Raw genomic sequence first — 576716 nt, 5'->3', positions numbered from 1 at the left:
GAGAATAGGAATTAGTTCTTCTTTAAATGTTTGGTAGAATTCCCCCGGGAAGCCGTCTGGCCCTGGGCTTTTGTTTGTTTGGAGATTTTTTTTTTTTTTTTGAGATTTTTGATGACTGTTTCAATCTCCTTACTGGTTATGGGTCTGTTCAGGCTTCTATTTCTTCCTGGTTCAGTTGTGGTAGTTTATATGTTTCTAGGAATGCATCCATTTCTTCCAGATTGTCAAATTCATTGCCGTAGAGTTGCTCATAGTATGTTCTTATAATAGTTTGTATTTCTTTGGTGTTAGTTGTGATCTCTCCTCTTTCATTCATGATTTTATTTATTTGGGTCCTTTCTCTTTTCTTTTTGATAAGTCTGGCCAGGGGTTTATCAATTTTATTAATTCTTTCAAATAACCAGCTCCTAGTTTCATTGATTTCCTCTATTGTTTCTTTGGTTTCTATTTCATTGATTTCTGCTCTGATCTTTATGATTTCTCTTCTCCTGCTGGGCTTAGGGTTTCTTTCTTGTTCTTTCTCCAGCTCCTTTAGGTGTAGGGTTAAGTTGTGTATCTGAGACCTTTCTTGTTTCTTGAGAAAGGCTTCTACTGCTATATATTTTCCTCTCAGAATTGCCTTTGTTGTGTCCCACAGATTTTGAACCGTTGAATTTTCATTACCATTTGTTTCCATGATTTTTTTCAATTCTTCTTTAATTTCCCGGTTGACCCATTCATTCTTTAGAAGGATGCTGTTTAGTCTCCATGTATTTGGGTTCTTTCCAAACTTCCTCTTGTGGTTGACTTCTAGCTTCAGAGCATTGTGGTCTGAAAAAATGCAGGGAATGATCCCAATCTTTTGATACCGGTTGAGTCCTGATTTAGGACTGAGGATGTGATCTATTCTGGAGAATGTTCCATGTGCACTAGAGAAGAATGTGTATTCTGTTGCTTTGGGATGAAAAGTTCTGATTATATCTGTGATGTCCATCTGGTCCAGTGTGTCATTTAAGGCCTTTATTCCTTGCTGATCTTTTCTTGGATGATCTGTCCATTTCAGTGAGGGGAATGTTAAAGTCCCCTACTTATTGTATTATTGTTGATGTGTTTCTTTGATTTTGTTATTAATTGGTTTATATAGTTGGCTGCTCCCACGTTGGGGGCATAGATATTTAAAATTGTTAGATCTTCTTGTTGGACAGACCCTTTGAGTATGATATAGTGTCCTTCCTCATCTCTTATTATAGTCTTTGGCTTAAAATCTAATTGATCTGATATAAGAATTGCCACTCCTGCTTTCTTCTGATGTCCATTAGCATGGTAAATTCTTCTCCACCCCCTCACTTTAAATCTGGAGGTGTCTTTGGGCTTAAAGTGAGTTTCTTGGAGGCAACATATAGATGGGTTTTCTCTTTTATCCAGTCTGATACCCTGTGTCTTTTGATTGGGGCATTTAGCCCATTAACATTCAGGGTAATTATTGAGAGATATGAATTTAGTGCCATTGTATTGCCTGTAAGGTGGCTGTTACTGTATATTGTCTCTGTTCCTTACTGGTCTACCACTTGTAGGATCTCTCTTTGCTTAGAGGACCCCTTTCAATATTTCCTGTAGAGCTGGTTTGGTGTTTGCAAATTCTTTCAGTTTTTGTTTGTCCTGGAAGCTTTTAATCTCTCCTTCTATTTTCAATGATAGCCTAGCTGGATATAGTATTCTTGGCTGCATGTTTTTCTCGTTTAGTGCTCTGAAAATATCATGCCAGCTCTTTCTGACCTGCCAGGTCTCTGTGGATAAGTCAGCTGCCAATCTAATATATTTTTTTTTAATTTTAATAAATTTTTTTATTTTTTATAAACATATATTTTTATCCCCAGGGGTACAGGTCTGTGAATCACCAGGTTTACACATTTCACAGCACTCACCAAAACACATACCCTCCCCAATGTCCATAATCCCACCCCCTTCTCCCAAACCCCCTCCCCCCAACAACCCTCAGTTTGTTTTGTGAGATTAAGAGTCACTTATGGTTTGTCTCCCTCCCAATCCCATCTTCTTTCATTTATTCTTCTCGTACCCACTTAAGCCCCCATGTTGCATCACCACTTCCTCATATCAGGGAGATCATATGATAGTTGTCTTTCTCCGCCTGACTTATTTCGCTAAGCATGATACGCTCTAGTTCCATCCATGTTGTCGCAAATGGCAAGATTTCATTTCTTTTGATGGCTGCATAGTATTCCATTGTGTATATATACCACATCTTCTTGATCCATTCATCTGTTGATGGACATCTAGGTTCTTTCCATAGTTTGGCTATTGAGGACATTGCTGCTATAAACATTCGAGTACACGTGCCCCTTTGGATCACTACGTTTGTATCTTTAGGGTAAATGCCCAATAGTGCAATTGCTGCTATTCAACATAGTACTAGAGGTCCTAGCCTCAGCAATCAGACAACAAAAGGAAATTAAAGGCATCCAAATCGGCAAAGAAGAAGTCAAATTATCACTCTTCGCAGATGATATGATACTATATGTGGAAAGACTCCACTCCAAAAGACTCCACTCCAAAAGACTCCACTCCAAAAGACTCCACTCCAAAACTGCTAGAACTTATACAGGAATTCAGTAAAGTGTCAGGATATAAAATCAATGCACAATCTAATATTTTTACCATTGTATGTTACAGACTTCTTTTCCCAGGCTGCTTTCAGGATTTTCTCTTTGTCACTGAGACTTGTAAATTTTACTATTAGGTGATGGGGTGTGGGCCTATTCTTATTGATTTTGAGGGGCCTTCTCTGAACCTCCTGAATTTTGATGCTCTTTCCCTTTGCCATATTGGGGAAATTCTCCCCAATAATTCTCTCCAGTATACCTTCTGCTCCCCTCTGTCTTTCATCTTCTTCTGGAATCCCAATTATTATAATGTTGTTTCATCTTATGGTGTCACTTATCTCTCGAACTCTCCCCTCGTGATCCAGTAGCTGTTTGTCCCTCTTTTGCTCAGCTTCTTTATTCTCTGCCATTTGGTCTTCTATATCACTAATTCTTTCTTCTGCCTCATTTATCCTAGCAGTGAGAGCCTCCATTTTTGATTGCACCTCATTAATAGCTTTTTTTATTTCAACTTGGTTAGATTTTAGTTCTTTTATTTCTCCAGAAAGGGCTTTTATATTTCCCGAGAGGGTTTCTCTAATATCTTCCATGCCTTTTTCGAGCCTGGCTAGAACCTTGAATTGTCATTCTGAACTCTAGATCTGATATATTACCAATGTCTGTATTGATTAGGTCCCTAGCCTTCGGTACTGCTTCTTGTTCTTTTTTTTGTGGTGAATTTTTCCACCTTGTCATTTTGTCCAGCTAAGAGTATATGAAGGAGCAAGTAAAATACTAAAAGGATGGCAACAACCCCAGGAAAATATGCTTTAACCAAATCAGAAGAGATCTAATCGTGAGGAGGGAGAAAGGGGATAAAAAGAGGTTCAAAAAGAAAAAAAGAAAAGAAAGGAATTTAAAAAATGAAAATGAATAAAGAAAAATATAAAAAAGAAAAAATATATATTAGATAAACTAGTTAAAAACGTTAAAAAAAGAAAAGGGTAAAAGTTAAAAAAATTTTAGCAGAAGAAGAGAAAAAAAATGAAAAAGAAAAAAATTAAATTAACTGCAAGACTAAAAAAATCACAGGGAGAAAGCCATGAGTTCCGTTCTTTGCTTTCTCCTCCTCTGGTATTGAAACCGCACTCCTTGGTAGGTGAACTTGGTCTTGGCCGGATTTCTTGTTGATCTTCTGGGGGAGGGGCCTGGTGTAGTGATTCTCAAGTGTCTTTGCCCCAGGCGGAATTGCACCGCCCTTACCAGGGGCTGAGTAATCCGCTTGGGTTTGCTTTCAGGAGCTTTTGTTCCCTGAGCACTTTCCATAGAGTTCCGGAGGACGGGAATACAAATGGCGTTCTGGTCTCTGGCCTGGAGGAGCCAGAGCCCGGGGCACCACTCCTCAGTGCGCCCTCAGAGAACAGCGCCCAGTTGCTCCAGTCTGCCTGACCTCTGGCTGCGCTCCGAGCTCACGGAGGCTGCGGTTGGTTCAAGGTAAGCCTGAGCTGTGAGCTTACTGTTGGCTCTGTCTCTGTAGCCAGCTTTCCCGTTCCAATACCTGCAAGCTCTGCGACACTCAGACACCCCTGATCCTTCTGTGACCCTGTGGGACCTGAGGCCATGCTGACCCCACGTGGGCTTTGCCCCGGTTTAGCCTCTGGAGCGATGTCCCTCAGCGGAACAGACTTTTAAAAGTCCTGATTTTGTGCTCCGTTGCTCCACCGCTTGCCGGGAGCCGGCCCCTCCCCCTGGGTTCTATCTTCCCGTCGCTTTGGATTCACTTCTCCGCGAGTCCTACCTTTCAGAAAGTGGTTGTTTTTCTGTCTCCAGAATTGTTGTTCTTCTCTTCGATCTGCCGATGGATTTGCAGGTGTTTGCAATCTTTAGATAAGCTATCTAGCTGATCTCCTGCTAGCTGAAGTAGTCTCAGCCTGCTACTTCTCCGCCATCTTGACTCCTCCTGGCAAGTTCTTCATTCTTGATGTCAGTTCTGCTCCTAATGGTCTTCTCTGATGCTTGACTGCTTTTATAGGATTTATAGATTTCACACAGCTTTTCCTTTTAAGGTTGTATTTATTTATTTGAGAGAGAGGGGGAGAGAGAAAGAGCAGGGGAGGGGCAGGGAGGAGGGAGAAGCAGACTCCCTGCCTAGCACATAGCCCAACATGGGGTTTGATCTCAGGGCCTCTGGAATCATGACCCGAGCTGAATGCAGTCATTTAACTGACTGAGCCACCCGGGTACCCCACACAGCTTTTAATAGCATCTTTGCTCTTGTTTTGGTAATGATTATGTCTTTCTTTAAAGTAGTGAGTGTCAATTGCTCTATAATAACATAAGCAGTTTCTACATGATGGTTGTTTTGTCTAACTTCCTATCTCTTTAGTATTTGCCCTAAAAAAATCTTGGCTTTTCAAAAATCTTATTTTTCTTCTATGTATAACTTGTTGATATCTCCTTTTATAGTTTCTTTTTAAAATAATATCTTCTTATGAGTTTTTCTTTGAGCTTCCTTCTCTTTTAGATTCTCTTTTTCTAAATTTAGCTAAGAAGTCATTTGTTTTTCAGTCTTTTCCAGAAGCTTCTTTCTTTTGCTTTATCTAACCTGAAGAGAAAAAAACCCCAAGACATTGTGGTATGCTTATGTAAAAAGGCAGAGAATGCTTGCCATCCCCAACTAGTCTTTCCATTATCTTCATCTTAAACACATATATATAGAGAGAGTGGCTCTAGAATAATCCCTCCACCATATTGCTTAATCTAAAAGGTTGAAATAATAATAATGGCAATAGTACTTGTGACAATTTGTCAGTAATTAAAAAATATGCAATGGTAGAGTAATTTCCCAATCGTTACTTATTTTGGAATCTTACAAAGCCCTTGCATGGGAGGTAAGATGGGCAAATTGTCCAAACTAATGATGAGTAAACTTAGTTTCAAAGAGGTTCAGTGACTTGCTCTTGGTCTCTCAGCATGGCCAGACTATGAACTTACGTATATATATGTCTACAAAGTTTGAAATCTTTCTACTATAGCATCTTAATTTTTAATTTTTTTAAAGATTTTATTTATTTGTGAGAGAGAGAGAGAGAGCACAAGCAGGTGGAGTGGCAGGCAGAAGGAGAGGGAGAAGCAGGCTCCCCACTGAGCAGAGAGCTGGATGTGGGGCTTCCTCCCAGGATCTGGGATCACAACCTGAGCTGAAGGCAGACCCCTAACCGACTGAGCCACCCAAGCACCCCCTTAATTTTTAATTTAATGCTGAGACTTTCAACTAAGCAGAATTTTTTAAAAAGTTTTTATTTAAATTCCAGTTATCATTCTGGAATTAGTTTCATGTGTACAGTAGTGATTCAGCCCTTACATATAACACCCAGTCCTTATCACAAGTGTATTCCTTAATCCCCATCACCTATTTAACCCATGCCTCCACCCACCTTCCCTCTGGTAATCAGTTTGTTCTCTGTATATAGTCTGTTTCATTGCTTGCCTCTCTCTTATTTTTTCCCTTTGTTCATTTGTTTTGTTTCTCAAATTTCATATGTGAGTGAAATCATATGGTATTTTTCTTCTTTGACTGACTTATCTCACTTAATGTGGTACTCTCTAGCTCCATCCATATTGTTGCAAATATCAAGATTTCATGTTTTTATGGATGAGTAATATTCCATTGTGTGTGTGTGTGTGTGTGTGTGTGTGTGTAATATCTTCCTGGGTTTTTCTTCTCAGATCTAGGTTCAGGTTTTGGGTTATAATTAGGGTTAGAATTAGCATTAGGTGTTAGGCATTTGAGGTTTATGGTTTAGGGCTCAGGTTAGTGTTAGGGTTAGGGTTGAGGTATGTGTCTGGTCTCTTGTAGTTCAGAGACCTTTCCAGAGAATAAAACCCTAGACTTCTAAGCAGAAAAAAATTCTACCGTAGTCCTGTAAGAGATAATGTTAGTCCAGTGGTGTCTTTCTGATGCCCTGATGTCATTCTGAGTTAGTAACTTATCACACTCTCTGTGAATAAGATATTCTGAAGATCAGCAACATAAGCCCTACCAAAAAAGAGCTAACACCATGACTAAGAAACAGTTAATGGTTCCCAAAGTTTGGATATCTTCAGGAACTTGACTTCTTAATTTTGATCAGTTGGCCTGTCACAGCATACAGGGGACCATTATAATCAGGGACCATTATTCAAGTATGCTAGTGACAGGAACCCTTGAATCTTTCACATTTCTATTTTATCTCAATCGGCCAATTGTAGGCTGTCAGCACTTCTGTGTGTTTGATCAATAACTTTTCCAACCTGTAGTGAATACAATGTGCTGATAAATTGAATGATATGACATTGAATCGTAAATATGTTTACTTTCAAGTTGTGTAGAAAACTGTAATTAAAAGTTAGAGGATAAAGAGTCATTGTATTTTGATTGGAAGGAAAGTGAAAGGCAGCCCATGCATTAGCAGCTTATAAGGAGTGCAGTCCCTGAACAATTTCCTCTTTAGAAGGTTCCTCCTATAGCCTCTTTAGAAGCCTCTATAGAAGCTCCCCAGCATTCGATCATCTTGCTAGCTGTCCATGTTACACCTGGAAATCATTTCATCTACTGCTTCCCCTTCACCTGTCACAGTCAAGCAGTCACTGGGACCTACAGCTTTGATCATTCAGTTTCTCCAAAATTTGCCCATTTATCTCCATCACCAGTTCCACAACTTTGGTTAAAGCCCTCACTGTAGCTCACCTGGGTTACTGCAGATAACATCATAGTTAGTCTTCCTGCCCCCATTTGTACCTCTTCAGATCCATCGCCTACTGGTACTTGATATTTATCTTAAAATAGTAAGTGGTTTCCTATAACCTTTAGGGTATGGCTAATACTCCTTGGTAAAGCATATGATTATGATCTAGATCTTCCTGACCTTTTTGGTCTAAATTGCTCTCTGTTCCCCAGATATACCAAGTTCTCTTTGGCTCAAAGCTTTTTCATAAGCTTCTTTGCTTTTCTGGAATGCCCTTTCCTTCATCCTTGGCTGCTGCTGCTTCTATATTGCTTCTAAGACTTCTTCCCTGAATTTTCTGTTTGTTGTGTTATTTCCCAACACTTTGTATTTACTTCTATTTTATCACACTAGACATTATTGTTTCTTTGCTAATGGTTCTTCTTCACTTTGATGTGAGGTTCTCGAAGGCTGGGACCATGGCTTCCTTTATATCTCCAGAAGAATGTATGGTGTGGAATCCAGGATAGACCTACACTGTGTGTTTTTCCCCCCAGCTTCACTGAAGTATAATTGGACAAAAAGTTATATGTATTTAAAGTGTACAATGTGATGATTTGATATACATTGTGAATGATTACCATAGTCAAGCTAATTAATACACCCATAAACTTACATAATTATTTTTTTGTGGTGTAAACACTTAAGATCTACATTCTTAGCAAATTCAAGTATATAGTACAGTATTAATCACTACAATCACCATGTTGTACATTATTAGATCCCCAGAACTTGTTTATCTTAAAACTGAAAGTTTGTACCCTTTGATAAACACTCTTCATTTCACCCACTGCCCAGCCCCTGGTATCCTCTAGTAACCCCAATTCTACTCTGTTTCTATGAGTTTGACTTTTTTTTTTTTTTAATTCTACATGTAAGTTAGATCATATAGGATTTTTCTTCTTTGTCAGGCTTATTTCCCTTAGCGTAATGTCCTTCAGGTTCATCCATGCACATGGCACAATTTCCTTCTCTTTTTAATGAATGAATATTCCATTATGTATATCTATACTTGTTTGTCTATATATAAATATGATAGATATAAAATGACAAATGGTTAAAAATTTCATAAAAATTTTTTACCCATTTATCATTTTATGAACACTTAGGTTCTTTCCACATGTTAGCTATTATGAATAATGCTATAATGAGCATGGGAGTGCAGATATCTCTTTGAGATACTGATTTCATTTCTCTCAGATATATATAACCAGAAATGGGATTGCTGGAAGATATTAGTTGAGGGTTTGTCATATATGGCCTTTATTATGTTGAGTTAAATTGCTTCCATATCTAATTTGTTGACAGTTTTATCATAAAAGGATGCTGAGTTTTATCAAATACTTTTTCTCTATCTATTAAGATGGTCATCTGAAATGTATCCTTCATTCTGTTTGTTAATGTCGTATATCACTGTTGCTAATATTTGTATATCAACTCATTCTTGCATCCTAGGGTCGTTTCAGTTAGATATTAAATTTAATTTGCTAGTATTTCATTGAGGACTTTTTCATCTATGTTCATGAGGGATGTTGGTAGTTTTCTCATAGTATCCTTTATGATATCAGGCTAATGCTGGCTTTGTAAAATGAATTTAGAAGTGTTTTCTCCTCTTCAATTTTTTGGAAGAGTTTAACAAGAATTGGTATTAATTCTTTTCTAAATATTTTGTAGACTTCATCATGAAGCCAATTGGTCCCAGGCTTTTCTTTGTTTTGAGATTTTTGATTACTGGCTCAATCCCCTTACTCATTACTTGATCTTTCCACATTTTCTACTCAATTTTGCTTCAATTGTATCCTTATTCAGCCTGCCTACTCTTACTGGAATATTTTGAAAATGATGCCAGGAATTTCTTCTGTAAAAGTTTAAGTATATATGTACCTTTAAAGATATGGATTCTTCCTTTTTTAAAAATTTTTATCTTTTTACTTGAAAGAGAGTAAACACAAGCAAAGGGGGTAAAAGAAGAGGGAGAATCTCAAGCAGACTCTGATTTGAGTGTGGAGCTCCATGTGGGGCTCAATCTTGTGACCCTGAGATCACAACCTGAGCCAAAACCAAGACTCAGATGCTTAACCAAGTGCACCACGCAGGCTCCCCAAAAGATATAGATTATTTCTAAGAGCACCATCACAATACCATTATCACACCTAAAAGATGATAGTTTCCTTATATCATCAAATATTCAGTTAGCCCCACCAACCCTTAGATATTTTAGCCAGAAGGAGACATATTATATTACTGCTTACATGTGTTGGCCAGAACTAGTCACATAGCTCCAATTAAATGCAAGGATGCTAGGAAATGCAGTCTTTTCGTGTCCCTAGGAAAAGCATTATGAAGCAGGACTTGGTGAACACAACATTAGATAAATTCCCAAGCTCACCTCGTTTCTTCTTAAATATATTTTCCCTTGTATTTATCAATAAAAGTTCTTAGACATATTGAGCAATGCCACTGTCATTAACTACTTGAACAGGACACCTCAGAATTTTGGGACAGACACACAGACACACTTAGTTTATTTAGCACATAAATATTCCATTCTGATCACTGCACATACCTTTCATAAAGGCCCAATTAAAGCCTTAACCTCTTTTGGAGAAAGATTTTCCTGATATATTACTGGCAGTGAGGGGCACCTGGGTAGCTCAGGTCATGATCTCGGGGTCTTGGGATCGAGCCCCGCATTGGGCTCTCTGCTCGGTGGGGAGCCTGCTTCCCCCTCTTTCTCTGCCTGCCTCTCTGCCTACTTGTGATCTCTCTGTCAAATAAATAAATAAAATATTTTTTAAAAAACTGGCAGTGAACTTTCTCTTCCTAATTGTTTAAACATACTAGTGATTTGTACTTGATTGTGAATTACTTCAATCAGAGTGGTTTTCTTTTTGAATCACAGATAGGATCTGGTCCCCAAGTGAGTGGGTACTCTGCCTGATGATTCTGCAGCATGAACCATCTCTGGGAGAGTAGGTCAAGGCACAGGTGATATGGTGAGATATCTAGGGTGAGCACATGCTACAAGGGAATGCAAGTTTCGAGGTCAAGAGAAGCAGCTATTATTCTCAGAAATGGTGTCAGTAAGTTAGGATGAGAAGGTATGCTAATTAACAAACCTATCTATTGCTCAGTTTTTCTTATATTCTTGGGGGTGACAGCCACACTGATGACATACTTTTTATGTCATCAGAATTTCTTAGTGTATTTATTGGCTTTGGCTGATTGAAATAATTGAGCTGATCTAGCTCCAACTAAGACCTCTGTCCCTAGTGGGTTGAAGGAATCCTGGGGCCTCTGATACAGTCAGTACACGCAAGACAGGAGTGAGACTTGTCGAGGTGCCTTCTGAAGCAGTGCCATCCCCCCGAGAATCCACGCTGCATGACAGTTTTGATAGGAACTTAAAATTCCATGTCCCATCCCTTATCCATTTTTTTTTTGTCTTAAAATACAGTATCACAGAAATCTGTACACTGGTAAGTTTCATTGAGCGTTCCTGAACTTACACAGTGGAATGAAAAGTGTGACTTTCTAGTTAATTTAAGTGTAATGTTATATAAAACAAGATATAAATTCTCTAGGAAGCTGCTGAATCCCCTTTGGTTGACCCAGTCTGTCTCACCTTCTTCTTTTGTCAGCCTAGTTCTCTGATACTCCCCAAATGTGCCCTATCCAATGCTCCAGCCTTGAAAGGCTGAATTGCTGAGGATGTTTTTGTACAGCAGTGTGCTCCTATTAATCTCAGAGATTTCTCTACATCTTCTCTGTCATCCTTCAGTAGTTTTTTAGCCATGTCTTTCCTAATTAAGAAAGTTTAGCTCTCATATGTCCTAAGTCCTGTATCTCGCCTACCCCAGCAGGAATTTCAATAGGAGCAAGGGCTAGAACAGAAGTTTTCACCAAAAGCAAAGGAAATTGAAGCAAAAGTGATGCAGCAAGACTGAGGGACATAGAGCTAGGATGTTGATTTGGGGACTCTTGACAGTGGAAGGAAGCTCCAGCCAACTCCTAAACTGAACTCAAAAGATGAGTTCAGTAATCCTGAACTCAAAAGATGAGAATAAGGGTGTGTGTGAATGGACAATGGTGAAAGATGGAGTTGAGGACTGCAGTGATTTTCTAGAACAGGCTCTAGTGTTCCAACCTTGACTTTATGAGCTGGAAGGATCTTGATTAGCGGATAGGTTGGCCAGTGTGAAGACTATGTAGAAGAGACCCAGTAACGCTGCGGCCTTTGTTTCTAGTTTGCATGTTCTCTAATTTGCCAACTTGTGTTCTGCTCAGCTTTCTCTGAATGGTGGAAAGTTTGGGTTTTACTTCTACTTTTGCTGTGATAAATAACTTAGAATTTAAGTTCCATCTGAAAATGAAGATGTTTCTTCCATGATCAAGCAAAATGGTGCTCTGACACTTCCTGAGTATTACTATCCAATAGCAAGTCCAGTTTAGAGCCACTCAGGTCTCTCTGTTCCACTTTCTAGCCACTGTAGGGTAGAGAGTGGTTCTCAAATCTGAATAGCATCAGGGACACTAGGAAGCATGTTAAAAGTCCCAGTTCTGGGTGTTATGCCCAGAGATTCTAACTCAATACACTGAGTGGGTTCAAATTTGGGAACTAATAACACAGATTCACATGTAATTTGTTCTGTCAGCATAGTGACATTTATATTTCTGTGAGTATTAATCTTTAGAAACTAGATAATTAGCACTTATCTGTACAAATCTGAGATTTAAAACAAAGAAATAAAAAGCCCGAGTTAATTAGGGTTCTCCAAAAAATTGGAGCCTGCAGTAGACAACATAAGCTGGCAGTTTTCAATGCAGACTAAATGTTGTAAAAATGGTAGCCAATCTCCACCTCCTTGTACATGAACGAGAGAAGAAGTGATGCAATATATGCTTGAGCAAAGATGTTTTTTTAAAATATTGAAAGTCTTGGCTTCCATATCCATATAAATGGAGAAAATTGGACCCATAGGGAAAGGCAGAAAGACCCTCTGTTAGCATCATGTTATTTTCATGAGACATGGTATGGATGAGAAGATGAAGGGGATTTACTTAAGTGGACAGATGTATTTCTCTTATAGAGAAATGTAAGAAAAGGCGTGTGATACTTTTTAGGAAAACAACAGGATAAGAAATGACAGAAAAGACTATTTAAGACAGAATCCAACATTTTTCCTTCTAAAAACTCTTCTGACTTTATAATTTCTGTCTACATCACAGAGAGCCCAACCATCAGCTGCTGTTTGTTACCACCTTACCAGCTTTACTGTAGAGCGAATCATCATCCACAGGATAATTCTGGCCCCACCTGTTTTTGTAAGGCCCCCAAATTATTTTTACATTTTTTAAAGTGGTTGGGGAAAAAAAAACTCTAAAGATGAATGATACTTTATGACATGCAAAAACTATATGAAATTCAAATATGAGTATCTGTAAATGAAATTTTACTGGAACGCATCCAACCTCATTCATTCACATGTTTATCTCTGGCTGCGTTTACAGTAACAGAACCCCAGGTAGTTACACAGATGCCTGTGACCCACAATGCCTTAAATTTTTAAGCTCTGGCCCTTGACAGAAAAAAATATGCCAACTCCTGTGTCTGGTCCTTTACAGAGAAAGTTTGTCTCAGTAGATTATAAGCTCCTTGAATCCAGGAATACCTTTACCTACCTAATACCTTTATCCTAAGACGTCTCTAACAATGCTTACTTAGCACAGAGTAAATTCTCAGTAGATGTATTTAAAAAATAATTTAGTACAAAATAAGCTGGTTTTTTCCCCTGCAGCAACTAACCCAGGGATTTCACTCAGGAGGGTCTCAGTATATGTTTTTTATTTTAATTGAAATTTAACTATTCTCTTGTTTAAGTCAGTGGTTTTCAAACTTCACCATGCATCAAAACCACCTGGAGGACTTCATAAAACAGATTTCGGGGGGCCCATCCTGAGAGTCTCTAATTTAGTAGGTCTGGAGCAATGCCTGAGAATCTTAATTACTACAGTGTTCCCAGTGATCCAGGGACCACATTTTGAGAACCACTTGTTTAAATATTGCTTCTCAAACTAGGATGAACATCAGAATCATCCAAGGAAGTGTGTTAGAAATATAGATTTCTGCTCTCACTTCCAGAAATTCCGATTTAGTATATCTGGGCTTGGGCCCAGGGATCTGTGTATTTAACAAGGTGTCCAAGTGTTTCTGGGATTTCTGGGTCACCCCTTTTTAAGATCCATAAGTATAATGTCCTCTGAGGTGTGAGTATTGTTTGATATTCATATAGTTAGTGCTTTATTCACAGACCAATAGATTCATGGGTTTAGAAGAGATCACCTTGTTTGCTAGTTTAGTTTCCAAAACTCAAATGGCGCCATGGTTGGGTGAGGTATTTGATTTTTTTTTTTTTAATCTCCTACCTGGGAATGAAAAGAAATAATATAAAGTAGGATGAAGAGGAGAGCTGAAGTGAACCTGTGCTGTCTCTGGGGATGGTGTCTGGGGAGGGAGATGTTGAGGCTGGCAAAATTTGCGTCTGGATAATGGCCCAGCAGTTGGGAAAAACTGTTCCAGTCTAACTATTGGCTTTTTATTTCATGGAGAAAACTACATAATCCTATATGTTAATATTTCCCTTAAATTCTCAGTTGCTGAGAAACTGATGAAGTTAAGAGAAAATCCTTTTCTTCATAAATTAGAGCATAATGGCAAAAATAATTTTTATAATGACAAAATTGCTAGGCTCTAGTGAACATTATGTAAAGCTTTTAATTTACAATTTTATTTTTAGCTGTGTGATGCTCTAGCAGAAATTTTCAGTAGTGTAATCATCTGTTGACTGTGTCATTAAAAGAGATGGTACACTCACTATAAGCTCTTATCAGCTCTGATTTAGTCCCATGGAAACTCAAATTAACCTGGGCTGAACTCCTGAAAGTCTGGGTCGCAGGCAAGTGCTTCCATGGAAGCAATAGTTGACACAACATATCCCTCTCTCCATTCTGCACATTAACAAAGCAGTCAAAATGAGAGGCCATGTGTTGTAGCAGAGAGCTGGATTTGGAGCCAGACAACCTAGTGTCACGTGTCTACTGCATACTTGGAATGACCACTCTGTTCCTTCACTATAAAATTAAAGGGGTTTTGTTGGTATCAGATGATTTTTTTTTAAAGATTTTATTTATTTATTTGAAAGAGAGAGATCACAAGTAGATGCAGAGGCAGGCAGAGAGGGAGGGGGAAGCAGGCTCCCTGCTGAGCAGAGAGCCCATGCGGGACTCGATCTCAGGACCCTGAGATCATGACCTGAGCTGAAGGCAGCGGCCCAACCCACTGAGCCACCCAGGTGCCCCGGTATCAGATGATTCTTATACAAAAGTGTTCATGAACCCCAAAGCATCATACCCCCTTATGGCATTGTTAATGTGATTGCTAATTCAGTTCTTGTCTGGGAGTCTGGAAACATGTGCCTGGTACATAGTATGCAATCTATACATGTTTATTGAATGCAGCTGAGAGGATGAAATGACAGCAAGAAAATTTATTGTTTTGCTGTGAAGTGTGTAAACCTGGTGATTCACAGACCTGGGGATAAAAATATATGTATATAAAAAATATATGTTTATAAAAAATAAAAAATAAAAAATAAAAAAAAAAAAAAAAAAAAAAAAAAAAATAGAGAGTATGCGCTACGGTGAATGCTGTGAATTGTGTAAGACTGATGACTCACAGACCTGTACCCCTGAAACAAATAATACATTATATCTTAATTAAAAATAGAGTAAATGCTTTATAGAGCAGAACTAGACTAGAGGTAGGTAATGAACCAAGTGTGTATTTTGCAGAAACTTTCCTGCAGGCATGTGCTTTAGAATTTGTTGCTAGCAATCTTAGATGTAGAAATATGCTTTGTTAAATTTACTCTGTTAAAAAGGTAACTGTATTAATACCATCTTAGAAAATTCAGAGAGTTTTAATGGTATTTCAGATCTACTTTAGATTTACTGAGGGTGAGAAAAAACCTTCATTTAAACTGCATTGTTGTTCCATATGAAATAAAAAAGAATCTCACATAGCTTTATTTCTATATTGATATTTCTTTATTTTTACTTTTTAATTTAAATATAGTTTAATTAAATATAAATAAAATTTAAATTAATATTTAAATTAAATATAGTTTTAATTTAAATTAATATTTAAATTAAATATAGTTTTAATTTAAATATAGCTTACTTTTTTAATTTAAATAAACTAAATATATTTTTTTAATTTAAATATAGTTAACAATGTTACATTAGTTTCAGGTGCACAACCTAGTGATTCAAGAAGGTTGTACTTTATGCTCTGCTCCTATGTATTAATACTTCTGTAGCCTATAAAGGGGACTGCCTTCTCATTCACTTCTCACTGGTTGATTTCATTCTACTAAGCTTGTTTCCAGATACCTGAAACAAACCTCCTGCTGTACTGCCCTTTGACTCTTATGTAGTCACACCAGGAGACTAAATCTGAGTACCACTGTTTTCCCAGTTTAACCTTTGGGTGTCAGTTGGTTGAGGTTATTGGAACAAAATCCTCAAATGTATAAAGTGCTACTTTTGCTTGTAGAATTGAGCAAAAAGGTAGTGGTTATTGGTTACTGCATGATGTGTGATAATGGCAGCAAGTGGGTTGGGTAGCTGTGATGCCAGCTGCTCTGCGGACTCCCCTAGTGAAGCTAATGGGAACTCCCAGGGAGAAAAGGGTGGAAACGAAATCCCATGTTTTCCAGAAGGGAGACCCGCTGCCCAACTGAGACAAGGATTTCTTAATCCACATTAGATAGATTTTACAGTCTGCAGGGGATGAAGAATTAGTCAGCACCACAACCCATGTCTTCTTGCTCTTGAAGTGACTCAGATTCCTGAGACAGAACAACTCCTGTAGCTGCGCACACATCATCGACTTGGGTAGAAATACAAGAGTGAGAGAGGACCCTGGAGCTCATCTAGTCGAGTCTGCCATACTGTGTGAAGCAGATGCTCTCGAAGCAACCTCCTTGGGCAGTAAGCTTCTTTCTATAATATCCTAATTTTTAGGATTCCAAACTTGCCACTAAGCGAACATATTCTATCCCCCCACGTCTCTATTCTATAAACTTGGATTTCCTTCCTGTATGCTCTATTCTAGTAGCATACCCCACCACTATTCAGTTAGCTAAGCCAGAAAGAGGAGTCATCTTAGACAACGTCCTTTCCTTTCTTGTATGTTAGTATCTGAATCCTGGTTTGGTTTTGGTTGGTTTTGTTTTGTTTCTTTGAAGCAGCTTTTCTCCTCTTCCTTTTTTTTTTTTCCTGTTATCACTGTCTGTCTCCATCAAGACCTTCATTATTTTGTGCTCTATTAATAAGTTTCAAACAAGAAAAGTATTTCTGTCTCATTGATTTTTGTCAGATCTCTCCTCTATTATTCAAATCTTCTCCAGAGAAAACTGCAAAATCATTTTTATTGTCCACCTGGAATTTAAGGCTCTCCACAGCTTGCTACACACGGCATCCTCGTCCAGCCAATTTCATAATTACTGCTACTATACAGTACACAGTCTGAACTGTGTTTTCCTGTCCTCAGAAAAATGTCCCATTTGTTCATAACATCAAGGCTTTTTTATTCGGTAGCCCCCTGCCAGACTGGTTCTTCTCCCATCATTCCAACTATCTAAATTCCACCACACATTTTCCCACATTCTTCCATTCTCATTTCTTGAACTCTGTTGACACCCCGTGTTGGTGGCGCATACACCATACTACCATGCAGCGTGAGTGGCAATGTCTGTGTGGTTATTACCTGCACTATAAGTATAAGCAGTTGGAGGACAGGTTCTGCATATTTAGTGCATTTAAGTGGGAGCTTCGGTTCTGTTGAGAAGAGAAGGGCTGTTAGTAACTTCCTTTGGATGATCCTGGAGAAGGTAGGTGACAAAAGAGTGAGACACTAGGGATGCTCAAGAGCAGAGAGTAGGTCATACCTGCTTAGGCCTGTAACAGCTGGTGCCGGTAGACCAAAGGCCTTTTGAAGAATCAGTGCTAACTCAGAAATGGTGAGGGCAAAAATAGGGGACAGCCTTGGCAAGGAGGTCAGGTCACCAACACCTGGCAAGTAGAACAGAAGGAGTTGGGGCAGGGTGATGTGTTACACGCGGGTCTTAAAGGTGCTTAAATTGAGGCTAGCCAGACAGGGTTCTTCCCCAAGAAGGACATAAGTTCTATGGAGCAGACTAAGCCACTGTGTCTTTATATAAACAAGGGATTTTTTAAGTTAAAGAATTAGAGTGATCCTTTGGCTTTGAATACTAAGATTTCTGATATAAGACAGACACTTGATGCTTTTAAAAAAATTTTCCTAAGTACCTCTCATTCCCATGTTGAGGAAGTGTTTGGGACTCCTGTTGTTTCTCTGAAAAGATTCCTCAAAAACAAAAGAACGGACCTCTGATTATCTTTTTGAACTTAATACATCCTGGGAATTTAAAAAAAAATTCTTGATTAAAAAAGTTTGAATATAAAGGGCCATACAATTTAATTAAGTGCCTGTTGTTGGGTGCCAGTTGCCCTACGGTCTTATCTCCTGTTTCTTGCTCATATATTTTTGTTATGAATTCCTTTCCTCTTTCCTGATTAACCAACAAAAATGCATGACTAAATTGTTTAAGCTTAATTCTTGGCTTATTTGTGCTTTATATTCTATTTTGTTGGCAAGGTCTTTCCTCCCGTTAGCAGAATTTATGGCAGAAAATTACTTTAGCTTTAAAAAAGAGACCTGGCAGAGCAGGAATTTTAAGCTGATCACTTGGTTTCTGAAATTTTAGCAGAAATAAACAAGATGATTAGTTTGAAATGTAATTCATAGCCAGTGGGTTTGAAAAAATACTCGAATTGCTGATTGCAGCTAGCTCAAATAGACCCCCTAAAATGTAATTCACTTTTGGAATGATTCCAAATGGATTCTTTCTGCTTAAATTTGCAGAATTTCCCAATGCTGTGTCAATATTTCAAATAGTATTGGAAAAGTTTATTAGTAGCATTGATCTAACTTTAAATGCACCGAATATTGTTGGTATCTTGATCTGAGCACAATATACATGAATTAAAGGGAGACAGCAGCTTGGGTAAGTGCAGAGCCCTGATTTTTTTTTAAATTTATTTATTTTTTTTCAGCGTAACAGTATTCATTGTTTTTGCCCCACACCCACTGCTCCATGCAATCTGTGCCCTCTCTAATACCCACTACCTGGTTCCCCCAACCTCCCACTCCCCACCCCTTCAAAACCCTCAGATTGTTTTTCAGAGTCCATAGTCTTTCATGGTTCACCTCCCCTTCCAATTTCCCTCAACTCCCTTCTCCCTTTTTCCTCATGTACTTGAAGCTCTATTGTTCATTTTCTCCTAATGTTTTTTCTTTTTTCCTTTTGAAAATTCTTATTATGGATAATTTGAAATGTACACACAAAAAAGAGAGAGCAGCACAGTAAAGCTCCAACTATCCAGTACTCAGCTTCAAGCATCATGAACTTACAGCCAATCTTGTTTCATTCATCTCCCACCTATTTTCTCCTTTTCCCTACGCTGAATTCTTTCGAAGTAAATTCCAGACATTCAAGTCATTTAATGTGTACATATTGTAGCATGATCTCTAAATTATGATTCCTTAAAAAAATAACTTTAATATCACTACTACATCTAAAATAATCAAGACTGCTTCCTTAATCAAATATCCAACTCAAATTCCCTGTTTTGTCCTATGTAGTTGTTATTGTATATTTATTTAAATCGGGATCTAAACAAGGTCCATATATTATAACTGCTCAAACGTCACTTACATTCCTTTTGAGTATATTTTTCTTCTTCCTTTTTCTTCCCCTTGCAGTATGTTTGTTAGAGAAACTGGTCCTTTATTCCTCTAGATTGTCCCACAATATGGATTTTGTGGATTTATTCCCTTGTTTTTACTCATTTTGCTCAGTGTCTTGTATTTATTGGATAATCTGGTCACTGCATGATCTGTCCCTGCCTAACTCTTCAATTTCATGTCACAACAGGGTTTTCTGTGCTCTACCCATCCCAGAATCTGCTCACCTTTACTTAGAATGGTCTTTGACTGCTTAGCTCAAATGTTTCTTTCTTGGGAAAGCCTTATCTGATTAAGGCAGAATCCTTCATAAGCTTTTATAGCACTTTCTATTCCTTCATAGCAATTACTTTTATAACATATTTGTATGTATATTATTTAGTACATTTTTTAGGACTAGTGTCCAGAATCTATAAAGAACTTAGCAAACTCAACACCCAAAGAACAAATAATCCAATCAAGAAATGGGCAGAAGACATGAACAGACATTTCTGCAAAGAAGACATCCAGATGGCGAACAGACACATGAAAAAGTGCTCCATATCACTCGGCATCAGGGAAATACAAATCAAAACCACAATGAGATATCACCTCACACCAGTCAGAATGGCTAAAATCAACAAGTCAGGAAATGACAGATGCTGGCGAGGATGCGGAGAAAGGGGAACCCTCCTACACTGTTGGTGGGAATGCAAGCTGGTGCAGCCACTCTGGAAAACAGCATGGAGGTTCCTCAAAATGTTGAAAATAGAACTGCCCTATGACCCAGCAATTGCACTATTGGGTATTTACCCTAAAGATACAAATGTAGTGATCCAAAGGGGCACATGCACCCGAATGTTTATAGCAGCAATGTCCACAATAGCCAAACTATGGAAAGAACCTAGATGTCCATCAACAGATGAATGGATCAAGAAGATGTGGTATATATACACAATGGAATACTATGCAGCCATCAAAAGAAATGAAATCTTGCCATTTGCAACAACGTGGATGGAACTAGAGCATATCATGCTTAGCGAAATAAGTCAAGCAGAGAAAGACAACTATCATATGATCTCCCTGATATGAGGAAGTGGTGATGCAACATGGAGGCTTAAGTGGGTAGAAGAATAAATGAAACAAGATGGGATTGGGAGGGAGACAAACCATAAGTGACTCTTAATCTCACAAAACAAACTGAGGGTTGCCGGGGGGAGGGGGTTGGGGAGAAGGGGGTGGGATTATGGACATTGGGGAGGGTATGTGATTTGGTGAGTGCTGTGAAGTGTGTAAACCTGGTGATTCACAGACCTGGGGATAAAAATATATGTTTATAAAAAATATATGTTTATAAAAAATAAAAAATTAAAAAAAAAACTGTATTTTTTCAACACATCATTGAATAGTCAGCACCTAATGTAGCAACTAGTCCATGAAATGTGCCAAAAAATGATGAATTTGATGATTAACTTAGATGACTCAATATAATGAATTCTATCCTCCCTTACCTTATTAAACATTACTTAATACAAATGAGGTGATCACAAGTTATTCTTTATCTTGGTCCTGCTTCCTGGCCTTACACCTGTGGCTACTTTTCGCACCCACCATTCTGTGACATTACACACAAGTAGTCAGTATTCCTCTGGGGAGACCATAAATGACATGTGAACTTCAGTCACCTTTATTTTGGTCATCATGATGGTTTGGGGAGCCTGCATTGCATAGGAGTCTTCAGGGAAATTATCTCAAAGTTCAAATGAACTCTTTATTTAAAAGGAGATGTTTATATTTATGTATTAGTCTGCTTGGAGTGCCATGACAGGATTACACAGACTGGATGGTTTAAACCACAGAAATTCCAGCCTCCAAGACTGGACGTCCAAGATCAAGGTGGTGGGAAGGTTGGCTTCTGGGAAGCTCTGTCTCACTGGCTTGCAAAGAGCTTCCTTCTCACAGTGTCTTCACATGGCCTTTCCATTGTGCACATGAAGAGAGAGAGAGTGAGTTCTGGTATCTTTTCCTTCTCCTATAAGGACACCAGTCCAGTTGCATTAGGTCCCCGCCCTTTTGACTTCATTTAACCTTATTACCTCCTGAAAGGCTGCATCTCCAAATACAGTAGAGTCACACTGGGGGTTAGGGCTTCAATATATAAGGGGACACAATTCAGTGCATAACAATTCAGTAACACGTTTCCCAGGGATCTGGGTCTAAATTGAATCAACTCTCTTAACTATCAGACTTCTTATTTCTATTTTAATGCTTACTAATCAATGACCCATATTTTAAAAAGCTTAATCAAAGGTTAAAAAATCATGACGACTTTAACTGTAGCATTATTTTATCTGTGTCTACCAATTCTAGGAGAATTGGATCAAAAGTCTAAAATTATGCATATATTAATTTTTCCATGATTATCTAATTTTTGAATTAAACATTTAATATATTGGTTAACTAACATAATCTTAAGTACCAAAAATAAAGTTTCAAGCATACAAATAGAGTAAAAGCAGAATGAAATTTAGAACTAAAATTTGAATACAAAATGTCATTTGTATTTCTGAAAATTTTTGTGAAGTACTTAAAATGTACTTACTTAAAAGGAACCCTGAAATAAATATCTCTTAAATCAATTTATAAACAGACCTTAGAAAAATGATGTGAAAAACCATCCTCTAACATACCAATCCTCTGACATACCAATTAGTTATATGACCCAAATTCAAATTTTGCAGACTCTAACCATGTCATCTAAAATGCATTCAGGGGTGCCTGGGTAACATAGTCGGTTAAGCAGCCAATTCTTGGTTTTAGCTCAGGTCATATCTCAGGGATGTGAGGTTGAGCCCCATGTTGATCTCTGTGCTCAGTGCCAAGTCTGCTTGAGGTTCTCTCTCCCTCCCCCTCTACCCCTCCTGCTTAAGGCTTTCTCTCTCTATCTCTCAAATAAATAAATAAATCTTTAAAAGAATAAACTAAAATAAAATAAAATGCATTCATGATTCATGCCCCTCTCATCAGTGCTCCATCTTCCTTTCATTGTTTTATTACTTCCACAACACTTATTTTCTAAAATACCATATGATTCACTCATTTTGTGTATCTGCCTACTTCAACTAGAATGTAAGAGCCATGAGATCAGGCTGTTTTGTTCACTGCAGAATCTTTGACTTCCAGAGCAATGCTCTGGAATATTAAATGACAGGCATTTAATATACACTGGCTAGATAAATAAATAAATTAGTAATGTCAATTATTCTGGCCAACTGGATTTTAATGGCCATTTTTTAAATGTACAGTAACTATAACTTATAAAGCAATGCATCAGAATCACCAGGAGGGCTTGACATAGGGCTTGTTGAACTCCATCTCCAAATTTTGGATTCTGTTGATCCAGTGTGAGGCCTGAGACTCTGCATTTCTAACATCTTCCCAGATCGTGCTGTTACAGGTGGTAGAAGAAACATAGTTTGAAGAAACACTGATTTACAGAAACCAAAAATCAATAGCATCATGAAATTTGGGAGATGGTTATGAATTATGATAATTATCCTGCAGACACAAGTGTAGTGGAGCACTGGATTGGTATGTTAGGAAGTGGTTTGCTTGACTCTCTCCCAACAAATTAAAGAGCATGCTGACTCCCCATAGGCTGTCATCTCGTTCAAGTGTTTTAAATATGGACCTGCATGATGGCAATAGACTCACAGAAGGCATGTCTTGGCTCTCCCCAGAGTGTCTTTGTTAACATGATGGATGAATGGAAATTTCCCCTTTGGAAGGCTGTTAAGGCTTTTCTTTTGGTAGACTATTTTTTTTTAATTTTTTATTTTTTATAAACATATATTTTTATCCCCAGGGGTACAGGTCTGTGAATAGCGAAATAAGTCAAGTAGACTATTTTTAAAAGAATTTGTGATGCAGCATGAAAAGAAAGAATAGCATTTGAGTTATTGAGATAGTAGGATTTAGCCTTTCTCTGGTAGCTTTCATCTTAAAAATTCTTTGCAAATACTAATGCCTCAGGCAATCCTTGGAGACAATGTATACTCCCTACATTTTGTTCTTCTAGAGCTTGGAGACAGAGGTTTGGCATCAGTCTTGTATTTTTGTGGCCTCTCTCTTTTTTGGTCTCTTCATGCCCTGATAAAAATCAGCTCTTAAAAATCGGATTTTCCTGCTACTCAGAAACCTCTTGAGGTCAGATGTTTCCTGCCTCAATTGTTATTTCTGACAATCCTATTTTTCATGTGCAATGATTAGTTACTAAGGCAATGATCTTAAGGATTCTGACTGTCATCCAGTAGGAAGTGAACTTTCAGGGAAACAGAGATCTTGCTTCTGTGGACACTCTTTTGTGTTTAAAAAAAAAAAAAACCCACAATGAAAGAAATGTATGCAGAATTGTCAGCAAAATAAGCACAACTTTGTTGGCTTGGAAAATTTTCATTAACATGCTCACTGTATTGAATAAGTACTGGGTTAAATTTATCTTCTAAATCTTCCTGTGTTCCTAAATTTTGAGAGGATGAGAGTATATCTTTTATTGGATGAGAAAGTATTACACAAAGTCCAGAGGATCAGGCAAAATATTTCTTTCATTCTAGGTACATCAAATCCACCTTGACCAGTACGGGGAAAGCAGCTTCTCTTTCTAGTCTTTCTTCTTCCTTCATATATTTACTATTTGTTGAGTGACTAGTACAGGCTAAATTCTTCTCTAGTTTCTGGGATTAGAGCATTGAATAAGACAAAGGTTCTGGTCTCATGGATTTAGATTATAGTAGAGGGGGATAATTAATAAATAAAATTATATATATTAGAATTAGGTATAGATAAATACTATGTAGACATTAAGATAGAACTTTGAAGTAAGATGACACATGGTACAAGTCCAGAAGAAACTGTAGGAATGAGCCATTTGGTTGTTGAGGGAAGAGCATTCTAGGCAGAGGAGAATTAGGATTTTCCTAATCCTGAGGATTAGGAATCCTGGGGAAGAGCATGGCTGACATATGCAGGAGCAATAGAGAAACAATGGGCTGTAGTAGAATGAATCAGGGATACAGTGGTACCAACTGAAACCAGAGAGATAGAGGAGTATACAGAGAGTTACAGATCAAGTCTCCTTATTTTTTTAATATTCTATTTTTTCAAGATTTTACTTATTTATTTGAGAGAGAAAGAGTGCGAGAGAGCATACAAACTGGGGGGAGAAGCAGACTCCCTGCTGGGCAAAGCCAGATGCGAGACTTTGTCCCATGATGCTGGGATCATGACCTGAGCCAAAGGCAGACGCTTAACTGACTGAGCCACCCAGGTGCCCCAAGTCTCCTCATTTTAAAAAAAATTTCCCATAAACTAGTTGGAGAGTTAGCATAGTAAGACCTAAAGAATCGCTATTTACATTTTTTAAAAAGATTTATTTATTTATTTGAGAGAGAGAGAGAATGTGTGTGTTGGGGGGGCATAGCAGTTGGGGCAGAGGGAAAGGGAGAAACTGTAAGCAGACTCCACACTAAGCGTGAAGCCTGACATGTGTCTTGATCTCATAACCCTGAGATCATAACCTGAGCTGAAACCAAGAATTGGATGATTAACTGACTTCACCAACTAGGCACCCCTTGATATTTAAATTTTTCAAGATATTGTGCAGAATTGAGTAAAAGATTAAGATATGTTAGCTTTTCTCTAGAAAAATTACAGATTGGATATATGGATTGTTTGAAATTTATGTTATTTCGTAGCATTAGAAATTCAAGACCTCAAGCTTAGCTTCTTGTTTATCACCAAAGAACTCGGGTTGCATCTCTAAAGATTTTGTCCCTTAAAGGGAATCACAGTGAGAATCTGTGCATAGAATTTGGTTCATTCTGTGCCTTTCCATCATATCCTTTTACTGTTCCTATTCTGTCTGCACTAAGACTGAATTTGCACCTGTATTACATCAGGCAAACAATCATTTAAACGAAATAAGTCAATTAGAGAAAAATAATTAACATATATCTCTCTGATATGAGGAATTTGAGAGGCAGGGCAGAGGGTCATGGGGGGTAGGGAGGGAAAAAATGAAACAAAGTGGGATCTGGAGGGAAACAAACCATAAGGCACTCTTAATCTCACAAAACAAACTGAGGGCTGCTGGTGGTGAGGGGAAGGGATGAGGTGGCTCGGTGATGGACATTGGGAGGGTATGTGCGATGGTGAGTGCTGGGAAGCGTGTAAGCCTGATGATTGACAGACCTGTACCCCTGGGGCAAATAATGCACTATATGTTAATTTAAAAAATGTTATTACATGCATTAGTTTATACACTAATTCAGTAATTTTCATGTCCAGTGATTTTACACAAAATTATATTTAAGTAAAAATCATTAATTCAACAGCAAAAAAAAAAAAAAAGAATTTAGCATTGAATTCAGTCCTTAGCATTGAATCTTTTTTAAAATTTTATTTATTTATTTGACAGAGAGAGAGAGATTACAAGTAGGCCGAGAGGCAGGCAGAAAGAGAGGAAGGCAGAGAGAGAGCAAGGCAGAGAGGAAAGGAAGCAGGCTCCCTGCTGAGCAAAGAGCCCAATGCGGGGCTCGATCCCAGGACCCCAGGATCATGACCTGAGCCGAAGGCAGAGGCTTACCCCACTGAGCCACCCAGGCGCCCCAGCATTAAATTTTTAAATGAACTAATTTATTGACCATTGTGATTAGAATAATCACCCCATTAGAATGTATGTACAGTAGAGATAAAGGGAATTAAAACTATGAAGTCTGATTGTTCCATTTTCTTCTATGAATAGTTAATGTTATACCTCAGGAGGACCATAGTCTGAAAATATACTAGGATTTCCTTTATGACTCTTGCATATTTAAGCTGGACTAAGCATGTTGGTTTGCAATAAATAGCAATATAAATCAGGAAAATAACCAGTCTAATTTTGATTGGCAGAATTAATGTCACTGGATCTATTTTTATAGTACTTTATTTCCTATATCTTCTAATGTGGTTTCCCTGCATAACAGCAAGAAATATCACTGAATTTTATTTATGAGTAATTTATTTGGTATTGGCTTTTTACTACATCTCACAAGGTATCTTGAGGTTTGGTATTATTTTTAATTATGTATTTTACAACCATATGGCCTACTTACAAGGGGAGAATGTTGAGTGGGTTTGGGGATATAGGAGGAGATCTGACTTGCCTAATAATGACCAAAACAGTGGTATACCTTTTCATCATCGTGTGAGGCAAAGGAACCCCCACTGAAAGGGTGATTTGAAGGCTTTTCCAGTAGAGGTGACCAGGTATCTTTATCCATTCACCCATCTATTCAAGCCCTTCCTTGATCTCACATTTCCCTCCAACTACCACCTTATTTCTAAATTTCTTTTTCATTGAAAAAACTCATAATCATTATATACACATATTGCCTTTATACCTCTCTTCTGTCTTGAATGCCTTCCAGGTAGGCTTCTGTTTTTACCATACCATGAAAGTAACTCTTACTGAGTGATCAAGATACACATTTTCAAATGCAGTGTCAGTTATCAGTGCCATCTTGATCTTTCAGCTCATTCAAATGTGTTCATTTTTCTTCTTCCTTAAAACACTTTCTTCATTGTCTGCAGCTCATTTAGAGTATCCTTTTGCCTCCCTGGACATTCTTTCTCAGTCACTTCCTCATTTCCATTACTTCTAAATGTTGTAAGCTTCAAGGCTGATCCATGGACTTCTTCTAACCTATGAATTGTCTTCTTGATCTTTTTCTGTAGTGATCTCATCCTAGTCTCTTGGCTTTCAAGACCATCTGGATAGTGTCATCCTCAATATTTAGATCTTCTTCTTGGACTTCTCCAAACTTCCAAGCAATGTAAAATTGTCTAAATTATGTCTTCTACTGATTATAAAAATATACATCTCAAATTAAAATGTCCAGAACAGAACTTATGATTCCTAGTACTCCAACCTGCACTTCCTGAAATCTTACCCATCTATTAATTATCAAGCATACTGTTAGCGTTTTTTAGACCAAAAACCTTAGATTGAAAGAATCCTCTTTCTCTTACATAATACATTTAATCCATTCAAAGCATGTTGGCTCTTTCCTTAAAATGCTTCCAATCTTTTTTTTTTTTTTAAAGATTTTATTTATTTATTTGACAGAGAGAGCACAAGCAGGGGGAGCAGTGGAGGGAGAGAGAGAAGCAGGCTCTCTGCTGAGCAGGAAACCCGACATGGGGCTGGATCCCAGGACCCTGAGATCATGACCTGAGCCAAAGGCAGAGGCTTATTGACTGAGCCACCTCCACCACTACCATTCTAGTTCCAGGTACTATCATTACCTGAGAGAGTTTCTAAAGTCATTGTCCCTTCTACATTTCCAAGGCAACATGAGAGTTCCCGTTTCTTAATCATTATTTGCTCTTATCAGTCATTTTTATTTTAGCCAATTTAGTAAGCATGAAGTAGTATCTCATGGTGACTTTAATTTTCATTTTCATTATAATTAATGATGTTGAGCAGGTTGACTCGTCATATTTAATTGCAACACATCCTGGCCCATGATAACCTCCAGGTAATCTTTATCTGTGCAATCTCTAATTTTTTTCATATCACTTATTACCTTCTAACATGATGTATAATTTATTTATATTATTGCTTATTATCTGTTTCCCTGATGATCTCCCTTCAAACGTAGAAATGTTAGCATGGAATCTTCTACTGTTTTGCTTGTTGATAAAGCCCAGAGAGACTAGAATAAAACCTGTATTTATTTTATATTAGATGCATATTGCTGGGGTGAAGGAATGATCAATAGCCCTGTCTTACTAGGAGTACTAATGCCGAGAATGGGATAGTTTCTGAGAAGACTCACACAAAAGAAGTATAGTGGAAGGTTCCTGGCCATTATTTCCCTTCATCATCTATGTGCCACTTGTCCTTTCTATGTCTCTAACAGGCAGGAGCCGGGTGTCTGAGTAGCATGACTGTTGCAGATAGCAGCTATATAGATAGCTGTATATACTGCACTATATGGGGATCCTCCTAGAGAACTTGATGGAAATGAAAAATTACTATGAAACTGGAAAAGTATTGGAGTAAAGTAGAATAGTTTCTATGGTAGTGATATACACACACACACACACACACTATATATATATATATATATATATATATATATGCACAACAATGCCTTTGCAAGAAAATCACAGTGGTAAAGTATAAGACAAAATACCAAATATTATGCTGAGTGGGGAAGATAAAAAGAGAAAGACCTACTAGTTGCCTTGAGATGTTTGGCTTGCCCTACTTCCATTCCATTCACTCTACCACGGATTGATCTAAACATGTCACTTTGTTCTCCATGAATTCATCATGGTCCCTTTGTTCTCAATTAAGTCCATATTCCTTAATGGAGCATTCAGAGTCCTTCCCAACCTGGCCCCAGCCATCTTTTCCACTTAAGTTCTTGTCATTTCCCCTTATTTTTTAATTTTTATTTGTTATTTTTTGTTGTTCCCCTTATTTATCCAACCTCCCAGCAATACAAGGAGCAAAGTTCCAGGTTATGGGCTCTTTCTGATACAGAATACTCATTTCGTATCTACTTGTCTTTTGCTCCATTGGCATAAAGCTCCTCACTCCCCACTGTACATTTACACATACATGTGTCTTTCTATATTTTGTAAAATCCTGCTTGTTGTGCAAGAACTGATTCAAAGGGCACTTCTTGGTGCAATATTCTTCCATGGTTTAAGCAGAATGAATTTCTTCCCTTCCCATACAATTATGATTCTTAATAGTCTTATTTTGATTTTGGTTTTGGTTATCCTTATCTCCATCAAATATGAAGTCTGAGGCCAGAGATTGGGTCATACTGATTTTTTTGCCCAATGGTTCCATCTTTCTTTGCCTATAGTAATTGTTTGTTGAATGTTCATTGAAACAAAATAAAACAAATAATAAAGACTCCTCTTTACTTGTACCTAGGATATACTGAATAGATTTTTTTTTAAACTTAACTGCAATGGTAATCAGATGCATCTGGACATACAGTTATTTGCATCATAGGGACATTTACACAAATTCAACTAAATTAGATCGATATAAAAAAATCAAAAGCCAAAAAAATGAAAAGAGAAAATTACGACTTAAACAGTGGATAATATTCTTACTGTTGCCTTTGCTGGTGCAGTCACAGGAAAAAGCAGATGAGAGATATGGATTCGTTCTTCTTTTAGTTGGTTCCAGTTGTAATTCCTGTGAGCCCTCATGGTGTGAGCATCTTTGCTGTGGTGAATGGGATTCTAGTGTTTAAGGACAGGCATTTTTCAAACCATGTGGCCTCTGAAGAAGCCAAGTACTTTATTTGGTATAGCCCACTGACTTTTTGACCCAATTCCCACACAAGGTATTACTCCAAAGTAATCTGGAAACACCATGGTACCAAGTCCAGGTCATATTTCTAATAAAGTAACTACATATATGGTCTTTCTAACTTAAAAATGCAATAGCAAAAGTAGATGATTCCAAGTAGAGACACAAAGATAGTTAACATTTGTAGAAGATGAGTATCTAAGAAAGACTTAATCATTGTTCTTACTCTTTTGGCAAAGAAAGTAGATGTCCAACAAAGTTCTCTAAATGAAAAATGATTTCTCACATGGAAAATGGTGACCAGCTTTTCTTCACCACTGAATACACAACAGGAGGGAATGTTTAAAATGTCGCATGAAGGATTTATCTCAGATACAGAAAGATTTCCTGTTTGTCAGACACTGAGATAACTTCTTGAGAGAAGTCAATAGAATCTCCTAATGTGGAAACTTTTCTTTTAACCTCATTCTGTCTGGAATAGTTTGTGTCCACATTTTTCAAAGTACGTTCTAGTGTTTTATGGACTCTTAGGGAAGTTAGTCAAAGTAAAGATTCTGTTATCAAATGCATTTCAGAAACACTAGGTTTAACAAAATTAAATAAAATTCTCTATTGAAGGGCTTCATAGCATTTACTCTGCTCAATGCTTTGTGAATTTCTGGCAGGGTAGGGATATGTATTATAAAAAGTATTTCTTAAACTTTATTTAAGCATACATGACCCATTTTTTAGAGGATTTTTAAAGGATTGATATTCTGTGTTACTTTCTTAGAGATATGTTGCCTCACATATCTGAACATAGTAGATATATTAGGTCAACTTTCATGTAATGTTGAAAAAAGTTCTCACTTGCCACATTACTACTTTTGAAAACAGTGACAAAGTACTTTGTGGAGATATCTCTTTTTTATTTTATTTTTTTATTTTTATTTATTTATTTATTTTTAAGATTTTATTTATTTTGACAGACAAATCACAGGGAGGCAGAGAGGCAGAGAGAGAGGAAAGGAAGCAGGCTCCCTGCTGAGCAGAGAGCCCGATGCGGGGCTCGATCCCCGGACCCTGGGATCATGACCTGAGCCAACGGCAGAGGCTTTAAACCACTGAGCCACCCAGGTGCCCCAATATCTCTTTTTTAAAACTGCCTAAATATGGATTCCTTTGGAATAATTTCTTTTACAGTTTTTCATGTTGTCCAGTGAGCCATGGGGGAGTGAAAACAATGAGTGTTCAGAACCAGACTCAGACTCATGGAATCTTCCTCCTTACTCTGACTTCTGAACACATTATTTGTGATAACTTATAGTAGAGGCAGAGGCTATAAATGTGCATGTTGGTTTTTGCTATATTGAGGATTGCAGGTCTGAAGCCTTCTAATGAAATGAGAGGTGAGTAGATTCATGAGACAGTATAATTTAGGGTGGAGAATTTCACCTAGAATAGCTAGCTTACTTACTACTACATTGCACGACAGCTTACCCATGGAAAGCAAAACTATCACCCTATATAACTCTTTACATACTTACTGTGGTAACTTCTCAAGGTCTTGAGTGAATCTTTTGGGAGCTATATAAACATAACTGGAAAGGTGTACTGGAGAGAAGTTATCTCTGTGTCTACTTAACTGATAATTTAAAATGAGGAAAAAAAATAAATAGGAGGTACATGAGGGAAGAAACCCACAGAACAAGGTGACATATTGTCTGGGTGGTAATTTATTTTGAATGTGTGTGAGATTAAGTGGACTGTAATGTACACTCTACAGGTAGTTAGTTAACACTTGAAGTACCCAAATCAGGAGTCTGTGTTCCTTAGGGATCTTATGTTAGTTGGGTTCTCCCAAAAAACAAACTCTGTGTGTGTGTGTGTGTGTGTGTGTGTGTGTGTGTGTGTGTGTGTGTGTCTGAAAGAAAGATATATTTTTAGGGATTGACTCCTGGTGATCATGGGGGTTGGCAAGTTTCAAATTTGTAGGGCAGACCAAAAACTCAAGCAGCAGGATTTCTATTTTGGAGTCTTGAGGAAGAATTATTTCACCCTTGGGTAAGCTCAGTCTTTGCTTTTAAGAGCTTGAGCTGATTGGATGAGACCCACCTACATCATGGAGGGTAATGTCCTTAAAGCCTGCTGATTATAAATGTTAATCACATATAAAAGATGACTTTCTAGACTGGTATTTAACCAAACAGTTGGACACCATACGCTAGCCGATTTGATACAGAAAACTGTTACAGAGTCGACACAAGAACTTCCAATATTGTTGTCAAAATTCATATAAGAGCTTTGTTCTTCAGCATGAGAATTTTTAGAAAATAATCTATCATTGAAGTAAGTACTGGTCAAACTAAGGGGTTTGCCAAAGGGGTGTATGGGCACTATTGGCCTTAAATGAAAAAGGTCCAGCACAAGCAGGGCCAGCAGCCTTATGGAGCTAAAACTGAGCTCTGTTTGGGTGTGTTTCCCACAGAAAAGGCCAGCAGGTAAACTGATGTTTCCATGTAGTACTGGACATCCTCCACAATCTGTCATGTAAGATTCTCCTGAAGGGCCTGAAGACAGAGGGGGACTCTCTGAGCTTCCAAGAACAGGTGGTGTAGGACTCTATCTAGCTGCCCAAAAATGTTTGCATTCCAGCAGAATCTTGTCAAAGACTTGCTTTCATTGCATTCCATCTGGCTTTTATCACCAGAGGCTTTTACAAAGGCTTTGGCTGTTGTTAGACAGACAAACCAGCATAGCTTAGTTCACAACAGGAAGAATTTGGAATTCAATACCAAAAAGCAGTCCTCTGGGAGAAATGCTGTGATTTCCTCTCCGTTCCAGTTGACTACCATCCTTTCTTAATTTGAGTGACTTTGGTCAGTGATGTCTAGTCTTCTGTCTCCCACAGATTTAGGTCTTCATTATGATGATGTCTTCATGGAGGAATAATTGAAGCCAAGAGTTACTGAATAAAACCATTTTACTCATTTAATTAATGTGTGGGGGCTTCCCTCTTACTTTTAATATAATTTTGAGCTTCTTATGAATCTTTTTTTTTAAGATTTTATTTTATTTTATTTTATTTATTTGACAGAGAGAGAGATCACAAGTAGGCAGAGAGGCAGTCAGAGAGAGAGGAAGAAGCAGGCTCCCTGCTGAGCAGAGAGCCAGATGTGGGGCTTCATCCCAGGACCCTGGGATCATGACCCGAGCTGAAGGCAGACGCTTTAACCCACTGAGCCAAATCTTTGAAAGCTTCCTGACTTGTATATACACTAAAGAGATATAGGTTGATGCCATCTTATGAAAAATAGTCTTTTTAAGAATGCATTTTCCATATCATGAAAGAGTGAAAATGGGTATATGAGAGTCTGAATTCAGAAAAACACAGATATTTGAACAATTTAAAGACATAGGACTTTTACTATATTTTATTAGCCCATTAACATTTTCCCATTTAAGTCATGGAAGGTAGGTGTTTGCACACTTAATAGTGGAGAAAGAGGACTATTCCATCAAGTGAGTTTTCTCTTAAAAAAAAAGCTTTTTAACTACTTCTTAAGAAGCTAAATAATCCATCGTGCTTTATCACTGTGAACTTGGAAGTAGGAAAGTGGATCTTGTCCAAAGAGATACACTATCTTTTGATTTAGAAGATATTTTGCTTTTGGATGAATACATTGATTGATAACAGGAATCAACTACACTATTAATAGTAGCTCCCCCCAAAGCTCTGTTATACAAATAAATCTCTGACATCTTTCTTAGCTGCTAAAATAGACGCTTGCTAGATATATCTTTCCTTTCATATATTGTGGCCTTGAAGTAAGCCAAGAATTTCTCTGCAAATTTGTTTGATAAAGCACAGTGAATTCTTACCAGTTTTTAGGAAATACTTCTCTAAACTATTCAGATCTTCACTCAGTGAGAGAAACTGGAATTTTTGGCCTTTCTTTTTGTTGATTTGAGATTAGGGAATGAAGGTACCATGTTCTTTGTGTCAGGATGTAGTGACAGATGAATAAGAAGTATTCCTTTGAGTGAGGATGACTCAGAAGATTTTGGTGGACCAGTGTTTTCCTAAAGCAGTACTGGGCAATGTTAGCAGGCTACTTATCCACGGGAACAAAACTGTTAGTGCTGGCTTCTAATTTCCACAGATCTATGTCCTCATTTTCTCTACCTTTGTTTTCTCCGCTTCATCAAAGCTGACTTCACTGTATGACTCCATCTAGGATTCCATAACCCAGAACTAGGGACCTAGGATGCGGTTATTTAGACCTTCCCTGAGCCATACATATCTACAAGCAGGACCAAGTTGTGGGGAATGAGATGCCAGGCCAGGGCCTCTAGGAGCCCTTCAGTGGTTGTCCTCTGTCTTCTTCCCTCTCAGCTCTGAATGGGCTCTGAGCATAGGAAAGCGGTTTTACTTAGGTTTTCTCTCTTTAGTTCTCATGAGTGTGCCTTCCAAGTGCCCTGTCTGGTACTCACCCCATGTTATAGTCTTCCTGAAGCCCAGTGAGTCTGATGGGGGTCCTGGTACTTTACCCAATCTTCTGCTTGACCTTTAGTCAAGCTGATTTTTGTCCTGTCATATGAACACATCTCAGAGCAATGCCACTGCTTAGATTTCCCGAATGTGCCCACTTAAGTGAATACTTAGTATTCAATGCTATGAAAGTAGGACTGAAAACCCAGCCGTATTCTCCTGGGTGAGTGTTTGTAGCTAAGTGGATATTCCTCCGCACATCTCCCTGGTGTCAGCTCAGCCCGCCCTCCCACAACATTTTCCTGTTGCCTTAGTAACCGTATTGCCTGTGGTAGTTAATTTTATGTGTCAACTTGAAAAGTGTTTTGAGATGAAATTCACGTTTAATTAAGTGAACTGTGAGTAAAGCAGATTGTTCTTTGCAGTGCAGGTGGGCCTCATCTAAACACTTGAGAGCTTGACTAGAACAGAGAGACTGGCCTCCCCAAGGAAGAGGGAAATCTTCAGCAGACTGTCTCAGAGCTCCATCTGCTCCATTGACTTTTCTGGATCTCTACCTGCTGGCCCTCAGACCGGAGCTATGACATCAGCTTTCTTGGATCTCAGGCCCACCATGCCACACTGCAGATTTGGACTGGCCAGCCCTCATAACTGCATGAGCCAATTCCTTGTAAAATCTCTTTCTGGATATACACACATCCTATTGGTTCTGTTTCTTTGGAGAATCCTGACTAGTACAATGTCTTATTTTGTAGTCCCTCCATCTGTAACACTATTATAAATGTATACATTTTTATAATACCTCTGTATATATACATGTATTTATTGTGGGAAAAATAAGGCTTCTTGCTGACTTTGGATCACAGCTCTAATAGATGGTTTTAGTATCTGCAATCACAGGAGAACATCAGCCCAAAAACCTAACGAAAAGCCTCAAGCCTTTGTGGTTGCAATTTTCCTGCCTGGAATGAAATGCTCTTCCTCCTGAGAGCTGCAGGGATTATTCCTGTATTTTGATTCTTCCTTTCTCAAGGAAGCCTTCCTCAACCACAGTCTAAAATAACCCCTTTTTTCATCCTGCATACCCTTATCTTAATGATATTTCTTCATAGAACTTACAACCACTTGGTATTTTATTATGCATGTATGTATTTATTTATTGTCTAGCACCCTACTAGCGTGTGAAGTTCGTGGACTTTGCTTTATTTGCCGCTATCTCCCTGGTGTTGAGATAGAGACTTGCTCAGACTAGACTTTTGAACAGTATTTGTTGAGTGAATGAATAAAAGAATGAATGTTCTATATAATACTAGAATAATTAATACAAAACTTGGGAATTTCTGTACCATGCAATTTGAGAAAAAACAGAATCCTCTAGCATGTGTTATATTACTTTAGTGGGAAATGTACTTTCCCGTCACAGATATATCACAGGGTTGAGAGGTCATGATAAAATTACATTACTGGGAAATTAACAGAAAATATTATGGGGGTAAAGAATTATGTGTGAAAAAGAAAAAAACAGTATGGTCTTGATGACAAGTAATAGAACATGTATGGACTTAATGGCTCAGACCCTTGTCCCAGCTGACCGATTTCCAACTGTGCTGTTTGTTCGCAGGCCCTCTGCCCTCTGTCCTTGGAATCTGAGTGTTCTCCAGCCTTCTCTAGCCTTTCTTACTGAGAAAAACAGTTTTGACAGAGCATTTGAATGCTTATGTTAAACAGAGAGAAAAGGGTATTTGTGTATAATTTTTTATTTCCAAGGTAAAATATTGTGGCTAGGGTACATCATGTGTCTATTTTTCGTATATTAAGTGCTAACATGAACAGGTGGTCCATATAAAATAATGGGACAGACTAATTTGGAGTTGCATCTCTGTAGGTTCAAGAATAGCCATATCTCCATTCAGCTGGCAAATTGGAGCAGTGATACCCCATGCTAGAGACCCACAGAGCTGAGCTATTCCTAAAACACCATGGCAGTCTTACCTGGCAGCCTCAGCACACAGCATCTCATCTGCTGGCATAGTGCATTTCGGCTACATAACAATTACGCAGTGGACTCGCTGCAATTGCTTCCCATATCTGAGGACAGCTTTGAGGTTCAAAGCCAGATGGGCTGTGGGAAGTCAGCCAAATGTCAGACTGAAACCCAGCCTGGCCTCTCACCGGATGAACTTGGCTAAATTATTAAATCTCTTGAAATGGTAATTTCTTCATCTGTAACATAGGAATAATTGTACTTACCTGGTTAGGTTACCAGAAGGGTTTATCTGGCTTATAGTAAACCCTGGAGAGATGTTAATTTTTCTCCTTCTCTCCACCATTTGCAGCCTATGTGTTTTCTTTTTATTTGTTTAGTTTGGGGGTGCTTTTTTTCCTTTGACATGTCTACTCCTCCTAGGACACACAGAATTTATAATTTGGAAGGGATCATAGGTCATCTAAGCCAGTCCCTTCCTCCATCTCCTTTTTTCACTTTAATTATAACACACACACACACACACACACACACACACAAACACACACACAAACACACACACAGAGAGTTTTTCTACTTCCTTTCCCATTTCTGGTCATAACCATACATGATGGAGAAAGTTCATGTTATTGGGTACTCCTCAGATCTCCCTAAAAATCTATGATGGTTTCTTTCCAATTGGAAAAGATTTATTCATGATTTTCACTGTTAAACCGTCCTTTCTAGCAATTCCTTAACACAAACCATGAATGAAATGTCAGTGCTAGATCCTTTCCCATCTTGCCCCTTTTAGAGAAGTGATTTTTAGAAAGGCTTTTCCTTGTTTACCTTTGAACATTCGGAAACATGTAAGCAGAGTGTAGTTCACATTTCTAAATAGAGCTATGAATTTATTTATTCGTGTTTATACTTAAATGAACAAGCAATCTTAGAGCTGCAGTACCTCACTCCGCTTAACCTAGAAACATAATTTTCTGTTCTTGTTTGATAAGGAGTTCTGTTTTTAATTGAGGTATAATCTGCATACAACAAAATACACTGATCATCATTTTTATGAGGAGATAAGGAGTTTTAAGTTTGTGAGAAGTTTAAGACTACTGATTAAAAACAAAACAAAACCAAAAAAGTGATGCAAAAGATCTAGTTCAGAACTCAAAAACAAGAAGTATAAAATATCAGTGTAGGAACATAGAGTTTTCCTCAGCCTTTAGCTCCCTGATCATTATTGCATGTGGCAGTACCTCTTGCAGAAGAAATTGGCCTCTGACAAGACCAAATTGTAAAATTTTTAAATTGTAAAATATGAAAAATTGTAAAGCTAATTATAATCCTAATTAGCTTCACCATTGTTAGTATTAACAAGTATAAGAATTTTCTTGGGTTAAAAGTTCCAGTATATTTTAAATAATACTGGCCCTCTGATTTACTTCATTAAAAACACCTGTTTAATTTTCTATGGTCAACAGCAAAGGCATTACAGTGCAGAATTTTTTTTAAAGATTTTATTTAGAGAGAGAATCCCAAGTGAGTTCCACAGTTAGCACAGAGCCCAAAGTGAGGTATGATCCCACTGCCCTGAGATCATGACCTGAGCTGAAATTTAGAGTCTGATGTTTAACTGACTGAGCCACTCAGGCACCCCTACACTGCAGAAAATTCTTAAAGCTTTCAACAGCTCTTGAGTTTTGCCATTTTTGGACCTATAGAGTTTCCATATTTGCTATCTTAGCATTTGTGATTAAAATTATTTGTCAGGGGCCCAAAGGTCTGAGATACATACTAATTTTGAATGGGGATAATATCCACCTCCATCACATTGCTGTGAAGATCAAACATAACCTGGCACAAATTTAAGGTTGTCTTGGTGCAAGATTCATACATGGAAATTATTTTATGTGAATAATCTATCTGATGGCCCAGCTCCCACCCCACCTCCATGTAACTGAAGTTCTGAACATTTTTCTCAGGAATGTCAAGGAAGAATTACACGATCAGATGCTGTATGATAGGCTTCGGTTGGTTAAAAACACTTAGCATTCTCTATTTTAAAATTCTTTAATAATGAAAGTAACAAATATCTGTGAAACATGTTAATTCCCCCAAGCAAGACAGTTATTATGGTCATCAAAGAACAAATATTAACAAAGACATAATGAATACAATTGAAGAGTTTCATTGTATCTTGATGAAAAATATCTCCTCATGGGTCAATTCTGTCAGACCATTATGAGTCACTCTTGTTTGCTCAAGGCTGAGGACTTGCCATCTCAACTTCATATCACAATAACTTAGTGTTAGAGTTTTTTCAGAGATAGATTACCTTCATGGGAATTCCCATAAAGCCACACAAGTGCCTGATAATCCCAATGATAAATGCAACCTCAACTGAGAATCTTTCCTAATACATTTTTATTGAGTTTCTATTTTGTATGTGCCTGGTCCTGAAATGACAAATTTGAATATATTGAGCATAGCCCTGAGGAATTTGCTGTGTGATAGAAAACATGGCCATGTAGAGAGATGCAAAATGATCAGTTAAGGGCAATGGTGAAGTCCATGGAGGACACTAGCGGTACCCAGGAGAGGGCTTTCTAAGCCAGACAGTGAGGATGGGGGTTTGTGTAGAGTAGTTAAGGAAGGTTTCTTGAAGAAGAGAAACTGAATCTTACAGGATACCTAGGAATTCTGAAATGCTCATGCTCTATTTACTCAAAATCAACTATCTTTCTACTGCATAAATAAACACACTGATAGAAAACATTCTACGTGTCGATCTGTGTCTCCTTTCACTGCCCGTAGTTTCAGTTACCTGCGGTCAGTTGTGGCTCATCAGGTAGGCATGCCATCATTTCTTCATCATCATCAGAAGAAAAGGGTGTACACAGTACAGTTAGAGACCTGTGAGAGAGACCACATTCACCTAACTTTTATTACAGCATATTGTGATCATTGTTCTAGTTTATTCTTATTTATTACTGTTAATTTCTTCTGTGACTAATTTATAAATTAAACTTTATCCATAGGTGTGTATGTATAGGAAGAAAATGTAGTATGTGTAGGGTTTGGTACTATGTGAGGTTTCAGGCATCCACTGGTTGTCCCCCACGGATAAGGGGGAACGACTGTAATTGAAAGTGTAGAGGAAAGTAGTAGTATATTTGGTCCAGGAGGAGAGGCAGAAAGGAGAGCACACTCCAGAGGGGGCTGCTGGGACCCCCTAACTGCAGCCTTGGTTGTTTATCGGGGTTTGTCTCCTATCTGCTGGACAGCCCTTTTCTGAACAGCTGTGTTGAATACTTGTCAGTGGGAAAGAATTTGAATTTTCAGATATGTGGCCTTTGACGTGAAGCCAGCAGGGAGTCTAGATGTAGAGAGGCAGCCGTGCCCGTCATCAGCTTGGCAAGTGTCTTAATCCGGGGCAGAAGGGGAGAGCTTGACTGTCATCAGCTTCCCCAAAGATTGATAAATTGGATGCAGACAGCGAGAGCCGAGGACTGCCAACTAGACCTTTAGGATTGAAATATAACTGCTGTATGTAGAACTCTGAAAAACACCCACATGCTGCAAACACATCAGGATCCTCTTTGGAGTTAGAGCACATTGTATTAAAAATGATAATAGTAGATAATATCATGAGGCCTATTTTCTGCCTCCTGGGGAAGAAAATAGCCTTCAGTGGATGGATCCCATATTGTATGGTGCCACTTCTTCTCATGCACATGCATGCACCCCCACACTGTCAACCACAGTGCCAGTACCTCGGAGAGTGTGTAGTGTGGGTGTTCATGTGGACTTGTGTGTACCTGTGTCTTTAGGTAAGAGCATGTGGGTGTGTGCATCTCTCTGTACACACATGCACATGTAGGTATATGTGTGTGTATACGTCTGATGTGTCTGTCTTATCTGTGTGTGTGTGTGTCTGTATATGTGTGTATTTGTGTGTCTGTGCACATGTGTGGGCATATGCATGTATCCATATCTCTGTGTCCATTTGCATGTTTGGACAAGTGTGTACACCTGTATGTGTTTGTTTGTACCTGTCCTGTCTGTGTATAAATGTGAAGGATTGTGTGACTGTATCTGTGTCATTGTGTCCATGAATGGACATGTGTATACATCTGTATGTCTGACTGCCTGTACCTGGGTGTGCCTCTGTGTATATGTTTCCCTGCTGTATCCTTGCTCTGGAAGCCAAGCTTCCAAGTTACATGTAAGCCCCAGGCTGGATTTCTCCTGTGATCACTGAGAGCACTAAGAATGGCCACTGCTGTTGGGCTTGGTCATATGCGTGGTGATAAGGGCATCTTAGAGACTCCTAACAGGAGACTTGAGAATAGGTATTTACTTTTTTCCAGCTTAGGAAGACCTGCCCAAGCCAGAAAATTAATTTCAAGCTCAGTCGTGTCTGCTGCAGGGAATCTATTAATATCCCACCAATTGTTATCACAGGTTTGCTATGAGGTAGGATAGGCTGCAGTCATCACCTTTTTTTCACTTATATGTGTCAGTTTAAAGTACAGAAAAGTCTAGGGGCCCTTGGGTGGCTCAGTGGATTTTATCTGACTCTTCATTTCAGCTCAGGTCACAACCTCAGGGTCCTGAGATTGAGCACCACGTCTGTCCATCTACCTGGCTCTGCGCTCAGCGGGGAGTCTGCTTGAGATTCTCCTTCTCCTCTGCCCCGCCCCTCATGCCCACTGTCTCTCTCTTTCCCTCACATAAACAAACAAACAAACAAACAAATAAATAAATAAAATCTTTTTAGCAAAAGTATAGAAACACCTAAAGCCACATCATTAATTATAGGCAGGAATACTGTGGTGTGATCAGTAGCTGTATCATTAGCTGTTTTAATTCCCATGTCTCTCTGTTCCTTGTGTGATCAGGAATATGTACCTTCCCACTGGCCTCATTTCTCAGAAACAAATGCAATATGTTTACTTTGGAAAATGCCACAAATGCCTTCTTTCTGGTTCCTCGAGTTCTGTTTGAGTTTTATCTGAATTTATTTGGATAAAATCAGCTATAATTTTTAAAAACAATTTTTTCAAATAAACTACAAGAATGTTTAGCCAATTTTTGATCCCCAGTTTCAAAATTGGGCTCCTCTCCCAGTCTTCTTGTGCTTGGAAATTCAGACGTAGCTCAGTGACACATTTTTGCCTAATTTTCCAACTTACTACTTGGCAGATGCATTTGCAATTTAACGAAATATCATCTTAGATATTTTATTTTGTTTAAATGATTTATTTATTTGGGAGGGGGAGCACTATAGAGGTGGGGAAGGCAAAGGGTGAGGGAGAGAGTCTGAAGTAGACTCCCCGCTGAGTGTGGAGCCAGATGTGGGACTCGATCTCACATACCTGAGATCGAGATCTGGAAAGGAATCAAGAGTGAGATGTTCACTGACTGAGCCACCCAGGTGCCCCTCATCTAAGATACTTTACACCCAGCCTGGCTGACTGGGGAGGAGGGAGAGAAAGCAGTGTCATGAACAGCAGTGTTTCAAGTCAAGGAAGCACTGGTGAATATTATTGGTTTAAAAATTAACCCCATGGAGTGTGGGTGTTTTGTCTTTAGCTGGAAAATTTAACTGAAAAGTAAAAAAAAAAAACAAAAAAAAAAAAAACCCAGATCCACTCCTTGCCTCTTCAAGCTCGTGCCTTGGAGGAAGTAGAGAATGGTGCCTCCAGTGCTCACAGCTCATGCTATGGGCTCTCCTCCTTTCTCTCCCCATGATGGCCTTGTGACTCCAGGTGACATAACTCAGACAACGTGCACTTTCAGAGTAGAGAATGTTGGCAACTCCTCAGGCCCCACTGAGTCCTGAGTCTCAAGGGGTACCTAAAGGCAGGAAGAGTCACAACTTGACTCCAGGCCTGCTGACTGCTGATCTGGGCACTGTTGTCCTGCACACATGGGGCTCTCCAGTAGCTTCTCAGTGACTAGTAAGTGAGAGCTGACTCACCCAGGGCATGGAAGAGTCTCACTTCCCATCTCTTGCCCATTTGTCTAGGCCAACTTGCCGCCATTCCTCCATGCCACTTCACGCTCAGGAAGAGCAAACGGCTCGTAAATACACATGGTGTTTTGCATCTTCCTGTCCTTGTACTTTCCGTACCTTCTGACTAGAATGCTGTCAGCTACTAATGTAATTTGGGAAGAGCCAGGAAAATGCTCACATGGATACCCAGAACATCACCATTCATTCCCTTTATACCCAGCTTTGCTTCCATGGGTGTTCCCCAACCCCCTCACCCCAACCCATACCCATAATTCATCTCGTTTCTGTGAAGACAACGACTTAAAGTTGCATTGGTAGCAAGATGAGATGGCGTTTTCCCTCTGCTTTGCTGCTGGGGAGTACAAGGTGCCTGGACGGTAGGGGTGCTGATGGGGCAGGAGGCAAGGATCAGTGGCTGCTGAAGGCAGTCTCATCTGATCTGAGTCTGGCTTAGGCCCAGCCCCCCTGATGACACCATACACCCCTTGGAAGTTTCTGGGGCCAGTGGTGTGTCGAAGGTACAACATGTGAGTGTTTCGGTGCGCTAGGTACTCACCTGTGGGGTTTCTCTGTTAAATTCCTCACGTGGATCAAAATACTCACACTGGTTTAATGATTCATTTCTTCAGTGAGAATCATGGTTAAAAATACAACACAATTAAACGAAATTTCACTTGTCCTTCATGACTGTGCCTTTCAAAAACCATGTGTTCTGGGGAAAAAGGCAAAAACACAACACCCTGGATGTTCTGATTATCTGTTGCTGAGCTGACCACTGAGGCAGGGGCTTACGCTAACGTTTATGGTGCTCGTGAGTCTGCAGTTTGGGCCAGTCTCAGGCAGGCTCGCTCTTCTCTGCTCCATTTGGCGTCAGCTGGGGCAGCTTGAAGGTTCCTGTTGAATGACCTGACAGGCTCCCTCACTCACATCAGGCAGATGATGCCCGACAGCCCAGCTGGAGCTGTCACCGGGATGACCCACAGGTAGCCTCTTCCTGTGACCTGTGCTTCCTCACAGCACTGTGGCTGGGTTCCAGGATGAGTGTCTTGAGAAGAGGAGCCAGGAAAGCGCCCTGTCTCCTTTAGGACCCAGCCTGAGGAGTGACGCAGGATCACTTTGGCCACATTCCATTCATCCCCACAGCCGCAGACCCTGCTCAGATTCAAGAAGGAACATGTGGGACCAGAAATACTGCTTTAGCCATTTTTAGAAAATACTATCGGCTACACTAGAGCATAAAGAAATCTTAATTGACTTGTTATTGCTGGTTTTCCCGTTCATTCTCGCCAACAAACTCTTCTTCAGGGTGGGTTATGTGCAGGCCAAGGAAGCCTTTTACATGACTAAGTAATTATTGTATTTAGTTTCTTTTTTAATGAGACCTTTCCTCCATCACCAACATCTATTTGTCCATAGAGAAAAACTTTCTTGCATATAGCAATTAGGCCCATGTGGATCAAAGGTTTTTATTACGATAGCTTTGAAAACAATCTTCACAAACGTTGTACAAGATAAAATTCCAGCCCGTCCACTTTAGTATTTAATGCTTCGTGTACAACTGAAAGATTTACAGGAAACTTAAAGTACTAATTTGAGTACATATAGGTTCTTAGCAACAGCTGAACACAAAGTCTTTGACCAAATATCTGTTTTCTGGAATGTAATTAAAATAGTTGTCTAGAAATGTTTTGATGTGCATAACATCCTTAATTAACTGTGTTCAGTTAAGTAGTTTAGTTGTACTTAAACTTGTCCTCTTTGAAAAATTAAAGATAAGGAAAATCACAGAAGAATAATATAGAAAAATAATAGAGTTTTAAAAATTGTAACAATATTGCAATATTTGTGATTACATAGTGCCTCTTAGTTTTGGGGTATTTGAACTGTTCTGAAGCTTGTCTTTTGTCTCATTCAAACTGCATCATTCTGAGGCCACGTTTCTTTCTGGAGGCCTGGAAAAATTCCTGAGTCAGGAGATAGGGCCTTGGTTCTGCCACACTCAGTGGCACGACACAAAATTTGGTGATACCTCATTGGTAGAATGAAGGCATTTGACTAAAGAACCTCTAAAATGGTTTACTTTATGAATAATATATAAGAATGCCATTTGCTAAAAGGGAATGTAACAGAATAATATGAAGAGATAATTTTTTCTGACATTGGGCTAGTAGTTAGAAATAATCAAAACCATGTATTTTACTTAGCAACACACTTCAAAATCTTCTATTTCCCAGCAACCAATTATTCAAGCTCTCTTGAGACATTTCAGGGTCCTGTTTTGATGAAGGGAGTAGTCAACCCTTTGCTTGTTTTATATGACTTCATTACAATTTGAGAAGCAGATGGTTACTTAATTGATACTATTTGATAAGGGCAAAAATAGGACAGGGCTCTTTGCATCTTAAATAGATCTTAAAATAACAGTCTTATGAAGCCTTGCCAATAATTCAGGCTGTATCCATATTACAGACAGGCAAAGGGAGGCAGGGACATTTGTTGTAGGACAGTTAGTGATGCCAAAGTCTATTCTTAGGGAGTTTTGATTATTGTGATTGATTAAGTATGGATCTCATTAAGTAGGTATAACCACATTGAACACTTTTTAATTCAACCAGTATTTATAGACTGCCTACTTCAAGTGAGGTGCTTAGGATCTCAGCAACAAATGTAAATGGCACTCAGTGAGATCCTCAAGGAATGCAGTGCTTGTCAGAGTCCCAATGCTTACCCTGAACACTCAGTAAGCTACACTGTCCCTTAAAATGATATTATATTCATTCTATTTTGTATCAAAACATTCTTTTGATCTGAACAAAAAACAACAGCACACTATAATCGATCCCTTGTAACATGTCAGATATAATGCTGTGCACTTAATCTTCATTGCCTAATACATTGCCTAATACAATACCCATTTGAAGGAGTCTTTTTCAGCATGACTTCTACAGTTGGAGGTTTGGGATTCAAATTCCAGCTTACCTAATAGTTGGGATGACCTCAAGTCTCATTGCATTGGCCTTTGAAGATTACATGAGGATTTACAGAATCATGCAAAATACTTAATATAGTGGCTGGAACAGTAAATGTTTAATAAATGTTAACTCTTTAGAATTGTCGGGGCGCCTGGTGGCTCAGTGGGTTAAGCCACTGCCTTCAGCTCGGGTCATGATCTCAGGTCCTGGGATGGAGTCCCGTATCGGGCTCTCTGCTCGGCAGGGAGCCTGCTTCCCTCTCTGTCTACTGTGATCTCTCTCTGTCAAATAAATAAATAAAATCTTAAAAAAAAAAAAAAAGAACTCTTTAGAATTGTCATTGTCAACATCAGCTCTATCAGGTAGGTAATATAGAAAAATTTTGTGTGGCTTTGAATAGCAAAGTAACTTCTCTAGTCACACAGCTTTTAAGCAGCAGGGCTGGAAAACTAATTGTTGCTTAGTGCCAAATTTCTTAACTTTTAAACTATAATTCTGCCTAATAGTTAAAAATGCTGAAATTTAGTAAAATATTTCATTTTTTTTTAGTTCTGTTAAGTGATCAGCACTTGATACTTCCAAGAATCTTGTGATCAAAATCCCAAGTTGACTGTCTGGTTTTGTGTGGCAAAGACTTGCAAGTAAGCAAATTCAGTTTCTCATCTGGAGTTTCTGGACCTGGGAAAATAGTTTATGGTAGGGGGAAGCAGAAAAAAGATTGTGGATGCTCCTTTTGAATGACCAGCAGTCTTTGTGCCTTGAATTATTCTTTCTAAAACTTTTGATCTGTTAATCTTATCCTAAGAGAAACTATATATTTGTGTTTCTTTTTTTGTCTTTTATAAAACTCACATGAGAATGGGTCAAATGCCTAAAATTTTTTAGGATTAATGAAGCAGATATAGTTGATGAGAGCTCTCAAAATAAAGTCATAGAAAGTGATCAGATGTTCATTCATATGCCAGATTAAGTGTGATTTATTCGCTTTAGTGCCAAAGAGCAAATTCCTAAGCTAATTTAAGAAAACATGAATGAGAGTGGGAAAATACCTTGGAATGAGAAAAGCTGAATTCTAAGCAGTGGCTTGAGGTTAGAGTAAGCTTGTCCACAGGATGACTGGTGCCATCCAGAGTGTTGAGTTAGTGTAAGTTCCTCTGTGTAAGACCCCCGGTGGGGACTAGACAAAATTAAGCCTGCTGATAGAACTCAAGTAGCTCCAGATGTAAAGGGAACCAGGCCACAGGGATGGTGGAGAGCCCAGATGCCTTTAGCTTGATACTCCGTTTGACGTCTCACAGTGCCACTCATTAAAGGGACAGGAAAGGCAAGCTGGGCTTGTCATGAAGCCTTGCAACTGAGAACACGAGTAAAATAACTCAACATGCATTTTTCCTAGTTCTCATGTCCTCTGAATCACTCTCTGTATCAGTGCATGCCTGTGCGTATGTGTATGGCTAAATTATTACAACTAACCCAGTCAGTATTTCCTGGTCCTGACTCCATTGGCTATGCATTCCTTTCGGTTTAGTCTTCATGTCTGAAATTATTTTTAGTTTTATTTGTTTTCAAGTTCATCATATTCCTCAACACTTCCCTCTGCTTTTTTTCTGCAGAGATGCTGATGAGCCTTGAGAGCTACAAGGCTATATATATTTAGAACCAGATCAGACAGTCTTATAATTTTTGCTTCAACTGTTAAACATAATTTAGAAGGCTCAAGAGGAAAAGGAAAGTCTATTTATTCACCCATTTTTTTGCTTACTATGTTCTTTCTTTCTTCTTGATGTGCAAGATTTCTTTCTTCTATCATTTCCTTTCTGCTTAGGGAACTTCCTTAGTCATTCTTGTAGGGTAGGTCTGCTGGTGACACATTCTTTTCATTCTTCATCTGAGAATGGCTTGATTTCCCCTTTCTTCATGAAGGATATTTTCACTGGATGTAGGCTTCTCGGTTGACAGCTCTTTCTTTAAGCATTTTTCAGTGGCAAAATATTTTGCCACTTCCCTCAGGCATCTGTGGATTCTGATGGGAAATCCACTGGCATTCGATTGTTTTTCTCTGATAGGCAGTGCATGCTTTCTCTCTGACTGCTTTCAAGACTTTTTCTTGGTCTTTAGTTTCCTGAAGTTTTATGATGTGACTTGGTATGGATATTTTTTAAATTATTCTATTTGGCATTTGCTTAGGATTTGAATCTGTAAGCTTATGTCTTTTGCCAAATTTGGAAAGTTTTTAGCCATAATTTCTAATAGTACTTTTTTCATCCATGTCGTCTCTCCTCTCCTTTGGGGACTTCAATGACATGATTGTTTGATATTTCAGTATAATCCAGTAGACTGAGGATCTATCTATTGATCTTTTTTCCCCACAGTCTGTTTTTTCTCTTTTATCAAATTATCAAATTTGATAAAACATTGTTCTATCTTCCAGCTCATTGACTCTTTCTTCCAACCCCCTTGTTCTGCTTTTCAACCCATTCAATGAGTTTTTAGTTTCAGTTATTGTAGTTTTTAGTTCTAAAATCTCCACTTGGTTCTTCTTTATATCTTGTTATTTCCTTGCTGGAACTTTCTAGTTCTTGGCTGAGGCTTCCTATTTTTTCATTAGTTTGATCATTTCATGATTGCTTGTTAAAAGATTTTAATGATGGCTGCTTTAAAATCTTTGTCAGATATTCCTAACATCTCTGTTACCTCAGTGTTGGCTTCTGTTGATTATCATTTATCCCTCATTTGGGGATCTTCCTGGTTCTTGGTATGATGTGTGATTTTTGACTGAAATACAGATATTTGGGGTACTTTGTTGTGATACTCTGGATCTTATTTAAGTCTTCAGATTTAGCTTTCTTTGACACCTCTCTGGCCAGGCAAGTGGGGTCCCACCTTGTTACTGCCAGGTAAGATTAGAATTCCAGTTTCACCTGTTGTCTCCTGTTGACACCATGGTGATGGTAAGTGGGATGTAGGGTCCCCTTGTTACTGCTGGGCAGGTGTGAGACTTCCTCCTAGGAAGGACCCTTCCTCCGATACTTTCCTGGCAGAAAGATAGTAGTGCCAGTATACTACTCCCCTGTGACTTCCAATGACACCAAGTGGGTGGGGGCTGCCTCATTACCAGTGTGTGGCGGTGAAAATCCTGACTTTTGGGGAGGCCTCACCTGACACCCCCCCACAGGTGAGAAGGAGGGACACTTCATAACTGTTGGGTGGGGCAGAAGTTCAGGCTCCCGTGTGGTTTCCACTGACATGGGAAGATCAGATAGGTGCACGGTTTGTTACAACCCAGTGGAGATGAACGTCCCAGCTCCCTACTTGGCCTTACATGCTACTATCACAACAGGGGAAGGGGAGAATTGAGAATTTAGGCAGTTTGTTACAGCTCTGTGCTGGTGGGAGTCTGGCTCTCCTCTTGGCATTGGCTGGTATGGTGAAAATGGGGCCACTGTGTTTTCTGGGGTGTCTACCTAGAGTACAGAAGCTTTTGTCTTAAAGTTTCTGTCTTTTTAGGCTGCCCCTTTCCGGATCTTGGCTAGAGAGAGCAGGCTTCCTTGGGGCTTTTTGTCTGCATGTTTTGGCATCCAAGTTGCTGGCTTCTCCAGTTCCAAATGTGGGCCCACATAAGGCAAAGAGAAGAGCCACTGTGTCACTTGTTGGGTCCTGAAGTCCTTAAACAGTCAGCCTTCTTATCATCTTTCAGAATCTCACTAATTTGTTTTACTTATAGTATCCAAGGCTTTGAATTGTACTTAGCTGGCAGAATGGGGAAAAGTACAGATATTCCATTTTTCCAGAAGTGGAAGTCAGCTGTCTACATTTTACATGAAATTACTTATAAGATCCATCACTGTCCCTACAGTTGTTCAATTGTCTTCTCACTCCCCCATTCACGTAGGAGAGATGACTGAGAGCTGGCCACTTAGCACTTCTCAGTGCATGAAGGCCTAGTGCTGGAGGGCAGTGGCTCCAGGAAGAAGAGGAGGCCATGCCTGGCCTCTCTCCCCACAGAAAGCTTCTTGATATGTTCAGTTCTGTTGTCTGCTGCTATACCGATTCTTAGCCAGGTTTCCCCAAACTCAGCTGGAACCAATAGGCTTATAATAAGGCAAGGAAAGTAAATATTAAATATTTATTAATAGTTATATGACTAAGCTTATGAATAATGCATAAAAGAATTTTCCAGGGAAAAAAGTTCTAAGGGCACTTTGTTTGGTAACCATTTAAAAATATTTTTATTAGGAAATAATCTTCACCTTATTAAAAGTTGCAAAAATAGACTAGTAAAAGGAAAACCCAAATACCCTTTACCCAGATTTACCTGTTTCTTACACTTAACATTTTACTGTGTTTTCCTTATCATTTGCACACTCTCCCCAACACACACACACACACACACACACACACACACTAATTTAACATGCCCTCTGCACTCCAGTTTTGTCAGTTGACTCAATGTCTTTTATAGAGTTTCCCCTCCAAGACAGGACTCAGTATAAGCATCAAGTATCACAATATCTGGAGAGCTTCCTTAATCTCCTCTAATTGGGAACAGTTCCTAACTGATTTTTTTTAAACAATAACATGTTAAAACTGTATCTGTCTCATATCATTAATGTTATTTATAGGTACACTTAGCAGATTGTGAACTTATTAACATGGAAAAAGGAGAATTTCACTACTATGTAGTAGTAAAGAGGATCTTTCAGCAGCATGTAATTAAATTAAAAAAATGAAGCCACAGCAAAACCATAAAAACCATAAAATGCTTGACCCAAAATTAGAAAGTTGTTTATGTAAGTTAGAATGGAAAACATTGTTCTTTTGTCACCTAAAACTTCGAGGGGTGATTAATGAAAGTGCATTTGTACAATTTACACAGAAATTAAATGCTTGCAGAATTCCAAAATGACAGGTTTTAAAGCTCAGCTAGAAAATGTGCTTTATTCTAACTTGAATAGTCACATATTGCTAATGTGCCTGCCCCAATAAATCCTCTCTGGACATGCACTATAAAAGTATAAATGAGAGAAGCACAGTAGTATCTTGACTTAATTAAAATGCTTAATTCCTAACAGCCTGCCAATAAAATCATGTTCAAAATTGAAGGTATCATTAGCCCTCAAATGAATGGTCACCTTTAGATGCTAAGGATAAACTGTATTCCCTGAGACTGCAGTCATGTTTCTCAAACATGCTTTCTCAAAAATTTCTCAAAAATGCATCTGAAATGCACGTTCTTACTCTGCAGCAAAACCAAACATTTGGCAACTAGAGCTTACCTTTTGGTTCTGTATGTCAGTGGGTTGGCCCGGCTCCTCCTCTGTGCCCGGTGCTGACATCTCTAGTCAGGGCAAAGAGTTTTCCTCACAGCCAGGACCAGCTGAACTCTGGTTTCATTTCCTTGGATGCCAGAAAAAGATGGTTTCTTATTCATGTGAATTTCCATTTTCAAAAAAAGGCCCTGACCTGAGCCTGGAGATGGAGAGAGTACTTCTCTCAATACCTTGGACTGATGAGGTCTGGATTAGACCAGACATTGAAACATCTTTCCTACTGAAGAAGCATGTTAATCTCTGTACTATTTGTATTAGAATTTTAAGCAACGTGACACCTGTCAAGATATTTTCAAACCCGAATAGAGATTATTTTAGATGAATTATGGCTTCTTTAAACCGTATCTCATTTCAGTGGTTTTGAGAAAAATCATCTCACTTTTAGTTTATATAGATATCTTGGGTTATTGCACCATTTTAGGGGGAGGTTCTGGAGGCCAGGCTGCCTTGATTGCATTCCTCACAAGTGAGCAGGGAACTGAACCCTGTAAGCCTCAGTTTCCTCATTTGTAAGAAGATAATAATAGTAGTGACTTCATGGGACTTTATGAGCAGTTAAATTTTAAATTAGGTGATCTATTTTAAACCAGTGTACTTTAGACCCAGGCATAAGTTTCCCTTCTCATGCCTTAGACTTCAGAGGATTCCACTCTGGTTCTTCTATAGCAGCTTCTTTCCTACAAAATGGAGAATCTGGGATGAGTAGAGGGGTGGCAAGAAAGTCTTCTCCCATCCCCCTGTCTCTCAGGGAATGCTACCCCTTCTGGAACAAGTTCTGGGCACTAGAAGCTCCAGATCCCTGCCCAGTTGTCCCCGAGTATACTTGTAGGGTCTTTCCAGGTTTCTTTTCTGCTTCTGTCCTCCCAAAGGTTGACACTGCCCCTCACTTCTCCAGCTGGTATGAGCATCTTTCCTCCTAAGGGATGGCCAGAGTGTGGCAGTTAGCAGGGCTGTGGGATGGGCTTTACAATCTGGCTGTCCACACATGCACACCTATGGCCCCTTACAGAGTCATCCAGATTGAGTGAGAAGAAAAGGAGGTGAGCTGGTCCTGCCTTTTCCTGGGCTTCCATAGTCCTACATGGAATTCGAAGAGTCTGAGCATGCTAAATTCCCAATCTCATGGCCTCCCAGGTTGTTAGGAAGGAATATTTGTCAAATAGGAGACCATTTGTATTTTATGTGTTTAGCTCACTCTTGCCCCAGGTTCCACCAGTGTTGGGAGTGAGACTGTGCTTAGGCACTGACTGGCGCATGGTAAGAACATATGGAGGGCTCCTATACTAACCCTGGGAGGTACATAGGGCCATGAAAACAGAAGCCCGTTTTCACACAAGACTGAACATGGCGTCTCCTGCAGTCCGTTCTCCTGAGAGCTCCATCGACATGTCTGTTTTTCACTGCAAGCTTCCAGAAGGAGGTGGTGACACTCCTGAGGGCCTTCTCTGAGGCCTGTTCTGTGAACGGAGATGACCCAGGGCCCCAGAGAGAGAACTAGACCTGGAGTCACCAAGCCTGAGTTCTAGGGAGGCCCAAGACACTGGCTATATGCCTGGGACACCAGCTTCTGAGCCCTGGCCCTATCCCTGACCGGTGGGTGGGTAGGAGGGGTGTCTTAGTCTCTGTGTCCCTGTCCTTAACATGGGAACAGCAGTTAACAAGACTCACCCTGCTGGATTGTTGGGTAAGGACAGCGAACATGTCACTGGGGGTCTGGGGAGGCCAATAAATACATTCTCTTCTCAAAAAAAAAAAGTCACCGTCATTGTCATTATTGTTTTAATCATTACCTTCTGCCACTTGTGGCATGGGGCCATTTCTCTGAAATGGGTGAGAAACAGCCCTTTCTTTCACCCCTGTATGTCAGATACCATCTCTGTTTGTTACAACAGGCAGTAAATGATTATGAAGATTTCATGGATGGTCTTTTTGAAAGCTGTGGGGAAACAGTGTGATATGGACTGGAATGGATGGGCTTTCCAAGACAACTACCCCAGCCCTTTGCTGTGGGTTCTGTCCAGGATCTGCTGTTCTGCAAGCTCCCATTCTGCACAGTTCTCAGACACCCGTGGCCTCCTCATTCCCTCAAGCTATCTGATAACCAAAGTCATTTGATAAACAGTAGTGCACTGACATTTGATACTTCAGCTTCCTCTTAGCCTCTCAGGGCTTTATTTTTTCTTTCATCTTTTAAATGTTGGTACTTTTATAAGAAACTTTAGAATGGCTCTATCCTCTGGTAGGCTCTTGCCTCAGGGCAGGATCTTTGGCAGATGGCAGTTTATTTCAAGGATTAAGAGTTGGGGCGCCTGGGTGGCTCAGTGGGTTAAAGCCTCTGCGTTCGGCTCGGGTCATGATCCCAGGTCGTGGGATCGAGCCCCACGTAGGGCTCTCTGCTCGACAGGGAGCCTGCTTCCTGCCCTCTCTCTCTCTCTGCCTGCCTCTCTGCCTACTTGTGATCGTTGTCTGTCAAATAAATAAATAAAATCTTAAAAAAAAAAAAAAGAGTTGGGGTTCAAAAAAAAAGAGTTGGGGTTCAAACCCTCCTCAGATGATGCCAGTGGCCCCAAATTATCTTGTTGATTTTGCATCTAGGATGGTTCTGTAGTAGGAGCAGTCTCACAGAAAGAATACCTTAGCACAGGCCTTTGTATTAGAAAAAATACAAATTTTGGTCAAGTTCCAGTCTTTTCAAATAAGCCTCTTTGCACAAAAAAGATCCCACCATCTGGTGCATTTTCAGGAGAAATAAATAGAGTCCTCTTAACTTTGTGAGTGATGTGCCTCCATTGGCAAGAACCACAAGGACCATAGGAACAAAGCACTTGAGTTTCATCAAGTTGGGTAGTGCTAATGACCATTTATTTGTGAGGGTGTTTACAGTATGCTTGCATTGTATTCAATGGTTTGTACATATGATTTAATCAATGAGAAACTAATATATCCAAATTGACAAAGCTAACAAAAGAAGAAGCCAAGATTTGAAACCACTTAATTTTTTAAAAATCTAAGAGATATTATATTTCACCACTTTTTTGTTTGAGAAGGAGGACATCTTCCAACTTAATCTATGGCCAATGTAAATAAGACGAGGAGCTTATAATTATAGTTTTAAGGGACTTCAAATTTGTTAGCAAGAACGGTATTATCTTGGGGGATGGGCAAAATAGGTGAAGGGAAATAGGAGATAAAGGCTTCTAGCTATGGAATGAATAAGTCATGAGGATGAAAGTTACAGCTTGAGGAATATAGTCAATAGTATTGTAATACTGTTGTTTAGTGACAAATTCACCACTACATTGTGGTGAATTTAGTACAATGTATAGACTTGAGGAGTGACTCATGTTGTACACCTGAGACTAATGTAACATTGTGTGTCAACTGTACTGCAATTTATTTTTTTTATTTTTTAAAAGATTTTATTTATGTATTTGAGAGAGAAGATAGAGACAGAGAGCTATGGAGGCAGAGCAGAGGGAGAAGCAGACTGCACTCTGAGGGCAGAGCCTGACGTGGGGCTTGATCTCATAACCATGAGATCACGACCTGAACTGAAATCAAGAGTCAGACGCTCACTCAGCTGAGCCATCCAGATGCTCCATGCACTGCAATTTTAAAAAAGGACAGTATTATCTCCTGGAAACAGTGATGACTGCCATCACCAGCCAGGGACTATCATAATTTATACTCCCTTATATTTGTTTGTGATAAAATAACACCATAACTATACAATTTAATAAACTCTTCTCTAGTCTTCACAATACCAGATAAACATGAAATAAAACGTTCTCAATTCTTACCTCTATTTTATCACCTATTCTTCCCACCTGTCTGCCCTTTTCACCATGTACCCCTCCCTCTCTCATCTAATCAAGAGCAGTTCCAAGCTGTGTCCTCCCAAGCAGCTCTCAAAATTATCTATTTAAAAAAAGAGAGAGATTTATTTTTTTATCTTAGAGAGAGAGTGCACTTGATAAGGGGGAGAGGAGGAGACGGAAAGAATCCTGAAGCAGACTCCCCGCTGAGTGCAGAGCCTGTAGCAGGATCAACTCTAGGACCCTGAGATTGTGCCCTGAACTAAAATCAGAAGTTGGACCCTTAACGAACAGGGCCACCCAGGTGCCTCCAAATTATCTACTTTATTGTTTCGCCATTACCACTATCTCAGTCCAGGTCAGGGAACAGGCTGCTGATGGAAAACTCTTTGTGTTGGAATTCCAGCTCTGCTGTTTATCAGCTGTGTGACCTCAGTCCTATAACTCAACTTCTCTGTGTTCAGTTTTCAATCCGTAATTTGAGGGTGATAGGACATAGTTCACAGGGTTATAAAGATTAAAGAATATATATAATATACAAAAGTACTTAGAATAAGGGTGTAAGGTGTTACTATCTTTAGACTAAGATCTAAGAACTACAGTCCTGTTAAATTTACAATACTAATAGTCATGTTCATTTTCAATTTATTTTGTCAGGAAAATTATACAGGATTTACAAATGGTTAGAAGATGGTTTGCTGGCAGTCCTTTCAGTGGAACACTGATATCTTGTCCAGTGGAAACTCTAGGGATGATCTGACTTAGTAGCTGTGGACATTTTTCATAGTCTTTGCTTTGAGTAGATTATTTTACAACAGTGCGTGTGTAGAAGTTATAGAAACTCAAAGCAAGTGAAATTTGTCATAAAAAAAGGAAAGGAATTTTGTCTTATAGATACATAATTGGCTTCCACAGTGTGGAAAAGAGAACCTCAAATATGATGTTTTTCTGCCCTATGATAACAACCACTTTTGCATCTGTAATCAAGTGAATTTCTTAATTCCTGACTTTGTGTGTGTGTGTGTGTGTGCATTTATTGACTTCTACTTTGAAATAGTTTTAACGTCTTACTGGTACCTTCCTTAATTATTGAGTTAAATAAAACCTTTGACATATGCAAATCTCTCAAACAATATAACTAAGCCAAATCAGAGTCCCTGGGTAAAAATTTTAAAATGATCCTTCTCTCATCATTTTGAAAACCCAAGGAAGGACACCAAGATTGGCCTAATGCAACACTGAGAACTAATAAATTTGTTGCCATTATTTTCTTCTCCCTTTCTGTTTTCTACCTTTTTCCATACTCTTTGCTATCACAGCAGGTGTCAGAATCCTGTGGTGGTGGAGACACCCCATCCCCTACACTGACCAGCCTCACATCTATCCCAGCCTCACCCAGTGCCCCTCCTTGATCCTCACCTCAAAAGCAGTTTGTGTCCTGAATCTTCCCTCATCACCTTCCTCAACCCATCCTATAAAATAAGTCCTATCAGTTCTGATCCTCATTTCCTCAGATCATTGATAAGCCGATAACAGGTAATATGAAAGAATCATTCATTCATTAAGCAAAGATTATTTGTTGAGCTCCTACTAAGTGCCAGGCTTAGTAGGCACTAAGTAGCCTACTTAGTGGCTAGGTAAGCCACCAGAGTAGCCAGCGCTCTGCTAGGTCCTAGAGATAGAAGAGTGAAGACAAGACAGTTCATGTCTCCAAGGAGCTTTCGAGTCTATGGAGAGAGACAGACAAATCAGAGATTTGGATACAGGGTGTAGGGACTCTGACTCAGTTAAGGACAAGAAGCTATGATAGTGAAGGGAAGCGACATTGAAGACGTGAAGACGATGAAAAGTATGTGGAGGAGGGTATCCAGGGAAGTATAGATTCTACCGCTTGATCCCCAGGAAAAAGGTCAACAGGATCCGTCACATTGAAGTAGCTTTAAATGGCCAACAGAATTCCCTCATATTGCCTTCAGAAGATTAAGTCCTCAGGCAGATGCCCTCAGCATGAAGAAGCAAAGAAAAAACTTTTTGCCTCCTATTTTTGTTCCTTCTCTTGGTGTCCTTTGTGATGAAAAATCCCACAGGAAATAAGACAAAAATGGAACACTTGGTTCTGTGTGACTTGAGAAAGGCCTGGAGAAGAGGGGTTTCTTCACTGGGGGAGAGCGCCATCTCCTCCTTCTGCCAGTAGCAACGTTGATGGCATTTGGATGTCTGCACCTCCCATACCTGATGAGTGACCATTATGTTCCTCCTAGTAGTTAAGTGGGTAGCCTCCGAAGTGCATCAGAGGGGATTTCAAGTTCTGTCTCTCATTTGCTGGATGGTGACCTTGAATAAGACATTTAACCACTTTGAGAGAAACCTCCCTTTCCTCACCTGCCTTTATACAAGTGCTTGGCGCAGTGGCTGGCACATGGGACGTAATAATAAAAGGAAACAATATTCAACCTTCCAAGCAAAATTTGTCAACAGTTGACAAACAATACAATCTGCTGTCGCTTGCAAAATTTTGTCCAAACAAGTCTGCAGAATCATTTTTATACATTTGGTAGTTGGGAAATACGAGGGTGATAAGTTCAGAACCATCTATTTCTATATGGGTGACAGATTCTAATGCAGTGCGGAGTTTAGTGATACTGAAATATTCCTGTATTACACCATTTGGGTATTTTATATCCCTTAGAAAAGTAATAATCTCGGTGTCCTTTCCATGTGTGTGTCTCAGCCCAGAGCACTCCTGGTCTGAGACACTCTGCTGTAGCAGAGAGGAGCCAATTTACAACTCTGTCTGGCACTTTCCCCCAGGCCATTTCAGGACTGACTGGAAGGGATGGCAGTAGGGCTGTTGCATGACTTGTGTAGTTTCTTTGAGCAGGAGTGTGTGACGCCTCTGCCTTTCTCCATTCACAACTTCCCCCCCAGTGCCAGAATGCATTGCATTTTGGAATTATGCAGCACAACAATCTCAAAGTCTATACTTGCTGTGTTTCCTGGGAATCATGCCTTCACAGCAATATGCCTGTATTTGTGTATTCAGGAAATTTGACTCACCCAAATAGGTCAACAGCAGTTTGGGGAGCAGAAAGTATAAAGACGAAGAAGATATCGTGTCTCTGTTCTCCTCCTCTCTTCCCCCATCCCCTGCCTGACCCGCTAGAGAGCACAGAGTTAAATAAGGATCATCTGCCAATCCATGACTATTTGTGCAAAGATATACTGGGAATATGAACACTGGGTCTGAGCCAGGATGAGCAGTATCCCTGGTAGGACAAGTAGAAAAGAGAGGTCATTGTAGTATTCACAGAGGAAAGAATGCTTGTATGGGGCTTTGGGAAATGAGCAGGATTTCATCAGATGGAGAAGGGGGAGGGTACTACCATCTAGTACAGGGCTGTTGAGACTATCCTGTCCAGTAGGATGCAGAGGAGAAGATTGTTTGAGTGACGATTCTAGGGAAGATAACCACTTTCAGGGCTTAGGGGGAGGGAAGAATATAAAGGAGATTCCCAAGCTAGGGGACTATAAAAATATATGGTGCTTGAGCTCTTGCTTCTCGACACTGTCAATAGAAAGCTGTTGCCAACCTTTTATTACTTACTTAGCACAGCTAGGGGTGTTTTCTAGATCATGCTCAGGAGTGTTTCTATGCATGTACAAGATTATAGGCCTCTAGGTCCACCCATCATAGTTTCCTATTATTGTGAGATGTCAGTGAGGGAGCTGACTTGGCTCTGTCAGTGTCCTTGTCCACACAAAGCCCTTCCTAATGTAGTTGGAGAAATCAGTACAATATCCATATCTTTCTGAGGGTTGCAAGTCAGAAAATTCTGATTTAGCTGCCTCCTATCTCCACTTACCTTATTTCCATTTTTCTTCATGTTCTAATTAACATAATAATATGGAGGAAAAGCAAGATTTTGATGAGGGGAAGAGGGCACAAATGAGTTCAGTGTTCCCTTGTTCAGTGCGCAGTCCCAGCAGGATGTCTGGAGATTGGGCAAATAGATAACCAGGGGAACTAAGCTTGACCTGAGAGCTTGATGCAGCTAAATCCAGGTGTGATCCATGGCAGAGTGAGAAAGGAGGATGGGTGGCAAAGTTGAGGACGTTCACATCTCAATGATAGGATAAGCAAGATCTTCATGAGAGCAGGAAAATGAAGTGGAGTAGGGCCCAAGAGGGAAGCAATACACACTTGGAATTATTGCCTTGGAGAGTTCAAATGATAGGTGATAAGTCACAAGTGAAGAAAGAGCTAAACAACATTGGTATTTAAAATGCTGTGGAAAAACATGGGATTATGGAGTGTTGTGAGGCTGTTCAGTTATAGCTTTTACCAACAAGGTAATTTTGACAAACTAGGAGGAAGCAGGCAGTTGGGATGGCTTCAAGTTGGAGACTGGTTGGAAAATCAGGGAAATTTCCACTCATGCTAATGTGTGATTTTTAGTGTTTGGTAGTTTTAGGTGGTGGTATATACACCCCCACTCCATAGCTCTTAGCTGTTTCTATGTGAATACATGTGATTATAAGTGATAAACTGAAACTGACTCAAATAATAGAAGGAATTTGTTGATTTATAAAACAAGATTCAAGATTGGTAACTGGTCTCACAGGATTGTTATAGATATGTCTCACAGGATTAAATAAATTCATTGTATAAAGTGCATAAAACAGGGGCACCTGGGTGGCTCAGTGGGTTAGGCCGCTGCCTCCGGCTCAGGTCATGATCTCCGGGTCCTAGGTTCGAGCCCCACATTGGGCTCTCTGCTCAGCAGGGAGCCTGCTTCCTCCTCTCTCTCTTTGCCTGCTTCTCTGCCTACTTGTGATCTCTCTCTGTCAAATAAATAAATAAAATCTTTTTTAAAAAAAAGTACATAAAACAAATTTTAGTCAAAATAGATGCTCAATAAAGAATTTGGTATATCAACATCATCATCCAGAATCCATCATATCTTTGACTCTATTCTGCTTCCTCCTTGTTCATATCCAGTGAGAAAAGGCCTATCTTCTAACTTCTCTCCCGGAAGGGCAAAGAGCTATCTTCCTCAAGCATCTCACAGCTCATTGGTGTGGTCAGAGCCTGTGGCGAAGGTATTGTCACGTGCTTATTAACAGTTTGTCTTAGTAGGACAATCACTGTGGATGGACAAAATGGGTTTTAAACTGGTTATATAAAACAGAGCCCGCACCGAGAGTTGAGGGTGGTCCATATTCCTGTTCCACTACGTTAAATTATGGGTAACAGCATGGGATTTGTTAGAAAGACAACCAAGAAGTTCACTGTAATTACTGAAGCTGTCAGGAAAAAAAAAGTACAGTTTGCTTCATGAAGACTGAACAAAGAGTTCTAGTATTTTCCTAGGCCCCCATGGAATTGTTTTATTGGCATGAAATAGAGTTAGGAATCTCCTGAAGGAGCTGGCCTTGCTGATAAGTCCTGTCAGAAAAACATGGTTGCTGTAATAACTTACTGGAAACATGGTGACTGAAAACAACAGATATTTATTCCCTCATAGTTCTATAGTCAGAAGTTCAGAATCATCATGGTGTGGGCGGAGCCATACCTCCTCTAGGCTCAGGAAGAGAGAGTCTGTGAATGGCCCTGTCAGCTCTGGTGGCTGCTGGCATTCCTTGGCTCAGGGCTGCTTCCCTCCTGTCTTTAAGGTCAACATCTTCAAATCTGTCTCTGCTTTGTTGTCACATGACCTTCCCCTTTGTGTACATCAACTCTTCCCCTTCCAAACAGACAGGTGTCCCTGGTTTTCAAATGTTCACATTACTCAATTTCACTTTTATGAAAGACCTACATTGGTACCTCTTTTCACTAAGTGAAAGAAATCTGAAGCGAATTTTTACTTTTATGAAAAAAAAGGCAAAAAGAGAAGATAGCGTTTGGTGTTTGTTTTGCCGGGGAGTCTTTATACAAAGGCATTGTGCACCCTGAGCCCCAAGAGTGGTCCTGCCAGGCTCTTCCCTGGGAGCATCTCCAAGTCAAGCTGTTGTAGCTTTAAACTGTGTCTGTGAGCATCTGGACTTTATCTCAACTTATTTTGTGCCTTTGTTTGCAAGATGTGTCCTATGGTATCAGAAAAACCTAAGACAGATTATTTTTTTGGGTCTGGTAATGCTAAAAAGTATTTCCATATAAATCAATGGCAATTGTGTCATTTTGGTTTACAAGAGGTTTAATAGGAAGCCTCTACTTTCAGATGGTGGGGGAAGCCTGTCCATGGGATTGCATTTAGGGCCCACCCTGATAATCTAGGGTGATATCCCTGTCTCAAGAACTTTACCTTAATGACATCTGCAAATATTTTGCCACATCAGGTAATAGTCACAGGTTTTAAGGATGGAACTTGATATCTTTAGATCAGTTACTCTAAAATAATTACATTCAGTGTTGGCAGAAACTCTTATATAACCAATTACCCAGTGTAGAAGAACAAATTGTTATTTAGAAGGATAGTATGCAATTACCACATACCCCCCCTAATTGTAAAGACTTCATCTGTTGAAAACAGCTTTTGGTGGGGGGAGGGGGGGAGGAGAAGAAACACTAAATTAAGTGTCCACATCCATCCTGATTTCAGAAACTTAATGTTGGGAAATGTGCCTTTTAGAATTGAGGAAATGTGGTAATTTATCTTGGAAATATCACTGGGAAGTTACATTGTTTAAAACTAGATGTTTTATGGGTAGTTACTCAGATTTTTCTAAAGAGCTATCAAAGGTGAGTGATAATGGTTCCCTCAGAATTTTCCAGAATTAAATCATCGTGGCTATGAGTAGAGCATAGAAATCCCTCCTTTGTTGGTGTGTTGTAGATCTCAGAACTATTTCTAGAGTTTAATCTTGGCCATTTACTCAGATTTTTCCTTGAGCCACTTCTGTTCTGATCTCTTTTTCTGTATTTTCCAGATTGTAATGATTTGGTTTTGTCAGCTGCCTTTTCCCCTCTAGAAGTTTTCCCCCCAAATAATGCAAGCACTATAAATGGATAACGAAGAGAAGCACAAACTGAACTGACTGAGCACACAGCTGTTCTCCAGGGAATCACAATTCACTGAGTGTTTTTGCTTCTGCTTCCCGAGTTTCTCCTGAATCCCTTATCTTCTTACAGTAGCCGCTGCAAGAGAAGGGGAATGACACCCAAGGATGTCAGCTCCCTTATCCCCAATCTGAATACCTTATGTTCCAAGGCAGAGAGCAATTAAGTCTAAAAGATGGGATTGAGGATTCCAATTGGCTGATTTTCAGGAGATTGGCCTGGATTTTTCAGGTAGGCCAATGTCATGGCAGCATCCTTAGATGGGAAAGAGGGAGACAGAAGATTCAGAACCAGAGAGTTGAAATTATGAGGGAGAATTGACTGTCCATTGCTGTGTTTTTAAGATGGTGAAAGGGGGCCGTGAGAGGAGGAATATGTCAGCTGCTAGAGGCTGGAACAAAATGAGGAAACAGTTTCTTCCCTTAAGCCTGCAGCAAGGCACACGGCACTTATGATTCCTGGATGGTAGCCCATTTTGGACTTCAGACCTCCAGAACTCTAAGATAATAAATGTGTTGTGTTAAGCTACTAAGGCCGTGGTAATTCTTTATAGCAGCACTGTTGTAGTTCTGCACATCCCATTCTCTAGGTCACTGAAATAAACCTTGGTATGACTTGCAGTCTTACCCCCCGCCGCTGTGTTTCCACCCCGACGTCAGAGCTGTCTTTCTAGAATCATGTGCAACCTTCTAGTGACCTTCCAGTGACTCTGTTCTGCCCTTAAGACCCAAAGTCTCTCTGGATTCTCTGCTCAGAGGTTTCTCCCTCTGCAGGCGCTGCTCCTCCTCTAGACACTCAGTTCTGTAGAGTTGCAACTTAGCTGTTGCTTCCTCCTGAAAGATCTTCCTGGACTCCACATCTAGGTTCGATGCCCTCACTTCTATTCCCATGAGACCCTGGTCACCACTCTTACACATCATTTTGTGTTTGCCCATGTTTCCTGCCCTCCTGTAAGCTTGTTGGGGGTAGGGATGTTGACTGTCCCAGCAGCTGACACCATGCTTGGAATCTTGCAGGCCCCCCTTCATGTATAATGTCTATACCCATTACTCAGGTGACAGGAATGCTTGAAGTTAATTGGGTCAAGCCATTTCAGTTCAGGAATGTCCCCCTTTTAATGGTTCCATGAGGGCTCACACATACTTTTACTTTTTCCTGTCCTTCCCTCATTACTTAGAACTGTACCCTTCCCATGTTGACCAAGCCAGGCATGTGACAATTACCTCAGCCATGCCCAGATTTACTACCCAGCATAGTCATGTGCTTGAGGAGCTGTACAGATCTCCCTGCATAGCCGTTAGGTCTGGAATGTGTTTTTTTCCAAACATGACACCCCTGAAATTTGTGCAAACAAAAGGAAAAACATGGAGATGGAAGAGAGTCCTCATTCATAGTCACCAACTGAATTGATTCTAATACTAAAAGCAACTAGAATGGAGGAAATAATAAAGGTGAAGAAAAGCAAAGAATAAAGATACATTGCATGTTATAACATTTTAGTTTGCAGAGGGAGGATGTAATTTTAGCCCATTTCATGTTATAAAAACCATTTAATCCTTTGTTCTGGTATACTCGCATGGCTAAAGTGAGGCTATTTCCTCAAATCTCCATGATTAAAAATCCTGCCCTTTTTAGATGGATAAACATGAAAAGAAGAAAGTGTTTGCCTCATGCCAAGCACCTCCCAACAAGGCAAGTTATTAATTACTCTCTATGGGGCCTCACCTTACTATAGCGTCAAGCCAATGTCCTCATATCTTCTGCTCACTGCACTCTGAGTTAGGAAAGCCAGGCTGGCCTGGTTATTTCAAGGTCTGTGTTTTCCTGGTTGTTGGATGTGCACCCGGGTCTATAACTGGGCCCCGCTGTGCTCTTAGACATGCCTTACGTAAGATGACAGAGCCCTACCCAGGCTCTGGGTATGTCTCTGGTATATAAATCCTATGTTTTTTTTCTTTTTTTTTTTTAAAGATTTTATTTATTTATTTGACAGACAGAGATCACAAGTAGGCAGAGAGGCAGCCAGAGAGAGAGGAAGGGAAGCAGGCTCCCCGCCGAGCAGAGAGCCCGATGCGGGGCTTGATCCCAGGACCCTGAGATCATGACCTGAGCTGAAGGCAGAGGCCTTAACCCTCTGAGCCACCCAGGCGCTCCTAAATCCTATGTTTACATGCTAGCAGCATTTTGTTCATATGCAAGTATAATGTTCAGATGTGTCCTCTTGTCCCCTCTATAGTTTTGTGTATAGTCATGTTTAATAATTTAAATAGTTCACTTATTTTAGAAGACTTGGCTTAGATAGAGATAGTGCATGATTTCAAATATAAGTTCATAAATCTGTGATAAAAACATGAGGTAAAATGGCAAATTCCTAATAATCACTCTTTGTTTTTATTGTTTTTAGCTCAGAATTGAAGCATATATACCACAGTGCCTAGGTACATTACTTCTGCGGTAATTTCCTGAAAGCTCAAGTTTGGAACAGAGAAACAATCTTTGGTATCCTCAAATAAGTACATGATATGTGTTTATGCTTTTCAGAACACAGTTTATTTCACTTGTCTCCTCTAGTATATGGAGTGGTTTTTGTTTGTTTCTCTTGACAATGAACATGCCCTTGGAGGAGGTAGAATTCCTGGACTACAAACCTCAACATTGTAGACGTTCTATGGGAGTTCCTAGCCAGTGCACTTAGGCAAGAAAAATATCAACATGCTTATGTCTTAGAAAGGCAGAAAAGATGATTGTGTATTTACAGAATCTTAAGAAATTTATGAACAAAGCTACTAGAGCCAGTAAGTGAGTCTATCAAGGCAATGGAACACAAGATCAATATACAAAAATCAATATTTCTTTATTTGCAACCAATAATTGGGAATTACAATTAAAGAATAACCATTACAATACAGTACCAAAAAAATCACGGCAACGTTAACAAATTATATTCAATACTTGAACACCGAAAACTATAAAACATTGCAGAGAAAAATCAAATTAAACCTAAAGAAATGGAACAATATACCATGTTCAGTGATTAGAACACTCTATTTAGATGTCAAAAACTCCCAAATTAAATTATACATTTAATGCAGTAGCAGTCAAAATCTCAGCAGGTTTTTCTGAAGAAATTTATAAGGTGAGTGTAAAATCTATACAGAAATGCAAAGAATCCAAAATTGACGAGACCACTTGGAAAAACAAGAATTACACTACATAATTTAAAGAATTCTTATGAATGCACATTAATCAACATAGTGTGGTATTGACTTAATCATGGGTGTATTGATTAGTGGAACAGAACATAGAGCACATAAAAAGATCCAAATTAGGGCCAATCATTTTTGATGAAGTTCTAAAGTAATTGCATAGGGGGAAAGTTAATCTTTTTGACTGGTAGTACTGGTACAGTTAGATATCCATATGAAAACAATACATCTTAATCTTTACTTCACATAATTTAAATAATTAACTGAAGAAAACATATTAATGGCCAATAAGTGCACAAAGGATTCTCGACATCATTAGTCATTAGGAAAGTGCAAATTAAACCCCCAATGATATAACACTATATACCTACCAGAATGGCTGAAACTTGAAGAAATAATCCTAACAAATACATTTTTTATTATGTTATGTTAGTCACCATACAGTACTTCATTAGTTTTTGATGAGAATGTAAATGGTATGCACCAGTTTGGAAAATACTTTGGCAGTTTTTTGTCAAGTCAAACATATATATAACCAATCTTCAGACCAGGAAATCCCACACTTAAGTATTTATTTACCCAAGAGAATGAAAACACATGCTCACCCAAATATTTTTATTCAAGTGTTCATAATGGCTTTAAAACATAATGGCCCCCAACTGGTAATAACCTAAATGTCCATCAGCTGGTGAATAAACAAATTATTGTATCACCATATAATGGACTACTGCTTAGTAGTATAAAATAACACTGTATTTTTGTATTGTTACATGTAACAATATAAATGAATCTCAAAACCATTGCATTAAGTCAAAGAAACCAGACACACAAAAGATCAAATACTGTAGGGATTCCCTTTACATGAAACTCTAGAAAAGGCAAAACTATAGTAAGAGCAGATCAGTTGTTGTTTGTTGCCATGGATGAGCAGAGGTGATTGGCTACAAAAGGGCACCAAGGAATTTATAGGAGTGATGAAAGTGTTCTACAGCTTCGTTGTGTCATGGTTTCATGAGTATGTAAAAAATTATCCTTTTCTACCTTATTCTGCCCACAGTATTGTTCATCACTCGATTAATATTCAGCCTGGCAAATAATTTAAATAGTGTTCATCAACAACTTTATCAAAGATCACAAGAAATGCAAATTTCAAAGGGAAAATCAGACCAAAGTTTCATGTTTTATTGAGGAGTAGAAGATATGTTTGTGATTTATTAAACATTCATATTCCTTCACTGGGAAATAGTTTACCAAAATTTACAGTGATTATCTCTGGGTCATGTGATTATTCTCAGCTCATATCTTTTTTAAAGATTTTCTTATTGGCCAAATATTCTGTGATGAACATCTTATTACTTTAGCTATTAGAGGATGTCAACAGATGAGGTAATGCTGACTTTAACAATAAATTAACTTGGTAGTTTTAGTGGTATTCTCAAGTGAAAATAAAGGGCACAAAGTTTATAGGAAAACTACAGGATGAAAAAAATGTTTCAGTAATTTCTTCACCTTCTGAGAATTTATTTTTCTATCTGGTTCAAACAGAAAAATAAGGCAGTCGTTAAAGCAAAGCTCAGAATAAGGTATAAAATGAACAAAAATCACTAGCAGTTAATTTTATAGGATTATTGAAGCTGGTTAGGTACTTTCTGCTTTTCTCTGGTGAAATTATAAAAATAAATCATGTTTTATCAACTCTGCTTCTGGAAGAAACCTGTCTCTTGAGAAATGAAAAAAAAAAAATAAAGCTACAAGTATACCACATAGTAATTTTTTATCTTCTTATACCAGGTTGAAAACACTTTCTCCTTTAAAAATATTATCGTGTGTGTGTAGCCCCTGTTACAAATATTCAAATGATGTTGGTCATTTTTTAAACAAATTGTCATTTTTTAAATATGCACTGGAGAGAAAGGAGAAAATGCAAGGACAATTCATCATTTTCATGGCTATTTACACAAGTGATTGGAAGATTGTTTTTACTTCAATATTGCAGCATTTCCTGAGGGAGAGATTCCTTCTCTTCCGTTTGTCCTGTTCCAGCTCTAAGTGCCGTGTTTCTAATGTTCTCCACCTTTGCACTCAGCAGGGAGCAGAATAATTGGGAAACACAGGGATAGGGGATAGAATTGGAAATCATTCTAACAGTCTGTTACTGCTGCAGTGAACACACTGATTCCAAAGACCATGGTTACATTAGTCATCAGGGCTATATTCATCTGTAATAATCAGTCTGTTTTGTCTGGCTTATATTTTTCAAATTAGTGCAGTATTTAATTGGTATTCATAGACTACCAGACTGTTCTGCTTCAACTTTTTATTTTATTTTTAAAACTCCATAGAATTCCTATTGCTCTTTCTGTTTTTAGCATAGCATATTTTATTTCTGCACTATGAGCAAAATCGTCCCTGGAAAATGCTGCTTCTAAGGTTATAGATTTAATTTAAACCTTGAATCAAAGAAAAATGTCAGAACCCTTTTCTTAAAGCTTCAGCAAACATGAGTGCTAGCTTTTTTTTTCTTTTTCTTTTCTTTCTTTCTTTTTTTTTTTATGAAGCAGCTTTATTATTTTTACTATTGCTGGTGCCTTAAAGCTTTTTGAGTATTTATTTCCAGACACCAGAGAACCACTGGGACATCTCCCAGAGGCTTCCAAAGTTTTGTGACCACTTGGTTTAGTGACAGTCGCCTATTACTGTGTAACAAACTATCCTCCAAATTTAGTGGCTTAAAATAACAACAATCATTTATTTGTCCAAAGTTCTGCAAACAGGATGGGTTCAGCTGGGCAGCTGTCTCTGCTCTGTGTGGTATCAGCTGGTCAGACTGCTGTGTTTGCAGGCAGCTGGTGTTACAGCTGGGTCTGGAGCGTCCGAGATGGACTTACTTATGTTTAGCACCATCATGATGGCTGGAACAAACAGGTGTGGTTTTGGCCTCCCCTTCATCAAAGTGGTCTTTATCTTCTAAAGTCTCTCTCTTTACATGGCCTGCAGTCCATGAGGAGGCTGGCTCAGGCTTCTTGCATGGCATCTTGTAGCAGCAAGAGAACAAAAAGTGTGAGGCTTCTTAAGGCCAAGGCCTGCTTCTTGCACAGCATTGCTTTTGCCATATTTTTTCAGTCCAAGAAATTGATAATATTGGAGGGTGGTATCTGAGGGTATGAAATCAGGGGGCAATGACTCATTTGGAGCTATCTTGTAGCAATAAATCCCAGTTATCCTGAGGAATGCCTCTATCATTTCATTACAGTAGACGCAAATAATAAGTTATACACATTTCCCCCCTTTCGGTGACCATCTGAAATCGGCTCACTGTTCCCACACAGGAACTTGAAATTAATCCTCTGATAAGGCCACAGAAGAAATTCAGTGAACCGGCTGCCTGAATAAGGTACAAAAGGAATCCTCCAAGTGAATGGGTACTTGGTCAATAGTTGGCTGATAAATTTGAAAAGTCAGTTAAAGACGAATGATATAACTAATAAGATTATTTTATTATAATTCTAAGTTAAAAGTATGGTTAATAAATTAAAAATAATAAGAATTGGAATTCAGTGAATATTACCAAAAAAACTCCATTCTTTTTTACATTGTTTATTTAAAAGAACATATCAAATATTCATGGCTATAGGTGGCCTTGGATACCAGCTATAGGTATTGGATACCAGCTGTCATGTATTTCTGGAAGAATTAAAATACTAAGGCCATTTGCTACCCAAGCTTAACAAGTGGAGAGAGCTTCCTCTTCTAAAGTGGTGTTACTATTTTGGGACTTTCCTGTAGAGCCCCCAAATATCCTTCTGGTATCAAAATTAGACACTTGAAATTATTTGTCTCTTCCTATTAATAATGTAATAGTCTCAATATATGTTCTGGTTAATTAAGTTCCACAAAAAGTAACAAATGGATGTTCACTAAATCAAATACATATCATTTCATTTTTAAAATGTACTACAGTTTTAGTTCATACTGGTCACACCTGTGAACTAAATTTCAAAATCAAAACACAGTATATATATATTTTTTTTATCCAAAAAAGGTTTTGTTCTGTGTTTAACCTCATACCTCTCTTGCATTTCAAAAATAGTTTAATTGATTGTCCATTATATGAGTCAGTGTGGCTACATGGACAGGGTATCCTTTCAATTGTTAAAGTTTAGTTAGTAGTGGTCTGTATCTCACAGAGTTCTTGGGAGACTTAAAGCAGTTAATTCATGTTAAGCATTTAGAAAAGTATCTTACTGCAAATGGAATCAGACCCTTGTCACTGCCCTTCAGCTGCTCCTCCAACCTGTCCCTAGGACCTGGGACTGGGGATCCAGCCTAAACCACTGTCATACCTTCCACAGGTCTTCCAGTTCCTTTGTCTCTTCCCCTCGGTCCTCAACTGGGTAGCCTCAGGGATTCAAGGGACCTAGATTCAAGTCATTGCTCTTCTCAGCCCAGCACCACCCCTGCCACCTCCCCCCACTGCAGAGGGTTGAGCACACTCCTTTCCATCTGGTCTGTCCCTCTCGGTCCCTACCACTCCTGCTGGCTTCCTGCCCCACGGCCTCAGCCACCTGGGGCTCCTTGCTGCTCCTGGAGCTCCATAGGCTCTGGGCTTTTACACATGGGGTTCCCACTGTCTGGAGAGCTTTTCCCTCACCCTCGCAAGGTTCACCTTCCAGCGTGGTTCGCTTCACGTATCACATTCTCCAAGAGGCCTTCCCGGACTGCACTGCATAAAATTGCATTCCTCCCACCCCCAGCACGAGCTCTCTTTCTCTGTCTGCCTTGTCTCTCCCTTAGCATTCCTTACCCTCTGAGAGATCACTTACTGTTTCGTTAATTGCCTATCTCCCTCCACCAGAAGAGCAGTTATTTTGTAAATGTTCTCAGCACAAAAGATAGAAACAGGCACATACTAGGCCTACAAAAACATTTGTTGGGTTATAAGTGCTGCAGGTATATACATCTTAGATATGTACTGCTCATGCTGTTGATTTTTTTTTAAACGTGAATTGTCTGAAATTACAAATATGTGACTGAGGGTAAGGAAACCAGTCATTGGAGGAGGAGCTCTCAGCTACCTTACAACAAATCCATAAAGGCAACTGCCTTCACTACTCTGCTGCCCTCCTCCGTCCTGTGCCCGGCATTCCAAGCTTCTAGATTCTCAGAGAATTCACCTAATAGTTTGACTCCTTCCTTTAAAGTCTGATGGCTCCTTCCCGTTAGTATATAAATATCTCAAGTTTCTCTCATCTTTAAATGAATAGATAAATAGACCTCTTTATGCCTCTTTTCCTCTCCTCCCCTCCTTTCTTTCCTTTCCTAGGTCATGTCACCTTTCAGGGGTGGCCATTCCTTCTTCAGAGAGTGGCCATGTCCCACTCTGTGGGTTCCTGGTGGCTCAGTCCAGGGGACTCTTCCTAGGCATTATCCTCGGCCTCTCAGCTGCACTTGACATTGTTGACCATGGGTTTCGTCCTCTCTCTTTTCTTGCCTTAAGATACATCACAGTCCCTTCAACTATCCTTCACAATCCCTTCGGCGACTTTCTCCATTGCTTTGTCAACCTCTTCTTCCACTCTGAAAGCCCTCTTCTCAAGCTTGCTTTTTCTTCAGAGCTTTTCAGTTTCAACAGTGTCAGTCTACATGGTGACTAACTCTCCGATCTGTATTTTCACCCCATATCTTTCCCCAAATGTCAGAGCCATTTACCCAGTTATCTGAAGGGCACTTCCACAGTTTGCCCTCTGCTCCTCCAACCCCAGAATATCTAAAAAGAAGCTCATTGTCTTCTCTCCAAAGCCAGCTCCTGTCCTTTCATCTTCCCACACCTTCCTTGCGCCTCATCAGAGTGAGATGTTTCCATTGCCTCAGTTTTCTTTGGGTGTTGCTTTCTTCCTTTGGAAAGCCTTTGCTCTTCCCCTGGTTCCCAGTTCTTCAGCCTCTCTTGGTCCAGCATCACCTTGTCGGCTAAGACCTCAGCAAGTGCCTGGTCCTCCTATGTGCTCCCATCATCCTCTGCTCATCTCTGTCTCAGTCCTCATCACACAGTGTTGAAACAAATTGGTTTTCTTCCAACATGGGAGCTTCTTGAGGGCGAGGACTGCATTCTTTTTTCTTCTGTGTTCTATGCACTTAGCAGAGGTCCTGCCACTTTGTAAGTGCTTAATAATTGTTTGTTGAAAGAAAGACTGAATGAGCGTGAATGCATAACGGCCACAGAGCTCTTGGGAGAGATAACAACTTGGTAACGTTTAAGCAGAGTTTCTTAATGGGAGACATGTTGGCATTTTGGATGGAACTACTCTATTTGGTGGGCCTGTTAAGTCACTCCCCTGCTCAGAGCCTGGCTCCTGTCCTAAGCATTGAAGGATGGTTAGCACCACAATGGTCTTCTCAATCACTAAAATCGGAAATATACCGCAGCCCCCCCTCCACACACACACATTTCTAGATGCTTCTTGTGGAGACAGCTTGCCTTGGGCTGGGAATCTTGGGGCCAATGTTGGTACTCTGTGTAGCGCAGTGGTTTCTACAATAGGAATACTTGGAGAAGCAGAGAAAATTAGACCTCTCATTAGAACTGTCTAATTGCATAGATTTCAGCTGCTACACTGAAAATTAGAAGACTGATGCTTTTAAAAAAAATGTGAATCTTCACTAGAAACAGATGCAGACATGGAACTGTTGCAAAGTCGGTCAATTTTTAGCACTTATTGCCCTTGCAAGGCCTGGCTTCAGAAAAGCTGTGCTCTGCTGATCCTGAGTCATTCAAGTTTCATGCAGTCATTCAAGTTGATGCTCCCAACACTGAATAGAATAGTAAAATCCAGACTGTGATGAGAGCACTTTCTAGAAATTCAGATACATGGGGCCACCCCAGACCCACCACTTGACAAGCTCTGAGAATGGGGCCCCTGGGCATTTCCACAAACTTTCTAGGAGAATCTTACACACCTTCCTTTTAGAACTGTTGATGCAGACTGTGTTCTCTGTGAGTGGATCTCAAGAAAGTTTCTAATTTCTGGTTGTTTGCTTCTTAAAAGGACAAAGATTTATTATGGTAAATTTGAGCATATTAACTTGGAGGAGGAGGGTTTGGGCATTTCAAGTTCACACAGAGCATTGAAGAAAATGAGTGTGACTGTGACTACAAAAAATTATGTGACTTTTCCAGAGAATTTATTTTTTAACAAAGTCTAACTTCTGATAGAACTAGTCCACTTTTGTAGGGTTTTTGCCAAATCTATCTGCAAGTGAATCAAGTTCTCCAGGATGTAAGAAAAATAAGGAGAGATGCATATTCTTCTATGTTGTAACATTTTTAGGTCTCATGCATGATAACATTTGCACATTCAACATGTCCTAATCCCAGAATATTCAAAGACGATGTAATGTTCATGTTCTAATAGAAATATATGGATGCACAAAGACATTTTCTCTCACCTTTTTTTTTTCTTTTTCTATGAAAGAAATTTCCAGAGCTCAAGGTTTCAGTGAGAATTACAAGTGGTTACCCTAACCTGTCCATTTAGAGTTCCTCATTGGAAGCCTACTGTGATCCCCTACAAATGAAATTCATGTCCGGTCTGCATTCTTAGAAAGGGAATACAAGGGACACCTGGGTGGCTCAGTAGGTTAAGCCTCTGCCTTCGGCTCAGGTCATGGTCTCAGGGTCCTGGGATCGAGCCCCACAGCAGGCTCTCTGCTCTCTGCTCAGCAGAGAGCCTGCTTCCCCCTCTATCTCTGCCTGCCTCTCTGCCTACTTGTGGTATCTGTCTGTTAAATAAATAAAAAAAATTTTTTTTAAAAAGGGAATACAAGATTTGTGCCCTTCCCAGGCCTCCTCAGATGACAGTTACTAAGTAGACATTTCCTGCTATCACTGTCTTCCCTGAGTCTATCCACCAACCAGAGTGCTATTCATGCTACAAAGTATCATCATAACAGGAATTCCAGGAGCATGTTGACCTGTCACACTCACTGAATTTCAAATGTATTATTGCTTTAGATGTAGACTTTTAAATTAAGCATGTCTGAAATTCCACTTGATGTTGGCATTTCAGAGAAGCTTCAAGAAAACCGCTCAGGTGTCTGTAAGATCATCTGCTCTGGATAAAGAAGGACTGACACCATTTGGAGTGAGTTCTTGACACACTCTTCCAGTCTTGATATAGAGATGATCACTCATCTTTCACACCTAAAAGCAATCAATGTATAAGGGAAGGTTGTCTCAGGTGTCACATGGTTAGTGATGGAGAAATAATGGATGATATCTTGACTGATGGGAGCAAGTTAAAGACTGTTGACAGCTCTGATGAGAATGGTTTGGGGAATATGAAAAAGGAGAGGAGAGAAGCAGGGCCAGGTGTTGAGCACAGCATGGGTTCCTTGTTGCTGTGGAGCCAGCTGAGCACCACCGCACAGAGGTCCCACAGTTACACAGGTATCTAATGCATCTCTAGGTGACAGAATCAACAGTCCTCCCTCCAAGGGGGAAATTCAGAATGAAGACAACCACACTGAAATATGTAAATACAACATCATCTTGTAAATGTGTAGTTGTGGGTGGCTTCACACAGTTCATTTGTTTACACAGCAGCCCAAGGAGATATGATTGGCCTGAATTTTCAGGGAAAGAAACTCAAACACAGACATAAGTCCAAAATCATCCAGCTAGAAAGTATCATAATCAGAAAAGTCAGGTGGGGCTCCTGAATCCAAATTCAGTTCTCTTTCCATTTTTCCAAAGCAGTTTCCCATCATTCTGTCACCAAAAAATTGAGGCTCAATATCCTCATTCCAAGCCACCAAAAAAAGTTTAAGTTATGGTCACCATCGTCCATTTAAAAGAGGAGAAGATTGGGGCGCCTGGGTGGCTCAGTGGGTTAAGCCGCTGCCTTCGGCTCAGGTCATGATCTCAGGGTCCTGGGATCGAGTCCCGCATCGGGCTCTCTGCTCAGCAGGGATCCTGCTTCCTCCTCTCTCTCTCTGCCTGCCTCTCTGCCTACTTGTAATCTCTCTGTCAAATAAATAAATAAAATCTTTAAAAAAAAAAAAAGAGGAGAAGATAGCGAAATGGGTGAAGGGGAGTGGAAGGTACAGGTTTCTAGTTATGGAATGAATAAGTGTAGGGAATACAGTCAGTGGTGTTGTGATAGGCTTGTATAATGACAGATAATAGCTACAGTTGTGGTGACCACACAATAATGTATAGAGCTGTCCAAACACTGTGTTGTACTCCTGAAACTAATGTAACATTGTGTGTCAACTCTACTTCAATAATAAACAAATAAATAAGCAGAAAAGTATAATAGTGCACTTTAGAAAGAATTTCATTCAATAAAATCCCTGCTTAAAGGATTAACTCCTTGGTTATCAACCAATTCAGTTATTTACCAAGGTTCATTTCCCATGAAAAGAGACAGAAGTCTTACTGTAAATTGACTTGGAAAATAAACAGAGTAGAGCCCCCTAGGTCATTCCTAGGAGTCATCTGTGCTCACTTTGTGAGGTCAGATTATTTAGTAAGTAACTCACTTGAAAATATGTCATGTTTTCCTAAATCACCTTAGAGATTTTTTTAGGTCTATCCATTATGGATCAGAAGCAGTACAATTAGAGCAGGAAGTAACTATCTGAATTGTTCATAGCAATTCCCAATAGTGAAGGAAACAGACTAGTGGGATTAGCCATATTAATCAGTGGCAATTTATTGACAAGATAATTCAAATGTTGTAACAGGAATTAAGTTCAGGTTAAGACTATGGAGCAAATGCTATTCAGGAATAAGGAAAGATTGAGGCACTTAATGAGTGACAGAGGCTAACATGGGTGAGATAAAGTTTCTTTGGGGATTTTTTTAGTTCTGTGAAAGTCATGTTTATGAATTTCCAGTCGTATTTTCCTTTTGATCTTTAAAAATGTGAAATAGAAAATAGGTGTCTTAAGCATAGTTAACTTCAAATAAATTAATGTTTGAGAATGGCAATCAGACCAATAATAATGGTGCATGCATTCAGAAAGATTGCAAAGAAGTATATATGCTACAGTGAGAAAATGACTGAAACAATAAAAAGTTGGCTCAAATCATTGAATTTTGGAAAATATTAAAAAATCTAAAAGAAATGATTGAAATCAAGTGTAAAATTAAGATATAATCATATAAATTTCATCAATGAACAATCTTTGGTTATTATCTGGAGTACAGTCCCATTTGCTTGCTTTCCAGACTTCAGCCTTTAGATCTCTGGTTGAAGTTAAGAACAATAGAGCTTCATGCATGTTAGATTTTTTAGTTTACATTTTTCCATTGAACTTAGAAAACTAACTTTTATGTAATTTCTGAATATCATATATTTTAAATCAGCTTTCCATAGTACCATACTTTTCAGGAATACAATGTTCATTTTGTATAATAGGAAACACGTTTTTATTTAAAAAAAGAAATCTCAGTAGCCCACTATCCTGAAAATTTTTATTTGACTTCCATCTCTGAAAACTGGGACCTAAAAGCTGACTAAATTGGTCAATGAAACAAAATTTTTAAAACTACCCCAAAAGAAGATTTAATTAGTAGCTATTTAAACATTTTGTTAGTTACACTGAAAGTTTAATTGCCTGGCCTTTTTTGAAAACTCACAGATCAGCAGGAGACGTTGACTTCCTTGCATTTCCTTTTAAAAATATCAGTTATTGGGGCACCTGAGTGGCTCAGTTGGCTGAATGTCTACCTTCAGCGCAGGTCATGATCCTAGGGTACTAGAGTTGAGCCCAGTATTGGGCTCCTTGCTGAGCAGGAAGCCTGCTTCTATCTCTCCCGCTGCCCCTCTCCCCTACTCCTGCTCTCTCTTTCTTTCAAAAAAATAAATAAAAATCTTTAAAAAAAATAGAAAAAGCATCAGTTCTTAATAATATAATTGAAGTAATAACTGTTTATATTTTTTATAATCCATCATTTATTTAATTTCTTCCAGCTCTGGTTTCCTCAGTTGTAGAGACAATAATAATTTTACCTTAAGGCATTGTGACAATTGCATGATCTAATGAACGTAATACATGTATCAGGTATAAGCTTTACTAACATAGATTATTTGGACCTTTTGTTGTTGTTCCTGTCATCCATTTTTGCCTTAGGCAAATCCTCCCTCCCAAAGACTATGTCTTATATAAATGTCACAGATACACTGCCTCCGGTGGAAGGGAATAACAATGTCCTCACCTACCAATTTGACTAACTGTGTTTAAGGAAATGTTGTTAAATAGGTATTAACACAACATATTAACAATATGTTGTGTATTATTAATACCTACACAACATAAACACATAGTTGTGTTTTTGAAGCATTCAAGTTTTCTAATGTTTTCATTAAAAGGATTAAAATTCTCAGTGGATTAGAGATTATTTCCATGGCAATTAATTTCTTCCTTTTTTCTTCAGCACATTAAACTATATTTCTGTAGTTAGTCTTAACTGCTTAAAATATCAAACATGCCATCTTACAATGACTTTTTAAAAATTCAAGTGAGAAAGTGAAAAAAAGCAGTAGTAAGAGAGTCCCCCAGAACAACACAAATGTTGAGTAAGACTGTGATAAGGAAAATCCAATGGCTATTCATACTGAGCTTTGAAACAGGGTGTGAAACACACCATTCTGCTCCAGTTCCTTGAAGCTTTTGTTGAGTTATATCAAAGGAACTCTGTTCTTGAGATACAGTAGGGAAGAATTACCAACAGGATTTTTGACTTCCACACACTTGTAGAAGTCAAAATCAAGATGCACTTAAATTTATTCAGATAGGCAGCTCTTGAATTATTCATCTTTCTAAAAGAAAATAACCCTACTTGATTCTTCTGAAGACTTCAAGCCCCTTTAAACACATGTTTAAAGGGGAAATACACAAAGTGTGTATTGTTTCTGCACTAGTCTATGGTAAATAAAAAAAATACATGTATATGCTTTAAGAGAGCATTTGATTTAGAAAATCAAAATGAAACATAATACTTTTCCTGACCTAATTGTTGAAGGATCCTTTTAATGAACTTTAGCTTTGTTTCATAACTAATGTAATGATAATAATTATAAATGATTAGGTGAACCCCAAAGGAATTTTTACCTAATCAAATACCTGGTAAGAGACAAGATTGCTTTCAGACATTTAGTGTTATCAGGAACAAAAAGCATCTGTGTATTATCCATATGGAGAGCTATGCTGGGTAATAGAATCAGTAAGTTGCTTTAAATAACAGTGATACCATTCTTTGACCATTTGGTCTATTTGCTAAAGCAAGGTCCTTCTCTGATCATGGCCATCTTCAGGTCCTCTCCCCCTCATGGGAGGATTGAAATTCTGGCAAATACTGTTATGATTCTGCAGTTGCAGACCGTGTTTGAGCACAGGATATAAAGGAGGGCTTCCCCGCTCACAGAGTTTAAATTTGTTTCTCTCTCCTAGGGAAAGGATCAGGCTTTTAAGAAATTACTTCTTCTGTGATGAAGAGGGGGGAAAGGTCCCAGGTAGGCCTTTTATTACTACATGTCATCAAGGAAACAACTAGCATGGGAATTGCCTCACTGTGTTTCCTGGACATTCCTTAAATCTGTTAGTGGCCAAAGAGCTTAGCTTCATATATACCTAGATAGATGAGCAAGGAGAGAGAGACACACAACAAATTTTTAAAATTATAGTCCTCGCTATGATATGCTCTTATGACCCCTTCTAAGAAGCAGCAAGGTAATTCTTAGACACAGCTGTCCAGGAGAGTCGCTCGGGCAAGGTCTGAGTAGGTTAGCACAGGGTATTTTACGCTGTAATTGTAGCTATGATATCCCCCAGCTGCCTCCCAGAGATGGCACCTGGGATTTGCTGTCCCTAAGAAGGTCCTTGAACTGTCTTTACCAATTAAAGACATGCAGAGAAATGCAGTGGGGGCATTCTCAGGCTCACTGTTGTCTTTGTCCAGGCAGCTCTCACATGTCACTCATAATAGCTTCCTAAGCTCTTGTGTGGGTCTCTTAAGCTAATGCAACTGGTCTTCCTTAGCTTTTCAATAGAAACTGCTTCTGCCCCGTTTTGAATTGATTTTTTTTAGATGGGACGGTGCAGGGGAGCAAGCTTAGCATTTACTTGTCCGGAGGCTTGACAAGCACTGATCCTGTTTTTATTACTTGGGCATTAGCTTGGCTTTTCTTCATTAAAGTCCAGTCCCATAGGCTTATTTCTAGTACCTCTGCTGACAGAGGTGAAGGGAACCTATTAAATACCAAATATGTCTGTTATAAATGCAGCAAAAACAGCTAAGTCGGGCAGGGGTGCTGATTTGGCTTCTTTATAGTTTTGAGTTAAAAAAGTGAACAAAGTCTCTTGTTTCCTTTTTGGTATAGACTTGATGCACAAACATCCAGTCCTCCTTTGCATCTGCTTCTGAATATTGGGAATGTTGGTCTGGCTCCTGTTTGGTTTTTGTTTAGTTTTGTTTCCACATAATTGTGCATCATTGAATTCTTTTAACAGTATTTGCCAGAATTTCAATGCTTAAAGATAAATAGCATCACAGGCAGAGTCTAGTGGCAGAAGAAGAGGGAAATAAAATTTTAAAAAATCAAGAGAAAGAACTATTTCAGGCAGAATTTTTAGACAATTTCCTTTCTCCATAATGTAGATCCTTTACCCAAGGAATTTCCACTACTTTGTACAAACAGAGAGCATGCATAAGCTGGTGGCCAGCAGCCCTCTGGGCCAGAAACTGAGCACCTGAGGTAAGGGGGATTTTCTTTCTTTCTTTCTTTTTCTTTTTCTTTTTCTTTCTTTTCTTTTCTTTTTTTTTTTTTTTTAAGATTCTATTTATTTATTTGACTGTGAAAAAGAGACAGCGAGAGAGGGAACACGAGCAGGGAGCCTGATGTGGGGCTCCATCCCAGGACCGTGGGATCACGACCTGAGCCAAAGGCAGACGCCTAACGACTGAGCCACCCAGGCGCCCCAAGGAGCATTTTCTTTTTTTTCTTTTTTTTTTTTTTAATTTTTTCAATTTATTTATTTTCAGAGAAACAGTATTCATTATTTTTTCACCACACCCAGTGCTCCATGCAATCCATGCCCTCTCTAATACCCACCATCTGGTACCCCAACCTCCCACCCCCCCCACTTCAAACCCCTCAGACTGTTTTTCAGAGTCCATAGTCTCTCATGGTTCACCTCCCCTTCCAATTTAAACCAATTCCCTTCTCCTCTCTAACACCCCTTGTCCTCCATGATATTGTTATGCTCCACAAATAAGTGAAACCATATGATAATTGACTCTCTCTGCTTGACTTATTTCACTCAGCATAATCTCTTCCAGTCCCGTCCATGTTGCTACAAAAGTTGGGTATTCATCCTTTCTGATGGAGGCATAATACTCCATAGTGTTTATGGACCACATCTTCCTTATCCATTCGTCCATTGAAGGGCATCTTGGTTCTTTCCATAGTTTGGTGACCGTTTATAGCAGCCATTGCTGCTATAAACAGACACATGAAAAAATGTTCATCATCATTAGCCCTCAGGGAGATTCAAATTAAAACCACATTGAGATATCACCTTACACCAGTTAGAATGGCCAAAATTAACAAAACAGGAAACAACATGTGTTGGAGAGGATGTGGAGAAAGGGGAACCCTCTTACACTGTTGGTGGGAATGCAAGTTGGTGCAGCCTCTTTGGAGAACAGTGTGGAGATTCCTCAAGAAACTAAAAATAGAGCTTCCCTACGACCCTGCAATTGCACTCCTGGGTATTTACCCCAAGGATACAGATGTCGTGAAAAGAAGGCCATCTGTACCCCCAAGGAGGATTTTCTAATGCAAAAACTTGGAAGTAGTTTTAGCCCCAAACAAGCTAAAATTTATTTAATGCTTATAGCTTTTGCAATTTTGTAACTCCAAATTGCTCATTATTGGGTGGTTATTTGTCTCAATATGCTGTGTCAATGGTTTTCTTACTGAGGGACAATTTATCAGTGGTTGATTTTGACAGTGGAATATCTGCGGTCAGCAGAACAAATAAACTCTTCCTCATTTAAAGCTTTTTGTACAAACAAATAGCTTAACAATTTCACTCTTTCAGGTTGTGCCTCTATCATGCAAGTGCCTTGAACAATCACGAGCACAGCAGAGAAAAAAATATCCTATCTGAGGGCTCTCCAGAAAGATCCCTTGTCACTCAACAATAACATTTCTCAAAGTTTCTTTCTGAAAATATTCGTTCTGAGGAATAGCTGTTTTTAAATAGGCAAGGTGGGAACAGGTAGTTGCCAGGTCAAATAAATTCAGGATACAAAAGTTTAAGCAAAGAAATGACTATTGCAGGAGCTTTTAATATGGTAAGAACCCTATGAAACTTAAAGAAAAGAAAAGAAACATGGATACAGCATTGCCCAAAGAATAATATAATTTATTATTTATTATAATATTATTTATTATATTTTTAGGAGATAAGCATTTCTCAAGACCAACATTCCAAGGCATATAATTTTGGGGAGAAAGAGGCAGGACTATAATTCTGTTATCTTGCCCAGTTTATGCCGCAAATAAGAAATAAAGTAAGTTGGGATTAGTGGTGGTGACCTTTACTCCCCTGAATAGTGTTTTGTTCTTGCTTATTGCTGTGCTATGAGATGATAATGCAATCAGGTCATTGAAGTCTGAATTCAAATTGGGTGAATCTTGGGTATTTACTAATATAAACCTTAGATATGGGGGTGATGGGTTAGTGATGGTAGTGGTGATAATGGTGTTTTATTTTCAAACAAGTCAGAATGAAAAAAAAAAAACAAAACAAAAAAATAGAAACACTAAAAATTTTTTTTAAAATGGTTGGGCTCAAAGAAAAGCGGTGAAATATTTGTATATATCTTTTGAGAATCTGAGAATTCACACAGATAATGAAACAGTTTCTGTATTTAAAAACTTCTGGAGGGCAAATAATACATTTATGCATGCTTGTACATCATTTGGTACTTACCCTGGTCTCTCATATTTACCAGATTATTGATGATGCTTTTAACTGAATTAAAACAACTCATCAGAAATTCAGTCATCATAATCATGCTATTGGAATGTCCTGCTTCACCTACAAAGATACAAAATTAAAGCTTTTCTCTAAAAATATTTTTAGCTTTAACCTTCAGAAATGAAAATATTCTGAAGTGTTTTAAAATTTGAAATATATTAAACTAATTTTCATGAGGCAATAAGACTAGCTTTTGCTTTTTGTTTATAAATGTTTTTGTCTAATCACAACCAATAACTATCCTAAAAATTCTGGTTATTCTTAGCAAACATAATCTTATCTCATTCCTTTTTGTTAAGTCATGGTTGCCCAGCTGAATATATATGTACGATAGTTGACATGATGCCTTCAGTTCTGTCTTTCATTAATGCTTTGTCAGGAACTCCCTCCAGATGGCCCTTAAAGTTAGTAAATTGCTTGTGTTCTTCTAGCCTTTCCATAATAGAACTGTTGCAATTGCCTTGGTAACTGCAAGTATGATGCACCTGCTTGTTTATCCCCTGAATCTTGGGGTCATATTCATAGAGAGGCTTGTGCTTTTATCTGAATGTGAGTGTGCATATGTGCGTGTTCATATTTTTCTTTAGTCCTGTTAAATGAAAGCATTGGTATTTGTCAGTTATGGAATAATTTTAATACACTGTATGTTGATAACATTCATTGAGGGTATGAAGTAATTTGTATATTCAAAAATGGCCTTAGATCTCATGATGGGATACAAAATGAAGGGGACACAGAACATGAAAAATACTGTCATTATTGTACTCATAAAGAGGGTTTTAAAAAGTATTAATCAGTAAAAAATTTTTAAAGCTTCATTTGAAAACCAGGTACTATTTGACAGAAACCAAGAAGGATAAACATTGAGGATCATTGTAAAAGTACTAAAAGGATTAAAAGTACTAAAAGGATTAAAAGTACTAAAAGGATTGTCCTTTTAGTACCAAGTAGCTGTGAGAAAATGGAAGGAAATCAAAAGATGAAAGAAAAATGAGTATAGTTATTATAATATTTATTTAGAATACTGGACTGTACAAAGCTTATTATTTTATTCTACTGTGTTTAGATTTTATAGCCTCTTATTTCTTCATGTGTAGTTCTAAAGGCTCACTTTTTCAAGTTATTGTTTCTCAATATGTTCTATGTAAAGCCCAAATAATGGAAGAGCTGGGAAAATTCCTTCTTTACATTTTTGGGTCCCTGGATGGTACAATACAATGGAAGAAAATCATTTCAAGTATCACGTAGATGTGTATTATTCTTTCTTGGCCAATTCTTTTCGAGAAAGCTTCTTTAAAATGGTCGGGCTACCTTTCATTCTCACGAAAGGTAACACTGCAATTATAACATGGTGCTGAATGTGGCTCCACACAAGAAGGATAGCAGAAATTTTTTTAAATTTCATTTTGCCAAGACCTAAGGAAGAGAGTGATGCCCTAATCTTCCTCTTTCCATTCACATAAGTTGCCAGTAACTGTTTTCTTGAATTAGTACATATAACTTCAATCTAGAAAAAAATAAAATTTATTTCAAAGGATGAAAATGGCTCCTTTTCACAATAAAAGGGGTTAAGAAACACCAACATAGAAACTCTTTTCTCTGATTCCCCTGCAGTAAAATCACCTGTGTCTGCCAATCCCAGCTAATGACTATGCTTCACATTTATATAGAGTCCTTTGGAGTTTTCCAACATGTTCTTGTCTACTTCCTGAGAACCCGTAAGTGTGCATAGTAGACCAGGATGAAGAGAAACCGAGGCCCCAAGAGCTGAAGTGACTTGTAGAAGACGGGACCTGTATTGTAACCCTGGTTTGCACTCTCAGGTGTGTGTGTGTATGTGTGTGTTTCACAAGCAGAATGGTTGTATTTCTGTGTAGGTGACATATTCCAGCAGTTTAGTTAGCTAGTTAGTTAGTTCAGTTAGTTAACACCTGTATAATACTTTTCACTTTACTGAATTATTTCATGTCCTTTATCTTATTTAATTTTTAGGGTAATTTTACCTGTAGCTATTTTTATCACGTGGATTCCCCATCCCTCATAAAGATGAGGAAACTAAGGCTCATAGATCTCACGTGACCTTGGCCTGGACTCTGGCAGACCAGGACTGAATTCCTGCCCTTGTAATCCCAGGCCTTCTCAGGCCACTGGGAGGCTCAGTGAGTTAAGTGTCTGCCTTTGGCTCAGGGCATGATCTCGAGGTCCTGAGATTGAGCCTAGCATCATGCTCCCTGCTCAGATGGGAGTCTGCTTCTCCATCTCCCTCCGTGCTCTCTCTCTCACTCTTCGCTCTGGCTCTCTCTCAAATAAATAAATAAATATGTGAAACTGGAGGGACTCAGGACAAACATTTCCTTGGCCAGCCCATTTTCTGGGCCAGCTCCTGTGTGAGGTATCATGTAAACCGTGTCTCTATCTCGGCCGCTCTGTAACTAGCCAGCGTCAGAACTTTCTCCCATTCTGCTCCTCAGCTTTCAGCTGGGGAGAGGGGTGTTAAAGGCAACCAGAGCTGACCACCCGCACCACCCAGGGTGAGCACCCCAGCTGCCTCCCGTTGTGGCTGCAGTGACCTCACTCTGATGCAGGCGCATCTGTATTGGAGGAGGATGTGAGGTTTAGGTCATCTACTCTCTCTCTCTTTTTTAAAGATTTCTTTATTTATTTGAGAGACAGAGAGAGTAAGGGCAGAAGGAGAGAAAATCTTCAAACAGATTCCCACTGAGCATGGCACCTGATGCAAGACTTGATCCCAGGAGCCTCAGATCATGACTGAGCCAAAATCATGAGCTGGGTTGTCAACCGACTAAGCCACCCAGGTGCCTCCAATCTACCCTCTTATTGCTAATTACTGCGGGTGTGACTTGGGGGCTGAAAAAAATTAATTTTCCCCTACCACACAATATGAATATATCCTGCAGACAGTTCTGTGTGGCTTCTGGAGAGTCAAGCAGAAAAACTAGTGCATACACCAATCAACGAGATATTGTCTTTCCATTGCATTGCCTAGAAATGTGCTTGATAAATTTGAACCTGAAGGAAGCTACACAGAATATATTCCAATTTTTCTTTTTCTGTATGGGAGAACTTATTCAGACTTCATGGTAAAGTCACAGAAGAACAGGTGTTTTAAACCTATTTTTATCAATTATTTAAAATTTATTTCTCAAAATATGGTATTTTAGAAAAGTGTTAATGTCTAGGGACTTCTGGGTGATTCAGTCAGTGAAGTGGCTCAGGTTGTGATCCCAGGGTCCTGGGATTGAGTCCTGCATCTAGCTCCCTGCTCAGCGGGGAGTCCACTTTGATGGACTAGAGCAGCAGGGAGTCTCTCCCTTTGCTCCTCCCCCTACTTGTGCCTTCATGCTCTTTCTTTCTCTCTCTTTTTCAAATAAATAAATAATATCTTTAAGAAAAAAAAAAAAGAAAAGTGGTAGTATCTAATTTTATGTATAATTTAGTTTGTCAGCCAAAAGAAAATAATAATCTTTTTCAATTGAGAGATGTTTTGAGATCCAACCTAAAACCAACCCAAAACCCAAATCAACCAAAGCATAATAATTTTGGTGTTCCCATATGCTGGGACTGCTGTTGCTAAGTGGATCACCAAAGCCCTTGATTTCTGCTACTGGCATTTCTTAAATTCTCCCCAAATGTCAATATTTTTACAAAACGAGCATTTGCTTTTACTTTAAATAAATGTGTCAAAAACTTTAGACAACTGAAAAGTTTATCTAAATTGATAAACTAACAAGTCCTTAATTACTCAAAGAAAATGTGGTGAAGCTTTATTTGCTTTTGCTAAATTTCTCATCTTTAGGGTAGAGCCAGCAAACAGATGATGCAAATACATTTACTCAACACATAGGAGAAAAGTGTCACTACTGATAAGCAGAGGGAGAATTCCATCTGAACCACCAATGTTTACTGGGAAAATTTACACCCTTTGAACATGATCTAGTTTCTAGTAAACGTTCCACTTTTAAATATGTGATAAAGTTGTTCCTGGTCCCAGTATCCCTCTTTCAGAGAAGTGATCTTTTGGAGGTTCCTGAGAGAAATGTAGAGAGAAGCATTGGGAATCTTTGTTCATATCGTGATGGATATTTTGGATCTATGAGAGCTACAGTCTCAGTATTTCTCACCTAACTCAAAGTAGACAATCAGAATAGAATTTTTATGGGAAAGAAAAATTTCTCTTGTCATTGCAGCATTACTCAGCGCCATCCAACCTCCAGTCTCTCTATCCCACCAATTAACTATAATTATCCACATCATGGAAAGTGAGCCACCTACTGTGACCTGAGCTCAAACTGTCCCAGGGAAGTCTTCTGTTTTTCTTTGTTAGCTGTTGCCGTAGATACATTTAATCTGATATTGAGCATCAAGTGATCAGGAAAATCCACATACTAGTATTTCTCAAAATGTATCCTACACCATTCTATCAGCATCACCTATGGTGTTCATTGTCAATGCTGATGGTCCCTCCCCCAGGCCCTAAGGCTATGCATTGCAACATACACAATAATATTTATGACACTAAAATCTGAAACTGCTGATCCAGAGGAAAAGTGGAGGATTATTGATCCTTACTTATTTACATCATTTGATAAGGACATGCACATTCCGAGAGGGAAATAATACTGCTTTATCCTAGAGCAATTTTTACTTTGCTCATCTCATTTAACCAGTGTCTTCTGTCCAGGTTGCTATAACAAATACCAGCGTCTGGGTGGCTTTATGAACAGAAATCTATTTCTCAGAGTTCTGAAGGTTGAAAGTCTGAAATCAGGGAGTCAACGTGGTTTGGTGAAGGCCCTTGTCTGGATGACACACTTCTCACGTGGTAGAAGGGGCAGGGGAGCTCTCTTGAGCCTCTTTTATAAGAGCATTAATCTCATTCATGAAATCTCTGCCTAATTAGATGACCTAATCACTTCCCAAAAGACCTGCCTACTGAATACTTCTCATATTGGGCATTAGGATTTCAGAATATGAATTGGTGGGGGAGGGGAACAGTGGGGGAGGGACACAAACATACACAGCACAGCAACCAGAATTCCTTGGTCCTATCCAGTACCAACTGCACACCCTTAACAAAACTTCTGAGCGTGATTATATTGCATTATTTTCAGAAAGGATTCAAGCGTTCTTTTCTCTGACTTCAGACTAAAGTAGCTCCTTGGCTGCTTGGACAGAGTATATAATGAAGTGTTATCTACTTGTATAGCTGATTCAACCAACCATTTTTATTTTATTTGTTCAACACATACGACAGGGATTTTAGGTTCTGTTGATATATTATAGAAAAACAACCTACAGACTGTGTTACATATGACATTTGCCTAGTGAATTCGGAGGAAATTTTATTTTACTAATTATTTTAGTCTCTAAATATACCTGTCAATGTGGTTTAGATGTTTAACATGATATTCCTTTATAAGTGGGGCCTAAGTTAATACTTGGCTTCTGCTTTCCCTAAATTATTTATTACATAGTCAAAATACATGCATTAAGAAGTTTTAATATTCTTTGATGCTATCTCAGGGGTGATCTCTGTTGTCAGAGTAAATAGGTCATTCATATTAAGAAACTGCATAACAGCTATCTGAAATTTCTTATATGTCTTTTTAGTATCTCTTCTTGGTTTTACATTTAAGTAACTCCCCCCCAAAATTAACTCACTAGGAAGCTTGCTTGTCTCTCTAAAATGGCAGTTTCAGATGGCTCCTATTTTTTTTCATTTGCTTTTTTTTAAAAAACTGTGTGTTGAGAACATTTAAGCTCTACTCTCAAAAAATTTCAAGTATCTGTTACAGTTTTGTTAGCTATAGTTGCCTCACTGTTGTACATCAACTTCTCAAAATGTATTCATATTGTGATTGAAAGTTTGTACCTCTTGACCAGTCAGTGTCTCCCCAGTTTCCCCACACCCAGCTAACCATGGTAACTAACCATGATTCTACTCTGTCTATAAGTTGACTTATAGATTCCACATGTAAGTGAGATTATACGGTATTTCTATTTTTCTGTCTGATTTATTTCACTTAGCATAATGCTCTCCAGATTCATTCATATTATCTCAAATGGCAGGATTTTCTTCTATTTATGGATGAATAATATTCCAATGTACATGCTAATAGATATTTGGGGTGTTCCCACATCTTGGCTATATAAATAACACTGTAATAATCAGGGGGTGTCAAGTTAGGTTGCTTATTTGAGATCTTTCTTTTTTTTAATGCAGAAATTTATCACTATAAACTTCCTTCTTACAACTGCTTTTGCTAGATCCTGTCTAGTCTCTGGGTAGATGGGACTGCCTTTGGTGCCTTGTTCAGTAGCATGGTGCTGGGACAAAAGTCTACTTCAGGGTCCACAATTAGGTCCCTATACCTTGAACATTATACCCAGGTGTGCAGCAGATGTGGTTCCCACCAGGTCCCTGGAAAGCTCCTGCTGGGTCACTGGGTAGGTCCCTGGGTGGAAAGGACTAACCCTGAACTGTGGCTGAGGGGTGCTAGGATTGAGTCCTACTGCTGTTTGAAGGTCCAGAGCCAAGATCATGTCTGCAGACCTTGCTCAGGAGACATGAGTGTCTCTCCCATGTGGTCCCCAAGTAGGTTGCATGGCTCCCTTACCATAACTGGAGCCAAGCATGTGGTTGTTTTAGGATCTTCTGAGATACAGACAGGAATGTCTCCTGACATGTCCCTGGGCCAGCAGGATTGTTTGTGGACTGCAGCTGGGAGGGGCTAGAGCTAAGTAGAAGGCCCTCTCAGCATCTCTGGATGTGCAGATGGGAGTAGCTCCTGCTGAGTTGCTGGATTCACAAGACTGCTTGCAGACTAGCTGGGAAGGGGCTGGATCTGAGTGTGGGGCTCTTTCAGGATTTGTGAGGGAGCAGCTAGCCACGTCTACTTTTGGACGTTCCAGAACAGCAGAACTTTTCAGCAGAACTGCTTACTGACGGCAGCTGAGAAGGCCTGGAGTCATGAGCAGGCGCAGACTTCCGCCTGCCTGGTTCCTGTCCTAGTGGGTCCACGCACAAACTATGGCTGTGAGGGACCTGGAGGATGCAGCCCCTTCAGGTCTCTGAGGGTACATGGAAATGTTTCTTGCTGAGGCCCTATGCTAGCAGTGTTGTTGATGGACTGTAGTTGGGACAGTCTGAAGCCCAGTTACTGGGCTATTTTAGAATACAGTCAGACCAAGTTGGGTGGGCTTATCCCAAGGATCTCCCAGAGGGTAAGCCAAGAAAGTGTGGAGTGGATTCATTCACAGGACACTTCAGGGTCACAGCCAGGACTGAGGTCTGTGGCTCTGACTCCTTCTGGGTCCCTTGGTGTATGGTGCTGGTAAGAGGATCAAGCCAAACGAGGCTATGGCAAAGTCATCTGGGCCACAGGGCTGTTTTCATCTCTGTGGCAGGGACCACAATCTATGACCCAGCCACCTGGGTGCAGTCTTAACCTTCTCAAACCGGCTCTCTTCAGCCTGGGACCATTCAAGAGTTTCGCAGTCTCCTACCAGGATCCAAAAACTCCCACAAAGGCACTTTTGTTTGTGAGTGCCCGCCCAATTATGATTGCTGAAGAGGAATACAAGTAGAGGACCTCTTATTCGGCCATCTTGCTGACCTTTTTTCTTTTTTTAAAAGAGCTTTATTGAGATATAATGCACATACCATACATTCAAATTTAATTTGTGTAATTCAGTGGTTATCAGTATACTAATAGTATTGTACAGCTATCACCACAATCAATTTTAGAATATATTTTTTTAAGATTTTCTATTTATTGATTTGAAAGAGGGAGGAAGAGAGAGAGTGAGCATGAGCTGGGGGAGGAGCAGAAGGAGCAGATTCTCCGCTGAGCTATATTAGGAATCCCAGGGGCTCCATCCCAGGATGCCAAGATCATAACCGAAGGTAGCCACTTCGTGGACAGAGCCACCCAGGTGCCCTAGAATATTTTCATCCCCCCCAAAACTCCCACATCTCTTAAATATCACATCCCAATTCTCTATCCCCCACAGCTCTAGGCAACCACTAATCTACTCCTTGTCTCTTCTAGACATGCCTATAATGCTTATTCTAGACATTGCCTATAAATAAAATCTTCAAATATGTTGTCATTTGTGTCTGGCTTCTTTCACTTAGCATCATGTTTTCAGGATTCGTCCATGTGGTAGCATGTATAGTAATAGTCTCTTTCTTTTTATTGCTGAATCATATCCCATTGTATGGATATACCCCATATTAGTTATCCCTACATCAGTCGATGGACATTTGTGTCATTTCCACCTTTTGGGTATCATGAATACTGCCTTTATGGTCATTTAATAAGCCTTCTCATAATAGATAATTCAGGTTTAGAGAGAAATCTGATTAAGAATGAAAAAAGAATTCAAATGGAAACACCTTTTAAGTGAACAGGAAAAGTTCTCATATTAAGGGAACCCTGAAGTGATTTCTTTAGAACATTCCCTCAATTTGAATTTTGGTAGATTTTTGTTTCCCATTTATTGCCAAGTGTTTAGTTTGGTTAGAGGGCTGGGTCTATGTGGTATAGGAGAGCAGTGAAAAAATAGCCACAGATAATAGTTGTAGTACTGAAAATCCTGGATGCTAAGGCCTTTTATGTATGCAAACAATGGGCTATCCTGGATTATCTCCGATGGCCCTAAATTTAGAGTGGTTAAAACAAGAGCAGCCACCAGATACGGAAGTTCCAAAAAATACCACAGAAGCAAAGAAAGATCTGCCTAATTAGATGAGAGAATTCAACAGTGAAAAATTCTTCATTCTAAAAAAATCAAGGATGCTAGGGTTGAGAGCAGAACTTAGGAATTCACAGCTAATGCTCAAGAGATCAGTTTGAACTGATCTTGAATATTAAGTTTCAAATTTTTAAAAAAAATGGTGGGAGGAAGGAGAAGTAACAGTGCAAGCCCCTGTTTATATTAAGGTGACAGTTTAAGAGTGCTTAATTTCTAAAGAAAGCCAGTGGTAATTAATATAAATCAAGAATTTCAATATAAAAGTGTTCTTCATGAATCTGTCATATTGGAACTATGCTACACAGAATCTTGGCTGATTTCCTTCTAGATTCATGGAAGAACACAAATGTTTGTGGAAGAAGTCAGAGTATTCTGATGGCATTCAGAGAATTTTTTTTTTTAACTGCAAAAAGATTTAGTAAATTGTCATGTGATTGCAAGATTTAGTAAATTGTCATGTGATTGCAAGGATCCAGATATATCCCAGTATTATAGCACTTTTTCCACAGGAATGGAATGTTCTGACAGGCCCTCATTTTTAGACCTTCTAGGCTAGTTAAAACTTAACATTTATTTCAGTAAAAGTCATTAATAAAAAATTCAACAGGAATATCCCAGCTTTGAGGTGGTCCTAGGGAAGCAGTGGAATGTGGTGGTGAAAGATATGCAGAGGAAATAGATCTAGTTTCTATTCCCAGGTCTTCTCCCTGGAAATTCAATGCATAGATGCCTCATTTATAAAATAGGAATAACGACCATGTCTACCTTTTTACAAGTGTCCAAATTGAATCAAAGCTGCTCAGATCACAAGAGCTAACTTTCTTTGATTGTTGGAATGAATACTAAGTTTCAAATTTTAAAACACAATAATTTTAAAGGATGTAATTTAAAGAAAAATATAATGTGCTGTCGTGAGGCAGACAGACAAAACAAATCTAAAACAAATCAAGCCAAAATCAAATTTAAAATATTATTCTCACTTCCAGACTTTCACCCACTGCTGCTTAGAAGGACAAATATCTTAAGCAAAGTGGAAATAAATCTCAGTTATATAAATGTGCATTAATCCTGCTGTTTTCTGAGTCACCTCTCTCTGCACTCAGAAATACTGGCTCAGGGGAATGTAAACTAAATGACACAGAAGACAATCTAGGAGAATGCTTTTCTCTAATGAGGAAAACAAAAATCATTCCATTTGAACATAAACAATTTGAACATAGAGTGCCACTGTTTCATTCCTTCAGAAGGCTCTTGATGTCTTCATCAGCTCAGTGAGATCACTGCCCCGAACCCCGGCAGCAGGACACTTGCCCCCCATGGCCTCGCTCCTGCGCATCGGAAGCCAGCTCTGTGCCACGAGTGCAGGGAGGTGAGTGGGGAGCAAAGGGGAATAGTCCTGAACCAGCATCATGTCAAAACTTGCACGAACAGTTATGCTAAGCCCTTCCGTGATGTGAAGGAAAGCACAGAACCAGTGCTCCCACTTTGGCACCTAGAGGAAGAGGCAGTGAGAAGAGCCTTGTTCAGCCATCATTCATTCACCCTATAGACATGGGATCACTGTGATGATGCAATGGGATGGGCACAGGCCTGGTTTTATGTTCAGGCTGATTGCTGTCTGAATCCCAGCTCTGCCCTCCTTAGTCATATGACTTGGATTAGCTGTTCCTGCTCCATGTGCCTCAGTGGCCAAATCTGCTGGATGTGTACGTTAATTTCTACCCTCCATGTTCCTGTAAGGGTGGAAAAAAATGCATGCGGTCAATATGCAACCAGCAGATTGTCTGGTGCATGGGACGAAGTAATAAATGTTACCTCTACTTACTCCTTTGCCGCTTTCCAGCAAGATACCATGGGGAATTTCTACCAGAAGTTTCACTAGCCAGCATCATGTCAGCTGGCTGATTTCTCCTCAAAAGGAGGAGTTTATTCCAATGAAGATGTTGCCCCTGAAGAAAAATGGATGTCTTCCAGTTCCTGTACCTGTGTAACAATAAAAATAAATAACTAATGGTTATTGTGGGTTAATTACGTTTCTGGCACTGAGCCAAACATTTTACGTTTATTCTTTCCTTAATACTTATGACATTTTTAAGATGCAATTTCTTGGGGTGCCTGGGTGATTCAGTGTGTTAAAGCCTCTGCCTTTGGCTTGGGTCATGATCCCTGGGTCCTGGGGTGGAGCCCCACATCGGGCTCTGTGCTCAGCAGGGAGCCTGTTTCCTCCTCTCTGCCTGCCTCTCTGCCTACTTATGATCTCTGTCTGTCAAATAAATAAATTTAAAAAAATTTTTTTTAAAAAAGATGAAATTTCTTTCTGTCAGCTTTCTTTGGGCTTGATTTGCTCTACCTTGTTCATGTTCTTGAGATGTAAATTAAAAACACCAAACCTCAGTCTTTATTCTTTTTTTTTTCTTTTTTAAAGATTTTATTTATTTGACAGAGAGAGAGAGATCACAATTAGGCAGAGAGGCAGGCAGAGAGCCCGACACGGCGCTCGATCCCAGCACCCTGGGATCATGACCCGAGCTGAAGGCAGAGATCTAACCCACTGAGCCACCTGGTGCCCCTTTCTTCTTTTTTAATGTGTATTGAAAGCCAGAATTTTCTCTAAGCACTTCCTTTGCTACAACTTAATAATTTTAATGTCACATTTTCATTGCACTTACTTGAAAATATTTCCCGATTCCCAGTGCGATTCTTATTTGAGCCATAAGTGAAAAATTAGATGTGTATGCTTAATTTCCAATAAGTTGGAGATTTCCAGTTATGATTCTGTGAACAATATTTGTCTTAATATTGTGGTCAAAGAAAATACTAGAAATGATGTCAGTTTTTGAAATTTGTTGATGCTTGCATTATGGTCTGGCATGTAGACAGCTTTGGTAAGCATTCTATTGTGTACTTGAAAAGAAAATTGTCTTCCATTGTTGGTTACAGTGATCTATAATGTCAGTTCAGTAAATTTGTTAATGTGCTATTCTAATTATTTATATTCTTCCTGATGATGTATGTAAGCTTGTTCTGCCAGCTATTGAGAGAAGTGTGTTTAAAGTCTTCATTTTGACGTGGAGTGTCTATTTTGCCTTCCACTTTTATCAGTGTTTCTTTTATATATTTTGAAGCTGTATTACTAGTTGTATACACATTAGAGTTGTGATATCAAGTAGGCTGATTATTTTATCACAGTTAATAACTTTCTTTTTTATCTCTCGTTACACATCTTGCTTTAAAATCTACTTTGCCTGATTGTAGTATAACTATGTACCTTTCTTTTGGTTTGTGTTTATGTATTTTTTTTTATTCCTTTACATTCAGATTTTTTAGGACCTTATGTTTCTGGGTTTTTTGATAACAGTTTTATTGAGATACAATTGACATACCATACACATCACCTATTTCAAATAAAATAGTCAATAATTTTAGTGTATTCTTAGTTGCACAACTATAACCATAGTCTATTTTAGAATATTTTCATTTCCCCAGAATGAAACTCCATACCCTTTAGGTATTACCTACATCGGCCCTCATTCTTCCTAGCCTTAAGCCATCACTACTCTACTCTCTGTGTCTATAAATTTGTCTATTCTGGATGTTTCATATATAGGGAATTAAAAACAATATGTGGTCCATTGTTATTGACTATTTTTTTTAGCATGATGTTTTCAGAGCTCATCCATGTTGCAGTGTGAATACTGATATTCCATTTATTTCTATTGTCAAAATATGTTCCATTGTATGGATATACCAGATATTTTCCCTGGCAATTATGAATCATGCTTGTTTGAGCATTTGTGGACAAATTTTTTGTGGATGTATGTTCTCTTCGGTATATACCTGGAGTAGAATTCTTGAGTCAAATGATAACTGTGTTTCATTTTTTCAGAAACTGCCAAACTATTTTCATAAGTGGCTATATCATTTTACATTCCCAGCAACAGTGTGTGATGCTTTGATTTCTTCATATCCTCAACAACACTTCTCATTATCTCACTTCTTTATAACCATCCTTGTGGGTATGAAGTGGTTTCTCAATATGATTTTTTTTTAAGGTTTTATTTACTTATTTGACAGACAGAAATCACAAATAGGCAGAGAGGCAGGCAGAGAGAGAGGGGGAGGCAGGCTCCGTGCTAAGCAGAAAGCCTGATGCAGGGCTCGATCCCAGGATCCTGAGATCATGACCTGAACCGAAGGCAGAGGCTTTAACCCACTGAGCCACCCAGGCACCCCCTCAATATGATTTTGATTAGCATTTCTCTCTTGACTAATGATCCTGGACATCCTTTCATACGTTTGTTGGCCATTTGCGTATCTTCTTTGGAAAAATATCTGTTCAGATATCTTGCCCATTTTTAATTGGGTTCTTTGTCTTTATTAAGTTCTGAGAGGTATTTATATAGGCTAGAGACAAATCCCTTATGATGTTTTACAAAATTTTTCTCGCATTCTGTGAGTTGCCTTTTTAGTATCTTCATAGTATTCTTTGAAGCACAAAAGTTTTAATTTTGATGAAGTCTAATTTGTCCATGTTTCCTTTGGTGCTTACGCTGTTGGTTTTATATCTAAAAAATCATTGCCAAATCCAAGATCACGAAGATGTATGTCTATGTTTTTCTAACAGGTTTGTAGTTGTAGTTTTTACATTTAGGTCTTTGATACATTTTGAATTAATTTTGTTTATGATATGAGGTAAAGGTCCAACTTTATTCTTTTGCCTATGGCTATCCAGATTTCTCAGCACATTTGTTGAAAAGATGATTCTTTCTCCATTTACTTGTCTTGGCACCTTTGCCAAAAATCAATTAACCATAAATGTGAGGGTTTATTTTCAGATTCCCTGTTCTGTTCCAGTGATCTATATGTCTGTTCTTATGTTAGTACCATATTGTCTTGATTACTGTTGCTTTAAAGTAAGTTTTGAAATTGGGAAGTGCAAGTCCTCTAGCTATGTTCTTCCTGTTCAGAATTGTTTGGCTACCGTGGGCCTCTTGAATTTCCATACAAATTTTAGGTTCAGTTTGTCAAACTGTACAAAGAATTCAGCTGAAATTTTGATAGGGTCTACAGTATGTAGATCAGTTTGCCATCTTAACAATATTGAATCTTCTGCTCCATGAACATGGGATATCTTTTCATTTATTTAGGTCTTCTTTACTTTATGTCAATGATGTTTTGAAAATTTTAGAGTATACATTTTATTGATTTTATTCTAAAATATTTTATTTTTTATGCCATTTTAAATGGTTTTGTTTTCTTGATTTTATTTTCACATTGCTCTGTGGTATTGTATAGGAATACAACTGACATCTGTGTATATATTTTGGTATCCTACAAAATTGCTGAACTTATTTATTAGTTTTCATAGTTTTTTAGTGGATTCCTTAACCTTTTGTTGGTACAAGATCATGTTAACTTAAAGACACTTTTGCTTCTTTCTTTGCTCCTGGTCATAGGGGAAAAAAATTTAGTCTTTTACCATATTGGATTTTTCGTAGCTTAATATTCACCTTTAGTAATAACCCCACAAAATGCAGATCTACTCCCTTGTTTATCCTAAGATGAACCAAGAGAATTCTGAATTATTGTTCTGCAATTTAGGCTTTTTCACCTCAGTGTTTGCTTTAAAATAAAGTTTCCAGAGTTAATTATTTTGTTTGTTATTGTTGTTATTTTACATCTAGTGCAGTCCTTCAGTTCAGATATATGTTTTATACATGAATATGATGTGGTGATTCTATCAAAAATCTGCAGGGAAAAATAATTCTGAAATCTTACTTAAAATTTTTTGTGGAGGTAGTATGAACCAAAATATTCTTGATTTTTTAAATTAACTAAGATAACAAGATAATTGATAATTTAAAATAAATTAACAAGATGGGCCCCCGGGTGGCTCAGTTAGTTAAGCATCAGTCTTCCGCTCAGGTCATGATTCCAGAGTCCCAGGATGGAGTCCCCTATTGGACTTCTGGGGGGAGTCCCCCATTGGAGTCCCCATGCTCAATGGGGAGTCTGCTTCTCCCTCTGCCCCCTCCCTCCTCCTGTGCTTGCATGTACTCTGTCTCACTCCTCTCAAAAATAAATAAATAAAATATTTTATAAATAAATAATTTAAATATTAATGCAAATAAAAAAGATTGCTTTTTATGTGTCAGACACTTTTTAAAGCATTTTTAATTGTTTAAGTCTCGTGAATTATTTAGGTATGTAGTAATTATTATTCCATATCAAAGATGAGGAAACTAAAGCACATGGATATAAAATAATTTACGCAAGAAACATAGCTAAGAAGAAGTAGAGGTAAGATTTTCGCCCAAGAAGTCTGATTTTAGAGACTATGCTTTTGATTGCTCAATGAGGATAAGCAAATAAATTACTTAGCAGAGCATGTTAGGTAATAAATGCTCAATAATTGGAGGTTCTAATTATTATTTGCTTATTGTTATAAATGAAGCTTAGTATTATTCTTCAGAATTATAATCCTTATTTTTTAGGATTATTTCTTTAGAAATATGTCTTTATGATTCACAGTACAGCACCAATCCAGACACATGAAAAGAGTAGTTAATTTTGGGGGAATCAAAACTTATACATGGATTTTCAACCACACAAGGGGTGAGCACCCCTAACCCCAACAGTGTTCAAGGGTCAATTATAATATGACAGGGATTACAGAGGAGTGCACAACTACCTAAGAGAGTAAATGGGAGAAGGGGAATGCTGAGTGTGGCTTGCCCATGGAACTGGCTTGATTTGATGTTGTAAATGAGAAGTGTGGTACTGAAGTATTCGGGGAGTTAGTGCCCAGCAATGATTAAGGAATTGGAGAAATTGGCATGCCTAGGTTCAAATTCCAACATTATCACTGAGTAAGTAGCTGGTTGATTGGACAAATGCTGTGACTTCTACAAATTTCCTTTTAAATTTTAGAATGGGAATAATATGGCCTACTTCAAAATTTTTAATAAGAATTAAAATATATTATGTAGGGGTGCCTGGGTAGCTCAGTGGGTTAAAAGCCTCTGCCTTTGGCCTGGATCGTGATCCCAGGGTCCTGGGATCAAGCCCCATATTGGGCTCCCTGCTCAGCAAGGAACCTGCTGCTCCCCTTGCTTATGCTCTCTCACTCTTTCTGTCAAATAAATAAAATCTTTTTAAAAAATAGATTTTTAAACATCTTTCAAAGTGGCATGAATCAGACTTGTTAGCCAGTTAGATGGGGTCCATAGACTCTCCAAAAGTCCCCAAAGATAGTCATCCTATAGTTCAGAGCTAGGAGGAATTACTCTCTGTGTCTAAGAAGGCTTTGTGTCTCATAATATTCCTGTACTGTTATGATTAATTTTGTGTTTCGACTGGCAGGGTGTTTTTGACTAAGACTATCATTTAAATAGGTAAACCCTGAGTAAAGCAGATTGTCTTCCATTATGTGAATGGCTCTAATGCAATCATTTGAAGGGCTGGGTAGAACAGAAAGATCAGTCTGTCCCAAGCAAGAGAGAATTCTCCAGCATACCACCTTTGGACTTGAACTGGAACATGAGCTGTCTTGGGCCTCAGCCTGCTGGCCAACCCTTTAGATTTTAGACTTGCTAGCCTCATAATCACATGAACCAAATCTTTATAATTAATCTCTCCCTTTTTATTTACACATTTTATTTTTTTCCCTTTGGAAAATATTAACACAAATGTAAATTAAATTAAGCAGTGAGATGCTTTTCTTTATAGTGGGTCAGTACCTTGTGGGATTTTTAGAGTATAGCTTCTTGTAAAGAAGCACTTTCTAGTGAATGAGTTTGATGACATTTGCTGATTTGGCACATGAATGTGAAAGAGGGAAATGAAATACTTAAATTATCATGTGTGTTTAGTGCCAGATACTCTAATAGAGTCATTATATAAAAAGTCAGTACCAGAATAAAATCAAATAAATTAAGCACTGTTAAATCTATACTATTAAATTGTGTCTTTTCTTTTTTTCTGCTGATTTTGAAAAGCATAGAAGTTAAATTATTATAGAGACAATAAATCCTGGGTAATTTCATCCTGGTTTCTTAAGCTGACTCCTCCTTGGGACAGCTCTCCAAAGAATAAATTAGTAAAAAGTTTTAAAATTCTTAAGGTAAAGAACTCTATTAGCCATAAAGTCCATAATAAATTTACTACTGCTTTAAAAACAACAATGAAACTTCATTTGAAAAAATACGTGCCCATTGGGGCACCTGGGGGGCTTAGTCAGTTAATTGTCCAATTCTTGATTTCGGGTCAGGTCATGATCTCAGGGTGGTGAGATGGAGCCCGGGGTCAGGCTCTGTGCTGGGTGTGGAGCCTGCTTAATATTCTCTCTCCCTCTGCCACCCCTCTTAAAAAAAAAAAAAATATATATATATATATATATATATATATATATATATATATACACACACACACACGTGTATATATATGGATTAAGATATGTATGGAATATGGAATTTATATATATGTATACACACACATGCCCACTGGAAAATTATTTCAGCAGACACTTTAATGTAAAAGCGGAGTACATGTAAACATAATGGACTTCTGCAGTCTTTTGCACAGACTCCTCAAATATTTGTTGACTAAATGAATGGATCAATAAGAAAGCAACATGTAGAGAGCTGCAGATGCAATTTATTATAAATACGCAATTTTAAAACAGGATTGGTGATATGCAGGGAGTAACCTTCTATGGGAAACCACTGAGACCTGCACTGTACATAGGGCTTGGCAAAAACACAGTGTTAAATGTTTGCGAACTAAATCATTAAATATAAGATACGTGTGGGAAATAGAATTTCTTTCAATGTTTATGATAGGAAACTGCCTTCTAGTTGAAATTGCCTTGTTAATAAGCCTCTCTGGCGCTCACAGACCAAAACGTATGGAGTCCATTTAGTGTTGGCTCTACAGAGCTGCACCCTACAGAGACAGAAGCCGAGGGCTTGTGTAGCAGGAGCTCCTTCGGTGGTTCATGGAGCTGCACAGCCCAGTTTCCTGCCTGCAGACAGGTGGGGCGGGAGGCTTGTTAAATACAGGGTCAGGTTCAGTACCTCTGGGTGGGGCTGAGACTCTGCAGGTCCAGCAAGCTCCTGGGTGATGCCCAGATGGGGTCCATAGAACACACTTGTATTCCCAGGTAAACGGGCAGACGGAGCAGATAGGGGTGATGGAAAACACTGGAGAAGACCGGTTATGTGACCACAGGAGTCACCTAACTTTTCCAACTCCAGATGGTCTCATGGGAAAAATGGGTGTGATGATGATGATGATGATGATGACGACAACAATGACAATGATGATAGGAGGATAACACGTCATGGATCCTTAGGGGAATTAATGCAAAACTTAATGTAAAAATCAAGGCTAATGCTCTGTCGTGGCCTTTGCTCCGCAGATGCTCACTGACCCAATGCTAAGCACAGGTCATGTGCTCCCTGTAGGTCCGAGGAGTCCACTCCTGGTCCCTCTTTGTGCCAAGGACAGTGCTTCCCACTGGGCAGGGGATCGGGCCGTGTTTGCTCAGTGCAGTCAGAGCAGAGCAATCGATGCCTATAGAGACAGGGGCACCTGGACGATGGCTCCAAAGGCCCCAACAGGAGAGAATCCTCTCGAGAAAGCGGTAAATCTGAGGCTTTGGGGAGTTTCCAGGCCCCTCTGAGCCAGCAGTGGGAGACAGAACCAGCGCCTCCCTGGAAAGGACGGTGTTAGGATAGCTGATCTATGATTTTCATACATTGTGTCTAAAATCACCTACCTTCGATACAAGGCCAGCCCCGTCCGCGTGGGCAGCTCAGCCTTTCAGCCCACGGGGGTGTGATTAGTTCCCCGGAGACCCAAGGCATCCTCCCACCCACCCCTGCTGCCCTGGACAGTGCTCTGCTGAAGGTGAGGTGAGGGTCTCCTGAACAACTTGGAGAGTCCCCAACAAAACTCCCAAGCAGCATAGCAGGAATGCAGGTAGAGGACCCTGAGAATGACAGGCTTCTTCACTTAAATCAATGTCTCTTTCCGGTAAGCAGACATGGACTCTGTCAGCCTGGTTTCATCAACTTTCAGCGAAAATCTAGAGTAATCACTTAATTTTTGCTAAAAGAAATTAGATACTATTGAAATCTGATCAAAGTATTTAGACTCAGTACTTTTAAAAGGTGTTCTTTCTCTCCCTCTCATAATCTGTTGATCCCAGGAGAAAAAAGAAGCTGGTGTCATCTTACTGAAGGATTCCATTAAATGTAATCCAGAGTCAGATGGGTAGCCAAGCTTTTCTTCTTTATTAACTGAGCAAATAATTGCTTCCATTTAATTTCACACCATATTTTCTTAAAAAATTCATTGTCACCTTTCTAAATTAAGATTGCACAAATTTTCGTGGAATGAAAAGCATGGAATTATTTTAATCTGTAAGGTATTACACATATTTGCTATGCCAGTTAGGTAAGTTTTAGGTCAGAATAATCTATTGCATTGATGTGTTTTTTATAGCCTTGGGGAAAAATATTTCATGAACAGTATAAGATAGTTTGCAACTTTTTAAAAAGTTTTTAATTCCAGTAAGTTAACACACAGTGTTATATTAGCTTTGGGTGTATGATATAATAACTCAATAATTCCATACATCACTCTGTGTTCCCCATGACTTGTGCCCTCCTTATTCGCCATCACCTATTGCACCAATTCCCTGCCCCACTCCCCTCTGCTACCCACCATCTGCTCTCTGTAGTTAAGAGTGTGTGTCTTGGTTTTGTCTCTCTCTCCCTCTGTCTCTGTCTCTGTCTCTCTCTCTCTTTTTTTGACTTTCCAGTTTTGTTTTGTTTTTCAAATTCCACAGATGAGTGAAATCATTTGGTATTTGTCTTTCTCTGACCAATTTATTTCACTTAGCATTATACTCACTAGTTCCATCTATGTCATTGCAAATGGCAAGAGTTCATTCTTTTTTATGGCTGAGTAATACTATAATATATATGCCACTTCTTCTTTATCCACACATCTACTGAAGGACACTTGGGCCACCTCCATATCTTGGCTATTATAAATAATGCTGCCCAAAACATAGGGCTGCAAGCATTCCTTTGAAGTAGTGTTTTTTGTATTCTTTGGGTAAATACCCAGTAGTTCAATTTCTCACTGGGTAGTTCTGTTTTTAACTTTTTAAGGAACCTCCATAATGTTTTCCACAGTGGCTGCACCAGTTTGTGTTCCTACCAACAGTGCATAAGGGCTCCTTTTTTTCTCCACATCCTTGCCAACACTTGTTTCTTGTGTTGCTGATTTTAGCCATTCTAACAGGAGTGGGGTGATATCTCATGGTAGTTTTGATTTGCATTTCCCTGATGATAAGTGGTGTTGAGCATCTTTTCATGTGTCTGTTGGCCATCTGGATGTGTTCTTTGAAGAAATATCTGTTCATGTCTTCTGCCCATTTTTTAATTGGATTATTTGTTTTTTGAGTGTTGAGTTGTATCACTACTTTATGTATTTTGGATGCTAACACTTTATCAGCTGTGCCACTTGCAAATATCTTCTTGCATTTAGAAGTTGCCTTTTAGTTTTGTTGGTTGTTTCTTTTCCTATGCAGAAGGCTTTTATTTTGATGTAGTCCCAATAGTTAATTTTTTATTTTGTTTCCATTGCCTTACGGGACCTCTCTAGAAGAAAATTGTTACAGCTAATATCAGAAAAGTTATTGCCTCTGTTGGCTCCTAGGATTTTTATGGTTTCAGATCTCACTTTTAGGTCTTTAATCCATTTTGAATTTATTTTTCTGTGTAGTGTAAGACAGTGATCCAGTTTCATTCTTTTGCATGTTACTGTTTGCAACTTCTATTAATTTTTCTTCAGGCTTTGCTTAGGAATTGGTTATGTCACAACTCAGTTAGATCCAATTACGATAATATTACAGAATCTGAATCTTATTACCTCTTAGAAGATCAAGACAGTTGTGATGATGGCATCTTTAGGGAGAATATTTTTTTTAAGGTTTATTTATTTATTTTAATGACAGAGCGTGCACAAGCAGGGACAGGTGGAGGGTCAGAGGGAGAGAAACTCAAGCAGACTTCCCACTCAGCAGGCAGACCACTGAGGTGGTGTGGGGTGGAGGTGAGGGGGCTGAATCCCACAACCCTAAGATCATCACCTGACCCAAAAAAAAGAACCAGATGTTTAACCAAATGAGCCACCCAGGTACCCTGAGAAAATATTTTTAATGGCATCAAACACAGATGTGGTTGGCCTCTCCTCTTTCATTTTTACTTTTATCTAAATGATGTGAAGCATTATGGTTTGAGATTAGACAGGGAATAATCTCAGTCTTTTGGTATCGGTTGAGACCTGATTTGTGACCCAGTATGTGGTCTGTTCTGGAGAAAGTCCCATGTGTGTTCGAGAAGAATGAGTATTCTGTTGTTTTGGGTGGAATGTTCTATATATATCTATGAGTTCCATCTGGTCCAGTGTGTCATTCAAAGCTCTTATTTCATTGTTGATTTTTTGCTTAGATGATCTCTCTGTTGCTGAGAGTGAAGTGTTGAGGTCTCCTACTCTTAGGGTATTATTATCACTTGTCTCTTTATTTTGGTTAACAGTTGACTTATGTAGTTTGTTGCTCCCATGTTGGGGGCATAAATATTTACAATTGTTAGATTCTCTTGTTGGATAAACCCTTTAAACATGATGTAGTGTCCTTCTGTATCTCTAATTACAGTCTTTAACTTAAAATCTAATTTGTCTGATATGAGAATTGCTATCTCAGCTTTCTTTTGAGGTCCATTGGCATGAAAAATGTTTCTCCATCCCTTCACTTTCAGTCTGTATGTATATTTTGGTTCAAAATGAGTCTCTTGTAGACAGCATATGGATGGGTCCTGTCTTTTTATCCAAACTGCAACCCTTTGCCATTTCATGGGAGCATTTAGGACGTTCACATTAAGAGTGATTATTGAAAGATGTGTTTTTATTGTCATCATGTTGCCTGTGAAGTCTGTGTTTCTATAGATTGTCTCTGTATTTCTGTTCTATATCACTGTTGGGGCCTTTATTCTTTTATAGAACCCCCCTTAATATTTCTTGCAGGGTCGGCTTGGTAGTCACATTTCAGTTTCTGCTCATCTTAGAAGCTCTTTATCTCTCCGTCCATTCTGAATGACAGCCTTGCTGGATAGAGTATTCTTGGCTGCATGTTCTTCTCATTTAGTATCCTGAATATGTCTTGCCAGGCCTTTCTGGCTTGCCATGTCTCTGTGGACAGGTCTGACATTATTCTGATGTTCCTCCCTCTGTTCATAAGAAATCCCTTTCCTCTTGCCAGTTTCGAGATTGTTTCCTTGGATCTAAGATTTGCTAATTGTACTATTACATGTTGTGGCATCAGTCTGTTCTCATTGATCTCGGGAGCAGTTCTCTCTGTCTCTTGGACATGAATTCTTGTTTCCCTCCCCAGATCAGGAAAGTTCTCAGCTATGATTTGATACTGTTTTTCAGTATACTGGATGTCCTAGATACATACCACCTGTTACTGAAATTTAAAATATAAAGTGTCTTCTGTAATATAATGACATACTTCTGTTAACACCTATAAACATTGTAAACAAACAACAGGTCCCAAGTTATTTTATTTTATTTTATTTTTGCTAAAGAGAATATCTTTAAAATCAAACTCAACATTTTGACAAAGTTTCTCAACATTCAATTGACTTATAGTCAGTAAATGGTTCTATCCTGCAGCTCAGTTACCAAGGACTGTAATTTGTGGTTATTTAATCCTTGGAAGATCCACCAGGACACAAAACTAGGATAGTCTTTAGATATTTTAGGAGATTTATCTGTGGCTCTGTATGTGATTTTAAAGTATGAAGGATTTTTGTTTTTAAAATTTTAAATAATGTTGGACATTCTCTATGAAATATATCAGGCATCCCCAGCCCATTGGTTTATGTATTGAAGCAGACACAGAACTTCTTCCTTAAGAAGACACTGGCTCTGTCCATCAGTGTTCTCAAGATCCATCTAACCCTCACTTCTTCATGTTCAAAAGAGGATTCTCACTTTGCATCCACCTGGTTGGTTATAAAGAATAGGAAGTATCCTCCAAGGTGGAACATGTCTGTTGCAGGTTCTCACCAGAGACAGTAACCTCAGAACTCTCTTCCATCAAATGCTCAGTTCTGAGAAATAATGTTTATTGTTATTATTCTGTAGCCTTCATGAACATAGCATTTATCTTACCTGTTCATTTGGTATCTGCATTTCCCCAATACCATTTTCATTGCTGCCATCTGCCTAGGGGCTATCACATTGTAGGGGCTCAATAAAATTCATGCAACACTTGAATGAATATAAACTGAAGAATACATAATCCATCCATTCCTGTATATATTAGAAATTTTACTCTTGTATCAAGATGTTCAGATCATCCTAGACCATACAACACTTGAGGCCCCTCATAGAATTGCCTTTAACAGATTGTGCCTCAGCACTGTCCTTGTCCTCACTAAGTGACATTGTAAAAAACAGCCTTGTTGGGGGGGGGGGGGGACAGCCATGTAAAATTATTTTTCTTAACTCTAGGTTTAGGGATAGAGTTACAGCCATCACCTGTACATCATCAGGTGACTTCTTTATGCAAACACAAAGGCAAAACCCTCTCTTGAATTACAGATTTGTTTATAAATGACAGATAAGTTTCTTTGCTAGTCAGTTTTGTGCCCTTGATGAACAGCTCTTTGGTCTTATATACTATGCTTCTCTGTTGGCTAATCTTCCTTTTATGCTTTGCTTATTATTTTCCCTCAGTAAATTATTTTATGTAATTTTTATGTGATTTTATGTTGGCTAATCTTCCTTTTATGCTTAGCTTATTATTTTCCCTCAGTAAATTATTTTATGTGATTTGTATTTTTTCACATGCTGCCTCAGTTACCTTGTGGAAAGAAAGAGCAAAAAATAAATAAGTAAAGCACTGACTTAATAGTTGTTTGTTCCCTCTGAACGCATCCAGGATAGGAAATATACATGTCATTGCTATCCTTAAATGATAATCACTCTTAGGGACAGTATCTCTCATCTAATACAAATGTTAACATATTCATCATTTGGAGGGACAGTACTTTACAGATGTGAATGTGATTTCTACTTCCTTATCCTCCTTAAATAGCATCTTCCTCCATTTTCTTTCTGTAGGGCCCACCCATTCTCCAAGATCCAATTCAACTTCCTCTTCCTCCCAAGAGCATGTTCACATTTCCCCATCCTTCCTTAGCGTTTTTGTAAAACATACGGTACATACATCATTGAGCAAGCTAGTCATGTGCTTTTATTTCCTGTATTAGTATCTTGACCCATAAGCTTGGTGTTGATTTTCAGGTCTGCAGACATGGCCTCTGAATTCAGACTGTCCATTTCTTTAAGAGAAGTGCTAAGCTTTATGGAATACCCACTTTTCCTACTAGGGTTTAGTGCAGTTCATTGCATAAACCAGGCAGTCATTACAGTATCTCTTAAATTAATTCTCTTTGGGCCTCATTTATCTTGCCATGTGTTATAAAGAGTGTTTGACTGTAAAGAGAGAATCCTGGGTTCTGGACCTCACACCAAAGTAACCAGCTACATGGGCTGTGGTAGGGGCTGGACCCCTCTGGGTCTTAGTTTCTAAATTTAACTAAAATTTTTCAGTGATTTTTTTTTTCTCTTCTGGTTCCAAAATTTCATGAGTGTCTAGTACTGTTGCTTTTGATTTCAGTAAACTACTAACCATTATTGTAATGAATAACAATTCATTGCAACCAGTACTATTACCCCAGTGCAAATATGTTAATATATTAAAACAGAGTTTATATTTTAATAGCACTCTGAAGCTCTCATTGAATACTTAGTTTGGAATATTTACATGTAGATTCTAAATGGGCCCACTCTAAATGCATAAAAAGTTACTTTTTTAAATGTTTGAGTTGTTTAGTGACCTCAAAATTGACTTTAATGTCTTTCTGCTGATCTTAGCATTTATCTTTATTATTAACAATTTTTATAAAAGATAGAAGTTTAAGAAAGATTATATATATATGGTCTTCATGTGTGTTTAAGAAATGACAGATGCTGTATTTTAAAATCAGTAGTATGACAGGTTTAATCTGCGCAAACCTCAAGGGTACACTGATGTGAAGTTATTGCATTTCACATATTTGAGGCTGTGAGCCATTCTAAAGAAAAACAGAGTATTGGTAAGACCGTGATCTTGTCTTATATCCAAAGGTCACATCCTTTACCAGTCTTTCTCACACTAAATAAAATTCTGAAATGCTATGAGATTTGAGAAATAAATTGAAAGTTTGAAAGGCTCTTTCTTCAGCTTTTTGGGTCATTGATTTTAGCATCAAAGAGACAGAGTAGCTTGTGGACATTACTCAGAATTGTTCACCCCTCTCTGACTTCCATGATCTTACCATGTTTTGTATTTTGTAATAACAAGAGCATGCTTCTAATCCATGCAAAGCACAGAGACTCTGTTAACAAAAATCCCACTTGACTCCACATTCTTTAGCAGCAAACAAATTCCTTTTGTGATAATAGCACTTTGTTTATTGTCCCAGCAATTCAGGCACCCACACCAGATGAAATCATTGTCTCTAAACCTTTCTCAATCCGCCACCACTTGTGAAACCCTGTCAAACCACCTGTCATTTTTCCGTGATACCATCTGTCCACATGCACAGCCCATGATTATTGTAGATATGCATACACAGTTATGGGGGAAGAGGGCTGTGTGAGCAGCAGCGCGCGATAGTTATTCTCTCTCTTTTCTCAGTTCAGTGTCCTACAAAATGCAGGAATCCCTCTATATAATACATACCCCAAGGGGAGTTATTTAGCATCTTCCTGAAAACTTCCAGGAAGAGGCGTCTTCTCACTCTTATGAAAGAAGACATATTTTATTCTAACAATTGAATTGTCAGAAAGGCTTTCCTTGCACTGAGCTGGAGTGAGCCTCACTATAATACCTTGTGTACTTTGTGGGCCCTGTGCTTCCCCCTGAGAGCCTGTTAGGTGTCTGACAGTGGCCACCATCCTTCTTCTCTAACCATGTCTTTTATAAGCCAGACACCTCATTTTTCCAATTTGTCTCTCCTTTACCAGGTTGCTCATGCAGTTAGTTATCTTTCTGATGACATTGCTGGTCTAGTCTTCAGATTATCTGCTTTCCCCCATTTAAATACAGCCCCCAGAATCTGAAATGGCTATTTTTATTATTATTTTCAATGAGCCAGCATATAGTACATTATTAGTTTTTGATGTAGTGTTCAACGATTCATCAGTTACATGTAACACCTAGTGCTCATCACCACATGTGCCCTCCTTAATACCCCTCACCCTGTTACCCCATCCCCCCATCATATCCCCTCTGTAACTCTTGGTTTGGTTCCTGGAGTCCAGAGTCTCTCATGGTTTGTTTCTTTCTCTGATTTCTTCTCTTCCCCAAGTGTTCCTTTCCTTCCCCCATGATCCTCTGTGCTGTTGCTTATGTTTCAGATATGAGTGAAACCATATGATAATTGTCTTTCTCCTCTTGACTTCCTGAAATGGCTTCAGTAAATTCAGGCTAGGGAGAGATTATTTACTTGCCAGTCCCTGGATTGACCCCAGGTATCTATAATCCAACTGGAAATAATATATATTTTTTACATTAAACAAGGCTTTATGGCTCAAATGGGAGATGCAGTCAACATAAACCTTTGTTTTCATTTTTGTTAATGTAAATATCTGTTAAGTCTCACCCATAATGAGACAGAACTCAGTGAAAGGATCCATGTTTGTTTGTGTTTAGTTTCATTTCTTGATATCAGCCTGGAATTTCAGATTTCCTGGAACTTGTTGGTTGTTTTTTTTTTTCCTGCTACTCATTGTCTTAATAAATTTTTTTCTAGCTATCTTAATTGACAAATTTGGTATGAATGCCTCTGAATATTTATTTAAATCATTGATACATGTGTTAAGTGACAGCAGAACTGATGTACTGATGTAAGCTTTGTGGCATGTCTGGGGGTCCTCTTTTCAAGTTGACCTCTATCTTATTCAAATTCTTGGATATATTTAATCCACTAGCTGTGAATTTACCTAACTTATTATCATCCAGCTCACAGTTCTCAGTCTCATCTACAATGATACCATGACACTCTAACTTGCTGAAAGCATTGCCCTGATGGAGGCTAAGGAAATCTATCAAAACTATGGTTAGTCCTGTCGATCATATCTCAATAAAGCTGGAAAAACATATATGGTTAGATAACACTCTTACTGTGTCTTTTGATCATATTTCCTATCCTTAGTGACAACCACCCCCCATAATCCCTTCTAGTATTTTGCCTGTGACTGATATTATGGAATTATTCCTAATGTTAAAAAATTGGAAAAATATTACTTTTAAGAGTTCTGGGACCTTTTCTATCAATTATAATTTTTCTAGTGATTATGCTATCCTATAACAATATCTTACATAATAGCTGCATACTTTGAAATATCTTTTCCCATATTTAGAAATTCCATGGAAATAAGTACCAAGAAGACCTGGAGTTAGGTGTCATCAAATTGATAGGTTTGAACAAGAGAGGAAAATGACAGATGGTTGGGTACAGAGCATGGAGACGAATCCAGCAAAGCTTGTTTGACCAAAGAAGAGGATTCAAAATGGGGAAATGTTTAAAATAAGGCAAGGAGTTGAATAAAGTTTATATAAAGGGAATAGTAAGACACACACTGGAATCCAACTTTGAATTGGTAAAAAACAAAAGGCAAAGGTATGTTTTGAGGAAGGAATTTTGAAACAACACATGAGAAAGACTCTCTGGAAATATGTACAGTATGTGGAATCTGTTAAAAGCATTCTGTTGAGATTGGCTGAGGCCTGGAAGTAGGCAGAGAGTGTTTGGAATGGATAAAATCCATCATGGAAGGAAATTTGGTTGTATTTGGGGGCAGCTTAAATATGAAGAAAGAAGCCATAAAAGAAATAGAAAATTAAGGAACTTAGGACAAATCACCTAGAGAACTAAGAAAAACAACCATTGAGGCCACTGATGGGGACACCAGGGTGAAGCAAAGTTTTAGGAAAGTATGAAACAAAATCAGATTAGTTTTTCACTTACACAAGTAATATAAAAATGTAATGGAATATTTGGAAAAAGGAAAAGCAAAAATAAATAAATAAGTCTCCTATCAATCATAATACACATTCCTATATTTTATTGTTTTAGTGTCTTTTCTATAAAATATATGCATGTATGTCATCTTTAGCCCTACTATATGAATCAAATTTTATATAGGGAGTCTTTCCTCCCTTTGTGGAGTGATAGGCAGATAGATAAATAGAGTATTAGTCAAGGTTCTCCAGGGGATATATAGATAGATTTACTGCAAGATATTGGTTCACATTATGATGGAGGCTGAGAAGTTCCACAATCTGCCTGTGCAACCTGGAAACACAAGTCCATGGTATGGCTGGAAGGTCTGAGAGCCAGAAAAACAATGGTATAAATTTCAGTATAAATCTGAAGGCCTGAGAACCAGGAAAACTGACGGCAGGAGGAGATGGATGTCCTGGCTCAAGCGGTCAAGGATAGGAAGAGCAAATCTAACCTTCTCCCACCTCTTTGTTCTGTTCAGACCCTCAGAGTATTGGATGATACCAACCCACATTGGAAGAGCCATCTGCTTTACTCAGTTCTCCATTTCAAATGCTAATCTTTTCCAGAAACATCCTCACAGACACATATGAAATAATGCTTAACCAGCTATCTAGGTATCCCTTGACCAGTCAAGATGACATATAAAATGAACCATCAAAGATGATAGATGGATAGGCAGGCAGAATTCTCAAGATCACCCTGCTAAGATTCCCATCCCCTGATTATTCAGTCAAGCACTAATCTAGGTATAACTGCTGTGAAGGAAATTTGCAGATTTAATTAAAATCCTAAGTCAGTATAACTTAACATACAGAGATTATCTAGATGAGCCTGACCTAATCAGTTGAGACCTTCAAAAGGCAGAAGAGCAAAGCAAAAGGTGAAGTCAGGGAGAGCTGAAAAATGGGAAAAACTCCATGCACCATTGCTGGTTTGAAGATGCAAGGAATCCCATGAGAAGGAATGTGGATGGCCTCCAGAGAACAAGGAAATGGGTACATTAGTACTACAAAAGCAAGGAACTGAATTTTGGCAACAACCTGAATAAGCTTGTAAGCAAATTCCTCCTCAGATCCTCTAAATCAGAGCACACACAGTCAACACATTGACTTTGACCTCATGAGACCTTAAGCAGAAAACCCGTTGAGCCCCAGATTTGTGACCTACAGAACTGTGAGATAATAAATGACTGTTGTTTTCAACTGCTGATTTCATGCCAATTAGTCACAGTGCAATATAAAACTAATATTCTTTCTATATATATGCCTACACACATACTAAGTTGTTTACAAATTTATATCCTGTCTTATTTGCTTGTCATTATATTGTGTAAAATACTGCCCATGTCTTTTATGTTTCTACAGAGCCCTCATAAATACTTTCTTTCTGGCTGCTTATTAGTTATCAAATTCATGTATTAGAGATTGTTGAGTAATAATCCCTGTTGTGCATTTAGATTCCTTTCTATTTTTGTGTGTGTACGGGTGTGGAAATGAGTATCTTCATCCATATAACTTCTAAAATAGGATTTGGAGTAATCGTCTTAAGATGTAGTAGAATTCCTGGGTCAAAAGGTGAGAGGTGTTTTGTAGCCACTCATACCACTTTATTAATGGCCAAGTCAATCCACACTGATTCTCAGCTGATGGCACCTGGGTGTCAATACAGTTTGCTGTGCCTGGAAATAGAATGAGAGTGAAAGTGCCAGGAGAGGAGTCTGGAGAAGTGGGAAGCTGCAACTGTCTGCAACATACAGAGAGTTGTTTCTGTCTTTCCATGCTCTCCTGGTAGTAGTGCCATCATCCTGCGGCTGCTGGCTCATGCCACACTTATACTTCAGTTTTTATTTGATAATGTTTGGCATTTCCCCTTTAAAGTGATATTTCTCTCTTGCTTAAATCGTCACAGTTTGATATTGATCACACCCGTTCGCTGCTAAGAAAACCCAGATTAGGAAAGAACCAACATTTGCTGAGTAGGGGGGTGAGGAGAATGCCAGAGTGATTCATTGCAGCCTTATGTGAAAGATGAACTCGGAAGCAGACATGGAATGTGAGCTGCTCACAAAATGACCGTATTGACGACAGATTGAGTGGGAGCAGTGTTTTGAAGAGGAAATGTAGGGAATGGAAAATGGAAGTGAAGAGGGAGAGGGTGAAGAGGATGCCTGTCTATTATATCTTTGCATGAGTGAATCTGGATAGTATGTGTCTTAGAGAAATCATTAGAATAAATTTTAATTCCCCTTGGTCCTGGTCCTAGTTTCCTGTGGCTCCCGTAACAAATCACTACAAACAGGTGGTTCAGAACAGCTGAAACACTCCCACAGAGTTCTGGAGGCTAGAGTCTGAAATAGTCAACAGGGAAGTACTCCCACCAGAGACTCTAGAAGAGAATCCTTCCCTGCCTCTTCTAGATTCTGGCTCCGTATGTCTCTTGGCTTCCTTGGCTTGTAGCCACATTGCTCCAGTCTCTGCTTCCATCTAAATATGAACTTCTCCTCTTTGTCTTTTTCTCTTCTCTCTCTTATAAGGCCACTGGTCATTGATTTACCCAGGTAATTCAGGATGATCTCATCCCAAATTCCTTAGCCAATTACCTCCACAAAGATCTTTTTTCCCAAAAAGGACATAGCCAAAGATTCTAGGGATTTGGATGTTGACGTATCTTTTGGGAGGCCATAATTAAATCACTACAGTCTTTAATTTACCAGAGGTATACTATTTTAGGGGGGGAAACATTTCTGGGAGGTAACTTATAACTCATTATTAACCAGAGTGAAAAGTACTTCCAGACAGTGGTTCAGCACTAGTCCAGCTTCCCAGTGGTGGTACCCCATGTCCATCTCTCTCTTTCTCTTTGTAACTCCTTCCTGACTCTGAATTACTTGCCCCCTACCCTTCTAGGCAGGAAGTATGTTATTAGAGGTCAGCGATTAAGCAATGTATGTGTTAACATTCCTGGGTGTCACATTTGCTCTTTTCCAAGGTGTAAGTACACCCAGTTGGCTAATTTCAAGCTGCCTGTGTGACACAAAACAGAAAGAGATACACCCAGTTGGATCCAGCACACCACTATCAATGGACAGGCAATATTACTGTCACATACATTTTTACCTAAAGGTGATTTATAAGTATTTTCTTTTTTTTCTCCAGAACTCACAATGTCTATACAGACCAAGAATGAACAGGCTTAGCTTAGGAACTTCTAACTTGGTAGATTAATAGAAGACAAGCTGCCTAAAATATATAGATAATACTTTTATTTAGGATAAATGTACTGCCTCTACAGAGAACAAAACAATAAATTGGTTTTAAATATATTCCATGTCATGTATTTTCCTTCTGCAGTGATTTCCCTTCATATTTTAAAACGTAGAGTCTGAGTTCCTTTTTGAAATTCAGAGTCATGAGTGAAAGAAAAAGAAAGACAAATATCGAGGACATTTTTCACTGAACCAGAATCATAAGACCATTCCCTGGGGCTAAGGAAGTTAGAGGTATAATTATATGATCTGGATATGTGTGCTAATTTGAATTCCCTTGTTAAAACTTCAGACTTCAAACTTTGCATTTCTAGTTGAAATCTAACTAAGTAACCCAGTAGAGGAAGGAGAAATTTTAGATGAGAACCTGTGCTCTCTTTGACTATTTTAGAGCAGGAAAAAAAAAAATCGAAGAAGTAAAATTAATTCAGATAAGATAGTAATTGCACTACTCTCTTTACTGCTGCCTTCTGTTTCGAGAAGTTACCTCGTAAGGAAATTGATTTTAATCCTTTCAGGAAAATACTATCACTGGGTTTGTTTTTAAGGGTATTTTTGAGATCTAAAGTGTCCCCGGATTTTTTAAAGCACGTTTCTATTACATGTGATGCTAGGGTCAGCAGGTGGGAGGAAGCAGAGAAGAGTGTTGGAAGAATGCGGTTGGCTGCCTGCACTCCCTTGTCCTAGTGGGTCTGGGCAAATGTTGGCAGTGGATATTCTTCCCCCGCCCCAAGCAGCAGCACACGGAAGCTTTCTTTTGGGTTTCTCCACCATCTTTCCTATGAAATCATATTAGGGTCACTACCTTGTTCTACTTGTAAAACTGAAAATCCCACATCCTGGGGTCCCCTTCAATCCCAGGTAAATGAGACGGATATTTGGTCACTCTAGAACCTAGTCGGGTTCCTAGAGGGAAATCCAGCATAGATCACCACGTGCCCCCATGTCTGTGGTGCCCAGAGGCCTCACACTCTCACAACTAGCCTGCATTCTGCCTTTAACAGTTTGTTCACATTTCTGGTTTAATCTTCCTACTGGTTTAATTTGGTAAGCAGATGCTCAGGTCCTGTTGCTCCCTGCAAGAATCTGCCTCTTGCATTGGCTGGTTGCTCTGCAACTTTATATATGTGGTAGTTCAAGAAAGGTCATTAATCTGCAGCGTGTCCACCTTTTTCCCATTCTAAAATTGGGAGTGATGTTCTTTCTAGCTCTTTATGTCTTCCAGCTAAAACCAGAAGTCACCTAAGGGTTGTTAATTAAATCTGAAGTAAATAAGCATGGATATGAATTGTAGATATTTTTACATGGTTAATATTGACATCAATGTACCTTAATATTTAAAGAGTAAACATCATGCCTGGCATACAAGAAATGTTCAGTAAATGTTGATTGTTTTCTCATTTTACCTCCCCCTCCACTTCCCCTCAGTGGAGATTACAATATTAATTTTTAAAAATCGCTCAAGTACTTTCTTTGTCTTTTTAAAAAAGAAGTAACACTGAAGGAAGATGGAGAAATGAATTAGGCTGGAGTCAAGAATTGTGTAGAGAGCTCAGTTTTACACAACCATGGGGTTTCTTACTTGACACTGGGAAGGGAGATTAAGGAGAACCTGTTCTGTTGAGATTCGATAATGCTAATCAGGTCTATCTATCAAACAAATGGCAGTAACCCAAATAATGCCCAAGAAATAAAATGCACTGAGCTTGGCAGTAAGCTCAAAATGTTGACAGGGCATTGTACCTTGGGACGGTGATTTCTCTAGCTCTCCAAGATCAGCTCAGTAAAATCTGCCCAGTTCTTATAATCATATCTCTAAAGAAAATTCCCCAGGCTGCAGGAAGTAGTATTAATGATTTATTGAACAGCAGACTTCTTTTTACATCATTTATACAAGCTTTTATATATCCACAATGAGGAAAATGTTCCTCTACAGTGAGGCAGAAGCGTCATCTAAAAGTAGACATAGGTTCAGGGCAGACACGGGCTTTCTATGCATGACACAAGCCCCCAGGGTTGTTGTTTCTTTTCTTATTTAAACACATTAAAGAACCCCAGTTACTATACCTTATAATAATTGATAGAATGTTCTTGTACAGCAGGTGCTCTATAAAATGCTCTTACTGCAGTTTATCTAAAGCAGCACTATATGGGAAGGGATTCTGTTTTTTTATTTTAATGATCTGGGCAGAACCATATATAGTCTTGCCATATAATGAACACTTATAAATAATAAAAAGAAAAAGTTCAGGCTTAATGCAAAAACTAACATCGTTCCCATTGCCCAGTAGACTGCCTGCCCTGCAGTAAAATTCTATTTTAATTATTTTTCTAACCTGAAATGTACACAAGGGTATTCATTTCCTGCATATTTGAAGCTCTCATTTTCAAGAATATAAATTGATTTATTTAATATGACTTGCCTAAGAAATTTGTTTAATTTACACTTAAATTTGTTTTATATTCCTACTCACTGACCTCTTAGCAACATGATACAAATTAGGAGTCACATCCATAAGGAAATTAACAAAATTAACACATTAACGAAAAACAGAAGAGAATTCAAGAAAATGACTGGCTTAGCCCTCTCCTACTTCTGACAAACAAACGCTGGAACAGTCCACTGTCTGCTCTATTTATCTTGCCAACAATATCCTTCTTCTTTGTCTTTGTTCTTCCATGCTTGTGACATTCCCACAGTCCTTCCCCTACCACCTGCTGTATATCTGTGTATAGTTTTCTCTTATCACCTGCCAAACTTGCATTCTAAAATGGCATGCCCAAAAAGATTACCACTAGGGAAAAGGCACAGCAAATTCAGTTATCTACATATAGTCTCACTCAGATGCTACTTTGGAGAAAGTTATGTGGACTAAAGAGACTTAATTCTACTTATCTATGAGAACCTCACTTGCTCTGAGATCTTTGTCCAGGTGTTTAGCCTTTAAAGAGTGCTTTGGTTTCTGTGGTTATAAAATGGTAATTTCGTCTACTTTTTTTATACCTCTTACATTCCAAGAGGGATTTTAGGCAATTAAGTGATTAAAAAAAAAAATTAAGGTCAGAGGAGCCTGGGTGGCTCAGTCAGTTGAGCATCAGACTCTTGGTTTCAGCTCAGGTCATGATCTCAGGATTATGGGATGGAGTCCCTCCTGGGGTTCCGTGCTCAGTGGGCAATCTCTCTGATGATTCTCTCCCTCTACCCCTCTCCCCACCGTCTCTCTCAAGTACATAAATAAAGCTTAATAAAATAAAAAAAAAATAAAAAATTAAGGTCATTTGAGATCATGCAAATGAAAGTTTTTGATCCATTACTTCACCATACAAGAGCAAGATGGCCTGTTACAGGTTATATAGCTAAAAGTCCCATCAAAGTAAACAGCAGCAAAACAAAAATGTCTCATTGGAAAAGAAATTTTCAAACTGATACCAGTTATTTAGAGCAATGCATCTGTTACTATGTTCCAGCTTAGTAATTAAACAGACTCAGAATTTGTGACAGGATGATTTTTTCTATAACCATCTACTATTTATCTTCATGTAAAATAAGAATGATTTGGATAAATAACAGCCACTGGCAATTTTAAAATATCACATTTGCTAAAATTTTTTTTTAACTTCCACAAATAAAAAAGGTATGGGGTTTGGTTTTTGTTTTGTTTTATTTTTTTGGTATTATATTCTTTGATGATTGGAGTAAATAATGAATCTTCAGAGTTAGGCACTGGCAAGAAGAAACTGATGGTATGACCCTCTAATAATAAGGAAGAGAGATCGAAGACTTGTGTTTTATAATTAAGAAAGCTCTGGTATTACAAAACCTTCACTGGTACAGAATTTGCCCAGAAGGCAATGGCCCATTATCAATGGGTCATCAAACTCAGCTCATGTCATCATGTGGCTGTGATGAATCAGAAGAGATTACAAACCAATGGGAGAGAACCACATAACCAAAAAATGGTGTAGATCCTTTTCTTCACTTTGTAAATTGTTCAGAAACCTAACCTTGCCCATTAACTTTTTAGCTAGTTGGAAGAGACCAGTTTTTTAGGCATTAGCAAATGTCAAGCATTTAGGTGGCATTGATTCTCTTTCTCAAGAAGAATAATGAAACACTGTAAATGCTATCCTAATGAATAATGAGTGAACAGCTTGCTGATTACAACAGGGTGTTAATGAAACTCAAATTGGAATCCATTTTTCTATATTTCATATAAGCCCATTATTTTCTACATCCCTAAGAAAAACTAGCAATTTTTAATTTTGAAACTGGGAGTAGATGAAAGACTATGCATTAGCAGACCAGTCTAGCACTGTTGATGGAATGACCCTGAGTACCATCTTAGTGACTCTGTGGAGGGAGGCATCCTTAAATGCACAGTATAGTGATTTAATTATTTTATTATTTTTTAAACTCTTTTCTTAGTACAAATTCAAGCATGGTATCAAACATAGCTTTGGCCCCAGAATAGTCCTCTCCACAGCATTTAAAAATGGACTTTTTGCAAGGAAAGTATTGGTTCTTTTTTTTTTTTTTTTTTTTTTTTTTAGATTTTTATTTATTTATTTATTTATTTGACAGAGAGAGAGAGAGATCACAAGTAGGCAGAGAGGAAGGCAGAGAGAGAGAGAGAGAGAGAGAAGCAGGCTCCCCGCTGAGCAAAGAGCCCGATGTGGGGCTCGATCCCAGGACACTGAGATCATGACCTGAGCTGAAGGCAGTGGCTTAATCCACTGAGCCACCCAGGCGCCCCGGAAAGTATTGGTTCTTAAAACTGAGTGCTCTGTTTATGTGCCCCCTTGGGGGCACATAAAGGGGAGAGATTTTCTTTGGGAGAGATATATTACAACACTGGCAATAGGAAGAAGCTTTGCAGATTTGCTGGAAAGTTACAGCACAGAGGGTCTCTGGCATTAGTGAGTAGAAGATTACAGAGAATAAAGCTGGAAGTGTGTACGTGAGCAGTATGGGGAGGTTTGACAAGCCTCAAAGCTGGAGCCAAGATATCTGTAGTGTATCTGTTTTATAAATATTGACGTGACACCAGTATTAGAGTCAGTCACCAAAGTCATAGATAGCCAAATTCTTTTTTTATTGCAATTTTCAATTTCATGCACTTTCTTCTCATTAAATATTCAGTCAATGAATTATTTTTTTTCCTATGAAGTGTGCTTTTCTCCTTAAAACATGTGAAATCATTCAATACTGTGGCTCTGAATCATGATTTGACATACTTAGTTAATTTTTTATTAAAAAGCACAAATTATTTCTCTGAGTTTCCATTGGGCATCCTTGCTAGTCACACGCACATGCACGTACACACACACACACAGACCCATAAACGGTGGGCATTCAGCTCTCTTTGAGAGTCACAAATAGATGTTGAGCATTTGTGTCAGGAGTGTTTCCCGAATGCCTCTATTCAGGGATATTTTATTTGAGGAGGTGATAACAAAGTGTCTCCTAAGTCAAGGTCAGCACAGTTTTGCTTGCTCAGGTTTTGGCTCTGATAGGTCAGACAAAGATGACTAACCACATTGTGTCAAAGGAGACTGGATGTCTTGAATGCTACCACCTGTTGTCAACAATCTACAGCAAGCAGGAGCTCCATGACAAGGTTGAGAGCACACTGTTTGGAGTTGTTTGGATTCAAAGGTAGAAAATGGGGTGCGCCTGAATGATTGCCCGGTCTGCACATTTACAAGGCAGAGCAGTCTTGAATGTCATCTGTTGGTGTAGCCTAGCTTTTCACGGATAACCACTGAATTCCTTAGATTCAGGTTTGGTATAAAATTTTAAGGGTTATGTTTTCAGCTTGTTTTTAGCCTATTATGAGGAATTCTCATATTTGTGTGCTCTACTGGTTGCCATGTTCCTCCTAATATATTGTCTCTGTTTTCCCTGCAATTATCAGTGTCTCTATTTTAAAGGTCACACCACCATTAAATTCATGAATTAATTCAGCCAATGTTCATTGAATGTCAGTGATGTGCTAGAGATTGTGGGAGATACTAATCAAACAGTCATACCATGACCTGCATAAAATTATCATTGTACTCCATCATGACTTGAAGAATGATATGGTCTAGAAAAAGCAGAGGCAGGAGTAAAAGGTTCCACATGACAAAGAGTATACACAAGGGTCCCCTGAAGGAGAGAATATGGCCTACTTGAGGAACAGAATGAGGGAGCAGGAGGTAAAATGCAAATTTAGGACCTGCTCAAGTAGTTTATTTGTTATCCTGGAACCCTGTGGAATTTTGGAATTCAAAGGAGAAGAAAAATGTGATCAAATGTGTGCTGCAGGGGATAGGGCAGGGGGTGCTGGGGGCAGACTGGATACTAGAACCCAAGAGGGGGCTAGTGAGATAGCCCAGGTCAGGGCAAGATATCCACCTTCAGGACACCTGGTCAGGGCAAGGTGTTTTCTTTCAGTGGCATCACATGACTTCCCTGTACAGTGATCAGGGACATTTCACTGTCACTGATTTATAGATGGGAAATGTGTGAATTTGTCAGGACCACCTTATTTCTCAATAAGAAAGTCAGGAATAATATGAGTGTTTTGTTTCTGATTCCACTGCATTTATTTCACACACCATACCAAGTAATATGTAGGAACAAGAGTATTTTTCTTATTTAAGCAGGATTTTCTCTATCCAATCTGCACTCATAGTCTTAATTTCCAGTCTCATATTCATGAGTTAATTCAACTTGACAATATAGAAAAGGTGCTTCAGCTGAAACCAAACTCTAAAGTTATATATAAAATTTTTTTCACAAAGGAAAATCAACTGAGAGAGCAGAACAACTTTGACAAAACTTTAAATATATAAAATCAAGATGTTAAATTATGTTTGTGGATTAAAATTAGTACTTCCTCATTCTTTACACACTTACACAGTAAAGTCTAAGATCATTGGCCATTGTAGAATTTATCTTCTGATTAATCAACATGATTTAATTTTGTAAACAAGCCTCTGTTTCTATTTTTCAGGATCCCAGAACCCTCCACTCCAGCTTAACTATCGCCTGAATAGTTTTGGACATTTCCACATCTGCAGGCACTTGTATCTTTGGAATAGTTGCTGTCACCCCTGTCTGAGTCCCATTCATCCACCAAGACTGTGTCCTCACTCCTTGGGGAAGCCTTTCTGACCCTCCCTGCTCCCAATGACCTTGCTTGCCCTATATTCTCATACTACTTACTGTTCATATGGTTACTTGAAAATCTCCATATGTTGCACTGTATTATTAGGTCTTTCTCTCTCTCTCTTTATATATACACACACACACACACACACACATACATACATATGAGAAACTTAATACTTCATCAGTCTTTAGATGGAAATGTGGAAATTTCCAAAACTAATACTCATTTTATACTGACACTATATAACATATATTTAATTTCTATACATTTATATATATACTCACATAAACACCAAATAATTGCTTTACCAGAAAAAAAAGAAAAAGAATGGTGTTTCTCTACTATTTATATTTATTTGCAAATATTATAGTAATGTGCAAACTGTGTATGTAAATTTTATTTTAGTGCTATATCTATTGAATACGAAGCTGGAAGATGTAAGACACAGTGATGCAAACATAAAAACTTCCTCAAGGAGCTTCCAGTCCTGTTTAGGGAGTTATTTACATTATATCCATGACATGCATTATATTTTACATTATATATGTAAAATCTAACATAATATATAGAATTTCCATATATGGTATCTTCTCATTTAATATGTAATCTTATAATATATATAACCTCCTAATATATAAAATCTCCTAATGTACTATATATAATCTCCCGAACAGGACTGAAAGTTCCTCAAGAAAAGAGACTCCTTCTACGTTGACATCATTACTTGGTACATCTGTTCAGTTCTATTTTTAATAATTCATAAAGTATATTTTAGTATAAAATAATATTTGAATATATAATCTGTATTTCAATTGACAGCAACTATTAGCCTTTGTCTCAGAGTCAACAAGTTTTATGGGGATCATGCTATTGAAACTGAAAATCATTGGGCAGAATTTCTTTACTGTACATCAAGCAAAAATACTGAAAGAAAATCCTCACAGATATTGCATTTAATACAATATTTGTTCTCTAGATAAAAAAAATTTTAAAAGAAAGCATTTCAAACATTTAAAGGCCTTTCATATGACAGGAGAAACTCATTGTGCGTTGCTCTATACTAAGCAGCAAATTTCAACTTGAAAAGAAGAAAGATATTCTGGTAATTAAAACTTCCACCAGTGGAACAGGCTCCCTAAGGAGTAATGAACACCCAGACATTTCCATCTCTATTTGCGCGCAGACTGGGTAACCATGTCAGTAACATAGTAAAATACATGACTGCCCTGAGCACTGAGCTGGCTTAGGCAACTGCTCTAAGATCCTATGATAATAAGAAATTTTTATTACAAACTTCATTTATAATGAAAACCATAGTTTCATACCGGTCAAAGCCAGTGGGAAATGATGTACTGTCATAGAAATCGCCTGAATTTCCTGCAGGCATCTTCATCCTCTTTTCATCCACAAGGTTAGCTCTGCAGGGAAATTACACATTTCAGTTTCTTCTGCTTTGGAGTCAGCAACTTAGACTGTGCATGCGACTTTAGAAAATAATAGGAAGAAAATGGGTCATTTTGTGAGCTCATGGCCGCTGGTTCCATGTTGATGATTATTGCATTCATTGTTTAAGCTCTTGTGCGTGAAGACAGTGCTCTCCACAAACCTCTAGGGATCTAATTTTGTGACATGATGATATTTATGTTTTTAGAAAATTTATTTAGAGCTATAGAACAGCCATGGGAATAAATCAAGATCAAGCACAGACCTGGATGAACATGGGTGGACTCCAGCACATCAGGGTATAAGAAAGAAATCATCTTTAAATGGAGTGAGTCTTCCTGGGTTTTTGCCTTTTATCTTTCTTCTCTCAAATGATTGAAAACACTAGGTTATTTTCTCTTTGGATTATTTTAAAACAAAAAAGAGTGATTTCTTAAAAAGTGAAGTTAGTACAGTTTATGTTTTGCCAAGTGTTAACCAGATATGGAATATGATGACTCTCTTGTATTGTTTTGTTTTGTTTTGAATTTGTCTGTGTAAGTTGGGTACCATGACTTTACTGATCATAAAGAGAATCATATGAACTTATGGGTAGTATCATTTAACATCAGTTACGATCTGTTTTGTTGAACTCAAGTCCTGTTAAAGCAGTGATGCTCAATTAAGAGGGTTTTATCTTTCAAGGAGTATTTGGCAATGTTTGGAGACATTTTGGTTGTCAGAACCTGAGAGTGCTACTGGAATGTAGGTGTAGAGGTCAGAGATGCTGCTAAATTACCCAAGGCAGCCCCTACAGCGAAGACCTATCCAGCCCCAAATATCATTATGGCCAAGGTTGAGAAAGCACATGTTAGAGCTGTGTGTGACTCCTTTTCTCTGTAGCCTCTGACTTAAGTGTCAAGAGTAAAAGTGTTGCTGCAAATATTATTTTCCTCCTTCTCATGTGAAAAAGACTTGTTCTTACTGACAAACAAGTTTGTTTTGGTCTATAGTAAAAGCTACCCTTGACGAAAATCCCTGTCTGGGAGAACTGAAAGTAAGGGAATCATGTATCTAATAAAAGCCAAGATTCACCATAATTCATTTATTCATCCACTTATCCCATTAATATTCATTAAGGGTATCCTAAACTTCAGGTACTTTTCAAGGTACTGAGAATAGAGCAGTGAAATCCTGACTTTATCCTGACTTTTATTTAATAGAAAAGGACGCATTGACCAATACATATGCATATACAGAAAGACAGACATACAGAGATACGTAAGTGAGTGCTTATGTATAAAGCAGGGAAGGGGGGTAGGGCATACTGAAGGTAGAAACTGCTATTATAAATTAGGGTGGTCAATGAAGGCATTAGATGAAAAAAACAACTAAGAATAATAGTATCAAATTTTTCCCATCATGGGAAAAGCCATGTCGTGTTCTGGAAGAAGAGCATTGCAGACATAGCAAACAGGCAGGCACAACTGTCCTGAGATACGTAAAGTGCCAATATGGCTGAGGCAGAGCAAGTGGACAGTGAGTCAGAGATTGCAGGGGTCAGATCATAACGTCAGGGGCCAAAGCGTGTTGGGCCTGGAGGTAACTGAAGGGACTTGGGTTTTCATAGCTGATGAGTTGGAGACCTTTGGAGGACTTTGAGCAGGACCACTGTGGTTCAAGAGAGCTATTCTCAGGCTTCATCCCTACTGGCCTCTGTGATCTTCAGCCTGTATGCAAAAAATGTAAATGGGTTCAATGGCAGGACAGAGATGAGAGTGTCAGCCTTGTCCTGTAGCTGTAGCTATGATGAACATAGCTTGTTGGCCTGGCCAAAAAAAGGCTCATTGTTGTGCAGAAACTGGACCACTCTAAAGAACACAACAATACAACAAAATACCCAGACCAGGAAGGGAATCTATGGTGCTGGGCATGGGGAGTGGTGAGGATGTGAATGTGAGCCTGAGACTGGCAGGCCTGGATTGAGTAGAGAACAAAATGGTGCATGGGAGCAGACCTTCCTCAGATTGAAACTCTGGACTTACTGGCAGCCCAGGTGCCTTGTATCTCATGTGACCTTGATGCCACCAGTGGATAAAAATTATTCTTACTTGACTTACATTGGGTCTTGCCCAGGCCTCAGCCTCACTCCTTCCCTGAGACTGGGTGCAGCTTAGGATCAACTGAGTGTGTGTGAGGAGGAAGGGTGCAAGATGAGATGCCGCTCTGAGAGAAAGTGAAGCCAAGGGATGAGGTGAGGGGGGTGGGGAACAGGGATGTCTCTGGCTCAAAACATTTGCTAACAAAAAGAAGCATGTTTGCAGTGTAGGATGCAGTTAAATACTGGATCAAAAAAGCAACACTGATATTCTCCATGAACAAATGGAAACATTGGTCTGGCCTTGTCATAAACTGTATTTTCTTTGCAAAAACATTCCAGAATGTATTATTTGAAAAAAATCGCAAGATTCCTTCAGATATAGGAATAAAGATTTTAAATCAAAGGAAAAGAACATATTTTTAATGGTTTCTCTTACAGCATTTGTGGGGAGAAAAAATAAAAAGGGAAATTGGGGAAACCAAGTGTTGCTGCACTCAGCCTGGCTTTTGAGTGAAAGGTCAGAGAGAGAATCCTGAGGGATCAGGAAAGGAGGTTATAAGGCCTCAGGCTAGAGCCTTCAATTCAGGAAAACCTCTTGTGAAAAATAGGTTGATAACCAGCTACAGTAAAAACATATCTTGAAATTTCTCAGTTGAATACACATGTGTGTGAACTTTAATAAATATCAGAAGATACTTGTAAGACAAATGTTTGAGTTGAGAAAAATAATGAAATGCAGCAGTCCCAAGCTCTCACTTTCTCTGGATTTTGTGAATCGTCCTCAGTGGAGTCAATAATAAAACAATTGTTAAATGTGGTTGGGGAAGTAGAAAGCTTGAGGATTCCAGTCTCCCAGGGGGCTGTTCTTCATTCCTTCCCACTCTCCTTTTTGCCTCGTTGACTGATGCATCAGGGACAGACACTTTTAGACAATGTCCGAGTGGTCATACTAGTTCCAATAATAACAGCAGAATGTTGAGTGCTCACTGTGTGTCTGGCTCCGGGGCTTCACCTGTGTGTGCTCGCTCAACATTTAGAATACAACCACCATCAGAAAATGTCAGTCTTTGGTGACACAAAGTACTTTCACTCCAAGAGATACTGTTTCAGTCTAAGACTGATATCTAGGGACTAAATAAACATTTCTCATCTGTATGTGAGCTTTGACAGAGAATAAAGTGGAAAGAAGTCATAATTTTTTAAGTAGGGAAAACTAAAGGACCTTAACTCTGAGACTTTGCAGGAAATGGAAAGATTTCCAGATAAAGGAGAAAACAGGTTTATGCACGAGGACCTAGGACCAGGCAGACCTAAGTGTGCATTAAACAAAAGAGAGGGCCAACAGAGTGTGGGGATGAGGTGTTTGGGAGGTCAGGAGACGAGCTAGAGCACTATCCCTTCCCCCTTGCATTAACTGTCCAATAAGGAGATACTGCCATATATCTTAGGCACTGGGCAAATTTGATACTGTTATTTTTATTTTTTTTCTTTTCAAAATGAACACTTTCACTTAAACTATACTATGTAAAAGTTACTTATGTGTACATATTTTTAAGATTTTTAAGATTAGAATAACTCAGTAGATACAATATATTTAGGGGTTCTTTTCATCATCACTCTTGAAGATTCAGAAAACTCTTTCTCCTCTTCCCCTCTCCTTACCTCACTCTTGCCTCCCTCTTTCACTCCCTCTCTCCTTCCTTCTTTCCTTCTTCCCCTTCTTCCTATCTTCCCATCAGATAGCCAACACTCTATCTGATGAGAACACTATGAAATGCTAGCCCAGCTGTCACTTCCAGAAGGTCCAACTGATGTCCTCATACTTTTCATAAACAGAAATGAAAAATCTGCTCTTCTGTTGTTTAACCTTGTGGTACAGCTCTTCTTCACATTCTCTGGCTAGGCAAATACTTAACACTAACAATGAGTTCTTCAAGTCATGGACTGGCAAGGGTAATATAATTCATCCAGGCAGCACTTTCTCTGTTTCCTCCATTCCATTATGAGAGCAGTCTCATGGATCAGAATCAAACCATTCTCTTCCGTGTCTGCAAAGGATGATTATGAGGAAATCTTACCACTGGTTTCATATAGCAAATTACTAAGGGAAACTCTTGCCAAACTGGAATACCTGGGGTGCCTGGGTGGCTCAATGGGTTAAGCATCAGGTCATGATCCTGGGGTCCTGGGATTGAACCCCATTTCTGGCTCACTGCTCAATGGGGAGTCTGCTTCTTCCTCTGTCCCTCCCCGGCTGTCCTCGCTCCCTCTCTCTCCCTCTCTCTCTCTCTCTTGAATAAACATATAAAATCTTTAAAAATAAATATATAGGGCGCCTGGGTGGCTCAGTGGGTTAAAGCCTCTGCCTTCGGCTCAGGTCATGATCTCAGGGTTCTGGGATCGAGCCCCACCATTGGGCTCTCTGCTCAGCAGGGAGCCTGCTTCCTCCTCTCTCTCTGCCTCTCTGCCTGCTTGTGATCTCTGTCTGTCAAATAAATAAATAAAATCTTTAAAAAAAATAAAAATAAATAAATAAATACATAAACTGGAATATCTAGGGAAAAAAAAAAAAAAAACTGAAGGATATTCAAGAAAAGGATCAGACATAACAGCACCTGAACCCAGTCCTATGAGACAAAACTGATGACTCTAAAAGCGAGCAGAGGGATGAATGTCCTAATTCTGTCATTGGTAGGGGCAAAACCAACGAAAATTTCTTCTCACTCTGAGTTTAGGATGGTGTGTTCTGGAACTGTGCCCTTAACCCTGCGCAGAGAGATTTACATTTCCATGGCAGAATATATAAAATGTAAGAAAAGATGAAAGAGGGAGAGAGAAAAAAAAACAAAAATCTTTTAGCCTGATTTATGCTTGCTTTAGCTCCTGGTTTACCATCATATGTTGCTCTGCACTTGCAAATGGGGGATGTAATTCCATTTCTGAGTTATTTATGTCCCCAAATGCAAGAGCTTAGAGGGCTATGGAGGCAGAGTCTACTCTTTATGGAGTAAGATATTTCAAAAGTGGCAAACCCTCCAGGAGTAAGTTATTTGGAGAATGCTAGCAAGAGGAGGAAATGTACAACTCTCTAGAGCCAGTGGTAGAGTGTCTGTAATCTTTGTAGAACATTTGGGATGATGTGGAAGAAAAAAGGATGATATTAATTGAGCCAACTCTTATTAGATCCCTGCTAAGGGATCTAATATTAGATCCTATCAGTATACTAGTAGATCCCTGTTAGGAAGTAAACTAAATTCCACTCTAATACAGGTTTTCTCATTATCCCAATATATCAAAAGGAAATACCAAAGTCATAGATGGATGTCTTTGCTCCTAGGGTATATCAAAGAGCTTGGTACCACTAATTCTTTGTGGAAATATTTACCTATTTTAGGTTTATTACAAGAACTAGTAGAACGTTAAAAAATGATTAGTAGAATATTGGTTATCCTCTAACATTTTTTAAAAAGATTTATTTATTTATTTGACAGTCAGAGATCACAAGTAGGCAGAGGCGGGGGAAGCAGACTCCCCGCTGAGCAGAGAGCCCGATGCAGGACTCAATCCCAGGACCCTGAGACCATGACCTAAACCTAAGGCAGAGGCTTAACCCACTGAGCCACCCAGGCACCTGGTTATCCTCTAACATTTAAAGCGTACTTTTAAAATCACAAACCTACATCCTCCCATATATGGTTATTTTGGAGAAGAAAAATGGTATAATTCTGTAACAAAAACGTTATACCATAAACTATACCTATACTTATGTCTCTGATTTCATTCCTGACACTGTTCCTTTGAGTTTTCTTTGCATTTTAAAAATTATTTTGGCATAATACATTAGTCTTCATTTATCTTGATTCAAAAGAACTAGTTTTGTGCTTGATGTAATTTACTCTATTAATTTCTGTTCTCATCCTATTTCTTTGAGCTAATTCTGTTCTTCTAACTTCTTGAATTGGACTTGTAGCTAATTAAGTTTGTTGCCTTTCTTAATTTCTAATATAATCAAGCCCTAATGTATTAATCTCTATTCTAGGAGCTTTGGTATGAGGTGATTTTTTTTCCAAATTTTATATGTTAAAATGTCCATTGCAAATTGTAGCTGTGAAAAGACCTAACAGTAAGGAAATTGTCTAGAGTATTTGGCATTCACCTACTACAATATTATATAGTTTCTTTTTTTTAATTTTTGGGGGGGATTAAATTTCTTTTTTTAAATTTTTTATTGTGTTATGTTAGTCACCATAAAATACATCATTAGTTTTTGATACAGTGTTCCCAGATTCATTGATTATGCACCACCCCCAGTGCTCCACGCCCTCCTTAATTCCCACCACCAGGCACCAGGCTCTCCCTTCCCTCCCACCCCCTCCCCTCTAAAACCCTCAGATGGTTTCTTAGAGTCCACAGTCTCTTATGGTTCGTCTCCCCCTCTGATTTCCCCCAATTCACTTTTCCTTTCCTCTTCTAATGTCCTCCCTCTTATTCCTTATGTTCCACAAGTAAGTGAAACTATATGATAATTGACTTTCTCTGCTTGACTTAGTTCACTCCGTATAATCTCCTCCAGTCCCATATAGTTTCAAATGGTTGTAAAACCCAGGTGGTCAAGTGGGGAAAATGTTTTTAACTGAAAAGTAGAGAATATTTTTTGTTTTTGTTTTGTTGCTGTATGAAAAGTAGAGAATATTAAATTATATTTACCTTCATAGAAAAAAAAATGTACCTATGGACAGGAATTAAAGGAACCAGAAAAATTAAGTGGTTGTCTTATGGTTTTATCCTTTTTTTGTTATAAACTTTAGATGAATAATTTTCAAAAATATGTGGGGATTTTTTGCCTTAAGAGTAAATGTTACTTATTTGGCAATAAGTTGATGTGGTCTATTTCACTAGAAGTGAATTCTCATTTCGCAGAGCAGGGAATTATTATTGCTCATCTATTTGGGATTAGAGTAGATAGAGAGGGTAGGTGGACATTGTTTATTTTGACCTTCCTCATTTGGGTTGGCAGGGTAAACTTGCAAAGTAAGCAAAGCTATGATTCCTTTAGCTAAGAATGAGGGAGATCGGGATGCCTGCTTGGCTCAGTTGGTTGGACGACTGCCTTCGGCTCGGGTATGATCCCGGAGTCCCGCGATCGAGTCCCGCATCAGGCTCCCAGCTCCATGGGGAGTCTGCTTCGCTCTCTGACCTTCTCCTCGCTCATGCTCTCTCTCACTGTCTCTCTCTCAAATAAATAAATAAAATCTTTAAAAAAAAAAAAAAGAATGAGGGAGATCAATGCTTCAAGTGAAGGCAGTTAAGCTGCATGGAATACCACTCATTACTAGACTGGCTGTAGTAACCATTGCAAATAGTGGTGAGATATGCAGGAGGAGATGCAGAATACATGCACTAATAATCGACCTGAAAACCTCATTGGTCAGGTAGACAAAAAATAAGTATAGATATAAAAGATCTTAAAATTTTTGATTAAGAGGACAGACATTTTGGATTTGCATCAAACACTTGACCATGGAGAATATACCTTCTTCATTGTCGGGCAGGGAGTTAAAAATATGAGAATGAGGAAAGCTGGAATGAACCCTTGTGAAGCTGGCAACAGTGACACCCACAGCAGTCTGTCTGCACTGCTTTAAGAGGCATGGGTCTACGTCCTTCCAATTCTGTAGGTGTAGTTTAAATTCCTTCTCCAGGGCGCCTGGGTGGATCAGTGGGTTAAGCCGCTGCCTTTGGCTCAGGTCATGATCTCAGGGTCCTGGGATCGAGTCCCGCATCGGGCTCTCTGCTCAGCAGGGAGCCTGCTTCCTCCTCTCTCTCTCTCTGCCTGCCTCTCTGCCTACTTGTGATCTCTCTCTGTCAAATAAATAAATAAAATCTTTAAAAAAAATAAAAAGTAAATAATTTCCTTCTCCATAAGCTTCTTGGAGAAGGCCTTCCCAGTAGATTTTTCTCTTTAGAACTAAGACCTCTTATTGCCTTTATCAGTTGCTTGGGAAAAACCACCTGTTCATTATTTGCTCTTGTGAAATTTGACTCTCATTCTAACCCTCTATTAGAACTATTACCCTAGAAGTTTTGTAAACACTGTGTTCAACAGTGTTTTCCCCAGATTTTAATTTATAACATCATTCCTTTTAGGTCTCTTTGTAAAAGTGGTTGATTCCAGAGTGGGGAGAGTAAGTACAAGATAAGCCTGGAACATTTTGTTGTATTAGGAAGTAAAGAAATACTCAAAAAATTGGTGGAAAATGTCACAAGTATAGAGGGTTCATCTTTTTTTTTTTTTTTTAATTTATCAGAGAGAGAGAGGGAGAGCGAGCGAGCACAGGCAGACAGAATGGCAGGCAGAGGCAGATGGAGAAGCAGGCTCCCTGCTGAACAAGGAGCCCGATGTGGGACTTGATCCCAGGACACTGGAATCATGACCTGAGCCAAAGGCAGCTGCTTAACCAACTGAGCCACCCAGGTGTCCCTAGAGGGTTCATCTTGAAGGGCCTCACGCTGGCCAGTTACGGAACAAATTGAACACCAAAATATACAGGTGCGGAAATGAATTATAAAATCTTTTTAAAATAAGAATTCATGAATGATGAAAAAGAGAGAAAAAAAAGAAAAAGAAGGAGAGAGGGAGAAAGGGAGAAGGGACACTTGCTCATAGTAGAATGCCATGTGTCAATGGTAAATGTGCAGAAAGTGTGAGAGTTCAAAACTCATTATTTTTCAAACATCACAGTAAAGTTTGGATCAAGAAGCAAGGATCATCAGTGGATTCTAAACCTAGGGAAAATTTTTGATAATGAGTATAATATTTATATAGTCTTAAAATATTTCTCCACAAACTTCATATTAGCTACAAGAGAAAAAAATATAATTACATTCTAGGGGCATCCAGCAAAACTTCAATGGATGATCAAATTACATCACCAGTAAAGGAAACAGACACCATGTGCTTATTCTCACACTTGATACCCTGTGAAGGACATGACATAAAGTCATCTATATAGCTTCCTGGGTGAGAGAATATAAACTGTATATTCTTGGATATTATATATGGAATATATATATACATATATATATATATATATCAAGATTTATTTTAGGGAGAGAGAGCAGGGGGGGGGGTGCAGAGGGAAAGGGAGAGAAAATCCTCAAGCAGACTCCTCACTGAGCACAGAGCCCAATATGGGTCCATTCCAGGACCCTAAGTTCATGACTTGGGCCAAAATCCAGAGCCAACCACCCACTAAGCCACCCAGGTGCTCCTATGTCATATATATATATATATGGAATGTTCTATGGAAAATACATATTCCATGTATTTTTCCAGCTTTATTGAGATATAATTGAAATTAGCATTGTATAAACGAAATTGTGTGAAGTAATGATTTAATACATACATATATGGTGAAATGATTACCACAATAAGGGTAGTTACCTCATTTACCTCACATAATTACCTTTTTGTTGTTTTTGAGGTGAAAACATTTAAGATCTATTTTCTCAGCAACTTTCAAGTATACCATATAGTATTGTTAGCTCTAGTTACCATGCTGTACATCAGATCCCCAGAACTTACTCATCTTAAAACTGGAGGTTTGTATCCTTTGACCAACATTTCATTTCCTCCCACCCTACCTCTGACAACCACCATTCTATTTCTATCAGTTTGGGTTTTTTAGATTCCACGTATTAGTGGCATCATACAATATTTGTCTTTGTCTGACTTATTTCAGTTAGTATAATGCTCTCAGGTTTTATTCATGTTGTTGAAAATGTCAGGATTTTCTTCTTTTCTGACTCAACAGTATTCCTGTGTGTGTGGCAAAAGTGCGTGCCAAATTTTCTCTCATTCATCTGTCAGTGAATGCTTAAGTTGTTTCCATGTCTTGACTACTGTAAATAATGCTGCCATGACATGGGGGTGAAGCTTTTTTCTTTGAGATAGTGATTTCATTTCCTTTGGATATTCCCCAGAAATGGAATTGCTGTATCCCCAGAAATGGAATTGTATTATAATTTTTTGAGGAACTTCCATACTGTTGACTAGAGTGTCTGTCTATACGAATTTACATTTTCACCAACAGTGCACAAAGGTTTTCCTTTCACATCCCTTAACACACATTATCTCTTGTCTTTTTGATGATAACCATGCTAATAAGTGTCAAGTGATATCTCATTCTAGTTTTGATTTGTGTTTCTTGATGATTAGTGATGTTGAACACTTTTTCATGTACCTGTAGGCCATTTTTTGCATGTCTTCTTTAGAAAAACATCTGTTCAGATCCTTTGCCAATTTTTTAATAAAATTATTTGGGCTTTTTTTTCTGTTACTTTGTATGCATTTCTTATATATTTTGAATGTTAACCCCTTATCAGATATATTGTTGGCAAATATTTTCTCTCATTCTCTAGGTTAGATTTTCATTTTGTTAGTTTTTTTTTCTTTTGCCTGTGCAGAAGCTTTTAAAAATAAATGCACAAAAAAATAAATGCATTCATTTATTTTTGCTTTTGCTTCTTGTGCTTTTCACGTAATATGCAAAAAACCATAGCCAACTCCAACGACAAGGAGTATTTTCCCTATGTTTGCTTCTAGGAATTTTGCATTTTAGTTAATTTTTGTGAGTGGTGTAAGACAGAGGTCTAGTTTCATTCTTTTGCATGTGGGTACTCAGTTTTCCCAACAACACTTATTGAAGAGATTACCATTTCCCCTTTGGAGTATTTTTTGACTCCCCTTGTCAAATATTAGTTGACTGTATGTGTATGGGTTTATTTCTGGGTTTTTTATTCTGACCCACTCGTCTGTGTGTCAGCTTTTATGCTAGTACTATTGATTACTATGGCTTTGAGGTATAGTTTGAAGTCCGAAGTGTGATGCCTCCAGCTTTGTTTTTCTTTCTCAGGATTGCTTTGGCTCATTAGAATCTTTTGTGGTTCCATATGAATTTTAGAATAGCTTATTCTATTTCTGTGAAAAATGCCATTGCATTGAATTTATAGATGACTTTGTGTAATATGGACATTTTAATAATACTATTTTGTTTCATGAACATGGGATATCTTCTTACCTTTTATTTGTGTTTTCTTTTATTTTTTTCATTAATGTCTTCTTGTTTCCAGCATATAGATCATTCATCTCCATGGTTCAGTGTATCCCTAAGTATTTTATTGTTTTTGATGGTATTGTTCATGGGATTTTTTTCTTTATTTCTTTTTCAGATAGCTCATTGTTAGTGTATATAAATGCAACCGATTTTTGTATATTGATTTGTATTCTGTAACTTTGCTGAATTTTTTTATTCTAACAAACTTTTGGTTGGAGTCTTTGTGGTTTTCTATATATGACATCGTGTCTGCAAATAGAGATAATTTTACTTCTTTTTTTGGAGAAATAATATTTTTTATTCATCATGGTGGATTTGAAAACTAGTTCACTATTCTTAGATTCATAAATGAAAAGTCACAAATTTCTACTTAAATAACTTCATCAAATAAAAATTTACATTTGTAATTATATCTAGCATATATAGCTTCTTCTGTTTCTCTTCATCATCCACAAATATTTTTGCATTATTGTCCTCCAATTTTCTTTTTTTAATTTATTTTTTATTTTTTATTTTTTCAGCATAACAGTATTCATTATTTTTGCACCACACCCAGTGCTCCCTGCAATCCATGGCCTCCTCAATACCTACCACCTGTATCCCCCAACCTCCCTCCCTCCGCCCCTTCAAAACACTTAGATTGTTTTTCAGAGTCCATAGTCTCTCATGGTTCACCTCCCCTTCCAATTTCCCTCAACTCCCTTCTCCTCTCCATCTCCTCTTGACCTCCATGCTATTTGTTATGCTCCACAAATAAGTGAAACCATATGATAATTGATTTTCTCTGCTTGACTTATTTCACTCAGCATAATCTCTTCCAGTCCTGTCCATGTTGCTACAAAAGTTGGGTATTCATCCTTTCTCATGGAGGCATAATACTCCATAGTGTATATGGACCACATCTTCCTTATCCATTCGTCCATTGAAGGGCATCTTGGTTCTTTCCACAGTTTGGCAACCGTGGCCGTTGCTGCTATAAACATTGGGGTACAGATGGCCCTTCTTTTCACTACATCTGTATCTTTGGAGTAAATACCCAGTAGTGCAATGGCAGGGTCATAGGGAAGCTCTATTTTTAATTTCTTTTTTTTTTTTTTTTTTTTTTTTTTCAATTTTCTTTCTTTTTTTTTTTTTTTTTTTTTTTATTTTTTATTTTTTATAAACATATATTTTTTATATACATATATTTTTATCCCCAGGTCTGTGAATCACCAGGTTTACACACTTCACAGCACTCACCAAATCACATACCCTCCCCAATGTCCATAATCCCACCCCCTTCTCCCCAACCCCCTCCCCCCGGCAACCCTCAGTTTGTTTTGTGAGATTAAGAGTCACTTATGGTTTTAAGATTTTATTTATTTACTTGAGAGAGAGACAGTGAGAGACAGCATGAACGAGGAGAAGGTCAGAGAGAGAAGCAGACTCCCCGTGGAGCTGGGAGTCCGATGCGGGACTCGATCCCGGGACTCCAGGATCATGACCTGAGCCAAAGGCAGTCGTCCAACCAACTGAGCCACCCAGGCGTCCCTCTATTTTAATTTCTTGAGGAATCTCCACACTGTTCTCCAAAGTGGCTGCACCAACTTGTATTCCCACCAACAGTGTAAGAGGGTTCCCCTTTCTCCACATCCTCTCCAACACAAACTGGGGGCATCATGTTACCTGATTTCAAGCTTTCCTACAAAGCTGTGATCACCAAGACAGCGGGGTACTGGCATAAAAACAGACACATAGACCAGTGGAACAGAGTAGAGAGCCCAGATATGGACCCTCAACTCTATGGTCAATTAATCTTCAACAAAACAGGAAAAAATATACAGTGGAAAAAAGACAGTCTCTTCAATAAATGATGCTGGGAAAACTGGACAGCCATATGCAGAAGAATGAAACTTGACCATTCTCTTACACCGTACACAAAGATAAACTCAAAATGGATAAAAGATCTCAATATGAGACAGGAATCCATCAGAATCCTAGAGGAGAACATAGGCAGTAACCTCTTCGATATCAGCCACAGCAACTTCTTTCAAGATATGTGTCCAAAGGCAAAGGAAACAAAAGTGAAGATGAACTTTTGGGACTTCATCGAGATCAAAAGCTTCTTCACAGCAAAGGAAACAGTCAAAAAAACAAAGAGGCAACCCACGGAATGGGAGAAGATATTTGCAAATGACAGTACAGACAAAAGGTTGATATCCAGGATCTATAAAGAACTCCTGAAACGCAACACAAACAAAACAGACAATCATATCAAAAAAATGGGCAGAAGATATGAACAGACACTTCTCCAATGAAGACATACAAATGGCTATCAGACACATGAAAAAATGTTCAGCATCACTAGCCATCAGGGAAATTCAAATTAAAACCACATTGAGATACCACCTTACACCAGTTTGAATGGCCAAAATTAGCAAGACAGGAAACAACATGTTTGGAGAGGATAATTTTACTTATTTTACTTGAATACCATTTCTTTTTACCTTTTTGCTCAATTTACATATTTTTCTATTTTGTGCCCATCAATTATTGTAACTATAGCTATTTTCAATACTTTTGTCTTCTGTCTTAGCTTATATACTAGAGTGAAATAGTGAATATATCACCATGTTATGGTATTAGAGTATTCTGAATTTGATTATCTACTTGCCTTTACCAGTATTTTATGCTTTCATATGGATATACCAGGGCTTTATTTTCATGGTGCTATTGTCATTTCTGGGAGATTTTCTTCAAATTTATCTTCCAGTTATTATATTGAGCTTTTTACTTTTGCTGGTGTATTTTTAATATCAAAAGTTTTCTTGGTTCTTTGATAATCCCTTTATATTGTCTCCTCTTGTTTTATTGTGGCAATATTTAGTCCGATCTCTCTGAGGACATGAAGGATATTTTCAAGCTTATTTTTCTCCCAGAGCTGTCTGTTCTCTTTGTGATCTTAATATTTGTTTTGGTTTGTGTCTTTCATGTTAGACACTTCCTTTTCTACAGTCTCAATTGTATCTCACCGGATTATCTCTTTATAAAGTATTTTTAACCAATATTTATTGAGCACCTACTCTGTGCAGCATATCATGGAGGGTATAAAAGAGAGTTAAAGACCCCAAAAAAGATACATGTTAAACATAAATCAAGTGATTATACAGGCATCTTCATTATATAAAATGTTTTTTTTTTATTAAAAAGTAGAAGGGAGAGAAAAAAGAAAGTGAGGGGAGAAGCAAAAAGAAAAAGAGCTTTAAAACAAGAAAAGAAAACTTAGTGTAGTGTTGTAATGCCAAAGGAGTGGTAGAATATGTACTACAGGAACCAAAAACTAAGAGGCTTAGATGACTGGGGGAAGAAGGAACGAGCCAGGCTTAGTCTAGTCTTTGAAGGACAGACACATACTAAATGCAGAGAGCAAAAGGAAGGATAGTCCCCAATGTGGGGAAAATACAAACTTATATAAGAATATGAGATTAAGGAGTGTGTGTTACAAGGTGCTGGAGTCTGAATGTTGGAATCACTTAGGAAGCTTTTAGGTCTTGGGAGAGTTCTGAAAATGTGTATTTAAATAATATGCCTCAGGTGTTTCTTAGGTAGGCAGCCAAGGGGGATTCTTTGGAAGAATAAAATGGAAAAGTAATCTGGGGACAGACTGTGGCAGGTTTGAATTCTGGACTAAGATGATCTTATGTCATATCCAAGAGAGTGTTGTTCAATGTTTCTCTGTAAGGGTGGTGACCTCATGCACTTGTGTGTTACCAGGAATTAACATCACGTGCAAGAGGGGCTAAAGGGGGCTACAGTGAGAAGCACCAGGTGGTTACTTTATTAACTTGGGAATCAGCTAAGAAGCCTTGTTCTTGTTCTGGTATTGGATTTCCAGTTGATGGAAAGGAGAAAAGCCTTTAAAAACACCTAGAGTAAGGATTGTGGAGAGAACATTGCTGCACTTGTGGAAAGAACATTGTTGCACTTGTGGAAAGAACATTGTTGCACTTGATAGTAGCCAAAAAACTGGAAGTGATCCAAGCGAACATTGTGGAAGAAGCCAGAAGTTGAGCCTGGTTGATTGGGAGGAACATAGAGCTAGTCAAGGAAATGAGACGAGACGAGAGGATTTTTTTTTTTTTTTAAATGTTAAACCTGGGATTAGATGTGTTGAGTTTGAAGAAATTACCCAAAGAGAAAAAATTTAATGGGCATAGAGGAAGGTTTGACCTAAAGGTATAGATTTGGAGTCCTTGGTATAAAAGCAGTGCTGGGGCACCTGGGTGGCTCAGTGGGTTCAACATCTGTCTTCAGCTCAGGTCATGATCCCAGGGTCCCGAAATCAAGTCCCATATTCAACACATGTGTACCAGCAAGACATGTTCATTTCTACTTAGGACATTGTCTACTTCGGTAGGAGCAGGGACGACTTTAACTTCACTCATTTAATAAGGAATTGGTGTTAAAAACCTGAGTTAACTAGCAGTGTATTTCCAAGTAAAGAAAAAAACAGGTTTTAGAATCTTCATTCGTTGGTGCCCCCGGCCAGTCTTTTATTTGGGCTAGGGTTGACCCTGAAAGCCCTTCATCCTTTAAAGTCAGTACATCATTTCTGAAGGCAGAAACGATGACATGAATGGAGTACTCACACACTTTCACTTGTACCCACACCTGAAAAGGTACACCTCCATTTTCTGCTCAGAATATGGGCTGTCCTCACCTGGCCACAACTGGAGGTGGTGCTCCTTCCCTTACTGCTCTATGATTGATGCCTCGTGTTTCTCCTCACCGGTAGGGATCCTTTGCTTGATGGCATTAATAAAAGCCTTGGTGAGGTGGAGTGTCTTTTCTCTAAATAAGGTCTGAAGTACTGGTTATACCTTGGACCAGATGTTCTCATTCCTGAATCCAATTCATGTTGTGCAACTTAAAGTTTAAAGTGATTTACTATCACTTTACTATCACAGTGACCAGGATAGTCAATGAGACTGACAAAGATTTTTTCCAATGGAAAGGGAAAAAAACTCTTCAGGTAAATAAACGCTAAACGGACATTGGTAGATAAAATTAAAATTGCATTTTGAAAAGCTCCCATAGTTGTTCTTGTTAACTTTTGCAATATCATGGGATCGTATCTAATGCAAAATGTCCTATTTACTTTAAGGTAACATATCAGTCAGCAAATATTCATTGAGTCTCAGCTCTTTGCTAAGCACTATTTGGACACTGAAGGAACCATTCTGAGCTAAACAGACATTGCAACTACCCTGAAGCATTTGTTCAGAGCTGACATCAAAGTTCTCTGCCACCTAACCAAATCTGAGAACCACTGTACTCAGATTAACGGGGGATTCTTCACAAGCTTCTATATGGACTTGGAATCGTGCCTGGAAATAGAAGCAGTTGTTCTTGTTAGAGCAATCTGACAGAGCTGGTTATTTAAATAGGTGACTTTCCTCTTGAGAGGATTGGGCAATGACTGCAGTTTTCTCCGTCTCCAAGATCTCCTTAAAACTGGTATTTCAAAACTCACTGCCATGAAAAGCACTCAGGGAATGGAGCTGGTGTGTGTCATTTTGAAACCTGAGTCTCCAGGGAATGTATCAAAAATTCAAGACTCATTAGAAATTATTCATGGCTGCAGCAGTAGGAATCTAACAGCCAGATCTACAGTAGGCAGTACTGAGTGCCGGGTGGCATCAAGTGCCCTGCGGCCATGATGTTCCGTGATGGCAGGAAAGGGGGTGCCACTAGGGGCCGGGGTGTGCACAATTTCACACTGTTTCCTGCTGCCTGGCTCTCTTCCTTTTTGACATTTCCCAAGCCTGGTTTCCCACCTTCCTTCTGGTTCTATGAGCAATCTCAAGTCTGTCTGATAAATTCCTTTTTGACTTAACATTAGCCAGAGTTGGTTTCTGTTGCTTGCAATCAAGAATGTTAACTGATACGGAAAGCCAACTGATGCTTTGCTTCTAGGTGGTGGCTCCAGATGAATTATTATTCTCCGTTCATAAACTCAATTTGACATGAGATAAGGCAGAAACATTTTCTCATTTTCATGACTTTTAGGAACGCTTCGTTATGTATGCTGAACTTAAAGAACAAAGTCCCACCATACTCTTTGGGTGGGGGCAGACTACTTTGCAGAGACTAGACTGTCTATTTAAGAAGGGCACCTGGAATTTATTGAAAACCTGTCATAAAATAAGCACTTTGTTAGATGTTGCCTCGTAGCTCCTTAATTCCTTACATCCACTGTGTACAATAAGAATTATTATTCCTGTTTTATAGAAGCTCAGAGGAATTAAGAAATTAAGGCACTTCCATGAAATTCCACAACTAGTGGTGAGGAATGACTACAAAGTTCATTCTGTCTTGCTGCATTTTAATGTATATATAGGAAATCAGGTTTGCATCATTCAGAATTTATCCAGTCTGGTGTATCAGGACTAGTGCTCTGAAGTCAGTGTCCCAGCTGTCGCTGAGCTGTGATCCTGGGAAAGGAGGAGTGAGTCTGGGGACTAGAGAGACAGTTCTCGCAGTCTGCAAACATCCCAGTCCCCGAGGTGCAGGAATCATACTGGGGCTGGTGTTTCAGTCAGCCTATGGGACTCTGTTTCCTATAACCCAGTTTTAGGGAAACCACATTCTTCTGTTACCCCCCATTTCCTGAGACATCAGTCTGTGGTAAACAAAAGTCCAAATGCATTCTGGTATTTTTCTGCCTCTATTATTCCTGTTTATTTTCCTTTAGAATTGACTCATTTTAAGGCCTCCTATTTGGCATTAATGAGCTGTGACATTGTTTAAAATAGCTTATGAAATTCTGAAAATTTCAACATCTTCAAAAAAAATTTTCAACGTTTTCTTCTGTAATTTGTGAAAATGTAGAAATCTGTGAGAAATGTGGAAATTTCAGTCTTAGAAACATAATGGGTCAGATTATTTTCATTGGAAAGAAGAAAGTGTGACAAAGATCCTTAGAAACAGAACTTGAGAGGCACCTGGCTGGCTGAGTCAGCAGAGCCTGACTCTTGATCTTGGTGTTGTGAGTTTTCAAGCCCCACATCGAGTGTAGACTACTTAAAATAAAATAAACAGAAATTGAACAAAAATGATGAGTCCCATATTCTATGTAAGGCTAAAGGTACTTGTCATTCTGATAAGTGACATAGGAGTTTTAACTTCCATTCTACTTGTTTGAAAACTACAGAATGGATAGCTTGCCTCGCTTGAAATTGTGTCCTTCTTCTTAATTAGCGTCACATAACCTGCCCTATACTTTGAAACATGGAGACATACAGACTTTGAGCCATTAATAAAAGGATAGGTGATACCCACACAGGAACACAAGAAAGGAAAAGTCAGCTTCAGGTGTGAGACAAAAATAGATCATCTCCACGATTCCTCCTCTTTCTAGGATTCTGTGAGAGTTTAAATACAAAGTTTTTAACAACTGAATTTTTTCAGAACAATATAGCTTGTATTTTTCCAAATTATCATGCTTAAAAATAGCTATGGCATGAACTCAGTGGCTTAGACAGGTTTCCATCTATTAGGCTTTTGATCTCAGGGACTAGCCTTCTCCCTCATTCCTGCCACTTTTTAAAAATTATTACTAAGTCCCTTAACTTTTAACATAAAAAACTTTCCACAAGTGAAAAGGCATAATCAAATTTATAGGTTACATTTATTTGGCCATAAAGCCTATTTGGAACAATGAATGATTCTTTTTTAAAGGTTTTCAGGCATTATCTCGAGTTAATACTTGTTAATGTGCTCATTTGTAGTAATAGACGTGTTTACTCTTTACTCAGTGGATCAGCTCTGCTACCACAGGTGACTGAATTTGATAACTGCGAACATTTATAAATGCAGAGCAAAGACAACTCCATAGATCAGTTTAATGTGCACGAAGGATTTACATTTCTGCAAAACTTCCTTAGAATCGCTTGAGAGTATTTGTAAGTCTAGACATGCCTTTCTGCCCTTGGGTTCTGCTTTCAACCTCTCATGTTTATATTCAACTTGAAATCTAATTTTCGTAAATGCCTGGGTTTAAAATAGGCTATGGGTTTAAATACAGGAAAAGGATTGTTTGTGTAAAATACTAACCAGGCTTTTAATTTCCCAGGTCTTTTATTGAGCTGTCGTTTTGTGATAGTTGGTGACACCGTTCATTTTATTCTGCCTTGCAGAGAACCACTAAATTAGAATAATGGATTGTGCTTTCAATTAGACTCCATATAACCTTGTATACCTTAATAACTGAATAGATGAGAAAATGCCATAAAATGCAGTTCTTTATAATGGCTCTATTTCCCCACAACATGCTGGTGTAAGATTGTAAATATGATCCCAAGGGAAGGTATTAGCGCCATGACCTCTCCCAGAAAAATTTAACTGTTGGATTTTAAAATACTTGCTTACTAAACAATAAATAAATAAATAAATAAATAAATAAATAAATAAATTTTTAAAAAATCAAGAAATAAGGGAAGATGTTGGGATGAATGCACTTTTGCTTAACTTACTCACTTTTCAAATGTGTAAAAACTGAACAAACATCACCCGACCTATTCATTTATTAAGGGAGAATGTGCAAGTCTAAAAAAAAAAAAGAAAAAGAAATATAGTACTAAAAATCTATTTGAAACCACAGCCCTGTGGCCCATCTTGATGGATATAAAGTATCATTATTGTTTCTGTGAGATAAGATTAAGGAGAAAAATGGAAAAAAAAATCAGAAAGGACTGACTAAATACTTAGAATATATGCCTAGCATATGTATCAATCCCAAATATACATATCTTCAAGTCACTTTGCCCTTCAGTTCCCAGCAGCAGTACCATTTTTGCAGTCCCTGCATAGCCAGCATGAAAAGTAGTTATATAACATAGCATGCCTGATTTTAGAGCCAAAAACAAGTAGAACTTTAAAAGGTATTTAAGTTATTTTCTGATGTTGAAGATTTTGACATTTTTCCTGGTCTCCTAATGATGTGTTCATAATTTTCATCGTATCATCAGTAGGTAGCCTTTTTGTTCTGTGGATGGTTTCCTCTGTTCTGTGAAGGGTTTTTTTAGTTTGATGTAGACCCAATAGTTTATTTTTGCTTTTCTTGCTTTTTGTTTTTGGTGTCAGATTTAAAAAATCATTGCCAAGGTGGATGTCAAGGGGCTTGCCAACTTTTTCTTCTGGGAGTTTGATGGTTTCAGGTCTTACATACAAGTCTTTAGGCCACTTTGATTTCATTTTTGTGTATGGCGTGAAGTGGGGGTTCACTTTCATTCTTTCGCATGCAGCAACCCTATTTCCTTGTGTTTGTCCTTTCCCTATTGTGTATTCTTGACTCTTTTGACATAAATTACCTATGCAAGATTTCTTTCTGGGTTTTCTGTTCTGTTCCATTGATCTGTGTGTCTGATTTTAAACCAAGACCATGCTGCTTAAATTGGTATAGCTTTGTAATATAGTTTGAAATCAGGGAGTGTGATGTCTCCAGCTTTGTTCTTCTTTCTCAAGATTGTTTTGACTCTTCAAGATCTTTTATGGATCCATACAAATACTAGGACTGTTCATTCTATTTCGTGAATTAGGAATTGCATTGAATCTGTTTATTGCTTTGGGTCGTATGGCCATTTTAACAATACTAATTCTTCCAATCCATGAGCACAGAGTGTCTTTTCATTTATTTGTGTCTTTTTTTTAAAAAAAAAAATTATTTATTTATTTGAGAGAGAGGAAGCATAAGCAGGGCAAGGAGCAGAGGGGGAGGGAGAAAGAGAGAGAGAATCTCTCAAGTGGACTGCACTAATCATAGAGCCCAATGCGGGGCTCAATCCCAGAACCCTGAGATCATAACCTGAGCCAAAATCAAGAGTTGGATGCTCATCCGACTGAGCCACCCAGATGCCCCAGGTTTTGTTTTCTTTAGTTTCTCTCATTAATGTCCCATAGTTTTCAATATACAGGCCTTTCACCTTCTAGGTTGAATTTATAAATTGATGGGCTTTTATTTTTTTCAATGCAGTAGTAAATGGGCTTGTTCTCTTAATATCTCTGATAGTTGATCATTAGTGTATAGAAATGCAACAGATTTTTGTGTAATGATTTTCTATCTCCAACTTTACTGAATTCATCTTTTCTAACAGGTTTTTGATGGAGTATTCAGGGTTTTATATATATATAATATTATGCTGTCTGCAGATAGTGGCAGTTTTACTTCTTTTCAATTTGCATTTCCTTCCTTCCTTCCTTCCTTCCTTCCTTCCTCTCTTCTCTCCCCTCTTTCCTCCTTTATCTCTTTTTCCCTTTCTTTCTCTCTCTCTCTCTTTCTTACTTTTTCCTAATTGCTCTGGCTATGGGCTTCTAATACTGTGTTGAATAAGAGTGGTAAAATGGGCATTTTTCTCTTGTTCCTGATCTTAGAGAAAATGCTTTCAGCTTTTCACTGTCGAGTAGGATGTTAACTGTGAGCTTGTCATATAGGACCTTTATCCTGTTGAGGCTTGCACCCTCTATACCCTCTTTGTTGAGTTTTTTAAAAATCATAAATGGATATTGAATTTTGTCAGATGTTTTTTCAATATCTATTGAGGTAATCCTCTGACTTTTATCCTTCATTTTCTTAATGTGATGTGTCACATTAACTGATTTATGGATGTTGAACTATCCATGCCTCCCTCAAATCAATCTCACTTGATCATGGCATATGATCCTTTTAACATATTATTAAATTCAGTTTGCAAATATTTTGTTGAGGATTTTTGCACCTATATTCATCAGGGATATAGGCCTATAAATTCCTATCCTGTGATGTCTTTGTGTGGTTTTGGTATCAGATAATGCTGGAATCATAAAATGAGTTTGGGAGAATTTCCTCCTCTTCTGTTTCTTGAAAGAGTTTGAGAGGGATGGTATGAATTCTTGGAATGGTAGAATTCACCAGCAAATCTGTCTGGTCCTGGACTTTGGGTTGGGTTTTGGTTATGGATTCAACTTTCTTACTAGTAATTAGTCTGTTCAGATTTTCTATTTCATTTTGATTCAGTCTTAGTCAGGTTGTATTTTTCTAGGAATATTTCCGTTTCTTGTAGGTTGTCCAGTTTGTTGATATATAATTGTTTGTAGTCATCTCATTATCCTTTGTATTTCTGTGGTATCAATTGTTACATCCCCTTCATTTCTGATTTTATTTATAAGAATCCTCTCTTTTTTTCTTGATGAGTCAAGCTAAAGATCCGTCAATTTTATCTTTTCAAAGAACCAGCTCTTGGTTTTATTGATATTCTCTATTGTCTTTTTAGTATCCATTCATTTATTTATTTTTGGTTTAATCTTTGTTGTTTCCTTCCTTCTGCTAACTTTGCACTTTGTTTGTTCTTCTTTTCCTAGTTCTTTGTGTTGTAAAGTTAGATTATTTATTTGAGACTTTTCTTTTGCTTTTAGAAGTGCTTTTGCTTCATCCCACCAATTTTGGTATGTTATATTTCCATTTTCATTTGTTTCAAAGTATTTTTTTATTTCTCTTTTGATTTTCTCCTTGACCCATTTGTTGTTCAGTAGCATGTTGTGTAATTGGTACACATTTGTGAATTGCCCAGTGTTTTTCATGTAATTAATTTCTAGTTTCATAGCATTGTCGTCAAGAAAGATGCTTGATATGATTTTACTTCTCTTAAATTTATTAAGATTTGTCCTTTTTGCCCAACATAGGATATATCCTGGAAAATTTTCCACTTGAAAAGAATATATAGTCTGTTGCTTTCAGATGGAATGATCTGTATATATCTCTTAAGTCCATCTGGTGTAATGTTTCACTTAAGGCCTATGTTTCTCTATTCATTATCAGTCTGAGTGATCTATCTATTGGTGTAAGTGGGGTATTAAAATCCCGTACTATTATTGTATTGCTTCTATTTCTCCCTTTAGGTCAGTTAATATTTGCTGTATATATTTATGTGCTCCTCTGTTAAGTGCACACATATTTACAAATGTTATGTCATCTTGTTGGATTGACCTCTTTACCATAATGTAATGCCTATCTTTATCTCTTATTACAGTCTTTGTTTTAAAGGCTATTTTATCTGATATAAGTATAGCTACTCTAGCTTTCATTTGGTTTCCATTTGCATGGGATATCTTTTTCCATCTCTTCACTTTCAGTCTCTGTGTGTCTTTATATCTAAAGTTAAATTCTTGTAGGCACCTTATGGACGAGTCTTACTTGTTTCTTCTTTTTATCCACTCACCCACTCTATATCTTTTGATTATAGAGTTTCAGCCATTTATATTTAAAATAACTATTATTAGCTATGAACTTACTGATATTTTGTTGATTGTTTACTGGCTGTTTTGTAGTTCCTCTCTTTCCTTTCTCTGTCTCTTGCTTTCCTCATTTGTGATTTTATGACTTTGTTTCACAATATGCTTACATTCCTTTCTTTTTATCTTTTGTGTATTTGCCATAGGTTTCTGGTTTGGGGTTACCATGAGGCTTACATATAATAACTTACATCTATAACAGTCTATTTAAGGTTGATAACAACTTAAGTTTGATCCCATTCTAAAGCTCAACCTTTTTATTCTCTATCCCTCATGTTTTCTTTTTGATGTTATATTTTATATCTTTTTATCTTGTATATTTATTAAGTAATTCATAGTCACATAGTTACTTTTCTCTTATAGCCCCATAATATCTTTGAAAGTCATTAATCTCTTACCTTTACTATATATTTACCTTTCCAAGGAGATTTATTCTTTCATCTGTCTTCTTGTTATTAATTAGTGCTCTTTCTTTTTGCTAGGCACACACTCTATGTATTGAGTCTTCCTTGCTGATTGTTGAGTCATTGAATCTTGTTTACTTTTCTTAATAGTGGCAGAACACAGCCAAGAAATTGATAATTTCTATTTACCTGAAGGGCATGAAAATGTAATTGATTTCATCATCCATTCCTTATGTACCTCGCTCTTTCTGAAGATGAAAAGAACTGGAGGTTAAAAGTATGGAAGAATTTTGTACATGATGAGCATACTAGCACTGCCACAGGGTTTCTTTTTAATTATTATTAATTTAACTCAGATGACAAGAAGGATTGAGGGGTACCATCTTAAAGAATAGTAAGTCAAGCTACTTTTATTCCTTTAGAAGTTTACTCTTCTTTTATCTCATTTTTGCTCACTAATACAACAGAAATCAACAGAATATGTACAGTTCCAAATTTCACGGGAACTCTACAAATCACATTAAAAGCAATTATATAATTGACCCAAGTTGAAACTTTTAAAAACTTAATTTAGCTAAAAAATAAAAGTGAAGTTACCATAATTTTTGCATAATTACACTAGAAAATGAAAGTTTTTGCATGTTACATTCAGAATTAAGCTTTCTTATGTACTAGGCTAGGTCCCATGCACTATTTCAGATGGAGCTAGTCTCACCAAATGGAGATTTAAATAACGAGTTTGGGACAGTCTTCCTTCTAGGCATGCTGGTTTTATCTGTGCTCTGTCTCCTTTACTCCATAATTGCTTATGTATGAGGCATCCATGAGTTTCTCAATAAATGTTGATTGAATGAATTATGGTGTTGAAGGCACCAAGTAAAGGAATCAGGCTAGATATTTTCTATTTATCTTCTTCTTAGAATAGGTGCCCATTCGACCTAAAATAAAATCAGGGGACCTCACACCAGGTCAGTTTGGTTTGGTTCATTCTGACATAAGAATATTTCTAGTGATTCCTCGGAGCAATGTTCTTCCTTTTTCACAGCTCTGATGGACGAGTTTCTACTTATAAATGTTTTTGATCCCCTTGTTTAAGCAGTATTCTCAGATGTATTCTTGGAATGTTCTCAAAGATGTACAATTTCAGAGTATAATGCATTTATCCATCCATTAGCTTTACTGCAGCTTTCCCTACTCTTGTTACAAATTCTAAAATGTGTAAGTGGAATATGTTTAATTTAGTATCAGAATCCCATAGAGGTCTAAAGAAAGAGTTCTAGATTGTTGCCAATTTTTAAAAGAAAGAGTAACTTAGAGCAGGGAAGATTCATTCATTCAAAATAATCTCACAGAGGTTATGTGGAGCCTAGAAAGCATGATTCATTATTCTAATTTAATGGTTCTTAGTACAGCAGAATAAAGTAACAGCTAAATACCAGGGATTATCTGGGCTCTGAGGCTACAGCAGGAAACAGAATGGAAGAAAATTCTCATCTTTTCAAGCTTACCTTCTCATACAGGGAAACAGTCAATAAACAAGTGACTAAAATACCATAATTAATTTATATTAAGATATACATTTTTGCACATTTCTGTACCTCAGAGACTTGTTTATGTCTTATAGTTATTGTTGGCCTAGTGTCAATCAAGATGAAGATGTTATTGCCTATTTATAATGTAGCAAAACTTATAGAGTGAAGTCAGAAGTTTGGGGCAAAATCCTGGAGACACCAGCAGAAGATTGGGGAATGTTGTGTCTTTAAAGTGGCTGATAGGACAAAATACAGTATTGAGTGGAAAAATAACTGTGTCTGGGTTATCTGGTCCAGGGCAGTTAAACTCTGAATAGGACACAGTTTTAGGAACATCTCGATTTATGTTGCTGATATTTTCCCCTTGAGTTTGCATAATAGTGATATATAATAAAAAACAAATGTCTAGGTAAGGCCAAAATAGCTGCTATAGTGAGTATAAAATAATTACAAACCAATTTTTTTCTTTAAAGATTGTATTTATTTATTTGACAGACAGAGATCACAAGTAGGCAGAGAGGCAGGCGGAGGGGGGGGGGGGGAATCAGGCTCCCCACTGAGCAGAGAGCCTGATGTTTGGCTCAATCCCAGGACCCTGGGATCATGACCTGAGCTGAAGGCAGAGGCTTAACCCTCTTAGCCACCCAGGTGCCCCTAAAAACAATGTTTAATTTAATAAATCCTTTACAGAATTATAGTGTTTTTATCATTTATGGTCTCTTAGATATGAGGAAATATAATATGTATATATTTGATGGTAATAAATGCTTCAGAGAGGACTAAAAGAAAAGTGAATAGGGAATGTCATGGAGTGGGGTGGTTTGCAATTTTAGTCAAGGTAGGCAGGAAAACCCTTGAGAAAGTACATTTAAAAGACTTTTCTTTTCTTTTCTTTTTTTAAAGACTTGAAGAATTTTGCAGGTAAAGTGAACAACCAGTGCAAAGGCCCTAAGCAACAGCATACCAAGCTTATTTGAGAAACAGAAAGGAGGTCATGTGGCTAGAGGGCTGTGAGAAAGGAGATGAATTTTAAAGTTAAGGGAGTCTGGCTCACACAGAGCCCCACAGGAGATTGTAAAGATGTACTTTGAGATTGAAAGAATTTTCACATTTATTCTAAGTTAAGTTAGGATCCATTAGAGGATGTTGTGCAAGAGTGACATGATCCAACTTACATATTTAAAGAATCAGTGACGCTTCTAGATGGAGAAAAGGCTGACAAAGACAGAATTGAGAGAACTGTTAGGAGGATATCAACATAAACCAGGCGGGAAATGATGGTGGCTTGGACCAGTGTGGTAGTGTTGTGGGGATAATAAGTGATGGAATTCATGACTCATTTTGAAGATAGATCCCATAGGTTTTGCTGATAATTTGGATAAGGAATATGAGAAAAAGAAAAGGAGATTCAAGGTGACTCCAAGGTTTCTCATTTTAGCAACTACAGAGATGGAGTTGATATTAACAGAGATGGGGAGGACAATCAGAAGATCCAGGGGCACCTGGGTGCCTCAGTCGGTTAAACATCTGCCTTTGGCTCAAATCATGATCTCCTGGTCCTGGGATCAAGTTCTCTTTCAAGTAAATAAAATCTTTAAAAAAGAAGAAGAAGAAGTGGGGGGAAGGGGAGGGAAGAGATGATCCAGTAGGACTAACAGGAGTTCATTTTTAAACATGTTAAATTTGATATGTCTATTAGACATCCAAAAGAGGATGTCATGTAGACAATCAGATAAGTGAAACTGGAGTTCTCACCTCCATTCTTCCCCCAAATCTCCCATCATCTACTCATTGGCCAGAGTGTGTTCTGTAGTTTCCCTGGAAAGAGTAATTTTTCCATGGGGTCCTACATTCATATGAACAATGTTGCCTGAGTTCTCACATGTTCAAAACTATTTGATAATACCAAGTTCTTTTTTTTTTTAAGATTTTATTTATTTATTTGACAGAGATCACAAGCAGGCAGAGAAGCAGGTAGAGAGAGAGAAATGGAAGCGGGCTCCCCATTGAGCAGGGAGCCCAATGTGGGGCTTGATCCCAGGACCCTGAGATCATGACCTGAGCTGAAGGCAGAGGCTTTAACCCACTGGGCCACCCAGGTGCCCCGATAATACCAAGTTCTGAAGAGAATGTCTAACAACAGAATCTGTCAGTCATAGTTTACAATGTAAATTGGTACAATTACTGTGGAAAATGGTAACATTCAATTTTAAGGTCGAACATTTACAGACTTTAAGAGCCAGCAATTTCACACCAACATTTATATCTGGGAGGATTCTAGGGAAGTTGTCCTGCATCTTGGCGTTCTGAAGAAGGTCCTCTCTGAGTGGAGCCAAGATTCTCTTGACAAAAAATTATTTATATCTGGGAGGAAAATCTTGACAAATATATTAGAGGCTGTGCACAAAATGTCAAAATAGTATTACTGCCTAAAAAGACCAGGAAATAGCCCAAAGCATTTCAACAAAATAATAGAAAAATTGTGGTATATCCCCACAGTAGAATATTATATAGCAGTCAAAATGAATGACCTACAGCTAAATCCAAAATAACAAAAATACAGCAATGTGCTGTATTCATTTATTCACACATGTGTAATTTTTCTTATGACATCTGAGAAATCTTAGCTTACTTGGCAGAGGTTTTTTATTTTGTTTATTTGTTTTTTAAAGATTTATTTATTTGAGAGAGACAGAGTACACACGTGGAGGTTGGGGGAGGGACAGAGGGAGAGATTCTCAAGCAGACTTGGCACTGAACACAGATCCAGACGTCGGGCTCAGTCACATGACCCATGAGATAATGACCTGAGGCGAGGTCAGAGCCTAACTGACTGAGCCACCCAGGCTCCCTGTGATGTTTTATTGGTGGTTGTACCAGCTATTAAAGTATTGTCCTTTATAAGGAGGGCACTTACATTGAGCACTGGATGTTATATGCAAGTGATGAATCACTAAATTCTACTCCTGAAACCAGCATTACACTATATGTTAACTAACTAGAATTTAAATAAAAATTTGAAACAAACAAACAAAAAAGCCACCTTGGTGCAAATCAACCAAACTGAATATTAGATAGCAATAAGAAACGTTATAACACAAGGGACACTTGGATGGCTCAGTCAGTTAAGCATCTGCCTTTGGCTCACGTCATGATCTTGGGATCCTGGGATTGAGCCCCGAGTCAGGCTCCCTGGTCAGCAGGGACCCTGCTTCTCCTTCTGTACCCTCACCTCCCCTGACTCTCTGTCCCTTTCAATAATATGTATGTAGGTATAAATACATAAACTCTTAAAAAAAAAAAAAAACACGTGTTATAACACAAGTATATAAAAAATGTTGTCCTTTAGCTCCAAATCTACTCTTCTTTGTGACATAGGAACTGAGAGACTGCAACTCACTTTGTACTTTGCCAGCTGGCTCTGTTCAAAGCTTTTCCATGGGGAGTGCTAGAGGAGGCTTCTGTGCTGGAAGAGGGAGAGGAGTACTTGCTCCTCCTGTTGTTTTCCGGTTTTCCTGTCCCTGGGATCTCCCCCCAGCAACACTTCTTCACAGCAGCAATGGTAATTCCTTCTTATAGAGGCAGCTACACTCAGCCGGCAGCTACCCCATCCACTGTAGAATCAGTCCAGTAACACTGCCTCAGCAGAGGCAGCTGCCCCCTTCCTTGGAGGCCAAGGTCTGCATCCCAGGAAACCCTGTTCTCTGGGCTGAGACTCATGCATCAACTGAGCAGTGTTTCCTCCTCAGTTATCTGCCACAGTTTCAGCCCCATATGAACCTTATTCTAAGTTCATCCCTTAGTTTCCTCCGTTTTCTTAGCCATAAGGGATGGTAGTTTCTTCCTGTGGTTTCTACCCCAAGATATCTTAGAGTCTTCTTTCTGCCCTTTCAGTGAAAACAACTTTGTTCCTGGTACAGATGCTTTATGTCAGATACCTCTGGTCAAATGACTAGTGTGGTTTCTGTGTAATACAATGGTACATAAAATAATTGTACCTTATATAATTCATAGGATATTAGATTCAAAGTCTCAAAAGATCCTACCCAGCAAAATACCTTTTACACGAAGTTAAAAACAAATAAAACTCTTTTTTAGGAACACACAGGCATGACTTAGAATAGTTCTTACCTCTGGTATAGGGAGGTAAGTCATGTTAGAGGAGGCCATAGTTAGACATTAATTTACTATAATGTTCTAGTTTTCATACTTTTTCAAAGATTTTACTTATTTATTTGAGAGAGAGCATGAACAGAGAAGAGAGGCAGAGGGAGAGAGAGAAATAGACCCCCCTGCTGAGCAGGGAGCCCAAAGTGGGGCTCAATTTCAGGATCCTGGGATCATGATCTGAGCTGAAGGCGGACGCTACACCAACTGCCACCCAGCACCCCTAGTTTTTTTATTTGGATCCATTGACTTTATCATGTTGTTACATAAATAATAACTACCTACATAGAAACCTGCATGCATAGTACATTCATAATACATAGATATATGCATGCATGTAAACATACAGAAAATAAGACAATGGTTAAACTTTGATGAGACTATAAAAACAACTTTGATCAATCCAATTCTCTAAAGATGACATCATAATAAAATCATTTCCCTTTTTACATAAAGTAAGATTTGATTGACTGTAAAATTCTTGACTCACTGTGCTTGTTTGAGCATACTGTGGATGTTTCTTCACTGTCTTTTGGTCCTGAGGGTTTTTGTGCAGAAGTCAGAAGCCACCCTGCTTTTATTTCCCTGAAAGGGGAGTTCATCTATCGCTTGGCTTCTCCAAAGGCAAGGATTCTTCCTACATCTTTAAAGGATTCCAAAAGGGATTTGTTCTATATCTTTAAAGACAACTTCACCAAAGTGTGACTCGGTGTTGATGGTTCTGGGCCAACTCACAGTGGCTCAGTGTGCCATGAATTTTCTCTAATTATATGTTAAAATATTCATTCTGTTGCTTTCTTTTGGGTTTCTTCTTTGGAATTCCAATTAAGCACAAAAGGGCTATGCTTTCCTTCACTTCTTTACTTCTGTAGCTGTGATCTGTTGCTAACACTAGCTGGGTATTTTTCTTTTATTTTGTTTCTTTTCCTCACTTCTGTCCTCCACATCCTTTCCTGTGGCCTCCCTGTTGTCAGATCTCCCTCACGCCCTTCCTACTTTATCTTTTATTTCTGTAACTTTTTGTCTTGCTTTCTTCCCTGAGTTCTGCCATCACCTTCTATTGTATGCTCTGCTCTTCCCTGATGTCTCCATCTTGGCTATGATGTTTAGGATTCATTTAATTTTTTGAAAATTTTTTGAAATAATGGTAGATTGTTTGATTGTAATTGTTATCTGGTCTATTGCAACTTGCCATGAATTCCCTGAAAACTTTTCTTTGTCTTACAGAAATATCTTACAGTTCTTTCTCACATATTTTCTTAGAACATCTTTGGATGACTACTCTGTTTCCTTTAACTTTTCTTTTCTTTTCTTTTTTAATTGCCATATTGTCCTGAACCAACTTTTTTTTTTTTTTTTTTTTTTTAGAGAGAGAAATTTTATTTATTTATTTGAGGGCGAGAAAGAGACAGAGACAGAGCACAAGCAGGGAGAGGGGCAGAGGGAGGAGGAGAAGCAGGCTCCCCACTGAGCCAGGAACCTGATGCGGGGCTCAATTCCAGGACCCTGAGATCATGACCTGAGCCAAAGGCAGAAGCTTAACTGACTGAGCCACCCAGGCATCACAAAGGTTAGAGCTAGAGGGATAAATTAGGAAGAGTAAGGGACAAAGTTGCTTTCCTGGCTTAGCAACTCAAGAGCTCTACCTCTTCCATTACTGCAGTGAGAAGTTTCCTTTAACCACAAGGCTGTTGTATAGCTACCTCTTCTCTGTCTCCCTGAGCTTATCCTGATTCCAGGTGACTTCTCCAGCCAGCCCTACACTCCCCTAGTTCCTTCACCACTTACTGCAACCCAGAGACTGCCTTCAGCATGATCCCCCTTAAGGGTGTATTGTGTTGATGCATTCTGAAATATGCCATATCTTGACCCCCACGCACCTTCCATACGTTTCTTCTCATCCTTCCCTGATTCCTCTAACTTCTCTGTTCTAACCCCTACCTGTAGCAGTTTTTCTCCTAGGGTGGAACATTCCCTTCCAGAGGGAGCAATTCTCTGGAGCTGTCTGAGCCATCCCCTCCTTAACCCCTCTGGCCTTCCCATTCCCCACCTGGCTTTCTGTTGCATTTTGCGGGCCTCAGCTGTTCTTGGCAGGTCCGGAATATATATGGAGTTTGCAGGTTTTCTCTCTCTCTCTCAGCTTCACTATAAACAAATTTTGCAACTTCTGGAAGGATTCTCTGTGTGGTTTCCAAGAAGAATTGAAGTAAGATCCAGAATTCAGTTGGCACCAGTTCCCTACCAGTTCTACAACTGTGTTTGAAAAAGAGAAACTGCCATTGTATTTTCTTCAGAATCTGTTTTCAGTCTTTTAAAAGAAAGATGTGAAAATGAAATTGGCCTGAGGTTTGAGCAGATATTGTGACTGACTTGTGTTCATCTCAGTCAACTGTTTTCTTGGAGGTTTGGGCACACACTTGGTACAGCAGGAATGGAGTGGGCAAAGCTAAATTGAATATTGAGAATGAATAGACACACATTTTCACAGGCCCAAATTTGTACACAATTGTCATGATTTCTTGGTTATTTTCTTCCCTTAATCATGGTGAGAGAAGTCGAAAGAGCAGAGGGAGAGAGAACACACTGAAACTTTGCCATCATCCTATGGAAAGGAATAGAAGGTGCCAAAGGAAACTGAGTTCTGAGTTTCAGTGCAGACACACACACACACACACACACACACACACACACACACACACACAATCCTCCTCAGACAAAAAGCAATTACATAAAAGTTGGTTCAGAGATAAACTCTCAGAGCTGTGCAGTCTTGGGAAAAACTTTACCTTAAGTTTGGAAGTCAAGAGTAAGTCAGTCAAATTGCAACTGATAAGAGATTTTAATATCAAAAGGTATCCTGTTATTCATTTAAATCTTGCTGAGTGAAGTAGCTCTTGCATTTAGCTGGTATCTTCATTCTTTTAGTATTGTACAATTGTGGGAAAGACTTAACTCCCTGGATTGTGAACCCCATCACACTTCTGGGCTATCCACCGAAACCACTGCATTACCACACTTCGCTGAACCACCATTATCAACCATGCTGATAACCACCATTATCTCATGATAATGGGCAGAACTGCAAGACTCTGCCTTTAAGAAAGAGACCCTGGCTCACTTTAGCAACAGAAATGTCAGGAAGTCTGCAGAAACCTTAAGACCCAAAGGATCATACCCCCAGTGGCTGGGTTTCAGACATCCTGACAGAGGGAGGAGGATATTATTTTGGTCAAGAGACTCTCCTCATAATCCCTCACATCATAGTTAGGCTGTTGCTTACTAACACCCTGCCTCTAAGTTTGGCCCCCAGTGACTCTGACGTCCCTGGCCAGATGCACCGTTAACACATTCCACCGACCGCTGGGAGTGAGTGTCAGTGGAACAGCAGGGAAGTGAGGCCGAAATGGATCTCCCCAGTCCCAGGACCTCGTTCTGCTTTGCAAACACTGTGATGCTTGACTTTATTATAGGGATTAAGACCTGTGATTTCAGTGATGTAACATCAACAGTCCTCCGTTAATCCAATAATGATTCAACAACTGCTCTTTAGATCCTTTGATTTGCTGAGATGTAATGGGGTAGTTTTTAGGTTCCCGAATTCCAGCTACATTAATTGCTATACTTAAAGTGCAGCTGTCGAGCCTTTAATCCCTCTTTACTGCAATGATGTTTAATTGAATTGAGTTATATTAAATTACCCTGAATGAACTAGTGACTGTTCATTTGTTTGTACTGTATTAATTAAAATTTTTTTATTTTGAAAGGAATCAAACTTTAAGGTACAGACCAGACTGCTTCATGTTTTCTCATACAAACCTAAAATATAGGGGATAAAATAATATGCTGGTGAGGCAAGTAGGGATAGTTTCTAAATATTTTTTTTCAGGGACATCTGTCACGATTTAATGATAAGTGATATGTTTCTATACAGGCATTTCAATTGCATCTATCATCACTTAAAGTTAAATAACATAAATATCTCTCTTCCCTTATTAGACAGAATTTGCATCAACACTTTTGTTTTTGTTTTGTGAGTCACAAAATAGACAAAGAAATGGAAATAAAGACACATGCCGCTTAGAAGCCAAAAATACAAGAGAACATGAAGTTGTGAGTTTCTCTTGTGCTCAGGTAAGCACTAACTATAACAACTATACCTTCGTATTTCATAAAATACAGGACTCTGGCAAGGCTCCTGGGTGCCCGTGAGCCTCTGAGTCACAGTCTTTCCTTCCCCACACCCCACTGGTATGGCCCCTAGAGAGAAGTTCATGTGGCCATCACAAGGGCTACTCTCTAGCCAAGCACTGACGTCTGTGACCACAGAGTGACCCTACCACCAAGAAGGAGGTGATGACTGTGCCACCTGACATGCTCCTGAATCACTTGTCACAATGGTAACATGAGCACCTCCCTTTCTCATAATCTTCACAAAGCCACCTTATCCCTCTGAATCAGGGTCTCCGTCTACTGTTTCATTTTCCCCGATGACCAGAGAGAGTAGGAGGGGTGCTCCCCAGACATGAGCTTTATTTCTAACTCAGCTGCTTACTAGATGACAGTCACTGCCAAGTCTTCTCTGACCTTCAGATTTTTTATCTCTAAAATGGGAATAGTCTCCATGAGACCAGTGCCCACATATCTCCTTACATTATTTAAAATAAGGGAACGATTTTACAAGGTATAAACTGAGGTAGAGATATCATCCATCTCAATCCTTAGCTAAACTCTAAGAGTCTCTAATAGTGTCACTTATTTATTTTTATCTCCTGTCCTGTGTAATAATGTTTGAGATCACTGGGCAAGTTTAATAAATGCTTGTTGCACACGTCACTGAATCATAACCATGAGCCGCATGGGTTATTCAAGAGGACACACATTCAAAGAAAAAAACTCCAAGAGGAATTCAAAGCTTCACACATATTTCTTGAAGAAGGTAAAACTCCAAGGCAACTCTTGCTAAAATTCCATTCCTCTCCTATAATTTACCACCCCTCATCTCCCAAGGGCCTGTCACTTGCCTTCTTTCCCTCATCCTCCACGACCCCTCCCTGGTCATGATCATGACCCTGTCTGTTGCCTTTCCCAGCCTCTCTCTGAGCCCCTCGTCACCAGCACAACCCTTCAGATTTCCAGAGTATCAACTCCCCACACTCAATGGCTTCCCTTTCATTACTGTTTCATAGGAATAGAGCAGTTCTCCTTCAGCCCATTTTCCAGATTTGGGCTCACCCCAAATGGAGGGGCAGGTGGAGGGGGTTGGAATGAACAGTGGTGAAAACAAAGCCTAATTTATTTGGCAGAGAGAAAAGCTGGGAACATTCACCTACATTGTCATTTTCATCCCATCCCCTAAAGAACGATCAGATGAAGAATTGGCAAGTTATGAGTATTGATTACATTCCTACTGGGAATCAGGCTCTAGGAATGACATGATAGAATTGAGCTACCTTGTCCTTGTCCTTGAAAGCTTTGTGTCTCAGTGATTTGGGCAGTGCCTTATGCATGGCCTGGAAGGTGCTATAAATGCATGAGGGAGAGATGGTACTGAGGTGCTTTCACGGGATCCATCTGAAAAGGGTGATCAGGGGACAAGAGGTGCTAAGATCACAGTGATTTCAGGGATCTATAGGGAGTTGGCTGTTGCATGTAGCAATGAAGTTTTCACTGGGGTAAAGAGAGTCTTCCTTGTGTTCGGCAAGCAGAGAGAAAAGAAACTAATTTGGTTGAACTAAAAATCTGTAAAAGTTTGGCGTCTGTACCTCTATAATTTGCTGGGTGGAGATCTGTGAAGTTTTGGACCAGAAGCTGCTGAACCATCTTTTTTTGGTGGTTGTTCTACTCGAATCAATTTCACAGCTTCTTTATAAGTAGTGCTCAAGTAGTAGTATTTAGAATTAAAGAAGAAAGTACTAAGGGAATAGAGGTATTTGTGCTGGTAGCATCTTGAAGTTCAACCAATTTTGTTGTAAACATGTTGAAGTCAAGTAAACTCAGCTGGCATTGATGAAAGTTCCACTTTATGCCCGGCACTGTGGGAGATATTGAAATAGTGCTTTCTTTAAAAATTGGGGAAAGTAATACTTCTCAACAAGGCCCCAATAAGGTGACTATGAGGCTTAAACACATAATGAATGTAAAATGATAAGTACAACATTTGATATAGACCAGAAGCTCCATAAATATTTGAGAATGAATGAATGAATGAACAAACAATGGGAGTGGGTTAGCCTTGTTATTCTTTAAGCTATACAATGTTTTGAGTCTTTGAAATAAAGCTGGGACTGAGGAGTTAAGAGTCAATGAGGTTTGAACCGAGGTCGGTTGTTGAGGCTGAGTTAGATGGTAGTTAAAAAAGTTGGTTGCAGAGTCAGATTGTCTGGCCAGAATCCAGGACCCACCATTTGTCAGTAAGTGAAGCTACCTTACCCCTTCAACCTTCACATTCCTCACCTATCAATAGGGATAATAATAAGTCTACTTTGTAGGATTATTGTTAAAAGCATTTAGAATGTCGACCATCATGAAAAGTCCCCTGCCCATTTGGAGCAACTGCATTGCCCCCAACCACTCTTCTTTTTTTCTTTTCCCGAACTGTCAGGTCCAGAATCTCCTTAATTGGCTCTTGCCATTAATATCTCTTTCTCAAATCCAGTCCCAAAAATCAACTGATCTAAGATGAAAATCCGGCCTATAACCATACCACCCTGAACACACTTGATCTCGTCCAAAAAGGAAAATGAGATGGGGCACCTGGGTGGCTCAGTCAGTTTAGCGTCTGGCTCTTCGTTTTGGCTCAGGTCATGATCTCAGGGTCTGGGATCAAGCCCCTAGTTGGGCTCCAAGCTGAGTGGGAGGTTGCTTAGGATTCTCTTCCTCTCCCACTCTCTCCCTGCGCCTCTCCTACTCACATGCGCATGTGTGTGCGTGCACTCTTTCTCTCTCAAATAATCTTTAAAAAAATTTTTTTCCATAAAATAAAATGAAAATCTGGAGGCACCTAGCTGGCTCAGTCAGTAAAGCATGCCACTCTTGATCTCAGGGTTGTAAGTTCAAGCCCTATGTTGGGCTTGGAGCTTACTTAAATTAAAAAAAAAAAAAAAAAAAAACAAAAAAAAAACAAAAAAAAAACTAAAATTAGAAAATAAATAAAGTGAAAATCTGATCCTGTTATTTCCTATTATCTGCAGGATATAAAGTCCTCCTTTCTTCTTATAACAGAAAGCTCTTCATAATCTAGCAGTACAGTGTAATGGTTAAAATTATGGGTTTTAGAATCAAATGGAATAGAATTCCAGCCATATTCTTTATTTGTGAAGCCTTAGAGAAACCATTTAACATCCCCCTTTTTTTTTTCTGATAAAAATATAACAATAGTACAGCGGTAAATAAACTCTAAGACTGTTCCCAGTGTTCCCATCTCTGGGTACACCCACCCTTGTATAATCCAGTCCCTTTGAATGTGGGTGGGACCTATAATGCTTGTAACCAAAAGAGGATGTTAAGTTGACAAGTTGTCACTTCCAGGATTTACATTACATAAGACTGCAACATCAGTCTTTCTGGTACACTTTATACTTTGTTCACTTTGAGGAGGAAAGCTGCCATGTTGGGAAAGCCCATGGACTAGGGAACTAAGGGTGACCCTTGGTGGACAGCCAGCAAGTAACTGAGGACCTTAGTCCAATAGCATAAGGAACTGAATGCTGCCAGTAACTTTGAACGCTTGGAAATAGATCCTCTCCTATTCAAGCCTCGGATGAGACCCTAGCCTCACCAGACACCTTGACTGCAGCCTTCTGAAGACTCTGAAACATAGTATCCAGTGCCTGGACTTCTGACCTATAGCAAGTGAGATAATAAATGGGTGTTTTTTTTAAGCCCCTAGATTTATGATAATTGCAAGGATAAATAATTCAAGTAGGTGCTTTCCTACAGCAGTGACAGTTGGTCTCTCCAAATATCCATGGGCTTCTCTGCATTTCCCAATTTCATTTGCCATGAAGTTGGGGATATGTGACTAGTTCTGGCCCACAGACTGAGCAGAAGTGACTGTAAGAAGTACAAAGTATCTCCTCGATCCTTTTTCCTCTGTGCTGTGGCATTAGAGACCACATGCTCCAAATGTCATGGCTACTAGATATAAGTTGGCTGCCCAGCCTACACTGCACTTTATGAGATGGAAAATAGTCTTTTATTGTGCTAGGTCACTAAGAATTCAGGGTTTGAATATTAACCTGATTAACAAAACTACCCCACAAGGGATATTATAGGATTAACCAAGATAATATACAAAAACAAATAGCATGGATTATATAAATCAACACTCAATAAATTATACCACTTAAGCTTCATCCAGTCTTGTAGTCTATAAACCCGTACTTTGAGCTAATTTTTAGTTCTACAATCACACCATATCATCTCAAGCTTCCTGCTGTTCCCTCTGCCTGGAATGTCCTTCCCTAGCTCACACATCATTTAAAACTTGACTAGGATGGAACTTTTTCTGGGTTAGGTATGTTCCCCTTTTCTTTCCACAGCTGAATATTTAGTCCATCTGCTACATTAACCACCTCCTAGGACAGATGGCCAGCACCTTCAAGGGAAGTGTCAGGGGCCCTGTGACATTGAAGACACTTGATAAATGTTTGTCTTTATTATGTCAGATTTATATCCTTCCTTATTACATACCTGGTTGAACTGGTTTTTAAAAAATTTTTAAATTTTCCCTTTCAAGATTTTTAAATTTTTAAATTTTCCCTTTCAAGATTTTTCCATGAAAATAACCTCAGGTGCTATTCACAGGGTAAGAGATCTTTGTATTCACATGAAGAGTGTTAATCTCCTACTATCTCCCATCACTCTATTTTAGACTGAGCCCTAGTACTCCTTTTTTTAATTTTAATTTAATTTATTTTATAGAGATTACAAGTAGGCAGAGAGGCAGGCAGAGAGAGGGGGAAGCAGGCTCCCTGCTGAGTAGAGAGCCAGATGCAGGACTCAATCCCAGGATGCTGGGATCACAACCTGGGCTGAAGGCAGAGGCTTTAACCCACTGAGCCACCCAGGCGCCCCCTAGTACTCCTTTTATCTTTCTTACTTACTTATATTCTTGACACTATAATCATCTCTCCAAACTCTGTCCTTATTTGTGAAGTAAAGAGTCACACAGGGTGCTCTAGAGTTCAGTCATGACCAGGGGCAATGGAAGACTCTGTAGTCTACTCTGATTTTTGATTCTTGAACTTGATAATAGTCTCTTAGCTTCTTGTCTCTGGGTCCTGAGCATTTATCGATCTTACATGTGTAAGATCTCTTTTGTATTTTCTTCTTTTCCAACTTCCCGTATTCAAGGTCAAATTGTTGAGAAGGAAACTAATTTTAACTCTACATTTTCCCTGAGATATGTAATTTGAATTTTTAACTCTAAATTTTAGTGAGGTCCTTCCATACCTTAATGGCCCTTGGTAATAATGAGCAGAACCCCTCTTCTGGACCTTTGGTAGAAAATGATTTAGCTATACTGATTTCAGCTCTGCACCTCAAGGTTGGCAGATAATAATTGTGTTAACCCTCACATAGAACTCACAAAGTTCTCAGGGTTGAAAAACCAGACTCGCAAATGAACATACAATCTTATTAATGTGCTTGCAATAGTTCACTGGTAGAAGTTGAGGCAGCTATTCTTATTTTTTGCTGCATTTCATTTTGGACTTGGATGTGACAGTATTTGCCTCTTCAAGATGCATTCATTTTCTTAGGCACTATTACATCAGCTGTTCATTTGAAATAGAGTTCTCTGTAGACACGCCATGGCCAGGGACCAAGGAAAAGAGAAAGTATTGCTCATTTAGAAAATTGCTCTCTAGATATGAAAAATGGTACCCAAGTATCAGTGAAGAGCTAAGATGTGTCTGAAAGCACCTACACTGCACCCCAAGAGCTTAGTAGTGGTAAGATACTATCTTTAATAATATTAACGAGAATGATACCTTTAAATAGCATTCTCCAATTTTCCAAGCATTTTCACATGTATTATTCCAGTAGATCATTGCAGAAATTCTGTGCTTCATAGTGTAAATCCTATTTTAAGATGTGGACTCAGAGGACTTCCTCATATTCACAGCCAAAGCAAGTAGCAAAGTTGGAAAGATCACCTAGTATTTTTCACCCTAAAGCCACTTCTGTTTTTACACAGTATAGTATTTTTTTCACCATAGTCTCTTTAGTTGCTAATAAACTTCACTCATATAAGTCTTAAAAATATAAAAATTTTTTCCAAGTTGTGTTTGATTTTTATTGCGCTGGGTTTTAGCCACAGACACATGTAAGCAGGGGTCTCTCATTGGCAGTTTTACTGTTTTCCATGGGCCAGTTGCTCATTTGTCTGTGGGGCTGCAACACTGGGGCCACCCTCAGCCTCAGGAGACTTTTCTTAGTCCTCCCATGTGGTCCCTACATTTCAGAGCCGCACGTTGAAGCTGTCTCTGTCTCCAGAGCTGCACGTTGAAGCTGTCTCTGTCTCCTGCTTCCCACTCTCTCTGCCTTCCCTTTCTGCCTCATCCTTTTTTAGTTCTTCTCCTTCCAGCACAAGACTGTTCTCTACTCTTAAGGGCAGAAGATTTTTGTTGCATGGGCTGGTCCAAGGTTTCAAAAAGAGAGCAAAGAGTAATAGCAGGTTCATTTGACTAGCAGATCCAAGCCATGTTCTCCAACATCTACTTTATAAGTAATATGTTACAGGAATATTTTCATCTCCTTCTATTTTTTGCTCCCATCTGCCTGATTCTTATGTCTAATATGCAGTTGGTTCCAAATTCCAGTGAGGAAAGGGTTGTTGTTTGTTGGTTTTCCTCAAATCTCAACACGAATACAACATGGACAAGACCAGCAGCTTCTTCCGAATTTTGGGGGGTGATTTCTCTATGCCTTTGTATTAGTTCTCTGCTGCTGCCAGAACAATTTACTTCAACCATAACAGCTTGAAGTAACAAAAACTTTGTGGCCTACCTAAGAGTTTCTTGCCTACTCTGAGGTTGTAAATATATTCACATATGCTTGCTTCGAGAAGGGTTATAGCTTTTGTTTTTATATGGGATCCACGATCCATTTTTAAGTTGATGTTGTGTTTGGAACAAGGTAATGGTGTGGTATGGTAACCATCAGGGTTAATTTTTCTTTTCCTTGAGGGTATCTAGTTCTAGCACCATTTGTTGAAAAGACCATTCTTTTCCTGTTGAATTACCCTGGTAACTTTTCAAAAATCAAGTGACTCAAGTATAAAAAAATATATGTAGTATGCTATACTTTATGTAAGGAAAATGGGGGTATAAGAACTTGTACATGTAATTGTTCACTTACGCAGTAGATATACAGGAAGGACAAACAGAAGACCAATGAGAGTACTCCAGGGAGCAGGAAAGAATGGGATGGGGACAGTGGGAGTGTGGAGATTGGGCTGTAGGGCTTAGAGGGAGAGGCACCTTTCTGATAATAACTTTCTACATAGCTCCGACTCTTAGAACCATGACCATATCTCACATACTCAAAGAATACATAAGTAATTAAAAATCAACAGGGATCTGGGGGAACTCAAAATGGTATACAAACAGTAAAAATCAAACTGAACTGTATTACAAATGCATAATGTAACTACAGTAAAGAGGATGGGGGGAAATACCAACCTAAGCAACCTAGAAAATAGTATTTTGCCTGTTTATTAAAAAACCCTCCCAAAATAAAAAGAATGGGAACTGTAGAAGATATTGTCCTTGAGTTGGTGAATTGGCTTCTCAAAAGAGTGTGGGTTAGCAATTCAGAAATTACCTACGTGTATATGAGGACTGAAAAAATAAGCAAATATATTGTGGGTCATAAGGGCCAGCTTGCTCCCTATCAGGGAAAGAAGTGATAAAAAATGTGAGACCCTGTGGTGTAGGATTAGAATTATGGATATTAAGAATGAGCTCATGATCTTTAATATACATACATATAGAAGGGTGTGGAAAGAAATATATGTAGGTAGGTGTCTGTGTAGGTGTATGTGTGTGTGTGTGTGTGTGTGTGTGTGTGTGTGTGTGTAGGGGTCAGGATCTGGACTGCAACTTGGACTGGAGCCTCGAGGTCTAGAGACTCTCCGCTCACCCCATTACTTTGCTCTGCCCTGTGGGCCCACTCCTTACCCTGCTTTGTGTTTCTTTCCATATCCTTGGTGATGTGAACAGCTCCCCACCACCACCCCCAAACTCCGGTCTCTAAATGCTGAAGAAACAGAAAGTGGGAGAAAGGTTCGTTTGCCATGTGATTGGAGCAAACTCTGTTTTTCCTTAGATTGATTAGCTGCAAGTTTAAAATTTCCAAATGTAATTGCCTTTAAAAATTGGTTAAATCTGGAAAGGGGCGGGAGTCTTCTGCACACTGACAGTTATGTGCAGATTGTTTGACTTTAATATATTTATAGAAGCGCTGTCTGTCACCAGGCCTCTGGGAACACTTGTACTATTTAAAATATAAATTAGAAAAATATGCTGACGGAATTGTCTGCCCTAAGGAATTTTCCCCTAATCACAGCCTTCATGCCAATGTAAGAATTTCTACTTGGCTATCCCTTTCTAGGCAGAAGTTGGGAGTATGCAGCTGAGACCTAGAAGTTTGCTAATGCTTAAAAGTTAGCGGGAAATGCTTTGTCCCAACACACATTCCTTTCAGACTGGAGACCCCTCCAGACTGCATTTCCATTCTTCCGTTCTCTTCTGCTTTCCCCAACCAGGAGCCCCCTCCCAGCACCCCCGCCCCTGGCATTCCTCCCAGATATCTTTGGCTTTGCTGTGCTGTCCCCTTCTTGGATGGCCTCAGTGTTTCCTTGTGCCCACCCTTAAGGTCACAAGACCCTGTCAGGATCTGGACCCAGCCAACTCGACTGACCTCCTACAGTGCCCTTCTCCTCCTAAGTCCCTCTGCCTCACATTTGCATCTGCTCTGTTCCCTACCACCAGTTACTCTCTGCTGCTGACTGGGATCCAGCATGTTCCCACTCCCGTCTTGGCCATTTGGTGAAGACTCGATGGAGCTCCTGTCAGAAGTGACTCACTCTGCCCCATGAAGCTAATGGTACCTTCTCTATTTGCTTGGGGTCCTTTCATGGAGTCTTTGCTGTTACTGATACACATTGTGAATATTCCTCCTTAACCCAAAGCTCCAGGGAGCACAAGAGTCTGAGATAACAGAGGTAAAGTCCCTAACACCCTGTCTGGCAGGCACACAGAAGGCCCTTGGTAAATAGAGGTTTTCATTTCTCTCTCCTTTTACATTAAAAAGCCGTTATCCACAATGCCTGGCTTTTAGTAGATGATTCATAAATGTTTTTAAATAATGTATTGTGGCAGAACTCGTCAAAGAGAAATTCGAACAGTAAGTGTTTAAAAAAAACATTTCTAGACTCAGATTTTCCATCTGGGGAGTCTAGAGTCTGGGTGTGACTTAGGTACTCTTTTCAATGCAGCAGCAGTGCGATGCTGTTACAGTCACAATTTCAGGCAGATCATAAGTGAGTTTTAACCCCAGAACCCACTAGGGGTGATATATCCCCCACAATGCCTATCTGATTTGCACTCCACTCTCTCCAACTTCATCTACTTGTCCCCCTCTTTCCCAGTCTTCCTAAGCCATTCTGGCCTCTTTGAGGTTTCCTCAACATGCTAAGCATACTTCTGCCTCAGGGCCTTTGCACATTCACTCTCTACCCATAATGCTCTTCTCTAAGATATCAATAAAGTTCTTTCCCTTCCCTCAGTCAAGACTTCTCTCCATATTACCTTCTCAGTGAGGCCTTTCATCACTATCCTATTTAAAATTGCACAGAGATACATACAGCTGTTATCTGTCCTTCCATACTTCCCCCCCAAAAAGCCTTTATTACCTTCTAACATACTACATAATATATTTATATTGTACATATATTTTTCTCTGTCCTCCTTCCACTGCAGTGAAAGTTCTCTGAGGGCACTGACTTCTTTTTCCATTTTATTATCTTTTCTATCCCTAGTCTAGAATAGTATTTGGCATGTAGCAAGTCTTCCACAAATAGTTATTTATTGCAAAAATGAATAAAAGCAATCAATTTCCCTTGGTTCTGTAAGGAACCCTCTCATTTATAACTTTTTCTGTTTCACTACTGTAGTCTCCCAATCACTTGGCTAATGAACAGCATTTGCATTGTATTAAGATAAATTACTTTTAATTAATTGATTGATTACTTTAAATCAATTTATTTTAACTTATTTAAAATAAATCCTTTTTCACTTCTGTTGCATCTAAACATTGTTACCCAACTTCATTTTTACAATCATAGCTGCTGAAATAGAAATCTGGAAAATACCAAAATTATAGAAAAAGTTATTATTTCAAGGGAGGCTATAAATATATAAAGCAGAATGGAATTTGTATTACACAAACCACTTTTATTCATTAATTCAGAAGATGTTTACTGAGAGTGTATCATGTTCCAGGCCTGTTCTAGGAGCTGGAGTCACAGTGGTGAACATGAGAAGTCCCGTCCTCATGGAGCTACATCCACAGACAGTAAACCAGGCACATATTTCCAGTTGAGGGCAATGCTGGAAATAAAGGAATATGGTGTGAGAGCGGATAGCACGTGGCTCCTCTCTCCTCTTCTCTGCCCTTGTGGTGTGTGTGGTTGACTGTTCCCCACTGCTTCTTTTCATAAGTCTTTCAGGATCAAGCGATTCTGGCCAAGAAACCAGAACAGAATCATCCTATTCCCCAGTGGATTGGATGAAAATTGGTAATAAAATCAAGTACAGTTCTGGGGGAGACACTGGAGAAGAACCAAAGCTGGGTCTGCAAGAGTCACCCAGCGATGGCACACATCATTACACTGCCTCAGTCTCTTGCGTGGACCATATCCCTCTGTAAACATCGCTACAAATTGAACCATTAGATGTGTTTTGCTGGGAAAATGGTTTTTTCTCTATATCTATGCTTTTGCCCTACTAGGTTTGTGCAGTAATAAATATGTGAGACCATTTGTTTGAGGAGGAAAAAAAAGAGAGTGATGGGATCTATTTTATAGGCACTGGTCAAGAGAGAGTGGAAAGAATTCGAGCAGAAATCTGAATGAAGTGAGGCAGAAAGTCACAAGATGACTTTAGCCAAGAAAATGCCCCAGGAACAGCAAGAACATGCTTCCGAGGCAGGAGTGAGCTGGCTGTGTTTCTGTGTTTCACCACACACTGCTGCTAATAGTTTTGTGAAGTGGACACGAAAGGTTACATGGACCTCTATGTCTTTGGGAAGAAAAGAAGAAAGGCAGCAGAAATGTGAGCGGGTCTCCATCTCTCATCTTTATGAGAGATGAATCAGTGTCTTGCTGATGTAGCGGGAGGACCAGCAGCACCCGCGCCTTCTGGGAGCTTGTTAGAAATGCGAGTTCTTGGGCCACACCCCCTACTTACGCAATCAGAAATTGTGAGACAGCTTTAGAATCTGCATCTAGGGATGCCTGAGTGGCTCAGTTGGTTAAGCAGCTGCCTTTGGCTCAGGTCATGATCCCAGCGTCCTGGGATCGAATCCCACATTGGGCTCCTTGCTCAGCAAGAAGCCTGCTTCTCCCTCTGCCTCTGCCTGCCACTCTGTCTGCCTGTGCTCTCTCTCTCTCTCTGACCAAAAAAAAAAAAAAAAAAAAAAAGGTAGAATCTGCATCTAAGCAAGACTTCGTGTGATTCTGCTACACAAAAATTTGAGAAGTTTCAAAACAGATGATCTTAAATAGCTAAACTTCCTTTATTTTATTTTATTTTATTTTTTTAATCTTAGTGAGTGAGAGGAGCACAAGCTGGGGGAGCCAGAGAGGGAGAAGCAGGCTCCTTGCTGAGCAGGGAACCCAACATGGGGCTTGATCCCAGGACACTGGGATCATGACCTGAGCCAAAGGCAGACCCTTAACCAACTGAGCCACCTGGGTGCCCCTAATATTTTTGATAAAATGAAACAAAGAGGAAAACTTGGGTGGAAGCAGCCTCCATGCTAGGATGGCAAAGAGAAAAATGTGGAAGGCATTATTAACTCAATGCCTATCTAGCATTTCTCTGCCCGCCTCCCAAGAAGCATTCTGCAAATCATTTATAGGTGGGTACTTCCAGTGCTATCCTTTTAGAGAGTCTCTGAAAACTGCATCATTGTGTGAAGATCCGTAAATGCTTATGAGCAGCTTTAGGGGATGAAAAAGAAGTAAAGGGTCAGAGAAAGTAATATCTGTAGATTCACCTGACCTGTTGAATAACCCATGGCATCCACCTCAACCTTTTACATCCTAGAGCTTTGGTTTTGTTTTGTTAATTTGGGTCTATGGCAGTTCAAGAACAGGATAAGCTCCTTGAAACTTTAGGCACACTTGTATGTGTTTGTTCATTTTTCAAAGGATAGGGTCAGTAGTTTTTAATAAAATATTCATAAGGGTTCATGCCTCAAAAAAGATTGAGAACCACTGTGTAAAAAAGGGTGGTTATTGAACTCTGGCCAGATATTAAATGCAGCTTGAAAATCAAAGAGATTGGCTTTCTTACCCCAGAGCTTCTCGGCCTCCCTTCAAACATGGAAAAGAGTTAGCTCTGTGGGTGGCATTTTTCTTTGTATACACAATATATCCTTTTAGGACTTACAAACTGATAAATACCAATTTTATGCCTGTCAGTATTGTTTTGGCTTAAGAGGGTGGGGTTACAAATTCTGCTGGCCTCTTTCCAGATCCACCATCTTCCTTCCCTGGCCTCTGTGGATGACAACAGACTGTAGAGTCTACTTTTAAAAAATCCTAAGTAAGGACACATAGGCACACATAAGTTCAACTTACTTTTGTACTAAATGCTTCTTTCTCTTTTTTTTCTTCATATACAAAACCCCCACCTTCTTTTATTTCGTTGGCTTCCTGTCTATATTAATTCTGCTCACAATATAGCAGAGTTTTCACCCTAAAGACAAAGCGCCATGAGGAAGATTGGTGCTACTGTGCGGTCATACAAGAATTCTTTTTTAGGTCATAGAGTCAGGCCACCAGAGAGGGAGTTTACTGGGAAAGTCATGGTACACTTTCAAGGGGCTGATGGGGTGGGATTCTGCTCTGGAGTGGGATTCCAGGTATCTCTCATTTAAGGTCATAACTGGACAGATTTCATGACTTAGTCTTATGTCAGATTCTTCCCACTGCTTGGAAGAGAGACATGGTCAGCTTATTAATTATGGGGATAGATAGAATGACAAGTTAAAAAAAAATCTAAGCTGCTGAATACATAGGAAACAGAACCTCATTTGTAATTGTTTATGTGTTTATTTGCAATGGTAAATCTAATGGTCCAGCAGCCACTTTGGCACAGGGAGTGGAAAGGTGCAGAATTCTGCTGTATCTCTGACTGAGTTCTTGGGTCTCCAATCCTTCCTCTCCAGCTTTGCCTTTCTTCGGGACTACCCAAACCTGGCTTTCCACTCTTCTCGCAAGGTCATGGCTGCTATTTATTGTCATCACTCTTTGTGTCTCTACATCTTCTTTACTCTACCAACAGGCCATACTCTTTGTCTGTCTGCACTTCAAGCACCCCAAAGGACAAGATCCAATCAGCTTGATCTCTCTCCCCCTTGGATACAATGTTTGCATTTGAAAGAACTCTAGAAGCAGTCCTTAGAATGATCAGCCATTGTTATGAGGAGGCCCATTCCTGGGTGAGAGAATGTGGATACATTTACAATGGTAAAAACCACTTGGGAAGATTTTTACAACAAAAAGTTGTGAATATGGCAACTTCCTCAGAATGAGGCTAAGCGTATGGCAGGCTGTGGTAGGCAGAATAATATCCTCCAAAGAAGTCCACATTCTAATCCCCAGGATTATGAATATGTTATCATAACATATGAATATGTTATCTTCTGTGGCAAAGGGGACCTTGCAGATTTGGTTGGTTAAAGATTATACTGAATTATCTGAGCATGCCCAATGAGAGAGGCACAGAGAGGGATTTAACAATGCTACCCTGCTGACTTTGAGGATGGAGGAAGGAGCCATGAGCCAAGGAATGCAGGCCACTTCTAGAAGCTGAAAAAGACAAGGGAATACATTCCCCCTCTAGAATCTCCAGGTTTGGTTCTAACATCTTGTTTTTTTATTTCCAGCACCTTGATTTTAACCCAGTGAGGCTGTGTCAGACTTCTCATCTCCAAAACAGTAGATAATACATGTGTTATTTTAAACCATTAAGTTTTGGGTAGTTTTTTACAGCAGCAATAGGAAACTGATAGAGAGGCTCTCAAAACATTCTCTCTGAAAACATTTTTTTTTTAAAAGATTTTATTTATTTATTTGACAGAGAGAAACCACAAGTACACTGAGAGGCAGGCAGAGAGAGAGAGAAGGAAGCAGGCTCCCTCCTGAGCAGAGAGCCCGATGCGGGACTCGATCCCAGGATCCTGAGATCATGACCTGAGCCGAAGGCAGCGGCTTAACCCACTGAGCCACCCAGGCGCCCCTGAAAACATTTTTATAGTGATAAAAATAGTGATAAAAAAGGGGGAATTATAGATTAATTCATCTTCATTCCATTCTGGGCATAAGTTATCTGCTGATCTACCTGTCCACACAGACTTTTCCATGATCTATTCTCATTGATTGGCTTGGCTCTTGACTTTGATGTCACTTGAAGTTTGGTTGAGCAGACTCTCCAGGGAGAGGGCATATAACCCAAACTTGGCCTTAGTTATTGACCCAGAGATAAACACAGAACATAAATGTAAGGTTCTCTGGCAGAATCATGGGCAAAGACATTCTCTTTAAGCTGGTGGCATGTGAACATAGGGCTTTAGAGGAGCACCATACCACCTGTATATAGTGAACCAACTGAAGAATGGAGAGATAGAGCCCTAACTTTATTGTTTTAGCACCTGGACTGAGCTATGCCTGATGTTGGGCTTATTCTTGGCCTTTCTAATTAAACAGGTGCCATATTTAATCCATGCACACATCCTATTAGTTTATTTTCAAAATATATCCAGAATCCAAGCTCTTGTCATCACTGCACAGCTGCTCCCTGCTCCAGCTAGTCATCTCCCTGGGTCCCTTTGGCAACCTACTGCCTAGGCTTCCTGCTCCTGCCATGGCTCTCTTTACCCTGTTCTTAGCCTGGGAGCCAGAACAATATTCTCAAGATGTCATTCAGATCACATAATTTCTCCACTGTCTCCTCTCTTTTCTCGGAGTCAAAGTCAGAGGTGTGGCAGTGGTCCACAGGACCATCCCATCAGTGGCTCTGCCCTGCCTCTTAGCTTTCTGTCCTCACATCCTTCAGGTCCTTACTCAGATGCCATCTATGTTGCCTCACACTTTAGCTTTCTTCACAGAACTCTTGAGATCCATATTTTATTAATTTTTCTTAAAAGACACATTTGGTGCCTTGCTACAAAGCACACATTTTTCTGTCAGCACATTTGGTGCCTTGCTACAACTTGTAAAACACTGACCTTTCCTCCAGGCTAATGTTGCAGCCCACTGAGATTCAAGGCTTGGCTCTAGAGTTCAGATCTGCTTTCAGCCCATCTTGCCCTCTCCTCCAGGTTCTATGGGGCTTTACACAAACTGTACAATGTGTGTGTGTGTGTGTGTGTATCAGCCTGTATCTTTTATCATCTGCCCTGCACCATGTATACTCAATGAAAACAAAGATACTTGATTTTTTAAAAAATATTTTGTTAACTACTGCATCCCAGTATTTAGAATAATGCCTGGTCTGTGATATGAGCTCAAGAAATGATTGTTAACATAATTAATATGTTTATATGTTTTCTTTTTTGCTTGAGCTAGCCTGAATTGGTTTTCTGTCACAAGTGAAAGAGTTCTAATATATCCATGCAATGTGCAAGTATTTATGTTGAACAGCACCAATGACATAAATGGCTGTCCTCCTGAACAACTCATCTCATGTTTGGATATTTATGCTTCTTTGAAAATTCTTTCTGATATTGAACTGAAATCTACCTCCCTGAAAATTTGATACATTTCTTACCTATAGATTAGGCGACACAGAAGAGATTGAATTTTTCTACCATATGACAACCCTGCAAATATTTAAAAGCAGGTTTATTACCTTTGTGTATTCTGGTTTTTTTTCAAGATTTTATTTATTTATTTGAGAGAGGAAATGAGAGAGTGAGAGAGCATGAAAAGAGGAGAGAGGTCAGAAGGAGAAGCAGACTCCCCGCCGAGCAAGGAGCCCGATGCGGGACTCCATTCCAGGACTCCAGGATCACGACCTTAGCTAAAGGCAGTCGCTTAACCAACTGAGCCACCCAGGCACACAAGTATCTTCTCTTTTCTTGATTAAAAGCTCCCAGTTTCAACTGTTTTCCCATAAAATGCTGTTTGAAGAAATCTTTTCCTTGTTAACCCTCTTTGAATGTCTCGGGGTTTGTTGTCATTGTTTTTTTTGTTTGTTTGTTTCTCCAAATCAGAACTGAATGTAACACTCTGGCGATGCCACCACTATAGGGTAAAGCAGATTTATTATCTCTGATCTTTAATATACTCCACTTTCCTTTTTTTTTTTTTTTAAAGATATTCTACTTTCATTAATACAGTATGTGATCAAATGAACATTTTGGGAAAGCCAAAACATAATAATGACTTATATTGAACTTATCATGAATAAAATTCCCACAGTCTTTGTCACACAGCTGTCATGAAGCCATACTACATAGCATAATTGGACAGTTGACACTTTGGACCAAAATTGCCAACATATAGGTGCTTGAGCCTCATTATCAGTCTTTGTCCTTTGCACCTTTGTGTCATATTGTATAAAATCCTGTCATTTTCACCCAAATCCCTCCCTCCACTCTCTTCTGACCTTTCTTTCACCTGAGGGTTCTGAGGCTGAGGGTAGGTAAGTTATCCCAGCCTCACATTCTGGGGTTAAAGCAAGTCCGGCTTATTCATTCTGGGCTGCACGTCATGTCCAAGACCCAGTGTCCTCCATGCACCAGAAGATACTCATTTCCCCGCCCTGGTTCTATTTCCCGCTCACGGAATATGCCTAGAGCCTCAGTCTTCTCCTGCATCTTCTTGCTATTACCCTCTTGGGGCATTAGAGCCTTTCTTCTGATCCTTTTTCTGGTGAAAAACCTAGAACCCAATGATAAACTGTAAGATGTCAGCACCTGCTTGCCAAGACTTCTGAACATTAGCCAACCCCAAGCCTTCCTATTCTGCCTTCCTATTGGGATACTCACTATTTCTACTGAGAACCATATACAAACTATAATTAGAAATTATTCTTCTCTTATATTTAGGACATGCTAAGTGCATGAATAAGTGGAGGAGACAGAGGAGACCCAATCAAAAGGTAGAAGGATAGATTAAGCCCAAGAGAGAAAAGAGTTTCAAAGACAAAATTGCCAGCAATGCCAGATGTTGCAGAGAGATCAGATCATTTGATCACCAGGAAAACACGACTATATTAGATTGAGTGTCTCTGTATCTGCAGTTTTAATCTCTGTCTTCAGTTCATTCAGGCACAAACACTGCACATCTTGAAAATCAATTTAAAGCTGTCATTTTAATTGGACTGAATGAATCTATCTTGGGTACACAGCTGTATTGACCATCACATGCTGGTCTCCTCTAGCAAGAGAAGGGGATAGAAAACCAGAAATTACCTTTTGTACCAACAACCTATAACTGACAGAATGGAAAGATTCCATTGTTTGCAAGTGAAAGAAAAAATTCAGAACTGCTTACCCTTACTCCACAGAACCAGGACAGCCATGGGATTGTGGGAGATACACAGGGTGCTCAGGACATCTCAGATCTGCGCACAGAGGGAAAGGCAGAGCAGAACCTACCAACGGCAGGTTCAGCACCAGCTCTGGTCTCTGGGAGTTGGCCGCTCTGAGCTGGGGCATAAAGAAACCTGGGTTGGAGAGGGGATGTATGGGTCCTTACCACTTCCCTGCTATGCAGCACCTGTTCTTTTCTTTTCTTTTGATAACAGTATAGTCTTTGAAATAAAAGTGCCCTGCTCTGACCTTGCTGGGGGTAGACTCATATAGAACACTTTGATTTTTTTTCCTGGGACTTTGAATCTTGCATGTCATGTTGCAAAGACGGGGGTGGGGGGCGGGCGGGAAGGGATGGTGCTCAGTCATTGCTGTGCCAGATCCTGGTGTTGTCCTGGATCCTGAGGTTTCTCCTCTCCTCTCTCTGATTACCCCAAGAGCCACCTATGGTCCTACCAATATATTTCCTTCTTGCTTGATAGAGTTGGTTCTCTTGCTCACAACCAAAGAACCCTGATTGATGCAAATACCATTCCAAGAAGTGGACCAGTTCCTTTTTTATTCCCCCCAACCCCAACCTGAATTTTCCTTAAGGAAGCCTGGGGAACAGAGACCCCTGTGCACTTGCTTCCCTTTTTCTCTGATGTCAGTATTTAAAAAAAAAATTTGTTTCTTCTCTGACACTGATTCTTTTCAAGCCTCTGTTCACCCTTGTTTCCCACATGTTGTGGCTTAAGTCACAGCAGAAAGGGAAAGCCTGAAAATCATTTGAATGTAAATTGAACTGAATTTGTAAATGAGACACAATTAGACATACACACATGCTATCTACAAAGGTTGGGATTGAAATAAGAATAGACCACATGAGACAAAAACCACTATAATGTGTTCCAGGGAGAAAGGCAGTGATAGTTTTACCAGAAACTCCAGCTATAATGAACACCTCTTTATTATCACTTTTCTGGCCATCTTAGAAACAGCCAAACTCGGAATGAGTGCTGGGATATATTACATTACTTTCTCATTGTATTACAGTCAGACGTTGTTTCTGTTTACAGTTACATCTTTGGCAGGCCTTATTAATTAGCACTGCCAAAACCAATCATCTAACCCCAGACCTGATCAAGTTACAGCTTCAATTCTGGTAGGTCCAGAGACATGCTAACTTTCCAGCCAAACTTTACCCTAAACCTAAATGGCATCTGTTTGATCAGTAAACATCCGGAAGGCATACCCAACCCTCAAGTTAATTAAAGCTTGTGTGTTTCATCTCCCCAACAAATTTGTAAGCTTTGAGAAGACGGGAACCACAGCGTAGTGGAGAAAGCATAGACTTAGGACTAGGCAGAACTGTGAGCCTGCTCCATGCTCTGCCACTTACCACCTGGGTTAAACTCAGGCAAGTTACTCAACCATCTCAGCCTCTGTTTCCTCATCAGAAGATGGAGAAAAGTGGAGCCCCTGGGTGGCTCCGTCAGTTGAGCTTCCAACTCTTGATTTCAGCTCAGGTCATGATCTGATGGTGGTGGGATCAGCCCCAATTCAGGTTCTGCACTGGGCATAGAGTCTGCTTGGTATTCTCTCCTTCCTTCTCCCTTTGCCCCTCCCCCCAAATTAATTAATTAAAATTTAAAAATAAAGGGAAATAGTGGAGAAAAGATGCACTACATGATTATGAAAACTGTTAGTGTATGTTCATCTTCATTCTATTTTTTCTGTTTCTTTCTCATAATGCCTGATGTAGAATTCTGCATAAAATGGAAATTAAGTAAATATCAGGCACCACCTACTCACTATTTAGTGAGTGTTGTGTACCAGGAACTGCATCTGGTCCTGAGGACACACCCATGAAAATTCAGCCTTCAGTCATCCTAGATTCTCCGTCATCAGGAGACATGACAGCTGATGGCTCTTGGCACATGGCTTCACATCCCACAACATCAGCATCAGTATGGCCTGAAACTTGTTCTCTATAGTCAGACTCAGAATATCCAAGAAGGACTCCATTTGATCAAGCTTGTGTAAGGTTTCCACCCAGTTCCAGTTAACTGGCTAGAAACATAAGCTTCTTTACTGTGAGTGTCTCAAGGGATACATAGCCCAGAGACAGCACGGACAATAGGAGGGTAGTCCCACCCTTTAATTTGTTCGTTAGATAAAGGACTATTTCCCAGGAGGGCTGTGCATGAAGAGGATGCTATTTCTGGCAGATGATACAGCATCTGTCTGTGTCAGGGTATCTCAAGAGCAGGGTCTTTGTCTTGTTGGTCTCATTCATCTGCCTCCATCTAGTGCCCTGCCCAGGGACACACATACCTATGCATTTGTAAGTGTTCATGGAAAAGAAGAATATAGAAAAAACAGAAAATGTTGAATCACTAATCCTGTGACAGTGGTTGTCCCTACAATGTAAGTTCAGAAAAAGGAAGAGCAGTGTGGTATTTAGAGAGCTCATGGAAGAGATAGGGCTTCAATTAGGCCTCTAGGAACAATGTAAGATTTGATTAAGTGAGGAAGAGGGGAGAAGGCATTTCAGATATTAACCTGGCTTATGTGTCTATGTGAGGGGTAAGGGAAAGCAATCAGGGTTCAAACTGGCCTTACTGGAACAGTGAGGAAATAATGAACAAGGAGGAGAAAGTAAATTATTGGAGGCAGACTATTTAAACCCCAAGAAACAGTCTGTTCCTAATGTGTTAGTGAGTAGGCAGCCATACAAGCTCTTGAGCAAACGAGGGACATGAAAATTAATTTAGGAAGATTAACAGTTGCAATGGTGAGGAAATTAGTCATGAAGATATTTATCTGGAAAGTTAGCAGTGGAACCCTGAAATGACACCCTGAAACAATAAATAGAAATTACTGATTTTGTGACAGATTTGGAGACAGAAGCTCAATTTCAGCAAAGGGAAATGAAGAAAATAACTTCAAGGTTTGCAATAATAATAGTAATAGTGATACCACTGGAATTTATTAGATGATAGGGAAGGGAGCCAGTTTGGTTTGGTTTGTTGGAAATAGCAAACTTAATTTTGAAATTCTAGGAAGTTAATTTTGAATTCTATAACATGGCGAAGCATTTGAATGGAGGCAGTCAGTAGACGTCTGCAAGTATCACCCTGAATTTCAGGTAAAATCTGAAGGTTTCTTTTAGGAAGCCAAATTACTTTAATGCCTTTATTTAACAAAGATGTGGAAAGGTGTGGGCCAAGTGTTCTGTCAAAACAAGAAAGATACAATCCCCCCTTGTAGCCAATTCCCTTCAGTGGGGGGACATAATAAGACAATGCATTACTACATTATTGATAATCCTATGGTCTTAGACTTGGGTTTGTGTTTCTTACTGTGTTTTAACTGAAAAGTGGAACTGTACGCTAAAGACAACATCAAGAAACATCCTTAAACAAAGGGACAGTGGCGTTTGCTTTCATCCGTTGCCATGGCAGTTGAGCTTGGCATTTCCTGGAGAATGTGCACTCAAGACGCTGAGCTGGGGCACTCAGAAGTGGCCTCTGTTGGGCTCCAACAGCCTCTCCAGCTTGCTGTTATCTTTTATATCATGGCCCAAAGTGCATAAACCACACTTCCATTTAATAAGCTCCTAATTTTTGGAGTTATATACTCTAGGTACATTATCTCTTAATTCTTGGAAGTGTCCATTCAGAGTCTTAAAGCGATGAGTAAGTGGGTTTGGATTACACAGATAGCAGCCTTTCATTCACCCATTCCCACCCAGGTGCTATACTAAGCATGAAGATTAGGTGGTCACTACCCTTACGGGGTTTATAATCTCCAGTGGAAGGAGACATACATTATTAATGAAATGACTTACAGTATGATATGATGGTTGCTTTCATTATAGGACAGGAAGTTATGGGAATATATATCAGAGGGAGTCTTATCTGGTGGGTAGAGAAGGCATTACTGAAGTGACTTTAAACTGGAGACTTGAAGGTCAAGTGCTATTAGTGTAGCTGAAAGGGGAGAGAGAGGGTAGTCTAGGAAGATACATTGAAAAACATACTGCAAGCTTGGAAGTAAGAGAGGACCTAGCTGATTAAAATAAACAAGAAAGGGTCTGAGTATTTGAATGATAGAACTGGAGGGGAAGCGTGAAGCCAGTTTAGCTAACAAGTTCCTGGGTCAAACTTGAATGCAGGCCTGTTGGCCTCCACTGCCTGCTCCTGACATTCTCCCCCAAAGCCTGTGGACACATGTAAAGAATCCAGATTAAGCTGCCATTTTCAGGTGTCCCAAAAGCCAGAAAGAAATGGATTCTTCATTTCAGGATGACGATGTTGTCCCATTGCACAGATCTGTAGTTTGAACTAGAAAGAATGAGTTTTTAAACACACTAACTCCCTGAGTCAGGAATTTCCACAAGCAACTGTGCTTTAAGATTCAGAGAAAATTCCACTGGATCATGAGGGAATTCAGAGGAGAAATGTCTCGTGGTTTCTCAGGTTGATCATTGGAAACAATTTGCTGTCAGTAGTCACTGTATAAATGACTTTTTAAGATTGAAAGTTCCAGTTAATTGTTTTTTCTTTCTCTGAGAATTACTCTTATTTTTAGAGTGGCTCTTCTGAGAACTAAAATTGCATATCAAAAGAAGGCTCATATTTAGCCGTTCTGCTGTCTTTTTTTTTTTTTTTTAAGATTTTATTTATTTATTTATTTGTCAGAGAGAGAGAGAGAGTGTGCACAAGCAGGCAGAGGCATAGGGAGAAGCAGGCTCCCTGCTGAGCAAGAAACCTGTTGTGGGACTCGATCCCAGGACCCTGGGATCATGATCAGAGCCAAAGGCAGACACTTAACCAACTGAGCCACCGAGGCATCGCCATTCTGCTCTCTTTAATCTAGAGAGTGAGTATATTTGTAACATTCATCTGATACTTTTCACAAGCAATATATTTTTAACCTCAAAAGTATAGGTTAAAAGTATGTGTACCACATAAAGCTGTTTTGTGCATTATCATCAAAAAATGATTAAAACACAGTGACAAATATCAGCACATTTTGAACAGCAACATTTACATGGAAGAGCACGTCTCTGTTTTGCCCTTATCATAAATGAATAAATCTAATGCTGCAAATTCTCAAGGCGACTGTGGGGAAGACAAGGAAAGTTCAGTCATTAATCACATTGTGAAACTAGACATAGCAGAAAAAGAATTGAAACAAAACTCACTGGACCAAAAATAATCCATATTGGAAAGTGTAGATTTGCCTAGTCAGATGTGAGATTCAAGTGATATTTGTTTTTCTGAGCTGTCTCCTGACCTAAAATAGAGAGTAGTACTGAACCAAACGTTAGACATTTCCTTTCTGGGCTCAGTAAATTGGGAATTAAAAGAATATGTTTTATATATTTGAAGTGCTTCTCCAAAAATTCTTCTCTAATGCAGCAGTTAAAGTTAAGGTGAAGGAAAGGATCATTCATATTGGCTCAGTCGAATACTATATTACGGGGATTAAAGAAAGGGAAAGATTTATACTGTGAGGGCACATGTAATATAAATGTAAAATGGTGGGTCTAACCTGAAGCTACTCCGATAACTAAGCATATGATGAATACATTCTGGGAAGATTTTCATCATCAATGAGCTCTAAAAATTGTACCTTTAAAGTTTCTTTTGTTTGTTACAAAGGATTTCTAGGTAGATGTTTTGGTTATGTTAAAAACAGAAATGTGGAAGAGCTTGATAAAGTTGGGGCTCATCACAACGAGGTTTTCTTTGAAATTCCTGATTGTTAACATACACTTCAACCTGTTTGCTTTGTTTTTCCATTCAGTGATGTCCCTAAGGCTCATGAAATCATGCCTAATCTTTCTATTTCCTGTTTCCTTTCACTTAGCCCTACCCCAAATCCCAGGATTGCTTCCTGAGAATATTTCCTGGCATGGGCCCCTCTGTCCAGCTGCCAGCTCCCACCCTAGCCACTGTCATCATCCCTACCCTGGAAGGCAGCCACCAACCCTCTGTGCTCTTTGTTAGTGTGTTCTACACATAACTTCTGGAAATACTTTTTCTCAGTCATGTCATTTCCTGGCTCAGCTTCTGCTTCTCACCTCTTCTTTTTACCAACCATCAGTTCTCTGGCATGGATGGACCTCATTGTACCTTTCACAGATTCCCTTAGCAAAGGGATTGACAACCTGAGACTCGTCTTATGGAAAGCCCACTCTAACTTACTGTAGTAATTGTCTTGTGGTGGGTGTGACAAGATAAGACAAACCCGTGGGGTTTTCTGTTGGGAGTTTAGTGCAGGAACCCCAGCAGGAGCCCAGTGAAAGGATTCTTCCTTCTGGAGCATTTTTTTTTTTTTTAATATGTGCCTTGTATTTTTTGCTTTTTTGTAATCACACAAAGCTAAGCCTTCCTCTTAAGTGTCCCAGTTGGAATCTTAGAACATTTACTTTCCCACCGACCCCAGACCAGGAAAACTTTACTGGGTTTAGTACTTAGGACTCAGCAGCACTGGGTCGATGGTTCTGAGACTCTTGATGAGGAAATAAATATACTCAGAGTGTCTGCTTAGAATACCTGTAGACCACAGTCTGCTACATGACTTAAAAAAAAAATCGGTCTCTTTCTTATTCTCACTTTCTCAGTTCTTAACTTAGTTCCTCTTGTATTTCTTTCCTCACCTGTTTTTAACAATTTCCCCTGATAAAATTTTTTGGTTAAAAAATTCCCCTTACTTCCCAAATCATAACACTAATTAAAATAGGAAAATAAAATTACTGTCATCTAATTCTTATACTATCTCATCAGGAAATACCAATTTTCTTAGAATTATAGAATTTCAGAATAGAAAGCATCCTTAGAAAATGTGTCAGTTAGGGGCACCTGGATGGCTCAGTGGGTTAAAGCCTCTGCCTTCAGCTCAGGTCATGATCCCAGGGTCCTGGGATCAAGCCCCACATTGGGCTCTTTGCTCAGCAGGGAGCCTGCTTCCTCTTCTCTCTCTGCCTGTCTCTCTGCCTACTTGTGATCTCTCTCTGTTATAAATAAAATCTTTAAAAATAAATAAAAAATTAAAAAAATGTGTCAGTTAAAATACAATTTGAAGTAACTAGAATATTTTATAATGGCTCAATTTAATTCAGTAAAGAAGTTTTATTTCAGTTGTCAGGAAAAGTTGTTAAAGCCTTAGAAACAGTCAGGAAAGACTACTAAAGTGTCCATTAAGTGAATGTGGGACTGTCTAGCAGACTGTCCAGGGATTATCTGACTCTATGGGGTACCCACCTTTGATTATCTTTGACAAGGCTATTCACAAATCTGTAGTGATATAGTTATACTCATGTAAAAAACTGATGACAATGCATATATCTCTTGTCCACAGCAAAGCAAAAGATGCCCATTCACAGTGATGTAAATGAATTTTGTCTACTAGAGAATAAAAATATTTCTAAGTCATCTACTCATTTAAATCAAGTTTAATATCTTACTGGTTTCCTCATTAATCAATGAATTAATCAAAATAGTTAACAGGTGTTCATTTAGCATTTGTATGAGAATTAGGATTTGGCCATTTCAAAACTTGTACTTTCACATGACTTAGTTCTGGAGAAATCTAGTACCTGTTTTTCTATCTTTAGTAAATAGAATACGGTATCTTTCACTAGATTTTTAAGCATTTTGCAGTGTTCAGGATTTTCACAGCAGACACTAGTTTGTAGGTACATAGCTCCCTAGGAGAAACAAGTCCAGCATGATGATTCCACATAGGATTGGAATTGGAGGGCTCAGGCTGAAATCTGGACTCTGTCCCTGGTCATCTGTGTGCTCGCCAGCTGGTTGCTTAACCTGTTTGTGTTTCAGTTTCATCTTTAATACAGATTTGAAGTGAGAACTGAATGAATAAATATAGGTAAAACCCTTGGGACAAGCATACATCCTCTTGTTGTGGTTTGTATTAAGTCATTCTCAAAAACAGTGAAGTCTTGGATGTGAGGGCAATCTGTTGTGACAGCTGTCACTGCGTTGACCACTGCATTGATCTCCAGGGTTGACTTGGCCGATCTGGCTAGCTGGGCAGGTGTCCTCTTTCTCCCCCAGCGCTCCAGCTCCATGCACGTCCCTCCCAAAGCTGTGTGCTTGCTGGAAGTGGATGACCTTCCCTGAAGAGGAGGACATTCTTGGGTCAAGGGTATTTGAGTAGCTGCAGTCTCCTGCTAGAATCTCTAAACAAACTCTCAAGGTCCATTTGTAGGAAAATGTAGGGTGGTCAAGCTTTCAAGGATCCAGACACATCCAAGTGAGATGCCGCATATGGTAGTCTGCCTTTCTTGAAAAGAGAACAGTGAAGTCTTATCTTTTTAATTTAATGCGAAATCCTGCCATTTAAGTTAGGAGAGCCGTTCTTGCCTACCCAGGGCTGGGGGAAGAAGGGTGACTGAATCTGGGGTTCAGTGAGTGGGCGGCCCTTGGGTTCTCACTTCAAACCACATTCCAAGTTGGCCTTAGTGAAGGCTTTGCAGTATGTCAACTCGGCTAGTCTGAACTACATCCCCAAGAATTAATCTTGAGCGTTTCTTGATTAGAGTAGTCACAAGGAAGATTCCTGCAAGATCTGTCACAGGCAGAAGAGAGGCAGCAGCCATTTTGTGGTTGACACACATTGTTGCTGCCTCGTTGCCTTACATGATTGCCCTCAGGCAGCAGCTGAGCCTGCAGATGCTCTACCTTCCCCTGACTCCTCTCTTAGCTTTTTTTGAGGGATGCCCTCCTCACTAAGGACAGAGGCAACAAGAATGACATGTTTCATTTAATCCTTGTAAAGTTCCAGCCTACTTGTGACTGACTCTCTGTCCTGTGAGCGTCAGGCTCTGGTGCAAGATGCAGACACAGCCTTACAGATACTGCTTAGCCAGTCCCTGGAATTGTGTGTTTCAGTTCCTGGAACAAATGCCTTTATTGATAGGTGGATAGGTAGGCAGAAAGATAGACAGACAGATAGGAAGATAAATACAGATACAGACATAGATACAGATATAGCCTACTGATTCTATTTCTCTTGTTGAATTGTGACTCATGCAGAATTTGGTAGCAGGAGTGGGGAAGCCAAGAAAAGCTCATTCAATTATCTTTCCACTCACCCCAAAATACTTATATTTTGACTCCTCTTATATATATAATCAACCTTTACCACCTAAAAATGTATCATGAACATCTTGTGGTACCACAACCACTTTTTTAAAGGATTTTTAAAATTTATTTATTTGACAGATGGAGATCACAAGCAGGCAGAGAGGCAGGCAGAGAGAGAGAGGAGGAAGCAGGCTCCCCGTTGAGCAGAGAGCCCAATGCGGGGCTCAATCCCAGGACCCTGAGATCATGACCTGAGCCGAAGGCAGAGGCTTTAACCCACTGAGCCACCCAGGCACCACATTCACAACCATTTTTAATGGTTAGATAATCCCTTATAAATATGTACTATAATTTATTCAGGAAAGTACCCAATATGAGCATTCAGATAGTCTCCAATAACAATACCACAGTAAACACTTCTATACATATATTGCTGTATACTTGTTTGATTGTACTCTTAGGATAAAGGTATTATTTAGTCAAATGATATAGACAATTTAATTTTCGCTACATTTTTTTCAGAATAGTTGTTCCAATAAACTGTCTTTCCAACTGTGTATGAAAGGACCTAATTTTTCAGAACTTCCTTGGTATTTACATCAGGACATCCCCCCACTGGATATCAGGGCTTTGTTTGGTGGACTGCGCTGGGTTTTTTGTAGCTGTTAGAGATCTTTCATCAAAAAAGCTCTCTATAGGCCAATTGGCTGTTTTCCCATTCAGGGGACATCTCCATAACCAGTCTTTGAGCTCTTTGGGTCAGTGACTGAAACCGGGGCCACTCAGTTCCAGTTCTTCTGTTCTCTTCCTTGAGGACCTCAAGGCCATCAGCCACCAGAAACCTTGAAGACTATGCTGATAATAAGGAAGTAGCCACATGTTAGCTGAGGAAGCTTTCTGAAAGCAGCTTGCTGGTGGGTAGCACTGATGTGCTTTCATTCACAGTGTTTGCAAAGTACTGAAGTAATTGGAGATCTTTAGCAGAAAATTCTTGCTGACTGAGAGAGGAAGAACGCTGAAATCCTTTAAACTCCCATAGCACTTACTCAGAACCATGTGAATGCATTTCAAGTCTCTTTTAGAGACCGCTAAGAGGAGTTTGAAAGTTATCACCAGAGCCTATCCAGATGGCAATGCTCACATAACTGTTTATTTTCCATCCTGTTTAAAAGAACGTTCTTCACACTGCAGGTTGAGAGGTGGTGAGGGGTCTCGCTATGACATAATCCGTTTTAACCACAGAGCATAAATAGGCATTAAAATCTTATTCCACCCATGCCGTTTTTCTTTTCAAACATAAATGAAAACAACCCTCCTCTTAAAAAAACAAAAACAAAAACAAAACAACTCTGTGAAAGGCTCCTCAGGTCTAAGTGCAGCAGTGAAATGGCTTTGCACTATAATCTATGGTCTTTTCTCCTCAATCTCTCTTCCCTAGTTCTTGGTCCAGGTAAAGAAAGTCCAAATCCTTTCTAGTGATACTCACATACAAAAGAACTTCAGGTGCAGTGTTCAGTGGGTAAAGGCTGAAGGAGATACCGTTTATCTGTGGTTACAGGCCACTGATTAGTCACCAGTATCTGTGAATACTAGATGACTAGATTTGAGAAGTTTTGTACCTGGCTTGGAGATCAAGAGAAATACTGACACCATTGGACTAGGAGACTGAACACAATGAAAATAACGGACATATGACAAAGACAGAGTAGCATTCAAATGACTTTATTTCAGAAATGTGAAACAGAAGGAGTGCTTGCAAGTGAGATTTATTTAAAAGACTTGGGGAGAGTCCCACTTCTGAGCAGCTTCTTGGATGAGAGATTGCTGTCTAATTAGTGAGATAAATGTTAAGGCATATAACTGTGTGGACGGGCTTGTGTGCTGGTAGTCGTTGTGATGTGTATGCCTCTTCTTATCAACATGGAAAACTTCTCTATCAGTTGGGGTCACCTGAAACCTTTTCTTGGTTTCCCTAAAAAATTCTGGTCTTTTATCCAAACAATCCAGAAATGTAGTGCTTTTCCCCCTAAGAGCTTTCCTACTGAGCAGAGCCTATATGATTCAGTCTGTCAACAATATCAATTATTTAAAGAGAGGAACATTTTGTCTATAGAAATAAAGGGGGTCCTTCAGTGGCACTTGGGTGGCACAGTCAGTTAAAGCATCCGACTTGGCTTCAGCTCAGGTCTGATCTCAGGGTGGTGAGATCGAGTCCCGTGTCAGGCTCTGAGCTCAGCATGGAGTCTGTGTGAGATTCTCTGTCCCTCTGTCTCTGCCTCTTCCCCTGTTCTTTTTCTCTCTCTCTCTCAAATAAACAAATAAATCTTTTACAAAAAAGAAAAAGATGAAAGAAAGGGGTCCTTCATCCTCAGACATCCTGTGCCAGGCAGCTGGTGGGCAATCCTAGAGACAGAGTAGTTGCTTTGTCCTGGTGGACCGGTAGCTAACAGGTAATGATTAGAATATTTCAGGATCTGGATCCAGTAACATTTTAAATAGGAGACTTGGGCAGGAAGGAAACAGGTTGAGAGAAAGGGGTCTTGAGATTCTTTGGGGGAGGGAGTTTAGCTAACTTGATCAATCAGAAAGCAACTTAGAATGCCTACTTGGTGGGAGGTCTCTAACTCTGTAGAGAATTTTAAGGTCACTTGAGTTCAATTCCCGATTTTATGCATAAGGAAAGTGAGAATTTTGATCTCCTCTTCATCTGTAAGTTTTGCCTATTCACTCAGCAAGTGTCTAGTAAATACAGGTGCTGTGAGTGAGAACATGGATTGAGAAATTACATGGGTAATAGAACAAAAGAAAGACAGGACAAATTGGTTGTCGGGCTTCACTAGTAGAAGTATTCAAGCTAATGAAACATTTTTTGGTAACGGGTCGTTATGTTGCTCTAAGAATACCCCAAACTGAGCATGACTTTACAGTCTTCTGGTTTGATTGTGGAGGCAGAGTAGGATTGTGGAATTCTTCAGGACCTTTGTGAACATCGGTTATCACTCTCCTGGTAGAGCTCTGAAGTGTCATTTGCAGATAGTTCTGCTAGGTAAACTGAAGAGTGGGAGTTAATTATCAACAAACTAGGTCACTGCTCTCTGAGAGCTTACCAACTTAGGTGACCACAGTAGACCCAGTTATTCAGGATGTGTAAGCACTGGGCTTCAGATCTGACACCAATGGTGTGGACTCATTGTTTAAGAAGGGAAGATGTATTTTCTTAAGATGCCTTCAATTTCTGACCTGGTACCATAGGTAAGATGGCACAAAATGGATAAGTAAGCATGGCCTGTAACTTTGGAATAGAGTGGCCTTTTTGCATAGCGAAGTAGCCCACACAGAGGTAGCAGAGCTATACTCCTGATCTCTGAATCACTGTGCTCTACTCTTGTGATCTCTAAACTTTTTTTGATCACATATCCTATCATCCTTTTTTTTTAGCATGCACATTTGATGTATGTGTGATTGTGTTTATTAATTATAGGTGTATTTTCTAATAAAACATAATATGCTTATAAAACAATTAAATTTTTTTTCTTTTTAAAAATTTTTCTTTTCTGTCTTTCTTTAAGATTTTATTTATTCATTAGGGCGAGAGACAGACAGACAGACAGAGCATGAACATGGGGGAGAGGCAGAGAGAGAAGCTGACTCCTCTGAGCTCTAAGCTCAGAGCCCGAAGTGGGACTCTATCCCATGGAGATCCTAACCTGAGCCAAAGGTAGACGCTTAACCATCTGAGCCACCCAGGCACCCCTAAAACAGAAATTTTAAAAGATAAGGTAAAAATAAATATAAATAGGTATGTAATGGCTTCTTTTTTAAAGGTTTTTATCTACTTGAGAGAAAGAGAGAGCACGCACATGCATAAGCACGTGGAGGAGGAAAGAAAGACTCCCCACTGAGCCCAGAGTCCAATGTGGGAATCGATCCTAGGACCCTGAGACCATGACATGAGCCAAAGTCATGCTTAACATACTGAATCAACCTGGTGCCCCTGATGATTTCTTCCTGTACAGAGCAGGGTGGGAAAACCCATTCTGTAAATAATTTCAAGTTATCTCTGAAGTATGTCAGTTATTCCTCACTTTCAATCCCAATTCCATCTATCTACCTATTCTGTTCCCTAAATATTAAATCATAGATTTAACCTTCAATAAAACACTTTCAGAAATATGGAAAAGAAAGAGAAGAATAAAATAGTTAATATACAGAAACACATATGACAACAAGAAAGAAACCATGCGAAACTGACACCATTTTCATTCCTAGAACTCATCACAGGGCTGTGGCTAGTTGGTATCAGTAACTTCCTTCTTCCATTACACATTCCATGCTTCTGTTTCCATCAGCCAGGATCTCTGCTGGGTTCATTACCTGAAGGTCTTCAGGGGCCAGCTTTCCTCCTGTATTCTTTCCCCACTTGCCCTAGTCCATTATAACTTCCTTTTACAAAAGCATTTTATTCTTAGCCCTGCAAAATGGAAACTTTCTTTCCAGCATTTCCTGCGTGAAACAGTCGTTGTGCATCCAATGCACTATTAACGCAACGCTTTCACCTGTCCTGTCCTCCGTAGTCAGGCATACACCAAGTGGCCATACACCTGGAAACTTCTGTTTATGAAGCCTGACATTTTCCAAGAAGTAGAGAATTTCTCACAAGTAGAGAGAGGCACAGTTGGTATTCAGCCTCCAGACTGGCTGATTCTAAAGCTGTTACCTTTCCCATTTTCCACTGTCTCTCTTCTTTTCTTTTTAATACTAAAAGTAGACATCATTTCATTTTCAAAGTGCTTTCACATATCTTGCAGTATGTGACAATCACAACTCTTCTGAAAAGTAGGACAGGTCATATTATTTTTCTAATGCTATGAGAAGTAATGTGGCTTAGGACATTTCTCAACAGAAAAAGGAAAACATTTCTAAAAGGAAACGTCCGCCAGTTGTCGATTCTCTCTCCATTTCACTGCGCTCTTCATTAAAGCTCATTTAAACAATTTTAAAAATTAATCTTGCATTTTTAACACCTTTGGTCTCCTTGACATCCACTGCCTGTGTATTATTGACCATCCTATACTCTAATAGTTTTATTTTCCGGGGAGTGGGAATATGCATGGGATATAAATGTCTTTGCTGAGCTCTTCTAAATCTGAAACATATCAGATTCAGGCAAGATCGTTATCAGCAGTCAAGTCAGAACGAAATTTGTGTTGAATTTATTTGTAGGAAAACTTGTATCTTAAAAGTGTGTTCCCCACAGTATTAATCAGTGCATTTACATTTTTATTCTAGTACTCTCTATTCTCTACTTGCAATATTTTGAGGGCTTATCTTTTAGATGATCTCATTCTTCACCCTGTGTATGGCTCTTCACTTTGTGTATAGTTTGGAGGAGAAAAATACAAAATGAAATGTATACACTTATTTCATACTACAGTATTGACCTTGTATTTCCCTGGAGTCAGGAGAGTACAGCTGATTATCATGGATGAGTCGTCCTAAAACAATCTTCTTTTCCTGTACATTCGTGGTGTGATGTTTGTCCTTTCAGCCTTCTCGTTTCTTTGGGAAAGAGAGTAGCTAGTTTGCAGGGTCGCAAATACCTCTAGTCTCAGCAGTGAATGGCACTCACTCTACCCTTCCTTAGCCATAGATCAGCCAATCTTTATCAGAAATTTTCAGCAAAAAACTTCTCTTAAAATCAGCAACTTTGTCCTCACCCCCCAAGCCACTGGGATATATAAAATAGTGAGAAGTTTTTATTGAATGTTGTCTGCACTATCTGCTTCTTTCTCTTTACAAACCTCACCTCACTGTGCCCGTCCCTTTTAACATGTCAACGTGGCTGGGCCACACAGACAGTCTTCTGGATGTTTTTGTGAAGGTGTTTTTTGGGATGCCACTAACATTTGAATCTGTAGACTTTGAGTATAGGAGATTATCCTCCATAATGTGGGTGGGCCTCATCCAATCAGGTGGAGGCCTTAGTGAGACAGAGATTGCCCTCTCCTGTGACAGAAGGAATTCTACCAGGAGACTGCCTGTGGGTTCAAACTGTAACTCCTTCCTGAGTATCCAGCCTGCCGGCCTGCTCTATCATACTTTGGACTCCTCAAGCTTCCACAATCATGTTAGCCAATATTTTTATATATCCCTGTTTCTTTGGAGGATCCTAATACACTCACTTAATCCTCTGATCAGTCGGTTTATTATCACGTTCTCCTATAGTGAAACTAAGGCTCAAAGAGACTACATAATTTTCCCAAGATCATATAGCTAATATATGGCAGGCCAGGATTTGAACCTGTGCTGCTTCCAAAGTCAATACTCTTTAACTATTATGCTATATATTGGTTCCACAATGCTATGCTAAGCTATGCTATCCTATATATTACAGTACAAAATCAAATCATCCTCACCAGAACCTGGAAATGCATCCAAAGATCCAGTGGCACCTTACCTTCTAGAATAATGTTTGAGTTACATGGTATAACCCACATGCTTTCTGGTGTGAAGTGATTAAATAGTAATATCAGAGCTCCTGTTGCCTGGAAAATGTTTAATAGTGTTGCTCAGGAAATGCCACAACACTTGACTAATGGGAGATCCATTTTCAGTTTGGACTCCAAGCAGAGAGAAACTATCTTCCCATTTCATCTTATAGTTACCTTTTTAAGTGTGCTTCCATAAGCATTATTCACAAGTTATAGTGATGGTAGAGCTATAATTTTGTATGTTCCTTTCATCAAAAACAATATTTTAGTAGAGGGAAGAAAAGTACTCCTCTTTTTCTAAATGTTAGAAGGAAATTACAAGGCAAAGAAGAAAAAGTGGGTGTTGAAACTCGAATACTCCATGTAACCAGGCATCTAGGGATTAACAAGAAAAAGAAATTGACCTGATCTACTGGGTCATTTTCTTTGATTCAGTTCTTATCACTAGAACCTGATTTCCACTGACAGTGGGTAAAGAAAGGGCAAGAAACCCCAGGAACAATACCTGCTCTCCTAACCACGGAGAACATCATCTTCTCTCAGCTTTGATCTCAGATGTCTATGTCAGCTCCACTGCCAATCCAGGAACCCGCTGATTTCCATAAAGCACCCTAACAGGAACCAGGAAGATGGATTGAAATCAAAAGCTTCTGTCAAATAGAAAAGGCAAATCAACAGAAAAGTGTGAGGCTGGAAAGGCATGAAAAGCATAGAGGATTAACACAGAAGGGTGTAATCCTTTTGTTCTTCCAGAGACAAAAAATGAATGGATCAATCAGACCAGCGGGAGCCAGGATTTCAGGGCTGTGCATATTCTACAGTGTCATGTGGCCATCTGTTCTCAGCCTCTGAAAATTGTGACTTCCTTGAGAAAACATTAGTTTTTACAACATCCTAAGGAGTGTTTCTTGCAAAATAGGTTAAAATTGGTTTGGGATAAAGAAGGCCCACTTACAGGAGTGATGAATGCCTCCCCAGGGAGCTCTCAGGGAATCAGGCTCTGAGCCATGGGAACTGGTATTAGGTCGGGTCAGAATCTGATATCTTCACTAATGATCTGAAAGAGGGAGTGAATGACTCATTAATGAAATCCACAGATGAAGTGGAATGACTGACTAGATGCAAGAAAGCGAAGAAATTAGTGATGTTAGTAACATGAAATGCATCTTACAGAAATGCTCACTCATCCTTTAAACAGAAAATCACTGTCACAACCAGTCCCAAAAGCACCGCTGGCAGCAGAAGCCTGGAGGTGATGCCAGGAAGGAGGTTAGACAGGAGATGGGAGGTTGAACCAGCACAGAGTGTCCTTCTGGAAAGACCTCATGACAGCTGGCCAGTGTTCACTTGCTTCCCACGGCTCCTGCGGCCAAGCCAGGGCCTCTGAAGTCCAGTCTGCTTCTGCCTAGTGGCCAGTCTGTCTTTCGACTTCTAGCTGTGTCTGGAAAAGATGACTCCAGATGGCTTTCCCATTGTCACTCTGTGCAAGGAGAAGTTGACAGTGACCAACATGTAGCTGCTTGGGGGCCAGTATCTAGGCCAAGGCCAGAGATGTGGGTCCAGCATCAGTGTGGAAAGTTGTTCCAGTTTGGATCAGAAGTGTTGTCTTCAACTCTGGCTCATACCCCATTCTAAGGTGAGTGTGCGTTCTATTTACAGTCCTGCTGCCCGTGGCATCTACTGCCTCTGTCACCTCATGGCTTGGCCACTGGACCTGCCAAGGCTTTCAAGGCTGTAGCAATTGGAGTTCATTTTCCTGGCGTCTGTGTACAACCCTTCATTGTCCTGTCACCATCTGAGGCACTGCGTGGGACTGAAGAATAGAGTGTCCACCTGTGGAAACTGACAATTGTGAAAGACTGGTTTCAATTCTCTGTTTCGTCCATCTCAGAAGAATCCAACTCTCTACTCAGGGTCTGGTGGCATTCCTCCCAGCCCCTCTCGCCTTTGCCATCTTGAATGTAAGCTTACCACAGGCTTCTAGCCTTGCCCTGAGGTAAAGGGAGCTCAGGCACCCTGGACTAATGAGACCTTTTCCATCTTTACTGATAGTCCTGTCCCTTGTAGGACAATAAGATACAGCAAGTTTCTCTATCATATCACAACATCATATAAATTAACCTCAATTAGGATTTTAAAACCTGAAAATATAGATGGTTTCCTCATGAGATCCAAAAAGTTCATTAAAAGAAAGTTTTCCAACACTATTTTTTAGGACATCCAGAGACTTTAAGTTTATAGTTATTTATGATTTGGAATAGTTACAGATTACTGGGTGAATCTGGAAGTAAACTATTATATGATTGTTAGATTACCAAAGAAACAGCATCAAAGGTGGACAGAATTGTCACAATCCCGTGCATTTCAAATCAGAAAGTGTCCACTGGGCGGTGGTACTGGATGGGGGAATCCTGAATCTAGACTTCTCTAGCGTTCAGGTTAATTGCTTACTGTTCTGTTACAAAACTGCCATGGGGAACCAAAATCCCACTGGTAGCCCCTCACATCACACTAGTCTAGATCTCCTTACCCTCAATCAGTCTTTAGGACACATAGTCGAAAATACGTAACCCTTCTTGTCTTGTAACATAAAGAGACCCAGGTTCAAGGCACGGCCCTCTGAGAGCACAGTGTTGTGGACATCGCCCTGCATGAAGTTAGACAGTCTGGCCCGGTTCTGATGGACTTAACTGGGGACGAGCCTTCTCCTAGTTTGAAGCTACTACTGGAGCCTGAACCGTTGTTTGTCCAATCGTGACTGGATAGCCTCATCCAGCTTTCAAGAGAAAAGAGCTGACATTTTCTCACCCCTGCAGTCTTTGCTTCTGCTGTTCCTGACTTGAAGCCTCCGCTCTGGCCAAACTGGAGCCCCGCTCTTCTGATTCCTGCTCCAGGGGTCTCTCCCTTCTAGCCATAATAGCCGCGGCCGCTGAGACGACATTTAACGTCACCTTCAATTAACCTGACAGGATGCAGTCTCCCAAACCCGTCCTGGGACTGAGAGAAAAGAAGAAGCTTAGGGTGGGAAACGGAAAAGGCTTTTATGTTCCTGGCCCTTTTGCAGGCAAATCTCTCAGAAAATTGCTGTTTTATTGTTTCCAGGCACTGAGCTCACATTATACCAACTGAAGCCTAGAAGGCTCTGTCAGTCCATCCATCAGCCTTTACGGGGTGAAGACCTCTGAGAAACATGGAAACCACTCAATAATTTGGAAATGTTAATGACACGGTCCAAGTAAACACCTTATAACTTCTTTCAAGAAAAATGAACTCTGTTGCAACAGAAACAAACAGAAAGCTTGTGTGTGTACACAGGATAGTGTCATAGCCAAATGCATGGGGGAATTTCCCAAAGGAAATTAAGATGTAGTTCCTGTCAACCTTTCTCAGAAAGTTTTTTCCTCTCTGGAGGTTGGACTCTATGCAATCCAGAATCATTATAGTCTTTACTGAAGCAGTGGGGTATTGAATACTTCCCCCATACAAATGGGTTTTATTACTTAATTACTTACTTTTTATTCATACAGTTGAGTAACATTTGCTATCCAAAAAATATTGACAATGTACCTGAGATAAGGAAGGAATCCTGCCAGCTAGTTCAGTCCTGTTTTAAGATTATATTAAGTAGGGGCACCCGGGTTGCTCAGTGGGTTAAGCCTCTGCCTTCGGCTCAGGTCATGATCTCAGGGTCCTGGGATCAAGCCCCATATCGGGCTCTCTGCACAGCCTGCTTCGCCCTCTCTTTCTGCCTGCCTCTCTGCCTACTTGTGATCTCTCTCTTTGTGTCAAATAAATAAATAAAATCTTTAAAAATATATATATTAGGTATATTTTATAAAATCCCTAATGGATTATGAACTGTTATTTTACTGAATTATATTAATCACTGTAAGAGATGTGGTTGACAGATAAAGCAAATAAAAATATAGGACACCCAGTTAATTTTGACTTTCAGATAAAGAAGAAATACTTTTTAGTATAGTAAATACTGCATGGGGCATATCTATAGTAAAACATTTTATCTGAAATATGAATTTAAATGGCCACACTTTTTTATCTGGCAATCCTACCAAGAGACCAATTTTACCTGAAATTTTTCTAGTGTATGTTTTACATCAGTTTGCCTCAAATACCTTGGCTTGTCCTTTAGAAACTAACCACTCCTTGACAATTGATCTAACAACTTGGATGTCAGCAAGGAAAATATTTAAGAAGGAGCTGAAAAAGAGAGAAAGTTAACTATTTTGTCACTGCTTTTTCCAGGTTGTCACAGACTATTTGGTGCTCTCTATTCTTTATTCTATTTTTGAAATAATGCTCTTCATAGGTCTTTTTTTTTTTCCTAGAAGGACTTTTTGACCATGGTAAATTTCTTAATCATCCTAAAATAAAAACATAGACACATATGGGACAAAACAATATGAAAAACAAAAATTTCATCCGTTTTGAAGTTGATTACACTGTTGTAATTGTGTCTAAAAATTTGTTGCTTTTTTTTAAACTAAGATTTCTAAATTAGGCAAATGACAGTATTCCATTTAATGTTAAGGAGGGTATCTTGAATTTCATCTTTTTTTTAAAGATTTTATTTATTTATTTGAGCAAGAAATATAGATAGTAAGGGAGAGCATATGTGGAGAGAAGGAAAAGCATGTCGACACTTGATCCCAGGACCCTGGGATCATGACCTGAGCTGAAGACAGATGCTTAATGACTAAACCACCCAGGTGCCCTGACTTTTATCTTTAAATGCTTTTATAACTCTTATTTTATTTTAATTTTAGTATAGTTAACATACAGTATTATATTATTTTTAGGTATATAATATAGTAGTTCAACAATTCCAGAATGTTTTATTTTTATTTTATTTTTTGAGGCGGGGAGAGGGGCAGAGGGAGAGAGAGAATCCCAGTGGGGAGCCTGACACAGTGCTCAATCCTAGGACCCTGAAATCATGACCTGAGCTGAAATCAAGAATCGGGCGCTTAACCAACTAAGACACCCAAGCACCCTGAGAATGCTTTTATAATTCTTTTTTTTTTTTTTTTTTTTTTTTTTAAAGATTTATTTATTTATTTATTTGACAGAGAGAAATCACAAGTAGGCAGAGAGGCAGGCAGAGAGAGAGGAGGAAGCAGGCTCCCTGCTGAGCAGAGAGCCCGATGCGGGACTCGATCCCAGGACCCTGAGATCATGACCTGAGCCGAAGGCAGCGGCTTAATCCACTGAGCCACTCAGGCGCCCCTGCTTTTATAATTCTTATTAAGAAATTTTTCAAAGATTGTCTTTATCCTAAGACATTGGTATTTCTAGTTTTCTACTGAGAAGAAAATAACATTTTTTGACTTATAAAATTATTATTTTTAAGACCATCTTCCAAAATCTTTTTGAAAGTATTATGTTTGTTGAGTTAAATTTGTGGTAGATGGGGCTATATCACTCTTGATTAAAGTTGATCAAGAGTAATTAGGTATAAGAGATCCTAAAACTTAAAATAAAAATGGCATTTGATGACTTTTTTTTCACTAGTTCCAATTATCCACCCAAAATAGTGGCCCTCTAACAGTGATTAAGGGAAAGATGTATGTATTTGTCATTTTTAAAAGTCTCCCCATTATCACTCAAATATTACTTATGGTAAAAACTCCTTAAAAAATTCAGTTTGGCCATAAGAGACTCTTAATCTCACAAAACAAACTGAGGATTGCCGGGGGGAATGGAGTAGGGAGAGGGTGGTGGGGTTATAGACATTGGGGAGTGTATGTGCTATGGTGAGTGCAGTGAAGTGTGTAAATCTGGCAATTCACAGACTCATACCCCTGGAGCTAATAATACATTACATGTTAATAAAAAATTTTAAAAATAAAAAAAAATTCAGTTTGAGTTAATTCTCAATAATATATTTCATTTATTCATAAGTTAGACTGAGCTTTCTGTAAAAATGACATTTTTAGGGGCACCTAAGTGGCTCAGTTGGTTAAGTGTCTGCCTTCAGCTTGGGTCATGATGCCAGGATCCTGGGATCCAGCCCCACATCGGGCTCCTTGCTCAGCAGAAGCCTGCTTCTCCTTCTCCCTTTGCCTTCCACTCCCTGTTCTTGTGCTGTCTCTCAGTCAAATAAATAAAATCTTTTAAAAAATGACATTTTTATAAACCATAATTGTTTGAATATAACTTTTCATATGGCACAGCTAAATAATTATTTTTAAAACTAACTTTATTGAGATATTTTTTACACTATAACATGCACCTATTTTAAGAATATAGTCTCTTAAATAAATGATGTTGGGAAAACAGGACAGCCACATGCAAAAGAATGAACTTGGCTCACTGTCTTATACCTTATGTAAAAATTAATCCAAAATGTATTGAATGTAAGAACTTGAAACCATAAAACTCCTAGAAGAAAACATAGAGGTGAGCTCTTTGACATCAGTCATGGCAATGATTTTTTGAATTTGACACCAAAAGCAAGAAATAAGCAAATGGAACTACATCAAACTAAAAAGCTTCTGCACAAAGGAAGGAAACCATTAAGAAAATGAAAAGACAAACCTACCAAATGGGAAAGGATATTTGTCAATGATATATCTGATACGGGGCTAATATTAAAAATATATAAAGAAGTCATATGACTCATAGCAGAAAAACAGTCTGATTGAAAAATGAGCTGAGGTTCTGAATATATATTTTTTTCAAAGAAGGCATACAGATGCCCAACAAGTATATGAAAAAATACTCAACACCACTACTCATCAGAGGAATGGAAATCAAAACCACAATGAGATTCCACCTCACATCTGTTAGAATGGCAGTTGTGCACACACACACGAAATAACATATGTTGGGGAAGATGTGGAGAAAAGGAAATCCTCATATACTGTTGTAGGAATGTAATTTGGTGCAGACACTATAGTAAATGGTGTGGAGGTTCCTCAAAAAATTAAAATTAGAACTGCCTTATGACCCAACACTTCCACTTCTGGATATTTATCTGAAGTAAACAGAAACACTAATTCAAAAAGATATACGTACCCCTATGTTTATTGCAGCATTATTTACGATAACCAAATATAGAACAAACTAAGGGTACACTGATGGATGAATGGATTTTTTTTTAAGATTTTATTTATTTATTTGAGAGAGAGACAGAGAGAGCATGAGCGAGGAGAAGGTCAGAGGGAGAAGCAGACTCCCCATGGAGCTGGGAGCCCGATGCGGGACTCCATCCCGGGCCTCCGGGATCATGACCTGAGCCAAAGGCAGTCGTCCAACCAACTGAGCCACCCAGGCGTCCCGGATGAATGGATTTTAAAGATGTGATATGTACATATACAATGGAATATTATTCCGCCATAAAAAAGAATGAGAGCTTGCCATTTGCAGCCACATGATGAGCCTTGAAGGCATTATGCTATGTGAAATAAGTCAGAGAAAGACAAATGCCTTGGGAAACCACTTATGTGGAGAATTAAAAAAAATAAACAAGCTCCTAAGTACAGAGAAAAGATTGGTGGCTGCCTTTGGTGGGGGTGGGAGGAGTGGGTGAAATGGGTGAATGCAGTCAAAAGATGGAGACTTCCAGTTATAAATGAGTCATGGGGATGCCATGTACAGTATGGTGACAATATTTAATACTATATTGCATATTTGAAAGTTGCTAAGAGAGTATATCCTAAAAGTTCTCATTACAAGAAATAAATTCCTTATTTATGTATGATTATGGGTGTTAACTAGAGTTATTGTGGTAATATTTCACAATATACACAAATTTCAAGTCATTATGTTGTATGTCTGAAACTAATATAATGTTGTATGCTCATCATACTTCATTAAAAAAAAAAGAGTACAGATTAAGGACAAATGTACACATCAATGTAACTACCACTACAGTCAAGATACAAAACCTTTTCTTTAAGTTAAAAATTCCCTTTGGCCCCTTTCCAGTGAATCCCTACTTCCCACTTCCCTGCCTAAGCAAGCACTGATTTACTGCCAGTCATCTACAGGTGAGGTTTTTTATTTCTAACATTTTATATAAATTGAATAATAAAATATGTACTTTTTGTGTCTAGCTTCTTTTACCCAGAGTAACATGTTTGATATTTACCCACACTGCTCCTTGTTATTACTGGATGTATTGTATGAACACACCACAATTTTGTTTACACACTAACCTGTTGATAGACCTTTAGATTGTTTCCAGTTTGGGTCTCTGCGGAGCCCCTATAAATACCTGTGTACAGATACTGCTGTGACTATACATTTTCATTTCAGTTAGGTAAATACCTAGGAGTGGAATTGCTCAGTCATATTTTTCATAAGAAACTGTCAAATTCATGGCACCTGGGTGACTCAGTGGTTAAGCATCTGCCTTCAGCTCAGGTCATGATTCCAGGGTCCTGGGATCCAGACCAGCATCAGGCTCCCTGCTCAGCGGGAAGCCTACTTCTCCTCCCACTCCCCCTGCTTGTGTTCCCTCTCTCACTGTCTCTCCCTCTCTCTGTCAGATAAATAAATAAGATCTTAAAAAAAAAAGAAAAGAAAAACCGTCAAACTACTTTCCAAAATGTGTACCATTTTATATTCCCATAAGCGATACTTGAGTTTCGTGTGCCCTCTATCCTTGCCACACCTGAAAGAAAATGCTTTAATTTCAGCCCTTCTAGTGAGTGTATTGTGGTACCTCATCATCATTTTAATTTGTGTTTTCTAATGACCCTGTGATTTTAAGTACTTCTCCATGTGATTACTGTCCATTCTTAAGCTTTCTTTTTTGAAGTGTGTGTTAAATTGTTTTTCCAATTTTAATTGGATTGACTGTCTTATTATTATCACCTCCTTACATATTTTATAAAGGAGTACTTAGTCATATATGTTTAAAATGTTTTCTTCAAGTTTGTAACTGTACTTTGAATTTTTAAACATCTTCCAAAGATCAGATGTTCTTAATTTTTAGGAAGTCTAATTTATCATTTTTTTTCTTTTATGATTTATGTTTTTGTGTTCTAAGAGGTTGCTGCATACCCAAGGTCACAAAGATTTTCCCTTCTGTTTTCTTCTAGACTTTATAATTTAAGCTTTATGTTTAGGCCTATGATCCACTTGAAATTAATTTTAGCATATGATCTAACGTAAGGGTTGAGGTTCATTTTCCTTCCCAATGGACCTTCCAGCATTGTTTGCTGAATAACTATCTTTTCCCATTGAATTACCTTAGCACCTTTGTCAAAGATCAGTTGACCTTATACGTGGATCTGTTTCTGTACTCTATTTTGTTCCATGAGCTATGTATTTATCTATAGGCCAATACAACACTACATCTTTGTAACTGTTGGTTTATGATGTTTTGAATTCAGACAGTAGAATTCCTACAACTTGATTTATCTTTTTCAAAACTATTTGATTTTTCTAAGTCCTTTATATTTCCATGTAAATTTGAGAATCAGTTTGTCAAATCCTACTCTCTAGCCACCCCTGCCACAACCCACAAAAAAGTCTTTTTCTGATAGTTTGATTGGAATTATGTTGAATCTATTGATCAGTTTATGGAGAATTAATATCTTAGCTATCTTGAATCTACCAATCCGTGAACATGACATACATCTCCATTTATTTAAGTCTTTAATTTTTCTTAGCAATGCTTTCTGAGTTTTGTTTTGGTTTTTTGTTTTTGGGGGTTTTTTTGGTTAGTTTGTTTGTTTCTAATTTTTTTGTTTTACAGATCTGGAAATATTGTGTTGAATTTAACCCAAGTATTTTATGGTTTTTGATATCATTGAAACATATTTTTCTTCTTAATTTACTTTCTCAGTTTTTTATTGCTAGTATTTAGAAATAATTTTTTTAATGTGGCTATAAAAAATTTGCTATTTTTGCATCTGTGTACATGTGGGATTTTGATCATTGTTTTTTTTTCCCATGTCCTATCTTTGTCTGATTTTGGTAATAGCATTATTCTAGACTTAGAGAAGAGTTGACAAGTGTTCCTTTCTCCTCTGTTTGTTGGAAGATTTTTTACAAAGTTACTATTATGTCTTCCATAAGTATTTGATAGAGCACACTTGTAAAGTTCTCGGGGCCTAGAATTTTCTTTATGGAAATGCTTTTAATAATAAATTCAATTTAGGGATGCCTGGGTGGCTCAGTTGGTTAAGCAGCTGCCTTCGGCTCAGGTCAAGATCCCAGTGTCTTGGGATGGAGTCCCACATCGGGCTCCTTGCTCAGCAGGGAGCCTGCTTCTCCCTCTGCCTCTGCCTGCCATTCTGTCTGCCTGTGCTTGCTCTCTCTCCCTCTGATAAATAAAAAAAATCTTAAAAAAAAAAAAGGTCTAAAAAATAATAATAATAAATTCAATTCAATTAATTGAAGTTATTTTAATCTACTTTGTTGATTTCTGCTATTGTCTTTATTATTTCTTTCTATCTACTAACTTAGGGATTAATTTGCTTATGGATTTGGCTGAGAAACTCTTAGGGCAGGAGAACAGGAACAAGCTGACTCTTCATTTGGGGTGATTTCTAAGGATTACTGCAGGCAAGGATTACTGCAGGCAAGATGAGGTTCGGCATGAAGGAAATGTTATGTGAATCACAAGACATCCCGAGATTGCAGTTGCATAACTAGTAAAGGTGGTAGTAGTTCTAAGAACCACCCTTTAGCTATCCTCTGACTAGGTCAGACGCTGGCCATAAAAAACCATTTTGTATGCACATCAATACTGCTGTCATCATCTAGAGATGATTTTATCATCTCAAAATAAAACTATGGTGATAGAACAAAATCTGGCCTTGTTCCTTTTGCCAAATGGCGGGGCCTGCATAGCAGCACTTAAAACTCTGGAAATCTACACGACACAATTGTTATACCCAGGGGGGTGATGGGGTGATTAGCCTTTGGAGAATGCTTTGAAGATATCATCTCAATCTAGTGAACCCAAGCCACAAACACTTCTCCCAGTGTCTGTTTGGGCTCACCTTGGAGATCTGGACATATCTCTTTTAGTTTAGAGGTGGATTGTCCTACCTGATCACACATTGTTAGCAATGGCATAGATACTGCCTGGATTAGCTAACAGAAGGTCAAAAGCTATTAGATTGCTCAATACTATCTTTTAGTGCAGAAGTATTTCTTACAACTTTGGCCAAGGTTAAATAATATATTTACGAATTTTCCAGTTGTGTCACCCCCACTGTAGGATGATGTGCCTCAAAGTCGGTAAATCTTGAGTACAGTTTCTTCATTTTGTAAATTATTTCTTCATTTTGTAAATTGCAATCTATCTGTTTCTCATTCTATTTTGGTGGACTTATATATATTTTTAAAGATTTTATTTATTTATTCGACAGACAAAGATCACAAGTAGGCAGAGAGCTGGCAGAGAGAGAGGAGGAAGCAGGCTCCCTGCCGAGCAGGGAGTCTGATGCGGAGCTTGATCCCAGGAGCCCAGGATCATGACCCGAGCCAAAGGCAGAGACTTTAACCCACTGAGCCACCCAGGCGCCCCGGTGGTCTTATTTTTTGAAGAACTTGTCCTTTGGGATGGGAGCAGAGCAGAAGGATGTGTCAGGATGGAGGGCTTTGGGGGAAAGAGAAGAGGATCCTGAAGAGAGTGGGAAAGAGGAGGAGTTGGTGTCTAGAGCAATATTCAAAGGAAGTGGAGTTCAGGTGGGGTGTAGGAAATGACAAGATTTTAGTGAAACTGAAATGTTTTCAGTTTTTCCACACTTTTCATTAGCTTTGGACCAGAACAACAACAACAAAAATCCTTTCATGAAGTCAGAATTTTGGTTAGAAGTTTCTTACCATGAAAAAAATGGCCAAGCATTGAGTGTTAGGAATTTTGCCTTTTTGGCCTTAGTTATCTCTAAGATAGATACTTTCATCATATTAAAAGTTTTGCAATGTGGCCACTTCACATTCCAAATTATTTTTAGTGAAATCACACCGTTTTGTAAGATATGCACAAGAATTTGAGTCAGAATGAGAATACATAGCAGATGAAGACATTGGCGTGGGAGGTGTGACGATGGTATGAATTGCCCCCACAAGTGTGGTGAGGAGAAGCACAGGTGTTGCTTTAACACCACTTATCTTGGCCCCTATCAGAATCTCTGACTTCAGATCTGACAATGGTCAGCCTCCAGTAGACGGAGTTTTTGGAAATTCCATCTCCAAACTCTGGAGCCCAAAGATGAGACAGAAGGAAAGATAGAACTTTGTAAGGTTTCCAGATGGTGACCCCAAGCACAGTTTGTTTTTTGGAGAGTTACTGCCTGACAAGACCTTAAAGTTGTCGGTCTTCGTGGTCATTATTGGAAAAGAGTAAGTGATGTGCCCATCACTGATTTTTATGGTGGGACTTGAGCCAAAGGGCTTGTAAGGGTCCTCCCTTTGAGTACCATGTCTGTGCTGCTGCTGCTGCTAACATGTAATGTGGTCAGCTTAGATTTTAAGGCTGGACTAGAGTAGAGCTGGTAAGCCTCTGGCACTTTTATTGCCACAGTCCTTTCCCTGGCCAATGAAATGCATTACCGATCAATCACAATAATTTTTTTTTTCTGCTCTGTACAGTGTTCCAGATTACCACTATCAGTAGGTATAGTATCGGCTAAATTGAGCATCTCTTATGTGCCAGAAACTCTTCTAAGCACTACAGAAATCAAGTCCTGTAATCCTCACCTGAGTGCTTTTTAGAGATTCTATAAGCCTGCCCAAGGTCACACAGCTAGGAAATGCCAGGTCTAGAATTCAGTCCCCAGCAGTCTGACTGGAGAATTGCACGTTTCATACTGTGCTGTCAGACCCCTGGTCAGAGGCAGCACACACAGTGTAACTAGAGCTGATATTATGAGTGTGCACTGTGACACAGCTTGTGAAAATATTGAAATGCTTTCATAAGTATTGGCAGATATTGTTCCTCTGCTGCCTTCACCTGGCCCTTCCCTTGGAACCTCCTCTCCTAACTCCTAACAAAAGACTTAATGTCCAGCCCAGAGAAGACCTTCCAGAAGTTATCTCAAGGATGAAGGCTGGTTCTGGTTGGTCTGTGTTGGCCAGTGCCCATGCTTCATGAGTCACTAAATATGGAGTTTAAAATATCATCTCTAGATGTGACACGTTTAGATCTTGGCTCTAGCAATAAACAGTATCAATATTATGTACATACAATCTTATTTAATGTAACATTCATTCACACTTCATACTGTAATAAAACCATATCAAAATATAGAAACAAATACTTTAAAAAGTAAACACGACAACACTTTTTAAATGAACTCTTTTACTGTGTTTTTCTAAGCTCCTTTTCTCATCACTAGCCAAAGTTCATTTTCCACTGATGATAATCACGCTAATGCTGCTTTCTCAGTCACTTTTCAAGATGATAAAATTAGACTTCCTGCTTAATTTTTTGGTACCAACTGTCTGATTCCAAATTTCTCAATGGAATGAAATTTCACTTTTATGACCATTATCTCCCGGGTAGAACAATTCTCCCATCCATCTCCGAGCTGTGTCTTACTGCTTCTGAGAAGCTACCAGTCATCTTTGAGATGCCCCAGGAGCAGAGTCCCTGAACAGAGCTAGCAGGTCAGTGGAGGTATGTGGAGGTATGTGAGGTCTGAAGCCCATTCCGCTGTCGCCTGTCTGCACAAATCCCCTTCTACACCAAGATTCCATTTCATTCCAGGACTCTGGTTCTCTGGCTCCTGTCTGTGAATAACCACTGGCATTTCCTCCCAGGAACTCTGGCTGCTGACCCGTTCTCGGTCTCCATTCCTCTATTCCTGTCTCTGCTGCAGGCTCCACCTTGTGGCAGCTCTTGTCACTGACCCACCCAAGCCTGGACTTCATTTTGCCTAAGCGCCGTGGGACAGAACTGGCTTTCTCTGAGCAAGTTTCTTCTGAGATGTAATTTAGATACTAGATGCCTTCCACCGAGTTCAAATTGTTCAAGTCACAGCTGGGCCCACAGCTTGGTAAATTGAATTTGAAAGGGACCAAGTTCATTCTGACTTTCAAGCAACATTGGTATGTAAGAAGAGAACCACTTAGCAATAGAAAAACAACAAAAAGTGTTTATTAGGAATTGTTCTTCATTCACACTTGAATAGTAAAAAGAAATGATACTAAATTGTAGCTAAATAATGTTAAATAAAAGAAAAATTAAGGGAAGAGAAACTTAAGAGAGTAAGAGACCTGAGACTTTCTTTCTTTGGAGATTTCAGAATATTTGCGGTAATTTTAGGCAAGGCAGTCTGGAGGAAGAGCACTGACCTTGGAAGCTTCCTTACAAAAAGAAAGCAGGTGAAGTGGTTCTAAGTCAGAAATCAGAATTAACATCACTCAGGAGAAGTGACAATGTAGAAAGTGAATCCTATAACTAGAGGAAACAGGTTTATACCTCCAGAGTGTGAATTTATTCATTTTCACTCAGAAATTTATAAAATTCTACAAATGTGTCACTTTCTACTTTTTAAGCATTATATATTGTAATAGAAAAAGAAAACAGTGAATTTCCCTCCTGCCACAAGGAACAACTAAACATTCAGCTTCTGGAAGTCCTGTCTTCTATCCATTTATGAATGCATTCAAATATTTATGTATTCCATCAAGTAACAAATATTTGATTTGTTATTGTGTACAGGCAATCTGCTAAGCTCCAGGGGCAGAAAGAACAGTGCTGCTCCTGATTTTGGTAATTTAAAGCCAGTGAAAAAGGTTTCCAAGAGTAAAGCATTTATAAAGCAGAAAAATATTTGTGAAGTCCTAGCCTTCCTACTATATAAGTCAGTTATATTATTTAAACCTTAATAGTTCATTGTTGGAGGTGACCTGTACCTACTGTGTTTACCAAGTTTATTCATATCACTTAATCTTTACACTTCTCTTACATACACCATTTTAGGAAGAAAACACAAGAGAAAGGTTTTCTCTTCCCATTCTCTGTTTACTTGCAAAACATATTGCTGTTTTGTTAGGATTTTTAAGGAGGAACTGACTGGAAAAGCAGAGTGTATGTTAGTACTAAACCCTTTGGTGCCCATCATTCTTTTTAAAAAATGTGTGTGTATGTGTGTGTTGTATGCAATATGACACAACGGACCTACAATATGTTCATAAAGCATCATTGTAAAGCCTAATGACTAATTCCTGATTTTTCCTCTTCCCAGATGATTCAATGATCTCTGAACACTTCAAGTCCATGAAGCCCCCCTTAATTGGCATGCTGTTGATGTCATGTATGTTTCTGTCCTTTAAAAAAAAAAGCTTCTCTGAGAAATAATTTACATACCATCAAATTCACCTTTATAATTGTAGTGTACAATTCCATAGATTGTAGTATACTCCCAGGATTGTGCAACCATCACCACAATATAATTTGAAAACATTTTCACTTCTCTAAAGAGAAATCCTATTGCCACTCACAGTCCTCCCCATTACCCCTCTTCCCAGCCCCTGGCAACCAGTAATTTACTTTCTGCCTCTATAGATCTGTAAGCATGCAGTTTCAACCACATTTAATCACATATCACCATATTTAAATTGCATTCTTCTTCTCCCTCTGTACTTTCATCTGGAATCATTTTCATTCTGTTGGGAAACCACTGTTAGCATTTCCTTTTGTACTGGTTTTCCAGTGATACACTCTTTCTGTTTTTGCTAGTCAAAGTCTTACTTTTCACCTTTGCTGAGATGATCCAGATCCCCAGACGCTGGGCTGGCATTAGAAGTGGTGGCCTACTTCCAGTTCCTCTTTATTTCTAGGATGGCTTCCTCAGGGTCCCGGCTCATTGTAAAATGGGTTACCAGAACACCTATCCTTGGCCCAACTTGGACTTCAAGAGTGTTTTATTCTTCCTGGTGCTTTCAGGATCAATGCTCTGTTTAGCCTCTCACTCATCCTTGAGGCCCCAAGGGCCCCAAACATTGGGCTCACCCTTTGTCTTCTTCTCTTGGCCTGACTCTTCTCTGCTGTTAAGAATCTGATGTTATGAGGGTGCCTGGGTGGCTCAGTGGGTTGAGCCTCTGCCTTCGGCTCAGGTCATGATCTCAGGGTCCTGGGATCGAGTCCCGCATTGGGCTCTCTACTCAACAGGGAGCCTGCTTCCTCCTCTCTCTGGCTCTGCCTGCCTCTCTGCCTACTTGTGATCTCTCTCTGTCAAATAAATAAATACAATTAAAAAAAAAAAAAGAATCTGATGTTATGAGGTAAGTGTTGTTTATTTTTTTTTATTTTTTTTTTATTTTTAAAGATTTTATTTATCTATTTGACAGAGATCGCAAGTAGGCAGAGAGACAGGCAGAGAGAGAGGAAGGGAAGCAGGCTCCCTGCTGAGCAGAGAGCCTGATGCCCCGGCTTGATCCCATCATGACCCAGCCGAAGGAAGAGGCTTTAACCCACTGAGCCACCTAGGTGCCCCTGGTAAATGTTGTTTAATCTGATTTCTCTTTGTCTGCCAAAGGAGGATTGATTAGAATTGTCTAATTCCCTATTATAGGGAGGGAAAGTCTCTCACTTTGCTTTCCCTTATTTCTAATACCCATAACGTTCTTGCTTTCTCTAGAATATCAGTTCTCTATCTCCTACCCTAGAGTTAACAACAAACAGAATAGAGGAGCTTAAGAGGAGCACCTGTAGCTTTAAAGGAAAGAAACCCAAAATGTCCTTGAAGATCCTAGGAAGGGACTATCCTTGGAAAAGTAGAGTCTTTTCATCATCTTACTTTGTTTATTTATTTATTTGTTTTGTTTTTGCTAGTCTGTTTTCACCATAAACTCACCATAAGCTTCACAAGGAAATTTTTTTTAAAAAGTTTTTTTTTAAAGCGTATTGAAGAAAGGATAAGCATTCATGATTAAACAGCCAAATAACTTTGCTAATAATTCTTTTGTAACCATAGGAAAATATGAAAAATTTCATATATGAAGTAATTGTTAACAATTTATGTCATGTGAAGTTAAAATTCTGGAAAGAAATGTTCTTAGAGTTTTTTGTTTTGTTTTGTTTTTTTGAGAAGCAATTTGATACTGCCAGTCCAAGTAGAAATATCAGAACAGCTGGATGACTCATTGGCAACTGAGGCATTCTCTGACATGAGGAACGGAGAAAGTTTGTAGTCTCCATCCCACAACTGCAGTGACAGTGATGAGAAAACAAAAACAAAAACAAAAACAAAAAACTACAATTGTCCAACTTCAATCTAGGTTAGGCTGATAGCCATATTCTTAGACTGAATGACTAAATAAGTGAATGAATGAATGAATGGCCAGGAATTGGGAAGCAGGTATCTAAGAATTGTTTAAGAGCGGATTTTCCATAATGGAGAGAAACAGAAGTAGCAAGAAAATTGAAGAAAGAGACAGAAAAGTCATCACCACTGTCAACATCTTTCATCAAGGCTCTACTTTTACTATGATCTACTATGTATCAGGTACTCTTCAAAGCTCTTTACTCAGCTCAGATACTCTTCATACTTGCCCTCTGAGGTACTTTCAGAGTATCTCTTTGGAAACTGGAACTATGCACCGTGGTGATCTGGCAGAGAAGGACCCAGTTCTCTGTGTGCACCCTGAATATAAACCGTTGGAAGCAAAATGAATTACTTTAGAACAAGTATGGAGTACTTTGGTATTGGAGTACCAAAATTTTGCTACTTCCAGGGAACATAGATTAAATGGAACCCTCCTTCATTCATGAGCAAGTGATCAATCTGAGGGCAGACAATAACACTCAGGACTAGTTTTAGTGAAAATAAATATAGCTAAAACTATAGTAGCCATCTGGGTACTTATTTGTGCCCAAATTATTGACTTTCTTTTTAAATGGTTCTTCCTATTATTTTTCCTGAATTTTTCACATTTCGTAGGCATCTTATTCATAGCAAAACTTGAATATGGCCAATTTAATCCTTGTGTGGTAATTTTCACTCACCTGATAATATATTGGCAGAATAATAAAAGTTCTTATGGACGTCTCCTAAAAAGTATCGCCAAATACATAAGGTATAATCTTCTTAGGCCTGCTTAAAGATTTATCAGAAATACATTTGTTCCAATAGAAGTGATAACATCTAAAATTTTAAATTTACGTGTATTTGAGTATAAGACTTTATATATATGACATATATATATATTCATATATATGAAAACACTTTCTAAAGATAAACTTTAATTTTTATGGAAAGCATCACTGTTTTAGTACCCATGCATCCTGGCAGCTATATTCCACTGGCTCAGGGATGGTGAGGGTTTCAATTCACAGGCCAGTCAACTTATCCACAGAGAGTGGCAGCCTGGGTGGCCATGTTGAGAAGGATTCCAAAATGGCCCATGGAGTGAATGTGCAAGACCATTACAGCTGACTGTGAAGATTTTATAAGCATGGGAAAGGAGAGGATTTATGGCCTGTTTTGTGGGTTTGGCACCCCTGTTTCTCATGCTACCATCTCTTAGTAGCTGTTATCTGAATTTTGGGCCAAGTATGAAGGAAAAAAAATTGGGGCGCTTCTATAAATACAAATCAGTTAGCAATGACAGCATTTCCAGGACGCTCTGATACTTCGAGGATAAGCATAATGGTCATTCTCTTTAAAAAGGCTAAGATGCTCTCCTAATCTCTCAGACTACTTTAGAGGGAAGGAATGAAATCACTGAATAAATGAGAAGAGAAAGAGTATGTGAAACAGACTGTAAAACAAGAATCTGTTTCTACTTTGTCTTCTTTCTAACCGGAAAGGCCATAAGATTCAGCCTGAATCCAAGATGTGCAAAGAAGACATAAAATTATTTAAAAACAATAACCACCACCACCACCACAGCAACAACAAAAATCCCCTGGCTGTCTCCTTCATAGAACCATGGCCAAAAATAAAATCTGAAAGACATTTTCTTTTCTTTTCTTTTTTTTTTTCCTGTAAGCTGCAGTGGGACCTGAAAAGATTCACTTGTATCCCTCTCGATGATCTCACATATGGAAAAATAGGCCAAGAAAGAAGACTTAGCAGCACAGTGAGAAAAGATGGGAGACTGTTATTTCTCAAGGGAAATTATCTCCAGATATAATCTTATTTTTTGACAAAGAAAAACTGGCATGGTAGGTTCTCCAACTACTTTAATAATGTAGGAAATAGGCAATGTCCTTGGCTTTTGGCAGGTATTTTATTAGCTTTTTAATGCCCCGAGCCTGCTTATTTTGTCTGTCCCCAGACCTTCTGAGGAAAGGTGGGGAATGGACCTCAGGATCATCTGTGAGGTGGGGAATTTCTTAAGAAAATAATTTTTATATTTCAACAAAACATAGATAAATGTGACATATCAAATTAAATATGTGAAAGCCAAGTGTTACTGTACAACATAGGACATAAAACAGTATTGGCGACTCATAAATATTTTACATAGACCAACCATGCTTGCAGATTTTTCTCATAATTTGTTCTTTCTTTTCTAAAATAGTCATTGGTTTTGAGCTGCACCATCTACAAACTGACAAACACACATGAGTTCCCAAAGTTAACTCCCCACCAGCATTTATGCAGGGGCTCTAGGTTTTTACGGTTTTCTTTATTCCTTCTTCTCTCTCTCCCAATCTCTCTCCCTTCCTTCCTTCTTTCTTTTAGCTTAGTTTTGTTTTATTTTCATAGCCTTTCCAGAATATTTTAAATAGTGGAAAAGAAGGGAGTTTAATATAACAGCTTTAACAATGCCTGTTGATTCTTCCATTCTTCTTCTGGGGTATCCAGTTTCTTAAATGAAAAACTTTTATATTACAGAAGAATTTAAAAGTAGAAAAATAGTATTAAGGAGTACTTGGGCACAGTCTCCACAAGAGTACCCTGCATCTGATACCAATTGCACGTGTAGGGCGTTCCCCAAACCACCCTGTTTTGATAATTTGCTGGAAGGATTCATAGAGTTCACTGAAAACTGTTAAACTCACAGTTAAGAATTATTAAAGAGAAAGGATACAGATGAAAATCAGCCAAGGAAAGAAGTGCCCAGAACAGAGTCTGGGAGCAGTACCAAACAGAATGCCCGTTGTGTTCTCTCCATGAAGTCAAGGGTATGTCTCTATCCTGACATTAATGTGTGATAATGTGACCAGAATATTGCCATTGGCAAAGCTCACCGGGGCCTCTGGTATCCCGAGTTTTTACTGGGACTCAGCACATAGTGCCTGCATGGCTGACCTCAGTCATCAGCCCCTCCCAGAGGTCAGGCTAAGATCTTTAGTCACTAGATTCCCTCCGAAGTCAGAACTGATACTGTGTGACCCAAAGTTCCCGTCATAAACTGCATTGTTAGACTGTCTGGTGGCCAAAGCCCTAGGCAAACAAAGACACTTCTGTGAGGCAGGAAATTCCAGGGACCTAAAGATTATCTCCCAGTGGCTAAGGCAAAGGCCAGGCCTCTCTTCAGGTGAGGCTAATACTTCACTACACAAGTATAGTCTTTGCTATGCCTCTGAGTGCCATACTTAAACTCAAATTCAAACTTAACGATACCAATAATGACCAAACTTATTTCATCTGATAGTGTGCTAGAGTCAACTCATACTAATTGACAAAAATGGATTATTAAATATTTAGGAGTTTTTTGAGCTGGTGGTTAAACACGGGTGTTATAAAACAGTTATATAAACATATGGATTAGATTAAAAACAAAGATAATAAATGTTTAAAACTCATCATGTTGTAATTATTTTACTATTAATATGCTCTTGATCTTATCTAGGTCTACTGTATCTGGTGAGAATTACGTAGAATGTTATGCTACTAGGCCTTTCTTCCTATCTCTGTGCTCAGTGACATCATGTTGGTAGCATGAAATTGACCATGGTAAGAATATTTACACCAAGAAATTCGGCAAATGCTATGAATCACAACTTTTTGGATGCATTTTAATTTTGAGAAGCATCTTTTTGTTGATCCAACTGTTACTAGAATTGTTTAGAGTATTTTATAGGTTATGACAACATTAAGATAAATTTCTGAGACGTTATTTCAAAATATAAATTGTAGTACTTCTTTCTAGAGCTAATGATTCTGATGGGGTAATTTTTCTAAAAATTTTAACTCTTCATACAAGTCAGTTGTAAGCCTGAATTTAATGTTAAAAATGCAAATTGATACATAGCATTTGAATGTTTTTTCCTTTTTTTTTTTTAAGATTTTATTTATTTATTTGATACAGAGACACACACAGAGAGAGAGAGAGAGAGAGAGACAGACAGACAGACAGTAAAAGAGAGAACATAAGCAGAGGGGAGTGGGAGAGGGTGAAGCAGGTTTCCTGCAGAGCAGAGAGCCAGATATGGGCCTGGATCCCAGGACTCTAGGATCATGACCCGAGGTAAAGGTAGATGCTTAAAAACAGAGCCACCCAGGCACCCCTTGAGTGTTTTTTTCTGACATTTTCTGTAAGTTCTGTAGGTTGTACAAGAAATGTGTATGACTAAAGTCTAAAAATAAAAATATATGTAATTAAAATTTCATTCATATGAAAGTATTTTTTTCTCTCGTATACAGTAATCTAAAAAGGAAATGTCTGTTTCCAAGACTGTGGATATTTGCTTTGCAGTGTTGCAGCAGCTTTCAAAACCAGAGATTCTGAACTCTAGTAAGTACTTGCTGTGCTTTATTTTAATGTACATGTGTATGCTTTTATCTTGTAGTGATTTGCTGACAAAGTTTATTGCCTGAGAGACAGCAAGTACAAGATCACAGATATTGTTTAATTTTAATTCTGGGCAGAATTCAGAGATACACCCCGGAGATGGGAGTGGAAGCCAGTTTAGGTCCATGAGGAACCCCTCCTCTCTCTGGGGGCGGCTGCTGCCAGGGCTGCCACCAGCCTGGGTCAAGCCCGGATGCAGCCAGTTCTCATACCACACCTCAGGCTGTCCCATGCTTGTCCTGCCTAGTGCTGACCAGCTTCTTCAAGTGCATATTGCCTGTCCTATCACTGGCGCAGGGGGTGATGGGGTGAGAATGTTTTAATTTTCTTGTTCTTTTTTTTTTTTTCCTATTTTTCTGTATTCTCCTCAAGAGCGGGTAATAGATAAATAACTAGATCATGAACATTTATTTTTAACACCAATTATATTATCAGCTCTTTTTCTGAATTTATGACTTTATAACATTGCATTTGTCCCTTTATATAGGGTGTATCTGAATGGGGTGTTTATTGGGCTGAAAAAGCAGAGTGGGCAGTAATTTGAAATTTGTTTTAGTAAAATACCTACTTATCCTTGATTTATTTTTAGTTGTGTCCTAATTCCTTTAAGGACCATGGTACATTTTAATTTACATGAGCGACTTAATCTGTATGACTGTCAGGCACTTCTGTAATAATTTATGTTTTAAATTGCTCTGAGTGGACAAAAGATGTCTTAGAAGGTAATATTGCTCTAATTTTAAATCCTTTAAAAATAATCAGAGACTAAGTAACAAGAATGAAATCTCATTTCCTTTTGGACCCATTTATTAGCCAAGATGAGTGCTTTACACCTTAAGAGAGAAGCAGAGGGGATGATGGACTGGCATATCAATGTAAAGCCACCTCTGACGTCACTGCTTGTACACTGTTTTCCTGGAACACAGAACAAGACTGAGATAGGAGGGGATGGGGTTGCAAAGAACTGCTCAATTTCTAAAAAGTATTTACTTACTGCTTCGTGCTTGAGAGGACTTGAGAGGAATCTCAAACTCATCACCCAAACCAAACAGAAGACAGATGCCACTGAACGTAGAGGAAAACTTAATGAAACTGAGCTCAGAAACCTGGAGTCCCACTTCGAGGTTTCCTTTATCTTTCCCCTTTTATCTCCTCCATTATCTTTTTGGTGTTTGGAGTCAGTTCTCCTCCTTCCACCCTTCTCTCTATTGTCATAGAGAACTCTGATAACTCACTGCATCTAAAAAAGGAAAACAACTCAGGTAAGAAGGGGGTGGGCTGGGCTGTTTAAGGATAATTGGAGGGAGAAAAGGTCTCCGTAAAAATCCATTATTAGTCACTCTTTGGGATTAAGACCTTGTCTCAAGGTAAGGATTTTAGGTAAAGAATTGATACATTGGCTTATTAAACCTATAATCATTTCAGAAAAGATAATTTCATTATCCTAGCCAGCTGTTAACTTAGAAAGTTAGACTTTTAGGGGTGCCTGGGTGGCTCAGTCGGTTAAGCCTCTGCCTTCGGCTCAGGTCATGATCTCAGGGTCCTGGGATTGAGCCCCTGCCCCACACTGGGCACTCTGCTCAGCAGGGAGCCTACCTACTTGTAATCTCTCTCTCTCTCAAATAAATAAATAAAAATCTTAAAAAAAAATAGACTTTTATAGTGTTAGCCTTATACACACAACCACACAGGCACACAATTCAGCACATTGTAGCATAGTGTGTTCTCTTAATATATTTCTTTTAAATTGATGGGCAGGCAAAGAGGAAAGGCTGTATGTACTGTGTTCTTGGGGAAGAGGGTAGATTCAGGTGTCTGTAGGGTCTGGGTATTAAACCTATCAAGGGTCAACAAGTTTTAACCCAAGGATAAAGACATCCATGCTTGGGTTTCTCAATTTCATTTTACATTCACTAAGTTTCAAGTCACCAAAGTAAAATGGATGAAATACATCTTGACTTTGGAATATTTGCCTTCATTCACTGGGTTTTCAACTGCTCAGATACATCCTTATAAACAAAAACAAAAACAAAAACACCAAAAAATTGGTCACGCAAATGCTCAGTTATTATAAGAACAATTTCTGCCTTTTATTTTATGTAATTTTTTAAAAGATTTTATTTATTTATTTGACAGGCTGAGATCACAAGTAGGGGGAGAGGCAGGCAGAGAGAGAGGAGGAAGAAGGCTCTCCCTGCTGAGCAGAGAGCCCGGTGCAGAGCTGGATCCCAAGACCCTGGGATCATGACCTGAGCCAAAGCCAGAGGCTTTAACCCACTGAGCCACCCAGGCGCCCCTACTTTTTTTTTTTTTTAAGATCAATGAACCTTTTAAGAATTTTTGAAGGATAGGAATAAATAAATTTTGTATTTTTTCTCTTTGGATATATCAAATTCCATTTGTGATGGGACTCAAAGAGTCAACAGACTTCAAATCTGGAGAAATTCTAGCAATCATTATTCTGGGATAACTACTTTATTTATATCCATAACTAGTATTTTTAGAAAAAGAAAATAACTTTTCAGAAGCATGGGGAGATTGGGAGTCAAAGCCGGAGGCCTTAACTTTTTTCCTTTTTTTTTTTTTTTTTTCCTCAAGTGGTATTGACTTAGCAGGAACAGTTCAAACAAGCCCGCAGTCCAGGAAATAATCATCAGACCAAGTGATCCACTTAGATGGGAAGAAAAAGTAATTTGCTCAGCATCTTCAGGATCGTCTTAAAGAGTTTCAGTAAGAAATAAATTGAGAAGGAATGTTTCAGAAAACAATTCCATGCCCAGACCCAAATCCCAAATCGAAGCTGGGACTTTTCCTAAGTGCGAGCAGAGCGACGGGCCCTGAAAGGCTAATAGCCCGCGGCGCCCCTGAACAACCCGCACAGGGCGGGCGGGAAGCCCTCGGCCCGCAGACCCTTTCTCTTGGTTTCGGGGAGGTACTTCGGGCAGCTCCGTTTCCCCCACGGCCTCCCCAGTGGAGGCTGCGAGCGCGGGGCGCAGGCGGGTCGGGGACAGAAAGGCCCGGGGAGGGGACGTGGACAGGGCGACGGGACGGGAGCGCGGGCGCGGGCGGGAGAGCCTGTGGCCGGGCGCCGCCGCCGCGTTGTCCGGGGTGCTGAAAGCCGGGAACTTCCCGGGAAGCCACGGCCACTTTTCTCTGGGTCGGAGCGGGGGGTGTGGGGTTTCAGGGTGCGCACCTGCTAAGCCCGCCCTGGTCCTGGGCCGGGAGGTGCCGGCAGATGAGGCCCTCCTGGTCCCGTGGGGTGGGGGTGGTGGGGGTGCGTGACTCGGGGGCGGCGGTGAGTACGGGCGGGAGCGCCGGGCAGGACCCCGGGGCCCCTTCTCCGCCTCTCGGGCAGCCCCGCACCGCGACCACACTCCACCTGCGCGCGAACTCCGGCGCGGGGGACGCGGGCGCCCCGGGCTGAGTGCGGCTGCAAGCCGGGCGGGGGAGGAGGGCACTGGGGGTGGTTGGGGGAGGGCGGCCCTAGTCCGGGGATGGAGGGGGGCGGGTGGAGGCGAGAGCGAGCGGGGCATGCGCAGTGGGGCGGAGGAGGTGGCGATGGCCGGGGGAGGCGGGGGGACTGCTGTTTATTTGCAGCTGGGCCAACTCGGCGGCGCAGGCGGCGGCGGAGCGCGGGGCGCCAGCGGCGGGTCCGGCTGCCGCCGCATCATGCCCGAGCCCACCTCCCGGCAGCCGCGGCGCGCCACCGGGGCCCCGGCCGGGGAGAATGCCAGACGCCCGGGAGCGGCTAGGGCAGCGGCGGTGGCGGCGGCACGATGGTGGTGACAGACTCTGCCCGAGGCGGCGGCGGCAGCGGGGACCGCGCGCCCTCCCGGCGGCGGGGCTGCAGACTCGGGCCGGCCGGGGCCGCGGCGCTGCTGGCCGGGGCGAGCTGCCTATGCTACGGCCGCTCCCTGCAGGGCGAGTTCGTGCACGACGACGTGTGGGCGATCGTGAACAACCCCGACGTACGGCCGGGCGCCCGGCTTCGCTGGGGCATTTTCACCAACGACTTCTGGGGCAAGGGCATGGCCGAGAACACCAGCCACAAGTCCTACCGGCCGCTCTGCGTCCTCACCTTCAAGTGAGTCCCTTAGCTCGCGCTCGCAGCCGTAGCCGTTTCTCTTCGCTTCTCGTCCGAGCTGGGAGAAGTTGCGGGACCAGCTCGGGGCGGGGGGGGGGGGTCGTTTCTTTTCTTGGGGCCCCTTCCTCTCCACGCCTCCCTCCTCTGCTGCTGTCCACGCCACTCCGCGCCGCCGTCCCCGGCCCCGCTTCTCTGGGCTCCCGGGGCGGTTCGGGAGGCGCGGGCTGGGAGTTGGGATCGAGTTTCTCTGGAGTCTGCGCTCTCGGCGGGCTGGTCTCTCGGGCTAGGGCTGGGAGCAGGGCTGCTAGAGCTGCTCCCGCACTTGGTCCAGTGCGACCGCGCGAGCCCGGCGAGTTTCGGACTGGAGGCTGTGGTGGGGATGCTTCCAAGTTGGGAATTTCTCGGAGGTTGTTGGGCAGCCTTGCTGATGGCGAGAGATTCAGTCCCTTTGGGGTTGCGTTCGGAGGAGAGGCGAGAGCCGTGCCAGGGCTGCACGGGTTTTGGGGAGGCGCAGCAATGGGAGCGGAGGCTCTCCTCCGACCTGCAGTCTTTGGCTGCTCCCGGAGCCTTTCCAGTCTGCAGGTCTGCGGAAGGGCTCGGGGTTTAGATAAGATGCAAAGCAAAGGAAGGCAGAGCGTGGGATCCTCTGGAGATCCTGGTGTCCCAGTCGAAATAGTTTTTGTTTTACAACCTCAGAGTCATGATTCAGCATTTCTGGTGTGAATGAAGTGTAAAAGGAACCGAGAGAACGCCAGGGTTTTGTAGGGTGGAGTATTTTCTTGAATTTAAAAGAGGGCTTGCTTCAGAAGGAAGAGGAGGAGGGCTTTGTATGAGTGTTATCTGGTACACTGTGAGCTTGACTCAATCCTTTTTAATTTGGCTCAGCCTTTAAGCTTATAATGTGCCGGACAAAAACTTGAAATATTGGTTCAGTATCATCAGTGTTTTAAGCCTTTTCCAGTGGGTGTAATATGAACCCGTCTTTATGGTAATAGTTATTCGAGACGGGATACGCAGCTTGAAAAGCTTGCCTGGGGCCAGGAGGCCAAGGTTTTTTGACAGGTGGTTGTGATGACTTAGAAAAGGAAATCATAGCAGTTGTCAGTAATTCAGGGGCTTTTGACTTAATTCTTGAGTTGAAAATTCAGTATTTTAAAAGAGAGTGAGGAAATTGCACATTTGACTCTGAAGAGAGTATTTTGTAAACATTAGTCCTCTTGGAAAGTGGTTTTGCTTTTTGGCTGAAAGATAACCTTAGCTACTGAGTGAGTTGCTCAGTACTCTCAGTTTTCCAAATGTTTCTTAAAATCTTAGATGACACAAATATATATGTTCATCTTCTAGATCGGCCTGCCTTTTCATTTATTACAGTGAGGACTGATGGTTCATTTAAGGTGTGGAAGCTCACAGTGTGAGATGTGCTGGGATTGTAACAGCCATGGAGACTGTCTTGATCTGAACATTTTACATTTTAGAAAAGGTTAGGGCCAAATGCCAGTGCCCACTTGGTGGAGGATGGGAAGGATGTTTTCACTTCTTGAGTTTCTAAAGTGTTTTTTCATGCATGCTGGAGATGGCAGGGACAGAAAACAGGAGTGGGGAGGGAAGTAGACAGTGAGGCAAGGCCACTGATGAGGAATGTTAGCAAGGGTTTTGGGGAAATGGTTAAGGAAGGAGAGTTGCAGGGCGGGGCCAACTCCTCACTGTGTTCTCATTGGTTACAAAATGCAGATTTGCGTCTAAAACTATTGCTCTTTGTATAATCTCATCTTACTGGCTGTGTAACATATCCTTTTTTTTTTTTTTTTTTTTGAGAAGATTGAGTTGCAGATCTAGAGAGCAGCACAGCACTAATCAGAAAGGGGTAGATGTTTCTTTAGAAAGAGAAAGCTCGTCTTTCCATGTTCACAGGTGTGAATTAAAATAAGACCTGGAAGCTTTCTCCACACTGGATCTTCTTGTGCAACAGCATAAGGAGAAACCTGGGGGGTGGGGGGTACTGTTGATGGTGCTAGATTCATACAACTCTAAAGGTTGTTGCAAGGAAGGACAGAAAATCAAATTTATTAACTACTCAGTGTGAAACAAGCATTGGCCTGAAACTCTTTACATAGATTAAATTTTTATGATTTTTGTTTTATATAGTTGGTGAAAATAAAGTGGCCCTTTAAATATATATACACACTATTTTAATTATATATTAAACTAGGTTTTCTGTTTTTAATAAAAATCTTTGAGAATTCGAGAACATTTTTATTTATTTTTTTTTTTTCTGGTAAGAACACTTAACATGAAATTGCCATTTAGAATTCTTAGGAGCACAATAAAATATCATTAACTCTAGACACAGTGTGGTAGAGCAGATCTCTGGTGTTTACTCCTTTTCTGTAACTGGGACTGTATACCTGCTGAACAGCAGCTCTCTCCGGGCTCCACCCCCCTCCGCGCCCCCTTGGCAGCCATCATTCTACTCTCCATATGAATTTGACTATTTTAAATATGTTATGTAAGTACAGTCATGCAGTATTTGCACTATTATTGGCTTATTTCACTTAATATAATGTCCTCCCCACCAGCCATGTTGTTGTATATGACAGGACTTCCTTTGTTAAGGCTGAATAGTATTTCATTGTATGTATAGACCACTTATTAAAAAAATTTTTTTTTTAAGGATCTTATTTATTAGAGAGAGAGTGTGAGAGAGAGAGAGAGAGAGAGAGAGAGGGAGGGAGCACACAAACAGGAGAAGGGGCAAAGGGAGAAGTGGGCTTCCTTCTGAGCAAGCAGCCTGACATGGGGCTCTAACCCCGGACCCTGGGATCATGACCCTGAGCCGAAGCAGACACTTAACTGACTGAGCCACCCATGCACTCCCCCACTTTTTTTTTTAATCTATTCATCTGATCAGGGACAGTTACGTTGTGTCCATGTCTTAGTTATTGTGAGTATTGCTGCAGTGAACTTGGCAGTGCGTATATCTCTTCAAGATCCTGATTTCAATTCTTTCGGATTTTTAACCAGAAATAGGATTGCTGCCTTATTAGCTGATTGTATTTTTAACTTTTTGAGAAATCTCTATACTGTTCTCCATAGGAGCGGCACCTTTTACGTTCCCACCAGTACTGTACAGTGGTTCTAGTTTTCTACATCCTTGCCAACACTTACCTTTTTTTAATAAAAGCCAGCCTAATGAGTGTGACAGAGGCGATAACTCCTTATGATTTTGATTTTGATTTGCATTTCCCTGAGGATTAGTGATGTTAAGTATCTTCATGTACGTACTGTTGGCCATTTGTCTTTTTTTTTTTTAAACTATAATTGACATATGATACCCTATTAGTTTCAGATGTATACCTTAGTGACTTGATGTTTTTATATATTATAAAATGGTCCCCACTATAGGTCTGGTTGCCATCTGTCACTATACAAATTTATTACAATATGATTGACTGTGTTCCCTAGGCTGTACATTACATCTCCATGACTTATTTATTTTATAACTGGAAGTTTGTATTTCTTAATGCCCTTCACCTATTTTGCCGCCCCCCCCCCCCCACCGTCCCCTCTGGTAACCAGTTATTTGTTTCCTGTGTTTGAGTCTGTTTCTGTTTTGTTCTGTTTTGTTTTCTAATTCCACATATAAATGTAGTAATGTGGTATTCTTCATTCTCTGACTTACTTCATTTAGCATTATACCTTCCATGTTGTCACAAATGGCAAGCTTTTCTTTTTTTATGGCTGAGTCTTTATTGAAAAATATCTGTTCAGGCCCTTTGCCCATTTTTTCATCCTTTTTTTTCTTTTTTTTTTTTTTGTTTTACCTTGAGTTGGAGTTTCTTACGTATTTAACATATCAGATACATGCCTTGGCTATTCCACTGGTTGCCTTTTAACCCTGCTGGTTACTTCCTTTGCCGTACAGTGGTTTTTTAGTTTGATGTAGTACCAATTACCTAATTTTTTTAAATTGTTTGTACTTTGGGTGTCATATTTTAAAAAATCATTGCTAAGTCTAACATCATGAAGTTTTCCCCATTTTTTTTTTTTTTAAGATTTTATTTATTTGACAGGGGGAGAGCGAGAGTGAGAGAGAGAGAGAGAGAGTGAGGAGAGCGCGAGAGCGCACAAGCTGTGGGGGGAGGTGCAGCAGCAGAGGGAGAGAGAGAAGCAGGCTCTGCACTGAGCAAGGAGCTTGATGTGGGGCTCTAACCTGGGACCCTGGCATCATGACCCCTGTTTTTCTTCTGGAAGTTTTACAGTTTCAGGTCTATTTAAGTTGTCAGTACATTTTAAGTTGATTTTTGTGTGTAGTGTAAGATAAGCATCCAGGTTTATTCTTTTGCATGTGGATACCATTTTTCCTAACACTGTTGAAGAGACTATCCTTTCCCTGCTGTGTATACTCGGCCTTTATGTTGAAGATCATTTGACCATATATGTGTAGGTTACTTTCTGGCCTCTCTATTCTTTTCCATTGGTAAGTGTGTTTGTTTTTATTCCACTACCATACTGTTTTAATTATTGTAGCTTTGTAATATGGTTTGAAATCAGGAAGTGTGATGCTTCCAGCTTTGTTCTTTCTCAAAATTGCTTTGTATATTCAGGATTTTTTGTAGTTCCAAATGAATTTTATGATTTTTTTTTTGTTTCAGTAAAAAAAATCTATTTGTATATTAATATAGAATACATTGACTATAATTGGCTTTAAGTATTATGGACATTTTAACAATAGTAAGTCTTCTACCAATGAACGTGGGATGTCTATTTATTTGTGTTTTCTTTAGTTTCTTTCGTCAGTGATTTATAGTTTCAATTATACAAGATTTTTACCTCTTTGGTTAACTTTACCTCTTTGGTTAACTCCTCCGTATTTTATTCTTTTTGATGCTGTTGCAGATGGGATTGTTTTTCTTAATCTTGGATCATTCATTATTGGTGTACGGAAATGCAGCTGATTTTTTAAACTTGAAATGCAGATGCAGCTGATTTTTGTATATTGATTTGTATCTTGCAACTTTACTGATTTTGAATATTCTAGCAGGTTTTTTTGTCTTTAGGATTCTCTAACATAAAAAATCCGAGCCATATACAAACAGATAATTTTACTTCTTTTTTTCCCTTTTTTCTTGCCTAATTTTTCTTGCCTAATTGCTCTGGGTAGGACTTTCAGTACTGTGCTGAAGAGAAGTGCAAGAGTGGGCATCCTTGTCTTTTTTTTTTTTCTTGTTCTTGATCTTAGAGAAAAAGCTTTCAGTTTTTCACCATTGAGTATGATGTTAATTATGGGCTTTTCATGTATGTTCTTTATTGTGTTGAGATACTCTTTCTGAACCTAATTTTTGAGACTTCTTACCATGAAAGGTGTTGAATTTTGTCAGATCCTTTTGTTGCGTCTCTGGACATGATCATGTAATTTGTACCCTCCATTCTGTTAATGTGATATGTAACATTGAGTGAGTTGTGCATGTCGAACCATTCTTGCATCCCAGGGATAAAACCCAGGTGGTTATGGCTTATGTTCCTATAAATGTGCTGTTGAATTCAGTTTGCTAGGATTTTATGGAGGACTTTTGCATCTGTGCTTATCATAAATGTTGGCCTATAATTTTCTTTTCTTTTTTAAGATTTTATTTATTTATTTGACCGAGATACAGCGAGAGAGGGAACACAAGCAGGGGTTGTGGGAGAGGGACAGCAGGCTTTCTGCTGAACAGGGACCCTGAAGCAGGACTCGATCCCAAATCCCTGGGATCATGACCTGAGCTGAAGGCAGATGCTTAACAGACTGAGCCACCCAGGTGGCCCTAGTTTTCTTTTCTTATATTGTGTTTGGCGTGAAAAAAAAAGGAAAAACCCTTCTCATTGTGAGATAATTGTTCATTTCCATACAGTTGTAAATAATAATACAGAGTTTTCTTATCCATTTTCCTCCAGGGTTAAAGCCTTGCATAACTACAGTATAATATCACAATGAAGAAGTTCACATTGATACAATCCATAGCTTTTATTTAGATTTTACCAGTTTTACATGTACTCTTTTTCTCCTTTTTTTCTTTTTTTTTTTTTTTTTAAGATTTTCTTTATTTGACAGAGAGAGATCACAAGTAGGCAGAGAGGCAGGCAGAGAGAGAGGGAGAAGCAGGCTCCCCATTGAACAGAGAGCCCAATGCGGGGCTCGATCCCAGGACCCTGAGATCATGACCTGAGCCAAAGGCAGAGGCTTAACTCACGATGAGCCACCAGGCACCCCATACTCAGAAATCTGTTGTGTGCATTTCATCCTATGCAGTTTCGTCACATGTAGATTTCCAAGATTACGACACAGTCAAGATACAGAATGGTTTCATCATAAGGATCCTTCCTGCTTCTTTATCATAGTTATAAACACCTCATTCCTAACAACCCCCCAATTTGTAACACCCCAACCTGCTCCACAATCACCACTAATCTCCATGTCCATAATTTTGTCATTTTGAGAGTGCTATATGTGAAATCATGTATATGTAACCCTATTGAGACTGGCTTTTTCTGCATTTATCATAATTCTTTAGAGTTTATTCAGATTTGTTGCATATAAGTAGTTCATTCTTTCTGTTGCTGAGTAGTAGTCCGTTGTGTGGCTGTCCCACGGTTTCGTCCTTCACCTGTTCAAGGACATCTGGGTTGTTTGCAGTTTGAGGCTGTTAGAAACAAAACTGCTATAAACATTCATTTACAGGTTTTTTTGTAAACACTGGTTTTATTTCTTTGGGATAAATGTACGGGATTGCAACTGCTGGGTCACATGGCGGTTGCATTTTTAATTTTTTAAGAAACCGATGAACTGTTTTCCAGACCCTCCCATACCTGTATGAGTAATCCAGTTATTGTGCTTCCTCACCAGCATTTGGTATTGTCACTTTCTTTGATTGTAGCCATTCTGATAGTCATACAGTGATACCTCATTGTGATTTTAATTTGCATTTCCCTAATGGCTGATGGTGTTGAATATACTTTCATGTGCTTATTTGCCCTCTGTATTCCCTCTTCCTTAAAATGTCTCTTCATATCTTTTGTCCTAAGTGGATTTTTTTTTTTATGTTGAATTTTAAGATTTCTTTATATATTGTAGGTAAAGGTTCTTTGTCATCTATGGGGTTGGCACATACTTTTCTCCCATTCTGTAGCTTGTCTTTCCCAGTACAAAACTTAGACCTAGGTTTTGTTGTTGGCTTTTTTTTTTTTTTTAAGATTTATTTATTTATTTATTAGAGCAAGAGAGCATGCCTGCACGCACATGCAAGTGGGGGGAGGGTCATAGGGAGAGACTCTGCAAGCAGACTCCCTTTGAGCTCTGTGCAGTACATGGGGTGTGGGGGGAGGGAGGAATTGATCCCACGACCCATGAGATCATGACCCAAGCCAAAACCAAGAATTGGACACTTAACCAACTAAGCCACCCAGGCGTCCCTCAAACTTAGTTTTTATTAAAATAGTTCATTATCTTTGATTCACTGAATGAATGTCTCACATAATCGAGAGCTAGAAATTACCTTAAGAATAAACAACAAATAAATAAGTTAATAAATAGAGATGTGTAATGTTTGTTACTATAAAGGTACTTGCATGCATAGAAATGTATTAATCAGTTTTTCTCACATAAGAAATCGGCTGAAATTGGAGTAAGGAAGTGGATTTTTAGTGTCTATTCTACCAGATTGTGGGGCAGGGTGCAAAGGAAAATGAAATCAGTTCACCAAGATATGACGGCTTTGTATTACATCAATTTATTGGAGTTGGAACTCTGTTTCTGGGACATTCTTTCCCTTTATTGCACTAGGTTATAGCTGTACTAGAGAAATTTCTCTGAGATTTGGAAAGTGAAAGTGAAGTGGCCACGTACTTGGTCAGAGGGCTGGTGTAGGTGTTGGTGCTGTCACAGCTCCTGTGGGTTGTCACAGACATGCCAGCTAACCCGCTGCTGGCTAGGTCCATGGCATCTCCAGAGCTCTCCAGATCATGGTGCTCTAGCTACCTGAAATCATGGTGCAGGTGTGTGTGCAGCCCTGCGGAAGTGCGCCAGCCTGTTTGAGCCACTCGCATCATTAAAGTTGGAACCTTACAGGCTGTGAGCAGCAGAGGTACCTTCGGGTTCTTGTTCATTGCTTCTGGCTCTTCTCAAGTCCACCCATCCTTCCTCCCTCCTAAATGCCTGCCCTGTGGGTGTTCCATGCAGACAGAAGCAGCAGGCTTGCATAGGCTGTGCAGCAAGCTTCTACAGTTGGGAAAGGTCAGATCTCTACAGCAGATCTCTCTGCTCTATCATTTCTGGTGGTTCTGCTTCTCTAAGCAAACATTAACTGATACAAATGGTTGTCTCTGTGTTCCTGACGTGAGTTTAGAATTCTAATGAATTTGTGTTCACAGTCAAATCTTACATTTGGTCTTTTCATAAGATTATTTTCCAAAGGCACACAGAAATATTTTTGGACCATTGTAGAGCAGAATCAAAACATCTGTGAAAACTTAATCTGCAGCAGTCACCTTTTTTATTTTGCTTCTTTATCCTCCACTGGCCATGACCTGTTTTTAACTCTGGAATCAGAACATTAAACCCGTGAAGTCACTCTGTAGGCACTTAATTGACACAGAACCAAAACCCATGATGCCCATAACCCCCATCTTGAAGAATGGCCCTGACTGATTTAAAAGGTGCTTAGCTTTTTAATTTTATTTCCTCTCTGCCCTTTTCCTCTTGAGAAAAAGAAAAAAAAATCGTGGTGGATTGTTAGCAGAACCATCCAGATCAGGAAGCAAGGAGAAGCTTCCTTCAACAAGAAAGAAGCAGGGGTTTTCCATGTTAAAGATGGGGAAACTAAGGCAAATGAAAGGATTTTAAACTCTTGAGTCTCTCTGCTTTTAGGCTACTGATCATAGTATTCTACCAATTCGCTATAAAGGTTTATCTAATTGAAGGATTCTGATGGTGATATACACCATAGGAGTGAAAGTGGGTGGTTTGAAATGTCAGAGTTAAAAAATAGAATATCTTAATACGTGCAGCTGTAAGGATTTGCAACATTTTAATGCTTGGATCTGAAGAGGTTTTAGTGGGTTGGTTTTTTTTTTTTTTTTTTTTGCAGCAGTTTGCATCTTTTAGTCGCAGATGATATGCCAACCATGAAAATCAGCTCTAGCCTCTATGCCCAAAATCTAAAAGAAATGGTGGCATGTTCATTTTGGTTCTGTTCCTTTTGCTTTGTCCTCTTTGGAACTCATGTAGAGATGGTCTGTTGCAGCAAAGCTGGTAAGTTTCTGTTCGCAGTCTCTGATGGCCGACACCTGCCATCGTAGATTGTTTGACTAGATTGTCTAGGATGTTCAGTGATGGATAGAGCCAAGGAAAAATATGATTGAAGGCAATGAAGTTTTTATAGAGAAGAATAAAAAATGTCCTCTGAAATTTGCATGCCAAACTAATGTTTCTCTTGGAAACCCCAAGAGACGGAGGTTAAGATAGTTGCCTGCCAGCATGAGACTTAGATGTAAAATGGGTTTTGGACTATAGTCTGGCAGTGTAGGAAGGATGGAAAATCAGAGGAGTATATTTTTGAATTATGAGGGTTTTTAGAGGTAAGTCTCTGAATGAAGTTTAGAAAACACCATTGGAAGCAATCTTTATTTATTTATTTTTATTATTTTAAATCAACATGTCTTTTCTGTCTTCCTTTGGAGCTTACAGTTCATGTTTTTCCTAACTTTGAATACTTTGAATACATAGTCATTCCACTTAAAAAAGCAGGGAGGGACAGGGGAGGAGTGCTTGGGCATGCCAGAGTTAATGGCACTGTTCTTTTCCAAATGATGAGAATGGTTTTTGTTCTCCAATACCCTGTTGATCTGACCCCTGGCCACTTCCCTGACCTCTGGTCTATTAGTCTGCACCTCAATCTACCTCTGCCGGCATTCTAAAGTCCTTGCGTCCTTTACAGGCTACACCCACTGCTGCCTGGGAGCCTTTATACTTTCTGAAATGCTCTTTGCCCAGACGCATGCACTCTTGCTCTCTTACCACCTTCAATCTCTGCTCAAATGTCATTTCCTCCTTGACACCTTCCCTGGCACCCTGATCCAAAATGGCGGACTGTCCTCCATGTTTCATCCTTACTCCCTCACTCTACCCTCTTTGCCTTAGTAGCCCACATTGCTGTCTAGCAGCATGGATTTTTTTTTTTTTTTTTAATTTGACAGAGAGAGAGAGAGAGAGAGAGAGATCACAAGTAGGCAAAGAGGTAGGCAGAGAGAGAGGGAGAGGCTCCCTGTTGAGCAGAAAACCCGATGTGGGGCTCAATCCGAGGACCCTGGGATCATGACCTGAGCCAAAGGCAGAGGTTTAACCCACTGAGCCACCCAGGTACCCTGGCAACATGGATTTATTATTGGTTCTTTTCTTCCCTTGCTCCATGAGGTGTATCCTTAGCACCTGGAACAATGCCTGCCATACAAAGTGGGGGCTTCCTAAATTACTGTTGAAAGATTGAATGAGTTAATCACTCACATGAATGCTTGACTTTTTCAGGTAAATATTTAGGCAGGGGTACACTTTTATAACATAGACAAAAAAGTCTGCTTAATTTGTTTCTTGGTTTATTTCCTTTTTTCCCCCCTCTGTCAAAGAGAAAAATGGAGGCAGATAAAGAATTTCTAGGATACAAGAGATGGATTCCAGTGGGTCCTGCTTCATGGGAGGCTGAGGGACAGTTTTGATTCTGAAAGGGGCAGTGGTGGCTCCCTGTTGCCTCCTGCTGGGACTGTGACTCTCTGTAAAGAATGACGATCCACAGCACTTTGGGACCATTCTCCTCTTGCGTGGCATATTGAAATGTGATGTTAGCTGTAAATTTTAAGACTGGACATAGCAGCTGTGCCTTCTGAGGCAAACCCCAGAATTACAGAGTTTTCTCCAGACCTTGCTGTCAGGGGACCAAAGTTCATCCATCCTCGTTTCCTATAGTCTTTAAAGAAAGGCCATGTTTTTTCAAGCCAGTGAGGTAGACATGACATGTTTCCAGTTGGATCAAATAAAGTATAAGGCTCTGAAAATACTTTCTCAAAGGAACTATGATGACTGTGACTTTCTGTCGCCAAGTACTGTAGAATAAAGAATTTGACCTTTATCCCAGGTTCCTGGGAGGGAGCTTCTAAACCCTTGGAAATTCCTGAGTGATGGGAGTGTCTCTGCTGCTCACAGTGGGTCCCAAGATCACCCTTGAGTTTGTGCTAAGGAAGAGGTAACTCACGATGGACCATCTGATAGCCATCTGGGCTGGCTATGCTGGAAAGACCAGTTGTAGGTTTAGAACGATGGGACTTTGTGCCACATACAAGCCCTACCTTCCAACCTCCAGGCAGGGAAGGTGGTGCTGGAGATTGAGTTCAGTCACATGCCCAGTGATTGATTCTATCAATCAACCTAAGTAATGAAACCCCAGTTAAAAACTTGACATTGAAGCTTGTTGAGTTTGCCTGATTGGTATTCATATATCATGCTGAGGAGGTGATGACAAGAAAGGTTTCTGTTTGGGACCCTCTCAGACCTGTCTCCATGAGTCTTTTTTTTTTGGACAGGTTTTGATTTTTATCTTGTACAATAAAATTGAAATCACAAGTGTAATGCTTTCTCGAATTCTGTGAGTCATTCCTGCAAATTATCAAATCTGAGGGAGTTGTGGGAACCCCAAGATTTGTGGTCAGTTGGTCAGCAGGGCAGGTAGCCTGGGGACCGTTGAACTTGCAGCTAGTGTCTGAAGGGAGTGCATCCCTGTGCAGGAGTTTGTCCCCACATAAACTCTGGCTAGTCACTGTCAGAATTGTAGCGCATCCAGGAACTTTACCAAAAATGTACCTTTAAAGGAAAACGAATTGGCTAAAAACTGACAACTCAATTATGCTTCTAATTAAACTATATTTATATCTGTTTATTTTTAAAATTATTTTAATTTTAATTTTTAAATTTTTATTATTTTTATTTTAAATTTTTATTATTTGCTGACTCTCTTTTTGAAGATTTTCTTTTGAGACTTGCTGCCTTGTCACAGATCTTTTTCCTCTCAGTTTCCCCAGCGTTTCTTTGATGTACTTGTTACTCTGAGCACTTACGGGACCCTCATGACAATAACTATCCCTTGCATGGGTGTGGGCTCCTCCTGACAAGTTCCTCTTGCCTTGTTCCCTCCCCATAGCTTCCTCATAGCCAGGGGAGAATGGGATGCCTTGAGCACAAACCCAGACCATAAATTTTATTTGTGTCTCGGAGCACCCGTCTCCCCCTTTGCACTGTGTTACTTGCCTTGGTGCCTGCAAATCCTATCCTTTGGTTCTTTGAAACATTAAGTGATGATTTGCTGATTTATTCTTGATACTAGAGGGAATGCAGAAGAAGAGCAACCAAAATGATTAAGGGCCAAAGGGATTCGCCTTAGAGGAAAACGAGAAAAACCAGATGTTGTTATTTATTGGTTGAATGATCTAAGAAGACTATGGAAACCACTTATTAGTGTTTGAGAGCTGAGAGGATGGCAAGAGAGGGAAGAAGAAAAATGAATGGCAGTTGAGGAAGACCGGAGAATGTTCTGTGTGTTCAGTTTTGGGCGGTGGAAACTCACGAGGAAAGTGTTGGAGGACTCGTTACTTGAGATAGCAGAAACAGACAGTTAAGGTTAGGATGGTTAAAGTACATTTAATTTTTTCTTTTCCCTGGTTTGTAGTTTGTATTGCGAAACAATGTATGTTGTGTTATTGCTGAGAAAACTGGATTTCCCAGGTAATCATGGCAAAGATAGGTAGCCTTCCTTTAAGTATTGAGATGCGTGTCTCTCATTGTTCTGAGTATCACCTGGTTTGAATCACTGGGTTTCTTGGGACAGATCTCCAGGTCCTATTTCACATTTACTAACTTACAATTATCTTGGGGGTGGAATGAGGGAATTGGCAATTGTAGCATGCACGTCAGGGGATTCAGAATCTGGGAACCACTGGGACCCAGTGGGAGCATATGTTACATGAAGCTGAGATGCCAAGTATCTCTGGAGTGTTACAGAAAAAAGAATCCAAAAGCTCATTGAGAGGAATGTTGCCGTGCGTTTACCACATGCCGCCGGCCCACACCTTCCTCCCACCCCTCTACTACAGTCCTTGAGGGCCAGCGATCTTCCCTCCACTGAGGCATTAAGAACTACGTTAGTGAGGGAGCACCTGCAGCTTGGAGAAGCTCTGCTTTGGCTCTTGTCTGTGGGCAGGTGTGATGTGGGAGATGCGACTGAGGTGGGCTTTCTGCTGGGGTCTGGGAGAGCCGGATGCCAGTGGCAGAGCTTAGCTGCCCAAGACAAGGGGAGTGCATTTACCACGAAAGGCAGACAGGCAGCAGGGACCTAAGGGTGATCAGGATGCCATGACCCCCTGGGAGGGATCGCTGGTGGTGGCCAGTTAATCACACTGTTTGTAGGAATGAAGTAGATATGCAGCCCTCTTAGATGTTGCTTCGTCTCTGTACCTGGGAAACTCCAGGCTTGGTGGAAAGCCAGGCTTGAGTCACCACAGGGGAGAATCATGACCTGTTAGGTGGGAGTATGGAGGTAGAGCTGTTTGACTGACTGACCTGGGGTCTCCTGGAAGAAGGGTCCTAGTCTGTTCTGTAGTAGAAGTCTCTTCCAGGGACACAGCCGGTTTTGTTTTTTTAACCCACTGAGCCACCCAGGCGCCCCGGTTTTGTTTTTTTAATCCAGAACTATTTTCCACGGAAGAAAATTAAAAGGAGTAAGGGGCTTTATCTAGAGATCCAGGCTCTGTGAGTGGGTGGAAAAGGAGGGGCAGCCAATGGCTTTCCTCTTCCTTCCCCACTCCTCCTCCTGTAACTTCTTGGTGGACACTGTGACCCTGTGACCTGTTCTGGGGACCAGTGCCCTGTGATTGCTGTGTAACCCCACTTCTCTGGGCAGCTTTACAGGGAGGCAGACAAGCTCAGATGGAGGAAGGGCATTTGCGGTCCTGTTTGCCAAAAAGTCTGGAAGGCTTTCAGCCGGTCAGATGTGATTATTCTTTTATCTTTTCCTCCTCCTCCTCCTCCTCCACCTTCTCCTCCTTCTCCTCCTCCTGCCCCCCCCCCCTTTTTCCCCTTCTCCTCTCCATTTTCCTCCTCTTTCTTCTTCAAATATTTATTTATTTGAGAGAGAGAGAGAGAACTAGTGGTGGCAGGGCAGACTTGGGGGGAGGGGAGCATGATGTGGGGCTCAATCCCAGGACCCTCAGATCATGATCTGAGCTAAAGGCAGATGCTTAACTGACTGAGCCACCCAGGCACCCTGTTCAGAGTTTTTCTGGGAAAAAAAAATATATATATATATATATATATATATATATATATATATATATATATATACACACACACATACATACACTTCTTATTGCTCGGTTTAAGCTTTAAGTTAGAGATGAAGGCTCAGGGCGCCTGGGTGGCTCAGTCAGTTAAATGTCTGCCTTCTGCTCAGGTCATGATCCCAGTGTCCTGGGACAGACCCTGCCAATGGTCTCCTTGCTCAGCGGGGAGCCAACCTCTTCCTCTGCCCCTCCCTTGCTGGTGCATGTGCTGCTCTCTCTCTCTCTCTGTCAAATAAATAAATAAAATCTTTTTTAAAAATCTTAAAAAAAATGAATTAGAGATGAAGGCTGAACCAAATTAGAGATTCTTACTGTTAAAAGGGAAAGATGATCTTTTCAACTTACAACTTAATTCAAGTTTATTTGCTCATTCAGTAAACTTTCATTTAGAGTCTACTGTGTGCTAGGAGAGATGGATATGATGAGGAAAAAAGTGAATTTTTTACAATGCATGAAAAAGCTTATAATATTTGAGGAATATGGTTAAAGAGTTTTTAAAAAACTGAGTAAATGCTATAGTGGAATGCACTTAGGGTGACGTGGGACGTGAGAAACTATTTTTCTTAGGTGGTATTTAGGGTGGGCTGTTTTTCATGCTTCTGTATGGACATTTCTGGTTATCCAAACACCAGTTCTAGTCTTAAATACTGCTTCTTCTTTAGAGTAGTTGGCTTGTATTGTGTTAAATTGTGACTACTTTGCGCCATCTCAATGGGCACACAGATATTTCCATGTAGCCATGTGGGCCCAGAATTACCAGGTCTTCTAATATTTTAAGAGAAGCTAGAGATCTTTATAAGAAATCACCTGTTTTATCATGGAGGTTCCTCAAAAAGTTGAAAATAGAACTACCCTATTAACCAGCAATTGCACTACTGGCTATTTACCCTAAAGATACAAATGTAGTGATCCAAAGAGGCATGTGCACCCGAATGTTTATAACAGCAATGTCCACAATAGCCAAACTATGGAAAGAACCTAGATGTCCATCAACAAATGAGTAGATAAAGAAAATGTGGTGTGTGTGTGTGTGTGTGTGTGTACACATACACACATATACACAAGGGAATACTATGCAGCCATCAAAAGAAAGTGAAATCTTGCCATTTGTGACGACATGGATGGAACTAGAGGGTATTATGCTTAGCAAAATAAGTCAATTGGAGAAAGACAACTAACATATGATCTCCCTGATATGAGGAAGTGGAGATGCAATGTGGAGGGTTTGGGGGATAGGAAAAGAATAAATGAAACAAGGTGGGATCGGGAGGGAGACAAACCATAAGTGACTCTTAATCTCACAAAACAAACTGAGGGTTGCCGCCGTGGGGGAGGGGGATAAGGAGAGGGGGGTAGGATTATGGACATTGGGGAGGGTGTGTGCTATGATTGCTGTGAAGTGTGTAAACCTTGCGATTCACAGACCTGTACCCCTGGGGCTAATAATACATTATATGTTAATTTAAGAAAAAAGAAATCACTTGTTTTAAATATGTTGGTAAATTAAAAGAAGAAAAGGCGTACTGTTGAAACAGAACAGTTTGTAGGCCATACTTAGCCCTTGGGGAGTCTCTTTGCAGCATTGTTATTGCGTCTTCCTTTCCAGTCTGAGAGCTGCTTGAGTCCATGCATTGCTTCACTCACTCATTCTTTTGTCCGTACATCCATCCATTATTCACTTAATTTTGACAGCTGGGAACCAGGCATTGTGCTGGGCACTAGGGTTATAGCCATAAGGTGGCTAAATTATGGCAAAAATCCTTTCCCTTGGAGAATTTGGGATAATTTCTATCATCTTTCTCGAGACTGAGCTTTCCACATCTCCTCAAGTCTTTCCTGAGACATCATTTTTTTTTTTTTAAGATTATTTATTTATTTATTTGACAGACAGAAATCACAGGGAGGCAGAGAGGCAGGCAGAGAGAGAGAGAGAGGGAGAAGCAGGCTCCCTGCAGAGCAGAGAGCCCAATGCCGGACTCTATTCCAGGACCCTGAGATCATGACCTGAGCCGAAGGCAGAGGCTTTAACCCACTGAGCCACCCAGGTGCCCCTGAGACATCATTTTTGAGACTCCCCACTCTTCCAGCATCCTGGGGTTCTCCTAGGAAGGTGCTCCGGCATTAAAGTAGCACCTGGAGGGGCTACTGCCCCATGTTGGATACCCTCTCCGGCACACACCAGAATACCTCCCTCTTTCCTGTCTCTACCCCGGTAGATTCTCCCTTTGCTAGCTTTCTTTCACTATTATTTGTCAATGTCTCTCTTTCTCCTACAATGCTGTCAGCTCTTTGGTAGCAGATGCCATGTCTTCTCTTTCTATCTCTGGGCCCTACATCATATCTGACATGAAGTAGGTACTCAATAATATCTGTTAGAATGAACTGAAATGAAAATTAGTTTGGCTTAATGCAGTTTGGTGTGTTTGATAACCAAGACGCAATAACTCGGCGAGTTTAGCATAAACTAACAGCCCTTGGACAATACTATGTGTATAGCTTTAGCCTGGATTGCAAGTATTTTGTTCTCTTTTATGTCCAGATGTGGGACTTTTCTCTTACCCATATTCTACCTAAACCTGTAAGAATTAATTAACAATAGCAAGCATTTAAACTTTTTGTGAATCTTAGTCTGCCAGTTGAGTGGACCCTCTTTCGCAGATGTAGGCTTTCTGCAAGCTTGGTTAGCATATGCTACAGATCTCACTGAGTTTCTGATAGAGATATGGGACAGACCAGAGATAATGTCAGAATCTTGTGACTTACACTGAAGGTCTCCATCTAAGGAGACCCTGGTTATTATTCAACACTCTTTGTATTTGCCACAAATCCATATTCTTGTATCTTGTACATAAGGAGATTCTGAAAGTTTTTGATTTAATGTCTTTCTTTTTTTTTTTTTTTTTAAAGATTTTATTTATTTATTTGACAGAGAGAGATCACAAGCAGGCAGAGGCAGGCAGAGAGAGAGAGAGGAGGAAGCAGACTCCCTGCTGAGCAGAGAGCCCGATGCGGGACTCGATCCCAGGACCCTGAGATCATGACCTGAGCCAAAGGCAGCGGCTTAACCCACTGAGCCATGCAGGCGCCCCGATTTAATGTCTTTCTTAAAATAAAGATGTGATGTGTCTGTCATGCTCCCTGTTCTAGTAAAATGTGAGGTTAATCCGTTAAACCCCCTTTTTGTGAACCCATAAAAGAATCAGAGATTCTCTTTCCACTGCTCATAAATAACGTTTTGTTATTATTTCCTCTCAAGCTCACTTGTCCATAGTTTGGAGAGCTCTCTCTCTATCTCTTTAGATATTTGGGAAACTCTAGTAGTTTTAGATTCTCAGTCATTTCTCAGGGCTTTAGATTCGCCAACATCTGGTACTGTGTGAGGGCCTTTCAGTTACCTTAATTAGCACTGCAGTCGTTCCCCATTCAGTAATTTATTTTTTATATTTTAACATCCAATTGAATTCACTTAAAACACCAGGCATTTTGTCCTAACTGGTTTTCAGGAATATTAATCTGATGACAGCTATACTTGTGAATATAGCATAATGTATAAACTTGTCAAATCACTAAATTGTACACTTGGAACTAATGTAACATTGTGTGTCAACTCTATTCAAATACCCCCACACCCACCCCCGCAGTCCTCTATATAGATAACTCCTGCACATTTTCAGATAGGATACATATGGACTACAAATGGGACTCATTTTGTATCATTTTTGGAAGGGGAAAGTACCTCAAAAAGTGTGGCAATATACTAGCAACACTTTTAATGATTCTTTTTTACTTTTCAAATGGTTGAATAACAAATATTTTGGGAAAAAAATAAGTCTTTTGTTCTCTTTTTAAAGGCAGTACTGTTAATTTGTAATCCAAAATGATGATCTAAAGTGTAATATCTGTGAAATCAGTCAAATACATTAGGGACTTGGCTTATTTGATGTCTTGCCTTCTCTTCATTGTCATTTTTATGATTATCACAGTAAGATGCATCTTGTATGTTAAAAAGGCAAGTCCTATTCTTCTACTTACTCAATGCTTCTGACATCAGGTGTGTAGGGTTTTTATTTTTTAGTGACCAGTTCTCAGTGTCCTATATTACCTGGGTGTTCTTTTAATAACTCTTTCTGGAGTTAGCATCAGATCCCCCAGGTCAAAGGCCCATTTCTACAAGACTGACCCCACTTCAATTCTTTTTTTTTTTAAGATTTTATTTATTTATTTAATAGAGAGAATGAGAGAGAGAGGAGTGGGAAAGAGAGCACAAGCAGGGGGAACAGCAGAGGCAGAGGGAGAAGCAGGCTCCCCACTGAGCAGGGAGCCGGATGTGGGACTTGATCCCAGGATCCTGGGATCATGACCTGAGCAAAAGGCAGCTGCTTCACCGACTGAGCCACCCAGGTGCCCCGACTAACCCACTTCAGACGCTGGTTGCAAGTAGTGGGTCCCTAGCTTGCTGCACTTCTGTCCAGCTTAGTTGCAAATCAGGAGTTCTCATGATGCCCTCCTCAGATTCAGTAATTTACTCCAGTGGCTCACAGAAGTCAAGGAAGCACTTATTTAATGTTTACTGATTTGTTATAGAATGAAGGGTATGATGCAAGATATAGATGAACAGCCAGTTGAAGAGATCCTTAAGGTGGGGTCTGGAAGGCCCCAAGCTCAGGAGCTTCTGTCCCATGGAACTGCAGTGTGTTGTGTGCCCAACTTGGTGGTGTGTTCACCAACTTGGAAGTTTTCCAGACCCTGTGGTTCAGGGAGTTTTTATGGAGGAGCTAGGCATCACTGATAATGACCTCCATCTCCGCCCGCCCCCCCCCCCCCCCCCCCAGTACCTGGAGGATAGAGGAGGGAAGGGGCTAAAAGTTCGAGCTTCTAATCATAACTTGATCTTTCGGGAGACCAGCCCACATCCAGAAGCCATCCAGGAGCCCACCAGGAGTCACCTTATTAGAAAAAAGATAATCCAACCACTTGGGGACTTCTGAGGGATTTAGGAGTTCTGTGTCAGGAATCAGCGCCAAAGACCAAATACTAGAACAAAAGATTGTCCTAGTACCTTTATGACTGAAGAAATTACAGAGGTTTTAGAGTCTCTGCCAGGAGTTGGGATAAAGACTGAAATATGTATCTTATTATATCACAATGTTACATTTGTCTACCTATGTCTATATACTTGTATCTGTATCTATATCTATCTGTATCTATCTTTGAACAGTTTTCTGGTTATTTCCTTATGGAAAATTCCTGGAAGTGGAACTTTTGGTCAGTGTTTATGTACTTCTTAAAGCCTTTTGGTACAAATTGATAAGCTTGAGACCTTCCCACTTGGACACTCACCAGCTGTTTGTAAGATTTGCCTGTTTTGTCTCATTGTCATGGGTGTGAATGAACTTGGAATGGATGGCTTAGTTGGTCTGGAAAGCTTAGCCTGATGGAGTAGAAATCAACTCAGGTTGGTGGGCTTTCTGGGAATTGCGCCTAAGTTCTTCAAGGATAGGGATCTGGTCTTGCCTCTCACAGCTCCCCCATCCCAATCTTGGTGATTTCCAGCAGCTCGCTCACCACAGGCGGGTCCTCTTGTACTGGAATGGGATGCTCTTCTTTCTTTTTTAGTCGGACCTGCCCGCCCCCTAGTTCATGGCCCATTGTTCTAGATGGGCTGTTTCATGCCATGCTTCCATCTTCAGGACTCTGGGGGTTGTGTGCACAGACTCATGGGTTGGCCATCATACGGCTCGCTGGAATCTTTCTTTGGAGCCCTGAAGTCAGGTTCCACAAAGCAATTCATTTTTCTAGGCTTGATTACTTCAGTGGGAATGAAAATGGAGTCAGTAACTATGACATTTATATTCATGTGTCCAAATAAAACTTGAGATGTTTAAAATTCTGTAGGTTAAATTCGTGCACTTCTCAAGTCAAGTGTTTAGGATATGCTTATGCCATCACTAAAGTTGACTTGCATTTTCAATTGTTTGGCTAAAAGAAGGTGTTTCTTTAAGAGAAGCAGATCTAGGGATTACTGTTTCAGTGAAACAAGCTGGAGTATAGACAACTACAGGCAGTCCCATTTAGGGTGCTCCCTATACAATTATATTTTTGCTAACCCCACAGAATCAATTAGGGACATTATGTCCTGTTATTAAATTTAAGGCAACCTTAAGTCTGTTCTGCATTTCTATCTCAGGAAGGTATTTTTTAAAATGTTGAACAATACATTTGTTCCTCTTTTTTTTTTTTTTCTTTTCTTTTTAGAGGGAGTGGGAGAGAGGGTGCGAGCCTGCAAATGGGGTTGGGGGTGCAGAGGGAGAGGGAGAGAGAGAGAGAGAATCTTAAGCACAGAGACCCTGGCAGGGGCAGGATCTCACCAGCCTGAGATCATGACCTGAGCTAAAACGAAAAGTTGGGCGCTTTAACCGATGGAGCTGTCCTGGTGCCCCATGAGTTTCCCTTCTTTCTGTGATCGATTTTAGTTTCTTTGTCATAATCTTAGAATTCAAATTTTGAGGTCTGTGGGAATTTAAGTTAGGAAACATTCAATACAGATTCTGAAACAATGTGCTTTTGCTCATCCTTTTAATTTCAGCTGCAGCTGGTAATAGCATCTTCAGATGCCCCGAAGATCCTTTGTGGAGTGGTAATTAACGATCATTCCAGGTGCATAATCTGGAAATTTGGTTCTTGGGGGGCACTGCGGGTGAGAGAAGACGTTCACGCTTGGTTTGTCCCAACTGTGACGGCAGTCATAGTCTTGTGGTTTTTTCTCCTCTTCAGTGGTTGCGGCTTTGACCCATAGAACTGTGGACTAGTCTTTGAAGGCTCAGCTCCTGGAGAAGAGCTGGCAAGAGTATCATGGGGTAGTTCGCGTGAGCCTTGGACTAAAGGGAAAACAGGTTCAGCACCTCTTTGCCTGCCTTGAGGCTAACAGAGTTCTCTGAAATAAAATTACAGTGCATTTGCAATGGTTTCTGCAGATAGGAACATTCTGAGATGGGGGAAAATGATACTCCCACATCTAGAGTAACCTGATGTTGGGAGTCATTTAAAAAGAATCGATTGAACAGCTTATCTTTCAAAATGATTGATTCCCTCCTCTCTCCTTGTGCTTCTGTTCTGTATGTAGCTAATTCGGCTTCTGTCTCTGTCTTTTTGTACAGGCTGAACATATTTTTGACTGGCATGAACCCATTCTACTTTCATGCAGTGAATGTGGTTTTACACTGTCTCGTGACTCTCGTCCTGATGTACACCTGTGACAAAGCTGTCTTCAGGAACCGGGGACTGGCTTTTGCTACAGCATTGCTTTTTGCTGTGCACCCTGTCCACACAGAGGCGGTGAGTATCACTGCAGCTCCGTGAAACAAGGAACTAAAAAAAAAAAAGCTAAACTGATCTTTTTTCCCCTTTTCAAAACCATGTGAATTCAAAGCTCCACTGAAGTGTTTATCTCTATATATAAATCATTCTGCTTGACAACTTGTCTTTTTGTATGTTCACATGGCCTTCACACTTTAACTGGCTTTTCCAAATAACCTGTTATTATTATGTGTCGTTGTAGACGGCCACAGTTCTTTATTTGAAGAAAATTCAAGTTCTAATGTGTTTTAAACAGCACAGGGCATTTTCATTTACTTACTGTGCTGAGGCATTGTTCCTGCTCTACATTTGAATTTTACCTTTTCTCTCTCTGCTTTCTGTTTATAATATATATGATGCTGAACAGTGAGTGCGAGGGGAGGGCTAAAGAGTTAGACTGACATTTTTCAGATTAGAAAGACAGAGTTGCAATAGCGACTTAGAAATAGGTTTTCAGGTTATTTCGTGTGAAGTGTAGTTACTTGGTAGGTGATGCAAAATTTACTTAAAAAGTATAGATAGTTCAGATCTGTTTGGTCCTCTTTGAAATATGGACTTGATCACGCACTGAGAAGGCATTATCAAGTTACCTTGTTTCATGGCTTAAGAACCACAGTTGTTTTATTGTGTCCATATTGCTAGGGGTAGAAAAAGACTTTCCAAGGGGTTCCTGAGCCCCATGGCTTTAAAAGAATCATTTCTAGAGCCTTAGCTTGCATCTGGACACTTGCCTATAGTTTGTCTGTCTGAGAACACACCTGGGGTCAAGGTGTCAAATTGGTTCTCCTCACCCTCCTCCCCTTTCAGTTGTCATCTCATTGAAAAATAAAAATGAAATGTCTCACCTACATCAGAATTTTACTCTGCCCCAGGTGTCCACAGCTCTGAGGTACTGTATAAAGGAAAAATTTAATATATTGGTGTCAGCAAAGTCTCCTTCAATTGAGGCATCACAGATCTGGAGTGGGGTTTCATATCGCTGTCTGTCTTCCACTTATTTCTGTGAGGAACGGAACGTGGCATTAAAAGTGGGGTATGGTGGCCTGTTTTGATCTTCTTAATTCAGAAGTGAGATGGTTGTCATGGGGATGCATCATAATATGTTCATTTGAGCCGACACAAGAAGCCTGATTTGGCCAACTAGTGTTGTAATGACTGGTTTTGCCAGTTAGGCTACATGATGGACATTTTCCATAAACAGTATTGTATATCTGTAAGCCCAAGGTTTTGACACAAATATATTTGGAATGAGAGATCAAACAAAAATCAATTTATAAAAAAATTACATTACTTAAGGTAAATTTTCCAGCTCTTTCTTGAGTATTTTAAATAGAAAAAGTCCCTCTAAGTGGAAGGCTATAAATAATAGTCCTTTGGAAAATCTCGGTGAAGCCATTTTTGGTATAGTGCTGAGAAACCATGAAAGCAAATGACTCTAATGACAGGTAACTCTCATGATGGCTATGCTGAAATTATTTGCTTCCAACCAAATTAAAGGAGAATCTGATTGAGTGTTGGCTGGTAGATCATTAAGCATTATGTAATATGACAGATGACTATGATTTTGTCAATGACCTTAGTGTTCAAAGAATTAAGTCACTGCTATAACATAGCTATTTCTGTCTCATTTATGCAAACATTTCTTTAAAGATGAAAGCTAGGAATGGAACTGATACTATATGCATTCTTATTCTAACCTAAAGTAATATTCAGTCAATAATTGCACTTATAGAAAAGAAACATGGGACTTCTGAGTGGCTCAGTCCATTAAGTGGCCAGCTTTTGATTTCAGCTCAGGTCATGATCTCAGGTCATGGGATTGAGCCCCACATCAGCCTCTGTGCTGGGTGGGGAGTCTGTTTGAGAGTCTCTCTCTTCCTCTGCCTGTCCCGCTCATGTTCTCTTTCTTGGATAAATAAATCTTAAAAAGAAAAAAGAAAAACCTACTATACCTGTTATTAAGAAGTGTGTTTTTATATGTAAGAGCTAGTTATAATTTTTTCTAATTTATGATGTATTGAGCAATTGTGTATTAATACTAAGTGGTAACTTAATGATGTATTTTTATTACAGAGAGAGAAGATGATAAGTAGAATATTTTTAAGCATAACTATACAGTACATGCTCAGAGGGAAGTAGTTCAAGGGGAATGGGTGTGAAATGTCTGTCGTTTAAAGAAGAGCCTGTTCATGTTAGTGTAAATGGAAAATAATGAGCTTCAAATTGTGGTGGCACATTTCTGATTCCATTTGGTACATTTAAAACAGTAGTATTACACCCTTATTTTTAAAATGTCAGTATTTACAATGCATGGGAAGTTAGATCCCTTCAAGTATGTAAAATTATGATGAAAAAATTTTAGATACAAATTTTAAAAGATGAGATACCCAAGTTTTTAATATTCTTCTTGGATGTCACCTGAAGAGAAATAATCAAGGACTACTACTCCTTATGGTAGTAGTAGTCCATATGGAATATAGGACACCGGGTCAAAGTACAGTGGAAAATATATGGTTGGAGTGTCTTGGGGAAAATTTTTGCAGGAAAGAATAAGGGATAGAACAATAACAGTCTTAATTCTATGCTTGAAGAGAGGGAGTCCAAGTAACCTTGGATAGTGGGATCATGAGCTGGTAGTTTGGTCGAATTCTAAGAAAAAGGAAAAACATCCTGTTAGCAAAATGACCTTTAAGATAAAGTTTCAACAAGCTAATAAAAAAAAAAAAATCCATGGTAGCACAATTATAGGGACAAAAGAGGCCGAGAGCTGGACGTTTAGGGAAAAATTCTACAGAAACTATTTGCATTCACAAGGAAATGAGATATGCAAGAAGGAGGTGAAGAAATTTGACTTAACATAACAATATATACTAGGAAGTAAAATTAGGAGGCTGTTATTCAATTATAGGTATTAGTTTAGGTTTCTAAGGAAGAAGACAGAGAAATAGGAAAAAAACATTGTTTTATAGAAGACTTGGTGTGATAAATTAATAGTAAAAAAAAAAAAAAGAAAAAGAAAAATTGATCATAGTGTGGCTGGAGAGGGAGTCAGAGGGATTTATCTCCCCTCTGCTAAATAAGAACAAAATCAGGACCTTAAGTAATCCCAGGAAGGATGGAGGATTAACATTTTTTGAGGGAGGGGTTTTGTTTCAATATGTTGGTATGTTTAAGGGTTTGTTTCCTTAATTATGTAATCAGCATATAGTAAATGAATTCTTGCTTGGTGTAGGCACTGCTAGGTGCCCGGAGGGTATGTGAGTGGGTAGTGGGTCCCTACCCATAATTTGTTCACAAATTCCTAAAAAAGCCAAAGAACATACACATAAATACATAGAAGACAAAGCAGTATGTTGTGTAATAAAAAACTATCTCCAGTTTAAGTATAAGGAATAAATTCATTTATTTACTCAGTCTTTCAACAAGTATTTAAGTGCAGGAGGTATTAGCAATGACTAGGATAGACCCATACCTTTCCTCATTGAAGGCCTTGTGATTCTTCAAAGGGTTTTCTGACAGTATATTCTTTTGGAGAGCTGAATCATCATAAAAATAAGTAGAGAAATTGGGAAAAACGTGGAAAATCATTGTAATTCCCTGGTGGTAATTGAAACTTAGCAGTCATCATAGAAACATTATTGGTTGGAAGGAAGGCACTTAGATCAAGTCAAAAGCGAGAGCAGGAAATGCCGACACATGGTGTTGAAGGCTAAGGTCGGCATTTCCAGAACACATGTAAGATGAAGAGCACATGTAAGAGAGAATCAGTCATGATCTAGTCAGTCAGCCTGGCATGTTTGTTTTTAAAGATATTAATTATTTATTTGACAGAGAGAGATCACAAGTAGGCAGAGAGGCAGACAGAGAGAGAGGGGGAAGCAGGCTCCCTCCTCAGCAGAGAGCCCAATGCGGGGCTCAATCCTAGGACCCTGAGATCATGACCTGAGCCGAAGGCAGAGGCTTAACCCACTGAGCCACCCAGTGTCCCCAGCTGTTGCATGTTAAATGTGTGTTTCCTGGCCCTGTCTGGCAGTAAGGGCACTCATTCGTGCAGCTAGAACAATCAATAACTTGATACATACGGTATACTTTATATAAATCCTATGAATGGTATGCTAAGAAATAATAAGTTTTGGGGGCAAATTAAATTAATTGGTATTTCTGTTACGCTTACTCGGACTTAGATCTAATTGTTTGAATTCTACCCAATGATGTTCACTCATTTTTTTTCCATCATTTGGGTATGTGTTACAGGATTCAGTTCCCAGGTAACAACTATCTTCTTGGTGAGGAAAACCTGCAGCTTGAGGCAGAGTCCGTGCTATCCATCTGCATGTACTTTTGGCTAAGTCCTTTGTACTTCTCAGCATCCTACAGTTCAGCTCTCTTTGTCGGTAGAATAAAGCCCAGGACCTCCAACTAAACATCCCATATCTGTTCATTCCTGTCCCCTCTAATGTGCTTACTCCATGCTCTCATCACTTAATGCCTTCCCTTCTAGAAACACCTCATGTGTTTTCAGACTGTGCTTTCCTCTGCCTAGAATGCTTCTGTGGTCCTTCTCCGGCCCCGGATTTGCATCCCCTGACTTGAGCTTGCTGAGTCCTTCTTGCTTGTCCTTTAGGTTTTAGTGTAAAATGCCAACCTTTCCACGAAGGCTTCCAGCTTCTGCAGTCAAAATCAGTCCCTCCATTATTCTCATGGCAATGATTTCTCCTCTTTATGATATACACAATTTGCTTGTATCATATTAATACAGCTTTGACTCCCCACCAGGTGTTAAACTCCTTGAGGCTTAGGTCATATCCCTCCAGCTGGCATAGTACCTGGCAAATAGGAGGCCCTTGGAAAATGTGGAGTGGAATAAGTCATGCAGTTACTGAACATGATGATACTGACCAACCGAATCACAGTGAAAGTGAATGGTTGGTCTAGACATTTAGTAGTTGATGGCAAGCACCTTGTTTTTAAGACATCTAACCCCCTTGCCCCAGAGACCCCAGCTCAACAGGGATATTCAGTGAATGTATGGTGGTTTGGAACTGGCCACAGAGTCTGTCAATGTCTGCACTAATATTTCAAAACACCCTCTGAGCTTCTGCTGCAGGGGACACTACATTCTTTGGATCTGGGCACATCCAGCCAGCTTCCCAGCAGCACAGACTGGCTGCAGCACAGACTGGCCGCAATCTGAGAAGTATGCTTCAGGCACCTTGAGCACATTCATTACGCTTGCCTGGCTTTGGATCGCCTTATTCCAACTTGCTACACCCAGTATCCGCTTGCAGGTCTTGCTCTTGTGTGCCTTGGCAGCATCGGTTGTGCTGTGATGAGTGTCCCTCTGGGCCCAGATGTGTCGCCTTATCCCTAGACTTTGTTGCTAGTGAGCCGAGCTCTCTGTTTAACCTTCCGGGGCCTTGCGGGTGATGCTGAGCTCCGTGCTCAGAGATGCGGTGGTGTAGACAGAGCAGATCTGGGCTCCTGCGTGAACTGTGTGCATTTGTTGCTTTACAGATTGTGAGTCTGAGCTGGTTCTCGACACTGAGGTGACACCATATTGTCATAGCCTAGCTCCCCTGAGTCGGGCAGTCTTCCTGATTTGGCCCTCAAACGCCTTATAGATTAACGGATCAATGAACAGTGTGTGGTCCAGGCATCCACATCAGCTAATACCTTTTAACTCTGTACTGCTCGTGAAATTCCTTAGCCATCTCCAGGTTTCTCTTGCTGTGGACTGGACTAGGATTTTGCTCAGTATGTGACTTGCTATCAGTCTCAGTGCAAGTATATAATTACATTATCTTCTATTTATACTTTTTAACTAATATATTTTATCTAATAAAGTTAAATTAAAATATCATACACACAAGCCTTGAATATAAAAAGATGATTTCTGTAAGCCCCACAAGAAAACTTATCTCAGCTCCGAGTCCCACCTACGTTCTCTGCAGGGAAAAGGAAGAAAGGACACCCACACTGAGTGGGCACTTCAGACCTATCATCTCATTAACCATGACAGTAACATGGGGTAGGGGTGTCAGGCTCATTTTAAAGATAACAAAAGGGGGGCGCCTGGGTGGCTCAGTCTGTTAAGCGTCTGTTTTTGGTTTAGGTCAGGATCTCAGGGTCTTGATCTCAGGGATCAAGCCCCACGTGAGGCTCCCTGCTCACGTGGGGTCTGCTTCTTTCTCTGCCTCTGCCCCTCCCCCCTGCTCATGCTCTTTCTCTCTCTCTCTCTCAAATAAACAAATAAAATCTGAAAAAAAATAATAAAGATAACAAAAGCAAGTCCCAGAAATTAAAGATAACAAATTTGAGTCTCACTTAAATGGCAAGAGAAGGAGTCTGTATTCCAGCCTTGGATGGTCGAGCTGCAGGTGCCTGTCATCCCCTCACCTTTTGACTGCAAAGTGTGCTCATTGTATGAGAGTGTTTATAGGTATATTTCCCAGAACACTGTTTTCCACTGTTAATTATGATTGATTCTCTAACCCACTGTGGACCTCAGGTCCTGGATGGTTTGGGTGATGCAGCTTTGTGTGCCTGAAATGTCAACCCTGTCCCTTTCCCTTGTGAGCTCATACTCATCTTTAAGAGCCAGCTCGTATGTGGCCTTTGTGGGAAGCATTTTTTGAACCATACCCCATTTTTTCCCTTTATGGTTTTATTTCTTGAATTTCAAAAAGGCAAGAGAAATCCTTACACATTTTAAGTAGTAGTGGACTAACACGAAGATTTATAATAGCTGTCTACCCCCTACCTTCATCCACTCAGTCCCTTTATTAAGTAACACATTAAAAAAATTTTTTTTAATTTCAAATATATAATGACCATATATATATTCCTCACCCGGATTCATCAACTTTTAACATTTTGCCACATTTGTTTTGTCATTCTTCCTCTCTTTTCCCCTTAATATATAAAAATATTACTTGTATTCTGAAGCATTTGAGAGTAGGTTGCATAATTCATGCCTCTTTATACCTGAATAATTTAGTTGTATATTTTCTAAAACCAAGGCCATTAGTCATTGTTTCTCTTTAGTCTCAAGTTTGGAGTAGTTACCAGTCTTCATTATCTTTCTATAATATAATTCAAAGCTTTAAATATAATTAAAACATATTTAATATGTATATTACAAAAGGCTTATATGATACTTATTATAACATTGCAGTTGGTGTGTAATGTCATCTCAAATGGTTGTTATATATAATACATATGTGTTAAAGAATCTGTAGCCCATGATTGATAAAACTTATATTTTCTAAACTTATTTATTTTATCTTATATTAAAATTTTATAATATACAAGTACAGATAGTATAATTGTATGTAAATACATGATATCAAAATATGTGCACATAAAAATACAGTATATAAAATAAAAATAATAATATATGCATATGTGGTATATTATGTAAGTATAATAAGCATGTAATTATAATATATGCAGTATTATAATACATTAGATGATAGAAGTTATACTATATCTATTAAATCATGATACAATATAAATTAGGAGATATTAAAATATTGATATTTTATATATATATGAAATAATAATGTAGAATTGTATTTTATGCTTTAATAATATGAAATATATGTATTTGTGTATTAGATAGAGTGTTCCTCATCTTGGGTTTGTCTGATGTCTTCTCATGATTATATCCCAGCCAGGTTATGTATCCCTGGCTGGGATTTGACAAAAGTGGTATTGTGTCCCTCTCAGGGTCTATGACATGCAGAGACATGCCCCATCCATTTGCCTTTTATTGGTGAGGTCAACTTTGATTCCCCAGTTAAGGTGTAATGCGTTTTTCCCATAGTATAATTATTCTTTTTACTTTTTTATTTAACAAGTAATTGTTTTGAAGGAAGTGTGTGGAAGCCCTACTAATACTCCGTGCTTTATTAAACCTTTACACTCTAGATTTCGTATCCACTGGTATTTTGTGATGTCTCTCTGCTCATTCAAATCTTGCATCTTTTGGATGCAGAATGGCTATTTGCCAACTGCACTATTCCCTCCACATTCATTAACTGGCTTTTCCATGTAAGCAAGAGCTTTCTGTTCTCATCCATTCACTTGCTTACTGTATTTATGTGTGTACTTTAATGTGCTTTCTTTATTCCATTCATCAATATCAGAATACACTCATTTTTTTCCAGGGGTTCACTTTATCATTGTCCTTATTTATTTTGATGTTCAAATGGCCTGATATTCAGTCAGTAGGAGCCCCTTGTCACTGGCTTCTGTGTCCTTTTGAATATGTACCTGTCACTTTTTGTACACTGTCTTACCTTCTAACATGATAAAATGATCTAAGTTCCTCTCGTATCTCCTTCGCCTCAGCCCTGGAACCAGCCATTTCTCCAGGAAGCCCACGTACTCTTTAGTGGAGGAATGGTTTGTGGTCTGTGCCAGGATGGCTCTTTGCTACTGGGCTATCTTGTTTTTAGGTGCTTTCAGTGACAGAACTAAGACACACACACAGACACACACACACACACACACAGACATGCAAGCACATGTGCTCACATGGCAGTCATGAGTTCTTACTCATTCCTCTTCTTACCCGGATTATTATTTCCTAAACTTATTTTTTGCTGGACCTCTATAAATATCCTCTGCTCCATTATTAATCTGATGCCAAAGACTAGCGCAGTGTCTGGCCCTCAGTCCTTATTCAAAAAGTATTTTTTAATGAACCAGCAAATAAATAAACCTTGATGATATAAATTGATCTTCTATAGGAGAAAGGTGAAAAAGGAAATTAAGCATGAAAATTCTTTTCCTTTCTATCCTCTTTTTCTCCTTCTATAAACTTATTGTTATATATATGATAACTAGAGGTGGTTACTCTTATGTCGTCAAATTTGAAGAACAGTGTGTTTTCTTATTTTATTGTACATTTTTCATTCATCTAAAACCGAATGCATTTCTGTAAGTTTTCTGAAAGCAATTTTCTGAGGTCTTTATTTTTTCAAACTTTCTAGGTGGCTGGAATTGTTGGCAGAGCTGATGTGTTAGCATGCCTGCTGTTTCTGTTGGCCTTTCTCTCCTACAATAGGTATGTATGGCTAAGAATGCCCTTCTCTGTGGTGACAATCACGCTCTCCCCTCGGGATTTTCTGTCTTGTATGTGTGTGTGTGTGTGTGTGTGTGTGTACTTTGAGCATCTATCTGAGAAAGGAGGGAAGCTTCTTAGCAGCAAAATGCCGAGAGAGCTTTGTGGAGACCAGAATAGAAACCACCCCCCCTTAGGAAATGTGGTGCTGCTGTCTCTTCTAGCCACATTCAGAACCTTGCCGTAGCCTTTGAACGGAACTGCTCTCCCAGTGCTGGGAAGCTCTTGCTTCTTGATTATTCTTACTTGTCATTTCTTACTGAGAATGGAATTTGAAAGCTCCAGGCCAATAAATATTGGGTGTAGTCCTCTCTTTTATTTGGCCATGATTTGTTTAATTCCTCCGTTTCATTTTGGTCCTAATTCTGTTTCCTCTTTATTATCCTCACTAAAGTAGCTCAGAGCTTAAAATAACAAGGCTGAATTGAAGGTAGTGTTTTTCATCTGTAGTTTTCAAATTCACACATCCTTTCATCACAATACATTAAGTTCCTTGCTTTGGAATGTGGAAAAGCAATAAAATAATTTACCATGATATTGCCCTTACTCCGCACAGTGCTCAGATTCTCACTTGAGTTGTGACGTATCCACACCGGGAAAGAGGCGGGTCAAAAAGAAAATGGGAATGGGGCTGAAGGCACAGGGGTTGGCCCGGAAAAAAGGGGCCAGTGAGTCATGTCACCATATTTCACAGAGGGATGGCTGGTTAGGGATTTGTGAATGTTGATCTTTGAATGAGTTCATTGGCCTGCCATCTTTGAGAGCCCAGTGGCCCTGAGCAGCACAATTCTGAACAAGTGGTTCTCCACGTGGGGCAGTTATGCTCTTCCCCTGCGGACATCTGGCAGTGTCTGGACATCTGGCTTGTCATTAAGTAGAAAGGTGCTACCTGTGCTCTGTAAGTAGAGGCCAAGGGTCCTCCAATGTACAGGTCAACCCTTACAACAAAGGGTCATTTCCCCCAAAATGCCAGTAGTCCGCAGATTGAAAAACCCTGTTATCAACCAGTTTAGACCTTGAATGACCAAGAATGAATTAATTCTTCTGAAATTTTGGCTTAACGAGTGGAGCGTTTTCTTGGTACAGGTTTCCCCCACTACCCGAGAGTAGAGCGATTCTGTGAACACCTCTTGTAAGCCAAAATGGCCTCAAGTTGAAGAACAATCAATAGCTATTAATTGATATGGAAAAATTGGGGGCATTCCCAGACCACAAAAAACAACTTCTCTTGGGTGTTTTCTGACACCTCAGGACACATCCCACTAATGGATACACAGAGTAAATGGAGATAAAGCACAGGTGCTCACAGACACAGCCCAACACTGCGGCCCTGAGTGTGGCCCTAGGGATGGAGCTGATTGGCCGGGCCCCTCTGCTGTTTGTCTAGCGCCTTGCCTCTCTAACGCTCCCGAACGGAACACTGTTTTTGCTTTTCACCTTCTTTTGTAAAAGCAAAAATCCTCTTTGGATTTCTTCCTGTTAGAGAAAATAGGTACTCATGTAGGTCTTTCATTAAAGTGAAGTGGGCCGTAACATGCACTTGTGAAAAGTGGGGGGTGCCTATCTAGTACTAGTCTCCGGGGCCTGGCTTTGTGACTTAACACATCGCCAGTCATCCGAAATGGTGGTGTGGAAAATCTTAAAAAGAGAAACCCAGATGCACCAATTACTTCTTTCCTGTGTACTCTGGTATTAGAACAAGATTAACAATTGCCTTTTTAGTTTAAACTTAGTCTCTGGGGCCTTCTCTGTGTGGATGGTACATTCGGGAACACGGGGAGGCCAGCATCATGTCCATCTATCTCTATGTGATGATGAGCCTTGGGATTACAGTTTCTGCCGTGCCTGCCATTCACAGCCTTAGCACCTGAAGCTATAGACCAGCTTCAGAGAAAAATGCATATCCACCACACATTTGGCATGTAATTTTAGGTCATTGTTCCAAGACATAAGGATACAGCTAAGGTGTCCTAACTACAGAAATATTGGCCTTTACTTTGGAGGAGTAGGAGTCTTGGGTGTGGCACCTCCTGAAGGAACAGTGATGTTTTTCGGTATTGGCTGATTCTGTGTTGTAAGGTGAAAAAAGGCTTTTTGGAAATCCCTACTGGAAATTATTCTGAGGGGAAAAAAATTACCTAACACATCCCCTTGGAAAATAAATTTTAAAATACCGATTAACCAGAAGAATAGAAAAAGCCCCAAACATCTGTATTTTCATTGCAGAGAAAAATGAGGATTGTATTTTGGTATACATAACTATGTCCACTGACTGATTTATGTACAGAAGCATATAAAACACCTTCACCAAAGTAGTAATAGTGAGGATAACCACTTTGCGTGTACTAAGTCATTTATTTAATTCTGCCTACAACACGGGGATCCTGTTTCATACAGGAAGGAACTGAGGCACAGAGTGGCAGAGTAACCTGCCCCAGTTAGCTGCAAAGCTGTGATTGGAACCCAGGGAACCTGGGCCAGAGTTGATGCATATGGCTTAGTAATCTGTATTATTCACTTAAAATATATTCACTTAAACATCCTTCATGCCACTAACTATATCTGTATGGTAGCATTTTAAGTGGTTTTTTAGTGTCCATTTATTATATGCCATATTTTACCGTAATTTATATGCACCTTAATTTAAGTAACCAAGTTCAGTGTTGTTGGGCATTCACTCTTTTTCATGTTTGTGATTTTAAATAATTCTGTGATGAATATTTGTGAAGAAATCTTTGTTTACCTGCTTACTTAGAATACAGTGAAATTGATTGTCAAATCTTATTTTTAAGAGTTGGTATTTCTCAGTGACCCACATTTCTTCTTAGATTAAGAGTCTTTTTTTTTTTTAAGATTTTATTTATTTATTTGACAGAAAGAGATCACAAGTAGGCGGAGAGGCAGGCAGAGAGAGAGGAAGGGAAGCAGTCTCCCTGCTGAGCAGTGAGCCCGATGCGGGGCTCGATCCCAGCACCCTGGGATCATGACGTGAGCCGAAGGCAGAGGCTTTAACCCACTGAGCCACCCAGGCGCCCCTTAGATTAAGAATCTTTTTTTTTTTTTTTTAAAGATTTTGTTTATTTATTTGACAGAGAGAGAGATCACAAGTAGGCAGAGAGGCAGGCAGAGAGAAAGAGAGGAGGAAACAGGCTCCCTGCTGAGCATAGAGCCCCATGCGGGACTCGATCCCAGGACCCCGAGATCATGACCTGAGCCGAAGGCAGTGGCTTAACCCACTGAGCCACCCAGGCGCCCTAGATTAAGAATCTTGATCTTGTTTTCCAGGAGTGTGGACCAGCATCATGTTGGGGAATGTTTCCCTCCCACCACTTCTCCATTCTTCTTGCTGCTCAGTTTGTTTCTGGGGACCTGCGCGATGCTGGTCAAAGAGACAGGCATCACGGTGTTTGGAGTGTGCTTGGTTTACGATCTCTTTTCCCTGTCCCGCAAGCAAGAGAAATCGTAAGTCATTTTAAAGTTTTGATACCAAGCAGTGCATGTGCAGAGAATTACTTAAATCGGTTGCTTTCAAATTTTTAATTAAAAAAAAAAAGTATAACATTTTGTTAAACGTAACCTCATCTTACACTGTAAATTAATAAGGTTTGTTTTATTAAGATAAATGCATTAGGTATGTTCAAATTCCTCACGCTTTATAAAAATCAATGAGGGCTATAAGGATTTTGTGAGCCTCAAATTTGGAATTGGAAAGTATCTATGTTATGTTTATGTTTATGTTGCTAGATTGTTTTGGTCGCATACTATTGAGAAATCCTATTCATAGAGAGGAGTGGTTGCAAATGGTAACTGTTTCTTAACAGCTTTTTGAATTCCTGAATTCATATGAAAAAAACACTGCTAAGTTGGGTCTGGTTACTTGTTCTATGGGTGATGCTGTTACCTAGGAGTTTTTGATGTTTTGTTTTGGAATTCCACAAAAGGCCAGTCTACACCATACAGGAGTACTCACAGGTTATATTCAAATTAAAGGTCAAGTTTATTTAGTAGCCTGTTTTCACTTAAAAGAGTTTAAGCACATTCATTATATCCTGTGGACTATAGATGGCAAGAATGCTGTGTCATATTAAAAGTTGAAGCACATACTATATTTTTCTCCCTCTGTCAACTCTATAATTACTAACAGTTTGCCATGCAGACCCCATTTTTCAGTAATTATAAGGCCCTTACTTTTGAACTTTTAAAAAACGTGGTTGATTTATTCTTCTGCTTCATCCCATGAAGAATTTTAGCTTTAAAAGAAAAAAATCCTGCCTTTCTATTCCATTCCCTAGCTCTTTATACTCCTTGACATAAAGATAAGAGCAGTGTTATTGAGTGGCAACAAGCTGAGATGAGTCATTAAATTCTGATCACCTTCCTGCCTGGGCGTTCTTAGAGATAATTTAAATAGACTTTAGTGCTCTATTGGCTCTCTGTAAATCTCAGAGGCGTGTAAAAGGAAGGAGCTCGGTTATCATTTTGACCTAAGTTCATGCCAAGAAAGCTGTGAGCCAGAGGACCTCCCCTTGGCTTCTGTGAGAATGCCTTGCCTCTCTACCTTCTCAGCCAATAGGAGGGATGGTGATGCTGGCCTTACTTTGTACAGAATGACCTAGCAACCCGTCCTGTTCACACTTCCTTCTCGCCGCCTCTGTAGCTGAGTCCTGGAGCCCTTTCTGCTTTGCCTTGCTGACGGCAGGAGGATGTGATGACTGACTGCAGAGCCTCCCCTGTAGTCCTGTCCAGAGCCGTGTGAACCTCATCCTTGAAGTCATGTCTGCTCTGGTCTTGGGACTCTGCAGCCCACCGTTGCCTCTGTACTGCTTTCTGTTTCACCTGGTCACTGTTGAGCGAGGCTTTTTGTCAAATAATAGGGGATAATTGTCCCTATTATTTCTTTAAGAATTGTTTCTGACCTTCAGAATACTAAACCACTGGAAGTTCTGGGGGGTGAGGGGGGGGAGTGGCAATCATACCACTGATACGTTGCTCAGAAGTTGCACAGCTTATAGTCCCTGCTTCGTTTTTTGGTCAGTTTTGGCTCTCATAAGCAGTGGCTCTGCCTAAGGGGAGACATTCGTTCTTTCCTTCATCCTTTTGTCCACCCATTCAACACATACTCATTCTGTGCTTGGCCAAGAACGAGAGAGATTTCTACCCTCCAGGGGCATACAGATAGTGGGGGAGACAGACGTTGTATGAGTAGTCATACGAGAAACTGATTACAGTTGTGCACAGAGTCAGAACGGAGAACATGTACCAGAGACCTGGCCAATAACGGTTAAGATCTCCTGAGTCCTGGCCACATGCCAGGCACTGTGCCACACCATTAATAGGCATGAAGTCACTTAATGCTCAGAATAACTGTTAGCCTTATTTAGTAGAGGAGAAAATAGAATCACAGGAAGTGACCTCTCCAGAGTCACCAAATCCCAGGGGGAGCCAGGATTTGGATCCCTGTCTGTGTGACTCTGGGAGCCACAGGCTTGCCCCTGAGTACCTTTGCCTCTGTGGACAGAACACAGAGCAGGGACCTAGAGACCTCTTCTAGGACATCTGCTGCCCAAGGCCTGGGCTCACATTTGTACCATGAGATCAGCTCAGACGTCCTGAGTGTAACAGGGGTCATGACCCTTTTGAAAATCTCACAGAATCGTGTCCCCTTTTCCCAGTAATTTAATGTATACACATGCAGTTTTGCGCAAACTCTTAGGGCTATCTTCCCACTTTATCTGTTCATTTAGAATAAACATCTTGGCGTTAGGTTGTTCTCGAGGTCCTTTATCATACGATTCAGGTGGCAAGAAAGAAATAGTAACAAAAATGAATGTTGGAAGCCCTTCTATGTGAGGGACAATTTATTCCTAAATTTTAAGATTGGGCCACAGGAATGGAGTGGGATTTCTTTGATTTGACATCACCATCAGGAAGAAATATTTTCAGTGAAAGATCAGCTCCTGAGAGTTAAGTTTCTTTGTACTTTTATTTCTTTTCTAAGAATTTGGATATCATTTCCAACATGCAGAGAATAACATTCCCTGACTCCAGTCCCTAACCTCTTTCTCTGAGAGTAACCACCATCCTGCATTTGTCACTTTTCATTTCTACAATTATTTATATGCCATTACTTAGTAGGTATATACCAATGATTATCAAATAGTGTATTTTTAACATATTTTCAAACTTTAAGTCAGTAGTATCACTTGCTTTTCATTTAACATTAGGACTTTGAGGTACATCGTGGGTATGTGTAGCTCTAGTACGTTAGGTTTAATTGTTGTACAGTATTTAAATAGCACAATTTATTTATCTGCTTTTCTGGATTTGGAATTTAGGTTATTTGTACCCTTTTTGCTATTGTAAACTATGCCGCAATGGATTTTGTGTGTGTGTGTGTGTGTGTGTGTGTGTGTGCAAATACATGTGGGTTTCTCTCAGGCATAGAAGGGGAGTTGCTGGAACCACAGATAGACACATGTTCGCCGCGTCCTCTACTAGAGGACTTGAAACAATTGCAGCAATTGTCTGAGAATCCCCTTGGCTTTGCTCCACATTTTGGGCTTCACTTGGTAGTGTCAGATATTTTAATTTTTGCCCATTTGATGGTTATGAATTCTATTTCAGAGGATTCATGAAAGAAAATATAACCAAGGTACATTGGACAGATCAGCTATGAATGATATTTTACAAGATCATAATTATGTAAATCCCGAATACCACTTCAATCAAATATTTTGAAAGAAATCTATCTGGAGGATGAGGGGTGTGAGTGTGTGTGCGTGTGTGTGTGTGTGCATGTGTATGTGAGTGTTGGCAACCTTGTAAGAGAGACTGAAACCTAGTATTCTATAGTAGTAAGTAAACCTAAGTTCTAAAATTTAAAAAAAAAATGTTATAATTGTGTTCTTTTTAAAACCTTGTGATATATACCGGAAACAAAAAACCTAAAAGTCTTGAGGATGATTGCTTCCAGGGAACAGGACTTGGGAGTGGGTCAGGGGACTGTTACTTCTTGTTGAAAGCCTTATCATTCTGTTTGACTTTCTCTCCCCTCACTGCCACGTACATAATTAGAAGCAATGGGGTCATCCATCAACGCAGCCCACAGCAGCCTGCGAGCCCTCAGCCCTCCTCTCTGCCTGTGCACCCTCACCGGGAGAATGGGAAGCAACAGCGATTTCCTCACCGAGGAGCTTGGGGTGGTTGCCACTCCCCATCGCCGCCAGAACCCAAGAGCAGTGGATTCCCAGTGTCTCCTCGAGCCATGTGGTCCGTGATGAGGTACTGACAGGGCTCCCCAGGGCATTTTCATGCTCCAGCACCACCTGGTGTAGCCAGGGTTGGGCAGGAGAAGTAAAATACCCAGTGAGTGTTTCCTGACTCCCCTCTCTCTTTCCGCCTTTCCCTCCCTCCTCCTCCTCTTCATTCTTCCCTTTCCCTATATTAGATGAGGTAAGATAGGAGTCGCTGGAAGCAGCAAGTAGCTGCCCCGCTCTGGGCCTTGATTTGGAAGCACCGGGTGGGACGTGGGTCTGAGAAGCCTCAGTTAGGCAGGACAGACACTTGACTGTGTCCCTAGGGAAAAGCCTTGCATGGAAGAGCAGGCACTCTGGGAGGGTGGGGGTCCTCCTTTCACCCAGCCGTGAAAATTAACAGAGATTCATCAGAACAGGTCCCCTCACTAAATTAGGTTGTGTCTAAAATAGTTTGAACCACAGGCAAGTCAGAATTTAATAAAGATGGAAATGAGATTCATCCTGTTAACATTTTACCACTTCAGATTCCAGTTCTTATTCCTCTGTGCGATCCTAGAAAACTCTCATTTCAGAGTCTTGGTTTCCAGTTATTCCCACTTTTGTCGGTGTTTTTGGATTTTGCTTCGTTCATTCATTTCATTCATTTACTCATCAACATAGCTACTGAACATCTGTCAAGTGTCAGGCACTGTTCTAGGCACCAGGGATGTCCTGGTAAATAAGGAGGACAAGGTCTGAAGTCTTGTATAGCTTCCTTTCCAGTAGAAGAAGACATAGTCTAAATTATTAGCAAGGAATGAACAGTGTGGTAGAGAGTGATGGGCGGGCCTGGCCTGGCCAAATTGGGGTTGGTTGGTCAGGGAAGGCCTCCAGAATCCCTGTAATGACAGGAGGAGCTAGTCCTGCAAAGACCTGCCAAGATCTGGGCAGAAGGTTCCAGACTTGGGCTAATGAGCAAGTGGGAGCTGGAAGAGGTGAGGTCAGGGAGTGGCCAGGCCCAGATAATGAAGGGTCCTGTTGGCTATAAAATTAAGTTTGGATTTTATTCTGGGTAGAGAAGGAACACTTTAGAGGTTTCTTACTTGTTTTAAGTGTGGAGAGAAATGATCACATTTCTTTTTTAAAATGTTCACTGGCTTCTTTGTAGTGCTTGATGTAAGGGGGCAAGAATAAAGCAGAGGAGGGTTTGGAGACTTCTATACAGACTGTGTGAACAAACAAGGTCTTGGCCAAGGGTGACAGGGACTGTGTTGGATTTGGGACATCTTTTGGATGTAGGTCCTACAGGACTTGCTGATGCTTGGGATGAAGGGGAGAGGTGAGAAGAGTAAGGGAAAGGCAGGAAATGAGGATTTGGGAGTATCTGGCTTCAACAGTTGGGTCGATGGTGGTACCAGTTACTGAGATGGAAAGGCTAGGGGAGAGTAGGTTTTCTGACAGTTTGAGGCGGGGTGGGGGGGGAGGATGAAATCACAAAAATGTATGAAATTCCTGTGGAAGGAAAAAGAGAGATAAGATAGAGTCCTATATCATTGGGGAAATCTTGACTTTTTTATGGAGGGCCGTGGAGGAAAAGAAGACAGAGAATTTTAGGGAAATTGTTAATTTTTAAAGAAAGGCCAAGGAGGAAGGGTACCTGGGTGGCTCAGTTGGTTAAGGGACTGCTTTTGACTCAGGTCATGATCCTGGAGTCTCAGGATCGAGTCCTGCATTGGGCTCCCTGTTCAGCGGGGAGTCTGCTTCTCCCTCTGAATATCCCTCTCTTTCTCTTTCAAATAAGTAAAATCTTAAAAAAAAAAAAAAAAAAAAAAGACAGAAAGAAAGAAAGGCCAAGGAGGAGAAAGAAGAGCAATTAATAGAATATGGAGATTTTCAAGGTGGCTTCAACATGTGACTCTCATGAAGAAAGGACCATATTAGACTTTACTCAGATTCATATCCCCAGTTACTTTCACAGTGTCTGGCTAATCGTAGTTGCTCGAATATTTGTGAAATGACTAAATTAATGAACTGATGGGAAGAAAGTGTTGGAATTAATCACAGAAAGAATAATTTTCAGTAAATTTGACAATGAAGGAATGGTGGAGGGGTGCCTGGGTGGTTCATTCAGTTAAGTGTCTGACTCCTGGTTTCAGTTTCAGGGTCATGATCTCAGGGCCAAGAAATCAATCCCTGTGTTGGGCTCCACACTCTGTGGGGAGTCTGCTTCAGGATTCTCCCTCTCCCTCGCTTGCTTACTCTCAAATGAATAAATCACTCTTTTAAATGGGCTTGCCCACTCAACTCTCAATAAATAAATCTTTTAAATAAATGAAGGAATGGTGGAGAAGGATGTTATCTGGAGGTGTGTTAGGTTTTTGTTTTCATTCTTATTTTAAATTTGGTGGATGTGTGTACATGTGGGTAAGTTCTTGTTGCAAGCCTTGTCATTCTGTTTGACAAACTGTCGAGAAGAGAGATGGAAGACATGGCAGCAGAAAGGGATGGGATGAATTAGGAATACCAGGGGAATGCTGCGTTTGCTGATGTCCTAGAAATACTCCTACCATGGCTCATTTCAGGCTACATATGTGACACCCTTGACCATGGCGTTAGGGGGAGTTAGAGCCCACCACTGTGCAGTATTTCCACTGCCTCATAGACCACAGAGTTAGTAGTAAAACGAAGTAAACCAATTAGGCAGTGATGAGCTTTGAGTGGTTATCACCTTTGCTTTTAATATGATTTTTAAAATTTTGTTTCATTTTCAGTAATGGATGTACTTAATAACTGGTCTGCAGAATTCAAAAAAATTTAAAATCGTCATCTTCTGCAAGTCCAGGGTTCCAGGCGAGGACTTGGCTTAGGGGAGGAGGCAGGACACCTGTGTCATTTGATGTGGAGTGCACTTCTCTGTTGAACTCTCAGGTGGTGGAAAGATTCTTGCAATCCTTCTTAGACTGTCGATGAAGCACCTTTTGACTTGCTCTGATGGGGTTTGGGGCTAACACATTGAATCAGGTGACATTCTCTTGTAGGTTACATTTTTTTTTTTAAACCCTGAACACCAGGATATTATTTTAGAAACAATGGTATCTGAAGAGCAGTATACAGCACAGCTGAAACTGGGTCAGAGTTTTACTAAGTTACCATGTTTATGGGCAAGATAGACTTTCCTTTGGAAAGTTGTCATAAATTTTCCCTCTTTTGAAAGGAAAGGTATTATATTTTTGAGTATACATTTGATTAGTGTTAAAATTATTTTTGTAAAACGTTGCATGAACTTTTGTCAGAAGCTGGTCAGGTAAAGCAAATAAAAGTCCAAGAAGTTGTGCTGTCCTAGTTCCTAAGGTCTCGAGACCATGTTTAAGTCACGGCTCCTACGAAGACATGATCTCTGATCTCCTTCAACCTGTGTTTCCCCATCTGCAAATGGGGAAAGCAGTAGGAATAACCCTTTCCTCTCCACTTGGTTGTCAGGACTAAGAGCAATAGCACAGGTAAGATGCAGACCGATAGGAGCCAGGCACACAGGTGGCCGGTCAGCGCATGGCAGCTGGCCTTGTCTGGATTGCTAGTTTCATATTATAACCCTTCTCATTCCGTGTGGGTTTCTGGACAGCAGGCGGCATCATGAAAATGGTGAACCTGCAGGGTGCAGGCAGGGCATGAGATGTTTGTGTAGGATGGGTTTTCTTTTATGTTTTTTGATTGAACTTTGAGCCTGTTTGCTAGTACACATTTGTATTGCGTGGATGGCATTAGTCTGACAAAAAATTAGGCTGAACACTATGATGTAAACTGTTTTCAGAGGTTACTACACATAGGGGAAAATCCCAACCCAGAAAAAAAAAAGACCCTACTACATTTATTCAGTTACCAGTTTTTCTGCGTGAGTTGGTGATTGACTCATGGGTTGTAAGTGCAATAGAAAACTTCACACTTAGGGTACATGCTCTGGAGTCAGATAAGATTTCACTTGATGCTGTGTTTTACTGAATTACTCCATGTGAATTGAGGAATGTTTTGTATGTAAATATTCCTTCCCTTATCTTCTTTATTATGTTAAATTCATTCACACGTGGGTACATTTTCTTTTTCACATTGGAAAGGTCAGTGAATTCTTATCTTCAGAACTCATAGCAACATTTATACATAACTATGTATAGTCAACTTTTCATGATATACTTGATTGATTTCATTTTTAAATGACAATGGTCACACTAGGCACTGAAGAACAGTTCTTGGCTCAATAAGTTCTTGGTCATTTCCTCTTTTTTCCAGCTGGATCCGACAGGGGTCCTTCATTTAACACTATTTACTGAGTACCTACTCAGTGCTCAATACCATTTTTGGTGTGAGGAATATGGTGGTGAAGCAAATTCAGCCCTGCCTTCATGGAACTTGGCTGGGTGATGATCATGGTATTTTTACTTAAAATGAGCTCATTTTCTACCTTTGTGGGCAATGTAGTGGTTAGAATTTTTTCACTTCATTGGGTCTTAAAAGAGTTTTTCTTGTAAATACCTTACCCATAGGTATGCAGATCCAGAAACTAAGACAGGTTTAGGACTGGAGAACAGTTTGGCACTAAAGTGAATTTGTGAGGTAATTAAATTCAGGGGACTTAGGGAGGCACATAAATATTTTGACCTTCACTTGCGGAATGGGTAACTGAACTTTTAAGTATCGTTTTAATGCTGGATTTCTGTAGACCTTGCATTACACTCTTTTCCCCCAAAGTAAGAAATGCTGTGCAGATTAAACTCCTGAGGTGGGATTTTGTACTTTCATCCACACATATGATCCTGTGAATAGGGCAGGTGTGTTGCAGATCATTATTAATAGTCTCAGCTTTGAGAGGAACTTTGTAAGCTAGCGAAGTGTGATTTGCAAGTGATAGAAAAAAAATCTGTTGAAAGCTTGTATCTGACTAATAACTGGGCTCTCTTTTGTATCCCCTTACCCCCAGTTTTACACACTTTTTCTGTTGACTGGTTTTCAAATGAGCCATTTCTAGTCTCATTCAGCTGCTGCTTTCCAAAATGAAATGCCCAGGGGTGCCTGGCTGGCTTAGTCAGGAAGACATGTGGCTCTTGATCTTGGGGCTGTAAGTTCGAGCCCCACATTGGGTGTGGAGATTACTTAAAAATAAAATCTTTTTAAAAAAAATAAATGACTGAGTGAAAGAGATGTGGTGTTAACTAATAGGTCTACATGGAAAATCATCCAGCAGTTCCAGGTGAAGTTTGGGGGCTCATAATAGTAAATCCCCTCCGCTACTTTAAAATCTCGTAATGCAGGTGTGAGCCTCAAATGAATCCATGTTAAGAATATAGATCACCTCATGAAAGTACATGTTAAGTAAGATTTTATTATAAAGAGACTGCAGATTCTCTTCAGTTGCTATTTATCATTTTCTACTTTGCTTTGTTTAAAGATGAACTGGGCCACATTTTGCTAGAGAATTTTTCTCTCTTCCTCAGTGGTGTAAATTCTTTGGTCTTTTAGTTGTTCTTGGATGGCTGCTTCCAGATCATTATGACTTACTTCAGGGAGGCACATGATGGGTGGAGGGATCCGGGAAAGCAATGACGCTTGGGCTGCATTTTATAAAGACACTAGCCAAACCAGCCAGCGTAATTATTGTTAAAATGATTTATTATGTAACAACTGTGTAACTGTCCACTATCAACCTATCCTATGGGCACCATATCCCAATGATACTTCTTCTGACTTTTTTCCCATATACCCTGAGCTTTTTCATAGTTTGTCCATTTCTTTTTAACATAGCGATCTGACCATAGCTTTTGCTAATACTGTGTGCTCCTTTTGGATGTCGGTGAACTGCAGACATGCTTAGTGAATGTGAGGCACTGGAGAAAGGAAGTGAGTGATTGCTGGAGGCATTTGTCTTCCTGTAGAGAAAGAAATATTTTATTGGGAAGGGTGAACAAATGGTGGAATTTTGCTAGAGGAGTGATGGAAAGGGTGAGAAATTTCTTTTAAAAACATTGAAATGGGGGCACCTGGGTGGCTCAGTGGGTTAAAGCCTCTGCCTTCAGCTCAGGTTGTGATCCCAGGGTCTTGGGATCGAGCCCTGCATTGGGCTCTCTGCTCAGCTGCTTCCTCTTTTCTCTCTCTCTGCCTGCCTCACCACCTACTTTTGATCTCTGTCTGTCAAATAAATAAATTTTTTAAAAAGAGGCTAAATTATTAAAAAAAAATTAAAACATAAATTAAGAAGTTATTTTTAAGTCTGTGTTGTCAGATTTCTTAATTAGGAAGTGCGTTTATTGTGATACTATCATTAATGTACCTTTAATGTTCATTAGTAGGATCGATTTACCCAAGCTGGGCTTTCAGATTCTTTTAGAGTAAGTAGCTTTTTCGAAATATGGAACTTATCAGAAAAGTATTCTCTTGTGTGGATACAGAATTAGAAAAGAATTGTTTTTTCTTCTTACTGTTTCCTAACCATTAGTTTTGAGCGAGATCATTCTTTTTGAACCAGACCTAGAGTATGTGGTGAGGCAGGAATTACCTTGATGAGTTTGTCTGAAAGCTTATTGTAATCTGCTTTGGTTCTTGAACTGAGCTCTGCACTAAAATGGATCATTTCAGTAAAGTGTTCCTTGGATTCATTCAGAACATAGCACTAAAAGCTTCTTCCAAATAAATCACATGCTAAGGAGGCAAAATTCCTTTTAATTTATGGATGGCAGTTGGTAGAGTTCCTAACTGCTGACAGCCCCTGGTTCATTCTGTTGAATCTTGATTGGGTACTGATTCTTGGCAATCTTCGATCCCCTGGGAATTTCAGTCAGTGGATGATAAGTTCTTTCCTTTCTCAGTGTAGAGCAATCAAGCTTAGGCATCTGCTTTCCAACTGGATGCACAGGGACATATGTTGAAAGAGAAAACTATCAGAATGTAGGCATTTCTGGTTGGCATGCAGTTTTGTCATTGCCACAATAAGCTCTTCATAGAAGAGGATCCCAGGCCTCCTGCTTTTCCAGCCCCTCACCAGCCCCTGTATGGAGCTCTGCACCTCTGTCCTGTGTGCTTAAGAGGCTGGGTGGTCTCCAGGCCACCAAACAGCTCTCCTTTCTTACTCTGAGCACAGCAAGGGCTCTTAGGATGTTTAGGGAGTTTACTGCTTTCTTTGCTCTTTTTGTTAATGCTACTGACATCCAGCTTAATAATTTTTTTCTCTTTATCTTTCTAAGTGTTAGCCTGCTGAGAGGTTATAGAGTGATTCTAATAGCAGTATCAGTTCATCTTACCATTGTAAACACTCAAGGTGTATATCAATAACTCACGGGAATCTTGTGCCACCACGCCCAGCGATCCGTTCATGGTGGCTGCAGATAATTAGGTGGGATTTTCAGCTTGTTGTTCTGAAAATCATCTGCCACACGTTTTGATCTGGTCATGTGTTTTGTAGTGTGAATGTAAGAGAATCTTAAAAATGTACATACTTGAGAAAAACTTTTTTTTTTAATTCAAGAAGAGTTTGGAGGGACTTTTAAAAAAAATTTTTTATTAACATATGATGTATTTGGAGGGACCTTGTGAGTGGAAATTGTGGGAATAAAAATAATTGAAAATTCCCTTGTTAGAAGCAAGCACGATGTTTTTCAAAATCAGTGTCAACCACAGTCACTCCCATGGAGTGTGCACTTAACCATCCGCCAGAGATGGGGTCACAGGTTTTATGAGCAGCTTACAATTTTCATTCCTAGTAAAACCTATGAGGGAGACAGTGTACAAAGACCATGGGCTCAGACCAGAGTGCCCGGGTTTGAATTCTGTTCCACTTCTTACCACGTATATAGTCTTTGGCCACTTACTTCATCTCTCTGTGTCTGTCGTTCCCTTGTGGGTAGGTGGCAGTCCTGCCGATTCCTACCCCATGAGGGTATTGTGAGGAATGAATGAGTTTATGTAGGAAAAGAGCTTAAAATAGCTTTTCATTAATGGTAGTGCTAGGATTTTGCTTCTCTTCCCCCTCTTGTTTGTTTTATGCCAAAGCCAATGTGGAAGAAATACTGTTTATAAATCTTCTTTTAGCACATTCACATTTATGAAAGAAAATGGAATAGTCTTGATTTTTACTTGTGATATTTAGTTGTCTTCTCTTTTTTCATGAGTTTAAGTAGTTTAAAGGGAAATGATTATTCAAGAAAAATATTCCTGTACCCCTCATGGAAAGTTTACTGAAGTTTAGCAGGATGATAGAATTCTCGTGTTAACACTAATTCTTGACTGATAAATACCATGCCCATTATGAATTGTCTCAAAGATGTGTTAGTTTATGTGACTAACAGTTGACTTTTTAAAATTCAGAGTTTTTGGTTTTTTAGAATTACTACAGAATAAAACATTGCTCTAGTAAACAAATCATTAGGTTGAAAAAAATAATAAAGACTTAAATTTATCAATATTTTTAGGTAGGTGATCAGACAGCCATATAGGAATACGTGTTTTATGTTGTAGATTTGTGAATTTTTAATGCCGCTCATGTTTTTCAAACCGTGATCTTTATTACTTTATATATAATGTAGAAAATATGTATTGATTTTGAAATCACCAAAAGCAGCAGTCTCCATGAGAAGCCTGGCATTAAAGATTTGCTTGTAACGATTTAACCTCTAAAAGTATTGGTAAAGTGTTTAAATGGAACATAAGTATGGATTTTTAGGGAATGAAGGCGATTAATATATCATAATTTGGAAAAAAATAATAAAAGGAAAACAAACAAACAAACCCAAACAACCAGCCAAAGCTGGACAGAGGGGCGGAGGAAGTATGTTTGTCTCATGTTAAGAGTGAGACATACCCTCAGTCCCTAATTGAATAAATAATACATTTCAGCTTTTGAGTGGTAGAGCTTTGGGTTCCTGACAGTTAAGTCTTTATCATAGATTGTTTTTCATACTTTGCATTTAGCTCTTAAAGTAATTTTTGTTTGTCAGTGTAAAAGGAATATGACTTTGTGAAAAGAATTATGATCTGTACTGCAATAACAGTGAATGTTTTTGATTTAAAAAAGTTGTCTAGGCGCACTTGGCTGGCTCAGTCAGTGGAGAGTGAAATTCATGACCTCAGGGTTGTGGGTTTGTGTCCCACATTGGGTGTGGAGATTACTTAAAAAAATTAAAAATTAAAAATAAATTAAAAATAAATAATTCATCTGTTTGATTACAGTTTGGGTTTTCATGCAGTCAGTGAAAGGCTGTGTGTTTATCCTCATGCAACTTGTTTCTCTCTTTTTTATGGTGTGTAATTTACAGCTGCAAAGGTTAGGTAAAACTTTCAGATAAATTGAGATTGAGTGCCAATCTCCAGTTATTTTTAAGCTGAGAACTATTGGTTCAAGAGAACATGATGTCTTGAACACTGAAACTGTCATCATTGTCCCTCTATGCTGTTTGTGAAAAGTCTCAACAATGTAGGGTTGCTAATAGGTTTTTTTGCTTATTTGTTTGTTTGGTAAAGGAAGAGTTTATTTCCCAGGGTGGACTGTGTATGTAAAGAAGTGAGAGGCACCTCTGGGTAGTGTAGGAGCCTTGGCCTGGTTTGTGGGAAAACTGGGTTCACTCTGATTCTGATTTGTTGGGGGTCCTTGGGCCAGTTACTTTACTCCCATGGATTTTTGTTTTTCTTACCTGTGACACAACATAAGGGAGACAGGGTGGACTGGTTTCCAGTCATGTGAAACTCTCTGTGAGGCCTGTTTTGGCCAGACCCTTATGAGTCTGTGCTGTTGCTGTTCCTCTTTGTGTCTTCCATGGACACGTGTGCAGGTGGAAGGGGGTTGACTGTGAAAGGAGACGACATGGAGAAATGACCCTCATGTAGGGCTCTCAGGAGTAACTAAATGGACAGTGGAGGACATTTTGCTAATGTGCATTTTGTCATTTCCTTTTCCGTCTTGAGTTCTTGATGACCCGAAGTCTTTAAAACTTAAGTCAGATGTCTTGATGAAAACTATCAATATGGGAAAAGATCAAATTTTGCCTTCAGTTTTCCTGTTGTAATCAGTGCCATGCCTTTGGAAGCTGACTCCTACTGCTATCTATGCAGAAGTAGTTTGTTGATTCATTTCATTAATAAACATTTATTAAACACTTGGTACAAAAATGTCTTAGGGATCATTTGCTTGCAAAGAACAAAGCCTTTTGAAAACTTGCTTCAGCAAATTGAGGCATTTGTTAGAAGGACACACTGGAATGTGCCAGCACCCCAGCATGGAAATTGAGCCTGGGTTTGTTAGGGACACAAAAACTGGCAAAGTCAGCAGATTTATTTTCTGCCTCTTTGGGGCTTCATGGTCTTTTGCTTTAAAAAAAAAAAAAATCGTGTTGTTTTTCTTTCCACCTCTTTTTAAAGACTAGCTTTTCTTATTTTGTTCAGTGCAGAGCTGCCTCAGTCCTAGCTTCACATAGCCTCCCAGCTCAGTTCCACAGAAGAGGGGCTAGATTCACTGGGTCCTGACTGCAGAGTCCCAGAGGGGGACTGATTGGCCCAGCGTCGATGTGCTTACAGCCCAGGAGAGAGGTTGTACAGATAGATAAGGTCATCTGTGGCAGTAAGTGCAGTTAGATACCTGCACACCGAAGGAGGGATATGCAGGGCCGCATAGCATGTCGGCTAGGGAAATCTGATGTGAGCCGTGTTGTCGCAGATGAGCCAGTGAACTGAAGGCAGGACGGCTCTCCAGGCAGAAGGTATAGCGTGAGGGAGAATGCGGCAGCGCGCACCTGCGGAGCGTATGTGTGTGTGTGTGCACGTGTGTCTGTGTGTTCGTGTGTGTGTGCACGTGTGTCTGTGTGTTCGTGTGTGTGTGCACATGTGTGTGTAATAAGCAGCTCAGGACTCGAGTAATGGGAGATGAGGCTGAGAAGGTTGGCAGGAGCCTGTCACGTGGAATTTGGGAGAGATGCCAGGGGACTTTGACTCCTGCCTAAGGAAGGGCAACAACAGGTGCAGGACACGCTCGTCTGTTTTTTTGGATCACACATACGAGAAGTCTGAGCATAAAGCTGGATGGAGCACAATTTTTAAGTGAAGATTAAAAAGCTCAAACCATTTGATGTTATTTGTATACTTTTGAGAATGACAAAGCAGTAATTCTGAGATTTTTAACATATTTGAATCCTACATATCTGTGAAAGCTCCATATTTTCTCTTTATCTGTAAAGATTATATAAAATTTTCTTATATAAAATTTCTTATATAAAATTTTCTCTACACATTTTTGTAATTTTGGAAGAATTCTTATATTTAAGATCAGTTAGCAGGAGCCTTAAGAGTGCATTTGCCTGTGGTAGGGAGAGGCTCTACCATTTATCCACACCTGTTAATTGATTTATGCCTTTTTGATTTATGATTTGCTTCTAAAGAATAGAAATTAATGGAAACTTCACAGAGGTGATAATCCCTTCCTATTATGCATTCAGTATGCTAAGTTTGATATAATTTTGATTTCTGGTTTCTGATTAAAATAATCATTTCTTCTTATGTGTATTGTGTCCAAGCAGCTGTTGTGTTTTGTATTGGCACAGATAATTGCTTTTCTACTTGGCAAAGAAAATGAGCAGATGCAAAACAAATATCTTTTCCTGGCATGGTCTTTTGGAAGCTCTAAAGCCCAGTGTTGACGACGTTTTCATAAGTGATACAGCAAGTGCAGCTCAATGTCAGACTGTAGCTATTAACTGCCAGGTATTCACTGTGTGTGGCCAAGATAAATTCTAACCAAATTTGTGTATTTGACTTAGATTTCGAGCTTGAAAATAAGAAACAGTTTAGTTTTCCCATGAGGAAAATAGTATGTTGACATGAAGGCCTCTATTGATGCAATTGCCCCCAAAAGTGATTCTAGAATTTCCATCTTCATTTACTTTTAATATTGGTGGAGCCGTGGTGTGCTCAGTGGTTAGGTGCATGGCTCCTGGGGTCACACCAAATGGACTTAGGTCCCAGATTTCTCATTTAGTAGCAGTATAAACTTTGGATTAAGTGATTTCCATATCCATAAAATAGGAATAATCAGTTCTTAGAAATGGCATGAAATATTTAAAGCATGAGGCCTAGTACAACACAGTCCCAATTAGCACTTGTGCACAAATCTGAAAATGTCCAGTCTCTGTATTTGGGCATGGGGAAGATAAGCTGTCTACCTAATATATCTGTGGTGCTACTTTTCAATGTCTTGAGAGTTCTGGCTTAAGTAGTCATTGTCCATTCCACTGGGAGGTGAAAAGAGAGCCAACATGGATTGCCTATTTCAAGCCAGCAAAGAAACTTTTAATTGTCACCAAGTGCTTGGGAAGTAGATCTTCCCACCACATTTACATGTATGTGAAAGGTCAGACTCACAGAGGTTGCATAATTTTCACATCGATACATAGCTAGAATGTGGAAGATTCAGGATTTGAACACACATCCATTTGATTCTACTGTATCGGTTAGCAAGGTCAGGCCCTTCACAGTGTTTCCTGGAAAGATTTATAAGAAGTTTCTAGAAAGGACTATTTTGGGGAAGGCAGAAGTATACTGGGAGAATCAACCTATTCCCCTTTTTCCTGCATTTCATGGAGCCCAAGTGGCTTTAGCCATTTTACATGTTGGGCGCTGATGACGCTGGGGTTGGCTCTTGGCCATGTCCTCATCATGCTGGTGCTACGGGGGATTTCGCTGTTTGTAGCACCCAGCTTAGCACTTTTGAGAAAACTATTCTTCATTTTAAAGTGAAATGCTAGGTGGGATGTGTCACATTTCATCAGGAAGCAGTCATCGAATACCATTTTTCTGTAAAGCAAAGTTCTGTAAAGCAACAGTGAGCTAGCTGTTCAGTTATAGATGCAGTCCTGGGTCTCTGATTATTGTATCTGCTGAATTTTCTGCTGGATAGTGGTATTGCTCTTCAGGGAAACTTTTCTATGTGTGACATTTTTGAAAGATAGATTGTGTGTGTATGAGAGAGAGAGAGGGAGAGAGAGAGAGAAAGGTAGAAATAGTATTGCTTTGTGGACTTCTAAAAAAGGTTTTATTTATTTGAGATTTTATTTATTGAGAGAGAGCATGAGTGGGGAGGGGCAGAGGCGGGTGGAGAAAGAATCTGAAGCAGACTCTGATTCACTGAGTGCAGAGTCCAGCTTGGGACTTGATCCCATGACCACGAGACCGTAGGTTGTGCCAAAACCAAGAGTCGAACACTTAACCCACTGAGCCACCTAGGGGCTCCTGCTTTGTGGACTTTCGATTGGGACTTCTAAAGTTAATGTGTATCGGAATATTATTCAGCTAAGAACATTTACAATAACATGGGTGGGCCTAGAGGGTATTGTGCTAAGTGAAAGACAGAAAGAAAAATACCATAGGCTGGGTGATGGGTATTAAGGAGGACATGTGCTGTGATGAGCACTGGGTATTATAAGCAACTAATGAATCATTGAACTCTACATCAGAAACTAATGATGTACTGTGCAGTGGCTAAATGAACATAATAAAAAAGAAAAGAAAAAAGAAAAAAACCATAGGATTTCACTTACATGTGGAATCTGATAAACAAAAGCAGAGACAGACCCATAAATACAAAGAACAAACTGATGGTTGCAGGGGATGGGGTGGTGGTGGGAGACAGGAAAATGTGTGAAGGAGAGTGGGAGGTTCAGGCTTCCTGTTCTGGAATGAATAAGTCATGAGGATAAGAAGTACAGCATAGGGAATACAGTCCATGGTATCATCATTGTGTTGTGTGGTGTCAGTGGCTACACTTGCGGAGAGCCTAGCATACAGTAGAGAGTTGAATCGAATAGCTATGCCGTGCATCTGAAACTAATGTAACATTGTGTCGACTACAATTCAGTTAAAAAAAAAAAAAAAGAATGAATGTAAAGAGACTCAACTAAAGCCCTGTAATGAATATGAGAAGAAGAGTTCTGTCCCTGAAGAATCTGCTGTTTAAGAATCTGCTGTTATGGAAATCCAAAACAGTAATGAATACTTTGGGAAACGGACCATTTACTATCCTGGATTAGAAACACGGAAACACAGGCAGTCCAGATATCTTATTATGAGCTCTGAGTGCTGATGAATCACAAGGGTCCCCACTGAGCACGTGTAGGCAATAGTCAAACTAGCCACCACCAAGAGAACCTCAAAAAAGAAATAACTTGCTGACCCTCAGAAAACACAAACATGAACTAGAGATTTTAAAACAAATCAAGAACCAACCCTACTATGGCACTCTTAAGATAAAGGAGAAATGAATTGGAAGCTATCACTGATAATGATGGCCCAATATTATTTTCTCAACTCATCATTCATCATACAATTGATGACTCACTTATTCATTCAGTAATTATTTATTGTCTATCTGTTTTGTGCCTCGTAGGGAAATAATGATGAATAAAACAACACATACATGAGAAAAAAAAAAAACCTCAGCAGAGTTCATGCCTATCTGTGAAACCATTCACTGCGGGCATGCCGAAGCAATTCATTGTGGTCACAGTGGTACACTAGTCAGTGCCTGTGGTTTTTAACTTAATTTTTTAGAGCAGTTTTAGGGGCACAGCTAGGTTGAGAGGAGGAGACAGAGGTTTCCCATCAGCCTGCCCCCACACATGCATAGCGTCCCCATTATTAACATCACTCACCAGACTGGTACATTTGTCACTAAGGATGAGTCTGCACTGACATGTCATAGCACCCATTGTTCATAGTTTACATAGGGTTCCTTCTTGGAGTTGTACATTGTGGGGGTTTGGACAAAGGTACAATGACACGGATTCATCACTGGAATATCTTAAAGAGTAATTTTACTGTCCTAAGAATCCTCTGTGTTCTCCTCCGCTATTCATCTCTTCCCAGCTCCCCACCCCTGGTAACCACTGCTCTTTTTACTGTCTCCATAGTTTTGCCTTTTCCAGAATGTCAGATAGTTGGAATCATACAGTATGCAGCCTTTATAGATTAGTGTCTCCCTCTTAATAATATACATTTAAGTTTTCCCCATGCTTTCTTATGGCATGATAGTTCATTTCTCTTAGTGCTGACTAATCCATTGTCTGGATGCCCCACAGTTATTTCATTCACCTACTGATGGACATCTTGGTTACTTCCAAGTTTGGTCTGTTATGAATAAAGCTGTTATAAATATCTGTGTGCAGGTTTTTGTATGGGCATAAGTTTTTAACCCTTTTGGATAAATATTAAGGAGTGCAATTGCTGGATCCCATGCTGGATCCCATGGGGTGTGTGTGTGTGTGTGTGTGTTTAGTTTTGTAGGAAATTGCCAAACTTGTCTTCCAGAGTGGCTGTACCATTTTTGTATTGCCCCTAGCTGTGAACCAGAGTTCCTCTTGCTCCACGTCTTCATCAACATTTGATGTTGTCAGCTTTTGAATTTTGTCCATTGTAATATGTGTAGTGGTATCTTGTTGTTTTTATTTTCAGTTATCTGATAACATATAATGTGGAACATCTTTTCATATGCTTATTTGTCATCTGTATATTTTCTTTAATGAGGTGTCTGTTAAGGCCTTTGGCCCATTTTTTAATCAGATTATTTGTTATTGTTGAGTTCTAAGACTTCTTTATACATTTTGGGTAATAGTTCTTTATCAAATTGTCTTTTGTAAACATTTCCTCCCAGTCTGTGGCTTGTTATCCCATTCTCTTAACATTTTTCATAAGGAAAAACTTTTTAATTTTAATGAAGTCCAGCTTATCAGTAATTTCTTCATGGATCATGCCTTTGGTGTTTTATCTAAAAATCATCTCCATACTCAAGCTCATCTATGCTTTCTCCTATGTTATCCTCTAGGGCTTTTATACTTCTGTGTTTTATATTTAATTCTGTGATCCATTCTGAGTTAATTTATGTGAAGTCTATAAGATCTGTGTCTAGATATATTTTTTTCCTTATGGATACCCAGTTGTTCCAATACCATTTGTTGAAAAGAATATCTTTCCTTCTTTGTATTGAATGTCTCTTTTGTCAGAGATCAGTTGATCATGTTTATGTGGGTCTATTTCTGAAATCTTTTTTTTTTTTTTTTTTTTTTTTATTTATTTTTTTTATTTTTTTTTTTATTTTTTATTTTTTATAAACATATATTTTTTATATACATATATTTTTATCCCCAGGTCTGTGAATCACCAGGTTTACACACTTCACAGCACTCACCAAATCACATACCCTCCCCAATGTCCATAATCCCACCCCCTTCTCCCCAACCCCCTCCCCCCGGCAACCCTCAGTTTGTTTTGTGAGATTAAGAGTCACTTATGGTTTGTCTCCCTCCCAATCCCATCTTGTTTCATTTATTCTTCTACCCACTTAAGCCTCCATGTTGCATCACCACTTCCTCATATCAGGGAGATCATATGATAGTTGTCTTTCTCTGCTTGACTTATTTCGCTAAGCATGATACGCTCTAGTTCCATCCATGTTGTTGCAAATGGCAAGATTTCATTTCTTTTGATGGCTGCATAGTATTCCATTGTGTATATATACCACATCTTCTTGATCCATTCATCTGTTGATGGACATCTAGGTTCTTTCCATAGTTTGGCTATTGTGGACATTGCTGCTATAAACATTCGGGTGCATGTGTCCCTTTGGATCACTACATTTGTATCTTTAGGGTAAATACCCAATAGTGCAATTGCTGGGTCATAGGGCAGTTCTATTTTCAACATTTTGAGGAACCTCCATGCTGTTTTCCAGAGTGGCTGCACCAGCTTGCATTCCCACCAACAGTGTAGGAGGGTTCCCCTTTCTCCGCATCCTCGCCAGCATCTGTCATTTCCTGACTTGTTGATTTTAGCCATTCTGACTGGTGTGAGGTGATATCTCATTGTGGTTTTGATTTGTATTTCCCTGATGCCAAGTGATATGGAGCACTTTTTCATGTGTCTGTTGGCCATCTGGATGTCTTCTTTGCAGAAATGTCTGTTCATGTCTTCTGCCCATTTCTTGATTGGATTATTTGTTCTTTGGGTGTTGAGTTTGCTAAGTTCTTTATAGATTCTGGACACTAGTCCTTTATCTGATATGTCGTTTGCAAATATCTTCTCCCATTCTGTCAGTTGTCTTTTGATTTTGTTAACTGTTTCCTTTGCTGTGCAAAAGCTTTTGATCTTGATGAAATCCCAGTAGTTCATTTTTTCCCTTGCTTCCCTTGCCTTTTGCGTTGTTCCTAGGAAGATGTTGCTGCGGCAGAGGTCGAAGAGGTTGCTGCCCGTGTTCTCCTCAAGGATTTTGATGGATTCCTTTCGTACATTGAGGTCCTTCATCCATTTTGAGTCTATTTTTGTGTGTGGTGTAAGGAAATGGTCCAATTTCATTTTTCTGCATGTGGCTGTCCAATTTTCCCAGCACCATTTATTGAAAAGGCTGTCTTTTTTCCATTGGACATTCTTTCCTGCTTTGTCGAAGATTAGTTGACCATAGAGTTGAGGGTCTATTTCTGGGCTCTCTATTCTGTTCCATTGATCTATGTGTCTGTTTTTGTGCCAGTACCATGCTGTCTTGATGATGACAGCTTTGTAATAGAGCTTGAAGTCCGGAATTGTGATGCCACCAACGTTGGCTTTCTTTTTCAATATCCCTTTGGCTATTCGAGGTCTTTTCTGGTTCCATATAAATTTTAGAATTATTTGTTCCATTTCTTTGAAAAAGATGGATGGTACTTTGATAGGAATTGCATTAAATGTGTAGATTGCTTTAGGTAGCATAGACATTTTCACAATATTTATTCTTCCAATCCAGGAGCATGGAACATTTTTCCATTTCTTTGTGTCTTCCTCAATTTCTTTCATGAGTACTTTATAGTTTTCTGAGTATAGATTCTGTGTCTCTTTGGTTAGGTTTATTCCTAGGTATCTTATGGTTTTGGATGCAATTGTAAATGGGATTGACTCCTTAATATCTCTTTCTTCTGTCTTGCTGTTGGTGTAGAGAAATGCAACTGATTTCTGTGCATTGATTTTATATCCTGACACTTTACTGAATTCCTGTATAAGTTCTAGCAGTTTTGGAGTGGAGTCTTTTGGGTTTTCCACATATAGTATCATATCATCTGCGAAGAGTGATAATTTGACTTCTTCTTTGCCGATTTGGATGCCTTTAATTTCCTTTTGTTGTCTGATTGCTGAGGCTAGGACCTCTAGTACGATGTTGAATAGCAGTGGTGATAATGGACATCCCTGCCGTGTTCCTGACCTTAGCGGAAAAGCTTTCAGTTTTTCTCCATTGAGAATGATATTTGCGGTGGGTTTTTCATAGATGGCTTTGATGATATTGAGGTATGTGCCCTCTATCCCTACACTTTGAAGAGTTTTGATCAGGAAGGGATGTTGTACTTTGTCAAATGCTTTTTCAGCATCTATTGAGAGTATCATATGGTTCTTGTTCTTACTTTTATTGATGTGTTGTATCACATTGACTGATTTGCGGATGTTGAACCAACCTTGCAGCCCTGGAATAAATCCCACTTGGTCGTGGTGAATAATCTTTTTAATGTACTGTTGAATCCGATTGGCTAGTATTTTGTTGAGTATTTTCGCATCTGTGTTCATCAAGGATATCGGTCTATAGCTCTCTTTTTTGGTGGGATCCTTGTCTGGTTTTGGGATCAAGGTGATGCTGGCCTCATAAAATGAGTTTGGAAGTTTTCCTTCCATTTCTATTTTTTGGAACAGTTTCAGGAGAATAGGAATTAGTTCTTCTTTAAATGTTTGGTAGAATTCCCCCGGGAAGCCGTCTGGCCCTGGGCTTTTGTTTGTTTGGAGATTTTTAATGACTGTTTCAATCTCCTTACTGGTTATGGGTCTGTTCAGGCTTTCTATTTCTTCATGGTTCAGTTGTGGTAGTTTATATGTTTCTAGGAATGCATCCATTTCTTCCAGATTGTCAAATTTATTGCCGTAGAGTTGCTCATAGTATGTTCTTATAATAGTTTGTATTTCCTTGGTGTTAGTTGTGATCTCTCCTCTTTCATTCATGATTTTATTTATTTGGGTCCTTTCTCTTTTCTTTTTGATAAGTCGGGCCAGGGGTTTATCAATTTTATTAATTCTTTCAAAGAACCAGCTCCTAGTTTCGTTGATTTGTTCTATTGTTTTTTTGGTTTCTATTTCATTGATTTCTGCTCTGATCTTTATGATTTCTCTTCTCCTGCTGGGCTTAGGGTTTCTTTCTTGTTCCTTCTCCAGCTCCTTTAGGTGTAGGGTTAGGTTGTGTACCTGAGACCTTTCTTGTTTCTTGAGAAAGGCTTGTACCGCTATATATTTTCCTCTCAGGACTGCCTTTGTTGTGTCCCACAGATTTTGAACCGTTGTATTTTCATTATCATTTGTTTCCATGATTTTTTTCAATTCTTCTTTAATTTCCCGGTTGATCCATTCATTCTTTAGAAGGATACTCTTTAGTCTCCATGTATTTGGGTTCTTTCCAAACTTCCTTTTGTGGTTGAGTTCTAGCTTTAGAGCATTGTGGTCTGAAAATATGCAGGGAATGATCCCAATCTTTTGATACCGGTTGAGTCCTGATTTAGGACCGAGGATGTGATCTATTCTGGAGAATGTACCATGTGCACTAGAGAAGAATGTGTATTCTGTTGCTTTGGGATGAAATATTCTGAATATATCTGTGATGTCCATCTGGTCCAGTGTGTCATTTAAGGCCTTTATTTCCTTGCTGATCTTTTGCTTGGATGACCTGTCCATTTCAGTGAGGGGAATATTAAAGTCCCCTACTATTATTGTATTGTTGTTTATGTGTTTCTTTGATTTTGTTATTAATTGGTTTATATAGTTGGCTGCTCCCACGTTGGGGGCATAGATATTTAAAATTGTTAAATCTTCTTGTTGGACAGACCCTTTGAGTATGATATAGTGTCCTTCCTCATCTCTTATTACAGTCTTTGGCTTAAAATCTAATTGATCTGATATAAGGATTGCCACTCCTGCTTTCTTCTGATGTCCATTAGCATGGTAAATTCTTTTCCACCCCCTCACTTTAAATCTGGAGGTGTCTTCGGGCTTAAAATGTGTTTCTTGGAGGCAACATATAGATGGGTTTTGTTTTTTTATCCATTCTGATACCCTGTGTCTTTTGACAGGGGCATTTAGCCCATTCACATTCAGGGTAACTATTGAGAGATATGAATTTAGTGCCATTGTATTGCCTGTAAGGTGACTGTTACTGTATATGGTCTCTGTTCCTTTCTGATCTACCACTTGTAGGCTCTCTCTTTGCTTAGAGGACCCCTTTCAAGATTTCCTGTAGAGCTGGTTTGGTATTTGCAAATTCTTTCAGTTGTTGTTTGTCCTGGAAGCTTTTAATCTCTCCTTCTATTTTCAATGATAGCCTAGCTGGATATAGTATTCTTGGCTGCATGTTTTTCTCGTTTAGTGCTCTGAAAATATCATGCCAGCTCTTTCTGGCCTGCCAGGTCTCTGTGGATAAGTCAGCTGCCAATCTAATATTTTTACCATTGTATGTTACAGACTTCTTTTCCCGGGCTGCTTTCAGGATTTTCTCTTTGTCATTGAGACTTGTAAATTTTACTATTATGTGACGGGGTGTGGGCCTATTCTTATTTATTTTGAGGGGCATTCTCTGAACCTCCTGAATTTTGATGCTTGTTCCCTTTGCCATATTGGGGAAATTCTCCCCAATAATTCTCTCCAGTATACCTTCTGCTCCCCTCTCACTTTCTTCTTCTTCTGGAATCCCAATTATTCTAATGTTGTTTCGTCTTATGGTGTCACTTATTTCTCGAATTCTCCCCTCGTGGTCCAGTAGCTGTTTGTCCCTCTTTTGATCAGCTTCTTTATTCTCTGTCATTTGGTCTTCTATATCACTAATTCTTTCTTCTGCCTCATTTATCCTAGCAGTGAGAGCCTCCATTTTTGATTGCACCTCATTAATAGCTTTTTTGATTTCAACTTGGTTAGATTTTAGTTCTTTTATTTCTCCAGAAAGGGCTTTTATATCTCTCGAGAGGGTTTCTCTAATATCTTCCATGCCTTTTTCGAGCCCGGCTAGAACCTTGAGAATTGTCATTCTGAACTCTAGATCTGACATATTACCGATGTCTGTATTGATTAGGTCCCTAGCCTTCGGTACTGCCTCTTGTTCTTTTTTTTGTGGTGAATTTTTACGTCTTGTCATTTTGTCCAGATAAGAGTAAATGAAGGGGCAAGTAAAATACTAAAAGGGTGGCAACAACCCCAGGAAAATATGCTTTAGCCAAATTAGAAGAGATCCAAAATCGTGAGTGGGGAGAAAGGGGATAAAAAGAGGTTCAAAAAGGAAGAAAGAAAAAAGAAAAAAAAAAAAAAGAAAAGAATTTTTTTTTAAAAAAGAAAACACCTAAGAAAAATGTAAAAAAATATATATATATATTAGATAAACTAGTAAAAGATCGTTAAAAAAGAAAAAGGTAACAGTTAAAAAAAAAAAAAATTTTACCCGAAGGCGAGAAAAAAAAAAAAAAATGAAAAAGAAAAAATTAAATTAACTGCAAGACTAAAAAAAATCACAGGAAAAAAGCCATGAGTTCCGTGCTTGGCTTTCTCCTCCTCTGGAATTCTGCTGCTCTCCTTGGTATTGAAACCGCACTCCTTGGTAGGTGAGCTTGGTCTCGGCTGGATTTCTTGTTGATCTTCTGGGGGAGGGGCCTGTTGTAGTGATTTTCAAGTGTCTTTGCCCCAGGCGGAATTACACCGCCCTTACCCGGGGCCGGGGTGAGTAATCCGCTCGGGTTTGCTTTCAGGAGCTTTTGTTCCCTGAGCGCTTTCCGTAGAGTTCCAGAGGACGGGAATACAAATGGCGGCCTCCTGGTCTCCGGCCCGGAGGAGCCGAGAGCCCAGGGCCCCACTCCTCAGTGCGCCCTCAGAGAACAGCGCCCAGTTACTCCCGTCTGCCTGACCTCCGGCCGCGCTCCGAGCTCACCGAGCCTGCGACCGGTTCAAGGTAACACGGAGCTGCGAGCTTACTGTCGGCTCTGTCTCTGTAGCCGGCTTTCCCGTTCCAATACCCGCAAGCTCTGCGACACTCAGACACCCCCGATCCTTCTGTGACCCTGCGGGACCTGAGGCCACGCTGACCCCGCGTGGGCTTCGCTCCGGTTTAGCCTCTGGAGCGATGTCCCTCCGCGGAACAGACTTTTAAAAGTCCTGATTTTGTGCGCGGTTGCTCCGCCGCTTGCCGGGAGCCGGCCCCTCCCCCCGGGGTCTATCTTCCCGTCGCTTTGTATTCACTTCTCCGCCGGTCCTACCTTTCAGAAAGTGGTTGTTTTTCTGTTTCCAGAATTGCTGTTCTTCTTCTCTTCGATCTGCCGATGGATTTTCAGGTGTTTGCAATCTTTAGATAAGCTATCTAGCTGATCTCCGGCTAGCTGAAGCAGTCTCAGCTTGCTACTTCTCCACCATCTTGACTCCTCCCTTTTTTTTTTTTTTTTAAGGATTTTATTTACTTACCTGTCAGAGAGAGCAAAAGCAGGAGGAGCAACAGGCAGAGGGAGAAGAAGGCTCCATGCTGAGCAAGGAGCCCAATGTAGGATTCGATCCCAGGACCCTGGGATCATGACCTGAGCCGAAGGCAGAAGTTTAACCAGCTTAGCCATCTAGGCGTCCCTATTTCTGAAATCTTTATTTTGTTCCATTGATCTGTTGTCTATTCTTTGACTAATACAATACTGTCTTGATTATTATAACTTTATAGTTAAGTCTTGAAATTGGGTAGTGTTAGTCCTCCAACTTTATTCTTCTCCTTCAGTATTCTGTTGGCTGCTCTAAATTTTTTACATCTTGATATAAACTTTAGAATCAGTTTGTCCATATCCACAAGATAATTTGCTGTGATTTAGATTGGGATTGCATTTGAATCTATAGATGAATTTGGGAAGAACTGAATTCTTGTCAAAAGTGAATCTTTCTGTCCATGAACTTAGAACAACTTTCCATATATTTAGTTCTTTAATTTCATTTATCAAAATGTTGTAGTTTTCCTCATATAGATCTTGTACTTATTTTGTTATATTTATACCAAAGTATTTCATTTTTTGGGTTGCTAATATAAATGGTATTTTATATTTAATTTAAAATTCCATGTTCATTTCTTATATACAGGAAAGCAGTTGATTTTTATATTTTAATCTGGTGTCCTGCAACCTTACTATAATTTCTTATTAGTTCCAAGAGATTCTGTTTTGTGTTTTTGTTTTTGTTTTTGTCGATTCCATTGGATTTTCTACGTAGATGATGCATGTAGTCTGTTATTCATATCATTAGTTTTTATTTTTATTTTTTAGAGGAGAAATTTTAAGTAAGGAAAGGCTGCTTTTGTTTATGCCTTTTTTGGGTCTAGAAATTTAAAATATTCAGGTGAGTATGAAAAGATAATATAACAAGCACCCATATTACATTCGGTCATGTTTATTTCCAGGATTTTTTTCTTTTTTCCCCTAAGGAATGGAATTGTATTGGTATAGCTGAATTCTACTTTAATAGTGCCTTTGGTTCCATTTCCTTTGCTGTCTCCTCAGAGGCAGTAGCTGTGCTGGGTTTTATGTGTACAGGCTGTTTTCTAAGACCACATCTTTCCCACCGAAATTATGCTTCAACCTCTGGTTAATCTGGTTAGATAGTTGATTTCCACATAGAAAATGGATTGAAAGGTCTTATGTGGCTGGGGAGAAAATGTACCTATGGGAGTCTCCAGGTTTTACCTTATTTTGATCTCCTTTTTTTTTTTTTTTTTTTTAAAGAGTCTATTTATTTGTCAGAGAGAGCTCATGCGCATAAGTAGGGGAGAGGGGCAGAGGGAGAAGCAGGCTCTGTGCTGAGCAGGGAATCCAATGTGGGACTCGATCCTGGGACTCTGGGATCACGACCTGAGCTGAAGGCAGATGCTTAATCCACTGAGCCACCTAGGCTTCCCTATTTTGATTTCCTTAACCTGAGGAGTCTCTTTGGATCTGGAATAATCCAGGGAGATCTAATCTGGGAAAGCCCCAAGTTATGTGAGTCTGATCGAGAGATTTCTTGTTTTCTCCTGCTTTCTTGTCACATGTTAAAACATCTGCTGTACAGTTGATTCTCAACTGGGCCTAGGTGGATGTGGCTCTTCGGGCCCCCTGATCCCAAGACCCTCTGGACCCCTTAGTCCATCTGAGCCAACAGGGACCCTTCACTCATTCAGCTTTTGAGGTTTTGCATTGGATTTACAAGTGCAGTAAACATTCTCCCTTGTCCATCAGCCTTTGTGCTAGAGTGTTTTTTATGAAATGTCATCACCTCAGTGACTGTAACTTGACAAGTATTTACTAAGTACATGCTAAATGATGAGGTGACAGTTCTCTTACCAGAGGTAATACTGAATTCCAGTAACTAATTCCCCAGAGTATATTGAATATAATTAGTAACAATAACTGACATTCATTGAGTATTTGCTGTATTCATCCACTGTTTTAAGAGATTTACATATATTAACTCACTTAATTGTCATGACAACTCAATGGTTTGATGCCATTATTGTCTGTATTTCACTGGTATGATAATGGGGACCCAGGGAGGGTTGTAATTTGCCCTGAATAACAGAGCTAATACACGAACCTGCAAGTCACATTCCTGCAGCCTGGCTCCTACGTCTTTACTCTTAAATCAGTTCACTGTATTTTTCCTCTGAAAAGAGAAAGCTGGTTTTGGTGAGAAATTTCGTAACCTCAGAAAGCGTTCAGGTTGCCAGTTGAAAGATGCTCCTTTTTGCAGAATGCAGAGTTATATGCAGTCATGCCTTTAGGAAGGTCCAGCCTTCCTAAGGCGGTGTTGGTGTTGCCTTCCATCATGGGCTTTACCTCTGCTCACCTAATTCAGCTTAGTCCTGGGCTTTAACGAGAACACTGTGGGTATATGATTGGTTGTTGCACTATGAGATATTTTTAATAGTCTGGAATAGCCTGGTTATTATGGTAGAAGTGAAATACTGAGAAGGATTACTCACACAAACAGATATACGAAATTATGTTTGGACTGTGTTCACAACTAGTTGGAAGAGCCCCGGAGGTTCCAAATAATCCCCTGAATCATAATACAGTTTGAAGTGGCCATGGATGTCTTGAGGCAGAAGGATTCATGCCTCCTAGAAGTATTGACCATAATCGCATCTGTTGCCAAGAACAAAAGAAGAAAATAAAAAACTCCCAATTGATTGATATTGAAATTAAAGTAAAAATAAGTAATTTTTTAAAATGAGCTTTTTGAAAAATTGCTAGTGGCAGTCCAGTATGAAAAGCATGGCAAATTTGTGTATTCTTGTAAAGTCTTTTGCTCAGATATTTCCATAATGTTATTCTTAATGCATATATATTTTTTCCATTTGGTTTGTGGGACTATCAAAGGAACTTACGATCTTCTAGCTTACTTCCACAGCCCAAAGGAAGAGTGAAGTGAAGAGGAAGTGAAAGGAGAAGGACTGATATTCTGGGAAGGGGTCAGGGATTCATCCACTTGAAAAGTTCTTGCATTTCCTAGAACCCACTTGAAAAAATCAGAGCATGTCAGCTATTCTTCAAAAGGCATGTGGCCAAATGAGATACTGCCTCACACCAGTCAAAATGACTAAAACTAGTCATTTTGGAAACGACAGGAAACAACAGATGTTGGTGAGGATGCAGAGAAAGGGGAACCCTCCTATACTGTTGGTGGGAATGCAAGCTGGTGTAGTCATTCTGGAAAATAGTATGGAGGTTCCTCCAAAAGTTGAAAATAGAGCAAGCAGGGCGCCTGGGTGGCTCAGTGGGTTAAAGCTTCTGCCTTCGGCTCAGGTCATGATCCCAGGGTCCTGGGATCGAGCCTCACATCGGGCTCTCTGCTTGGCCAGGAGCCTGCTTCCTCCTCTCTCTCTCTCTGCCCACCTCTCTGCCTACTTGTGATCTCTCTGTCAAATAAATAAATAAATAAATAAATCTTTTAAAAAAAGAAAACAGAGCAAGCAATCACACTACCGGGTATTTGCCCTAAAGATACAAATGTAGTGATCCGAAGGGGCACCTGCTCCCCAATGTCTATAGCAGCCATATCCACAATAGCCAAACTATGGAAGGAACCTAGATGTCCATCAGCAGATAACTGGATAAAGAAGATGTGGTATATATATACAATGGAATACTATGCAGCCGTCAAAAGAAATGAAATCTTGCCAGTTACAACAATGTGGATGGAACTAGAGGATATGCTGAGCAAAATAAGTCAATCAGAGAAAAACAATAATCATATGATCTCTCTGATACGAGGAATTTGAGAGGCAGGGCAGGGGGTATTGTGGGGGGTAGGGAAGGGAAAAATGAAACAAGGTGAAACCAGAGAGGGAGACAAACCACAAGAGACTCTTAATCTTAGGAAACAAACTGAGGGTTGCTGGAGGGTGATGGGGAGGAATAGGGTGGCTGGATTATGGACACTGGGGAGGATATGTTGTATGGTGAGTGCTGTGAAATGTGTAAGCCTGATAATTTACACACCTGTACCCCTGGGGCAAATAATACATTATATGTTAAAAAATAAACAATTATAATCACACAAAAAAGGCATGTAGCCTTATTAAAGGCAGTCAGCGGATACCTGAATGGCTCAGTCAGTTGAGCATCTACCTTCAGCTCAGGCCATGATCCCAGGGTCATGGGATCGAGCCCTACATTGGGCTCCCTGCTCAGTGGGGAGCCTGCTTCTCCCTCTCCCTCTAATGCTCCCCCTGCTTGTGCTCGCTTCCTGGCTCACTCTCTCAAACAAAGAAATAAAACCTTTTAAGAAAACAATGAAAAGAATTAGAGAGAAGCAAACTTTGTTCAGCAGAAATTAATAAGCCCTATGGATATTGCACTCATACCTCCCTGAAGTTTAAGAGACACATGAAAATGTAAGAAGGCAAAAGGCAGTACTGGATTAGGAAAGAATGAATCACAGTTTAAATAAATACCTTTTGTCTGCTTGGTGAAAAAGCAGATGTACCAACATATATTTTAGGGCACATTAAGTTCCTGGGTTGAGTGAGAGAGAACAGGGATCATTGCATTATGCAAATGTCCAAAGACTCCAGCAGTAATAGCAGAAGGAAGTTATTTTCTTTAGTGAAATGTTGGATATGTATCTTTAAGGAAAAATAAGTAAACATCTTCACGTGCATTAATGCTCTGTGGAAACTGCAATAAAAAAAATTGCCTTAGGTTGTCAAAACAAAGAAATGGGAAGCTTTCCAAGAAGAACAATAGAGTGACTGTAGAGCAGTATTAAAACAGGTGAAGAAAAGAACATGATGTACCGTGTACAGAAAAATTATTGATGGCGCAGAAACCGAGTGGAAGACTGATAAGGAGTGAATAGAAAAGTAGCTCATAAGAAATTCAAGCTCACACCGAGGCATAGTGCCAACCTGATTGCAAATTCTGTCAGGTTGTGACCAGGAGAGGGAGAAGGCAGAATGTGTTCAGAAGATGGAAATTTTTATCAAAATATGTTAATTCAGGAAGAAGAAAAAATGCGAGTGTGGTAGCAGCTGGGACCTTCGTCGACCTCTTGAGACCTCTTTGGGCCATCAGAATGGCTGTTGATCTTTGACCCTTAGGGATAAAAAAATGTGATTAATAAATAAACTTCCTACAAGATATTAAGGGTTCTCATTTTATTACGGCTTTTATGTCAACCACAGACATTCTCATAAGTGATGCCATGTGGACAGTGTCCTGGGCCTGGGGAGGCTGACTCTGGTGAATGTGGTGACTCCCCGGGCTGCGGGAAGGCAGGAAGGAGAGCAGGAGGCAGTGCTGGGGTCAGCCCGCCCGTTTCTGACACACCCCTGCCACCTGGGCTGGCTGACAAGGCAAGTCAGCTCATCTCTTTCCATCTCCGTTTTGCTTACTTATAAAGTGTACCGAATGGAGTTGTTTTCAGGGTTAACGGGATGATCACCCGTGCCTAGCATTCTGTGTTTAATGATAGGCTAATTGCTTTTTCTTTCCTCATCTCGCTTAAGCCTCATACTAACATACTCGAGCTGGCTGGATTATTTCCATGTTTTATATGTGAGCTGAGTTCAGAGAAGATGGCTTATCAGGGATAACATATACCATCAGCATTTGAATCCAGGTCTTCCTACACACATGTCCTTGTTCGCTGTCCCCTGGAGTTTAGCATATGTAAGAGCAGACACGGTCACACTGCGGGGAACTGACAGCAGAGGACAGAGGTAGGCTTTGTTCTGGAAGCCTTTGGGTGTTAGGGAATGATGTGGGTGGGTAAGAAGTCAGTTCAAATCCATACTGTTGCATTGAGAAGGTGGCAAAAAGGGGGTGTGGTGGATAAGGCTGGGTGGGGCTGGGGATGTCTTTTGACAGATGGAGGAGATCATCACGGACTTCACACCACAGCGCCTGTAATGGCGACACAAGCTCTAGACCCCTCAACGTGGCTAATAATAGGAACAAATGTGCAATACCTCTTTATCCCTGGATATACGCTAGTATAATACCTCTCTTTATCCCCGGATACACGCTAAGCACTGTGGTAAGAGTTTTATTATTTATTGCTTAGAGAACTTTTTTGAGATAAGTACTGTTATTATCAACATTTTATGGACGTGGAAACCCAGGGTGATAGGTAGCAAAAGTGGGTTTAGAACAGGATTTGTCTGGCCTCAGAGGCAATCTCTGAATCTCCCCTAGTGTATTTCTCTTGGCATTTGGAGATGGGTTGGCTCTGAGCCCATTGCTTTATCTTCATCTCCCAATGCTTTCCTACTGGAAGGGTTTACTCAGCCAAATGGCTTTCCTCGCTTCCACTGAACTACCTACCTTGGTTTCTGGTTGTCATTCTTGTCATTCATGTCTGTATCTTCTTCTTTTGCACTCAGTAATTTCTTCCTGCCTTTGAACCCTCTTGAGCATGCTGCCCCGTCCGGTTGTCTTATCCTAAGGCCCATTGCACTTGGTAATGCTTTACCGATTTTGCAATTATCACTTGCTACCGTGTATTTGTAACCTTTACTATGTGTGCCCTTTTCAAAAAGATTTTAAAGCCTTTGTGGTGTGAGTCTTTTTTTTTAAGAAGAAATCCCAACAGTGTTTAAACCCTATCTCACACACGGTTTGTATTGAACATTCTTCAGTTGACTAATTCCAGGAAAAGAATATTCTGCTGAAGTGAAGTAATCATAATACATTTCCTAGCTTCTGGGAATTAGACTAACATTGCTTGAACATTGTAGCAGACAACAAAAATGAGCAAAAGAAATTAGCAGCCAAGAAAAACTGTATTGTAATGGAAGGACTATACTGGAGCCACATGGGAATTGATATTCTGGTTTAGAAGAATAAGGTCAGCTGTGCCAAAAATCTTTAAATGTATAACAAAAAGTGGCAGTGAAAGTGACTGGAAAAAAATCTGTGTACATTTGTATAGCTGTATAGCAGCATTCCATTGCCTTTTTTGTATCTTACCAACCCCAAGCATGAGCGTTTTTTCTATATTGGTATTATTTGGTTATTGGGCTTCTTTCAAGTAAATAAGACAATAAAATTAATGTTAGATTTAGAGACCACTACCTTTTCTTAATAGTACTTGCTTAAAAGGAGCAGTTTGTAAAGTTTTTTTTCTGTTTTTTCTTTTCTTTCCTTTCCTTTCCTTTTCTTTTCTTTTCTTTCTTTCTTTCTTGTCTAATTCCAAGAACATAAACCGTACTCTTGGCTGCTTTGCTATTATGTTGTTAAAAATCCACTTGCTAGACTTTCAGACTGTTATTCAGCTCATTTCTTTTTTGAATTAAATTCTCTTTTAGTAAGAGCTGGTTTTCCCTGACAGAAAACTGCAGAAAATAGATTTTCATTAATTGGACTTTACTACTCACTAGTTAACTTTACTCTTCCAAATTTGAATTCATGAACTACCTGAAGAATATGTAGAGTCCACTCCTGATACATTTAGTGTTAATAAAGTTCCTTGCAGGAGGACCTATTGTACTTTACTTTGCCTAGAGCAAAGATTTAAAAACTCATGCTGAATGTTTAAAAATTCTAACAAAAATAACGAACACAATGAGGACATTTCCCTCCTTTTGAGCAAATACTAAGTGGAATTTTTCATTGTGATCATTCCCGTTTTTATATCCCAAATGAATCAGTACTAAGTTGACCTTTAAGATTTTGGAACCTAAGATTTTTACATTATTAGTACAGATTTCCTAACCTTTATTCAAATTGGGAGCAAGTGAAGGAAGAGCAGGCGAAAGCATCTGTTAATACCAGGAAGTAATGGTTCATCTTCGGGCTGATTCTCACCATCCTCTGTCCTCTGTCGTGTGTGGCAATACTGTTATTCCTTGCTGATCTATCACAGAGATGGCTCTAAATGTGGATTCTCTTCTTGCTTGCAGAAAATCTGACTTTTTGGGAAGGAAGAGTGGGAGAAGAGAATTGACGAACATCTCTGGGTCTCTAGGCATGGGTATTATTTTGATGAAACTTTCAAGCAGATGTGAAAAAATGATTTTGCAAAGCCTCAAGCTTAGAATTTTAAGTGACACATATTACTGATAAGGCATAGCTTCATCCATCTGCCTCCTACAACATGGGGTTGTTTTCTACAAAATGCTTTTTTTTTTTTTTAAGATTTTATTAATTTATTTGACAGACAGAGATCACAAGTAGGCAGAGAGGCAGGCGGAGAGAGAGGGGGAAGCAGGCTTTCTGCTGAGCAGAGAGCCCGATTCAGGGCTCCACCCCAGGACCCTGAGATCATGACCTGAGCAGAAGGCAGAGGCTTTAACCCACCGAGCCACCCAGGCACCCCCACAAAATGCTTTTTAAAAGAAAGCACCATCCAGGCTATTTGTGGGGGGTCGTTCTTCTGTAGAGGAGAGGACTAGCACTGCTTGCCGTGGTTTGATCTGATAGGAATGCTGCAGAACTCCCCTTCCCTTGTTTATTTTTTAAATCTTACTTTCTCAGTTGAGATGTTTTCAAAGCATTTTACTTTATTCAATGACAATGAGTAGATTTGGATTCAAATCCATAAAGCACTTGTTTCGGCTGTGCCCTCTCACGAGGTTCCGGTTCACTGGTGTGCCTTATCCCTCACCCTGCGTCCTTACTGCGTGTCTGCTGCATGTAACCAGCAGGCTCTTGGTGGAGCCTGTGGCCAGTGCTTTGGAATTCAGGACCGAGGAAAAGTTTTAATGAAAAGAGGATATTATATTTATCCATTTAGAAGGGTGTCTGCTCTGTGCCAGACGCAGCGTCAGGTTTAGAATATAAATGCCCTGAGTGCAGGGACTTTGTCATTTTTATTTTCCCTCTACATCTTCCATAATGGGCACAATGTCTAGGATTGTTGACATGCAGGAATATTTATTGAAAGGATGGAAGGAGACATGGTGTATTGCTCAGAGTCACATCAGCAAAGAGATGGTACATTCAGAGTAGGATAGTGGGACAAAGCCTCTTTGCAGAGGACCTCTTATAGATGAGGACAGTCACAGCAGAAGAGCTGTTCCTTCCCAGAACCTGAGAAGAAAGGCGAGATTAAGACAAGTTTGTTGGAGTCATCAGCCCGTCTAGGGTGACCGGGCAAGCAGGGCATAGGGGCAATAAATACCCTGAACTAGAGGGTAGGGTGGCCCGGGAGGCAGCCTTTTGGTGCTGGGAGAGTTCTCAGATAAGCAGATGGAATTCATGCCAGGAAGGAGCTCCCAGCCTATCAGGGAGACAGAGGAGTAAGCAGACATTTTATCACAGAATAATAAGGTAAAATTATTGAATGCGCTCACAAGAACACGATGCGATACGTATTGTGATGATTTTACAGGTAGAAGCCGAGAGACGGCAAGGGCCAAATAGTTAGAAAGCGGAGTCAAAGTGGGACATGGGCAGTTTGTCTCTAGGTCTGCTTTTCTGGATTTTAAGAATTAAACAGTGTGGTGTAGAGCCATGATTTTCAAAAGAATATACAGGGAACCTTCTGGAGATCTTGTTTAAAAACAGCTCCTGATTTTGTTGGCCTGAGGTGGGGCCTGAGCATCTGCATTTCCACCAAAGCCTGTTGAGCTGCTGTGTGTGGTGAGGGATCAAGGACGTGGAGAGAGAAAAGTGAAGTCCAGTCATAAGGATAAGACTCTGGTTAGCTCAATTCAGTTCATCTCCTTGCCACTTCTTTTCCCGATGGGTGCCATGAGCAGGTGGCATGATTTTGAAGTCCAACCTGGCTTGCCAACCTCGCACTGCCCTCTGCCCCCCCATCCTGATTTCAGACTTAGGGGTCCCCTTGTTAAAGCTGCCATTGGTGCCGCCCTCCTGGTCCTGACCATCTGAGGGTTTCTAGACAGAGGAGCCTCCCCACCGGCTGAGCTCCGATGACAGCGCGGGAGCTTGGGGACAGACGGGCTGCTCTGCGAGCGGCTGTCTCCTTCCATGTCTGGGAGGCTCACCAGCATCTGGCATGGCTCGGTTGTGCCTCATGGATTCTCATTCCCTGTCGCAGCTGATTAGGGGGCTGGATCTAAACATGGAGCCTGGGACTCGAGCACCATGTTGTATCTTTGTCATGGCAGCCCCAGACTGTCCTGTTCCTGTGAAGAGACTTCCCGTGTCTTCACAAGGCTTCTCTATTAAAAGGGTCTCCACTACTGGCCTGGGAGAAGCAACTTCCCTGCATGGCTTCAGTTTGAAGCAGAGTCAGTTCTCTGCCTAAAACTCGTAATTTGAACATTATTTTTCCTCTCACGATGACTGGAGAAAGCCCTTGCTGCCAGGGGCACCTCCAAGTGGGAAGTGATAAACACTCAGAACTAAACCCTGAGAACAAATGTCTGTGTTTTGAAGGCTTGGGTTCCCAGGTTTTCTGCTTGTGATCTGCATCTCACTGTAATCCCCAGCAGTATATATAATATGCAAAATATCCGACTGTGTGTTTCAGAAAAATCAGTCTGGGACCACAGCACAGAGCCCTTCTTTCTCTTTTCCTTTCTTGTGCTTTGATCACACAGCGCTCTAGCACATGCCCAATACATCCCACATCGAATTACTCCAGATGCAGCCTCCTGCAGCACCATGTGTATGGGTTCCTTGCTGCATTTTGATGTTGGAGGTGATTTAATTGCCTTCGATGATGCTGTCAGCCAAATCAGGCTGGAGGAGTGTGTTATACCCCTGTTCTGCTCAGCAGTGCCTTCTGGAAGGTTGAGGAGAAGGATGTTTGCTGTCCTGTTACCATGTGTACAGGATCCATTATCTCTTAACTGCATCTAGAGCTACTTAGAAGCCGTGTAGATATTTGGAAGGATAATGTTTTACATGTCCATTTAATTTCTCAATATAAACAAGTGTTTATAACTATAGAACAATATTTATGTTGAGAGCATTGCCTTACTGGGCTTTCAGATTTTTTTCTGGTCTGTTGTTGGGAATATTTTTATCATGTGCTGTTGCTGTCTAGCCATCATCCCTCTCGTGGTTTGAGGCCATCACATTGGTCCGGCCAGCGCAAAACAAGGGATGGGATTTTGGATTGTTACAGGGTGAGAGGTGCAGGAGTTCTAAAGCTTGATGAGTGCGGAGAGAGGACAAGAAGTATTCTGAAAACAATTGAAGAGAAGCTCGAGCTGGGGGGCCGACTTGGTCTGTACCTCTGTTGCTGTGCTTGTTGGCCCTGTGCCTCATTTCCTCTGGAGCTGGCAGAATCAGATGCAGGTGGGAGAGGGCTTTATTAATAATCCAGGGAGAGCTTCTCTCAGGTTATATTAGGGTTGGAATCTCTGTGACTGAGAGTAAATACTGTGTTGCTGTGTCCATCGCATCTATAAAGAACTGCCTTTGTGTGACTTATTTATGGTCTCACAGTAAAGGTATCAGATGCAGCTGGTGAGCTGGTTTGAGACATTGAACAGGAGATGAGGATGGAAATCTGGCATATTTTCATGAGGCCGACTGCTTCCTCTTCCCCCTCCCTAACTCTCTCTGTCTCTGCCCCATAGCCCACAGTGTGGGCTGTGGCTCCCTGGGGCTTGTGGGGACGAGGCTGGGCCAAGGGGTGTGGTGTCCCCTGGGACTGCATTGTTGTTTTCCAGAGCTGTGTTGGATGAACTGGAACACGGTGTATAGTCTGTAATTCCGCTCAGGCCAGATTCTTGGCAACCAATTCAGTTGTGTTGTCGAATCCGGGGCCTAGGTGGGTCTGTGTATAAATGCTTACTTAGGTCTTAAAGAAGTTGAGAAGCCAGAAAGGAATTCTCCTTCCAGCAGGCATCCTGTTCTTTGCATTTGGTTGCACTTCTTTGACATATTATTGGTAGAAAGGAAAAAAATGAAGTTTTGAATTTGTGGATTTGATTTCAGCAATTGGGGGTCTTAAATGTCATTGTTTCCCCCAGGGCATCAACTCCTGTGAGGACTTTGAAAAGCTACTTGTGGAAGATGGAGTGCTGTAGCAAATGATGGATTATGGTGAAATAACAGATCAAATGTCTTTCCTGAAATGACAAAGACTTTATTATTGGAGCATCTTGTCTCTGTGGGGCGTATAATTAATTATGAACCAAGCATAAATAATATATTTTATAGTACTTTTGTCATTTATTTGGCTGTAGTGTTTTATAAACATGATTATTCACTAGGAGTCCTTCAATTTTGCCTTTATTACATGATGATTCGATAACTCAAAATGAGAAATTACTATATTAAGAACTTGGCAGAGATATGACCAAATTTTATAATGAATGTTAGGTTGGCATTTGTAATAAAAAATGTGAACTCTATGGCCCTTCAGCTCATGTTTGTTGTTTCACCTTTGTATCATCTTCTTGTTTCCTTTACTTTAAAAGTTAGGTTTTGATTAAAGAATTTTATTAAAAATGGGGCACCTGGATGGCTCAGTGGGTTAAGCCGCTGCCTTCGGCTCGGGTCATGATCTCGGGGTCCTGGGATCGAGTCCCGAATTGGGCTCTCTGCTCAGCAGGGAGCCTGCTTCCCTCTATCTCTCTCTCTCTGCCTGCCTCTCTGTCTACTTGTGATCTCTCTCTGTCAAATAAATAAATAAAATCTTTAAAAAAAATAAAAAGAATTTTATTAAAATTTATGTGGGCTTTGAAGAATTAATAATAAGCAATTACTATGAATTGAGTGTCCCTCGTCTAATCTATTCTCATCCCAACCTTCTCAGAGGTAACACTATCCTAAATTTGTGTTTATTTCCCCCTTTGTTTTCTTTATGGTTTTACCATAGATGTTTATATCCCTACATGATAAATTTGTATAAATTGGGTCACGTGACATATATTATTTGGCAGCTAGCTCTTTTACTCAGCATTTTGTTTCTGAGATTCATCTTTGTTATTGCTGGTAACTGTAGTCCACCACCTCCCCCGCTGTGTGATGATCTCTGTATTATGCTGTATAAATTCCGTAATGGCTCTATCACTATTTATCTACGACATCATGGAAAGAAATTTGGGTTACCTGTTTTTTCTATCGCAAGTATAGTGCTTTTGTGTACATTCTTTACATGTCTGATGCATATGTGTTCCTACAAGTGACATTCATCGAGTCATAGGACATGTATAACTTCATCATTATTAATTAGGCCAATTTCCTCCCCAAACTAATTGTAACAGTATACTACCTTCAGCAGAGCATCTGTAATTATGATGCTCCATATTCTTGCCAGCACTTGATATTGTCAGACTTCAATATTTTGTCAAATTGCTGTGTGTGTGACACGTTGTAACACTGTGTTTTAATTTTTTCCCCCTAAATACCAATGAGATGATCCATATTTTTATATTATCATTGACCACTTGGGTTTTTGTTTTTCTTTCTGTGAAGTGCCTTTTTAAGTCTTGCCAATTTCCCCCCCATGGGGTAGTTAATTTTAATGGAGTAGAATTAACTGATCTTTTTTTTTTTATTGTTTGCACCTTTTATGCAAAACCTTTATTCTGAAGGAATAGAGAAGAAATCCTTCTCTGTTCTGAGGTCATGAAGAGGTTCTCTTACATTGTTTCCTAAATATTTTAAAAACATAGATCTGACTTTTATATTCAGTCTTTACCCAAGCATTCTTTATTTCCTTTCTTGTTTTTCATTTAAATGACTAAGAATCTCAGTATGATTTGTTGAAAAGTCTAGCGCTTTAGCATTAATCTCCAGGGCCTGAACTGTTGTCATAAATGAAATTCGTACAAATGTTATTTCTGGTTTTTCTGGTGTTCCTTTGTCTTCCAGTGCTCCATACTACCTAGTCTTAAATACTGTAGACCTAAAAGATCCTAACATCTGGCAAAAACCGCTGCTCTGTAGTTTTTTATATTGGTCTTCCTTAATTTTATGAACCTTTTCTGTTCCTTTAAAATTTTAGAAGTTTTTGATTAGAATTATATCCAGACTAAAGTTATCATTTTGGGAGAACTGACATCTTAATGATGTTGAGTTTTCCCATCCATTAACTGGCATATCTATCCAGTTTTTGAAGTCTTCCTAGTGTCTTTACATAATGTTTCATAATTTTCTATGTAAAACTCTTATCTTCCTAGGTTCCTTATTTTTTTGATAGTCTTTTTTTTTTTTTTTTTTTAAGATTTTATATATTTGAGAGACAGAAAGTGAGAGCAAGAGAGAGAGAGTGCACGCACACACGGGTAGAGGGAGGGGCGAAGGGAGAGGGAGAAGCAGAGAAGCAGAGGGGAGCACAGTGAGGCAGGGCTCATCCCAAGCCCCTGGGATCATCACCTGAGCCAAAGTCAGGTGCTTACCTGGCTGAGCCATCCAGGCCCCCTGTCTTTTGATACACTTATAAAAGATATTATTTAAAAATAACATTTAGCAAACTTTTGATGCTAGTATATAGGAATAAAACTGATTTTTGTGCTTAGATTTTTGTATTTAGCAACATTGCTCAACTACCTAGTCCTAATAGTTTGTATGTAGAATCTTTTGGGTTTTCTATGTATACAATTCTATCATCTCCAAATTACTTCTTCCTTTCTAATCTTTATAATTTTTACTTATTTTCCTGGTCTCCTGGCTCTGTCTCAGAGGTGAAAGGGCACCTTCGTCATTTCCTGTTCTTTAAGAGATTGTGTTATTGATTATAAGCTTAATTGTATTGTGGTGATAGAGTATCGTCTGTAATATACTAGTCTTCTAAGATTTACTTAGACTTATTTTATGGCACTTTTGCGATTAGCATTTATGGAAGCTTTATGTATTTTCTTCATTTGTGTATGGTGCAAATTACTGCGGATTTCATTCAACGAGTTGTGAAAGTATTGTCTGGGGACCCTGGGGTGCCCCCAAAACCCCTTTAAGGGGACTGTGAAGTCAAAACTATTCTAGTGATAATACTAGACATTATTTACCTTTTTCTCTTTCATTCTCTCATGAGTTTACCATGGGGTTTTCAAGAGGCTACATGATAGATGTTGTTGCAACAAAATGGCAGAAGCAAATAGGAGAATACAAGTCATCTATTAAACCAGATATTAAAGAGATTTGCAAAAAATGAAAAAAACAAAGCCTCTTTATCACCAAATTTTTTTTGGTTTTAGAAAATGTATTTATGCTAACATGTAATGGGCTTATTGTTATTTTAAGTTTTCTTTAATGTTCAGTTTCAATTTCTTATACAGTGGATATCAACTAAAATAATCTATATAAACAAAAGCTTTTTAGGATTCTCAATTCTAAGAGTGTAAAGGAGGCCTGAGACCAAAATTTTTTGAGAGCCTCTGGTTAGTGAGATCAAGTTTGTTACTGTGTCATTCAAATTTTTTATGTTATTGATTTTTTTTCCGGTCTTTCTGATTTATCAGTTACTGAGAAATGTTACAGTTTGTCTCATTAATGTGAATTTGTTTATGTCTTCTTGGTATTCTGTCAGTTTTGCTCTATGTGTTTTCAAACTATGGTATTGGGAATAAACAAGTTTTAGAAATGTAGTATCTTAATGATATGAATCCTTCATTGTCAGGTAGTAAGGATTTTTTTCTTAAAGTATATTATGTCTAAAATTATTATAGGAATGCTGACTTTCTTTGGGGTAGTGTTACCTGATGTATTTTTTTTTTTTTCAAAATTCAGTCTTTAATATTTCAGGTGTGATTCTTGTAAACAAATTTAAAAATTATTCAACATGCCAGAAAGTATAGCCATCCTCTCGTGACATATATCCTATTCTTTTCATGTATTTTATTTTCAACTTTCTTGTTTTTACAAAACACACACTGTGTGTGGCACACACAGACACACAGACACACACAGACACACACACACACAGAGTATTTGATGTCAGTTTTTCCTTTCTGATTGATCTCAGTCGTCCCATCTATAATCACTTTTCTGCCTGAATAGTATTTCTTAGGAATTCCTGAGGTAAATGTCTGTTGGTGACATACCCCTTTACTTTTGTGTTGAAACTGTATTTCACTTTAATTTTTTAAAAGGTATTTTTAATCTGTTTCATACATGTGTGTGTGTGTGTGCTCACAGACACACACACATACACACATTGCATATATATAAATTTCTGGGTTGACAGTTATTTTCTTCTCCGTACGTTGAAGATAATGTTCTGACTTCTAGCTTCTACTGTTTGTTTCAAGAGGTCACCAGCCTACTTTGTCACTCCTTTGTGATATAATCTGTGTGTTCTTTTGACTGCTTTTAATATTTTTTCTTTGTCTTTGATTATCCACATTTTCATCTTGGTGGTTGAGAGGTGGATTACTTTTTATTTATTCTGCTTGAGATGTGTTAGGAGTCCAGAACCTGTGGATTGTCCCAATCTGGAAAACATATTGTCATTATCTGCTTAAATATTGCCTCTGCGTCATCTTATCACATCTTTTCTTCTCCCATCCAAGTACTAACCAGACCCGACCCAGTTTAGCTTCACATCTTTTCTTCTATATCTCCTCTTGAAGTGTTACATTTTCTGACTCTTTCCCTCATTCCCAAGAACCCTGCTTTTATATTCCTTTTGCCTCTTTATATTATATTCTGGATAATTTAACCTGCTTTAATTCCACTTTACCAATTTTTTCGTCATTTTGATTTGTTGTGCTTATAAACCTGCTATAGAGTTTAACATTCCACTTACACTTAAAAATAACAACCACCACCACAGGGGCACTGGGGTGGCTCAGTGGCTGAGTCTGTTTAGCGTCTGACTTGATTTCGGCTTAGGTCAGGATCTTAGGTTTGTGAGATCAAGTCCCACATCAGGCTCTGCTCTGAGCGTGGAGCTTTCTTGAAATTCTCTCTCTCCCTCTTGCTCTGAGCTCACCCCCTTCCCTTTCTAAAACAAACAAAAACGGTTTATTGAAGTTCACATGTAGAAAGAGTTATATATTCAATGTTTACAACTCAGCGAGATTGGGGATAAATGTATACCCATGAAACCAGTACCACCATCAAAGCTATAAACATAGCCATTGCCTCCCAAAGTTTCCTCTTGCCCTCTTTATTATAATCATTATCATCATCATCATCATTTTTATGGGAAAAACTCAACATAGGGTCTACCTTCTTTGTAGATTTTAAGTATATAATGCAGTATTCAGTTATATTTTTATTTCTAGAAATTTGCTTTTTGTTTAGATCTTTTTAGTCTTTTATATTCTTTTTCTTCTCTGTATATTTACAGATTCTTTACACATTACAGAGCAAGAAAATGTGAAACATGTAAGAACACACACAGTGGGCTCTCTGGCACCATATTTAATTGCAGGAGACTCACAGAAACAGAGGTCTCTGCGGATGTGCTCATCCCCTGGTGCCCGCTGGGATCATGGGATATGTTCAGGGATTTAGCATGGAGGTTTTTAAGACCCCGGGAAAGAGTATGGTTGTAGGACCATGGAATGTTTAAGCTGCAGCACTGCGGTAATACCAGTACTACTCCTCTCCTCACATCTTAAATGGAGTTCAGACCTTTGGATAGAAGCATTATGACTTAAGAAGTCTCCGTTCTGCCACCTCAGTATTCATGGTCGGGGCAGCACTGGCCCCTCTTCTAGCTTTAGCCAGATTCTGTTGTTCAAGTGTTGTGGTCGTTCAGTGTCAGACCATTGGCCTGGTATATTGCCTCAGTATGCTACCAGAATTGATTCTGAAAAGCCCTCAACTCTAGAAGGATTCCATGGGGCTTTCTTTGCAGGAAGCCAGCCTCCAGGGAATCAGTTTTAGACAAGATAGTTCTTATTACTTAGTTATTTTAACATACTAACTGCATATCAATCTTCCCAAGATAAATATTTCCCCCCAACATTTTGGGATCACTGAAGTTTGGGATACAGCTGACATTCTCTTCTTATTTTTGTTAGATAAAATAACAGTACATTTTTAAAAAAAAGATTTTATTTATTTATTTGACAGAGAGCTATCGCAAGTGGGCAGAGAGGCAGGCAGAAAGATGGGGGGAAGCAGGCTCCCCCGCTGAGCAGAGAGCCTGATGCGGGGCTCGATCCCAGGACCCTGAGATCATGACCTGAGCCAAAGAGCTGAAGGCAGAGGCTTAACCCACTGAGCTACCCAGGTGCCCCAAAATAACAGTACATTTTTAAATTGATGTCATTTTGTATTTGATAAAATTTGGGAGTTTATATTCTCTTTCAGATAATTTCAATTTAAGAAGTCTTTGTGAATCTGCTTTGACATCTGTCTCTCATTTTTTCTGTAGACTCTCTCATTGTCTTTTGTTCACATATAGATCTTTTGAAGATTACCTCTGAGCTCATATTTCTTGGAACTATTTCTGTGTGAAAACTTGGATGCATGGGTTACAGAATCTGCATTTGTTTCATGTTCTTGGGAGATGGTGCAAAGACCAGGAGTACTTTAAATTTGCACTTGAAGTTTTTTTGGAGATTACAGTGGTATGAATTCAAGCTGTAAAACCTCATGCTGGTGAGTTTGTGATTAGAAATTCTGAAGGGAGGATTTTTTGTCTATGTAAGGCCAGTGTTTAGGTCAGTAAAATATTCTTGTGCCCTTAGAATGAGAACTTATGGGTTTAGAATCCCAGCTTGATGCAGGGGAGAGTCTCTCCCTGACTCCCCATTTCGGGCATTCCCAGAACTTCTCTTTTGTTCTCTGGTATCTAGAAAGCCACCCTTCCCTAGCAAATGCTTCTGTGGTCCTTGGGCCTGTTGGGTGTCTTGCTTCCACCTGATATTTGGTCTCTGAGAAGTTCTTTCTCAGTTCATCAACCTGTTTGCAAACTGGGGAAAAATATTTTATTTGGCAGCTTTGTTTTTTGTGGGAGGCTCTGGTCGCAGCACTTTTTGAATGAGAAATTCACCTCTGTTTTTAACTGCAGGTACAGTGGGGACCAAGTCCTGTGCCGGTTTTTGTGGCCTTTGAACCATAATTGCTTGTTTAAAGAAACCATCTAAGCTTGGAGGTCTCATCTACAATCTAGAAATGAATCTGCAGTGCATGCTCTGGTTGTTCATGGGAATTTCAGGGTCACATCTGTCCCATTGCCATTGAGCACATCCATTCTTCCTGTCCTTACCTTTGTGCAGGTTGCTGAGTGGTCATGGTTATGTGATAGTATGTGGGCCACACAGAGTCTCTGTGAGGAAAACATTTTCAGTTTTGAAGCAAGATAAACTGTCCAATCAAGTTATCATCTACTTCTCCCCAGGAAATCTGCTTTTTTAAAAAAATTAATTTCAGGCTGCATGTGTATTTTTGTTGAAGATAAGAATGACAACTCTACCAATAAAGTAGACAATGTCAAGATACAGTTCTGTGGTAAAAGTGGAATGAAAATATGAGTTTAAGAAGAAAAATGAATTGCAAAATTTCCAGCTGTTAACAAGAAGAGCTTTCTTTTTTTTGGTTTTTTATTTATTTTTTTGTTTTGTTTTTAAATAGCTTTTTGGGAGTTTAGTTCACAAACAGTTCTACTTTTAATTTTTAATTTTCTTTTCTGTAAGCACTGTGTTTATTTCTGTTTCAGAAAAGTCCTAATGGAGCGTATACAGAGGGGCAGTTCCCTTTCTTCCAGAGTAGCAAATCATAGCAAAATTGCTTGTGACCATTATGCTAAGCTTTTCTTGTAAAACAGTATATGAAATCAAAGTGTGGTTTTAAATGTAAAATCATCATTTTTTTCCCTGAGTCTCTCTGTCATCTGCAATATAAGTGGAAGTTATTATAAAGATTAAATGCAAATGGAGCTTTTCTCCCAATTTTTAGACTCTCACTATCATGAAGTTTAGCCTTGGTTTTTACTCATATTTTTTCTCCTTAGTTTTGCTGGCTTTGCATATCTATTGGGTGCTTCTTTTCAGTATCTTCTAGATTTATCAAGCACATTTTAATTTTGGACCGTTTTGTTATGAATGAAAAAAATTTTAAGGAACATAGTTGGGTTTTTTAATTTTTTAAGTTAAATTCAACTAATTAACATATAATGTATTATTGTTTCAGAGGTACAGGTCTGTGATTCATCAGTCTTACATAATACCCAGTGCTTTTTACAACACATACCTTCCTGTCCATCACTCAGTTACTCCATCCCTCCACCCCCGTCCCCTCTAGCAACCCTCAGTTTGTTAAGGAACATAGTTTTTATAACAGACGGCACATTTCTTCCTATTCTAAAGCTCAGGCTTATATTTTACTCATACTACCTTTTTTTTCCCTCAGTTCACTGACTTTATTTTCTTCTCTCTTAGGTGCTCATTTTCAGTTCTTCTAGATTTATGAATGTATGTTTTAATAACTTTTGACCATATCGGTAGGAATGAAATAGCAAATTAGTAAGGCACATAGTTCTTAGAAGATACAAATTTTCTTCTGCATTGTTTAGGCCTTAAAAATATTTTGAACAGCCAAGTGTATTCAGAAGTCAATATGAGAGACCCAGAAGGACATTCAGTCAAATTTAGTCATACTTAGTTTGTTAGACTTTGTTCCTTTTAAATGATTGCCTCTACTTCTTTTGTTTCCGCATTTTAATGGTAATGCACTGCCACCCTCTATTTTCCTTTGTTTTCAAATAACAGGTCATTAGATACTGCATTATTGTTTCCCTGTATGTAATATGCTTTTCTCTTCTAGATGTGGTTTTTTTTTTTGCATTTATATTATATCAGGTTTACTCAGTTTTTTGAATTGTAAATTTATGCCTTTCACAAATTTGGAACTATTTTCATCATTTCTTTAAATATTTTTTTTCTCTCTCTTCTCTCTTTGGGACTCCAATGATACGTAAGTTAGAACATTTGATGTTATTCCATATGGTCATTCAGAGAGTGTTCTTTTTTTATTTTTGTTTCTTTACATTAGATCAGTTCTTTTGATCTGTCTTCCAAGTTTACTGACTCTCTCCAACATGCTGGAACGTTATCAGTGAACTCTTACCTTAGACATATGTTCTTATTTGTAGAATTTCTGTTTAGTGCTTGTATTTTTATTTTGTTTTATTTTTTATTAAGATTTATTTTTTAAGTAATCTCTAGAGCGAACATGGGGCTCAATTCCACAACCCTGAGATCAAGAATTGCTCCACTGACTTTAAGAATATTATAATGATTACTGAATGATTATGTTGCTGTCAAGTTGTATGTGAGTATTACAAGATAGTACTGCGTCGTATCTAATAGCATTTAAACCAAAGAACATCATTGTTAACTGTCTTTAAACCATTAGGAATTGTTAAATTTGTTTTATTTTTATTAAGGAACACAAATGTGGCAAGCTTTTTACATAAATAGATCTGTTCTGGAGAAAAGATACATTTCAGTGGAATGTTCTTTGGTAAACAGAGTGACAGGGTGTTAAACCAAGGCAGAGGCATTCTAGGTGAGTTCCACGGGCCCTGTTCATTTCAGACCTGGTGAATGTCAAGCCATTCTAAGAAAATTCTTCAGGCCAAGGAGGTGGTTCTTGAAACTTTTCCCCCATCTAGGATAGTACTCTTTAAACATTTTGCTCCACATAGCCTCTAAATTAACTTTTAAAAACCATGGATTCCCTCTACAGTTAGGTTAGCATCTAAAATTGTTCATCGTAAGTTTTCAGTACTTGTAAAGACCATAATTTCTCATGTATTATATATGTTGAAAACTTAAAATTGTTATATCCCTGTTTTAAATATGTCCAATGGAATATAAATACTAAGAGTGCTTTTTTACCTACCATAATACATTTTTAAAGTACATCATAACACTTCTCTTTTATTACTTGGAATTTTACATTATTCTTTTCCTATTTCCTATTGCCTAGTTCCATTACATTGGCTTATGGAATCTCATTCTAATGTAATACAATTTTATGGGTTTTATTAATCTTGGTATCTTATTTCCTTGTAATAAAAATCTGCATATAAATTAATATGATTTTTAAATTTCCATGTCCTTAGGGTCTAAGTATTAAATTTTCTTCTCAATTAGTTATGAATATAATGACTATTAATTCACAAATATCAAAATAGTATCTGTTTTAAATAATGTAATAAATAAATGCAGGAAATGCAAAGTATAGTCATTAATGCACAGACTGGAGTCTTAAAAGTCTTGGGTTCAAATCCTAGCTCTAACTTTTATTGCTGTATAGTTCCATCTGCCTTGTCTGTCAAATTGGCATTAAGAATAGTATTAATCTAACATGAATGTTATGAAGGTTAAGTGAGTTAGTAGATGTAAAGTGCCTAGGATCATTTCTGGCATATAAGAAATACCACGTGTTTGCTTGATTATTCTGACTATACTTATTAACAATGAAAAGTGAAATTCTGTTAGAAATGCATCTTGGGGTGGCTGGGGGCTCGGTTGGTTAAGCATCCAACTCTTGGTTTCAGCTCAGGTCATGATCTCAGGGTTGTGAAATCAAGCCCTATGCAGGGCTCCGTGCTCATCGTGGAGTCTGCTAGAGATTCTTTCTCTCCTCTTCCTCTGCCCCCCATCTCCCACTTTTGCATGCACTCTCAAATAAATAAGTAAAATCTTTTTTAAAAAAAGAAATGCATCTTAATGAGATGAAAGAATCTTTTAATTATTTGATAGTTAATTTTCTCATTAAATGATGAATATTTTTTATCGATGGCATAAATCTGGGTTCAGCATCACAGCTATCAGTTTTTCATTTATATGCTTAGAAATGAGAAAACTTTTTATATAGGTGAGTAGATGACAATAAAAGGGGTCTTTTTATAATAAAACTTCTCAATTCTTTGACTCCTTTTGCATTATGTGCCAAAAAATCACTTACTGATCTTTCATCGAATGCCATTTTAAATGATCTTTCGGTAAATAAAGCTATTAGCTCCGCTTCAATTTTGTTGAAAGCATTCAGTTGGAAGCCACCTCCCTTGAAAGTGGTTTTTCTCCAGTCTGTGTAGTCATTTCTTTTGTAAACCAGTACCAATTTTTTTTTTTTAAAGATTTATTTATTTATTTGACAGACAGAGATCACAAGCAGGCAGAGAGGCAGACAGAGAGAGAGGAGGAAGCAGGCTCTCCGAGGAGCAGAGAGAGCCCGATGCGGGGCTCAATCCCAGGACCCTGGGATCATGACCCGAGCCGAAAGCAGAGGCTTTAACCCACTGAGCCACCCAGGCGCCCCAGTACCAATATTTTTAATTACATTTTTGTTGGGTGCCCTGAGAGGATTTACCATCCATACAGTGCATTACTATAAAACAGGATGAGGGCATCAGGACTAGTGTGAGAGGGAAGGTGCACACTGAGAACCACGAGTGGCAATCTAGATTGTACTCCTTCTGAAGCAAATCCATTGTGGGAAGTCTCTGTGTGCCTGGCACAGGTACCCCAGCTCAAAGGTCATGGCTCTTGGGACCATCCCTTTCCTCAGGGCACTCAAAACCAGGAACATAGCATGCCCAGTGTCTGTTGGCCTGAGTTTTCTCTTCTGGACTTTGTTGGTGCGTGAGTGTGGGAGAAAGCACATCAGCTCTGTGGTTTTTAAATTGCTTGACAGATCCACAGGAAGCTCCAGAATCTTTTGGGGGCTCTGGGAGGCCCAAGCTATTCTCATAATAACACAAAGACCTTATTTGTCTTTTTTATTCTGTTGATGTGTACCCTGACAGTGCAGACAATGGTGGGTAAGATCATTGGCCCCTTATCACAAATCCAGACAATAGCTCCAAATTGTGCTACTAGTCTTTGTATGGACGCTGCATGCTTGGAGTTAAAAAAAAAAAAATCCATTCTTACGTAAGAATGTACTTGATGAAGGGGCGCCTGGGTGGCTCAGTCATTAAGCGTCAGCCTTCAGCTCAGGTCATGATCTCAAGGTTCTGGGATTAAACCCTGCATCCGGCTCCCTGCTCAGCGGGAAGCCTGCTTCTCCCTCTCCCACTCCCCCTGCTTGTATTCTCTCTCTCAATGTCTCTGTTTCTCTGTCAAATAAATAAATAATAAAATCTTTTAAAAAAAATGTCCTTGATGAAGCAGTAAAAACTACTTAGTTAAGTTAAGCCCCAGCAGTTGAATATATCTCTTTTTCATGTATGCTTATCTGCTCTGTATTCACATGATGAAATTGGCAGTAGGCACAAAGCGATTCTACTGCACACCAGAAAACAATGTCTTGAGAAATACTTGTATGATTGTTGGACTGGCAAGCTGTACGAGCCAGTTTGTTTTGTTTTTAATAAAACATCATGTTTGGTAGAAACATTTATTGAAAAACGATGGTTATTCAGACTTAGGGTTTTAATAGGCATTTTTTCCAAATGGGCAATGAGCCCAGCATTACAAGGAGAACAGCTGATGGTATTCGTTACTAATGCTCAAATCCAAGGTTTCCAGCAGAAATTAGAAGTTTGGAAAACTTTTAACTGCCACTGTGAGCTTGACAAAGTTTTTATACCAAAAGACTTTTGATGAGATTGGTAGTGATATTAGCAAAAAGAATTTTCAAAATATTGTGTAATGAAATTTGTAAATATTTTGAAAATTTGTATAGTTCAGAGGGCTAATGTTTTCTAAATGACTAATGCATGATGTTACAAAGTCACGCATGGATGTAATAGGGTCCAGAGACCTGAATAAATAGGAATTATATATGATATATATATATGCATATATAATATATATGTATGTGTATATATGTAAAGAGAGAGATTAATTTTAAGGAAGTGGCTCATGCAGTTGAGGGTTGATGAGTCTGAAACCTGTACAGTCGGATGAGCTGGAAATTCAGGCAATGTTCATGTTTTAGTCCATAGTACAAAGACTGGAAACTCAAGAAGAATTTCCATGTTGCAGTCCTAAAGCAGAATTCCCTTTTTGTCTGGAGACTTCAGTCTTTTTCTCTTAAAGCCACCATATTGTGGAGGATAATCTTTTCTCAAGTCTGCTGATTTAAATGTTAATTACACCTGCAGATACCTTCATAGCCACATAGACTGATGTTTGACCAAATAAACTAGACATCTTAGCCTAGCCGCACTGATGCGTAAAATTAATCGTCACAGTGGGTAAAAGATTTATTCAACGTTCAAGGTAGGTCTCTGGGTTTCATGTTACAAGTAAGCTTTAAGAAACTACCACTTGTTGAGTGATGTAGTATCAAAGAAGAATATCCATAATTACCTTAAAAATCTTTTTTTTTTTTTTTTTAAAGCACACTCACCCTTTTCCCAACTGCATCTCAAGGACAGATTTTCTTCCCATACTTCTACCCAAACAGCATACAACAATGGACGAATGTGGAAGGAAAAGCAAGAACTATTTTTTTTTTTTTTAAGATTTTATTTATTTGACAGAGAAGGCAAGCAGGGGGAGCAGCAGAGGGAGAGGGAGAAGCAGGCTCCCCGCTGAGCAGGGAGCCCCACTCAGGACTCCATCCCAGGACCCTGGGATCCTGACCTGAGCCAAAGGTAGACACTTAAATGCCTGAGTCACCCAGGTGCCCCGAAATACAGGAATTTCGTTTCTGTTCTCTTTTACTGAGTCAATTTGCAAAATTCTTTTTCTCTTTTTTTTTTAATTTTATCTTTTTTTAAAAAAATTAACATATAGTGTATTTTTAGCCCCAGGGGTACAGGTCTGTGAGTTGCCAGGTTTACACCTCACAGCACTCACCATAGTGCAAAATTATTTTTCTACTCTTTTCACTTTTTTGTTTTTGAAAATGTAGATTTCTAAGGATAATATATATTTATAGGAAATGTAGATTTCTAAGGATAATATATATTTATAGGAAATGGGCTTATTGTTATTTCCAGTGAACAAAAAATTATTATTTTTTCTTTCCTTTTAGATCTAACACACACAAAACGCTTTGGTTTGTTTAGTATTTTTTTTTTTAAGATTTTATTTATTTATTTGACACACAGAGAGAGCACAAGCAGAGGGAGCAGCACATGGAGGGAGAGGGAGAAGCTGGTTGCCTGTTGAGCAGGGAGCCCGATGCAGGACTAGATCCCAAGACCCTGGAATCAGGACCTGAGCTCAAGGCAGCTGCTGAAACGACTGAGCCACCCAGGCGTCCCTTATTTAGTAATTTTTTTAATGAAAGGAGTCTTTAGACAAGAAAATTGAGAGTTGTTACTTTAATAAAAAAAGAGGTGATTGCTTGGGAAAATAATAATTCTTACTAAGGCAGCATATGTTAAAAATTAAACAACTTCTTCAGGCGCTAACCTGAGCACCTGAATGTGGTAGTGAGGTTCTTCACATGAAAGTTGCTTCCATGACCTTCAGTGGGTGCTGGTGGTGGTTCCATCTGATGTCTGAAATGAACAAGCTGGTTAATTAGAGGTTCTCTTCCAGTGGGGTTTGCTTTTGGGGCAGTCCACGACCTGTTGGAGAGAAGTGACCTCCCACGGAAAGCCTTCCAGACACACGCAGGCTGAAATAGGGCTGTTGTCTAAGGAGCACCTGCACCATGGCCTGTAGCTCTGGAAAGTCCTGCCTCTGGGTCCCCAGTCCGTCCTTCTCACTTCATTATGGCAATGTTAGGAATACCATGCCACGTGCAGTTTACAGCTTCAGTTCAACCAGGGGCACCCGTGTCCTAGTTCAGTGTCCTCCACTTTTTTTTTTTTTTTTAAGATTTTATTTACTTATTTGACTGACAGAGATCACAAGTAGGCAGAGTGGCAGGCAGAGAGAGAGGAGGAAGCCGGCTCCCTGCTGAGCAGAGAGCCTGATGCAGGGCTCGATCCCAGAACCCTGAGATCATGACCTGAGCCGAAGGCAGAGGCTTAACCCACTGAGCCACCCAGGTGCCCCTGTTCTCCACGTTTGACAGTAGAACACAGCAGGATGATGTAGACAGCAGCAGTGTGTTAAGGCTGAATGCACGTGCTTTCCTCGTAGAAATCCGTTTCACGTTCATCATTCTTTATATTCTTCCCTTCCATATCATCATAGAAAAAGAGTCCCTGTGTCAATGCTTTCCCTTCTTACCATGAAAATTATTTGACTTTTATACTTCCTTCTCTAAAAATGATCTTCTAAGGTTTCCAGCGGGTGTTGCCAAGGACGTTCTAGGTCCGGATGCGGGGCGCACGGGAGGCACCCGCAGCAGGTCCTTTCTCGAGTGTCCCTGGAGTAAGAGTGTGGCTCCAGCCCAGGGAGAGCAGCCCTTAGGCTAATCGGCACGCTGCAGGGAGGGGAGCGGCCGGGCAATGCACAAGGACGCTGCTGTGTCCGAGCAGGCCTCGGGGTGCTTCGCAGACCCCGGCCAGGCGGCGCCGGCTGCATCTGGAGTAGCTCGGACTGCAAGCCAGGGAGCTGCGTGCAGCAGCCTGATGAAAGAGCATTGTTCGGACGACACAGAAATCGCCTCCAAGCGCTGTGTGTGTGAGAAGAGCTCAGGGAGGCCCATCCCAGGAGCCAGCGAGAGAGGGTGTGGGCAGCGGGGTAGCTGCCCACCCCCCCTGCTCGTCGCTTCTGGGGGTGGGGTTGCGTCACGACGCTGCAGGCGTTTCCGGTGTCTGACGTCGGGACTGGGCACGTGGATGTCGTCCGCTCTTCTCTTGACGGCCGGCATTTCCGGGGACTTTAGCCTTGTGCTGGAGCTGGTCTCTCGTCCGGTTTTCTTCCCTGTAAGGCCGTGGAGCCCTGGAGGCGGCCGCGCTAGAGACCGCCGGGTTCTTCGGTGTGCTCGCTCTCCGCTCTCATCCCACCGCGGCAGCGGGCCCGGGAAGCCGCGCGCCGCGCGGTTTGTGGTGCGGAAGACTTGAGGCACCGCCGGCGTTTTAAGACCTGGCAACACAACGGCGCTGTAAGCATTGTGAGCTCGTTTGGGAAGGCAGAGGTGTATCTGGAGACGTGTTGTCCCGTTGTGATTGGCTCCGTTGCTGTCTGGCGCTTGATTTCTGCAAAGGAAAGAAAGGCAGAGAAAGGTTTAGCAAGGCTCAGGGAAGTGTGGAGATGTTGTTTTAGGAGTTCTTTTCCAGCTTTTTCTCTCTTCCTTTTGAAAATCTGTGGCAGGTTTCAGTCCCAGTTTTTCATTTGAATATATTCCTATTTTTAAAAAGTGCGGCATGGAAATGTATCGTTCTTTTTTTTAATCTGGGTCTGATGGGGAAGTATTTTCTCCTTCTTTTGTTTCCTTTTGACTCTCTTGCCTATTTTCTTTCATAAGATGCCAGGCACTGCACTGACGCTCCTTAAAGGGATTCTAGACTGAAGTTTGGAGTTGTGTTGTATGTGTTTCTAACACGGAAAATATCTCGTCTTTAGAATGTATTGCAAACCCAAGTTTTGACAAGTTCCTACCACGTGGGTATCCTGGAGCTCCGTTTGGAAATGTGCAATATACTCTCTGTCTTAAGTGGGTATTAATGAGTAAAATACAAGGGACTCCTTATCTTGGGGTCCATGGGCTATAGAGACCCCCATTGCCACTGTATGTAACCTTGGTTTGTTTTCACATTCTCAGAGGGGTTCTGTCATTAAGAACCACCTTTGGTGGTATGAGTGATCTCTGAAGTGGCTTCCATCCACTGTTGGAACCAGTTCCAACCACTCACTGTTTGTTCCCGTGATTTTCAGTATCTTAATCATAACTGGGTTTTCTCTGTGCCTTTCATATGCATTTATTTAGTAAACAAAGTGCATTAAGTTTTTGGTAGCTTTCTCACTTTAATTTTTCATTTTTTAGCTATATGCATTCACTCACTCATTTATATATTCATTTATTTAAAAAGATTTTATTTATTTATTTATTTATTTGACAGACAGAGATCACAAGTAGGCAGAGAGGCAGGTAGAGAGAGAGGAGGAAGCAGCCTTCCTGCTGAGCCGAGAGTCCAACTTGGGGCTCGATCCCAGGACCACGGGACCATGACCTGAGCTGAAGGCAGAGGCTCTAACCCACTGAGACACCCAGGTGCCCCTACTCACTCATTTATTTTTTAAGTCCTTAATGTGTAGACACTGTGTTAGGTCATGTCACATCATTACAGTCATTCTGGAGTCCTGTGCCTTTCCGTTTTAACCACGATCACATTTTATGATTGTGTACTTGTGTGATGTCTCTTTCAGGAGACTGAAAGCTGCAGGAGCCCAGGGTCTGGGTGTTTTTCTTTCTCGTGTATCCCACAGTGCTGGGCACACTGCCTGGCAGATAAAAGGATCTGGGACAATATTTCCTGAATTAAGACATTTTTATGTCTCCTCAGAGTGCCCAGTATCTTAACAGGAGTTAATTTCCTATTGTTGTGAATAACTAATGTCCAGGAAGTTGAGTACTTGACTTGGTTTTGTGTGCCATGGAGAGAGAAACAAAAAATACCGTGTGATACCCAGTCTCAGAGCATGTACATAATGCAGTAGAGGAGCAGAGACAACCCTATCTGAAACCTTTGTTTCCTTTTTTTTTTTTTTTTTTTTTTAGATTTTATTTATTCGAGGGAGAGAGAGCACAAGCAGGGGGAGCAGTAGAGGCAAAAGGACAAGCTGCTTCCTTGCTGAACAGGAAGCCTGATGCTGTGCTCCATTCCAGGACCCTGGGATCATGACCTGAGCCAAAGGCAGACATTTAACTAACTGAGCCACCCAGGTGCCCCTGAAACCTCTTGTTTCTAAGTGCTATGGGAGGTTAATAGAGAAAGGGAGTGAGAGCAGACTAGGAAGGTTTGTCCGTGGGGATGAGACTAGGGGAAGATCTGGGGAATGGGAGAATTGCAGAGAGAACACTCCAAGTCCCGCTGAAGAACAGGATTGGCAAGAAAGGTGGGGACAGCTACATAGTGTAGAGGCCAGCCCAAGGGTCACGTTAGAGTCTGCAGAGTTTCCTAGTTGGAGAGCTCTCTTCCATCACCTCCCTTAAAATCAGGGCTTGAATGAAGAAGTACTAGTGGCTCCTGACAATATGTGTTAGGGAAAGGGTTTTCAAAAAGGAGAAAGGGAAATGCTGGGAGTAATTTGAATGCTTAGCCCTCTGAACCTTGGCCTTATATAGCACAGGATGCCTGGAGCTGGAGAGCAGAGGAGTGTGAGATGCTTCACACACACAGACACACACACACACCAGGCAAGGAGGCTGGAGAGCAGAGGAGTGTGAGATGCTACACACACACACACACACACACACACACACACACACCAGGCAAGATTCTGAAAGAAACTGTATGCAGTAGCTAAGCAAGCCCTTTTCTTAAAGGAAATGCATAATATGTCAGCTAAGCTATACTCATGCTTCAGGGAGGTTTTGAGATCCAAAATGGTAGAAGGGATCCAAGGAGGGGACATTACCAGCCTTCCACATGGGTTTGGGTGGGCTGCACCTGAGGAGGATTCTGAAGCATGGTTCCAAAACCAAGACCATCTCTAACATATTCCCAAGTTATCTCTCAGTATCCAGAAAACAAAACGATGATTCTGTAGAGAGTTAATATTCTGCAGAGTTATTGTTGGTTACTGGGTCTGTGTTCCCATAGGATCCAAGGCCTCCAGGCCAAACCACTTCTCTTCTTTACTGCTGCCTTTTCCTGCTATCATTCTAATTCCCCCGTTTCACATACAAAGTAATATATTTTTTCAATGGCTGTGTTTAATCCTCTCCACTGTTCTTCTCTTTTTTGCCAGCTGATTTTTGGGACACAAACATATACTCATGAGTCATCATTAACAAAATGGTGTTATAGAAAGAGAAATCTCAGCACAAAAAGTAAAGTTTACCAGAAATACCTACGGAATGTCCTTGACAGAATGCATAGCAAACTCCAGGGAATGGATTCTAGCCATACAGTATGAGATGAATTATTTTTATGGCTGTCTGTTCCCAGTGGTTTAAGATTCTTGGAACAAATGTTCCAGGTAAAAGCATCTGCTCCCAACTCTATTAAAAGTACTTCTAGAATCACGTCTTCACATCCCACATTTCAATGAGGAAGCCAGAATGTAGCTAGAAGTAATTACTTCAGACTACATCTTGTGCTCATGGTGCTACCTCATTAGCACTGTGGCTCATTCACAAGCCAAGATCTACTTCTCATTACTTCAGAGCAGAGATCAAATAACTGTGCAGTGGTTGGGCATGGTTCTGAAATGCAATTCCTTTATGTTTCAGCATATAGGAAATAGAAGTATCATTTTTGCTCTTGTCTCTGCCTTTAGCATTTCTGTCTGTTCAAGTCCTCGCGATTGGGGAAATGCACGCCTTTCTCCCCTTCTAAACTTTTCTCTTTCTGCAGGGCCCAGGTCAGAGTTTACCCTTCCCAGGAAGCTGTCCCTCTGTTGCCCACCACATCTTTCTCTGAATGCCGGTGGTGGTGGTGTTTGGCCACCTCTCCTGACAGTGTGTGTTATGATAAAATTCTGTTCTTCTCTTTGAGCTAACATCTCTAGTAGATTGATTTTATTTCTGGGAAATATAGAGAGAACTGTAGGAAATACATCTGTGGCCCTAGTAGATAGAATCAGTGATGAGCTAAGAAATGAATTATAATAAGAATTACAGTTTTCCTTTATATAGCTTTTTATAGCTTCTGTGGTGCATCCTTTTTTGGGGGGGAGGTCCAGAGCAGACATTTATTGGGAATGAGAAAGCTTCAATAAGCTAAGACCTAGAACATGTGATTCTCTGGGATAAATATGTATACACATCCTGACATTTGTCTAGAACAGATTGGACCTAGCAACCAGTGACCAGAAGAGGAATCTTTTGAGCTTGACCAGTGGATCGACTGTAGACTCAGGATTTGAGGAGACCTTGGTGGTAATAAAGTGTGACTTCTCTTCTCCCGCAGCGCCCTCTCCAGTTCAGTGCTCCCATCTGTGTTTGGCCTCTATTCCAAACTCTCTGTGCTCATTACTTCCTGAGGCTGCCCATTCCTCTGGAGTGAGACTTGTCTGACCCTTCTTCCACTGGTATCCTGCAGATACTTGCAGTCTCCATTTTCATCTCCTAAATAATTTCTTGCCCGGTATAAACACCTTTCCATTCTTTAGCTTCTTTTCGTATGCCATAGTTTATTTCTTGTTATTGTGGTTGCTCTTTCTCAGATATGCCATAATTAATTAACATGTCTAAGAAAGTGGGATGCCCAGAATTGTATTCTACTCCAAGAGAAGAACTTGCACTTTGGTTTCTTATGGACTAGAGTTTTGTTCATGTGGTGGTAGGGGAGGAAAAATAATTTTTCCTCTACCCTTTGAGTTCTTGGCTGAGACCCCTATAATAAAAGTTGGATAAACAAGAGAAAAACATACAGAAGTTTATTAACATGTATACGTCAGGTATTTTGGGGAATATCTAGGAAAATATGAATAACTCCAAACTTTGAAAGTTTAGATGAAAGAGTGTAGAAATGTATTATAATATTCATTAGATTTCTAATTCAAAGATGGAGAAATCAGGGGTTTTGAGTTCTAGTCACATTCAGAAGTGAGGTTTAAAAAGCTGATGGCCATCTCCATTTATTCTCATTTTGAAAACATTTGTCCCGCTCTGCTTCCCCGTGAAAGCAGTAGAACTTCATACTTACAGAAACTACAGTGACTCAGATCTAGAGATGTGTGACTGGTCACTCCTTTCCCTGAACAAATTAATACATATACAAAAGATTGAGATGATCGTGCCTATGATACTGAAGGTTATGGCAAAATGTCAAGATAAAGAGGAAAATTTGGGGGTGCCTGGGTGGCTCAGTGGGTTAAAACCTCTGCTTTCGGCTCAGGTCATGATCCCAGGGTCCTGGGATCGAGCCCCACATCGGGCTCTCTGCTCCGCGTAAGGCCTCTTTCCTCCCCTCTCTCCCTGCCTGCCTCTCTTGCCTACTCATGACCTCTGTCTGTCAAATAATCTTTAAAAAAAAAAAACAAGGAAAATTTGTTTTTGTATTGCTTTGTAGTTTATTAAAATACATTAAAATTAAAATACATTATTAAAATACATTATTAAATACATTAAAATACATTATTCTCATCCAAGGTATATTCAAGTATACCTCCTCTGGAAAAAACACCATTGGAAAAAGTTAGAGACCATAGAAAATATCTGTTTTTAATCAAAAGAAAAATTATGAAAAAATCTAAAAGCATGGGAGGGAATATACAGCTGGCTCATGTTTTAGTGAATTATATTTATTTTGGTCATGGAAAAAGTTGCTTCCTATTTTCCCATTAGTCTGTAGTCAACCCCATCCACAAAATCTATTTCTAGAATTTAAGTTGAAGGCATAAGTTAAAAGAAAAAAGTAACTATCTTTCAATCAAAAAGTAAATCAGTAAAAGTTGCAAAACTGCTTTATTTTAATATGGACATTGTGAAGCGCTTTAAAATACTTTAAAATTAATCTTTAGATTATATAGGGTAGTGAGTTTAGTGGTGGCTCCCCAAAAGATATGTCCTTGTTCCAATCCTTAGAACCTGTGAATGTGACTTTGTTTGGAAAAGGGCCCTTGCAGGTGTAATGAAATTAAGGATCTTGAGATGAAAGTATCCTGAATTACCTATGTGGACCCCAAACCGAATGATGAGTGCCATTATAAAAGACAGAGAAAGAAAGGTGATGTGACATTGGAGTGGGAGAGCTTAGAGTGATATGGTCACAAGCCAAGGAAAGGAATGCTGAGAGCCCCCAGACATTGGAAGAGACAAGAAAAGATTCACCCCAAGAGTCCTGGAGGAGTGTAGCCCTGCCAACACCTTGATTTTAGTCTTGTGGCCTCTAGAAATGTGATTTCTGTGGTATTGAGCCAGCAACTTTGTTATAGCAGCCACAGGACACTAATACACATAGGGTTCAACCAATTCATTGAGCAGCATATTACATGTTAGTTGTGCTGCAAGTCATTGAGGAAATCATTTCTGTCTATAAGAGCCTTACACAAGTGTAGTGAGTCAGATATGGGTGGACCTTTACAGTGCTGTGTGAAAAGATTTATTACAAAGTTATATAGACACATATGAATAAGGGGAACATGGAAAGAATACCAGTGTTTTTCTGAAAAATGCCAAAGTTAGGTCAGCTGCAGGCAATGCTTGGCTTGTAAATGAAAGCATTTTTTTTAAATAAGCTATTTTTAATACTTCTATTAACAATATTAAAAGGATGTAATCAATAACCTAAAGGTTTGAATGAGATGAATTTTTAAGCTAGAGTATACTTCATGAAGGGAACGTTTCAGTCTGTTCTTTAAATACTAAGAGAAACAAAGTATAACATTCAACATGCTATGACTCTTCCTGGGCTTTTTAACACCTCTGTCAACCTAAGCTGTCAGATTTTCTTTCATGAAAATATATCTCTAATTTTACAATGGAATCCACTGAATAGATACTTGTCATTCTGATATTTATCACTACTATAAAAAATGACAGAGTATTTTAAGCTTTATGGAGGCATAATTTACATGCTGTAAAATTTGGTTATTTTAAGTGTGCAACATAATGCTTTGTAATAAATTTAACGAGTTGTGCAAACATTACTACAATCCAGTTTTAGAACATTTCCACCACCCCCAAAGACCCCTTGTGATTATTTGCAATCAATTCTTACCCCCAGTCACAATTTCAGACAACTCCTCTCTTTTCTGTCTCCATCATCTAGCCGTTTCTACACATTTCATGTAAATCTGATAATTAAATATTCTTTTGTATCAGATTTCTTTAACTTAGCAGAATGTTTTTGAGGTGTTTTTTTTTTTAAGATTTTATTTATTTATTTGACAGACAGAGATCACAAGTAGGCAGAGAGGCAGGCAGAGAGAGAGAGAGAGAGAGGGAAGCAGGCTTCCTGGGGAGCAGGGAGCCCGATGCGGGGCTCGATCCCAGGACCCTGAAATCATGACCCGAGCCGAAGGCAGCAGCCCAAACCACTGAGCCACCCAGGCGCCCCTGTTTTTGAGGTTTATCCATGTTACAACATATATCATTATTTCACTTGTGTTCTTGCCAAATAGTATTTATAAATGTTTTCATTTTGTTTATAAATGTTTTGTTGATCCAGTCACCAATCACTGGACATTTGGATGCTTTTATTCAGGGCCATTATGAATAATCCTGCTATATACATTTGCCTACAAATATTTGTGTGGACATATGTTTTTAGTGTTTGGAAGAGTGGATAAATACCTAAGAGGGAAATTGCTCGGTTATATGGTAAGTTTCATGTTGTCATTATTAAAACACTTTTCCAAATTGACTGTGCCAGTACTCATTTCCTACCAGTAATGTGTGAAGTTTCTAGTTATTCTATATCTTCATGAATATTTCTTATTGTGTATCTTTTTAATGATAGCCTTCCTGGTGGATGCAAACTGGTATCTCATTTTGACTAATGACTAATGGTGTTGACTGTGGCCTTTGAAACCATTTAGGTGGACTTTGGCTCTTCAGTCCTGTCTTTGGTCTTCTAAGACTCATGTATTTTTCTTTTCTTTTCTTTTTTTTTTTTTCTTTAATCAAGAAGCACATAGAACACACAGTAGGAAGAGCAGAAGGTTATAAGGAGAGCTGAGTACAAAAATGAAATAAAGAAGATGGTGAGGGAAAGTTATGAGAATAAAGTAGATGCATGATTATGGGAAAGAGAGGAGAAGGAAGAGCTTATTAAAAAAAAATTGCATTGGGAGAAGGAGGGTGGGGTTATGGACATTGGGGAAGGTATGTGCTTTGGTGAGTGCTGTGAAGTGTGTAAACCTGGCGATTCACAGACCTGTACCCCTGGGGATAAAAATATATGTTTATAAAAAATAAAAATTTTTTAAAAAATTGCATTGCTGGGAGAGTCAAATCATATCATAATGATATCAGTAAAGACAAAAAAAGACATGAGTACATTAAGAACATTGGTAACAATTTGAACATTTTCTGTCCAGAGTAATGGCAATGTATACTGAGGTCATTAATTTAGGTCAGAATGTGCTCATGAACTGAAAGTACTTTTGAGTTATTATCCATTACACTTGTCTAGTCTCTGCAGAAAGAGCACATTTTCATCTACTCATAGCTTCTTTCTTTGATTTATTATGTTCTTCTGGTAGGGCTTTTCCTTTAGTGATCAACTACCTTCTGGACACAGGATCAGGCACTCCATGGTCACTAGTGTCCATCTGAGCTTCATAGTGTTGACTTTGGATGATTCCAAATTTCATGTCCTTTCTTCCTAATTACATACTTTTGTATGTGCAGCACACACTCTTTTGTTCTTTGTCTGCCTCTGCATTCTTCATCACAGACCTAAGTAGACCATTTTGAGAGAGTTGGTTTTTTTATTTTTGGGTTCATGAGTTGTTAACATATAACTTTAACACATAACCATAGTATGTCATGAAGCATTCTGAGACATTTCCCCTGTGAATGCTAGTACCTGAACCATTGAGAATTACTTGTCTCCTCAGTTTTGACTTCAGGTGATGGTCAGTTGAACAATTGTGGTGGTAAAGAATCCAAACAGTTTTTTTAAAAAATATTTTATTGTTTTATTTTTTAGTTAATCTCTGTACCCAGTGTGGGGCTTGAACTCACAATTCCAAAATCAAGAGCCTCATGCTCCACTGATTGAGCCAGCTAGGCTCCCCCACAACAGTTTTTATGTTATACCAGTTATTTTAATCCTGATCTCCAGGGTTAGCATAAAGATCTTTCCAAATGTAGTAAAATAAAATGTATATTCAAATTTGAAAGACTTTTTTAAAAAAAACCTCAAATAGGAAAATACACATACTTTTTAGAGTTTAATTGTTTATCACCAAATTCACATATGTGTGTATATGAGCTGTGAAGATCAAGTACTATGACCAGAGTTTTAATAAATAGATCAGAGCTTACATATTTAAATGAGTGTTATATACTTTGAAATGAATGATCTCTAGCTATAAACTTCTTCATCCATTTTACAATTCCTCAGTCTTATTTTGGGATTTCCATCAGTGCCAGTTTATGAACCAAATTAAAAAAAACCTGATCTCATTACTTTATTGTCACACTTCATATATAAGATGCAAAAGCAATATGCTTTAGTAATTGAGATTTAAATAAATTGAGTTTCCTATCTCATATATTGCCTGGTGCTGGGCTTAGCCTGTTTTGAAAGAGAACACATTTCCTTCATCTTGTCTCATCGGAAAGCAGTATGTTTAAAACAAAGGATGTGCTGATTGCAGCACTCGTTTCCTCCGAACCCATTACTCTTGTCCCTGGAATTTAGTACCAAGCCCTTTTACCACCTATTACTTTAAAAAAAAAAAAAAAATTCTCTAAGAGGCTGTGAGATGAATCGCATTTGCATTGTGATGATAGTCACTCAGGCACATTGTCTTATGGGAGGGATTTATTTCCAGAGATATCCATTAGGCTAGGAGACAGTGACAAAATAGGAAAAGTAGGACAAGTGAGAGGGCAGCTGTCTGCAGCCAAGAAGAGAGGTCTCACCAGGCATTAACCTTGCCAGACCCCCATCGAGGACTTTTTGCCTCTGGTACTGTAAGCAAATCACTCTGTTGTTTAAACCACCCGGTCTGTGTGTACTATTTGTCATGGCAACTCTAGCTAAGATACAAGGGCGTTCTTTTCCGTAACTATAGTGTAGTGATCAAAATCAGCAAATTAATATTGAAACAATACTATCTTTTGACCTACAAACCTAATCCGATTTGTACCATTTGTCCTAATCATATGTTTTACGTTAAAAGAAATGTCCGATCATGTGTTGCTTTAGTGAGTGTTTTTCTTGAATGCCATGCATGTCTCCTCTCCTCTCATCTGGCACAGGTGATCAGTCTTTCCTTCTAGTGGTGATGTTGAGAATTTTTATAAGTATAGAACTGCTTACTCTGTAAAGTGTTCCTCAATTTGGGGCTGCTGTTTTCTCATAATTAGATTCAGATTATGTATTTTTGTCAGGAATACAACAGAAAGGATGTTGTATTCTCAAAGAGACACATGGTGTCAGTTTGTTCCATGACCCATCGTGTAAACTTTGAACATTTGATTAAGGTGGTACCTGTCAGGGTTCTCTACTGCGAAGCCACTCTTCCTCCCGTTTTGTAATTAATAGATTGTGGGGATATACTCTGAGACTGCAAATCTCATTCCACCCACTGGTTTTAGAATTGACTAATGTTTTCTTGCTTGATTCACTTACTACTGTTACGGTTGCTAAACGGCGATTTCCTTATTCTGTCATTGCTCGTGTATGTATTTTGGTTTTCTGTTGTTGGGAAGAGATTTCTTTTCTCCCTTGTTTGTGTATTTATATATTAACAAAATAGACTCATATACATTAAAATATGCTGTGACTCATTTTAATTCTGGTCACACCACATAAATTTTTCAAATTTGATGAAAATATATTCATTTATTTCATGTGTAAGACATAAAAAAGAAAACATCAGTAAGTTTATATGGAGATAAGATAGTCATAGCTGGTTTGGATTTTGTGGATGATGAAAGGGAGAAATTGAAGACAATTTTCTGACCTCCCTCTAGGTTGGGTATAAGAGAGAATGAGAAAAGGAGATTTGGAGAAGAACGGGAAAGGTTAAATTGCGAAAATTCAGGGGGAGGTGTTTCCATGTGGGAAATTGATGCTTGGGGATGGTGTTTGGTGGAGATGTGCATTGGAGCACCTGTGCCAGAGCGGGCTTCTTGTGGTTCAGAGTCCATTTTGGGTATCTTTACCCCCTTCATCTTCAGGGCCATCACATGGGTAGCTTGAAATCAGCCATGGAAGGAGTATTTCTACCACAGAAATCAGCAAATGATAACAAATCAATCTTTCCCTCTACTTTGCTTTGTTTCCCTACAGACCCAGTTTACCAGCATTCCACTATTTGAGTGGCATTGGCATGTGTGTGCCAGTTAAAATTCTGAAAGTGAATGAGATCATTAAATGATTAGTGTTTAACATGAGAATAAGAAACGATAATTAAAAATGGCATATTTGGGGGGTTAGAAGAAGAAAAGCCACAGAAGAGCTTCAGAAAGAAAGTAGAAATGTTTATTTAAGAGGAACTAGAGGTGAAGGTTTTTTCCAAGACTCCCAGATAGCAGAGATTTTCAGGACAAGTTTAATGAGCAATACAATGTGTGGCCAAGATGTCCAGTAAAATAAAGACTAAATGTGGTTACGGTATCAGATTGTTTGATAAACTTAGTAGAAGTTCTAATTTAGTGACTTGAGCAGATGCTGGATTGAATTTAGTTAAAATTCAATAGCTGTTGAGTGTTGGATGGGTAGGAATGGATCTTTCAGAGCAGAGAAAAGTGAACATCTCGGGATCACCTTATTTTAATAATTTTACTGTATAACATAGGCTACTATCTTAGACCATGAAGAACATGAGGTACAAGAGTGGTTGTGTACCTTATGTGGGTATTCTAGCCTACTTGGCTTATAAAGGAGGGAACCCATTTTGAAAGTGAGTTTGTTTGATTTTAATTTTGGTATTGTGATTCCCATTAATTTTGTCAAAGAATATAGCATAACACTTAAAAAGAATTTTCAGTAAAAAATTGTGTTCGTTTGGGGTGCCTGGGTGGCTCAGTGGGTTAAGCCTCTGCCTTCAGCTCAGGTCATGATCCCAGGGTCCTGGGATTGAGCCCCACATTGGGCTCTCTGCTCAGCAGGGAGCCTGCTTACCACCCCCGCACCACCACATCTCTCTCTGCGTGCATCTCTGCCTACTTGTGATCTGTCAAATAAATAAAATCTTTTAAAAACGTTGTATTCGTATACTTAGCTTCTCAGTAAAATTTCTGGCTAGAGTGCATACTAGACTTTTTTATCTTTTCTAGTTGACAGGTTTTCAATAGACAATAATGTTTCTTAACTAATTTGTTCTTTTAAAATCAGTGGTCAGTTTTTAAATTTTTTTCTTTAGAACCATAGGTATTACACAATGGGATTTTGTTCCATTGCTTTCTTTTTAAAAGCTGATGTTTAATTTAGGCAGCAAAGCAAAAAAGGAATCTTTAAGCACAGAAATTCTCATGTATTGCATTTACTGTTTATTGGATGTCATATACTTCATATAGTTTTCTCTCTTTATAATAAATTTGGAAACAAGGGATTCTATACCCTTGCATATGAACAAAGAATCATGAGAAAAATTACATAACAGTAAAGAGAGCAATTTTAAATTCTGGGACGTAGATTATTTATACTATGCCTGGGAATTTGTTTTCCACACCTTTGTGCCAGCAATAGGTTTGCTAGTTCATTTATTTTCCTGCTGCTGAATGATGTATTTGATACCTAGTTAGGAAAATCTTTTCTTAGAGGTGAACTGCATTTCATTTACAATGTCCGTGAATGCAATTTAGGTATAGAAGTAAAAATGTGTTTTGGAAAGATAGAATCTTATCCTATGCCCAATTACTCTTTTTAGAAAAAGTAGTTCCTTAGGTTGGCAGCAGATCCTCTTTGTTACAGAGATTTCTGTTTGTAACAGAAAGGAAAAAAAATTCTTAGAGTTTTATTTAAATAGAGCATGACATATCTGAACAACAAGGGATATGTTAGCATGTTTTCTTTGTAACTATTAAGTTGGAAAAATTCTTTGTGTTTACTAGAACCAGTCATTTGCAATAACAGTGTTAGGAAATAATGACAATACCCCACTGTGTGTGTGTGTGTGTGTGTGTGTGTGTACCTCACGGATTGATACCTTTTCCTCTAGGCCAATAGAATAGTAGCCAAAAAGTGTCCTGTCCTGAATCCTCTGAGTGAACTGTAAAAATAGCCTGAGAACGCATATCAAACCCATGAACCCCTCTAGCCTGCATTTTTAAAGTGTACTGGGAGAAGTAGCTTGTCTCCAAAGACAGTATTGTCTCCTTTTATTTGCCTCATTGAGACTGGTCTACCTTCCTCTTTCCCCCATTTAGATTTCCACCAATCACCCAAGGGCAGGTGGTAGGAGATACTGATGTTTATTTGGCTCTAAAATCAACAAAATTTATCTGAAGTGACATCCTCTGATGAATTTAGTTAATGAATTCAATATAATTCAAGTGAATTAAATTATGCATAGCTAATATAATCTTAAAATAGTAATTATCCTTTTTGGGAAATTTGCAATTTGTGTGTCCCATTCCTCGTGCTAAGTGTTTTCATTGTATTTTCTCACTTAATCCTCACTATAACCGATAGTTCATAGGGTGGAAGTAACAGAGTCAATATTCAAATCCAGGTCTACCTGACTCTAGAACCAGAGATACTATACCAAGGTGTGATTGGCGTAGCTTCAGAAGGGTGAGAAATGAGGTAAAATAAATAAATAAATAAAAATTTCCCAGTGACCTTACTTGGTATTTCTTAGGTAATGAATCAGATGTGACTTAGTGCAAAGCAGTTTAATACTGATTTAGGATTGAAAAGAAAGAGAAGGCAATCTTTTTGTTGTTATAATTATCATCTTTCGATGTGATGTGTTTAGTTAAAGAGATAAACTATGTATATTTCCTCTGCTATGAGAGTATCTGCAATTATTTACTCTTCGTTTTACTCAAGCTGTTAGGCGTTCACAAACATTTGAGGTTCAAGTTTTTTTTTTAGCCTCCTTTTTCTTTAACTGGTCATTAAGAGCTGCTCTTTACCCAGGGAAAGAGTAAAAATGGAAAATTGACTGGGTGTTTATTTTTTGTCCTCTCTTTTCCACCAACACTGTTTTTGTTTTCCCATTCTAAGTGATAAGAACGAAAATTATTTTCAGTTTATCTATAGACTGCCCTATTAGTAAAAACATCTCAACTGTTTAATAATTAGGAGAGGCTGCTTCCAAGCTTAGCTTCTTTCAGGTATGTTTTTATTTCCCTTCTTGTACTGGGCTTGCTGCTTTCTTTGAACTTTTGAATTTTCTAAAAGAGAAAATTATACAGTTACATTTAGCAGCATTTTCAGAAACACTCTGGCAAGAGAGACTGTGATTTAGTGTTTATTTATGTTACACACAATTTGTGTTTTATATATATATGTGTGTGTGTACATATATATACGTGTATATATATACGTGTATATATATACACATATATATGTGTATATATATAAATTTTTAGCCACTGAGGTCTATGGAGGGTTTGGGTGAGTATAATTTAAGGTCACATGTTTGAGGTTTTCTTTTAAATTACTTCTTTCTGGTTTAGAAGGACAGTGTTTATCCCCATTTTACACATCTTCTCTCTTCTAGTTTTTGGGATCTTATATTAAGTTTCTGGATGCTTTTTGGGAAGAGTGATGTAAATAAGTTTGACTTAGCTTCTTTATGGTCAAAGTTTCCATTGATTTCAGTTGTAAAACCTCTGAACTTTGAAGCCCTTTAGGCAACTGAATCCCAAACCTGGTATATTAAAGGAAGGAAGCCAGAAGTTTTGGTAATTCAGATGCTGATATGACTACAGTAACCAAATCCAGCCAATATGGTATATAGTCCTTTTCAAAATAAGGTAACTGCAAATGCTGAATCTATGAGTTGTTGGAGATGTGTGTGTGTGTGTGTGTGTGTGTGTATTCAGTCATCTTTTATTGGATGTTAATTCTCAGGATACAAAAAGATTCTGGGGTTCCAGGTAAAGGTCATGGTCAGGAATGCAGGCCACCTTTCCTGGTACTTGTATAGCCACTCAATTGAGTTCCTTGCGAGAACAGTAGTATTTCAAAAGCATGTGTGCTGCTAGTGCTGTAGAAATCCCAGCAATGCTCCCTTTTCTCACATTGACATTCTTGTTGTAACAGTGGCAGTGACCTCAAGAATGTTCAAGCAATGCCTTTTTTGGGGGTATATCCCCTATTAGTATCCAACTTGGCAGCTCTCCTATTTTGACTCCATGAGCAACTTCTCTTTCATGGGGTATAACCAACACCATTGTGGGTATCTGCTCGGCCAGCTACATGAGCATCTATGAGTTTTTAATACCTGTTCATGCTTTGAGCTTAATGTTCTTAAGTGATAAGGCAGCATTCCACAGGCAGCAAGACATGGGTTTTTGGATTAAATTAGCTTGACTTTTAAAAACCTTTCAAATATATTTTAAATACTTTGCAATTCACAGGAAGATGCTACTATAGCACAGAGAGGTCCTCTTCTCCCTCTGCTAACTTCTCTGGAAGGATTACTTTGTGTGTAACTCAGCTATAGCATCACACCCAGGAAACTGATATTGGTAGGATGTGGTATATAGTTCTAAGTAGTCTTCATCATACCTGTAGATTCATACAAGTACCATTACAATCAAGATGCCAAATTATTCAGTCAAGAACGATGTCTCTTCTGCTGCCTCTTTGTAGTTAATACCTGCTCTTTACTCTGCCACCAGCCCTAAATGCTGGCAACCATTAATCTGTTTTCCATTTCTAATTTTTTTTATTTCAGGAATGTTGTATTAATGGAATCATGCAGTATGTAGCCTTTTTGAGATTGACACTTTTTTTCCTTGAGCATAGTGTCTTTGAAACCCACATTAAGTTGTATATATCAGTATTTTTTTTTTAAGATTTTATTTATTTATTTGACAGAGATCACAAGTAGGCAGAGAGGCAGGCAGAGAGAGAGGAGGAAGCAGGCTCTCTGCTGAGCAGAGAGCCCGATGTGGGGCTCGATCCTAGGACTGGGATCATGACCTGAGCTGAAGGCAGAGGCTTTAACCCACTGAACCACCCAGGTGCCCCAGTTTATTCTTTTTTTATTGCTGTGTAGTATTATACCCTATGGACTTACCATATGGCTGTACCACAGTTTTTAAACTTCACCCCTTGAGGGATATTTGTTTTTTTTTTTTTTGTCTCTTTGTTCTCAGTTTGAGGCTATATCTGTAATAAAATTTAATAATTTATTTTAAAAAGGTATTGTAATAAAGCTATGAACAATCATGTATAGGTTTTATGTGGCCATAAATTTTTATATCTTTGGTATAAATGCCCATGAGTATAGTTGCTGGATCATTTGCTAAGTGTATATTTTTAAAGAAACTGCCAAACTATTTTGTAGACTGGCATATAACATTATATGCCCTCCAGCAACATAGGACAGATCCAGTTTCTCTGGATTCTTCTTATCCTTTGGTATGGTTACTGTTTTTAATTTTAGCTCTTCTTATAAATACATAGTATGATCTCATTGTGATCTTAGTTTCTTTTTCCTAATGGTTAGTGACATTGAACATCTTTTCATAAGTTTATTGGCCATATAGATAGATAGATACACACACACACATTGTATAATGTAATGTCATTTCATATTCTATGTTCATTTTTCTAATTGTTTTGTTTTAACTGTTAAGTTTTGAGAGTTCTTAATATATTATAGGTACTAGTCCTTTTTCATATGACTATCCCAGTTTAAAAAAAATATATTACGGAAAATTCCAAACATGTACAAAGTTAGGTAAAACAGTATAATGAACCCTCACATAATTTCAACAATTATTAGTCCCTTCTCTACACTCAAGTTGTTGTGAATTTCCAGATGTCATATCATTTCATGTATACATATTTCAGTAAGACTCTAAAATATAAGGATTCTTTGGGGGCACCTGGTTGACTCCATTGATTGAGCATCTGCCTTTGGCTCAGGTCATGGTCTTTGGGTCCTGGGATTGAGCCCTCTGTCTTTTCGGGCTCCCTGCTCAGGTGGGAGTTAGCTTCTTCCTCTCCCTCTGCCCCTACCCGCTGGCCCCTACCCCACTCTCCTGGCTTTGCTTGTGTACTCTCCCCCCCCCTTTATTTATTTATAAATATTATATATGATTTATTTATTATTTTTAAATGTATTTATAAATAAAATCTTTTAAAAATTACAAAATACAAAGACTCTTCTCTTAAACACAACCAAAATAACACTGTCACATCTAAAAGAACACTAATTCTGGGGCACCTGAGTGGCTCAGTGGGTTAAAGCCTCTGCTTTCAGCTCAGGTCATGATCCCGGGTCCTGGGTTCGAGCCCTGCATCAGGCTCTCTGCTCAGTGGGGAGCCAGCTTCCTCTCCTCTTTGCCTGCCTGTCTGCCTACTTGTGATCTCTGTCAAATAAATAAATAAAATCTTAAAAAAAAAAAAAAAAGAACGCTAATTCTTAATATCATCAAACTGCTAATTAGTCATTACATTACATATAAGTAATGCCTGCCTATACATTGCAGTGGTTCATGTGCCTCAAAAGCCCCTGTTAATCTATAGATTCTCCCTTCCAGTGCTGCTCTTTTTGTTTTTATTTTGTATTTGTCTGAGATAAAAACAGCCAGGCAATAAAGCTATGGAAGCAGATTTCATTTAGTAACTACTAATGGAAGGGAAACAGCTGAACTCCATTCCAGTTTGTAGCTAGGTAACTGGGTGTTTTAAAGGAACAGTGGATGGTAGGAAGGGACAGTGGAGATGCAAATGAAACATTACAAAGGGGTCAGTGTAAACGGGATCAGGCTAGGCTGTCTGCTAGCTGGCAGTTACTCAAGTGAGGATTTTCACCCCCTACAGAGAGTGGTGAGACAGAGGCCCCATCTTCCTGATGGTAATGTATCAAGAAATGTTTTTCAGATCCTTGAGAAAGACACTCCTGGATTGTAGGAGATATATACACATCTCCAAAGGACTGAGGAAAGATTCACAGTTACAAGCCCTTTTTATTAGATGTTCTAAGAAAGGGAGATCAGGAACTTATCTTAAGATGGTGGCTAGAACAAATATTCAGTCCTTTGAGAACTCTGAACTTTTAGATGGAGGAGCTCAAAAGGGGGTTGGGTCATTCTAGGAACTAGGTGGTAGGCTGCTAGAAGCTGAGTTAGTTGGGTCAGGCATCAGTGCAGGCTGGAATTCAGTGTGGTGCTGAGAATTTTTTGCAGTTCTTACTTTTGCCTTTTTTTGTTTTTATTTTTTTTTCTTTTCATCCTGCCTTTTGCTGATTGCATCTCCATGATGTCAAGTGATGCATTCTTCTATCCACTGTATTTACTGTAACTTGATAGTTGTATTTAAAAGTTTGATCACTTTCATGTTTTAATTTTGGGTAAGAATACTTCATAGATGGTAGAAAGTAAAGAATTCTGGATGTTTTTCTTTTCATGATGTGAGATGCTGTTAGTCTTGACCCATTATTTTGGTAGGGATTGAGAATTTGTGCTACTCTATCAGTCTCTTCTTCATTTATTTGCTAGAGTATCAAGAGAAGCATTTTTCCAAGAAATATTTGGTTGCCCTGAGGATATAGTTTATATAGGCAATGCAGGACAAACACTTGATTCTTTCACTATTTGCCAGTTTTATTGTTGATGTTCAAATGTCCATTTTGGCCAGTAGAAGCTTTCTTCAAGTTGGCCCTAAGGCCTTTGATGTAACTTCAGTTGTCTTCTTTATTATTCTGGATATTCCATGTTCATCTTATTCATTTTCTATACCAGACCTGGAAACAGCCATTTCACCAAGAGCTTTTGGTTCCTTTTATTGGGGGATGATTTTCAGGACCAAAATTAAGGCATTTGTGGTGCTCACTACTACTGGAAAACTCACTGTGTCACCAGGCCTTTTCAGTGGTGAGTCTAGGAAAATCAGTTATCTTTAAACTATATGAAAATAGGTAGTGAGTTCATTCTGATACTTCGAACTGAACTCAAATGGTTTGCCATTTGGGGTGCATCAAATTAAACACAACTCAAGGAAATGTTAAGAGCAAAGAACTTTTTATTATTGTTACAAGTAAGGAAACAGGGAAATAACTCAAAGTAATGCAAGCTGGCTGGGTCCAGGGAGAAGATGATCTTTGGCTCTGGGCAGAAGAGAAGTCAAACTTGAATCAAGAAGTGGGGGCAATATTTATTGAAGACACAGAGAGCAGATAGAGAAAGAACATCTGGGAAAGGAAAGGAGAGGAGAGTAAGTCTCAACTTTGCTTGGGGTCTGGAGTTTTACTGAGGATTGTGGTCCAGTACACATATCTTCTTAGGCATCCTAGAAAAAAGGCAAGTTCAAGTAACCTCTAAAAGTCACTTGTGCCCTGGAGCCTGAGGTTTTGGTGAGTCAGTGGTCTTGGAAAACATTCATGATGATCCTGGCCGGTCACTCCATAGGTGTTAAATATTGTGCTGGAAGACTCCAAAGAAATCATTAATTCCTTGACCTTTCCAAGGAAGACCTACATTATTTGGTGCTATAGGATGTGTGTGAGGCAGGGGTGTAGGTCCTAGCAAGAAAAGGAGCAAAACAAACAAACAAACAAACAAAAAAACAGTTTTTTTGTAGGTGCCTTTTAGTTTCCCTGCCTTAAAAACACTGTCTCCCTACGGGGTTAGTACAGGAAACTTTTATTCAGTGTATTAGGGGATGGGAGCAGAGAGCTTGCATAAACACTTTCATTCAATGTCAGCATGCTAGTGCATACATCTGTGTTCCGAAAAAATGTCAGACGACTCCACCCATAGGAGGAGGATCTTCATTTTATAATGAGCTAAAGGTAACCTCAGGACAACTCAGGAGGGCTCCTGCCCAGGTACTCAGCTTGAATCCGGCTCAAGATGGGCTCCTGTAAGTCGTGCTTAGGTGAAAACTCTGCCGGGGCCTCTCAGGTGAAACACCTCGCTGGGCAACTCTGGCTGGAACTGTTGGTTTTGCAAAACAACATTCTTCCCTTGCTTTTTTCTTTTCTCCTTCTCCTTTCTGCGGAGAGCTTCCAGCCCTCTTATTTGAGGAACTTTGAATTGCATCCTAGCTAACACTTCTAGCTAAAATTTGGAGGCGCCTGGGTGGCTCAGTGGGTTAAGCCGCTGCCTTCAGCCCAGGGTCCTGGGATCAAGTCCCACATCAGGCTCTCTGCTCAGCAGGGAGCCTGCTTCCCTTCCTCTCTCTCTGCCTGCCTCTCTGCCTACTTGTGATCTCTCTCTGTCAAATAAATAAATAAAAATCTTTAAAAAAAAAAATTTGGAACTACAAGCATTTTTACCTAATCTTCAGGGTAAGCCTCTCTCTTTCTGCCTACTGAAAATTCTGGTTCCTAACAACACCAGTATAATTATGTATTTGTTTTATACTGCATTACTCGTGCAATAGTCTCAAAATAATAATACCAACATTACCAGAAACAATATGATTATTAAAAGTATTTTGTGAATTTTTTTATAATTCTTTTTGCTTTTAAAATGTGTAGTACTAGGTACTACAGTACAGTAAAATCACATTATATACAGTAAAATTACTGTGTTTTAAACTTACTTGATATAGCTCCTTTCTGTGTAGTTTTGATTTGTTTCATGTTGTGTTTTATTTTTAAGGATTGGTTTTTTTCTTTGGATTTAATTTGTTTTATAACTGTATAAACACCGCTTCTAAATCTGCACCATAAGGTCCACTCAGACAGGTCTGTCCCTGTCCTCCCTCTCCTGTTGCCTCCCTCCACCTATAGGTGATCCTTTCTTCTTTTCTCTTTTTCCTCCTTTTCTTTCTCAGCTTCAGTATGCGTGTGCATGCGCACGTGCACACACACACACACACACATACATATTTTAGAGAGAGGGAGTGCGTGGGGTGGGGGATGAGGGGGGAAAGGCAGAGGGAGAGGGAGAAGCAGACTCCCTTTTGAGCAGGGACTCCTGACCTGGGGCTCGATCCCAGGTCCCCAGAATCATGACCTGAGCCGAAGGCAGATGCTTAAAAGGACTGAGCCACCCAGGTACTACTATAAATGTTCTTTTAAACATACTCTAAAATGATTAAATGAGTTATTCCACTGAATGGTGATACTAAAATTTGTTTAACTATTCCCCTAATTTAGATAGGTTGCTTTTCAGTTTTTCACTAATGTGAACATAATTCTTCCTGTGGCATTTCTGATTTGAGTGTGATTACCAAAGGTTGGTGAAGTGTTTTAGGTTTTGTTGTGTGATGCCAAGTTGTATTCAGAAAAAAAACAACATGACATTTCACAAATGTTCACTCCCATGAGAAGTCCATAATTTTGTCTGTCTTGTGGAGCCCATGCCAACATTGTATCCTCTTAAAGTTTTCAAAATTTTACCATCTGTAAATAATGAGACACTAATGTTCCTTACATAAATTCTTCAGAGTATCTCAGACTTTTTTTCAAAGGTGAATTTGTAGACCTCTTTTTGCTTTTAGATGCCATATCTTGCTACTCTTGGCATCTGTCTTAGGTAATAGGACATCAGCTATGAGCATGGCTTACATTTGATAGAAGTTTCTTACATTAAATCTGAACTAGGTGTTCTTGACAGATGGGCAGCTCATCTTCACAGCATGATTCAGGGACCCGGGCTCTGTCCATCTTGTGGCTCTGTATCTTCCAGCTGTGCTTGCCTTCATCAAGCAGGAAGAGGAAGATGTTTCTGTGCTCAAATGCAGGAAGATTAGATGGGCCAGACTTGAAATTGACACCTGTTACTTCTGTTCACCTTCCTCTGGCTCGAACTCAGTCATGAGGTCGTTTTTAACCACAAATGAAGCAGAGAGGTTGTATGCTCAGGAAAAAGAAGAAACAGGATCTAGGAAAAGCAAGCCAGGCACTGTTACAGTGCATATGTTTGTGGCAGCACGTCTGCCTGCTTTGATTTTGCTTTAGGGAGGAAAACTGGACAATTGTGAGTTGGAAGCATTAGTTTTGGTTGCTTAGAAGCAATTCTTATTCGTCCCTAACTTTTGTACGTATAACTGGAAGAGGAGGTTGTTTAGTAGACGAGGTTCTGATTATTGCAAAAATATTGGTTTATTTAATTTGTAGAATAGTATAGTAATAGAAGTAGTTGTCTTTGGCAAATGAAGAAATTAAATCATGTGGTTGTGTAGAAATGGCTCATCCAAATGGATTAATTCATGTACCTTATTTGGATTGCTTATGGTCCTGCATATTTTATGGCACATTTTATGTATAGAAATAACTGCAGGGTAAGAGTCTGTCAGTGAACAGGCTCTTTGGTGCTGTGGGGATATGCTAAATACAACACTAAAACAGCCATGCAGGAAAAGGGTTATTCATGCTGCAAATTTGATTTTACTTTTATCTGCAATAACCTTAATCCTGAAATCCATTAGATTGAACTAGCTAAGAAAGAAGAACATAGCAAAATTAGATGCCAGTTAACATATTTATGCTGTTTTCTTGAAGGTAGACCTGAAAAATCCCAAGGGTTTGGGATGTAAATGATTTGGGGCAGATGAGTATGTACCTGTATTTCCAAAGAAGGAGAGGGGCCTCATGTCTTATTTTGGTCCTTAACCAAATCATATTACAGGAGTACAAGATGTTTTTCTTTTTGCACACTGTAGTGTACCTGCCAGCTCTGTCAGGAGTTAAGGATTCCCCAGATGTTCACAGTGGTGAGGCCTCGCTTTAAGGCATCCATCCAGCATGAATGGAACCATTCAGTTGGCCACCTGGGGGACCCACCTCTTATTGGTTTCTCATTAAGTGCTTTGTTAGAGAAATTGTGAGCAAGCGTGATTCTTGATCACCTGCCTAATAGAACTCCACTGGTTGCCATGTCCTCACATCTTGAAGAGAAGCTGTGCCTCATCTGTTATTCCTGGAGTTGGCCTGTCTTTGATTTCAAGGTACAGTGCAAATGGGACCCGTAGAAACTGCTCACTGACTGACCATGGCAGGGATCCGTTTTCCTATTTGGGCAAGGGATGTGTCAAAACAGATTCTTCTGGAGTTTTTTTCCCTCTTGACGAACATCTGTTGTTTTTGTTAGTCTAAAATAGTCTCTTAATATTCATAATATGGCTCTTTTACTTAAGTAGGAGACCACTGAACAGTGGAAAAATCTACTCTTACTGTTTACTATGCTGTTTTTAGTAATAGAGCCCAGGAAATTGGAACTTAATGTTTAAAGAGAGTGGAAATGGTTTTAAATAATCCTGTAGCCGGTGAACCTTGTGTACCAGGAAGAAACAATTTAAAAAAAAAAAAAAAAAAGAGTAGCATAGAAGATAGAAAAACTTTCATAAACTTTTCAGTTAAGTATCGCTGGCATATAAAAGGAAAAATCAATATGTGTTATTTCCATATGGCAGAGCATAAACAGACAAATGTATTGAAATTACAGGTTGTGAGATTTTTGGCCTTTAGTTTTCTTTGAATGTTTGGTTCTGTTTGTTTATAGCTAATATTTATCATTTTAGGTACCATTCTGTCTATGATCTGTATTTTATAATCAAGACAGTCAGATTCCTTTTAATTACTGATTATTTTATAATCAAGACAGTCGAATTCCTTTGAATTTAGCATTTAAAATATTAACCTCTACTTTAATCAACCAGGCAGCTTTATAATCTAGTAAATAGTCATTACAGTTCCATTGATTGCATATATAGTGAACTCTGTACAGTCTTAGTAGTTATTAAACCCTTGTTTCTCCTTGCACTCCATTCCTTTTGTTACTTGAATATAAATGCCACTTACATTGGCTTATCCAAGTAGAGAAGAGTTGTCTGATGGTTCAAAATTGGGGGTGAGAAAATTCTAGTTCTCAGGTTTTCAGAATTAACAGACTCAACCAATCAGTAAATATCTTCCACCAGAGAAATACTTGTTTTTGATTAAACTCTTTTTCATAAAGAATAGCAAATGATAGATAGGAGGATATATGTGGTGGTGTGGTGTGGTGTGTGTGTGTGTGTGTGTGTGTGTGTGTGTCTGTTTGTCTGCATACAGGTGTGTTTGTCCAGAGCAAGAAAAAGATACCATTTATTTTGTTTGGATTTTTGCAAAACGTATGGTTTGGTTGATAGCAATTAAGTCTGTATTCTGCCACTCTGCTAGATAGAGGATGACCAGCTCATTCTGGTTTTCCCAGGACTTTTAGCACTAAAAATCCCATGTCCCAGCAAGCTCCTTAGGGGTAGGCATGCTGGACTGGTTGGTCACCCTTGCTGACAGTCCATTCTTGTGTATAAAACCTCTAGGATATGGAAACTTTAGCCTGGAAGATTTCAGATTGGGTCCTGATATTGGTGGGGCTTGTAAAGGTAGCGTTAAGACTTGTAGGATTAAGAATTTTTAAAATTTGGTATAATGAATTAAATTCCTACTGTATCAAACATGATGGTGAGTTGGCAAGGGAAACTCAGCTGAGTTAATACAGAAACAAATATTGTTCGTTGACATGAAGTTACTTTACACTTTGTTTGGTGACTGGAAATACTGTGGTAGTGTGTCAGTGAGAAAATAAAGTTGGCTGCAAAGAAAATGGAAATACTATATTTAGCAAGTTGCTGTGAAAGTCATTAGGACAAATGAAGCTGTTTAATGGGTATTGGATCATAATGTGCAGGCTGCTGCTGGACAGTAGGGATATTTATTTGAAGTAGAAAAAAACTGGGAGTGTGTGAAGTATCAAGTGCATGATGTTTGAGTCAAGGGCACTTTTTGCTCTTTTGGGAGAATTCAGAAAACGCTGCCCTTCCTCAAGGCGGATGGAGCGGGCGCCAGGGCTCATGGGTTGTTGAAGGGACCGTGAGCTGGATTTCAGCCCTTCTAGGGCACCTCCTGTCTGCCTCCTCAGCCAGCTGCTGTGGGCAGGCGTGTCTTGCCTGACACATTGGAGTAGCTGGCTTCAGTATCCCAAGTCGAATGAAAGGAAACCAGTGAATGAGAAGAATGTTAAAAGCTAAATTCTAGCTTCATCTTCAAGGAAAATATTTAGTTCTCTTCCCTTCTCTTTTCAGGAAGAAGGGAGCCGATAGAACTTGAGGGAGAAGAGTCCTTTTTCTATCTTTAATCCTAGCTGAAGTCACTGTTTATTTTTTTGTTTTGTTTTTGTTTTTGTTTTTGCATGTGGCCATGCAAGACAGGCCATAGGGTTTTAGAATTTTCATTTAAGTTGTGGTCACTATTCCAATAATGGTTATTTTGGGTGCCTTTATGTTCTGGGCATTGCGTTGAGCCACTTACATACCTTGTCTCATTGAAATCCTTCCAGTGAATGAACGAGGTAGAAATTAGGATGACTGCTTTGTGGCTGAGGCACCTGAGACCCCAAGGCAGTTATGAGGGTTGGCTAGACTCTCAGTGGGTCATTGAATGAGCTGAGATTCTTTGTGGCTTCTGTGGTTGCTTTACCACACCTGGGCTGCCCCTTTGTCACAGACACCATCTTTTGAGAGTTTAGTATGAGAGACCTTCAGAGGTCCCTCTGACAACCCACTTAACAAACTGATGTTTTAACATTATTTTCTGAATGGTTCCTTTGAAAAATATAAATAAATATAATTAGATATGAGTATGTGAAAAAATAGGACTGGGACTGCAATTTCTAGTTCCTTTGGCAACTTCCCTACTTTAATTTTTTATGTTATGTTTTAAAATGAGAGTCTGGTCTAGAAGTAAATTAGGAGACAGTTTTAAATATGGTATAACCAAAAGAAGCATGCATTTGAAAAAAAATATAGACTTAATTATGTATTCTAACTTCCGCAGAACTAGTAGACATTTTACATAAACATTAAAAACCATGACAATTATCTGAATAATGATTGTTTCTATTGCTAAGAGCCACTGTGGTTCTTATTTCTACTCTGAAATCATAATTATGGCTTTCTCCTTAGGAGCTTTCAACATGTGTGAATACTGGAATTTAAAAATAAAACCAAATTGCCTAGAGTTGAACCTTGAAAAGTTCACCTTTAAAAAAAATATATATGTATATAGCGTATTTGTCCTGAGTGTAAAAAAGAGTTCCAAGTGAACTAAAACTTGAATCCCCCTAAAATTAGATTTTTGTAGGAAACGTGAACTTTAAAGGCGTTTGCCAGGATTGTGCTGGAAGGACCAGTCGCTCCTTTCCAGCCCTTGCAGCTCTGATGGTCAGCCGTCTGACCTTCATTAGAAAGGGGGTTGGGGCCAGAGACATGAGCTATTCTCTGGATGAGTTCATCTGGACCAAGGAAAGGTTTCTCTTCTCCCACATTGGCATAGCTCTCCTCCCTGTGAGTGGTGCTATGTTTTCTTATGCCACCTATCTTGGCCAGAGCGTGGCCTTGGCTGCAGGGAAGAGATCTATTTCAGGAGGAGCGGTGGTCTCCAGGCAGCCACATGTCCTCCTTGGCCTCTGTGTGAACTCTGTGTGCGAACCCGTGTGTATTGCAGAGCTTCTGGGCTTACTGCCCCTTCTTACAAGTTGCTTCCGGCCTGTGCATGACGGGCCTCTGTGGAAAGCTGGACTGGAGAAAGTGGCTTAAGCGAGGCTTCCTCCCTTGCATGTCTCCAATGTAAGCTGTTCGCAGCTGTAGCACATCTTCTAAGTTTCTCACCCTGTGATGAGCATAACATCTTCTAAGTTTCTCACCCTGTGATGAGCATAAAAGTGGGATAGGGCCAGCCTGGCCTGCATTTTGTGTGGATGCCACGAGTAGAGGAGAGACCAAAGAAGGTATAGAGCTGCAGCACATGATGCTCCCCCTCCAATGGGCCCAGTCTCTGTCCTGAGTGTTGGCTGTAAGGTTTGAAACACCTAGGGAATAAGTCAGAGATGGAACCCTGGAGAGATAGAGTCCTGCTCCAGGTCCCCCAAAAGAACCCTAGTGACAGAGATGATACCAGGTGAGGCCTGGGGAAGGCTGAGAGGAGAGGGAGCTAGCTGCCTGGGTGAGACCCCTTGCCTGCATGTGGCTGAGCAAAAGGGAGACAGAAACAATATCCATTATATTTAGGAATATTCTCCTGCTGTTCAGGTTGACATGGTTTCAGAGTTCTAGTTTCACACTTCCTTATTCAGATTTCACACTCTTGACTCTGCCATACTCAGGAGGGGCTACCGGTGCTGTGTTTGCCAGGAGTCCTCACCGTCCTGGGCAGCCACGCTCCCTCCAGTCCCTCTGCGGCTGCCTGAGCACCTCTCCCCCAGCCCCTGTTGCCCGTCTCCTCCATCTTCTCTGAACAGCACCCCCCCTCCACCCGGCGGGCCCAGGTCAGGTCTCCGGTGTTTCCCATAGCTTCTTCTCCTTTTCCAGCTCATGCTGACTTCTTCCTTCGCTGAAATCTTTTCGTCCTTCCTCCTGTGCACAGCTTCTTGGGGCAGTGCAGCAAGCACAGAAGAGCCGTGTGGGGCAGCTCTGGGAAGCAGGCTCCAGCACCCGAACACAGGCGCTGCTGGTCCCAGCTCTGTTCACTACCGGCTTTGTGGTCCCAGGCAAGTTCAAGTCACTCCATTAGGCTTCTAGGCGTCTGTTTCCCCTTCTATAAAATGAAGATAGAAATAATACCTGCTTCATACTTCTGTTGTTGTTGTGTGTGTTTAAAGAGCTGATATATGTGCTTAGGAGAGGTTCTGGCCCATGGCAAATACTCAGTAAATGTTAGCTGTTATTTAAGTATTAAATGTATTAAATTATTTCTTTCATATGTTGTTTATAGGACCTAACTCTGTGCCCAGTATTTTGCCAATTGAATATTGCTGTTGGAACAGGTTGTGATATTTCATAGCAATGAACTTGTAGCAGCCTTTCTGTTAATTTCCTTAATTGATCAGGTATAAATGGTATCCTGAATCATCATCCTTTTATTTATTTTTTATTTTTTTATAGTTTGATTTTTAAAATATAAATTCAATTAATTAACATATAATATTGTTAGTTTTAGAGGTAGAATTCAGTGATTTCATCAGTTGCATATAACACCCAGTGCTCATTACATCACGTGCCCTTCTTCTTCTTCTTCTTCTTTTTTTTTTTTTTTTACAGATTTTATTTATTTATTTGAGACAGAGAGAGAGCATGAGCAATGGGGAGAGGGAGAAGCAGGTTCCCTGGGGTTCAATCCTAGGACCCTGGGATCATGACCTGCGCCCAAGGCAGACACTAACCACTGAACAACCCAGGTGTCCCACATCATATGTCCTTCTTAATGCCTATCACCCAGTTACCCTATCACTCCATCCCCCTCCCCTCCAGCACCCTCTGTTTCTTGTGGTTAAGATTCCTTATGGGTGATGAACCCTCTTTAATTTCATCTTGTTTTATTTCTTCCTCTCTTCCCCTATGATCCTCTGTTTTGTTTCTTAAATTCCACGTATCAGTGAGGTCATATGATAATTGTCTTTCTCTGATGGACTTATTTTGGTTAGTATAATTTCTCTAGTTTCATCCACGTCATTGCAAATAGCAGGATTTCATCTTTTTGATGGCTGAGTAGTATTCCATTGTGTGTGTGTGTGTGTGTGTGTGTGTGTGTGTGTGTATCTCACATCTTCTTTATCCATTTATCTGTTGATGGACATCTGGGCTCTTTCCATAGTTTGGCTATTGTGGACAAACATTGGGGCCCTTCTTTTCACTACATCTGTATCTTTGGGATAAATACTTAGTAGTGCAATTGCTGGGTCGTAAGGTGCCTCTATTTTCAACTTTTTGAGGAACCTCCATACTGTTTTCCAGAGTGCCTGTACCAGCTCGCGTTCCCACCAACAACTTAGGAGGGTTCCCTTTTCTCGACATCCTTGCCAACATCTGTCATTTCCTGACTTGTTAATTTTAGTCATTCCCTGACTGGTGTGAGGTGGTTTCTCATTATGGTTTTGATTTATATTTCCCTGATGCTGAGTGATGTTCAGCATTTTTTTCCTGGAATCATCATTCTTTTAAATATATGTTAATGCCATGTTTGTACTTGAGGGTAGTGTTTGAAATTCAGGCAATGGGTAGTTGAAGACAGACTTAGTTGACATTGTCAGAGAAACAGAAGAGCATTGGTGATTAAAGGTACAAGCTAGATTGACCTTCTGACTTCTGTTGGTCCTCGGTGCAAGTTTCTTGACTCTTAATATTTTGGTTTCCCCATTTGTAAAATGAAGATTTGATTAGTGCACATACTGTAGGAAGATGCTAAGTACTTATACATAGGAACTGCCTGGGGCACTGTAGGCATTTACTCCATGTCAACTGTTATTTTACTGTTGTCATTGTTAACAGAACATGTGTTTCCCCAGTTTACCTGGACAGTTTCAATACCAAATACTCCTTTTCACTAGCTGAATTATATTTGGATTTATCAGTCTGTCTATTCCAATAAGAGGTTCAGAAAATATGATTATGGTATCACTGGCTGTTTTTAATCTTCTGAGTGCAAAAGTTTATTTGGGTACCCATACAGATGTGTCCTGCAAGTAGTAGTGATTTCATTTGCATGGGTTCTTAAGAGTCTGTGGTGTGTAGGAAGTTTGGACTGATAGAAGTAAGGGGAAACCTGCAGCAAATGTGTCTGACAGTGTGAAACAGCCATAAAATGTCAGAATTCTGGTTCAGGAGGTCTAGGTCTAGGTCAATAGTGTGGGGATGGTGCTTTCTCTTCTGCCAAGGGCATATGGATCTTTCAAGGATTAAATATTAGACTGGACTGAAAAGCCCTTTGACATAGAAAAGGCCACACAAGTGCATAATATGTATATTCTTATAATGGGTTTCTATTTTGGCAGTTTAATATTCTGGTTAGTGGAAAGTTTTGAATGACATCAAATTAATGACCTATTCACACAAAATTGAAATGCATTAAGAAAAGACTTAATGCTGGGTGCCTGGGTGTCTCAGTGGGTTAGGCTGTTGCCTTTGGCTCGGGTCATGATCTCAAGGTCCTGGGATCAAGTCCCGCATCCGGCTCTTTGCTCAGCGGGGAGCCTGCTTCCCTCTCTCTCTCTCTCTCTCTGCCTGCCTCTCCATCTGCTTGTGATCTCTCTCTGTCAAATAAATAAATAAAATCTTTAAAAAAATAAAAAAAGACTTAATGCTAAATAAGAGTGGTAAATAAATGTAACAACACATGCCTTTCTCACTTACCCTGTCATCAGGTATCTCTACCTATTTGGGCTAGAACCTCTTCTATTTCTGAATCTGACATCTCAGAAACTTCCAGAATCACTGTTGCCTACCATTTCCCTATTGGGACTGCTGGGCCATTTGCTCTATTATAGACCTCACACTAGTCACATTAGAAACAGCACAGAGGGCCACTTTGTGCTGGAAATCGCATTGGGTCCTCACTGCCTGAAGCTCTTCACCAACTGTTAATTGCTGTCCAAATAAAGTCCAAACTCCACAGTGGGACATGAGGGTCACTGAGGCCCCTGCCTGCCTCTCAAGCCTCCCTATCACCACTCTGCCAGTATTAGATCCTGCAGCTAGAATGAACTTTTATTTTCTTCACCTTGCTTGGCCTTTCTCAATCCTAGGCCTCTGTATATGTGTTTTATTCCTTTTCCCCTCACCTAATTCACTTCTTCTCTTCCTCAGGTGTCAGCTTCATTGTCACTCTCAGGACACGCTTGTCTGTCTCACTCTGTGTTCCTGCTTGCCACTTTGGTCTGTGGAGCTGCCGGCTGATGCGGATGGGTTTACAGTACAGTGGCACCCTCTCAGCCATGCACACACACTCTCCTTTTGGCCGTCTGTTCTCACTTAGGACTTCTGAATCAGCCCACAGTACATGGAACTTGCATTTCAACCTTCAGCAACCACTACACACCTTAACCTTTAAAAGGATACGTCATAAAAGACCCTTCAAGAATCGTGCACTGCTTCAGTTCATTCATTTGTAGGAAAAACCTATACTAAGGGTTTTATTGTAGACCCATGCAAATGGAGGAAGTTACGGAAGATGAACTTTATCATTTAATTCAGTAGAAATCCCTGTGTTTCTACACATGCACAAATGCATACAAAAATAATCTATGTTTAAAGTGTGCTAAAAAAAAAAAAAAACAGCTCTGGTTTATTTGTATGCTACATAGAGTAGTGAATGCTTTGGATTTGGATTCATATCTCACCTGTGCCACTTGCCAGCTGCAAGATCCTGAGTAAATTCTTCCTTCAGCCTCATTCACAAGATGGGGACAAGCATGGCTCACAATATGGAATTGAATGACATAAAAAAAGTAAAGTGCAAGGGCCCCTGGGTGGCTCAGTGGGCTAAAAGCCTCTGCCTTCGGCTCAGGTCATGATCTCAGGTTCCTGTCTGCCTGCCTCTCTGCCTACTTGTGATCTCTGTCTGTCAAATAAATAAATAAATAATCGTGTAAAAAAAAAAAAAAGTAAAGTGCATAGCGCAGAAAATGATGCCCATAGAGTACATTAAGTACCCCCTATTATGAATGAATTGAAACTTTTCTGGGACTGTTAATGACAGAAAAGGATATCACCAGAATTGAATTTTTGCTGTTACATGTAGGAGGAATTGGGGTCTCTGACTAAATTCATTTAGGAATATAAATTAGGCCGCAGATTTAATGAATAATAAAGCCTGAACTCATTGACCTTTGATATCAAAGGACCCTGATCTTCTACAAATCGGTTAACACTTCTGGGCTTTCATTTTTTTTTTTCCTCACCTGTAAAACTGCCTGAGCTTTCTGACCTCTTCCGGTTCTAACTTTGATTTTCGAAATGGTGAGAGAACTGAAATTATATTTCTCTTTGCCTTCTTTGTCTTTATCTCCACATATTTCTTTGTAAATAAGATACTGAGCTAAGTTTGAAATTTCTGAAAGAAAAATTTATCATAGCCACAGAATGGGGTATGGAAGGTGAGTTGCAGTTTTTGAATAGATAAAAATGAGAAATGCATTATTGTCTTAGAATTGGCTCCTTTGCTTCAGACTGCATTTGAATATCAAAGGAGACATCAAAGGTTGTCTCACTCCTCTTCATAATGCCTTTGGTTATTAAGATTTAGATGAGGCACTTCATGAGTTCAAGGAGAAAGTGCATTAAAGAAGAACCCAAAGACACTTATATTGCTTTTTGTTGTTTTTGTTAAGCTTATAATCTTTTCTAATGTGAGCTGTGTCTTTGTTACTTTGGTCAACTGGAGGGGTAGGGGGGAAGCACAAAAAACCTACCTTTCTTCTTATGTTTCAAAGAGAAGCAGATTCCTAAATTCCTATCCTAAAAAGCTCTGAATTTAAACTTTTAAAAAAAATTTTGGTCATGGTATATGGCTCTTTATTAATCTTCATTATTACTTTGAAAGAACAGGAGAAATTAAATTAATATGGCTGGTGTTCTAGAAGGAATTTTGTATATAGCTAATAGAAGAGGTAAATTTTTCCTTCTACCCTTTTAGCTTCTTTGGCTAGTCTAATAATTAAATTGACATAGGATAGATTAACAGGAGGAAAACAAATTTAATTTCATACATACAGGAGTCCCATAAAAATATGAGACCCAAAGGCAAGTCAGACTGATGAAGTTCTAGAATAAAAGTTAGTTTTGGTGTGGTGAGGTCTGGAGCCAATTCTTGAGACATCTTTGGTGCAAAATGGTGGTTTATTAAAGCATGGGGACAGAACTCATGGGCAGAAAGAGCTGCTATCTGGGGGTTGTGAGGAGTGGCAGGTTATGTATGATGGGGTTGGGGGCAGTCAGGAAAAGGGCGGTTTCAATAGAACTTTCATATACTAAAGAGGACTTACAAGAAACCAGATACCAGAGACCTTGCCATTTTCAAGGTTTTTTCCTCTAGCAAGGTATTAACATTAAGATAGTTGGGAGATTCTTAAAGAATGTCACTTATGTCCCACCCAGGAGTTGGCGTGGGGGAAGATTGCAGGGTGTAAGCTTTTGCTTTGTCCTCAGCCAGCCTTCTGTTCCCTCATCAAGACTTCTGTGCCTTCCTGAGCTAAGGGCTTCCAAGCAGGGGAGCGTAATTCTCAGGACAGTAGGAAGAGCAGATGTTTGGTAATTACAGATTTGCTGTGTCCTATAGATAAGTCAGTCATTCAGGTAAAAGTTAACCTCTGGTACAGCTTCCTCTCTGAGGCAGGCCCCCTCTCTAAATTCTTTTAGGTAGTGAAGGGAGAGATCAAAGTTTTTCTTGACTCTGCTGGGTCTTGATTGCCTTCAGCTTAAAATAATCCACATGCCAAAGTGGTAGATTTTATGGTCATGTATTCTGTGCCCCTTCAAGCTTTTTATAATTTATTGGTATAATGTTAAAGAGTAACAACTCTTTTTATCTGAGATATGTGCCACAAGAGCTGGTGTTAAGGCAAAAATTAATAGGTGTTTATAGATTCTGAGAAGGGATGGAAGGTATAATATAACATCTTCATTTAAACCAGCAGGATTAAAGGTTAAGATAGTACCATCTTGTAGTTTCCTCTCTTCCAGCTGGCTGTCTACCTCCCAAACCCAGCATTCTTCTTTCATACCCTGGTCTAACACTGGAGGATAAGGAACACACAGAAAAAAATGGGGGGGGGGTGTTGAGTGGAGGCAGAAAAATACTTTTAAATATATAGATATCTATCTATATCTGTCTATCTATCTATCTATCTATCTATCAGTTATCCACTGACATAATAATTCTGTGTCGACAAAGCCAGTGGCTTAAAATAATGAGCATTTACTTAACACTCGGGATTTTGGTGGGCAATTCATTGTGGCTGGTTGTCCTCCTCTCAGCCGGGACCCTATGTGGGATTTGATGACTCAGAAGCCATGGAGGTGAACTTGAGGGAGGAAGTCATATTTAGCTCTGAATATTTGAACACAATCAACTGAGAAGGTGAACAGTAATAGATTTGGTGTTAGAAAAAATAGTATTGAGTGTGAGGGAGCACAGGTTAGGGAATCTACTCTGGATAATCTTGATCTGTTGTTTGCCTAAAATCAGAAATTGTTAAAAATGCAGAGTTCGATAATGCAACACCCCAAACTAATGTTAAAATATTATTTTCCTGTGCAACTGCAAGTTATGAAGGGTCTATTCAAGTTGGGGGTGGGGATTGATCAACTAACATTTGCTTCCTCTTAATCCCTAGCATTTCTTTTTAAAATTTTCAGGTTTCTCTGTTTTTCTTCATTTTTCATTTGTGATACCATCTGTTGGTTAGAACAGCCAAGGATCACAGTATTTTAGACCTGAAACCACTGAATTTAATTCTCATTGATAAAATAAGAAAACAAAGCTCCTTATAGACTTGTTACAAGCCATAAAACCAATGGCCTGGAAGCCTGGGAATTGAACCCTTGGTTCCTATTCTAGTGCGTTCCTCGGTGCTTTGGTTTGGTTGTTGAAATGTTCTCTGGCTTCACAGGGAAAACAGTGGAGACTTTGCCTGAAACTGAAAATTATCAGTGATGGCATTTACATAGTGCCTTCTTTAAAAGACACTTACAGATACTTTAGTTTGTGATTGAAATGAATAGCTGAGGGAATCTGGTAGAATAGCTGAATATTCTAGTTTTTTGGTCTCTTCCTCTGTAAAAAAGGGAATTCTCTTTTTCCTCATAGAATTGTTAAAAGTGGCAAATAACTACAATTTGATTACTTAAATTTATATCTGGCACATATCAATTTTTTGGTATTTTTATTCTGTTAATGTTTTTGTTGTTCAGTTACAGACAATGCATATATCATGGACTAAAGGGGAAAATTCCACTGTCTAATTTTATTATAAGTTGGGGAGGAGGAAGGAATACAGAGAATTCAGCTCTTGGAGTTCTTCCTGTATGAGCTTAAGACTCTCAGCCTCTGACCTAGTGTTTACCAAGAAAAGAGCCATATCCTTTTGGCTTATTTTCTCTTTTAATATTGGTCAGCAGCTAGAAGTAGAAATCTTGAAAGAGGTCATTTTTCGACCACTCCTCTCTGTATCATCTTGGACTTTATGGCTTTGGGATGATACATTTTAAGAGCAAATTATTTGGTGTCTGAAGGAGCTTAACTTCTTGAGGAAATGGAATTTGTTGTGGGGGAAGAATTTCTAAGCAAAGGGACACTTTATAAATATCACTCCCTGAAATAAACATCATTGTAAGCTTTCAGTGAAACAAAATGTAGACTTTCGGAATTTATCTAAGTTTAACATTGAACAAAATCCTAAACCCTGTGGTTTGTTGTTCCATAGAGAGGAGACCACTTCTAATATTTTCCACTGTGTTAAAATAAACCAGCAATGAGGGAACCTGAGAAATGGAGCTTCCAAGTATTACCATTTCAGGCCTCTTCAGCACTTTCTCCTTCTCACACTGCTGTTCCCTTCCTGCTGCCACTCACTTACCTTGTATCCTGGAAAGGAATAGCAGAAATATCCAGAGTTGATCTTTGTTGAGTCATCCTGAAAATGGATAGAAATAGTGGAGGCAGAGCAGAGAGAAGCCACTTGGCAGGGCTATAACCTTTTGGGAATCATATAGATCTAGTTCACACTGAAGATCAGAGCCAAGGATTTCACTTCAGAGATATACACCACCACAAACATACACAAAATCTTGTGTATTGATTCAGGAAGTGGTGGACTCCCGGAAGCCTCTTTTGGTACATTAGTCATGTACCTGCTTTGTGAGAGCTGACAGCATCTCTGGCCTTCCTCCTTGCCAAGCTTGAGAGCTAAGGAAAGGTTTAAGTGCAGTGCTTGGGAATGGATCCAGTCCAGATTTTGCTAAAAGAGGACTTGTGGTTTTTTGAGCTCACCTCATTTTCTTCACTCATTAAGAACTCTGAAAGGTCTGGGACGCCTGGGTGGCTCAGTTGGTTAAGCAGCTGCCTTCGGCTCAGGTCATGATCCCAGCGTCCTGGGATCGAGTCCCGCATCGGGCTCCTTGCTCAGCAGGGAGCCTGCTTCTCCCTCTGCCTACCATTCTGTCCGCCTGTACTCGCTCTCTCTCCCTCTCTCTCTCTGACAAATAAATAAATAAAATCTTTAAAAAAAAAAAAAAAAAAAAAAAAAAAAAAAAAAAGAACTCTGAAAGGTCTGATCCACAGCTTCCTCTTTATGAACTACGAAGAGGAAACAGGAAGCAAGAAGAGAGACCAGACCTGCTTCTGAGTGACATTGTTGCCTCCTTACAGTACCATCTGGACACATTTAACTGTTGCAAAGTGGAGCAACCATATATATTTTATAAGCAGTCATGAAGATGGACACTTCTTTGTGATTTGAACCTACTGAGGCCTTACAAAGGGATATCTCGCCAGTAAAATATTCCCATTGTGTAAAGAGACCTCATTCAAGTGCAGCTTTTAAGAGATTTGAGAAGACATCCTTCCAGGAGAAATTAAATAGAGTAAAAGAAAAAATATGGAAAAGAGTAGGAAAAATAAGGATGAGGTGGGAAATGCTTGCTGGATTACATGATTTGATTTGTTCCCTCACTTTGTAGTTTAAAACATAGAAGTTTGCATGTAGGTGAAAATGACACTTTAGGTTTTTGCTTGGGAATTGTTAATAGCTTTCTCTTGCTTTTCTTCCATCGTCTTTGTTTTTCTAATTAAGATTATTTGTTTGAGAGTCAGAGAGAGTGAAAGAGAGAGCATGAGTGGGGTGAAGGGCAGTGGGAGAAACAGACTTCCTGCTGAGCGGGTAGCCAGAGGATCCTGGGACTCCAGGATCGTGACCTGAGCCGAAAGGAGACACTTAACCAACTAAGCCACCCAGGCACCCCTATTTTCTTTATCAAAGCCATGTGCCTCTTATGCAGAAATACGCAGTTCTCATTTTGTACAAATCAGTGAGCTATGGTAGACACAGCATCCGAATAAGTTCTGCCCCTCTAAGAAGTTGACATTCTTGTAACCTAGTTTGGTTCCAGAGGCCATAGGCTGATGAGATAATTGCCCATTACATATTGGTGAGCTCTGATCCCACCAGTGAGGTTTACTAACTTTGTTAGCTTGGGTAAGTTTCTTAACCTTGGGTGACTTGGATACTTTTATTTTTTCAGGGCTAAGATACTTGTGAGATAGGGCACCTGGGTGGCCTGACTCCTTGATTTCAGCTTAGGTCATGATCTCAGGGTCATGGGATCAAGCCCCATTTTGAGTTCTGTGCTCAACAGGGAGTCTGTTTGGGATTTTCTTCCTCGGCTCCCATCCTCTCTAAAATAAATAAATCTTTTTTAAAAAGGTATTTGTGTATTTTGTAGAATGATGACATAGTATCTCAAATTAAATGCAGTAGGCAAACTCTTGTTTCTGATCATCCCTTGGACCACCAGTGTAACCATACAGTTACCATAATTGCTGGGTTATTTGCCATTGATGGGGTAGTAATATTCACAGCTAACAATGCTAGATCCTACACCAAGTATTATTTCATTTTACCCCACAATGTTTCTGTAAAGTAGGTACTACTTTATCCCTTTTTTTTTTTTTTTTTTTTTTTTTTTATTGTAAGTGAGAAACATAGACAGGCAAAGAAGTTAAGAAACTTGCCCCAGATCTTTTAGATAATAAGCAGCTGGGGGACTGAAACCCAAGTGGTCTGGATCCAGGAGCCATGCTCTTAGCTCTGATCCTTTCTGACCTTTTTTCGAGCTATGGCTTATTCACAGTGAATGGAGAACATTATGTGTGATGGACTCTAACACTTATTTAAGATTTTTTTTTCTCTCCTGTTCCAGGTATCTGACAGCAAGGAGCAATAGGCATTTCCTGCTTACCATGAGGCCATTCTTAAAAAGGGCCACTTTAGTCATAAGTTACGTAAGTATATCTATGCTTCTGAAATATCTAATAAGGGATATTTTACTTCACTTGGCTCAGAGACATGATCCAGATTATTTAATAGAATCAGCAATAGATGCTAATAGCATGATCTTAGAATCAAAGAGTTTACATGCTGTGAATGTTACAAAGCTTTGGAAGGTATGCATGAAAACCTTCTCAGAGTATGTGAACTCAGTGACATGGACAGTGTCAACTGTAATATTTTATGAGTCCCTTTCAAGATGCTGATTCTGAGTTGTCTCAGTGGCACAAACCAAGCTGTATCAGTTATGTATTGCTGCACAACAAACCACCCCCAAATGTAGTGGCTTAAAACAACCATCACATGTATTTGCCCTTAATGCTTTAGTTGGGCAGCGTGGAGCTAGATGGTTCTAATGCTTCTTGTGATTTTTGACTGGGATTACACAAGCAGCTTCCTGTAGCTGTCCTCTGGGCTCGACGGTCTGTCTGTGCTTTCTCACTCCCTAGGGTCTCTCCCTGTAGCCTCACTCTAGCAGGGTAGCCAGGACTTCCTTACAACATGGCAGCTGGTTCTGAAAGCATGAACCCAAAGTCGCAGGACCTCTCAGGGTAGGCTCAGAACTGACACAGTATACCTCTTACCACATTCTCTTGGTCATTGCAAGTCACAAGACTAGCTCAGACTCAAGAGGAGGGCAGTTGGCTTCCTTCTTGATGGGAAGAGCAGAAAGCACATGCAAAGGGGGGCAGGAATTCTTGGTTGCCATCTTTGGTGACTGTCACATTAATCACTTTCTTACAGTGCTGGATTCAGGAGACCATTCTCTTATGCTGTTGCCGTTCCCCATAAACTTGAATGGGAAACTTATGAAAAGCCTTTCTTTGAATTGTAATGTTACCAATTAACATGATTTTTTTTTTCTTGACACTAAAACATGTTTATGTAAGAAGAGTATGCAGATCCAAATGACAGCAGAGAGTCTTGACTGGACAGTCTCAACAAAAGGGACAAAATATTTCTCTAAAGTATTCCCCATTATCTTTGCATAGAATGAGGGTGATTCATCACTGGTTTCAGAAGTGACTTATTTTCTTAGAGCTGTATGGGAATGCAAGTAATTTGACGCCATTGCTATGGGGAAAGTTGTCAGTTAATAATCATTTTGTTCTTCTAAAAATTTATTCTTAAAACCCTATCTTCTATTTATCTTCCTATTCCTTTTGTTTAATTATCACAGTTTTTTCCCTCTATACAAATACATGGTATTTTAGGGAATTTATATGCTTTGGGGATACTTTTCCTATTACTTTCACAGTTGATATTTTCCATTATAATGTCTTTAAGAATTTAATTCAGTTTGAGCAGGACATTGTGTGAACATTAAGATGATTTTCAGTTGCTGCCTAGGCATTGTTTACTGTTGATGTGCTTTTGGCTGACACCATACATTTATTTTAGGTTTTTGGATTTGAGGTTATTTATATTAAGATATTTTTAAAGGAAGTCAGTTATATTCATGGAAAAAACAATCCAGCTTTAACTGCCTCCAAAATTAATCCTTTGGCTTTTTATTCAAGCAAATGTTTCCCTCTAACTTTAATAAAAACAATGTAATTTTGTCCTATTGAAGTAAGAATCATCTGGAAGGCCTATGTGGGTAAACACCCTTATAAGCAAGACTCATCCCCACAGAAATGTCTCTGCTTTTGGTTTTCTTATTCACCTTAGCAACAAGATAGCACCATTTAGTAATAGAATTCTAGTGGGTGACACAAAAGATGTTCTTGGGATTTGTTGAAATAACCCTTCATGAATGTTCTGCTTCAGGGCATTCAAGGGTTGGAACACTTCAAATGTGTTTATTCAGAACATGGCAGTATTATTTATTATACTCTAAATTAACTTTCACAGGGCTGTGTAAATGGAATGGTTAAGAACATGGTTGGATAGTGACATAGATTCACCTCCTGGATCTTGCAGTTTATTAGCTATGGGATTCTGGATAAATTACCTCTAAACTTCAGCTTTCTCATCTACCTCTGGGGTTGCTGTGAGGCCGCAGGTGAGATGAAAAGTCTTTAGCACAGTGGATAACAGCTGGTAAATGCTTGCTACTGACAGCTGTAATTAAGAATTTGCTTGCCTCTCCCTCAACACCTTCATTGTTTATACTCTTCTCCCTTCCCAGCTGTTTCCATCTTGCCTCCTCTTCTTGAATCTTAGGACTTTATAGAAATGTTCACAGTGAAACAAAATAAAACATTTATAAAGCATCACAAGTGTCCTCCAAAAAGGTGGGGCTTGACACCCAACAAGCAATGATTTTCTTACCAAATCTTTTTTTCTTTGAAGGTGATTGTCGTTTTGTACTTCCGTCTGTGGATCATGGGAGGATCTATGCCCCTCTTTTCAGAGCAGGATAATCCAGCTTCATTTTCGCCTTACATTCTTACGAGGTCAGTAAACATAATTTTTCCTCTTTTTTTAAAGCTTAACATGGTGTTTATTAAATTGTTTTAAATGATCTTAAATGGCAGCTTATCTTCACATTTTAAGGAAAGAAGGGTTGTATTCTGTCTAGGGCATGGGAGAAAAGAAACTGCTATTCATACATTTGGAATTCTTTTCAACTGGTGGTGCTGTTTTTCCAGGGTTATTGCTGTTGTTCTCTTATTGGTATTATTAGCTTATCCAACAAATACTTTATTGAGCACTTATTATCAATAATAAGTATCTCCTGAGTGACAAATGTTACAGAATGATGCACAGAGAAGCATTTAGAGGTTGGTTGAGCATTAAAACTATTTGTAAAATATGTGGAGAGGCTCAAAGTGGAAAACAGAAATGAATAATAGTTTTTACTAAGGTATAGCTATTACTATTAGAGATACATACTATTTGTCCTTAAGAGATTTAGAGATACTGGGTCTGGTTCATTGAGAGGTTTTTAATTCCTTATCTGTTCAGTCTGCTGTGGGGTCCTGCTAAGGCTTTTAGATATAATTATATTTTATGATGTGGGGCATCTGGGTGGGGCATCTGGGTGGCTCAGTCAGTTGAATGTCTGCCTTCGGCTGTGGTGGTGATCCCAGGGTCCGAGGATCAAACCCCGAATTGGGTGTCCTGCTCAGTGGGCAATCTGCTTCTCCCTCTCCCTCTGTCCCTTTCCCCCTGCTCATGCTGTGTCTCTCTCTCTCTCTCTCAAATAAATAAAATCTTTTTTTAAAAAAAAAAAAAAGGATATATGTTGCGATTATGTTTACATATTAAGATGCACTGTATTAAGTTTTTATATTTTTATATATACTTTTTCACACTTAAGATCATTTTTATAATAGTAACCTTCACTTTTTTGTTTTTGCAGAGATACAGTAAATCTTAAACCTTGACCTACTGCCCATTTTTGTTTTGGCTTACTTGTATCTCTTAGGGACAGCACATTGTTGGATTTTGTTTCTATGCCAGGCAGTGATCTTTGCTTTATTTGACTCATGTATTTTATATGTTTTAACTGCTACATTTCTGTTTTCTTTGCCGTGTATGTTTTTCTTTATTGTTCCTAGTCTTCCCCCTCCCCCCCTTTTTTAAAAGCAATCTCCCTTTCAAAAAAGATAACTTCTAATTTGGTTAACCTATTTTTACAGAAATATCATGGCACAATTGTTTCCATTACTGCTGATGTATATTTCTGTTAATGAATCTTGGGGAACCTGGGTGGCTCAGTGCATTAAGCCTCTGTCTTCAGCCCAGGTCATGATCTCAGGGTCCTGGGATCGAGCCCCACATCAGGCTCTCTGCTTGGCAGGGAACCTGCTACCCCCCACCCCGCTTGCCTCTCTGCCTACTTGTGATCTCTCTCTCAAAAAAAAAAAAAAAAAAAAAAAAAGAATCTTAGCTATGCCTTCAGAAGTCATGTGATATCCAGCCTTTTCAAGATAGTCTAGACACTTATAAATTGTTTATACCTTATATTTTTCAAAATGTTGTTTGATTAATCTTGACATCTCTAACCCAGCTTTTTGTTGATGCTGCAATCTACTTGTCCTTTTTGGGTAACTCTCACTAGATCCTTGTCTGGATATTTTTAGCTCATTGATAAATTGTTTCAGGTTCTGTAGCTCCTTAAATAGCTACATTCACCTCTAGAACAGACTGTTCTGAACTCACCAACCAGTGATTTAATTAGTGTCTTTGTCATCAGTAAACAAGTGCCTTCCTGGTGGTGGTCCTTAGCATCTGGACAAGGTGCCTTTGGTCTCTAAGTCACTGCCGTCTTATCTGCTAGGGGTTTCAGTTGCATTTTTATCTCTGCTGGTGGCAGAAAATATTCTTTGGTGTAACCTCTGGCAAAATTAGTACCTTAGACCAGTCATTTGCCAGGTTCTGCCTTTTACTTCCAAGGTATATAGATAATTTTTCAGAGGGGTCTGAAACACATTTCATGTAGGACTTTCTGTCTGTGAATCCATCTATGTAACTATTCTTAGGTAATTTAATCAGTATAAAGTGATAGAATACAATATCCTAGCATGTTTATATTCCCCACTCCACCCCCCCTTTTTTAAAGCATAGCTTTCTGGGACACCTGGGTAGCTCAGTTGGTTAGGTGTCTGCCTTTGGCTCAGGTCATCATCCCAGAGTTCTGGAATCAAGCCCTGCATCTGTCTCCTTGCTTGGCAGGGAGCCTTCTTCTCCCTCTCCCTCTGCTTGCTGCTCCCCCTACTTGTGTTCTCTCCCTCTTTCTCTGTCAAATTAATTAATTAATTATTTTTTTTTTTAAAGATTTTATTTATTCATGGGGGGGTAGGGGAAGAGAGAGAGAGCAGGAGGAGGAGCAGAGGAAGAGAGATGAGCAGACTCCAGGCTGAGCGCCGAGCCCAATGTGGGGCTTTATCTCAGGAACCTGAGATCATGACCTGAGTGGAAAGCAGGAGTCGAACGCTTAATTGACTGAGCCACCCAGGGGCCCCAATTAATTAATTTTTTAAAACATAGCTTTTTTCCTGGGTGATGCAGTCAGATTACTGTCCAACTCTTGTTTCTGGCGCAGGTCATGATCTCAAGGTCATGAGATCGAGGCCAACATTGGGCTCCCTGCTCATCCCCACATCCCCCAAAACCATATCTTTCTGTTTCTGTGTTTCATGCTTAAAATACGAGGATACCCAGGGACATTTCAATGACAGTTGCTATAAATGGCTTTTCATATACCTCTAAGATAGCTGCATTATAATTGACTCTATTGAGCATCCAGAAAATTGTCTTTAATTTCTTTTTGAAGTCAGATTTCTACTCTGCTTGCATAATTATTTGACCTCCAGTAGGCTGATGATCCTTAAATTGGATTACTTTGGTCTGTTTCCTAGTTTTATTGGTTTTTCTTTCCTTCTCATCAGCAATGCAATTTAGCTATGATTTAGCTGGCTCCATGAGCCCGTCATTACTAATCATAGGTTTGTCTTCCAGCTTATGTCAGTCTGCCTCACTGATGCTCCACCTCTTTTATTGGGTTTATAAATACCCAACAACTTTTATAGCATCTTTTTTTCTGTCTTGCAAATATTTAAAGTTGATGTAATAACTTCCTCTATTATCAGGTGAGAATTTTCAAACTAGCTCTCTCTTTCTTTAATAACTACTATAGTTATTACTATATTGCAATAGTTATTGTTATTAATATAAAATGTTGCTATAGTTAGTACAGATATTAATATGTAGTTTAAAAAAAACCTGGGGTGCCTGGGTGGCTCAGTGGGTTAAAGCCTCTGCCTTTGGCTCAGGTCATGGTCCCAGGGTCCTGGGATCAAGCCCTGCATCGGGCTCCCTGCTCAGCAGGGAGCCTACTTCCCCCTCTCTCTCTGCCTGCCTCTCTGTCTGCTTGTGATCTCTGTCTGTAAATTAAATAAATAAAATCTTTAAAAAATAAAAAATTAAAAAATCCTAACAGTTTTAAGAGTTACTTGGGCATGTTTTCCTTTGTTTCATTCAGGGGATTTCTTGGGGCTTTAGTTTTGAGATTTCTTCAGTTTTAGATTGTTTCCATGTGGTTAGCTAGGAAAAAATACCCTGTCATTTTCTATTTACCGACACTGGGCTGCAAAATCATTGTGGTTTGCTCATGAGAATCCTTTGTTAAGAAAAATTATCAAAGACATGGGAATAAGATAACAAATGACTATGTGACATTTACTCTAATGTAACAAACCTAGAAGAATACAAGTTTGACTTATTTGTATCTATACTATTATATTTTACAACTCTGTCACCTTAGAACTTAACATACAGAATAGGATAAGTGTGATTATTTCTTGTTTTCTATAGTAGGAAATAAGACTTCAAATGTTACAGTTTAATTGCCTTGTAGGCAATAAATTGAACAAATTTGTGTCTAATTTACCAGTCTCATTCTTTTTTATTTTTTTCATGAACTATGTAACCCCAGTTTTTCAAATTTAATTTGATTATATTGACATATGTATACTTTAGTATATATATTTATTCTATTTATATATATCTATATAATAGTTTTTATAGACATGTAATTTTCCTATTGTACAATTTACCTGCTTAAAAGTATACAATCCAGTGGTTTTCTCTGTACTTACAGAATTGTGCAACCATCATCACAATCAATTTTAGAACATTTTTATCTTCCCCAAAAGAGATCTTATATCTGTTAGCAGTTACTCCCCATTTTACCTCAGTCCCCCACTCCTAGATAACCATTGATCTACTTTTTGTCCCTGTTGAGTTACCGATTCTGGACATGTCAGATCAGTGGACTCAAATACTGTATGGTCTTTTATGACGGGCTTCTTTTACTCAGCATAATGTGCTCAGGATTCATCGGGGTTGCAGCCTGTATTCATACTTCGTTCTTTTCTCATTCCCCAGTAATATGCCAAAAGTGGCTGTACCACTTTCTACTTTCCCTCTGTTGATGTCTGTTCCCAAGTAATGCTGCTATGAACATTCATAGTTTTTGTGTGACTGTAGGTTTTCATTTCTCTAGCTCATGTACCTAGGGGTGGGATGGCCAGTCTTAGATGTTGACTGTGTTTCACTTTGTGAGGAACTGCCTGACTACTTCCCAGGGCAACCGCGCCATTTCACACGGCCAGCAGCAGTATTTGAGGGCCCAGTTTCTCCACATCCTCACCAACACTTGTCTTTTTGGACAATCTTTCTGGTATTTGAATTACAGCCATACGAGTGGCTATGAAATGGTATTTCACTGGTTTTGATTTGCATTTCTCTAAATGCTAATGATGTTGAACATCTTTTCATCTGCATATTGGCCACTTCTTTACCTTCTTCAGAAAAATGTCTATTCAGATCCCTTGACCAATTTTTAATTATTTTTATTATTGAGGGGTTTTGTTTTATTATTGTGTCTTTATATTATTGAGTTGTAATAGTTCTCTATATATTCTAGATACAGGTTGTTTATCAGAGAACATGATTTAGGGGCACCTGGGTGGTTTAGTCATTAAATGTCTGCCTTCGGCTCAGGTCATGATCCCAGGGTCCTAAGATAAAGTCTCACATCGGGCTCCCTGCTGGGTGGGAAGCCTGCTTCTCCCTCCCCGCCCTCCCTGCCCCCGCTTGTGTTCCTTCTCTCTCTCTGTGTCTTTCTCTGTCAAATAAATAAAATCTTTAAAAAAAAAAAAAAAAAAGATAACACGATTTATAAACATTTCCTACCTTTCTGTGGGTTGTTGTTTCCCTTTCTTGATGGTGTCCTTTTGAGCACAAGTGTTTTTAAATTTGATGAAATTCAACTTATTTTATTGTTGTTGCTTGAGCTTATATCTAAGAAGGCTTTGCCTAACTCAGATTTTCTTTTAAACTGGCTTTGTCAAGTGTCTGGTTGCCTTATTAAATGGTTATAAAACCTTTATTTTCACTGTGTATTTATGTAAGGATTAAATTTTTAATATTTTTATTTTTTTTTTAATTTTTTAATTTTAAAGATTTTATTTATTTATTTGACACACAGAGAAATCACAAGTAGTCAGAGAGGCAGGCAGAGAGAGAGAGGGAAGCAGGCTTTCCGATGAGCAGAGAGCCCGATGCGGGACTCGATCCCAGGACCCCGAGATCATGACCTGAGCTGAAGGCAGGGCTTAACCCACTGAGCCACCCAGGCGCCCAAATTTTTAATATTTTTAAAATTATACTTTGGTACAGTTTATGTTAACTATAATTTAGAAGCCACTTAGAATTTGATTTCTTATACTTGATCATTGAGCACGTCAGATCACAAGGCAAACCAGTAAAGTATGAGAGAATCATCATTAACAGAAAACACTGGTAATAAAGGCTCTTAATTTTTCACCTTTCCATTTTAACCTAAACATTCAGATTGTATTAGCAGCCAGGAGTTTGATGTGACTGATCAATAAATTTTTCAATTCATAATTAACTGAGATTGTGTGGATCAGTTGAATGGCATAACATTGAATTATAAACTTTTCTATTTAAGACCTGAGAAAAATAGCATAGGTAGACTTTTTAAAGAATGGAGGAGATACTGTAGTTTGCACAGCTTTCTCTTGACAAGCAAGTTCCCATGGGCCCAGTAGTCCTAGCCAGATAACCTAGTAATCATGATTGTCTACATCCTTCCTTTCATCCCTCACCTTTAAGCAATCATGCTCTATACCTTTGATATGAATGTCTCTAGAATTTTGTCACAATATCCATCCCTGCTGCTACCATTTTCATTAAGGTCCTCACGGTCTCTCATGCGCATTACTGAAATCCTCCTAACTTGTCTGTCTCCCCACATTTTGCTCTCCTCAGATCCATCTTCCACACTATTTCCAGATGATATTCCTCACTGGCTTAATATTTAAAAGGTCAGTGGTTTCCTGTACCCTTTAGGATAAGGAGTAAGGAATTTGGCCAGGGTGGTTCTCTTTAGGCTCATCTCTTGATACCCCTCTGCCTTTCCTCCCTAAGCTTAGACATTAACTGGCCTAACCTGCTTTATTTCCTTAAATGTACCACTGTCGTTTACCTCCGAGTTTTTCTTACATGTTGCTTTCCAGTCCTATAATGCCCTTCCTTTTATTCTTTATCCATTGTTGGTTCTGGAAGATCTTGTTGGAACCTTCTCAAGCATGTTTTCTGAACCACCACCACATACCACCTCAGAATCCTGGGACCTTCACAGACCCCCATGCATTCTACTTACCTATGCTGTCTCTTTCTCAGTCTCAGCACAGCCCATTCATGAAGACTCAGGTAAGTGCTAGCTCTTGCAGAAAGGTTTCCCTACAACTCGTAGTGACTGCTCCCCACTCACAGGCTGTATACTTAGTTATTTCTACCATGAACTGTTACAATAAGATTGCTCTTTTCTTGACATGCAGGGTCTGGTGTTTTGACCTGGGAGGGAGAGGGAGCCTGCAGCCTAGTGGCTTTGCAGTGAGTGTTCATCAGAGGAGCAGGTAGGGGTTTGGGGTGACATCAGGACAAAAGAGGGGACTATTTCACAGAAGTAGGTCTCAGAGAGTTGGCCAGAAGTGTGTTCTAAAAGCAGACTTAGGCTACTGCATAGTTTTGCTCATAGCTCTGTGAGCGGCAGCTGCCCTGGTGGCTCCTGACATTATTTCGTTCTCTTACTAGGCTTCGACTCAGAGCCTGGCGCAAAATAGATCTCGAGAAAATTGTTGAATGAGTGAATGGTGGTCCTGGTTATTTCCCTCACCGAAGGAGGAAAGGAGTGAGCCTTATTGAGGTGCCCTTCTGAGGGGGTTGTCCACATCTGATACCCCCCTCTAGGAACACCAGAAATGTGATGGTCATTGTCACTTGCAGCCTCCTCCCAATCCAGTGCCTTGTTTACTTTCCTGTCTTCAAAATAGCTGTAAGGCTTTGCTTACTTGTAACTTCCTAAAGGCAACAAAATGTTTCCTTGAGAATGATGGGATTTATGCTGTGGGGTTTCTGGTTAACTTGCATTAAATATACAAGAATATTTATTTATTGCATTAAATATACAAGAATACAAATATACTTGCTTAAATATACAAGAAAACACAAATAGAGCACTGTGGTTCTGGCATTGATTTTCAGGTCCCTCTCTAGTGAGGTGGTGAAGCGCTTAGCCAGGAGCATCAAAGGGAACTCCGTCTGTGGGGCTGTCTGTCTGCGTCCTCTGTTTTTTTTGTCAGCTTGGCTCTCCTGCTTTCCTCTTGGGTCTTTCACAATTCTTGCAGTTTTGAATGCCCACACAGCTGTGGCCATAGTGTTGTTTATGTAACTCACAGGAGCGTCTCTATTTTCTTCTTTGTAATTGTTCTGAATTTAGATTTTATTAAATTACTTTTTTAAAAATATTTTACAGTTTAAGAAAATTTTGTTCTCTTTTGTCCAAATCCCTCCAGTCCCTCTCATCCCATGTGGAATTTCTGTAGGAACAAGGGCCAGGACAGAAGTTTTTTTACCAGAGGTGAAAGAGTGACGTGTACTGAAACAGGAACAAAAAAATAGAAGTAAATGTAAAAAGATACCAGGGAAGTGATTTCAGCAACTTGGGGATTAAAAATTTTGCATGTGGGAAATTTGGGTATTGGATTTGAGAGTGGAAAGTGGAAAGCTAGGGCTTTTTACTCCAGCTGGGTTGCCAGACCTGCTTATATCTCTAAAGCACTTGGGAATCACCCTGAGTATCAGTTCTGGGGTCCAGTGCACAGAGATTCTGCTCCCGCAGTTTTGGTGCACTACCCCTGAGAAGTGATGGGAGAGGTTTCTGTGCACCTTCTTCTGTCTCAGAATTGTCCTTTATCCCAGGATTGAGGCATGATTTTGTAGCAGGAATCCTGAAAATCAGGGACAAGTTGAGTATAGGAGAGGAGGAAGATGGGGCTGAGGGCCAGCGTGATTGTCTAGATCTGTGATGCCCACTATGGGAGCCAAAAGTCATGAGACCACTACTGAGGACTTCAGATGTGGCTAGTCTGAGTTGAGGTGTGCTGTGAGGATAAATAAAGTCTGCCTGGGATGTTAGAGATGAAATCCTATAAGAAGAAATTTATAATATACCACTGATAAATTTTATACTGATTATATGTTGAGATGATATTTTGAGTACATTCATTGAAACAAAGTATATTACTAAAATTAATTTATCATGTTTCATTCTTTTTTAATGTAGCTCATAGAAAGTTTGAAATGATGCATGTTTTTATTGTATTTCCATTGGACAGCACTGGCCTAGACCAAGCACTGGGCTCTTGGCCCGAGGAGGGCCAAGGATGAGCGTGCTGGCGAGGAATAAATGGTGTGTGGAGCCCACTCCCACTGCCCTCCTCTGCTGTCCTCTGCCTCTGGTTTGGGTAGTTTCTTCTAAGCTGCCAACTCCTGTTTCGTTCAGCTGATTCTGAGTGGTGGGAGGACTTGTACTGCACTCCACCTTTGGGTATGAAGACTAACTTCGAATTTGGGTCCCATCTAAACAAACGCCCTTTAAAGCCCAAGACCATGGATGCTCACAACACCCCAAATTGTGCCTTGACTACAGCCCTCCGGGGCTTGATGATTTTACTCCAGCTGGGTTGCCAGACCTGCTTGTGTCTCTAAAGCACTTGGGAATCACCCTGAGTATCAGTTCTGTGGTCCAGTGCACAGAGATTCTGCTCCCACAGTTTTGGTGCACTGCCCTTGAGAAGTGATGGGACAGGTTTCTGTGTGCCTTGTTCTGTCTCGGAATCGTCCTTTAGCCCAGGAGTTACTCACCTGTTTATCTAAGTCTCTTTATTTATTAATTTATTTATTTTAAAAAGATTTTATTTATTTGACAGAGAAAGAAAGAGATCACAAGTAGGCAGAGCGGCAGGGCGGGTGGGGAGGGGGGTGGAGAGCAGGCTTCCTGCTGAGCAGAGAGCCCAATGGGGGGCTTAATCCCAGGACCCTGAGATCATGACCTGAACCAAAGGCAGAGGCTTAGCCCACTGAGCCACCCAGGCGCCCCTATCTAAGTCTCTTTAGAAATGTGATCCTTTGACATTCAGTCTGGTAAATCTTGGATTCAACCTAAGAACAAAAGCCCAAGTTAACTATGGCTTCTGCATAGGGCAGGAGCCTGCAGAAGAGAAAACACAATGATCCACTATTAAGGCCCCTCTTCTATGGCTGCTCCCGAGTAATTGGGTTTCCATCTGACAGATTGGAAGGGGACAGGATGTAAAGCTGTGTATGCTTGATGGAAGAAGTATTGCCTTTATAATATTGTAAATGGTTGTCTTTCAAGTCCAGGAAATAAATAGAATGGGATTTTCAGTGAACAAATATAAAGGCCCACTACCAGCATCATGTATTTTCATGAGATGTGGTCCTGGATAAGCAAGTGGAATATATCTGCTTAAGTGGGTAGATCTGTTTCTGCTGTTTGGAAATCTAGGCTAAGGCTTGTATTTGTAGGAAAATAACAAGATAAGAAATACTAAGGTGAATGTAGAACTCAGCATCTTCCTTCTAAGGAAGCTTTTGTTCTCTTTCCATTTTGAGTTGGTAGTTTCAAACAGGCACAAACAGAACCTTAGATTTTGATTGTGACAGCCTCAGGGCAGTATGTCTTCCTAATATTTATAGCTCTTGGAGCCCCGAGCATAAGAACTATTTCATAATAAACTCTGAACAAATTGAATTCAAATTTAAATTATTATTTTTAAATGCATCCTGTGTTTCAAATAAGCTATGCAAAATGAGCTGTTCCTTTCATGCTTTAGCAACCAACAGGACCTTGTATTAGGAGGTCCTAACACTAAGGAGGTCCTTAGCGAGGTGACACTTGCTACCTCAGTTGTTGGAAATTGCCTTTCTGGGTCACTTATCGATACTTTACTTCTTCTTCTTTTTTTTTTTTTAATTTAAAATATTTTATTTACTTATTTAACAGAGAGATCACAAGTAGGCAGAGAGGCAGGCATGGAGAGGGGGAAGCAGGCTCCCCACTGAGCAGAGAGCCCGACGCAGGGCTCTATCCCAGGACCCCGAGATCATGATCTGAGCCGAAGGCAGAGGCCCAACCATGCAGGTGCCCTGCAGGTGCCCCTCGATACTTTACTTCTTGAAGAAAACTTATATAAGCCTTTAAGCCTACATTTCTGTTTCTGTTATAATATTAAATCCCTGAGAAAGTGGTAAAAAACTAAAGAAACGATTTTCTTCTTTTTGCCTAACACTGGAACTTCAAGACAGAGTGCACTTTTCATAACAAATACAATGCCAAGCCCAAGGTTTTTATTTAAGGACTCTATTTCTTGCTGTGCAGTGCTCTAACAACTATGTGTTTCAGTGTAAGTTATCTGTTGAGTATTCTGTAGAGGGAATCACACACTGGCTTTAAGTTTTTGTCAGCCCTGCTTTAACTGAAAGCTAGAGTTTTGTTTGTTTGTTTGTTTGTTTGTTTGTTTTTGGTTTAATAGAAAAGCTGAAATTCATCTGGGCTTTCCTGTTCAAGAAATAAGTCAGGGTCTCAGACAGGGGCTTTTCCATGAAGAACCAATATTCAATCCATTGTCTTTCCTCTCTACGTCAATAAAGATGTGAGAATGGGAGACTGCATGAATGGGTGGCAGATTCCACGTGAAGCCTGCAAACAGTGTCTTATTTGCTGTGGGACACTGAGCGAGTCACAGCCTCCATAAGGCTGCTCCCCAGCTGCAACAATGAAGCTGATACCCACTTCGCAGAGATTGGATGAGGATCAGCTAATCCTTCTGTGCTGATACTTGGTGTACTAGAAAATGTTGTACATGTTTAAGGGATTTTTAATGTTATTGGATGTGGTTCATTAGTATACCAATAGGATTCCTCTGTGGAAATCTGGAAATCTTTGATGATGCATAATAAGGAATTAGTACTTGTTCGCTCAGTGGAAGTCAAACGTGTGCTCTGAGAGAGAAATAAAGATGTTGCTAAATGCTTTACGGAAAGAAAAAGACCTTAGGTAAGAAATGAACCAAGCATTTCTTTTGCAGAATGTGTTATTTACCTTTTTTTTTTTTAAAGAGATTATATGGGTGAGAAGCTGCTGCTGTGACAGTCTTACATGTTGAAATTCTTTTTTTTCTACTCTAGTGAGGCTGTCTCTGCTAATAGAATAACTGTATTAATGGCACATTAAAAAGGTCAGAGAGGGCGCCTGGGTGGCTCAGTGGCTTAAGCCGCTGCCTTCGGCTCAGGTCATGATCTCAGGGTCCTGGGATCGAGTCCCGAATGTGATCTCTCTCTGTCAAATAAATAAATAAAATCTTTTTTTAAAAAAAAAAAAGGTCAGAGAGACCTAATGATGTTTCAGATTCACTTTTTTATTTATCCATGCTAACAAGAGTTCTCATTTACACTGTATTTATTGTAGTTTAATATAAAATAAGAAAATGTAAGGCTGGCATAGCTTTTTAATGATGCTTCTGTGACATTGAGGGGAGACGTCTTTCCTCAGACACTCCTCACTCTTTGCTGGTGTGCATGAGCTAGCCCATGCTAGGTGCTGAGGGGGCCACCCAAAAGCAGAATCTTCAGTCTTCACCATTCAGCTACCTGGCTGGACAGCTGGAAAGCTAGCAGGTATCTCTTGTAGGCCCATATAAAGCTATGTGTTTGCCTCAGGCCAAAAATGAAAGTATAAAATGGGAATATTTTCAGATTTTTAGGTATTGTTTTAATACCAGGTTAATTTCTTTTCTTTTCTTTCTTTTTTTTTTTTTTTTTTTTTTTTGAGATTTTATTTACTTATTTGACAGAGAGAGAGATCACATGCTGGCAGAAAGGCAAGCAGAGAGAGAGAGAGAAGCAGGCTCCCCGCTGAGCAGAGAGCCCAATGTGGGTCTTGATCCCAGGACCCTGAGATCATGATCTGAGCTGAAGGCAGAGGCTTAACCCACTGAGCCACCCAGGTGCCCTGATACCAGGTTGATTTCTTAAAACCCACCAAATCCATCCATTTAAAGAACGAGGTGCTGGGGAAATAACAATCCGCAAGACACAGCCCTGCCCCTAGGAGCTTCTGCTTTCAGGGGGCAGCAGACACACGAACACCCAGGGACAGGGCAGTGTGTATGCCTGGGTGGGTCTGTGGGAGCACAGAGAGGGACCCAGCTTGGCCAAGCAGCCGGCTGTGACAGGCAGGGTTTGTCAGAGGATGGAACTGGAAGGGTCGGCCAGGGCTGGAGTTCAGCAGCCTGTGAGAGTTGGTTCCAGAAGGTGAGGCGAGCTGACAGGTACTGCCCTCAGGGACTGGATACCTGAGAGAGAGCCAGGAAGACTGTAGTGACAAGTGTGTACAGACAAGAGAAAAGGAGAGGTGGGGGCCATGCTCCAGTCTCAGTCTCAAACAGATACCCAAGAAGCCCATGAATTGGAGGGAATACAGGGAGGAACGGGGCAGCTGTGATGAAGGCCTGTGGCCTAAAGAGAGGGTGCTACCTTGCGTAATGGTAGCCACTTGTTTTGGGTTCACGAGAAGCCTGGTTTTACTCTTGTTTTCCATCTTAATGAAAAGAATTAATAAGAATATAAGAATTCTTTTATATCTATCTATATATATTAAAGACTTTATTTACTTATTGGACAGACAGACATCACAAGTAGGCAGAGAGGCAGGCAGAGAGAGAGGAGGAAACAGGCTCCCTGCTGAGCAGAGAGCCCGATGTGGGGCTCGATCTCAGAATCCTGGGATTGTGACCTGAGCCGAAGGCAGAGGCTCTAACCCACTGAGCCACCCAGGCGCCCCAAGAATATAAGAATTCTTAAGAATTTAGATACTTATGGGAATTTTTAAAATAGACCTACATTTATTTATTTGTTTGTTTGTTTGTTTGTTTGACAGAGAAAGTGAGCATGCAGTGCAGGAGGTATGGAGGTGGAGAGGGAGAGAGAATTCTCAGGCAGGCTCCAGGCTCAGTGTGAAGCGCAACAGAGTGCTCAATCTCACCACCCTGAGATTGTGACCTGAGCTGAAATCAAGACCCAGATGCTTAACTTACTGAGCTCCCAGTCACCCCAAAATAGCCCTACCTTTAATCGACCAGGTTTGGTTAGACCATTAGTTCTTATAATCCACTAGAACTTTAAAATAAATGCCGTGAGAAAAGACATCTAAATGTCTTTTCCAGTTTCACTAAGTGTTCAGAAATGGTCTTCCCATCTCTGTTCCAAGGTGCTGAAGCAGCAGGTGTTTAGTGGTACTTCTGGACCTTAGTCCTGGAAAGCCTAGAAGGTCCTGGTGCCTTCTACTCTGTTATGGAGGAGCAAAAGGATGAAGGTGACAGACTGCCATCTATACAGTCCATTTAGCTGGGGTTGCCCTATGGTTTTCTGCCCCAGCGCTGTGTCCTGCAGGTCAGGTCCTGCTTTCAATCACCCTGTCCTTGTCTATAGATGGTTTTCCCTGATTTCCTTTTCTTGTGTGTCTTCTGTTTCTGTTCTCTAATACTGTGATGATGTTCTTGCATTCATTCTTTTTTTTTTTCTTTTTAAGATTTTATTTTTATTTATTTATTTGACAAAGAGAGACAGAGAGGGAACACAAGCAGGGGGAGTGGGAGAGGGAGAAGCTGGCTTCCCACTAAGCAGCGAGCCCAATGTGGTCTCGATCCCAGGACCCTGGGATCATGACCTGAGCCGAAGGCGGCAGACACTTAACAGATGGAGTCACCCAGGTGCCCCAGTTGCATTCATTCTTATTGCCAAATAGATTTCCTTTGATTGGGTCTATTACAATGTATGTGTCCTTTTATTGTGGATGGACATCTGGTTGTCTCCAGTTTCGGACCTTTAAGAGTTGTGAACAATGTTGTGAATGTCTTTTGGGAAACATCTCTGTGCAGTGCTGTTGGATATAAACTCTGGAGTAGACTTGCTAGATCATGTGTGCATTTAATGTGCTATCATGAAGCTGCCCACCATTCTCCAAAGGGGCTTCATCAGTTTATGTAGTGTTTCATAGTTCCCATTTCTCCACAACCTTGCCCAACACTGTCATGATATTTTTCCTTTTGGACATTTTAGCAGGAGTCATTTTAAAATTTTTATATTACACATTTTTAATTCTGTACTCTAATATGACCCGTATTGTTAACTGTCCTCAAAAAGTGTCCTGGGGTGCCTGGGTGGCACTCAGTGTGTTGGGCCTCTGCCTTCAGCTTGGGTTGTGATCTCAGGGTCCTGGGATCAAGGCCACATCGGGTTCTCTGCTCAGCGGAGGGAGCCTGCTTACCCTCTCTCTCTCTGCCTGCCTTTCTACCTACCTATGACCTCTCTCTCTGTCAAATAAATAAATAAAATCTTAAAAAAAAAAATGTCCTGTTTGTGTACAGTTTGAAGCCATTTGGGGGCTCTGCCTGGACTGTCCATCTTCCATCTATATCAGTTAAAATCTGCAGATTCTAGGACGTCATCTCCAAATCCTCCATTTTTCACTAATCTCTCATTTCTTAGAACTCCACTGAAATTTGATCTTTATATTTCACAGTTACTCAACCATGTCATGTGTGTATGCGTTCTTACCATCAAAGCTGTGAAAATGCCCTTCTGAACAACAGGGGATCAGATACTACCTGTCCACCTAGAAAAGTACATAGAGTAATCACTCAACATCTCTTGAATTCCAGGAAGGATGTTCTGTTTATGGAGAAGGGTAGTGCAAGAGGCAGCTTTCTGTGGCTAGTTCTGGAGAAGATGATAGGAGGGAGGAGAAGATGCTAACAATGATAGTAAGCAGGTTATGCCTAAAAAAGTCCTGTCATTATTGCTGGGGCACAGTGAGACTGCGGAGACCTTTTTGAAGCATCAATGGTAATTCAAGAGCAGAAAATAGGGGACAGTGTAGGGATTTTAGGACAGATCACCAAAACCCAGAAGCTAGAGGCAGAGTCAGGGCAGTGGGGGTGCTCCACAGTGGTGGTAAAGGTGGTTTGTACTGTGGTCGGTCTATCGACAGTGTTAGCCAATGCTGCTCCCAAGAGGACTGTGCGTATATAATAGGTGTCCTGTATTTACGAAACAATGAAGGACTTTTTAGGGAATGAGAAAGAAGGATCCTTTGAGCAATAACATTTTTATATAAAACAAGGAAGAGCTATATATTTCTGCTTGCAATGCATGATTTTTTCCTATGTACTTCTCCTAGGCATCTTCCTAGGATAAGGAAATAGGTTAGGCTCATGTTATTTCTTAGCCGAAACCGTTTTTTTCAAAGGCAAGAAACAAAATCTGTGTATATGTTTGCCCTTACAACACTCATTTTTTTCTTGATAAAAATGAAGATTTAGATTTTAAGAGGTACCCAGTTTTTGCAGGTGCCATTAAATGCTCGCCTGACCCCTAGAAGCCGCCCCTTCCATCTCCCATAGTCACCAGCCTGTTAATGCAACTTCATGACTGAATTGTTCAAGCTGAATTCCTGTGTTTTCCCTTTTCATTTTGTGGGCAAGAGATCCTAGTGGCTTTCGTCCTGTTTGTTAGCAGAAATTCATGGTAGAAAATTGGTAAATAATTCATTTTGGTTTTCCTCCTGCTTCGAAAAAGAGAACTCAGCAGGGCAGAGATAGGCAACAGATTATTCCATTTTTGAAATTTTAGCAGAAATAAACAAGGTGATTAGTTTAAAATGTAATTCATAGTCAGTGAGTTAATAGAAAACCTTGAGTTGCTGATTACAGCTAGCTCAACTAGTCCCCTAAAATGTAATTAGCTTTTGGTGTGATTCCAAGTGGCTTCTTTATGCTTAATTTTCAGAAATTTTCCAGTGCTGTTTCAGTATTTCAAATAGTTTTTAAAGAGTTTAGTAGCAACATCAATCTGAATTCATATGCACTGCGGGGTAGGTGATGTCTCTTGAGTTTTGGGAGACAATACATATGTCTCAAAAGGGGTAAGTTAGGGGTGCCTGGGTGGTCAGTGGGTTAAGCCTCTGCCTTCAGCTCAGGTCATGATCCCAGGGTCCTGGGATTGAGCCCTGAATCGGGCTCTCTGCTCAGCATGGAGCCTGCTTCCTCTTCTCTCTGCCTGCCTCTCTGCCTACTTGTGATCTCTGTCAAATAAATAAAATCTTCAAAAAAAAAAAAAAAAACAAAACACAAGGGGGTTAAGTTAATATTGTTGACTTTCCTAGTGTTAAAGGAAGGTAAGTTGCTTTTAGTTCTGTGGTTTACTTTAGTGTTTTAATATATTTGGGTTATAGCCTGTTTAAAAAGTCACAATGAATATTTTTAAAAAATCTAAATAATTACACTGAGATGTAACTGAAAAAAAATATTCTTCTTTATTTTTTTCTTTTTGCCAATGCAATATTAAAAGTCTAGAAAATATAAGAAACTATGGGGTGCCTGGGTGGCCCAGTTGGTTAAGTGGCTGCCTTTAGCTCAGGTCATGATCCCAGCGTCCTGGGATCCAGTCCCACATTGGGCTCCCTGCTTGGCGGGGAGCCTGCTGCTTCTTCTGCCTGTTGTTCCCCCTGCTTGTGTATATGCTCTCTCTTGTCAGATAAATAAAATCTTAAAAAAGAAAGAAAATATAAGCAACTAGGGTGCTGGCTGACTTGGTTGGAAGAGCAAGCAACTCTTTTTTTTTTTTTTTTTAAAGATTTTATTTATTTATTTGACAGAGATCACAAGTAGGAAGAGAGGCAGGCAGAGAGAGAGGAGCAAGCAGGCTCCCTGCTTAGCAGAGAACCCGATGTGGGAGTCGATCCCAGGACCCTGGGATCATTACCCTAGCTGAAGGCAGAGGCTTAACCCACTGAGCCACCCAGGTGCCCCAAGAGCAAGCAGCTCTTGATCTCTGGGTTGTTAGTTTGAGCCCCATGTTGCGTGTGAAAATCACTTACATAAATTAAAAAAAAACAAAACAAAAAACAAGAAATGGAGGACAACTTGCTGGGCAAGGCCCAAATGTGAACTTAGCAATTAAAATAAAATTTCCACATTAGTGGGGTGCCTAAGTGGCCCAGTTGGTTAAGCGTTCCAATCTTGATCTCAGCTCAGACCTTCATCTCAGGATCTTGAGTTTTAACCCTGCGGTTAAAAAAAAGAAAAAAGAAAAAAGAAAAAAAAGAATCGACATTAGCACTTGCAGCTATTCCATGCGCAAGCTGCCTTTAGACATAAGGAGATATTCCTGTTGCATTTCTGTTGCCTAGTTAAGAAAAAATAGTTTTTATTATGGATAATAAATACATACAGAAGTAGAGCAGATGGCATAAAGAACCTCTACAGACCCATTACCCAGTTTCAACAATCGTAGCTCATGGCCGATCTTGTTTCATTCATACCCCCACCCACTTGTGTACCCTTACTCCCAGTCCATCATTCTAAAACAAATCTCAGATTAGCATTTCATATGCATATATTTTAGTATGTTTCTGAAAGATAAGGTTCCTTAAAAAGTATAACCACAATACCATTATCACACTTTAAAAATTAGCAATGATGGAGCGCCTGGGTGGCACAGTGGGTTAAAGTAACATAACAAACTTCACCCAAATCTGTGTACTAGGAGACACCAAGCTCTAGCATGGCTTCTAGCAGTGTGAGGCGCAACTCTAGGATGACCCCAGTCCCTATTAGAATCCTTGCCTGGGGGGCACCTTGGCAAGGTGCCCCAGCATCGGGCTCTCTGCTCCGCAGGGAGCCTGCTTCCCCCTCTCTCTCTGCCTGCCTCTCTGCCTACTTGTGATTTCTGTCAAATAAATAAATAAAAATCTAAAAAAAAAAAAAAAAGATGAGCAGTGATTCTCCAGGATCCTATATCCAATCAGTGTTTCAATTTTTTCTGCTCATAAGTGGTGATTTTTCATAATGGATTGTTTGAATTAGCACCTAAACAATATCTGCACTTTGATATGTCTCTTAGGTATCATCTGACTTACAGGTGCCCTCTTCTTCTCTCCTGTCCCCCGTCCCTGTTAACCCTCGTACAGTGTATTTGTGGAAGAACCAGACATCATTTGTTCTGTGGAATGGCAACATTCTGGATTTGTCACATTGCATTCCTGTGGTGTCTTGTAGCATGTTCTGGGTTTTTCTGTATTTGATGTAAACTGGTGGTAAAGGGCTTGATCAGATTCAAGTTTGATTTTCTTTTTCTTTTTTTTCGGGGAACAAGACTACTTCGTAGGTGGTGACATCTCTCTCCAGCAGGAGGACATCTGGCTATTAGTCTCCCTTTCTGTGATGTTAAAATTGGTTAGTCAGGTCTAGGCATCTGATTTAGCCTGATCCATCCATTGTGAAGTACCCTATTAGCTTTCACTTAATATTTTAGCAGCCATTTATAATCATTGCTGGTAACTAGTTTATCAAGAAGGAGAGATACCATTTTTAAAAAGTAATTTTTAAGACCTGGAGAGTAACTGAATGACATTGTGATTTTTCTGTTTGATGATTCCACCTTCTCTAAAGTCAAGTCACAGAGAATCTTTCCTGAGCTAATAAGCAGATCGCATCAGCTGAGAAGCTCTGTGAAAGAACAAAGCCAACATTGTGCCAGTTGTCTTCCCATGGAGTTGGCATTCTCTCATGAGACAATTTCTCAGCCCCAAGGCTAAAAGGAATGAGGCAGTGTTTTGATTTTGATTTTTGTTAAATAATCAATCTTGGACTTCATTAAGCTTTCAGTGTGTACCCCACAATTTATACATTAACATTGTATTAAATGAACCAACAGAGAGAAAAAGAGTTGGGAAACAACACTGAAGTATTCCCGCTCCTGGGGTGCATTGGTGGCTCAGTCTGTTAGGTGTCCAACTCTTGGTTTCGGCTCAGATCATAATCTCAGGGTCATGACATCAAGCCCCACATCATGCTCCATGCTCAGCTCAGAGTCTGCTCGAGATTCTCTTTTCCTCTCACTCTGCCTCTCTCACTTGTTTGCTCTTTCTCTATCAAATAAAAAACAAATAAATCTTTTGAAAAAAGAAGAAGAAGAAATACCCTATTCCTTCAACCCATTTCTCTGTTGGGGTTTAAGAGTCAGGATACTAAGTAATCCCCATCCCTAAGTCTCACCTGGCTGTCACTGGTGATTTGTAACTGCCAACCTTGGAGAGAAAGGAGAAAAGGAAAAATCATTTGGGAAGGCCTAGGAAGGGTGTCCCCAACCAATAGCTACTTGTTGAGAGGAATTCAAGGTAAAATATTAGAAGCTAACTTAGAAATGATTTGATCTAATCCCTTTGCCAATCTAAGAATCCCTCCCTAAGAATCTGCCAACTGCTAAACTTTCTTTCCTACTCAATTCTATTATGGCACTCATCTCATTCTGCTCCTTTAATTTTGTATATCTTGTATTCAATATTGGGTTATGCATTTTTTTGCGGACAAGGAATTTATCTAATTATTCTATTTAATCCCATATAGGGTGTCAAACAGAAACACAGCTGGACATCCGTTGAAACAGTGTAAATAGATTTCATTCAGTAACTACTGGCAGCAGGGGAGAGAGCTGAGCGCCATTCTGATTTGCGCAGAAATGATTGGGCATTTTTTTTTTAATTTTTTATAAACACATATTTTTATCCCCAGGGGTACAGGTCTGTGAATCGCCAGGTTTACACTCTTCACAGCACTCACCAAAGCACATACCCTCCCAATGTCCATAACCCCACCCCCCTTCTCCCAATCCCCCTCCCCCCAGCAACCCTCAGTTTGTTTTGTGAGATTAAGAGTCACTTATGGTTTGTCTCCCTCCCAATCCCATCTTGTTTCATTGATTCTTCTTCTACCCACTTAAGCCCCCATGTTGTATCACCACTTCCTCATATCAGGGAGATCATATGATAGTTGTCTTTGCTACCTAAAGCAATCTACATATTTAATGCAATTCCTCTCAAAGTACCATCCATCTTTTTCAAAGAAATGGAACAAATAATTCTAAAATTTATATGGAACCAGAAAAGACCTTGAATAGCCAAAGGGATATTGAAAAAGAAAGCCAAAGTTGGTGGCATCACAATCCCAGACTTCAAGCTCTATTACAAAGCTGCCATCATCAAGACAGCATGGTACTGGCACAAAAACAGACACATAGATCAACGGAACAGAAGAGAGAGCCCAGAAGTGATTGGGCATTTTAAAGTGAGAGTGGGGGTAGCACTGGGAGAGAGGCCCTGTCCTTCCTGATGAGTGCATTTTAAAGAAATGGCTCTCAGGTCCTTGAGAAAGATTTGTGAATCACGGGAGATACCTGTTCACAGTTGTCTGCCCTTTATAAAAAATGCTGTAGGATAGGGAATTCAGAGGCCCTTTGTCCGGCACTGGCTAGAATTGCACTTTCCCAGGCAAGGATTCTTTTTTTTTTTTTTTTTTTTTTTAAGATTTTATTTAGTTATTTGATAGAGATCACAAGTAGGCAGAGAGAGAGCGGGAATCAGACTCCCTACTAAGCAGAGAGCCCAATGTGGGACTCAATCCCAGGACCCTGTGATCATGACCTGAGCTGAAGGCAGAGGCTTTAAAACCCACTGAGCCCCCAAGGCGCCCCCCAGGCAAGGATTCTAATAGGGACTGGGATCATCCTAGAGTTGCGCCTCACACTGCTAGAAGCCATGTTAGAGCTTGGTGTCTCCTAGTGCACAGGTTTGGGTGAAGTTTGTTATGTGCTGAGAGTTCTGCAATTCTCAAGGTCTAGACCACTACTTAATGATTTTGTCTGAAGTGAACACATTTAGATAAATTCAGTTTCCTCTACCCTGAAGGCAACAGGGTCCGTTGGAATGCCTTTCCCCTTCCCTTGGTGGCTAAACACAGCCAGGAAACAGGAGCATCATCTGCGTTCATTATCTCCCTTCCCTAGGTCTCTGCTCTCCTTGTAGGATGATAGCTGTCCTTCTCTTGGAGGGTAGCCCGTTTACTTGTGACTAAGAGACTTCATTTCCCTTCCACGGATGCTCTAATTTAAAAAAAAAAATTCAGTATGATCAATCTGCTATAAACACGTTGAAATATTTTACTGTCTATGGCAATTTTCTGGGCACTATGAATAAAGCAGTTTAAAGGTCTGCCTCTTACCCGGGGAATCGTACGTAGCAAAACAGCATTTCTGTCTATTTTCATCAAGCTTTTCCTTCTTGGCATTTATCTCAGGATGTAATGTATTTATCTGTATGATAATTTTTGAATATTTGTCATGGAAACTCTGTCTTTTCTTGTTCACCATTGAAAGGCAAGCACCTGCCACAGTGCCTATAACCGTTAAATATATTCCAGAATGATCTATTTAACAAAATAAATGGGTGGCTTTCCATCCTACCTTGTCTTTTCCGATAACACTGACAGTGTACAATGCTATTTAATTAAACCATGGTAACAAACAAATGTTTGCAAGGTATCCTGGACCTTGAATTGTTTTTCAGTGATTGTTCTTCTCTTCATAGGTTCCTTACCTATTCCTACCTCTTGGCCTTCAACGTGTGGCTTCTGCTTGCACCCGTTACCCTGTGTTATGACTGGCAAGTCGGCAGTATTCCTCTGGTAGAGACCATATGGGACGTGCGGAACTTAGCCACCATCCTTCTGGCAGTTTTCATGACCTTACTGAGCCTTCATTGTTTAGCAGCCTTCAAGGTAATTTTCTTAAAATCCAACTGAACTCTTTGCATTTGAAGACAGATGCTCTGTATTTAGTGATGCCTTCTCCACCCATCACCCCTAGGTGGTCCGAGTCTAAATTGAATCTACTCTTTTGTCTGAAAAACAAAAAAATTAAATTTTTCCAGGTAAGTAATACTTATTTTAAAGACCTTAGTGAAGTTAGCAGATCTTGGCCACCTTAATTATCTTTTACTGTGTTCTACCAACCCTGTAGAAATTGGATCTGAAATGGAATGTTTGCAAACAAGAATTTTTTTCCTGCTCTAGTTGACTGATTTTTGCAGCAATTTGTTTGATTTCATGTAATGATAAATGAGATAATGATAATATATTCATAAGTGCTTAAAATATGGTTAAGATGTTACTTCCACTAATGAGTACCTGCCTGACTGGGTTGGTTGGGTGAGTCTCACTTCAAAAAAAAAGGAATGGTATAAAATCGGAAAAAAATTATTAGATGTAGCGGTTTCAAGAATGACCAAAGATAGCAAAGAACTTGAAAATGTTTACTTAGGAGAAACTGCTCCTGCATTGGAGAAGATGCTCCTTGCTTGAGGGGATTCCCATCCCCTCCCCATACTTACCCCTTCCCCCTCTCTGCCCAGCCCAGCTGGTGTGAAAAAAAACACCCACAGGTTTACCAGTTAGAAGCTGATTTGGGGGCGCCTGGTTGGCTTAGTGGGTTAAAGCCTCTGCCTGCGGCTCAGGTCATGGTCTCAGGGTCCTGGGATCGAGCCCTGCATCTGGCTCTCTCTGCTCAGCAGGGAGTCTGTTTCCTCCTCTCTGTCTGTCTCTGTCCGCCTCTCTGCCCACTTGTGATCTCTGTCTGTCAAATAAATAAATAAAATCTTTAAAAAAGAAAAAAAAGAAGCTGATTTGGTTTTAGAGCAAAGCAGAGCAGCAAGAAACTTAAGGGGGAGCTTTTAGAAATGAGAGAGCTATGGAAAGGCTGAGATAATATGCTCTGCATGCATTCATGACTGGCTGCTGAACAACATGGTGCTCCCCAGGGAGCACAAGCAAAACTGAAAGCCTAGGGAGACTTACTGATTTCCTGCAAATTTGAAAGAATTTTTTAACCCATACACAGGTTGGGCAATAGAGAGGGGAAGCTTCATTGTCTTGAGTTGTTAGTATCTAACCGCTGTTGAAATCATTGGCTGATCAGAAAGCTGTGCAGACACAAGGGAGATTCCCCCAGAGATTAAGGCAAAAGGGGTAAAAAAAAAACCCGAGCAAAATCTCAGCTCTCTACAGAGAAACAGATTTTTCATTTTGAGTCTAGGCAAGTTCATTATATATTAAAACAGTAAAAACAGCAAGTTTCGGGAGGACAGAATGAAATACAAGGTCACTACAATGTATGATACACAATGCTTAGTTTTTAATCAGATTACTGGACATGTAAAGAAGCGGGAGAGTGTGACCAAAACTTGTGAGGAGATAGTAAGTAGAAAACAGAACAGAACTAAGAATCCAGAGGTAAGCTCTATTACATCCTCTATTGATTTTTGACAAAGTTACCAAGATAATTCAATGGGGGAGGGATAGTCTTTTAAATAAAAGGTACCAAAATAATGGAATATATATAAAGAAAAAAATGTGACATTTTACCCTTATGTCATACTGTACACTCAGAAATTAATTCTAAGTGGACCATAATCTTTAAATAAAAGAATTAAATAATATCAAAAATTCTAAAACGGAACAGGAGAAAAATCTTTGTGGACTTGGGTTAACTAAAGATTTCTTAGAACACATAAAGTTCAGTTTATTAAAGAAAAAGATGACAGATTGGACATCATTAGAATTAAAAATTTTGCTCATCAGAGTCACCTGGGTGGCTCAGTTGGTTAAACATCTATATTTTTTAAAAAAGATTAAAATGTTACAAAGAGATTAAAGGCTGGAATGAATACAGAACTGGCATTTGAATATAAAATACTAGCATGTGATCCTGAAAATTTGATGAAAAAATTTTTGAATTACTAAAACCTTTTGTTAAAGAAAAATTCATATAAAATGCATTTAACCATTTTAAAGTATACAGTTTAGTGATACTTAATGTATTCATAATATTGTGTAACTACCAGCTCTAATTTTATTTTTTTTTTAAAAGATTTTATTTATTTATTTGACAGAGAGAGATTACAAGTAGGCAGAGAGGCAAGCAGAGAGAGAGAGGAGGAAGCAGGCTCCCCACTGAGCAGAGAGCCCGATGCGGGACTCGATCCCAGAACCCTGAGATCACGACCTGAGCCGAAGGCAGCAGCTTAACCCACTGAGCCACCCAGGCGCTCTAAAATGCAATTAACCATTTTAAAGTATACAGTTTAGTGATACTTAATGTATTCATAATATTGTGTAACTACCAGCTCTCTCTAATTTTAAAACCTTTTCATCACCTCGTTAAAAATACCCCATACCAGTCACTCCCAATTCTCCCCTCCACATCACCTGGTGACTTCTAATCTGCTTTCTGTCTCAATGGATTGGCCTATTCTGGATATACCATATAAAAAGAACTATACAGTATGTGACCTTTTGTGTTTGACTTCTTTCACTTTGCATAATATTTTTGAAATTCATCCAAGCTGTAGCATGCATCAATGCTTAGTTCTTTTTAATGGCCGAATAAGAATCCATTGGATGTATACACAGTAATTTCTTTATCCAGTCTTCTGTTTGTGGACATTCATGTTGTTTCCACCTTTTGGCTATTATAAGCATTGCTGTATTACTGCATTTATGGACATATGTTTTCATTTCTCTTAGATTTATACCCAAGACAGAAATTGCTAGGTCTTATGGTAATTATGTAGTTAACTTTTCGAGGAACTCCTTTTCATATTGGCTGCACCATTTAACATTCACAAAGTATACAGTTGTTCCTATATATCCAGTCTTTGCTAGTACTTGTTATTTTCCATTATTTTGTTTAAAGCCATCCTGGTAGGTATGAAGAGCTCTATCTTTGTAGTTTTGATTTGAATTTCTTTAATGAACAGTGATGAACAGCTTTTTATGTGCTTATTGGCCATCTGTATATCTTTTTTTAGAGAAATGTATATTCTAGTCCTTTGCTCATTTTTCAGTTGGGTTGTCTTTTTTTGTTGTTGTTGGGTCGTAAGAGTTTGTTGTATATATAGGATTTTAAATCCCCAACAGATATTTTCTTCCATTCTTTAAATTGCCTTTTCACATTGTTGATGATGTCCTTTAATGCACGCAAGTTTTTAATTCAGTAAGTGCAGTCTCTTTTCTTTTTTGTTATTCTTCATTGCTTTTGTTATCAAACCTAAGAATCCATTGCCAAAGCTGAGGTCATGAAGATTTATGACTCTGTTTTGTTCAAATAGTTTTATAGTTTAAGCTCTTATATTTGGGTCACTGATCCATTTTGAATTATTTTTTGTCTATGTAGTGGTATGAGAGTCCAGGTTCATTTTTTGGCTGGTGGATATCCACTGGTGTCAGCACCATATTTCGAAGAAACTATTTTTCCTCCAAACACCTTATTTAAAATAATCCACTTCTTAGTCATTTTGTAAATCAAGTTGATAAGACAAGTATGATAATGAATAACCATCCTCAAAAAACTCTAGCATGCCAGTTAGTTACATAAACTTGAGCTCAAATTTCACCTTCGTAGTACTGTCTACCATATGTACCCTTTTGTTTATTTATTTATTTATTTAATAGAGCAAAAGGGCGAAAAGAGGGAGACGGTGAATGGAAGGGAGAGGGATAAGCAGACTCTGGGCTGAGCTCCAACTCAGGACCCTGAAGTCATGACCTGAACCAAAACCAAGAGTTGGACACCAACCAACTCAGCCACCCAGGCCCTCCCATATGCATCCTATTTAAAATGCAATCATTTGCCCTCCACTCTTTTTCCTTTTAACTTTTTAACTTTCCTTCACTCTACTTCCAATTTCTAAAATGCTGTGAACTTTGTTATTTTATGTAATATCTTTTTCCTACAACTAGAATATATGCCCCATGAGGACGGAGATTTTTTTCTGTTTTGTTTCACTGCCATATTTCTGGCATCAAGGAGTTGTTGCATACAGTATTTATCATCTAAATTTTATTGTTTGTTGCTGAGTGTTGTTTTATTATTTGTTGCTAAATGAGTAAAGACATAAAAAGTTAGCAACTCTCTTCAACTAGTTATCGGTATGCAGAACCTTTTTTCTTTATTTTTCTTAAGGCTATAAAAGGACCATACACAATACGAGTATGAAGTGTCTGGGGGTAGATTTGTTTTATTAGAATCTGGCCTTAGCTCATAGTTTGGCCTGCCTGCTCTATTGTTATTAATCTACAGGAAAAAATGTAGTAGAGCACTGGATTGGTATGTCAGTATGAGTTTTCTTGGACTCCTTCCAAACTGACTAAAGGGAGTGTTGAATACCCATAGGCTGCCATCTTGGTGAGGTGTACTAAATATGGACTTTTGTGATGGCAGTGAACCCCCAACACAAGCAAGCTTTGGCCCTCTCCAGAGTATCTTTGATAGCAAGATTAATAAATGGAAACTTCTTCTTTTCTTTCTTTCATGGAATTTGTTCCAAAATCCCTTTAATGCATCAGGAAAAATACTAGCAAAGCATTCCTGCTTTGGCAATAGTAAGATTTAGCTCTTTGGTGATAGCTTTCATCTTGAAAATTCTTTGCGAACATTGATAAGGTGACATTTGAGGAGAGACATGAAGGAATTGAAGGAGGGACCTGTGTAGCTATTTAGAGAAGAACATTTCAAGTAGAGGGAAAGCAAGTGCAAAGACCCTGTGGCAGGAAAAGTACTGGGGTGTTCACAAAACGGCAAGTAAGCTGATGTGGCTGGAACAAAGTGGGCCAGAGGTAGAGAGCCGAATGAAATGAAGCCAAAGAGATGATGGAGTGTGTGTGTATCTGGGCGCATACACAGGATTCAGCCTCCATCTTTTTTTAAGTCTCTGCCTATTTTCCTCTCTCCTGCTGTGCTTCTTCTGCATGGCCTCTGGCTGTGTTGACAGTCTGGGTTGTGTCTGGTTTTCTTTATCTGTCATCCTATCTTGTTATTAACCAGGGCTCTGGAGTTGAGGAACGTCATCTACCCTGTTACAGTTGTATTGACACTTTTCTGTTTCATTAATATTTTTTAAAAGATTTTATTTATTCGACACAGAGATCACAAGCAGGCAGAGAGGCAGGCAGAGAGAGGGAGAAGCAGGCTCTCTGCTAAGGACTCGATCCCAGGACCCTGAGATCATGATCTGAGCCAAAGACAGAGGCTTAACCCACTGAGCCACCCAGGCACCCAGATGTTTGACTTTTGACAAGCTCTTGTCTTGGATTGAGTAGGAGGGCTAGGACATAGAATCTAAGCTTTCTTTCTGTAGGAAAAAACAGCAGGGTGAATTTAGAGGTTGTTTCTGATTGGTCCCATTTTCATAATATAAGCAATGTAAGACCTCAAGCAGTAGTTTATTATTTATCATAAAAGAATATGCTTGGGATCCTTGAGAATTTAAATGTAGAATATGTCATATTCTGAGCTTGTCCTTCAGCTCCTCCTCCGATTCATACCCTTATTCACTAGAAATGCATTTGAACTTATATTACATGATGTAGAGAACAATCTATAAATTCTTTGTGGCGTTGAATTCTTTTTAACAGTGAACTTTAGAGTGAACTAATTTGCTCTTACTCTTTGTGTTGAAGATAATCACTGTTAGAATTTATGTATAGTAGAGAGGAAGAATATTAAACCACGAAGGTTTATTGTTCCATTCTTTTTATCAATAGTGACTGTTTATGCACTGGGAGAAGCATACGCTGAGAATACTCTTGGGGTTCTCATTATGACTCCTACGGACTATATGTCAAATTATTGACTTGCAGTAGGGATATGGATCAGGAAAGGAGCCAGTGTAATTTGGATTGTTGAGGGGAATTAATGCCAAAGAGTTGGCCTTTTCCCACTGTCCTCTAATGTGATTTCCCTGCATTACAGAGGAAATACCACTGAATCTTATTTAAGAGTAATTTATTTCTTATTGATTCTTTATTACATTCTCACAGGGTGTCTCAACATTCTAAGCAATTTTTTTTATATCTTTTATAATTTTGTGACATTTTTGTAAAAGTAAAACCTGACGGAAAAAGAGGGTTAGTGACATCTGACTTTGCCATGCAGACTTCCACAATGAGATGTCTTTGAGAATGGACTTTAGGCAGTGTATGGTCTCCTCCTCCCAGTATGGGGCTTTCAGGGCTCTTTTTTGTTTATTTGTTGGGGTTGTTTCATTTTTTTAGTAGAGGTCACAGTTTTTTTCCCAATCTGTCTGTTCATTCCCAGTCTTCCACATCATTCCATTGAAGCCAGCACAAATCAGAGGCCATCTCTCTGAGCCATGGAGACCGAGTCAAATTCTCAGGTCTGCATGAGGACAAATCTGCAGCATAGCCAATGGAGGTGACCTCTAGTAACAGCTTGGTGGAAATGGAGGGGTGGCATGGAGTGAAACTAATGCATCTCCTCACTTAGGGAGGGGCTTGTGTTTATCTCAGGGACATCCCTTCATGCCTGTTCCTAGACTTGACCTTGCTTAGCCTCCATGCTAGTCTGGATCATAGCCCCCATCAACATTTTCTTTTCTTTTTAAAGCTTTTTTTAAAAAAGAGTTTGTTTATTTATTTATTTGACAGAGAGAGAGAGATCACAAGTAGGCAGAGAGGCAGGCAGAGAGAGATGGGGAAACAGGCTCTCTGCTGAGCAGAGAGCCCAATGTGGGGCTCAATCCCAGGACCCTGGGACCATGACCTGAGCTGAAGGCAGAGACTTAACCCAGGCTCCCCTCCCCATCAGCATTTGCAATAAAAGAAGACAGATATCTGATGGACAAACAGAGATTATGAGCCTTAGCGCTCTCATTTAAAAAACCTCACACAGCACAATAAGGAGGTAAGATTAGAATGGGAACCACTGTTGGAAAGTGATTATTTACTCACTGACATTTTTACCTTTTTTTTTTTTTTTAAGATTTTATTTATTTATTTGACAGAGAGAAATCACAAGTAGATGGAAAGGCAGGCAGAGAGAGAGAGGGAAGCAGGCTCCCTGCTGAGCAGAGAGCCCGATGTGGGACTCGATCCCAGGACCCTGAGATCATGACCTGAGCCGAAGGCAGCGGCTTAACCCACTGAGCCACCCAGGCGCCCCCCCCCTTTTTTTTTTTTAAGAAAGAACTGAAGCAACTTAGGGAATAAATACAGTGTAGTGGAGTTGACCAGGAGATGGAAGTGTGTGTGTGTGTGTGTGTGTGTGTGTGTGTGTGTGTGTGTGTATTTGTGTGTGTGGAAATACCTGAATTGTAAATACTCAGGGCTCTTCTGGACATACAGGCTGTCATAACTATTCACCTCTGCCACTGTGGCATACATTAGAACATTGTACTACCCAGACCCATGCAGTTGAACTGAACAAGCTTTCAGATTTCTGGAAATGATTTTGCATTTAGTTCAGCCAGATAATAGGTTAGGATATTATCACAGTGCATGGGTCACTGTGGAACAACTCTTTTAAATTCCAGAATAGCCATTATGAAACCTGGTAAAGTAAGCATCTTGTTTTAATATACCAAGTGGTAAAATAAAATTGAACTTGAGGAATGAAGATTGCATTTAATGGTGAATGGCTCTGTGCCAAAGTTGATTTTTTTTTTCCTTCTGGCCTACATTTCTCACTTCAGTTCCCGTTTTCTGCAGACTGTATGCTCTCCATCCTTTTCTGTCCTCTGTTCGTGAAAATCCTCTCCATGCTATTATAGATCCAGTCTTTCTAGCCCATTTATAACCCATCCGGTCTGTCCCACTTTGGGACCATTGCAGTCACTGACAGAGGTCCTAATGATATGTTGACATGGTCCATCTATCCCTGACCACCAGTACTATGGGAGTAGCCCTTGTCTGGGGTGTCTGTCTCACATTTGGCTTCTCCGCCTGCTGACATTTTACCTATGGTGATAACATCCTGCTACTTAGGGGCAGTTTTTCAGGTCAGTAGCTCTAGTCAGCTTTAGCCCTTAGGCCATATGTCAGAGCTGAAATTTTTGTTGATACCATTTTTCTGATAAGTGTGAAAATAAGCTGACTGCTTCATCAGATGCAGTGTTATAAATTAGATATGCTAGATTTGTACCTCATTGGAAAATGGAACATTTTGAACAATCCACTTCAACTACCTTTTCCCACATACTTTTTTCCTCTCTCAGATTTGTATTTAGTTAATATATAGTCTAATAGTTAATATATAGTATACTTAGTTAATATATAGTATAATACTGGTTTCTGGAGTAGAATTTGGGGATTCATCACTCACATATAATACCCAGTGCTCAAAACGACATGTGCCCTCCTTAATGTATGGGACACAAACTGTGACTTACGTTCTGTCATCTAATTTCATTTGATAGTCTCCTTTCATGTTGGAGGCCACCCAGGTAATGCACGTGGAGGAAACCCGCTAGTTCTAGATCAGTAGCTTCTGAGGCTGGGAGGAGGGAGGCCGTGGAGTAGAGTGATTAGCACTGACCTGAGTCCAAAGCTAAGCTCTGCCACTGACCAACCTTGTGGATGCAAGCTTGCCTTGTTCAGCCATTTTCCTGCACCATCATGTAGGGTCATTTTGAAGTTAACCAGGACAAGCCATAAGACATTGAGCACAGTGGCTGGCACCTGGGAGGGCCTAAGTACCTATCAGAGGTCCTAATGGTACTTGTTGTCATCATTGTCTTTGCTACCATTATGAAATTGTCACAGATTAAAGTCAGGAGCATAGTTAGAACTCCTGTTTCCTGTTTTTATTTTATAAGAATAGCCATAAAAACTAAAACCAAAAACCAAATAAACATTATCCAGCAGGACTGACTTTTTGATTCTGTGCATTTCAGTATACAGTTGTGCTTTACATGATAAAAAAAAAAATTACTTGTAATGCTACCAAAGATTAATCCCCACCCCCCCTCCTCTAAACCTTGTTTTATCCCTCATCCTGTATAAAAGAGGTTAAATTCTTGACTTAAGAGCTGATGGTATTAACACACTTTCAAGTTTCTAATGCTTCGATGTATTTGGAATTTGGAAGTAGGTATATTAAACTGTAATGGAAGGCCAGAAACATAAAACTTAGTTAAAAAAAAAAAGTTTGCAAAGGGGAAGAAAATAGTGGCAAATATCACTGGCCTATTTATAAATGAACATTGGAGTTACCACCTAAACCTCCAAATTATAGAAATAGTAAAGAGGATTCTAAAAGTATTTGGGAGTTTAGCAAAGGAGGCAGGGTATAAGAAATCATTTTCTTTTATAATTGCTGTTCTTTATACCTTTTCCTGTCGTTGCTGGATTTCTTCATTCCACTCAGTGGTGACCACTGGAGCAAAAGAGACACAAGAAATGCACCTTTTTAATTCAATGGCTACTTAAAAATCAGAGACCCTTGAGCAAAGTCTTCCCCAGGCATTGCTTTCTGTCCATTATTAATATGTCATGTGTGAAGTCATTCTCCTTGTACCAGATCTGAACCTCACATAAATCCTTCTCTCTCCTGTTCTGTGTCATGTACAACTCAGTGGTACCTGCAGTGTTCTGCTTGGCTTTTGATCTAGGCCTGGCAGGAGTTTTTCCACATCATTAAATAATTTGTTTTATTCTTTGCTTTCACAGGGCAATTACATTTTCACAAGCCCATTCTTTAATAAGAAAATGACTTACCTACTCCTTTGATGTTTATACCTTAGTTGGAAGACTCTGAACTTATTAATGGAAGAATTAGATAGTTGCATAATGGGAAAAGGAATTTTCAGCTATCAGTAACAGCTTTATTTCTTTTTCTTGATTGTATACTTTGTGAGTCTTGGCAAGATTTCATAGTTGACGTTATTATTGACTTTTACTCAGAATAATTGACACCTTTTGAGTGATGATCTTAACACTTAAAAAAAAATTATTATTATTATTTTTTAGTTTTTTAAGTCGGCTCTACACTCAACGTGGGGCTCAAATTCATGACCCCAGATTATGAGTCACATGCTCTACTGACTGAGCCAGCCAGGCACCCCTGTAATCTTAACATTTTTTTAATACTTTATTTCTCTTAATGATTCATACTCATAAAAGCAACTCATTTCTGCTTAGCCGTACCATGCTTCTGATTGTTTTTAAACTCTTAACAAGGTCAAGACATTTTTGAAACTCTTAGAGTCATTCTGTCCTTTCTGTTTCCATTTAGAACATGAAATTTCTATTTAAAGAAGCATTCCTTTTTTTCTCTTGTTCTAAGAAAACCATGAAATATGTAATTAGGACTCTCCAAGATAAAAGCAGCTACAAATACTTCTCCACAGAATGCCCATTGGAAATTGCTATTGTATTGGAAAATACAAAAGAGACCAAAGTGATTGATTGCCACATTCTTCAGATGGTTTGCTATAAGAACAATGCCCAAGAAAGCCTATAAAGAGGTAATAAGCACAACTTGGGGAGAATAACATATAAGAACTTTGGAATACTTATTTTTACACCTGTTTTGCCTAAAGAGAGGCAGCATAGAATATTAGAAAGCAAGCAAGTTTTTAATATGAGCTTTAGTGTTTAGGTTACTAGACATCAAAATGTTGGTGGTAATGTCCTCAAATTTCTTTCTAACAAAAACAAATGAAACAATGTACATGGTACCTGGCATTGTTCAGGAGGGAAGTGCTGTATAAATCATTTCCACTTGGATGTCTCAAAGTCAGCATTCCAAAGTCTAACTCCTGAATGTACCCATTCACTGTGTCCCCCACAATGTTTGCAAACTCACTGCATTCTGCTGGCTGCCCAAGCCAAAATTCTTGGAGTTTCATTGTTTCCTCTCCACATCTCTCTGTCTCTAATATCATATCCAGTCCATCAATAAGTACCAGCAAATATATTTTTGTAATATATCTGGAATTTGACCATTTCTCTCCACCGTCACTGCTGCCATCCTGGTCCAAACCATCACCGTCCCTCACCTGGATTATTGCTAGAGCTACTTAACTAGTCTTCCTGCTTCTACCTTCTACCACTGGTCCAGACTGTTCTCAACACAATGACCAGATGATTCTTTAAACATGTAAGCCAGAGCCTGTCCCTTCTGTGCTTACCATCTTCCAGTGGCCCCTTATTGCTTTCAAAGGAAAAATCATTACCTTTTTAAAGGCCCTAAGGTTTCTGCGTGCCAGTTATCTCTCTTGTTCCTTCCTGAGCTCTTTGCCTACTATGCAATGAATTTTATGGACTCCTTCGTCTCCTACAAGTCTTCACTTAGTTGCCAGCTTCTCGAGGCCTACCCTGACCACCATGTTTAGGATTGCAACCCACTTCTTGCCTACCATATATTGCAGGGACTCTTTGTCAGACTCTCTTGCTCTTTCTCCCTCTCTTTTTTTTCCCCCTCTCTGGAAGGTCAGGGATTCTTTGTGTCTGTTTTGCTAACTGGTGTACTCCAAAGAACTTAGAGTAGTGCCTGGAAAGTACAAAGGACATAGGAGTAGTTGATTGCTAAATTCTGTAAGTGATTGCCTGTAAGCACACTGCCCAAGGAAATGATACAGAAGAGGCTGTATGCATTTGTTGTCTGACTGAAGGATCAGGGACTGTGTTTTTCCAAAAGCTCCATTGCTGAGGATAGGAAAGTTTTCAGTTGGACAAGAAAAATGAACTGGGGGAAGTGTCCAATGGTACCCCCAATGCTCTTGCACTTGCCATGTCTCTCCTAGGAGGAGGGCAGGGTATGAGTGGATGACCAGTCTCACTTAGCGGATGTATACAGTGGTGAGATGGAAATGGAAACTGGTCTTAAGAGCTAACTATTTAGAGACAAGCAGGATAAATTTGTAGGGATTGTATAGATGCAGGGTGGTGCATTCAGAGAGGAAAAGCCCAGAGGAAGGCAATAAGATAAAATATTAAATATTTAACTTACTGACCACTCACTAGTTCCAAGTGATATGCTGAATATAGAGAATAAAGATAGGGTAAACCCAGTAGCTGCCTGAACAATTTGTTTTTCTTTGCTCCCATTTCCATTGCCCCCCACCTCTGAGAGAATTATCCTTCTAAATATGGGTATGATCTAAACATATCTCTGACCTGCCAAGAAACCTTCCTGATCTCAACACTGACTTAGCCTGACTGAAGTCAAGACTGTGCAGCCATGTGACTTGATAAAGTTTTTTAATGTGTATCGTGATTTTCTGCATGGAAAATGGCAGTCAGCTATTCTACATCTACCAAGAATGAATAGGGAAAAAAAAATGCATTTCAACTGTAGCATAAAAGCCATCAATAGCTGAGTTCAGGGGAAACTTCCTGTTTGCAGAGAGGGAGGTAATTTTTTGGTACTGCTTATAGAAACTCCTAAGGCAAAAAAACTTTTCCTTTTAACTCCATTCTGCTTGAGTAGTTTATGCCATCATTTTTCAAAATATGTTCCAGCATCACACCAATCATTAAGTAAGGTTACCTCTCTAAATAAAGATGCTGCATATCAGAAGCACTAGGTTTTTAAAGATCAATAATGTATTTCCGTACTAGAGGACTTCAGAAAGCCTCAACTGTGCTCTAAGCAGCCTTTTAGGTTTCCAAGTGAGGTGTTCAGTGAATGGCATTTCTCAGATTTATTTGAGTTTGGAAGCCCCCTTTCAGGGCTTCTTGCAGTATCTGTGTTCTTATAATAAGCTCTGGGAAGCGCTGATTTAAATTTTTGAGGTTTGGTGGAGAAGTGAACTTCAGAGAGTCCATTTTCTGGGCAGTGTGCTTTTTTTTGTTTGTTTGTTTTATTTTTGGTTTTTTGTTTTTGCCTTATTTGTACTTTCAAAAACAATACCCCCCCCACCACAGCTTCATCGGAAGAATTTTCATGTTTATTATCCCTTTAGCAGTCAATACCACCTGAAAAAGAATTCCTTTGAAACCATTTCTTTTCGAGTTTGAGTTTACAACCTGTCAACAGCAAGTGAAAGGTAAGATCCATGGAATCTTGGTTTTCATTGTATGGAGGCCAGCATTTGACACAACAGTGACTGTGACTGCTCACATTGATGAGGCCTGAGAGACACACAAGGCTGCCCATAGAATGTTACAGTTTGGGGCAGTAAGTGTCACCTCGACCCATTGGTATGTTAAGTGGCAGTTTCAAAGGTAAAACCAAAGTGACACCACATACATCTCTCCGCATGTGGTTTTTCTTTTCTCTGGAGAAAGTTGAAAATTCTATTTTTACCTGCAGTTGGGGGGGGGGGGGGTGATTTACAAGAAGCCACTTGACAGAGTAGACTTTTGTCTTCCTTGAGTAAAAAGTGAATGGTTCTTGCCTCAGCATATAGGTCCTTTCATGGGTGGTTCTTGTGGCAAAGCTGTCGACAAAGGACTTCCTTGAGCTCCATGATAAGCCATTGTGTCCCTGTTTGCTAATAAATGGTTGCGCTTTTGGCAGAATGTTCTCTGCAACTTGCTTTCATTTTTGTATCCCTTCTGGTGGGTCTAATTGCCAGAGGACACCATTATTTACAAAGGGACCTGGCAACTTTAAATGGCCAAATTGGCTTCGTCAGTTTGTGACTCAGGACTCTGGCATTTGGTATTAAAAAGTGATTAATTAGGAAGAACATTTATTAATGTCAGCTTCTCTGGCCTAGCCTTAAATTCTCTCCATTACAGTATACCACAATTTCTTTTGGTTTGGGTGACTTCGGCAGTAAACTCTAGTTTTTTTGCCTAGTGTAGATTTAGGTCCTCACTATGACAGTGTTTTCACTTGGGAATAATTCATTGTCAGGGCTTGTTGGAGGAAAATTTTTACTCTTTGTTTTTCTGTCTGAAACATTTATTCTCTTACCTTGTAAGAATTTCCCAAGGGCAGGGTGACTCCTAATTAGTATATTAGTAATTAGTAATTACTAATTATTAGTAATTAGTTTTATTTTTTTGTCAAGCCTCATACAGATATATTGAATTTCTCTTTTATATACACGTTGGAGATTTCTGTTGTTGGTATGTGGTAGAAAGCAGTCCCTATGGACAATGATAGTAGGGGTTTGAATTTCTGAACTTGGAATTATAAGCACAGATCTTTTGATGGGATTGCATTCTGATAAACCTAAAAAAATGGAAAATATAGGCCGAAAATGCATTTAATCCACCTAGCCTACAGTAAGGCAAAATCCCCCACCACAAAGTTTGTTTTATAACAAAGTGTTGAATATCTCCTGGAACGAATTGAGTGCAGTACTGAAAGTGACAGACAGGCTGGTTGTATGGTTGCAAAATGGTCATCAGTGGATCAGTTGCTTGTCCTCACGGCTGACCAGGATCAGTGCCCAGTATCACAGAGAGAACAGCACCATGTATCTCTAACCCAGGAAAAGATCCAGATTCAAAATTTGAAGTATAGATTCTACTGAATGCCTATCACTTTCGCATCATTATAAAGTCGTGAAGTATAACTGGAACCATCCTAAGTCAGGGTCCATCTCTATTTAACAACTTTTTTTTTTTTTTTTTTAAGATTTTATTTATTTACCAGAAAGAGAGAAGGGGAGAGAGCGAGCACAGGCAGACAGAATGGCAGGCAGAGGCAGAGGGAGAAGCAGGCTCCCTGCCAAGCAAGGAGCCTGATGTGGGACTTGATCCCAGGACGCCGGGATCATGACCTGAGCCGGAGGCAGCTGCTTAACCAACTGAGCCACCCAGGCGTCCCTTAACAACTATTTTAAACAGGGCCTTTGTTTCTATACTTTGTTGAATTTATAAGTCTGTTGAATTTGTCCTTTTAAAATGGAAGGCAGCCTGTAAAGTGGTTGGCAGGCTGTTTGAATGCCCAGTTAAGGATTGGAGAAGAGCATGATTTAATCATGCTGGTTATTTTCAGTGATTTCTGATGAAACAAAATGATCCATCCAGCTTTTATCACCAAAATGTTTCAGAACCAAGTAGGGGGTCTTACGCAATGAGATGCAACATATTTTGATTATAGAAGATATTTGGATTTTGGATGAGCACATTGATGGATAACAGGATTCAGATCCACTTACTAATAGTAGTTCCTCTAGGAGCTCAGCTGTACAAGTAAACCTCACTTTTTGTTGTTTTTAACCTGTTAAAAAAGAAGCTGTCTAGGGGTGCCTCAGTGATCAGTCAGTTAGGCATCTGCCTTCAGCTTAAGTCATGATCCCAGGATCCGGGGATCAAGACTCACATCAGGCTCCCTGCCCAGTGGGAAGTCTGCTTCTCTCTCTCCCTCTCCACTTTCCCAGCTCATCCTCTTTCTCGGTGTCTCTCTGCATAAATAAAATATTTAAGAAAAAGAAGCTTTCTAAATTTCTATTACTTCATATTTCATAAACTTAAAGTAAATCAAATATTTCTCTAAGATTTGTTTGATAAAGCATGGTGAATTATTTTATTTAAGAAATGCTGCTCTAAAATATCTAGATCTTTATTGTGTGAAAATAAGTGGGATTTTTGTGGTTCCTTCTTACTTATTTTAGATTGTAGAGGGAACGTACTCTCTCCTCTATGACAATCCCAAGTAGATGAGTCATACTTTTTAGTGAGTGTGACTCACTGTGTGAAAAAGTTAAACACCTTGTCTTTTTCTAAACAACAAAAAAAAGGTCTGTGCCATCCTGCTTTGGAAGATTTTGGCAGAGGAACTTCTCCTTAATGGAAGCATTTGAACAGTAACTATAGGTAGAAATGAATTCTGCTCTGATTGTACACTCTCATAGGAACGAAACAATTTATGCATCTAATTTATCCTCTGCTTCTATTTGCTCAAACAGATGAATTCTTCAGAGTGAACTGTGAATTCATCAAAATGAATTGAAACAAGTGAATTCATCGAAGCTAAATTCGCTCATAACTTGGCTTCCGTGGCTAAGTCCATCCTGGTCCCTAATTGAATCCTCACAGAGGGGAAAAATTGGTTAATTGTTCCTGCCTCCCTCCCATACTGGGTCACCTTATTGAGTTACAGTTCTTGATTCAAGATTCTGGGGCATTACCTGTGTCATCTTCATTCTGCCAGCCAGAGCTGGATAGGGAGAGGAGAGTGTAATATGACACCAGTGCCTCTAGGCTGTAGACAGTCTTTCCCTCTTTGCTGAGACAGGCTCCAGGCACAAGACTTGAGTTTCTGTTTACTTTTCTCTCCTTGCTTCTCACAGGTATCTTGTCTGTTGCATCACTGACCCTCCTCTGGACAGGTTCATGGGTGTCTGATGGGGATCCTGTTTCCTCTCTCCCTCCCCCTTCCTCCTCAGCAAGCTTTGATCTCAACATATGTGAACACACATCTTTTAGAGCCACAGCACTCTTGATTTTCCAAATCTTGCGTCTTCCTGAGTGAATACTGTATTTCTCTCTATATATTTTATTGTTGTTTTATATATTTGTATATAGTATTATATAAATTTACATTACATATAAAATAGATATAAAGAATAAGTGGTTGTCACATTGACACATTACTGGAGGATTTCTTGTGTAAACAGTTCATAGATAAACAGTTGAATATTAAAAAATGGAAGCTTAGAGCAGTAACAAGTTTACAGAGCATGTGTAAATTTAAAATTTAGAAGGTCTTTGTTTCACGTAGTTTATTCATTGTGTTTCTGTGGTCATTAGAATACAAATATCCTCTTATTTTCCTTACTAAGAAGGGCAGTTTCATCACATTATTTGATTTCTTATGTCAAAAATATCATTATTCCTCCCTTGAGACTTCTCAGATATAATTTTGACGTAGAATTCAGTAAGATCAGTCAGCTACGTGATGTCTTACTCTGTTGTATGTGGTAGATAGGGATATGCCCCTTCTTCCAGAGGCTGGCTGTTAGAATGAGGAGATTTGCACACATTCTCTGCCGCACATCCCCTAGCATCTGCATTGATCTGGCAGAGTGAATCCATGCAGCTTTCTGTCACAGGCCCTCAGGTGTGATTTTAGGGACTACGTTCTTGGTACCTTACTTGGTCACCTCCAAATTACTGGGTCTCATCTGTAGTCAGTGTATTTCTGCTGCAAAGCCAGAAGGCAGCAAAAGGCTGAAATCCCCCCAGTGTGTGTTTTTTGCATACGTACACACACAAACACACACTCACACACAGGCTTTGGGGTGAGCTAGACCTCAGTTTGAAACCTTTGTTTCTCGCCAATTGTATCAACTTGGATCTGTGTCTTAAGTTGTCTGCACCTCAATTTCTTATCTGTACAAGTGGGGATGATTACTGATCTTATAATATTATCATGAAGTTTCAGTGGAAAGATTTCGGCCCAAGGTCTGGCATATGGTTTGTGCTTGAGAGATGCTTGTTTTCCCTATGTATCTTCTACCATTTACAACTTACCAGGTGGTTTTTCCTGCGCCCTCCACATTTCTCCCATGTATGATAGTGCACATACCATAATTGTTCAGACATGACCTTCCATCTTTCTAGTCTTCCTCACGTTTTTTGTTTGTTTTTTTTCTTTTTAGATTTTATTTATTTATTTATTTGACAGAGAGAGACACAGCAATAGAGAGAACACAAGCAGGGTGAGTGAGAGAGGGAGAAGCAGGCTTCCCACTAAGCAAGGAGCCCGATGCTGGGCTGGATCCTAGGACCCTGTGATCATGACCTGAGCTGAAGGCAGGTACTTAATGGATGAGCCACCCAGGCACCCCTAGTCTTCCTCACTTTAAAAAAATTTCACAGCTTTCAAGTTCCAAAAATTCCTGTAAATAGTTTCATTCTACTCAGGGAAAGTTTTCTTGAACAACATTTTAACTCCTTACTAGTGCTTTCTTAACTAGGCGAATGGCATTCTTTGGCATTAGACTGATATTTACCAATCATGGCTCTTCTAAAGTGTCTTTTAAAAGATTTTTGCTTTTATTTTTCTTTAAACACTTAAAACACACATGCAGAATGTAACATACATTTGCAAATACCATTCTGAATGCATTTATCCTCAATTAGAAGAAGGTAATCGGAGAGCTTCACTCTTCCACCTGATTTAACTATGAGACGTACTTGTGTGCTCTTGTGAGATAAGGAATTTCAATCTCAAGAACTCGTGTTGGCAAGAAGATTCAGACTGTTGATTAAAAACAAATCAAACAAAGCACAGGGCAGAAAAATGAAGTCCAGGACCAAGGACTAGAAATCGAAAATGTCAGTTTACGAATGCTCTGATTTTAATCTGCCTTCAGCTTTCTGTTCATTAGCACATCTGGCTATGCTTCTTAGTGAAGAAAAGCTTGGCAGAGGGAGAAAGCCGTGTTTAAATTGGCTCAGAGAAGACACAGAGTGTACAAATCTACTTTTGTCTCTGAGGGGGTATAATTTCCTCATTCATTTCCCCTTTTAACATTTTTCTCCTGGTGCATTTATGAGTAAATTTTAGAGCACATGGAAGTGAGGAAATGATCACCCCAGTTCGAGTCAAGGAGAGTGTGGGTTGGCAGCTCTGCTGTCGAGATCCTGAGCCTTTGCTATTTTTTGTCCCACCCAGCTCAGCTTACCCCATCCATTTCAACTAGGGAAGAAAAACCCTTCCATAGTACATTCCATGCCTACCTGTGAGATGTGAATGTCATTGGAGGACTGTCCTTAGATCTCTCCGGGCGCAGCATTCTTGCCATTGGACCTAACTCGGGCTTCCAGTTGGATACATAGTCACAAAGAATCTGGCCCCGGTGACCGTGATTGAGGCTCTGAGAATCAGCTTTCAGGTTTTCTTTTTCTCTCTACCTTTAAGACTGCCCCAAGATTCCTTCTGCCTCCCGTGTTGCTTTTACTGAGTTTAGATTCTGGGACTTATCTGAGGCCTAACAAGTGGTCTCTTGTGTTGGATAGGCATAAGAGCAGTAAAAATTCCAGACTTCCTCTTCAGCTATTGAGAGATCGGTCTCAACCTCATTGGCCAGATCAAAAGCCCTCTTCGGGTTGATGTTTGTCTTTACTGTTTTTATTTATTTATTTTTAAAGATTTTATTTATTTGACAGAGAGAGAGAGAGACAGTGAGAGAGGGAACACAAGCAGCAGGAGTGGAAAAGGGAGAAGCAGGTTTCCCACTGAGCAGGGAGCCTGGTGCAGGGCTTGATCCTGGGACCTTGGGATCATGACCTGAGCTGAAGACAGACGCTTAATGACTGTATAAAAACAGTATTTAAAATTTTCTATAACCTCAGTAGCCTTACAAAAGGGTGGGTTAGCCACAAGCTGACACCTATGGAAATATAAAAATATAAGGATGGGAGTGAGGCAAGGGTGGGCTAGAGTCGCCTCTCCTGTCAGCTTATAAAAACCAGGGTTCTGATCCTTTCTTGGCATCCATAGCTCAGCTTCCATCCCTATATACCCTTCCACTCTGAGCTGATCTGCCAGACAGGGTCCCGGCAGGAAACACACAACAAGGCCGATGGGGTGATTGAAGAGTTTGCAAAGGGTCTGTTTGCAGTGATACAGTCAGGGTTCGTGGAGCCATCATGCACAGTGACACCTGCCAGATGACCTAAAAAGGCAGAGGACAGGGCTGTCATCAGGGGGCAAAAGTATGAGAGCTGTGATCATGGGAAAGGAATCCCAGACAGGAGCTATGCCTGCAGATCGGTGAACTGAGCAATTGCCAGGCCAAAGTGGAGGAGGGAGGGGCTGTAAGATGCAGAGGAGAACACAGCCAACAGTGAGGATCAGGTAGACGGGAGGGCAGCTCAGGGGGCATAAGTTCAAGGTACGATGGTGCAGAGCTCAGACAGTACCCTCTTGCCCCAAACGGCCAAGCTCTTTCTGTCCTCACTTGGCACTTCCCATTCTGGTCTTGAAATCATCCTTTTGGCTCCTGAGTTAGCATTTGGGGCCCAGTTCTCCATTCATTTAATGCCTTTGGTATTATCCCCATCCTTGAGAGTGTCTAAGGGCTTTTGTAGATTCGAAGTTCGTGATGTTTTAAATCAACCGAAGCCTCTGTTTTGCTCAAGTGGAAACTCACTGATGCATTTCCTGTGGACAGTCGGAGGGGTATTGGACCACAAAAGAATTCTTAAAATGTGCACAAGGAGAGCCCAGTTTTCCCAGTTTTGCAGGAAGGAGAGCTGAGGTTGTATGCAACCTTGAGAACTCTTTCTCCCAGAAGTATTGACGTAACTCCCTGGCATTTGTACCGATGATGGTTATAGTTATTCGTGAAGGACCCAAAGGTCTGAGACATACAACAGTTTACCACAGGAATAGTTATACCTCCGCAGAGTGGTTGTGAGGTTTGGTCATTATTTAAACTTGCACAGATTTGGATTGGCTGCTGCAGGGTCGCCGTTTGGGAGTCACTTAGCCAGAGAAGGAGCCTCACTCACTGCCCGGTTCAGTGACTGGAATTCAGAGCAGACCCCTCACAAGAGGTGAGGAAGTAGTCACATCATCTGGAATCCCTTGTAGTCACAAGGGATTCCAGATGATCAAATAACTTGTCTTCAATTAAAAAGAACTTTCACAATGGCAGTAGTGGTAATGTGATTAGAAATCTTAATAAATTAAAGTATTTTAAAAATTAAAATTAAATGTCAATAAAGTAAAAGATGTCACTTTTCCTAAGCACACAAACCAAAGGATGGGGCAAGATGGAAGAGTCATAAGTAGCAGTGAATGGAATCAGAGTGGTGCAGAAGGTGTGGGTATGTCTTAATTAAAATACCTCAGTTCTGGGGCACCTGGGTGGCTTAGTCAGTTAAGCATATGCCTTTGGCTCAGGTCATGATCCTGGGGTCCTGGGATCGAGCCCTGTTTCAGGCTCTCTGTTCAGTGGGGAGCCTGCTTCTCCCTCTCCCTCTGACTGCTGCTCCCCATGCTTGTGCTCTTGCTCTTTCTCTCTCTAATAAATAAATTTAAAAAAAAATCTTAAAAAAAAAAGCCTCAGTACCATTGGTCAGTTTGCCAGACCCTTACGGAATGCTCTTAGATGCTCAGAGACTGAGGACTTTTCACCCCAAATTAATGCTGCAAATACCGTGTTTCAAAGGGTTACCAAAAGTAAAAGATTTTCTTGACAGGAAGTCCCTGAAAAGGCTCTTCCAGAGAACCCTGGTAATGTGTATACAGCTTTCATCACTGAGCTTTACTGTTGCAGCCCATACGAGTTGAATGCCAATTCTGTGTGTGCCACATATCTAGGTAACAAGTTTAAATGAGATGGGACTGTCATCAAGGAATTCGTAGTGTAATGGAAGGAATAGACCCCTAAACAGAAAGAAAAATGGGGGGGGTCTAGTATGTATTGGCAGCCATGTCCGTTGTCACCTTGGCAAACGCCTGTCTCCTGGGGCTGAAGAGGGGAGCTCAACTGTCATCAGCTTCTCAGAAGATTGCTAAATTAGTTGCAGACAGTGAGAGCCCAGTGCTGCCAAATAAATCTCTAGAATTGAAATACAGCTGTGTTATATCTAGAACTCTGAGAACATACTCTCACCGTACATGCACCATACCATTTTCCTGAAAACTGTAGAGGTGGGAGAAAATATATTAACAAAGATAGTAATTTCTATAATGAGGGGGCACCTGACTGGCTTAGTTGGTAGAGCATGGGACTCTTGATCTCGGGGTTGTAAGTTCTGTTGGGGTCGATTCCACGTTAAAACATGTTAACCCCTTAGGGCCTGCCTGGGCCTACTTAGCTATAGTGACTCCATGTTACCTAGGTAGACATTTCGTTGTTTAATAAAAGCCTTAGCAGTTACTGCTCTCGGTTCCAGGTAACTGTTACTAAAACACAACACCTAAAACAAGGCCATTTTGTTTATATCAGTTCCAGGTAACTATTACTAAAACACATACATAAAACAAGGCCATTTTGTTGTTTAATAAACGCCTCAACAGTTACTAGTATTGGTTCCAGGTAACCATTACTAAAACACACAGGTAGGAGACATCCAATCAGCCAAAACCACATATGTAGATGTCTGTGATTGTGCCCTATAAAAACTAGCCTGTAAGACCAAGGGGCGTTGCTCTCTTCAGAGGCGGCCCTGGCCAGTCAGTCTGACTTCTAATGCTTGGCATAGAATAAAGCTTTACATAACTTTTACTTTGTCTCAGCCTCATTTCCCTGGCCAGTCTAACTTCTAATGCTTGGCATAGAATAAGGCTTTGCATAACTTTGTCTAAGTCTCGTTCCTTTGATAATGGACCCAACAGTTCAAGCTCCACATTGGGTATAGAAATAATTTAAAAATTAAGAAGAAAATCTTTAAAAAAAATTACCATAATGAGGTCCATTCTCTGCCATCCTGGAAGGGAACGGTGAGCAGTGGATTGTTGTCTGTTTTAAATGGGGCAGGGAGGGGTCCTCTTCTCCTGAACACACACCCATACCCTGCTGGCCACAGCGCGGGTGTGTGCGTGCGTGTGTCCTCTTATCTGTGACCTGTGCTTTGAAAAGTTATCTGAGAGTAGGGCAAAGGGGAAAAAAGAAACCAGAAGCTTCCAGGCTAGACTTGGATTCTGGAGTGATGTTTCCTCTGAGGTCCCTCACGTGTCCTGAGAAAACCACTGCTCTTCCCTTACTTAGCTGCTTGATGGGAGAGGTGTTGTGGAGACAGCAGCTGAACAAAACCCTCAGGCAGGTGTGGAGAGCTCTTTATCTCCTTGCAGCTGAGGGTCATGCTTCTCTACTTCATCCAGGCCAGGAAGGAATCAGACCTACCATCTGTCATCCTGAATTTGTCACACATTTTCCTGCAGACACAATAGGTATCAATATCCTTTCTTTTGTTTTACTGATCATCAGGTTAAAGCTCAAAGAAATAAATTAACTCTGAAGTTGCACAGTTAATCAAATAATGCACATTATTAATAGCCATATGATTAGCTCTTTTAATACTCCTGTCTTTTTACCCCCTACTGTAATTTGAATAAGTAAATTTCCATTTGCCTCTATTCCTAGAAATTGAATGCACTCTGTGTACTTTGGAAAGTCACAAATTTTCTCTCCCTCCCCCAACTCCTATTTTGTTTGAGTTTCTGTTAGGCTGAAATAAGCTTTAAATTATTTAGCCAATTCTGTCACATCTGTGATCCACAACATGCAAAATTGGATTCCCTCCCACTCTTTCTTATTCTAGGAAATTCAGCCATTTCCATGTCATTTTCCCCTAACTTTACAACTTTCTGTTTGATTGATTGACTTACCATTTAGAGAAATACATTTCTGATTATTTTTTCTCTCTCTCTTGACTGAAGAGGGAGGAGGGAAGACAAAGGATGTGATCATCAATTTAATTTAAGAATAAAGAATTATTCATGAATATTATTTTTCTCAAGACAAAACAGAATAGTAAAACTTCATTGAGTTTGGGTGCTGTGCCACTGTCTTTGACAGAGTTGAACAAAAAGCTCCCCTTAGGACCAGCCCCTCCTCTGCCAATGACCTGCCCTCCTTTCCCAACCACAACCAAATTTGTCTGCCTCCTACGCATTCATTAATTTTTTTCAAATTCAGATCGTCACCTCCACCAGGATGTCCTCCTTAACTTCTCGCATTCTTACATCCAGTTTTCTCCCTTGCTGGGTACATTTATTCACTTACTGATTTATTCTACAAGTATTTCCGAGCACCCATTAAGTGCCAGGCACTGAACTAAGCACAGATCATGTACCAGTGAACACAGCTGACCAGCTCCCTGCCCTCCTGGCTCCCAATCTCCTGGGGAAGACAGACATTTTATAAAGATGGAAACACACAGATAAATGTGTGATTACAATTGGGATGATGGCCATGAAGGAAATAAAGATGCTCTTGGAGCCTGAAGAACCCGGTGGAGGAACAAGGAACACATGGTGTAGTGAGTTTTCAGTTTGCAGGTCAGTCTTCTGGGGGAGGCTGGGGGCTCCTTGACTGTCACTCTCTGTCCCCAGCAGCAGGGAGATCCGGGGGGGTCCTGCCCCCTGCAGGGTTGGGAGAGGGAGGGAGAGGGGGCAGGCACAGGGTTGGGTGCCTACATGTCAGGACACCTGCCTCCTCCCAACCTAGGGGCTCCTGAAAGCACTGGGGATTCTGCTGAGTAAAGGACATAAACCCCTGGCCACCAGCGTGAGGAAGGCAGCCTTTGCTCAGGAAATAAGGTGTGAGATTGGGGGTATGGAAGTGATGTCTCCTTCAGCTCCTCTGTGAGGACTGTTCTTTCCTAACCTTGAGGACAGCCAGAGAGGTGGCTCAGTGGATGTGACACTATCCAGGGACATGGCTAATGGCCTAGTTTGAGTTCTGGTTATATTCTTCTTAATTCTATAGGATTAATAAGTAGAACATATTAAGTTCTTTTCAGAAATTTCTGTGGGACAATATGCGAATTCTTTTGTAAAAAATATTTCACATTTTGATAGGCTTCAAAGAAGGAGTCAACTATAGCTAAAAAATAAAAGTGCATCGACAGAAATAGGACATCAACCCCCTACTCAGTAATAGGCCGAGAGTTCATAAGGAACACTGGGCGAGACACTCATTCTCTGGGATTCATTTTCAGTTTTAGCAAAGAAATACTTGCTCCTGAGTCACAGGATTCTTATGAAGGTGTTATTCTTCTTTAAAATTACGTAAACTTTAATTTCTTGAGATGAAATGTATTTTGTAAATTCAAAGTATAATCTAAATTAAAAAAATAGGTTGCAGCTTTTAAATATAATGAACTTGCTACTTTTCTCACCTATTTTTTTTTTCTCAATTTTAGTGGGTCAGAGAAAATATAACATCATCCAGTTGCATCCATTTCAGTTGAAGGCTTGTTATGAAAGCCTTTTTTTCCCTTTCATCTTTTAATTCTAAAGAGTATGGTTCCTTTAGGTAAAAAAATGAGATCATAACTGATAGAACCATTAATTATTTAAGAGAAATTGTCCAAATCACATTTATTCATGTGGAATTACTCTCTGGAATTTTATTATTCTATTCATTATAGTCAGCAAAACCAATATTTTAATAAAATCCAGGTGACAAATTTCTCAAGTTGTTAAAAATCTTTTACTTTGTCCACTTAAAGCATTTAGTAGCTGGTATTAGGAAGTTTTATCTATATTTTTAAAACTTTTATTTAGTCTTATATAATTATTAAAAGTAATACACTTTTTTTAAATGTTTGTAAGAAATATTTATAACTGTAATATGCAAAGTTCTATTTGGTTTTCTTAAACTGTTTTAAAAAGAAAAAATAATGTCATCCTATATATTAAGGTGTGTTTTAAATAGGCCTGTCTTCAAATGTGTCCATATCAGTCATGGAAATACAGACTAACGTTTACAGTGTCCATTATAGCGAATTATTAGTAATAAATATTTTCTGTTAATGAGAAGTGACAGAAAAATCTTGACAAATTTAGATCTACAGAAAATATATAGTATTAGAGAAAGGTGCTTTGTCAATTTAATGAATTATTATAATGACTTTGATGCCAAAAATTTCATGGAAAAAATACTGGCTTAATTTGACCTAAAAATTTCTCAGCTTTAATGATCTCTCTCATTGGTTCTCTGAATTTTACTATTTGCATTTAATTTCTTTTATGCCAAGCCTTATGCTAAGCTCCTGGTGAGCTTTGTGTGGGTTTGTTGTGTTTTTTGTTTTTTTTTTTTAATGCATTCTATTTCTGAGAGGACAATAATTCTCTATGATGCCTTAGTGAGCTTGATTCTATTAAGCTGCTTTGCTCTCGGACAGAGATTCTGAAAGGGACCAGAGCCAAGAAGTAGGGTTGCTGTAGGACTGGCCCAAAACAAGGAGTAATGGTCACTGCTCATGTGCAATTATCAGAGGTTTCTGGGTGGCGAACGTGTGACTTGCCAGGGGTTTCAGCCCAAGGGCTTTCTCTGATGAATTCAGCTCACTGATCAAAGCGTTTGCATTGGTCTAATTTATTCATTCCATCAATGAGAACTTGAGAATGAAAGAGATGGTTAAATGCCAACTGAAGTGAAAGTTTTTAAAAATTAATTTGTCCTTCACTGTTGTATGTTTCAGAGACTGGAGCACAAGGAAGTTTTAGTGGGCTTGTTGTTCCTGGTTTTCCCGTTCATTCCAGCCAGCAATCTCTTCTTCAGGGTGGGTTTTGTGGTGGCCGAGAGAGTCCTTTACATGCCTAGGTAATTATCGCTCGTGATTTCCACTTTACGAGACCTGCCTTCTGTCATCAATGGATAGTTCCAGAGGGACGGTTCTTTGCTTGTGTCACAATTAGGTCCTTGTGTAGCTGAGGCGTTTATTACCTCAGCTTTCACAACAGCCACAGAGAGGAGTGGGTGAGCTTGAACTGGCGCGTGTTTACTCTGGTGTAGAGCGGCTTACCTGCAGCTGGAAGCTTGACCATTAGATGTGAAACATTGACTGGAGTATATTCAGGATTTCAGCAGCCGTCATTTACCCCAATATATATGTTTCATTACGCATAATTGTCGTAGTTTTTTAGAAGTATGTGGATTGCATAAAATTATTATGTAACAAGAGTGTAATTAATTTCTATTTTCTTCTTTCTGTCTCTCTTCCTTTCTTCTTTTAATTTAAAAAATAGGTAAAATCTCAAGAAAATATGTCCTTGAGAAAGAAAATGGTTAAAAATTATAAAGGGTATTCATCCATATGTGATTACACAGTGCCACTTATCTCTGAATATTTGAACTGGGCTGAAGCTTGTCTGTTCTCTTGTCTTATTCAGATGTCAGTGTTCAAGGCCACATTTCTTTTCAGATACCTGGGAATGTCTCCTGAGTGGTTCTGCCATTCATTCATTGTGTAACCTTGAGCAAGATATGAAGCTTTTTTGTACTGAGGCTTAACATTTTAAAAATAGGGATATTAGTAAACTTCCTAAAGTTAAGTAGTATCATGAATGTCATGTAAGAATGAAATTTTGTAGAAGGCAATATCCTAAACCAAAATATTATAATGAAATTATTATTTTTATTTATTAATATTGAATTAGGAGTTTTATTTTATTTTTTGAATTTTATTTGTTTCATATTTTTATTTAAATTCTAGTTAGTTAACATATCCTGTAATATTGGTTTTTAAGAGTAGAATTCAGTGATTCATCACTTATATATAACACCCAATACTTATCACAAGAAGTGGCTTCTTTAATGCCCATCACCCATTTAGCCCATCCCCTCGCCCACTTCCCCTCCAGCAACCCTCAGTTTGTTCTCTGTTGTTAACAGTCTCTTACAGTTTGCTTCCCACCCTCTTCCTTATGTTCATCTCTTTTGTTTCCTAAATTCCACATATGAGTGAAATCATATGGTATTTCTCTTTCTTTGACTGGCCTGTTTCACTTTGCATAGTATACTCTACCTCCATGCATGTCATTGCAACTGGCAAGATTTCATTCTTGTTGCTGGCTGAGTAATGTGTGTGTGTGTGTGTGTGTGTACCACATCTTCTTTATCCATTTATCAGTCAGTGGACATTTGGGTTCTTTCCATAATTTGGCTCTTGTTGACAGTGCTGCTGTAAATGTCAGAGTGTATGTACCCCTTTGAGTCAGCATTTTTTTATCCTTTGGATTGGAATTTTAACTTTAAATTTTATTTTAAAATTAATATCAATATCAATAGATTTTAATTTCATTAATTGACATTGAGTTAGAAATTTAAAGACACAAACAATCGAGACTTAATTTCATTAACCTTTGATTGCCCCCAAACCAAATACCTAACAGTTTTTCCAAGTCTTTACAGCTTCTTGTTTTGACTAGGTTCAAGAGAGAGGGCAGTCCTTCATTTTCTTTGTGTCTTCTGCACCATTTGTGAAGGAGGTTATTTCTTGATAAATACTGTATGTTATAGACAAAATACAACACAGATTCTTTGTATTCTGTATTGCTGTGAGATAACAGGCTTATGAGACCTTGCTAATAGGGAATATGAGGGCGAAGGGAACTCAGTGTCTATTCTAGATACGGTTTTGCTTAGACCAGCTGAAAGTGGCTTCAGGCAGTGCTGTTCTTTAGTGCGGATGATTCCAAGTGGAATCCATGTTCGTTCTTAACCTAACAAGTCTCAACAGAGCACATCTGCATTCTGTACTAGAATCTGAGATTACAAAAATAAGTGAGTCTCGGTGTCTGGCCTCAAAGAGTTTCACTGCTGATAAACACTAGTTAATGTTAATTGTACCAAAACTTCTAGTGAACTTCAGTTATATGTCACTAACCATGCTAAACATATTATATTTATGTTATCAGTTCACTCACACTGTTGATGTAGTAATCCATAGCTTCCCCCTGAAGTCAGGAGGCCCGTGTTTGAATTCTGGCTTAAGGATGAGTGTGATATTTCAAAGCCTCACTTCCCTCACCTGTATAAAATGAACATAATAGCACCCAACTCAATGAGACATTGTGAGCATTAAATGAGATGATCATTTAAAAAACTCAGAAAGTGTTTTGCATTATATGTGGTCAATAAAAAATATATAACTATTATTGATTGATATCAGCTCCTTAAGTAGCTGATGGCATTACCTTGTTTTACAAAAATACAACACCTGGATGCTAAGAAGTTAGTGAACTTGCCCAAGATGGGTAGAGATGGAATGCACTCTTTATCTACTGAAGGACCTCTCACCTTCCAAACTACATTTCTTTTCTTTTTTCTTTTTTTTTTTTTTAAGGTTATTTATTTATTTATTTGACAGATGGGGATCACAAGTAGGCAGAGAGGCAGGCCGAGAGAGAGGAGGGAAGCAGGCTCCCCACTGAGCAGAGAGCCTGATGTGGGGCTTGATCCCAGGACCCTGGGATCGTGACCTGAGCCGAAGGCAGAGGCTTTAACTCACGGAGCCACCCAGGTGCCCCCTCCATTGCTTTTCTTATGTAACATCTTAGTATTCTTCATAAGTGAAAAGAAGGAGCATTTCAGAACACAGTAACGTTCTTTCAGCTCAGCTCCATTTCATGATCAGTATGTGTACTTCTGAGTCCTGAGATATAAATCCTCAGGAATTTAGGATTCTGGGGGACAAGAAGTTGCATGTGCAGCAAACTTTCCTAATATAGAGATAAGAGAACAATTTCTAAGGAAATAAAGGGCTGGAATTTTAAACAAGAGGTTAAAATGTCATTTTTCTGGAAGAGACCCTTGTGTAAACCTTATTAAGCCCTTAATACTGTCATCATCTGTTTGTGGGGTGTCTTAGTTAAAATAAGGGGTTCCTTTCACCAGGGTAGGTGTATTTTCTAAACTGCAGAATCATGCCAGCTCTGGCTCTCAGTGGGTTGTAACATCTTAAATAGACCTTTCTTTGACTTGTAAAAAAGATTTATTTATTTATTTTAGAGCAAGAGAGAAAGTGAGAAAGCACATGCGCAAGCAGGGAGAGGAGGAATGAGGGGGAGAGAGAGAATCCCAAGCAGACTCTGCACCAAGCACAGAGTCCAACATGGGGCTCCATCTCACAACCCTTAAGCTCATGACTTAGCCTAAACCAAGAGGATGCTCAACCAACTGAGCCACCCAGGCGCCCTGACCTTTCTCTGCCTTTCTTTTCTCTAAAATAGACAATGTAGTATCCCTGCCCCTTTTTCGATAGGAATAAGCTCTTTTGGATTAAAATGAAAGTTCTAAATATGAAGAAATCCTCAGTATTTCCGAGAACAGGTGCCTGCCTCTTAGAACCACTCGGATTTTGCTTCATTTTGTAAGCTTGGTGCAGAGTCATCCAAAATCAGTGTCAGTAAGCTGGTCTTCATTAAAGAAATGACTAGGGGACGCCTGGGTGGCTCAGTTGGTTAAGCAGCTGCCTTCCTCAGGTCATGATCCCAGTGTCCTGGGATCGAGTCCCACGTCGGGCTCCTTGCTTGGCAGGGAGCCTGCTTCTCCCTCTGCCTCTGCCTGCTATTCTGTCTGCCTGTGCTCTCTCTCCACCCACCCCCCTCTGATAAAGAAATAAAATCTTAAAAAAAAAAAAGAAAAACATGCAGCCAAGAATACTATATCCAGCTAGGCTATCATTGAAAATAGAAGGAGAGATTAAAAGCTTCCAGGACAAACAACAACTGAAAGAATTTGCAAATACCAAACCAGCTCTACAGGAAATATTGAAAGGGGTCCTCTAAGCAAAGAGAGAGCCTACAAGTGGTAGATCAGAAAGGAACAGAGACCATATACAGTAACAGTCACCTTACAGGCAATACAATGGCACTAAATTCATATCTCTCAATAGTTACCCTGAATGTGAATGGGCTAAATGCCCCTGTCAAAAGACACAGGGTATCAGAATGGATAAAAAAACAAAACCCATCTATATGTTGCCTCCAAGAAACACATTTTAAGCCCGAAGACACCTCCAGATTTAAAGTGAGGGGGTGGAAAAGAATTTACCATGCTAATGGACATCAGAAGAAAGCAGGAGTGGCAATCCTTATATCAGATCAATTAGATTTTAAGCCAAAGACTGTAATAAGAGATGAGGAAGGACACTATATCATACTCAAAGGGTCTGTCCAACAAGAAGATTTAACAATTTTAAATATCTATGCCCCCAACGTGGGAGCAGCCAACTATATAAACCAATTAATAACAAAATCAAAGAAACACATAAACAACAATACAATAATAGTAGGGGACTTTAATATTCCCCTCACTGAAATGGACAGGTCATCCAAGCAAAAGATCAGCAAGGAAATAAAGGCCTTAAATGACACACTGGACCAGATGGACATCACAGATATATTCAGAATATTTCATCCCAAAGCAACAGAATACACATTCTTCTCTAGTGCACATGGTACATTCTCCAGAATAGATCACATCCTCGGTCCTAAATCAGGACTCAACCGGTATCAAAAGATTGGGATCATTCCCTGCATATTTTCAGACCACAATGCTCTAAAGCTAGAACTCAACCACAAAAGGAAGTTTGGAAAGAACCCAAATACATGGAGACTAAACAGTATCCTTCTAAAGAATGAATGGGTCAACCGGGAAATTAAAGAAGAATTGAAAAAAATCATGGAAACAAATGATAATGAAAATACAACGGTTCAAAATCTGTGGGACACAACAAAGGCAGTCCTGAGAGGAAAATATATAGCGGTACAAGCCTTTCTCAAGAAACAAGAAAGGTCTCAGGTACACAACCTAACCCTACACCTAAAGGAGCTGGAGAAGGAACAAGAAAGAAACCCTAAGCCCAGCAGGAGAAGAGAAATCATAAAGATCAGAGCAGAAATCAATGAAATAGAAACCAAAAAAACAATAGAACAAATCAACGAAACTAGGAGCTGGTTCTTTGAAAGAATTAATAAAATTGATAAACCCCTGGCCCGACTTATCAAAAAGAAAAGAGAAAGGACCCAAATAAATAAAATCATGAATGAAAGAGGAGAGATCACAACTAACACCAAGGAAATACAAACTATTATAAGAACATACTATGAGCAACTCTACGGCAATAAATTTGACAATCTGGAAGAAATGGATGCATTCCTAGAAACATATAAACTACCACAACTGAACCATGAAGAAATAGAAAGCCTGAACAGACCCATAACCAGTAAGGAGATTGAAACAGTCATTAAAAATCTCCAAACAAACAAAAGCCCAGGGCCAGACGGCTTCCCGGGGGAATTCTACCAAACATTTAAAGAAGAACTAATTCCTATTCTCCTGAAACTGTTCCAAAAAATAGAAATGGAAGGAAAACTTCCAAACTCATTTTATGAGGCCAGCATCACCTTGATCCCAAAACCAGACAAGGATCCCACCAAAAAAGAGAGCTATAGACCGATATCCTTGATGAACACAGATGCGAAAATACTCAACAAAATACTAGCCAATAGGATTCAACAGTACATTAAAAAGATTATTCACCACGACCAAGTGGGATTTATTCCAGGGCTGCAAGGTTGGTTCAACATCCGCAAATCAGTCAATGTGATACAACACATCAATAAAAGTAAGAACAAGAACCATATGATACTCTCAATAGATGCTGAAAAAGCATTTGACAAAGTACAACATCCCTTCCTGATCAAAACTCTTCAAAGTGTAGGGATAGAGGGCACATACCTCAATATCATCAAAGCCATCTATGAAAAACCCACCGCAAATATCATTCTCAATGGAGAAAAACTGAAAGCTTTTCCGCTAAGGTCAGGAACACGGCAGGGATGTCCATTATCACCACTGCTATTCAACATCGTACTAGAGGTCCTAGCCTCAGCAATCAGACAACAAAAGGAAATTAAAGGCATCCAAATCGGCAAAGAAGAAGTCAAATTATCACTCTTCGCAGATGATATGATACTATATGTGGAAAACCCAAAAGACTCCACTCCAAAACTGCTAGAACTTATACAGGAATTCAGTAAAGTGTCAGGATATAAAATCAATGCACAGAAATCAGTTGCATTTCTCTACACCAACAGCAAGACAGAAGAAAGAGATATTAAGGAGTCAATCCCATTTACAATTGCATCCAAAACCATAAGATACCTAGGAATAAACCTAACCAAAGAGACACAGAATCTATACTCAGAAAACTATAAAGTACTCATGAAAGAAATTGAGGAAGACACAAAGAAATGGAAAAATGTTCCATGCTCCTGGATTGGAAGAATAAATATTGTGAAAATGTCTATGCTACCTAAAGCAATCTACACATTTAATGCAATTCCTATCAAAGTACCATCCATCTTTTTCAAAGAAATGGAACAAATAATTCTAAAATTTATATGGAACCAGAAAAGACCTCGAATAGCCAAAGGGATATTGAAAAAGAAAGCCAACGTTGGTGGCATCACAATTCCGGACTTCAAGCTCTATTACAAAGCTGTCATCATCAAGACAGCATGGTACTGGCACAAAAACAGACACATAGATCAATGGAACAGAATAGAGAGCCCAGAAATAGACCCTCAACTCTATGGTCAACTAATCTTCGACAAAGCAGGAAAGAATGTCCAATGGAAAAAAGACAGCCTTTTCAATAAATGGTGCTGGGAAAATTGGACAGCCACATGCAGAAAAATGAAATTGGACCATTTCCTTACACCACACACAAAAATAGACTCAAAATGGATGAAGGACCTCAATGTACGAAAGGAATCCATCAAAATCCTTGAGGAGAACACGGGCAGCAACCTCTTCGACCTCTGCCGCAGCAACATCTTCCTAGGAACAACGCAAAAGGCAAGGGAAGCAAGGGAAAAAATGAACTACTGGGATTTCATCAAGATCAAAAGCTTTTGCACAGCAAAGGAAACAGTTAACAAAATCAAAAGACAACTGACAGAATGGGAGAAGATATTTGCAAACGACATATCAGATAAAGGACTAGTGTCCAGAATCTATAAAGAACTTAGCAAACTCAACACCCAAAGAACAAATAATCCAATCAAGAAATGGGCAGAAGACATGAACAGACATTTCTGCAAAGAAGACATCCAGATGGCCAACAGACACATGAAAAAGTGCTCCATATCACTTGGCATCAGGGAAATACAAATCAAAACCACAATGAGATATCACCTCACACCAGTCAGAATGGCTAAAATCAACAAGTCAGGAAATGACAGATGCTGGCGAGGATGCGGAGAAAGGGGAACCCTCCTACACTGTTGGTGGGAATGCAAGCTGGTGCAGCCACTCTGGAAAACAGCATGGAGGTTCCTCAAAATGTTGAAAATAGAACTGCCCTATGACCCAGCAATTGCACTATTGGGTATTTACCCTAAAGATACAAATGTAGTGATCCAAAGGGACACATGCACCCGAATGTTTATAGCAGCAATGTCCACAATAGCCAAACTATGGAAAGAACCTAGATGTCCATCAACAGATGAATGGATCAAGAAGATGTGGTATATATACACAATGGAATACTATGCAGCCATCAAAAGAAATGAAATCTTGCCATTTGCAACAACATGGATGGAACTAGAGCGTATCATGCTTAGCGAAATAAGTCAAGCAGAGAAAGACAACTATCATATGATCTCCCTGATATGAGGAAGTGGTGATGCAACATGGAGGCTTAAGTGGGTAGAAGAATAAATGAAACAAGATGGGATTGGGAGGGAGACAAACCATAAGTGACTCTTAATCTCACAAAACAAACTGAGGGTTGCCGGGGGGAGGGGGTTGGGGAGAAGGGGGTGGGATTATGGACATTGGGGAGGGTATGTGATTTGGTGAGTGCTGTGAAGTGTGTAAACCTGGTGATTCACAGACCTGGGGATAAAAATATATGTATATAAAAAATATATGTTTATAAAAAATAAAAAATAAAAAAAAAAAATAAATAAAAATAAAAAAAAAAAAAAAAAAAAAAAAAAAAAAAAAGAAATGACTAGGGGTGCCTGGGTGGCTCAGTGGGTTAAAGCCTCTGCCTTCAGCTCAGGTTATGATCCTAGGGTCCTGGGATTGAGCCCTGCGTTGGGCTCTCTGCTCAGCAGGGAGCCTGCTTCCCCCTCTCTCTCTGCCTGCCTCTCTGCCTACTTGTGATCTCTGTCTGTCAATAAATAAAATCTTTAAAAAAAAAAAAACCACAAATACGAAGTTTGACAATAGCACAGAAGATGAAAGAAGGAAACTCTCTCCTGAGTAAGACCTGCCAAGACAAAGTTTGATAAAATCTTTTTTTAAAAGATTTTATCTTTAAAAAAAAAAAGGTGACTAGCTTTCTTTTCTCCCCAAATACCTGCATGTATGCATTGCAGAGTTTATATTCAGTCATCATTTTTTGAGGGTTTCAGCAGCTCTCTGCCCAACTATCCACTATTTTCTACTGAGGTAGGTTAGCTGGTCACTGCTGGGTAAAATCTTTTCCAGAGAAAGTCCCCCATTTTCATAGAAAACTTGTCAATATCTATAAACTGTGCTGAAGTCCTTAGAGATACTGGAAACTTCCTGGGGACCACAGAGAAGTTTGCATGTGCTGTAGGCATCCCTAGGAAAGTGTGAGGACACTGGATGTTGCTTGTTGCATTTATTAAGGTTAGACATTGGCTTTGGTGATGGGGAAGAATATTTCCCAAGCCTTTCATTCACACAGGAATCTTCTCTGCATGACTCCCCTTAAATTTTGACCTTGACAAGAAGGAGCCGTTATCCACAGCATTAAGTACCCAGGTGCTTTAGGAAAACATATACATAGTGTTCTCAGTGGAAGTTTGATAATACCCATTGTCCTTTTTATGCAGACATCTGTGTTGTCTCAGGACCTTTAGCAATTATAGGACAATGAAGTAAAAGGCTGAATGGGTAATCCTTCTGAGGAAGTTGAGCTTTCTACTCATTAAATGTTTGTTTCAAGTGATATGACGCCAAATCCTGGCCTTAGATTCCATCCATAAACACCACAGAAGTCATGTCCACCCTCACTGAATCCTGGGTGACTCCCATGAGGCCCCGGGGCTAATTTGGCTATTTTACAAGAAAAGCCCAGAATAAGTCAGACCAAGTGCTCTTTTATCTCTGCCTTTATGCCTAACAACGAACAAGCCACTAAAATCTTCTGGCTTCTGTTCTCCCTCCATCCTAACTTAGATAAGACCCAAAATATCACCTTCCTCTCACTTGCACTTTGAAATCTATAGATAAAAGGGGCAGAAATAGGCTATTTATCATTGCATGGCTTTAGGGTCAGAGTTTCACCACCAAAAGAAATTGGAATAATCTTTTCTTCTGGTGATAAATGTCTATTTTTTGGATTTCCTTTTTGAACAGGCTGGAGAGTTTGGGGCTTAAATCACTTTTTTTTTTTTTTTTAACAGAAATTTTGATCTCTCATTCTCTCCAGAGAGGCATATAATTTGATGGCTACTTTTTTGGTATTTTGTAAAAACCACATTAGAATGCTTCAAAGGACTAAAATTTCTTTGAATCAGTGAAGCAGAAATAGTTGTTGAGAGCTCTCAAATGAAGTCACAGGATGTGATCAGATATCCATTTACATGCCAGATTAAAGGTGATTTATTCACTTCAGCGCCAAAGAGCAAATTCCTAAGCTACTTTTAAGAAAACATGAATGAATAGAAAGAGGAGGCAGATAAGGATAAATGAAGGCAGACCCAGTATTATGGGTAGCATTGATCAAGAATAGTTGAAACCACAGAAAAAGAAGTTAGATACCATGTGTTGGAGGGAAGAAAGAAATATAAAAAATTACTCTACTCTTAGAAAGATGCCATTTGTATGGCAAAATCCCTAAGCTTATGGACACAAAAGATGTGGAAAATTGGAAAAATGATGACTCCCCCAACCCATTCATTTTTTTATTTTGAGGGTTACCTTCAAGTCATACCTATCAATTTGAAATGAAATTTTCAGTCTTACATGGGTCACTATGGGGGCAATACTGCAGTATTTCTCAGGATGCAAAATGACAAAGTACCTCAGAAGTAATACTCTCCCGATATCCGATATTGGGAACCCCTTCTGAGGAGCCGTCTATGCATAGGCTTCTTCAGACTTGCTGGAGGAGAGTGATGATTATTGGAGAGTAAATCAAAGTTTGGCCAAATATGAAAATCAGCAGCTCAGTCGCTCAAAGCAGCACAAGCTTAGCTTAGCAAATCCAGTAGGAAGAAGACTGAACTGGAAATAAGCACAGTCCTGTCCCCTACTGCCTGGAAGCCTTGGAGGAATCATTTTCCTACCAGTAAAACCAGAGGGTTAGCCTTGCTCAGTGGTCTCCAAGCATTGCTTAGATCTCCATGACAGACTTTTCCCTGACTGGTCTGTGGCAAAATTGGGAGGGTGAGGGGAGAGAGAAAGACAGTGTAGTGGGTTTTGCATAAAGTTTTATCTGTGCTTTTTTAAATTATGAAATTATGCCTTTCTTATATTTTTGGTATTAAAATATCCTTTCTCCTATGACAAGATGGTAAGAGCAGCAGAGGGTGCACAACACTCCTCCCCCACCCAAGTCCACTTTCTTGGAAATTTTACAGGTTTGAGAAATCTCAACCCCTGTAATCATTGTGCTACATGATCTCTAAGGTCTCTTTCAGCTCCAAAGCTCAGTGTTTTGTGATTCAGAATAGCCTTGAGGAAAATATGAATTTTTTTTCTTCTTCAGATTTTAAACAAGGATTTTTGTCATGCATTGGAATGTGACTACCTGTGTCTGCTCTTTTTCAGTAGGATGGTCCCCATAGGAAAGGGAGAGGGGTTCCATTGGGGGAAGGGAAAGGAAGGCAGTACATTTGCCATGGGGACAGGTTCTCTCAGGGGCCTGGTGGTGACACCAGGAAGTGCTTCGGGAAGCATCTGTGTGGGCTCTGCTGTGAGAAAAGATGGTGTCCTCATAAGCAGCAGGAACAGCTGATGCTTAGAAGTTCACGGGGGAAAGCAGCAAGAAGCAAAGTATGCTATATGTCAGGAGGAAACAGGCCCCAGCAGCAGGAGCAAGGCCAGACCTCCCTCTTCAAGGAGCCATTGTATAGGCAGCTTAGTAAGAGAGTGTGCAGTCCATGAGAACAGGTCAGAAGTTGGCCTGTTCCCATGAAGTCATAGAGGGAGACTTGTTAATTCAGCTGAAGCTGATGATCTAAACAGGGACTCAAAAGCACAGGTTAGATTGCCCCAAAGTGGTTGGTACCGAATAGAGACGATTGAGTCCCTCTAAGTCTATGGTTTGCATGGATGGGACAAGATTGAACCTAAGAGGACACGAGTAACTCTATTTTGAGAGGGCCAAGTCACAAAAATCGTGGAAAACCCAGGAACAAGGCAAAGCCAGATATTCGTTTTTTAGTTTGAGGTTTTGTTTTGTTTTTGTGTGTTGGGGTGGGGTTTTTTGTGTGTGTGTTTTTTTTTTTTTTTCTTTTTTTCTTTTTGCCTCAAATTCCTATTGTATAATACATTAGAGAGGTGGGCAAAGCACCTTGGGCTTGGCAAAGAGCCATTTAACTAAAAACACAAGAAATAGATTGAAATCAGTTAAGTTACAAGGTCTAGTGTACCAGGTCTCTGAGAATATATATATATGTGTAAGTGTGCATATGTGTTGGCTAATTTACCTAGAGCCACTCTATTAGTGCCTAGTTTTAGCTCTGAATCCATTTTTATGCATTTCTATCATGCCATCTTAAAAGAAGGTTCTCTTTTATCATAATGAGCCCAATGAAAGGAAAAGGAGAAATGCAGTGGGCTATTACACGAATGGGCCATAAAGTCCTATCACCAAATGATCTGGAGAGAAAGCGTGAAGGTCAGGGATACCACTGGAGAAGAAACAGTGGGAAGATCGAAGATTTGAGTAAGGAAATAAGTCTTTTTACTTTAGAGAGGTATGCCTTTGCTTTTAAACTTGGCATCTTTCGTGTTATGCGCCATGTTTTAAAAGAGGGCTGAGTCTGTCAAACTCTGCTGCTCCTCCCCACGCCTCCAGGCTTCAGTGGGACAAACTTCCACTGTCACGCAGTTGGAGGCTTCCTGCTGGTGTAATAACCTACTTCGGGGTTTCAGAAGTTGATTAAGGTTGTTCTTCAAAATATGATGGAGTAAGGACGGAAATATTTGATACCAGCTCGTTTGTCTCTTTGCTCTTGCCGTGCCGGCATGAACTGTTCCAATCTAGCCCTCCAAGATCTGAATTCAGAAGAGGTGTGAGATCTAGAAGCTACGCCTTGTCCAGTGAGGGCTGCTCTTGAGAGAAGTACCCAGGTAGGGAGGGGCCCAGGGTTGCCCCAGGCTTGGGGTCAGTGCTTGTGGTTGGGAGTGAGTGTGCTGTGTGAAGAACGTGACCAGGAAGGAAAGCAGTAGGACTTTATTGGGGGACTCAAGCAAATGTGTTCTAAAATTGGAGATTGTAGATCGTAGACAAATAGAACAGAACAGAGCCGTAGTGAAAATGAAGTGAACTGATGGGGAGGTTGGGTGCTGGTGGGCTAAAGATCAGTTGGCCAATCTGTGGGGTGGCCTGGGGCATGAGATGAGGATAATCTCGGGCAGTCACTCACTGAACTATAATCATGGCCTTAATATCATAGAAGTCTATTAGTTAATAAAAAATGAATGTTAATGCCTATTAAGTCCTAAATGATGAACAGTGAATGTCTTGGAAACCACAATTTGAAAGTAAAATTTGGAGAGTGTAATTTGGATTCAGATGAGCCTAAATGGAAAAATATATGTGAAAAATACCATAAGCTGTGGTAGGTAGCTGCAAGTCATTATTTCAGTCCGCCCTGTGCAAATGAGGAGATTGGAGGAATCCAAGCTGAAGGAAAGCAAAACAGCATAGGTACAGGCCTCTCCTTTCCCGGCCCATCTCTTCCTCCATTGATTCTGCAACCCTATTCTAGCACGTCAGTGTTCTGGAACATCACACTGAAGGAGGTTAGGAAATGCACCTCTGCTAACAGAGGAGAGCAACTAAAGCATAGATGTTGACAGCCCAGATCCTGCGCAGCCAACTATGGCTCTGCCTGGAGGGTGGGAGTGGACTGAAGTGTGGCCGTCTCAGGCTCCCTTCTATCAAGACCCCTCATACTTATAAGTGAATCCATTTCTTTCCTTTTCTGTTGGATTCCACGCAGGAAGATGTATCTCAAACCATTGGCTTTTTTTTTTTTTCATCTTTATTGAAATATAATTGACATATAATATAGTATAAATTGAAGGTATACACGTGTTGATTTGATACATTTATATATATTGCCAAATGGTTACCACTAAACCAGTGACTTATTAATACAAATTTTAGTAATCTTTGAATATCCTCCATACTCTTAGAAACCCGGATTGTCCTGCTCTTGTGAGGTTTGGAACCACCATTTTTGTATGTGTTCTCTCATAGTACCCTGAACAACAGATACTTCATAAAAGAGTATTGTGGAGACTTCAGGAACACTGGACACATGACAGAGCATATGCCTGTTAACACACAAGATAGAGGAAGGGGCAACAACAACTAGTGGATTGTCCATTATGCCTTTGCTTCAGAAGTGCAGATGCTTTACCATAGACCATAGTAGTTTATAGAGGAAGGGACAGAATTCAGGTTCCTGAGATGGGCATGCTTGTGGGTGGGTAGGGAGAGAGGGGGTTTCTAACTTTTTAGGAGTTGCTTTAGAGTTCCTTGGGGGAGTCGTTTTGGCTTTGGCTGAAAGGCCTCTTGGGCCCAGACGGGAAATCTGGCTTTGACTATCTGTACCAGGCTGGGAGGGAAGGAAGCCAGACCAGGAGTGAAGGTTCCTGCAAGGGAAAACACCCACATCCCATGGCTGGATAGTTCTCCTGGTGGTGAAAGTGGGTCTTATCATCTCCACTACTGACTTGGATTAATTCATTTTTAGGTTTACCCTTGTTTCCATGTTAGTTTCTGATACTTTTAACCTCATTGTTCAACCACACTTAAGAAACAGCCCCTGTCATAGTCTGATGCTCAGGGTGCAAATGAATGAAACTTACTCCATCCTTAAATAACCAGCCTGAACTTCCAAACAGTTAATACTCTATTTCATATGAAAGCTAAGAACAATGCTGCTTATTGTGCATTAGTTCACCAAAAAGATGATAGTTTGCATTTTCTTACCTTTCTTCTTGTATTCACAAAGACAGAGTGGAGAAAGATTTGAAATGGGAATAGGGAAGATTTGCTTAAGTGCTTTTTGAATTCTAGAATTGTGAATGCACATTAGCATACATACTTGGCTACCTGTATTTCGCAAATTCAAGTGTATTTTACTTCCTACAATAGATTGTTCTATAAAAGTGGTGTGTGACTCAGACCTTTATGAAGTGAACAATATTGTACAGGGAAGTTTGTAGTTTTAAGGGAGTTTTCTGTGAATGCTTTTGGAAGACTTACATTATTCTATAAATTACATAGTTTGGGTCAATCTGGATTTCTAATAAACTAGATTTCTTGAGATATTTACAGATCTAATCACATAGTTGAATGATATACACAGTACATTTTATTGATGTCATAGAATATGGCATACTAAACACACACATGAACATATAAACACTTCACTTGAAAACACAGATACCTTATATTCAGTTCACAGACTATGTCCACATACATGATTTCATTTACTACAAACAGCAGTGCTTTAAGTAGCTATATTTTCAGCTATTAAGGCAGGCAATGTTAAACTCTTACAGAAGAAACAACTGAGGCTTCATGAGATTGAGCAAAACTCCTGTGGCCGGCGAACTCCTGAGTGTTAGGAAAGAACCCAGTTCCCACATCCCTTTTCCTCACTGTGAACTCCCAAGCTTCAAGTTTGCACCAGAGCACTTTGGTTCCACTGTGGCTCATAGTGTTTTAGGGGCCTCAGGAAATTGCCACATTTACAGGAGGCTGGTAGAGAGAGACATCTGTTCTAACCTGGATATGTGCAGACTGTACACACATCCTGTCTCATATTCTATTCAGCAGAAAATAATTCCCTAATAAAAATATTATTATTATAACACTAATGTTACCATTTATGGTTGTCTGTCGAACATGATACACAGTGTAAAATTATTTCCTTTTACAAACAAGAAAATTAATAAGTAGAGAATTTAAATAATCAAAGATCCAACAACAGGCATTGTCAGAACTGAAATGTAGATTCCAGAGCTCTGTCTTATTTACCACAGGAGGTCTTATAAATTTGGAGCTAGTTGATGAACTACAAGGTTGAGAGGGAGCCTCTCATCTTCAAAGACATAGAGGAGAATCAGGTTCTCAGAAGGTGAAAGCAATGGCATTATTATCCCAATTATTCATAAATATGCCGAGGAAAGAGCAGAAGAAATCTATTTCTTGGAGAAGTGATCGAAGTTCTTCATCACTCCTGTGAGAGCCCAGTATCTCGGATGAGGAGCACACAAGAGAGAAAAGTACAAGAAATGCTTTTGGAGTCATTTTCTTAGAATATGAATAAACTTACATCCAGATACATTTAGCCTTCTGAGAAATTTTCCTGCCTATCAAATATTGGAGATTAAAAAAAAAAAAAATTAAGTCTTGGAGACTTGGCTCACCAGAAGCTGGCAGCTTCCAGGTTAAGTCTGATCCGTGCCCTCCCATTGGCCCATGCTGCCTCTAGGCTGCAGCATCAAACACCTGTTCTGGGCTCTGAATTCTAGGGCTTTATTGTTTAACCATCCATGAGACCAGAATCAGATCTTGCTGTCATAATTTGCCAAGTGGGGATTCACCAGACCAGAATGAAGTTAACTAGGGCTGTGTTTCATTGCAAATATCTAAAGTTGGAATTTTTTTTTTTTTTTTTTTAGCAATAAAATCATAAGACTGTGTCTAACTTATACCACTAATGTTATTTGTAGATCCTTTCAGTGGGTTGTTTGGGTTTAAGTTAAAAGGTAGAATTTCAGTTCAAATTAATCGTGAAAAGATTCTCTTTGCTCCATGTAATTAAACAAAAAGTGAAGTCATAGTAAACATCATAACGTGCTCGGCCCAGGGATCGAAAATTGTTCTCTTTTCAGGCTGATGTAAATAGGAAGAAATATTCTTTTATCACTGAAGAGCTTCTGGGCAAGGTTCATGAAAGTACATTTGTACTATTTACATAATGATTAACTTCTCACAAAGTTCTCGAGTAACAGGTGTAAATATTTTTCATTCTAATATGGAAGGACAAACATGGTTGACCTGCATTTCCTCTTCGGTTCCCTTTGGATGTACATCATGAAAGTATCAAGGAGAGATGCCGAGTCTCTAGTTGTTACATGCACTGAAATGGGGATAATACCTGCAGCCAGTGAGTGAGAGATCAAACAATGATTCCTCGTGAAGAAGCAGTGAGTGATGTTTCTCAAGATGCTTTGAAACTGCATCTCAGTGCTGAGGCAAACCAATCAGTAGCCAGAGTTTTGTTCTTCAGGTACTGGTTTTGTTCACTGTCAGCAGTTTGAATGACTCCGTTATGCTCTGTGTAGAGGTCTCTAATCAGAGCCCAGATTTTCCTTAATCAGATTCACCAAAGCACTCTGCAGCCTGGTTTCATCTCCCTGGAGGCCAGAAAGTCATGTAGCTTCTCATTTGCTTGATTTTCTACTTTCAAAATGAGGACTTGGCCTGGCCCTAGAAATGGAGAGAGTTCTCCCCCCTGCTGCTGAGATCTTTATTAAAGCAGATGTTGAAGGATGAAATGTCATAATAGAGAAGCATCTTAATCTTGGTGATATTGTGTTCAAGTTTGTAAGAATGTGATACTCTCTAAGAAATTTGCAAGCCTAAGTAGAGATTATTTTATATGGCTTACCATTTCTTTGAGCCATATGTCAGTACAAGGACTTTCCAAAAACAATGATCATGTTACTTGATACTGATGCCCTTGCTCAGTGGAAAGGAATCACCTTCCCTTTCTTTTGGTTATAGCAAGGGTCAACACACTGTGGCTCCTGAGTGAAGGCTGGCCTGTTTTATAAATAAATTTTATCGGAACATAGCCATGCCCATTAATTTACATAGTGTCGTTGGCTGCTTTCCTGCCCCAAAGATAGAGTGGGCAGGACAGAAAAGCCTAAAAAGCCCGAAATATTTATGCTTTGGCCCCTTCCAGAAAAGGTTTGCCAACTTCTGGAGATTAGCATTGCGGTAGAGTCTTGGGTCTTCTCTGTTACTAGTTGTGGGTGCTGGGGACAAGTTACTTGACTCCTATAAGCTTTAATTCCCTCATTTATGGAATGGGAGATACTGAGGATTATATATTCAAATCAGATAATATATTTAAAACCAGAACAGTCCTTATCCTAGGTCCTACAGATACTGTGGACAGGTCCATGCAAAGCTTTTAGCGCAGTGCCTGGCCAATAGAAGGACTCAGTAAAGATATGGATGTGTAAAATAGTTCATTACTTTTGTTGTTGTTATCTTTGTTATTCTTATCTTCTCCCATTTTGTGGCCATAGCTTGGGGACCCCATGTGGATGCCAGTGTTCTCCTCTCCCACTGCTCTGCCTGATGGCAGCTCTGTTTCCTACAAGGAGACAGAAAACAAGTATTGAAATTTTACAAATGGAGTGATTAGGAGGGAAGTAAGTCAAGGTGTGTTGATAAGGTGCGAGGAACGCAAGGATCAGCCAGTTAAGTAAAAAACCAGACAAGCAGGACAGTGTATGGAGTATGAGTTTGGAATCTGAAATGCATGGGTTTGTATCTTTGCCCTACTATACAGGCTGTGTGACCGAATTCAGGAAATCAGTTCACCTTCTCCCTCGTCATCATCTTTATGAGTAAACACCTCTAGCATCGAGTGACCCACAGGGACGCGAGGATGAGCTGAACTCCTACATGGAACATGCTTGGCCCATGAGATGTACTCAGCAAACATTTGTTCTTCATGGAGCTGCTTTATGAAGGCAGAAACAAGGAGACAGCTGGTACTACAGCTGTGGGTGCCTGTATGGGGTACATGCCTTTCAGGACTTTGCTCCCATGTCACTTTTCCCATGGTGCCATTCCTGACCATATTAAAATCTCGACTTCCTCCCCTCCCTGAGCTTCCTCGTCCTCTTTGCTGATAGATTATTACCCATGTAACATACCCTGCTGTGGCGCACACTCTGTGTTTTATTTGCTTATTGGCTGTTTCTTTCCACCCACGTGGGTTCCACAAGGACAGGAATTCTTATCTCTTTTGTCCACTGCTACGGTCTTGGTGCCTATAATTATGGCAGGACACAGTTGGGGGGTTATTAAATACCTGTCGAATGGAGGAATGGAGCCCAAAAGGCTTTCGTGTGGCCAGAGATGCGCCCTGCCCATTAGAGCTGGGATCTGGAGGAGGCTAGCAGAGCAAATGGCAAGCATCCTCAGGAGCTTGAGCAGCCATGGTGGCCTATAATGCGTCAGCATGGCCAGTTGTATCAAATGAGAGACGTTGATACCTTTAAGTCCAAACAATTGCTTCTTGTGAAAGGGGAAGAGGTTTGGGGGTTTTACTATTTAGTGTTAGTGACTCTATGTTTTAGCAAGTTCAAGGCTTCTGCATGGTGCTTATGGCCACCGAATCCAGCCTCCTTAGCTTGAAATGAATAAGTGGGCTGCTGACTCCCTTTGTTTGACCTAATAATGAACACTCAGAGTTTAGGGAGCTGGACCAACCGACTTATGGGATTTGAAGTATGGACTTGGAGCTTGAACTTCAACTAATTCCCAGCATCTCCATATCAGAAACCTCAAATGCTTCTCTTGTTTTTCTACCCTTGATACCGTAGACATTTAGAAAAGTGAACAGAAGTGGAGAGATTTTTTAAAGGAGGTATGTTTAGAAATGAGACTATTGAAGTGTTTTCCTTGACAAAACCAACCTGTCCCAGCAGGCTGGAGTTCTTTGAGGGCAGGACCTGTGTTTTATGCAAAATTGCATTCTTAGTGCCCAGGATATTGCCAGTCATCTGTAGAGGGAGAATGAATAAATAATTGACCAAGTGAATGGGCTATCTTAATTTTGGGCTTCTTGTGGCATTAATATTTAACTGATGTAGGATTTCTTTACACAAGCTTGCTTCGTTTTTAAAATATTCCATAATAAATTTGTAGTCTATTTTCTTTGGAAAGAAGTGGTCTTAAAACTGAAGTGCACATGGCAATGATAGATACAAATTAAATGTTTGTGATTTTCTAAGGCCGGTCAACTGCATAGATTATGTGAGGGACCACATTCCAGTCAAAGGTTTTTAGAGATGTGATATCAACATGCCACTCAGATAACAGGACAGATTCTTCATGTCTACATAGAAAGCTGAGCCAGAGTAAGCAAGAAAGTCCTGTCAGTGCGATTTGTCTGTGATGGGCTCCAAGCTGCAGTGCTCTGGAGTTGGCCTGTGGATAGATGATTTTCCTTCAGCAGAAGGACTTGGACCAGAGTAGGAACTTACCAGGCAGCGCACATCCCTAGGGACAGACTGCTGGGGCTCCTTGGTGACCAGCATCCCTCTCAGGACCTGATAGGGAGCTCTTGGGAACTGTTTCTCACAAAGCCATGACATCACCTGTGGCGACACAGTCTAGATCTAAACTCGTGGTGCCAGTATGGTTATACAATGTCAGTGACATAAGGGTCTAGTCACGACCCAGGAACATACAAAAGGGACGTCTCGTGATGCTGCTGAAATCCTGGGCACTTGGAGCCTAAACGATGAACCTGTTATTCTCCACACTAATGCCAGAGAGCTGGCAATGCGCTGGAAGAGTGATTAGAGAACCAAATTGTAAATACAGTGTAAGCTGGGGGAGTTTACATTTGTTTCTCTGTTACGGGACAAGTTTTATTTGAAAGTTAGTTCTACGGGATCGAATTCTTGGGGGAACTCCACAGTACCCCAAAGTAATCCTGCCTCTCCTGCTCTGTTTCCCAGCATGGGCTACTGCATCCTTTTTGTGCACGGATTGAGGAAGCTCTACGCAGGGCTGAATCGTTGGGGGGCTACCACCTTGACCGTGTGCACTGCGCTGCTGCTGCTGCTTTTCTCCTGGAAAACTGTGAAGCAGAATGAAATTTGGCTGTCAAGAGAATCCCTGTTCAGGTATGATTCAATGGAGAAAAGCAAATCTCTTCCCATGTATTTCTTTGTTTATGTATTTGTTTCCAAACAAATGAGTTAACATGGGTCTGGCAATAATCATTAACCTGCAGGGTTTTTTTTAGTAAAGTTTTAAGTGGAAGATGTAATTTTATTTTGGGTTTTAGCTTTAGTTTTTAAAATGGTATTCTATAAAGTTTAATGTGAGCTCATTCTAAGTGAATTTATGAAAATAAGGCTCATGGGAAGGTTTCTGGGTCTGTGAAACTGTCGTAATGATGAGCTGGGCTGTAAAATCAGCTATAAACAAAATGAAATGATAAACCTAATTTCCTGATGCAGACAAGTCAATGAGAAAGGTGAGCACACAGCAGGAAGGAAGAGAAACGCAGGGCATTTTCTTTAGACTCTTCCAGGACATTAAGTTGTGATCTGTGATCCAGTTGCTTTATGCTGAGCATTAATTGTGAACAAAGAAATGGAAGACTTTTTTCATCTCCCAGTAGGTTTTGATATGCTACAGAAGCTGTTTCTGAATATAACAAGGTCACCTGTAAGCCCTAAACTTGTAAAGTATAAACATTCTTTGGGACTCTTGCTCATTGTGCTGTGTTTTCTGGAGCTCAGGCCGCCTTGCTAATGCCATAGCCCTGGTGATGACCTTCACCTGGGCTCCCTGGCACTGTCCCACCAGGATCCCAACAGTATTTTTCCGGGTTTCCAGGGATTCCCAGTCTGTGCCCTCTTCCAGCTTCTGTCCTCACTTATGACCCAGTTCCCCGGTTTTGTCAGTGTGGTTTTTTCTTGGTTCTCTGCTCAGCTGATACCCAACACTTACACTCTGGGGGCAAACAACAGAGACAGAATTGGGATTGCTTGAAAACAAAGAGGAACTATTGGAAGACTAGAGGAAGGTGCGCAGAATTAAAGGGCCAGTAAAGAAGTTGGCATGGAGCAGACAGGAAATAGGCATCGGGATAGTCTGTCTTGAGAGCACTCAAGTACCCACCCAGGAAAAAAATAGGTAAACTTAAACCAGGTTTATTTTATCTTCACAACAAAGCGCTGGGGAAATTAAGTCCTCTGGCGGAGCTTTGAGCTGTATAGGTCCTATGCCTGTTTTTTGTTTCCACCAGGGCCCTGAAAGGAATGATTGGCCAAAGAAGCCCCTCTGACTTCCAGCGAGTTAGGGCAGGCCAAGCACCTTGGGGTTCCACTGAGACTTAACAGAGTGAGGCAAGACGAATCCCCTCCGGAAATCCAAGTACTGCAGGCGGGGCCCAGACTCTGGCTGCCAAGAACGAATGAACGAACAAGCGAAGGAATGAACAAATAAGGCAGATGTTCACTGCATTCTTCTATCTTAAAACAATATATCTGATTTTGCTACTTGGCAATTTAACTTTTTAAAAATTTTTTAAATTAATAAATTAATTAATTTTAAGGACTTTATTTATTTATTTGACAGCAAGAGACAGCTAGAGAGGGAACACAAGCATGGGGAAGCTGGAGAGGGAGAAGCAGGCTGAACAAGGAGCCCGATTTAGGGCTTGATTCCAGGACACTAGGATCATGACCTGAGCCAAGGGCAGATGCTTCACGACTGAGCCACCTAGGTGTCCCTTTTTTCTTAATAGAAGAAAATTAGTTTGGTATGCATGTCTTTTTTTTTATCCCCAGTATTTTATTTATTTATTTGAGAGAGAATGACTGCATCCACGAGCAGGGGGAGAGGGAGAAGCAGACTCCCCGCTGAGCAGGGAAGTCTTCCTCAGTGGAAGGCAGCTGCTTAACCCACTAAGCCACCCAGACGCCCCTGGCATACATGTCTTCTAAGCTTATTTATTATTACTATATCATTGTCATGGTCATCATTACCATAGTGGGTACTGTAGAGACCTATTGATTTTTTATGAATATTCTTCACCCTTAAGGTCCCAGATTCTGTTCAGTCTCTGTCACATCCTTTTACTTTCAAGGCAGTTCTCCCAGAGCACAATGGACTTGTTCCTTTTGCTCCCCATGCTGAAGGCATTCTGTAAACACAGGGGCATGGAAGTTTAGTAATACAACTTCCCCTTAATCTCTGTTGGCTTGATTTTTTTTCTTTTGCTTTCATCAGTCAGTGCTTTTATGGGAGACCTTAAAATGGTTCTGCCCTGTGTTAAACCCTTTGCTTAAATCAAGGTACTAACAGAAGTTGTGTCTTCTGATGATGTTTACTGGTTAATCAGAGCAACGTTGGCAGGCAGCAGTTTATTTCAAGGATAACAAGTTCATGTTCAAACCCTGGAAGGCTGATGCCAGCAGTTTAAAAACAGAAAAACAAAAAGCTTATTGACCTTGAATCCAGCTTCTGTTTTTTTAGATGGAAGTATGTAGTAAGTGACAACTGATTACTAAAACACAACCATTCCACACATGTGCTTGAAGAGGTTTTGTGCCCTAGGAGGCTTTTGGTGATCAAATGGAATTTTGTATAAAGTGCAAATCAAAGCTTTTGATAGTTTTTAGAAAACTTTGCCCATTACAATTTATGTATGTCCCAAGAAAAGTTTTAAGAGTGTTAAAGTTTAAAGTTTTAAGTTTTAAGAGTATTCTTTCTTCTCTAAGACCAGATGTTTGTATGGATTCATCTGTGCTGAGTCATGCTCGAATCAGTTGAAATAAACATTTACCAAGAATCTTGGAAGGAAGATAGAGTTACTGGTCTAGTGTTGGGGCTGGAGTGAGACTTTCTGGCTCCTCTCCAAGTACCACCATTTCATAGCTGTTTGACCTTGGGCAAGTTACTTAGCCATTCCGTGCCTTAGTTTATTTTAAATTTAGAAGAAGAATCAAGTTTATATTTTGGTTGTAGTGTAAGAATAAATGAATATGTGAAATATGCCTAAAGCAATACCATAAACAATGTTAGGTTTTTAGATGGTTGCTGTGTACTGTGTTCTAGGGCATGAGAGAGAGATGGTGGGGGCATGGGGGGTGTGCGGAGAGATTATCTGTAGAGGAGCTAAAAGTCCTATGTGGAGGTCAGACACATAAACATACTTAAACGTAATGTAGCAGGTGGTGGACAAGGCAGCAGAACACTATAAGTACAAGCAGCCTGCTAAGAACAGCCCAACCTTTCAAGAACTGTTCTCTTATAGACCTGAGCTGAAGAGAGAAAGATGAAAACAACTGAAATTCGGCACAGTGATCAAAACCAAGAACTGGCTGATTTGAGTACAAAAACTGTGTTAAAGTTCTAGAGGAGGTGATTCCCCTGGCAGAGGGCTGGCCTTCGACTTCTCTGTTGTAAACAATGAACTCATTGATCGTTCCTTGGACATAGGGTCTCAGTCAGGCCTCTCTTATTACACAGGGTGGTTTTGCTTGGCAATATTATGAACAGTCTTACAGAGAGTATCTTAGGACAGACCTTTGTGTTGGAGAAAGTCCAAATTTCATTCAAGTCCCAGCCTTTCCAGCTGAGGCATCCTTTTACAAAAAAGATCCCACTGTGTGATGTATTTTTAGGAGGTACAGATGAAAGGCCCCCTCACAGCCTTGAGGTTCCATAGGCAAGGGCCTTACACACAACAGCATAAGATGCCAGCACAGAAGAGAGTAACTGGTCCAAGCTGAGCTAGCTATGACGAGGAGGAGCCCAGCTTTGAACCCGAATTTGATACAAAAGAATACATAAGCTTTGCTATGCTTATTTTTTACTTTATGTTTTCTAACTAAAACTAAGCCAGGTATAAAAAGGAGCGAGGGAGAGAGCGAGAGGGGGGAGTTGGTTCATAATCATAGCTGCCAGCTGTATTTTCTTTAATTCTTTTTAACAAGGAACTGTTCTGATATCCTAACCTAGGAAGAGGGTCACTGCAGCTTTAGCTGGGTCTGGTAATGAATTTTGCCTTTGTTTAGAGTAAATAATACTGTAATAACACATTTTGGTAAAATCCCCTCCACGCCCCAGATCTTTGAAATACTGGAAAAGACAGAGACCACAATTTTCTTTTATTTACATCTAGTTCAGGGTCTCTCTGAATCCCATTCATGAACTATTTAAGCAATCCATGGACCATCAATTAAGAATTTTTGGCCTAGATTATTCTCCATCTCTGTATGGAACACATTTCTGTTTCTTCCTTTCTGAATTGCCAAGCCAGAGAGATCAGCCAGCCTCCCAGGGCAGAGAATATATATTGAGGATTGACAAATTGTTTTGTAGAGGAGTGGGTGGTAAATATTTTAGTCTTTGTGGGCCATATAGTGTCTTTTACAACGACTCAACCCTGCTGTTGTCTCAGGAACGACGCCAAAGATAATGGGTAAATACATTGGTGCGTCTGTGGCCCACAAGGCTATAGTTTGCTTACCAATGAGATAAACATTGTGATAATAAAATTGTAGTGTTTCTATGCCCTGTGGTACCTTTCTGGCTTAGCTTCACATGTTGATCAGCTTCAGGAATAGTCCTGACCACATACTGGCCTTGGTTGAAATCTCTGCTCTACTACTTTCTCGGTCTGTAACTTTAGAGAAAGGTCTTCATCTCTCTGAACCTCAGTGTTTTCATCTGTATTGTGGGAGGTACGATAATTCTACCCGTCCTGTAGTTATTGAAGGGATGCAAGGATATGATCCAGGGAAGTAGGTGCATGGCCCAGAACTGGATTCCAACTGAGCATCCCGTCCGATGATTACTGGACTTTTGGAGTGTGGTGTTGTGCAACCTCAGGTCACAGCAAGGTCAGCACTGAAGAGAATCACAAATCTTTCTTACTTTCCTTTTCTGTTAACCTCTGGCTGAACACTGCTCATTATTATTATTTTTTCTAATGTTTGTTTTCTCATCGGGAATTTGGGGGTAGTTCTTGTGGCCTATTGTCCAGGATGCCAACAAAACAAATTGGTGTTCTATAAACTTGGAGATATACCTGAGAGAAGTAGCTTTTTATTTCTGTTTGTTTCAGTCATTTCTGTTCTTTTCCAAGTGTCGTACAAATGAGAGGTCCGAGGGAGAAATGTGATGTATATGAATGAATATCCTGAGTTGAAAGGAGATTTTTCTTTGAAATCATCATTGGGATTATGAATAGGGATCGAGCTCCAACCACATACTTAATGAATACTACGTGTCTTTGTAAAGTAAATACTGAAGCTGCTTGTTTCCACTGAAACAATTGGGGCTACGGAATCATAGCATCCATAGCGCAAATGAAGGAGACTGGCTCTGGAAGCAGCCTGGCCAGTTACAGCTACGTGGAAAGTTTTGCTTTTGGCCAGTTTATTTCCCCTTTTCTACAAACTACTCATTGTAAAATGGGAGACTGGAAAAACAAAGCAGAAAAATATCACAGAGAGAACATAAAGGTCAAAAACAACAATGGAAAAAGCAGTGTGTTCTTCGGATTCCAGTTACTCCACCCACATCTGCTTGCCTGTTATGAATATCATTACTTCCTCTGGCCATCACTGAACAATGCCCCGATCTTCACAAGGACCATGTTTCCACAGACCTAATTGTCTGTTCCTCTAGCAATGCATAAATTAGAGTCACCATGCTAATCACACAGGGGGAGGGATCAATCCCAATATGCCAGTTATGTCCACGCCAAAATCTGCCCATTGCCATGCACTACTTATTTCTGCCTAAAAAAGTTAAGAAATTTTCCTGTATAGAAAATGGAATGTTTTTAAAGCCAGTTAGCACTCTGCCCCAGATTCTGCCACTGTGACTAAATTCACTTTGCATAATATTCATTTTATTCATTTATTTATTTATTTGAGAGAGAGAGAGAAAGAGAGAGCATGAGAGGGGAGAAGGTCAAAGGGAGAAGCAGACTCCCCACGGAACTGGGAGCCTGATGCGGGACTCAGTCCTGGGACTGAGCCACCCAGGCACCCCGTAATATCCATTTTAAATATTCCATTAAAATCCTGGCTCTCTGTTGCACCTGAAGGGTCTCACTATAGAATGATTGAAGGATATCAGTGTTTCACTGGAGCACCCGAATGTCAGCATTTGTCTGTCTTTTGTCTTGGGTGGATCAGTTTCTACTTAGACGATTCCTCCAGTCTCCTTCCTGGGGCTCCAGTCCTGGCTGCCAATGTTCAGGGAGCTTAATAAGAGGGGAAAATGAGATCCCAATGTTCAGAATACAGATCTTCACATAATATACCTTTGAGGTACCACCCCTTCCCTTGGCAGTTGACCTGTTGTTCCCAGGTGCAGGATTTCTCTAGCTGAGCTCTTCCAGAGAGTAAAACTCCTGCCTTCTGCTGGCATGGAGAAAGAGTAATGAAAAAAGCCACTTGGGTATACAGGGTAAGGATGGCGATCTGGGCTTAACCTGCTCCCGATACAGATTTAGTCCTTGTTCAGCCTCACCTCCACCCCCAAGAAATCCTAGCCACCTGCCCTGCGGGCACTGAAGCAGCCTGCGTAAGTCTGGAGTTTGCCTTCAGATGATGATATCTTCTGGTTGGTCTTTAGCCTCTTGCACTCTCTGTTAAGTTCTGTCCTTTGGAGAGTTCCTCAGGAACCCAGCCAAGGGGTTTTAAGTTGGGACTGTCTTTGCTGGTCATAAGGAACCTCTTATTTTAGGGAAAGTTCAACAAAGATCACAATGCCCTTACATATTTCCCCAACAGATCTTTGACACTTTGTATGAAACCCTTCTATTAATCTTAACTTTAAATTAAAAACTAAATGAAAGTATGTTACCTGGGAGAAGGAATGTAGAGCATTAGAGTTGCCCCAAAACTAGGTTGTCCTGCCTTTCTCCTTGCTCTCTCTCATCAGCTGTCCCCCTCCCACATTTCATCCATGCACAATCTGGGAGTTTTCTTTCCAGGTGGGCCTCCATCATTCCCCTGCCACCACCTCCCTGTGTGTTGAGGGAATGAGGGACTCTAGGACCAATCTAGAATCCTCTAGAATTCCACCTCAGACACTGACCAGCTGTATAATCTTGTGCAGGTTAAATGTGTGGTTGCTAGTTACAAACGAGAAACAGATCCCCTCCTGCCCCCACCTGCCCCTGGAATCATCTTCAAAGCTGCACTGTTACCCTGTAGGGATTCCCCAGGCATTTCCTTATGGCTGCCCTAGCAAACTAACACAGTGGCTTTGGAAGCAGGGTTTCTCTCTTTTTGAACAAAATCTCATTCCCTTACCTGCAGCTTGTAAAATAATTATACTTGCGTTTCTTTATTTATTTTTTAAAATTAGCCCAGATTTGGGTACATAGAAAATGTTAACTTCCAATAGAAGTTAATAGGGAGGCCAGTCTGCAGTCATCACTCTTATCATGATTTATTTTTGCAGACACTCTTAATTTTTGTTTTAAGGAAGGTTGTAAGTGAACAAAAGAAGCAAGGAAGGAAAACACTGAATGAATCTGAGCATGCAGGTTTGTTCTGCAGAGAATTATCCATCACCCTGAGCCACCATCTCTGCTTCCTATCCAGTTAGCATGTTAATTTAGTTGTGCACACCACCCATTGCCTTCATTATTTTCCATAGAAGCGTGTTTAGTAACTCATATATTTCATGAATTCTGAAAAACCCTATTTAGATGGTTGTAACAGACATTCCAAATGCAGGTTCATGAAACTGAGTAAAATATGAAAGAAACCAATGATGTTCCTAAACACAGTTCTTTGTTGCTCTTTCTTCTTTTCTTTAAATTTATTAATTGTAGGTCCGGAGTTCAGACTCTGCCTCACAATGCCAAGGTTCACTATAACTATGCCAATTTCCTGAAGGACCAGGGTCGTAACCGGGAAGCCATCTACCACTACAGAACAGCCCTCAGGTAAGCCCCACACAATTGTCTACCCCTCTGCTTCTCAGGCCCTTATTCATTCACTCGCCCACCCAGTATGCACTATGGGGGTAGGGGTAGACAGTGGATCTCCCCTTTAGGGTGGTAAGGATTCTGGACTCTCTATTTTGGCTCAGTGTTCAAGTCTATTGTGAATGTAGTAATTCTGCCTCACTTCTAATTGTTGGTGTTCCTGCAGAAGTTTCCGTTGGTACTCACTACTCAATGAAGTGACACTGAGTCACATACACATGGAGGCAAACAAGAGTTGGTTGTCAAAAATACACTCCTAGATTCTCTGAGCAGGTATTCCAATGAATTCTTCCCACTTTAGGCTTCTCATCATCAGAAAGAATTTATATGAAGGCATCTGAGTATAGAAATGAAATACCCTGATAATTGTATTAAATAGAAAGAAAACTATAAGACACTTGATTACCATATTGGGAATATGTTAATAAGGGGCGTGTGTGTGTGTATATGTATGTACACAAATATATAAGTGTATGTGCATATATATATATATATGAACAGCCCTGATACTCTTCTTGTACTCCTCTGCTTGTATTCATTTGGAAGAGACTGTACAAAGCATAGCTTTGAGTTGTCACTTTAAGAGAAACCACAAATTCAAGCCTGCATTACCAGCGGCAGATCGCTCTTAAGTACTCAAAATAGCAACTCTCACTTTCAAGATGATCTTATCTAAAAGATCCCACATGATGAATGTCTTTAGCCTACACCATGAGGGCACATGAGAATTATATATAGCCTCAGAGTCTCCAAATATGGGCAAAACAAAGAAACATGAGTCTTTTCTTTTTTGTACAATGAGGCTCACCGAAGCCTTTGAAAGAGTTTTCCATGCCCCTCCAGACTGGCCCACATTTGGCTGTATTTTCTGCTTTGAGACATGCTTCATATGTATACTGAACACATCTACATTTCCCTGAAGCACGTTCAAGGATTATCTCAAATCTTAGTTTGAAATCATCATTCTTAAAGTAACCAGCCAGATTTTTAAAATTATCCTTTTGAACAATGTTCTTACATAGACATATTGTTCATAAGTCAAATTCTTTTAGACTTTATGCTCTCATTTAATACTCAGTATGGCAAAAATTTTAAGCTGTACTCATCAAGTTCACTATCAAATACTTTAACAAAGATGAAAAAGAATGCAAGCTCCAGAGGAAAATTGTAATGAAACTTTTTATTGAGGAAAAGAAGATTTTATTAAGGAATACAAGATGATTTTTAAGGATTAATAAAGAATTATGTTCTTTCCCTGGAAGCCAGTTTACCCAACTCTTTACAATACTTAACTCTAGTTGATGAGGTTAAGATTTGGTTTTTTTCTGTATATTTGATTTTGTGCTCCAAATGTTCTAGTGAACATGCATTATTTTTTCAATGAGGCGATATAATTTTTAAAGAGGCATATATTCCTTCAAGGGTACAAATAAAGTATGTTTTGGCATAATAATTAATTAATGTTTCAGGGTTTTAGGTGGCATTCTTGAAGAGAAGAGAGCAGTAAATTTGCTCAAAAAATAGTGGTTGAAAGGAAGTATTATCAGTGTCCTTCAAAATTTGTTGCATTCTAAAAAACTGTTTTCTGTCAAGTTCAAACAGAAAAAATAAGGCAGACCCTAAGGCACAGCCTGGGGCAAAGATATAAATTATATAAAATTCTTGAGTAGCTGATTTTACAGAATTATAGTAGCTGGTTGGGTAGTACTGCTTTTTTCCCATGAAACAATAAAAATAAATGTTTGCTTCAGCAACTGTGCTTGTGGAAGAAACATGTCCTTTGAGAAGTAGGGGAAAAAACAATTAAAGCTATAAATACCCTGCATAGTAATTAGTGAAATATTTCATCCTCTCAGACCAGGCTCAAAATACTTCTGATTTAAGTAGCATCATTTCTGTGTGGATACCTTGGTGGTGAATTTTCAGTGGGTGTAGGTGCTTTGTTTTACTTTTTTAATTTAAATAAATTGTCACTCCTTGTGTTAGAAAGGGAAAATACCAGGACTATTCATCATTTTGATGATTATTCATCCTAGGTGACGAGAAAATTGCCCTTTTTAAAAAATTAAATTAAATTAAATTTTTTAGAGAGAGCATGCACATAAGTGGCGGAAGGGGAGGGGCAGAGAAAGAGTGAGAGAGAATCTGAGGCAGGTTCCATGCTCAGGGCAAAGCCCAACATGGGGCTCAATCTCACACCATGACCTGAGCTGAAATTGAGAGTCGGATGCCAAACCAATTGAGCCACCCAGGCATTGCCCTTATTTTGATACTGCTCTTTTTTTGCTCAAGTTGATGAGACAGGGACCCCCCCCCCAACTACCTTATCTTTATTTCAACTTCAGTATATTTGATATTTTCCATATTTGCACACAGCCAGAAAGAGAATGATTAGGGAAATGCAGGGCTAACTGTGTTATTATTTGAAATCAGTCCCCACAATTATCCATTTCTGTTGTAATGACTGTGTAGATCCCAGAGGCATTGATGGAATTAGTCATTAGGGTTGTGTCTGTACAAATATCATTTTGGCTTATAATTCTAGAAATAATGCTATGTTAAATTGGTAATTATATATGGCATGAATATTCTGTTCCTTTTAAACCTTATTGTATGTTTTTTTTAAAGATTTATTTATTTCAGAGAGAGTGAGAGAGCAGGGTGGGGGAGGAGCAGAGGCACAGGGAGAGAGAAAATGCTGGAGCAGACTCCCTGCCAAGTAGGGAGCCCAATGTGGGGCTCAATCCCAAAACCCTGAGGTCACTACCTGAGCCGAAATCAAGAGCTGGCCACTTAACTAACTGAGCCCCCCAAGCACCACAACCTTATTCTATTTATATATATATACATATATGTATGTATAACTCCCCCTATGTTTATTTCAGCATTTTTTACAATAGCCAAGATACAGAATGTGTTAATTTTTTTTGCTTTTTATTTATTTATTTAAAGTTTTAACTTTTAGATCTTTTCCATTTTTTTATTATTATGTTATGTTGGTCACCATACAGTACATCATTAGTTTTTGATGTAGTGTTCTAAGATTAATTGTTTGCATATAACACCCGTGACCTCCTTAATACCCATCACCAGGCTCACTCATTCCCTTCCCCATCTCCTCTCTAAAACCCTCAGTTTCTTTCCTGGATTCCAAGGTCTCTCATGGTTCCTCCCCCGCTTTGATTTCCCTCGCTTCATTTTCCCCTTCCTTCTCTTACTGTCCTCCATGCTATTTCTTATGTTCCATGAATAAGGGAAACCATATGATAATTTTCTCTGCTTGACTTTTTTCACTTATCATAATCTCCTCCAGTCCCAACCATGTTGATGCAAAAGTTGAGTATTCATCCTTTCTGATGGTTGAGTAATAGTCCATTGTATATATATGGACCGTATCTTCTTTATCCATTCGTCGTCTACAACCTTGTTCTGTTTTTTAAACAAAATGAAAGTACCAAGTTCTCCTACCTTTCAGTGAAGCTCATTTATTCTGTTTCTGTAGTACAAGGGAAATCTTCCCATGCTGTAGCTGAGGTTACAGATTCAGATTAAGACCCAAATCAGCAAAGGAAAATGGCAGAACTCTTTTTTTAAATCCTTAATGAACACAAGTGTTAGCTTTGCTTTGCTCAGAGGGGAGCTGTGATGTTTATACCTGTTCCAGATTCTATAAAGTTTGGGATTCCATATGGTTCAGAATCAGAACCACTGGTGGTTCTGCCATATGCCTCCAAAGCTTTCTGGCCATTGTTTAGAACCTGGAAAAGTTCCTACCATTCCACTTCATATGAGTGGAGTAGAAAGTTCGGAGATGACCCAATATCTCAGCTCTTCCTGCACAAAAATGCCCATGAAATAACTCATCCAATAAGCCCAAAGGGAGAGAGAGATCATGCTCAGACTGAGCAGCAGATAAGGAATGTGTACTTGGCCAGTGATTTGTTGATTACCTTAAAAAGTTACTTGAAAGGATAGAATCATAAAACAAATCATGCACACTCTTTAATGATTTATTATACCCTAAAATTTCCCATGTACATCCACTCACCAATCTTCAAATGTCAAACCAAGCTTTTTTCTTTGGGCAAGAGTCCAATGATTACAATCTGCAAAAATCACATCCATAAGTCATTTCTCTGATGATCAGGGTTTGATACTTTCAAGTGGAATAAAAACTGTAATGACTGTGAGATTTTTCTGATTTTTCTCCTATAGCTTTTTTTTTATAGATACTCCACATCTAATCAACAGCAATTTCTTGAGCAAATTCCCTTCTTTGAGTATTTCCAGAGTATTTACATAGTATTCATAGAAATTACAACACTGTTTTTCACATTTATATTTTATCAGTTTGCAAGATATTTCATTACATGGTACAATTGCAATAAAAACCACAACTGCAACAAAATTGTTAACAAACACAACTGTCTTTTAGACATAAAACTCAATTTACAGGATCAAAATGGCCCAGGCTTATAGAGAAAGTTTATTAAGTTGTGGGTATCCACCAATATGTTTTACAGAGAATAGAGAACATCTGGAAATCTGACAACATAGTGAAGAGATTTCACTAGAGGTGCTCAAGTCATAGACATTGTTTTTCATCTTATATTTAAATCCCTTGCATGACTCAGTTACTGGTTGCTTAAAATGGGCTGGTCGTCAAGAACCCTGCACCTGGGAAAGAATACAGTTCACTTTGTCCAGGTGGGTCAAGAAGGTTTCCCTGTTGTCAGCAGCAAATTATCTCAGGTTCCACAGAGCATTTGTTCACTTAGATGCCTTCTTCCTCCCAACCCACTATAATAAGGACCCCATACCCAGATCTGCTATTGTGTTCTGGTTGATTGGATATCGGCCCTGTGCAAGATTCCATCCTAATACAAAGGCTGTGATCTTCAGTCACCCAGACTGCTGTTTTCTTTTCACAGGTATGGTTTCAACATGAAATACACAGTAAATCATCATCTAAGATTTTCACCCTCCCATACTCCTATCAAGCAGGCAATGCATTTCCCTTCCCTGATAGCACTCAAGTGTGCTTGGGCAGCCATGAGACCCTTAGAGTGGCCTTATCCACTCCCAGTGTATCTGCTGTTGATGTTCTAAACAGAAAATCTGAAGGGAAAGAAACCTGTTCAAAAAGGGTAGAAGTCCTTGACCAGACTCTTTTATTGGCATAATTAAAGGGGAAGAAATATCTCTTTTAATGTTTCTGTCCCAAAGAAATCTCTGCTAGCTGTTTAATTGCCTACCACGTGGAAAAAGATAGAACTAAAATCTTCCTGATTGGAATTTTTTAATGGGTAAAATAGAGACTCGTCATGATAAAAGTAACCATTGATAGCATTCTTTGCACTCCTTCCTCTGGGGATAACTGGAACTCTGGAAGGATACTATTAACTGGGTAAGTCTTTGTGGAAAAAAAGGAAGTAATAAAGGAATCGAGGAAACATTGTATCATTAGAGTCTAAAGAATCTAACCATGTGTAATTAACGCCCTGTTCACTGATGTCCTGAGTAGATTAATAAAATTATTACAATTCCTTTGAAAAATGTTGTCTATAAAGCTGGTGGAGTTTGAACATTTTTTTGAAATCAGGATTTAATGGTTATTTTAAAAGTCCTCATTACACAGCCTATTTTAAGTGGACATTTAAAATAACTCTTATAAGTAAAAATGACCTTGGATACCAGCTGCCATGTATTTCTGGAAAGAATTAAAATTCCAGAACCATTTGTTAACCAGGTTTAACAAGTGGAGATGGGCTCTTCTGCCCGTGTGGTATTTTCATTTATAAAAGTCTAAATATACTTCCCAGTATCACAAATAGACATTTGAAATTATTTTTATTTCTTTTTGTTGATGAAATTAGAGCCTCCCTCTATTTATTTTGCGTTAAGTCTGGCAGTTTTATTCATTAAATCCAAGAAGTTAAACACTATTTTATTTAGAAAACTAGAATTTCATGACCACTCTTATGGACTAAATTTCCAAATGAAAGTTTTATAATTTCTATTGAAGAATATTTTGCTGTCTGGTTTTCTTTTGTTTCTTTGTTTGTTTGTTTGTTTTCCTCCTGCCTTCTACCATTCTTTCACTTCAAGAGCTTGCCTTGCTTCCCCGGAAACAGAATCCAAGGCAGGGATCTGTAAGCAGGAAGTCCGCTGAGAAGCACTCTCTGGAACACTAGGGAAGGAAGCCAGGCGAGCAGGATGGGCAGAGGGAGAGTTGGGACAGGCAGTGCGGTTCCAGGGTCTTTGGGTGACCGCTGAGGAAGCTCTGGAGCTGCAAGGGCCCCTCAGGATGGCCATGAGTGGCGGCAATAGATGGAACCTTTATGTCCCCTTACAAACCCATCACTGCCTTGGGTGAGGGAGTTCCCTGAGGCTGAGCGCATTGCCCAGAGGCTGTGAGGTGTCAGCCACTGGGGAAACAAGTGTCTCAGACGTGAGTGGTATCTGGGTGCTGAGAGACAGCATCTGAGGCCCCGGCTTAATTTACAATTTCTTATATAAGCAGATAATGACTGTTTTAACAATATCATTTAGATTTTCTGGTAAAGTGAACAACATATGAAGTAACACCATACTTCGTAGGGTTGGAATATTACAAAATAACTCCTATAAAAAGCTTAAAGCAGGGACTAATCCCTGGCAGTGATAAACTCATTAAGTGTTACCTATGTCCCAAATCTGACCACTTCTCTCCACCTCCATCCCCGTGTCTCACTTAGATTCCTGTCCCTCAGAGGCTCTGCAACGGCCTCCAGGCTCCACACTGTCTTTCTCAGACCTCACCTCCTGCTACTTTTCTTGCCGCCTTGACTCCAGCCATGTGGGGTTCCGGAGACTCTGAATTTGTGGTTCCCTCTTCCCAAAACACCCCCTCCCTCTCTAAAAGCTGCTTCTTCCCCTTCCTTCGGGGCTCTCCACTTGGGTCATCTTGTCAACAAGGCCTTCCCCAGCCACCCCACTAAAGAGTGCAGTCACCACCAACATAGTCTATTCCTATTTGCTTCATTTTCTTCACTGCATTTATCACCTGCTAATCTGCTTCTCATCTCTAGAAGGGAACCCCACCAGAATAGAGATTTGTTCCTTGTCCCGAGCCTGGAGAGCCATGCCAGGAACATGGCACTTTGACAACATGTGTTGGATGGCCGAACACTACACGTAAACATCTTTCTACAGCCTGTTTTTAAGAAATGTGAATTACCTGAAGTTTTAAAAAATGGCAACTGAGGTATAGTGTAAAAACTGAAGACTATCAAAAGCTGATCCTTAGTCACTTCTACGGAGCATAAATTTAATCTGCCCCCAAACCCATCTTGCTCTAATGCTCCTCAATGGAGTTTGTTAAAACTCTTCCTTTAAACCTTCACTTTATTCACTTCTCTGTGCACTTTTCGATTAATATTTAAATATTCTCAGGGCACCTGGGTGGCTCAGTCAGTTGAGTGTCTACCTCTTGATATTGGCTCAGGTCGTGATCTCCGTTGGTGAGATCGAGCCCCGTGATGGTCTCCCTGCCCAGCAGGATGTCTGCTTAAGATTCTCTCTCCCTTGGAGCACCTGGGTGTCTCAGTGGGTTAAGTCTTTACCTTTGGCTCATGTCATGATCTCAGGGTCCTGGGATTGAGCCCCACATCAGGCTCTCTGCTCAGTAGGGAGCCTGCTTCCCCCCCCTCCCTCTCTGCCTGCCTCTCTGCCTACTTCTGGCCTTTCTCCCTCTGTCAAGTAAATAAGTAAAATCTTAAAAAAAGAAAAGATTCTCCCTCTTCCTCTGCCTCCACCCTCCCCACTCACATGCTCATTCTCTCTCTCTCTCTTTCCAAAGATTTATTTATTTTTTAGAGAGAGGTTGGGAGAGACCATGCTCACGAGTAGGGGAAGAGGAAGGGAGAGAGAATCAATCTCAAGCAGACTACCTGCTGAACGCAGAGCCCAGCATGGGGCTCGATCTCACCACCTGAGTTCATGACCTGAGCTGAAATCAAAAGATGGATGTTCAACTCACTGAGCCACCCAGGTACCCCTCTATCTCTTTCTTTAAAAATAGAAATTAAAGGGGCGCCTGGGTGGCTCAGTGGGTTAAGCCGCTGCCTTCAGCTCAGGTCATGATCTCAGAGTCCTGGGATCGAGTCCCACATCGGGCTCTCTGCTCAGCAGGGAGCCTGCTTCCCTCTCTCTCTCTGCCAGCCTCTCTACCTACCTGTGATCTCTCTCTGTCAAATAAATAAATAAAATCTTAAAAAAAGAAATAGAATTTAAAATATGAAAATAAAATAAAATAAAATACTTTAAATAAATAGTCTCAAGTTTCTGCCATCTTGAAACAAATGTGCAAACCAGCCTCTGCATCTCCTGTTTCCCTTTTCCTTCCATTGAGTCTGTCGTTTCCTACCTTTTAAGTGTTGAAATTTCCTGGTAGTCTCAGTGTCTTCTCCTTTGTTTTCATCTCATTACCCCCTCAGCTATGAGTGGTTCCCGTTCTACCACCAAAACTCTTTTCCCCAAGAGCCCCTGATACCTCCATGCAGGGAACTCCAGAGGAGGACACTGCTTGGGAGTTAAATTCCTTTACTCTCAACAGCATTAATTTTGTTGACCGCTCCCTCCTCCTTAGGGCAAATTCTTTATTAGCTTCCATGCTGAGTTGGTTTTCCTTCTGTTTCTCTAGACTCTCCTCCAAACCCTTGATGGAGGAATTCTCATGCACCTCCTCTAGGCGTTCTTCTTTTCTCAAGCTTTGCTTTCCTCCCAAGGGATTTCTTTAGTTCCAAAGACTTTAGTTAGCATCTGTATGCTGATTAATTCTCCAAGCTGTAATTTCACCATGCAACTTAACTATATCAGAGCTAGCTGATTACTGGATGTTTCCACAAATTTCCCTCTGCACCTGAAACTCACCTTACCACCTTCTTTAAAACCTACTCCTTGGGTAGATGGAGAGGAGAAGGGAGTTGAGGGAAATTGGAAGGGGAGGTGAACCATGAGAGACTATGGACTCTGAAAAACAATCTTGAGGGTTTTGAAGGGGCAGGGGGTGGGAGGTTGGGTATTGGAGAGGGCACGGATTGCATGGAGCACTGGGTGTGGTGCAAAAATAATGAATACTGTTACGCTGAAAAAATTTTAAAAAAAGAAAAACCTGCTCCTTGGCCTTTATTGCCCTCTTTTCCAGTTTGTGCTTAAGCCAGAGTAAAATGTTTTGTTTCCTTTGTTCTGTTTGATTTTGCTTTCTCTCTTTGGAACACCTTTCTTCCTCTTCCTGCTTCCCCTCCTCCCCTTCCCCTAACCCTCAACTATTACTGCCCCCCAGGTAAAGCATCATCTCTCCTGGAAACACCTTGGTGAACACTATGCGTGGATCCTGCCATGGGCTCCTGCTTCTCGTACTTCCCCTCCACGCCTCCCATACCCCCGTACCCACAGTTTCTGCTTTGTCTCTTTCTGCCGTGTGTGCTCTGGTCACAGTGCATTAAAGTCCTCTGCCACAGGACCTCCTTGAGAGCAAGGACTCCTTTCTCTTTATTGTGTGGGCCCTTTGCGGAGAGCCTGCCACATTGTAGGTGCTCAGTAAATGTTAAAATGTTTGTTGCAAGAAAGACCGAATGAATATGATGCACAAAATATCAAGACCCCTTTAGAGTCCAAGGACAACTCCATTATAAGCAGTGTTTCTCAGTGGGAGAGCTGTCAACAATTTAGGTGGACCAACTCTTCATCCTGCAGTATTGCCCTTCCCATCACAGGATGTTAAACACCCCTACTTCCTGCTTGTGGTGACCACAAATTCCTAAGGTGGATGTTCAGGATATGTGCCCTCTTCTCTCCCCATCCCTTATGATCTTCGTGGGCAGGTATGATTGGGAATATGGACATACTTTTCCCGTCCTCTGATATCTTTTTCTAAGTCAATGCAACAACCCAAGTACTATTCATGCTACGAAGTGTTATTACAGTAAAGGTTCTGTGCACACCTTGATCTGTCACACAGGACTTTGAATCTTCTTACAGCCTTGATTATACCTTTTAAAATTGCACGTGTCTGGAATTCCATTTGGTGTTGAGCATATCAGAAAGGCTTGGAGGAAATTGCTCTGGTACCTGTGGGGATCATTTGCTTTAGATGTTGAAGGACTGACAGGCTTTGGAATGAGGGTTTCACAGAAAACATTCCTATATTCTTAAAGTGGAGAGAGTCACATGTCCTTCACATCTGAGAACTCACAGCAGAGGAGAGACAGATGGATACAAGATGACTTGAGTGTTCACTAGGTTAGAGATGAAGAAATAATGGATGTTATTTTGACTGATGGGAGCAAGTTGAAGGCCATTAACAGCAGTGAAGAGAATGATTTGGGGGGGGGGGGGGGAGTGATGAGAAATCCATATGAGAGAAGGAGACCTGGCAGTTTCAGCCTGCCAGGTTCATTAGGGCTGTAGAGGAGCCAAAAAAGAACACCCAGAGGTCCTTCAGCTCACCCCAAGACAGTTTGTAGTAGAACAAGTATGATGGCGGGTATGTTTATACCCATCATCTCATTTGTTCACACAGAAGGTCAATATGTTATTGACCTTATTGTTACAGAGAAAGCAACTAAAGGGCAGACATAAATTCAGAATCACATAGCTAGAAAGTTACCTCAGGCCTCTGAGAAGGGTTTAATTATATTCACCATTTTTTATTAAAGAGAGCAAAGAAGTATTCAATTCAATACATTTCCCAACCTTTAGTGTTAAGTTGTCAGGAATCAGGAAAACTCAGCTACTTAAAATGACTTATTTCCTGAGGGCATCAGAGGTTTTACTCTAAATTCTCTTGGAAACTCAATTGGGTGGAGTCCTTCTGGATCCCTGGGAGAGGTCAGGCATTGTGGGAGGTCAGATAATTGAGTTGGCCCTCTTGGGAGAGCACATCCCATTTCCCAAAATGGCATGTAAAGTTCTTCCCAAAGCTATCTGAAATGGGTGGGAAGGAGTATAATGCAAAAAGAGAAGTGGCAAGACTTATTTGCGGGTTGTTAATGGCAATTTCAAACAAGTAAAACAGACCAGTAAGTGTCAACCCACTACATTTTAGTGACACAATGGCTCAAATCTTATAATAGGAAGAAACCAGGCACTTGAAAAAGGCCACAGACTTATCTGGTTGAAAATATGCTGCTGACTCCTGAAATAAAGTTCACTTTGGGTGGTTTGTTTTGTTTTGTTTTGTTTTGTTTTTGATCCAGTGAAACAGATTTTATGGTGGAATTTTTTTCCCAGCCATATTTTTTCTTTGTGATTTTTTTTTTCCTCAACAGGAAATAGAAAATAAACATCTGACCTTAGCATAGTTAACCTTAAATAAATTAATCCATGGAATGAAAATCAGAGAAATAAATCAGGGTGTGTATATTCTGAAGGGAAATTACAAACTAGAGCTCATGATACAGTATTACTTGCACAAGGAAATGCTTTATAAGGGACTCAAATATTGAAAAATTAAGAGCATCCTTAACTTTGAACAAACTGTACACAGTTCAAAGTAAATGACTGAAAAAAAAAATGTAAAACCGCACTTTAGTCACATCCATCTTACGTCTCTGAGTCTTCAGGTTGATCTTGAGGTTAAAGCTTAAGAACAGTAGAGCATACATGCATCCGGTACATTTACTGAGTGTTGCAGGTTCTACAAAGCTTTTCCAAATACTGTGGTTGTCAGAGATACCATGGTTATTTTGTATGGCAGGTAACATTTTTCCAGTGCATAAGAATCTTAGAAGCCAAGTGTCCTGAGGATTGAGTTCATTCTACTTCTGGCCCTGAGAGGTGGTTCTTATAAGATCATAGTCAAATGGATTGGCCAAAGTAAAAAAAAGAGAAATTATTCTAAATAGAAGCTCTAATTTGTAGCAATTTATTTATTTGCTGAAGGTGGAATGACTTGTGATTTTTTTGGGAAAATAAATAGATTTACAGGAGCCAACTGTCTTAACTGTCTTTATAGGAACCACTCCTTCTAAAAAAAAAAAAAAAATCTATTATCTACTCAACTTCTTTCCTTAGCTATAACACAGTACAATAATTCTATTTAGAGAATTAGGAGGGTTAAGGTGCCTGGGTGGCTCAGTCAGTTAGATGGCTGTCTTCAGTTCAGGTCATGATCCCAGGGCCCTGGGATAGAGTCCCACATCAGTCTCCTTTCTCGGGAGGGAGCGTGCTGCTCCCTCTGGCTGCTCTGCCTGCTGTTCCCCTTCCCCACCCTCCCGCTCGCGTGCGCTCTCTCTCTCTCTCTCTCTCTCTGACAAATAAATAAAATCTTTAAAGAAACTATTAAGAGTGTTAAATGAGGGCGCCTGGGTGGCTCAGTGGGTTAAGCCGCTGCCTTCGGCTCAGGTCATGATCTCAGGGTCCTGGGATCGAGTCCCGCATCGGGCTCTCTGCTCAGCAGGGAGCCTGCTTCCTCCTCTCTCTCTGCCTGCCTCTCTGCCTACTTGTGATCTCTCTCTGTCAAATAAATAAATAAAAATCTTTAAAAAATAATAATAATAATAAAAATTTTTTAAAAAGAGTGTTAAATGAGATAGTGGAAGAAAAAGTGTGAAGTATCATTAATATATCCTTTGGACCCATTTTCTTTTGTTCCTGCCCCCAGGGATGATCTATTAATATGTTGTTGATGTTGATTCTCAGAGCTAAAGTAATGGAATGGAGGGAATAACAATAATATCCTTAACTACATAATTTATCAATTCTGCATAAGGAAATGTTACTAGATAAAAATTAAGAACCCCTTAAATGCTCAAATGGACATGTACTATCAAGAATACAAATTATCTAATACTTAAAAAAATTATCTTCAGTCCATAGAACTGTATCTCTGTATTTAGATTTCATTTTTATTTTATTCTGTTTTGGGGTGGGGGAGGGACAGAGAGAGGGAGAGAGAGAATCTTAAGCAGGCTCCACACCCAGTGGGAAGCCCAGTGCAGGGCTCCATCTCATGACCCTGAGATCACCTGAACACATATCAGTAATCTATACTTAAATGACTGAGCTATCCACAAAATTTCATTTTTTTTTTAAGATTTTGTTTATTTATTTGACAGACAGAGATCACAAGTAGGCAGAGAGGCAGGCAGAGAGAGGAGGAAGCAGGCTCCCTGCTGAGCCGAAAGCCCAACGTGGGGCTCGATCCCAGGACCCTGGGATCATGACCCGAGCCGAAGGCAGAGGCTTTAACCCACTGAGCCACCCAGGTGCCCCCCAAAATTTCATTTTTAAAGAGAAAAAATGAACTTCCTTATACCTGGAGCTGCTTGACAATACAACATATTTTTGTATAGTAAATTTTAAAAATTTAAGGCACCAAAATAATAATAATAATAAATAGCAAGAGAGCCCCCATAAACAACACAAATGTTGAGTAAGAGTGGGAGAAAGAAAATCCCATGGCTCTTCACACTCGTTTTAAGAAAAAAACAGGTCTGAAAATCACCACTCCATTCTAGTTGAGAGAGGTTTTTGTTGAGACTTTTTTAGATAGGGAAAGGAATAATCAGTAACAGAACTTTTATAAAATATACCTGTAGAAGTCAAAGTCAAGAAGGGCTTAATTTATTCTGACAAGGGAAGTAGCAACATAAACATCTCTTAAATTGTTCATTTTTCCCATAGAAAAATCCCCTTCTGGAGACCTCAGTATTGACTTGGACCCGAACTAATTCAAACACAAGTTCGTTTAAAAAGTAAACGCACAGAATAACCTTGTCCTTGTCTAGGTCTTTAGTAAACAAGAGAAGAATATGTGTTTTAAGAGAACATCTGCATCTATCTAAAACTGAAAATAAAATGTAGTATTTTTTTTCCTGACCTAGTTATTGAAGAATCCTGTTGATGAAATGCAGCTTTGTTTTATAAATAATGCAGTGCCTGCTTCTGAGTAGCTAAACTGAATCAGATCCCTAGGGAGAGAGGATATTGCTAGCAGACCCTTACTCTTACTGGGAATACATGATGCCACACAGTTTTCAGGTGGAGGGCCCTGAGTGGCAGTAGATTCAGTAAACCATGCCAGAGGCCAGCAATCCCCTTCCTTCCTGGGTCAGGATTCTGTGAACATAGAGCCCCTTCTCTGACTGTGGCTGGCAGACAAGTTTTTGGAGCACAAGTCGTTCTCAGGGCCCGTTTCCTCATAGTGCTATGTCTGTTTCTCGTTGCTTCCTTTCTCACTGCTTATTTCTGGGTTTAAGAGCTTGGTGTGGACTTCTATTCAGTTTATGATTGGAAAAAAACAGAGAGAGAGAGAAACATTTTTGGACTCCGTGAAATGTGAAAGCCCATGACTTTTTATTTAAGTGACAGTGGGATCATGAATGAGTATCAAGTTTGACAAGGTGTGGGGAGAGCCAGTGCTGAGGGCAGTTGCTTGACAGTGTGGATGGGCGCCGCAAGAGGCAGATGAGTCCGTGGTGGAAGATCTTACTGAATTTTATACCATTCCCATTGGTAGTGATTTCACTTCAGACATTGATTTCAAGGGCTCCCAAGCCTAGAGAAGTAAGGAAAAGATCAAGTTTTAAGAAGGCAGATGTCTGGGGAAGCTTCCTGTTATAGCTGGTCAACAGGAAATCAAGAATTGCTCTCACTATGTTCATTGGACATCGCTTAAATCTTTGGGAGGTCAGAGAGCTTTGCTCAACATCTCCCCCTGCCAAAAAAGAGGGGAAAAAAAAAGTTTTTTTGGAAAATTTGAGTCCTGACTGTGATAGGTTTTCTGTAACCACTTCCAAAATCATAGCTCTGACATCCCTTAGTGACATCTCAGAGAGCTAATGACTTGCTTCCCTCAAGACTGTGAGGCTGGGGGTGATGGGGTTACCACGGGACCACAGGTTGTCTTTGCCTGAGTGAAGGGGACCTGAGAGAAGCAAATAGCAGTGCCATGTGTTGGCCCAGTGTGTTGTGTTTCCCTTTTCCCAGCTTCCTGTCGTAATTTCTCTCTCTGCAAGTCTCTACAGCCATTGAGAGTAATTAGGGCTTTCAAGTTTTGGAAGGACATAACATGCCTCTGAATAGATTCTATTCCTTGTCAGTCGTGAGGAGCATCACCCGGCATGTCTTCCTGAAAATACTAGTTCTGAGGGATGTTCATGGTGTTCATTGCTGCTCTAAAAGGGAGTAGGGAAGGGAGGATTACATGGTCAAATAAACTTAGGAAACTTTGGATTAAGTAAAGATTTAAAAAAAAAAACCATAAGACTTGTCTTGTTAGTCTTTTAGTAGGACCCCCTTCTGTCCGCAAATATAATTGATCCTAGAAGGTGTGGAACAGAGTGGGAGGAGGCAAGCATGTCATTTGGTTGTCAAGAGACCTGACACATACACATCCTATTTTTATTTCTTGGGCATTATCTTCACTTTTCTACATTAAGAACCAGTTCCATGGGCTTATTCAGAGCACTCCGGGTGACAGGGATGGAGTGAACCTCTTAGTCTGCTAAATATTCTGCTCTAAATATAGCAGAAACAACTAAACTGTGTAGCTGTGCAGATTTGGCTTCTTGATGGTTTTGAGTTAAGGAAGTAAATTGATTCTCTTCCTTCCTTAATCAGCATAAATTTGGTTTTCTGATGTATCCCTGAACCTCTTTTACATTTGCTTTTGAGCATTGGAAATGCAATTTTCACTTCGTTGTGCATTATTTAATTTTTTAAAAAAGTGTTTGTCAGGATTTTCTTTCTGAGAACTGTATCTGGCCAGTGGGTACCAAATTACAGGAGGAGGAGGGAAAGGAGATAAAATGGAAAAAGAGAACCAAGATGGAAAGCCATTTTAGGGATAAAGTTTATTTGTATGGGAAGACATTGTATATTATCCTTTCTCAATAATGGTGGTCTTATGGATCTTCCAGCCCAAATATGTTCATGAAGATTCCCTCATCCAGGGAGCTCCCCCGCGTCTTGTGTATATAGTGGGCACTGTACAAGCCTCTGTTTGGTGGTCCCACCAGTCCAGAAACTCAGAAGCAATGAGGCAATGAGAATTTTCTGTCAAAGCAAATTAAAATAATTATAGGCTCCAAAGGGTTAAAATTTATTTAACCCTGATAGATTTGCATACTGTTTATTTTAGTACCATTTAGGAGTTATTTACTTAGACCACAAAGTGTGAGATATCTGCTTCCATATTTATATGCCTGCAGCTGCACACATAGTTGGCCATTAAGATTTCACATGGACAAACCATTAAAATAAAGGAAGAATCCAGTATTCATTTTGGTTGTGGCATTCCTGAGGCGGGGGAAGAGGGAGAACAAGCACATCATGCCCAGCTTAGAAGTTTCGAACAATGATGGCTGAATATTTCTAATTTTTCAGGTTGTATCCTCGCCACGCAAGTGCCCTGAACAACCTTGGAACACTGACGAGAGACACGGCAGAGGCAAAGATGTACTATCAGAGGGCTCTCCAGCTAAATCCGCAGCACAACCGGGCTCTTTTCAATCTTGGGAATCTCCTTAAGTAAGTAGAACATGTACTTTTCTTCTGGCAGCTCATAATTTCATTAAATCCTTTCCTTCTTAACACTCATTTGGTTGCGCTCCTGTCCCCTCTTCCCAGAGTGGAATAATTAGGGGTTTCAAGCTTTGAGAGGAGGTCATGTTCATCTGAAATAATTCTATCCCTTCTCAGTCCAAAAGAGCTAACACTTCCAGGGAAACACTCTGGGAGATGTCCATAGGTTGTCGGTAGAGGGGTGGAAATAGGGAAGGGTTACATGGTTAGTTAAACTTAGGAAGCGCTGAGTTAGACCAAGAGGACTCCCCCTCTTGCAAGAACTGTTAATATGCTGAATGCCCTGTGAATCATCAAAAAGGCAATGTGGAATACGACATTTCCCAAAGTGAGTTTTGGGGTGAGAGTAAGGCATTTCCCAAGTGTTCCATGAATGTACTTTGGGCAAAGCACTCGTCTAGAAAAAGCAGTGTGCTCTAAAGCTGCAGCCAGGTAACAGAAGCACGACTCATGTTCAGCGTGAACTAGCGGTCAGGAGCGGAACAAGGCCTGCCTCCACTTAATAATGGCTTTTCACCCCCTGCCCTGTGAAAGGTTGATAGTACAGTTAGTATCACTGAAGACTAAAACAGGGGTGCTTTTGCATCTTGTACTTTCATTAATACAAAGTCTAGGCATCTTGGTGATGGTGTAGTTTTGACAATAATGAAATGGTGGCAGTTTTGAAATTTAACTTCTCAACTTAAGAAAACAGGTTGAGAACATCAGAACTGGAAATCTGGTGAAGATGTTCGGAATGAGAGTGTGGTGATATATTTATCTCTGCTTGTTGGGATGCCGACATTCTCCACACTGGGAGTGCCTGGGTGGCTCAGTTGGTTGAGCGTCTGACTCATGGCTTCAGCTCAGGTCATGATCTCGGGGTGGTGAGATTGGGCCATGCGGTCAGGCTTTGTGCTCGGCGTGGAGTCTGCTTGCGATTTCTCCTCTCTCTCTCCCTCTGCCCCTTCTCCCTTGTTCTCTATCTCTCTCTCTCCCACTAAAATAAATAAGTAAATCTTTAAAAAAAAAGTCTCCACATTTACTGAATTGGTTTCTGAGTCTCTGAAGTTCTAGAGCTCTAGTCTGGTACTTTTAAAGTGAATGGTTTGCTTTGTTCTCTTTACCTCTCCCTAAGGGGATTGTCTTCCTTGCCTCAGTAACTCCATATGATGCAACTGCTACACCTTCTGTTTACTCCTTGAATTTGACATATACAGATAGATCCTGGTTCTTTTTTCTAATGTGTGTGTTAACGTGTGTTTTTATGTAATCCCGTTTGGACAGAAGCACTGTATTGGTTAATCATAGAACAGTCTAATATGGTATGATGTGATAGGTGCCATCCTGTAGTTTTCTGTTCAGGAATGGCTTTGTCCAGGTACCAGAGCACAAAATCGAGGAATACTTTACAAAAATAAGTAAATGCAGGGAAAGTACAATTCAAATGAAAGGAATAGTATAAATCAGCAAAAAACAAATAAATGTATTTTTCAAATTAGATAATTTTTTTTACAACTTGATACACATTGAGAATGCTGAAAAACAACTAAGAATGACACACAGTGGAATACACTGTGACAGAAAAGCCATTTCAGTACTAGTCAGCTCCTATTAAAAATAATAACCAATCAAGCAATGTGTTGAAAATGAGTTCTAGTTATTGCAGATAATAGTTGCAGGTTAATAGGGTGCTTTTATTTTACTCAGCTATTTTTATGAGCTCTTACTACTTCTTTATGTGAAGATCCAAGGACTCATTTCTTAAAGTCATTGTTGGCATCTGTTTATGTCCTACCTTTTTATTTTTTATTTTTTTAAGATTTTATTTATTTATTTGACAGAGAGAGACACAGTGAGGGAGAGTGGGAGAGGGAGAAGCAGGTCTCTCGCCGAGCAGGAAACCTGCTCCAGAGCTCAATCCCAGGACCTCAGGATCAGGTCCTGAGCCTAAGGCAGACTTCCAACAACTGAGCCACCCAAGTGCTGCCTCTGTGTCCTACATTACAGCCCAAATAATTTCATGGCTGGATAAAGTCCTTTCAGTGTTTTGGGGATACCTGGATGACACAGTACTGATTTTAAAGACCGTATCCCCAAAGATGAGCTTTAATGGCAGTTCTTGTTAGGGATGATGTCCTGCAGTGATGATGATCATATTGTGCTGAATCCAGCTCTACTTAACAACGGCAGTCAATGGTCCTAAAATTTCATCTTGCCAAGACCTGAACAAGAGAGACACACTCTAACCTTCCTTTTTCAATCACATATTATCGCCATTAACTATTATCATGAATAAGTACATGTGAGTTACAGTGATGAGGAATTGTTTTTTGGACCATGGTAATGGCTGTTTTTCACAGTAGGAGGGACTCCTGAATACTGAACATAGGATCTTTTGTCTCTTTGTCAGAGGTTTTGTCAAAATCAACTCTTGATGATTATCCAGACCAACAACAATGCTTTACATTTGCGTAAGACTACTTTTCTGAGTGCCTTTTGTTGTTGTTGTTAATGAGGCCCTCCTAGTAACTCTTTAAAGTAGACCGGGAAGAAGAGGGAAGGGGGGGTCCTGAAAAGTAGAAATGCCTTGTACAAAGCCACTGTGGTTTGCCTTTTGCTTTTTTGATTCACATCAGAGAGTGGAGTGGCCATATTCGTGGAGATTATTCTTACAATCCAGGGAATAAAATCCTGATAATAGCTAACATTTACATAATACTTTACAGTTTACAGATAACTTTTCATATGCATTACTTAATTTAATCTTTAATCTATCATGAAGGGTCTGATCATCCACATCCCCACTTGACAGAACCAAGGCTCAGAGACCTCATGTGCCATTGGCCTAGGCTCTGGCAGACCCAGGACTGAACCCCTGCCCTCAGACTCCTATTCTATTCATTTCCTTTACCCATGCTGCCCAAATAGCTCTCCAACCCAAAAATTACTTAATATTTAGCTCTTCAATGCCTTTAGGGAGAAAGGCCCATTTGGGGTTTGTTTTGTTTTGTTTTGTTTTGTCTTTAAGGAAACAATAATGCTTGTTTACATTATGACCCTCAGTAGCAGAGAGAGGTGACCCAGAAAATAGAGCTAATCCACATTTAGTTAAATCTGAATTTCATTTCCCATTTCCTTAATATATGTCTGCTCTTAAGTACCAATGGGTCAAAGACACCCCCCCCAAAAAAGGATATTTTAAATTGTGGTTAATCTGATCCATTTTACTGTTTAAGATTTTTACCCTGTTTCTTATTAGGCAGCTAGTTTTTAAAATTGTGCCCCTTTTTTATAATCTAGAAGTTAAGAACCTGAGCATCTTTTTAGACACAAGTGTTAGATTTGATCATCCTTGAGAGCAGGGTGCTATCATTATTCCTATTTTATAAATGATGGAACGAAGGCTTGGGGAAGTAATGTGCCAAGATCCCTTGGCGAAGAAAGAGGAGGCCAGGGAATTGAACCTAGACCTGTCTGACCACACTTGACTGCCTCCTTGTGGCTCACCTCAAAACTGGGGTACAGTCTGGAGTAGCACCACCCCACGGAAATGTCCTGAGAGCCAGGATCTGTGACTTAAAATTTTCAGGTAGCCCTGTCTCAGGACATAAAAATGGTGGAATTTTAATAGTGGATTTTATTAAACCTCAGTATATCTAAAATATTATCATTTTAGCATGTGGCTAATATTAAAAACTAATTTTAAAATTGAATGTAAAATTATTACTGAGCTAGTGTGCACTTTTTAAAATAAGTAATCCTTCCTTAAAATCCAGTGTATGTTTTATACTTACAGCCTCTCTCAGACTAGTCACATTTCAGGGTTCAATAGCCACATGTGGTTAGTGGCTGCTGTATTGGACAGCACAGACCTTTATAAATGACCCTGACTTTGAGAGAAATGTAAGACTTTGTCCAGACCAGAAGCTCTAAATAAAATGTGATTCTGTCAGAACATCCCAGAAATCTCATAGCACTGAAGACAAATTTCATTTGAATTCTTGGAATTATATGACATACAGCTTTAGACCTGTTCATAGCAATAGACTTCAGTGAATGTTATCCAAATATATTTGACCTCTTCCATGACCATTTCACTATTGAAATGGTCAATTGACACTAATCTGTTACGATTCTGTGTGGCATATTTGCCATGTGACAGATTGATAAGGAACAGCTTTCCATGCCAGCATTTTTAATTTATATTAATTATTGTCAGCTTTGCTTGGAACCTAAAATGTAAAAGAAAATAGGCAAGATTGGCATAAACTTTTTATGGATGCAAAGAGCAGAAGTCCCTGATGGCTCAAGAGAATATAATCGAATATGTAAATTCAGGGCATGGGAAAATATTTTTGTGACTGCTTGGGCAAAATGGTTGCTAGTGTTTGCTACTGAAACAATAAACCTCTTACAGAATTACATCGTGCCTCCTTCATTGCCAAAATTCCCTTCCATTCACATGATAGGATATGGGCATTATATGGGTGTTACAATAAATACAGGAGAAAATGAAGTGGGATGTCCAATAATTGAACTATGTAGAAGTTGAATTTCAAAAACAAAATACATTCTTTAGTCTGATCCTTTAGAAAATTAAATCCTAAAAACGAAAAGGACATGGAAAGAAGGGTGACCATTATCTTTGAAATAAATGTTTGGGATGTGGCTCTGGCACTAGCTATCTTACCTTTTAGTTTCTAAAACGGAGGTGATACATTCAAGATATAGTTCTCCTCTTCTCTGCTTTTCAGTTGAAACCTCAGAGAATCCCAAATGCCCGCCTTCTGGGTAAAGAATAGCTTTTTGAAATCCTTTCCATCACATGAGGATGTCAGCTTTGGGTGGGAAAGTTCTGCACTTTTCTGTTGGAGGGAAATCTCACTCTTTGCCCCTACCCCCTTGGTGACCTGTTGGAATTCAGAATACCTCCAACCTTATTTATCTGTAGTCTCAATCCCATTACAGCCCCTCCCCAACTTGAATCAGTCACCCAGTTGCTCTGCCAGCTTCATCCCAGGACCCCGCAGGTCCCTCCGGTTCTGCTCTGCTTCATGTACCCACCAACATGGGTGGTGGGTACCTGAACATAGCCAGGCCACAGGCTTTTTATGCAGACCTTTTTTTTTCTCTTCCTTTTTCTTCTCTACCACCTGAGTTCTGATGTTCCTCTTTGACCTCAACCTCTTACCTCTGCCCACCCTTCCCTTTCCCATCTGTCCTTCCTACTGACCCTTTGGTGGGGTTGTGATGATGACCTGTCACCTCCTAGCTCCTCTCCAGGCTCAGTTGTCTTTTTCTAAGACCTTCGTGTTGGCATGCTTTCCATAACCAGTGTGATTCCCCTCTGAATCTCTCTTTCCTGCCTACACTGCTCTTCACCACTGTTACAGTCTCTGTGCTTTCTAATTTTTATTCATAATTTATAATTCCGTCTCTAATTTACCCCTTCCACTAATGCATGTGATGTCAGCTTAGACTCTTGCACACCTTGACCATCATTTACTTGCCTGACAAAGCCCCCAACTCAATGGACCCCATTGCCTATAGCTCAATGTACCCCGTTGCCTACATTTTGCTTTCTCTAGACCAGAACTTCTCAACTCTTTTCATTATCAGCCCCCCACTCACCCCCTAGGAGCCTTTTTAAGCACTTTTCCCTAAACACCCTGCCCCAATAAATAGTCACGAATAAAATTTGTTAAATAGCATTGAGCTTTGGGAGCCCACAAAGCGTTTCATGTCTAGTTTTATTTCTTATATGTAATCTAATCTTAAGATTTTCACTGCACACCTCCACGCCAAGCAGCAATTTTCACCTCTGTTAGGAATGGATGCTCTAGACCTTCATCCATTCTGTCAGGTGTTGGGGATGAAAACCAGAAATCTGAGTTGAGGGGGACCCTAACCAAACTCTGAAGAGAGCATTGTGAAACAAAATAGGATCGGGGTTAAAGCTGGTCGAGAGTCATCCTTTATGGTCTTAGAATGCTGTATCTCCCAAATATTTTGTTCTTTTCTTTCTTACCTTCCTTAGTGTCCATACACACACCCAGAAGATAACATCACTCCTACTTTTACTAAGAATATCCAAGTCAATCAAGGTCAATTTTTGCAGCTTCCCTTCTTCCTTCCTCAAAATTTCCTGCTTGTTAGAAGACTCCCCCTTCTTTTGCTCTTCCACAGAAGAATTTCTTGCCTCCTCAACACTGCCAGAACTTACATCATGTTTATGCATTGTTTGTTGGTGTTTTGAAATTGAGTCATAATGGAATAAAGTGGAAAAAGTGCACAAATGTGGGTTTTGACAATTCTATATACTCTTGTAATTACCCCCAAAATAACATGGGACGTTTCCATCACGCCAAAAAGACCCCTCATGCCTCTTTCCAGTAATTTCCCATTGCCTTGAGGCAATCATTGTTCTGATTCTTTCCACCATAAATGAATCTCACGACCCTGGGATCATGACTTGCACCAAAATCAAGAGTCAGATACTTAACCATCTGAGCCACTCAGGTGCTCTTCATTTGCATTTTTATCTTCTGTTCAGTGTTTCTACCAAACTGGATTCTCTGTGAGAGGATGAGACTGTTTACCTCTTTGCTGAAGATTTGAGAGTTACGTGTATATACACAGATTGCTAATTGTTAAAATATTTTTGTGAAGTCTCTCTCCCCTACCAAAACTCTGTCATTCATGCTGTGATTGCTAATGAATTGAGCATGAGTGCATTGTTTTAAATCAATAGTATGGTTTTCAGGGACCGGTCCCTTTTCTCAGTCCCTTTTCTAGCTGTGATGGCTGCAGTAAACTCTGGAGACGCCAGAAGACAGCCTGCATGGGAAGTACTCTGAGGGAGAGCAAGCTTGAAAGGACCCCTGGTTTTGTTTATTCTCTTGAAGGAATTGGAATGTTTTTTCTCTCCCTGCATAAATATTTCTGACAGAGGGCAATTAAACAGGCCCGACTGCTTTGTCAAATACAAGAATGTTCAGTCGTCTCCCCTGTCCTGAAAATTATCCCCCTTGTACCCTCAGGCCCCGACCTTAAACTCCATAAGGTTCCCTGGTTCCATTTGCAGTCCAGTCTCCTTAAGATCCTGTGCTGGGCTCTGACATGGAACAACTCTTAACCGGAAACAGAGTTAAAGAAAGTACGAGTCAATTATGAGAATAAGAGAAATGAACAAGGAAGTATTGAATCACTACCTTGTACTCCTGAAACTGATATGGCACTCGTTGTTCACGAACTGGATTTAAAATAAAAACTTAAAAAAAGAGAGAGTGATGAGGGCCACTATTGGGAATTTCTTCTTGGATGCATTAGCCTTCTTCAGGGGACCAAGCATCTCAACTTTTTATCTTAAGTCCAGTAGATCAGTGTTGCCCTGACACAGAGGCTAAATTTGGAATCTAAGTTGTTAAAGATTGTCAGGCTTTCAGATCTATTTTTAGCTCTGCCTAGACCGGGAGGAGAAACATGAAGGGCAGAAAGAGGAATATGCATGTTCTCCACGTTGCCTCTGGCCCACGCTTGCTTGTGGTCTGCAGGAAGTATGCTGGGAAGCCCTGTGGGGACATGAAGCTTGCCTTGAAGTCTTCCTCCCACATCCCCTTCCCCGAGGACCCAGCCTGGTGTTTTCACATTGTACCACCTGTCTGCCGGGCAGCATTTCTGGGCTCTCAGCCCTCAACTTTTCTGCCACCTCTCCAACAAAGAGTGACCAACATGCTAATAGCTGACACCTGCATGACAAATTACAAAGCCCTTGCTCATGCCTTCTACGCCTGTCCACTCTCGAAAGGGTCCGTAGACAAAAGGACAAGACTGATACAAAGCGAAGGTCAAGCAAAGCTTTATTTCGTGCCAAGCATCGAGAATCAAACTGACCGGCCAGGGCCGTCTCTTGCAAAGAGGCGACCCCTCTCAGTCTCACAGACTAACTTTTATAGAGTAAAGGCCATACGGTTGAGCCTGGCCACACACAGGTGGCCAATTGAATTACAGTTCACCCCATGATAGTCATTTAATTCAGCCTATGACCTTGGCTGGAATTGGCGCCTTTGTCTGGCACCTGATAGGCAGGGCTTACACTCCTTGGCGGGTAATACCTGCGCTTTCCCTTGGTTGGACGTTTCCACCTGGCCTGGCTCATCCTTGGTGGGTAGGGAGGTAATATATGTGCTTTAACTGATTGGACATTTCCACTTGGCCGAACACGTCCTTGTATGTGGGCTCCGTTATCAGGGGCTGGTCAGTCATATTTCACCAGTTCTGTTTGTAAGTGCTTTCCTCTTGGGGGGAAGGGGCAGGTTCAATCTAAGTTTACTGCATAAACAACAAAATGGCTCGCTCTGGCTAAGTAGGCCCTTATACTCTAAGTAGTCAGAGGATAGGCACCATCCCCCTCCTATCACAGACAGGGAACTGGGCAGGGAGGGGAGGGTTGTGAGCACTAAGCTTTATGGAGTGGGACCTCCGTAGCCAGTGCTTTCTGGTACTTCTTGCTGTGTCTTTCCTTAGGACCAGGAGCTGTAGAAGAACTTCATGAGTTTGGATCTCAGTTCTACCAAGTTGTAGTGTGTGACCTTGGGAAAACAATTTTATTTTACAGTGCCTCCTATTACATACTTATAAAGTAGAAATAATACTAGTAACTTGTTTTCATGAGTACTACACGTGAGAATGCCTGTATGTACTTAACATAGGACCTAGCCCCCAGTAAATATGAAATAAGTTTTAGCTATGATTAATTATTAGCCCAGGGACACAATTTCCCACTTCAATTTGAAGCTCAGCTTCTTGGTATAAAATTAATAATGAGTCAGAAGTAGATAATGCATTTTCTAGCCCCGTAGTTGAACAGCTTTCAGGCAATATTCAACCCCCTTGGGACTCCGTATCCTCCTTTTTGAAATAAGGAATGGGATGAGGCGATCAGGTAAATCTAACTACAAGAGTCTGTGGTTTTAACTGTGACTCGCAAGGCGATCAGGTAAATCTAACTACAAGAGTCTGTGGTTTTAACTGTGACTCCCTTAACTGAAGTGGAAGATCAGAAAGGAACTTAAAAGTCCCTTCTCTCTTCAGATGTAATAGTTGCACTGAGACAGCATTGTTTTTGCTGCAAAATTAGTCGGCTCTGATGGAAATTCCACATGGGAATCTGACTGAAAAGTAGAGAAGGAGCAAGCGGAGCTAACATTGACTGCATCGTCCCATGCACCAGACACTCCTCTAAGTGCCCTGCCTTCATGCATTTATTGCACCTGTACAGATGCCTGGAGGGTAGAGATTAATGTACACATTCAGCAAATTTGGCCACTGAGGCACACGGAGCAAGAACTGCTAATCCAAGTCGTATGGCTAAGGAGGGCAGAACTGGGATTCCGACAGCAATCAGCCGGAACCTAAAACCAGCCTGTTCCCAATCCCATTGCATCATCACAGTGACCCTTTATCTATGGGGTGAATGAATGCTGGCTGAACAAGGCTCTTCTCACTGCCTTCTCCTCCAGGTGCCAAACTGGGAGCACTGTTTCTGTGCTTTCCTTCACATCACGGAAGGGCTTAGCGTAACTGTTCATGTGAGCTTTGACATGATGCTGGCTCGGGACTATTCCCCTTTGCTCCCCATTCACTTCCCTGCACTCGTGGCACAGAGCTGGCTTCTGATGTGCAAGAGCGAGGCCATGGGGGGCAAGCATCCTGCTGCCGGGGTTTGGGACAGTGATCTCACTGAGTTGATGAAGACATCAAGAGCTTTCTAAAGGAATGAAGCAGTGGCACCTGGGCGGCTCAGTGGGTTAAGTGCCTGCCTTTGGCTCAGGGCATGATCTCGAGGTCCTGAAATTGAGCCTAGCATCATGCTCCCTGCTTAGTTGGGAGTCTGCTTCTCCATCTCCCTCTGTGCTCTCTCTCTCTGTCTCTCTTCACTCTGACTCTCTCTCCGATAAATAAGTGAAACAAGAGGGACTCCTGACCAACATTTCCTCAGCCAGCCTATTTCCTGGGCCAACTCCTGTGTGAGGTCTCATGTGAGCCGTGTCTCTATCTCGGCCGCTCTGTGACTAGCCAGCATCAGAACTTCCTCCCATTCTGTTCCTCAGTTTTCAGCTGGGGAGAGGGGTGTTAAAAGCAACCAGAGCTTGACCACCCGCACCACCCAAGGTGAGCACCCCAGCTGCCTCCCGTTGTGGCTGCAGTGACCTCACTCTGATGCAGGAGCATCTGTATTGGAGGAGGGTGTGAGGTCTAGGTCATCTACTCTCTCAGTGCTAACTATAGTGATTATAGTCCTGAATTGAAAAAAAAAATGCATTCTTCATCACCCCATAATATGAACCCGCCCTCCAGACACTTCCTATATGACTTCTGTAAGGAAAAAAAAAAAAAGTAAGCACAACTGGCATGTTCACCTGTAAACCCAATGCTGTATTTCCACAGCATTGCCCAGAGATGTGCTCAGTAAACTTGAATAACATAAAAGAGGCTACACAAAGCCTGACCCAATTCTCTTCTTTTTGTATATAAGATAGTAGAACCATTGAAAACATGTGTATTCTGAAAAGCTCATCTGTCAGATACTTGCAATTTGACTTTCACAATTCTGTTTTTCAGAAGACCTGGTCAGCTCTGTGGGTCCCCCTCCACCTCTCTCCTCCTCCCAAAAATCATAATCTTTTTCCTTTGTGAGACACATCATTTTGGAACCCAACAACAACAAAACACTCCCAACCATGGAATTGTAGCTAGGGGAGCTCCCCAGCACTCCCAAATTCACACTGTGGTTTACAGGAAATTTTACTGTTGCCAAGTGGGTTGCCAAATCCATTTATTTCTGTTGCTGGCATTTCCTAAATTCTCCCAAAATGTCAATACTTTTTCAAAGCAAGCATCTGCTTTTCATTTAAATGAATGTGTCGTGAGATTTTAGACAGGAATCCAAAAAGTTTTCTGAATTGACAAACTGAAAGGGTTCTTAATTACTAAAAGAAAATATGGTGAAGCCTTATTTGCTTTTGCTAAATATCTGTCATTGAGGCTGAGCCAGGAAAGTGAGATGATGCAAGCGTTTTTACTTACCACACAAGAAAGACAGCCCCACTACTGTATAACCAAAGGGAAAATTCCCTGGGAAGCTACAAAGGTTTAATGGCAAAATTTGCACATTATGAGCAAGATCTAATTTCTACTTAATGTTTCTCTCATGAAGTCAATGATGAAGATGTTATTGGTCCCAGAAAGCCCTTCTCAAGTCTTTTAGCCTTTTGGAAGTTCCTGGGGGAAACTTGAGAGAGTAGAGTTTTGCTTGCAGAATATTAGGAGATTTTTATTTATGTTATGATGCCTGCATGGATGACACAGGCTCTGAATGCACAGTGTAGGCAAAGAAAGAAAACTGCCTCTTCCAACAGCAGTCTTTCTCAGAGTCCCCTCCACCCCACCACCTCCCCCTCCTCCTCCCCTTCAGCTTGCCTATCATCCGGCCAAGTCAGCTGGCCACTGTGGTTGTTCTTTTGGCTCTGATTGTCCCAGGGAGTCTTCTTTCATTTTCTGGCTTTCATCATCTTCCATTTAGCGTTATACCCAGGATCAGTTGAACAGGCAAATCTTACACAGAACCAGAGCAGAATTTCCTGAAGCATACACTCAGGACCACCCTGAGAGAATCACCTGAGGGGCGTATTGAGAATAATGATTTCTGGGCCCTACCCCAGACCTGCTGTATCTTAGGAGGCCTGGGGTTCTGCATTTTATCCAATACCCAGTGATTCTTAAGCACTAAAATTTGAGGCCAGTTAATCTTGGAGGAAAGTGAAGACCTAAGTATTTTAGGCCAGGAAGGATCATTGGTCCTCAGCTGCTCCAGTCACTTGATGTTTCCTTATTTGGTGAATAAAGAAAAACAGGTCCAGGGTGCCGAGAGGTGATAAATATTATCACGCTGGGACAGTTTTACCCTTACCTGCTCATGTCACCTACCCAGGGATTCCCTAATGGTTCCACCAGTGCTGGTTGAACTCCCAGCAGAAGCTCTGATGGTTCTCAGTGTGACATGAGTTCCAAAGGGATTCAGAATGTTCCTTTCTGTAACTTCTAACCGGAGGGGTCTGTCCATGGGCGATGTGCTGAGGTTTGATTTTTATCAATTCATTCACTAGTTATGGGCTACTTATTGCAAACTTTTTCTGTGTTCAGAGAACCTGTGGAGTTAGAGCAATCGCATGCTTGGTCAATTCAGACGCAAATGTTATTTTCTTGTTTTTCTTGTTTTGAATTGACCTGTCAATTTAGTCTAAATGGACTAACAGAGTAGTCCTCTATAGATGGGGCTTATGCTGAAAATTTCTCCAAATTGCTTCTGATAGATCCAAAATGAATGTATTAGGAAGTTTTAATGCTGTCTAATGCTGGCCCAGGGGTGATCTGTACTGTCAGAGCATAGTAATTCCCATTATTAAGAAATTGTATAATGTCTATTTGAAATTTTCTGCCTCTTTTTTTTTTTTTTTTTAATATCTTTTCACATGGAGTTAAGTGCCTAAACCTTTCTTTTCTAAGAAACATTCCTGGCTTTACTAAAGGAGAGGCTCAAAATGGCTCCTGATTCTTTCTTGCCCAAATATTCACCTTTAGCAATCACCCCTAAAAATGCAGACCCTCTCCTTTATTCATTTTGGCCTTGTCAGCTGGGTGGTTGACTTAGAATGAGGTTTCCAGGGGTAATGACTTGTTTGTTAGGGGTGTGATTTTACATTTAGTGCAAAGTACTCATTTGTGTATTTAATGATGATTTAAATTATATTAAAAATCCGGGGGACCTGCGTGTCTCAGTCAGTTAAGCATCTGCCCTCTGCACAGGTCATGATCCCAGAGTTCTGGGATCGAGTTCCACATCAGGCTCCCTGCTCAGTGATTCCACATCAGGCTCCCTGCTCTCCTCTGCTTCCTCCTCTCCCTCTGCCCCTCCGCCCATTTGTGTGTGCTCTCTCTCTTTGTCAAATAAGTAAAGTCTTTTTAAAAGATTATTGTGGTTTGGTGAGTGCTGTGAAGTGTGTAAACCTGGTGATTCACAGACCTGGGGATAAAAATATATGTTTATAAAAAATATATGTTTATAAAAAATAAAAAATTAAAAAAAAAAAAAAGATTATTGTGGTATCAGAAAAAGATCACTCTGATGTCTAGCTTTAATTTCTTTTTTATAAAAGATTTTTTTTTTAAAGATTTTGTTTATTTATTTATTTGACAGAGATCCCAAGTAGGCAGAGAGGCAGGCAGAGAGAGAGGAGGAAGCAGGCTCCCTGCTGAGCAGAAAGCCTGACTCGGGGCTTGATCCCAGGACCCTGGGATCACAACCTGAGCCGAAGGCAGAGGCTTTAACACACTGAGCCACCCAGGCGCCCCTAAAAGATTTTTTTTAAATGTATTTGAGAGAGATCACAAGTAAGAGAGGCAGACAGGGGTGGGGTGGGAAGCAGGCTCCCTGCTGAGCAGAGAGCTGGATGCAGGGCTCCATCCCAGGGTCCTGAGACGGTGACCCGAGCTGAAGGCAGAGGCTCAACACACTGAGCCACCCAGGCGCCCCTAGCTTTAATTTTTTGTGAATAGTTTGAAATATGGAAGTATATTACTTTTTTTAAAAAATATTTTGTTTATGTATTTGAGAAAGAGAGCGTGAGCAGGGGAGGGCTGAGGGAGAGAGAGACAAAGAATCCCAAACAGACTCCATGCTGATTGCAGAGCCTGACTTGGGACTCGATCCCACAACCTTAACTTCATGACCTGAGCCAAAATTGAGTCAGACACTTAACCGACTGAGTCACCCACATACCCTGAAAGTATATTACTTTTGTAATAAAGTAGGAGGATATTACATTCTTCTTGTTTTAAAAAATTAATTTTAAAAAAGGGAGATAGGTTATAATGAGTGATTTTAGAAACATTAAATAAGCGAATTAAAGCCAAAGCAAACACAGTACTTACCGTGTACCTGAGACCCAGGGAGGTCTGATAATTTGCCTAAAGAAATACAACAGTAAATGGTAGAAGTAGAATTCAAAGCCAGTCCTTCTGGGTTTTGAATTTGTGCTTTTAACCACTAAACAGAGTTAAGGTAGAGAAGCTGCTAAGTGAGGAGGAAATGCTCAATAAATAAAAACTATATTTGTCATTTTCTTATGATTCTAAAGCTTGGGATGCTTCTGTCTTCCTTAGAATTACTTCCGTAATATTGAAAGAACTGTAAAATGGAAATATAAAGTGGATGATAATATTATCTACCTCTAATTCATTGGGATACTGAAATGCTAATATTTAAGATTTACAAAGATTAAGAATAAAAGAATAGTAAAACCATGGTTTTTTTTAAGTTAATTTAACAATTACTGAATTTCTACTATGTACAGATCATTGGGATAAAAGAAGTAAGATTATAAAGACATGGGTCTTGTCTATGAAGGAGCTTAAAACCTAGTAATTATCTCAGAGCACCTAACGTTTAAGAGAGTGAATGCAGACGTGCTGAGTGTGGCCAGCCGGTGGAACAGGACAGATTCGAAGTTCTAGATGAAATCCTGGTGTCACAGTAGCTGTGTGCTGGGCATACGTCACTTAGCTCTCCAAAGCTGTTTATTTTATTCAGATGTTGGTTGCTGGTATTGTTTTCAGAATCTTAAAAATGGCAGTAATTATGCCTAATTCATTATACTTGAGAATGAAAATAAAGAATGCAAAAGATTCGCTTAGTGTATCCTTAGCAGAGAATAAATGTTCAGCAAACAGCTACTGGGAAATGGGAACTATTGACAACTTGCTTGCATGGCCCACTCATGGGTGGACAGACAAACCCCCCCTCTACGAGGCAGGGGCAGGGGCCCCTCTGTGCTGCGCCAGTGCCTTAGAGAAGAAAAGTGAGCTGGAGCCCAGATACTCTTTGGAATGTTGAGCTGAAAAAGAGCAACTGTCCCTGTGGGAGGCCAGCCTTCTTGCGTGGACCAGGGCAAATCACTGACACCGTCGTCGGAATCTCACCCTCTTCCCTGCTGTAAATTAAGGAGGATGAATTATACCCATAATTCTCAAATCTGAATGGCTGTCATATTCTCATTGAGTGTTTGCTATTAGGAGGCCCACCCTAGGAACACCAAGGTCTTTTTGAAAGCTCTTGAAGTGATTTTAAGGTTCACAGGGTAGAAAAGCAGTGAAGTCGGTGATCTCTCAGGTTCTGTAGGATAAATGCCAGTGTAGTCTGGCTGGACCAGTGGATACCTGGTTATGTTTGGAATGTTGCTCAGAACCACATTTTGGAAGGTTTTAAACAGTCTATCTGTACACAGCAGAGCCTCAATGAAGATTTTTATATAAAGGAATGTGTTGAAGGCAGTGCTGTAGAAAAAATGTGTCTGTCAGTTGTCTGCATGTAGTGGAAAGAGAAGAAAGAGGGAACTAGAAACAGGTTGGGAACGAAGGTGTAAGCAAGCAAAACTAAGTAAGGCACAGTCTAGTTGAGAGAATTGCAGGAGTATTGCTGCCATGTTTTAATTAGTATGAGACAGTGGAGAAACATGAGCTGTAATGTGGGAAAAGGGATGCCTCTGAAGCCAGAATCAAACGGAAATAAAGTTCAGTTCTCATGTGGTAATTATGGTGCTTTATGACCAGAGAAGGTCCTGTGGAGATGAATTATCTGCTCTAAGTTACTATGTCAAAACCACACCTATTTCATAAGCTCCCACCAAAGGCTGAGCAAAAGAGGCACTACAGAGGAACCGTCTCTCCCCACTATTTCTCTCCCTTTCAGAAATAAAAACAGCAAAATTACTGCTTGTGAGTTTCTCAGGGTTTTGTTAAAAAAAAAATTTTAAGTATGTGTTAAAAGTGGCATGTGCCTGACACCTCTTGGTGTCTAATGATTCTTGAAGGCTCAAAGAAGCAGGGAAAAGGGAAAATCATCCAAGAGTGCAGAGACAAGAGGAAAAGTCTTAATCTTTGCATCTTGGAATCCTCCTAACCCAAATTACATGGTGAGCTATTTTTCTGAAAATGTGTCCATCCTTCAAGAGATTAATAGAGATAAAGTTTTTCATAAAGAATTAAGTTTCCTGTGAGGAACTTTGTTGCTAACTTTTCCACTGTGTCCTATGAATGTTAATGGACAGCCTCAAGTGTTTAGATTCCTAGGCTGCATTAAGTGGTAATTAATCTCACCAAGTTCATATATAAAAGGTTTAAGCTGCCGTTCTAACTGATGTGAGCCATGACAAATGAAAATCCCTGAATTTTTACTATCAAATTGTTGTAGGTTTTTTTCCTGCTGATTCTGAAGAATATCCTAGCCGAATTATATCCCATGGGGCTTAATCTTCAGCCTTAATTTCCTAAGTCTGAATCTTCTTCTGGATTTTGGGAGGATTTCCAAATTAATGAAGTTTTTGAGGGGCGCTTAGGGGTTGCCGTTCGGTAAGCATCCAACTCTTGGTTTTGGCTCAGGTTGTGGTCTCTGGGTTGTAAGGTTGAGCCCCCCATATCAGGAGACTCTCTTGCCCCCTGCTTCAATCCCTCCCCTCTAAAATAAATAAATAAATCTTTTAAAAAATTTATGAAATCCTTGGAGGAAGAGTTCTGTTAGCCATGAAGTCAATAGTCAAATGACCAGGATTAAAAAAGAAGCTTGCATTTATATGTACCTATGGACGAAGTGCGTCAGGATATATTTTAGATTAGAAACCCAGGAGTACATAAACCTAGTGGACTTCCATAGAGTCTCACAAACACTATTTAAATGTTTGTTGACTAAATGAATGAATCCGTTAAAAAAAAAATCACTAAGAGAGCTGTGGTGCACATTTCTTATAACCCTTCAACTTTTGAGCCATATCCCCAAAATAATCCAGTGAAGCACACAAGTGTTACGCCTTGTTCTCAAGGGCAGGACCAAGAGGAGCCCGGTAGGAGTTAGCTCACCCCCAGTGAGAAGAGGATAGCATGGGCAGCCACCTCCCTTAGGAAATAGCTAGCATGTAATAGACTGATGATGATAGATGTTGGCTAAATTGAATGCAAGGCTTATGCTGGAAACATGACTTTTGTGTTTTCAAGGTCTATGATAGAAGACTCTTTTCCAGGTAAACTTGCCTTATAGCATGCTGCTTCTAGCACTTGCAACTCAGACTCACGAAGTCAATATCGGTTTTCCCTCTCCACATCTTCATCGTACAGAGACCAAAACCCATGGGGGTTTTGCAGCAGGAGCTACACTGAGCTGCCTTGGCTAATTTATGGAGCAACTCTGCTGAAATCTCAGTGTGCGAACAAATTACTGGAGAATCTTTTTAGAATGTAGGGTTCAATTCAGGAGGTCCAGATGGGGCTGGAGGCTCTGCATTTCTAATGAGCTCCTGGTGAGGTGAATGATACTGGTGCATGAATCATACGTTGAGCAGCAAGGTCATTAAGAGGTGGGTTTCTAAGTAGTTAGAAGAAGCACAGTGCTTGTGATGGACAAGCACTGGCTCTCCATCCAGAAGACTGGTTATATCAACTGGATGTGTCACTCAGCTTTTCTGAATCCAAGTTTTCTTATTAGAAAAATTAATATGATAGGGCAATGAACACCTGCTGCATGGATTGTTGTGAAAATTAATACCTGTTTTGTGAAAATTTACCAGAGCATAAGGTACATTGCCGAGTAAATGATCGTTGACCCTAAATAGTGAAAACAGAAGCACAAAATTCTATATTGGTACCCAGTAAAGATGGGGGGGACCCTTAGGCTGTGCTCTCTGCAGTTCAGGGATTTCTTGTTTTTCTTTCTTTTCATTCCACTTCTTTTACCAGTTACAATGCCTAGCACTTGGCAAGTGGTTAGTGTTTGTGAAATTGTATTAGTAGCAAAGTTGATCACTGCCAGTGTGTGTGTTTTTGGCTTTAAAAATACTGATATATCAGGGGGCACTTGGGTGACTCAGTGGGTTAAAGCCTCTGCCTTCAGCTCAGGTCATGATCCCAGGGTCCTGAGATCAAGCTCCACATCGGGCTCTCTTACTCAGCGAGGAACCTGCTTACCTTCCTCTCCCTCTGCCTGCCTCTCTGCCTGCTTGTGATCTCTGTCTGTCAAATAAATAAATAAAATCTTTAAAAAAATAAATAAAAATACTGATATATCAGGATAATGTCCATGTGCCTCCCCTGTGGCACTAGCAGGAAAGAGAACTGCCACCCAAAATATTGGTAATAATTCTGGGGCCTTGAATCCTCTCTGAACCAGAAATAATCCCTTTCAGGAGAAGACTAAAATGAAGAAAACAGAACCAGCCCAGATTTTCAATAAAACTTTGATGATAAAATAGCCAGTCATTCTTTGTCAGCCAATAGTCACAGTATTTCCTAACTTGACATATTAGGTATAAATTGTTGCCTCTTAGATATAAAAGCTCAGGTTAACGTGAGCAGTTTGGCTGGCTTGTCCTTGAGAGATGGCTCAGCCACTGTGGGGGTGCGGCTAGTCGTCCAGATGCTCAGCGCACCTTCCACATCATTGTGAGCTGGCTCCCACGAATGCCTCCACAATTGTTCCTCTGAGGGTTGAGGTTTCTGGTTAACAAACTTATAAAATACTAAAGCTCTCAAGAAAGTGCATAGGAGGAAAGAGAAGGTAGAAATATCAGTGAATAAACTGCAGCATCATTTACATCTCTTTCCACTGAGAATTCAGAAGCAGAAACTATTGGCACCTTGAGACAATCTAGTTAATTCATTTGCAGTGAAATCCAGAGGGAATCAGGTTATCTTTGCTAAAAGAAATGAGATCTCAGTGTCTAATCAGAGGATTTAAACAAAGTGTTATTAAAAGATTTTTTTTTCCCTCTCTATAATCTCTAGGTCCCAGGAGAAAAAAGAAGAGGCTATCACCTTGCTGAAGGACTCCATTAAATACGGTCCCGAGTTTGCAGATGCGTATTCTAGCTTAGCTTCATTGTTGGCCGAGCAGGTAACTGTGTCCTTTGAACTTCACATATTTTTAAAAATTTTTCCTGTTGAATGTATACACTAATATTATCTAGATTTTGATGCTAATGGTTCAATTTGTAAACTCATATTGGACAAGTAATTTCTATGTCAGTTTTCTTCTTGACAGAAATGACAAGTGTACCTTTCTTACTCCAATACTCCTGGTCTAGTGAAGGTAGCCTTTAGACACAGATGGTCCATTAGAGGTCATTGATGTATTCTGTGTCACTCTGAGACAGAATCTGTCAAGAGCAATACACAAGACACACCTAGATGGCTCAGTTGGTTAAGTGTCTGCCTTCCACTCAGGTCATGATCCCAGTGTCCTGGGATCGAGCACCATATCAGGCTCTCAGGGAACCTGCTTCTCAACCTCTGTGGGCCACCCCTCCTGCTTGTGTTCTCTCTCTCTCTCTCTCTGACAAATAAATAAATAATTAAAAAAAAAAAAAAAGAGGGGTGCCTGCGTAGCTCCATCAGTTAAGCATCTGCCTTTGGCTCAGGTCATAATTTCAGGGTCCTGGGATTGAGCCCCACATCAGTTTCTCTGCCCATTGGGGAGTCTGCTTCTTCCTTTCACACTCCCTCTATGTTCTCCCTCTCGTATAAATAAATAAAATTTTTTTTAAAAAAAACTCTAAAAATTTAAAATAGAATGAATGAATGAACAATGCACACTATTTGCTTATTTTATTGCTATTTACTTAATTTTTCTGGGGAATTGCTGATGGACTCAGATCTCCAAACTCAATATGCAACCAATTATTGATACTCTTAATAGATCTTGTGTCTCAGTACCTGTTAAAGGATCACATGAGGCTCATAGAACAGACTCTGAAGAGACAAACATTTCTGGTGGCATAAAGGGATATTTTTCTTTCCCTCCTTCTCTTTACTTGTATCTAAATGATTGGATACTATTTTTCAGTGTTTTGGATACATGTCACCTGCTAAGGGGAAACAAACAAATTATCTTCTCTAAATTGATGATACTGTCCTGTTGGCACATGTAAGTGCCTTCAGTAGACAGTGGATTCTGCTCTCACACAATTGCCAGACTGTCTTTAAAGGTTTTATTTATTAAAGGTTTTATTTATTTATTCGACAGAGAGAGAGATCACAAGTAGGCAGAGAGAGAGGGGGACGCAGGCTCCCCACCGAGCTGAGAGCCCTATGTGGGGCAATCCCAGGACCCTGAGATTACGACCTGAGCCAAAAGCAGAGGCTTAACCCACTGAGCCACCCAGGCGCCCCCGGACTTTCTAAAAATCAAAGTCAGCACCTTGCAAAGATGCCCTGTAGCATTCTGTTGGCTTAAATGTGATGAACGTTGGTTACATAGAGGTGCTATTTATATTCAAAAAACTTTGGAGGTTTCACCAGGATGCCAATTTAGAATTTTCTGTGGATATTTAAGTGTTAGAAATGATAAGCTTAGTTTTCATGCTCTGCTATTGTCCATGTAGTGTAGTTGGGCTTTAGACAAAAACCCATGCCTGTGGTGGGTGATTTCAGTGCTATTTTAGCACAGTGGTTAAGCGGACAGGAGGATGGTCATGTTCTGTGTATGATATACACTGGCTGTCCTCAACTACCTTTGGCTTGTGTTGAAGCAGACACAGTGGGAGACTTCTGAAGCAAAGATTGATTCTGCCATTGCTCCTTTTTCTCAGCTCATCCTGTTTCGCTCATTTTCATAGGACCTTTCCCCTGCCTTTTCCTGGCTGCGTGTTTTGCCATTACTCAGACATGCCAAGCATGCTTCTCTCTTGGGGCCTTCGCACTGACTGTTCCCTTTGCCTGCAGCACTTCTCTCCCAGACATCATAGAGTATCCTTCCTCCTATCACGCTGGTTTCTGTGCGAAAATTGCCCAATCAGAGGGGTTGTCTATGATTACCCTTTTTAACTGCCAACCTCTCACTGCCCATCATGTTCTCTGTCACTTTGTCCTGCCTTATTTTTCCCAAATATTATTTATCATCATCCAACACACACATATTTTTAAGATTTCATTTATTTATTTGAGAGAGAGCATGAGCTAGGGGTGGGGGAATGGTGCATAGAGGGAGAAGCAGACTCCCCGCTGAGCAGGGAGCTGAATATGGGACTTGAATTCAGGACCCTGGGATCAATGACTTGAGCCAAAGGCAGATGCTTAAATGACTGAGCCACCCAGGTTCCCCTAACATATGTTTGTCTATGATCCTTCTCCCACCACTAGACTATTTAACTCATGAGAGTGGCCATCCTTTCTATTCATGGCTATATTCCCATGTCCTTCACATTGTATGCAATCAATAAATTTTGAGTGAATAAATGAATCTATATGAACTGAAGGATATATAGTCCCTCCAATCCAGTACATATTCTGAATTTTCCTCTTATATTATGGGAGGACTAAGCATGTAGGCCACACTGCTTTGTAATTGATCATACCCAAATGTAATGTGTTTGTCCTGCACTGAGTGGTAGTATGAGGACCACCATGTGCAATTGCTCTTCATAACCATAGAATCAGGGATGGTCTTGGGAACAGCACTTACTACCTCATGCAGTGTCGTCTTTATGAGGACTCAGGAGAATTTCTCTCATCTCAGTATTGGGAAAGGTTCTGCTTCTGAATTGAACTTTTTTCCCTTTATTTTTAATCTAACACAGGAAAAATCTTGTAAACACTAAAAAGGGTCAACTCTATTTCCATTTTCCTTGCCCCCAACCTCTGACTAACAGCCATCTGGACTGTATAATATGCTTTTCTGTAGGTACCACTTTTATTCCAGGCTTATCATTTTCCTTAAATTATTTTATTCAAGTTTTATTTCCAATTCTTAAAACTACCTCAATTTCTTTGTGGAATAATGGGGTATAAGTAAGCAAATACACTTCACTCTTGAACAGAGTGGGAAGTAGGGGTGCTGACCACCTGTGCAGTCAAAAATCCACATATTAACTCCCCCAAAACGAAACTACTAACAGCTTACTGTTGACTGGATGCCTTACCGATAACATAAACAGTTATTAGCATATATCCTGTGTATTATATGTGTAATATACTGTAGTCTCACAATCAAGGAAGCTAGAGAAAGAAAATGTTATTAAGAAAATCATAAGCCAGAGAACATATATTTACAGTGCTGTCCTGTGTTTATTGAAAAAAGCCTGTGCATAAGTGGACCCATGCAGTTCAAACCCACATTGTTCAAGGACCAGCTATAAATAAAATAATGCATTCATTGTTCCCAGCTCTTGTCTTTTTTCCCAGTTCACCAGGACAGATGATAAGCATTTAATTGCTCTTCTTGATGAAAACTGCCCTTACGCTAAATGACATTATCACTTACCTATTATGAGTGATAACGTAGTATGTTTCGTGGAGCTCTTTGCAGATACGAGAATGTGTATCTAGTCACACAGTTCCATCTTCCTAAAATGCCATCTTATCTTTCTCCCCTTAAAATTCCTCCCTAGTTTTCAAGATCCAGTTCACCTCCCACTTCCTCCCCCAACATTTCTCCACCTCCCCTTCTCATGGGAGTAGAGCTCCTATAAAATTTATGAAAGCTCACACATCAATGTGCAAAATAGTCACACATTTTTATTTCTTGAATTCAGATGTGGAACTACAATTTAAACAATTTTTCAGGTACGTTTTCTTCACAAGACCGTAAGTTTCCTTAAGAAAAGCACCATCATCTTTGTGTGCCCATTTCTTTTCTAGGGCTTAGGACAGTTCACTGTATGATACAGGCATTCAGACAGCATGTTTGGATTTGATTTTCTTTGAGATTCAGGTACTCTGTAGTGTGATATTAAGAGCATTTGATAGGGAGCTAGGACACCTGGTTCTAGACCTTTCTCCATATTAACCAACTGTACAGACTTGGGTGAGGAGTACTTTACCTCTCTGGGCCTCAGCTTCCAAATCTGAAAATTGATAAATATTCTAAATTATCTTTACTGCATCTATAGTGCTAACATTTCAAGAGTGTGTCAAATTATCTTTTTTCATGTCAATTAAGTGCTCTTGTTTTTTACCATTTTTTTAATCCAAGTGTAATTAATATACACTGTTGTATGAGCTTTGGTTGTACAACAGAGCAATTGAATAATTCTGTACATTACTAAGTGCTCATCAGTATACATGCCCTTAGTGCTCATGAATATTTCAATGAATGCTGTAAGGTTCCACCGTAATTAGTGCTATTGTTTCTGTACAAATAAAGGATTAACATGTTAATATTGTGAAAGTGAATTGCCTTCTTCAGTTGTGTTTTCTTTCTAAATTAATGAGCTCCAATTTGGTGAAAAGTTACTGCTCTAAAGATGATTAAGATGTTCTGTGATCTCAAAATGTACTACAGTCCATTCTGCAATATCTTGCTATTAACACATCTTATAGGAATTGGAAGTTTAAAAAGGACAAAATATGTATGTTTCCTCTGTCATGTTTAAGGTATGTTAGATGCTGTATTTAAAATCAGCTGTGTGATAAATTTAATTTTCGTGAACTACAGTGGTAAATTGGAATAGAGTTATTGTGTGTCACATGGTTGAAGTTATGAACAGTTTTCAAGAAGAACAAAGGATGATTACAATCATGATCTTTCCTGCCATATAAGGGTCACTTTTTTTTCTTTTTCTTTTTCTTTTTTTTTTAACCAGGCTTTCCTGCTCTAGGTTCGAATGTAAAATGCTATGAGATCTAAGAATGTAATTGAAAGATTGAAAAGTTTTCTCTTTTCCTCCTTTAGGCAATTGATTTTTAACATCAAAGAGACAGAACAGCTGTTGGGCATAACTCAGGGTTGCCTTTCCTCTCTTTCAACAGCTTGTCTTCATGTTTTGAATTCTTCAGGAATAAAAGAGTGCTTCAGAGGCACAAGCAAGGCACAGAGAAACTGGTAGAGAGAATCCACCCAGCTTAACATTCTTTGGTAGTAAATGGATTCATTTCTTGGTGGCACAACCTTATTTAACAGCATTCCAGAATCTCCGACTCCCAGAGTGTATGAAAGCAAGGACTGCAAACCTTGGCCACTCTGTAACACAGCGTGAGCCCATCCCTTCATGGAGCAGGCCGTCTTCCAGCATCACCAGACACATGCATGGCCTATCCGCACTGTTGTTCTGGGCCAGTCTAATGACAGAAAACTGTCCTGTACCCCTGAACCCCTAAAGTGGGTCATCCTGTAATTGGCTCCCTTTGAGCCCCGTCTGACAGAGAGCTTGTTGGGCGCAGTTGTGTTATCACTTCCCTGATCACCCCTTTCCTAAGCTAACCTCTTTTCTTTCACCTTGATTCTTTCTTACCCTGATTTCCAGATTCTTGGCTTCTGGTCATGTTGCTTTGCATAGCCTCTGGACGATCCACTTTCTCTGTGACAGGATGGCTTCCTGTATTAAAGTGTAGTTCAGCAAGTTCAGGTTGGAATAGAAATACTTCCCTGGCTTGACATCCTGGGTGTCTGCTAAATGTCACCCTGAAATGATTTCTGCTGGTTGTTTGGCAACCGCATGGCACTCTGGCTCACATTGGAGACAGTCAACTCAAGTCCCTATAACCTGTGAATCTTTGTTAATGCAATCGTTAATGCAAGCCTCATCCATGCTGAAGGCATGTTTTTAAAATCTGGCTGAAAGGACTCATCTTTATCTGTATTTAATTTCAACTTCTTTGTGATCAATCTGAGATTTCAAGTGTTCTAGGACTTTTTGTCCTTTTTCTGCCATCTTTATATTAACTGGCCTTCCCAGATATTTCACTTGGTAAATTAAATAAAAATAGCTTCCAGTTACTTATTTATGTTTTTGATTAAAAAATGTTGCAGAGACCTGCATTGTTTTTGTAGGATCTTCTTGCCAGGTTGACCTCTCTTTCACCTGAGACTCTTTACGTACAGTTATTTGTTGGTTCATTTAGCCAATCATGTTATCATCTAGCTCACCTCATCTTATCTATGAGGATGTTGTGAGGTGCTTTGTTAGAAACCTGCTGAAATCCTTCCCCTGATTGGAGGATGTGATTCTATTAGAAAACAACAATGAGGGGCCTGGGTGGCTCAGTAGGTTTAGCGGCTACCTTAGGCTCAGGTCATGATCCTGGGGTCTTGGGATTGAGTCCCGCATTGGGCTCCCTGCTCAGCAGGGATCCTCGTTCTGCCTCTGTGCCTCCCCTCTGCTTGTGCGCTCTCTCTCAGACAAATAAATAAATACAATCTAAGGGGGGGGACCCACCCCCAAAAGGTTTCATTTACCATCCCTTGCTTTTACAGTAAGCATACTGCTGTCTGTTGACCCCATCTCCCATCCCCACTGCGAATAGAACCTGGAGTGTAGTAATCTCTTGTGGGATTTGCCTGGGACTAATATTTTGTTCATTCTGTTGGAATCCAGAAGTAAAAAGTAATTCTTTCCGGGCACAGTAGAGAATTTGAAGAGGGAAAATTTGAAAGATGAGTTAAGCTGAAAAGGCATTATATGCGGGACTTTTGAGGCCCACAGTGGAGCCCCGATTTGAAATTGATAGATAATAAGAAGCAAAGGCAAGTGACGAAGGAAGAGGTTTTTAAAACCTGGGAGGGAGAAAATCATGTGGAGTATTTTGAGGAGGTTTTTAAATGCATTCTGGCATAAGTAGTGGAGAGCCTCCTTTCTGGAACAAAGTGTGGGCATGGACAGACGTTATTGTGGGAAAAGAATCCCTTTGTATTTAGGAACTGAAACTGTATTTAGGCTGAAAGGAAAAGAAAATGGAAAATTAAGAATTCCAGGGTCAAGCACCTAACAGTGAGAAGACACATAGCCACTGAGCACCATGGGGAAGCCAAGGAGGTGGGAGATTTTAGAAAGGGTGGAAATGAGATTCACTTCCACATTCCTTTTCAGTTACACAAGTAATATGAAAATGTAAATGAAATGTATGAAAAAGAGAAGATAAAATATACCTTTTATTAATAATGTAATATCTGGAAATAAAGAATATTATTTTTTTAATTTCCTGCAGGTCTTTCAATATACTTATTTTGTTTTCATACTTCAATTCACATGTAATTTGTATCCTATTCTTTTTCATTTGCTATTAAATTAAACATACTATACCTGTTTTCATGGTGCTAGATGCCCTTGATAATACCATTTTAATGGCTACTTACTAGTATTCAAAATTATACATTGTGATTTATATAATAATACCCCAAAGTTTGGTCACTTGGTTTCATGTGTGCATGCACGCGTGTGTGTTGGGAGGACAGTGAACTTTTCCTTTCTTACATCTTTTTTAAAACAATATTTTGAATCATTTCTAATGATAGATTCCTAGAAGTAGAGTTCCCATATCAAAAGAGTATCATCATATTTCACTGAGATACCTTACTAAATTGCTCTTGAGGTATATTACTGAATTGCTTTTCTAAAGAGTGGTACCCATATCCTCTGCTCCCAGCAGTGTACAGCCTTTAAATGTTGAATGTTAGTGGAACCTTTAAGTGGAACTAATGTGTGGACAGATGGCAGCAAAGGAGATTAGGGCTGGGAAGGTGGATTTAGGACTCAAATAAATGAAACCACATTATGAGTAAGTTATTTCTCTGAGGGGAAAATGAAGAAAAGCATGTGAAGGAAAAAAAAAAAAAACCTTGAAGAATTTTTTAACCTTCTCATTTTACAGAGAAAAATACGGTGTGTACTGAATTAGCTGCTGCTCAAGGTGATAGAGATAACTAGTGTGAGGGCCAGGACTGGACTGCTTTCTTGACTCCTTGGCACTGCACTTTGACTATATGACTCTGAAGTCCTATGACTGGACTGCAATAATGGGCCATAGTCAAGGAGGTTGGGTGTAGAAGGAGTGGGAAAGAACAGAAGAGATAGAGGAAACCACAAAGGGTGAGCTGTCATAGAAGTGAGATACATAAAAGAATCTGCAAAAAAAATTGATGCCTGTGTTTGTCTGCTGCAGCAAAGAAGTCAAGAAAACTGAGAACAGAAAATAAACTCTTAGATTTAAAGTCAAGGTGGTCTTGGACTTAGTGTTCTCTTCTAGTTCTCCATACCCCTCAGAACTGGCTGTACTCCAGCTTCACAAATAGGACTGTAAACTTTTATAAGCCAACCATCATTTTTAAACAGCCTACTCTTATGAGAGATGATATAGGTTGCATTACACTAACAGTAAAGGGGGAAAAAATTAACACTGCTTATGACTCTGACCCATTGTAAATTATTGCTAGCCCCAGGTTTATAGCCTATTGAAAAACTCAGTCAATTTCATAACACTTAAGATATTTTTATTTAATGTATTTTGAGATAAGACTTCACCGGATACAAGAATGAAAAGAAAATTGGAATAATAAAATATAAATTAGGAGAGTAGACCAAGAGTGGATGGTCTAGAATCAGCTTTTCTCCTTCTGCCATCTTTTGGGTCAGTTCAGCCACATATACTGTTGCATTGTGGCCAGGCCAACTTGAACCAGACCCTACTTTAAGAATTATTGATTTGATTATTCAGCACATACTTATTGAACATCTAGGTATCACTAAACACTAGAGATTGTTGAACTAATAAAGTACAGGCCTTATCCTCATGGAACTTAGAGTCTGGAAGGGAAGGCTACCCCTGAGCAAAGAACTATAGCCCCCTCCCCAATATCTAACACAATTGTGACAAATGTGTAATGAAGAAGTACCCATGAGAATGTGGGAAGGGGCACGTGAGGGGCAGGGGCGGTGGCCAAAGAGCAGCATTTAATCAGCTACCTGAAGAACTTCTGGATAGCAACAAGATTTTAAAAAAGAATGGGAAAAGCTTTCTGGCTAGAGGGAATAGACCACATGAAAGCTCAGGGGTGAAGAAGAGTGGGATCTCTTCCTCTAATAGAAAATCATATGCCTGGAAGTGCAGAGAATGAGGACAAATGGTGTGAGAAGAGTTTAGAGATGGGGGAGGGGGGAACTGCAGTTCTCTGCAAATATGGCTCCCCCGCTTTTTTTGTGGTCTCCTGACAGTGTTATATACCTGTAATTGCTTACTCTCATCACACTTTTTCTTTAAAGCTTTTCTTTAATGATTCTTGGCATTAAATTATCACAGAATAGTGTTGATCACAATCTGCTGGGTGATAAAAAAAACAAAAATTTCAAGATTAAGAAAGACCTACCATTTCCTTGGTGAAGAGAAATGCCAAGTTCCTTGGTTCATTTTAGTTGGATAAGAAAGAGAATTAGACATCAAATATTGGCAGCTTGTTTCTTATGAATGTCCCTGCTGAGGACTGATAGGTGAAAGAACTGTTTTGTAAAGAAAATAAAAGCAAAGGAGAGGGTGAGAAAGCAGGCATCTCTACTCTCTGGTTTTGTTTTTGTTTTTGTTTTTGTTTTTAAGATTTTATTTATTTATTTGACATAGAGAGTAAGAGAGAGTGCAAGTAGGCAGCGTAACAGAGTGAGATGGAGAAGCAGGCTCCCCACTGAGCAGGGAGCCTGATGCAGGGCTTGATCCCAGGACCTTGGGATCATGACCTGAGCCAAATGCAGTTGCTTAACCAATTGAGCCACCCAGGCGCCCCTGCTCTGTATTTTGAACTGCCATATTTTAAAGTTTCTTAGAGAAATCATTGACATGAGTTTAAACATCCATTGCTCCTAAACTTCCCAGGTTCGTCATTGCAAATAAAGACATGGGGCTAATGGGAAATACCTTAGAGATATGTATGCTCATATCATTGACCAGAATGAAAATACTTCTAGAAAACAATTCAGGTGCATGACCATGGTGTCAGGGTACTAGGAGAACTTTCCATCCCAATCTCTGTAGGTCCTTCAACACTTTGGAATATCATATCTTATACCTTCTATACATTAAGTACCTGTTATGGGCCATTCATTAAACCAGCTGTTCACAAAGTGTTGACTGGGGACCCCTGAAATCCAAGAAGGTCAATGCAGTTTTCATAATACTATTAACAAGTAATTTGCCTTTTTTAACTCTCATTCTCTCATGAGCATACAGTATTTTTTTAGAGGATCCATGATGTATTTACAATTACAAAAAGACATTAAAATGTTCTCCCACTGGGGCGCCTGGGTGGCTCAGTGGGTTAAAGCCTCTGCATTTGGCTCGGGTCAGGATCTCAGGGTCCTGGGATCAAGCCCCACATCAGGCTCTCTGCTCTGCAGGGAACCTGCTACTCCCCCTTGCCCCCCGCCCTCTGTGCCTGCCTCTCTGCCTACTTGTGATCTCTGTCTGTCAGATAAGTAAATAAAACTTAAAAAATAAAAAGTTCTCCCACTTTCCAATTAAATGTCTATTTTTAAAAAATATTTTATTTATTTATTTGAGAGAGAGATAGTGAGAAAGAGAATGAGCGAGAAGAAGGTCAGAGAAGCAGACTCCCTGCAGAGCTGGGAGCCCGACGCAGGACTCGATCCCAGGACTCCAGGATCATGACCTGAGCCAAAAGCAGTTGCTTAACCAACTGAGCCACCCAGGTGCCCTCTATGTTTCTTCATATACTTCAACTAAAATCATAAAAATAAATTAGCACAGGAACATCTAGGTGGCTCAGTCAGTTGGTTGTCCAACTCTTGGTTTTAACTCAGATCGTGGTCTCATGGGTCCTGAGATCAAACCCTGAGTCAGGCTCCATGCTCAGCAGGGAGTCTGCTTGGGGATTGTTTCCCTCTGCCCCTCCCCACCCACTCTGAAATAAATAAATTAAATCTTTAAAAAATAGACTAGCTTTAAAGTACATATGAGGATCCATCTGTCTTCTATTATTAAGCCAGGCATTAAAGAGATTTGTAAAAATATGGAATAATGCCAGTATTCTCACTAGTTTGGGGTTTTTTTTTGTTCTTTTGCTATGGAAAAGTATTTTTTTATTTTTTATATAAATGTATTATAGTTCAGTTTATTATGTTTTAAGTAAACTATAAATATTTTTTATATTTCTCAGCTTTATGTTCATCGTGGTGAATAGTGATAAATATAGCCCACATAAACAAAGCTCTTTGGGGGTCCTCAGTAATTTTTAGAGTATTAAAGGATCTCAAAACCATGAAGTCTGAGGATGGCTGCATTAAGCCCGTGTCCATTTGTCCTCCTGGTTGCTGCAACTTGAACTACAAGAAGTTTTCCAAACATATCAGTTAGCCCACGAGAGTAAATTAAAGTTGAGTTGCTTTTTCCAAAGATCTGCTCTTCACTTTCCCTTCCCTGAGGTAAAAAGCATGTCATGTTGGGTAATTACAGCATGTAAAAAGTGGAGATGTTGACTATGTTTTATCTCTCCCCCAAGGCCCATTTTCTTTCCACCCTACTGAAAATGCTTGAGCCTTGGAGAGGAGCCCATGGTTGCAGGCTGCCCATTTTAACCATCGTCCTCAAAAGTGATTTCATGCTGAGACAGGGGTTATTGGGGACTCTGATGTACGGCAGACAGTATTATTTGTCAGAGCCATTCTCTGGTCACAACCATTTTTAATTAAAGTTGTCCTATAAATAACTTATATTCACTTCCTCTGGATCTCACAAGTCAGTAGAGACCAGGAATGATGAGCTTAGGTCAGGACATCTAGCCAGATGAGGTAAATAGAGAGGGAGTGCTTAAAATAGAGCTTCAGGGATTAAGGACTACTACTTGTTAAGATAAATGCATTTCCCTTCCAGAGAAGGTGGAATTTATTTTAAATAAACACCTCGAAGGAATTTTTCTTCTTTGGTGGTGGCTCCTGTTCATTTTTTAATAAGTAGAGCTAATCATTCCTTGAAATTTACAGTCCAGCGAAAGGAAAAGACAGATATTGAAGACATTTTTCATAGAGCCCAAGTCTTGAGACTGCCCTTGGATGACCAAGGGCACACGGATGCCATCACTAGCTCTTGACACACATGCTCTTTTAAATCCCATTACTTCTTTGGACCTTGAAAATTGCATTTCTAGTGGAAACCCAGCTCATAAACCCCCAGTAAGAGAAGTTTTAGATGAAAAAGATGATCTCTTTGGCTCTCTGAGAGCAACAAGAAGATGGGGGAAAAGTAAAATGAAATCAAGTGAAGGAGGAATTGCCCTTGAAAACTCTTGTTGACTGTTGTATTTGACTTCACCAAATCAGACTGTGAAGACACCGGTGTTAACTCTTTTCAGGAAAAGTACCTTTCAGTTCTCCCACAGTTCTTCCAGATTACTTAAAAAGTGATGTTTCTTAGATCTGAAGTAGCCACAGATTTTTTTCAAGACGGCTTTGTGTTCTACAGCTGCTGGAGGTAATGCATCCAGCATTCTTGGGCATTTGGATCATGACAGGTGTCGAGGAGCTATCTCACCCCAGGTCTTAGTGTCACTCCTGGCTGCCCTTGTGGTTCCCCCCTCATGACACTGTGACAGTACATTGCGATGCCGTCTTCCTCTCTGCATCCCACTCGACTCTCCTGGCAGGATTGTGTCGGTCTTGTTCACTCTTCTGTCTCCCCTGCGTACTTGGCACATGTATGGTGCTCACAAAATAGCTGTGGACAGGACAGATGGATATCCAAAAGTGTAATTGTTTCTTTTGATGCCAGAGACACCATTATTGCCAGAAATACTGCTTTTATGCAGGGCTTATTCAGTTCCCTGTCCACCAAAAGCCTAAATTCTCTTCCCTCTTCCCTTGTAGCTATAAGATATGGGCCATGTCTCTTAGCCACTTTGTGCCCAAGTTTCTTCATGAGTTAAAAATGGTGGCAAATTAGTGTCTTTTTAGTATATTTCTATTTATTTATAAATATAAAGTATTACTCTTTCCAGCTCTAATATTCTTTTATTTTCTTGGCTGAAAATCTCATCCATTGTATTTTTAATAGTTGGGTGGGGTTAGGTTTGTTTTTTTTTTTTTGAAGTTTTGATTTTACCATGACTATGTTCGTGTGTTTTTAAAAGCACCATATAGCATAGAGAATTTGATCCTTTTAAGACAAAGGTGACATTAAAATCGAACAGTAACACTTGTGAAATGGTAACACAGGAAACTTGAGATCTCTAGGAGTTGACACCCCAGCTTTGGATTAGCCAGGTGTTCTTTTTCTGGTTGCCTCTAGGATATGAGGTGTTTATTAAACTCTGTTTCAGAAGATGATTAAGAAAAGTTAAAAGGAAAAAACACCTGGGTTAGTTAATTATTTCTCATTTAAAGCCAACTGAAGAGCTCTTGTAGGAAAGGAACTTGAGACTCCTGGCTACTCGGACAGGGCCACGACTCCTCATGGGGCCGCAGGAGCCACTCTAGGACTCCTGAGCTCAAGAGAAGCTGTACTTCCCTTTTTAAAACACTGCTGTCATTGGGTTGTATTTATTAGTTCACTCGTTTTTGAGCTCCTGATAGAAGTATTTTGTTCTCTTCATCTCCCTGTTTTTGGTATCTGTCTCCTAGTGATACAGTAATAATGCTAACACTAACTAATGATCGTAACAAGGATATGGCTAACGTGATAAAGGGCTGTGTGCTGAGCATTGTTCTACGTGCTTTACATGTTTTGATCCATTTAATACAACAACCCTATGCGATAGGTACTACTGTTATCCTATTTTACAACTAGACACGTAGAAAAGTGAGGTCACATAGATAGTAAATTGTGGGACTGGCATTCCAATGCACATAGTCATGCACTGGCAGCCCATTGCTTCATCGCTGTGCCACACTTTCTGTAGGCCTTGCAGTAAACATGTCCTCAGTGAATGAGTAAATGAGAAGTATGCAGTGGTACTTGGTAGCTATTAATATGATTAGAGTCTTAATAATTTATGTCCTGCCTATCTCTAAACACACATACACAAATTTGTTGGTCCTACAGTGAATGATAGCTTCATAAAGTTTTTCTTCCCTTTAATAGATTGAAAGATTATTTTGAGATTTGAGGTTTTTATTCTTTAATTTTCCTAAATTAGACTCTGTTTGGCAATCGAAAATACATGTACTTTTTAGAAACATGGATCTCCATTTTCGCTGGACTGTGGCTTTGTAATTCAAATAGGTGAAATTTGCCAAATTCAAACCACATCTTGTTTCCTAAATGGTACTTAAATGTGTGGATTCGAAGAGATGGCCTTAGGGGCACCTGAGCAGCTTAATTCATTAAGTGTCTCTTCATTAATTCATTAAGTAACTCTTGATTTCAGCTCAGGTCATAATCTTGGAGATGTAGGATTGAGCGCTGCGTCATCAGGCTCTGGAATGCAGTCTGCTTGAAGATTCTCTCCCCCCCACCAACTCATGTTTGCACGCTTGTGCACATGTGCTTTCTCTCTCTCTCTTTCTCTCTCTCTCAAATAAACAAATAAGTAAATAAAGTTTCAAAGAAATGACAGTGGTCCTTCCACAGAGTCAAGTGTCTTTACTTTTCTGGGTCAAATCAAATGGAAGCTTTTTGGCTTATAACACAAGGCTCAGTGCATTTTTTATTCACAAGCCAAAGGGGTCACATCTGAGAAAATTGATGCTGTACATTCCCTTTGTGTGTGTCTGGTTGAATACTTAATAGTAGTAAATGTGATAAAATTATGGAAAATGCCTACCCTCAGAGCATATTAAAGGAAAAGTTGCTGTGTGCTTTATGCCTGATTATTTCCTTTTACCTGACCTTCCCAGCAGTACCAGGAAACTGTGAAATTGTTTACTCATGAGTAATTGTTAGGACCTGGGTAGCTTTGATTCATTAAGTAGGTTTTACCTTCTATATTGTGAAAGAATGTGTAACCCTGTGAAAAATGTACCTAATAGCTAGTTCAGAATTACTAGTGTGCTAAAGCAAATCTTTAGAAGAAGAGCAGGACAATTAGGAAGATGTGGCAGTTGATCTGGGCCTTGCCACAGTAATAAGAGTTGGAGGTCTGCCTTTGGAGAGAAGTATATTCCTATTGGAGGATTTGGCTCTGAAATGAAAACACAGGTTGACTAAAAGAAGCAGCACACAGTTGGGTGGACTCTAGAACTATTTTGATTAAAGAAAGGTCAAGGCCAGTCCCTCCTGTAATTGGCATCAGTCTCCTCCTTTCCTCAAAAACCTCCCCAAATAAACCATGCAGTGTGTGTAAAGAGAGCGTTAGCTCTGCCAAGTGCAGCTGTTAGATGGATGTCCCGGGCCTCCTTGGCTCCCAGATTGTCACCTCTCAAGATATTCCTCTGTGGATGTGTCTGTCACTCATTTTCACACAGAGTTACTGGGGTGGAAAGCATACCAGTCAAACAACTATTTGAGGCTTTTTCCAATTGCAGGGCAAATCCTTCTAGATGTCTTTCTTAGTAAATATCTGCTTGTTTGCCCCAAAGGAACTAAATAGGAATGAATATGAACTGTAGGAATTTGTGCCATTGGCACTGACTTTAATTCAAAATATGTAGTGTTTGATCTTGGTGCCTGTTACACAATAGATGCTCAGTAAATTGGTTTCTTACCTTTCCTATTCTGTTGTTCAGTTTATTGTTGTTGTTGTTGTTGTTTTGAACTTTCTCATTTATTCTCCTTTATTCTCTTTTAAAGGAGAGATTTAAGGAGGCTGAGGAGATATACCTGGCTGGAATAAAGAACTGTCCAGACAGCTCAGACTTACACAACAACTATGGGGTTTTCTTAGTTGATACTGGTGAGTGAAATTAAAGAGAATCTGTTCCATTGAGATGAGATAATACTATCTATCAAACAATGATTTCTCTTAAGTAACATTCACTGGGCTTGGCAGGAAACTCACACCATTGACCATCTCATTGTACCGTGGGGCTATCATTTCTCTAAGTCTTCAAGTTCGGCTCAGTAAAATCCACCCAGTTTGTATAGCACTCAGAAAAACTACCTGCATATCAGAATACTTGCTGATTTAATGAGTAGCAGGCTTTTGAGTATCATTTAGACAAGTCCATAAATCTATGATGATGAAACAGTCCTCAGCAATGATACACGGCTTGCCTCTGAATCTACTTACCAGCAGATGGAAAATACTTCTGTATGTCTGATTTTAAAAAGGCTCCAGAATTGTTCCATCATTCTTTACTTGATGTAGATTACAGAAACTATATTATTATTATTATTATTGATAGAGTGCTCTTACATGACAGGTGCTATATAAAATATACTTACTCCATCTTATTTAATGCAAAACTTTACTGGGCAGGGATTCTGTTTTCTTTATGATTTGTGTCCCATCTACTTTTGACACGCTATGAATACTTATAAGGAATCAAAAGGTAGTTGAATTTAATACAAAAGCACCATTCTATTCTCATTGACTGTTAGGCTATCTGCCTTGTGATAAAATTATTTTAATTATTTTGTCAGTATGAATACTCAAATGGGTTTTTATTTTCTAGTATATCTGAAACATTTCTGTTTAATAAAATGTAAATTTACATTCCAAAACTCCTAGGAAATGCCCCTTATATTTAGTTTTGTAGTGCCACCTGCTGGTTTCTTAGCAACACACTAATACATTAGGTGTCCTGAAGATATAAAAACTGGAAGAGACCCCTTGTTGATCTGGTCTTCCCTCTTCCTTCTACCTCAACAACAAACAGTGCTACTCCCCTAAAAATCCCACTGGCTATCCTGTATATCTTCCTGCCACTTCCTTCATAGTCATGTATTTTGTACTGGTAGAAATTCTCCCTATTACCAGTGAACTGTACATAGATCTACACAGACATAAAATCTTTATGCTGCAGACATCCATTCAAAGAAGGTGCACTTGAGAACATGTCTGCAGGTCATAAACATTCCATTTCATCTAGGACTTCAGACCGTTCTATAGTTCAGTCACTTAGATGTAATTTCACGAGGAAGCTTCTTTGGGGAATCTCACCAGAAGCTTGATTCTAGTTCTAGTTCTGGTCTTCATCCTCAATTGCCCTGGGATTTTTTTCAGGTCTCTTAAGTGCCCTTTACGCTTTAGTGTCTATAGCTTTAAAGCAATACCTTGATATATTTTTTAATATAATATTAAATATATATATATAATATTATATTATATATTTTATATATTATATTATATATTATATTATATATTATATTATATTTAATATATATATTAAATATAATATAACTTAATACCTCTTAAGTACCAAGACACAGCTAAAGGGTAGCAAAAGGCATCTAAATAGGGGCACCTGGGTGGCCCAGGAGGTTAAGTGGCCAACTCTTGATTTCAACTCAGGTCATGATCTCAGCATCCTGAGATCAAGCCCCACACTGGACTCCATGCTCAGTGCAAAGTCCGCTTCTCCCTCTTCCTCTGCTCTTCCCCCAGCTCACATGCTCATGCGCGCACGCGCTCACTCGCTCTCTCGCTCTCTCTCTCAAATTAATTAATCCTTTTTTTTTTTTAAAGGCAGCTAAATTGTGTCAAAAATACCTGTAAAGATGGGGCGCCTGGGTGGCTCAGTGGGTGAAAGCCTCTGCCTTCATCTCAGGTCATAATCCCAGGGTCGTGGGATTGAGCCCTGCATCGGGCTCTCTGCTCAGCAGGGAGCCTGCTTCTTCCTCTCTCTCTGCCTGCTTCTCTGCCTGCTTGTGATCTCTGTCTGTCAAGTAAATAAATAAAATCTTTAAAAAAAAAAAAACCTGTAAAGATCATTTAATTAAAATATTTTAAGCTGTATAATGCATTAAACAAATGCAAGGTGGTGGGGTGCCTGGGTTGGCTCAGTGGGTTAAAGCCTCTACCTTCGGCTCAGGTCATGATCCCAGGGTCCTGGGATCAAGCCCCGCATTGGGCTCTCTGCTCAGCGTGGAGCCTGCTTCCCCCCCTCTCTCTGCCTGCCTCTCTGCCTACTTATAATCTCTGTCAAATAAATAAATAAAAAATCTTTAAAACAAATGCAAGGTGGCATTATTACTTTTTTTTTAAAAAGTCCCATTACATAAATACCATTTAACAAAGATGTCTGATTTTTAAAAAGATAAAGCAGTGCCCTGATTACTATGTTGTGGTAGAGTAATTGAAACCAACGCTTAGAAATAGTTTCAGGACAGTTTTTTTTTTTTTTTTCTATAATAGCCTATCTATTTTTTCATATAATGAGACATAACAGTATCTTGTATAAACAACAGTCACAGATAATCTCAAAACATCATATTAGCTAGGGCAAAGGCCAGAAAACACTTGGGCTAAAATGTTAGACATTAAGAAAAAAGCAGATTTTAGGTTTTATTGCTTTTTTTTAATTATTGATTTCCTTGGAACTGGGAATGAATAGTAAAATGATCCAAAGCTACACAGTGGCAAGGAGACGAAGCCAAAATGCAAGCTCATTTACAAACTGAATAATTGATGGTATGACTCAGTAATATGAAGAAGAATGATATACATCAGAAGAGAAATTGAAGAGCCTCGTGTGTTGTAAATTAAGACGTGCTCTGCTCTCACCAACCACCCCTGGCTACAGGCTCTCCAGAGAAGGCAGTGGCCCATTACCAACAGGCCATTACACTCAGCCCAAGTCATCATGTGGCCATGGTGAATCTGGGGAGGCTCTACAGGTCCTTGGGAGACAACAGTGCCGCTGAAGAATGGTACAAACGGTAAAGTTCCTTTTCTTCACTTTGTAAGTTGCCCAAAGACCTTAGTAGTCACCCTTCCAATTTTTATGTCATCGGAACAGACATGCTTTTAGAATAGTAACCGATTTTGCCAATTCGGGCAACCCAGATTCTCCTCTCCAAAGAGACTAATATCAAATACTAAATGGTATCTTAAGGGATGCTTAGAACAGCAAGTTAGAACCTTGGTTAGAACCAAGGCTGGACTTGTTTTCTGAGGCTGCGGACTGCAGCCACAAATAGCAGTTTCGAAAATGGATATGGGGGGCAGACAGTGCATGCATGGGAACCAACCTATCACCATCAGTGGGAAAGATCCTTGGAGCTCCGTCTCCATATGGTGAGGTCACTAGAGACATTCTTATAGTTAGAGGGTGGCAAGACTGTTTTAAAAACAGTCTTGATTATAAAAACAGAGACCACATTGAAGAGTGTCAAACCAAGGACTGTCCTCCTTAAACCTGCGTTTCAAGCTTTCAGAATGTACCTATGAGAATTTCAGTTCACCTTTCTTAAAACTCAGAGCCCTGCAGGTGGCACGCAAAGCAGAGCTATTATCACCTTTGGGAGCGCTGTATTATAACACAGGCCGGTATGATGAAGCTCTGCAGATTTACCGGGAAGCCGCAGCACTAGAACCTTCTCAAAGGGAGCTCCGCCTGGCCCTGGTGAGTGCGTTGGCGAAAGAGATGAGCTGGACATGCAGTGTGCCGTGCAGGGAGCTGGGTCAGAAGCCCCAGAATTACAACTAGAGCACTACCATAGATCCATTTTCTGAATACCCATATAGCCAGTGTGGGAGCCATTCACCAAAGGCGTATACACCAAAAAAGTTTTTTAAGTTTTTGATTTACTGAATAGCTCATGTATCCCCTTTCACCCAGATCTGTCCATTTTTAGCTTTTTGATGAATTTATCATGTATGTATGTGTGTATGCATCCACATAAGTACATATGTGCATATTTATGTGTGCAGATGCTTAGTATTAATACGTTTAATTTTTTTTGTGAGCCATACAGAAGTTACAGATCTCATGCCTTTCTTTCTTTTTTTTTTTTTTTAGATTTTATTTATTTGACAGGGAGAGGGAGATGCGGGGCTCAATCCCAGTACCCTGAGGTCATGACCTGAGCCAAAGGCACACGCATAACCAACTGAGCCACCCAGGCACCCCGCCCTTTATTTCTAAATATTTAAGCATATAGTTCTAAGAACAAGGGCATTCTCTAACATAGCTAGAGCATGGTTCTCAAATTGAAGAAATTAATAATCAGCAATATTTTTAATTTCAGTTTTTGGAAATGTGCATTTTTGCTACTCTTCTTTAGATCTGCAATAAATCAAACTTGTTATCTTTTTGTAAACATGACATCCTGTTGAAACCATATGAAATAATTTCTTTTGAGATAGTTGAATTTTTTAAAAAGTCAAGTCATTTTGTTGATGTCTTTGGTGTCCCTGCTATTCACACACAGTGCATGCATATGCCAAAATAAATAAATAAACAAACAAACAAAATTTTACACCTGTACACTGTGGGAATTCTCTGAGTTGCAAATAGATGCTGAGCATTTTTTTTCTGGAGTGTCTCTGGAATGCCTTTCTTCAGAAATGCTTTGTTTGATGAGGTGATACCAGTGTCTCCTAAGCCAGTTCAATGTGGTTTTGCAGGCTCAGGTTTTGGCTGTGATGGGTCAGACAAAAGAAGCTGAGAAGATGACCAACCACATTGTGTCAGAAGAGAACGGATGCCTTGAGTGCTACCGCCTGTTGTCAGCAATCTACAGCAAGCAGGAGCTCCACGACAAGGTAGGGAGCACACTGGAATTGTTTGGATTCACAGGTAGAAAATGAGGTGTGCCTGAATGATTCTCCAGTCTGCACATTTATGAGGCTGAGCAATCTTGAATGTCATCCATTGGCATATCCTATCTTACGGATGCTTTTCACAGTTACCCCCAAATTCTACTATGTCCCCTTGAAACAATACTTTCTTGGTTCATTTTTGGTCTAAAGATTTTATGTGATAGTATCTCAATTTGTTTTCACCTAACTAGATATAGACTAACATTTGTATGTTTCATCATTTTCTATGTTCCTTCAAATACATTATTTATAGAATCCTTATAGCAGTCTTTATACAGGTCAGTGACCTTGTATTTCAACTATTATTGTTTATCTCCATTTGAAAAGTTATGTGACTTGAATTTATGGAGCGATTCAGTAAATACTTATGGAATGCCTTATATATGCCAGCCTCTGTGGTAGGTACCAGGAATAAAGTACTATAAGAAAAACCAAAAAAATCAGCTTTGTCCCAATGGAGTTTATAGAAGAAGAGGAAACCAAGATTAAATAAGCAATCAAAAACAAATGTAGAATTATAGCTATGCTCAGTAATGTCATGAAGAGTGTCATGGTCCTAACAAGCTGTTATCAGGGACCTGAGTGATCTGAAAGATTAGGTTCCCTGTGGAGTGATATGAAGGTTAATGCTGAATGATAAATAGGTGTTACTAGATGAAGGGGGGCAGTGAAAAGCATTGCAGGCCAGTTAAAGTATATGCAAAGGCCCTGTGGCAGCAGCAAATGGCAAATCTGAGGGATGGGCATAAAGGGAGCAGGGCACTGTATAAGATAATGGTCACAGAGTTTGCTGGAGACAAATGTACCTATGAGAATTTCAGTTCACCTTTCTTAAAACTCAGAGCCCTGCAGGTGGCACGCAAAGCAGAGCTATTATCACCTTTGGGAGCGCTGTATTATAACACAGGCCGGTATGATGAAGCTCTGCAGATTTACCGGGAAGCCGCAGCACTAGAACCTTCTCAAAGGGAGCTATTTAGATACTCATCTAGATGGACTAGAGGGTTACTTTTCTTCACTTTGTAAGTTGCCCAAAGACCTTAGTAGTCACCCTTCCAATTTTTATGTCATCGGAACAGACATGCTTTTAGAATAGTAACCGATTTTGCCAATTCAGGCAACCCAGATTCTCCTCTCCAAAGAGACTTAATATCAAATACTAAATGGTATCTTAAGGGATGCTTAGAACAGCAAGTTAGAACCTTGGTTAGAACCAAGGCTGGAATTGTTTTCTGAGGCTGCGGACTGCAGCCACAAATAGCAGTTTCGAAAATGGATATGGGGCACAGGGCTCAGGACCAGGGCAAAGGTTTTATTTTTTATCCTTGGAGAAGCCTTGGGCTTTTAAGGAGAAGAGCGACATGGTGGAATTTGTGCTCTGAAGGATCCCTAGCTGCAGGGAGTGGGGCACTGGGTGCTGGGGGGGTGCAGAGTGGGTACCAGGGACCTAAGAGGAGGCTGTGTTTGGAGTGGTCCAGATGGATACAGGCAGGGTAAATCAGCTGACCCCAGGTCTTGTTTTCTTTCATCTTTATCACTCACTTCCCTGTGAACTGGTCAGGGACATGTCATTGTCACAGTGTAAATGAAAACCCTGGAGTATAGGAAAATTATTTTGTCAGGGCCACATTATTTCTCAGTGAGAATATCAGAGAGAATGAAGAATGTGTTTTGATTGTCATTTACCGCACCAGCTAATACTTAAGGACAAAAAGTATAAATGTTATCTTTTAAGTTAGTTTTTCTTCATCTCATCTACATTCTTTCTTCCTTTCAAACCTGTTGGCAGGCACTTGATGCTATCGACAAAGCTCTCCAGCTGAAACCAAAGGACCCAAAAGTTGTATCTGAACTTTTTTTCACAAAAGGAAACCAACTAAGAGAGCAGAATCTTCTGGATAAAGCTTTTGAGGTATAAACACTTAATCAAATGATATTATTAAATTAAGAGATTAAAATTAGTACTCAATCTTTACAGAAGCATATACAGTAAAATTTAAGATCACTGGCATATTTATGGAGTGAATTTTTTGATTAATGGCCATGATGTTACACGTTTAGTTTGTATAATTGACTATTTTTTTAACTATTCAGAGATCTGCAGTATCTCTGCATTATTTTCTGAATTACCACCTTTAACTTGATGTTTGAAGCAATGCCACATTATTCCCTCAGTTAGTCTCTCACTCTGCCTCTCTCACTCTCTCTTTTGGCCAGCAGTAACCCTCTAGTCCATCTAGATGAGTATCTAAATAGCTTTGACATTTCCACACATCCCCTCAATTCCTCACAAGATTCCATCTCATCCAGTAACACATAGTCTTCCAGTATCCTTGTTTCCTGTGAACTTTTACATATACCATCTCTACAAGTCATTTGAAAGTATCATATATTACATTGTATTGTTAGGCATCATTTTACTCTCCCTATTCTCTCCTCCTTCCCTGAACCCTGCCCCCAATCCTCTGTGCACAGTGCCTGCTCCCCAGTTAGATTGGACTGCTTGTATAAAGGGACTGCTTCCTTCCATGTTCTAAAACATAATGCCTTGTGTCTTAGAGGCATTCAGTATTTACAGTTCTCATAAAATTTGTACGTAGTTTGAAATCAAGAAGATATTCCAAACAAATAAAAATGTTATAGAAACAAACAGTGCCTTTCAAAATATTCAGAAACAGGTAAAGATATTTGGGAAAACTAACTTGAACGTAAACTCTTAAAACAGTGGCATATTTGAAGGGGAAATTGCGTATTTTTCTGTGCCCTGTGAACATTTTTTAAAAAGCTTTATTCATGTATTTTAGAGAGAGAGAGTGCTCAAGCAGGGGGAGGGGCAAAGAGAGAGGGAGAGGAGAAGCAGACAACCCCCTGAGCACAGAGGCTCAATCGCAAGACCCTGAGATCATGACCTGAGCTGAAATCAGGGGTCAGACACCTAATTAACTGAGCTGCCCAGACCCCTTGCCCTGTGAACATTTTCAATACCGTAACATGTGAGCATTTTAAAATGACAATTTAATGAATATGTAATTTAATTATGAAGTTATCTGGTATCTATATCTTATACATTGTATTGAAAACAAATGTATTTTCTAGTTGCTTTAACTATAAATCAGGTAATCATTTTAAAGGGACTAAATTTGGGTGCTTGGGTGGCTCAGTCAGTTAAGCATCCAATTCTTGATCTCAGCTCAATTCTTGATCTCAGGGTTGTGAGTTCAAGCTCCACATTGGGCTCCACACTGGGTGTGAAGTCTACTTAAAATCAATCAGCCAATCAATTAATAAATAAAATGGCTAGATCTATGACAGATAGGAATAGGGCTATGAGTAGCATTTTTATTTATGATTTACACATATTAAGTAATTTGATCTTCTCAATAGTCATATAAGAAAGCTATGGTCATTGTCTCCATTTTATAGTTTTATAAACTGAGACTCAGAGGTTATGTATCTTGTTCAAGGTCACAGAGGGTGAGAGATGGAGCTGGGATTTGAATCCAGTTTCTTATTTTCTACCCTACACTCTCATCGCTGTTGATATAAATTAACCTAAGAGACACATTCTTCAGGTTTATTTTACCAGCTCTTTAGAAGTGTAGTTTCTTGTTATTTGCTTGTTTCTCTTAAAACAGGAGGAGGGATGGACCAGATTCTGTTTGCTTTATGAAGCTGTTCATCAGTGAAAATAGCAAAGAGCATTAAAATAGACACACAGATACTTAGCTTTGTAATTGAAAGCAACACTCATAGCCATTAGCTTTATTTAAGGTGACCACTCTTAAATTAAGACCCAGTGGTGATATAAAACAACATGCAAAATATTACCAGTATTGGGGCACCTGGGTGGCTCAGTGGGTTAAGCCTCTGCCTTTGGCTCAGGTCATGATCTCAGGATCCTGGGATCGAGCCCTGCATCGGGCCCTCTGCTCAGCAGAGAGCCTGCTTCTCCCTTTTCTTTCTCTGCCTGCCTCTCTGCCTACTTGTGATCTCTCTCTCTGTATGAAATAAATAAATAAAATCTTTAAAAAATATATATTACCAATATGCCTCACAGATGCTACATTTAATGGGATACACATTTCCAGACCAAAAGAGATATTTGAGAGAGAAGTAATTCTCTTGAGACATATGAAGACCTGTGGCAGAAGATAAAGGAAGGCTTTTTAATGATTAAAACTATCCCCTAGGAAGATAGATGTCCTCAAGGAAGGAATGAGCATCCTGTCACTGCAAGGATTTCAGTATAGGCTGAATAACCAGTCCAGTGATACTGTGAAAGGGCTGAGCTACATAGGAAAAGATTCTAAAAGATTCTGTGATCATTGAAAAAGTATATTCTTACAAACTCCATTTATAGCAAAAAATCCAAAAGAGTTTTCTTGCGGGTCAAGGCCAGTGAGAAATGCTGCACTATAATAAAATCACCTGGATTCCCTGTGGGCATCCTCAGTCTCCATGAGCAAATTACACATTTCGGTTTCCTCCACTTCCCAGTCATCAGTTTTGAAACATAACTCAAATAAACGGGAACACCTGTGAGCTAGTAGTGTCTGGTTTCATTGTGTTAACCGTTTACATTCTCACATAGGAAGAAAGTGATTTCCACAGTCCTGTAGCATTAAACATGGGTTCTCCTTTCTCAACCTGAAAATGTTTTTTGTATATTTAGAGCTATAAAGCTGCCGTGGAGCTAAATCCAGATCAAGCACAGGCCTGGATGAACATGGGTGGAATCGAACACATCAAGGTAGGAGAATAATTCATTTCCAAGGGATTTGGTTTTTTCTTTCCATTTTCTCTTTCTGTCTTCTCTCAAAAGATTGAGAAAATATTGTTAATTCCCTCTTTGAATTATTTAAAGATCAAAAGCCTTATATGTTTAAAAGGGAAATCAGCACAGATTATGTTCACTTTGTTTTATCCAAATATTGAATATCATGAAGTCATTTGAAAACTAAGTCTATAAAAATTATATTGCATGATTTTATTGAACATAAAGAAAACCATGTGTACCTAAGAGAGGTATCATCATACAGCAAATAAAATCTGCCCCTTGTTGGGGCTTCCTGGACCTCATTGTCCTACAGCTTAACTCATGGTCAAGAGTACAGTGTTACTTTAAATATTACTTTATTATTTCCTGTACCTAATGTATCTTTTACTCCCTAATCATTTACTGAAATGCAAGGTTGTTTATTTGTGGGTTTGTTTTTTGTTTTTCCAAAAGGAAAAGCTGTCTTTGAGTGAATCATCAAAAATGACCCTTGGGAAGGCTCCTGCCTATAAGTAATGAACTCAAAGACTCACTATCATTCATTCATTCATCCAGTCATTTGACATGTGATGTGCATGTGATGTGCCAAGTACTCTTTCTTCAGGCACTGGGAATAGAACACTAAATAAGTAAGACAGAACTTTCTGTCTTCATGGAGCTAACATTTAGTAAAAGAGATAGGCAATAAACACATCCATACATACATCTATATGTAAAATATATCATAGTGCTATGGAGAAAAAAGAGAACGGGGATAGGAAGTACCATGGAGTAAGGGCTGAAATTTAAAATTAAGGTGGTTAGGGAAGGTCTACTTTATTTTTTATTTATTTTTTTTAATTATTATTTTTTTCATAAACATATAATGTATTATTAGCCCCAGGGGTACAGATCTGAATTGCCAGGTTTACACACGTCACAGCACTCACCATAGCCCGTACCCTCCCCAATGTCCATAACCCCACCCCCCTTCTCTCAACCCCCCTCCCCCCAGCAACCCTCAGTTTGTTTTGTGAGATTAAAGAGTCACTTATGGTTTGTCTCCCTCCCAATCCCATCTTGTTTCATTTATTCTTTTCCTAGCCCCCCCTAAGTCCCCAACATTGCATTTCCACTTCCTCATATCAGGGAGATCATATGATAGTTGTCTTTCTCGGACTGACTTATTTCGCTAAGCATAATACCCTCTAGTTCCATCCATTTGTCGTCACAAATAGGGAAGGCCTCACTTTAAAAAGCGATTTTGAGTAGAGACCTGAAGGGGAAAAGCCATGTGGCAAAACAGGGAAAGAACATATGCAACGGTCCTGAGGTATGAGAGTACCTGCTGTGTTTGATGAACGGGGAGGAGGCAAGTAAGATGAAATGGTAGAAGCTGGAGTCAGAATTAAGTCACAGGGCAGGATCATGCAGAGCCTTAAAGGGGAGTGCAGGGTTTTTTACTTTTATGCCATGCTGAATGTGTTGGGGTCCTTAGAGGACTCTGAGCAGAGAGATGCCATGGTTTGACATGTTTTTAAAGGATCGCTCTTATTTAGCTAACCTATTTTCAGGCTTCTATCAGTCTTTATATTAAAACAGTAATATAGTGATTAGCATTTAAATAAAAGCCCAGTAGGATTTACTATTAAGTGGAAACTGGTCACTCTCAGAAACACAACAAAACAGAAAGGTAACTTGTGATTACATAGCTGGAACGGGATAATGTGACTGAGAGTTGTGCTCTAATAGAGGAATAAACAGGACATTTATCAGAGCAGAATAACCTGAGCTCTGATCTTAATCATCTCCTATGGTGTCTAGCAATATGAACTTACTTAAGCTTGATCATAAATCACATTGGAAAAAAATACCAGAAAGAAAGGGGACACCTGGGTGGCTCAGTCGGTTGATCCCAGGGTCCTGGGAACGAGCCCAGCTTCAGGCTCCCCGCTTATGGGGGAAGTCTGCTTCTACCTCTCCCTTCTGATCTCTCTCTCTCTCTCTCTCTCTGTCAAATAAGTAGATAAAAATTAAAAATATTTTTTAAAAAATTAAAGAAAGAGGGAGGGAGGAAGGAAGGAAGGAAGAGGGAGAGATAGAGAGAAAGAAAAGTAACGTAATATTAAATATTTAATTAATATATTAAATAGTTATATTTTAAAATACTATGTTCAATATGTTTTTAGATGACATGGGCCGCATTTAAAGCAGTGGGGTTCAGTTATTAGTTTAAAAAGTACAATAAATAGGAACACCTGGGTGGTGAAGTTGGTTAAGCAGCTGACTTGTTTCAACTCGGGGTTATGAAATTGAGTCCCATGTTGGGCTCAGAGCTCGGTATGGAGTCTGCTTGGGATTCTCTTTCCTTCTCCTCCGCTCCTTCTGCTCATATTCTCTCTCTCTCTCTCTCTCTCTCTCTCTCTCACACACACACACACACACACACACACAAATATATCTTTTTTAAAAAAGTACAGTAAGTACACTCAAGACTTTTCCAAAAAGTCTGGAAATACAAGGAGAATAGTATGTTCATTGAATTCTCAGATTAACGAGTGAATCCATTGCTGTAAATTTAGAGGTGCTTCCCCTGAAAAGGTATCTGGAGATTGAAGAAGGATCTATTGAGTGTATTATTTTGAAATGTAATGAACACACTGATTAAAAATTAGTTTATGCAGTTTTTCGTCTTTGCAAACATCATGAATTAGGCTGAACAGTATAAAATTGCTATGTTTGTAATTGAAAAATCATCTAATATCAGCAAATTCATTATGATACAATCCAGAATAAATATATAGACCGGGCACATGGTTTGGATATGGTCATTTAGATGGTACCATTAGGATGCAAGATTATTATGAGGTCCTGAAGAGAGAGCGGTCATTATCTTTCTCTTTGCACTGCCAGGTAGTGTATGTGTCAGGAGGTATTAGCTCTTTCCAGGCTTCTCTCCTTCCCTGAGCCCAGGTGAAACTTAGGGTACCGAGGGCTGTGGTAAGGTTGCAAGTTAGTATAAGGCTTTGCCAGGTCATGGCATGAAGAGATGAGAAGGGAGTTGTCTCTTTCTTATACTGCTTGATAATAAAAGATAATTATAATGAAGCTTCATAAAGGATGAAATGGATGGACCAAAAAGGCTAAAATACATTCTTTATAATCAAAGAGTTCTATCAACTGGACCACACCACAAAGTACTATTTTCAGTACTGCTGTATGTGCATTTTCTTGAGTGGCATTGTACGGAACTCTCCATGGTGTCAGAAGTGTTCTATAGCTGCACTGTCAAAGGCAGCAGCCACTAGCCCATGTGCGTGTTGAGCCCTTGAAATTTGGTTAGTACAACTGAGCAACTGAATTCTTAATTTACCGTAATTAATGGAAGCTTAAATAGCCATGTGGAGTTAGATAGCACATTTTTAGAAATTAGGTAATTCAGATTCCCTATCTTAGCATCTCAGAACCGGGGACACTGAATCAAGGGATATAATTAAAAAAAAAAAAAAAAAAACAAGGCTTCCAGTTTAATCAAGTAAAGAGCAAGTTGAGGGAGAGAAGATAACTCTAGCAGTAGATTTTACGTGAAAGGACAAAGAAAGCTGGTAATCAGAGAAGGAAATGCCAAGGCATCAGGCTGAGGCCTACATTCAGAGAAGACTCTCAGCAGAAAAATTGCAAAGTCAGCTGTAATATAAACATATTTTGAGAGCACTCAGTTGTCTGCACATGTGTGCTAAGCCTAGTAAAAATCACAAGATACTTGGAAGATAAATGCTAGAGTTGATGAAAAATAATAACAATTGAATAAAGCAAATCCAGGGTCTCACCTCTTCAGAATTCTGTTTAGCCTCTTATGAGAATCAGGTCTAATGATCAGAATTGTTTTCTGATTTGTGCATGTGTCGGAGCCTGGATTCCCAAAGTTACAATTTCCTTTTTCGTCATTTCCACTCTCCTTTTTACCAGTATGATGAATGAGTACTGTAATAAAGGGATGGTATTTACTCAATCCTGGATGGTTGTTTAATAATGACAACAATGGTAGCATTGGACTGAGGCCTCACTCTGTGTCAGCCTCTCTGAGCTCTTAACACGCATTAGCTCTTTTGGAGGATAGTTATGCATTCAGTAAATATTAGTTACTGGTTGCTACATAGAACTCTCACTTAGAGATGCTATTTTAAATTGTGATGGGAATTCAGAGAGTAAGTGGTTTTTGTCCACATGGAGCTGTAATGGAGAATAAAATAGAGCAAATTGAAATGTGGGGAAATGAAGAGAACTCTTAACACTCAGAGTTCTGAGACGTGGCAGGACACAGATGGGAAAGAGGGTGAACCAAATAAGGAAGGTAAAATTTAGTAGCAGAAAAGGGCCTGGAAAACAATAATTATGACTAATTTGTCTGGAACCATCTGGAACAGGCACACGTCATTTCCAGTTAGAAAGCCATGGAATAAAGCAGATGGGGGCCAACAGAGGGTGGTGACAGGTATCTTTAGCAGGTCAGGGGCGCTATGCCTTCTTTCCTGCTTTAAGAGGATCCAGCAGGTTCATATTGTCACACACCTTAGGTAAATTTGACTCCATATTCTTATCAGTTCTTTTCACTTTATAAAAACTTATGTTTACATTAAAGCCCATATTAGGCAAATATTGCTTCCGTGTTAGTTGGATATTAAAATAACTTCCACCACTAAATAGGTCTAGCAGATTCCAAACTATTTAATCATCACTACTTTTGAATTTTCCCACAAACATCCCTCCCTTTCCTCCCTCCCTTTTCCCCCCCAACCCCCCCATCTCTAGCCATGACTCCATTTGATTACTAAGGAATAGTACCAACCCCATGAGAGCCCTATGAAATGATAGCCTCATACCATATATTAGTAGAATTGAAAATCTGTTTTTCTGCCATTTCACCTTACGGTGTAACTCTTATCCTTCACATTCTCCAGCTGGCCTGGTACTTAAAACAAATGGATTCTCCAAAAGCACCAAAAGATAAGAATAAAATTACCCATGCAGACGGGGTTTCCTTCTGAGGACATTCCTGTTAAACTGGGCAAGAAGGTCTGTCTCTTAGTCTCCCCATTCTCCAAGAGCGTTCCGATGGGTCAGACTATAATTGCCGTCTCTCTTTTTCCCCACAGGGAAACTATGTGTCTGCAAGAGCTTATTACGAGAGAGCCTTACAGCTGGTTCCAGACAGCAAACTGCTGCAGGAAAATCTTGCCAAGTTGGATCGCCTAGAGAAACGATTACAAGAAGTTCGAGAAAAGGATCAGACGTAGCCATGTTTGGCCCAGTCTTGAGGGACAGTGCTGGTGCTTCTGGAAGAGGAAGAAGTGTTGGAGGCCTTCACCTCAGCAGGGGCACAACAGAGAAGTTTTCCGCTCGCTCTGAGTTTGGGGAGGCACGTTTTTGGATGCCCGCTGGTAACCCTTGCTGAGGGACTTGCATTTCCACGGAAGAAGACAGCAAGCAAGGGTTCCATCTGAGAGGAAGTAAAACAACTACTACACGTTTTGCAGATTTTTGTTGGCTTTAATTCCAGATTTCCCTTCATCTGTTTCTCTGCTTTTCCAACCTAAGAATCTAATTCCATCTCAGTGTAGACTTTTATGTCCTAGAAATACAGAGGCTTAAATGCTCTGACAGCAGAGCAGCTCTTCCTTGTGAGATGAGATATGTCCTAGAGGGAAAAAATCTCTGGGATAAACCATCTGGGTAATTCCACCAAGAGGTAACTCATTTAGTTCTCCAGAACTAGAAATGAGTATCTAATAGTTTTTGTAGAATCTTCTGGACTATTTGGGGGAAACGGTGTTGTTAAGTGAGCTTTGTCTAATACCCCCCGAGGATATTGCTAGAGCCCAAAAGAGTGAATTAAATTCCACTCTGATGCAAGCTTTTCCCATTGCCCGATATAACAAAAAGGAAGCTTCTGGGATTGTGTATGGGTATTCTCATCCCTGGGGGAAAATCAAGGATCTTGGTTCCTCTAATTTCTTTATGGAAATGTTTAAGATTATTTTAATTTTATTACAAGTATTACTAGTGTAGTGATACTGCTCTAAGATTTCAGAAGTGCTTTTAGAATCATTAATGTTTCTGACTCCACATACATTGTTATTTTGGTGGAGAAAAAATAGTATATTCTACATGAGAAATATTAAAGATATTAACTAAGAGAAATGCTCTACTTTATTATCTTAACATTCAGTCATCCAGAGATTTATTATTTTTTTGAAAACTATATTTAATCACTGAAAATGCTATACAATATATCACAAAAATTTTCATAGACTATGAAGAGGATGGAAGAGAAGCTCTATTGATTTGTCTACTGAAATTTAATGAGAATTCTGTGCTGTATAACATGAGTGATGGAAATCCAGAGTTCTTGGTTCTGTATTTATAATATTGGAGAGTTCTTGGCGAATGCTCAAAAAATCTAGGGGAGAAAAAAGTCTAAATTCATAATTATAAAAATACATATTTATATTTAAAAGACAGAGGCCAGCAAAGTGGAACTTAACAAGTTGACATTTGTTTTTAGTGTTATTTATTTTGTAACTTATAAAATATATTTAATATATATATATACACACAAATTTTTTTCTCTGTACATAGTGGTTTTAATAGCAGCTTTCAGAACTGATCATACAGAAATCACAAATCTGAATTACAATGTAAAGTTTTAACAGCCCCTCAAAAAACTTGTATTGATGATTCACTTGGCAAAGCTAAAGAAATTAGGAAGTGGAGTTCAGTGTTTGGGTGGTAATATATTTTGAAAGTGAAGAAATTGGAACACCTGATTCTAATTTGGTCATCTTCATAAATTAAAAAAAGAAGAAGAAGAAGAGAAGAGAAGGAACCACTCTGGGGAGTGCTGTTTGCAGGCTAAGCCAGGTGGCCTACAGATGTCATAGCCCAAAGGTGTGCAGATTTCACTTGCTCAGGCCAGGATAGGGTAAAAAGCCTTCTTCTTTTCAACACTGCCCCTTTGTGTTATTTTTTGTCAAGGTAAGTCTAGTTAAAAGAACTTCGCTGTAAAGGGATGATGCAAGGCATATTTTAAATGCAAAGGATTCCAGAATTTGTATTAACATACATGTGTTTGTACATATCAATAATCCAACAATCTCTATATATTGCCACTGTGATCTTCTGTTTCTAGTAGTCTTTTAACCTTATATGTCATAAATTTGTCCAAGATTTTACTTAAAATATTTTCATTCTACTCAAAATTATACTTTTATGTCCTAAGGCCAGGAAATGTATCACAGTGTTCATTAAATTATCAATCCACCCCCAAATTGGGGGTGGGGGGAATGAAGCCCTAGCTAAAAAACAGTATCTGAGACTTAAATCACAACTTTTTAGAATAATCTGTAACCAAGACTCACACCTAGGAAGTTAACAGAAAAGACTAAGTCCCAAATTTTGAAAAGCAATTATGCCTTACTTGAAATGCCGCTAAAGGTAAGAGGGTACATTAGTGAGAATGGTTGAAATGGTGGTTATAGCCTAAAAGTTTCTGAGGGAAGGGGTCACATGGCCTTCAGGAGACTTGTTCTACCTTCTTTTGGGTGCTTTTCTCTCTCCCCATGTCTGTCTGTCTCTTTGTCTCTCTCTTCCTCCCTCCCTTCTTCTCCCCATGCCCCTTAGCCTCCCTTCATTCTGCCCCCCACCCCACACTGTCGCTCTGGCTCATTCTGTGCACACACACTGGCATCTCCTTGAACGTGAAAAGTAAGCACCATTTGTTGGGTCAGATATTTTTATCAGGATTTAATAATGCCACTGAGATGTAGCCAATGAAATAGTTTTCATAGTTAAATGGTGTCTAAAAGAAAATAAATGTTATTTTTCAAAGATATTACTTGTAACATGAAATACTATGTGGAATTCATTCCTATCAATAAAATCAGAGTGCCCTGGCTAGTTGTGGACATACATCCAGAGTCCCCTACTAAAAGTGTGCTTGGCAGGAGAGTTGCTGCCAAGAGAGTTGCTCTACCCTTTCTGAAATGGAATGGCAGAGCTGGCTTCATGGGCCTGAGGTTCATGTGGTCCCTGGAGGTCCTGCTCTCAGAAGGCCTCTGTGTTGGGTTGAAGGCCCTGCTTGAAATTCTTAATAATTTTGAAAGAGGGGTCCTGCAATTCCATCTTGCACTGGATCCTTAAATATGTAAGGTGTCCTCGGTGGGAGGGAAGTTGGCCCAGGACAAGACAGGAGATGCTTTAGTCTGGCTGAACACTTGATCCAATGATCAGAGTTTCATTTGTGACTGTGTTCCTCTGAGCAACACTCGCTTTTTTTTCTCAGCTACATTTTGAGTCCTTTGTGTATATATATCCCCCGTGTACTGCCAATCTAACCTGTCCTTCTGTCCTACCTAGAACCAGTCCTCCTGGCCTTTAAGATTCCCATTAAGTGGCAGTCCTTTGATATAGGAACCATGAGAATGGCTTTACAAGTTTATTTCAACCTTAAGAATTCTTCAGGGTTTTTTAAGTGATCCAGATGTTTTCCAGCTGTTAACAGTATTCGTAAAACACAGTTTAGCGATGTAACGTTAAGTAAACCAAAGATTCAAATACCTTGGAGGAAAATAAATTTTATTTTAGGGAATCCTGAGATGTAAATATTCTTTTGGGTCTGTTTGTTTTGAAGTTCATCACAAAACAAAGATGAAAGCCAGCACTTTAACGACAACCTCCTATAATACATCACAGCCCCTAGCATGAGACTGACACTCGTCATACCTCACTTGATGGAGGGGTTTGTAGTGATTGTACCGTTCTTCTCAACAAGACTAAATGAGAAAATCCAAACTGTTCTTTACCAACCGACCCACAGAAACTATAATTTGAAGGGGAATAAAAATGAATGTGTGGTTTCTTATTGTCTCTACTAAACATTCCAGGCCCCTCAGATCGAAGAACCACATTCAGCTGATAGTTAAGAACTGTTCCTTGACACACAGGGGCTCTCAAGCCGGGTGGGACTGCAGGATCACCTGGGGCCCTTGGGCAGTCTCTGAGATGCTGGCTGCCTAGTCCAGATGCTAAAATGCAGCGAGACTAGAGAAGTAGGCTAACAACTTTAATGGAACTTCTATGACTTTTACCATGTTTCTCCATTTTTACTTTTAAATCTAGACTAAAATGAGCCAAAGAATTCTAAAAAATAATTCATGGCACAGTTGATTGATTGAGACTATTGTTTCAAGATTGACAGGTGGGGTGGGTGGGGCAGTTTGCACTGGTGGCAATTGGACTGTAATTTGACCTCACATTTTCAGAATCCTTCACTCTCAGATGGAGAAGAATGTGTATACACCATGTGTATACACCAGACAAGGCACCCAGTATGTAAAACTCATTGGCGGTGTTCATGGTGTAGAGTGTATGCCTAGACTTATGTATCTGTTTTGATTACACACGTCAGCTTTTGTTAATTATTTCTTCTTGTACTCATTAGAATCTGTTTTTGAGGGGGAAATAAAACGTTTGATCTGATGTGTGAAGGATGTGCATCTTAGATTAATAAATCTATAGGGTATTCATAACGACAATCAGAGCAAATGTAGTTATGGGTAGTTGGTTTGTTTTTAATTTTTCACCTAGTTTCCAAATCACATTTACTTCAGGTATCTCCCAATAATAGCAAAAAGTAACTATCTGACACCTTTTGGTATTTTAAAAGAAGAAATACCTGTCAAATCTTGCATTTAGGCTGCAATTGAGTAAGATAAAGGCTTACAATGCCAAATATATAACATAACTTTTTATGATTATTCTTGATGTTTTGTTGTAAAAGAAAAATATGTTGAACAGTTCTTCAAAAAATAGAACTTCCTTCTTTCTTTTTGGTTGTGGTAGCCATTAACTTCAAGAGAAAAAATATCTATAATCAAAGGAGTTCTTTAATATCAATAAAATAAGACAACAAAATTGATAATTTTCATGCCTATCAAATGGCTCATATAAAAATGTGTTATTTTTATCACCAAAGATCCTTTCAGCTAAAACCTTTTAGGGCATGTAGCTCATGAAATCACCATCCATCACATTAGTCATTATTAGATCACCATTTACCCCAAGATGGAAAGATTAATCTATGTTCAGAAACCCAAGAGTTTCTTCCCATTCTCGATGGTGCAAATGGTATATATTTATGTCATGTTTGGAAGTTTCCAGTGTGCATAACATCCTTTTGGGGTTGCCTTGCTGGCCCAAAGGAGGGGTGCTCCGGTCCCAGAATCAGGAAATCTGGGTGGTAGGCCTGTTTGGCTACAGAGGAGCCGCCCCACCCTGGACAGGTCACCAAGCCTCTCAGCCATGTCTGTCACTCAGGGAGTGACTGGTTAGTTCTGTGAAACTAGCAAGCTCTGTGTGTCTCTGAAACCAGACTGAAAGCCCTTTACCTCTGAAGAGATAACTGATTAGTGTTGCCCTTCATTTGAGAAATTAATCACCGCCACAAAACACACACACAACCATAAGAGTGAGTACAATGTCCAAGTGCTTTCATATGCCGGAGATATTCTTATTTTGCAGTCAATACACATAAAAATTGGTCATTTTGTTATGTGTCAGGGGGAAATATTCTTAAAGATTTCCTTCAAAGGAATTAAAATAATCTGTAGAAGCCACGGCTTGCTTTTATAATGTGGTAAGCATCTGACTTGGTGACTCACATGGATCCCTCCTTTTATCAGGGAGAAAATGACTTGCATTGTGTTCTTTGTTCATGTTTTTATTTCCTACTTTGATCAGTTATATATAAATGCACATTTTGTTATTTTTCTTGTGCCAGCTAGAAATATATTTCCCATTAAAGTATTTCTCCCATTTAAGTCTGATTATGTATGCTCTGCTTAGGTCTTTCCAAAATGAAATTTATGTAAATGTGTATTTTATATAAAATATAATGAAAATAATTATGTCTGTTTCAATCTCTCAAGTGCTCAGCAATTAGTACCCATTGAAACCCCTGTCACTAGCTGACATGTGTCAGCTTTAAAAGTGTCTGCTTTAAAAGAAAGAAATCTTCTTCCTTCTCATATTCATTCATTGCATCACAGTTTTGTGTGTTTCTTGTCTGCTCTCTTTCCCATACCTGCAGTGACTGTTTCAGTCCTTAAGTGCTCCTGATCTCTTCCTCTCATCTTGCTGAGCAGATGCCTTCAACCTCTCTGCAGAGAGTAAGTAAAAGGTAGAAAACATATTCTCTCAATACGCTGCACTCTGTCTACAAACTTCCTGTACCCAATTCTTTCCTCCCCTGTTACTACAGTGGAAAAGGGACCTAGGCTCTGGATTTTGCCTCTTGTGAAGTTTCATTCCATCTCTTTACCTCCCTTTTTCATCTTTAACTTCTTCCTTCTACCGACTCATGTGAATTCTATTCTATTTTAAAACATGGATACAGGTAACCACCATCAAAATCATTTGGGAAAGAAAAATGTAAGCTCTTCCTGTATTTCTTTTCATCTCTAACTGCTACCACATCTCTTTGTTCCTTCTCAGCTGAGCTATTTGAGTGAATTGTCTTCACCATTCTTTCTACCTCCACCTTTCACATTCCCTCTGCTTCATAGTGTTCTGTCCCTGCAACAAATAAGTAAATGAAACTTCAGTTTCCACGGTCACCAAGAATCCCTTTAGTGCTGAATCTTGGGCCTTGTGGGACTTTGGAGAAGGTTCTAGAATTCAGACCAGTAGTTTAGCAGGGATGGAAAAATTTGTTTACACAAAACATTGTATAGAAGAAGAAGAAGTAGGTATTTGGGTCTATCTGGAGGATCTGAGCTTTTATTGGAGAGTAGTTTGTCCCTGGGGCAAGGGAAGGCTATGGTATTCCTGGTAAGATCACCAGAGTGAAAACAAAATTTAAAGGTGGGGTGGTGAGTGCCCCAGGTCAGCCAGCCACTATAGCTGGGGATTCCCTTTGCAATGTTCAAGCCTAGAGGTACAGAAAGGCTGCTTACCCTTACCAAGACCCCTCCCAGTGTCCCCTAGACACCCTAGCTAGAGGAGTCCTCTACTTAAACTTTTGCAAGATGTCCTTAAATAAATAAAGCTGTGCTTGCTATTCTCAAGAACAGTTCAGTACAATAGAACTATTTGTGATGATGGCAGTGTCCTCTGTACACTCTCCACTAGGCACTGGTGGCTATTGAGCCCTTGAAATGGAGCTGGTGTGTCTGAGGAACTAATGCTTTTACTGTAGTTAATACTAATTTAAATAATCACGTAGGGCTAGTGTCCACTGTAATTGGACAGTGACCCTCTAGAGCTTCTTGATGTTAGATGGGACATAAAAATCAGAGAAACACTTTTCATGTTCATGTAAGATTTGAGACTGTTTCTGATTTCAGTGCCAATTGGATTCTTTAAGTTTTTCACTGAAAGGGGCCCTTTGATCTCTCTCCTGTTCCCTTCTGCAGTTTTAGGGTCATTGTCCCCAGCTGATTCTCACCTGCTTGTTTCTGTACCTGCATTCCCTTCACCTTGACTGTCTTCTGCTTTCCTGTCCATCTGTCCATCGCCTGCCTGTCTCCCTAATTTGTATACTTCCCACCTTAGTTAAGGAGCTTTTATTTCTATCTTACACAAAAGTAAGACAACTGGGTCTGGGAGATTTGTGTCTACCTTTATTATATATAGAATGTCCACTGGGCTTTGCCCTAATTTTTTGATAGAACACAAACCCATTATAAATTCTGGCTTTCTTCCTCTCCCAACCTCAAGTTATCTTACGACAAAATAAGGCTTCTAGAAAAAATATGCTGACATATCAATCTTACCAATGAATTCATTTTAATAATCTTACACGATGGATCCTACCGCTTTGGCCCATTCCACTGAAGCTAGTAACACAACCACCCAGCAAGGGGATGGCAGCCGTAAACCTGATCTTTCACAGCCACTCTGCATATTCTTGAACGCCAAGGGCTTCAACAAGCTTCTTACAAGGTGGTGCAGTCCTATTAATTACTCAATAAGCTTCCATGAGTCTTCCTCTTTTCAGAAAGGGGCCTGCCTGTGTCTTGGATGGGTGACCAGCTTCCTCACTCTGGCTCCCGCCACCTTCCCGGGACTGAGACAGAATTCCCCTGTGCTGAGCGTTCCAGGCCACTGATCCCCTTGCTCCCGGGATCACCGGCGGAGCCCCCCTGCACACCTGTGGAGGCGCGGCGTGGCGGGACGGGGGGGGGGGGGGGCGGCTGCAGCCCGGGGACGACCAAGAGGATCGGGAGGGTGGGGGTGCTGGAGGGCAGCCGCAGCTGTGAGCCCGGCCGCCCGGGGCAGGTGCGGCCCCTCGGCGTCGGCTCTGGAGTGAAGAGCGCGGCGGGCACTTCCGGGAGGGAGGGTCTGCACCTCGGGGCTCGCAGTCCCCACGCGGAGTGTGCAGCTGCGGCGGAGGAAGCGGTGTCGTCCCCGCGCTCGGGACCATGCGGGTGCCCGTCGGGCCGGGCGGGGTCTGCGCTCTTGCTCGCTGGGGGCCTCCCGCAAAGCCTGGGTGAGCTCGGACCCCCACGGGGAGGCTGCGGACGGGGGCTGAGTACCGGCCAGGGAGGCTTCTTGACTCCGTCAGCCCTCAGCCCCGGGGGAAGGGTGAGGGGCTGGCGCAGGCCCGGAAATTCTCAGACGCGCCAGGGTTTTGTGGAGGCCAAGAAAAACAAGGCTGTACCCACCTGGAGTCTAGCCCAATTTCCAGAGACAAATAACTCCGTTCCTTAAGCCCTAGTATCATCCTCCCCTCCATGAACAAAACGGAAGGAGGCTGAGGTAGAAGGAAAAGTAAACAAAGTTAAATTTCTTCTAAACCCAAATCTCACTAACAAGGACGCTTGAGAGCAAGAATGTGACATGCCACCAGGAAACTCCCAGTTGTCTTCATGCTAGTGCCTCGTCAAAGGGAAAAACAGCCTTGGCTTGATAGCCACCAGGCCTTCAAGATCCTGCCAGTCTTCTTTACCTTGATAGCCCTTCTGAACACCCGCTTTGTCCTCACCCACCGCCGAGTCCACCCCCTACTCTGCTTTTTAAAACTCTGACTGTAATCTGGCTCAGGGTCCAAGGCCCTAGTCCGCTGTGTCAGGTATACTTGGGCCCAAGCTGAAGCCTGTCAAATAAACCCTCATGTGATTGCATCGGTGCTTGGCTCCTTGGTGGTCTCTCAGACTGAAAACTCCGGCACAACAGTTTCTTCTGGAGATTGTTTAAATTCTGGAGTTCAAGGTTTTAGGCACTTGGGCTAAGGAGCCTTCTCCACGGAAGAATAGCCAATTAGAGGTAATTTAAGGTCAAATATATATCTCTTTTCTGGAATAGCATATGTTGTTCTCCAGGATCTTTAATGCACCCTAAATTCTATAATGCTCCCCTCCCCCACCGGCCCCAGAGTACGCTGGGAACGGATGGGGGGGCGGCTGGCTCCCCCCTCCCCCCCCACGTTTACGTCTTCCTAGGGCAGCGCCTACTGTCGACTGTCGCGCTCGCGGAGCAGGAGGTCGGGGTGGGGGGATGCAGGGGGGCGTCCTGAAGCTAGTTCCAGTCAACAAAGGGTAATTGTGGGATGGTCTCAGGAGTGTCCTGAGACAAGAAGGGAGTAGCCTGCTGCTGAGTGAAATCAGAACATTCGTGCCAGGCCAGGAGAATCTGAAGCTGGAATCTTGATCAAGTGAATCCTTCTATGAAGTGCCCTGGGTGTGTGTATACACACACACACACACACACACACACACACACGCTCTCTCTGCCACACAGGACAGAAGTGTGGGATCCGTGCGGTTGATGTGACAACCAGAAACTGTCTTGGAAACTGGGTTCTTCCTTAGAGTTACTGGTTGGAGAAATTCAACAGTCGGCGGACATCCGTGGTGGGTCAGTATAACCAAAGCATTGATTTCTTAATGAGAAATCTTACGTTTTTTTTCTTGTTTCAAATATCACAACTCCAGGTTGTTAAAACATGTAATTTTTCTCTTGACCCTGCTCAACCTCTCTGTCAGAAAGTTTACTTTATAGGAAATTTCTTCCTAAACAATTATATCGGTAACTTAACAATGTTAGATAAGGAGAGTTGATTTCTAGTGTTTCTAAGGGAGATGACACCTATGGGGAGACCTATATGAGTTATGTTTGTGCGTTTCTTCTTGGGCAGGTCTCCCTAAAATCAGGTGAGCACCACTTCTGTGGAGGAAGCTTGATCCAGGAGGATCTGGTTGTTACCCCAGCACACTGCCTACTTGGCCTCAATGAGTAAGCTGTGGATTTCCATTATCATTATTCGCTTATCAAACCTCAATTGCTAGCTATACGACTGGGAGATTTGAAGCTCTAAATACTCTGGGAAGTTCAATCTCAATCCCTTTCTGAATTTTTCCACCTGGTCCAGCCACTCATGGACCTTCCTGATCCCCAGAAACTTGTATCAGGATTATTTTAAGATTTCCTGTACCTCTTATTCTACTAATCAGAGTCCCCAAAGATCCCAGATTAGCCTCGATAATTTGTAGAGTAGGTAGTGAGGTGGAGTTGATGATTACTCGTTCTAATGATATATTGACATCAAATGTTTAATGGATGTTCCAAAATTTTAATAATCTGAGTCATTAGGAGGGGAAAAATATTGTGGAAATAACTGATACTTAGCTAGGTTGAGAGTACTAATAATAATGAATGAGAGTTCTAGGAACAATTTTTATATCTTTTTTAAAATGATAGAGCATATGTACACAAGTCTAAAAGAAAAAGAGGCCATTTTTAAGTACTTTATGCAGAAAGACATTTGATGGTGGGGGAAAGGGTGCACAGAATGCAAACACTCTGATGGAAAATCATGACTTTTTGCAGATCCCTATAATTTATAGGCAATTACGATGGTAGTAACCATTAATCAAGGTGCATCTCCTTTTAAGACTTAGAAATGTTTAAAGGTACAATAATCACTTTTCATTTTAATTATGTGAAACCAAGGCAGTTGTTCCTGGGGAAACAGCTATATTTATTGAAACATTTTTCTTCAGTTTTAGGAAGCAAATTAAGAGCCTGACTGTGACTGCTGGGCAACACAGCCTCTCCCAGAAGGGTGTACACGAACAGAAGAGTCCTGTCTCAAAAATTATTATCCATCTTGAGTACCACAGACTTGGACATATGAGTTCTAATATTGCACTACTCTACCTAGAACACAAAGTTGAGTTTGGTATGTAGGGAAGTTACACATGAAAAAGTGTAGGAGAAAATGGTGTTTTATTAATCCTGTACCAGTTAACTTTAATTTCTGTGCATAGATCTACTAATATTAGAATAGCTAAGTTTTATTCCTTTTTATTTTATTTTTATAAGGATTTTATTTATTTATTTAGCAGAGAGAGAGATCACAAGTAGGCAGAGAGGCAGGCAGAGAGAGAGAGGGAAGCAGACTCCCTGCAGAGCAGAGAGCCTGAAGGGGGGCTTGATCCCAGGACCCTGAGGTCATGACCTGAGCCAAAGGCAGAGGCTTACCCACTGAGCCACCCAGGCACCTTTTTCCCCCCCAAAGGTTTTATTCTTTTTTAAAATCTTGTTTATAATTTATAAAAAACACTGTAGAAGCTATGGGTCTCAGACACAAATTATGTATGCTTAATCTGCATTTTATATACTCTTTTGTCTTGGCTGGGCTATGTTCTAGGCTTACTTATACTCAGCTCTAGCCAGGGAGTTTGGGACATTTGAAAGTGTTCTCAGAGAGTTCTTCTTTTTGTCATTATTGTGGACTAGATAGCTGACACTCAGCACAGGTAATCTAAACATTTTGGATAAGAATATTAAAAATCTATTTTTTAAAAAATACAAAAAAGAAAAGTTTTCAGTGACCCCAAACAATGAGCACAAATTAAGAGGCGTCGGCCAGGTAATGAAGCAAGCCATTGCCTTTGAGTCATCGAATTAATCTATAAGAACCTAGAGCTTTAATTGCTCAAGCAAGGAGACTGCATAGGAAGAGGGATGGGAGATGGGAGAGTCTGGTTGGAGTCTCCCATGTAACTCCTGACTTCCCAGCAGGTAATGCTTGAAAGGTTGCAGGAAAAAGAGGGGGACATACTTCCCTCACATAAAGTGAGGGAAATAAGGAAACTTACTGTTTGATCTTTGGCTCCGTAATCATAAGCAAGCCTTCATTCAAGTTGAATGCTAGAATTCCCATTACCTGTGACCAAAAGAAACTATTGCCCCATTTTTCTGTTCCCCTTTATAGAAAAGCTATGAAACTCCGTTTATGGTATGGAGGTTAATTTCCTCTCCTCAGTTCTCATAATTACACGTATTAAGTTTGAGCTATCTGTTAGACATCCGAGTCAGTCAGACTCTCACGCCCCTTACTCCCCCCAGTTTGCCCTTGTCTTAGTCACTGACCTCCATGTTGTTAAATTCAAAGGTGAATTCTCAACCATCAGCTTACTTGAAGGAGTTTTGACAGAGTTGCTCATACCATCCTGGAAACATTTTCTTCATTTGAGTTCCAGGAGTCCCTTGGTTTGCCTTCTACCTCTTTTTTCACCCTTTACTGGTTATCTGTGATGACACCTCCTCTTCTCTGTAACCTCTTATTGTTGGCGTGCTTTTCTCTATCTGTCCTCACTCCTTTAGTGTCCTCATCCAGGATCAAGCCTTTAAACACCATCTGTGTGAAGACGATCCCAAATATTGTCTGTCTAGTCCAGGTTCCTTTAGATTACATATGCTGCTGGGATTACTGGCAGTTGTATAGCCAACTGCCTACTGGTCATCCACCTGGATGGCTAATAGCATTTCAAACTTAATATCGTTGAAACAGCATCTTGATTATCACCTACATCTTAAATCTCCTTTACCCATAGCCTTCCATTTTGATTAATGAAAATTCTATCTTTCCTGGTGTTCAAACTAAACACTTTGCACTGGGTCTTGATTCCTCTTTATCTCACACTGATTCTTCTTTCTCCCAGAAAAGTCCTGTTGCTTCTGTCTTACCCTCTCTACTCCTAGCAACCTATTCCAGGCTACCGTCTTTTCTTGCCTGGCTTAATTTTAGTAGTCTCTTAAATTGTCTTTAACTCCCTCTTTTGCATGCCTAATGTTTATTACTAACCCAACAATCAGACAGATACTTTTTGAAATATGAGTTATGTCACTCTGTTCAAAACCCTTCAGTGGTTCTTCGTTCTACTCAGATGGAAATCAATGTCTTTACCAGTTGACATCTCTGCCCTCCTGGCTCTACATCTGATCTGTTGTGCATGTGTGTGAGTGTGTGTTTTTGTGTGTGTTTTCCACTAAACTTTTTTTTGCTTACTGTGTTCTAGCACTTCTGGCCAACTGTTTCTCAAGCATATATTACATGACCCCACTGTGGAGACTTTCCATTCTCTTTCTTCTTCTTCAAGTGCTTTCTGCTCAGATAACTACATGGTTCCTTCCCTTGACTTTTCAAAGCTTTTACTCAAATGTCATCTGATCAATGAAACTTGCCATGACTATCAATTTCAAATAACATTTCCCAGGCCATCCCCCCTAATCTCCAGATTTCAGAACTTCTTTACCCTACCCTGATTTTTCCAGAGTGATAGTACCTAACCACCAAATAAGTTATTTTATTTATTGTTTGCATGCCCACTTCCCTAACACACACTCTTGTGTGTAAGGGATTTATCTTTCTGCTCATTCACTGAGGTCTAGAAGAGGGCTTACCACATAGTAGGACTTAGTTACTCTGAGGGAAAACTATCTTTTAAGAACAAGGGTCTACCCTAAAATGTTAATAGTTTTGGAAGATCATGGTGGTACATATAACACTGGATTATGGTCTTCCTTGTTTTACTTTTTCTGCATTTTTTCTAAATTTCTTTACATATGAAAGAGTTTTATTTGTTTGTTTGTTTTTAAATATATGTCAGGGGCGCCTGGGTGACTCAGTCAGTTAAGCCTTTGACATCAGCTCAGGTCATGATCCCAGCATCCTGGGATGGAGTCCCTCATTGGGCTCCCTGCTCAGTGGAAAGCCTGCTTCTTCCTCTTACTCTGTCTGCCACTCTGCCTACTCATGCTCTCTATTGCTCTGTCAAATAAATAAATAAAATCTTTAAATATATATATATATATATATATATATATATATATATCAATATTACATTTAGGGAGAGAGTGTAGAAGCTATGAAATTAACTGGATGTCCCTTTTCCAAATATATTCAAGACTTGTCTATCTATGAGCCTTATAATTTTCTGTTATTGTTGTTTTTCCAGGAACTGCTGTTCAGCCAATCTGTCCTCCCATAGAGATGAGAACTCTGAAGCAGGGATTCTTTGCATGACCAGTGGATGGCGCAAGATCTCAGAGAGTGAGCGGCATCAAAAGGAAACAATAGTAGTTCTTCCAGGTTTCTTTGTCCATGAGAAGCAGGAATTTTATTGGCCATGAGTAATCCATTTATCCTGTTTTGCTTTTGTTTTCCCCAAGTTATGATCCAGTGAGAATTTCTGGTTGTCTTCCCCATAAAAATGACTACACTTAAGGCTCAACACAAAACTTCTCCTGCTACCCATTTTGGTTAAGTGTGTCAGAAAAAGAAAACCAGCAGTAATTATGACAAATGAATGAAAAAGAATACAGTAAAAGGATAATCAGGAAATAGTAACAATGGTTAAACTTATTTGTCTTTAATGTTGTGATTTTTTTCTTTTTTTTTTTTTTACGGTAAAGTATTTCACAAAATATGAAAATGTTTCCCTCTTGGGGAAACTTCAGTGAGGACAATCGTTGTCTAATTTATCAGACTGTCTCCACAGCATCAGAATATTCAAACGTCCCGTGAGAAGTAGAACTTCCCCTCATGGATGACAGAATGTGTAATAGTGTGCTCAAGCATATGAACCTTCCTCTTCTGGGAAGGACAATGATGTGTGCCACGTGTCCAGATGGGAAAAAGGATGCCTGCCAGGTAAAATATATCAGTCAGCCTGCTTATTCAGTATCATATAGTTAATAGCGGATTCTGCCTTTCCCCATGAGTTGCTTTTGCAGAATTACTGCTTCAGAATTCTTTTTGTTCATCTTTCTACCATGTTTCTGCTGAAAAAGTTTACTTGACCCGGCCTGAGAGCATTCTTTCCTGTTCCGTGTCCATTCTTATCCCCATGCTTCTTTTTGGAGAAAGGGAGGGAAGGAATGCAGGGGAGTTGGTTTCAACATTTCCAACCTATTGGAAGGAAACAAGAGCACTTTGGCAAAATTAGGTCTATCTGTGAATTATTTTTCATTCCACCTTTTGATAAACATTGTGATTTTTTAAGCCTTTAAGGCAGAATGCAATGCTTGCACAAAATTTGACCAAAGATGGCATAACTATTGTAATGGTTGGATAAAACATATGAATGACCTCCCAAGGCTGACATAGCAACTTACCAAGAAGACTGATCTTCACACGACAGAGAAGGGAAAGGGAGACTAATTGGTGAAAGGCATTTTAAGTTTTAGGTGGGGATGACAATTTACTTGGAAAGACATAAAAACAAAACAAAACTGGAGGAGCAAGGAACTTGGAACTGCTATGGGATGCTCCCTAAAATTATCTTTTGGAAAAATTTTGACTTTTATTCTGGGGATGAGGGGTTGCAGGTGGGAGGCTCTAACAGGACAGGGACCAGGAAGGGTTTGGAAGGGAGGAGACAGCAATTTAGAATTATGCCACTTTCTGAATTGGAACCCAAGTAGTTTAATGGTGCTCTATCCTATCTGCTTCACTTAGAGACTGTCTTTTTTGGATTAAGCCCTCAAACAATCCTGTGCCTTTTGAAGAGGGTTTAATGGATACAGAATTGACATGTGTTCTCAAAGCAACACATGATTCTGAAGGATTATTAAAGGATCCTAAAATCATGTGTTCTTTATCCTCTAGTCCAAGACCCCACAGTCCTTTACATGTAGCCCCTGGGACAGAGTTCAGCTTCTGTTCTGTTCTCAGAGCCTTCAGCTGTTGCATGAACTTGGGGATTCTATTCACTGGTGCTGTAGGCTTGGATGTGACCCAGTCTTTCCCAGCAAATCCAGGTGACAAACTAGAGTGAAAAACTGTTCTGTAAACTCCCCCTTCTCCTTCCAGTGGTTTGGATGTACATGGTTGTTCCCAAAACAAGTAGGGGCAAGAGAGAAGTTAAATGGTAGCTTGACAAGATTGCAGACACTGATTGGAAGGAAGTTACATCTGGGCAAAAAGACTGTACCTTGAAACTAATGGTGAAGAGACAGAAAGGTGGACCAAAAAAAAAAAACAAAAACAAAACAAAAAACACCACCACCACCACCACTGGTGGACAGTAACCAGTGGGTATCTACGTCTCTACTACTTCTCTCTTTGAGATGAGTGCTATTGTTTGTGGGCCTACTAAAATATTTTTAACCTGTGAATATTTTCAAGTTTTTTCTTTTTCTGTACTCTGAAAGGGAGACTCTGGAGGTTCATTTGTTTGTAGAAGAGACAGTGGAATCTGAGTCCTTATTGGGATAAGTTCTTGGAGAGCTGTTTGGACTAGAGATTGGACTTCTTTAAGAAAAAAAACATAAAAGGGTATCGCTGGGCATTTTCTCCAAGGTGTTTGAGTTGATGGATTTTGTCACTCAGAACATACTCACAGGTAGGTGTAATTTCTGTGAATTCATCCTTCCATTCTAAATCAAATGCTTATATCAAGGGTAGTTACTCTGGTATGTTGCAGGTATAATAGAACTAGGCTCTAAAAGCACAAATATGTCTGATTTTCATTTCCTAATCCAATATATAATGAACTAAAATCTCTAAATTCATGAGAACTAATAACTTTCAATTTAACTTAAATTCAACTTGGACATAACCTGGATCTTCAAGTTTATGTTCATGTAGATTTTTTGTTTTTTGTATTCGTAAAGATTTAAAAAATAACCATTGAGGAAGGGTTCTTTCTTCATTTATCCAGCTGACATATCTTTTCCTCTAAATTAGTTTATCTTTTTAAATTTTTTTTATCTCACCAAAGGACATATCCTTCCCAATGTCCATCACCCAGCCACTCCATTCCTCCCACCCACTCCACTTCAGCAACCCTCAGTTTGTTTTCTGAGATTAAGAGTCTCTTATGGTTTGTATCTCTCTCTCTGGTTTCATATTGTTTCATTTTCCCTCTCTTCCCCTATGATCCTCTGTCTTGTTTCTCAAATTCCTCGTATCAGTGAGATCATATAATAATTCTTTCTCTGATGGATTTATTTCTCTCAGCATAATACCCTCTAGTTCCATCCAAGTTGTTGCAAATGGCAAGAGTTTTTTTTTTTTATGGCAGCATAATCCATTGTGTGTGTGTATATATATGTGTGTGTGTATATATGTGCGAATATACATATATATATACATGTATATATATATATATATATATATATCTCACATCTTCTTTATCAATTCATCTGCTGATGGGCATCTAGGCTCTTTCCATAGTTTGGCTACTGTGGACATTGCTGCTATAAGCATTCAGGTGCATGTGCCCCTTCAGATCACTACATTTGTGTCTAGTTTCAGACACTAAAAATAAATGACTTCTTTCCCTTTTCTCCCATTCACCTTTGTTAATTTTACTTGACAACAGTGGAGAAAATAAGGGAGGCTTTGGAGAGTTGTTTTTGTTTTGCAACACTAAAATCTAGATTAGAAAAACAAATGTGGGTCAGGAGATGCCAAACCTGTCCTCAAGGAACTTCCCTGCTATTTGGGAAGACAAAGGAGTAAATTGACCAATGTGACAAAGGTAACGTCTGAGCATCCAGGAGAGCTCTGAGGAGCTCAGTCCCGGGGGACCAGAAGGTGTGCCATACAAAGTGGCGACATCCATGCAAGGAATGCCCAGGGGCAGCCTCCATAGAATAGAGATGTGAGGATACATTAACAAGAACAAACAGCTGAGTACGAGAACCAGATTTTTTCAAGGCCAGAACCCAGAGTGTCAGAACCTAATGTTCTCTCCATCCCACCAGCGCTCCCTCACTGTCATCCACAATCAGCTACCTTGCCCATGATTCGAGAAGCACCGCTGTGACTGGTCCAGCTGAACACCACTAGAGCAGGCTCACCACTGACTCTCATTTGGGCATCAGAGTGAAAGTGCTCTGTTCGTTGTCATAACTACGCAGGGAAATTCTCTCCTGGTAGCAATTCTGTTCAGTTTTCATCACCTGGAAAAGAAGGTTAAAAAGATTAACAAGCCCTGAACAAAGGTTAATGATAACAATATTTTAAAAGGGCAATGAAATCAGCCAGTAACAGTTAATTCCACAATGAAATGAATAGCAGAATGTGACGATTTATTTCAATAACACTTCCTTGACATCTTCTTTCTAAGCTTCTCATCCCATAGTTGCTTATTTTTTCTAGCTTCCAGTAATTAGAATGTGACCCTGGAAGCTGAGATTTCTGAGTGCATGATAGAGACTTGCCACGTCATTGCTAAAATTTGTGTACTTTCACTTTAGTATTTTTCTACATAGGTATTTTATTATAAAACAGAATATCCTGGTGAGAGATGGAGGAAAAAACCATATTAGTTCCATATACAATGAATTTGAAGCCTCAATATGACTCATGATTTTGAAAACTGGATAAAGATATGTTAAATCTGAAGAACTTAGAGAGATTTTCTCAGTGAAGTCTGAGGTCATAATGTCTAAAAACATGTGTTCCCATAAATATAAATTATATAAATTATACAGCTTCAATCTGACTGGGTACCATATGTCTTGAAATTCTCTTCATAGCTGAGGTAAGTGATCAACTTTTTTCTACACTTTGAAAGCTTGTAGATCTCAAGGAACCGTGTTATTTGGAGAAAATGGCAAGATTCGTTACCCCCATTCCGAAGAGAGAAGATTTTCTCGTAATTGGTATATAACCAAGGTAGGAATGATTCTTGGGTTTCCCCCAAAATCAGGTCTTTAAGGGGCTATGTTTTGGCATTTGTGCCTAGTATCTCAATTTCTCAACCTGATTAACATAAAAGTCTATATATTTCATCTGATATTTTCTAGTTGGGAAGTATTTGCTGATGGATATTTCTGATATCTACTAATACGAACCATCAACATCAACACGAGTAGTATTAAGACTGGAGCTTACCTGAATTGATGTATTCAAATATACAACATTTCCTACTTATTGCTGTAATAATGGTAATGTTAAGTGTTGCCTAGAAGATGGAAAATAGCTCATGATCTATAAGCTTCAGTGTCTTTAAACTTTTTCTACATAATCTGTTCCCTCTTTGGCTGAAGAAATCTTTAAGCTTTAGAAATAAGTTTTGCAAGTACTTCATTTCCTCAAGTGTTGCGAATTAACTTCAAATCTTGTATGAGCATGGAAAGGTGTGCAAAGGTAGATCACAGATCTGTGAGTTTATAATCTGGAAAGAAGGAAGAGCTGAATAAGAAGAACTATACTATAAAACACCATCAGATAAGCTTTATAAGTCATACTACTCATGTGTTGGGTGGTATTATGGAGAATGGAGAGGCTAAGTCCCACTGCAGTGGTTTGTCTGGTTTGTGTTTATACTATGGTTGGGGGGCGGATGGTGGTAGGAATGTGCTAGTGAAGGGGAGAGTATTGAAACTAGTCATTGAAGGGTAGTTACAGTTTTATAGCTCATGAAGTCTTTGTAGCTCTGGTATCTATATTTCAACAAATCATGCCAAGCAGAAGGAGTTATGTATAAGTAGTGTCAGGGAGATGGAGAAAATTACAGTTGTTTGGACAATGTGTATCACAGGGCAGCTGGATAGCAGTCCCAGCATAAATAAGAACTAGTGTGGCAGTGGACAATGAAGATAAAAAGGCTGGTTAAAACTTAGTTATAGAGCACCTTAAATTCCATGAGAAGAAGTTTAGACTTTTTGCCACAGGCAATGGGAGCTAAAATGGTGGCACAATTAAAATTTATAAAATAAATGTATAAAGACTGGAATGCAAATACTTGTTATAAGTATACAGAGGGAATGATATGGCTTAATTGAAGCCCATATTTAAATGTCTTAAAAGTGTAAGTTGACTTTCTGTGCATCAACCTACTAATAATATAATACCAATAAAGCCTTTGCCATCTTTTCTTAAACTTTTAGAAAAATAGCATCTAGAATAAGAGTGAGAGTCTTCTTTTATTAGAACCTGGGTGGGGAGAGTTGGGAGGGGTCTCCAGGTACAATCTTTAGAGAGGGGCATTGATAAGCTGGAAATTGTATGAAGGACAATGGCCAAGATGGAAAAGAATTTGAAACAATATCTTGGTGATTTTGATCCAAAGAAGACTTGAGATGAGGAAGGAACTTAATCAGAGGAACCACTACAGATGTTAGGAGGAAGCAGATTTCAAGCCAAATATAGTAATTTCTAACTTGAGAGATCTCCAAGAATTAATGGCCTTCCTCAGGAGTAATGAATTTCATTTATAAGTAGATATTTGAGAAGAGCATGGATGGCTCTGGGTGAAGTTCCAGAAAGTACTGATACATTAGGTTAAGAATTGCAGATGGCAGCCAGTTTACCCTCAAACACAGAGAACCTGGAGGTCAGCTTAGACAATGAAGTATTGAAGAGATTTCTGCAAGAAAGACTTTCAAGGCAAAAGGAGTTTGTTATTAGTGCTAGCTATTGCAGAAGTCAAAGTGAGGTCAGATAGGGGCGCCTGAGTGGCTCAGTCAGTTAAGCATCTGCCTTTGGCTCAGGTCGTGATCCCGGGATCCTGAATTGAGTCCCACGTGGGGCTCCCTGCTCAGCAGGGAGCCTACTTCTTGCTCTCCCTCTGCTGCTCCCCCTGCTTGTGCTCTCTCTCTGTCAAATACATAAATAAAATCTTTCAAAAAATAAGGTCAGATAAAATGCCATTGGATATGGCAGTTCAAAATTTAGTGGCTAATTCAGTAGATTTATAGGATTAAGAGCTATATTCATAATTGGCTAAGCGATTGTTGAAGACTTGGTATCTTTCCTTCACCAAGTAGTCTAAACATTTTTATCAAAGCTTTATGATGTGTCAGGCACTGTTTCAGGTGCTAGAAATATAGCAGTGAATGAAACACAAATACTTCCTTTGCGGGGCAGGTTGGAAAGTGGAGAATGGGGGTAGTACAAGTCATTAATTAAGTAATAGTAAGTAACTACAGTAACTAAAATTAAATTATAGTAAGAAATGTTAAGTGCTATGCAGAAAAACAGAAAGAAAGAGGGATGGTAGTATAATATTAGAGAAGGTGGTCAGGGAAAACTTCACTAAAAAGATGATATTTGAACAAAGACTTGAATAAGGTGAGGGAGGGAGTCATACAGGTCATCTTAGGAAGGAACATTCTTTGCAGAAGGAACGGCATGTGCGAGGGAGGAATACTTTTAGTATATTTGGGGAAGAGTTGGATCAGAGTGCTAGAGCTAAATGAGAGGGGGGGAAGTGGTCACGGTTGGCATGATCAAACTTACAGGTCATACGAAGGACGTAGGATTTCCCTGTAAGATGTACGGCCATTGGAGGATGTTGAGCAGATGAGAAACATGACCTGACACATTTAAAAAGGATCACTTTGGCTGCTGTATTGAAAATAAACATTAGATGGGAAAGCTAAGAGCTGAAAGACAAGTTACTGCAATAGTCCAAGGAAGCGTGGTGGCTTGGGACCAGGTTTGTAACAGTAGAGGTGGTGAAAAGTGGTGGGTCCACAGGATTTTATAGTGAGTTGAAAATATGGGTTGTAAGAGAGAGAGCCTTATGATTAACATGAGGGTTTTTGACCTGTTGGAGGGATGGAGCTGCCATTGTTTTTGATGAAAAAGACAGTTAACAGTGAAGGGAAAGAGGAAGATGTAACTGGCTTTTGGGTAGTAGGACAGGTTTCAAGAGAAGCAGGGTTTTGTTTTGTTTTGTTGTTTTGTTTTGTTCTGGAGAGGAATGGGTTAGAATTAACTGCACGTATGAGCAGAAAAGTGAGTAAGGGAGAGGAGTCAAGAGAAATGTATAAATACGTGAAGGAAGTTTCGTGAGAACACAACAAATAAGGAAGGTTTAACTTTGAAAAAAAGGTGAATAATTACCCTCCTGGGAAAGCAACCAAAAAAAAAATTTCAGGTTACCTATAGGAGAGTTAAATAAATGTACACTAGATGTCTTCTTGGATATTATAAGGTTTTAGTTGCTTCAAATTTAGAGGATATAGTTGAGGTTAAATAGTTAAGATTTCTAATAGCATGTAAGGACTCAAATCAAGAGTCAACAAGAGATGAATAAGAATTTCAGTTATTTCACAACTCAGTATTAGCATGAATTTATGCTGTATTTCAGCACATCTAAAACAAACTGGTTGTAAAATTCATTGCTATTTTATGTATCAATAAAGAAATAAAAAATATCCAAGATTAGGAGATTTCCATATAAAGAGAGGACACCAAAGACTATACCTTCAGTATAAGACTAAACAAGGCACAGTCCTGCCCACGTGGAAAGTTACATGCCTCAAACCTTGACACTGGATGTAGGGAGCAGTAAAAATGTTCTCTGAGAGTTCGAATCACAAACTAATACTTATGCAGGTCTGTTGTCTATAATGTCCACCACCAGTATAGTCTGAAACACCTCAAGCAGAAAAATTCAGTAGCATGAAGTTCACAGTGCTTCAGAGTGACTGATCAAAGGTAATTTCTTTCTGGAAGAACCATTTCCATTAGAACTAACAGAACTGTAAGACTCCACTGTAAGATCCTTCTTTTAGAATGTTCGAGTCTGTGGGGGAATGTGCTTTAGAATGTAATAAGATAGGGAATCATTTTGCATACTTAGTGATTCCTGCATTATGCAAAGCAGCCTGGAGAGTGGTAGAAGGTTTAATTCCAGATGGAGTTAATTAATGGTAAGTTAAAAACAGATAATGCAAAGAAGGAGCAAGGAGTTATAGTTTCTCCAAGCCCATCTTTATTCTGTTAGGTGGTAGCTAAATTCTCAGACATGGCAGATACACGACACTCAGGTGGTCTCCCTCCTTCCAGGCACATGGGAGACATTGCATTTCTTAGAGCCTAGAACAGTGCCTGGTATGCAATAATGCTCTATAAATATTTGAATAGGTAAATCAATGCTTACTGTTGGTCCCCCTCTCTCACTTAGCTTGACTAGATCTCAGAATCCTTTTAAACACAGCAGTCGCTAACAATAAATCAGGTGATTTGAAATCTGTTTTCTATCTTTGAGGTAGAGGTTTGGAATGGGAGAAAGTACTTGCCTTTGAAGCCATAAAGCCCAAACTGTATTTCCTATTACATGTAAGATGTGATGAGTCTTTTAAGATCCTGACAGTTTTCTTATTTTGAGGAGGGGGGAGTACTTTCTCCCTGCCCACTTCATAGGGGTATAATGAATCTCAAGAATGATGATAGATGTGGACTGCTTTCTCAATTGAAGTACCAAAAAAATTTTTTTTGAGCTTTATAATATTCTAGACCGCTTATTGTTTTCTAAATTGAAGTACTAAAGAGTGATTTTTTTAAAAAAATAATATTTTAGGCAGCCTCTTTTTGCATTGATGTTCAAAATGATGGAGTAGAAAAAGCAAAGCAGGGGGTTTCTGGTTAGGGAGGAGATATTTAGTAAGAATTATTGCATTTGATCTTTAGAAACTAGACATTAAAAAGTTGGATAACTGCTGAGATCCTGAACATTATTGCTTAGAGGGCAGTGAGACTGTTAACAGGTCTGAAGTGGTTAAAAAAGAATGTCAGGTTTTAGAAGTTTGTTCTGATGTGTTCGATTCCAGGCATGATTACTTTGCACTCAGATGAATGTGAGGCATGGAAGACACCAAGGATTTTTGGTCTGCTGGGCTTTCTTTTCTTTAATAATGTGAATTCATGAAGGACAATAGAGGATTATGTGTTAAATCATGTAAGACTACTCTCAGAATGTTTAGACATGTTTCTAAAGATGTTAGTAAAAGGTCACAGCTGACCTTACCGGGAATTAGAGAGATGACATGGCAACCACAGAGACCGTGACCCAGGCTGACCTTGGAGGACGTGACTGGTTAGACTTAACATATACTGATTGGTCAATCCATAATTCATGATGCATAATTCAACTTCTGGGGGAACATTATGAATTTTTAATTAGACTACTAACTTAGAACAAAGAGATGAATCTTGGGTTCCTCAATGTATAGGTGAAAATTCTAGTATTTTATAACTGAATGAAAGTTAAAGGGTGGTTTCTGGTGATTTCTAATTAACCCCTCTATTTGTTGGATAAATGCCGGCAATTTGAGCATAATCAAATTATTCTCACATAAGGATTTCCTTTGCCTTTTATCTTCTAATAGCCTTTAAAATTTTGTTATTGGTGAGTTATGAGCTAAAGCCCAAATACTAGATCTTAGTTGTCCCACTCAACAGTGCCGTTTATTACACTTTCTCTGCCTTCCCTATCTAGCTTATGTATGTGGAGAATAACAGTACCAGGAAATAAAATTATCCTGGTAAAATTTACAAGCTTAGACATACAAAATAAAATTGGATGTGACCATGACTATATATCTTTACAATCGAGCAATGGAGTGCTTATTATTAGTACATATGTTACATTTATTTTTACTTGTCATGTTAGAGTATCTAAGCAACCAAAGATGGGCAGAGAGACCTGAAGTTAGTTTTCTGTCCCTAGGACATCTTCCATACTGTCCCTTTCTGGAATGTGTGTGTGTGTGTGTGTGTGTGTGTGGTAGGAGAGGAACTGATGACCCACATACTGGCTGAGCTTTCTCTATTCCCTTCTCAAGTTCAATAACATCGATCTCACAAACATTCCAAAACTTCATTTCAAGGCAATATCTACTTTTTTGTTTTTCATCACAAAAGTGGGAGCATGTTTGCCAAATTTGGTAGAGAGATGAGTGAATGGAAGAAAATGTAAACCATTAATAATCCTGTCACCTACAGATCAGTGCTGTTACCATTTTGAGGTAGTGTGTATTAATTTATGTGTATTAACATATACACTGAACTTCACATTGTTTTATAATGTTCTTTTCTCTTATGACAGTAGATTATTTCAGGTCATTTATGGGATACATCTTATAAACTGTAAGCATAATTAATAACTTTAATTGAAATATGTTAAGCATCTTGATACAGAGTCTCTAGAGCCAATAATAGAACTTGATCTCCAGCAAAGGCCAGTGGTAAGGACAAATATCTCTTCACAGACTGACAGGGTGTTATAGATTAGGTATTGTGCTAAGGATTATAAGACTGGTTGAGTAAATGATTTCACACTCCAGGCCTGCTATTTACCTAGTAACCATTCTTTCAACCAATCATTTGTTAAGAATCAACTAGGTTCCAGATATTATATCAAGCCCTACACATATAGAGAATAAAAACCGTCTCTGCTCTAATTGCCGTCTGACGAGTTAACTAAAGGTGTACCATAAAGTAGGAAATTACAGAGTACAAGAAATGTGCTGTGGTGATTCAGAAAATGTAGTTCTTACCTCAGTGGGAGTTTGGGAAATTTATGAGAACTGCACTTTATGTCAGGCCCTGAAGGATGAGTAGAATTTAGACATGGGAGATTGAGTTTGAGAAAGCGAATGGAATATAAAATCATTGATGCAGAGAGTGTGGGGAAAATTAAAGTAAACACTAAATAGTTTGGTGTGCTGAGAACAGAGAATTCCCGTAAGATAATATCAGGAAAACACATATAAGCTGCTGCCATCTTAATGCTATTTCAACCCCTTTTCCTTTTAAGGTAAGGTCTGTGGAGGTCTGTTGCCTCCATCCTTGTTGACAGAGACCAATGAGGCCACAGTTACATTGTTTCTAGGACAGGAAACAATGGCAGCAGGTTTGAGCTGACCTTTACTGCCATACAGAAGAACTCAGGAGCAGGCATCTCAAATCTAATTCCCTGACGTTTTTATTTGAGTTGAAGGTAAGGAAGAGGGAATGCCTCTGGCCCTTCACTTTGAAGTTCCCAGACCTTCCGAGAGGCCCAGGCAGGGGGAGTGTGGCTGCACTGGTGGAAGGAAGGACAGTTCACTCTGTCGATTATCCTGACTTGTATCCCACATGTGTAAGGTGTCATTGCTTCATTCATGCTCCAGAGAAACACATGATGACAGTAAGCGACTAAGGAAGCTCTGTACAGTTCATCCAGAGCTTAGCTGTGTTGGTTAGGCAGAACTTGCTTCATCTGGGCTAGCAAACGGCCACTCTGTCTAGGAACTTCCATGGGCCACATCTGTGGTTCTATATATGTTGTTTGAAACGTTTCAGCGGTTGAAGAGAGAATGCAACGGAAGTATGCCTCCTTCTCCTCTAACTCCATCCTGCCTCCTGGTGGCAAACACTGGTAAGTATCCCGAGTATCCCTAGAGAGAGACGCTGAGCCCTTACAGACATGCATGTATTTATATTGCTTAACAGTGCTTTTTCTCCTTAAAAAATATCCCAAAGATCTTTCCAGATGAATCCACAGAGCTCTTCTGAACAACTGCATAAAGTTCTGTTGTGTGATACTCCATCATTTCTGAAGCCAGTTTCCCTACTATCACTTGGTAGGTTTCTAGTCTTTGTCCATACCAACAATGCTAGTATGTCCCTGTGTCAGTGTTTTGGGGCACATGTGGATGTATGTAATTCCCGGAGGTAGACTTTCTGTGTCAAAGGGATTGTATGTTTTAACCTCAGAGTCCTTGCCAAATTGCTTTCCAAAGAGACTGCAATGACTTATTTTATCTGTGTAATAGGAGGGGGTAACTGAGGATCTTTTCATGTGCAGAGGGAAGCTTTTAAAGTTTATTGCATCTGTTCCTTGAACAATTCTCTGGTTATGTTTCCAATTTGTACAATTGGAATTTGAGGACTTTATCACTGAATTTAGCCAAAACTGTGTTTATGATGTGGTTGTGACTTACAGTGATCCTGAAGAGGAGCATGAATTATGTGGGTAATGTTCCATCTGAAAAATATGAGAGTGTTTGCAACACTTACTGTCTTCCTTGGGTGCCACAGAGTCAAACGGGAATGAGGATTTCTTATGCTGGAAACTCATGTGTCAGAAAACCTTAGCTTTAACCCACGAGCCAACAACGGATTCACCAGTGAGATTTTTAATAGGAACATGCAAAATGCAGAGAATGTTTCAGAATATTTGGAAAGTGAACTTTTCCCACTGTGACACTGAGTACATTTTTGGCAGTTATTGAAGGTAAATTTTTTAACTCCTTTCTGTGTAAATCTCTTCAATTGGTGATATTTTTATGTCCAGGAATGTTTCAGAATATTTAGAAGGTGAACTTTTCCCACAGCGACACTGGGTACATTTTTGGCAGTTATTGAAGGTAAATTTTCTAACTCCTTTCTGTGTAAATCTCTTCAATTGGTGATATTTTTATGTCCAAGAAAAGTAACTAAAAGAAGCAACCGAAGCTATAATTACTACTTCAGTCTTTAAAGTTCATTTTTGGACCTAAAACTGCAAGTACACTTTCATTTCTGACCTATAGATTTACTGAATCTAAAAAATGATCTTCCAGATGGACAGCCATTTTCTTAATACCTCTTGTCTGTCCCTTAGCTAAGTGTTTGTTTACGTCTTCAAGCCAGGTGCATAGAGACAGAGTCCCCTCATCCAGCAGAATGGGAGCTTTTAGGGTGGTCTCTGGGTGAAGTGGATTGCCAGTGGTGCTTATTCACCTGAAGTGGAGCCATGTTCTGTTTGGAAAGAGGAATACCACGTTTTGGATTTTTACTTACCTCTTCTCAGTGTGTACATTAATCAGTTGGAGTTTCTGTGCATACTAAAAATCAGATGTCTTTACCCTATCTGTAGAGTGTTCTTCGGTGAGATAAAATTACAATACATAATTATCTTGAAATAAATGTGCAATTCCCACATGAAATGGAAAGGTGTGCCTACAAACCCAAATTAGAGAAAACCAGAATGGCTGGGAAAAATTAATTGGATAATGTTTTACCTGTTCTCTGATTTTTTTTAAAAAATTATAAATCAAACATCCCTAAAACTGACAGCTAAATTTTGTGGGATTTTTAACTTTACTCCAGTATTCAGTCCTAATAACATATTGGTGATTCACTGTAAAAGTGATGGTGAAAATACCTTCCAGGGCTTCAAGGCTAGATTTAATTTTTTGCTCTCAGGTGAGTATAAGCGCTTGCACAGTAGTGATTTTTTACCTATGATAATAGTTATACAGAAGATCATTTAGTTATGTGTACCTGAAATTAGGGTACTTGAATCACCTTGGTGGCAAAATAAAAATGCAGTTTCCTGTGCCCACCCCTGAAGTTTTAGATTCGGTAGATTGTGATGGGGTCCTGGAACCTGGGCTTTCACAAGAACCTCAGGTGAAGCCAAGAAACTACCTCATCCACTAAATGATCAAAAGAGACTCTAAGAACCTTATATGGAAAGTGGGTAATTTAGATGAGAGAATGTAATTCAGAAATGACATTGACCAGCTCCTTTTTTGGGATGTTTCAGGGTTTTGAAGTACTAGTAGTTTTTCTAGTCATTCTAGAAAACAAAGCAGCCTTTACTTAGACAAAAGGAACATCCTCTGCAGAGACCCTGCCGTGGAAGAGAACGTTGTACGAAAAGCTGCAAATTATTGGATACTACTCAGACTTTGGAGGGAGTGATAGAAAAGGCAAGAGTTAGATTGTATGGGATTCAGGGCATTCACTTTTAGGTACTAGAGTGCTAGGATAGCTACCTAACATTTATCGATTACTTGCTTTCTACTAAACATCTCTCATGCATTATAACTTTGATTTCTCCTTATAAGCATAAGAGGCTTATATATCACTGTCCTTTTCACAGATGACAGACAAAAGGTTCAAAGAGGTTGAGTAGCTTTTCTCAAAGATGCATAGCTGCCAAGAGGTGGAGCCAGAATCCAAACATTGGTAGTAATGTGGAAGATAGAGATAGAGATTAGGGATAAATTTATATTCAAGGAGACTAGTGAAGAAGTCACTGTAAGAATGTATTCGAGATCTGTTCCCTGGTTAGATATATTGTGGCAAAGGTAACATACAAAGGAGAAAAACCCCAGCATAATTTTTAGGGCTATAGCTTGACAGGAAAGGTGGATGGTAGAGCCACTAAATGATACAGAGAAGCATAATGAGACCATGTTCACTGTTGAAATCTCTTGTTTCCATTTGAGACAAGTGTATTTTTATGATCTTGTGGGAGACCCAGATGCAGAGATCTAGCAGTCCTAGCTCTAGAATTCAGAAAAATAGACTTAGATTGAAGAGGGAAATGTGGAAGTCATATATAAGCAAATGAATAGTAATAGGGTTGTAAACAGCACCTTGTGGAATATTTTTCGCTGAAGGATGGGATCTTGAAAAAAATTCTAGAGTTGAGAAGAGATGGTCATAGATGTATTGAGAAGATCAAGAAAGTGATTCCATGAAGCCAAGGAAGGAAAAAGTGCTTAAGAGTCAGATTCAAGAGGATTGTTAAGAAATATACAATAAATCACATCTATGGGATCTGGCATTTATCATTGGAACGGTAGTATTAGTGAAATCAACATTAGAGTGGTTATATGATTGACCCCAGGGTAAGGAAGTAGGGTCAACTGGTAAAAACTACTTTAAATATTTTCAATTGAAGAAATGTTTCCTCTATACTCTTTAAACCACGTTGGATCAACATCACCCCTCCACCCACCCCCGAGTCAATCCCCTGTCTTCTGCAAAAGCTATTCTGTGTGGTGAGTTGATGGTCATGTGATTACTATCTGTTTACTCTTTCTTCTTTAGAAAGCCTCATTTTATATTGATATAACTCCAGTGAAGAAGAATGAATTTTAGATCCATAAAAATTCCAGAATCTTGTTTGGGTTAGCGTACAGAGTCATAAATGGCAGGAAGAAGAAATAGGCTCTTGATGAGAAGAAGGATACAGAGAACATTCCTTTGTCTTCATCCATACCTGTGCAAACTTAATATTTAAAATATTTTCCTACGCTTCGTATTTAATATGATGATGTAATTTGGGGCAATGGGAGAAAACCGAAGTTTTTGTTTTGTTTCATTTTAGCACACTCTGGCAAATTTTAACTTGTAATCTGAAGTATCTGGTCAAAAATTATGATCTTTCAATTGTTCTATATACATGTATTGTATATAGTTGTGGGTTGTAATAGAAAGTGGTACAGGCAATGGTAATAGGGGAAAACGTCTTATGGGGAAATCAGAGGAGGCTCTGTAGAGACAAGAGTGCTTGAGCTAAGTCCAGCGATATTACAGACAAGAGAAAGGCATTTGGATATCTTAGTTTATTTGGCACGTTTGAAGATTTGGTGAATGGTTTCATACCATGAGAGAGAAGGAACAAAGACATATAATGAAGAACTTGCATGCTCTGTTAACTAACAAAAATTTCTTACTAGAATATAAGTTCCACGAGGGCCAAGATTTTTGTCTGTTCTGTTCACTGATAGATCACTGATACCTAAAACACCAATATCTAGAACAGTGCCTAGCAGTACCAAGTACTAAAATATTTATTAAATGAATAACTAGTATTCTGTGGACCAATAACTAAAAACCCAATTGCTTAGCAGAGTCACCTAGGCAAGCATTTAAAATCCAATTCCTCAGACATGGGGTCTTAGGAGTTGGTATCTTTATAAAGCTCATCTGATATTTCCGAATTACTTCTGTTGGCTTTGCAAGCCATTGGAAGAGTTGTGTGTGCTTCACTATTTCAGTTGGATGGGTCATTAGTTTCCTCTTCTTTGCTGTAGGCATCTGAGGCATCCCTCCATTTAGTCTCCAGTGGCTTTTGAGAAGAATTGTAGAGGGGGACGAAGCCTGCCCCCACTGCTGGCCATGACAGGTGGACGTGAGGTTCCTAGGCAGTCACTAGTGTGGAAAGCCCATCCTCAACCCTACTTGGATTCTGACCACAGCCCACTGTGTGCAATCGTAAGTGGAACTGATGATATTTTAATACTGTATTTAGCACATGTCTTTATACGCTGTGCTTGGACATAAGTATAATTGTCTAACTACTGAAGTTATCCAGACTAATTTTAAAGCATGAATCTTTTGGTGATTTCCTACATAGCCATCTAGCCTCTATTTAAACAATGTCAGTGTGGAAAAGGTTAACCAAACCTTGAAATTGCTCATCCCATGACAGCAATCTCTGATTTTTTGTTGAGCATAAGCCTGCTTCTCTGTAACAGAAATCTGTTGTTCTAAATTTACTGGGGTTCCAGAACACAAGGGCTAAGTCCGGTTCTTCTTTCACGTACAGTGCTCCCTATACCTGAAGACCTTTCTCAGATCGCCCTTTTAAGTTGTGGTGCCACTTCTCCTGGATTGATTTAGTGTTGTCTTTCTTAAAATATGGCTCACAACAGTGGAGGGCACATTAGGATAATCTGTTGCCATGGTCATGGGACCACTAGTGGACCAAAATTCTGGTTAACTGCTTCAGTGTTTTCAAATTTTGAACTATACCATGATATGTCGTCTAAAGAGTAGTGAATGTTCATTTGTGTCCCTGCCATTCAGTTTGGGAAGAATCCTTGCACTTCTTAAGACCCTCCAATGCCCCAGCCAAGAGGTAGACACTATGCCAAGTTTTGTATTTATGATACCTTTCCTTTTTTTAATTTAACATCTGTGAACCCCTGAAATAAGCCTATTGTTCGATTTTTCTTGGTTTTCATAATGTAAAAGAATTGCAGTTTGTATTTTTTTTTCTGTGTCTTGCTCTTATCCTCATGTTATATAGATAAGCCACGTGACCATGCAACTGTAATTAATTCATTTTCAGTTCAGGCCACCTAAGTCAGTCGTCTGTTGGTGAGTTCTGGTTGCTGGTATTTTACTTTATTTTTATTTTTATTTTTTAAGATTTATTTATTTATTTATTTAACAGAGAGAGAGATCACAAGTAGGCAGAGAGGCAGGCAGAGAGAGAGGTGGAAGCAGGCTTCCTGCTGAGCAGAGAGCCCGATGCGAGTCTCCATCCCAGGATCCTGGGATCATGACCTGAGCTGAAGGCAGAGGCTTTAATCCACTGAGCCACCCAGGTGCCCCTTATTTTATTTTATTTATTATTTTTTAAAATTTATTTTTTATTTATTTTCAGCATAACAGTATTTATTATTTTTGCACCACACCCAGTGCTCCATGCAATCCGTGCCCGCTATAATACCCACCACCTGGTACCCGGACCTCCCACCCCCCGCCCCTTCAAAACCCTCAGATTGTTTTTCAGAGTCCATAGTCTCTCATGGTTCACCTCCCCTTCCAATTTCCCCCAACTCCCTTCTCCTCTCTATCTCCCCTTGTCCTCCATGCTATTTGTTATGCTCCATAAATAAGTGAAACCATATGATAATTGACTCTCTCTGCTTGACTTATTTCACTCAGCACAATCTCTTCCAGTCTCGTCCATGTTGCTACAAAAGTTGGGTATTCATCCTTTCTGATGGAGGCATAATACTCCATAGTGTATATGGACCACATCTTCCTTATCCATTTGTCCGTTGAAGGGCATCTTGGTTCTTCCCTGATTCCAAAATACGGCCTCGATCAAGAACCACTGTCATGCTTGCTCACGGTAGCCAGCCCCATTCCTCAAACACACCACCCTTGCTCCTGTCTCCAGGTGTCTGTGGTTGCTGTTCCCTCTGCCAGTCAGGAAACCATATTACATTTAGTTGGCATGTCACATAAAGCTCCTCTTGGCTCTAAGTATCACAGACTTGCCTTGTTTTGTATGATCTTCCCAGTTTTGAGGAGTACTCCTCTGTTATTTTGTAGAAGGTCCCTCCATTGGAGTTTGTCTGGTATTTCCTCATGGTTTTACTGGGATTATGGTTTTAGAGGAGGAAAACCACAGCAGTAATATGCCATTCTTATTATATTATTTGAAGGTCACATGTTGTCATCATGACTTGTCACTGATGGTGACTGTGGCTAAGGCAGAGTTTGCCAATCTCCATCATAAAGTTACATTTTCCTTCTTTCCACAGTTACTCTTTGGAAGCAAGTCACTTAGTATAGATGACAGCTGAGACTCTGGGTATTAAGCTCCACCTCCCTGAGTGGAGAGTATTTATATAATTTGTTGGAAATTGTCCTATATGGGAGCTATGTCTCTTCTCTATTTATTTGTCAAATAATTTGTTTATATCAGTATGGACTTGGGGATATTTAGTTTAAAATACAACATAATACTATATAAAATACTAACATTCTCTTGCTCAGATGGTTCCAGCTTTGACCAGTGTCAGCTCTTACAGTGTCTTTCGTGTGTGTCCGTTTGTGACACTACAGAATGATCCATGTTTATCTTACATGTTCCCTGCTCAGTCCTGGAATCAGTCATTTCTCAAACGAGCTCTGGTTTATTTTATTGGAGAATGGTATGAGAAATTAAGATCTCAGTGGCCAGTGTACTAGTTGCTACTAGGGTGTTATGGTGCTAGGTTCTCTCAGCAGACAGAGCTAGAAAATAGAGCCATGCACACGAATCCATTTTATAAACCTAGCTTTCTTTCTGTATCTACATTAAGCTAAACATGAGGTCATGTGGATGTTTCCAACTCTGTCTAATACCACATCATTCACTCTAGCCTTCCCTCCCTTGGAGATGCCCATTTTATAATAATTCTATCAGAATTCATTTTTGTGTATCATGAAAAAGAAGCCTCAATAGTAAGTGGTTAATTAGTAAGAATTAATGTATTGGAGAAAACAAATATTAGTATAAAAGCTTGAGACACAGAAGTTTTGGCAGGTTCCCTTGTCAAATAGAATAATCTATTCTTAAATTTGTGTGATGGACCAGACCCCTTGTAGCAAGATACAGATCATAGCAAGACCATTCTTCATAAGGGAGGTATTCAACTGGGTGAGTCAGTTGAGATTGGTAAGTACAATCAGCCAGAAATGTTTGTGAACCATTTAAGTTTACCACAAAAGGAGTATTTGTATAATTTCATCAGTGATTTCTTTAAAAAAAAAAAAAAAGATTTTTATGGGGCACCTCGGTGGCTCGGTCAGTTAAGCCTCTGCCTTCAGCTCAGGTTATGATCTCAGGTTATGGGATTGAGCTCTGCATGGGGTTCCCTGCTCAGTGGGGAGCCTGCTTCTCCCTCTCCCTCTGCTGTTCCCCCTGTTTGTGCTCTCGCTCTCTCTGTCAAATAAATAAATAAAAATCTTTGGGGGAAAAAAAGATTTTTATAATAGTAATACTTGTGGGAAAAGGCTGTTAAAGTTATCAAGAAAAATCTAAGCTATCTCCATTTCATGATCCATTCCTCCCCTTTAGAGGTGATCAATATTAAAATGTTTTAATTATCTGATTTTCCACTAACATTTAACCACACAGGCATATAGCTTATAGTATTTGTACATACCGCATATATTGTTTTATGACTTTTTGCACAAGACATTGTGCTTTCTATTGATAGTGATATGGAAAAATGTCTGTGGGACTCATTTTTCACCTTTTCATAGTTGCCTAACTACATTATCATATTGCCTAATCTACATTATCAACCAAAGAAATGTTTTTTCCTTGCAGTGTATGGCTCTTAACACCAGAAGTGTTTGATAGGCCAGAGTAACAAAGGCGGTATGTTCCACTCGTGCCCTGGTTTTGTGGGAACTCTGAATTACTTCCCTTCATGGCTTTGTTTCTCCCGGCCTCTTCATCGACCTGGTAGACACTGAGGGCTCCATCCTCCATTGAAAGTGGCTTCTGCGTATCCAAATCCATTGATAATGGAAGTTTGCCGGGTGGGATAAGCCAGCCAGGGAGACATGTAACCGTCTGGGAGCTGAGGTAGACATCATTTTTGCTGAAGGTCACTGGGTGCCAGACCAGCCGACCTTGTTGGGTAGCACCCCAAGGACATTCAAGATAACTGGCAGCAACATCGTATCACCTCCCATGGCTTGCCTGGCACTGGTTGCTCTTAATATTCGTTCTCAAACTGTAACATGCGCCAGAATCACCGGGAGGGTTTCTGAATCTGTAAGTCTGATGTGGGGCCTGAGGATTTGTGTTTGTAATCCATTTCCAGGTAATGTCCCAAACTTAAGGAAAACTGGTGTTCTTCTTTTGCTGTTCCACACTAGTCTTTGTGCTCATTTGGGATTTTTAACTCACTTGTATTCATTTTGCAGTTATACATTGGAAAAAACAGTTTGCAGTTATACATTGGGAAAAAAAAAACTTTTTTTTCCCCCAGTTCCAGCTACTTTTTTTCCCCCCAGTTCCAGCTACTTTTTTTTCCCTGTAATTCAGCAGTGATCCTTTCTTCTCCCAAAGCAGAAGTGTCCTATGGGACCCAAGGGGACATCTGATGTTAGATGGGGGATAAGACCCTAAGGATATAAGAAATGAAACTTGGTTATGAGTAAGGAGCCAGGAAGGATGGAGAAACTTATCACTTGCTACTTGGAGCTATCCTCCCACTAGTGGAAAAACTCAGGCTTTGTTGCCTCATAACATATATGTTGTTCTGTCATGATGCTTTTTATGTTGTGCTCTCCACCAAATTAAAGGATATTTGATAACTGTGCACCTATAGCATCACTAGAAATTATAATCTACATTATCAACTATACCATGATTTTTATTATTTCATTTTATTGTGCACACTATCCTCTATATATAGTAGAGTGGTTTTAAGAAATAAGTTCCTTTACTACCAAGGAATAATTGAGAGGGTGACTTTGAAAATAAAGTTTAATCCTTCTGTCAGAGTGCGTGGCGGATAATAACAGCACTAATGGCTGCCATTATGGAGTCATTACCATCTGCAGGGTACTTGCCAAGCACTTCACTTGAGTAGGCGCTCCCTTCATAAATGCACACTGAAACACAGGAGTAAGTCAGCCCCCTCACCCGAGGAATTGAAATGAGCGTGGTTATGACTAGAGAAGAAGCCTACGTGTATGAAGAAACTTTGATGAATAGCACACTGAAAAAATAAGTGCAGTAACTTGACTTTTCCAAAGGAAACAAGTTGGAAAAGTTGAAGAATCTTAAAGCTGATGTGACAGAATATCTGTGACAACTAAGGGACTCTTTCCTCAGCTATTTCTTCACCTGGAAGTCTTAATGTGGCAGATTAAGGGATGTGGATTTCAGTTTGTTTTTTTTTAAACATCCATTTGAAGGATACTGAAAGTGCACATCTCAGGTTTATGGTTAGAAAAATTTGCACACAGGGAGCACCCCTGGGACCAGTGCCCACATCATGGAATGAAATACTTCCAACACCCAGCAGCCCCCTTATGCCTCTTGCAACCATCTGCCCCTCCCCCAAAGCAACAATGTGGATGAGTTTTACCTGTTTTGTGAACTGATATATTTTTTTAAACCTCCATTCTATTAATTCTGGTAGTTTGATTAAAGATAACAATTTGAGATGTATTCCTGTAAGATAATGTTTGGATACTTTTAAAATATAGGCCAGAAGCTAACTTATTATGAATGTTGGGTTTTTTTCATTTTTTTTTAAGATTTTATTTATTTGAGAGAAGGGGAGACGGAGAGGGAAAAGGTAGGGGAAGAGAGAGCGAGGGCATAAGTTGGGTGTGGGAAGAGGGAGAAGCAATCTCCCCAGGGGCGCCTGGGTGGCTCAGTGAGTTAAAGCCTCTGCCTTTGGCTCAGGTCATGATTTCAAGGTCCTGGGATCGAGCCCCACATCGGGGGTCTCTGCTCGGCGGGGAGCCTGCTCCTCCCTCTCTCTGCCTCTCTGCCTACTTTTGGTCTCTGTCTGTCAAATAAAAGGATAAAATCTTAAAAAAAAAAAAAAAAAAAAAAAGCAGTCTCCCCACAGAGTGGGAAGCCTGATGTGGGGCTCGATCCCAGGACTCTGAGATCATGACTTGAGCCAAAGTCAGATGCTTAACTGACTGAGCCACCCACGTGCCCCTCCCTTTTTTTTCATGCATTCTTTTTTTTTTTTTTTAAGATTTTATTTATTTATTTGACACAGAGAGAGATCACAAGTAGGCAAAGAGCAGGCAGAGAGGGGGGGGGGGGAAGCAGGCTGCCCGTGGAGCAGAGAGTCCGATGCAAGGCTCGATCCCAGGATCCTGGGATCATGACCCGAGCCGAAGGCAGAGGCTTAACTCACTGAGCCACCCAGGTGCCCCTTCATGTATTCTTATACTGTGATATTAAATTAAGCTGTACTTTCTCTTTTTTCCTTCTCAACTTAAAACTAGCCTTTGGTGATATTTGGTGGGGTCTCCAAAGTCATTTTACGGCCAAAAGAAAGGGGCAGGATACAGAATTAGAACTCTTTAGGTAGCTCAGGAGGTGTGTACCTTCCCAGCAAGGAGGCCACACAGAGGCACCAAACAGAAGAGTGGGTAGGACATCTGGCTGAACTAGACTCATTGCCTGTCAGTAGAGCCACATGGGATTAGACCAAATGGTGAAAAATGTCTCTTCATGTCAGACCTTTGTCCTGGTTCTTTCTCCAGGAAAAATAATCCTCTCTTCTGGACCATTGTCACTGGACACCATGACAGAACCCTGAAGGAACCAGTTGAGCAGGTGAGAAATATTTCTAAGGACAATTCTGCTGGTATTCTAAGTGTTACCACATGCCGGGGAAGGCCTTTAGCTAAAATATATCATTAAGTATTCATCTTCTAGTGCTCCTTTACACTTACCATTTATACCCACATTTAAAGCTACAATCTGAGATCACAGTTTAATCAGAGAATTGAGGGAGGAAGGTCAGGAAGTGCAAATTGAGGTCTGTGTATACAGGTGCACATGGCCTAGTTTCTCCAGAACGGCCAGTCCTCAGAGAGTGGTTCATGGCCTCCTGCAAATTATAAACAGAGATTGCCCTTTTAAATTCAGTACAGAGTCACCTTCACTGCTGATGTATGGAAATGTGGAGATTTAAGGTTTATTTTGGACTATTATGCGGGGAAGGAGTTGGACTCATTGACTTGAACTTGTAATTCCCTTACTCACCACTGATAGAGGTGAGAAGGGCAAAACGCATCCTGGTGTGAGAAGCCTTTGGTAGACGGAATCATAACTCTGACGTCGCCCTGAGAGAGCTGAGCTGTCCTCTGGAGTTCAACTCCATCGTGAGGCATGTATGTCTCCCACAAAGCATGGAGCCGCTCTTTCCCTCGAAGACTTGTGCTGTGACTGGTTGGGGGAGACTTAGTGAAGGTAAATGTTTTACTCTTGCCTACACAGGACTGCCAGTTGTTAATTTTGCAAATTTGGCATGGAGATGATAAAAAGCAATATCTGCTCTAGCCTTTCTTCCTTCTGAAAGCTAGAACCCATGTTCGATTTGGTTTTAAGTGATCAGAGAATGAGCTATTTTATATTTTTCCTTTAGGGTGACTAAGTATAGTTAAGTTAGACCTGTGAAGGGCCGAATCACAAATTTTTTCATCTCTGCAAGCCATATGTTCTCTGTCACAACTCTTTAACTCTGCCATTGTAGTGCAAAGCAGCCATAGACATACTTATGGAACAGAATGGATTGTGTTCCAGTAGAAGTTTGTTCGTGAAATCTAAATTTCACATACTGTTCATGTGTCATAAAATGTTCTTTTGTATTTAAAAAAAAAAAATTTTTTTAAGTGTACATACCAGGGGCACCTCCTGGGTGGCTCAGTCGCTTAAGTGTCTGCCTTTGGCTCAGGTCATGATCCTAGGGTCCTGGGATCAATCCTGCTTCAGGCTCTCTTTTCAGTGAGGAGTCTGCTTCTCCCTCTTCCTCTGTTCTTCTGCTTGTGGTCTCTGTCTGTCAAATAAAAAAATTTTTTGTAATTAAAATAGTGTACAAACCAAACTAGTTCCCAGATTGTGCTATATAAGCCCAGGGCTGGCACAGAATTGGCCCACTGGCTGTGGTTTACCGAACCCTGGGCTAGAGGCTAGAGTTCTTAGAGCCCATCTTATTGGGTTCACATTTGCATTTTGCCTCTTTTTGCTGTATAATTTTCTTTTACATTTTCTTTCTGTTTATGTATCCTTTATTTGGAATCTGTGAGCTTGGGGAGAGGGGAATTCATCTTTGACCATGCACAGTGTACACGATCATAACTTTCTGTACTACCTGCGGCCAAATTGCATTTTCCTAAAATCTGCACAACAACCATATAAGGAGATTTTATCCTCCCCAGGCTGTAAAGGAGGATGTTATGGCTCAGAGAGTTAAGTACCTTGCCAAGATCCCATAACTAATAAATATCAAAGCTAGGATTTAAAATCAGCCTGGTTCTATTGATAATTTTTGAAAAAAATTTTTTTAAACATTTAGAATAAAATCTGAACTGCTAGTCTGGCTTGGAAAACTCTATGTGATTTGGCCTCCATTTACCTCTCCAACTTCTTTTCCTCCCTTTGTCCCCTTTAGGCATTGTGGTCTTCTTTCTTTCTCTTTAACACAAGACCTGTTCTACTTTCTGAAGCTTGGAACCCCCTTGCTCTTCTCCCAGCTGCCTCCTCCTCATTCTCCTCACAGCTCCAACAGCACTCCCTCCTCCAGTCACTTTGCTGCTTCAGGACTGCCCTTCCATCACTCTCGGCACGACCCAGTCTTATCATCTCCTTACCCAGAAATGTACTTGACATTAGCGTGTGTGATCATTCTCCAGGGCATCTGGATAGCACAGTCGGTTAAGCAGCCAGCTCTTGGTTTCAGCTCAGATCATGATCTCAGGGTCCTGGGATCAAGCCCCATGTTGGGCTTCTTGCTCGGTGGGGAGTCTGCTTAAGGATTCTCTCTCTCTCCCCGTCTCTGCCATATCCCCCACTCACATGCTCTTGCTTGCACACTCTCTGAAATAAGTAAATTTTAAAAATCCTTAAAATTAAAAAAAAAAAAATCGTTCTCCAGGTGGGTCTCATGCATTAGGGTGAAACCTTGTGGCAGCAGTTCCCTAATTCACCACCGTGCCCCAGAGCTACAGGTTTACCTGGCATAGAGTAAACACTCAGGAAATATTTTTTGACTGGCTTCTAAGCCCTTGAATAGATGTACCCATTCTCTGATACCTTCAACCTTCACCACTTCCATGACCATCAGACAACCGAGAGGTGGTTAGAAACTTGTGAAAGAATTCATTCTTCCAATCTGAGAGAAAATGAGTTCTCAATTTTCAGACATAGTAAAGAACAGTGGTGGGGATGGTCCCTGAAAAGAGGGTTTTTAAATACCTTAAGTGTATTTATGTATTAGATGAGGACATTAAACGAGCAGAAACTTTAGAGGCCAACCTTGGCTTAATGGCTAGTTCTGTTCTACAGTGCTGTGAGATCTAATTTTCAGAACTCTGGCTTTTTTGTCCATGAGTTCTGTGTGATCACGTGTGCAAACAGCCCACCTCACAATGTTGTATTGGTGGGCAGGAGTCCTGTGAAAGTACTATATAAATGTAAGGTAATTTCTAATACTAAACTTAGCTTTTTAATTTTTTTAAAATTAGGAATCCAAAATGATAGAATAAGTTGTGCATAAATACATGTTAACACAGGTCTGCCTGAGGGTCAGTTATGAGTGTTTTCATGTTCACTGTCAGCCTTACAGCCTTTATCGTTAGTCCTTTTAAATTGGAGTTGAGATTAGTCTCAGTGACAGTTGAGGAAAACGGAATGTGATTTTGGTTTATATTAGGAAATCGTATAAACCTGTCACACTGATATTTTATGTATAAATATACTGTGTAAAAACGTATCATCACATAAATTCTATCCAATACCAATTCGTGTCTTGCTGAATTTTCCTTCATGAATTCTTATGTGGCAATATGTGAAACACTAAACTTTCAATCAAGAGTAAGTGGGGAAAAAGTGTTTCTGGTGGTGTTCTCCTGACAATATATTCCTTGGCAAAGATGCCACACCTGAAAACAGACATCCTGCATGAGACACATTTGGTTCAGTAGTCCCTGTCAGCTCCGGTGAACCTGAGGGATGGGAACTACAGTAGTGCAGACCAGTCTGAACTTAAATATGTTTGTTCACAGAATTGGGGGTTTACTTCATTACAAAGCTGCCTGTGAATCCATGCCTTCAGCAGACAGCAGCCTAGCAAGGAGCTTCCAACAGATCCAGGTGCTTGTGTTGGAAAGAGAGGTCTGGGAACGTGCTCACGCCTCTCACCCAGGAGGGCTCACGGAGAAGATGACGTGTACTGACTTAGCAGCCTCTGGAGGGAGAGACTTCTGTCAGGTGAGAAGACTGATTTTTCAGAGGAAGATTCAAAGTCCTTGTCTGCTGGGGATTCTCCTTAGAACAGGAGGAGATGCTCAGAGGCACAGGCCACCTGGCAGCCCGACAGTGTGCCCTTCCTGGAAGGCCAGTAGCACAATAGGAAGAGTGAGCACCTCACTCTAAACTTGCTGAGAGGCCAGAGCAGCCTACAGGCAGGAGAGCAGGTGGGGACTAGGAGCCCACGGGCACGTAAGGCCTCAGAGAGATCCTAGGCTTTGGGAAAAGAGGAACAAGCAAAGGAGGAGTCTAAGTCAGTGTATCCTAATTGCTTTTAAAACAATATAAATCTCCTTTGTGTCCCCATTTAATTTTCTACCATGGATTAAAGTGATCATGAAGAAAATGAGAAACTTTGAAAAACTGGTTGTCATATGAAGTGGAAAACAAATCCCAAAATAGTAGTTTAGTTTCACATATTTAGAGGCAAAAGTGGTATAATAGTCATATCTACATGTCAGTTGAACAAATGTGCTATTGGCAAGTTCAGGCCCACTAAGAGGAAGACAGAATGTGGACAAATGGATCATAAAACACCAGCTTTCATAACCACGAAGCCAAGCGAGGAATGTGACCTCAGAGATACAACCAAAAAGGATTTCTGATGCTCTGTAACCCTCCTTCAGCAGTCTGGATTTGAGGCAGCCTACTGATAGAAACTGTTGGGTCTTCAGGGCCAATACACTTCTCTGGGTTTATCATTTCATACCAGTCTAGAATACAGAGGAAAGAAAGGATGAATCTCTAGTCTGTACTGCTTTTTGATCCTTTTCACCTTAATCAAGAAAAAAGAACCAATGGGAGAAAACTGGGTGTTAATATAGGAAGAAGTCCTTCCATGTAAAAATGTGAGGAGAGAAAGAGGAAGGTCTCCTCTTAACACTGAGTATCAGTTTATGGCAGTTAACCCCTTTTGTGTTGTCAAGTACTATTCAGACTCTGCTTTCTGCCTTTGAATTTGCATTCCCCAGAAGCTGACCTTGAGACAAAGATTCAAGTGTGATGGTCTGCTTAGGAAGTGCAGACATGGCTGGTAGAAAAGTCAGGAGGGTAGTATAGGGAAGTTCTACAAAGTCAGCTACCACAGTAAAGGGACTGAGCTTAATCCTTCAGTGCAAAATGCACTCAACACATTTGTCCCATCTGAGGAGTGAAGGAGCTGGGATATTTACATACTGCTTCCCCCAAATTTGTGGTTCCAGGGCTGCTGGGGGAGGGGTCTCGTGGTCCCTCTGCACTTTCCACACTGCTGGTCTCCCTTGTAGATGGGACTGACAGGGGAAGTGCCCTCAGGCACACAGCCAGGACGTGGCCTGGAATACTTGAAGACTCTCAGAAGGGCACTCACACCATCTGCTAAAGGACATAAATACTATACTATAAATATCAAATAGAAAAGTGCTCTGAATTAACATGGTCATTTTTCCCCTTTTGAGGGATGGCTTTTCTCTCTGTTTCAAATCAAAGGAATCACAGATGGCTCTGTTGTCTCTGTCAGGTTTGACAGCATCTGACATTAAGGGAACACTTTACTGTATACCAAGAGGGCAGAGGAGAACTAGGGAAGGAATTAAGTCCATGACAGAGGTGTGATCTTGGTGGGCCTTTATTTCAGCTACATCCACTGTCCCTTTGCAGCACGACCGAATCTGCTGCCAATATGAGGGGAGGAAAAGAGGAGCTGAGATTCTGGCTAAGAAATGTGGCAAGCTAAAGAACACCAAGTTACTAGCAAGGTGACTTCAGAAACTTTGGTAAAGTGGACCCTAGTATTTCTATCAGGTAGTTGATTTTTACTCTCCTGTGTGTGCTTAGAAGTAATGGACCTGCTAATGTAATTTCTCCTTTAGGAAGGTGAAGTAGAATGTTGGAATGCAGAGATGTGGCATTTCTGACGCAGTGCAGAATTCTGTGCTGCTTTGCTCAGGACGCATTTGAGATTGTCTTTGAAAATGTCAAGTTCTTTGACCTACAGGATGATCTCGGTCTTCCCCGAGTAGCCTATGTCCTGTTTCTGCTGACTTTTCCAATCTGTTTCATACTTCTCTTGCGTATATATTTCAGCCACACCGATTACGTTCTGACCTTACAAGTCCCTGCAACCTGCCTGTCTTGGGGTGGTAGCCCAGGTACCAGTTCTGCATAAAATGCTATTCCTCCTGGTTTTTGAAAACCCAGCTCCTTCTCATCTCTCATATATCAGCTCAAGTGTTGTTGAAACTACATACACCCACACAAGTGTGTAAGCACACACAACTACCTGCCTTTATTCTCTATTTTTTGTTCTATTTTTTTGTAGCTATTATCACCACCTAATTTGTTTTTTTCTTTAAATCTTTTTTTTTTAAAGATTTTATTTATTTTATTTGACAGAGATCACAAGTAGGCAGAGAGGAGAGAGAGGCAGAGAGAGAGAGGGAGGAGGAAGCACTACATAATTCTTTAAAAATAAAGGAGGCAGAGAGAGAGGGAGGAGGAAGCAGGCTCCCTGCTGAGCAGAGAGCCTGCGGGGCTCGATTCCAGGACCCTCGGATCCAGGGTCCTGGGATCATGACCTGAGCCAAAGGCAGAGGCTTTAACCCACTGAGCCACCCAGGCGCCCCAATCACCACCTAATTTGTTTATACTCTCTCTTGCTCAGAATACCCAGCTCATAGTAGGCACTACATAATTCTTTAAAAATAAACAGATACCATTTGCTTATTGAATATTTACCATATGGTAAGCCCTGGGATAGATCCTGGCAATAGTAAACGAATTAGGCCCTTTCTGGATCTTGGAATGTTTGTAACTGCAAGAAAAAAAAAATCTTTATTTAGTATGTGTTGGTACTGAATGAATCAGTAATTTAAAGAAAAAACAAACCTGACTTGACACATCAGACCATTTACAAACTGGAAAGAGGTCTCAAGTGGAACCTTACTTCATAAAGAAAAAAAATTAGGCCCAGAGAACAAGTTAATTGTTCTGCATTACAGACAAGGGAATCTATCTCCCTATTCCCACCTTAGGATTTCTTCCAAAAAATTCTTCATATAACATAAAAGCCATGTCAAATATGTCATAAGCTCAGTTTATTTTATCAGAAGACAAAAAGTACACTTCTGTCAAAGAAAAAAAGGGGCTGATAAAAATCATTAAGGCTGGGGCACCTGGGTGGCTCCATGGGTTAAAGCCTCTGCCTTTCGCTCAGGTCATGATCCCAGGGTCTCTGCTCAGAGGGGAGCCTGCTTCCCTCTCTCTCTGCCTGCCTCTCTGCCTGCTTGTGATCTCTCTCCCGTCAAATAAATAAATAAAATCTTAAAAAAATCATAAAGTCTACTTTAAAAGGTAAATTCTATGCTTTAAGGCTTTTTTTTTTGTTTACAGCTTTATTGAGCTGTAATTGACATATAATATTGTGTCAGTTGCAGCTGTACAGTGTAACTATTTGATACCCCTGTATATTTTGAAATGCTTACCATAGTGGAGTTAATGAACCCCTCTGTCATCTCATATAATTAGCATATCTTTCTTGTGGTAGGAGCACTTAAGATCTACTTTCTTAGCAACTTTTAAATATCTAATATCTAATATAGTATTGTTAACCATAATAACCTGTCTGTATACTAGAATCCCAGAATTGTTATAACTGGAAGTTTGTACCCTTTGACCAAGATCTCCCCCATTCCCCACCAGCACTCCCCACCCCAGCTTCTGGTAACTATCCATCTACTCTGCCTCTTTGAGTTCAACTTTTTTAGATCCCATGAATAAGTAATATCATACAATATTTGTCTTTTGCTGTCATATATTTATATATATGTCATATATATGTATATACCATATTTTTTTATCCATTCATCCTGTGACAGAAAAATAGATTGTTTTTATGTCTCAGCTATAGTGAATAAAGCTGTGATATATATGGGAGTGTAGATAACCTCTTTGATAACCTGTTTTTATATCCTTTGGGTATATACCCAGAAGTGGGTCATATGGTAGTCAATTTTTAATTTTTTAAGGAATTTATATTATTTTCCATAGTGATGTACCAATTTACATTCCTACCAGCAGTGCAAAAGGTTTCCCTTTATCCTTGCCAACATCTTTTATGTCTTTTTGATACCTATTCTAACAAGTGTGAGTTGTATCATTTTTGTTCTCCGTTTGTATAAGTTGTTTATGTATTTTGTATATTAACCCTTTATCAGATATGCAATTTGCAAATATTTTCTCCCATCCCATAAGTTCCCTTCTCATTTTGTTGATTGTTTCTTCTGAGGTGTAGAAGAATTTTAGTTTCATGTAGTTCCACTTAATTGATTCATTCTTTTATTGCTTGTGTTTTTGGTTTCATATCACCCCCCCCCCAAATTGTTACCAAGACCTATGTCAAGCAGCTTTTTCCCTGTGCTTTCTCCCCCCCGCCCCCACCCGTGTTTTCTTCTAGGAGTTCTACAGTTTGTAGCCTTATATTTAAGTCTATAATCCATTTCAAGTATAAAATAGGGTTCAATTCCACTCTGCTTATGGTTGTCCAGTTTTCCCAACATCATTTTTGAAGAAATTATCCTTTCTTCGTTGAATATTTTTTGCTCCTTTGTCTCAAGTATTAGTTGACTATATATGTGAGGGTTTTTCTGGGCTCATGATTGGAGCCCATTTGTCTATGTGTCTATTTTTCTGCCAGTACCATACCGTGTTGATTACTATAATTTGTAACATATTTTGAAATCAGAAAATGTGATGCCTCCAACCTTGTTATTTCTCAGGATTGCTTTTTAGGCTATTTAGGGTCTTTTGGGGGCCCATGTGAATTTTTGGGTTTGTTTTTTTGGGGGGTCTCTCTATGAAAAATGCTATTGTAATTTTTAAATGCACTTCCTTGAATCTGTAGGTGACTTTGTGTATTATGGGCACAACATTAATTCTTCCAATCCGTGAACATGGGATTATGTTTTTCATTTGTTTCCATCTTCATCAATTTCTTTCATCAAAGTCTTATAGTTTTTAGGGTAGAGATCTTTCACCTTTTTGGGTAACTTTATTCCTAAGTACTTTATTTTTTGAAGCTTTTGTATATAAGATTGTTTTCATTATTTTTTTATTTCCTTTTTTTTCAAGTTTTAATCTAAATTCCAGTTAACGTAACAGTGTGATATTAGTATCAGATGTAAAACTTAGTGATTCAACACTTACATACAACACCTGGTGCCCATCACAAGTGTCCTCCTTAATCCCCTGTTTATCTTTTCTGCATTTTGTTGTTAGTGTATAGAGACACAAGGGCTTTTTGTATGCTTGCTTTGTACCTTGAAACATTACTCATCATTTAGTTCTAACAGGTTTTTGTTGTTGTTGTTTATAGTTCTAACAGTTTTTTGATGGAATCTTTAGGATTTTCTAAGGCCATATCACCTGCAAATAAAGACAGCTTTGCTTCTTCCTTCCTGACTTACTCCTTCCTTCCTTCCCTTTATTTCTTTTTTTTTTTTTGCCTGGTTGTCCTGTCTAAAACTTCCAGTGCTATATTGAATAGGAATGATGAAAGTAGGCACCCTGGGTTTGTTTCTGATCCTACAGGAAAAGCTTTCAACTTTTCACTATTGAGTATGATGTTAATTATGGGTTTGCTATGTATGACTTTTATTATCTTGAGATACGTTCCGTTTATATGCAGTTTGTTGAGAGTTTTTTCTTGAAGGGATGCTGCATTTTGTCAAATACATTTTTTATACTATTCAGATGATAAGATTTTTAAATTTTCATTCCGTTAATGTGGTATATCATATTCATTGATTTGGGTATGTTGAACTATCCTTTTATCACTGGAATAAATCCCCTCTGATCATTGTGTATGATTCTTTTAATGTGTTGTTGAATTTTGCTAGTATTTGCTAGTATTTTGGTAGTATTTTGTTGAGGATTTTTGCACCTATGTTCATCAGGGATGTTGGCCTCTGTTTTTTTTTGTTTGTTTGTTTGTTTCCTTCTTATGGTGTCCTTATCTTGCCTTGGTGTCAGGGTAGTTCTGACCTTAGTTTTAGAGTGTTCCCTCTTCTTCAATTTTTGGGAACAGTTTGAGGAATGTCGTTAATTCTTCTTTAAATGTTCAGTAGAATTCACCAGTGAAGCCATCTGATCCTGAGCTTTTCTTCACTGAAATGTTTTTGATTAGTGATTCAGTCTCCTTGCTCAAATTGGTCTATTCTGATTTTCTGTTTCCTCATGACTTGGTCTTGACAGTTTGTTTGTTTCTAGAAATTTATCTATTTCTTCCAGGTTATCTAATTTTTTGGTGTATAGTTATTCATAGTCTCATGATTCTTTGTATTTCTGTGATATCAGTTGTAATTTCTTTGTGATTTTATTTATTTAAGTACTCTAAGGTATACAAATTGACAAAGTATTAGTATTCTTTTTACAAAGTATTAGTATTTTTAAATTAAATGTGTTATGAATAAATTATTGATTATTCCTCTTCCAAAATTGAAAGCAGGAGCTCTGATTAAAGCAAATTTTTAGAACACATTTTCTTGGTGTTTCATGGAGACTCTGGAGGCCCATTAGTATGTAGACATGAAAACGGTCTCTTCGTCCTATATGGCATTGCCAGCTGGGGGGCTGGCTGTGCCCAGCCAGGGAAGCCAGGTGTATTTGCCAGGGTGAGTGTCCTCTTGGACTGGATCTAATCCAAAATCAAAGGTGAATATTTTTCAGATATTATGAAAACAGTTCCTCTTCTTTAGAGTAGGCTTGTAAGACGTGAGTATGGTAGAAATCAGCATTATGGGGAAAAAAATTAAGTAGTATTTCACTTATTTTAGTTTCTAAAACATTAAAAATGCACATTAAAATTCCATAAGAATACGTTCTCCCTTGGGCAGAGTGAGAGTAAAACTGACTTTTCCTGAGGCTGCTATAATCCTAGATTTGCATTTTCTTTTAACAAAAGCTGTTTTGGTATAGACTACATTTTGTTTCGAGGCTTTCATCTTTATTTATTTTTAACATGCTCTCTCCAGGTACAGGTCCTGTTTCACTTCAGATAAGTAAGGAAAGCAAAACATTACCAAGACGACAGTTGCCACCACCTACTTCAACAGACGATGCATCTGGACCAGGTAATAGATGTTCATGTTATCTACGTAAGGCAGCAGGAAGAATTTGGCAAAAAGCATGGTATGCCCTGGTTCAGTAATTTTCTTAGAATGGGATAAGCCCTGTGTTTTCATTCTGGTTGGTAGTTTAAACTGAATTAAAAAAAAAAAAAAAAAAAAAAAAGAAGTGTTGTTACTGTGACCTTTTGGTTTCTTTTCTACCCCCAGAGATACAGCTGTTGCAGGTTAAAAATATATGTATTGTGGTTATGAGCAAGTGCTTGAGTTCTGAAGGAGTGCATAGAATTATTCTGACCTCTGGTGTATTTTTTCTTACATAAACAAAGGTCCTTAGATTTTCAGGTATCTCACTGGCTGAGGACTCTGGATATGAGAGAGAACCACAGTCAGCATCAGTGTTAGTCACTCGTAATCCCCCACAGTTGTCAGTGCTTGTTTGCTAATAGAATTTTTATTTTTAGTTACAATCAAACTGCAGCTGGAGAGTTAGAAGTCCGTAATTGTCCTGTAGGGAGATGAAAGTTCTATGATGCCATCATTCTTGGTTTCCAGGTGGTCACCGTCTCTTCCTTCTCACCTATCTCTGTCCCCATCCATCCCACGTACAGTCAAGGCCAGTAGACAACCAGGAAGGAGGTGGGGGCGGGGGATAGAAGAGGAAATAAGAAATGGGGGAATTTCTAGAGTGATGACATTCAGTAGGAGAAAGGGGATTCGATCTTGTGCTTGGCAGGAGGGATTAGTCTCAGAAAGGAGCAAAGTGCAGTTCATCCATAGTTGCTGGATGGGAGGCAGAATACTTATGCTGGGGTATGGGTACATGTGGGGGTGGGAACTTCTGGCAATTTTTAAATTGCTTCTGTACATTTAGTGGATGGAACAGGGTTGTAGAAGAGGATTTAAGGGTTTTAAGGGAAAAAAGAGGAAGTATAAAATAGTTCTCTAAAAAAGTGACAAAGTGCATGGACTAGGAAAATGTAGTAGGATTACTGGGCAACATAAAAGCCTCTGAGATTAATGAACACGAATTAAGAGGGAGTTAGCTTAATTTAGCTCAGTTGTATGTTTTCTTCTGGAGACACTGAGGGGTAGCACATAGAGGAACAGATGGAGGGTAGATTCATCAGAATGGGTTTCCCAAGTATGCAAGAGTATAAGGGTATTGAAAGCATGTAGGAAGAAGGGATGAAAATGATGTGTTATTGGAATTTAAGCTAGGAAAACAGTGAAGGAGGGTGAGAGATGAGTTAGGGACAAAGAAAATGTGGCTAAATAGATGAATATCAAGCCTCAAAAGGTGGAAGGAGCATAGGAGGGAGCTGAGAAGGTAGAAGATTGTGAATGGAGACAGCAGTGCTTGAAACAGAGCTATGGAAGGCTTGGTGTTATTGCTGGGGACAGGGTCCTGAGGGGCTCACCACTGGGGTGGGTGGCTGAGGTCGGCTGGAGAACAAGATCATCGGAAGGAAGTTGAGAAATTAAGAAGCTGCTATGGTAAGCTTATCGTCTATAGCAAGATTTGTGGCAGAAATAGTGTTGGAGAAAATGACTGCTAAAATCTTCTAGGAATAAGAAGGGGTAATATGGGGACCATTTGTGGGTGGCATGGTTTGACGACACAAGAATCAAAGGGTCCTATTTAGATTGAAAGTGAATCTGGAATTGGGGTTGAGATGGAGAGCAGACTTAGGTTCCAAGATCCTAAAACCTAATGATTTTGATGGCTTGAGTTAAATGAATAATTTTAATTAGTGCATAAGAAAGTGAATGCATATCAGGCTCTTAAAATAAAGATGGTATGATGAATGACAACCAACAAGTGACATCCAGTAGTGACCAACCAATACATTTATTCAACTGTCCCATTCGGGCAAATGAACATTAAAATGTAGCGATATTTTTCATCTGTCTGTGTTCAGAAATACATGTGCATGCCAGAGAAATTTGCAAGTTTCACATAAGAAAGGGTACTGTTTTGTTTTAATTCTGTGGATATTCTATGAGAGAAGATGTTGGGACTATCCTATATTTAACAACCATTCACTCTTACCCCTGGCTTTTTACACAAGAGGATTGTTAGCCCATTTATAAATAGAAGTGGCTAGTTGGGAATTCATGACTTCACATGATTTGGTTCCTTTTCCAGGCGGATTTGTCTTAGAGATTCATGTGGACAGGAAAAAGATGACTGAAAGGACATGTTGGAATCAAAGTCACAATTTCAGTTGCTTGGAGCAAGGAAAGAACTTAATTCTCTTGTTTCATACCCTATCCCAGATTGGAGGGCATGGGATAGGGGAAGATTGGATACTGGGAAATCTGTTAGGTTACTATTAAATCAAAGTAGGTCTATAAATATCTAAGTTAGTTATGGTAGCCATCTAAATGAAAGAACAGGACTAGGTGATTGAATAGAGTCCTGAAGTCTTATAAATTTCATTTCCCTTCTTCACCTTGTACCACTCTCCATTTCTACTCTTCATGAAAGAATATTTATTTATGTGTCACCTGAGGTCGTTAATTTCTCTGTGATAAGGCATCTATAATAATGCATGTGTTAATTCATACCCAGATATTAAAATGTGTTCATTTGAATATAGACTATTTCAATTTGTAATTGCTCAGCGGATTTTTGGCGAGGGAATACACAGAGGGGGAGGAAGAGGAGTCGAGGCTGTGAGCTGAAGGAGTAGCAGATGGCAGGCTCCATGGGCCAGAGAGCCCCAGCCCCGGAAGCTCTGCAGGGAGCCTGCAGGTTTAAAGGTGCCCTTGGACTTAACAGCAAGTGGAAGAAATGAGAGACCTTCAAATGTATGCAGCACGTCCTCCTTTTTGTGATCTCAGTCACGAATTCCATGAATGTAATCATTTGTCCCAGTAAGATAAATGCTCAGTGAAATTAGTGAAGCTTTTCGGAACAGACCTTCAGTTGCATCTCAAAGAAGGAAGGAAATGAAAATATGCAGGACGGAAGGAGTGCATACTCACTGTGCTACTTCTAAGGCATTTAAAAGATTCAGTGAAAAAAAATTTTTAAATAATGATAATTTAAATTCTACTCCTACAACCTCATTTCAAGAAAATAGGACGTGTTAAATGGGATGATCATTTTTACTCAAGGCCATGTAACAGTAATGAAGTTTTGATTCTCTTCTTGCAAGCCTAAATTTTTCAAGTTCATGATAGAACCTCACTCTGCTTTGTTCGTGTTGGTCCCTGGTGTCTGTGTGCTCTGAACTGTAGGTTGTTACTCTGAGGTGGAACTAGAAGAGCCCAGAGGCTTTTTTTTTTTTTTTTCAACTCCAGGATATCCAGTGGATTATAGAGGAGAACTGAAATGTTCTTGGGTGCTCAGGGTGTCCCCTAGCAGTATGGCAAAATTGACGGTTCAGTACCTGTCACTGCCTTGGTCTCCTGTGTGTCCAGATTTAGTTATGACTGTTTATGAAGAAAACCACAATGACAGAAGGGTGTCTGGTAATAATCCTTGCTGGCATTTCAACTTGGAGCTGGGAGGCTTTTCTGTATAGGCAGCTTAAAATCACAAGAGAACTTGACTTGGGTACCACTACCACCAAAGTGTTAATTCATGTAATAGGCATGCCTTTTCTTTTCTTTTTTCTTTTCTTTCCTTCCATCCTTTTTTCTTTCCTTTCCTTTCTTCCTTTTCTTTCTTTTATTTTTCTCTTTTTTATTTTTATTTTATGTTTTTTTAAAGATTTTATTCATTTATTTGACAGACAGAGATCACAAGTAGGCAAAGAGGCAGGCAGAGAGAGGGAGGAGGAAGCAGGCTCCCCACTGAGCAGAGAGCTTGATTTGGGGCTCAATCCCAGGACCCTGGGATCGTGACCTGAGCCAAAGACAGAGGCTTTAAACCACTGAGTCACCCAGGTACCCCTATTTTTCTTTCTTTCTTTTTTTTTAAGATTTATTTATTTATTTATTTGACAGAGAGAGAGAGAGATCACAAGTAGGCAGAGAGGCAGGCAGAGAGAGAGGGGGGAAGGAGGCTCCCTGCCAAGCAGAGAACCCAATGGGGGGCTTGATCCCAGGACCCTGAGATCATCCTAGGACCCCAAGCCAAAGGCAGTGGCTTAACCCACTGAGCCACACAGACACCCTTCTTTCTTTCTTGTAAGTAGACTTAATATTTTCAAGACTTGAATTTACAAAACAGGTACACTAGAGTGTGTGTGTACGTGTATTCAAGTAGAAAAAAGACAAGAGAGCTCAAGTTCCTCAAGCATACAAGAACCAGGCCAGGATTCCAGAAAGGTATTCGATAGAGGATTTAGAACAGTTAAAAATCAGAAAGGGGGGAGTGTTGGATTTTAAAGTAAAGCAAAATATATTAAAGGTTTTTACAATGGCAGAATTAAAAATATTTGCTAATAGCATGGCAGCTGTCATTTCATCTCCTGCACAGGCAAACCTGTTTTGTTTGACAAAACGAAGTTGCTACTTCTTGTTTGTGTAAGTGGGGTACAGCTTTTAGTCAAGAGGGGGGTGGAAAGATTTTGGAGATAATTTACTTGATGGGGACACCTGGGAAGAAAATAAGTGTATGTCTACTACTGGGATGCGTGTGCTGGATTCGGGGGGTGTATGGAGCCAGGAAGATGCTCTGAGGGGGAGATTGTGCTCTTGGAATAAATCCTGAGATTAAATCATTGAGTTAGAAGGTACAGACATTTATTTAAAGAATCTTTATAAATACTGTCTCATTTAGGGGCACCTGGGTGGGCTTAATCAGTTAAGGGTCTGCCTTCGGCTCAGGTCATGATCCCAGGGTCCCGGGATCAGGTCCTGCATCAGGCTCCCTGCTCAGCGAAGTGTCTCCTTCTCCCTCTGTCCCTCCACCTGCTTGTGCTCTCTCACTCTCTCTCTCTCTTAAATAAATAAATGAAATCTTTAAGAAAAAATACTGTCTCCCTTAGACTATGGAACAAAGCTCTTAAGTGGCCTATCCACTTTGTACATTTTTCTCCTGTGATCAGATGGCCTTCCCCATCTGCCTTGAATAAAACAGCTCCAGGTCTTGTAGCTGGAGAAAAATCCCAGATCCCTAGCACAACCTTTTGTCTCCCTCCCTGATTCACAGGATCAGGTGCTTGCATTCTCACCTCAGGGCCCTTGTCCTGCTCCTTCTCCTAGTTCTGCAGAGAGCTCCTTCTCCACCTGTCCCTCATCTCCCTCAAGGCTTGACTAGAATGTTACCTTCTTAAGAGACCTAACTTAATTGCTATCAATTACATCACCTCTTGCCTGGATACTTTGTGCCTCCCCCTTTTCTTTGGCACTTACTGTCTTCCAACATTATGATTTTTTTTTCATATTTGTGGTTTGTGTTTTCTCTGTTGAATGTGAGCTTTCAGAGGGCTAAAACTTTCATCTCCTCGTCCGAACACTCTCCAGTGTGTGGAACAGTATGTGAGACCTAGAAGGCACTGAATGAGTGAATCAGTGAACCATAGGTCACCTTCTCAAAGAGGACTTCTCAGTCTAAAGTAGTGCCATTCATTCCCTCCCAAAGTTCTTTTCATTATATTCTGATTTTTTCACTTATAGCCTTGATCAGTTTTTGAAATCAACTTCTTTATTTACCTGGCTAAAATAAAAGATTCATGGAAGCAGGGATCTTGATAATTTGTTACCTTATTGTGTCTTCCCACATTACAATCATCCCTAGAGACACAGCACAATTTTTTCCAGGAGTGTATACTGATAAATAACTCTTCAGAAAAGATATGTCAGTTTTCACTGCCATTGGCAATAATAGGGAGCCTCTTGCACTATGAGTATAACTGAATATATCAATTTGATAAGCACTTTTACTTTTATTTTAATCATTAGTGAATTTTTTTTTCATATGTTGGTTGGCTGTTTTTTTAAATTTCTTGCCATTACCATACATTTTTGAAAATTTTTATTGGTTTACAAAAGCTATTATACGTATATTTTTCCTTTGTCATAAGTTGCAAGTATTTATTGATAAGGTTCTATTGGCCGTTCATTTTTCTTAAGATTTTGTTAATTTATTAGAGAATGGGCACACATGCACGAGTGAAGGAAAGGTAGAGGGGAAGGAAAAGGAAGAGAGAAAGGAGACTCCCCACTGAGCGTGGGAGTTGATTTCACAGCTTGATTTCCTGATCCTGACATCATGACCTGAGCTGAAACCAAGAGTCAAATGTTTAACTGACTGAGCCACCCAGGTGGCCCTTTAATTTTTATTTTATGTTGATGTAAACATTTAAAAATTTATTTAAACGTATCTATAAATACCTTTACTTTGATTTATCTCATTGCTTTTTAAGTATTAATTGTTCATTCTGAGTTCAGAAAAAAAATTAATCACAAACTTCTTTAATCCTGCTGAAATGTTTTTTCTCATATGCTAAAGTGATGCTATATCTTTATCTCTAAGAGAAAACTATTTTCTTTCCATCTTGTAGCATTGTATTATATACTAGATTCCCATGTAAAAAGAAACATTTTCTGGGAAAACTTACCTTTATCTTTATAACCTGTTGTGGCTTTGTTGTAAATTAACTTGGGGGAATCCTATAATTTTCCAACCTAGCATTTCTTTGATCTGAAATTGTTAGCTTGAACCTTATAGAATGGTTCTTTCTCTTCAGATGATAGCTAACAGAACTGCAAGACTATAATGGAGGTATTGTCCCTTATTCAAGCCAGATAGCATTCCTCTATACCATAAAATGCTATCTTTTTCCCTGTGGGAGCCAGCAACTCACTCATCCAACAGCTGCATTGATCTGCACTTGCTGTGAATAAGTATTTCATCATTTTTCAAATACTATTTCAACAGCATTTACCCTAATGTATTATGCAATCTAATACATTTGTTCTTTTCTTCTTCTCAGATATAATCTATTCCTTCTCTTGCTCCAACTAGGGGCTAGAGACCCACTCTTCTTGGTTGTAGGGATTCAGGAGTGAACAAAATGGACAAAAGAAATCCCTGCCCTTATCAAGCTTATATTCCAGTGGAAAGTGGATGCATAATAAGAAAATAAAATATGCAATACATTAGGTAGATGAGCTGGGGGGGAATAAAATGGGAAGAAAGAGAAGATGCTGGGACGTAGGGTGCCCTACGGTCATATGTAGTATAACCAGCAAATGTCTTTCTGAGCAGGTGATATTTAAATAAACGTAGGGTGATACTGACTCATTACTAATAGAGAAGTTTGATCCTAAGATGCTCACAGGGGCTTTTCACACCTTCTTAATCAGCCCTCTGAATTGTTTTAGATGGTTACAATTTTCCCTTTCAGCCCTGACTCAGGTCCTCAACCTAAAGCAATTAAAAAAAAAAAAAAGAAAGAAAGAAAGAAAAGAAAAGAAAGATTGACTATAGATAAAGAATAAATTTTCAGGTAGAAGTTTTTCCATCATGGATTTTTCATGGTGAGATATTTTTAATAAGTAGGTTACTTTACTAGAAGAAAAATGACATATCAGCATCATTTTAAAGATGAAGTAATTTACTTCCTGCTGTCCTTCAAGGGAGCAATATGGCATAGTTGCCTGTGATGAGGACTGCATTCATAGGCCTGGATTTAGATCCTGAGTCCCCACCCTATCTAACTTTGGGTGAGCTACTTGAGTTCTGGAGCCCTGTTTCCCTCATTTTGCAGAGTGAAATAAATTCCTCCCTCATAGGTACAAACTTGTAACTAGTAGACAAGTCCTGGAGATTGAGTGCACACTATATTGAATATAGTCAACATTTATATTATAATCCTCAAACTTACTAAGGGACTAGATCTTAATTATTTTTACTACAAAAAAGAAATGGTAATTATGAGAGGTGGTAGAAGCTAACTATCACTAGAATGGCAGTCCTATTATAGTATATAAATGTATCAAATGAACATGGTGTGCATTCTAAATTTATACAATGTTATGTGTCAAATATATTTCACTAAAAATAAAAATAATGGTTCTACCTAAAGTAGAGAAACTGCTAAAAATATTTTTAGTTCTTGTGTTTTACTAGATTTCATTTTTTTAAACCCAGGTGAATTATGTGGAAGAGTGCTTACCCAATGATTTTCATGGGCTCCAGACCCCTAGTGACAGTGGTATTTTGTTCATTTGTGCAAGGTGCTTTGGGCATAAGTTACATTGTTTTTAGAGTCAAAGGTTTGCTTTGTCATTTTATAAAGTTAAAAATCAGTGTTTTTCTTTTTAGAGTTATTTCAAAGCATATACATTATTAGGGAGCCTGCTTCCTCCTCTCTCTCTTCCTGCCTCTCTTCCTACCTGTGATCTCAGTGTCAAATAAATAAATAAATAAAATCTTATTAAAAAAAAAGAAATGGTGTTTTTGTGAGAAGTTTATGTTTGAAAGGAAAGTATATTTAAGGAATCTGAGATTGGTTAGATTCAAAAGAAAAACTGGATAAGAGAAAGTGGATAACTTGATTGACTTGTAAATAATCCAGAATTGTGATTTCTGGATGTGGCTCTGACACATTGATTGCAAGACATTTTCTATTGTGATGTGGTTTTATGCCATGGATGGCCTTTGCTGTGGATCAGAATGTAAGGGTTCTACCTGTAAACTGGTTGACTAGCTGTGGATCATTTTTTATCTCTGTATCAGGATTTTCTTTATAGTGATATTATAATAAAAGGTTAGAACAAGTTTTTAAGATAAAACTACACAAATATTAGATGCTAGCATCGTAAATATAAATGCTATGCAATTCGGATTTATCAGATTACATTTTAGGACAAGTAATTAATACGGCTTTTTAAAAAAGATTTGATTTATTTGTCAGCGCACACAGCAGGAGGAGTGGCAGGCAGAGGGTGAAGCAGGCTCCCTGCTGAGCAAGGAGCCCAAGCGGGACTTGATCCCAGGACCCTGGGATCATGACCTGAGCCAAAGGCAGACTTAACAGACTGGGCCATCCAGGCATCCCTTAATAAAGCTTTTGACTTTTGATAAGTATAGGTAACTAAAAGCTAATTTCTTTCCTTGGCACCAAAAAGCCATGCAGAGATATATTTGGGGGAAAAAGTTTAGTGAGTAATAAAGAGAAGAGTGCGTATCACATGTTTTCCTAAAAAGCTATATTAAGAATGTTGCTTTTAGATTAAATTGTGCAAAGAACTGGCATTATCTATAGTTTTTCCACATTATCTTCCATTGACTTGAGGTTGTGCCAAAGACAGTTCTGTGAGAAGTACTGTTCTCTATATCTTTGAATGATTCAGATAGAGGCTTTTCAGTGAAAATAACCACTTCTGTTAAGGTTTTGTTCTAAAACAGGGAGGAAAAGTGACTTCTCTATCTGATAAGGCATATAATAAGCCTCTCAAAAATTAATTTTATTTTCATTGCTTTTTTTTCTTTATTTTTAGGTCCAAAGGGCAGTAAAGCTACCAAACTTCTCCAGAGTTCAAAGCAAGAACATACAGCCACTTGGGAGGATGTTATTCTGACTAAACCAGGAGGAATCATACAGATCCCAGGGTATTCTCCACAGAACCACTGTGAGGTGAGGGAGGAATATCTATTATAATGAAAGGAGTTTGTGAATGATCCCTTGACAAGCAGCAAACCTTGCTTAAGGCATTATTTTCTACCTACTCTCCTTGAAGAATAGACTTTGAGGTAATCCCTGGTTTGAGGCCTTCAGAATCAAAAAACTGAATGTAAGATTGTCCCTATTGATAAATTGTGTACTTTCTCCACAAAAGAGATCATTTGCTAGGTAAAGTAGAAAGTCAGACCTCTATCAAACAGTTTTGGAGTTAGAAATAATGTATGCAGGGGCGCCTGGGTGGCTCAGTGGATTAAGCCCCTGCCTTTGGCTCAGGTCAGGATCTCAGGGTCCTGAGATGGAGTCCCGAATTGGGCTCTCTGCTCAGCAGGAAGCCTGCTTCCCCCTCTCTCTGCCTGCCTCTCTGCCTACTTGCGATCTCTCTCTGTCAAATAAATTTTTAAAAAATCTTCAAAAAAAAAAAATAATGTATGTAGAGTCTTATGGCACATACTAGATACTCAGTGAATGGTCCTTAAATTGCCAAAATAGAGAACTTTCCTTGAATTAAACAATAGAATAAGTCCAAAGTGTGAAGTGAAAAGTGAAGATTTGTGTAACATCCCAATCCTGAGTTAATTTATGTGATTGGGGGAGTTTGAGGCAAATTCAGACAAATTGCCAATCAGAATTTAGAGAACTATGCGTGATTGACCAACCATTCACCATGACAGGTGAACTTAATTAAAACTCTTAACAAACTATTAGAAATATTTTTAATGGTTACAATTTAAAATAAAAAATCCTTCTTTCACTGGAACACAAAGAGCAGATGGCATTAATAACAGCAATGCATAGAACTCTGAACAAAGTCAATAACAATATGTGCTATTTGGAAATCATTCCTGACTTTCTTTTATCTGTGCCATAGTTGCCACTGGAAGTTATTAGCCCCTTTACATCATGTTGTTTGCCTTGATATTATCAACTTCCGATGAAGCTGACACCCTTGGCCTGTCACGGTCACATGTGGATTTATGAAGGATTGGGTAAAAAATTTATAGGTAACCAATATCCCATGAAGAACTATGCTCTTGGTTTTTTAATGAAATAATCCCAGATTGTTTTGCATTCATTGTGATTTATAGATGAGATAAATTGTGTGATACTGAAATAGCCTTACTATTTTTTAGATTTGTAATTGAGATTAAGCTAACACTCTTTCAGATTGAGTTAAAAATAAAACCCAACTATGCTGCTTACTTGGGTCATACCTAGATTAAACTTGCCCAGAAACACTAAAAATAAAGGATGGATAAAGCAGTTTTAGACAAGTGTAGCACAAAAATAATTGAGACTCTAATATTAATCAGGCAAAATGATATCCAGCAAAGAGGCATTAAATGGACTAATTAGATAGTAGCTAGAAACCTCATTAAACTGAGTTAAACTGATTTTTATGAAAGAAAGAAAAATCCAGAGTTTTCCAGATGTGCCACTAACTCAGTAGTTCAATTATATCAAGACTAAGTTTATGGCAGTTCTCTTGGCTTTTCCCTAATGGTTCCATAATGGTGGTTTTAGTTCATGCTAGGAAAAAGGAAAAAGGTACAGAGAAGGAGTACACCATCAAGAAAACAAACACCTTTCCAAGAATCCCATAGCAGATTTAAATCTCTCAACTGGGAGATGACTGAGGACAAAGGGAATGAAACGGGGCCTGAGCTGGCTGACCACCCTTACCTGATGTGGTATGATAACAGCTGTCTGGATGGAAAACTGATGGCCCTGGATCCAGATCTCAGTTCTACCACACAGTAGTTAAATAATTGGGGAATGTTCCCAAAGCTTTCTCAGACACTGTTTCCTGAATTGCAACGAGAGTAATAAGAACTATCTTAGCTTTTTATGTAATTTACTATCACTACCATACTTAGTCAAGGACACCTATGCCTGATGAAACCAGGTGGCTGCTCAGACAGAGAGGGTATGTTACATTATGTTGACCTTTGACTCCCTAAGAAAGACCCAGACGCCAATGTCCCTCCTCCCTCTGGCAGCTAGGATCCTGCCAGAGTTGATCAAACAGCCAATTGCTAAACCACTGTGCTTTTATTCTTTGGACTTAAATTACCACCCCCAAAGTAGATGTACTAAAAATCTCCATGTTTCTACTTAAGGAAATGTTAATAAATGCTGGTAGTTCCTGGTTCCTAAGCCCATTTACTATCAATGAGGCCACAGCTTCTTATGGAGAGAATGCAGAATATACCCCCAGTATCCTTGGAAATTATCTACACTTCTTCCTTTCTTGACTTACAGGATGTCTGTTACTTGTACTGCCAATGAGATTGTGCTGAGAATTAAATGAGAATGCATGGTAATATAAAAGAAAGCAAGCTTCTGCCATGTTTCATTAGAAATATATGTTTTCATTCCTATTCTTAAAATTGTGTTGCTTAGAGGCACCTGGATGGCTCAGTGGGTTAAAGCCTCTGCCTTCAGCTCAGGTCATGATTTCCAGGTCCTGGGATCGAGTCCCGCATCGGGCTCTCTGCTCGGCGGGGAGCCTGCTTCCTTCTCTCTTTCTGCCTGCCTCACTGCCTACTTGTGATCTTTCTCTGTCAAATAAATAAATAAAATCTTTTAAAAAAATTGTGTTGCTTAGCAAAAAAGATTAGACTGTTGTTTCCCTAGTGCCATTTCATCAGTAGGGCACCAGTACACAAAGTTTGGAAGAACAAAGAAATAAAGAAAAAAGGAAAAAGTACATTAGCTATATTAGTTATACTTTCTAATGTTTTTTTAAAAAAATATTTTATTTATTTATTTGAGAGAGAGCATGAGAGGGGAGAAGGTCAGAGGGAGAAGCAGATTCCCCGCAAATCTGGGAGCCTAATGTGGGATTTGATCCTGGGACTCCAGGATCATGACCTGAGCCAAAGGCAGAGGCTTTAACCCACTAAACCACCCAGGTGCTCCAATTACTATCTTTAAAATAAAAAAGACTCCTTAAGAAATTAAAAATAGAGCTTCCCTAAGACCCTGTAATTGCACTACTGGGTATTTACCCCCAAGATACAGATGTAGTGAAAAGAAGGGCCATCTGTACCCCAATGTTTATAGCAGCAATGACCATGGTCGCCAAACTGTGGAAAGAACCAAGATGCCCTTCAATGGACGAATGGATAAGGAAGATGTGGTCCATATACACTATGGAGTATTATGCCTCCATCAGAAAGGACGAATACCCAACTTTTGTAGCAACATGGACGGGACTGAAAGAGATTATGCTGAGTGAAATAAGTCAAGCAGAGAGCGTCAATTATCATATGGTTTCACTTATTTGTGGAGCATAACAAATAGCATGGAGAACAAGGGGAGATGGAGAGGAGAAGGGAGTTGAGGGAGATTGGAAGGGGAGGTGAACCATGAGAGACTATGGACTCTGAAAAACAATCTGAGGGTTTTGAAGGGGCGGGGGGTGGGAAGTTGGGGGAATCGGGTGGTGGGTATTAGAGAGGGCATGGATTGCATGGAGCACTGGGTGTGGTGCAAAAACAATGAATATTGTTACGCTGAAAAGAAATAAAAAATTTTTAAAAAAGGTTGAAAATAGAGCTATCCTACAACCAAGCAATTGCACTACTAGGTATTTACCCTAAAGATACAAATGTAGTGATCAGAAGGGGCATGTGCACCCAAATGTTTATAGCAGCAATGTCCACAATAGCCAAACTATGGAAAGAGCCTAGATGTCCAACAACAGATGAATGGATAAAGAAGATATGGTTCATATATACAATGGAATATTACTCAACTACCAGAAAGGATGAATACCAGCCTTTGTGTCAACATGGACAGGACTGGAGGAGATTATGCTGAGTGAAATAAGTCAAGCAGAGAAAGTCAATTATCATATGGTTTCAGTTACTTGTGGAGCATAAGGAATAACATGGAATACATTAGGAGAAGGAAAGGAAAAGTTAATTGGGGGAATCCGGAGGGGGAGACAAAACATGAGAGACTGTGGACTTGGAGAAACAAACTGAGGGTTTTGGAGGGGAAGGGGTAGGAGGATGGAGGAGCCTGGTGGTGGGTATTAAGGAGGGCATGTATTGTATGGAGCACTGGGTGTGGTGCATAAACAATGAATCTTGGAACACTGAAAAAATTTTAAAAAAGAATAAACAGAAAAAAATAAAATAAATAAGACTAACTGAAAATGTTTGGGGAGACTCAGCCCTGATTAAATTTCAAGTTAAAACCAGAGTCCCCCAAGGTTTTGATTTTTTTTTTTTTTTTCTTTTGTGATGAAGCAAATTTGTCAGGGATTTTTAACAGCTCTGAGAAAGGTTTAAGGTAAATAACATAGGGAACTTTACAAATCGGTATTAGAAAAGTTCAAATCTATAAAAAAAAATAAGTTAATAGGCCCCAATATCTAAGATATTGCACAGGCCCCAATATCAAAGATATCTGCAGCTGTGATTACATTTCAAACTAAAACTGGAGTCTCCAAAGCTCCCAACTGTTGGCCCATGTGATTTTGAGAACCTAAAGCCCTGGATTAACCATTAACTTCTTTTCACAGAGAAGAACCCGTCAGTTCCTGTACAATCTAAATTAAATCTCTTACTTTGTTTCTTGTCACAATGAAGTTGGTCCTCTGGACGTCTGTTTACTAAAGAAAGCAGAGCTTTTCTGTAAGAGAGAAAAGCTTAGTTCTTAGGATCGTTGACTTGAAACCTTGATCCTATTGAATGTTAGAGCAAACTGCCTTTGTTAGAATGCTGGTTTCAGGAAAATACCATGTATGATCACTTAGAGCGAGAAATCGCTGTTCTGTGCCTCTTATTCATCCAGCCGTGGCTAAATGAAGACTGGATGTAGCCAAGGCTCCAATACACTCCCTGTATATGATTATTTTATTTCAGTCTGGTGACAATAATTGTTTAGTTCCCTGAGACCTAGCTAGATCATGTCATCTTTTATAATAATCACTTTAAAGAGATCTACCCAGGTTATTCTAGACACTGTAGGAACTGGGTCCTGGGCTCTAGTTGGTTTAGAGCCCCATCCTTAGACGTGTTTGGATTCGGGAATGTGGAATATCTTTCTCTCGATTCTAATTGGGTTTTCTTCTGATTAATTTTCTCATCTTTATATCCTTGGGAGTGGGTATGGTATAAGTTTGTAATTTCAGAAACGGACTTTTTTCCTCTTAATTTGCTCAATAACCTTTACTTTGATGTGTGGTAAGTTTTTGTATGCTTCTTTGCTTTTTCTTTATTTGGGGCTAGGAGAACTATGTGGAGAAAATTCACCTTCATTAAAATCTCATGGTATTTTATGATGCTGATTTTCACATACAATGTCAGTTTGCCCATGGAAGAATTTTCTTTGAGATATACTTTTCATATTTCTGGTAAGTTTATTGCTTTCTTATATGTTTATTTATATGTTTTTATTTTGCACTTTGCTAGGAAAAATCTATGATTAAACAGATGGAATGCTCTTATTTGTCTGCTTTAGAAAAGAAGTAAAGGACCGTGTTTAAGGTATGACTTCTGTAGTCTGTGGAGGCCTCAAGCTAAACCTCTATAAAGTATAGGATTGATCAGATCTGTCGCTGTTTTTTAAAGCATCAAAGAATTTTGTCTATTTTTCTGGGCACTTGGATGACTATAATATGGGAAGAAACTTTTATCCCTAGCATAAAAGTTTCAAGTAGTTTTTATCTTTTGAAATTAATTTCCTTAATGCACTAATATATTATTTTTCACCTGTTTGATATATAGTTCACTTATATTGGTTGCAGCTAGATTATTGAAAAACATGCTTTGCCTATTATTTGCCTGTGATTTGGGTGAAAAACATGCTTTGCCTGTGATTTGGGCACAGACACTGATAGCATTATGAAAAAATTGAGAACTATAAATTTGCAGTTTAGGTTTAATTCTGAACAGTTATTAGAATTGCTTTCATCCTTAAGATTAATCAATTTATACTCATTAAAAATGTTAACTGAAACATAATTGGAGAGGGATTTCTACTAAAAGTATCTAATTTATTCTGGTAACAGCTCTGCCCTACTAGAGTTTAGAGTCTAGTGGAGATAGTCAATAATCAAGTCATATAGAAAAATATAGAGTAAAAAAACCTACTTTTTTGAAGGAAAAATATGGTGTACAGTAAAAACAAACAGTGAAGGGATCTTATTTACTTTGGTAAAGGATGACAATGGAATTGTAGTAAAACTTTAGTTTCTTTGTTCTCTTATCACAGAACCCCATGAGATTTATTTTTACTCCTCTTTTGCCCTCATTTTTTTTCTTAGATCCTTTCCCGTAGGCCTTTCTTTGTTACCATTCCATAGGTATTGGTCTTACCAAAGATACCAATGACTTCTCCAAGTCTAGATCCAAGAGATCCTTCTCAGCCCTAACAACGTTTGGCTCTGATGAGCCTTCCTTCCGTTTAGAATCTACTTGCCTTGACCTCCAGGAAACCATTCTTCTTAGCGGTCCTCTTACTTCACTGATCTTCAGAGTCTCTGGGATGGCTGCTCTTTGGTTTCTTTACCACTAAAGGTATAAGTGTCCCTGGATCAATGCCTTGACTCTCATTTCTTCTTTACCTGTACTCACCCTTAGTGACCTTACCCAGCCCCTAGCTTTCACTACTGTCAATATGCAGGAAACTCCCAAATTCTTTTTTATTTTTAACCTCCAGCTCTGTATCACCAGTTGCTTCCCCCTCCCCTTGGATATCTCACAGGCATCTCAAACTTAATGCTGTTATCTCCAAAACCTGCAGCCGTGCCTAGTAAATAGATGGTGCCCAATAATTCTTTGAATAAAGGAAATGACATTTCAGCTGGGGCAGACTGGGGAGAAGAGGGTAAGGCGGTAGCTCCATATCCAGTGACTGGGTAATAAATGCATCCATTTGCTTATGGGAATGCTGCTGGCTGAGATCCAATGTATGAACAGGACTCAACTCAGGAGACTGTTATTGTATGTATTCAACTTCTGTGTTCAGATAAACACAGGAAACCATTAGTGCAGACATTTTTACAATGACAGCAAAATTTATAGCCCATGTCTGTAGTTTATATAAATCTGACTCATCATTCATATTTTTGAAATTACAAATAAAAATATATCAATACAAATTGTATCTATGCGAATCAAAAATATAAAATCATTATAATTTATATGAAACTTCTGGTAGTATGGAAAAATATTCACAATAAATTAAATGGGGGGAAAGGCTTTAATGGTGTAAAGTGGTATATAATTTTTTAAAAAATGTGTACTTAGCATAACAGAAGACCTAGACAGATTTATGTTAAAACATGAATATTGGCTGTTTACAGGCTGGGACTACAGGATAACTTTATCTTCTTTGAACTTTCTTTATTTTGAAAATTTTTATAAGGTGCATATATTACTTTTATAATCAGAAAAATAAAGAAATATAAAGTATTTAGTTGGATGTATTGACACTGAATATTCTCTTATTCTAGATTCCATAAGAGGAAAAAATAAAGTTAATGATAAAGGTAAGACCATAATGGAGGAAAGGAATCCAGTTGGCTTGACTTTGGTTATATGATATTATTAAAATAGAGTGGAAAATGTCCTTGCTGCTAAGCACTATGCAGTAAGAGGTGTGATCTGACTTCTGTCAAAAATGTTCAGGTGTTTGTGGCCTGATTCTAGTTACTTTATAGTAAAGTTAGTATTTGTATTAATTTCCTTAATGTCAAACTTTGGGGGTAGTGGAGACCTGGGGCTCATTAGAGAATAGAGAGTGAGGAGGTAGCAGCTTACTCAAGAAATGGGTGAAAAACACATCTGTTTTGTTAATGGGATGCCTGTAGCTACTTGATTCTATTCATTGCCATTCTTTCCATATATGTTGTGTCTTTTGTTCTTCTCTAGACCATTGCATAGTGAAACTAAGGTGACAAAATTGTTGACGAAGTAAATCAATTTTTGGATGGCATTGCTTTTAGGTTGGATGAACCTAGGACTTTTGGAGAAGGCCCAAAATGTCACTGGATTCTTCTATTCTCTTTCTTGGTTTTTCCTCTTAGCCCATGAATCTTAATGTCTATCTTTCAGCTGTCTGAGAGATATCCAAATTTCCCTAGCTGATAAATGTTTGCAACTTGAATTGTACCTGCCATGAGGCTGAGCTTGAGAAGCACTAAATTTATTCACGAATCCAGTCTAATGAGGACCCAGGTCTGCTTCATAACCTGCTTGCCTTGTTCTCTGCTCTCATTCTATGGTGTCAAAGTTCTTTCTTTCAGCACTGTATGGGAAATGAAATATTACTCATTCTATGGTGTCAAAGTTCTTTCTTTCAGCACTGTATGGGAAATGAAATGTATGGGCATTTTCTGAAAATATGCAGGGAATGATCCCAATCTTTTGATACTGGTTGAGTCCTGATTTAGGACCGAGGATGTGATCTATTCTGGAGAATGTTCCATGTGCACTAGAGAAGAATGTGTATTCTGTTGCTTTGGGATGAAATGTTCTGAATATATCTGTGATGTCCATCTGGTCCAGTGTGTTGTTTAAGGCCTTTATTTCCTTGCTGATCTTTTGCTTGGATGATCTGTCCATTTCAGTGAGGGGAGTGTTAAAGTCCCCTACTATTATTGTATTATTGTTGATGTGTTTCTTTGATAGGGGAAGTCCTAAAAGTCTTAGGACATATGTGTTGAATATCAAAGTGATATGTCACTATCATCCATGGACTGAAGATGATAAAACCTATTTCTCGTGATAATGAACATTAAGATTGTATATTAATTTAAATATAAACAAAAAACTAAATTGGACAAAAGTGGACGTGGGTGATTTAGTAGTTCAGTTTGTGAAATGAAGTCAAAGTACTTCCGTCTGTCTTCTTCAGGAGGGATCAGTTTTTCAAAACAAAAGTCAATTAAATCCTGTGTCAGTATACATAAGGAACAATGGATACAAAGAAAGAGTGACTGATTAATAGAAGTACACTACCACTTAGGTTGTAATGACATAGTTGCAGACACTAAAACTAGATACAAAACATAACGCAGCTCCTTGATCATTGTATTAAATAATTTTTCCTTTTTTTGCCTCAAGGAGGTCCAGTATTGGATTTGATTCCAGTTAGTTCTACTGAGATCACATCTCCCAATTATCCTAACATATATCCCGATATGCTGAACTACATTGGGAGTTTTCATTCCAAATCAGGAAATAAAATGAAGGTGGGGATTAAAGACTTTACAACAGAAGAATCTTGGAACTGTGAATGGGATTATTTCAGTATTTATGATGGACCAGATCAGCAATCAAGATTACTTGGTAAACCAATCTTTCTTAGATGGCCTACATTAAGTGGCATTTATGTAAGCATTTATACAGTGCATATATGTGGAAAATATGACCTACGTGAGCTTTAGCAGAGGTATGATTTGTTGTCAGTGATTTTTCATGACCTCCTTCCTCAGAATCCCAGAGCAGTATTGAGCAGAATGGGACGAGCCTGAACCCACGCTCACTGGATCCTCGCCTGTAATAATCGTTCGTCCTGATTTTAGCCACTTTGCCTATCTCATTTTACCATTAGGGGGCACCCGAATTTTGTTTTTCCTCAGGAGGTCCTGTATTTTAAGAGGTTTCAATTTCTGAACTGCATTTCTGTTAACTCTTTGAGAATCTGTTCACTCAGGTTTCATCTTCACTGTAAAAGTAGCCCTTTTTAGGCAGAGGGTAAGTTTAAAGGGAGAAAAAGGCCAATTAGTTTAAATAATTTTTAGGGACTTATTGGCCACATGGGTCTGACACACAGTCGTCAGGCAACATCCTGTTCTGGGATAGGGAAGATTTTCCCAACGTTTTGTAATCCAATACTGCATCTCCTTCAGTCTCCAACAAGTTCTGCTCCGAGGATGCCCTTACAATCCACCTATCCCAAAGAGCAAGAGGAGAGTTTTGATACAATCTTTTTCTAGGACCTTGATCTCTCCTGTGATATTACAGGATATATAACACCGATAAGCTCAGCAATTTGCTTTGAAATTCTAAAGGTACATAACTTTTTCTTACCAAGGAATTTGGTTCCTGTGAAGGAATTCAAGCAATTAGAGTGTTGTGGGGAGGAGGGCAGATTCAACATTTCAAGCTATTAGTTCTTAAGATTAATATGTGCACCAGATCCTGTAATCCTGCCTCTAGTGGCCGTCAGCCAAAGACACTGGGGTCAGTGAGAGGAAGTTAGAGCCTATTACAGGATTTGGGCTTTGGTTAGGTAATTTTGGAGAGGGTCTAAGGAAGTGGGCTTGGCTCTAGATTGGTTGCTATTAGGAAATGGAGCAATTTTATGACTGGGATCTCAATCACAGGGAGGCCTGGCTCAAATAAGGATAAAACTGCTTTTGGTAAAGAAGTGGCAAGCTCTCATCTTAGCTAAGAGAGGTCGATGTTTGGTGTTTGGGTGGCTGCACATGACCTTGTTTATGTCTCACATTACCATAGATTTGGAGTCCTGTCTGATGTCGCTGTTCTGGGAGCTTGTTTATGTCCAGCAGAACAACATGACCTAGCTGGGAGTGCCAAACCTATTTCTGAATGTCAGGGACTGCTTTTCTCTTTCTTACTCTTTAGTATTCTTCCATCTAGCAACATTACTTCTCTTTAAAAGTTCTGATAAATTGGAGCGCCTGGGTGGCTTAGTGGGTTGGGCCTCTGCCTTTGGCTCAGCTCATGATCTCAGGGTCCTGGGATTGAACCCCGCATCAGGCTTCCTGCTCAGTAGTGAATCTGATGCTTCTCCTTCTCCCTCTGCCTGCCACTCTGCCTACTTGTGCTAGCTCTCTGTCAAGTAAATAAATAAATTTTTTTAAAGTTCTGATAAATTAATTCAGAAGTGTCAAATGATTATAAATAAGACTGCTCATTTTTATAATCAGCTTATATAAATCTCTATAAAGTAAGCTACCATTAGTTTGATAGTTTATATAATTTTATTTCATACAATTTTATGTATTTTTATATGCATTTATAATGCATTTCAATGAAATTTGTATGCATTTCAATGACACATGCAATTTATATAAGTATTTTTAAACCACAGAACTTGGATTCCCATTGTTAATCTTCTAGCTAGTGAAATGGGCTATCCCATATATGGAAGCACATTATCTTTTCTTAATAGATCTTTTTATTCATGTAAGTAGAATTCATCAGTTTTTAACTAGCTTTTAATTATTTGTGTATGTGTACATGAAGTAGTCCATAACACCTAAAGAGTTTCCATTACAATGCTTTTGCAATATTTTAATGAAAATAACTTACCAAAATTAAGTTTCATCTGGTCTTCTTTCATTTTCTCCATGAATATAAGACATCAGTAACCAGTAAGCACTATATTAAATTTACAGGTTGAATTCATTCATTACCAAACATTACCTAACCAATAATGGGTTAGGCACACTGGAAACACAATGGTGAACAAGTCAGAAATGATCTCTGCCATCTTCTCTTGCAAAGACAGACAATAAATAAGAAAAATGATAATATTATGTAACAATAAGTAATCACTTGCTGCTTGTCCAAAGTAATCTGAAGGAAGCAAGTTGCAGAGGAAGGGTGTATTTCCTTAGTTCCTTCAGGTGTCTGTTCAAATGGTGCATCTAGGGCCCGTATCGCATAACGTAAACAGGTCTCTTCCATCTTTTCTTCTCAGCATCTATCAAGACCTAACCGAGTATATATTTGTCTATAATCTCTCTCCGTCCATCAGAATGAAAATTTCCTGAAAGCAGGACTTGGCCCAGTGCTTGTTGCTGTATGTCCAACGTGTTGGTAAATCACTACCCAACACTCATAAACATTTGATGAAAACGTAGGTGAGAGATGGCCCTGAATGTGGAAAACGCTGGGTGAGTTAGGATCAGTGATTGCAGACTGAGTGAGGACACACTGGAATGAGGTGAGAAGGAGGCTCTGCCCCTATGCAGCTCAGGCTGTGGTAATGAGTTTGAATTTTGTTCCAATCCTATGGGAGGCCAGAAAAGGTCTTTGGCAAGGGAGTAATTTGAAGGATGCTGTAGCTGCTGTGTCTGGAGTGAGTTTTTGGTGACAAGCTGAATTATGTCTGAAGTCAGGAGGCTCTTGCAATATTCTAGGCCTGCACTGTCCAGTCCAGGTTGTTATTTAAATGTAAATTAGTTTAAATGAAATAAAAGGTGGTATTGGCCATATTTAGGTGCTTGATTGCTGCCTGTGGTGAGTGACTCCCAGAGTGGACAGCTCTCATACCGAATGTTCCATCCTTGCAGAATGTTCTGTTAGTACTGTTTTCAACAACAGATATTGCCTTATAAGAGGATGGCACCAGTGGAATGCAAGTGACGTTAACAGATCTGGAGAGAGAACTAATAGGGTTTTTGGGTGGATTGCATATGGGATTGAATATGCATATCGAGGATGACTCTGGTGTGAAAGGTTAGCATCTGCAGAGATGGGAAATACTGAAGGGGGAAATAGATTTGTGGGGAGAGAGCCACTTTAAAAAGAGCCACTTTAAATTCTTTTTTTTTTTTTTCACTTTAAATTCTTAATGCTATGATACCTCCAGGTTGAGTTGGCGGTAGGTAGCTACAGGTTGAACTCTTGAGTTACAGGAAAAGTTTGGGCTAGAGATTAAAAATTGAGGATTATCAGCTTCTCACAAATTTCCTCTAGTTATCCTCTCTCAGACATCCTTGATCTCCACCATCACTCTCATCAGTTTCAAACATGTTCTAGTATTACCCATTATTTAAAACAAAATAAAACAAAAGATATAGCTATTGCCCCATTTCTCTGCTTCCCTTTGCAGTACAATCTCTCATTTTCTGAGAGGCTGCTGGATTTAGAAAGTTCTTATGGGATTGACAACTAGCAGGTCATGGGGAGACCAAATAATTATAGTAGAGGAAGACTAATAAGTTGAAGAGATAGGAGATGGTGATTTAGAAAGCAGGATGTTTGCAACTGAAATTTCAGAAGTATCAAATGACACTATTTTAGGGCACTGTAAAGAATTATAGGGAAAGGGGAGCGCCTGGGTGGGTCAGTGGGTTAAGCCTCTGCCTTCGGCTCAGGTCATGATATCAGGGTCCTGGGATCGAGTCCCACATCGGGCTCTCTGCTCAGCGGGGAGCCTGGTTCCCCCCCCTCACCCACCTCTCTGCCTGCCTCTCTGCCTACTTGCGATCTCTGTCTGTCAAATAAATAAATAAAATCTTAAAAAAAAAAAAAAAAAGAATTACAGGTAAAGGGAACCCATTCCCTTGCAAATCTTCAGTCACTGTCTAATCTGCTGGCTGTGACTCCTGCCCTACCGATTACTAGATACTAACCTTGGTCAAGCAGTAGTTCTGAGGAACAAAGACACAAACAGAGTGCAATGACCAGAATACCGCAGGGCTCGGCACTTGGAAGTGTCTACTTGAAGAGAAGATGGAAGGATCATAATTCTTCCTTTCAAATATTTATGAAAGTCTCAGAGACTCTCAGGCCAAATGAAATTTGTTCTGCCTAATGATATCTAATAGTTATTGAGTATTTAAGATTTATTTAGGCACAGTCCTAAGAATATATAACTCTCTTAATTTTCTTAACTATCCTGTAAGAGGTAGGTTGCATTTATCCTCATTTTATTTATTTATGTTTAATTTTTTAAAAGGATTTTAGGGGAGCCTGGGTGGCTCAGTGGGTTAAGCTTCTGCCTTCTGGCTCCCTGCTCAGTAGGGACCTGGTTCGCTTCCCTTACCTCCACTGCGTGCCATTCCCTCTGCTTGTACTCTCTCTAATAAATAATTAAAATCTTTTTATTTATTTATTTTTAAAAGATTTTATTTATTTATTTGACAGACAGAGATCACAAGTAGGCAGAGAGGCAGGCAGAGAGAGAGGGGGAAGCAGGCTCCCCGCTGAGCAGAGAGCCCGATGTGGGACTCGATCCCAGGACCCTGAGATCATGACCTGAGCCAAAAGTAGATGCAATGCTTAACCAACTGAACCACCCAGGTGCCCCTCTCATTTTAAATATAAGGAAACCAAGTCACAAAAAGATTGAGTAACTTGTTCCCAGGGACGTAACTGATAAGTAAGAAAGTGGCCTTCAAACCCATGCACTGTGATCAAACACTTACATTCTTGGGTACTACACGAACCATGTGACAGCTGTTCCATTGGTATTTTTTGATTCAATATGAAGAACAGTCTAGCAATTAGAACTGTTCAAAAACAGAAAATACTCTTAAGTTCCATGACATATTTTCAAGGTGAGTAATCCTATGCCCAGGGTTATTTCAGAACAAACTCAGTGTTAGGTGAAAGATTGAAGTAAATGATCTCTATATTGGCACTATTCCCTTCTCAACCAATCACCAATTTTAAGTATGCACATTTTTAAAATGTGTTGTCTGTATTTCTAAGTTCTTAATAGAAATACTGTATTTGACAGAACCCAGGATAGAAACATTTCCATACCAATAAGACCTTCCCTCCAGCTTAAAACTGTATGATTATTTAACTAGCTGTGAAACTTCCTCACCACTTAGCTAGCCACTTATATTTCAAATCTGTTCACAGGATATTCTAATATACTTTATTAAGCACTGCACTGCAAACAAGATTCATTAAGTTTATCTCCTTCCCCCTAGCCACCATCTAATTAGCTCTTCAAAAAAAAAATTAATTAGGTTACTTGAATGTGGCATGTTAAGAATCCCATGCCGGCTTCTTTGTGACCACTGATTCCTTCTCCAGGTGTTCAAAAACTGTTAGTAATTTGCTGAGGTTTTTAAAAATTTAACACTTATAATAATTTACAAATACCACTTTATAAAATCCCATTTGAATATAATTTATATCCATTATACAGATGAGAAAATTGAGGCAGAGAGTGAGACAGATGCAATGAATTGCCCAGAGCCACATAGTAAACGGCAGCGCTAGTGGAACCCAGCAGTTTGGCTGTAGAATCCGTGCCTGTAAACATTAAGCTACAATTTCACTGATGTAGGACTTTGGAAATCCTCTATTTTGTTTTCTCAGACTTATATCCATCTTCCCTCACTCCCACATTTAAAAAAAATTTTTTTTAAAAACAGTAACCTATTCCCATTTACATTATTTTAAAATTCTGGCATGTTTGCTGACTCTACCCAGAGTCCTTTTCCTTGACATGGTGCATCCCAGAAGTTCCCCATCATATTGGGTTCACCAGACAGATTCTGCAACGGTAAGAAGGATGTAGAGGTTCACTCTTCCGCTATTCTCTATCGTTCCTCATCTGATTGTTGAGATAACATTATCTTTAAAACAAAGCAATAATGTATCACTGTTTGAGAGAATTGAAATTACAGCATGTACAGGTGACTTACAGCAGATGTCTTATTACTGTCAGGACTCCCTTTGACCAACTTGTATTTCTGAGTTAAGAAAGGATCATCATTAGTCTGCATTTAGGCAGCCTGCGTGTCTTAGCCAGTTTTGGCTGCTATAACAAAAATACTACAAACAGGGTGGCTTCAACAGCCACCATTTCTTTCTCACAGTTCTGGAGGCTGGGAAGTCCAAGATTTGGTGTCTGGTAAGAACTCGCTTCTGGATTCATAGTCTTTTCTGCTCTGCCCTCACAGGGCAAAAAAAGGAGTGAGAGAGTTCTCTGGGTCTCCTTTATAAGGGCTCTAGATCCATTCCTAAGGGCTTCCCCCCTTGTGACTAGTCACTTCCGAGGGGCCCCACCTCCTAATACCATCACATTTGGGCTTAGAATTTCAACCTAGGAAATTGTGGGCAGAGTGACAGTATGGCCCAAACTTCAAAACACTGTCCTGTTACTTTTGTTTCTCTGTACATTTGCCTTGACCAACATGCCTCTTCTCTCTTCCTTCTGATCCCAGATTGCCATAGAGTTGTTTAGCATTTCATAGCAAATGCTGGCCTGCTCTTTTTCCTTCAATCATCTAAAATCTGTACCCTCCCATCACTGCAGTCAAATCATGGATTCCATTCCACAAATCTTGAGTTTACATTATTGATAATCATTCCTTTGCAATCTTCCTTTGCAATATTAACAGGTTGGAATTTGATGTTCCCTCCTTGCCTTCTTTTACCTGTGTTACTATATAGGAGAAATATTTTAATTACTACATTTATCTCACATTGCTGCACATTTATGTGTCTCTAAGGAAGAATTTGTCTTGATATCCAGTGGTGCTTACATGGCTATGAATTTTAAGACTGATAAGTCTGTGGGAGAAAGAGGTTTTAAACTTATTTTGGGAGATATAATTCAGAAGTATTCACAAAAAAGTAATATGGGGACCCAACTGCCTACCAATGGTAAGTAATTTAAAATATTTATTAAAGCATATACCATATATGTCAAAGTAGAACCTGTGGAATACTGGTTTGAGGGTCCCTGAGTCACCCTGCTTTAATACTCAGAACAGAGTAACTTCATTTCAAACCATTCCTTAAGGTGTAAGACCTTGGTAGTTTAGATGGACCATTTGAGGTAATCATTAATTGGTGTGTGTGCGTGCGTGTGTCTCTGTGTGTGTTATTTTACTTAAGAGATAATGATAAACATAAAAATCAGGCAGTTGCTATTAAAAAAAAAAAACCCAATGGGGACATTGAGGCTGAAACAAAGGTAGAGTCCAGTGTGTTTCCATGTCTCTGTTATCATCTCTCTTTTACTAAATAACAACTCCCAAATCCCCCAAAAGACAATCCTCCCAAAAAAGAATATTGTAGCTGAACATATACTAACTACTCTGCATAAAATAGAAATGCACGTAATGACCCTTCTACTTATCCAATCTCTTTAAGCCAGAATTTCATTAGTTGTGTTTAAGGTTGAAAAACCAAATCAGTGTGTTATTAGGAGATTCTCTTGATTGGAGTGTAATTCTAGAAAGAATTCTAATAGCATCCAATGCAAAGTTCTTTTTGATGTCGCTTTGTCTTTTGTAAGATAGGGGGAAGGAATGAGTTCTAGAAGAGTCCTTGATTTTAGCCAAAGACTAATGAAGCACATCATCATTTAGGTGTGATTTTTAATTGTGTAAGGAGTGCTCAACTACTGACCCTTCTTCTGTCTCCATAGCTTTAAAAAAAAAAAAAAAGTTGTATTTATTTATTTTTAGAGAGTTCAAGCAGTGGGAAGGGAGAAAGAGAAAGAGAGAGAATCTCCAAGTAGACTCCCGCTGAGCACGGAGCCTGATGTAGGGCTCGATCCCAGGACCCTGAGATCATGACCTGAGGTGAAATCAAGAGTCACATGCCTAACTGACTGAGCCACCCAGGCACCCCTGTCTCCATTGCTCTTATCTTTCCATCTCTGCATCTCCAAACTGACCCTACATTCACATGGTTAAAAATATTTAGGCTGCTTCATCTCTTCTTTTAAGTGTTTGGTTTTTTTAGAAGTAAGTTGAAAAAAAATTGAATTCTAGTAAAATGTTGCTGTCATTCACATGTATGAAGAGCCCACAGGTCTAAGAGTTACCATATACATGGATTAAAATGCAGTAAAAACACACAGTAAGGCAGTAAACCTTAATGCAGAAAACATGTTGAATAAATATCTTTGTGGGGTTTTTTATTTCTATGATCTAGGATAGTTTTAATTTTGAAGAGTTTTTTTTTTTAACCTATATATCCAAAAAGAAGAGGGAATCCATGTTTTATAGATATTTGAAGAGAAAGTAGAAGTGAATTTTGATATAAGTATTGAATAAACAAACAAATCCACTCTGCTAGAAACTTTGTTTAAATAGATTTCTGGTATAAAAATTCTCAAGCAAAGCATTTAAAAAATAAACATATCTTAAAATTCCCAAAGTGTAGGCTATGAGGAAGCTTATTTAATTCTCTTCATATTTCAAGATATACTTGAATAAGTCTCTCATTTTTAATTCCCTGGTGGAGTTCTTTTTATATCTGAGATTGAAGTAAACATACTATTAGAACTTTTCATAAAATTTTTCCTTTCTATATAAATTGTATTTGGAATACATGTAGTATGAAGTCTTTTGATATGTCTAGATGCGTTATACACTTCTATACAGATGTGTCACACAGATAATGCCAAAGAAGGAACAGTGCCCAGTAATTTCATGATGAAGTGCAAAAAAAATTTTTTTTTAAAGATTTTATTTATTTGACAGAGAGAGATCACAAGTGGACAGAGAGGCAAGCAGAAAGGGGGGGGGGGGCGGGGAAGCAGGCTCCCTGCAGAGCAGAGAGCCTGATGTGGGACTCAATCCCAGGACCCTGAGATCATGACCTGAGCTGAAGGCAGAGGCTTAACCCACTGAGCCACCCAGGTGCCCCAGTGCAAAAATTTTTATATTAATTTCTGTTCTGATTTGTCTAAAGAGGTATATATTAATGCTCAGGTAACTTTATTGATTTTTGTTCTTTTTAAAGGCAGTGGAAGAAAAGAGAAATCTCTCTGGCAGAGAATCCTAGTTTTGAAACTAGGAAAGAAATAAACCTCTCCATTCTGAGATTTTAACAGACTTTGATAAGTATTTCTAATGTTTTGTTGTTACTTTCCATAGATAGATAGCCATAGAAAGCAATACTGGCAAACAGCCAACCCAAGAACCATGTGAAATTTCTGTTGTGGACCCGTTTCTAATGCAAGGGTCTGAGAGAAACACACAGGTGCTGTCTGCTAAGTGGGGGGAGCCCTGGATGGTGGGTGGCCGGGTGGCCCCGGCAGGGTCATGGCCCTGGCTGGTCAGGACATTTCTGTGGAGGTGCTCTGATTTCCAGGCAGTGGGTCCTGACCACAGCATCCTGTAACTTTAGGTATGTGCCCCTGTGGTGAGGGGGGTGCCCGAGCTGGGCGCTGGGCACACTCCTGCTCTCCCCGCAGCACAAGCAGCAGCAATCTCCCACCCATACAGTCTCCAGTCTCCACCCCATACAGTCTCCACCTTGTGAAGGAATGAACGTGGCCCGACCAAGGCATGTCCTGCTTCTCTAACACATTCACTACTGACAGAGCTTTTAGTTTTATTTATTTTATTATTTTTATTTTTTTTAAAGATTTTATTTATTTATTTGAGAGAGAAACAGTGAGAGAGAGCATGAGCAAGGAGAAGGTCAGAGAGCGAAGCAGACTCCCCATGGAGCTGGGAGCCTGATGCAGGACTCGATCCTGGGACTCCGGGATCATGACCTGAGCCAAAGGCAGTCGTCCAACCAACTGAGCCACCCAGGCGTCCCAGAGCTTTTAGTTTTAAAAGGTGCCTCCTGCTTCTCTGTGTAATTTATTTAATGAGTAACAACAGTCCCCTCTTCTTTTTTTTTTTTTTTTTTAAGATTTTATTTATTTATTTGACAGAGAGAGATCACAAGTAGGCAGAGAGGCAGGCAGAGGGAGAGGGGGGAAGCAGGCTCCTCAATGAGCAGAGAGCCCGATGCGGGACTCCATCCCAGGACCCTGAGATCATGACCTGAGCCGAAGGCAGCGGCTTAACCCACTGAGCCACCCAGGTGCCCCAACAGTCCCCTCTTCTTTAAATTTTAAAATTTTTTAATTTTAAAGAATGTCCTTTAAAAGAAACACTTTAAAAAACTGTGTCTGAATCTTGGTCTCGGTGAGGTATGGCGATATCTGAAAACCCCTTCCTTAGAGAAGTCATCTAGGTTGGTGTTCTTCATACTGGCCTCCCAGAAGTGTAGCGATGGCCCATATTTGAGTGAGTAGATACAGTGTTTCAGTACTTCTAAACTCGGCTTTCTAATAAAAGCCTCTGCTCCCATAACTTAGTGGGCAGGAACCTTCAACAAATCAAAAACTCCTTTTCTCTACCATTCCCCAACTCCTTTGATATAGAGTAATCACAAGAAATTCTCCTTATTAAGGCACTTTTCAGACTTTAGTGTGCTGAATATTACCTGGAGAGTTTGCCAAGAAATCTTAGAAGCTTAATTCTGAATTTTGACTTAATGAGTTACGTCTGGGATTCTGCATTTTTTAAATTTTTAAAAAGATTTTTATTTATTTGACAGATCACAAGTAGGCAGAGAGGCAGGCAGGGAGAGGGGGAAGCAGGCTCCCCGCTCAGCAGAGAGCCGGGTGCAGGGCTCGATCCCAGGACCCTGGGACCATGACCTGAGCTGAAGGGAGAAGCTTTAACCCACTGAACCACCCAGGCACTCTGGGATTCTGCATTTTTAAGGCACTGCCAGATTTAATGCATGTGGTTTCTAGACATTTCTTTGAGAAACATTGTTTTAGGGACTAGAGTATCTATAACTTCCAGAATACGTTTCAGTGACCATTATATGTCGTATAATGTGTAATATGATTGTAGTAATACATAGAATCATTACCCTGAGGCATCATGAATCTTGTTAAGAAATACTAAATCATTTTTTGTTTGATGTTATGAAGGCAAGAGAGTAGATATCTTAATTTTAATCAAGGATCCAATTAATAAGAAACCCCCATTTTCTTTTCCTTTTTTTTTTTAAAAGATTTTATTTATTTATTTGACAGAGAGAGAGATCACAAGTAGGCAGAGGCAGGCAGAGAGAGAAGGGGAAGCAGGCTCCCCGCTGAGCAGAAAGCCCGATGTAGGGCTTGATCCCAGGACCCTGATACCATGACCTGAGCCGAAGGCAGAGGCTTAACTTACTGAGCCACCCAGGCGCCCCGAAACCCCCATTTTCTAAGAATTCCAGATAACAAAGATTTTAACATAGATGGGAAATGTTAGAGAATGTATTTTTAGTAATTTTGAAAAAGTATGACCTCATTAAAAGTGGTATCTATGTCCCCCATTCCTTTTTCTTTTGACAAGTACTGTCACAGATGGCCTGGTAATAAGTTCCCTCTCAAACACCAGAAATGGCGATCTGGTATCAGTGAAAGCTGTCTACACTCACCCTGACTTTGCGCCCTTCCCTCCCACTGATGATCTTGATGATCTCTCCTTGCTGCAGCTGGACAAACCTGTTGAACTCAGTCAGTAGGGATAACTCCGCTCCGTATTTTGAGGCTTTGCCCTGTGGTTTTTCTCTTCCATCTTCCTTAGAAGTGCCGTATGTACTTCTGAAAGTCACAATTTCCAAACTTTCTGATATTCTAAGCCCCTTTCCCTCAAAGCTGAAGCACCTGCCTAAATGTTTGACTTTTATTGTCTTTAATTGATGGAGGTCTAGAGAAGATTTCAAAGAAATATGTTTTTCACCTTGCCCTAATTTATTCTGAGACCCACTTTTAGGTGAGGTTTACCCAAATGCTTAAAACAGCAATTTGACCCATCCGATGTTCCACTGTCTGTACCTCTATGGCTTAGTAAAATCTTACTCTTTTTTAACGTTTATTTAAACCACAGCTGATGTGAACACGTAGTGAGGAATTGTTCTTCTTGGCTCTGTCACAAAGTGGCCACGTGATGGTCATCTTGGGCTGGTTATGTAACTTCTCTGAGCCTCAGCTGATCATCGGTAGAAAAGGAGTAACAGTAGCCCTCCTGCCTACTTAGCAGGATGCACTTTCAATGAGAAAGTAAATTTGGGGATGGGGAGTAGAACTAAGGCCCGTGGTCAGTCCCCACTTTCACACTACTGCCTTTCTGAGGATTCCTCGGGCTCTGGTGCACTGTTCCTGCTTTCTTCCAACTCTCTCCTTTGTTTCTGATTTCTTCAGCTGTTCCCCTGCCAATAGCCTCACTTCCCTTCAGTGGATCCATCCCGCAAACTCCAGTCTGGTCTCAGCTTACCCTTTGCTTTCTGTGCTTTTATAAGTGAGTCAGTGAGAGCCTCTAGAACAGTGCTGTTTCATCTCGGCTTTGCATTACAATCTCCTGGGTTGCTTAAAAAACAAAGCAAAACCATAGACCAGGTTGCAATTTGGACCAATTTATCGGTCTCAGAAGTAGAGACCTGGCTTCAGTATTGTTTATTCCTTATTTTGCTTATTAAATTATCTTAAACATTTTTTATATTGAGATAATCATAGATTCCCATTCTGAAATACAGACAGACCAATGTACTTTTTACCCCTTTTTCACCAATTTAAACATCTTGCAGTATATTGACATGAGACAGTTGAAATAAGGACATTCCTATCACCACAGGTGATAAGTTGTCCTTTTATAGCAATACGCATTTCCTCCTCCCCACCAGACCTCTGGCATCCAGGAAGCTGTTCTGTTTCTGTAATTTTGTCATTTCAAGAATGTTATATACATGGAATTACACAGTCTTGTAAACATCAGAGATTAACTTTTTTTTCACTCAGCCTAATACCCTGGAGATTTATTCATATTGTTCCATATATCGGTAGTTCATTCCTTTTTACTGCTGAGTAGGAGTCCACAATACGAATGTTTAACCATTCATAAAAGTTTAACCGTTCATCTGTTGAAGAACATCTGGGTTGTTTCCAGTTTTTGGGTATTCCAGATAAAGCTCCCATGAACATTTGTGTATAGGTTTTTGGTTTTTTGTTTGTTTGTTGTTTTATAGGATTTTATGTATTTATTCATGAGAGAAGCAGGCTCCCCACTGAGCAGGGAGTCCCATGTGGGACACAGTCCCAGGACCCTGGGATCATGACCTGAGCTGAAGGCAGACACATACCGACTGAGCCACCCAGGCGCCCTGTGTATAGGTTTTGTGTGAATAAAATTGAACAGATGTTTTCATTTCTGAGGGATAAATGCCTAAGAGTGTAATTGCTGGGTCCTAGATGCGTTTCAGTTTTATACTAACTGCCAAACTATTTTTCGAGTCCTAGTAGCATTGTATATCCCACCAGAGATGTAGGAGTGATCTGATTTCTCTGCATCTTCATGAGCATTTGCTCTTGTCACTATTTTTTAAAGGCATCTGATAGTGATATGTTATTGTAACTTTAATTTGTATCTCCTTAATGGCTAATAATGCTGAACGTCTGTTCATGTGCCTATTTGCCATTTTAAAAACCCTCTTTAATGAAATGTCTCTTCATAGCTTTTGCCAAATTTCTAATTGGATGGTTTTTCATATTGTGGAATTGAAGAATTCTTTATGTATTCTGAATTCTACTGCTTTGGCAGATACATCATTAGCAAATATTTTCTTCTAGTCTGTACTCATCTCCCAGTCTGTAGATCCTCCTACAGGGTCTTTCACAAAGCAAAGGTTTTACTTTTGATGAAGCCCAATTCCTCCATTTTCCTTTTATGGATTTTGCTTCAGGCGTCAACTCTAGGAACTCTTTGCCTAGCCTTAGATGCTGAAGAATCATCCTATTTCTCTAAAATTTGTGTATTTTACATTAAACTTCATGATCCATTTTTAGTTAATTTTTGTATAAGGTTTAAGGTTTTGGGGATGTCCAGTTGTGCCAGTAACATCTGTTGAAAACACTGTCTTTCTTCCATCGAGTTGCTTTTTTGTGTCTTTGTGAAAAATCAGCTGAGGATATTTGTATGGGTCTATTTCTGGGATCTCTAGTCTGTCAATCTGTGTCTTTTACCTTTCTCTGGTACCACACAGTCTTGATTACTGTAGCTATATAATAGTGTTTATATTAAAAAGTGATTCCTCTCAACTTATTCTTTTTCAAGATTGTCTTAGCAGTTCTAAGACTTGTACCTTTAAATGTAAATTTTAAAATAATATCTCTACAACACTTCCTGTGATTTTGATAGGAATTATATTAAACCTGTAGATCACTTGAGGGAGAACTGACATCTTTACTAGTCTTTCGACTCGTGAACACAATGTATTTCTGTATTTATTTAGGTCTTACTTGATTTCTTTCACCAGAATATTACCATTTTTGTTGCACAGATCCTGTATATATTTTGCTAAGTATATACATATCTAAGCATTACACTTTCTTCACAGTGATTATAAATAGTGTGTTTTTAATTTTAAATTCTACATGAAATGTGATTGACTTCTGTATGTTGATCTTGTATCCCGCATTTTGCTGAATCTAGACCAGTATTTTGTAAACTACCCTTGGAAATTTCAATGAGCAGCCGAAGTTGAGAACCACTCTTCTAGAAAAAGATCATTGGTGAGGTCTGGGTTAGAAACTTGCAGTTTCCAGTTTCAGTACCATCTGCAATGCTTGTGTGCCTGTTTCTTTTTTCCAATATCCACAGTAGTCACTACAGACAGTCCCTTTTTTCAGCCATTCTCATTTTACCCTTTATCCTGCCCTGCCTCCCTTTTCTCTGGTCTCCAAGGACCTTGCTTTCCACTCAGCACCTGATGTCAACACCAGCATGAACCTTTCTGTTCCTCTTCCCCCTAAATATTTAGTTAGCTTACTCAATCTGTACCCATTCATTTCTATACAGTGGTGAGAGAGAGAAATAGCCTTTTTCCCATTAGAAACAATACAATTTCTACCTATGATTTTCATCCTCACCACCTCACCCTGGCCATCATGTGAACATTTAGCCTGTTTCTTTCCTGTTTTTTTTACACTACTCACTCTATGTGTACTTAAATAATTTTAATATACCCATTATGAGTTTTATCCTGATTTTTCACTTATTAGCATTGCTTCATATTATTAAAAATTTCTTTTAAAATGTAATTTTTAATGGCTATGTAGTAGCCTTTCCACAATTCTTAAAAGTAGGCTGTTTCTTTTTTTATTTAAATAATGCTGGATTGACTATCCTTACATATATATTTTTCCAGGTCTAGGCTTGCCTTAAAATAAATTTCCCAGAAGTAGCATTGTTAGATTTAGGGTATAACTATTTTCAAGATTCCTAACAGACTTCTAGATTTCTAGATTATAAACATAGCTGGGTAGAGTGCAAGTTGACCCATCCTTTTTTTTTTTTTTTTTTTTGGTCCAAAATGAGGCAATTTGGCAATATCTGTTAATTTTTAAAGTGTATGCTTCCTGCTCCAGCAATTCTATTTTCCACAGGTACTGGCACTAATGCTCAGATTGATGATCTAGGATGCTTGATGCTGTTTTTAAGGGGAAACAAAATTAAATAGTCTAAATGTTTGCCAGGGGGATTTAACAAATTGTAGTACATTCTGGGTAGAGTATCTAAATACTATGTGCTATTAAAAAAATGATCCGGGAGGTCTGTATGCAAGGGCAGAAATGATATGACCATAATCTAGTAAATGAAAAAAAAAAAAAACGGAATACGAAAAATGACTGATTAAAAAAAAATGTTGGTAGAAGGAAAATATTTTAGCTCAAGGAAACTTGGCAGGAAGTGATAGAGCAATGATTATCTGTGAAGATGGCATAACAAGATTTGGATTCAGTTAGCATGTGTGTAGAGAGGAGAGAAGGAAAACAATAAACAAGTTAGAGTTTTATGTGATTTTATTTAGAGATAGCAGGAAAAAATAAAGGACAAATCATTGAAATAAAAGGTCTAGGATTGCAGTTCTGTTAAAACATTTAAATGTGTAAAAGTCTGGATAAAACTGAAGTCAAACATGGGGCGCCTGGGTGGCTCAGTGGGTTAAAGCCTCTGCCTTCGGCTCAGGTCATGGTCTCGGGGTTCCGGGACCGAGCCCCGCATCGGGCTTCTCTGCTTGGCGGGGAGCCTGCTTCCCCCTCTCTCTCTGCCTGCCTCTCTGTCTACTTGTGATCTCTGTCTGTCAAATAAAAAAAATAAAAAATCTTTAAAAAAAAAAAAACTGAAGTCAAACAGCATGGGAAAGCAAACACAGGCACACTGTCTTCAGTGTGTGTATGTGTGTGTGTATGTGTATGTATAGTGTATATACACAGAGGCATACACATAAAGCCACAATATTTATATATATAGGGGTGCCTGGGTGGCTTAGTGGGTTAAAGCCTCTGCCTTTGGCTCAGGTCATGATCTCAGGGTCCCAGGATCAAGCCCCACATCGGGCTGTATGCTCAACGGGAAGCCTGCTTCCTCTTCTCTCTCTCTGCCTGCCTCTCTGCCTACTTGTGACCTTTGTCTGTAAATAAATAAATAAATAAAATCTTTAAAAAAATATTTATTATGTACAAATTTTGGTGATTAAAAAATGTGAATGTTTAAATATATATTAGTATATTTTATAATACACCTGCAAACATAGATATAAAAACACAAGCTGCAAAAATATTTTAAAAGTTGGCACTGCCACAAGTGTGGTTTTTCTCCATTCCTCATGTAACACAGTTGAAGAGAAAAGATTATTCTATTCTTCTGCACTGTCATCTCAGATTTAACAAGGTGATGTCCTAAAAGCACATGGACAAAAAGGCAGATGCATTTTAAAAATGTTAGTAGCTGAGAAACCATCTCTACGCAGGCCATGTATTTCCACTGTCCTAGGAAGATATGGTAATACTTCCTGTGGAACAAAAAGGTTACATGTGAATTGAAATGATCCCTTCTGAGTTATTAATAGGTGGTACCTTCTGTATTTATTAAACTATAGGGTTAAAATGTCAAAATAGTTATTTTTAGAGCCATACTAGAAGAGAAACAATATAGATAATATCAATCCAGTGGACTAAATGATATTTGCCTTTTTCTCATTCTAGGAGAGTTTGTATCTCTAATCTGTTTGCCAGGGAAAGACGATAAAGTAAACTTATTTTCCAAACGTATGACTGCTGGATGGGGAATAACTGAACCGCATCATGAGTACATGCATTGCCTCTTCCAAGATTAGAATCGAAACAAATTCTTGTGAAATCTGAGTTTACTGTTTGTTCATGTTCAGTTTTTCTATGTTTTTAATAGGAACAATAGTAGAAAAAATCTTTTTTATAATGGATCTAAAGGTGACTACTAGGGCTTTAGGACATAATATTCAATAATACTAGTTCATTGAAATGAGCTCATGGATACTTGTGAAAACTTGTGTTGGAGGATATCTATTAATTTTTTACCTAATATTTATATGTGATTTTTACTGAATACTTATATGTAATTACTACCCAGTTGTGCTGTGAACGCACTTGCTTTCACAACAGTATAGGTGCTGCTACAGTGAAAACCTTCTCTTCAAGTTACAAGCCTATTTCAAAGATGTGAGGCATTTTTCTGAAATGAGAGGCTGGTATAAATGGTAAAGTTTATCTGAAAATAGTCTACATAAAGGTCAAACCCATGGCTCAGGTCTTACTTCCACCACATTCTACAACTGAGTTAACATCCAATATCCAATACACTAAAGAGTAAGTCAGAAGGCAATTTCAGTTGTCACCTCCATTGTCAACACTTAAACGTGAATTCAAGTCAAAAGAGTAAGAGCTCCGTGAAACCAAGGAAATCTAGAACTGACACGCAAAACATGAAATGTATTGTTTGCTTTAACAACAACTGATTTGGGAGCGAACTTTCTTCCTCCTTCTATATAGTGGTGTCTTTTTCTGTCTTCAGCACTGTACTCAAGACAGAAGAACCCACATAGAGTGTCATTTGATGTCGCTGTTGTATCAGCCACCATGGAGTAATGCCGGCTTTTTACAAACCACCTAACAACATCATTACCGTGCTGACAGGAGAGAGTGGTGGGATGACCCTCAGAATCTGTATATAGGACGATTTTTGTTTTACCCTTTGCATTTGCCTCGGTTATATGTTTTATTCCTTTTCTACTAGAAGACGAAATTTCTGAAACTGTGCAGGAGGCAGTGGTACCACTGATCAGCAGCACATCTTGTCAAAGCTACTGGGGCCTGGATATTAAAAACAGCGATATATGCAGAAGGGCTGCGGGCTCATCCTCATGCATGGTAATTCGAGGACGCATTGACAAGTGCGGTTGTCTGCCTCAGTGTGTCATAAATCGGTGTTTGCTGGCCATACAGAGTTAGAAAATAGATGGTAGTTTTAAAAGCGAGAAGAGTAAGTGTGTTGCTAAGCTGATGTACTGTCATAGCTAATTTGATACCTGAAGTGAAGACAGTTCTCAAAAGGAATTGCTCATTCATTTGTTCGGTTGACTATGTGAAATTGAGGATATTCAGCTGTTTTTGACCTATAAAAATAATTTATTATGGCTCAACTTCACAGCTGAAAGAATTTACTTCTCATAGCATTGAAAATATGAAGATACTTTCCTGTAACTCAAAACCATCATTTAGTCACTGATATTCAGTAGATGCTTGAAACTTTCTGCAAGGCACAGTCTACTGTCAGCATTAAATGACTGTGCTAAATGTACCCTTTTAGCTACCCTTTGAAAATACAGATTTTGATCTGATTCAGAGATCTGTAATATCCGCCAACTGCCGAGTTCTCTCTGCTGTTGCGAGCAGAAATCCGAGATGAGGGAATGACTTAGGCACTGTCTGATCACCTCTGCAGTGGAGGTTAGCATCGACCATGAATCAAATAACCAGGAGAACTTCTCTTCTTGCGGGTTGCAGGGAGATTCTGGAGGACTGCTGCAATGTGTCCACAACGGACAGTACGAGCTCATCGGTATTGTGAGTTGGGGCAGCAGGAACTGCCAGCCCACGGCACCCACAGTCTTTGCCAGAATTTCTGCCTACAGGGACTGGATCGCATCTGTCACTGGAGGAGAAGTGTGATCACTGAAAGAAGAGCCTGGTGGGATTGCATTCATAAATGGGAAAAGAAGTCCCTCACAGTATACCTGAAAAATAAGTCTCTCGTTAGTGCGAAAGACTCCATGTCACTTCTTCCAACCCTTGTGATTGAGAACTTGGGTTTGCTGTGCACGCCCATCTAGTATTAAACACTGAACACGGAAAGCCAAAGTTGAGTCATGCCTCCTGGGAATGTATAATCTGAAATGTCATTAAATTCATATTTAGTGTACGGTGTATATGTCATTATGAATACTATTGTATACACTGTTACTCTCTTTTCTAGTTTGGTAAACATTAGAAGATATAAAGTATAATATTATTCGGTACATATAAATCTTTTTTTTTTTTTAAGATTTTATTTATTGACAGAGCACAAGCAGGTGGAGCAGCAGGCAGAGGGAGAGGGAGAAGCAGGCTCTCTCCTGAGCAAGGAGCCTGATGTGGGACTCGATCCGGGATCATGACTGGATCATGACCATGGCACTCCCAGTCCATTTAATTCTTAATTTTGCTCACATGGAAGAGTACCCTGAGCACAGATAGGAAAGGTTCCTCTATGTTTCAGAGCTTCAGTGAACAATGAACCTTTAAGAAATTACTTATCAATCTGATCACTTGATTTTTAAATTTTCAGATAAAATTTTAGAATATCTCAATTGTTTACAAAACCATTAATTTAGGGGCACCTGGGTGGTTCAGTTGGTTAAGTGGCTGCCTTCAGCTCAGGTCATGATCCCAGGGTCATGGGATGAAGCCCCAACTCGGGCCCCTTGCTCAGCGGGGAGTCGGCTGCTTCTCCTTCTCCCTCTTTCTGCCACACTACTTGCACTGTCTCTATCCAATCGTTAAAATATTAAAAAAAAAAAAAGTTAATTTATTTGAACCTCAGCTAATGATTACCCTCATCTTTCTAAGCTATAGTCAAGAATAAGGGGGAAGGAAGTAAGGAAGGCCCCAAAGACAGGAGATTAAATGCCAAAGTCCACCACAGAAATAAAGACTACACATAATGAGGGCCTGTGACAACTATTTTTTTCTTATTTTATACACTTCCACCAAGATTTATCATTTGGTTTCCAAGATTATAGCATTCAGGAAGAGAAGGAGAGAAAGGTATATAGGTAAGCACCCATATAATCTAACGAAAGAGCGCCGCATAAGGAAGTAAACAATAAATACACATTCTCTTCCTCTCTGATTTTTCTTTCTCTTTCTGTCATTTCTTTGTCCTCACCCCACACACCCTCTTTCAACCTCTGCTCTCTTTTGCCAGTGTTGCAGAGAAGAAGCATTATAAATGTCCTAGGATTTAGTAAAAGCTTCCTCCATGAATATTGGTCCCAACCACCTGCATTGATTTAAATTGTGCCTTTTTTTTTTTTTTAACAGGGACTCTGAGTAAAATGGAAGAGGAGATTTGCAATAGGGATTCTCTAATTCTTATGTTAATCCATTTTGTACTATTTTTACTTTGTCTCCCTGAGTTCTTCTCATCTATTTTCTTAATCTGGTGACATGAAAAGGGACGGGCTGTATTGAAGTGTCAAACCTGTCTAAAGCCTTTTTGCTTCTCAGTATGATTTGCTGGTGGTTCATTCTGGTGCAGCCACGATCTCCATTGTGATCTTGTAGGACAGCACCGTGGTGGTGATACTGTAGGGCCCTGTCGGGAGTGGGAGCGCGTTAGTGGTCTGCGTACCACTCGGGAAGCTGCCCAGTTTTCCCAAGGGTCAGAAACTATGTAGTGCTTGGTTTTTGGCTTCAGTTGGCAGTAATTTTTAAATACTTCTCTACTGAATCTTTTCTCTGTGGGATTAGGAGTGTTAGACTGCTTTGCTTGCCCTGCCTCTACAATTCAGTCGAAGAGGGGCATTCACTTTCTTACTCTGACCTTTCCAAGAGCTCTCCTGTTGGCATTTAGGTTGCAAGGTCAAGCTGTACATGGACCGGATTGTGATCCACTGTGTAAATGGGTCTATTAGTTAAGAGTCACTGAGCCAAATTTAAAGGAATTAGAGATCTCATTACCTAATTCTTTATATATGTATCAAAAAATATCCATTTTGAGCACCTACTATGTGGCAGATGGCACCAGAAAGAAAGAAGTTTCCCTCATCTTAAGAATCTCGCTGTAGTGGAGAAAAATGACATACAAAGATAATTACTAGCTGTGGGAGCTGGCAGCTCAGGAGAGAACAACCAACACTTTTTCAGGAATGGGTAAAGGTTATGCAGAAGTAAGATTTGAGCTCAAGTGTTGGTTGATTTTTGTTTTAAAGTTCTATACACTAATCTCTTATGTTAAAGAAATCTGTATCAGGGGTGCCTGGGTGGCTCAGTGGGTTAAGCCTCTGCCTTCCCCTCAAGTCATGATCTCAGGGTCCTGGGATAGAGCCCCGCATCTGGTTCTCTGCTCAGCGGGGAGCCTGCTTCCTCCTCTCTCTCTGCCTGCTTGTGATCTCTGTCAAATAAATAAAAAAAAAATTAAAAAAAAAAAGAAATCTGTATCAAACTAGTTTCCTATCAACAACTCCACATACTAGGAATTTCTCCTGCCATTTAGATTATTGGGAAATGTGCTTGTTCATTCTTAAGCCATAAATTGGATTACTTCATTTCTTCTAACTCCCCCACCTTGTTTCTTTCATATAATTTTCAGTAATATAGTTACAGCATTTCATGCATGTTGCCAATTCAAGAAAGCATGAACAACTTAATCCTAACAAGTATCTGATTCTCTCCAAAGATTTATAGTGTTTGGCACTTATCCTGATTTCATCTTGCTCTCAACTGTATTGTCAGATGATCGCATTCATTTTTCTATTCCCCACAGATATTTATAAAATAAGAGTAAATTGTCAAATAATAGCAACATGAACAACTGCTGGGACCAAAACACCTGCAAAAAAACTCTTTAAAAGATGCAGAATAAAGTGAGAGACCTGTAATAGGCAAGGAAGCTATAGGAATTAAGACAGCAAGTTCAGTATTGCTGCAGAGATGAACTGACCAGTAGAAACGAATAGAAAAGCAAGAAGCAATGCCATTTTGCTTTCTCTAAGTTGGCGAACACCTGCAACAGTGTGACAATATAAACATGAGAGCTGGGGTGTGTGTGGGGAGACTTTTCTCACCACTGGTGGAGCTGGGGTATGATCAGGTGCTCCAGCTTTGGAAAACCCAGACAAAATTGAAGATGCCAGTATCCTCTGAGTCTGCAATTCTATCTCTAGGTATATGCCCTGGGGCACTGTTTTCACCCGTGGCTGCCATTAAATGTGAACTCTGGAGCGTGGGGAATGATTTTTTTTTTAACGCTCCTGGCATGATTCTAATGTGCAGTCAGGTTTGAGAGCAGTGTCTTAGGGAAACGAGGCAACCATGACCATGAACCAGACTGTTTATAGAAATGTTAATATCAGCACAAGGGGAATTCCACATCTCCCCGACCTGCCCCAAGAAGCATGGAAAATCAAAATGTAGTATACTCACAAAGCAGTAAAAAATAGGAAACAGCCCATAGGCTCTTTATATGAATCTTAGAAGCGATGTTGGGCTTAAAAAGCAAATTTCAGAAGATTAGGTACCATTGTAAAACTCAGAAAACAAGCAAACTTAAACAGGATTTTGCTTAGGCTTACATCATATATGGTTAAAAAGATGCAAGGTATGTAGCTTATCATTTGGAGTAGTGGGAAGGCAGTGGAATACGGTCATTTCAATGCTATTAATAACTTTCTAGTTAAGTTGGGTGATGGCTTCACAGATATTGATGTGACTTCATAACTTACACATGCTTCTGTGTACATGAAATACTACACCATATAAATATACTTAAAGGCCTTTTAAAATTTTTATTGCTTTATTGTATATCCTTCCAGTGTTTTTCTGCAAATAAATGCAAACATGAATGCATATTCTTTTTTTCCCATGTGATCCTGTATACTGGAGATCTTTCCATATCACTACTTTTTTGAAAAAATATTTTTATTGTATAATTAACATAGTGTTTGTTCAGGTGTACAATATAGTGCTTCAACACTTTTTAAAAAATGCTTCAACAATTCTATACATTATTCAGTATACTCTGAATCTGTTTTATCCAGCCCCCATACACCCTTACCCCCCCACCCACTTAATAAAGGCTTTTTAAATTACCCTAGTTCCTCAGAGTAGAACCTGTCCTTCTGTCCAGGTAATTAGAATGTTCCACACATATCTAGAGCATTAAATCCTCCCATTTTGCAGGGATTCCCTTTGCCTAGAAAACAAATTGTCCTTGTGACTTAAATTTGCTGTTGCTGATGTCACATGTCACAATCAGCCTATTTGTTAATTTTGGCTTGCTTAACACTGGCAGTTACACTTTCTACCATCCATGATCTTCTAGGGGAAAAAGGGCTTCAAATGTGTCTGAATATCTTATAAATGCCAGACATTAACCAATATTTCCATTTAGTTCCTTTACTCATTAAAGCTAATCCTTATGAAAACATTTTGAGTGTAACAGTAATAACCGCTGGGCATAGGGATTAAAAGTGTTGGTCCGGAAACCAGACTTCTCGGGTTCAAATCCCAGCTCCATCACTAATTAGCGTTATGACTTTAGGCAAATTAGCCTTCGTTATACTTCCACTTCCTCATCTATAAAGTGGAGGTAATAAGAGAAACCTATTTATAGAGATATCCTATAGTTAAAGGAGTTCATAAATTTAAAACATTTAAAAGACTGGCTGCCTCCTACTATTCAATTCATGTTATTATTATCTTGTGCATTTTTCTAAAATACAGCTTTCAAAGAGGATCCCCCCACCCCTGAATCCTTTAAAAATATTTTTTATAAGACTTGCTGTTCAAGAATATAAGTACCTATATGCCTTTCCAATTACTCATTTATGTCTTCACTTCTTTTTCAGTAATTCTCTTCTTATGTCCCAAAAGGATTTAATTGGGGAATGACAATCTCTTCAGGCTACCTTAGAATCTTTCTATGTGCCAATTACTTTACATATGTTAATTTAATTCTAAACACAATTGTTTAGAAAGGCATAATCTTTCCCATTTTGCCAATGAAGAGATTGAAACAAGAGAGGTTAAGTGTCTTGTTTCATATTAAACAGCTGGTTTCAGAGCAGAATTAGCACATAGGTTTTTCTGATTACAGACCTTAATCACCATACCACACTGACAAGTGTTTTCAGAAGATAATACTAGTGCAAGTGTGGAGTTTGGACTGAGGAAATGAGACTGGAAGTGGAAAATATTGGGATTGGGTCAGCTTCATGCACATACTTGAACATGTGAATGAAAATAAAATAAACAGAAATAAAAATAAGGCTTATATGTAATAAGGGAGGTTTTGTTTTCAGAGATGTTAAAAATAGTATAAATGTCTTTGAGTCCATTAGGAATTACTTGCCAGCTACTGGTTAAAAAGCCTTGACTATAGTAGCTTAAAGGAATTAGGATACTTAAATGAAGTCAGGCAGCTAGCAGGCAGTTATGAGATCTGAGGCTTTTTCTGGCTTCCTCCTCCACCATCTTTAGGGTATGGATTCAATCCTTAAGTCATAAAATTGCTGCTGGGCTCAGGTCATCACCACCACATTCCAAGCAGGGGAAAGAGGGAGAGTAAGCAGAAAAGAGACCCAAGGGTTTTCATAAAAGTCCTCCTCAGTGACTTTTACTAACATATCTGCCACCCCACATACCAAGCCTGGGAATGTAGTTCTTCATTTGGGTTTATTGTCCAGGATTCTGCGACTAAAGGAGAGAAAAGTATCTAGGCAACCACAAGTCTCTCCTACTCCCTAATTATTATATGCTGTTTTTAATTTTTGTCACTTTTAAAAGAAATAAGTGCAGGAGAAATATGCTAGTTAACAACACCGTGGTTGTATAAAGCAAAAAGTATAATTATTTCACTGCTGTGCTTGTCCCATTTCCTCTAGTTAACATTTATAAAGCCCAGAACATATCCTATAATGATAGGAATTAAGAAAGAGAAAACAGGGAAAACGGAGGAAAGAAATTAAGAAAACCAATCAAGAAAACTTCCTAGAACCAAAGGGCATGAGTTGCCAGACTGAAAGGAGTGACTGGATACAGAGAACACCAACGAAGACGCGGATCTGTATCAGAGACATCACGGAAAAACTTGAGAGTAGCACAGACAAGAAAATGATGTAAGATTTCAGACAAAAACAGGTCTCATACAATGGATCAGAGATCTGAGTGGCTTTAGACTCCTCATCAGG

At 39.6% G+C, this 576716-nt stretch overlaps 2 protein-coding genes and 2 long non-coding RNA genes across 8 annotated transcripts; 3 read left to right on the top strand and 1 right to left on the bottom strand.

Moving 5' to 3' along the window:
- Positions 1-212589: 212589 nt before the first annotated feature.
- TMTC1 (transmembrane O-mannosyltransferase targeting cadherins 1) lies at positions 212590-489812 on the top strand. 3 transcript variants are annotated; one of them, XM_059185859.1, is made up of 20 exons: positions 212682-213113; positions 234686-234863; positions 243881-243954; positions 247297-247473; positions 251086-251292; positions 339027-339108; positions 341450-341553; positions 363483-363672; positions 389761-389882; positions 410073-410240; positions 417935-418048; positions 434462-434605; positions 453530-453638; positions 469178-469280; positions 472072-472207; positions 472749-472893; positions 473898-474035; positions 475882-476004; positions 478765-478842; positions 484005-489812. In XM_059185859.1, exons 1-20 carry the CDS (start codon positions 212806-212808, stop codon positions 484143-484145), a joined length of 2841 nt encoding a protein of 946 aa, XP_059041842.1. In that variant the 5' UTR covers positions 212682-212805; the 3' UTR covers positions 484146-489812. The 3 variants fall into 3 exon arrangements, with proteins under 3 accessions (XP_059041843.1, XP_059041842.1, XP_059041844.1); XM_059185860.1 differs by lacking the exon at positions 234686-234863 and having other exon boundaries at positions 212590-213113; XM_059185861.1 differs by lacking the exons at positions 363483-363672; positions 389761-389882.
- LOC131838959 (uncharacterized) lies at positions 306666-309460 on the top strand. The gene is made up of 2 exons (XR_009356768.1): positions 306666-308389; positions 308605-309460. It is a non-coding gene; the product is annotated as an uncharacterized LOC131838959 (long non-coding RNA).
- LOC131838958 (uncharacterized) lies at positions 358351-382602 on the bottom strand. 3 transcript variants are annotated; one of them, XR_009356766.1, is made up of 5 exons: positions 382336-382602; positions 373074-373120; positions 363492-363794; positions 361117-361148; positions 358351-360989 (listed from the first exon to the last, which is right to left on the bottom strand). It is a non-coding gene; the product is annotated as an uncharacterized LOC131838958 (long non-coding RNA). The 3 variants fall into 3 exon arrangements; XR_009356767.1 differs by lacking the exon at positions 363492-363794 and having other exon boundaries at positions 382336-382599; XR_009356765.1 differs by lacking the exons at positions 361117-361148; positions 363492-363794 and having other exon boundaries at positions 358351-359124; positions 382336-382589.
- A 1895-nt stretch (positions 489813-491707) lies between the features above and the next one.
- On the top strand, positions 491708-543521 carry OVCH1 (ovochymase 1). Its single transcript, XM_059187511.1, is given in 33 exon segments — positions 491708-491777; positions 491903-492394; positions 493645-493681; positions 493683-493761; positions 494042-494139; positions 494913-495085; positions 498150-498176; positions 498179-498244; positions 498693-498844; positions 500347-500454; positions 500456-500537; positions 502719-502806; positions 508377-508513; positions 509697-509756; positions 509759-509836; positions 509938-510060; positions 510791-510892; positions 511982-512108; positions 513623-513699; positions 514747-514918; positions 521462-521534; positions 521978-522173; positions 525040-525191; positions 531761-531917; positions 532244-532336; positions 535577-535810; positions 537705-537762; positions 540432-540508; positions 541736-541854; positions 541856-541872; positions 542789-542844; positions 542847-542906; positions 543442-543521. Coding segments are annotated over 33 exon segments (3720 nt in total).
- The last annotated feature ends 33195 nt before the right edge of the window (positions 543522-576716 follow it).

The sequence above is a fragment of the Mustela lutreola genome, chromosome 8 (genome assembly GCF_030435805.1).
Source record: "Mustela lutreola isolate mMusLut2 chromosome 8, mMusLut2.pri, whole genome shotgun sequence".
NCBI classification, from domain to species: domain Eukaryota; kingdom Metazoa; phylum Chordata; class Mammalia; order Carnivora; family Mustelidae; genus Mustela; species Mustela lutreola.
The sequence above is the reverse complement of the archived record's forward strand: the minus strand, read 5'-3'. Positions and strand labels throughout refer to the sequence as shown.

Coding starts and splice junctions, on each gene's coding strand:
- TMTC1 (XM_059185859.1), top strand. CDS start 212,806: ATGGTGGTGACAGACTCTGCCCGAGGCGGCGGCGGCAGCGGGGACCGC. Junction 234,864..243,880: donor ACCCTGTCCACACAGAGGCG/GTGAGTATCACT, acceptor CAAACTTTCTAG/GTGGCTGGAATTGTTGGCAG. Junction 472,894..473,897: donor GGGAGCTCCGCCTGGCCCTG/GTGAGTGCGTTG, acceptor GTGGTTTTGCAG/GCTCAGGTTTTGGCTGTGAT.